Source organism: Aphelocoma coerulescens, chromosome 2 (genome assembly GCF_041296385.1).
Source record: "Aphelocoma coerulescens isolate FSJ_1873_10779 chromosome 2, UR_Acoe_1.0, whole genome shotgun sequence".
Classification (NCBI taxonomy): Eukaryota; Metazoa; Chordata; class Aves; order Passeriformes; family Corvidae; genus Aphelocoma; species Aphelocoma coerulescens.
Window position 1 is genome coordinate 113,953,753 of NC_091015.1, and position 558,071 is coordinate 114,511,823.

Here is a 558,071-nt window from a genome sequence, read left to right on the forward strand (position 1 = left end):
GTTTGTAGCAATCAACAGGAAACTGCCACTTTTCTACTCATCTTCTTGTTCAGGGCATTCAGCAAAATGGAACCCTCAATATAGGAAAATGCATTTGGTAATTGAACAGCAAACTATTTTTGGTCAAGAGCATTTATTGTTGAATCTACAACTTATTGGAAGTCAGCCGTTTTTGGAATACAGAGATACAGTAAGCATCACAGGATATACTCAGATCCTTTACCTTCCTGGATCTTTTGGACTACGGGAGAAGAACTGGAACAGGGTATGTCTGCTGATCGGGAAATGCACTGAGATTTCTCTTACAGACTTAGATTCTAATTTCATTTTTAATTTGGAAAGGCTCCCAGTACTCTCCAAGGCCTGTCTAAATGACTACAAGGTAAGTCCTTAAAATAATAAACCAAATTAGGGATTTAATAGTCTAAGATGTTAACTTTGAAATGACAGCTGTGATTTCTCCTTAGAGGCATTGAATGGGATATTGTCTGCATCATAGTGAGAAGGAAATTGCTAAGGTAGCTCACTGCATTCCTGGAAGCATTAATGAATACTTAGCCAATTTTGCCTTCAAACTGTGGACAAAAGCAGTCTTTGATGCAGCCTCTCAACCAGATAATAATGATATGTGTTTCTGTCTGGAATAGACTGAATATGTGTCATATCTGAGGAAGACCACAGAGATTTTAGTTCTTAGTGGGATTTTTTTCTTTCTGCAGCATTCTGATTCCAGGCAAGTGTGGGGTTTTATTCTCTTGTAGGCAAGTCTCTTCTATCCCAAAGGGCTAATTTGCATGCTAAGCAGCCCCAAGTCTGGTTGTGCATTCCAGCAAATTTGCATAATCATGTATGCTGTAGGTAAATATGTCCTCCTGCTCTGAATCTGTTCCACAGAAAGTGAGGATAAGTGACACCTCAAAGATCAGAACTCCCAAGTTCCCAGCTCTCAGCCATATGCTTGTGCTATGTCATCGAATTGCACAAGAAGACCAGGAACTCAAGGTTTTGTGTCTGACACAGTGCTGAATGTGAGAGAGAGAAAGGATGTTTAAATTATTGCTCTTTTAGGATACATGTGCAGAGGCAAACAGCAGCACTGGCCCTTTACCATGTTAGGGTTTGCCCTGTGGAGTGATTGCAAAGCAACCAGTTGGGGTGCTCTTGAATGAAGCTGGTGTGTTTTAGGAGTGAATATAACATGTTCCAGTGATTAATGGTTGTTAAGTTGTTTAGAGCTAGTCTGATGTAAAATGCCTGAAATACATGTGGAGCAGATGTTGGCTCTGCACCAGCTATTTCACCTCACAGATCAGCTTCTCTTACTGTAGTACTTGTTTATATAGACATACTCCTACTGCTCAAAGGTTTAAAGGAGCTGTTAAGAAACTGGTCTATTGTACAAGTCCCTTTCTGGGTTTTGGAGTAATTGTGAGGAGGTTAGGTCTGACTTTAAGAGAGAGGTTAGGTCTGACTTTAACACAAATGAATCAGCCTGCTTTCTCAACAAAAGAGACTGCTTCTAGGGACTTACTATAGATGTGCACTAAACCTCCTCTTTAGACTGGGCAAGCATACTGTAGCTGCTATTCAAAATGTCAAGGAGTTGAGTTTGAAATATAATGGAAGGTTAGTGAAAATCACATCTCTGTTCAGTAACACTGCATTGTACCTCTTTCCTCTCTTTTCATCCCCTTTTATATTATTTACTTTCTGAAATACATTCAAAACTTCCTTTCCAGTTTAGCTTGGAAGGAATGTGCGATATAAGTTTGGTAGCTGGCTCAGCCATGTGTTTCCTCTGTGGTTTGGTCATTCATCTGTGAAATGAGAATATTACTTTATAAAGGTATCATGCAAATAAATTTAGTTAATTTATTGTGAAGATCTCAGATTTAGAACCCCTGGCTAAATTGTTCCTCTCATCTTCTGCATCTCTAGATTTTCTTTTCTTATCAATTTCCCCTCAGTGAATATTTAACAGATGCTGTTTCTGTTTCTCATATTGTATCTTACCCTAATTCAAATAATGTAAAACATTGTTTGTTTATCTTGTTTATTCATTTCTCAGATGCCCTTGTCTATCTTGTACTATTTCCTTCTAAGTGGATATTATTCTAGTAAGTTTTTGTTGTCTCTGCTGTCTGCTTTAGTTTCTTTTGTGAAATGACATATCCAACACATCTGACACATTGTCCTTGACTGATCAATGAATTTGAGGACTAGAGATCATTATATAATGTGTTAAGAACTGGATTTTCAATCTGAGGTCCTGCCTGCATCCAAGATTTTTTTTTTCTGAATTCTTCATGTCCTTTAAAATACACAGGTAGAGACTTTTTCTAGTCTCTACTAGGCTCATTGATCTGTTTAGAGTCTACTTTGCAGACAGCTGAATCGGCAAAACTGGAAGTGCAGCAAACTGAATAATGTCTGGAGCTGGTTTTGCCACCAGAGAAATGACAAAGAGCTATTGTGTCTCCTGTCAGATTGGCAGCTTTAAATTTGCATTCAGACTATTTTAGGGCTGACACCAGTATGTTTGCTAGCTTGCCTCTCTTCAACAGTATGAAAGAAACTGTAGATTGTCTTTGTGGAAAACAAAAGCAAGAGAACATAATAAGCTCTTTCTCTAGGAAGATTCTGTGCAACCAACAGGAAAGTAACAAGAAGAGAACAAGGTGGAGAGTAATGCATTTCCAAACAGATAACTTAGCACACTTATTGGAGTACCTACCCTGGTGTACCAGGACACTGTGCCAAAAGAGGTCTGTGGAGACTGAGGATGGAATAAAAACAACTTCTTCCCTCTCATATGAGGAGCCGAAATACAAACAGTACTTCCTGTATTTAATGTTTAAGACCCCTCACAATGTTTACTAGGTAACTTAATTTTACTTTTCACACCTATTTTTAAACACCTATTAAGTCCTGCTTAGTCCCTTGGCTTTAACAAGGTATGTTGCAAATAAGCAAGACTAATAGGATGCAAAATTAATCATTATGTTTGTTACTTCTCATATTTTCATGTTAAGTTAAATACTCCTAGGAAAAAAATTATTTTTTAATCTCTATAAATAAAAAAAAATTAAAAGAAAAAAAGGAAAAATTTAAAGAAAAAAGTTTTTCTTTAAAAAAATTCTTAAATGGAAAAGTAAAAGACACTTAGTTGAAAATATTTCATATGTTTAGGGCCATATATATTTACAGAGTTCTAAATCTATACTTATTTCATAGCTTTTTGGAACATTTTATGGTTGTGTATCTGCCCTCTACAGTAGATATTTTTATGACTTCAGTTGTCCTGTAGAATAAGTTACACAAGTATTTATGCAACAGCTTCCCTTGACGTGCAGTGAAAAGTACAACAGTGAATCACTCAACAGTGAGTGTATGCTTCAGCAATCTGAAGACTCAAAGCCATAAATCAGATCCTACAAGCTCTGATGCTGACCCAGATTTTTTAAAAGAAAGATTATGCTGTCCTTGTTGTTTTTTTTTAGTGACTTCTTTCTCTCAAACATTAGGTGTCTGAGAGCAGAGCTGTGCTCCTAGGATTGCCCCGTTGCCTGCTGGGGTTGCCATATTTGTTCCAACATCCTGAAAATTGAAAGCTTCATTTTCCAGATGTGCTTTCTGTCAGCCTGGGACATCCTAAAGGGCATTGGTGACTGCTGGAAGGGGATGCAGTTCTCCAAGGAGCGTCCACATTCTGGGCCGATAAAGTCAAGATCATACAGTAGAGGATGACAAGAGGGCGTCTTGCAATGAGTGTCCCCCTCCTCATTGTTTTGTCTTTTTTCGTATGTCTCTGGTAAAATGTGCCTTGTTTGTGTGTTTGTTTGTGCCTTGTTTATCTCCTAGTTGCCTCAATAAGTACAGTTCTCCTAAATTTAAATTTTCATTGTCAGCCTTCTGGTTAGGCAGCCTGGACCTCTTATGTAAGCTCTCAGACCAAACCTCTGTCCAATTTCTTGTATTTTTGGAAGTTACTCTATCAGGCTTTAGAGGAAAGAAGCAGCCCTGTATGATCCTGCCTCTTACTCTAGGCTGGGGTGAACCTGTCCAGAAGCTCCTATTTTAGAGGCAGGCTGCATATTAAAGGAAGAACTCAAGGCCTATATAAATCCTAAAAGAAAATGAGTGGCAGAGGAGGGAGAAAAGCTCCCAACTGCTTGTGTGCCTCATTTACTGAAGAAATGTGGGCTCAGAAGTGAGGGTGGGGGAGCTCTGATGACTTCTTCCAGCGGCCCTGGCTCCAAATTTGGTCTATCTCAGATGTGAGTGAGCATGACAGGCAGTTTGTGGGGAAAAAAAGGAATGGTTTTTTTTGCAAATCTGCCTCCAGATCTAACCAGACTTGGATCATATTCCAGAAGAGATCTCGAGAGTTCAAACACTCAACACATGTTAAGCCTTTGGCAGAGGTTTTCAGAAAAAGGATTGTGTCTCCTGCTGCTGGGAAGCCAAACTCTGTATTCTGATAAATGTCACAAAAGATGAGTACCTGCAAACAGGGCAGGTTGTATGTGTGTTATCCTTAATCTTCTAAAGGGAAACAAAGACTTATGGAAAAAAAATCATTACTTTATCAATATTTTCTCACTACACAGCCATTATTTTCATTTGTGTGGCTATACAGACACCTCTTGTACTTGTGTACCTCCCTCTTCTACATTTTAACCGGTTAAGAAAATACCTGGTGCCTGCTGGGACTGTGGAAAAATGACAGTATGAAGTAAAATCTTTAAATGGGTTGGAATTGAAACCATGAGATGATAATTCTCCATCTGTGATGTCCAACTACACAAAGTACATAACTTTGCTTGCAGAAATTAAATAGGAAATAACACCAATGGCATCATGCCAAAAAGAATTATGTTGAAAATATATTTATGTTCTGTAACCTGATTTGCAAACATTACAAAATGCTAATTGCAAAGTGCTATTCAAAAACTTAGTTCAGTTTTCTTTTTTCTTTTGTTTTGTTGTTTGTGTTTTATTTTACTTGAGCTAATCATGCTGTAACAACAATAAGCTTTACTTCCAGAAGACTGTAGTAGACAGGAACTCTGAAATAGAATACCTTTTGAATTGAAGTTTGTTGCAGCTCTCATGTAATACTAGTGACTCAGAAAATGGCTGTGGTAAGAGAACTCAGCTGTAATAATTAATTTTGTATATTCTGAAGTGGGTTGTGCTTTTCTAGTATTAAATCAAATTTCAAATAGATTTTTTAACTATATGAAAGCGTAAAATATTACTGGGCTAGCCAGGAAGCAATTACATTCTCAGAGGATGCTTAGCTTTCTATATAGGACAAGGTTCTATATAACCTCTCCTCTAGAGTGTGAAATATAACCAGTTTTCTTAAAGAGATAGAAAGGTAGAAATAAAAATATGGAATAAAGCAAATTATATTGTGCACTGGTTACTTTGTGATTACTTCTGTTTTCAGCCATGCTCAGACTGTAAAAGTCATAAACAGATACTTGAAAAATCCCACTGTTACATATGAAAACAAAACAAAGAGCTCTTTCACTTACAGTGTTTTCAAATAAAGTTTTAAAGCAATAGGGCTTTTCTGTATTGACATTATGAGTTTTGTTTTCAAAGCTGAGTCCCAAAAGAATTGTGAAACTCTCACGGTAGCTTACCTTCCATAAAGCCTTAAATGTTTTTTCTCAGGCATATACTTTCTACTGGCAACTTCTTGTGGTTTAGCAGAGGCATAGTCAAGCATCTGTGAAGCTTTTTGGTTTTTCTTAGCCAAGCTTTTAAAGACATAAAGAATTAACTCTGTTCCACTGCTCACACTTTTGCTTTCTGGAAGAACCATGCCTCTGAAATGTCTATTGTTATCTCCTTCATCCCATTGTTTCCTAAGAGAAAGATGACATCTATCGTGAATAAATTTTAGCCTTAGTAAAGGATACTTCAGATCCACAAAGATTCTATACCAAAACACTTACAGTGAAACAGTAAAATAGGTATAATCGCTATACCAAAGATCAACATCCACATACAAAGGTTAGGAGGGTTTAAAGGGTTTTTTTTGTCAATAATATATTTAGTCAATATTTTCCTCTTAGGACATTGGATATGTTTTTCAAAGCACATGTCCTATTTTTTCTCATCTCATTGCCTTCCTAGTTTCTCCTGTGATAGACTTGTGTTTCAGGAGAAGCAAAGAGACTGCTTATTCCCATGCTGAGAAAATTTAGTGATGCACACATGCAAATAGTTTTATGCAATCTTTGTTAAAGTTCTTATTTCAAGCTTTTTGTTCTCAAGCCCTTTTGTTTTTGGAATAAGACCAAGCCTCATCCATTAAAAAATGTCCTTAAAACCTGCTAAAGTTTTGGACAACCATGATAATGGTTGCTTCTGCTACAATTTCATGTGATCAACTCAGCCCCCTCATTATTCCCTGCACAGTATGTGTAGGCATTATTCTTGATTGCCATCTGAAAATGATGTACTATTGCTGACATACAACTCTGTTTTGTATACACACATTATTTCCTGTTGGATCAAATGACACACACAGAAGTCAATGATTGCATTATGGATATTTTCTGCAAGCAAAATATTTTTTTAGAATTGTAGTTGGGAGGAGTTATCTTCTCTTTACTCACCAGTTACTCAGTTTCACCTGTACATAAATTAGGAAGAAAATGTGTGTTAAACTAGAAATCAAGAAATTTTGTCTGTGCTCAAGGAAACACAACAAAATTATATTTCTTTCTGGAGAGAGCTTATTTTCTACAATATTAAAGTCAAGGCAACACAGCAGGGTAGCCTTTCAGGTGAGACATGCTGCATCAATGAAATACTTAATGCAGAGTAAACAATGCAGAAAGAATGGAGCATGTTTAATCATTCTTGATTGTGGATGACACAACAAACTCCATGTAGATAATTAGAGAAGAGATTATTTGATTATTTGTAGTCATACATGTTACTGTGTAGAGATAACATTTAAAATCTATTTTAATAGCTAATTATTCTATGTCTGCTTTTTCAATAGACTTGAACTCCTATGAATGTATGAATGTATGAATTTTTAATATCATTATTTTTGTGAAGAGGGCTCAAGAAGTAGAATATAAAATTTATAGGAAAATCTGTTTGTCTGGTTCATAGATCAAAGAGCTTTGATAAATACCCAAAGGTTCTTGCTGTGGTTTACTAAGGTTTAAATTCTGCAGCCTAGCATTCATACTCCTATACTCTCAACAACTTCCACAAAGGCAAATCACCCATAGAGCTGCATCAAAACTGTTGCCTTGAAACCACTGTTGCTTTTATACCATAGCTGTCAGGTTAGGTATCTTCCCTCCCTGCTGGTGCCCATTAATTACCCATCTTGCAGTTCTTGTGGGTGTTTTAATTGCAAGGTGAAATTGATTTTTGTTAATACTTTCTGGTTTGGATATCTGAATAAGACTTTATTTCAAGTCTTATTGGGAAAATTAAATAAACAAATATTGTCTTCAGTTTTAAGGTGTTACCTGATGTGAAAATTTGGCTTGGGAATATAGAATATGTTCAAAAGAAATTCTGGCACTTCCTACGTTGAACAACAGAAGCACAACAGTTTATAAAAAATGTTTCAAAAAAGAATGTGTTAACTTGTAAATGTTTCTGCAAATACTTCATCACAAATTTTCTCGGTCGAGTAGTTCCTGCATTCAGTCTACACTTGTAAACAAAGCCACTCCAGCAAATTTGCCTTTTTAAGTGCATTAAGAATCAAGAAACAAAAATCCTTTTCTCCTCATTTACCTTTACACCTTCTTTACACCAAAAATTATTGTGTTTTAACAGGACCTTCCGTCTACTTCCAGGAGTAACTAGTGGTGTGAAAGGCTGTCTGGTCAAAGTGGTCTCTAATTTTAAAGGAAAAAGAGTGGTTTGTAGAAGGAGGATTTTAAGAAAACATTAAACACAAGTCACTAGCTCTGCCACTCTATAGGATCCATGTTTGTCTTTGGTGAGTGTCAGTGTCTTTCCCACTAAACCTTTATTTGACATCTGTCAATGCCTCTGACAAAAACTGACATCTTATCTGAATAAAGTCTATTTTTTTTCTCAGGGTTGGCTAGAAGTTGAAATGATACACCATCCTAGGCTGAAAAATTGTAATGCTTTGTGTGTTCATTATTCTTATGTGGGCCATTTTCTTCTAAATGCATTCAAATGTTTCTTGAGTTATCTTTTCTAAAATCATTGTTTTCCAAAATTACCCTTTGGACCTAGTTGTAAAATAACTGATAGGAGCAGTAAGTGTTCAAGCTGCTGAGCTTGAAGAAGGCAAACCCAGCTTAAACTCCCTCTCCAACTGCATGCTGAGTTACAGCCCTGCAAAGAGCTTGCACACATTGTTATCGCTCCCCATCCCATATTTTTCAATATTGCACAGTGAAGGATTTTATATCACTTTTGCAGAGTTTCAGAGATGAGAGCAGAGACTTGAAGGAATCTTACATAGCAGGCTGCTGGGTTGATGAGACTAGTTTGAGCTTTGTCATTCCACATTTGGTTTGCACAGCTCATGGTCATACGTTATGGTCTATTGATAAAACATATGTTTGTTTGTTCTACATCATCATCATGCACTTAAATTTTGAGAAATTATTGAATGCTTTCAGGTCTGTCCTCAGGGGCCCGTCAAATTGCAAGTCTGATAGCGTAATGATTCAAAACATTAGTATATGCCTCTAATGCAGTTTAAAATGTCCGTGGTAAAATACAGAAAAAGGGATTATATATTTAAACCCTTCTGGGCCCCTTTTGGGCCTATGGCTGGGCTGTGCAGGCCCATTGGCAGTGCCAGCCGCCGTAGCTCTGCTCTGCAGCCGGTGTCCTTCCAGGGGGTCCCTCTCCCTGGCGCAGAGCTGTCACCCACAGCCAACACTCGAGGTTTTTCAGCTCTTTTCCTGCTTTCTCATTTTCTAATTGTGCCATTAGATGTGCACATGCAAGCTGTGGTGTGTAAAGTATCCACTGGCCTTTTCAGAGAGCTGTGGGGAGAGAGCAGTAAATGGAGGATCGAGCTAAATGAAGGGCTGAGCTTCGTCTCTCCTGGCTGCAGAGGAGTCTCTGCTCTGGCGCCAGGAGCAGCTCCTCCCCTCCTCCTCCTCCTCTGCCTTCGGTGTCTGTAGGGCTGTTTGTAACACCTTCCTCCCCCCCATTCACCTCTCCCAGTAAGATTGCCCTGTGTTTAGCTGTGTTTTCCAGTGGTCTCCATCTCGGCCGTGGGGCTCAGCTGTGTCCTGCAGCGTGTCCATTGGAGCCTGCTGTAAGGGCTATAAGCAGCGTGGGGCAGCCCTGGCTCCCCTCACAGAGGCTGCCCTTGCAGCCCCTGCACCTGGGCACCTGTGCCCAACGCAAAAAAAGGACAATAAACTGGTTAACAAAGAGGCCATCACTGTGAACTGTAAGTAAAATGAAAGAAAAACCCAGTTTGCTCTGTTTCAGCTAACAGACCCTTGCGTCTTTCGGTGCTGTTGTTTTGTTCAGCATTGTGATTGAAAGCCCCTGAAACTAAAGGATGTAGTTAGAGCCCTAAAAACTCCACAGTAAATGTGCTTTGCAGTGATAAGGACCCTTTGTAGCACTGCAAGATCTCCCCTTCCCCTCTGTAGAGGAATGATTATTTATCATTATTATCTTTTTATAGCCATGTACACCCAAATCCAGGATCTTACACGGAACTATTCGTTTACTTTTGTCTGGAGTGAGGCCTGAACCACACATGGGATAATACCATGTTCTCTGCTGAAATATAGGGCTGGCTTTTTTTGTTGTTGTTGTTTTTGTTTTTGTCTTTTTTTCAGGTATCAACTTTGATACCTGACTAGCAGATCCTATTCAGCTTGCTCCTCCAGCAGCTCAGGAGCAAGGACAGCAATTGGATATCAAGTCCAGGCTATCTACAATGCTAAGCTTAGAAAGAATTAGGAAAAGACAAAATCCTATTCCTATAACTATGCCCAAAGCACTCACATAGTGTGCTCATTGAACTGATTGCAAGAAATGTGAAATGCACTTAACAGTGGCTGGCACTGTTGTATCATTCCTGTATTTTTAAATCATCATTCCTGATGCTGTAATATTTAGGGATGGGTGAGTTGGTTAAGACCACATAAGCATCTAACCTAAACATTTGAGGTTTGAAATAGTTTGGTTGGCTTCCCAGCTCCACTCCCAGTTTTCATATGCTCCAGCACTTCCCTGTTGGGACAAATCCAGAAGGGGAAATATCAAAATACCATGAGAGAGGCTGTTCTCTGAAATTTGGTGGCTCCATGCCAGTGACCTGTTAACCCAGCAGCCAGATGAGCCATGGTCATAGGTAATGCATCAGTACAATCCACAATGCACACCTTGTTCCATGGCTCTGCCTGATTTTTCTACAGTGTGCAACTGTTGGAACTTAGAGATGCGGCTTTACTTAGAAAATATTCCTGAAATTGCGAATAGCAAAATGTGTACTTTAAAGGAGGCATGATATTGGTTATTATAGAAAAATCCAAAGTTTAATACTGGAGAGAATGAAAGTTTTTATTCAGAATGCAAATATATCTATGTCAGAGAAAAAAGCTTGATACACCAAGACAAATAATGTCATTCTTCAACACAAAACTCTTTTTATTAAAGACATGTGATGGAAAATTGAAGCATTTTCTTAACTGTTTAGGGGAGATGGGCAACTGATAGAACAAACTAAGATGACTCAGAGACTGTTTTTCAGTAATTCCCAATTTAAAAGAAATAATAAATTGGCATTGAAACAAAGAGAATTCTCAGAAGAATTTATTATTTTATAGGTTAAAAAGCAGAACGTGCCTAAAGTATCTTGCTTAATCCTGGATTTGGAATAAGTAAATAAGAATAAAGACTACTCATAATTGAGTACTTTATCACCAATCATATATATCTTTGTATCTCTATCTCTGTATAAATATTACATGAAAATATGGAGGACATCAACTGCTCAATAAAATTTTATATAATTTTAAAGAACAAGTGATAAACTTATCACGGTTTTGGTGCTTTTAGGACATCAGGTATGGGTTTGTTGATGCTTTTGCTTTTCTTCTTTTTTCTTTTCTGTTTGGTAGCAGTAGTTTTCCACTGTGCTGGTAAAGGGTTTTATCGCTGAACTCCTGCATTAGGGCAGATCTGATCTTAAACCCAGTGAATCCCTTTCTTCAGGACTTTGAAAGTTTTTGGGCTTTTGCTCAGCTCAAAGTCTCTAGATCTCCTGGTGAAGTTACATGCCCTTGTATGCCTGATTTTGTGTGTGACATCGTTGTTAAACAACTAGGCTGAGTATAATGAAAATTCTTGTAATGTCTACATCCCAGAGCAACAGCTTGCAGCTTCCTAAGAGAAAGGTGAAGGTGAGAACCTGTACGATCTAATACCACTCTCATTAACTAAAAGCAGAACATGTTCCCACTGCATTTAAGAGAAGTGACTCACACTTGTCACTTGTGGTGTGTCCTTGTCTATGGACTTATTTACTTAGAAATTCCCTTTTAGTTGTTCTAAACTGTATGTCTTGCTTTGTTAGAGAGGATACATGTTTATAAAAACACACCTTGTGTGTGGATGAAAGGCTTGGGCTGGTCATCAGTTCTGTAATTAATATACTTGTAGCTATTGCTACTCTGTAGCAGTGCAGGATGGTGAATTATCACATCTCAATTCTCCAGAGAACAAAGTAAGAACTGGGAGTGTGTCTTCAAGTGGAGCGATGAATGGAGAGGAAAAATGGAGAAGATGAGCAATGCACTGCAAACAAGCACCCTTGCATTCCATATACCTCAGGACAGAAAAGAGTGTTTTTGAAAGTCTGAGGCTTAAAAACTGAAAAGCATTCTGTTGTTTCCATTGAAAATTCAAAGCAGAACTGAGAAATCCTGATGCTATTTTTCATATGGTCCAAGGCTGATATTTTCTAACCACACATGTCTAAAATTAGACATCTAAATGCATGAATAAGTAACAGATTAAAACTGAAGTGAGAAGTACTCATCACTTGCAAGAGTTAGTCCTTTTGGGAAGAACATAGATGGAAGATGTCAATACTCAGCATGTAGAAAAAAGTAATTTGGAACAGGTCTAACTTGGGTCCATGTTTTTTTATCCTGTCTTCAGGAATCTGCTATCCTAGAGGTGGAGATGGTTATGATTACTTTCTACTTTTTTTCCCTGAATCTACATTCATAGCTAACAACTTGTTATGTCTGGACACTTCTGTTTATGCTTTATAGTCCCTCTGAAACTAAATATGCAGCTGGAGGTGAAAGCCAAAATGCACACTGTCTCAATAGTTGTTTGTGTTTTTTTTTTTTGTTTTACCTGTTCTTCTCCCTCCATCTTCTGTACTAAAGTTTACAAATCCTTATATGAATTCATCTGTCAGGTGTTACCCCTTGTTCCTGTTCTACAGGAACACATTTGATCTAAACACATTTGATCTGAAGTCACTGCTCAGTTCATGAAAAAGCTTGTTGTTTGCTGTGAGAAAAAATAAATATTGTGGCTGTGGTTATAGGATTTTCATTACTTTCTGGGGGTGCAAATTGGGAACAGATGTGAGTGGGCAGTCAGCCAGGTCTTGTCATCCGAGACATGGCACATGGGCACTTTTTGGTATAAACTCTTATAAATGTCAGATCATTCTGGCAGCAAACCAGGTTGACTCATGCTACAAAATGACTTTTTAAAAAGACTCTTCCCCATTACAAAACCTGTACTGTTGTTGTGGGTTAATCCTGACAGGCAGCTAAGCACCACACAGCCACTCGCTCACTCCCCCCACCCCTGCAGTAGGGTGAGGGAAGAGGAAAGGAAGAACAGAGGCAAGAAAACTCATGGGTCATGATAAAAATTGTTAAGTAAGTAAAGTGGAAGAAAAGAGAAAGAAAAGAAAAGAAGTGATACAAATGTAATCATGCAGCAACTCCTGTGTTTAGAGTGTTGCCCAGTCAGTTCCCCAATGAAGTATGGCTCACCTACCAAAATCCCACTCCTCTCCATTTTACTGCTGAGCATGATGTCATCAGGTGTGGTCAGCTGTCCTGGCTGTGTCCCCTCCCAGCCTCTTGGGGCCTGGGTCCCCTCCTAGCCTCTTGGGCATCCCCAGCCTACTTGCAGGTGTGGCAATGTGAGAAACAGAGAAAACCTTGACACTGCTCAGAAATAGCTGAAACACTGGTTTTGATCACAAATTCAAAACACAGCACCCTATTAGTAACTATGAAGAAAATTAACTCCATGCCGGCAAGACCCAGGACAGTTGTTCAGCACACCTCTACAAACTATAAATGTTTTCTTTGCTATTTACTTGAGAAATGGCATGTAGGGCCATTTCAGGCTGCTGCACTTTTAATGTTTTTTCTAAACTTTACCAATTCTAAAGACTGATCTTTTCACTTTTCTACGCCATGGTAAAATTCTGTGAGGATTATAAATTTCTTGCTGATTTCCTGATATGTTTTTTTTCAGAAAAATTGTCTACTGCTACTGCAATGAAAAGATTCAACATATTATGCTGCCTAACATACGTTGTGTTGTTAATGAGGGTTCAGAGATGTCTCTCAGGCAGTGGAGTGCAACCAAGGCTTAATATGGGTTCCCATAGTGTATAAATCATTAATCAAGACAAGATGTCTATGTGCTATTGGTTTGGGTGCCACAGGAAAGGTAGATGACAGATTAAAAAAAAAAATTAAAAGTTCACCAGCATTTTCTATTAATTTTTATAAAAATTGATTAACTAATTCATTACAGTTGGTATGAGAGAACTTTGAAAAACATGTCTTGCTCGAAACTGTAATTCTTCATTTCCGAAATGGCCCACCCTCTGACGTTTTGTTGAAGAATCAGTTCAATATTCAACTTCTTTTGTTACAAACCAGTATATGATATCCTAAAATGCAATATTGAAATACATGCCAAGATCGCTTTAGATTGATGGGTTCCTGTTCTTTGTAGTTCTGTGTGAAGGTAGTATTCATTCACGTATGATATTTCTTTCTTAAATTCTAGTAGTAAAATTCACTTCACAAAAAACCCAACACAACACAAACTAAAAAAAAAAAGCAAGCAAAAAAATCCCCCAAACAAATAAGGACACCTCTAAACCCCTGATTTTGTGCTTTAAACATGACCTTGTTCTTGTTTTAGATATTGCAAGCATATTTTGGTTATGATGCATCAAAACATGTTTCAGCATTACTGTTTAATTTTGATATTGTTGTCTTTATAATTTAGTTTGTAGTACTCCACATTTTAACATATGTTCCATTCATTTTTGTGAGCACTTTCATTATCGTTCCAAGTCCCCTTAATTGTTCTCCTTTGTTACCTAAGAAGATAGGACAGGAATTGTGTTGATGATTGTGGGTATGATGTCAGCCTGATGCCTTAGGTTTTAACTTTTATATTTTTCAAATTCTGTACTGCTTAGTGTGCAACTCTGAAGTTTCTTGTGGCCTGTTAATTTCTGCTCTCTCGTGCACACACCTTACAGACCCCAAGCAAGCGGTAAGGTGGAATGCATGAATGGGACCCTTAAGGCACAAATCAGCAAAATTTGTCAAGAGACATCCATGACGTGGGTTCAGGCTTTGCCTATAGCTTTACTGAGGATCCTCATACAACTGAGGCAGAGGGATAACATCAGTCCCTATGAAATATTGTATGGTAGGCCATATCAAATTCCACATGTTCCAGGTGAAATTCACATGAGGGGAAAACTTGATTTACAGAAATATCTAATGGCTTTAGGTTCCACTTTGCACAAGCTCCAGAATTACATTGTGTTATCCAGACCCATAGGACTGGACACCCCTGCACATCCCTTCCAGCCTGAAGACTGGGTCTATGTTAAGGGGTGGGACAGCGATCCTCTACAGGCCAAGTGGAGAGGACCATTCCAGATTTTGCTCACCACCCTCACCGCAGTCAAAGTCGCTGGCAAAGGACCCCAGATTCACTGCTCCAGAGTAAAAAAGGCTTCTGCTCCTGAAAAAACTGAGAAAACAGAGACTGATACAAATGAATATGATGTAGTTTAAATGATTTTTTCCTGTGCTTATTATCTACACAGTTGGTAACCCTGGTTCAGGTTTGGAAGCAAATTTTGCATATAATTCTAGTCCAAAGTATATCCAAAGACATTCATTTGGATATAAAACTAATAATTGACATGTAAACGGAAGTGGAAAGATCAAGAAAATTTGTTTACAATTTGAGAATTAAGTTAGATCTTACACTGGATAACATTCAAAGCTGATTGTATCTTCTGGTTTCACAGTTACCAAACTGACCCTGGATTAAAGATTTTTTATAATGATTGTAATTATAATTCTTGTTTATAGATATATACCGCTGTTATATTATTAGTAGATATTTAGAATATTTAGAATAGAGTCTCGACAAGGTAGAGGACTTGTCAAGCCTCTAAAGGGGGGAAACCAAGAACTGATGCCTTAAGAGGCCTCCTAGAGACAGAGAGTAGACAAGAATAAGAGAATAAAAGTAGGTATTTATTTTGAGGGCCTTAAAAGTTACACCCTGGGGAGCCAGAGGCTTTTGCCAAGATGGACCCCAAAATGGATGACTGGTCATGAGTTCTTCACACTTTTATAGGTATGGTTCATTTGCATATCAGGGTTAATTCTCCAATTAAAGCTTCCGTTTAATGATGTAATTCCCCTTAGCTTGCCCCTCTCTCAAAGGCTTTGGGTTTATACTTTTTGGGCTAGGATGGTCTGGGTGTCCTTGAAGAGCAGGCCTGGAGAGGCTTTGTTATGTCTACCTAACACAAGAGAGCAGAAGTTAACAGGCTACAAGAAACTTCAGAGTTACACACTAGGCAGTACAGGATTTGAAAAATATAAAAGTTAAAACCTAAGGCATCAAGCCCCTCTATGATTTTATTCACAGTGTAAGGAAAGTGAATCCCAAGATTTTGGGAGTACTTTTAAGTAAGACTTTCAAGAATCTGATTTCCTATTAATCGTTAAGCTAATCTTTCTGGCAGCTCATGAACCTCCTCTAGTACAATTTCTGGAGTTTATATCACCTAGTTTTTCTCATCTAAAGGGAAGAGACTGACTCCACTTAATTTGTCCCCATTCAACCACACTTTAAAAAAAAATTATGTATGTTCTTATTGTTCCTTTGGGTCTGCTTAATGATTGCCCTACTCTGTTTCCTTGGTATTTATTACATTGCCTTTTTTTCTTAAATAAGTGATGTAAAGGGAGGTATTTTCAGTATTTTCTTCCTTTTTCTACTCTCACCTGTTGCCCATTGAAGTCGCTGTGCATGGCTCATGATGTAATTGTCTGCCAGGTCTTAACTTTTTATGCTTTCTTAGCCCTAAGCTGTTTTTCCTTCTACTGCCACCCTTCCTCGAGTTACATATTCTTGGACATTTAAAGAGAGATGTGTCTCCCTCTCTTTTTCCTCACATATTTTTGTGGGACTAAGTCCATCTGCCATCAGTTGCAACAGGGGTTGCTTGACTCAAAGTGCTGTAGAAGTGCTGAGGTTAATGGCAGTCAGGCAATGAGAAGATGCCTTTAGCCAAGTGTGACATTATAAACATTCAAGTTCCCCTCGTGTAGCATTGTGAACAAGAACTAGCACATAACAAACTTGTTTAAATCAGTTTAGCAACTGGAAAAACTTCACAGTTGGCAAATCAGCAGTGTTTGTTTCAGTGCTACAGTGCCAGAGTGCTTGCACATCTGGGCCCCTCCTCTCTCACGTCACATGCAGCCTGCCATCTAAATTCAAGAACCCTATCTCTGTTCAGTGTGACCCTGTTGGCACCATGTGCCCACAGGGATTCATGGGAGTGGATGTCTTCAGCTAGAAGTTCATCTAGAACCCTCTGACTTTGCCCTTTGCTGGTTGTATTTTTTTGCCTTTTTCATGGCAGTCTGCAGTCTGGATGCCAGCCAAATGTGTACTTCAAATAAAAAGTTGACTTAAAAGTGCTGCCTGCCATAGAGATTTGCTGGAAACGACAAAAATAAATTCCAGGGCCTACTTGATTACCTAATTCCCAGCACATACCTATTTGCATGCAAGTTTATATGGAAGAGCACATAACTTACCGTATGCATTTTGCCTTAAAATTAGAGAAGAAACAGGCATGATCTTGCTAACTGCTTGAGTAGAGATACTTTCTTTAAGAGTACAATTCATTAATAAATAAAAATTAAGTGCCATTGTAATGTAGGGTTGTACAGGCTTGTGGACCAAACAAAAACTTGATGACCAATTGAAGGAGATTTTACATGTCATACGGTGAAGTGGTAGTTTGCTCTGTGTGTTGGTAACAGTCTGATAATGCTGCCAAAATATATGGTAGTACAAGTGTATTAAAATATCTATTTTTGTCATACAAATTAAATAGGAGGTGAAATGAGTGATAAGCTTTGACAGTAAAACCAGAAAATTTGTAGAAGAGCAAGGCATTCATCTGGAGGACAAGAGGCAATGGACACATGGTGAAACACAAAAGGTTCCCTCTGAACCTCAACAAACGCTTTTTAATGAGAGGGTGCCTGAGTATAGGCACAGGTGGCCAGGGAGGTTGTGGAGTCTTTCAGACTCTAATCTTGGAGATATTCAAAAACCATCTGGACATGGCCTTCGGCCACCAGCTGTGGATTGGCCTGCTTGAGCAACAGGGTTGGACAAGATGACCTCCAGAGGTCCCATCCAACCCCAGCATTCTGTGGTTAAAGGAATAAATAGTGTGTAGCAGCAGCACAGTCTACTGCATGTATATGGTTCATATAGACCTGTTGAGGTATACTGATACATGCCTTCTTTTTGAAAAGCATAATTTTCTTGGATCAATAAAGAATTGTTTAATCACACAGAGCAAATGCTAATTTCCTTCTCTAAAAGAGATGATACCCACAGTGGTTTCACATACCTATTTCTGAAAATATTTTCTTGTTTGGAAGTCTTTTCAACTTTTCATATATCTCAGTGGAACAGTAACTATATGATAGTTGAAAATAAGAAATGCTTGAGAGACTAAAATTTAGCATGGAAGGGCACTGAGATACTCAGTTTGCTTTTGCAGATTAGAAGTAACACTGGGTTTTGTATCCCTCTTGCATTAGCTTTGTCATGGTACCATTGTACCTTGCAACCCAGGACCCTCCGCTTGTCTGGTGCTTGTTGTGGATTATTATGACTTTTCAGGGTGTCACAAGTCAGGGATATTTCATCTATGAATTTGTATTTTTTGCTGGTGTAGTTTTTATCTACATTTAAACAGACATTTCAGGCACTGAGCAGGATACTCTAGAGAAATATTGAAAGAGTAAGCACACCCTTATGAAGTCACTGATGTTTTCTGGCTTCTGTGCTTCCACTAATTGTTTTGTGCACAGATGGCTGAGTGCAAAAGATCAGTTATGCTTTGTGAAAGGGGACAGCATAGATGACAAGCAGCAAACTTTCTTTGTAATTGTTGGAGTATTAGCATTCATAGTTGTATTCATGAAAATGATCCTTTTCATTTCTATCAGAATAGGGCATGAAAATGTACATGGTATGGATTTGGGGGCACAGATGAGACAGTTTGTGAAGCAGCCAGTGAGCTGCTAGAATTCAATAAAAAAACTAGATTCGATGTGGACTAGAAAATGCTGTTTATAAATAGGAAGAAGAGAAAGTTCACACAAGCTTCCTGTTCTCACAAGAGTGAGCCCACTATAAAGTCAGCCCAAAGGCTGTCTCAGGAGAGAAGCATAATCTGTATGCTTTAAGTTGGCCTTTGGAAGAGTTTCTCTTTTCCAGTGGCTTACAGGTAAAATCCAGAGAAAGTAATACCCTGTGCCATTATATTGGAAGCTGTAGTGTTACACCTGACACCAGTCTCCTTTATATTCAGTGTTTATATTTTCTATAAGATGTGTCATTAGTTTATTTTATTCATCCCACTCAGTCAGTAAAGACCTGGATTTTGGACCAAAATCCAATATTGTGTCATGTCTCAGATAGGCTTTAGGAAAACTATTTTAGTATTTATCACACTTGATAAGTCTCTTGTCTTATTCTGTGTGCTAGTTGTTTGAGAGAAAATTAACTCTACCCCAGCCAAAACCAGCACATAGTATAGAGGATATTTAATTAACACAATTTCAGTTTTGAACATTCATCTCCTTTTGATTCATCTTGTAAAAATGCTAAATCAGGATTTGAATATACCTCACCTGGACAGCTAATAGTCCTGCTAGGGTATTTTGAGTCTATGTAAAGGAGAAATGGGCATAGGTAGATAGTATAAATTTAGACTATTTCATATACTTCCATTGCTGACTTTACAGTAATATTTTTGTTTGTTTGCATTGTAATATAGTGCTTTCTAATACAATCTAATTGCCAAATTCCCTCTTATCTTCTTTTACTGACTCCTCCAGGGTGTGCAGGTTGCTTATGCCTGACTTCATTATCACCTAGTCTTTGAACTCTTGTCAGCAATCCAGTCATCTGCTAATAAAGGATCTAGAGTTTCAGTTGCAGCAGGCATAAGGTATTTTCATGTTTTAGGTACTTGCAAATCCCATTACAGCTCAGTGTATACAGTGGATTCTCTTCATTCTGTCTGGATGAAAAAATGCTTGAACTTTTGAGACCACCTAGAATAAAAAATGGCTGTTTCAGCTGGTCATCACCTATGCAATGTAAACACACACAGCGAGGCAGATTCCTTCATAAAATGTAACAGTTATCAGGCTCTGCCCAGACACCAGCCAGACTAGACCAAAGTTTCAAGCAATTCTTCTTTTATCGTTCTTTAGGGTGAAATATTCCAGCAGATTTGTGCCCCAAGCCAAAAAAGATTTTGTAGGGTAGTCCCACCTGCTATTCACTGGGAAAACTTATTTTTAAACTGTTTCCATGAAGTATGCCTGGTATGGGATCAGACTTTACAAGCTGAATGAGGGTTCTGCTGGATACATATGCAGTACAGTGCCTCAGTGTATGCACCGGAAAAGGTTCAATGCTGGACTCTCTCCCTCCACACCTCATTTTTAAACTGTTAACTATAAGCTCTCATGGTAGCAATCCTACATCTGTACCTCAGGGGCCACTTTCAGGTGCCAGTAACCTCCTAAAATGTACCCTTTGTGTACATTCCTTATATAGAAATTCTCAGGCCAGAAAGGAAATGTCGTGGAAGGTTCTTGATACTGTTCTTCTAGACTGCCTGCACTATGAAAGTGTTAAAACATTATGAAGTCGTTTTATGGAAAGCAAAATCCTTCTTTTAGGGATCAGATCCCTTAACAGTGATGTTTTAAGTATTTCCAACTTGACTCTGTGCTATGAGTCGATAAAGATAGATGTTTTTTTATTTGACAAATTGATTTATTTTAAAAATCAATTGCAATACAGCATGTGATCATTTACAGAGAACAGGCTTTCTAAATTATGAACTGAACCAGAAAACAACCGTGAATGCACTTACATTTTTATTCTTTGAAAAATGCTTATTTACAGGGTGTCAGTGTGATTTGCACAAAGGTTTCATCAATGGTTTCAGAAAAATAAGTATCTCTACTATCTAGGTGTTTGAAATCTTCACAATAAGTTGATGATAAAAAGCCAAAATGTCTAAATTAATCTTAAATTTTTGCCTTTGATAACAGTATTTTCACTATTTTTTTCTGCTGCAGTCGTTTACTATTTGGTAAAAAATAACCTTTTCCTAATACAAGCAACTTATTTTTCTTATTAGTAGAGAATCTTCCCTGCATTTCTGTTTATTTTACACTCTTTTCTGGCTTTGATTTTCAGGTTGTGCTCCATGACACTGTTTACTAAGTATATTGCCTTTGTATGTTTCATATTGAGAATATAATCTGCTAAGCAAATAATTACGTGAAATAATTCATAGAACTGTAATCTACATTGTATAGGGTTCTTGTTTGCACTTTATAGAACACAGCAGTTTGTATTGGAATTACTATTTCTGTAGTCTGTGTCTTAAGTAGTACAGTAACGCTGATGGTATCTAAAAAGCAGGCTATGCAGAGAACGGTGTGGTTTATGTTTTCAATCTTATTGCTTTGTGCTCTTAATATTTTTTTCATTTTTATTAATGAGAGCTGCTACTTAATGCTGTGGGGCTCTGAAATCCATCCTAATGTAATTTGTCTTACAGAAGAAGTTTTTTTTCTGTTTAAAAATCAGCAGACATTTTCAGTCCAGTGCCTTCCTGTGTGTATCACTGTCAGTTTTTTGGCATACCTTCAATACTGTGGCTGCAAGCAGACATTGCCTGTTTGCAAAAATATGAATTTCTTCTGGACTTGCTCTTTTTTTAGTATAGTTTGAAGCTATGTAAGGTCTAAGACTTCACTGTTGTATCATACTGCTGAAAGAATGGTATTATTCAAGTGCTGAACCTGTACCTTATGCTCTTACAGTCTGAAAGCCTCCTCTCAATTCCAGGCAAAACATGGATGTGGTATCACAGCCATTCAGACTTGGGTGGCCCTTAGGATTTCAGGTTGTATTGTTTGGGCAAGTGCTGAAAGTACTGGGGCATATTCCAGAGGGCTCTGTGGCATAAAATCCTAAGTGTTAGAAAAATGTAATGGAAAATTGTAATGTAATAAGGTGCTCATATGTATATCTGGAGTTCTGTATGTATACATCTGGAACTCTGCTCTCTGGAATAAACACAGCTGCATTTATTTGAATGTGTGAAACAGATTTATATACACAGGAGAATAAATCTTGTACTGCACACTCAAATACACTAGAGTACAAAATTTTAGTTGGCTGTGTATCATTGTTGTGAACTTTCTCTTTTTCTTTTTTTTTTTTTGAAATTATGTAAGAATTACTTTAAAATTTGTCCTCTGATTTCAAGTTCAGAATTTAATGAATCAAAATCCAGATAATTTAGCTATATACCTATCCAAACAGTTGTTGTAGGCCACAGTGAATAGCATTGTCTTTATAAAATCCCTGAGACTGCTGTCACTTACTCATAGATGTGGATACAATATTGCTGCTAGCAAGAAAATTCTTGCTAGCAGCAATATTGTATCCACACATAGATTTCACCACTGCTGTGCATGTGAGGGAAAATACGAAATGGTAAAGTTCAACTTGAGATCTAAACTTAAATAAACAAAATGTTGACAATTCAGTGTGATACAAATTTTAATCTTTTATGATCAGAACTGAGTTGCAGATGTTACGTCTGCCTCTGTGCCCCTTTTACTCATCTTACAACAATATTTCCAAGTATAAGTTTATCTGTTTACTGTTGCCTTGAGAGAACAGTGCAGTGGGGGGATTAGCTGTGCATTAGGAGGGAGCATTAGGTGATGTAGGTGAGTTTTATCTGCACTTCCTTCTGCTCAGAGCTCTTTGTTCTGAGGTCAGCCAGGAAGGCCAAGGATGAGTGCCCCTCTTTCCTCCCAGACAGAAACATGGAGACAGGATGAGTATTCTCACAGGGACAGAGTGCAGATGGGGGTCTGCTGCCACTGCATAGGAAGCAGCTGGCAACAGTATTTCTCTCAAGAACCACTCAACAAAAAGAAGTAGTTCTTAAAACTCTTCAGCATTTCATTTAATAAGGCACATTAAGTGGGAATACAAAGAAAAGTATTTTCTTTCTCTCTGAAGAACCCAATATATGCATTTATTTTCTAGGAGACAGCCTGAATCACATTTCTTAAATGTGGCTGTGGATCCATGATGAAAGACAAATAAATCAACATTATCCTTTAAATAGATTAACACTTCCTATGCATAACCCAGTGCTGTGCCCTGCCTGAAAACAGACACACGTGTACTGGAAGGCCCATGTGCTGTGTAGGGGATATAAGGGAAGTATGCTTTTTTCCGACACCTCTTCCTTTCCTTTCTTGGGTAACTAATGTACAATGGAACAGCCCATATGCAGGAAGGTGACTTTGTGCTCGGCTGATGCTGTTTTCTCACAGCATTGGGACAGCAAAATGATGGTGAATGGTTTGGACAGAACTGATGTTTCGAAGTAGTGACATAAATGGTTTGCTCTAAGGTAGCCTATTTAATCTGAGGGAAGGAAAAGAACTGGGGGAAAAAATCCGTTGCTATCAAGTTTTCACTCCATTAAAAAATATGTGTATGAGATTGGTAGCTTGGCTCTTTTGCCCAGGTACTGTTACTTTCTCACATTAAAAGAAATACGTGTATCTGTATGACATAAAAATAAGAAGAGATAAAAAGCTCTGAAGAGCTGAAAATTCTGAGGTAAGGAGAGAGACCATTCACAGAAAGGAGTAAGGTGGAGCTTTTGGCTTTAAAGAACATAATGTTTTCTCTTGGACAGGATGTCCTTCCATAAAGCTTGTATTAGCTCTCTGGGACTTATTGGAAGCACTCAGGTGCCATATGTGCCATTAGGTCTGAGTTAATAGGGAGGAGATTCTGCAGCAGAGCATACAGAACCAGTGAGTGATGTGTTTAGTGGGCCATGACTAATTGGGGGGAAAAAAAAAGGAATATGTTCCAAATCCATATTTGTTGCAATTACTGGATGACTAAACTGGTATTCTACTGTCCTTAGAGAAGGAAATTCCTCCATCCGTTAGGGAGTGTCTGTAACTTATCCAGCCTCTTTTTCTCTCTCTCTTTTTTTTTTTTTTTTTTTTTTTTTTTTTTTTTTTTTTTGTCCAAACTTCTTTATGAGACTGAACATTTCCTTGCTGTACTCATCAGAGTGAAGCACTTTACCTTTGCAAGCTGTTCAGATGATGATCCCTACTTGTTTTAGGTTAACCACACTTACAGACCAGCTTACAAATGACTGTAACAAAATTGTGGAAGACTTTTCTAATATTCATTTATTCATTGTTGTCATGCTGAGGTAGAGACTTTCTTGAGAAGATCCTGTGTTATTCTACTGCCTGTGAACTATAATCTGTGCTAGTGGAGTTCTGGAGCTACTCAGTAATTAAAATCACATCTGCCAGTCTATTTTTCCTGTATTTATGGTACATATTATCATGGTATTTGAGGACATCTAAGTATAGATATTGAGCAGAATGTCTAATATAAACTAAGTGAAAATATGCTTATATTAAAATCTCTAGAAACCATTGTTGACTAGATCTGGAATTAATTATTAGAGTATGATAGTCTTTTCTTTAAAAAAAAGTGTTTTCTTCTTTCCCTGCTAGGGCTACCCAAAGTATTAAAAATTGTTCTGTGTGTGTTGACTTAGAAACAAAGTTTTGGCTACTTGCATTTGTCTTGGACTTCCTACTTAAAGAAGAACTGGCAAAAAGGTAGTTGTCTGGAAAACTGCCACCTCAGATTACCTTATTCTGCCCTTTTTCTGTTAATTTCAGCTGTGTACTCAAAATATACTCTGGTGGTTTTAATAGCAATAAAGAAAACTATTTACTATCCTTGTACTGATCACATTTCTGTTCCAGTTATAAGTGATGTTAACAGAGCCAAAATACTTGCATTTAGAGCAACATTTTCCCTTGTATATTGTAGTGGTTTGGTCCAAAATACTCATTACTTACTTATTTACCTTCTGTGAGATAACAATTAGGAGAAAGCAAAGCAGGCACAAAACTTAAAAGAATATAAAGTAGTTTATTAACAGACCTAAAAGAAAGGAAAAAAAAAATCAGACCACACCTTCAGAACACTTCTCCTCCCTCCACCTCTCTCCCTTCTCCCACTGACAATGTATAAAGACAACCCTTGAGATTTTCCATCTGTTTACCACCTCTATAATAACCTTTTCCAGTTCACTTAGGGAGAGGAGTCTCTCTTGCTCATACTATGGAGACATCTCCACAAGAAGTTCTCTCATGGCTTCAGTATCACAATGAGACAGCCACCCGGGTTGGTTCTCTGCTCGCATGTGAGAGTCCCTTCCCCCGACTTGCAGCTTTTCCCTCAACTGCTTTTGAGGGTCCAATCTTGAGCTACTGGGGTACCATTTTAAGGTTGAGCTGTTCAAAAACAAAGGTTCTTTTCACCCATCTCTGGGAGCATCTTCATCTCTAGGAATAGAGGCCCTCCGCCTTCCCTGGAAGAAAAAAGGGTCCTCATCATCTTCATCTCTAGGACTATCTCTGGGAGCATCTCTAGGAAGAGAGGTCTTCTCCTTCCAGTTGGAGCAAGAGTCCTCATTGCTTCCATCTCTCCCTGTTCAAACTTCTCCTCAAATTACAGCTGCTTCAGCATTTCCTTATTCCAGCACAGGTGCTTTTGTTCACAAGTACAGTTTGAACGCTCCACCCCCCATGCTTTCATGAAATTATAACGGGTACTCTGATATCTCGTAGTCTATCACCACCATAGCTTCACAATAGAATTTCAGCTTCAAGCATCTCCTCTTTCTCCTCCCTCAGGGTTTCAGCTCTTCCTTCTTTACTTAATGTCTGCAGGCTCCATCTGTTCTGGAGGAAGCTTACAGCACTAAAAGGGTTAATCTCACCCGGCCCCGCAGCTGGAATGTCGCTTATCGCTGTTGGTCACATGATCTTTGCTGGGCAGCGGGGCAGCTTCAGCTGAATCTTTGGCCGTACTGGAGTGGGGGGGGGGGGGATGTGTAGAGCTGGGCCGCGCCATCTGTACGTAACAGGGCTGTTGGGGGGCTGTGGATAGAACAGGGCTGCACGGCTCCAGGATGGCTGTGTCCTGGCTCAGGCCCGCTGGGCCCCATATGGGTCCCCCCCAGTTACCTGTCCCAAGGCTGGAAACAAGAGAGAGCTTTCCCGGGGTTTGCCCATCCTTAGATGTGGACCACAGAGGTGGTCAAAATTTTTAAGTGGCTTAAAAATTTGTCAATATTTAAACTAGCCAGTTGACAGGTTCTGTTAGGTCATAGAGGAAGCTGTAAGCACCTCTTTGCAAGAAAATAACTTCTGGAGCTATGCTAACTCATGACATACATACAGCAGAAAGAAAAAATAGTCTCTCTCCTCCCATTAGCAATTGGCCAATGTATTTTTTGCTTTGGTTGTGTCCTTCTGTGGCCCATAGTCTGCAAAAGAATAGATTAGCCACAGCTTTTTTTCTGCTCAGTGGGTTTGATCTATGACTGATTTAAATCAGAGACATATACATGTTCATTCCTGAATATCTGGCCCATTGTGTGATGCTCAGATTAAAAATATTCTTGGAGAATGTAGGGCAGTCTTAGCTGGAAATACAGGAAATGTTGCAGAAATATCACTCTTGTCAGCTTGCAAAATAGCATAGAATGGTTTGAGTTGAAAGAAATCTTAAAGATCATTGAGTTCCAAACCTGTCCTGCCTTGGGCTGGGATACCTTCAACTAGACCAGGTTGCTCAGGGCCCCATCCAACCCGGTCTTAAAAAACTTTCAGGGATGGGACCTTGACAACTTCCCTGGGCAGCCTATTCTAGTGCTTCACCACTCTCATAGGGAACAATTTCTTCCTTGCATCTAATCTAAATCTACTCTTTTTCAGTTTAAAGCCATTACCCTTGGTTCTATCATTACCTGCTTGTGCAAAACTTCTTTCTCTGCCTTTCTTGTAGGCTCCCTTTAGGTACTGAAAGGCTGCTATAAGGCCTCCCTGGAGCCTTCTCTTCTGGAACACCCAGCTCTCTCAACCTGTCTGCATAGGAGAGATGCTCCAGCCCTCTGATCAGCTTGGTGTCCTCCTCTGGACCTGCTCTAACAGGTCCATGGCTTTGTTCTGCTGGGGACCCCAGAACTGGATGCAGCACTCCAGGTGGGGTCTCACCCCAGCAGAGTAGAGGGACAGAATCCCCTCCCTCGCCCTGCTGGATATGCTGGTTTGGATGCAGCCCAGGACACAGTTGGCTTTCTGTGCTATGAGCACACACTGCCAGGTCATACTCAGTTTTTCATCCACCAGTACCCCCAAGTCTTTCTCCTCATGGCTGTTCACCTCCCAGCTTGAATCCATGTTTGGAATTGCCCTGATCCAGGTGCAGAATCTAGCACTTAATCCTGTTGACCTTCTTGAGGTTCCCATGGGCCCACTCCTCAGGCTTGTCTTAGGTTCATCTGGATGATGTTCCTTGCCACTGCACCACTTCCCTGCACCACTCCTCTTGGTGCTGTCTTGCAAACTGGCTGAGGATGCTCTCAGTCACACTGTCCATGTTCCTGACAATGGTGTTAAATATTAACACCATTGTTACTGGTCCCAGTATGGACTCTTGAAGGACGCCACTTGTCACTGGTCTCCACTGGAACAGCAAATCACTGACTGCCACTCTTTGAATGCAACCAATGCTTGCTGTAAAGCCACTTCAAATGAAGACATCTTGTATCCTTTCCTTTTATCTTTTGAATTTGCAGGATTCATCAGTGTTTATCACTCTGTGATTCTCAGGGTGGTAGAGAAAATGTGTTTCAGCATGATGGACAGACAGATGTAGTATAATTGTTGAGATGCTGTTCTCCTTTACTGTGCTCAGTAAAAGCAGGAGTATATCTTATGTGCTTGGCTCTTGCAAGCTGGAGAGGTTGAAAGGTCAAATCACTCTTTTTCCCGTCCCTGTCCCTTTTCAGTGTTTTCACCTGAGAATGTGGAGGAATGTGCGGTGCTGTGAATTCCAGGGTGTAAAATGCATTGGCACTGGACAGCAGGCTGAATAGGTTGGCTATGTGTATGGAAGCAAGCACTTAGCAGCTACTCAGGGGATAGTGGAAAGCATTCCAGTCCATCAGACAGCTTCACACAAGTGTGTACACTGTCCCCACAAGCTCTTTTTACAATGGTATAACTCCACATGGCAAATGAACACCACAGATTTTAGAGTACCTGGGAGCTATCAAAGCATTTTAACTAGGGCCTCTTTTTGTAATAGACTAAATGGTTTCCTGATAAATTTCAATTGCTTTGTCTGTAGGTAGCACCATCTACCAATGTATCTCTAAAATGTTACTTCCTAAATTCCAGCAGTATCTTAATACAAGATTATTGTGTATCATAAAGCTGACTCTGGCAGTTGATGACACTTCACATTTAGTAGTAAAACATGATGAAAGACATCGAAAAAATCACCTGTTGAATTTTTATATTTATTTTGACAGATGTTTTTGGTGTGAGAAGCTTCATGGGAATGTCAAGGCCACACCCTTTGCATACAAACAGTGAGTAGCTGGTCCTCATGCACTCTGAGTAGCTTTTTAGTTCTCCACAATATTTAAGGATAGCATGTTCTCTAGAAGTCTTAAAAATAGAAATTTAAAAATTTGCATTCAACTTCTGTTACTGAACTTATATTGACAAACAGGGCACATAATAGGATTTCATTTGACTGATGAATTATATGTTTACAACGTTTTGATTGGAATAATTTGCAACATACCTTGATTTTTTGCTTGTATTAAAAATATAATTTGTTAGAATGGATTTTTTTTAACATCTAAACTGACCCTGTAATTTTTTTTTTTGTGTTAATGATTATGTTAAACACCAAAATCTGCAAGCATTTAAGTATAGCTGTCATACAAAGCACTGCAACTTTGAAGAGAATGGAGAGGTTACAAATTATTTCTCTCCTGATTAGTTAGGTTTATAATCTAGCTTCTATTTGAATAAATTGCTTGCTCTATGGTAGTTTGTTTTCATTATTTTATTTTTAATACTAAACACAGTTTTTATTACAGAATAAGCAATATTCCTTAAATGCATTTCTTAGATACATCCAGGAAATAGAAGTTTTTTAAAAAAGGTTTCATTTGCTTTGCATTGTTCCTATAAACCATTTTATTACTTTGAAGCAACAGAAGCAAGTGCATTTTGTATTTGTGCATGTATGAGGAAACCAGCTGTTCTGATCTGAGTGCTGAATATTTCAGAATATATAACAACTGTCTAAAAGGCATATTCCGAAAATGCTTCAAACTTCATCATTTGAATAAAAATAATATCACAAACTTGATTCTCTCCAAGTACAATTTTATACTTTTAGTATAGCTGAGTACAAAAATTCTTTTTATCTACAAGTTGTTTCCTATAAGTAATGTAACAGTTATTTTATATATATGAAACACTTGCTTTGGGTGACTTCTCAGAAGAAAACAAATTAGCTTTTTACCAGTGTTATTGATGACTTTTTAAGTGGCTGAACTTGATGTGAATGGAAGACTCTGATGGACTTAAGTAATGAGGAGACGAGGGGTGATCAGGAGAATAAACTAACAGAGTCAACCAGGAAGGAGTACATTAGGCAAGAAAAGTTGCTTTACCATGTTGTCAATGCTGTGTTTGTGTTTGCATAGCATGTGAAATGAGTGAGGGTACTTTCACTGTCCCCTTGACTGTCTGACATAAACCAGTGAAGATGTATCTGAGCTAAAGGTGCCAGAATTGCCTGTGGGAATCAAAACTGCCCTGCATACAGAGCTGAGGGGAAGCTGATGGCAGTGGTAGTGAAGTGCCTGTGAATGCAGAAATTTACCTGTTGATAAAATGTGAATGTCCTTTCTGTCCTCTTTCCATCAGATGGAGAGTTAAATTCATTCACAAGGCCTGGCTAGAGGAAGATTATAAATAAAGGACCTTTTTTTTTTTTTTTAATGCTAAGAAAATTAGACTGGACAGTGTGCACTGCAGCAAAAATCCCTATAGCTTTACAGCTCCAGAATTTTAAAGTATTTTAATACATAAAGACTATTTTTAAAAACTACTTTTTTTACTGTGCGTGCAGTGCCAATTAGTGTACATTTTTCCTGGCAAAACAGCTTACCAAGATCTGTTATTCTCACTCTTCATTCTGCTCTTTGGGCCATATAATGGCATGTCACATCTGGAAAGTGAGAAGGAAGATTGATAGTTGTTTCAAACCTGTATTAAGGAAATGAGGTGTAAATCTGATTCTTTCTTTTTCATCAAAATAGGTTATAATTTTTTTCAGATCTCTTTGAGTTCTAGGGATGCCAGGCAGTGGAAGATTCAGAGTGCTCCCAACATGAACGTGGTTCCAGATAAGTGGGAGACAAGGTAGGAGGAAGAAGGAGAGGGGTTGATATTTCAGCTAAAAAGCTCAGCACTTTAACTGACTTATCCAAAGAAATTCTAGAAATCAGCAGCAGATCTAGAAATAGAATGCAATTATATTGCTTCCCAATCTCAATACTGCCCTTTGCCCTTCCTTACTCCTCTCAAAGTAAATCTTTCACTTGGAAATATGTAAATATTTATGTTCATACAGTGGATTAATTTTGCTTTTGCAAAATTATTCCTGTTCCATTTGGTATCTTAATGTAAGCTATTTGGATCACATTTTATTTGTATCATAATTGTTCATAGTGTGGTGTGATTTTGAATAGGACCAGAATAAATGATATTTTATCAGTGTATACATTTTTGTAGCACAGTTTGTGAGACAAGCAGGCAACAATTACTCTGCCATGGCTTAGGCTCTGTTTAAAAAAAGAAAAATATCAGTCATTTTCTATCCCATTTCCTTTCCCTTTTTCTGTCCCACTGAATGTGTTTCGCCTATTTAAGTTTGCAAAATGCAGATATTTTGTGCATATAAAAGGAAACTTGTAGCTAGTATACATTAGCTAGTGCCACAAAAAAACCAGAGAGAAAAATCTTAACAGGAATCTGTGAATCCACCACAGAAAATGAACAATTAATGAAAGCTGATGAACTCAATTAGCCAGTATAGCTGAATTTGGGGTAAAGTAAATAATTCAACACATTCCCCTGCTGCAAGAGTTCGGTTGAGCTAGAAGCATGACCAGAAAAAGCACGTGTAGGTCAGCAACCTAGGTCCAATAGGATTAAAGCCAGGATTTCTTTCTAGTCTTTCTCTTAAGAAAACAAAACAAAACAAAATCAGATACATGAAAGGAGAAGAAAGTCATGTCCACAAAAAGTTTGAGTTGAATATTTTTCTGACCCCATGAAGAAGGCTCCTGTGGAGAAATCCTTGGTCATGGAACATTGAGAGAGAAATATCTTGGAAGAGAGGTTCAGATGTCACACTGTGAAACAATGCTTAGCATGGTAGTGTCTTAGACTGTGTGGTTTGGGCTCTGATGAAAAATTCTTGCTGTAAAATGGAAAGTGCTTAATGAGTTGTGCTCAAGGCAGCAGTATTTGTTCATGGCAACCCTCTGTTGTTCTGCTCTTAATGCAAGAAACTGTTCCACTGGGGCAGCTGTTCTGGATGTCCTTTGTGTGGCATCTCCAACCACTGCAGACTGACAGTGTCTCTAACAACAGTAATAAATCAAGAGTGTAAGCCAGGCTGTAGGTAACAGTATAGAGTCAGGCAGAAATTTGTTTTGGAGGATGGTCTTACAATATTGTGTCCTGTGGAGTTGTTTACTTCTTCCTCTCAAATGGTTGGCCCTGGTCATAGCTGGAGGGCATATTGGAGCAGGCCATGCATCTAATCCAGTTTAGTCGTTCTATAGTCCTACTGAGAATAAGCTGATGCACTATGAGCAACCTACTATAATGTAGTTTTTATATTATTCCCAACTTTGTAACGATATTCACTGTACTTAAACCACTGATTTTTTTAGCACTGTTCAAATGAAGCCCAACTAAAATGCACAGAGGCTCAACAGCATTATGAACAGAGCTTGTTGTACATTAGGGAGTTCACTCAGATTCTTAAATTCTTAAACTGTATTGATTAACTTTATGGCATATACTCACGCTCTGAGCTCCTGAAAACTAACTCTCTCCAGAATGTAGTGATAGAAATTCTTCAATACTTCAGCATAATCAACACTGATTCTACTGTAATACATTTCTTAATTCTCAAAGCAGATTTTCCTTTTCAAGTGATGCAACCTTCTCCTGATGTCTATGCATCCATCACTCTTGTACTAATGACTCTTTTGCCTGTTCCTGGTGCTGCCTTCACATTGCCTCACAAACCTCACAAACCTCTATTCTGTCTTTAGGTTTTTTTCAGGCTTAGCCGCTATGTCAAGATCCAGGAATTGTTGTGGAGGTCTTGCACAAATTGCAAACTGGGGATTAAATACCATATTTCATGTCTGAAGAAGTATTTAGAATATACACAAAGAGTGAATATCCCCCTTTGTAAATGCATGTATTCACCTTTTGATTGGACCTACAGGCCTCCAAGTCTGTTCTGTGTTGGGTTGGGGAGTTTAGGGGCATTGAGAGGAAAGAGAGACAGTGCAGGTTTTTTTCTGGATCTCAATAAGAAGTCTCAACAAAAAAGTCTTAATAACTCCTTTAATGAGACAGAATAAGAACATGAATATAGATAACAAATAAATCTTGCATGCTTTCAGATGCTGGGCACTCCACATCTGTGCAGCATCAGTTGGAGTCCAGATGCCTTTTCTCCTGGTGCATTGCACAGAGCAGACCCAACCCTGTCTGGGGAGAGAGCCTCTCTCTTTCAGTCCTTCAAGGTAACATGTAATTCCTTTACAAGAGAACAGCTGTATTCCTAAGGGATGTTATCATGAGGACTTCTTGCCACACTTTCAGATAAGGCAAGAACTCCCAGGCAGAGTAACTGCTGGAACCCAGTGGGAGCTCCCTGCAGGCTCCTCTGTTTCTGTCAGATGAGTGAGTTTGCCCGGCAGCCAAGGAATCTGAGCAGCACCGCACAGACCCACAGCCCCTCAGGTTAACAGTTCTGTGGGTTGCTGACTCCACAGAAAGCAGACAGCTTCGCAGTCAGGACCAAACTAAAGACCTAGAGTGAGAATCAAAAAAAGAGATGTTGCATCGTTGATTCTGGGGTTGTTTTGATTATCCAGTTGCTCATTAGTAAGCCCATCACTTCTCTGTGACAGCTCCCACATCAGTAACTTTTCAGTGGCATCTTATGAGCTGAAACTGGCAGGGGAGAGCACTGATGCCCAGTCTTTCATAGGCCTACAACCACAACTGATTTTCCTGTCTCTGGGCTGCACTGTCATCTGCATGATTTATGAGTATCCTGTTCTTCTGTCTTCTGATGACTGTGTAGGGGTATTTGTGTGTGCTACTCCCCTTTTGGTTTCCCCTGTATTTCATTTCCTAATGCTTCATGAGACGATGAGCAGATTCTTACTTTTGTCTCAGTGTTAAAATTTCTGTAGGCAACAATCTAAAACAGCAGGGAGAAAGATGGCTCAAACTGGGAGTTTTCACTGTGTACCTGTAAGAGTAACCATGGAGGAGTAACACTACTTGTAAATGAATGCAGAACATGAGGCTATATCCTCTGAGAGTAACCTTTGAGACTGTTTATTTCCTTAATTTATGAAAGCACAGGGTGGCAGAAAGAGCCCCACTTTATTTGTAGATGAAGAAAAGGGGATCTGAGACCATTTTAGATAAGGTGAGATCACTTCTTTTCAGTAACTCAGATAAATTGAGGAGTATCAAAGTATCATTCTGCCTGGCAAAGATGAGACATTCTTTTATTATTGAGGAGACAGTTGTGACTCCATCTTGTGAGCCTTGGCTGAAAATGCCTTTAAAGAGCAAATATGTCTTTGTTTAATGTGGTTTTGCATTGTTAGACTTGACATACAAACAATGAAATGAGAGGAGTGTTAAATATAACTCCGTGCTTGGAATGCCATGCTTATGCAAGAAACCACACCAAACTGTGAGGGAAACAAGGAGAAAAAAAATCGCAAGTATTAGTGGGAAACAAATGTGCTTTGGGGTTGCCAGGCAAAGCATACAGGGGTAATAAAACAAAAGGGATTTTGGAAAAGGAAAAAAGGCAGAGTTGCAACTCAGAGTCTATTCCCTTGTTTCCCTCACCTCTCATTTTAGGTGTAGAACAACGTAACATTCACATCTGAAATGACTCACAGATGTTCTGCTGGTGGAATGGGATGGGCATGTGTCAAGAGTAAAATCCACATCCTGTTTATTCTCTGACTGCTGTTTGTTTTAAAGGCTTTCTGTGGGCTTTAAGACAGCAAGAAAACTCACCTCCAATATAAGTTATTTTTAAAATTTTGTATAAGCACAATGATGCCTAATTAGGAATGGAGGTGCCCTAAATGTGCTTGTTTCACTACAGCACAGAAAACCCATCACAAAAACTTACCTAGCTATTGGGGACTTTAGGGAGATCACCTTCTATCTCTTCCCTCTGCTGTGACTTAGAAGTTGTAACTTTCCCTTTTTATACAAGTGTGGTTTTGTCACCCTAAATTCAGCTCTGCAATTTAGGTCCTTCTAAGCAGGGACAGCCCTTTGCCATGGGAATAGTGCCTGTAGAATAGCTCTCAGCAGGTCTTTTCCCAGATGTTCCCAATGCTGTGGAGCTTCATGAGGCTTACTGTGAGAAGTGATGCATGGGAGAAGGTTACCTAACCCCAACTCTTCTGCGTTTTATCTGAGAAAAGTGCTGATAATTTGTTGTACAGGTCTGTGTTTCAGGCTTCCATTTGAAAAAGATATTGAACTAAGATGGTCTTGCAATACAGAGTTCCCATATATTTGTATATGGGTACAGAAGCCCCCTTCGGTGGGGTTTCTACAGGCTACATGCTAGCTATCATGCAAAAACTCAGGCTAAGTGTGTAGGAGAAAGATGCAAGACCATTTGTCCTGTTTTCCATTACATAAAAAGCTGTTATTCTTGCCTCATTAGTATTATCTTGACCATGAATACCAGTACCATTCTGGCTTTTAAGGTGCTTTCCTCAAATTTCTCTTGTTTTATGTGTGTGCATAGAGGAATACATCTACTGTGAAGTTTCTGAGAAGAAATCCAGCAGCTGGAATGCATTATACTACCAACTGCTTTTAACTATTTATTTAGCAGCATTTAATTGGTAGAAAACAACTTCTCTGATTGCACTTAACACTAATGAAACACTTACTGGATTCCCTCTAATAACATCTTAAATAGGGAAGAAACCACTGCCCACACATATTCTAATCAGGAGCTTCCTTTGAGTTTAATTAAATCCCATAAATGAGAGTCCTATTGTTCTTATCCTACTCAGCCTCCCATTTCTTAAGTACCAGAAAAGCTCAGTTTTAAACAATCTCTTGCAAGTTAATAAATCCAGACTCTGATGACTAGAGTTGAGAGAAGTATTAGAGACTTTCAGACACTGTCCTGGCAGTAAATTATTTTCCTTAGCGGCTGCATAAGATGATGTGTGGTGAATTCATGTGGCTGCAGTCAATGAATGGTATCAAAATGCAATTATTCCGTACAATTTGTTTTACATTATTCCATGACTTCTGAGGGGGAGGGATGCTGTACCCCTTTTGTCCCCTGAAACAGATGGGGTATGGAGAAATTTGTGAAGGAAACAGCCATTGCACGTGGGTAGTGGGACTCTGTTTTATTTAGTTCCGTTCTGTGCTTCTGTAATGTTGGGAGACAAATAATGAGGAATTTGTTTCCTTTGAGTGGTATGTATTAGAGAAAAGGTGAAATGACATGAGATTTTAATGGTTTCTGAAAAGCATCTGCTATGTAGAGAAGAATAAAATGGTTAGAGACACTCCCAGGAGTGCTCTGTTCCAGAGCTTCACTTTTGTGCCCTTGCAGACCTGGAACACATTGTATTCCAGAGAAAGGGACACAGCTAGATCCTTGTTTTGTAGAATCTGGTGTTCTGGTTGAGGCCTATACTTTCTAGTAAAATCTGGACATATTTCCCTCTGTGACCTTTTATCTGAGCTGAGTGGGAGCCATGGCCATGCACTGGTGATATTAGGGAGAGAAGTTTTGTCAATGGCCTTTGTATTTCTCCTTTTCCACAAGTTCTCCTGTTTTCTACTCATGACTTTATCTTTCTGAGCCAAGTAATAATCTGCACAGCTCTCTGTTACTAAACAAATGTGGACAGCAGACCTTATGATGTAAGATGTTTAAAGAACACAGAGTTGACAGCTATGGACACAACTTTAGTGCTTCATTACTATGACCAGAAAGGGTACCTAGAAATAATAAAATAGTAATTTTCTTCCAACTTTTTCCTTATAAAGAAGAATTATTGGGAGTAGAAGAAAAACATGTATTTCAACACTAATGCTTCAATTAAAATAGGTTGCTGGGGGCCTTCTCCACAACCTCTCTAGGTAACCTGCTTCAGTCGTTAACCACCCTTGCAGTAATAAAGGTTCTGCTATATTTAAGCTTAATTTTGTGGATTTCCATTTGTGTCCATTGCCTCTTGTCTTGTTACTGGGCCCCATGGAGCAGAGTCTGTCTCTGTCTCTTTTATTGTCTCCCATCAGATATTTACATGCACTGATGAGATTACCTCAGAGTCTTACCCTTTACCCCTGCTCTCCAGGCTAAAAGATCTCGGGTCTCTTCTTGTATGACAGACCCTCCATGTCCTTTAACCACCTTCACGACACTTTTCTGGACTGACTCCCATCTGTCTCTTGTACCATGAAGCCCAGAACTGGACCCAGCACTTCAGATGTAGGCTCACCAAGGGCTGAGTAGTCTCTAAATCCATGATAACTTGTCTCAATTTCCTTCTTCCTCATAGCATATTTCAAAACTGTTTATAGGATTACTTGCTCCATTACCTTTCTGGGCACTGAAGTGTGGCTGGCCAGTCTATAGCTCCTCCCATCCTGCTTCTTGCCTTTCTTGAAGAGAGCAGTGATAATTGCTTTCTGCCAGCCCTCAGGAACATTTCCCAAATTGCCGTGACCTTACAAAGATAATTGAGAGTGACCTTGATAAATGGGAGGAAGTATGAACACAAACCTAGCTGCTGTGGTTATGAGTTGCCTATCTCCCTGTTTGCCTTGAGCTTAAATCAGCCATTTCAAACCTAATCATTTAGATTTGAAAGAGACATGACTTTTATATGCAGTTTTCAAGGTATTTTATTCACTTGTGTCAAAACTTGAAGTGGTAGAGTTTGATTCTGCCTCTAAGACTGAATTGCTGATGCTGATCAGTATTGTCTTCAGTGGCATTATGAAAACAAGAATATGCTAGATGGGACAGCTATTTATATGATTATAATTATTCTCTGCAGAAGTTTCAGATTCTCTGGCAACAAGCAAAACCAATCATCTATTTCTCTCTGTGCAGTTGTATAAACACAGAATATGTTCATCCTTTGTGAGGAGAGTGATGTGATGAAAATCCCCATCTGTGGTATTAATGCCTAGCAGCTGTCATTTTTTTGTGCATAAATGAAAGCTCATGTGCCCATCCGTGATATCTGATATTTTTGATACCTGGTTCTTTCAACCAGCTGCACCATGGGAATCTATTTAAGAAATACATTTTCAGCCCAGTCAACAACACATTATGTTCATAAATTTAAATGGCAGATTTCCCCCCCTAACAACACTACCTTGCCCTGCCTGGGTAGTTATATAATTAAAAAGAGTGTAAAAGAGTTCTCTTTTTCTTCTCATACAAGCTTTTAAGCCCATGATAAGTAATTACAAACTTATAAATTGCTTTTGGGAGTGTTAAGCATCTACAACTTCAGATAACAGTTCTTGTGATTAAAATACCTTTAAGCTAAGCCTGAAGATCTCTGATTTCATAGGAAGCCAAAATATTTTAAACTAGTGGTATTTCAGAAGCTTTTTGTTTAAACTTTATTGTGTCTCATTTCCTAAGTTGTGGACTTAACCTAGAAATGTTTTGTTCATTAGGAAGTATGGCAAGTTGAGTCTGAGTCAGCAGTGCCCTGGCAGCCAGGAGGGCCAACCCTGTCCCGGGGGCATCAGGCACAGCATCGCCAGCCGGGCAAGGGAGGGGATTGTCCTGCTCTGCTCTGCACTGGGGCAGCCTCACCTCAAGTGCTGGGGGCAGTTTGGGGGACCACAATATAAGGGAGATAGTAAACTATTAGGAAGTGTCCGCAGGGGGCCCACGAGGATGGTAAAGGGCCTTGAGGTGAAGCCGTATCAGGAGTGTCTGAGGTCACTGAGGTCTGTTCAGCCTGGAGGTGACTGAGGGGAGACCCCACTGCAGTTACAACTTCCTTGTGAGGGGAAGAGGAGGGGCAGGCTCTGATCTCTGCTCTGTGCTGACCAGTGACAGGACCTGAGGGAATGGCCTGAAGTTATGTCAGGGGAGGTTTAGGTTATACACGAGGAAGAGGTTCTTCACCCAGAGGGTGGCTGGGCACTGGAAGAGGCTCCTAGGGAAGTGGTCACAGCACCAAGCCTGACAGAATTTAAGAAATGTTTGGACAGCCATGTCCCAGCCACAGACCTCATGCTTTAGATTGTCTGGGTTTTACAAAATTACTTTTCTAGAATCAGAGTCAAAGAATATCCAGAGTTGGAAAAGATCCACAGCTCCCCGCTCTGCACAGGACAACCCCAGAGTCACACCATGTCCCTGAGAGAATTGCCCAGATTCTTCTTGAACTCTCTCTTGACTACCATTAAAATCTGAACATGCTGCTCAGTTTTCACTTACTTTGGCCAAAATGCTTTTATTCCTCATACTTCTGTATGAAGAATAGCTATGAGGTACATTTCTGTGTCTTGGATTTAATATAAACAATATGAGCTTAATTTTCTTAATTTCAGTGCTTCATATTCCTTAGAGTTAACTTTTGGAAACTCCTGTTATTTTATTTAAATTTGCATTTAAAAAAACAAGCTAAAAAAGGATTTATTATAATTTCTGATATTATCCAGCCTGAGACTCTTCAGAAAATTCATCAATTATTTTTGGAGCCCAGTGATATGAAATCTTAAAAGTGGTTGATACTTTGAAAACTCTAAATTACTGTAGGTGAGATTTCTCTTGCACAAGGGTTTTAGTTACTGGGCTCTGAAACTGCTCTAATATCTATTTTAAAGAAGCTATAATTTCAAGTGTTTAAATCACCTTTTAACATAAGCAAATATTCACAAAATTTCTGTCAAGAACAGGTTGTGTGCATAGTGGTCAGGCTGGGCAAGCTCTGCTGATACTCAGCTTATTATCAAATGAAATAAATCTTCCAAGATCTCATGTGCAAGTAGTGTACATTCAAGACATGAACTGCTGAAATAAAGCAGTGAAGCCTGGGGTATACAAAAGTGAAGTTTAAGCCAAAACTATAATGGATGATCTGGTTATGCCAAATCTTCTGGGCTTGCTACAGCAAAGAAGAATGGACAAATTTGAGGATAGCAGTAAGTAGCTATGTTACAGAGATGCAGACTATAAGGGGTAAGCTGGAAGAAAACAGAAGGACCTGTTTGAGTACAATGAACATGAAAAATGCTGAAGTCATGGTCCAGGCAGTGGGAGGTTTGATGATCTAGGATGGAGTGTGTTGGGTCAGAAGACTGCCCCTTGCAGCCTGCAGTGAGGCAGGCCAGGATGAGTGTTGCCACTGCCTATCTCCCTTCTTTGTCAGACTGGTTAGAAAACTGGTGAGTTGTAGCAAGGGGCAGGGTTTTCTTTTTTGTTATTCAGATGCTTCTCGATGAATACTAGTGACTCAGTTGGCCCTACTTGTCAGAGGGGGCTGGACAAGGCAACCCCAGAGGTACCTTCCAATCTAAACCATGTTGTGATTCTGAGTATGGAGTTTGTAAGGTCAGAAAAAAGATGTTGCAATAAGAACTCTGCGCATGAGTCTGCTGAAGAATTGCGGCCTTTCCTGTAAATCTGGAATTTCGTTTTCAGATGCTGTGTGGGAATGACTGTCTGTGGTGTCTCAAGAACCATATTCTGATGTCTCTGGGATGAGACCACACTTAATGACCAACAGCTAAGAGGCAAGATGGTACTTTTTTTTCTCAATCCAAATAGTTGTGAACTAGGCAGGAACTGATCATATATAAAATAGCAACACTATGCAGAAAGTACTGAGTGGTTAATGTGGTGTTGATAAACTATGTAGCATACTGCCCAGGGCATCAGATTACATTATTATTGATACACTGAAAGGAATATCAAAGGGTTTTTGTGGTTTATGAAGTAGAACTGTTTTCACATGGTAGTAAATACAAGATGGTGATGCAAGCAAATAGTAATCATGAAATGACAACAAAGAAGCTTTGAAAATGCCAATACATTTTAAAATGAAATCAGAAGTGAAATTAGGGTAAAATTTACTAATTTCCAGAACCCTATATTTTCTTTTTCATACAAAATAAAGCTTTGATCCAAAATATGTCTGGCTATGAGATAAGGAGACTATTGCCCCAAATGATCAGTCAGTTGTGGCTTTCTGTAGTGGAAGAACCAACCCTTTTAGAATGATGTCACCTGCAGAAATGAAGAGGTAGATTGCAGCTGCTAGTCTCTGCCCACATGGGACAAAGGGCATACTTTTCCCCAGGAAATGAGAGCTAGCACTTATTCCTTATGCCTACTAATAAAAACCCTCTTAAGAAAAGAAAAGGAGGATAAAACACAGACGTGTACAATTTCTGTCCTGCTTCTGTGGTCTAGGTAAGATTTTGATAGCAGTCCAAGTATTTTCTCTGAGAAGGATTTAATGATAGAAATTAATCTGCTTTGATTGTCTATTACTGAGCATTTCTGAGCATTGTCTGAATCTTCTGTTGGAAGATTTAAAGGAAAACTATTTTTACTGGTTTTGTAAAACTCCTTTTCTAGAAATAAAAAGGGATTATCTTTATAGTAGAGAGAGTTATTCTTCTATCCCTAAACTCTGGTGCTGGTGTTTCTGTGTATTGAAGCCAAAGGATTTCTTGGAACGAATTCAGACTTGCTCCTTTGTATGTCTTTGGTGTCATTTACACAGATTTTTCCCTCTAAAGCATCAGGATTATCTTGATTTGTGAAGAAACCACTTTAAAGGTGACTATGTCTTTATCAATCTGGTAAATTTTTTTTAGTCAAAGACATAAAATAATAAGTAAAATAAAGTCCTTGACTTCATTTAGACTTGAAACTTAAAACTCCCCAAACTTGACTGGAAAGACAAAGTATCATCACTTTGCTTACCTTGGAGACCATTCCTGAAAGATAGTTTTATTTGTAAGGGAAAGAACTTTATGATCTCTGGAAACATTCACATTTTGCTACTTGATATCTAAACTTCCCAATCAGTGTTCTAAAATGCCGAAAACTTTGAAATGTATTTTAAGAAGGAATCATGGGAAGTATTTTGAATATGCTAATTATCTAGGAAGTAGATGAATAGTCAAATTTGCAAGGATCATTTCTTACTAAGGTGCTATTCTTTTACATATACTTTAGGTAGACCATATATGCCACATACTTTCTCTACTTATTAACAACAATCTCTTATTTCTTATTTTGTTCCCCATGTTGACTCAAAATACTCATCTTTCTTACTACAGAAATTATAGCCACTTCCTAGGTCTTGTTTTACTTGAAAGTATTCCAGAACAAGCTGTTAGAATGATAGTCCTGTGGATTCACAAAACTCAGCAGCTCACTGGACTAGAGAGCTTCTGACGTTCTCCCTGCCCCTCCATACAGCGCAACTCCTCCGTTGTATCAATCTGCCAATCTTCCTTGTGCACCTACTGTCCTTGGATCACCTTGCCTGTAAACTTGTTCAAAAGCTCTCAGCTACTCATAAAACATTTTGTATCTCTCTTTGTACTTCATGCTAGTACAGGAAGGAACCAGGCTGCGTGTACCGAGAGAAAGTGACTGAACCTGTGCAAGAGGTGTTGCTGCCTGGTTCTGTCACAGAGATTTGAGCTGATGGGGGCAGGACCTTGAATCCACTTAACTTGCCTTTCTGTGTATGCCTTCTGAGAAGGCACAGGACTGCCAGACATCAGACTCTTCTCTGGCACATTACATGTCAGAGGAAAGACACGACATCCAGGTAGAGATTGCTCTGAGGCAGTCCTGCTGGAAAATATAACAGAAACTGCAATAAAATCCAGCAGGTGCATTTAGTAAGCTAGTTTCAAGCAATGGCCAAGCACTTCTGCTTCTGGTATGTTGGTCTATATGCCTCTTTGCATGCTTAGTTTCTTAACAATGCCAGATGCTTAATGTTTGCTTGTTAAAACTAGAACATCAACTCTGTAGCAGCACCAGGTACACTGCTCATTCCTCTTCTTTCTGTTTGGCTGGCTGCTTGCCTCAAAGTAAAGGAAGCCATTAGTATTAAATGCAATGAATGGCATCACTGCTTGGTTCCTATAACTGCTTTCACAGCAGACAAGAAAGCAAGGGAGGAAAAGTACTTTGGCACATGGTTTGATCAGTGTTTTGAGCTCTTAGTTATGCTCTGTGCTTAAACTGCTTCTGGCAGTTTGCTTTGAGGTGGTAAATAAAACTCTCTGCATATTAAAAGGTAATATTAACCAATAATTCTGTTTACTAAAAAAGAATCCTATGAAAAAAAGGTAAGGCAAGATGTTCACTACTTCTTGCCTGCTACCCTTTTTTGCCTTCTCACTTTCCTATTGGGTGTGGTCAGACAGTGAGGGTAAAGCATAGCTGCTTCTTCTGGTGAAGAGCTATGTGACATTTCTTACTGTGTAAGTACTCCAAGCATCATGATACTTGGGCATGCTGGTGGAGCAGCAAAACAGTAGGTTTTTATGTATTTGGAAACTTTTAGCCTAAAAAATCACAATTCTTTCAACTGAACAAAGAATGCTGAGAGATCTCCCCTGTTCCTGAACAGCCCGGAGTTGTATCCAGGGCAGAGTGGCCCTGGGTGGTCTCTCTTACATCAGGTACGCCCTGTAGCAGTGGACTCTTCTCTGATAAGGGGAATATTTCCAGATTTTCATGGTGCTTCATAACAACTCTTATATCTCCTGATAAAGGGTGGGGGAGAGAGTCGAGGGAAAGAGGAAAAGGTCAAGTAACAATTTTTTTGTGAGATTAAACTTGTTCTCTCCTTAATTTATCCACTCTCAATGGCCGCTTAATTTTGTAATTAATCAAAAGAACAAACTTTTAGTAGAGCATTTTGTCAGCGTGCTCAGAAAGCAGAACAAGAGATAGAATAAGGGCTCCTGGAAAAGGCAGGGAGCTATCAGGAGAATATTTGCATTTAGGGTTGGTGATTTTTACTGACATGGAAAGCAGCAACTCATAAACCTTCAGACACTATTTATGTGCCAGCTGTCCTCTTTTCCCCCTCTCTCGGATGGTTGGCTGATGGTACTGTAAAATGACTCCTTTGGAAAAAGAAGAGCCTCCCAAGGTTTTCTCAGTGCATCCTTTGTGAGCACAGTGACTTGGATATGTCACTGTCATGTGCTAAGTACATATGTGTAGTCACCTTGTTTGACCTCTTCAGTTTCCTGTTTTAAATTCATCCTGTTGTGTTGGATCTCAGTCCAAACCAACAATGACTAATAAATGTTTATACAAATACAGTTAATTTACTCCTTGGCAGAATACTTTCTGTCTTATGGCCAGCATTTAAGGTGTGAGAACACCTCATGAATTCTGGAGATTTTTAGATGCATGATTTTCATGTGACTGGTATGTCTGTAAAGCTTCTTTCTTTCTTACATCTGACTACTTGGATTGGAAGTACCATGGCAAGAATTGTTTGTTTCAGGGAAGACAAAATTCTCAACAACTGCTTTGCTAAAGAACTTTTTCACTTCCTTGAAAAGAATTTGTATAAAGTGGGAGCTATGATTCAAGAAGCAGGAAGCAGGTATTTTTTTTTCTAGTAGGACACCCACAATCCCTTTCCAAGCCACAGGGTAATTTTCAGCTGGTTTAGTTAGGTATTGGATAAACTTCTCTCTCTTATCTGTCATCTAGAAAAATGCAGAGCATGCTAAATCTCACACAATGACAAAAGTACCTCCACCATCCTTAGTGAACCCTGTGGATCTGGGAGCAAAATTCTCTCCCATTACCATCAAGCAGTCCTGTCTTTATTCTTTACACTTACTATTCCAGAACTATTCATTATGCTTATTATTCCAGAAATTTCCACAGCTGTCAAATGGGCTTTAAAACAACCAGAAACACCCTGTAGGATGTGTGACTTGGTGCAAGAGAAAGATTAGGGGCTAGATAGATCAGTTGTCTTATTTAAATGTAATTCAAATTTCAGAGACAAGCTGCCTATACAGTTGTCTGAAAAAGAAGAGAAAGAATTCTGAATTCCTATGTTGCCTTCTTCCAGAAGAGCTTGAAGATTGGTATAGTACAAAAAACTGGCTAGCTGTCAACTACTGGAAACTGTGGTAGTGAACTTCCAAATTGTAATGGTCACTTTTCTTTCATTCTGCTAAAAAAACTTGATGTTTGTCTTCAGCTTCTGCTGCTCAGAATGAGTTTGCAGTGGTTTTTAGAAGAATGACTCTGTCATCACTCCATTCCATGCAGGTTATGCCAGGTCTGCATTACAATTGTGTCCAAGCTGAAACCAGACATAGTGTTCCACTGAACAATGCTGCTCTGAAAAAAGTTATGTGCATTTTGCTTAGTCTTGTCTTCTGCTACCTCACTTTTGAAGTCTCTCAACTCATTTGCAGTCAGCTGGACTCATGTCTCCTAAGACCAATTAAACTGATGATGATAACTAATTTTAATATCCAATAGCATCTTCCACATAGTGCTTTACTGCTATCTAAAACCTGGAGTGCATTTTTTAAGCAGATGTTTAATGGGATACTGGAAGATTTGAGTGAGAGTATTGTTTCCTTTTTCCCTTTATAAAGTCCTAGAATCCAATTAGACATTGTGCGGCTGCAAAATAATTAGAGTGAATGCTGTTAACTGAAATACTTTGCATCATGCAATTTCCCACCCCCCACAAATGCAGCTGTTCTAAAAGAGCACTGAGCTATGTGGAAACATGGAGATTTGGAGATTAGTTTATGCCAAAACACAGTTGGACACAGCTTTAGTAGAGAAAGGTGGGCTTAGAAGTAAGATACTTACCTTTTGCTGCTAGATTGTTTTCCTGTGCTTTCATTAATGAGATATTTCAACACCTAAGCAGCTGTTGAGGACTCTGGTCTAAGTTAGTTGCAAATTAATTCATTAACTCCTACACATTTTAGAAAAAAAAAAAAAAGGATCACAAAGAAATAAAAAGCCCAAGCATGAAGTTTAATGCACATATATAGAAGCAGTTCCTGGAAAGCACAATGGAGCCAAAATATAGCCAGTGCTGTAACTGTTGAAATGGTGTCTGTGTCTTGAGGCACATAAACTGCAGACAGAACTTGGTATGTTTGTCCTGGCTTTTGGTCCAGGCAGTTGTTTGCAAACCATGCCTCTGCAGTCAGAGCAGATGTGGCAGTAAAGCTGTAACGCAGCAAATCTTGCTCTGTTCTTCTTCTCCACTCTTTGTAACAGAGAGGCAGAGGATTTGGCCCAGGAAGAAGTATTGCATAGCTTGGACTGTATGCTGAGAGAGGAAACACTGAAGGTGTTGTATGGATGGCGCTGGACTTTTGTTATTCTCACTGCCAATCCTACTGTATTCCTTTTAAACCAATTGGATTGCATGTACTGTGGCAAGAATTGTTTTTTTCAGGAAAGAGAAAATTCTCAAGACTCCACAATGGCAGTGTCAGGCAGAGAAGTCTAGAGAGTACCCCTGGTGGGGGCAGAGAGTGTTAGACAGCCACATCTTGAATGTCAAAAAATTTCTTAATGACAAAAGGAAACTGAGTGGAGATTGTTGCAACTAGGATAATTACTAGTTTTAAGCCTGGAGATAAGATGGGACTAAAAAGCTATAATGAAAGGGGAAAAGTAGTGTTTCAGTATTTCTTGGATTTTAGTGAGTCTCATCCATGCCCTCCCCTCTCCTAATTATTTAGTTGTTTTTTACATTTAAAAGTCTTTTTTTTTTTTTTGGGAAAGTCACTGAGAGAGATCAAGGCAAATGTACCTCCCTGCTCTGGCTGACTTGCAACCTCATCACAGATGTCTGGCAGGAACAGAGACATTATGCTTTCTGAGGATACTGTTTTTCGTGCCAGGAATCAACTTCAAGCAGTTTTGCTTACATGGGGTGTTTTTATTTTATAACCTTTTTCATCTTGTGCTGTTGTGAGTTGTCTGTTTTTGACATGCATAACAGCCAATGGCAGCTGCAATTTTCTTGACCCTGCCCTGTGATGATACCTAAACTCCAATATGAGGACATCTGATGAAGTTCAGGGTTCGGCTGGAATTTCATACAACATGCTGATGGATGTTGCTGAGCTTTTGATGCACCTGTGCCTGCCCCTGAAATAATGATATGCTTTACATAGAGAATCATGTTGTGATTCAGATTCAGTTTCAAGTAAATAAACAAAAAGTGGTTAAAATACAACAGTACAGCAGAAACAGATATATTCCATTTTTCTTGGTCTTGTATTTTGGTCTCTTTGCAGTAGCCTTTGTTAGGTTGTTTCAGGTGGAACATATTTTTAAATAATTATCTCATCTGAGTGGTGATTACAAAGAATTTTAGTAGTCATCCCAGTTGAGCAAGAAGTACATGAAAGAACTGATACATTAATCTGAAAACACTTGAGTTTCACAGTGTGGTTTTTATAATGTGGTTTTTCTGGTATTTTCTGCTGTGGAGTATCCTCCGTGGGAAATATTTCCATGCTCTCTGGAAAACATATTCCAGCTTCCTCTTTAAACCAGAAGACTATGTATTTGAAACCAGATCCTTATTATTTTTATTAATTTTTTATTTTTATTCAATTATGGTAATTATGCTGGAAAAAAATTTTACAATGCCTTCTGGGAGATATGTGCTCTGTGAACTAGATATTTCCTGATGTGGGTGAACATTATACATGTATATGTCAAACATTAAGTAAAGTTATTCTATGGTGTCCCATTTCTCCTGAAAAATAAATAATACTCAGAAAGGATTTCTAGTAGGTGAATCTGAATTGGCAAGTTATTCAAATCCATACAATTTGCTCAAGGCTATTACTTTCTTCCTTTCCTCCCCTCTCCTTGTGAAAAGCAGTCCTCCAGGATCTGTCTGAGAAAAGACTAATTTGTGGTGCTATGCAGAAGGTTGCTTAAACTTACAGCAATCATAAGATTAATGTTATGATCTGAAGGAGTTCACTTGGTATACTCCTCACTTGTCTCGTTTGTGCTCCCTTGATGATTATTGAATAATTATATTAATTATATCCAGTGGAGGGGAATAATCACCTGAGAAACAGGTCACTCAATTTCCCTTTGTGTGTGTCCTTAGGAAGCATCTTTTTAAAGGGCTTGCACAGAAACTGACTTTCTATAGAAAAATGCCATCAGATTTTTTTTCCTCAAAGTGATTGTAAGCATCAAGAATGGAGCATGGCAAATTGGAAGAATGTGTTTCCTTTCTTTTCCATGTAGACATTTTATAAACAAAGTTCTTATCTGTTGGTGTGCCATCTGTGGATAATATTCTTGCTGCATTTTACTGAGCTCCAGAGCACTTGTAAATCTGTCATTTTAATTAATAGCTGATCTAATCCATCAGTTTATTTTTAAGGAGAATAAGCTATCAAGTGGACTGGAAATTTGATAACATCACTTTATTCTCTTCTTTGTTGACTTATATGTATAATAAATGTATAATGTTCAAAATTATAAATATATATACTTCAGAAGAAGACAACTTTGAGCATTCTGGCTTCATCTCAAGATGTTTGCAGCTGAATATATACTCAATTTGTCATTTTTCCCAATTATTTATTTATTTGGAGTGAGTTGCCTTATTTTCTGAACTTGTCTTAAAGAGGAGGACAAGAGTGTTGGTGCTGAATGGGAATGGCCCCTTTGCCTTCATTCATAAAATTCAATATCCCTACTGCAGTTTTAGGAAAAACATTTCTTCCATTTTCTTTCCACTGTTCCTTGTGTGACTGGGAAATCAGTGTTTCATAGGATAAGGATTTCTTCGATCTCTCCTTCTTCAGAGGAAATAATGAGTGCTGTGTCCAGCTGTAGCATTATTAGCGTGGTAGCGTGGTTACAGCTTGTTGCTTCCTACAGGGAAATCTCCCCTTTGGTTTTTGAAGGATTCTGTTTGGGATCTGTAAAATTTCCCTGCCAGGCATGGTGTGAGACCTCCACAGGTTTTGTGTAAGGTGAACAGAGGTCCATCAGGGTCTGAACTTGTTCTGAATGCTGCTTACGAATGTGAAATAATAATGCCTTTTTCTTTTTTGATTTGCAAGACTGTTTAGATGAGTTTCCTAATCCCACTTCTGCATTGGAGAATCCTATTTTTCAGCATTGGCAAAACAAAATATTGTACCTTTATGGCCCTCAATCCTTATTTTATGTCCTAATGTGTTTACAGAAAGAAAGACCAAACCATGAACAAGAATATTGCATTTTCTCTTACAGACAAAAGCCATTTGAAGAGAACTCAGGAAAAATCTCCTGTATTTTGCTAAGTACTATGCTGTCATTCTCCATCCCTTCTTTCTTCCCATGCCTTCCCAAAAACTTCTTTTTTGTGTGTCGTACTCTGAAGATTCTGGTGAGGCGCATAATGATATTGTCTCTATTGTCTCTGGCAAATTATTTTATCCAACCTCAATGAAATGTTACAGCACCATGCTTTAAATCTCTCTGTGCCTAAAGTGACTGCATTTTCAGATTTCTCCATGGATATTGAAAAGGAAAATCTTTATGGGAATGATTGGTAAGGTCATGCTCCTGTGGGATAACCAGTAAGATTTTGATGTCCATCTACATGTTATATCTTTTGTTTTAGGACTAGCCACCAAATCAGAAAATTAAACTTCTAGAGAGGTTTTCAGGAACATTTTTCAGCTATGAGAGAGACATTGGAAAGCAAGTAGGCAGTTTGCAGGTCAAACTTCAAGTTTCTTTCCTTTGAAAATGCTGCAATTATAGCTGTGGGGATTGTTTGTATGTGCACATTCGTAACCTTCTTTCAAAAGGAGTTGTAATGATAAAAAGTTGATCAGAAGCAGAATTACATAGGTCCAAAACTCATTACCAGAAGTTTTACTAAAACCAGCTGTGTGTAATATTGATATGAGACAGAACAGAATGGCTTGTTACAGCAGGCAAAGTTTCACTGCTTAATAACGACTACTTTGGATTCAGTCCAGTGAATAGTTTAACTCTATAAATAATGCAGTCTTGCTACAATTTCCTTTCTCAAGATTTGGTCTCCTTAATGATTTCAAACCTGCCCTGTCCCATGGTATTATTACACTGCTTTAAATGGCTGTGAATTGCTGACTTCTGGTAGCTATATGGACTTTTTTTCTGCTCTTTCTTTCAAATTGACCCTTCGGTTAAAAGTAAATTATCAAAAAAGAAAAGAAAAAAGGTTCATACTGTCCGTGTGTGGCTCATTCTACTGGAGACAACCACAAAATGAGACTTCTTTTCAGCTGTACTATCACTTTATTTATTTCTCTTGGAGGTTACTTATTTAGCTTTGGTAACTTATTAAATTTCAGTATCTTTCAATGCCAGGGGAATATGCATATCTATTTCATGCAGTCAAGGAGTGAAGAAGGTCTGGAGATGACTGGCTGCACACCTCCACTAGTTGTAGGAAGACAGGTTCTGGATGTGCACCTTCATGTCAGGTATTGCCCATAAGAATGTCTCCCTACCTGTGAAGTTTTTGGACATTCTGTTGCAAAAGTTGGAAGTCTTTTTCTGTGGTCATACTTGGTCTTCTCTGTACAAAACACTCACCATATCCTCAGAGCATATGGTTGCAAATCAGGAATTATAACCCTCCAGTTCCTTAGGGTTTTAGAAAGTGATGACCCTACATTTTGGGTTTGAATCTGTGAGGTTTGTATAGTGTTATTTCAAATTTTTCTATGTGTGAAGGATGAAAGGTGAGTTAATGCGGAGGGGAGCTGACGTTTCACTGGGGGATGAGTCATCTCAGAGTTCACGTTTGTGTGTGTGCATGCTTCTGTGCATGTTTGACTTTTGGGTTTGTTACTTTCATTTACTTACAGATGGCTAAGCAGGAATCAGATGTCAGCTTCCTCTGACTCCTACACAATAAAACCGTATCTTGACTCATGTTTCCTATGTGTTTTGAATTCATTCTGCATAATTTCTATTCCCTTGTATAAATGAGGCTGCTAACAACTATTATAATTTCTCAAAGTATTGAAAGGATTGAATAGAAACTTAATGGCTGTGGCAGACTGTGCCATCTGTCATTCACTGAACCCAGAAACAAGGTTTTGAAGACTTGAGGCAATGGAACTGAATTTTAAAAGTGCTGGAAAGTTACTTGCTGCAGCAACCTCCATCTGAAATTAGCAGTAAGGTTAGAGACTCTTCAGGAGGACAGGCAACTGGTGATGGATTTAATCTGTATCACTGCCAGCTGTGTGGAAATATAGTGGAAATAGTGGCTGCATCAGGTCTGCCAGCTTTCCTGATTTTAATGCAGGCTCACTGCTGTTTCCCTTACTCCATCCCAACAACTGTAGTCAAATGATTGCCCAAGAATTTTGGCTTTTATTTAGTAAGAAATAATTTCTAAACCCCAGGTCAGGGAGGGAAAGCATGAGAAAGTGAGACTACAAATCATGGGCATGAGATACTTAGTTAAGAATGAATTTTAAATTAAATATTTTTGTAACTGGTTGTTTTTCTGTTTGTTTTGTTGGTTTTTTGTTTCTTTTTTTTTTGCTGCTACTCACTAATTTTGGAGGCTTCCTCAAGACTTTTGCCATGCTTGAGTTTGGCAGGAATGGTGTATTTCCTTTTCAAGGTATATCTTTCACGTTGCAAAAAGCTGGAAAAGGCTCCTATAGCATGCAAGTTCTCTCCAAAGTGAGACAATTTGGAAGGACACAGCATGGTATCTGTCTCTTCTCTTTAGTTCTTCTGAAGTAAGAAAGCAAGCCCACAGTCCAGCAAATGTCTCACAAACAAGATGTTTGCTGTCTGACTACTACTGTGGTAACTATCCCTAGGGCTAGCAGGAATTCCATGCACTAGTTTAATGGCATCAGACACAATGGCATTTTGTCTCGACTAACTTTCTTGCAAGAATGTCTTCTGAGCTATTTCTCAGAGGAGAACAAAAGTTTTTTCCAGAGCAAGTAAATAAATTTATAATGATTTCCAGGAGTGTTACCTGTATGTGAAGTTCCTGTAGCATCCAGGCTTATCTTACAGCCATGTCTCCACTTAAGTGGACAGGAAATGCTGGTGTGGCAAAATGTCATACAGTCATTATGCAAGCAAGGAACTTTGAGTTTATGCTTAGTGAAAACATTGTGTATTTATACCTAATACTATGTGTTATGAAAAGAAAGAGTAGAAATGAAAGAACACAGTAAAGAAGGTAACAGACATGATGCAAAATCCATGTATATAGTGAACAGAAAAAATCTGTAAAAAGGTTTCTTTCCTCATTTTACTTCCCTTACTTGTTTGCAAAACTCACTCTGAGTGCTCTAAGTTTTGCACTCTTAGTGCAAAGCCAATTTAAAAATTACATTTTTCCTGTAGTTTCAGCCTATATTCATAACTAACTTTAATACAGATTCTATCATCTACCTTACAAAATAATTTAAGAGTCCCTAATCTGCTTCACTCTCTAGATAGCACATCAGGAAATTAAAGTTTTGAGATTTTTTCCCCCCAACTATCCTAATTAAAATTACTTACCACATACACTGTCTACCTTCTGTCATGCTCTGTCTTGTTGCTGAGATAGAATCAATTTTAATTACAAATGAACTCTTTGTATTTTATCCTATCTGAAGAATACACAATACAAATGAGAGGAAATAAGAATTTAACTGAAATAACAAAGTTAAACGAAATAGTTTTACTGTTTGTTTGAGTCTTAACAGTAGAAAGTGTGAGGAAAAAACCCAACTAATCACCATGGAAGAGCTCTTGATCCTTTTTATAACTTCATTGTTCTCTGTGATTTACATTCTTGAGATGCTGAATTCAGAAATATAAATTATGTACAGATTTTTATCTTGACTACCAACACAAGCAGTTTCAGTGGCTTTTTAGAGTAAATCTTTCCTTTTAAAGACGCGTAGATAGCCTCTTCATATCAAAGAAACAATCTCACATCTAATTGGAAAGATTTTATGCTTGTGATCTATGGACTGAGAAATGCAACATTATTGTACAGGCAGTGCCTCATTTTTTGTGCCATCTTTCCTATCCTAATCCATCCCAGACGATCTCATCCCATCCTATCCATAAATGAAACATGATGTATTTTCAAAAAAAGAGAAAAGATTCTAAAGCTGAAATCCAGCACAGTTCTAATAAGCACTGTATAAAATTTGTTGAAAACAGTCCTTAAATAATCTTTTCTGAATTCATTCCACGAACAATTTTTTTGCAGCTTTTAATCTTTGTTTTTCCCATGTTAACTTTTATCTCATGTATTATTCCTCAAATGTGCACACACGATTCTTGTAATGATTTATTCATTTGCAGAAAACTACAGAAGTATAAAATCATGTCTATTTGGGCCAGACATTCCTAAAACAATTGTCGTAGGCATATCCTGAACACCCAGTATACAAAAACACACTCAATCTGCAAGTGATTACTAGAGATGATTGCAAGCAGTACAAAGGTTGTTTTAACATATCTTCATATCTCATTTCTGTCTCTCTGAGACACTCAGAATTACACCAGTAATTCTCTGAAGAGGAAGAGTGCAACTGCCTGGTAGCACTTTTGGGAAGACCACTCCTGTAGTTCATTGTCAGGTAAATGACCACCAGCTCTTGGTATTGCAGAGCACAGGAAAATACAGTCTATGGAACAAGCTACTACTAGTACTACTAGTACTTCTAAACATACTTTCACATTTTCTAATACACTTCTTCTGTACCTCATAATAGATACTGGAAGAAGGTGACAGGTTGACCACTGTCCATAGAAATTTCTCAGTTCAGGATAGATGTGTGTTAAAGAAACTCTAGGTTATTCATGATTTTAAGTTGATTCTTAGCTAGATATTGGTGTAGCTTATGACTTAAAATAGGACCACCAGCAGAAGGGAGGTTCCTTGCTTCTGTTGTTAATTCACATTATAGGAACAATATCCACAGAATCCCCTTTTGTCTGAACCTCACAAGGAGACATTTTTTGTACGGATACATTCAAAACCAGAGTTGGAGGTCTCACAAATCAAGTTCAAATCCACTCTTGTAACTTCCAACGTATTTGTTCTTGTAGTGGGGTCAGAAACTCCAAAGAGGTCCCTCCTGAAACATGTGTATGTCAGCAAAATGCATGGGCACTCACTTCTTTTCCCTTATTAAACATTTGAAAACTTGCTTGAAAGACCACACAGTATTATTTACTGATGTACTCCAGATACAGTTCTACTCTAAAATATAAATAAATTGTCTGGCTTTCAAGCAGACAGATGTTACAAATAATGAACACAGGGGGTTAAAGAAATCACACCTTCAAGTTCTTTTGTATAAGCACGAAGACAAGAAATGTATTCCTGTTATCATAATAAAGTTAAGTATCCTTTATACTCACAAGAGTCTAGGCATTTGCTATTTAGGAAAGAAATGCCTGGCATCAGTATGTAGCTTACCTTAACTGGCTTGCTACAGACTTTTTTAAATGGCACTTCCTCCAAATAAAAGATCACAGTCTTTACAAAGGCAACCCAAGGCTATATTGAGGTCTCATTGAGAGTGATACCAATCTAGGAGAAATTCTTCCATCAAATTTAACCTTACCTCTATTTTCTGTTGTATTAATAAAAAGGAATGGTTGGATTTTCCATGCAAACACCCAAGTAGTATTTGATTTTAGGAGTTTAGGAGGTTGTGGGTCTTGGATGCATTGTGCTGCTATGTCTTTTACAACAGTCAGTCTAGGAGAAATAAAGAGGAAGAATCATCTAACAGGTTATACCCCTTCCAATATCAGTGTAACTGAATGTAAAAATCTCAATTTTGTCAATTCAGTTATGAGGTGCTTTTGCACTATGAATATGTATTGATGAAATCTGAAAGCAGTTACAACAGTATTTGTCAAAATAATTCCTACAAGTTTAGAGGTCTATTTTTAATTTACCAGACATTGACTCTTTTAGAGGTGATTTGTAAATGGGTTAAAAGAGTTCAACTTTGTTCAACTTTGACTCAAGAATTAATAATGAATGTAAATCTCTTGAGACTCAAAAATATTTGGCTAATGGAATGCAAAGTGCATACAAATATTTGATGAGATTAATGTGAAATTTAACTTTTCAGTATTAAGGGTTCGGATTTTACAAATAAGACAGCAACAGTGGTGAAAGAAATTATCTACTCTGCTTCAGAAAACTGGCAGCTCTTAACCTTGTTATTTTAATGAAACTTCAGGAAGATAAAAACAATTTCACTTAATTTTAAAAAGTTGTTTCACTTCTGTCCTTAGTATAAGCTTTGTTGATTTCTATATCATTCAGACATGAAATACAAAAGTTAAGTTATTTCTTAAAGGGCATGGAAGACTTTGTAATGTATTCTGACATAGGCATTATTTTAAAACTTATCCAGTGTTTTCTTTGTCCTTGCCCCTTGTTGTAGTAATTGTCTGGGTATGTTTGTAAGGCACAAGTAGTAAGGGCTGTTATGTGAATTTTAGCCCTTGCACAGTGTGATAAAAGAGGGTAACGAGGCTTGGAAATTTGGACTCCTTGCCTTGGTGCAGGACTGCAGCTTATTGCCAGCACATCACTGAAGGTTCTCTCCAGTTCCTCTGCTGAGTGTGAGATTCAGGTGGGAAATTACAGCCCTTCATGGAAACTGTGCTGTGTGATGCGATGCAGAGCTGTGCCTGCTCTGTAATGCGTGCGTGACTGAGGACAAACCTGTCCGTACCCAGGTGCAAACCCTGGGTTGTATCATGCTTAGACAAAGCAAAACCACTTCTGAGCAGGGTCTGATGGAATTGGAAGTTTGCTGCAGTTTACCCACCTGGATCAGTGAATTGGAAACCAGGGATGATTTTAGGTCTGGCTGGAAGCCATCCATTTTATAAGGAGAAAATATCTGAATATTTGAATATATGAATACTGAGGGCTTTCTGCAAGCTCCTACACCTCAGCAGCAGATCCAATCTTTCACAGATGAAGTAATTGCCTGGGAAATTATCTTAAGAAACACTGAAACAAATAATTCTGGCTGTGCATCCAGATACCCACAGACAAGTTCAGCAATAACCCAGGAAAACAATGCCTTTGGAAGTGCTCTGCCAGACTGTGCTAATCACTTATAGGGATCCCAGTACCATTTGTCCTGGTTAACAGTTTGTTCACAGGAATAACCAGAGGAGGGTTTAGGGACATTCCAACAGGCATATATTTACTGCCTATACCATTAAAAGAGGTGTGGTATCACAGCAGGAGTTGCTGCAGAAAAAGCTGATTTTTTTTCCCTCATCTCCTTGCAAATTATATTAAAATATGTACAGAAAAATGGTTATTAAAGTATTGAACTCCTGCCCTACAAGCCATTTCAAAGAAACATTGTTTTGTAACTTGCTCACATTTTATTTTTTTCAGAAATTCATGGGAGACATGACAACCTGTGTTAGAACTAAATTGCAACACAAAGAATAAAATGGCTATTCAAGCTAATAGGAGAATCCAGCAGTAATTCAGCAGATGTATAAAAGTTTTTTAGATTACCAATGAATGGAGAAAGTGTTTCAAGGGTTTCTATCTGTATTTGGGTGATGAAGGCCAGTGATAGTCACTTACCAGTGCTGTGGATGTGGCTTTGGGATTTAAAATGTGACTTTTCAGTGTTAACACATCAGTAGGGAAGACTGGGGTCTGTATTGGTGCACAGCTGACAGAAAAGATATTTATCCTGCTGTTATCCAACGTTGATCTAGTCACAAAAGTTGTTCTTATGTGAAGACTGGGAATCATGCATTGGGTGCTATGAGACTTTAATGCATCATACACTTTATCTCTTACTGCAGTGCTTTCAGCACCACTTAAGATTGCACTTAGAAACCAGACTGAGCAGACTCCATAAAAATTAACTATTCCCATCAATGAATGTCCTCTTCCCAATACTTTTGAAGTAAGAGTTTTCTTCCTTTCAGTAGCCTTTTCCCAAGCAATAACTGTCATCCTAATTGGTTGTAATTATTATTAGGAAATACAGGGAATGAATGCTAAGAGACAACCACAAGATCTGCTGAATCTGAGTCCCACATGTAATGGTGATAAATGCTTGCACAGATCTGCAGAACTGTGCTTACACACTAGGCCTCCCTGATGTAGAGATAAAGGATTTGGCTTTAAAAGAGCTAAGTCTGTAAGCAGTAGGTGCACCACTGAAGAATTCAAAATGCCTACTGCTTGTCACCACAATAATACTTGTGATGACAAAAATGCCATTCGGATGAATTTTTTCTACCTCCAACAAAAAGAAAACTGTATAAGAGTTGCCAAAATGCAACTCCCTTTCATGAAGAATTTGTTTCAAGGAGCTTTCCAGAAATATTAAAGAGTTTGAAGATAAGACTGTCACTGGAGAAGACATAACTACATAATTATTAAGAAGAAGCAATTGCCAGTCACTGCTGCTCCAAGAGAAGTTAAATTTTTCTGAAAGAAGATAATAAGAAAGGGTGTGGAAGATCTTTCTAAAATATCAGAAAATGAGAAAATATATGTAAAGATGGTGTGAGGACAAAGCGATCAATGAGGCAGATGTGGGAGAAGATTTGGTCAAAAGAATAGCATTTTTAGTATTTCATGTGAAAAATCCACAGTTACTGTATGTAACCTGCAGGTTGACAGTGGCTGTTTGCATGTGTATGCATATAGAAAAGTGATAGAATTTAGTAAAATGTGACACTTCACATACCAAAAAGTATTGTAGCCAAGAACATTCTTGATTTCAAGGAAGAGCTTAGTTAGCCATGAACTGCAGTAGCCTGACTGCCTTCCAAGGAGATCCATGGTTGTGTACCCTTGATAATCTGTTGCATGCATCATGGGGTCAAAAGGGACCATCTGCATTTTTTTCTTCTGGCTCATATCTTGCTTGCACTGTGTAGAGCACTGATTTTTTGCTTTCTGTTTAGGCACTTTGTGATCGGCTTTCCTTTCCCATACCTAGCTGTCATTTAAGCTATTAGAAAAATACTTTTACCATGATTATAAGCCATTAACTTCCTATGATGTAGATATACATATGAGAATGCATTATTTTATTAGATAAAAGAATTATCAGGTACTGCACAAATTTCCCTTCAACCAGTAGATTACACCTAGAGTGCTCTGAACTTCTGGCTCTGTCATGTTCAATCAGCGGGCAGCTCTTGGTTTGTTCAGAATCATCATGCTGCTGTTTCTGGAGGAGTTTGGCACCAGGAAGAGAGCCTGTAGAATTATTTGGAATTTACAGTAAAGATCCTTAACAATGATTCTTTTAAAAAACAATGGTGCAGTTATAAGCTAGCTATGTAGCTGTTGATCTTGTCTGCCTTTCAGGCTGTTGTTGGCCACTGTGATTTTACAAGATTTTACAAGATTTTACAAGATTTTACAAGATTTTACAAGATTTTACAAGATGTGGGTGTAAGCTTTTGCCTCTGGGCCAAAAGTAAGAGTTTGCATAACAAACTTGTATCCTTGAGCCTTACTGTAACTATGGAGACTGGGAAAGGAAAGAGCTATCTTCAAGGACTTCTGAGCAGAAGAAGGGTCATAGCTGGAGAAAAAGGCCAAACAACTCTGCACTCAATAAACTGAAGCAGGAAACCGCTGCATGACTCATTTCTTACGCGTAATGTATCATCACAGCTCTCCCATTATAGTTCACTGGTGGAAATGAAGTTCATCTTTCTCTGACTTTCAGGAAACTGCTGAGAGAAAACTCCTTTAGGGAAGCCACAGCTCCAGTACCCTGGGTGTTTTGCAAGCAGAAGGGCAATGCTGATACCTGACTGCTGTTAGATCCAAACTGATACTTTGCATTATTTTACCCCTGACTGAAGTTTCAGGTTCTCTTCAAACCACTTTTTCTTGGTGAGAGCTTCAGTATCCTGGTATCCATAACCTCAGTGTTGAAGCAGCTCTTTCTTGTTCTCCATCATAATGATGTGAACAGCAAGAGAAACAACTCTGATAATGCAAATAAACTGAAAAAGTGAAATTTTTAGTTGGGTTTTTTTTGGACAACTATTGGCAGTTAAACCAGGTATTGGAAGGGAACCAACTTAGATTCTGTTCCTATTCTGATTTAATAACTGTTATTGCAGGACTGTGATATTAGGCTCTTACTGAACTTCACAACAAAAACAAGTGATCCTGTTTCCAAGTTTCCTGCAGGATTTTAGACTGGGGATAAAACGCACCAAGGATGTATTGGGAACACCCAGTGATTTGGGGAGATGAAACAGGGAGTAGAGACACACACACAGACATAGGCAATGCTGACCTAGAGCCATCTTGATTTTTGTTCTAAAACAAAATGTCCACAACAGAAGACTCCTGTCCTGAAATATTAAACCATAGAGCTACAGGCTGTATTTTAAAACTGTTTTTGTTTTCATAAAAAGCTACACTAATAATGTCTTGGCATGGTACTGAGCACCATCAATTGTGTAAAACTCTGTTGCCTGCTGTTCTCTTCTATCATTAATAATACATCCTAAGATGGGAGTGAGAACAGAGTCTTGCAATGCTAGCTGATAAGATAGCTGAAAATGCTTCCTTCATTCCAACTAAGATGATAAAAATAAGGAGGAATCTTTCAGACTGTAGATGATAGATTCAAAGCTGAACTTGGAGCATCTAGCCCTGCTCAAAGTCATGGAACTTCACTGCCTTGGAGGAAACAAAAAAGGAACTGAGATTTATAAAAAAGAAAAAAACCTCCACCCTGGAGGCAGTTATATCCCCCAATCCCTGAGTTTAGCCTTGAAAATCTCAGCATGATTTTCTCTATGCTCTAATGATCTGTCAGTGTACTGTAAATTAAGCCTGTGCAATTGAAAAAAACAATATTTTTAGTCTACGTTTTTCTATGCAGTTTTTGAAGGCTTTATCCTTCCTACCGCCTGAAAATGTTGCCTTTATCTTGATCTGAAAATTAAAAAAAGTATTCCTAGAAATGTTATTGTTCTTCTAGGCATGTTGTTTTCAAAAATAGTGCCTATAAAAACAATGGTGATGTGCTCTTAGGAGGTTGTTCAAGAACTCCAAATTTGAGACCATGAACAAGATCCTAGAATTTATGCTTTCCAAATCAATCGTCTTGGAAATCTGTTTTTCATTCAAATTTTTCTTGTTCAGATGTAGCATTAGACTTTTGTTCTGTCTTTCTGCAATGAAAACAAGTGTGGTTTTTGCTAATGAAGAAATCTGTTGGTTGCTTACTCTTATTCTGCTTTTTTCATGCAAAGGGCAGTTCAGGTAGACCTGAGAGGACTGGAATGCTATTTTTCATGTTGTTGTAACAGAGAGGAGGCACCTGACTTCATTTTGAATGAAGTTCTGTATCTGTCCCTTGCATGTCCCTTTATAGCTAGGGAGGCCAGCAAACTACTTTGAAAGTAAATAAAGAAATGTTGTTTCAGCTCTGCAACCTGAAGAATATCTTGGCACAAGAAAAACATCTGGACTGGTCATGAACAAAAGAATGCAAAAAATTTGGAAAGAACTTCTAGTCACAGAAACACGGGTGTTCTGAATCAGCTTTCCTATGCAACCAATTAGATTTCCTGGGGGCTTCTTTCGTGTTATCTTGTTTTCAGATTGCAATTTGATAATTCTGAATGGGATTGTACAGTGTGGTTGCCAGCTTCTGCAGACAAACAGAATTATTTACTTTGATACCTATTCCTAACATATTTGGTAATCAGATTTCAAAAGAGAGGAAAACAGATTCCTTCTCTGATTCTGTTTTGTTTCTTTAGTCCAGAAAATTTCTTGTTGAAGCACTAATAGACAGAAATTATATTTTCCTTGTAACCAAATATTTTTATGAACATTTTGACACTAACAACTAATACTATGGAACCAAATATAATTTATGAAATGCAGATTTGAAAGGGAATTTTGCAAAGTAGTTTGCTGCTATGCTTAGAAAATATTTTGGTTATGTGTTACTGTCAAATACATCTGCTTATATGGTAGAGGTTAAGAAGTCACTGAAATTTCTTGTCAAAGTATACAGTAAAATAAAGAACTCCTTCTTCTGGGAAAGAAAAACAGTTAGTAGGAGTGAGAGTGTGGGGTCGCAAGCACTGTGAGCCAATCTAAATGCAGGTTACCACCCAAAGGGGCCTTCCTGTTCTCCCTGGGACTATTTTTCTACCCACCTTCCCCCTCATATTTGAACTCTAATATTAGTATTTTTTTGAGTTGAATTGGGAATTTGTAAAACATGATATTGTAAGACAAGGAAAATCTTTGGAAAGATAGCAAGACCCTGAGACAAAGAGTACTTTCTTGTTTTCTGATAGATTATTAAGTGCCAATATTAGCTGTAAATGGAACATGGTGGTAGCTGTGACTGTGGGTGCCACATGCAGCTCCAGCAGCGCAGAGGGAGAGAGTGTGGTGGGAAGTATTCCTCCATGTCACACAAAAAGGGGAGCACTTGCTGCAGTGACACTTGTATTTCCCTTTGTTTTCCCAGCTGTACTTTGTCCTTCTGGGCAGAATAAGCACTACTGACTGACAACATGGCATGGCATATCCTTTACACTGTATTTAGTGTTGTTGTGTTCAGGTACAAACTGGACAGAATTCCCTCTTTCCATCTTCCTCTGCTATGCCATAATCCTGCAGATTTGATTTTTCCAGGTAGGGAGGAAGAAGATGACACTAGGAAGGAGACCAGAACAATGTCTTGTATCATTTCCAAGGTGAGAGCTAGACCAGCATATGATGAAGTGAAATAGTGCTCTGCAACTCTAATCAAAGCTTCCATCCTGATGTCTTCAAGCTACCTTGTTTTCAGGACTTGTCTGGTTTCTGGTGGCTCCTCTGTGTTGCTGTGGGTGCCAATTGCAGCATTTGTCTGCTTCCTGAGACGGTCGTTGCCCTCAGTTCTCTCATTTCATCAGCTCTCTACTTTAAATGACCTTTTCAACTTTTGTGAAAAGCTAAACTGTAAACCACATATATCTAGTCTTCAAATGGCAGATGATTTCCTAGATAAATAAAAAAGTTCCCAGGGATCTAATAAATATGGTTTTCAATGCCCGTGACCATTCTTTGGGTATTTATCGTTGTCGCTAAAGATTCTTACAGATCTGAAAGATGAACACTTAAATTCAACTTCTTGCTGGTCTCTATTTTGTCTGATTCTACAGTAACACTGTATTACTGGCATTCTTAAAATCTTTGTCTCTTTCCCACTGTTATCTGCATTCCACTGCTTTTTAAAAAATGCTTTTTGTATCCTTCAGACTCTTCATGCTATACTAGAAGGTATTTTACAGAGGGATCATTTTCTGTGATAAGTTCAAAAAGCTCCACTGTTACATGCAATGTCTTGAGTGGTGGATAAATTTTCTGAGTCATGACATATTTATTCCACTGTTCTTCTAGGAGATTTGATACTTGACAAATCCATGTCTTTGGGCAATTTATTATACATTAGATGATCGATTACACAGTCAGAACTCGTCAGTGGAGCAAGGTCAGCAGGGGACCATCAAGGCAGTTATGGGCTGGAGCACACGGCATTTAAGGAGAGATGGAGAGAATTGGTTTGCTGTGTATGGAAAAGACTAAGAGAGGATCTTATGACTCTCCTCAACATCAATTAAGTGGATGCCAAGAGACGCAGCTATGTGCTTCTAGTAGGTACACAATGACAGAACAAGGGGTAACAGGTAAAAGTTGCAACTCAGGAATTTCGTAGTAGGCATTAGGAAAGAATTTTTTCAGTCTGAGGGTAGTCAGACACTGGAAAATGTTGCCTGAAGAGGCTGTGAAATCTCCATGCTTCAAGATAATAACAATTCAACTGATCAGGGGTCTGAGCAACCTGTCATATCTTCAAAGGTGGATCTGATTCTGAAATAGTCTGTTTTGGGTGGAGGATTGGACTGGATGACCTCCAGAGGTCCCTTCCTGTATAATTCTCTGTTTCTATGATTACACATACTGTTATAAATAGCAGACTACACACCAACAGATCGCCTCTTCTATATCAGTGTTTTAACATGATACTTCTTATTTTAAAGTTTTGGGAGGCTCTGGTTCAACAAGATGCATCATGCAAGTGATTTACATCTCCGGTTGAATACGGCCATAAACCATTAAATCTATTTAGCCTTTTACTTTCTTCTTTCTTGTGCTTCCTTGCTAGGGAAGCCTGAAAGAATTATTTTCATAGAAGGTGCAAAAGGGAAAAGAAAATTATGTGAATCCTGAAAAATGCAACCAGTAATTTCTGGTTGCATTAGAACATTTTATAGAAGTCTTACTTTCAAGTGGTATGTATTCTCTCAGTCTATAGCTATTGTAGTAGCTCTTCCACCCACTAACATAATTCTGGAAGTATGAATGGGCAACAACTGGGTATTTTTATGCCATTATTTGCTAGCAAACTCCATGGCGATGACCTAGTAGGTTCCCTACTTGGTGTTTCCCCAGATTTTGTACAATTTAAAAAATTTTAAGTTTTTATCTGCAACAATTTCACACCTTTCAGCTTGTTATGCTCAAAATCTTGTTTATGGGCAAAGATGAATCACACCTTGTACAGAGTAAAGCCAGAAAATAATTCTTAGTCTTGAATTTATCGTTAGTCTTGTTGAAATCTGAATGGTCAAATCCTTATCAGTGCATGTCTAATTGTTACAAGAAAAGAAGGAATGCAGTTAAAATTGGTATATGTACTGCATGGTTTCTATCCCTTTCCCAGTTTCATGTTCACCCTTTGACTGCTCCTTTGGGTCCTAAAGTGAACAGTTTCACTGCTGGAGTGTTACAGACAGTTGTCAGTATCTGAAGTTCTTTGTCAGAAGAAATGTGCTCTACATGTTGGGGGAGTCTTCTTTCCCTCCAGCGTAATGTACTATGGTCACTTTTATACAGTCAATAAAATGCATTCACAACTTTCTACCTTAGCCTGCAGCTTCATGTTACACCTGAGTTCATGACATATGTTGCCCTTTACATTATAGATATTTTGTCTTTGTTCTTGTCATTATCTGTAAACCAGAGTTTGTCCAGGTCCAGGTATACATTTTTTAACTGACCATTATTGGGTGATTTAAAGCCATGAGCTCTCCAATGTCAAACCTGTGCACAATCTCTCATCTTGCCTGTACTCCTCTAATTGCACCCTTTTCTCGCCTTTTCGAAGCCCTGCTTACTGTACCAGATCTATATTTCTCTACACTGTATCTTTGATTTGGCCATGAAATATCTCATAGAATAACTGTTTGCTACTGCTATCTGTGTAAAACTGTAGTTCCACCACACACAGTTAAAAAGAAAGTAAACCAAGTGGATCAGGTAAGCCTGGTTGATTAAGGACATGGCTAAAGCAAGTAAAAAAGCAACAGGTAAGCCAAGGAAATATCAGACAGTACAAGCATGAAGAGCCCCAGTCCAGAGGCGTTGCAAACTCAGCCAAAGCTTACAGCCTGTCACTAGCAGTGATGACACGTTAGGGAAATAAATGGGAGGTTCCATGTGAAACACATCTGCTTGGCAATTCCCATCCACCAGTCTCAGGACAACAAGTCTAATGGTGTTACCTTCCATCACCTGAACTTGCAAATTCATCTCAAAATTATGCCAGATTGGATCATCAAGAGTTGCTTTACATAAATTATGTTAACATCCATTAGCTATATTACTCTTCTGGGGTTTGCTGTCAAGTTCCATATCAGCCATTTTTGCTGCTTTTGTCCATAATCAGAGCCTTGCTTACAAGTTTATTGTTACTTGAATTATATCTGAATTACTCTTTTAAAACACTCCAGCTTCCTTCCAGTTCTTTGACACTCCCCTAGTTTAAAAAACCCCCAGCCTTTTAAAGATCAATGCTCTCCGTTGATAGAACTCTTTAGGTGAATGATTTTTAAATCCTGGATTCTAAACATCCAGATTTGGTTTTGACACATAGGATTTCAATAGAGGAGAGATGGGAAGAGGTAGATGACTCTCTAAATGTGGTTTGTTACTGGACTTCATAGTTAGAAGGGAACTTTGTAGTTAGTAGGCTTCATAGTTAGAGATTTCTCATTAAGCTAGCCTGAGAAAGTGATAAAAGTGATAAAGAAAGACCCTCTGAGGAGAGAAAGTGGATTGTAGAAACAGCCACTGGTAAACCCTACAGGAATCTATGCAGGTTCCCTCTGCCCTTGCAGACTTTTTTGCAAGGGTGTAGTGTGAATCTGTATTCTAATTGTACAGAGGCTCTAAAGTATCCAGTCCAAATAAGCAAATATTTAGGAGACTGTGAGGCTGAAATTGAAATTTATCCTGGTCAAGTCTACAGAAATGAATGACTGAGAAGCCAATGCAACTACATAAAAGAAGCTTTCTCATAGGGAAGGAGCATTCAGAAAGGATAAATATTATTAAAATCAAAACATGAAAACCTAGACTCATGGACATAAATGCAGAACTGAATATTTTGATCAAACCAGACAAACATTGCTTCACTTCACAGTAAGCTTCTTTATTCAGCAATTAGAGCCTCTTCTTCCACTTCCTAAATGTGAGAGCATTTCTTAATAGCATCTTCTTATCTTGTATGAGTATGCATAATTAACTGTTAAGCAATGCAATTTAAGAATGCTATTTTCTTCCATGGCTTACATTACACTACAAAGGATTGTTAGTGACTTAGAAGTGTTAGTTTCAAGCTTTCAATTAATGGCTTTATGTTTTCTAAGATGGAGTCAATCCATTTGCTTGATTTTGTCTCATCAATTGTTTCTTTATTTTTTGCCTCTGGACTTTTACAAACCCATGTTATTTGATTCTTTCATATAATCATGCTTGTTGAATACCTCCTTGACATATTTTCCAGAGATTGTGTTATGTTTTAGTTCTCAATGAATTAGCAAGGGAATGAAGTTCATTAAAGTCTATCCAGAGCCTTTCATCTAGGACCAGCTAGTTGTTGATTTGAAATCATGTGTCCAGCATTTGCCCTTGTTTATATTTGTTCAACCTTGCTGAAGTTGATATGGTTGTGCCAGTATAATTAAGGAGAACATTTGCCCAGAGAACATTTGCCCAAAGAACGTTCCTAAAAACAGTGACCTGACTTGTAAAAGCAGCTTATTGATGTTGTCATGAAAAAGTGGTCTGTGGAGCTAAGTTCTGTGCCAAAAATGGCTGAAGATAAACTGGTAACCCAGAAGACTCCTGTATGGAAGCAGGTGTCCAGTGTCTGTAGAGGATGGGAGGATGGCCATTTTCAGTCTTGCATATAAATGGACAAATGTGGGCTCCCAACACACTTGGTCATCAACAATGGATTGCTGCAGGAGTCTGCAATCTGGTGTGGAATCATGAACCTTCTGACTTGATCATGTGGCATGGAAGTAATGTATACCTAAAACTCATTATTGTTCCCACTGCAGAGTTGGACTCTGTACAGCAGGGGCCAGGAAAATGATGCACTTCATTAGGATAGTGACATAACTCCCAATTGCATTGTGTGTCATGTTCTGGTTGGTTGCCTATTTTATTAAGAGTCCTCCCAGTTTTTATCATCTGATCTTAAAATTACACTTCTCCTGGAAAAGAGCAAAGGCTTTTTTACACTTCAAAGCAGGCATTCGTGCCAATGAATGGTATTCGTCTTGCCTGACATGCATAAAGAAAATTGGTTTATAATTTGGCTCTGACTTCAGCTTTTAGCATTCAACAAAGTTCCCTTTTACAGAGGCTGAGGTTACCTTCTTGCACTCAGCCCTGCCATACTGCAGAGTTGGAGTAGGCAATCTTTCTGCTGTTAATGTGGGTTTATAATGCTGCATTCAGATCTATGACAAACGCAACTTTAATTGAATATGCTGTTACTGTTAATGGATTTAGTGCTGCTTAGTGCAGATGTGAATTTGGCTTCTCTGTAAGGAAGGACATTTCAAGACTGTTGGTACAGTTAATTCTACCTTTATTCTAGCCAGTGTCAGTGACGTTTTTCCCTGTTTCACTGCAACACCTGAAACTGATATTTAACTTCTGGAAAAGCAGCCTTACAGTTGTTGCTGCTTCAAATGATGCTTTTTCCTCTGAATAAAATAAAATATAAATAAATAAACAAAAGTAAAGAGATAAGAATTATCTTTATTTATCTGTTTATTCACATTGTTTCATTCAAGCTACTTACCTTTGTAACTACTAAAATCTTTGATTGGAACTCAATTGCCAAGGAAACCCTGGAGGCACATTAAACTCTGTCCAAACACCATACTGAGTGCTGTTCAAGTATCAGGAATGGTTTAAAATGTTCTTGTGAAAGTTACTTCTTGTGATTTGTGTTCAGTAAGTTTTAACTTGTTGTAATTGTTCCATCCTTACCCAATATCAATCCCCCAGAATAGCAATGTTTTATTGCAACATGCTCTGTAAAAACACCAAAACTGTTAAAAATTTTCAGGGAAAAGTAACCCGTTCCCATAAAATTTCATAAAGAAGGGGAATTTGGTAAGGGAAATAAACTGGAAGCTTTGAAAAGTGATGTGTTAAATGAGAGATTGCTACAGCAATCTAGAAACAAAGCTAGAAGGGAAAATAATTGTTCACTGGTATATCACATGATGTTGGAAAAGGCTATAGCATATATTGCTATCCCCTCCTTGATACTACCTTTACAGGGGTTATCTAGAGGAGTACCTGGGAGTGCAGTCAATCAGTGGTGCCTCTGTCATTGCCATGTAGTTTTCTTTAATCAGTTCATGTTTGCTGATCAGAAGGTGGGTTTCCTCTTGTTGAAGCAGGAAGTGCCATTTCCAGGTACACCTGTGCTTACTCCTGAAGTTCTTGGTTCCGATTAACTACCAAAGGAATTCCAGATGCAAGAATTTGCTAGACAAAGCCTGAAATCTTGCCAAAAACATGCTGGAGCAAATTTTCAAAGGTTTGTGTAATATTTCATGTCTGGTAGTTTCTGTAGTTCAGCTTAGAAAGAGGATGGATGTGTAGGATTTCCCATAGTCCTCTCAGTATTGTGCTTTTTTATTAATTAATAAGAAAAATAAAAGAGCTCTGGGATATCAAAAGGCTACTAAATAAATCGCCTGAGCTGTAGTCACTGTATCTGGGAGTTTTGCTTCTACTGAACAATCCTATTGTTTGTGATTCCAAAAGCTTAGTGCAATTAAGAGTTTTGCAAAATGTCTCATCTTTTTACATGTTCTTTATTTTTTTTATGATTTTCTCCCTTTTCATTTAAACTGAAATGGCTTTCTTTATGAGTTGAGAGAAAGCTTTAATGGCAGCATAATGACAGCCCCCGGCGTGTTAGCAAGAGTGGGCACTCCCTCCCTTCCCATAAATAGGAACCATTTTATAAATGGAAACCCTTTTGCCTACTGCTTGAGCAGTGCCTTTGAAAGCATTTACTTCCAAGGCATTTGTATAGATCAAGTGTTCCTGAAATAGTTGAAAATTTATTCCTTGAAATGTTCTGAAGATTTTTTTTGAAGTGGTATTTTCTCTCGTACAGCTGGGAATAACATGGTATTTTAGTTCAAGAGAATAACATGTTTTTTTCCGTGCCATCAACCAGGTTTGAAAGAAATTCAATAAATTCTTTCAGTTTCTCATGTCAGGCCTGTTGATGAATGAATTTCTAAGAATTTACATACTGAATATGTGACAGGGAAAGCAAAAACTGTACTGGAGTGTGAGATGTGACAATATAAGCTGTCCTAACACCAGAAGTTAAGGAAAATATCTATTCATAAAAATCTTTCATTTTGGAATGAATTCTTTGACATGAAGACTTCATGGTGAAGTGAATGGACTACAGTTAAAATTCTTAGTTGATTTCAGAGTTCTCAGAGGCTTGAACAGTGAACATATGTTTTGTGTTAAATATTCACAGAAATATGTGCTCCAATAAAATTAAACTTTAAGCCACTTAGTGAAAAAATGAAAATCTGAATGAGGAAATTAGGAAAATAAGGTGAAATGGTTTGGATGCATGATATCAAGTAATCTCAGCCACAAGAATTTTAATTACTGTAAGAACATAAAAGAGTTCTTAGCTGGAAAGCGTGTGACAGAAGAGTTGCTTAGCTATGTTTACCTGAGGTAGTCCTGTGATTGAAATTGCCATGTACAACAACAGGAATGAAGGAATTTTAAATTAATGTTGTTTATTCCAATGGTTTTGCCATCGGTTTGAAGTAGAAATAGGAGTTGATGTTTGGATTTCAGATACCTGCTTTTCTTTTTATTGTTGAGGAATCAGTAATGGCTTACTTACATATGGTTCTTGCATCTCCAACATTAAATTGCACCAATACTTGAAATGTGAAAAAAATACAGTATTTGACTGCCCTGTTCCTAACTTGTTACTGATTTTCATATATACTTTTGTTGGGAGGATACAGAATTTTTATGCCAATGAGAAGTGTTGTTGAAACTAGCTGTAAACTACATTATATTCTCAACTTTTAATCAGGAACTTAATTCTAGACAAGTATAACAACTATCCTTTCTCTGTGAAAAAAAAAAAAATTAGCTTTTCTAATAAATCCTTTAATCTGGAGAATTTAATAATCCATGTTTACTGTTTGGTCTCAGCTTTATTTGTATAGTATGCATTCTTCTTGGCCCGTCTCTCCAGAGGGCTGTATGGGAGAAAAAGCTTTTTGTCAGAAGGTTTCAAATTGTGGCTAATGTGCCACATGTGGCTCTGTCCACTGTTCATGTGTCTCTTTGTCCTGACCACAAGAAACCAAATTTCAGGGTTCATGACTTTCATAATTCGGATGACATTATGAATTATGTCCCTATTTCTTGGATATTGAGGAAATTTAAGGTGAGTTTATAGCTTGCAAAATACTGTTGTCTTTTACTGGTATACATGGGAATTTAGGTAGATGAGAACAATATTTTGCATGTAAAGCTTATTAGAAGCAAAAAACTTTAATGTATTTTTCAGCATGGAAAGGGCAGCAACAGTTCTTTGGTTCCTACAGCCTTGGTTAGTTACAAGTAACGAAAGTTCCTTCAGTTCAAAATATTATGTAAAATATCTTCCTATAAGCATGATAGGACAAACATTTTAACGATGGGATTCTGGATTTACCTAGGTTTACGTAGATTTGGGTTTTTTTTGATCTACAAGGAAATAAATTATTAGTGAGTCTCTGAACTTCATAGGATCCTTGCAGCATATTTGGAAAGTGAAAAATCTTGTCCCTCACTGGGGAAAAAATATTCGTTTGAATGGCTCTATGACGGATTTGATTTAGTAATGGAAAATCATAACCTCCTCTGAACTCTGAACTGTTATGGAACAGAGGGATATAATTTAAAAAAAAAAAAGTAATGACTTTGCCTAATTAAAACCTTATTCTTTAACTGGATTAGATTACTTTAATTTTTTCTTCAAGTCCTTTACTTGAAATTGAGTTCTACAGAATACGGAAAATCAGTTTTCCTTTCTCATTGATCCTTTATTTTGTGTGATTTGAATGCTATCACTGATGGAAGAAATTGGAGGCCAACTAGTAGTTTAACATCTGAGCATTCCTAGTAAACCCGTTATTTTATCATGCCAATTCCCTTTCCCTTGGCCATTCCAAATGAAATTCCATTCTTTCATTCTTCTGAACAGGGGTTTTTAGCTGTTTAAAAAATGTGCATTTGCTAAGTAATCTTGCATAAAATCTCTGTGGTATTTTCAGCATTTCCGATTCCTCTGCCACAAACCCTTTTCAAGCTGAATCGTATGTGCGCACAAAATAAGCAAGGGTCTCAGCTTATGAAAGATGCAGTAATAGAAAAAGACTCTTGATAAAAGAATAAATATTTCTTTAACAAAATATCTTCAAACTACAGAATTCAATGCTTCTAGCTATCATTGATGGAAAAGTGATTGATGCATCTTACATAGCTCAATAAACAGCCACCACCAGATTTGTTTCTATCTATATCTGTGACTTCTGCATAAAAATTACTACATTTGAGGATGACAGAATGCACATTTTTAATATAATTCTTGTGTTTTCAAAGTGTGGTCAGAGTAGCCATTGTCTAATAACTTTTGTGCGGTGCTACATTTTGGAAATATGACTGAAATATGACTTGTATCACGAGTGTATTTTTTGTTCTTTCACCATTATGGCATCTTGTCCCTCTATCAGAACAATGAATACATGAACATTTTAGAATGCTGCTACCAAAAGGCTGGTAGATGATAAAACAGAGGCAAAAAGGCCAGATAAAGAAAATGTACTCTTATATGGTTCTCTTCTCTTTTTGTGAGAGTTCTAACTTTTTTGGTTTTTATGGTTATTTCCAAATGGTTCATTTTAAGTTTATTCAAACTTGTGTACTTATATGTATTTGGCACCCCACATGCACTCTTCTTCCAAAACCTGGGGAGAGCTGCAGTTGTTTTTAATTAGGAATTACTGAATACAGGGATTAAAATTGCTCTAAAAAATGGTGTTACATCTAAATGTAACAATAAGACGGTAAGAATTTGCTGACTCTGATTCCAAGTTCTCCCTCTAACCACATTCAGCATGGGATAATATTGCTGCTGACATTAAAGGTCTAACTGGTTCTGCATTGTTTGTTAGTGTAGTACTTCTGACTATTCATTAATGTCACAGTTGGTGACATCACTCTTGGTGTTTCTTCCCTCTCTATTATTTTCAGCAGGTGTGGAAACACAAATGAATTTATTTCTGAGAATAGAAAACACATTCTCTTTACAAAAAATGAGAAATATCTTGTGCAGAAAATAACCATAAGACATCCTCATGCCAGTGGAAGCACTGGATATTCATATTAATTATTTCTGGTCTTTTTCTACTTCTTTTATGCACTTCTTACATGCTTGGTAGAAGAATACATACAGACCTGAATGTTGTTTATCTAGTCAAGTCTGAAAGAGCAGAAGAATTTAACGAATAACACAAATGCAGAACATTTCAATAAGGAGTTTTCTTCATATTCTGAGATGAGATTTCAGAAGTTTTAACTAAAGTTATTTCAGTATTTGTAATCTTAGCATGGGATAATATATTCTAATTCTATTTTGAATGACTTCACAAAATTATTAAAGAATGTTGATCAGTTAGGAGGAGTAGTCAGTTGATGACAAACTATGGTGAATGTTGAAGACATTAAAGCATATATACTTTCCCAATCTTCTTTCCCTAATGTTGTTTAATGAGTACTCAGTTTAAAATGTTCCATAGTAAATCTCAATTCCCTCTTTAATAATTAGGAAAAATCTCTTCCTCCAGAATTGTGAAAGGTGTGACACAGCAGTCTGTATTGGCAGAGGAAATCTAACAAAACCTCAACTTTATTTGAGAAAAGTGCTACTTAAATATTGATTTTATAGGTCTTTTAAGTCCTTATTAAAAGGAGACGTTAAGAATACAGGTGGCAGAATAGATACTTTAGAATCTGTCATCATACAGGGACTTAAAAGAGTAGGTGTCCACTTAATTGCTTGGAGTACCAGAAGGTATTAATCATGAAGTGCACTATACAAAGCTTTATAATCTAGAAAACTGTTTAAATTTAAACCTAGTTTAAATATTGTCAGAACAGTATATCAAGTTAAGGAATTATTCTCTACCACATTAGAATCTGTAGTATATTCAGCTAAAACAGCATCATCCATTGCAGTGTAGTATCCATCATCCATGGGAAAAGTTTCTGCAAGAATGAACAAGTATAAGCAAATAGTCTCTGGATTTCCCAATGAATACTACAGTTCTAGATTTGTCTGTTTTGATTCCTGCCTTCTCAATATAAGGACAACATTTATTTTCATATATTTTGTACTAGCCAAGAATGCCATCACCAGCAAACAAACAATCCCATCAGATAAAAAGTTATATCTTTTCCAGAGCATTTGGCTCAACAGATGTGGAGTGAATAGATCCAGTTTATAAGTCACAAAATAAAAAGTGTTTTCTGAAAACTGTTGCTTTTGTGGCAAATGCTGACTCCTAATAATATTGACAGGAATAGGCAGATCCATCAGGTCAATGCATGGCTCTGAGGTTGGTGTCACTTGGTCTGTTCAGCTTGGAGAAGAGGAGACTGCAGGGAGACCTCATTGCAGATACAACTTCCTATTGAGCGGAAGAGGAGGGGCAGACACTGATCTCTGCTCTGTGGTGACCCGAGGGAATGGCCTGAACTTGTGTGAGGGGAGGTTTAGGTTGGATATTAGAAAATAATAGAGGGTGGTTGGGCACTGGAACAGGCTCCCCAGGGAAGTGGTCACAGCACCAGCCTGACAGAGTTCAAGAAGTGTTTGGACAGTGCTCTCAGGCACACGGTGTGACTCTTGGGGATGGTTCTGTGCAGGACAGGGAGCTGGACTCGATGATCTTTGTGGGTACCTTCCAACTCAGCATATTCTCTGATTTTGTGTCTCAGAACCTCTGTATAATGGCAGAACTTCCTTGTTATGGGTTTAAATTCATAATCTCATTGGTATCAGTAGATAGATGACCTGAATGCATCTTATTCTCATTCCATAGGAAGAGTGGGGATAAGAACTGCCTGTTTGCTCTGTTTTGGAGCAGTATATGAGAGTAGCACCTTGCCTCGTGCCTGATGCTAGTGGGCAATCCTGTTAGACACATAGAGAAATTGGCTGGTTGTATGGAGTGCACTAAAAGACTTTGTGATAAGACACAGTGAGCCCTGTGAGTACCCTTTAAAATCTGTCTCTTTGTGACCTATTGTAGTTAAACTTCCTATGGAAGGTTCGGAATTTCTCATTCTATATATAGGGAATAGCAGGAATACCTTGTTAAGGGTAAATAGAACTTTTCAGTAAAAGTCCATTTCATGAGGACCTTTACATGTGAGTTTTCCACCAAATCTAGAGGAGTACTAATCTGAATGTAGTGTCACACATACCTTAGTTGTGGGAAAGCTGTAATTCATCCTTAGAATGCTGAGTGGATTGCTGAAATATAGACAAACCACAAACTGATCTTTTGGTCCTATCAAAACAGTTTTCATGGAAGAACAAGATGATGTTCCAGAACATGTAGAACAGGAAAAAGGACCAAAAAATACTTTGACTATATTAAAGAATGAATAAAAGGTGACTAATGAACTTATGTAACTCAGCACAATATAATCAAGAAGCTTGTTACAAGAATTACAAGAGTAACACCTATAAACTATTGACATAGTAATAAAGACAAGACTGTTTTCCCAGTGAAAGCTATTATTTCTTAAATCTTTTTTTGGATATTTTTCAACTTGGCAAACATTTTTAAAGAAGTTGAAGTTTCCATTTTCTTGCTCTTACCCTGATTTTGAAGTTTAAATTAGCATGGTAATTCCAAGCCATTTTGGAGGAGTGCATGTGAGTGGAGATTCTGCAGTAATTGGTGAACTTTACTTACTACATTACTACGTTTCCTTTTAAATCTAAAAAGATTTACAGCAGTGCTTCCCTTTGACCCTGGACTTGATGCACTTTATGAAGTGTGACATCATTGTTACTTACAGTTAAAACACAAGAAGGGGAAGGACAAGTAATTAACAGCACATTGAAACTGGATTCTTGGGAGGTATCAGGGTTGCCATGGCTATTCTTGGACGCTGTCAACCTTTCTGAGTCTGCACAAACCCTGTTTGTTGCTGAATGGAGAAGAGCCTTGTGTCCATATGCACACACTTCAGGATAGTCATATCTGCTTCATTCAGTTTTGATACATGATCTCTGGATTGCACACATGTTCTTTAGACTATTTATTAATTAGAAAGTCATTTGCAGCGTGCTGTGAACCCTGCTTTAGCCAGCTGAGCTGTTGGCCTTTTTTACAAAGCAGATTGTTACCTAGTCCATGTTAGCTGGTGTTCTCTGTTGCACTTGCCTAAATCGTGCTGAATGGGAGATCTCAGATCATTAAATTAAGTGCTGGAGTTCCTTCAGATCTCTGTGTGCTTTCTTAGTTGCTAGGACAATGTTGAGCTAACATCTGTATCAGTTGACAATAGATGGGTCAGCCAACTGTGAAACCAGTAAAACTGGGTCAAGAATAGTTCTGCCCAGCCCAGCAACAGTGAGGCCTGAGCCAAAGGAAATAACCTTTTCCCTTGGCTATTCATTTTCTTATAAATGTAGAGCTTATTGTACCAGATTCATGAAAGGTAAAATCAAAGCATGTATGAGCAAATATAATGATTATTAAAACAGGAAAATACTATTGATATTGGAACAGCCTTTGGTGCTTTTAGTGTAAGAGTTGAACTGATCTTGAAGTTATCTGGCAGTGTGTGAAAACTGACCCACTTACTTGTATTCAAGCTCTAGGTTCAATAATAAGAACATTTTTTGAGAAATACAATGGAAAATATTACAGCTATTTTGAAACTACATCAACTCACATATGTTCTGAAATATTAACTTGGCATATTCCCTCCTGATTGCTTTGTAAAACATTTTTCTCTTCTTGTGACTGCCTCTACATTGATGCATAAGGGCATTTGTGCTATGGACATGCATGGCTAATTTCTTATTTTGTATGCAAGCTCATCAGGGCGGTACTTGATGTTGGCCTATGTTTGTGCAGCATGAACTTCAATGAGTCTCTGTTCTTGGTTTGTTCACAGAGACAGTGAAATAAAAATTACTAATAAAAATAGGAATGAGGATGTAAACATGACTGAAGATGGATTCTTACAGGAAGATGGATTTCTTTTTTGTTCGAAAGAAATGGCCAGCAAGTGAAGAAGAGTGGTTTGGATTGAACTAAGATTAGTACTGTTCACTAATAAATGGTGTAGATTTCCATAACATCAAAAGTACTTTGTGTCCTTTTAAAAAAGGTTTTTTTTCAATGCTCTTCTAATCCTGAATAAAAAGAGTACTTTTGCTTTCTGTTCTCTTGTCTGGGGTGGTTCTATTTTCAACCCTGCCATTCAAGGTACTTTTTTAAAACTTTATTCTTAGATATCAAAGTTCTTAAGAATTGTGTGTAAATACTTGTTTCTGGTTGACTTCACACAGTCTTCCCATTTCATTAATGGGAAAGATGCCAGAGCAGAAGTGCTTATAATCTTTTCCTTGCAAATTTAAAAATTTTACCTAGCAAACATTATTAACTTCCAATATTACTTGTGAGAATATTGCCATAAAAACCATAGGCAACTACTCTAATTATTAAAAGTTTACAGGACTAGTTTCTTCACTTCTCTCCTCAGTTTCAGTCATGCTACACTTACAAATTCTATTGAAACACTTTTGGAGATGTACAATTAATGCTGACTGAAAAATACTGCTCTTTAGCAGGCTGTTCTTCAGTAATTGTTGTACAGACATTGAGATGTCCTGACTGCCTCCACAGAAATACCTTTATTAGTTAGAGATAACACTGTTTGTATTTTCTTGCTTTAATTTCACACTGATTAAACGACCTGCTTTGAAAACGTGCAGTTTATTGGCTGTTAAATGCATAAGGGGTTTCTATGGCATGTCTGTTGCAGTTTGTTGACTTTGGTGATCCTTCTGTTGTTTCGCTGAAGAATTGTAACTGAACATGTGAGCTGAAAGATTGTTTCATATTAAAGAAATATTCTGGTTTCGTAATCTGCTGTGAACTTGCTGATGGGTGGGGTTCCAATTGTTTTATGTGTTTGGGAAGATAAAAGAGAAGATCTGAGAATCTCCATTGGAAGATTTACATCTGAGAATTTCCTGCCTTCCCTCTCTCTTCAAAATGTAAGGCAATAAACATCTACATCCAGTTTTTATATAAATACTGGATTGTTAGAAAATGCTCTACATTCTGGAAGGCAAAAGGTGGCACTGAAAAAAAGCCAGATGTTCTTTGGTGTCCTTGCTGCTGCATGTGAATGTACACATCAGGAGCTAGTCCCAGCACTGCTGAATGAATAGGGCTCAAGCACAGTGGAAAATACATCCCCCCTGTCTAATGCTATCTCATATCCTTTTAATTGAATGTGAATCCAGTGCACTTATAATTGCCAATAGGGTGCCCGTTACATCAGAGGGTAACTTCTTTTCTTTCTGAACCTGTGTATTTTCCGGATTGTTTGACTTCGGTGAAAAATTCACCTGCAGTCTGCCATCATCTATCACCGGTACCTGACAATTCCTTGCTTCATTTCACTTAGTCCACAAATCTTTCTTTTAATTTCATTTTCACTATAAATCAGAGACTAACCCATTCTACAGCAAATTCTGAAGGTTTCTTTACAAAATCTGGTAGAAAGAATACCTTACAGCATCTATAGCCATGTCTGACTAGCACGAGCAGTCACAGGCGGGTGCCTCAGGCAGTGATGTAAAAGAGGGCTCCACTTGCACGATTGAGAATGGAGCATTGTGCAGTCCTTCAGAACTTGCAGCCAAATACCACAAGTAGTTATGTGGATCTGGCTGTGTCCCCAAACCAACTGGCTACATTTCTCCAAGGGCAGGATACACTGCTGGCCCTTTTAACCGGCCCCTGTGCTGAAGAGCTCCTGTCACAGAGAAGGGCACGATGCAGTTGTTTACTTCCAGTTGTTCTTGGTATATAATTTGCTTAATTTTGCAGCCAGAATGTCTTTTTAAGTTTTGGCCCTAATAAATGTGAAATAGGGTTTTTATTGTTGAAAAAACAATATTTGTTTTGTTGTGAACAGTAAAGGGCAAAATTTTTTTTTTTTTTCTCATTTCAGCATGTCCCTTACAGCTCCTCTTATTTCCTACTGTGAGTTATTTATCTGATGTTGCTTGGTGAATGCTGGTCCCCAAGTCAATAAATGTGGTTTTGGAGGCATTTCCTCTCTGAAATGAGTATATGCTTGTCTTGAAAAGAATGAATTATTCACACCATTGAGTAAGCAACAGTAAATCTTCATATGAACACCTTCAAAAATTGATATGTTTAAATAAACTGCCGTTATGAATAACCTTTTACCCAGAGGCGGAATTATTTTACACCTGAATGGCTGTAGGAACCTAAATATCATAAATAATATGAATAACCTTTCCTCTTTGGTACTCATGTGAATTTCTTCTCTTTCTCCAAATAATAGAAGGTTTATAAAATACTGGTAGCAATGGACTAATTAGGGTAGGATCTGGCTATGTTATGTAATCCACTTAATTTGTCATGTCTGGGCCAAACCTGCTCTGAGAACTTTTATGTATCAGCAGACAGTGGTGCAGCCTTTTCTCCTTTTGGAAAAAAAATTGCATTATTTCTAGGTGAGTTTGTTGAATGTGCTGTCATGCACTTAGTTAGTTATTCAGGGAAGCTTCATTTTTCCATGGTGCTCTCAACACACATATTGTGGAAACATGATGGAGAACACATATATATTTAATACAGCTTTCTAACTGTCTAGTTCACACATCTTGGGGGATGGAATATACCTAGGAAGCTTCATTACAGGTTTTGCTTAAAGCCATGCCACCCTGACCAAAGCAAGAATAAGGCTACCACATCAAAAGATACATATTTATGTCTTTATAACATACATTTCACTTCAAAATAACTATAGTCCAATTAGATCCAGAAAGCAGTGTTGGCTGAGGTGCAGTTGTGAAATAAAGGAGGAAATAATAGCCAGGATGGTGAAAACACTGTAAAAGAGTTTTGATTGATGCAGATTGCAGAGTTGTAGTAAATCTTTTGATATCTATAGAGTTCGTGAAGAATAAGGAATGCACTACTGAGAAAATAACCTGGCATGGAAGTTCTTACTTTAATTGGAGAAAATGAATGAAGGACTGGTCCCTTTAGAGAAAAAGAAGTCAGACTGGCATTTAATTGATGGTTGAAGGTACTTTCAGCCAGAAGTACAAGACAGAGGTGTGTGTTTTTCATTAGTCCCTAGTTCCTTCAGTTGCTCTGGTATGCCAAGAAAGCCAACTTACAGCGGAAATTAACACACTGTGTTATCCTATTTCTGTGAGTGCTTGTGTTTCGTGCATGTAAACACATTTCTTGCCAGGCTGACATGTCAGGACAGTGGAGAGATATGAACCTGATGGATGGTCAGCAGCTCAGTGTCTGGATGGAGATCAATGATGAGTGGTGTTCCCCAGGGGTCCGTATTGTGACCAATACTGTTTAATGTCTTTATCAATGACATTGAATGAATGTGGGTTTGAGTGCAGCCACAGCAAGTCTGCAGATGACACCAAGCTGAGAGGTGCAGTTGATTCACTTAAAGGAAGGGATGTCATCCAAAGGGACCTTGACAGGCTTGAGGAGTGGGCCTGGTCAGAGCTCCTGAAGTTCAACAAGTCCAAGAATAAGGTGCTACACCTGGGTGATGGCAACCCCAGACATGAGCACAGACTGGGAGAGGAACTCATTGAGAGAAGACTTGTGGAGACAGATTTGGGGTTTTCATGGCTGGAAAGTTGAACAGGGCCCAGCAATGTGCACTTGCAGTCCAGAAAGCCAATTGTATCCCGGGCTGCAGAGTGGCCAGCAGAGCAAGGGAGGGGATTCTGCCTGTCTACTCCACTCTGGTGAGACTCTACCTGGAGTGCTGCATCCAGCTTTGAGGTGTCCTGCACAGGAAGGACCTGGACCTGTTAGAGCAAGTCCAGAGAAGGGCCACAAAAATGTTCAGAGGGCTGGAGCACTTCTCCTGTGAATAAAGGCTGAAACTGCTGGGGAAGAAGAGAAGAGAAGAGAAGAGAAGAGAAGAGAAGAGAAGAGAAGAGAAGAGAAGAGAAGAGAAGAGAAGAGAAGAGAAGAGAAGAGAAGAGAAGAGAAGAGAAGAGAAGAGAAGAGAAGAGAAGAGAAGAGAAGAGAAGAGAAGAGGAGAAGAGAGAAGAGAGAAGAGAGAAGAGAAGCGAAGAGAAGCGAAGAGAAGCGAAGAGAAGCGAAGAGAAGCGAAGAGAAGAGAAGAGAAGAGAAGAGAGAAGAGAAGACTCCAGGGAGATCTTCTTCCCTTCCCCCTGACAGTAGATGCAGTGAGGTGAGATGATATACTTTCATGGAAACTGACTCATTTATGGCTTATCTGTTTATAAAAACCAAATGGAAAAAAAAAATAGAATAAAATAAAATCACAGAAGATTTGGCCTCACAGATTAACTGAGTCATTATTTTATTTACCATGCAGACATCTGCATTAGAGGCTTAGAATTTATGCATTGAGGGATAACTTATTTTTGAATGTTTTCACATGGTAGTATAGAACAGTATGTAGAAGTCAGGAAGTGAAGGAAACAGTGAGACTGGAAATGGTACCACAAAAGAAGGACTGTTCTTTGGCTCCAAGAATGTGCTTCATTCCTCTCCCTGTAAAGAAAGGTCTGCATAAAAGAGGATGAAGAAGTTGGCTTTCTGAATATAACACTACCCCAATATTAGACAGTGATGAAGAATATCACTTGCATCATGTCTTGCATCATCAGACTTCACAAGCTCAGGATTACTAAGTGCTACAAGAACTTTAAATTACAGCATCTCCAATAACTTGCTGCAATATATGGAGTTGATTTGGAAAGTGCCATCTTTCCCTAAGTCCACACATCAATTACTAGATGATTCAGAAGAGCATCACATAGCTAAAAGTTTTGACTGAATCCTTGAAAGAAAAACAAGCAGTGGATATGGCAATGTTACACTTCTGTTACAAGTGCTGTTTACTCTGACATTCATGACTATTTTATTTAAATCTTGTTTCACAGGTTCAGCTAGTTATAATGCACTTTTGCTAGCAGAATTGCAAAGAATGCACTTAGACACTGTATTCCTACCTTGCTACTCTTTGTGCAGTATCCCATTTATCAGCTTCTTCCTTTCTGCAGCAAGCCAGCCTATTTTGCTGAATCAGAATCAAGGGTTTATAGAAGCCTGTTCTTAACAGTGTGCCAATACTTGAAAAAATGCAATGTTGAGAGTCTAGTATCTGGAGAGCTCCTTTTTTGCATAGCTTGCTTTTAGACCTTTAAAAAGCTTTGGTGGGTATAGCAAATAAGATTTAAGATGTAAAGAAACCTCTGTAGACAGCCAGTAACTCCATATACTTGGAGTTTTATCAACATTTAAAAAGCCATCTTTTAAAGCATAAGGAGAGGAATTGACCTCTGGAGCTTGCATGATTCAATACTGCTAAGATTTCAACTTTCTTCTGCTGTTCAGCTCCCCTGGTTTTAAATCTCTTTAAAATAAGATTTCCAGATTTGGCACTGCCTGGTTTTGATTGTATCTGAGAAGGCTTACACACATATTGTCATATAGGCAATAATATGAAATAGTTTGAATGAACTGCAGTTTGAATGTACTTCTTAGCTGGCACGTGACTCTTGAATGCATTTGGAATACAGATTCTTGTCTGTGTTTTGTTGGTCTCGTCACAGGGTTTGAATCAAGCACACTAAAAGTCACTAAAGAGAAAGTCAGGTAAATCCGAGCTTTCCATTGTTCAACAGTCCTGAACTTGACTGCTGTTTTCTTACAGACTTTCAAAACTTCTTACAAACTGAAGAACTGAAGAAGAAAAAGTGTTGGCTACCTTGGCAAGTGGGCACAAACAGAGATCCGTGTTCTTTTGTCTTAAAATAGATGTGATAAAGCCCTAAGTCTTCCCCCCTCCCTTCCGCCCCCAGTTAATTGTAGAGAAAAGAAGAAAAAGACCTCAGAAAATTAATTTGCAATCCTGTTTCAGGGCATGTACTGTCTAATTGCTCTGGAATGCCACCAGGTCCAAGGAATTCAGACAGTAGCTTCTCAGACATGGGACATAAAGGAAATCAGAGAAGATGCTTGGATTAACTTCCTCCCCTCCCCACTCTGTTTCTACAGCACAGTGGTGGGTCATTCCTCTGAAAACACCACACTCATGCCCACACCATCCCTTAAATTTCAAACTCCAGTGCAGTAAGTGGAGTGAAGGTAAAGAATAACATTTAATCCATGAAAAATGAGAAGTGCACACATAATTCAGTATTCGTGTCTGCACATGGCAGCTGGGTTTCTTCTAGTAAAAGTTGCCTGTTGGCTTCCTTTACCTATTGAAAACAGTGGCATTTAGACTTGTCAGGAGTCCACAAGTATGGCAGCTGGTGTGGGGTCAGTAGCTCTGACCGAGGAAGCTGTGACCGGTCCAGAGAGACGGTCCTGAGGGAGATTGTCTTCCCGAGGCCCGGTGTCTTCCCTCAGCTGCTAGCTGGAGGGCCCGTACAGAGGCTCTCAGCTCTTTAGTGATTGTCAGCTCGTGATTTCAGCTCAGCTCTGCAGGGCAGCCTCCAGGTCAGACCAGGGAGAGAGACACGAGAGGCCCGTGTAGCTGTTCTGCACAAGGTAGCTTTATTAGTCCACACTTGACAAAGGGAGATCAGGGACGAGCATCTCTCTGCCCTTGCAGGGGCAGCGGGCTAGCTCTTATAGGGAAACAGGGGGTGGGTATCAGAGGGTAAGGGCCAATGGGTTACAAAGGATCTGCATAGGGTCTCCCAGAGGATTCTGGGTTTGTCTTCTTCTCGCCGTAACTGAGGAGTAGCTCCCTTTCCAGGGGAGTTCTGCTGGGAGGTCAGGCACTCTCCTTATCTCAGCAGACATCCCTCCAGGGCGGGCGCTGGGCATACCCCCCACACAAGTATCCTCTAGTCTCAAGTAGAATTCGTTTTCCTAGTGTCTGGCTTCTCTAGGACACCTAGAGAAGGTGCTCGATATGAGATCTAAAGTTCAAGTCCGTGTTTTAGTTCAGATAAGGAATGAAGAGACAGAGAGTCATTACAAAGAGAAAGGGCATTAAAAAAAGTTTGAAGAGAGAAGAAATTGTTGGAAAGGATTTTAGAGATAAATTCAGATGTTAGCTAAGCTCTGTTTGAATCAGAATATCTATTTTTGCTACTAAGTAGATGTTTCTTAAAAGTGGAAGGCATTCCTTTAATGCAGTACTGAACATTTAGCCATCCCATTTTCTGCCTGTCTCCATTCATGTGCTGAACTAGCTACTGTACAACATAGCCCAGTTTGACTCCTGAGTCTCGATGTGTAGTTTGGTGTTTCCAGTGTTTTTTTCCTGCTGGTCTGTATGCAAGCTTTTGACTTGGTCTTCATCTTCTTTAAATTGAGAAGAGTAACAAATTAATGTGATACATTTCGAGGTTGTTTAGTTGAATCTTATAGAAGTAATGTGGATTTTTATCAAAAATTAGATAGATTTGAGGGAATGGCAAAAGTGACAGAAGAGTTCAGTCCCTTTGCCTACTGAAGTTGTGATCTGCAGTCCAGAAAAATAGTATGAATACTCCACTTGAATTTTTGGAAATTTCATCGGGATTTTAAGCCAGTCACCCATAGTAGTAACATAGATAGTTACAGAAAGGAAAGACAAACAGATTTCCCTGCCTTTTATATACAGGTTATGAAAAAATCATCTTGAATTTTTATGCAAGGACATTTAGGCTAGACATGTCTGTCAGTCATTACAGTCTAAAAGATTAATTTAACACTGATGGCTTACAATCTGTTTTCCTCCCTCCACTTTTGAGAGACTTGATACTCCATTGACTGGCTTTTAGTAACCACTATAAGCCAATTAATCTCTTTATCTCCATTACTGTAAACGGGTCTTTTCTTCTAGGGAAGCTTTTCTATCACATTAATACGTTCTCATTTTCTTTTGAAAGATACTCCTGAACAGTCAGTTCTTAAATTGCTTAGATACAGTGGATATTTGCAATAGAGAAGTTTGGTCTTTGAGAAATACTTAACATACAGAAATAATGTTTGTTTAATAATGAAGCTGTGCATGAATTACTGCTGTTCGTTGTTTTACAGTATAATGCGATATTTATGCTGAAACAGAATTCATGAAGACTGAAATGTTAAACTCCTAGAAAGAGAGACACAGAAGAATGAGGACTGAACTACTGGCTTGTGTTTAAGAAAGAAGAATTAGAACAACTTTCATGTCTAGGTGCTTGAAAAGAACAGTGAATTTGGGAATGTGCTGTAATTGAATGTGCTAGTTTGAAAACAAACCAGTGGGAGGCACCAAGTCAGAATAACAATTTAATGGGGAAAATTAAAGAAAAGGAAAAACTAAAAGAAAACACTGGTTCAAACTGACAGAGTCAAGATACAACCTGACTCCCTGTTAATCAGGGTGGTGGTAGCAGTCTGGTAGAATGGTGGCTGCAGTCCTCTGAAGCAGTGATCCTGTACAAAAGGGTTTGCTCTTCCTCAGAAGGTCCAGTGGTGGCTGTGTAGCTCCTGTCCTCTGGAAATCCAGTGGAAAGGGTTGTCTCTGGTGTTCAGAGTCCCAGATTATATCCACGATGGGATGCTTGGTTCCTCCCTCTGGGTGGAGCATCTCACAATGGGGTAATGAGTCATGAGGCCAAGTGTTGATTAGGCTCATTAACAGAAGATAGTCTGGAGGGAGTTATCTCTGAGTCATGCAGCAGGACAATGATGGGCCATTAACAGCAAGATAGTCTGGGGGGAGGAGGCAAGGAAACACTGCCCCACCTGATTTCCACAGCTCATGAGGATGGTAATAGAATACACCTCAACCCAGGACACTGAATACTGGATCAAAATTAGAACCAAAATTCTTATGAATTTCTGCATGAGATAATGATATCCACAGTGCTGCTCACGACCTGTATGCTTCTTTTCCTGTAATTTTATTTTATCTTTTGTCTTACATATTTCACGATTATTGCTAGTATACTTGGGCTTTACAGTCTTCACTTGTTTTTTTTGTTTTGTTTTTTGAGTAGTCTAATGAATTACAGTGAAAAAAATGCACACATCTCATCAAGATTTAAGTATTTATATAATTATGCATATGTACATATTTCAAGAAACTTCAGTCAAAACCTGTAATGCTAGTGCCTATTATTATGAGATTTCAATATTTGCATTGGAAATTTGTTTTTTGTCACTCATACTTACTTCACAAAAGGTTCTGGATACTCAAATCATAATGTAAACCATTCATCTTGATAGTATTTTGCTGCTGAGAATGTGCTACGATGCCTTTAGGAAGGAATTTGCTTTCTGGAGCTCTAGCTTTTATGTTGATGGGAAGTTAACACCGTCCAGAAAACACTTGGATCGCTTTCCTTAAGTAAAGTTGTGGGAAGGCAGATTTAGCCAATTGTGTTAAAAATATGGATTGGGAAATAAACACGAGTGTGTGTGTTGAGAAAGAATAAGCTCAAGATGCAAAGTTCTTCTCGTAAATAACATTGAATTTAGCAGAAATTTGCTCTTTCAAGCTCATCTCCCTTTTCAAATGACACATGCTCTGCCTGTGTTCAGGACACATACTCAAAGCAAAGTCACTCTTTTATCTAGAGGCCACAGGGGTTGAGAAAGGTCATTGAAAATTATGCTGGCTGGCTTTCAAAATACACATTCATGTTTCATAGCTGGCATCACCTCCACAATCTTTAGTTTCTCTAGTGATCACTCAGTGGATTTTCTCTATTTAAAAAAGTTCGGAAATGCAGTGCTTATCCCATTCATGTCAGTAGTAAAATTCTGCAAATGTGATTCTTTCTACTGAGGGAGAAGACAGAGAAAACTCATCAGTATTTGTGGTTTATTTCCAGCTCCTACACTAAGATAAGTTGGAGCCACAGGTCCTGTTCCTTTCCTCATAACAAACTCTCTTCCACTGAGTTACTCAGCTGGTAGCTCTGGCAATTTCCCAGCCAGGCTGAATTTGCACAGTGGACAAAGAAAGTGGGTGATGGGGGAATTTGCACACAGAGACTTTTGTTTTGCACAGCAAGCTGTCTCAGGCACAGAGGCTGGATCTAGGTGTAGTCTTTTCACTGACCAAAGCAAGCCCTTCCTCTGCCAGCTCCTCATGGCTAATGGCTTCCTTGCTGGGTCTTTCAGAAAACAAGCAATGCAAAAAAGGAGCAAATCTCATTCCTTCCACTGTCCCACTGAGGGGCAGAGAGAGAGAAAAAAGTTCTCCTCCAATTTCTGTGTTCAGGTCTCTTGATAGATACAGGTTTTCACGGATGCAGAAATGCTCACTAGTAACCAAGAATAGCCTGTGGCTATTTGACTGGGAACCAGTGTAGAAATCTGGACATTAAAGTCATGGGAAGTTATTGAATAAGAAATTTTAACTTGAAGAATGCTCACATTTCCCAAAGAAGGTTTCACATCTCCATCATGTGATGTTCACAGAGGAAATTCTTTCCTCATTCCATATGTTATCTGTAAAAATCCTGTATAGGAATGTATGAATATTCATGTGAGCTTTTTGCTCTGGTACAGCGTGGTCTTTCCAAAGTGGTGAATTCGCATGCTTTGTAGGAGTAAGTAGAGATAATGTAAATACATCTTTGCATTCAATATACCCATGAATTTTTTGTTAACTGGAAAAAAGCTCTTTTCGTATTCAACTTCAACATTGCTGAATACGGACTAGAGCCCAAAGAAGTCAATGAAGTATTTCCATGGACTTAAATAGGCCTTGTGTTTTTATAATTAGATTTCTTCATAGAAAGCTCTTTAATTGGTACAGTGTGTTCCTTTCATACAGTGATGAAAAGTGAAATTTTATTTAGTAGCAGATATTTAAAGATCACAAGACGTGATGTGTAATTGGAAAAGGAAGTGGGCCTATGGTATGATGGACAAGACAAATATAAAAAATATGAATGACAAACTGAATAGGTAACTTTACTTTGGTGTAAAGAGAAATAAATTTTCTTCATCCAGGGATGAGAAGTAGTATAACTATCTTGATGTTTACACATTCTAGGAGCTAAATGTAAGACCGTTTTGTATTTTTATATGCTTAGAGTAGCCAAGGAGTTAATGATACAGTGAAAGTAATTCTCCCTAGGTTGAAAAAAATTGCCATCTACCAAGTAGTAGCAATCCAAACATTCAGAAACTGTAGCTGTAGTTAAAAAAGGCATGTCAGAAAAACACAATTTTACCTGTACCTCATCTAATACATGAAACCATGTTGAAGCTGGTGTAAATTAATGAGATTCTAATTAATAATTAGCTTGCATTTCTCTAAAAAACCTTCTTGTAGATCAAATATTTACAGTATATACTTATACGCTTTTTTCTGTAGACCTGCATGCTAGAGTCTTCTTAAGGAAATAAATAGGTTAAGATTTATATGCCCATGTAACTATTACCATAGAATCTGGGACTGAAAAAAAGAAAAAAAAAAGGTGTGACTTGCAATAAAGTCATTTACATGAAAAAGAGATTTTCCAATGTTCCCTAAAGATAACCAAAATCTGGAGTTATTCTGTATTCTATGAAAACTTGTTATATAGCTACCAATATATCAGAGGTTTTAAATCTCTTTAACTTTGTTTGGATGATGGAACAAGGCCATGGTTAACTGGAGCTGAGTTTATAGCTGAGTCATGTAAGCAATACTCTAATGATCAAAATCATCTGTGAAATACTTCGGAAATCAAAGCCTAGAATTTAGGGTGGATTTGGGCAATGTGTCTGAAACATTTAGAGGTTTCTTGCCTTACCTGGGTACTTAGAACAGATGTCTCAACCTATCAGTGATGAGCACTGTTTCATTGAAACACAAGGCAAGCAGCTTTCAGCTCTTCAATAATATGAATTAGCTGACAGTTTTGTTGATGGATAGAAGAAACCTCCCTGGCAGCATGTTGTTACACACTTACTGTTGCAGAGTTCTCTGAAGTTTCTAACACAAAACATATCCTACTAAAGGGGATGCTGCTTTCCATGGATTATTAGACTAATTTAGGATGGTTCATACATTTCTTAGAGAAAAGCATGATGTGAGCTGAGAAAAACTAAAAAATCCATATGTTCCTGACTGGAGCTTCTCCTTTTAGTTAACTGTATGCCCAAGAAATTTCACAAGATTGTGCTACCAACTTCTTTATGAATCTGCATTCTATAAGAGATGTAATAGTGGGTAATAAGTAAATCAAGCTGAATCTGATCGCATGTAGAGATAGGCTCACCCTTGGTTGCTACAGTTAGGTGATGACCCATCTGTTCACTGATTTGAAGAGGTCTGAGGTTTTGTCTTGCTTCCTGTAGGAAAGAGAGAGCCCAACATCTGCAGCTGCCTAGGGCTGTTCGACAAATTCCTAAAAGTTTGTTCTGTGACTAATTACTAGAACCTGATCATCCTGCACTAGATTCTAGTCCCAGTCAGCTCTGCTGGGACTTCTGGTAAAAAAAATACAGCAAGTTCATAAAATATGGCTCCTCTTACAAAGTAGTTCAGAGCACACTGTGTGAAATGTACTAAATAAGAGCTGCACATGCTGAGTTTGTTTATAAAACTAGTGGGAAATAGCTTTCTCTGAATCTTCTTCCTGTGAGGTCTAATTGCTGTGTGAAAACCCTGTGAACAGGAACATGAAGACTGTTGTCTGAAAAAAAGGGGAGAGGGGCAGCGAAGGTGGAGGAGAAAACCTGATACTTGTGGGTAAGAGGGAACACCTCTGGAGAAGCAATGGAGAGAAAAGCTGGTAACAAAGTCAAGCCATTTTTTGTTAGATAAGAGGGAAGCTACCAAAACAGTAAGTTCTCATAAGTACACACTGCAAAGTGGTAGGATTAAAAGAATGATGATAATGATCAGGTTACATGGCACTTCAGTATTCATGAGTTTCTCTCATATCTCTCCTCATTTTGGTTTAAATTCACAGATAATCCTAATACTTTAAATTTTGTTTAAAATGTAGAACAAATTTGCAATACTAAACCCCCTCTCCATCCTGTTTAAAAAGGACCCAAGGGCAGTCACAGTGACAAAACAAGGCCTGAAACAAGGCCTCGACACTGCCTTCACATTGCTTAGCAGGCGTACTAGCTGTTATCTCTAAACATCTGTAGCCTGTCCAACATTGTCTGATATCAGCTCAGGCATGGGCAACACTTTTAAATGAAATGCAAAAAATTGTCTTTGAAAACCGTAAACTAGAAGAAAGAGAAATTACCAGCCAAACTGGCAAAGGAAAAAATAACGTGCACCATATATTCTTGACATTACACAATAAATTAGAAGGTATGTTATAGTTATTGGCACAGACACTCAGCTCTTCCACCCACAGCGTGTGAAAAGCTGCTTTAATCCATACAGCTTCAACACTGGTCTCCCACATGCCAGCTGAGTGCTCTGACCGTGGACCATAAAATAAAGTTACTCTCTGTTGCTTCCTCTATCTCCTCCAGATTAATACCTAAATATATAAAACCCAGAAAAGGTCCAAAGGGGACCTACAGGGGAAGGTGCTGAACTCCGGCTGTTTTTGTTGTCAGGGATGTGGAAGACATCTGATGGTATCCATGCTCAAACTGGAGCAGAGTAGGCTGCATGTTAGCAATCATCAGCATTTGAGTACGGGCTTTGCCAGCTGCTTTGCTGTGGGGCTGGGAATGCTGCTAAGGAAAGAGTTCCTGTGCCTTGAAACCATTTCAACAGAAGTGTAACTGGAGTGCAGCCAACTCCACAAAATATCTTCTCATTTTATGAAAAGCGAATAAAAAGAGTCTCAGGCAATGCTTGTACAGCACCTAAAAGCTCGCTGGAAGATGCGTGAAAAGTCAAAACTGAAATGCTTATATTAGAGAAACTCAGGAACCAAATATTGACAATGCATCCAGGCAGGAGGATTGGAGATCTGTAAAATGAACAGATACAAATTTCTAACATTTCAGTCCACTCAGCAGAGTCCAATGAGATAAGACTCCTATTGAGCAGAGAAAGCAAATTGTGGGAGTATTGGATATGAGAATTGGCATTAGAAATGAGCTGTGACTTGACTGGAAGCTTTCCAACATTTCTCCACACCCTAGGCAAAGCCTCATAAGCAGTGCAACATCTGAGTAAAATTTAACTGAAATGAAAAGATGAGTTGCTTAGCTCTGGTCTTGCACATAATTCAGTTTCAGCAGATCCTGGAAGGTGGGACTTATATGTGCTAAAAAATGGAAGAGTAACCCCCGATGCTTTCTAAGCAAACAAAAGTGTACAAAGAACCTGAACTTGCAAAGCATATAACATTTTTAATCAGCTTAAAAGTTTTGGTGGTATCAGAAACCTAATTTGATATGACATCCAAACCAGTCATTATTTTTTAAAACAGTTCTTTACATTAAGCAACAACAGGGGGAGTTTTGGGGGGAAACAAAGGTTTTTTGAACTTTACAGAGAGCAGAATCTGCTCCCATATTAATTCACAGTATAATTACACTTGTCTATTCAGCTTTCTCACCATTAGTGTCACCATGAATGCACACATAATTAACCTCGCCAGCTTGAATCTAAGAATTTTTTAAGTACAAACCACTCTGCTACTATACCTGATGTAGGATGTAGAAATTCTTAGTTATAGGCAGTTAGTTTTCTTTGAATCATTCTTACCTGGAGACCTCAATACAAAGGAGTTGCAAACCAAGAATTTGATTATTGTAAATTACAAAAACTCCCTTTCTGTGTTTTCTCCATGCATATGTTTGTGTGCCTTTTTATAAGTAGTAACAAAACAGCAACAAGAATTAAAGAGCACTTAAGGAAGCGAAACCATAAAGTAGAATCTCTGACTTGCTTCCCACTTCAGTTTTAAAGTAGGACTGTTCTTACAAAGATAGGTCTTTTGGAGCATGGATGCAAAAATCAATTTTTGATGATATGAAAATAGATAGAAATTGTGTGTTTGGGTTACAAGAGGATGGTGAAAATCACTTAAAAAGGAGTAGAGGAGCAAAACACAGCATAGGAGGCATAAAAATCGAAAGGCAGTCAAAGGTACCTGAGAGAAAGAGTAGAAGAGGCACAAAAAGAACAATTGTGAGAAAACCAGATTAGAATAAAGATTAACTAAGTTTGAGACCTTTCTTCCAGAATGTTGTCGTTTCTAGCACAGATCAAGCCCTTTGGCTGTAGTTTTCATTTTGTCAAGAGAGTGGGGTTGGTATTTCGCTGACATTTATTTAAACTATCTCCAGTGAAGTCTGAGACTGAATTGTATAAGTGTTTGGGGTGAAATTAATTTCTTCTAGCATAGTTTTGCAACTTCATACTTCCCAGATATTTTGAGCACAAGCAGTAAGCTTCCTTGGAAACCGTGAACTATTTGTGTCAGAAGTCTCTGTTCTGAAACTGGAATGGCAGTCAGTGTGTTTGTTGAAGCACTGGACTTGCTCTTGGAAACACAGCCCATTCCATATGATGAAAAATATAAAATACAAAAGAGTTACGTCTACCAGTGTGGAGACACTGGACTAACTGCTAGACACTAAGATTAGATTGTCTGATGAAGTTGTGGCTTCTGAAACAGTTTGGAGTAGAGTCATGAAAGTTATCAAAAGCATTGCATGTTTATGAATCATCTAAAAAACATCTTCCTATCAAGAAAACCTTGTTTTGGAAAAGTCTCCAAAGAACTGTCATAACTAAGTCCTACATCCACTTTTTAAGTGAATTTTGTGTTACACTTTCATTTTTCCAGTCTGAGTAGCTTCTCCAGTACAACTGATCTACAGAGCTCACCAATCCCACAAGTGAGAGAATTCTGTATGATAGAAACCTACAAATTTTGAAAATGCTGAGCTGAAATTTCATCTTTCAAAATGGACAAATACATTTTTTCACCCCCTTCCTGAAAGTACAGCATACTTGGTGGATACGAAAGTTAATTCCTGTTTTGTATGCATTAAATCTTTCATCCCATAACCTGTAGAATCGTAAATAGTTTTTTGGCTCTTGGTTCTTTGTCCTTACAAACTAAGCCAGTGTCACCTCTGCCTCTTGTTCATATCCAAATGTTTGCCTGTAGCCAGAACTACCAAAAAACACACCCTCTGCCCTAGGTAGACGGAAGGATTTTGAGACTTTGTAGTGCTACAATATAATTCTGCATCTAAAATGGATTCCCTGATTTGGTACAGACACTTAATCTTCCTGTTGTAATTTGCATATTAATAAATTTGCCAGCATTGATTCAGGTGATATTTGTACACTTCAATAATTTAATTTGTAAGACCATCCTCCAAAACACCTCAGATGCAGGACTTAACTGTCAGACAGCTCCTCATATTCATGCAATTGTCCCATACAAGACTTATTTACGTGGTCAATTAGAAATTGAACTATCCCCTGGAAAGGGCCTCTATAGGTGGAAAGACGACAGTAGTCAACCGAAGATTCACTTACCCTTATTCTACATGTAAAGAAATTACCACTTTATTTGGAACTATTTCTGTTTTAGGGTATTAGAACAGATGGTGTTTAAGGTGACTTCCACAAAGGAATGCTACTCAGCCTCCTTGAAACACTTGAGCTGCCCCTGATTTGAGCATAAAAATGTGAGCATCTCCAGTTAAACTGTGTGGTCTTTTCTGTACAACTCAAGCACAGACTCACCAGTGTAGCTACTCATTATGCAAGTAAAACTGCCCTCAGTAAGTAGGCTGGCCAGTGAGGAAGCAGGCAGGCTTTAATGACTTTTAAATTCGACAGGTTTCACAAGTGAAATAGTTGTATGTTTGGTCCAGGAAAAGGATTTCTGATACACCACAGAGAAAATTAAGTTCTATCTTTGTTATGTAACTTTTAGTTTTGGACATTCCTGAAATACTCAAAGCTGTAACTACTGAGCTTGAATGAACGATCTGTGGCTGTTTGAAAGACCTGCAGTATAATCTGTAATGTCTAATACAACCTTAAAAGCTGCCTCTGAGCTGCATTTTCACATCTTTCCTTCCAAATAAGCATTTCTTATTCCACTGGTTTATATTGTAGAGAAATGCCCATACTCATCTACCTTAATGTCACGTGCCAGCTGTAATACAGGTCGCTGTCACATGAAGCTGTACCTGTGCAGAGCACTGCATCACCATACAGAAAGTGATAAGAATGGTTCTAGACATTAGATATGCTTGAAGGAATATCTGTTGAATGTGTGAAATTTAAACATTACAAAATTCAAAATTTATTTATGATATAATTAAGAGAGTTTAAGGACTATGTGTTGATGTAACCTTATGTTTTTGATGGTATATGCTTATGATAAAAAACTACTCCATCTTATCTCCTGATCTTAATCCAAAACCCGTGTAGCCATCCAGTGTATCATTTGATACCCTACTTCCCAAAAATGCTTCCACCTTTCACTTGGATTGATTTTAATGGTGCACTTCTGTAGGATTTCAATCAGCAGCTTATTCCATTAACTTAAATGGGTTTTTCTGAATTACTGATAGGATGAACTCCTTCAATTTAACCTGCCATGACTTTGAGTGACCAAGTAGCTTGTGTATATATACAGTTGCATTTAAGATTCTGTCCTTAGATGGTTTTCTTTTTCTAAATGATGTATTCCAGGCCACACTGAGCCAAGCTCCTTACTATTTATTTTTTCTTTGACCTCGAATCAGCTGCTTGCTGATATGTTTCTGCATCAAGAGAACTAAGACCTGTCACACCTAAGCAAACCTACAGCTCTTCTAGCCCAGTGTCCTGCTTCTGACAAGAACCACTACATGAATGCTTAAAGCACAAGAAGAATAAAAATTACCTGGTATACCCTCTCAGCTTCTGTCTGTCAGAAGTTTAGGGACTTCCAGAATTGGAGGTGGCATCTAGTGCATTAATAGCCCCTGATGGACCTATCTCACATGTATCTGTACTTTTGGCATTTACAGTGTCCTATGGCAATGGATTCCACACCATAATTTTACATTATTTTGAGAAGTACTTTGTGGCTTCCATTTGCTTAAAATTTGACACCCAGTGGTTCCACTGAATGTTCTCTTCTTGTGCAAAATACTCATCCCCAATTCACTATCCTCATGTTTTTTATGATGTTGCCATTCTTTATGTTTCAATTACATTGTAAGAACCTTGTGTTTTAAATGCTTTCTCACTGTGTCTGGACTTAGTGTCAGAGTTAAGGATATACTTTCTTTGCGTAACAAAATACCAAAAATTAAATTTTTTAATAATATTTTTATTATAGTATAAATCTCCTCTGTGTTTAATGGACTGAAACTTCACAGCATATATTGGTGGTTTGTTCTCCACAGGTGATATGGATCTCCCTATTTAAATAACCATTATGACTCAGTAAGTTTATATATTCTTTGATAGAAGTCAGTTTTGTCCCCAGAAGTGTTTTTATTATCCATCCTTTTCATGGTACATTTGTCTTGTTCATGTCTCAGAACACCAGCTGTAATACTTCAGCTTCCTTTAAGTTTGTATGGATTCACTGGCCATTATAAAAGAGTATGTAAGACACACCTGTCCCATTAGGTTCAAGCCTTTTAGACTACAATCCAGCTAGCACAAAGGTTTGGACAAAACTCTGATTTTGGAATATAAACAACTTAAAGTTATTCATAAAATAGATGCAGAAATAGTCTTGGCTACTCTCCCCTCATACTTCTCTTTCAAGGAGACTTGTTTCTGGCCACAGAAACTGAGAAAAAAGAAGGGAGAATGTGTTATTAAAATTTGGATTCTGCCGCTTACTAGGTTTGATGGTGTGAGGACAGCTCACCTGGAACTGACAGGGATTCAAGTAATGTGTGGGTGTGGATGTTATGCAGAATTCCCCTGATTATGGCCAGAAGTAGGCCACAGCTGAGTTCAGGTTTCTGTTTTCCATATCTTCTAAGGGGACTATCGTGACTTGGCAAAGTGCTGCTCAGAGAATTAGAGCAACAGGGTACAGGACTTGTCACAGTTGCTTTAAATCTTCCTTCCATACATATGTGCTTTGCTCATTCTTTCTTTTTCCTCTGGTCATCCACCTCCTCTCTGTGCTCTACTGTCAACAGTTTAGCAGTGGGACTGGAAACAATTATCCCATGTTAGTGATAACATAAGTATCTGATAGTCACATGACTTGTCCAGCTTCTTTGGATTAAAGTGTAAAGAATGTTCAGATCTTCTGATTCCTAGTCCAAACTAGCTTCTGTTTCCTGAAGAGGCTGTGACCATCATCTCATGCATTGAAATTCACAATTGCTTTCCCTAAATCCTCGTCTTTTCAGATCTCAATAGATGTCCCTAACAACCCTTACTTTACCTTAGATTGCTGCTATTCCTTTCTACATTATTTCTTAGTTACAGCTACCATGCCCATTACCAAGACTGTCATGGTTTTGTTCCTCTTCAGTGGTTGCACATATTGAATCATAAAGCTCTCACTACCAGATGCAAATGCACACCATCACCTTGTTTTCCTTTGCCTACTACAATATAATCTGTGCACAGCCAAGGGATGTTTCCATTTACCACCACTTTGGCCTCTGCACAAATTTCTCCTTTTCCCCATGCTGTTATTCTGATCAGCCAAAGACCCACTTCATCCACTGAATCTCTGGAAAACCTTTGCCAATAATCAAGTGAGTTCATAAAGGTATTGTCGTTGTCATAGGCTTCTCAGACCCTTTAGTAAAGGGAAACATAATTAGACTATTGGGTTGGAGTTTTTCTTTCTAGAAAATCAGCATTTATTGTTGTTGCTGAAACGTATGTCTCTTTGCTTAAATAAAAAACTTGCACAAGTAAAATAATACTGGGGGGCAGACATCAGTTGGTATATGTCTTGTTTTTAACAATTTGGTAAATAAAATTTTAGCAGATTGCATACTACACTGAATTTCTGTCACCTGCAATTTTTGTTAAAAGTAAAGAGAGTAGGCAGTTTGGTAGCACTGGTTCAACTCAATTGTGATAATGCAGCTCTTGATGACTTTGAGACAAGTTTCAAATGTAAATAATATTTAAGAAAATCATAATCTATAGGGAAGAAACAGTAGGAATAATATCAAAATATCAAAGCCATCATCACCACATAACTTTAAACTACCTAAAACCCCCCTTAGGATTTAATTACCAAGTTCATCTTTTAATTCCCTCATATTGCTCTGACGTTCAAAAACTCAAAAAAATTATGACAATGCTTTTCTACACAACAAAAAACTCACACTTTTTTGTAATTCAAGATACGTATCTAGAGACTCAGAACACTGATTCCCCTTTATAACAAATTTTAAAATTTTTATCAACTTAGTCTCAGAATAGGGTTAAAAAACTTCTGTAGTGATGGAGAATAAGATCTACTAACACCAATACCTTCCTCTAAACTTCTTGAATTTGAGAGCAATAGTAGTTGGATTCATATAAAGTGTCTGGAATTCTTCGGATTTTTTTAAAAAACTGAATGCTTCTTACATTCAGGAACTGTGGGAAGACAGAACTTTTAATGTTCTTATTTCTGTATTTACTCTTTCTTTTTAACTAGCAGTAATGACTTGCTAATATCTCTTGCAAAAGTAGCAATTTACACATATTTTAATGCTGAAAATTGCCAGCCGCATAAAAGATAAGAAGCTGACACAAGGCACATAGAAAATTTGGGCAAAATTACAGGTTTCATGCTGTGGGATTGTGAAATGACTATTTTTTGACCAAGCAAAAGATTTTTAAAATATGGGAAGTAGCTTTAAACTCTATAGATAAGCACAAATTAAAAAAAAAATTGATAAACACGTGATTAAAGAAATATCCAAACCAGATTTTTGAGATTATTGCTCATGAAATGCGTTTTCCCTCCTTTTTCTGTCATGTATGTGTTTAAGATGTAGGTGAGGTCTGTTTGGCAAATCTTTAAGCAGAAACACATACACAGTCTGTTGTCCCAATTTCTCCAGTGTTTTTTTTTCTTTTCTTATCTGTTTTGCGTTCATGACCTCTGACAGCTAACACAGCCTCACTGTTTTGCTCATGCTCTGAATACAGATGTTATGGTACTAGAGGAATCTCCTGTGTACATACCTATTTACTTGGCAGAAAAATGAAAAGAAAGCATTGTTGATGATGGCAGCTTTCCTTTCAGGAATTCAAACAACAGCTAGTCACTTGATCACCTGAAATAAACCCAGGCATACCCGTGTCTGCTACATTGTTTATTTACTGTGGAAGCATTTTCTCTACTGTCTAGCCATGCACTGGCTGTGCAGCACAATCGTTTTCCCGTTATGGCAATTAATATTCAGGACAAATATAAAGTGTTCAGAGATCACATTGTATTAAATCTTTACTGTTACAGTAAGCAAAGCTATGAAAAAAATCACTGCCCTTCAGAAGGCAAATTGGTGATTTCAGGCCAGTTGGAGATGCCAGAAGCTCTAAAGAACTAAATGATGCTTTCTGGTAGTTTTTGCAGAAAGGTAAAAAAATTCTGTGTGAAGAGAGCTTTAACTTTCAAGCTTTATAGATGGTCCCTTCATAGTTGTTTTGAGTCATGTTGGCAAGATGGCTTCAGAAAGCTTTTGCTCCCTTTCTCACTCAATAGCTATTTCATCCTGTGGCACAAGCCCAGACTTTGAAGTGCTAGAAGCTAGTCAAAGAGTAGATTTTCTGCTTACAGGAACGATTTCCAGAGAGACCTGAATAAAAATGCTCTGCCTCTAAATAACTCTGAACAGAGGGAGTGTTCTGGTCCAAATTTTGCTTTCTGGTTTTGCCTAGAGTTCTCCCAAGGTACTACCTTAACTATGCCCCTTATCCCAACAGTACATGTTCCAGAAAAGTACTTTTGTATGTAAAAAAAGTGCTTTTTTTTTTTTTTTTACTAACTGAATTTAATCATGGAAATATACATGTGAGTTAGATTGCTACAGCGAGAAGACACTCTCCTGATGAAGGTATCAAGATACTCATATATTAAATTCCTAAATTAAAAAACTCAGGGTTTTTTTGATACTTGAATATGTATTTGATTTTATAACACTGTTTCAGTTTACAGGCTTTTTTGATTGATATAGATTATTCAGTACAGTTAGTTATCAGATAGAGTTGTCCTTACTGAATCCAATTAAAAAAGAGAGAATCTCAAACACAGAACAAGATGAAGCTGACAAAGATAAACTTCTAAAATGCCTATTGTCAAGTCTAGATATTACAATCACTTCATGTTTGGGGGGATTTTTAGCTTTGCAGAGATAACCAGGCATCATCCTGGCTGGAATCTCTTCACCATGTAATGTGGGTATGAACAAATTTTCTTTTATGAGCAAATGGAAGAGAATTTTGTTTGTTTTGGAATGGAAAAGACAAAAAGGGGTGATGAGCAAGCCATATGTAAATGTAATGTGAAACGTCTGGGGCATGACTTTGCACTGCTCCAAGTATTAAAAAAATCCTAGAAACGGGAGGAAAAAAATTACCCCTGCTGATTGATTCTTCTCACTATTTTCATGATGCTAGTGCGTGGAATACAAATACTCCTGGAGACAATCTCCTTTGTTTCTGCTTTCTGGGAGCCTTAATCAATAAGCCAAAGAGCTGTCTACACAAGAAGTGGCTGCATCTGTGCTCACTCCTCCTGGGTTTCTTCTCTCTCTAATTGTACACTGTGATGTTCTTTCTGCCCTTAAGTGGCAGGCTAATGAAGTTGTTTCACAGCAGAATTACCACAAAGGCATGAGGAAGGAATTAAAACCTAGACAACTAGAAATGCCAGCTCTTGGTGCAGAGCACCACTGCTGACCATTGCATGATCAACAGTGCTTGCCACCGAACACATGAGGAATTCACTGAATTTGGCACAATGAGCCACCTATACCTTTGGGCAATGTGGAAATCACATGTAATTTCCAGTGTCACTTTGTTGGCATTAGACACACACACACACACACACACACACACACACACACACACTCATAAATTGATGTTTTGAAATTTGCTCAGTAGGCTTTGAACAGTTCTGTGTGGGGATATTTCAATAATTTTCTGGTTCTGTTTGTTCAGGATATGTGCTCTATTACTGGCTTTGCTTTCTGCCTCCTTCCCTTTTTCAGGGGTCACTGCTTTAAAGGGACATGATGGATACTTAAAACCGGAGGGGCAGAAGTAGGACAGTTTTATTAATATTCTAAAAATACAGAGCTTTATTTATGAAGTGTGTGAAGTATTTTAAAAGACAGTCTCAACACTTTAATTTTTATTGCCACTTGTCTCCAGTTTCTGCAAAAAAATTTTGACACTATACAAAGGTGCCTTTGTGGCCTGATGCTGGCCAAACCTAAACTTCAGATTCTAGCTGTTAAATCCAGTTATACAAGACCTGTGTAAATTTTCATTATATCCATTACAGCTGATTTCACACAAATGAGCATTTCAGATGAATAAAAAGGAAGGCCCAGAGAAAGCCTAACTATTAAAAAAAAAATTCTACTACATATTGCACAAGAGTAAATGTGTTACTTGGTATGACTGGCTGTACTCCATCTTGTGTAATTAGATTTTGCCTACATGAAATTCCCCCTGTAGTTCTAACAGGATATGTTTATTTTTTACTTCCTGCAGGAAAGCCTGCACTAATTTATATTAGCTGAGCTCTGCTCTAGAAGTGGCAAAAATTCATGTTAGATAACAGTGTTCTATTCATAAAAACCATTTGAGCATGTCAAATGTTTCTTGCAGACTTTTGGGATTCCCTAAATGAAGGAAATTCCATCTGTCCTGCTTTAAATTCCTAGTCATGATACGATCACCATCAGCACTCAGCTATGGACTCCACCTGATTGCTGTGTGAAATGTAAAAAATTCAAAAACTATCTGATCCTATCTAATACCTTTGAATTCAGTGTGAGGTGAAATAGGTGCATGGCCTCCCTGGATCAGATTTGCACCCCGTTTTGGCTGGTGTGCTATTGCTGTCAGTACTTGCTTGTAGGTCAAGATTTTTCCTTGTCTCATCAGCTACCATCTGATGATGTCCCAAAGCCTTGAAGGTTTGTATCATTAATTGATTTCTCTATTTCTTTTGGCTAGGGTGGTTTTGTGGCTATTTTAAACATGCATCTGCTTGGTGGTGTTCATCTCTAATTTACTTTGAATTGAGTTCAACATTAATTATTTTTTAACAGAAAAGGTTTTGCATGGTGCTTTACATTGCCGGACTGGTAAATTCCTTAGATACAAAGGCAAAGGCAGTAGTATGGATTTTTCAAATTAATTTTAAGGAGTAAAAAATTCAGGATTGTGTCTTTCTTTTATGTCTCAGTCACTTGTAATTGTATACCTGCCTAATGGCATGCTCTGTTCTAGCCTTCTGGTCCCATATAGAGGCAGTGGCCTAGTAGATTTTAGTTTTGGTTTTGTTTATTTTTGAAATACATTATGGATATATATCCCCCTTCTTACCTCTGGAGCCAGGTAATATTCTTCAGGATTATGTAGAGTGCAGTGCACAGACGCATGTATTGCCACAGCAGCTGGAGAAATTTTATTCCCTGCTGCTGTCTTTCAATGTGGTTTCCTCATCAGTCCAAAACTATGAGCATGTGGCACTGCGCAGAACAAATCCATGAAGACATTTCACCCAATACTTATTGCAAAAAAACTTACTGCAAAAAAAATCCCCCACCACTTAAAAGCTCCAACATTTACCCACACCTGACCCATTTTGCGAAGTAAAATTTTCCAAAGAATTATTTCACTGTCCTCAGCATCTTGCTTTTTTTTCCCTAAAAATCTTATTTCTTTATTTTGAAAGTGTTGGTTTTGGAATTAGAGCTGACTCTGCAGAGACCTAAAGTACTTTTATCCTGTAGGTTTTGCTCAGGGCACCCTGAGCACTACTCTGCCTAGTGTTCTGCCTCAGCTGGCTGAAATCAGAGGAGTGCTAGCTTCGGTAATGAGTAATTGGGAATTTATTCAGAGCTGAGCACGAGTAGAGGGGGAAAACAATGTCACTGAAAAAGAAAGGTTACATTTATTCAAAAGAGGAGATGTGTTTAAGGAATATGTATATTCCAAAATCAGGCCCCATATTTTAAGGAAAAATTTTGATGAGGGCTGTGTAACATCACTTCCATTGTGATAAACAGCTGTGAGAGAAAGGTAAGATGTAGGACTGGAACTTGGGACAACCAATTATTTCTTTTGGTGTTTTCAAATGCATGAACAAAGGGCATGAATTTCCACATAGATACTTTCAAAACTTACTCAGAACTTTTATCTTTAATCCACCTGATTTTGGTCAACTGCTTGTTAGATATGCACTACCTTTATCCATGCTTGGATTGAAGGAATTCTACATATTAAAATCTGCCCAACCACAACATAAGGCTGTTTGCTTTCTTCCACTTAACGTTCTTCTTGATATCTTTTTCTTCCAGGATGCTAATAATGAGGAATTCTGTCTATCACTGAAGGTTTAATATCAAGATGCTTGCACTATTAGAAATGTTGCCAGTGGATTCTCTTACCTAGTGGCATCTTCCATAATTTGTCTTAATAGAACCACCATAGGCTCAGCAGGAATGTGATGTATTTTGAGTATTTCTCCAAATACAGCTATTTTTGTATGGTGTCCCCTACTCACCTCGGAAAAGTTTCTGCTTTTATAAAGAAGAAAAAGCTAAATGGCAACTTGGACCACTACACTTTATGTTATTAATGTGCACAGCATAATTCATCCCTGAAAATGAAATTCTGACACAGACTTCCATGGGACCTTGGACAATTTACTTAATTTTTACTTGCCTCAGTTTCTAAATTTCAAAGGTAGACATATACAAACAATGTATAACTTATTTAAAATGTGTTTTAAAAAATGGACTGGGGAAAATTTCAGGAAACAAAATTATTGTAATGTCTCTCCAAGCAGTCATTACTTGTACGAAGCAAGCACTGTAATACTAGACATTTCATGCCTGAATTCTAAAGAGATTTAACCAGTCCCAGGTTTTTGCTTTCAGAATTACTTGCACAGAGACTGGCTTTTAAAGTCCCTTGGTTCCAGTACCTTCTAAGAATTTCCTACAAGTAGCTTTTTACATATTTTCATGCAGACTTTTTTAATTTCCACTTTGTGCAGAGGGATAGGGGAAATACGTTGATTTTTAAAAATACTAAATCACAAACTATTACCTCTGTTGGCAGCAGGGAAGTCTGGGGTGGTTCATTTTGCATCCCATGTACAAAGATAAAAATAATCAAGACAAAACTGGACTCAAAAATAAGTAGGGCTGAGAGTACTGGGTGCACCTCCATTAGTATTAGAGTCTGCATCAGAGAAAAATTTCCTGATTTTCTTTGCTTGTATTGCAAAACATTCCCAGAGTACTTGGACCAGACTCTGTTTAGAGTAAAGTAAATCAAATGTACTCTGCTCTGGGAGCAGAAATTGTGCGCTCCACCTGCTTATAAGGGCTCAGTCTGTGGGACTGGAGCCGACAGAGTCTTCAGTAACGCTCCTGGAGTCAGTGGAGGATCAATATAATTTCCTCAGCACCAGCTGCTTGACTCCACTGACCTGTTGCCATTGGGCCTCCCTCATTGGTTGTCCTCCAGGGATCCTCCAACATGGCCATGGCTCAGGACCTCACTTCAGGCCCCCAGGGCCACCAGCGCTTGTCCCAGGAATGCCCCAACCCTGTCTAGTCTCTTGTTGTGTTACTATAATGTTTTAAATTCGTTAAGGATACCTTCTTCTGGTTAAACTGTATCTCAGATGTTGCTGTTACGCTCTTTTAGCTCAGTTCATTGAGATAAAGTACTGTGAGGCTCGTGTTCGCCAAAAATTCCCTAACATTTGCTATCTGAGTTGTGCATGATGACCATTATCACGTATGTGAGGTCTACATCTGAGGCTTGGGATGGGGCTAATGGCCTCATCCTGCCTGACAAGTTAGAGGAAAAGCTTTGTTTTACGGTGCAGTGCATTGATTTATAAGGTGAAAGAGGAAAGAAATGGGGTTCAGTCAAAGTTAAACAATGTACATGTGGCAACTTTCATTTTATCATGTTGTTTTTGTAAGAGGTATGTGCTGACCCTAATGACCTTGTGTAATGCTGGTTATGTATACTCTAGGTACCCTTTAAAAATCATTACCTAGTTATTATTATTATTAAGCACTGGAGCTGCTGTGACACAGCAGCCTGGACAGCCTGCCCTGCTGGCACAGGCATGATATGACATGGAGAGGGCATGAAATGTCTATAGGAACAATACACTCAGGAATGAGCACCTGACATTTCTGTCCTTTGAGTCTTTCCATTCAGTTTTGCTTTCCATATATAGAGAATGTTGAGAAGCTCTCAGGGCAAAATACTCTGATCTGCATTCCTTTGAAGAGGAAAGCATGAACTCATCAGAGCTCAGCACTGGCCATGACTTCTGGAGCTCTTTCTGCCCAGATTTTGGAGCAGGCAGGCTGGAGGGAAATGGAAGTGGTGAGACAGAGTGAGGGCAGTGCAGTGGTCCTTTAGCTGTGCTGCCATTTTCTATGTATGATGTGCTTTCCTCAGACCAGCACAAACCCTCCTCTGTCTCTGGATGATCTCAGACTGCTCCTAACATCTACTAAAACAAAATTAATTAAAATTAATTGTAGAGATGTGTTTGGAAACTGGCATCAGATGACATATTGCTCTCCCTATATGAGTGCTGCTTTTTAACCAGCTTTGTTTGGATGCTGTCACAGCAAGGTGTGAATATCTTGGAACAGTGACATAGGTTGCTTTCTACACATTATGAATGATCGTTTGTATACTGAATAACATGGGCTTGAATTCACAAGACATAAGAAATGGATCATTAGAGGTGGATTGCAGGGTATTGCAGGGTGGTTGGACACGTGTTCTTGAACCTCCACCATGGTACAAGACCCCTCAGTGTGTGACTGCCTGACTGAGCCACAGACAGAGGGCAAACCCCACATGTTTAACTTCTGTATTCAGAGGCCTGTTCTACATTAAAGATTGAATGCTTTCCCCCTTTGTTGTTTCCCTAAAATTAATGATTTTTAAATTTTCTGAATTATAGATAATATTTTAGGCCTCTAAATTTAAGTTTAAAGTAGCATTTTTTACTAAGATCTTAGACTGTAGACACCTGCGGAGTATTTATTTACTCATTTCATTTGGAATTGATTCATTTGATATTTTCAGTCATCCAGGGATTTGTTTTAAGGAGCAGAATATTTCTTAGGAATCATGACTAGATTAAGAGAAAAGCAAACTTTGGTACCTCAGGGATTTGCTTGGTATTGGGTTTGTGTGAAATAGAATAAAGGCCCTTTAAAGTTTTATTCATTTGCCAGAAAAGACTTCAATTGTATGCCTTGTAACCACAATTTCTGCTTGATTCCTTCCTGAGATTCTAATATGCTTCTTTTTTTTTAATTTCACCTTTTAATCTGAATTTCTGACAAGACCTGAATCATTCTGAAATAGAGACTTGTGTTATGGTGATTTACTTTAACAATGAAAATGGATTTTCTGATTGTTGTGCTAATTGGCAATACCTTTTCTGGCAGTTTTTCCTCTAATCCATTATAAAGTTGTTTCAGTTGACCTATTTATAGTTTATTTGAAATAATTGTTGTATTTTTAAGTATACAATTTATGATTATTTCCAAGATATTTCAGGGGAAAAAAAAGATGATGCAGAGAAAACTTGAATTTGAATGGTCAGGTTTAGATGTGAAATTTCACAAAAAATGGAAATTGTCAGTAAAACTGTTGTGCCTCCCTGGGCAGGATTCAGCCTGCACAGCAAGAAAGGAGACCACCTGAAAGGCTACCTTTTCTCATCTCCTGTGTGGACAGTATCTCTACCATGTTCAAATTTAAGAGACCCTAGTCTGTTTAACATAAAAAAATTGAAGTATTTTGAGCAAAAGGATAAAAAGGGAAGACCATGGAGTGCTAGGTATATACAGACATGAAAAACAAAGAAGCAGTAGTTAGTGCTAAGCTTGCTTACTGTTGTGTGTCTGCCTTGCTGCAGCAGTTCAACCTCTCCATTCCAGCAGTTTGGCTGGAAGCCTGCTCTGAGAAAAGCCTTGTAATAAAGCCAACATTAAAAGGGTGGTGCTGTGCAGCACCTCTCCAGCAAAACATGTGTGAGTTTCTCTTCAAACTGTGCAGAGTACTTCCATGTGCATGAATGGATCAAGTAATGCAGTGATTTTAGCTGCTTGCTCTCAGCTGCTATCTGTGTTGGAATTCTTGTGGATTAACTTCTTTGGAGCAACATTGGCTAATAAACTTTGGCAGTAACGTAAAAAGATTGGTGCACATCTGGTTGTCTTTCATGCTGTTAGTACTCTTCATGCAAAAAGTCAGAATAATATCCACCTACAGGAACAAATATTTACTTTTCTCCAAGAGAAGTACTTCTTTTGGTCTGTAATATAAGGGCATATCCCTCCTATTTCTAAGTTATCTTTAGAAATGGCATTTATTCTTTAGGTCACAGCAAGGCAATGTCATGTATCTGGCCTGACATCAAGGCTCTTGAGCCCGACAGTGCTAGGATAGTGTCTTCAAGGGAAAATTACTTTTTCCTACCTGGTGACCTGAAATGTAACAGGACAGTGGTGCTGGGGAATCCTTGAAAGCCCAGAATAAATGACACTCCTGACAGTGAGCACCAGTACTCTTGATGGACAAAAAACTGGTTGGGCAGCTTGGTCCAAAGAGTGGTGGTGAATGGGGTTACATCCAGATGACATCCTGTCACTAGTGGTGTTCCCCAGGGCTCAGTGTTGGGGCCAGGCCTGTTTACTAGCTTTATTGATGACTTTGATGAGGGAATCAAGAGCACTCTCAGTAACTTTGCAGATGACATCAGGCTGGGCAGGAAAGCTGATCTTCTTGATGGTAGGAAGGCTCTGCAGAGGAATGGATCTATGGGCTGAGACCAGTGGTACGATGTTCAATAAGGCAAAGTGGTGAGTCCTGCATTTGGGTCACAGTAACACCATAAAACCTTAGAGGCTGGGGGGCAGAGTGATTGGAGAGTTTTCCAGTGGAAAAGGGCCAGGGGGCGCTGGTCAACAGCAGCTTAACATGAGCCAGAGTGTGCCCAGGTGGTCAAGAAGGCCAAGGGCATCCTGGCTTGGATTAGTAATAGTGTGGTCAGCAGGACTAGGATCAACCCTCTGTACTCAGCACTGGTGAGGTCACACCTTTCATCCTGTATTCAGTTTTGGGCTCCTCACTGCAAGAAGGATGTTGAGGTGCTGGAGCATGCCCAGAGAAGGGCAATGGAGCTGGTGAAGGGTCTGGAGCACAAGTCTCATAAGGAGCAGCTGAGGGAGCTGAGGGCGTTTAGCCTGGAGTGGAGGAAGCTCCAGGGAGACCTTATTGCTCTCCACAGCCACTTGAAAGGAGGGTGTAGCCAGGTGGGAATCAGCCTCTTCTCGCAGTTCAGTGAGTGAGAGGATGAGAGGAAATAGTGTCAAGTTTCTGTGGGAGAGATTCAGATTGGAAATTTTTTTCACGCACAGGGCTGTGCAGCACTGGAAAAGGCTTCCCAGGTTAGTGATGGAGTCACTATACCTGGAGGTATTTAAAAGACATGTATATGTGGTGCTTAGGGACATGGTTTAGTGATTGACTTGGCAATGTTAGATTTATGGTTGGACTCTGATCCTAAATGTCTTTCCCAACTTTAATGATTCTATGAATGGATGAATTTTGATGAATACTTCAAAATGCATTCCAGATACACCTTTTTTTTAATAACCTTGAGGAAAAAAAGGAAATAATATGATAAAAAAGAAAAATTAAGTAGAAGGAAGACTGCAATTTATGTTAGTGAGTACAAGGTCATAGAAACCCAAAAAGTTCAGTTACAGGTGAGATGCACAGTGTCTGTTTATAGAAGCTGTATAGTAGCATAACATTGTCCTTTCCATTTCACCAGGTAGCAGGTAGACCTAGTGAAGAAAAGGCTTCCTGTGGTTAGGAAGCCTGGATAAAAAGCTCTCCCCATCTTTTGTTAATAGCACAAGCACATTTAAAGTAAGATAGATGTATGGAAGTTTATATTGTAGTCAACTTGCTTTGCCTTTCTAGCATGTATGTATGCTTTATAGTGATGAATGACACAAGATTAGAACAAGCTTAAGGACAAAGTGAGGTGTTTATCTATGCATCTGACTGGAACATGTGTAGCAGATTATTTTGAAAAGTCAGTATTTTTCTATAGAAATGCATTCTTTTTTTGAAACATTCAACAGGTAGGATTAGCATGAAATGTTTCTGGCATAGTGCGATGCCTTGCTCCAAAGAGGTTCTCCCCCTGGATTGGACAGGGCACTGTCCTGTATTCCTCACCTGAACAAGATGTTTGGACTCTCATATCACCCCTCATATCACAAGACAATATGTTCCCCACAAGGCTTTTAGGAGGCAGATGTCTCTCTGACTTTTTTTTTCTTTTTTTTAAAAGTTATTTCTATTTCTTAGAATAGAGACTTGACAGAGCAAGAGTCTCAGATTGAGAGACACCTCTGGAAATCATTCATACAATCCCCTGGTTCAAATTAGGGTCAACTATGGCGGGTTCTCCGGCTGTGCCCAGTTGGATTTTGGATATCTCCAAGGATGGAGACTCCACAACCTCCCAGCCTAGAGAGGGAGACATCTATCACCCTTATGTTTATGAGGAATTTCCTGTACGTTTTTCTGTGCCCATTGCCTTTTTTTCTGTCACTGGGCACCACTGAGAAGAGTCAAACTCCATCTTCTTTATTCCCTCCATTAGTGTGTTTTCCATATTTATAAGATCCTCCTGAGTCTTTCTTTCTCCAGGAAGAATCCTAGCTCTTTCAGCCTCTCCTCATATGCCAGGCTCCAAACCCTTAATTGCCTTTGCAGCCTTTTGGCTAGACTTGATCTGCAATATCCATGTTGTTCATGCACTGGGGAGCCCAGAACTGGACCCTGCACTCCAGCTGTGTCTCACCAGAGCTGAGGAGAGGAGAAGGTTCACCTCACAGGACCTTCTGGCAGCTGTTGGCCTCTTTAGCTCTGAGGGAACATTGCTGGCTCACAGTGACTGCTGTTCACTGGGATGCCCAGGTCTTTTCTGCAGAGCTATTTCCAGCCAGTAACCCCCAGCCTGTACTGGTGCTATTCATAGCTCAGATCTTAACTACTCTAAATCATTGCCATTCCATGGCAGTCACTGTATTTACATAGAGTTATTCTTGTGAAGAATTTGTCCTGTGTCTGAGTTGCTAAAATTTAACGTAGGGCCAAAATCTTCTCGGCTGAGTGGAGCTTACAGACATGCATCCTCCTGTGCTGGTAGCTGTCCAGCTATGCCAGGTTCTGCCCGAGTCCTGAGGGAGTGCCTCCTGGGAAGCAGCTGGTATACAAAGACACAGCTTTGGATGCCGTTTCACAGGCTGTAATTTATTAGTTGAATGGCTGTTGCTTAGGAGGACTTGGACAGGTTTTCTTCCTCCTCTCCTTTCCCTTCATACATTCTCTTGGGTGTACACGCCCTAGGAAGACAGTTAATGAATGTTAGAAGGTGCCTGTATAAAAGAGACATGCACATACCTCTGAACATAGTTATGTTATGGTAAGTAACACACTAGGGAACTTAGGATGATTCCTAAGTTTTGTAAAACAATTCATGCTGCGTGAAAAAAAAAAATCCTTTCAAGTGTACAGTTTTTTCTAAATTGCATAGATTATTGTTCATGGCTTGCTCTGGCATCAGCTTTGTGAAAGAGTCATGAAGAAGGAGAAAAGGGAATTTTTTATCCTTTCCTTGTGTGATGACAAGAAAAATTTCCTCTATAAGTTTCACAATGTCCTCATTCATGCAAAATTTCTGTTGGACTTGATTTGCTATTGCTATTGACTTTTATAACAAATTTTTCATGAGCCAAGGACTTCTAGGATTAGAGAGCAGAGAGATTTGGGCTTGTTTTTGAAGACAAGAGAGAATTTGTCAGAGTATAACTGACTGTCTAGATTTATGTTACTAACAGATAATTTAGTTTACAAAATATGTTTATGGAACAAAAACATTACTGATGCAATCCACTGTGAATTAGACTTCTTCAAATTCCTGAGTAATCGAATAAACAGTGTAAGTGCAAAAATCAGCTAATATATTTTGTGCATTGATTTTGACACAGACCTGTTTTAATTATTTATAATCCTTCATGTATTAATAAATGATCTGTGGTGTAGTTTAAAAATAAAATGAAATCTCAGTATTATGTCAGCTCACCACAGACTCCTGTATTAAATCTTTGCTGAAACATAGGGAAAGACATTGAATGTTTATACAGATCATACAGTATAACCACTGTATTCCACAGTATTAATTTGCTCACTCTCAGTCTGAATTGATTTTTTTTTTACCAAGTCTGGAGTATCTGGAGGTGCCACAGCCATTTTCTTGCCTGCATATTAAATGCACAACTTAATTTCCTCTTGAATTGGCAACACAAGAACATTTTTCTTCTCTAGGGTTTGACCCTTCGGAGACGTATTTCATTTAAGAGTGCTTTTGGCATAATTCTAATTGCTGCAGAGCAGTAAGGTCAGATTGTTCCACAGAGGCAGATGAGCTCATAGCAAAGGACAACCCAGATGCAGAAGATCTCACCAAGAAGGTGCAATCCCACAGCATTTGAGCAGGGATATGCTGGTGACAGTGACAGGTCCCAGGGACAGTCAGCAGTCATCAGACAAGATGAGATGATGAACCTAGGATGGAGCTCATGCAGGAAGTGCAGTAAACAGTAGTGTTTTTTATCAGAGCTGACAACCAGGTAAACCTTTCCCATAACACTCCACAGCCATGTAGGCCAAGTGCTTTTTGTTAGTCAGTGCAACAGGTGCACGTGTCCGGCTATGTTTTTGTGCAGACAGTGTCAGGCCCAAGCTCTGCTCCCCACGAATCTGCTGTTGTCATTCTGCAATTCACACTGCTGCATCCCTTGAGCAGTCCCCAGCCTTGACTTCAAACAGGCAAATATTCAATTTGCCTAACTGGTAGATTTTTTCAAAAATCAGATTCTGTACCTGTGATTAGTGTAAGTTCAACTCCTCCAGTTTTTCAATTGAATCCTTTCTTCCTGTTTCCTCCTTAAATACATTTTGTTCAGTTTTGTTTCAACACTGCCTCCATTATTATAAGACAATGATTCTTAGAAATATATTTCACACTCTTCATTGATTACTGAATAGCAGATGTTAATTTTAGAAACATAATGTATGCTCAAAGTTAATGGAATGTCAAAGTACTGTACATGTAGTATTAGATTTGCCCTTTAAATGAATAACTTTATCTTAGTAGTGCACACAGATTGATTTCACAGGTTGCATATGTAGCTAGTGTAGGTATGCAGTATCCATTGGTGGCTAATCTAAAAAATCAATTTCATATTGTACCACCTGTTCCAGTAATTCTGATATAAATGAATGGCTAAGGGATCTTGGGCAGTTCCGTAGATTTTGTGGTTTTTTTATCAGGGGAATTTTGTTTTCTTATTTTTTTAGTTACCATGATCTATTTTTACAGCTCTCTATGAATTCTTAGTGCTTCTGTGTTTTGAAATCTTTTGTTTATAAACAATTTTTTTTCAATGGCTTAGATTACTCATGTTTACCCAGCATGGTATGGATTTTTAGTCTCCATGGTCAATCTCTAAAAGCACTCAGTGCTTTTAGCTAGTTCACTTATTCAGTAGTGGACTAAATTACGAGATATGACCTTGTGTGATTTGTATCATAAGGGGCAGAGAATGCTTGTCCTCTGGTCACTGGAACCTGGTGCCAAGTTCTCAAGGTCTTGAATCAGGATGCAAGCACAGGGGTCTTTTATTTGTATGTTATCTCACGTGCTAACAAATGCTTGAAAGCTCGGTAGGTTTTCCTCAATAAAATGACCGTAGGAGCTTATTAAACCATCTAACTTTATCATTATGTTTCCATTCTTATGGTCATTGGGATGCCACAGAGGAAAACCTATGCTTTCCAGATGGATAAAACTAACAATGCTGCAATAAGAACATGTTTTCTTTTCTTTTCCTGTATTACAGAAAACGAGTGAGAATGAAAACTCACGTCAATCTATTTTACAGACAAAAATTCACATCTCTGGGGAAGACTATATGAAAGTGGCATATGGAGAAAAAGAGCTTTAAGAAATATGAAGTTCTACTTCGTGACAGTATATTTCTTTTTTGCTTTTTTGTTTGTTTTGTGTTGGTTTTGTTGGTTTGTTTTCCGAAGATCTAATAGGAGAAGGAGTTTGTCTTATCCTTTGTGACAATATATTCACTACAATCCAGAGGAGGTTGAAGATATTTGTAGTTAATTACCTTTTTTGATACCTAATTGATCTGAATGTCTGTTAGAACGTTGCCTTAATCCTTTCTAAACAGGGAGCCCTCAAACTCATCCCTTTCCCCTCCTTCTTTCCTCCTGATTGCCTTTCCTACACCTGGAATAGATACGTTGCATAAGATAGAACCTGTCTTAGCAGAAGATGACAAAAAATTGATGATGAGAAGTTGATGGAAAGAGTACTTCATTATGACTGCAAAGAATTTTTATTGTGATCGTATCAATTCTTTATCCTTTCCCAACACAAGAAGTTTTCTTGAGGAGTTTATTCTAGACGCACTCTCCCAAGAGCCTGTAAAGTATGTCCTGATGGAAATGTTCTCATGAAATACATGAGAAAAAATCGTTTTACTGAAAAATTCAGTTTTCACAAGCTATAAATGTTTTGTATGATAATTTGGATATTTCCTCTGATCAGTGTAATTTTGAATGGAATTGGCCTAAGCTGAAACATTTTAGTTCCTTGATATGACTAAATTTTTGGTTTGTTTGTTTTGAATTATTTCAACATCAGCTATCCAGAGACAAAGCAAAATAAGAATCTCTTCTGGAAAAATTGCCTGTTATCTTGGTACTGAAGCAGAGGGAATTTTCCCTTTCTTTCATCATCTTCCAAACTGAATTCCAGGCAAGCTTCTGCAGTCTCATTTTCTCTGTCACAAGCTCATAGAAATTCATGTATAAGAAAATGCCATGTAAGAAGACAGTTTTCTGAAGGGGAGAGATAGGGTGACACTTGTTTCATGTTGACTTGCTCAGTGGGATTCAGACTAAGTATGGGGAAGTACCTAGCTTACAAGGTAACTCAGGCTGCCAAAGGTAGGCAGGGAATCATAAAATTATAGAATGCTTTTTGGCTGGAAGGGACCTTTAAAGGTCATCTAGTCCAGCCTCTCTGCCATGGGCCCAGATACCTTCCACTATCCCAGGTTGCTCAGAGCCCCATCCAACCTGACCTTGAACACTTTCATGGATGTGGCGTCCACAGCTTCTCTGGGCACCCTGTTCCAGTGCTTCACTACCATCATCATAAAAACTTTGTTCCTTATATCCACTCGGAACTGACCTTCCTTTAATTTAAACCAATGCCCCTTGTCCTATTGCAGTGGACCCTGTTAAAGATTTGTCCCTGTCTTTCTTATAAGCCCCCTTCAAGTACTGAAGGGCTGCAATTAAATTCTCCCTGGAGCCGTCCCTTCTCCAGGCTGAACAATCCCAACACTTTCAACCCTCTTCACAGGAGAGATGTTCTCTCCCTCTGACTGTTTGCCTGGCCCTCCTTTGGAGGCATTAAAACAGATCCAAGACTGCTTGTTCTGGGGGTCCCAGAGCTGGACACAGCGCTCCAGGCAGGGTCTCATCAGAGCAGAGTGACACGATTACTTCCCTTGACCTTCAGGCATAACAAGTAGAGAGAGGGTTTTATGTGCCTCTTAAAGATGATGCAGAGCAGCCTCGTGCTGAGCACTGGGGTTGTTGGTCACTTAAGTGTGTCCCTGGAGGTCAGACATCAGACTCAGGACTGCTCATTAGCTACTGCCACTTCCTTGGGATGCCAAATCCTGAAGAGCTGTGGCAACTTCTTGCAAAGAGGCCTCTTGACTGAGGAATTCAGCTACTCTCTTCAGATAGTCAGCACTCAAAGCCACAGCTAAAAATTGCCTTCCTGAGGTCTGATTAAAATCCTGAGATAAATCTATTACCACTGTTATGAAGTCAACAGTGTTTTTTTATTCATTTATTGACTTTAGTAAGTCTAGTTGGTGTCTGCAATGTTTCTTACAAAATAAGAAGATACAATAAACTCTTCTGGGTTCAGGTTGTGATTAAGGCATTCAAATTTAATGACCTCCTGGATGTACCCATGTGTGGGCTATGATGTCTAACCTGCCCTAACTAAAGGAAGGTGTAGTCATACAGTGGGGAAGCCTGGAAACAGAGATTTGGCATGTCCTATACCTGTGGCTGGCTAAGACAGTCACTCTTGAGCTCAGGGAATTTTAAATTTCACCCTTGTGAAGTTCATTGTTTCTAACTTAGAAAAAATAGAAAAATTCACTGCAGCCTTATTCTATTAAACTCCTCAGATATTAACAGCATCTGTAACCCCTTCCTACACAGATCAGGATAAAATGAAATTAACAATACTGTCTATGAGTGATTGTATTTAGCATGATTGTTCTGAAAGCACAGAGCATCAGATATGTGATTTTTCCACTAAAAGAGATCCTTATATTAAATTAAAAATTACTGTACAGTTTGATACAGGAAATGCTATTCTCTAAGAATGATATTTTACTGGCAGAAAGTTGCATGAAAGCCTCTTCTTTCTCCTAGAGAGCAGGTCCTTTGGGTCTACTTGCCAATAAAAACTGAATATTCTGGACTTTAATCCACATATGCGAATTTTTTAAAAAATGTAAATAAATAAACTAAATTCTGAAAATCAAATATTGCTACAACACATCTGCTCTTTTTGTAATGATCATCAACTCTTTTTTTTTTTTGTCCTAGTTTTATGCAAAGAACTTAAATATCTTTAAGGTAGTACACTCAATGTTATAAAATGATGAATAATGTGTTCATTATTTCTTTCGGTCAGCCATTGATATATCTCGTTACCAAGGTGGGTTGATATTAATAAAATACAGCACTACAGCTAAGTGAGATACACAGAGTTCTGTGCATCTGTGCTTATGCACAGTTTAAGCAATAAAACAATGTCACTTTCACTGGATCACCTAAATGTAATCCTATATGATTACAATACATGACTTTATCAGTCAGAACACAGGCACACATTTTCTGCAAAATCCTCCATCTAGCTAAAATATATTTGCACACTTTAAAAATCTGAAGCTCCTGTGGCATAAATGTCGGCCACAACATGAGTTTTATTTCCTAACTATTAGGGGGAAACAAACCCTCTTCCACCTGATATAAATTAGTTACTCAAAGAGATAATTACTTGCTTTTCCCATCCATTCATTTTCACTCTAAGATGTGCATTTATATTAACATGGCCTTTGAGATGGTAAAATGAAACAGAGAATGTATTTTCCTTAATGGGAAAGAAAAAAAAAGACTGGAAAAGGTTTTTGCTGTTTCTTATAAAATTGCTCCAAGGTAAATAATGCTAGGTTTTGATCATTGCAAATAAACACATATTCTTTTCATTGATACTTGGAAGTTTTCCTGATGAAGAATAGTTTTTGAAGAAAGAATAAGCTTTTTGGAAGAAGTTAACTTTTGAATTAGTGTTAGCCTAGGGCAATGATTAAAGAAATTAGCCATACTCCTAAAACTCCATCATTCCCTTTGAGACAAATTAGACATATTTTTTATTTATTTTCAGCTAATGGTCACACAGAGAACAATGAAATCAAACAGAAATTGCTCTCCATGTGAATTCTGCAGTGGTACTTCTGTCTGAAAAGCATTCTAAGCTCTTGCAGTGCGATTCAAAGAACATTCTGGGGTTTGAAAAAGTCAGAAAACATCAGGATGACATAACTTCACTCAACTTAGAGAACTTTGTTATGATTTTACTAAAACTTCTTTTGGAGAGCTTCAAAATTTCAGAAGAATTTTTAGTAATCAAAATATGTCTGGGGTTCCTTTTAGTTTGTTCTTATTTCTGTAGAGACAAACCAATATGGAGCAGGGACTTGCATAAAGAAGTTTTCTGTTTGACAGCATAGTTGTTCAGTAAATGCTGACATGATCTGTTACACTTACATGCACCCATTGGAATGGGGGATTTATTTTTCCTTGAAAACACTCGTGCATACCCGTGGGATGCACTCAGGAACTCTCAGGATTTTGGTTTCCTTTGGCAGGCCTGGAGTCTATGACTTTAACTATAACATGTTGCATTTGCTAGAGACACTGAGGTACCATAATTCGCTTTCATTTTTAGTCACTTTTTGGAGTGGACCCGTACTTTTCAGTTAAGAGCTAATTTCAATCAAATTTGCTTTTCACTTTGCAGAAACATATCCAGTATTACTTAGCTTGACTACACTTTAATTCCATTATGTCACATTTCCAATTTTTATATTAGCTCCTCTGTATGGGTGTAGACAATAAAATATCAAAAAAACTACACTCCAGAGTGCAGTTACATTTAATATCTTTTTATGTGCAGTAAAATATGCAAAATTTGGGAAATTCAAATCACTGGTTAAACTGTACTGAGTTTACAAATTTTCTAAGACTGTCTGGGAGATAACTGTGTATTTTCCTTGGAATAAAATGTTTAGCAAGAAGGCTTCATTTTATGGGTGCACAAAAGCACAAGGTCATTATTTTGAAAAGAATAAGAATGTAGGTAGTATGTTCTTCTGAAAAAGTTGCATATATACTTCAAAAGTTGGGAAATACTGGAATATTCAGTAAAGAACTTTCATCATCCAGTGTATCTTAAGATACTAGATATGAAAAGGTACCATACAGATAATGCTCCTTAGGCCCAAGGACAACTCCTCATCATGCTTTTGATCAGAGCTTTACAGTCACACTGGCAGACCATGTACATGTGACAGTGAGAAAGAGAAGATTTGGCATGTGGAATGTCTGTAGTTGAGTGAAGCACCACATCTAGCTCAAACACTAATGATAAATGCTTAACGTTACCCGACTTTTAAGACAGATTGACCTGAAATGTCTTTGACTTTTTTTTAAAATTCCATGATGAAGGTCTTAACAAACTTTCACTAGAGCTGCTCTGCTGTCACAATTGCATCATCCTACAGGCTGGGCTTGGACTGAGTTACAGTGCTATGTGATATTGCAACAGGATGTTCTCATTTTCACTTTAGTAGCATGAGGTTATACTTTAATCATAAAATTGAATTTAAACTAAATAAAATAACCCATTAGTAAACATCAGCAGGGAAGTTTCATGTTATAAATAATGAATAAATAAATTTTATATATTTTGTCAACTTGTCTTTCTTAGAAGTTAGGCAAAAGCACTTACTGAGATTTGACTCACAGAATCATAGAATGGTTTGGGCTGGAAGGGGCCTTAAAGATCATCTAGTTCCAACCCTCCTGTCATGGGCAGGGATGTCACTCACTAGATCAGGTTGCCCAGTGCCCCATCCAACCTGCCCTTGAACACTTCCAGGTGTGAAGGAAGCAGATCCTTTACCAAAACCACTGTAATTCAGTAACCAAGATATAGATTCCTATGTCTTTTGCCAAAACATTATTTTTGAGCTAGATGAGATATTAGAAACAGTTTATAAGTAAAGCATTTTCTCAATAGTGCTGTTACAGAAAACAGAATTACCAAAATGCCCACAGATACTTCAGTAGCCCAGTTCTTTTTTAAAATGTTTTTATCAGGAAGTGGGTCATGCCTGGGAGACATGCTGAAATAATGTGTATAGTGCAGAGGCGATAATTCATAATATTTCCAATTAGATTTTAAAATGCCTTTTTCTTCTTTTAATCCCAGAATCCCCTTTTACTTGATGTCTTAAGGCTTTGCTCTGAAATGTTGCAAAGTGGGCCAGGACCCAAATGTTGGATCCAAACATATGGAAATTTTGGATTCAGAACTTCTGCATAGTTAGGAATCGGCCCTTCTTTCCCTCATAAACTGACGTGAAACAGCTGTGAAGAAATCCTGAGCTTCGATGAATAAGACAGAGATGTCTGTGATTTAATTGAATTGGACTCTGTATCTATCCTTATTTAAATTCTAATATGGATCCAACATGAATGCACATCCACATGTAACCACTTTTTTTGAACTCTTGAATGAATGCCACTGTAAAATGTTCGTTGGCTTTTTAATTTGAAATTTAATAACTTGGCGTTCAATGATACTTAGCAGTATCACAGATACTTGATAGTGATGTCTAACTAAAGATGTAAAATAAAAGTAACATTGAATCTTCATTTTGGAAATTGAGGTCTTTCAAGTTCTTTCTGCATTGATGTTATATTGACATTATTATAAGAATTTATGATTGTTACCATATAGAAGCAGCTAGTGAAACTGCTAGCACTTCATGTGATTTCATGACTACTTGCTTGGCATAGGACTATTAAGTGTATATATTTTCATCTTATGTGAAGGATTTGTGAAGTGATTGCAAAAAATTCTGCTAGTTTCAGTAAGAATTTTATGCACTGTATATGCAGCATAAAGCTCTCTTGTTCCAGTAATTAAAGCTGTCTTGTTTTACTATTTGAAGTTTTGACATTCTGGGCTTTTACCACAATACTTCGGGTTCTGTAAATTTTTTAAACGATTTTAAGTTGGCAGATAATATTATATTTCTAAAACAATTTTCAATGTAAAGTCAAGCAAGTGGACTATATATTGCTGCTAGACCAGAGATAAACTAAGGAAGCTGGAGTTTTAAATGGAGATGTTTTTTACGGTTTGAGTTTGCAGCAGGGATAGATATGGATTCTTGTGAAATGTGACTATCATATAGTTGCCTATGAGCACAGCCTTATTTTGCTTCTTAGATTATAATAGCAAAAAGAAAAATATCTTTCTCTTTTATGTAAAGTATTTCCTCTAGAAGTCTAGAGTTGTAAATATTTGTTTTTTATTTAGAGATGGAAAGAAAAATCATTTTGTAAAAAAAAATCTGTAAAATATAAGAAAGTCGTCTCTGTAGTTTTTCTTTTTGATATCTACATACTATTTTGCTTACACGAATGGCAGATTCAAGTGAGTGAAGATTACCTTTCTGCCTTGCTGTTCTGTTTCAGATGCCAGCATTCAATCAAGACCTGAAATTTATTTTCCAAGTCAGAGACCTGTGAAATTTGAATCAAATTCTTCAGAAGTGTCATCCTGAGTAAATATTCACAAAATACTCCTGAAGAAACTACCTTCACTCCTTCAGGAGTTTCACCATTAAGAGAAGGTGGATATCTGAAAAGTGTGCTCTGAGTTATACCATTTCTTCATATTCCTTGGAATTAAATTCTACTCTTCTCACATTTTAATATATTTATTATTTTTCAAAATAATGCAGATCATGAGAAAGGGGCTCTCTTTTTGCAGGAAATAGTTCTGTTTGTCAGAGAACCCATCAAAAAATGAAAAGAAAGAAAAATGTCAGATAATTTCTTTTTATGAAGTGTGCAGGAACATATGCATTTCTCAGAGAATACTTGTGAAAATGCAATTTAAATGGTACTCTAATTTTTGCCCTCCTAATCAATTTATAATGAAATCTATTTACAATTTATGAAGTGAATATAAAATTCTCTAAACACAATTTCCAGTCTGACATTTATAAAATCTTGAAGGAGTCGGGCTGGGTTTTTTACCCTTTTTTTACTTGTTTAAATTGTAAAAGTAATGGAGTGATGTCAGAGATGTAAGCAAAGATCTGTGATCATTGCATCCATTAAAATAATAAGTGCCTGGAAGTGGTGGCTGACATTCTAACCACAAGCTCGCAGCTTATACAGAAGCAGTGATAAAGCCACTAAATCTGTGTAGGCTGTACCAGGTAACAACAATTTGAAAAGGCTTTAGAGCATGAACTTAACCATCAGCAGTAATTTACTGACTGAATTTATGAGAAATTTTTTCACAAAAGAGAGAAGAAAACAGATCTTCAGTATTTTGGTGCACTTTGATGAAAATTCAGCTTTTTTATAGGGGTCTGGGATTTCTAATGAAGACAACATGCATTTCCAGCTGGATAGAAATTAACTCAGCAGAGATGGATTCAGTCTTTCACTAATATAAAATATTGCAAAACAGACCTAAAAAGCCTGAATAAACAAAATTTAGTGTAGTCCTTGGGGCAAAATTTGATTCATAGCTAGGAGAGTATGAAAAATGCCTTTGTTTTTGCATGTTATCCCTTGGTTAACTGCACCATTTGGCTCTGCTGGCTAGTCTCAAAGTTCCTAATACACAGGCATTGCTTTCTCTTTAGTCACTGCTATACCATAGTTGGCAAAAGAGAACTGAACTGCAGTCACCTCAACACTGACCCATTGTTCAAAATATAATGCTTAACTATTGCCAGGCCATGTTGGAAAACTATGTGTATATTTTATTAGCAGCATTGCATATGTTGTGTTATCTGAGGAATGCGAATCGTAGAATTTAGATGGGGTGTGTTAACAGGCCATTCCACAATCAGCAAAGAACTGTTTCACATGCAATTTCAAATGAGTCTTTAATTTGACCTTTAATTTGTTGGCAAATGTTACATACCTGGCAATAACAGATAGGCATTTGCAGAATCAAAATGCATCTGTGTTCCTCCCTGCAACACCTGCTCTAGATTCTTACTTGCTGGGGTTTAGTTTTGCTGTATTTCTCAGTATGATATTGTATTTTTGGGGATACATGATGTAATGAGGGGCATCTGCTTGTTAAAATCCATAATTTAATAATAAGATAGTAATTTTACCTAGGCTCTAGGCTACAGAGCTGACTTCTTGCACACTAGCACACTTTACATAACACTATGCCAAAGAACTGTCTGGTCTTCTCTAGCACATATAGGAACGAAGGGAACTGAGATTTTGTTAGCAAAATATCTGCCTGCTGCTGGTGATCATTCATTTGCTGTTAGTACCAGATTCACTCACACACAAACTTACACTTCATCTCATTAGATCACAGAGGTTATGAAGTGTACCGAGATACAGTAGGCATAGATGGCAGTGAAAATTCATTAAGTCACTGGAATGAGTTCAGCAGAGGGCCACCAGCATGGCTGGGGCTGCAGCATTTGATGTAGGAAATGCTGCTAAGAGAACTATTTTTTCTGTCTGAGAAAGGGAAGGCAAAGAGAGGATCTCATTGCTGCCTTCAGTTACCTAATGTCTGGTTATAAGGAAGTTGAGACCATACTCTGGAAGTGCATAGTGAAAGGACAAGAGGCAATGCACAAAACAGAAATTCCAAATAGATATTATGTTTGGGGTTTTTTTAATAATGAGAGTCATCAAACACTGAAGCAAACTGTGCTGAGACTGAGCAATTTCCATCCTTGGAGACTCTAACTTTGAGGCTGGCCTTGATTTGGGCTGAGAACTGGATCAGAGGTTTCTCCCCACTCAAATTATTCTGTGATTCTATGAAAATCAATGTATGGATTTTAAGTAAGAGGGAAAGCTGATTTTGCTTAAAATTATTTTCTTGTGCTTACAATAGAATAGACAAAGTGGAGGTCACTGGTTATACTTGCCATGTAAATTTTCAGTACTGTGGGCTGGTATCCAGACTGAAAGGAAAAAATTATTCAGCAATGAGTCTGAACCTTTGGCAACTGCTCTATAATCCATTTGTTGGCTGTTTATTTTTCTGTAGATGTAGATTATTTTGCCTGAGCCAAAGCTCTTAGAAATTAATGTGTAAATATGTGTTTTAACCTGTTTGCCAATAAAAGAGACAAAGTAAAATGAAATCAATGCATCAGGGAGAGATTCATTGATGTGAGTGGCCTCATCTTCAAAACAACCAGAAAACATCAGAAATAGCCCTAATGTGCTTTAATAGAACAAAAAGGGTTTAAATGGTGGGCTGTTTCTCTCTATTAGACCTGATTTTTCTGTGACCTTTTTTTCAGATATTTTACTCCAGAAGTTTTCTTGCGAACAGCAGATATATGAGATGACCCTGGAAACGGATCCACAAAATGGTACAGTCTACTTTCCTGTATGCTTTTACTAGTTTTCACCTATTTCCCTTTTCAGCTCCTGTGTGTAGAAGCCTAATAGCAGGAAAATGTTGTTTTCCCAGGAAAACTCTTGATGTTGATGAAGAAAGAAGTCATCAGCCTTGCCATCTGAATTCCTATTAATGGTATCTCTGCATCTTGTATGTTTTTTCAAGTACTCTGGAGAATTAAGCCTGTCAGATACAGATGTGCATAGAAGCAGTTTAGCAAGATGATTGTGGACAGATATTAACAGCTGCAGAGTTCAGAAGTGCAAACAGATTTGGAATGGTGTAGTAGACACCTGGTTCTTTCTGAAGTCAGTGGGTCAAGGTCTCTCCTCTTTTGCATTGATATCTGTTGTCCAAATGTTTGGAATGGAGGTGATCTCTTTGCATTAATCCTTACTAGATTTTTGAAAGAACAAGACACCATCACCTCCCTGTGCATGCAATTACTGAATACCACACATGAAGAAACTGAGCAATTAGTCAGTGTGGGATTGGTTTTCCTCAGTGTAAAATATTCTGGAACTTACACTATAAATGTCTTTATGGATATATAGGGATTCACAATACAAAGGAAGACACAAGAGGAAATTCATGTCCCTATTCAGACACATACTAACGTTAACACTGAGCCACAGAGGGAGGGAATTTGAAGTTGAAGCATAGGCACAGCTGTGGAAGTGCATCCCACAACATGGCTGTAATTGTTCTGTTCTCATAGATCAGCTGGGGATGTGACAGTAGCACCCCAGAAGGATCTCGGTCTTCTGAGGTGGGAACACTGGAAGAAACTCATCCTGCCTGCCACTGTCATATGCATTTCAGTAGGATGGAAGGTCCATCTCCTTTTCCTTTGTGTCTTGATGGCTTACACCACAATAGCAAAAGCTCCTGAGGTCCCTGTGGCGTTATCTTTCTCTCATCCTGGGGAGGGGCTGATCAGTGCAGAGATATGGACACTGACAGTCTTCCTTCTGCTTCTGTATGGCAAAATAATGCTTCAAGTGATTTGGATGAAGGTTATGTCAGAGGTGCTCAGGAAAGAGTGGCTTTTGCTTGGACACTGTCAAAACACAGATCTTTGGTTACCTTGATAATTTTTTTTGCAGTATAAGCTGGGTCTATAGCCCTCAGAAAAATCCCTGGAAATACTTCCAGGACTGGATGGAAAAGCTCAAGATTAAAGAATCTCTCACATCTGTTCTCTGTCACCAGCTTAAATTTAACCAATGACAGTAATGAATGAAAGTCAAAGTGCTGTTTGTCCTGTGCAAAGACACTGTAGTCATTTGTGTACATCACAAATGGCGTTAATTGGCAGCTGTGTCAACAGCCTCTTTGAAGGAATTGGGAGTTCATCAGGCACACGGGCAGAGTTGGTCTTTCCCTGGTAAAAACATACCTCTTTCATATGAGGCACTTAAGACCGAGTAGCATGGGGAAACAGCATGGGGAAACTTGCCAAGATGCTGCCTGGTTTCTGGCCATGACAGTAGTTGCATTGCTGAGGGCCGCTCTCGTTCGGCGGCAGTCGTGTGACTGCTCCCCTGCCTCCAAAGCACCCACGGTGACAAGGGCTGTGCTCCCTCAGCAGACAGGTGCAGACACTTGCAAAGCTGAGCTCTGCTTTCACCTATCTCTGGGGAAAAGCAAAACTACCTGCCTGAAACCAAAAGAAAAAACCTTTAAATCTGTTACAGTAAGGCATTTTCTCTTTCCCTGTCCTTGTTTCCGCTGATTTTTAATTGTTGCACACTTACTTTGTGAAAGCAACCAAGGTCCTTGAAAAAGCTCTCATGTCACACACTTGAACTAATTTTATTGAAGAGTTCTGTATTTAAAGTTTACTTCTGTGAGGCATCCACCCATGGGCTCTCCATTAAGTGTTTGCAGGTAAAAATGCACTGGTGAGATGTATTGCTTTATCTCTTTGTTTCCCCCTTCTAGATCCTTTACTTCACAATTGCATTTCCTTCAGTCATTCAACATAAAAATACTTACATTCCTTCCTTGCTATGTAGAGGGCCCTTTACAGAACTGGAGCTTACCAAAGAGTGTTTTTATTGAAAGTTTTGGTGCACTGAAGCTGATTATGTCAGCCCTGATTCCCATTCCCCCTCACTGATGACTATATAGACTTATTCTAGAAAATCAGTCAGTACCCCCAAGTGATACCCCTAAAAGATTTACGTCTGCTGTAGATTTTTTTTCCAAAAAAGATTGTAGATTCCACCTGTATTTGTGAATCACCACATTCCTAAATTGTTTGTGGAATACCATAATCATAGATTTTGCTAAGGGTAAAGAAGGACAATAGCTCTACTGAAGACATGATAAACAACTGATAGTATTACAGCAGGAGCATTCTGCATAAAGTGAGGAATTTTTCCAACTCATTCCACTGAATTTCTACGAGTTCTCAAGAAAATTGCTTTCATTTCTATGTCTACATGCTCACCCATATATTTCTATACAATGAGCATGACACTGTATGGTCTGGAATGTCCCTGTGGTCAGCTGGGGTCAGCTGTCCTGGTTGTGTCTGCTCCTAACCCCTTGTGCCTCCCCTGCCTCCTCGCTGGTGGGGTGGGGTGAGGTAGAAGAGGCCTTGTTCTTTCTAAGTGATGCTCAATGGTAACTAAAACCTTCCTGTTTTACCAACATTGTTTTCCTCACTAATCCAAAACATGGCCCCATACCAGCTACTATGAAGAAAGCCCCAGACAAACCCAGCACAACCTCTTTGCTGTACCCTCTCTGACACTCCACTAAGTGGAAATGGACTCCTGTGAGCCATATGAGACTGCTGCCTGAGGGAGAGCTGTGGTACTGGAAATCCAGGACACAGGCAGCAGAAGCATTACCTGCAGATACAGGGAAGGAGATGGATGTCAGAGACAGAGGACTTAGTTTTTTATTTAGCATGGATACATTATATGGCATAGTAATGAAATGTCTTTTGTTCTATGCTTTGTATCTCCAGAAAATAATGCCTATTGGTGTGTTACCATCCTATGTAAGATTTAGTCTGAAAATATCAAATCATTGCCGTATGTGATTTAAAAAACTCCTACCTTCCTTTCCACAGTGTTGCAGTAGATGTTGGATCTAGTAACATCTGACCTAATGATCCTTATCAGATCCAGTCCTGGTCCTGTGGTTGGACTAGATGATCTCCAGAAGTTCCTTTCAACATGATTCTCTGATCCATGGACAGCAAGAAAACTGCCATTGTGAGAAATAAAAATCCATAAATGATTTGTCCCACCTATGTCCCATCTTGTAGATTAGTTAAAGTGTCTCTGTTGCCTCATAAAAAAATTACTTCATTGCAAACTCATACAAACAGGAGAGAAAGCTATCAAACCATTGTTTTAATGTGGGCTCACTTTAGCAGTCTGATTTGCTGTACATTATTCCTACAATTCTATTTCAATAAAAGGATAGTTTGATTCATCCACCACAAGAATAATTCATTTTATCTTCTCCATTAAACACAAATGGAAAAAAACCACTGTGACACTGTGTAGTTCTCTGTCTCCTGGAATTTTCTTTGGTAGGTGGAAAATTCCACTGCAAAAATCAGACAAATTTAGTGTTACCATTTTCTTTAAGCTTGTATGTTATTTTGATTTATATTTCCTTTAAGCAAACACTGTTCTTGAGACTGACAGTTCTAGGAGCACCAATTGGACCAGATAGCACTGGCCACTGTATCTTGGCAACTGATCCAAAATTTGAGTTCATGGAGGAAAACAAGTAACTCTTTAATAAGAACTTACTGTTTTCTGACAGGAACAAAATATCTTGGTTTCCTGGAATCTTGTACATGGGAAGAAGTTAGGTCTAAAGAAGTCCAAAGGTTACACAGTGGCCACAGAAATTAGTTCATAGCTTTTCTTTCTTTTCCCAACTCAAACTAAAATTTCAGCCAAGAACTTTGAAAGTGATATGTGTGTCTTAATTTCCCAAAGTTCAGTTTCTTGTATCTTGAAGAAACTTGGTTTTAGAAACAGAATGGCCTGTTTTCTAACAATGAAAATCCTTATGCTTAAATAGTGATGACCCAAATTAGGACATTTAGATACTAGTCATTTCAGAAAATCCTGAGAATATTGTTTTCTAATAACATTTTTCCCATGACCTAGTAAGGAAATTGTGCAGTTATTACCTCCTTATCTATTTTATTTTTAGTAAAGTCAATGCTCAGAGGAGATAAGGTATTGGATTAATGATATGTGAACTATACATTGGCATTTTATTATTTTATTTCATACTGGAACTATAATGCCTTCCTGTGATTATTAATGCAAAAATGCTCTTTAAAAAGCAAATGAAAAAACAGGGCTTAAACTTTCTCTCATGTCTCATGCCGAGGCTGGTGGAATCACAAAATATGGGGATACCACTATTTGGATTGCTTTAGAAAGATAGCGGCTTGCATTTCTTTAATTTTCAGCAGAACTTAAACTTCTAAAGTATATGATGTTTGTGGTCTTTTACATTGTGTCAGTAGTCAGAGTCTATGGACACTTGTGGTTAGTTTCATGAAGTTCATTTGTTAGCCAGTATGAAGCACAGTACAATTAGGTTATGTCAACCAAATAAAGGCAAAATTTTATTCAAGTATTTTTTAATAAAAAACTGTCAGACTATTCCCTCTCCAGAGTTCATTCATGCAAAGAAAACAGCTAATATTTTAGACTCATACCTAATATGGAAAAAATAATAATTTCTAAATCTGGAGTAAGACAAATGTGGATACAATCCTTTGGGGCTTTGTTCCTGTTTCCTGCATAAAAGCTGTAATTTCTGTAGTATTCTTCCACCTCTTATTGCTTGTGTCTAGACATAAATTGACCATAAAACAATATTAATATTGTATATTGCCTTGGTTAAGAGTTTTTGTTTGGCATCAGGAAAGAACTTTGAACATTTTAATGGTACTTTCTGTAGCACAGTAGTTGTGAATGAGTTTATTTTAATGTAGGAATAAATTGGTTACTCAAGGTATTTTTATTATGCATCTCCTTGTAATTTCTGCCAAATAAACAAAAAATTCCTTAGATAATTGGCCTATTAGTCTGTCACTTTCTAACTATTTTTTCTATGCTGAATTAAAGGGCCCATAAATCCTAAATTCGTTATTAGCTTGCTGACTTTGCAGAGTGTGATGGTAAGTAAACTGGCATAGCATTAAAGCTCCTTATTGAAGGAAGACAATATGTCTTTTTGTATCGACTTCTGCATGATTCAATTTTCACTAAGTATCACCATGACCTTTAAAACAGCACTGTGAACTTTAAAAGCCAGTTTGCATGTGGTGGTTAACTTGCCCTTGTATAAAGTGGTTCTACAAATGATGACCTAGTCTGTCCAGATTTGATAAATGTGCAGCTGATAGTCCAATAATGAATTTAAAAGGTCTTAAAAAATGCTGGAAACAACAATTAAACATTTTCAGAAGGGGTATATTAATGGGATTAATTAGAAGTAAAAGATTTTTCAATTTGCTTTGAAAATTATTTCCCATTTTTAAAATTACGTTTCTTCTCTCTACATCAAAAAAAAACCCTCTTTGAGCCTTGAAGTACAACTTTAAAGTTTTAAAATCTGGTAACTAAATCAAAAATAAGATGGCTCTTTCTATCACCATAAATATTGCTTTTGACTCAGACATTGAACTCCTTTCTGTGGTGAGTGCTCATCTTCTGCTTTTTCCTCATGCAGATGGTATAGATACATCAGAATGCGGCAATGCTGAGGGACTTGCTTTACTACTGCAGACACCAGGTGTTCAGGGCTGATACTTGAACAAAAAGGTAAATCAGTATTGATTAGACCTGAATTTCTGATCTAGGTGTTCAAAGATATGAGGTACAAATCTCTTTCCTGTAATGTTCATGTGTAGTATAGACAAAAAATGGTATCACCATCAATGCACCAATTAGATATTAGGTCACAATCATGTGCAGATCATTTCCACTTCAATTTCACTCTTAAAACAACATTTTCAGCTATTTGCTTTTTTTTCCTTCTCTATCTCTCTTTTTTTTTTTTTAATGCAGGATGTTTTGGTTTGGTTTTAGGTTTAGGTTTTGTTTTACTTAAGTTCTTACTAAGGCAAATGACTCGACTGTGTTGGAACAGAAAACCTACAAACGGAATCGAAACCATGAAAAAATGCTTCCCTCTCATGTGCATTGTAAATCCAAACATATATGCAAAATACATGGAGATATTATTTCTGGATGTGCTAGGAAGAGAGTGAAAGTTCAATAAGCAAAATAGATTTCCATCTGTACTGCAAATTCCCTTTGCTGTAAGTCTCACATAGTTTGTCAAGGTTTACTTCATGAAGCAGTTGCAGTGCCTGAGGTTTAGTGGTGATGTACAAAGTTTTCTTTACTACTGTGTTCATGACATGTACAGAGCATTTCTTAAATTTTCATTGAATTCATAACAAATCTCTCTTCCTCAGAAGTAAAATTTTGGAATGTGATTTTCTTTTCATTCTGCTTCCCTCTTATTCTCCATGAATATGTAGGATTTAAACCAGCCCTGTTTGTGAAATAATAAGGGTCTCTACAGTAGGACTGTGTGATTTATGCCAGGCAATTAAAATCAATTCCTAACCTACATGAAGCACTAAAAACTGAATTGCTCAACACACAGGGCTGCTGAGCACTGTGTGGTAGATTTTATTATACCATAAGTGCTTTACTATACTGTAAAAAGGAGAAGGTAATTGCTATATACAACTAATATATTCAATTAGGTAAGGATAATGTTTAATAGAGCTTTTTGTTGGTTTCAGTTGCAACTTGTGAGTTCAAAAGAGAAGCTGGAGCTGGGGAATTTCAGGATGCAAAGTGCTCTAAGTCTGACATATGCTTCAACAACATGGCACCAAAGCTATCTTGCAAGGATGTGGTTAGTGTGGGCTTCTGCATTGGCTGAGTGGGATGGCAGTCCTTAGTCCATATTGATTCAGTCTGATAACTGGGATAACTGGAGGCTGTTACAATGTGTTGAAGGAGTGCATATTTTTTCCAGCATTTGGCTCCTTAGACACAATCATATCAAGCTGTCTGCACCCTAAGAGCAGATCCAGGAAAGTTTCTGATTTTTAAGATAAGACATGGGAACAGCCAAATATAATCACAAATTGTTACAGCAGCTGCATCATGCAGACCTTAAGTATTATTTAAGTATTATGGGCAGCTTAGTAAAGGCAGATTTCCCTACTTAGCTACTATTTGCACAGAATCATGTAGTGCTATAGGATACCTGGATGTACCCTGGGTGTCTCCATGCACATTAAGCAGATAAATTCCCAAAGGTAAGCATCTGCTGAATCTTTGCCTAGAAGTACTGCTGAGAACCAGGAACTGGAGTGCCCAGAAGATCTGTTTTTGAGAATTATTTATTCAGTGCTGGCTAAAAATTGTACAGAACAGCCACAAGGAGAGATGAATATCCTTTTCTTGTCTCTTTCTATTTCTGTTTTATCTCCTTTCTAGCCATCAGTTTTGACAGGCCAGTCAGACTCCCCAGCTTCTTCCTTAATCCAGCATCTCTAAGGTGCAAGAACATCTTTCATGTTAAATCTCACTACTGCAAAGGCTAGAATTTTTTTTGGCGAGCTGCCAGTCAGTGGTATTGCCTGGCAGCTTATACCCATTCAGTTTGGTACTTTAGGATTTCTTCCTCCTCTCACCTTTCTCATTTCTGGCTTTCACCTTAATGCCTGAGGATTTAACCCTAGTGGATTTGACAATAATGAATATATGTATACTCACAGCAAAGTAGTGCATGCAATAAACCCATTTGTCTCTTTAGGACTAATTTTTCAATGTGCACTGATAGGATGCTTATAGAGCAACATGCACAATATATAGCATTTCTTCTGGAAAGACCCCGATGGAATATGACATGAGGCCAGCTTCTATTTTTTTTTGTTTTTGTTTTTGTTTTGTTTTTGTTTTTGGTTTTTTTTGTAGTTTTTGTTGTTGTTTTTGTTCTAAAAATTTACCTGCTATTTGGGTTTTATTGTTCACTTCAGGATATAAAAAATGCAAAAAGGAAGAGTAACAGTCTCCAAGTAACTTTGTGTGCATAAGTGTTCTACATATTAGCAAATTATGACAGCTGAGTTCCCAATGTGCCTGATTTATTTTTAAAATCTGCTTTTGGGTGATGGTTCAGCACAAAGGAGTTGATACTTAGTTTTCAATATTCCTCAAATTAAGATCTTTTGCTGACCATGAAATTCATGTGTGTCAGTGCAGCAAGGCGTTAGTCCATTTTATCGCTCAGCCTATTGACAATCCAAAGGTGTCCTGGTGATGCTGACCAGGAGCAGTGCCTCTGTTCTAAAATTGGACTCAAGTAGCAGAAGGTCTCTTGCAGCCTTCTTACCCTGGAAATGCCAGACTATGAGTTGGATGTCCCTCAAACTGCCTGACAGCAAAGGCATTTCATTCCTGACCACGCAGACTGTACAGTCAAAGCATTCAGCAGATGGGGAGAATCAAGCACTGAGCATGGGCTACTCCCTGCCTCCCACAAGGTTCTTCTTATTGAGCCAGTTCATTTCTAAGATATTTTTATTCACTGCCATTCTCCTCCTCCACCAAAAGACTGGGTCCCAGGCCAAAAATTCAGTGAACCCTCTACAGTCTGCTCCAATAGGCACAACAATAACCTAGTTAAAAATGTTCTCAATGACAGCAGTGCTGCCTGCCTATGATGGTCACGGCAGATACCTGATCCCTTGGAGAAGTCAGGGAGGCTTAAAGAAGAAGGGTGGGGTTTTCGTCTTGAAAAGATTTCTTGTGTTCCACTCTGTGAGGGGTTTCAGGCTTGTCTCTGAACTAGGATGACTGGTGTCATCCACGTGATATTTGAGGCAATATCTGGGAATTAACTATATTTTATTGGCAACTGTGGCCCTGCTTCCTGCTGTCACATCTATGCTCTGCCTTTATCAATGCCAGAAAGTGCCCTTGCAGGTGAGTCCATAGCTGCTGTATCACAGCTTCTGGTAAAGGATGCAGGGAGTCCTCAGGCTCCCCATCGATTCTGTCTGGTCCCCTCCAGCCACTCCACTAAGTCTTATGGGAGCACAGACATCATGGTTAAGGATGGTAACACCAGCAGCAGCACAATGAAGGCCTCTACAGCAGGTCAGGGAAGTCAAGTGCACATTTCTCCTGTATATTTTGTTAAATCTGTGTCTAATTAGTTCAAAATTAACATTTTGGCTTGGATGAAGTGTCATGATCTCAGCAATCCTTTTCCTTATCCAATGCAGGCTTTTGAACACCAGACAAAACACACTGTGACTGTCTGTCTCTTAGCTCCTTCCTGCAAAGGTGCGGCAGGGCTGAGGCTCAGGCTGAGAACAGAGACCCACACCCCCACAGATTGCTTGCTCCGGGCTGGAGTGGGACAGAGGCAGTCATGTAGAGACTTGCTCATAACAACAGGCTGAAACAGGATTCAAAATCATGGGGAGACAACTCTTCCAGGCATCTCTGGGCAGGGGAACTAAAGCAGTCTCACAAGCCACAAGTCGTTACTGAAAAGCATTGCAATCCCCAGACCTGCTTCTGTCCTGCCACTCTGACGTATTTGGGGAGCAGGGACAGGCACATATGAGAAGAGGGGAGTGTAGTGGGTGGTAATTTCAGCCCCCATTGCTTCCTGCTTTTAGCCAAAAGCAGCATTTTGTTGGATACAGGAACAAATGTTATCAGGAAGGTAGGAGCAGGGTCTGTCTAAGAGTGGGACTTTGAAAGTGAGCTTCTGGAGCAGGGAAGTATCCTTGGCTCTTTAACTGAACTACCTCTTCTGGAGGGAGGGAGGGAGGAAGGGACCATGAAATAGTCTGAATCTGAATGCAGTCATAATATAGTTGGCCTACTCACTGCTGGCAGCAGTAAGCTCTCATTTCATAAGGTGAATTCAAAAATCTCTGGAGAGGTCATCACCTTCTCAGACTATTACTATATATGTATACATACAGGACAAATATTTATTTCAATAGAATACTTGCATTCTTAGGGTTTTACAAGAAGGTTGCAAATTCCTTTTGAAAGGAGGAAAGCTATTCTTTCACACTGCTGAAAAATATGTTGCATTTTTCATTCTCCAAGACTTTGCAAGCATACAAAAAATTATTCTTCTCTCAGTATCCAGGTTGTCTGTGTGAGTCGATGACAGTAAACCTCTAGCTATCTCCATTTAGTAATTACTTGTCTTTGCTACTTGCTCTGTGTTCATGGGAAAGGGTTCAGGAAAGTGAATTAGCCCAAGATTTTCTTTGTATATGCCTGAAGAGAGAATCCAGAGTCCTGGGTCTCCAGGGATAAGGGTGGAAGAGCTAGGGTTCAGTGTCTGGCAGAATAGGACCAAGTAATTTCAGGGAATGGTAAGCAGAAGGAGTGGTGGTATGAATGAAAATATGCTTGCACATACATTTAGAAAAGAGCTACTCTTTGATCTCCCTTGTATCAGAACCACTGTGCTTACAAATAAGGAATTCTTTTCTTATTTAGCACAGAAATGGTCTTTGTACTCTTTTATGTCAGTTGACTCCATGCCCTGTGTTTAAGATGCCCCAAGGCTAGAATAGTTGTTTTCCTAGAGTCATACAGCAGTACACATTGCAGCACCAATTCAACTTAGCTCAAAAAAGCTAAGTCTGGAAGCTAATACACCCAACTGTATTTTCCCTCCGTAGTAAGAGTTTGGTCTGTGGAGTACCAACTCTTTAAACTTACTTACATTTAAAGCCCACTTGGAAAGTAAGAAATATATTCTTATATATCTGTGAAAGTCATCTGACAAGAAACCCAAGCATTTGGTTCTCTGATGTGAAAACTGCAATATTTTGCACAGCTGGAAGGTAATGGTAAGTATCTTCCCTTTTGGACCATTTCTCAGGTCTATAGAAGCATTAGTTTTTCTACACAAAGGGAAAAATGGATGTTCTCATAAAATGAGTCTTGCAAGAACTGGTTTTGGATTTCTGCAGGGAGAGGGTTGTGCTTTTTTCTATTGGTACATTCAGACGCAAACTGAAATACGCTAAGTGTAAGGGAAGGGGGTTAAAACCGAATTTGAAGTACAAAAAAATTAATAGATTGGGTGAGTGTGGAAAAATTCTGATAGACTGTGTAATTGAAAAGGTTTATTTACCTTCTTCTCTGTGACCAGAAGTATAGAAAGCCCAAAGGGAGGACAAGGGGAATGAAAAACAATATTCTGTTAATAACCCAGCTGGTACAGACAAAGGAAGTGTCTGTGAGAGAGAGCAGAGAGGAAGTGGGAGAACACTGCCTGCTGTCTCCACGTTTCCTAGTAAAAACGTGGCAGAATATTATGCCTATATTCCTTCTAACTCCATAGTCTGGGGAGATGCTGTCAGCACCTTTCATGACCCAATGCACTTTGAGTCTCAGCCCCACTAGGTCACTAGTCACAGTAGTCATTTGGTGGACGTTTTGTCTCCTGGGGAAGGCACAGAACTTGAGTCTTTCATTCCTCTCCTTTCATGTCTTTGAGCCATAACCTGTTCCCTGAAGTTGTTGTTGTCATGGGATTTCCTTTTAGTGACCACAAACTGCATTGCCAAATTGCATGTTTTGCCACTGAGCAATTCTTACAGTTTTCTGCAGCCAGTGGAAAGTGCATGGCTAACAAGGACAGTGAATGAGGCAAATAATTTTGCTTTTGCAGCATAGAAGGTTTGAAAATGCTGAGGCAGCTCCCTATTGTGAGAAGCACATTTGTGATAGACTTCTGTTCAGAATTAACTAGGCATACTGTGATAAATTCCTTCAAGATAAGTCAGATCTAGGTCTAAATTCTGATACTGTGTGATAGCCTTCTGTTTACAACCGGACAGCAGCTTTATCCAGAAGATTTGAGGTAGAGGTGGAACTTAACCACCTAGTAATAAGAATCTATTGTGTCATGCCAAGGTCTTCAGCATCATCTTTATATGATTTTTCATTGTGAATGTGTGTGAATGGTTGAATACTACCCATCTATATGGACCTAATGGTGATCAGGGTGTGGGGTAGCTATTGGGAGATCTAAGGAAAAGCAGGAAACTGAAAGGCAGCTAGTGTGGTTTCCCAGTCTGTGTTGATTTAAACAAACATGGCTGTTGCATGGAGCTGCCCGGTGCTTTCAAAGGGGAAAATGCAGACATGGACATCCTCTTCCTTTGATGTTCATCTTACAATCTCCTTCAAGTGGGCACCTAAGTTTGATGGCATTTTCAGCATTCATTTAAATAGATTGAAATGACTCTGAGCCATGCTACTGTAAAATCTCCACGCTTTGGAAAAGCATGGGGCAGCCCTGCTGAAAGTCAGAAAAAGCCCCAGAGAACAAAGAACAACTACAATAAATAATAATGTTCTGAAAAAAAAATACCAGAAAGACTGAGAGCCTGCCACCATAAACATTATTTTACAGGAAATGACAGTTCCTTGAAAATATTGAGCATAATTCTCTAAGGGAGAGAGAAAAACAACAATCCTTTTCAATTTTAGAATTGCCAATGATGTCAAGGCTAAACCATTTCTGTCTTGTGATCTTGACTAGATGGTCTCTAAATACAAGTGCATCAAGAATATAAATGTAACTCTTCCTGTAACACTGGATCCAGAAGCTCTAGCCTGAGCATGGCCTTTATCAACATCAACAGTGTGACTGTTGTTTATGTGCCATGGTTTAACCCCAGCTGGCAATGAAGTACCATCCTGGTGCCAACGTACTTTCCCTCGGGAGAGGATTGGAAGGGTAAACGTGAGACAACCCGTGGGTAGGGATAAAGACAGTTTAAAGGTAAAGCTGTGCACACAAGCAAAGGAAAACAAGGAATTTCTTCATCACATCCTATGGGCAGGCAGGTGTTCAGCCATCTCTAGGACAGTAGGGATCTGTCACACTTAACAGTGACTTGGGAAGACAAACGTCTGTTCCTTCTTCTTCACCCAGCTCTATATACTGAACAGGATGCCATATGGTGTGGAATGTCCCTGTGGTCAGTTGGGGTCAGTTGTCCTGGCTGTGTCCTCTCTCCTCTTCTCGTGCACCCTCAGCCTTCTGGCTGGTGGGGTGGCGTGAGAGGCAGTAAAGTCTTGGACTTTATGTAAGCACTGCTCAACAATAACAAAAACATCCCTGAATTACCAACAATTTTCCTCACAAATCCAAAACACAGCCCCATACCAGCTACTATGAAGAAAATTCACTTTATCTCAACCAAAGCCAGCACACCAAATTAGCAGCTTTTGTGTCTTATCCCAGCAGCTCGTCATGGAGAGGCACAGCTGCACCAAACTGCTTGCTTAGGATTTGAACTTTGTTTTAAAGAAACCGCCCCTTCGAGCATGCTACCCGCATGTCTTAGTGGTTGGCACCTGCATTTTGGGTTGGAGATCTGTGACTGGGTGCATGAGACAAGCAGGAAGGGGAGAAGAGGGCACACAGGTGTAAACACTGTCCTCTCTGTTTGAACAGGCTGTGTGACTGCAGAGGTGGTGGATGGTGTGTATCCCTCCTAGCTATGGGATGCCTCCAAGCTGATACATATTTCACACAGACACTCAAAAGGACTGTAAGTATTTCTGCCTCTCTTTTTTCACTAGACAGCAATTTGCTTCTAAAAATTGGTCCTGAGCCTTGAGTATGCTGCTTGTGCCTTTCTTACGCTCAGATGAGGTTAAGTGTTGGCACCTAAAAGCTCTACATTAATTTAGAAACTTGTGTTTTACTAAGTACTCCAGCCTGTATGCAGGGAAAGTACAAAACAATTGTGGTTCACGGGGTAATCACTTCCTATTTTTAGACTACTTTACACGTACATTTTTAAGTAACAGTATTGTCGTTTCCCCCACAAAAGTGGTTTAATAACTATACAAACCATTTGATTATTGTCTTCGCACAAGCTTTTCTTGCAAGGAGGAATCTTCAAAACAAAGAAAAGAGAGGCGAGAATAAGAGAAAACATTTCTCTAAAGAGAAACTGAAGTTCATTCCTCTTATCTAGTCTGTTTTCATCGGAAAGAGACATGCATCATATGTATAATAAAATATTTGATCCCAGCCAAACAGTTCTTATCCTCCTCCATTGGTTTTAGTTCTGTGCTTTGTTTGCAAATAAGCAGAAGCCACTTTAATATGGGTTTGGAAAATAGTGAGAGGAGAACAGCCTGGAAGACAACCACTGCAAAGTCATTTGTGGGTATTTTACACATAGAAGACACTGGAAGAAGGGGAAGGATTTTTCCCTTCCCAAGTATACTGGTAAACACAGGGGACAGAAGGAATCAAGGGAAGGGCAAGAAGGAGATTTCCCTGTCTTGTCCCTAGAATGATAAAGCTCAGCTCTGCCTCCATGCCCACGATATTTGAAGCACCTTGTGCTCAGTCCGTGCTCAGAGTTTTTGACCAGGTATTTCACTGTAGTTCTAGAGGCAGTGGTCCCAGGTTGAGGCCAAAGCCTACATCCAGATGTATGTCTTAGTTACCATACCTGGATACCTGTGCTTTGATGTCCAAGGGGGATAGTGGCAGTGTTTAGTCTGGGTTACTCTTTTGTGTCTCTTAACTACAAAAGCCAACATGTTTTTATCACCTCAGATAAGGTGATAAAATGTAACATTTAGCATTATGCTCAACTATGTTCCTTGGTATCAAACTAAAAATACATCCCATAATAACAGTAGCAAAATTTCATTTTTTTAAGACATATTAAAAATATGTCTTTTCTCCCTCAGACTTTTCTCTTTCATCTTTTTAGTCCTTTTTTTACAGTAAACAGAACTTTTTTTTTTTTTTTTAATTGCTTTTGCCACTCTTCTGGAGGAAACTTGTATGAAAAGGACATAATATTGCAACTGGTATTTCAGTGTCACTGTGCTCTTCATAACTGTTCAGGATTTTCCTGAACATGAAGAAGAAGTGAATGCAAGTCACGTGATGAGGTTCATTAGTGGGATGTTGACCATTTGGAATTTTCGGACAGTCCGTGCAGAATTTTGCAAAAAATATAGTCAACTTTGTGGTTGCCCAGGTGAAATACACACTTGAATAATGTTATGCCACTTAATTTTTCAGTATAAGGCAGTTTGCTCAAAATTTGAGAAATCCCTTAATGTCCAAACTAAACTGTGTATGTAGTTCTGGGCTGATCAAAACCTGTTGCCCTCTACTGTTGCATTTTTATCACAGATTCATGGAGCAGCCTGGATTGAAAGGAACCTTAAAGATGGTCTGGTTCCAACCCCCACTACCATGGGCCTACATCAGATTTCTCAGCATTCCATTCAACCTGGCCTTGAACACTTCCACGGATGAGACATCCACAACTTCTCTGGGCAACCTGTTCCAGTGCCTCACCACCCTCTCAGTAAAGAATTTGTTCCTAACATCTAATCTAAACCTGCCCTCCTTTAGTTTAAAACCATTGTCCCTGTCCTGTCACTATTTGCCTGTATACAAAGTACCTCTCCCTCCTTTTAGATAAGTCCTCTTAAGGTACTGGAAGGTCACAATGTGGTCTCCCCAGAGCCTTTTCTTCTCCAGGCTGAACAACCCCAGCTCTTCCAGACTGTCTGCATAGAAGAGGTGCTCCATCCCTCTGATCCTCTTCATGTCCCTCCCCTGGACCCACTCTAACAAATCCACATCTTTCATGTGGCCCCCCTGAGCTGGACACAGCAGTCCAGGTGGGGTCTCACCAGAGGGGAGCACAGGGCAGAATCATCTCCCTTGACCCTCTGCCCACGCTGCTTTTGAAGCAGCCCAGGACTGCACTCTGGGCTGTGAGTGCACATCGCTGGGTCATGTCCAGCTTTCCATCCACAAGAAACCCCAAGTCCTTCTTGTCAGGGCTACTCTCAGTGAGTTTCTCTCTCAGTCTGTGCTCATGTCTGGGATTGCCCCAGCCCAGATGCAGGACCTTGTACTTAGACTTGTTCAACTTCATGAGATTCTCATGGGCCCACTTCTCAAGCTTTTGCAGGTGCCCCTGGATGTCATCCATTCCTTCTGTTGTGTCAGCTGCACTGCTCAGCTTGATGCCATCTGCAAACTTGCTGAGGGTGCACTTGATCCCACTCTCTGTGTCATTGAGGAAGATACTGAAGACCACCTGTCTCAGGACAGAGCCCTGAAAGACACTGCTTGTCACCTACCTCCAGCTGGACATAGAACCATTGACCACAACTCTCTGTCTGTGTCCATCCAGCCAATTCTTTACCCTGCTAATTTCTCTTTCCATCTGATCTGAGTTAACCAAGGTAAGGATGCAAAGGGCTCATTTACTCAGCCTAATGTCAGGTATCTCAGGCTGTGGACTCATGACCTCATGGCAAAGAATGCTACTGTGCACAGGAGCTGGGCAGTCCTGGCATCCTGCTGCCCTTCTGCCCCTACTGCCCATAAGGGCTCGTAATGAGCAGGTAAACCAGGAATGGACTCACTACCAACCCTCTAGCCTTGCTAAGGAGCTAATGGAGGGAGAGATGAGTACCTTCAGAGAAAAATCCAGCACTCTCAAAACAGGAGCTCTGGATTGCCCTCTGGAGGTGCCTGCAGCTCTCTATTGGAAGACTGGGCTCCCAAGTTGAGTGGTGAAAATATCCATGTATGTAAAATGTATCACACACCTAATCTTTACATGTGCCCACTTCAGCTATCAAACAAGTCACCATGAGAGCAGAGTTTTGTGCAGCAGCACAATCACTTGAGAAAGTGTAGTGGTGTAGATCCTTTGACCTTGCTGTTGGTACTATGTGTGTGTTTTAGGGCTGGGAACCACACCTACTTGAGCCTTGTAGGAGTTGGACAGATGCAAAAACTTGTGCTTGCTTTGCCCCTTTTGTGTCACTTGCAGGTGGATGCCTCATGGATCTGTCACACATAAATTACCTGAATCCCAGTACACCTCTCTGTAGAATAAAAAAAGAAAAAAACAACAAGAAATTGGTTTATGACTTCCACAATGTCAGAGGGCTGCACATCAGCATTTGAATCTGATACTGTGGAGCTCCTTGTGCTTCTTAGGAGATTGACATGATCCTGTTGTAAAAAATAAACCTACTCAGAAATTGAATCCACTTGCCATATTAAAACATGCATTTTCTTTTTTTTTCTGGGCAGATTCAACAGTGTGTCCAGTTACTATTGTCTTATTTTCAGATAGATTTTAGTAATTTTAAGTGTGGAAATACAATTAAAAAAGAAAAATACAGGATTAATGGGAAAACACAATAGAACTACCAGGGTAGGTACAACTCCTCTATATGTAGCTGAAAGGATCTATTCCCAGAACTAATTCCAAAACTTTTTGTTATACTCTCTCTATAATGCAAATGGAAAATTTTATATCTCTGGATAATGATCCAAAAGATTCAGAAGCAGTGAAAAGAACCTCATTATCTACCAAAAAATAGGTCTGAATCTATAATTCTGGTTTGGTTTTTTTTGTTTGTTTGTTTTGGTTTTTAAAATTTGTTTTGTTTTTAGTTTTGTTTGTTTGGTTTGGTCTGGTTTATTTATTTAATGAAACAAGTTTGGGAATACTTACATGGGATCCAAAATATTTTCCATGTTCACATGCCTGCCTCGATTTGACATTCAAATCTCAGTTTGTACCCCAGATCATAGGAACAAGCAGAATCACAGAATCATAGAATCATTTAGGGTGGAAAAGATCTTTAAATCATTGAGTCCAATGACTAACCCAGTGCTGCCAAGTCCATCATTAACCACGTCTTTCAGTGCCACATCTACATATTATTGAAATACCTCAAGGGATGGTGACTCAATCACTTCCCTGGGCAGCCTGTTCAGTGCTTGACAACACTTTCAGTGAAGAAATTTGTCCCAATATGCAATCCAAACCTCCCCTGGCATAACTTGAAGTGGTTCCCTCTCATTTTAGAGAAAAAATAATATTTAGATTATTTGGAGGGGTTTTAATTAGCATTTTTTAGTCTATAATGCAATGCTGAATCAAACTAGTATCTGAATGAAGACTTAAAATTGAGCTTTTTTTTTTTTAAATATTAATTAGGATTCCATCCTGTGACTCCAGTCATGTGCTTTGTAAGTTTTGTATGGTTTTTCCAGTGGTGTTCTTCCTCTTAAGAATGAAGGCAGTGTTTTTCTAAGACAAACTTGTCCTCTTGTGCCATGAAACAAATGTGTTACAAGCAGTGGTATTCCAGGTTCTCTCACACTGGTCAATATGTTTGTCATTTGCCAGCTTTGACTCCTTGGCTTAGAGGAGAGTTTACAGTCCATGCCTCTTGTCCAGGTCATCAATGATGCGTGCAGGGTGTCTGGTCCTTGGTGTCACATGATGTTTGAGAGCTCAGCTTGAAGCTCTCTCCTTAGTTCAGCAGTAATAATTTGGAGCTGCTCAGTTTTCACTACTAAAGAAATAAATGTCTGACCGCAGAAACAGTCCCTGTAAATGAATTAACAGGGATTTTTTTCTTTAGCTGTCAGGCAGCACGCATGACTTTCCTGTTTCACCTCAAAGTGGACTAAATTTTTAGCATTATTATCTAATTATAGCACTGGTCATTGGAATGGAAAATTATTGTTGCTTGATTTTCCATTGTTGATTGCTCTGGGGACAGATACCTCTATCCAAAGCAGTTAGCTTTAAAAATTATTCTTAAATGTATACTGCTCTATGGAGCAACTCTGCCAGGTAATTCTCACTTTTGCCTGAAGCCATTCATCAGCTGACTTCCTCTCCTGCTTCTTGACTCCCTCTTTCCTACCCAAGACAGGGATGAGACACACATATGTGTGCGAACATAAGCCATTTCCTTCCTTTCTCTTCCACATTTGGTCCATCTCCTCCTAGCCAAGTTTATCCTTTAGTTGCTAAGGGCTTCTCTCAGAGAATTTATCCTGCAGGGACAGAAAAAAATGAGGGAAGGGGAGAGGTGAAGGACTATGTGTCTGCTCATCCATCGGGTGACTGAGATGAGGCATGCCAGCAGCTTTCCTAGCTGAGCCCTGCTGGACCCACTTCCCTTTTCAACCTGAAACTCTCATCTGCTTCTTTACATTGCAGATCCACCTGAGGCTGCCTAAGGTGTGGTAACAACACACACATATTTTATAAGGGTTTTTTCAACATCCATTTAAAGGGAAGATAAAGGACAGGTTGTGCTTCTCCAGCCCTTTCAGAGAGTGGGTGTTGCAACAGTAGGATCCACAGAAAAGCAAGGAGGGATGAGGTGGAAGACGTGGGGAAACTGGAAAGAGACATCAGGCTGAAGGCATTTCATTGTCTCACTAGGCACGAGTGCTCCCTGCCACGGATCCCATGTGAGTGAAGAAGAGTGTTTTTAGGGTATGCTTGCCCACTGCCCAGCCTTCAGGAATGATGCAGTTTAGTCTCAGTCAGCCTAAACTGGATCTGAGCTAAGGACCTGCAGGAGTTAGTGGTTTCCTTGATTGCGTAGGCTCAGCTGGAGGAAGGAGTTCTGGCTGAAGCACAGGTGTGTGAACCGATGTCTGCTCTTTCACTTGGGTAATAAATCTATTATTTTACTGTTATACTGCTCCACAGAGAATTCTGGTTTTGGTCCAGCCTGCTTTGGGATCTGCTCAGCCTCATTTCTCTTTGCTCTGCACTGATGCCGCCAGCAGAAGTGTAAATTGTGACGGTGCTTCTGTGATGCAAAGGCCCAGCTCTCCGCCAGCCACTAATCATATCCTCACCACCGCAGAGCATCGCTGACAGCCATTTCCAAAGGAGTCCAGATGAATGTTTCATGTTTAATTCCAGCTAGCTCAGATCTGTTGCATAGCTCTGTGTTTACAACAATCTGTGCAGGGCGGTCTTGGAACCACTTAATTTATTTCATCATGCACTTCATGATCACGTTGTAATTATCCATAGTCAAACCAATGATCTTGGTTGCGGAGCATAACAAGAATAATTGTATTTTGTGGCATTGCTCCAGCTTGTTTTTAAATTTTCTTTAAAATATGCTTGAAATGTAAATGTATTGACAAAATACCCAAAATGGTTAATTCTTTTTTAGTGACAAGTAGGAGGTTTATTACTTGTATTTTTTTTCAAACTGAAAAACACTCTTGACAAGCTCTGCTTTTTTACTAGACAGTTTTAATTATGTGACATGCCTGTTTGTTATTTGACAGTCTGCTCATGTTTGGACTCTGACCACGCAGGGGAAAATTTGTGGTTCATTGTTTATTGAACAATCCTTTCAGACTTTGCACAACCTTTTCAGAAATTCTTCCAATGTATAATGTGATTACATACAGGCAGGTAAACCATGCATGCTGAATTAGAATTATTTTTCCTATTTTTTCTTGATCACTACTGAGGTGTGGTGCTTAAAGTTCCCTGGCATAATTTGCCTCAGCAATCAGAGAAATCTCATAATCTAATCAGAAAAAATATTAACAGTACTGATAATCATTAACTGTTGAAGCTATCCTATATTTCTTATTCCAACAAGAAAAGAAACTTGCAAGCAAACAAAACAGTGGCTCGCCTGCTGAAGCTTACTTGATTTGAAAGGAGCAAACACAACTAATGTATAATTTTTAAAATTTACTCCTAATATGAGTAAATTCACAGATATGTAATGTCACAGCTCTGTGCAAAGATCCCACTTGCTTCCACCTTGTCTAGCCTCTCTTGTTAATGGACATGGATGAGCTTTCCTGTATTATTGATGCAGCCACACAATGCAAGCTGGAGGAGCTTGGGGATGTGTTTCCATCAGTTCAGTCAGCAGCTCTGTTTTGTTAGTCCCCTGCACTGACCACTAGACAATGCCATTTCCCTAAACAGTCATAATGAATGTTGTTCCTAATGATTAACTTCTGATCTATGTGGAAATGTTCAGTACTCAAGAACAGATTTCCTTTATAATTGCATTGACAGTCAATGACGCTTTCAGACACCATTTGGATTCTGCCAGGTTTGATGTCCTACAAAATATGATGAAACTAGAACTGCTTGAGTATGTGTCAGGTCTCTCCTGTTGTATTTTACGTTATCCTCAGGTAAAGACAATAACATTTTGCTGCTTCCTAATTGACCAGATTGTAAAACCCATCAGAAGAAGACCAGAAATCAACAAGAGTTTCTATAAATAGATATTTACTGAGCAAGATGAAAGTTCTAGACAGACGCTGTGACATGATTTGTGAATACTAACAAAGGCTAGGAAGCAAAAAAACCCTAGACCTTTGGCAATGCATCTGATTTTAGTAAGTTTTCTGCACACCCTGTGCCCAGTTCTAATTCATCTGAAATGAGTGGTGAAATTATGGATTAATGAATGGAAGATAAATCAAGTGTGGAGGAAATCTGGAGGCTCCTAAGAAACTTTCCTGCTCTGCTGGGGCAGCTGAACATTTCTAAGGATGCCTACTCAGCATACATTTGAGTGGAATGAATTTCCTTATTGTAAGGCAAGACAAACTCATAATTTAAGAAGATAAAATAGTTACTAACTACTGCTGGTACTGGGGAGTTAAACTTACTCTGAACCAAAAATCAGTTTGAACAATTTTTTTTTTAACTTTTCTTGAACCAGAACTGAACTTGAATATTATTTTGGAGTTTAGCTGAACTTCATGTTGGAAGTGAACAATAACAGCTTCAGTCAGAGCTGAATGTGAACTAAGCTTAAAAACTGAATTTCTTGACTCCTGGTGGGCCACTGCAGGCTGTTCCCCCAGCTGCTGACAGGGCTGAGCAGGAGGAGAATAGGTACGAGGAGCAGGATGTTTTCATGTATTCTTAGGGAGCATGGATCAAGAGACATAACACGCTAGTTAATCATCACTGCAAATGTTAAAGCCATTTCCTTCCCCACAGGTCCCCAAAGCAGGACTCTCATATTGTAAGAATAACAAATATAAACCAGCACTGTACAGCAGTAACTGCCCTGAAAAGGCTTCAGTGACTTCTCCTGCCTCTCAGTGGAACTTAATGCCTTGCTGCCTCTTTATGTAGAGGAGTTCTGTTTCTTCAGCTAGTTTAGCACTCATTTATGGAGCTTGCCAACTGTATGGATTGTGTGATCACGTAATATATATATATATATATATACATGTATCCTTAGACAAGCCCTTGTTTATATTATTCAGAGTCTGTGAATGTTAGAACAAAGCCATGAGTTCATGATTCAAACAAACAAGAAAGGTCAGGCAATTAGAAGCTGTTTTTCTCAACAGCACTGTTTTAAAGAGTCAGTCAGCTCAATACAGTCAACTTCAACACCAGTTCTAAATGGTGACATTCTACCTAATGGAATTAGTGACACAATACATTCTGGACTTGTTCCCCCCCCCCCCCCCCCCCCCAGTAACTTTCTTGGCCTCTGACTCTATTCACTGCCAGTGATTTTGTGTACTGGATGAAGTAGGAACAACATTTTTCCAAAATAACCCCAAGTTACCACTACAGAGAAGGTGACAAGGTGAGGTAGAGCAAATTCTTTTCATGGCTGAAGTTTGTTATTTTATAGAAGCAACATCTTCTTCCCACTCTTTATTAAGGCTTCATCAACCTCCCTAGTGCTACAATGTTTTCACCTAAGGTGGGAATGACACACCTGGGGGGCTGAGATCCTGGTAGCTGAAAGTAATGGAAAGAAATTCTGGTAGATGGTGAGATAGCTGCATCCACTGCTAGCACATTTACTGGATGCTGAAGGACTCACACAATCTGGCAATTTCCCGTGGTTTGCAGAGGGAAAGAGGAAAACTGTGTGGCCCACAGTGTGATTTCAGGAAGCTGGATGCCCTTAGGGAAAAAGCAAACTTCCTGCTTTATATTCATTATTCATTTATATTCATTTTATATTATGTCACTTGCAAAACTGGCATCAGCTAAATAAGCCCCTGGCTTACTTCTAGACATTGTTCTCTGTTATGTACACTTAATCCAACAAACCCTTTCCCATTAATTCAGTTTCTCTTTCTGTATTATCTGTATAATTAAGTTTCTCTTTCTATATTTTAGTCAGAGTCCTATGTTTTATTTCTTCCATGCTGGCTGAAGTGCTTCTCCAATTCTGAAATTAATGCATTCATTGTTTCTGTCAACAGTGGAACTAGAGAAGACATACATGATTCTTGTTAAGGCTTCATGTATTTGTTTATACTTTTTACCACTCCAGAGGTGTGTGGCTGGACGATGGATGTTTTGTTGTTCTCTCAAAATTCTGCGTATTGAAACAGTTAACTCCAGCAGCTGAGGGAAAGCGATGTTGTTACTTACAAGAAAGACATTTTAGCCAAAAGGTGGCACTGCGGCTGCATAGATTTTGCAGTAGATGAGCAGTCTGGTAAAACGTAAGGAGCCATGCAATAAGCGTATTTAAACTCCTCTTTTCATACCGTGATAAGTATTTAAAACTGGCAAATTATTTCTCAAACATCAGCATAAAATCAGTGCTTCCTGAAGTAAAGAATTTGGTAACTGTACTATAAAGGTAATAAATACTTTACCCTTGCTTTAGTGAATTTGAAAATCTCGAAAATGAAATAAAAACAACGATAACAAAACAAAAGAACTCCAAGCCCAATCAATATCTGAAGATGTATTGCCGAAGTGCACAGAATGTTTCAGCTATGCGTGTATCCTACACACAGAGACTGCTATTAACTGCTGCTTTGTAACCTCCAAGGCAAGGAGAGCTTCCTTAGGAACTTTAAATTTTCGAGACAGATCCCGTGGTCTTTAAACAATGCTGGGATTGACTTTACCACAGGTTGATCAGATACTTTAGCAGATTAAGCACTCGCTGATCCTAGTGTTCTGCTGCCTACAGACACCATCACTAGGCGTATTCACAAAGATTGATGTGCACAGAAACCTGTGCCAGAAGATTGACAACCACATACCCAGGCTTGGTTCGTGGTCGACATGTGTGGGTGAGCCACGCTGGGCCTGAATGTGGGAAGGGAGGGAACAACTTCCACAGGCTGTGCCCAGACACCGAGTTGAGGCGTCGCATTCATCCTGCTGGAACTGGGCTTCCTTACAATCTCTGTTAAGACAGAGAGAGGTTACATCTTAACTCCACGCACTGCCTGTGAGCAGACTGTACCTCCTCAAAGGAGGCTTAGTCTCTGGTGATAGGTTTCCCTTTATCAGACCCATTAGGCACATGGAATTACTGTCTGTAGCTGATTTTTCTTAGCTTTCCCGAGCATTTTCATATATGTAAGTCTAGAGTTCTTTACTTCCCGAATATACTTGTATCGGATTCTGTTAGTGTGTTACATAATATTCGAATATCTGAATAATCACCATTTTTCATAAAACAAAAATCAGATGTCTGCATGGCTCAACACTTGCCATTTGAACCCCCCAAATGCATAGTTTTATTTTTTTCTTTAAAAGACACTTTGTATTTTCCTGTGAGTCACGTTCATGTTTGCAAACATTTTTCTCTGCAACAAGGATATGAAAATAATTTTAGAAAGCACAGGAAACCAAAATATGCTTAAGTAATTATAAGCGTAAAAAAGACCCAAAACAAACATTTAAACAAGACTTAAAAGAGCAAAACCTAGGACTCTTTACATTTGAAGTAAGACTGGATGAGGTCCTTCACCAGGAAGAAGGGCTGAGAAATTATGCCAAGGACCACAGGGTCACTACTCCTGCTTTGTCTTACCCCAGATCATGCACAGGAGTGAAGTTACCTAAAGCACTACCTTCAGGAAGAGGATGTTCAGTCTAAACTTCCCTCATTTAAGTATGAGGGATTGCAATACATTGCCAAAAATGAAACACATTTTTATTTGTATTGATAACAACATTAATAACTTTCTACATTACAGCATCACTATTTCAACCCTGCCTGTGAGGTTCATTCAATACACATACAGGGACACACCAGCTGGGCCTTGAAGCAGGCCCTATAAACCCACAGCACTTTCTAACCAGGATCTTATTTTAAAGGGTAAAAAGCTTTCCAGAAAAGTCAAATACATTCTAGCCACCGGAGATCTATTTTTTTTTTTCGAGGCAACAATGTTCTTGTGGACCTAAATGGGCTGCTGAAAGGGGAGGGGGGCGGGAAGTGAACAGATTAGAGAAAACCGCTCCCCAATCAAGAAAAAAAACCCGTAAACAAAACAAAACAAAATTAAAAAAAAAAAATTGTTAACTTCCCCCTCAAAACCAACACGAAAAGAGGCGTTAAGGAAAACTGGGGAAGTTTTCAGTGCAGAACGGGACCCAACGCGGTGGCAGGATGGTCCCCGCGGAGGGGGCGCAGGCCGGGGCGGGGGCAGAGGAGGCGCGGACCGGCCCCGGCGGCTCGGGGCGGGGCGCGGGGCAATTCCCTCGCGGGGCGGGCCGTGGGTGCCGCCGGCTGGGCCCGCGCCGTCGGGGCGGCCGCTCCGTGCTGCCGGGCGAGCGGGGGAGGGCCGTGGGGGGAGCCCCGAGGGGGCGGGCGTGTGCGTGCCCCGGGCCGGGGGTGCGGCGCGGCGCTGCTTGCATGGGCTGCCGCCGGGATGTGGCTGGAGGCGTGAGGCGGCGCGGCTGAGGCGAGGCGAGGCGAGGAGGGGACGGGCGATGCTCCGCCACCGCGGCGGCTCCGCTCACGGGCGGCCCTAGGAGCGGCGGTGGCGCGCAGAGAGGGACGGCTCTCCGGCCGCCTGGCCGCGACCCCCGCCCGCCGCGATGGCCAGCGAGGTGGTGTGCGGGCTCACCTTCCGGCTGCTCCTGCCCGTGTGCCTGACTGCCGGTACGTCCCTCCCTCCCTCTCTGGGTCCCCGGGCGGGTGCGCGTCCCGGGGCCGTGGGACCGCCGTCGCTGCCCGCCGGGGCCGGCGGCTTGCGGGATGCTGCGCTCTCCTTCCTCGTGGCAATCTCCCCCGTTCCGCTATTTCTCCAAGAAACTTTAAACTTCGTAACTCGCCCCTAATTTCTTACACGTTAGTTGTTGTTATTAATTTTTGTCGCCCGGGGTGTGGGGCTCGCACGTGTGGCGGGGCTTTGCTCGCTGCCGCGGCACCGGCGTGCGGGGCTCCGCGGCTCTTCGCTCGGAACAGCTGCCGCTGGTTCCCGAGTCCCGCGTCGTCCCGCATCCTCGGGCAAGGCGTGGAAGAGAGGAGGATTCAGGGCTTGCCCTCCAGGCAGGCTGGTTCAGCCTCCGTGTTAGGGTTTCGGGGGTACTTTGTAAAGGAAAGAATGAGCGTCTTTTAGAAGGAGCAGTTCTCAAATTTACGGAGGTTTTCAGGAGGGCGATTTCCCTTACTTTTGAGAGAGAGAAATTTTAGTTTATTAAATCGCGTTACTTAGCAGGCGGCCATCCAAGAAACGAATTATTTTTGGATGGAGAACTGCGGTGTCCAGTCATGGGTGAATATGTTAATATTAATCCGTCCCTCCGCACAAATTGAAAAAACTCTGAATACGTCCCGAATGCCCGTTAGATCGCAGGACGACGGGGTGGCCTCGAAAGCCGCGGTTGCGGAGGGCGGCTCGGCCGGGGCTGGTGCCCGCCGGAGCGGTGGGGAGAGCTGCGGGGCGGGAGCCGGGGAAGGGGGGCCGGGAATGGCACGGCGCGGAGAGAAACCCGTCGATGGTCAGCCCCGCGTCGCGCATTCTCCGCGGGCGGCGGAGCGGTGCCTGCCGTACCTTGCGCGGCAGCCGCGGGGCTCCCGGGCTGGTCCCGGGCCACCGCCAGCCGCTTCCCGGCCGCGCGGAGCGGGCGCCGAACGCCGGGGCTGCCAGGGCCGGCTCCCACTCTCCATGCGGCCTCGCCGTTCTTCCACGACTGGGCTGCCCTCGAAACACGCATCCTTCCCGGGGTTTTGCCCTTGATTAACTCCGTGGTGGCCCGGCCAGCGCCTCTCTATTTCAGCATCTTTCCCTCCACCCTGCCCGAGAGCTGCCCCACACTCTGGTTCCAGGTGTCCTCCGCTGCCTCCGACTTCTCCTCCGGGACGGAGGACGCACATCCCATCCTCGGCCTCGCCGGAGCCATGCGGGACCCAGGGCGCTCCCTGGTGCCCCGCGGTGTGCAGCCCTCCTGCTTTCGCGGCCTGGGAGTGAAAATGCACTTTTCCCCCGTCGCTTTGCCTGAGGCTGTGTGATGGGTGCTCTTAGCACGGTTGTATGAGGGGTGAGATGGAGGCAGCCTTTCAGACCATCACCAGCACCTGCACCCTCTTTCTGCTCCTTCCAGAGCCCGCGGTCTCCCTGGAGGTGCCCAGCCCTGAGCTTGGGTGGCCACCACTGGTGCTGGGAAGGCCACAGTTCCACAGATCCATGGTGGCAGATGAGGGGCTTTAAGGCTGTGCAAGCAGCTGTCTGGTGCTGGTGTGCAGGAACACTGTGTGGAGGAGCTGGGTGGTAATGCGTGGGGCAGGTGGTGGGAGCCCTCAAAACCAAGGCGTGGGGGTGTCAGGCAGGTCTTTCAATGCCAGGAGTAGGCATAGGGCTAACCCCTTGTTTGGAATCAGTTGGGCCCCCTGTCTTCTTTAAATTTATGAAACATACTGAAGTATGAATGAGGATGAATTTGCTGGAAAGATGTGGGGAGAAGAAAAGATTCTAGAAAAGAAATGGTGTTTAGGTGAAATTTTTTAGTATTACTCTAATAATATAATATCTTGCTATGGTATTAAAATAGGAGGGGTATTGTTCTGTCAGATGCTCAATCTGGCTCTTGCCAGACTCTTTCTGTATCAAAACAAGTTCAGATAAAATGGTTTTGCTGTCCATATTCCCGATAGTTAGTAATGCAGAAGTACTTTCGCATTGCAGTAATACCTCCACAGATGAGAACTGATGTTGTCATGAATTGCTTATGCTCATAAATCTTACTCATCTGAGGATTAATCGAAATATAAAACCTGAAAGAGGCACTTCCCATCTTGAGTATGAAAAAGAAATCCCACTGCGGAACTTTTGGGTTTGGACCTCACAATCTTGTTCAGTTGGATTTGAGAGAGGAATTGGTAGATGGACAAACAGCTTTTCTCTTGCCTTAGTTTACTGTGTCTGTAGGTGTTAGTTTTTCCCCTTTACAAGCTCTTAGCAGAGCCCTCACTAGGGTGAAGCATAGTTCAGCCTGCTTCACTCTTGCACTTACCTTGCATCTGCACCTGAGTTATTCCTGAGCCAGTGTTCTCTTCCTTTCCAAAGCATCAAGGAAGTGTTTCATGGGCTTCTGGAAAAGGCTTTTTAGAGTGATGGTTTTTTGTATGGCTTACAGTGAGGTTACATCTGCAGCTGAAAGGCTGCCACAAGGACTCACTGCAAGACTGATGCTTTTGTGTCTCCTGCCCCTGTCTGGGCAGGGAATGTGTCTGGCACTGCCAAAAGGGTGGAAATACAGAGTGGTTCTTTTGGTTCAGAATCCATCATGTGTGATTTAAAAATGCTCAACTACTACAGTTTTTTATCATGGTAGAATTTGCTTTTCTGTTTCTAAGACTAGAAATGAGGTTGGAGAGCTCTGACTGGGTGTGTGGAGGGCAATGGCAGCTGTGGCAAACTCATTAAAAATAACACATCTGCTAAGCTGAAAACTGATTCTTTAAATACTGTTAAAATGGTTAATGCTTTTAGTTCTTAATACCTTAAATACCTTAAGTTTACATACTTCTAAAAGCAATACTAATGTTAGTTTGCATTTTATGAAGAAATGTCAGTTTGCTGGAATGAAATACTTTCCAAACACTGATGAGTAGCATGTAACTGAGAAAATACAATTCCTTGTAAGAATTTTTAGGATTGGATCTCTATCAGTGAAGAGTCTGATCTTGTGCAGGTAAGCCTAGATGGATCCATTTAAAGCTCAAGAATGATGTGTCTCGAGTGTCTGATGAAGACAGGAAATTTAACGTACACAAAATTAAAGGCTTTGGAGATTGAAAAGCTGATTGTAGGCTTATGACTTCAAGGTTGAACCTGTCATGTTATTTTCATGATAAAAATCTTATGTTCAGTCCAATGTGATCCTAGAGTTTAAACAGTAACTTACAGTAATGTGAAACTTATTGCAAATAAAGTACTGTGTTCTGTAATAAAACGGAGAGAGTTGGGTACTTTATTGGATTTTTTTTAGTGTGATTACTGCGATGTGATATTTTTCTGTGCTGTAGTAGTACAATGCTGAAAAAACAAATAACAAAATAGAGGAGAGGGAGCTTTTGGCACTGGTGGTGGAAAGTGGGCTTTTTGTGTTTTGTCTTTTCAAGCTTGAGTCTTGGTGTGAACCTGTCTTTTTTGTTACTCGTATGTACTTGAAACATGCAAGAAGTGATTTGTTTTGTTGAAGTAAGGCATCACAACATTTTTTGGTAATTGCTTTCTTTGGTTTATAGGGACTTGAACCACAAAGTTGGCTTACTTGATAACAGTTTTTAATTACACTGCTTCCAATTGTTTTACTTCACACACAATTCATTAGTTTTCTCTTAAGCAAAATATGGTTATTTTTAAATGGGGTCCTGGGGAAAAGAATGCTTGGGACGTATTTCCTGAGAATGACTTTGTCTGGGTTTTGACTGATGCTGTTGGAAAGTGTGTTATCAGCAAATGGGCTTCAGTGAGGTAGTTGCCTGGCCGAAGTGCTTCCCAGAAGTTACACTTGCTTTCTGAACTCTTGAATTTTTACCCAGATGAACTAAGAGTTGTAGAAGCTTCTAGAAAGTTTGCGGTTTTCTGAGGGGTTGAGTGCCGGTATCAGTGTTTTGTAAACAATGGCAGGTAAAGAAAATACATTAGAATTTTTTTGGTGACAGAGTTCAGATATTATTTGGAATTTTTCACTAGTTTTCTTTGAGCTGAATACTTAAACTCCTGGTAAATAGCAGGAATTAATTTTCTTCATTTTATTTCTTTTATTTCTCCTTTCAGCAACCATTACTCATGAGAATTATATTGAATGAATCAGAATTAGCAACTCTTCAGGATATAAACAATATGTTACAGAGAATATTCCTTAAATCATTACAGTATTTTCAAAAATACATATATTGACTTGCTGGAAGTGCCTCAGTGGGAGTGAGGTCCATGTTCTGCCTTGGAAGGAAAAGGTAGATTCCAGGATGCTTGGGTGATCTTTTATCCCCAAATTAACAAATATTAATGAAAATTTTGAAGGGGAAATACCTGAATTACTACATTACCAGGTACTAAAATGCTTCTTAAATTATGTGTTTGAAGTGTATTTCGGAATCCGATACCTCCCTCTGTGTTTTACTGCTTTGAATTGTTGCTATTCACATTTCCTATAGAGAGAATAAATTGGACAACTGTAATATTAAGGCAAGCCTGTGGAGGCAGCAAACAATGCTGTGCTTGGATTATTATTTGTTTTGTGCTTTTCATTAATTTCACTGGAGGTGACTGTTCAAGAAATGATCATAGAATACAACTCTGTTGCAGTTTTCAGGTGACTGAATGATTTTTATGTGCCAGTCTCTGCAGGCGATGTCACAGCAAGTTGTGATGCAGGACAGTAGAGGGCAGTTTGTGTAGTGGCATTGCATGTGACAATGTATGCATGCGTATCAAAAATCTTCAACATATTTTTAAAGTTGGAATAAACTTCCTGTAGATGGGGAGAGTCATGCTTACTATGCTCTAAAATTGGTCAGTTACTGAAAAGAAGGCAAAGATCAGGCTGGTGGTTTTTTTTTTTTTGTCATTATGGTGACATTGGGGAATATTTATTGTGATGTACCGAGAGAATGATAGGGAACAGCATGATAAAGATTCACATTACATTTTAAAACTCTGGTGTTGTCCCAGAACACTCATAAAAGCATTAGTCACAGCAACAAAAAGTCTAGGAACCCTTAGTGGGTAGTATGCTGAAAAAGCAATTAACTTAGATGTCAGTTTGCACAAGAGATCCCAAACCAGCTAAAATGGAAGCTTTGTTTCCTCTCTTCAAATGATTTAAACTAATTTTTCTGGCTTCCTTGATTACAGGAAGTTTTGCCTTGTTCAGTGGGAGCAGGTGAAAGGTGTCAAGCGGGAGTGATACATACTGCCTTGCAGGAGCAACATTTTCCAGGCTTGTAGGCACAGGGTTAGATGTTCTTGTGCAAAAAAAGCAAATGTCGTTGCAATCTCTGTGGCTTCCACCCAGGGTCAATTAAGACCTAGAGGAGAGAGTTTTTAGGAGAGTGGGGAGGCAGCAGTCTCCCTGCAAGTACAGTGCTCCCTCTCTCTTGTGTGATAGCCATTTCGGGTTGACTACCTCTACTTCTTCTCTATTGCTCTGGCTGGAAAGCTATTTAAACATGAATCCCACAAAAAATAGTAATAAAACTTCTATCCATAAGTTCTTACCTTCTCTACTTATTTATCCTAACCATTCTGTTAAGTCGTTTGAATCTACTTAATTTTTAAGATGAGCTAAAACCAGAACCTAGAAGTTTGCCAGGCTTAGGGCTTGCCTGGTGGGTAACTTCCACAGATAGTATTGAACGTGGGAATGGAAATCAGTGGGAGACAGCTGACTGGAGAGAGTTACTTGGAGGAAGTGGAAAGTTTGCCTGGTGACTGTCAGAATTGGAAAGCATTTGAATCCTTTATTTGTTGTGCTGGAGCTCATGAAAATCATGTCATGCATGAAATTCCTTGTCTTCTAAATTGCAGGTACAACACTGAGCCTTTTTCTTCCTTTTTTTTTTTTTTTTTTCCTTTAATTAGGGCAGTCAAATCAAAATACAAAATGACAGATCTGATGTATGTGGTGATAACTCCATTTTTGGTGGATATTTATGATGGGGATGAGGGAAGAGAATGGTACTGTTAATGCACCTGTTTGCATGTAGCCAGGGTGCTCTTTCATTTCAGGTATTTGCTAAAAATCCAAAAACACAGGAAACAACAACTAATACACAACAGGCAGGGGGACTGAGTTCAACAGTTTTAACCACTTAAGCACTAAAATTACCAACGTGTTTGTTGGAGTAGCAGAGTTGCAAATGCTGGCAAAAGCCGAACTGCTTCAGAGTGGCTGGTGCTGCTAAAAGCACCCTTGGAAGGAAGTATCCTCTAAAGGATTGTTATCTGAAAGGGACACCAAGTTATATGCTCCCTCAGAGCAGTAAAATCTTTTCTACAAATATGTAAAGCTGCTGAGTGTTCACACTCCACATTTTCTTCTCTACATGTCTTTTCTCTTTGAAATTATAGCTACTGTGAAGCTGTAGTGTCTTTTTTCGAGGATAATGTTTCACTTGAAGAACATCAGTAACAACTTCCACGTGTTAGACTGCAGCACTCTGAGAAACAGACTGTTTGCTTTCCATTGTGAAGAATGAAGTTAGCAAGTTCTAATTAGTGAAAAAGTCTGTGCAGTCAGTAGATTGTACTAGCCTTTCTAATATCTTTAGGCAGTTATAAAGATACTGTAAATATAACTTGCTAGTAAGAGGCTGTATAATTTTTTTCCATGTGCTGCAGCAGATTGATCAATATTTGTAATGAAATCAATCCAGTTTTGTTCTCTAGGGTAAAAGTTTTCTGTAGTATTATCACAGGTCTTCATTCTGTCATCTTGACAGGTCTCTGAAACTAAGCAGGTCAGAAGCTGGTAGTGTGTGGATAAGGAGTTTTTAGAGAAAAGTGCAGCTTTTGCTGCCAGGAATGTGAGTGAGAGAGCATTCTCATTCTTCTACTGAGAGAAACTGGTGTACTGGGAGGTTTTTTGTCAGGTAAATCAACTGTTTTCATGTCTTTGTTAGAAGTATATCCTTTGATGCATTATGTTCAGGATGTGGTTGTATTAATGCACTTCTCTTTTCCTGAGGGTCTTACCTGTCCATTTCCTATCTTAAGTAGGCATTTGTAAAACCTGAATGTCACATTGAGGTTGCTATTCTGTGTTTTAATTTCTTTTATGTCATTAATTCCAAGCTGCAGTGTTAGCTTTGATAATATCCTGTGGCAATGGGTTCAGTGGGTAAGCTCCACCATGAATAAAAAGGAGTACTTTTTAATTCATTTTGAGTTTGTTGCCTTAGTAAATAATCCTTTGGATGGGAAAAAGTATGTATAATCACTTAAATCAACAACAGTGTAGTGTTCTATTTACTCTAACACTTTAGAATAACATTTGCAAGCATAAAATCAACCATTAAGATTAACTGTAGAAATTAACAGCTCTGAGTTTCCTATCAGTTGTTCCCGAAGAGAAAGGGATGAGGATTATGTAAATCTGCCTTTCCCATAAATAAAGAGTTTTAGGACATGATACTTTTACAATTTGAATAGACAGCGCAGTGTAGCTCTTCTCTGAACTCATTCAAGTAGTCTTTAGTTTGGAAGGTGTTTTATAGAGGAAGTGAAACTTAAAGAGACTCTGTGTGTGTGTGTCAGTGATACACTAATCACCCCCTTTTGGGCAAAATGTTATAAAGCCTTCAGACATTACATACTCTGTCTACTGTTTCCAAGACACTAATTAGTTAATAAAGCTTGACAGAACCATAACTTAAAAATGAAGTACCAAGTGGTATTGAAGTGGGGATCAGTTCTGTCCCTTGATCAGAAGTTGCATAGGAGACTGGAAATTCTTTCCTGAACCGTTAAGTGGGTGTGTTCTGGACTCCTGTTGTGCTGAAGCACGCCAAACACTATGTGGTTAAAGAGATGCTAAACAAGTGCTGTCTTTTTCCTAGCTTTACTAATGCCACTTAATAAACTGTTACGTTGATTATTTAAATTTTTTTTTTTTTGTTGTTAAAAGATATGCTATTAGGGAAATTAGCTCCTAGGTAATTTGAGGAACACTGAACTTCTTTTGCTAGCAGTCATGTATTCCAGGTTGCAGGTATATGTTCAGCCTTTAACTTTAGTTTAGCTTTTTTAAAATTCAGACTAAAGTTGCAAAGGGTCAGAAAGGAATGATCAGTGAAACACAACACCCCTGCTTTTGTAGATTGATAGTAGGCCTTCCTCCAAATTGATAAATCTCCAGCTGTAAAAGATAACGCTGATTATAGCATTACATATCTCTGATAATGATTTGCTTGTCCAGGAAATCTAGCAAACAAATACAGTTGACAGTTACTCTGAATTTCATTTTATTGCATGCTCATATATTGGGAAATGTCTGGAACATGTGAAATGTTTGCATAGTGGCTACATCTGTTTGTGTTGTGCTTTTCTTCCCTGGTTATATTTGTGGCTTTTTACAATATCTTTCAGAATTGCAGTTTCCTGGTCACTGAGAATAGATTAATTCATAAGCCAAAGGAAAGTGAAGGAAATTTGTCTCCACAAATCCTGATGTATGTAGAAAACCTTTATGACCATAAATAAATATTAGATCATTTTTTCATCTATGACAATATTGTATAAAGCAGTATTCAAAAATGTGTTTCAATCCATTGCTCCTTCACTCCGTGCTTAGAATTTTAAAGACCTGCCCTATTACATTCCTTAATAACTTTGTGGTTTTTTGACACAGTTACATAGTTAAATTCACTTCTACAAAACAACAAGTTAAAAGAAATGACATGTTTTTACCCTTCAAAGCTTTGTCAGAGACCAGACTTTCTGTTTCCACGTATTTTTGCAGGACACTTTCAGCTGCAAGCATAGAATTATAATTCTTTTCTTTGGTTTTGCATGAGTCATTCACCATCAACATCTTTGATGGCAATATACTTCTGTATAGAAAGTTGTAGAGAAAGATTTGTGCCTTTTCTAAATGCTAAGTATTAAGATTGTTTTCTTCAGGTTGTAATGCTGTCAGTCAAAGAAATTCTGTTGTGATGTGTACTATCAGCTAGAGAAGCTGCATAGTCATTTTGATTCTTCTCCTTCCTCTTCCTCCTTCTTTGTTCTCTAGACATTTAATGTGTCAAATAACTGTGTAATTTAGAGAACAAAGATCTGTGAGGTATGACCCAAATCTCGTTTGTTAGCTAAATGTGGGGCATGTATATTTGCAGTATTGTGCTATGTAAATAAAAAACCACCACTTCCATAGCTTATTTTCTGAAAATTGAAAGGAAATCAATGACCAACTTTTAAAAAATTTTCTTTAGATGAAGTGCCTTTGCTATGTTCTTAAAAACAAAGTTTCTGGTAAAGATAATCAAGTTTAGGACTTTCTTCCATCATTTCAGAGTATAACTGGGCAACAACCCCCCACCAACAACCCAGTATGGTACTGTGTCTATTTGTGAAAATATGTGTCAACTGGAATCTCTATAGTTCATGATTTTCACTATGCTTCTTCTTATAAACCTATATATAGATTTTGTTGTCACATTTTCTCTAACCTTGTAGTGTTTAACTTGTTAGCCATTTGTTTTTCTTGAACTGAGTGAATGAACTCCATAATGATGCTGTTGGTGTACATAAACATGGCTTGTTTCTTGAAGCTTTTCATTGCCATTTGCATGTAAAGCATCACAGTTGCTTGAAGATCTTGACAAATATTTTTTTGTTAATTGGCAGAAAGCATAAGTAAACATACTCATTTTATGCATGTTTAAAAAAAGATCCCTGCAGTTTATTGTACCGCAGTGATTTTAGGCATAAATTGCTTAGAGATACAATAATTTTATGTGAAATAAGCCACTGTCAGCATTTGGCAGCCTCAATAAGCCTCTCCAGATGCCCATGTTTTTATCACAGCATGTAGACAGACTGAGGGGTACAATACAATCCCACTGTGCTGTTTTGAGGGTGGAATCAGAGTTGACCTAATAATTTAAGTTCACCCCTCCTTTTAGAGAAGTCCACATTAAAACAGAGAAAATACACAAATCTTGTTTCCTACAACTTGGCTGCTTACTATTGCTTGGCAATAGGAAGGAAATGGCAGAAGATCCCAAGTGGTCATTAGTGTGCCCCAGAGGATGAAGCAGTTGGAGTTGCTAGAATTGCAGAAGAAGGATATCGGGTTATTTCCTGCTTGTATTTACTGTTGCTGTATTTGGGGGAGTTCCGTTGGTTTCTTCCCTCTGTGGAGTTTGCTGTTTCCTGTTGCTCTTGGAATGGAATAGCAGTAAGATTGTTCCAATGCCACACAATATTGCAAACTGGAAGGAATGAGGAGGTCTCATTACCAGAGTATCCTGCCTGCATAATTAACGCACGTTAGTCGTCATTGCAATGCACGGAAATGAGAATATAGCAGTTGTTTAAAAAAAACCCAACAAAAAGAATGAGATAGTCAAGTCACTGGAGTGAGCCTCTGTTTTGAGGAGGAAGAATCATTTTCTCCTGTGAGGCGAGTAATTCCATGGTTATTCAGTTTGGGCTTCTCATGCAGTCTTTTGAAGCAGTTGAGGTTGGCCACACCCCTGCAAGGTTTCTGGGGTGATTACAGGAGGGGCAATAGTCAGTCTTTCTGTTTCCGTTCTCACAGCATCCCAGGCTGGGAGGCACCTCAGGAGATCACTTCTCCAATCTCCTGCACAATACAGCACTGAATTTAGCTGTGATTGCTCAGGGCTTTTTCCTATTGGGTGTTGAAAATCGCTGAGAATGGAGGTCTGTGGCCTCTTCCAGTGCTTAGTTAATCTCGTGATCATTGGGATTTCATTTCATTTATTTCCCTTCTTCTCTTATATCCCCCCAACTTCAGTTTGTAGCCTTTGTATCTCTGTAGGCATCTCTGTAAAGAGCCTGGCACTGTCTTTTCTGTAACCTCCCCTTAGGTCAGGGGGCTGCTGTGAAGTGACCCCAAAGCTGCCTTGTCTTGGAGCTGAATGAGCCCTGGTCTCTCAGCCTCCACTGTCTTTGGGACCCTCCCCTGGATTTTTTTGAAGTTTATCAACATATTTCTTGTTCCCTCTCCTGAGAGGGACCAGAATTGCATGTGGTTTAATGATGGCTGAAAAAAGGGAGTAAACCCTTCCATTGGCTATGCTGCTCTTGATACAGCCCAGGGGCTTAGGCTGAACATCCCAAGGGACATTGGATTGGGAACTTTTTCACCTTGTTTGAGTGTGACAAACAGAAAGTAGACATTTACTATTTTTATTGTTCCTTAAAAAAAACCAAACAAAAAGCCACCCCAAAAAACCCAACCCTGAACTTTCAAACTGTGATCAAAGACTTGCAAGTAAAAATAAATTGATGTTTGGATATTATATCTGAACACTCAGCATTGCTACCCAGGCAGAACTTGTTGGAATTTTTCTTCCTCATTTTTCATTTAAGGACATTTCATTTAAGGCATTAAGTCTTTGCAGGAAATCCTAAACTCTCTCTCCTCACATGAAAGTCGATGCCTCAGTATGTTCTTCAAGATGTTCTAGTTGTGGCTTTTGAGTTTTGGTTCTAAACAGTGTAGCAGCAGGTCTTGGAAGTTCTGCTGTGAGGAGTTGTTTCTTCAGTCTTTGTGTAAACTCACTTGTACCTCAGATCTCATGAGAGTGCAGATTTACATTCTTAGTTTTAAAATAAATGAATTAATCACAGCCTGTGTCTGTAGGGCATGTTTGATTTGCTGTGTTTTAACATATACAAAATGCACCCAAAGGCTCAGAAAGGTTGAACTTGGGTTTCTCATCTGAAAGTGCTGATTATTAATGAATGTTATTCCGTAACATTGGCACCGTCATCAGTCACTGACTTGCAGTGAATGGAATGATGAATTAATACAAGACCTACAACATTTATTCCCAACTTCAAGAACTGTCCAAAGCTGGCAGTTCTAAGGGGCTAACTAGCCAGTAAATTATTGGCATTATTTTCCCAGCAATCATGTTCACATTCTTGAATATTTTTAATTAGTCAGTATTTCTTGTTATTCTGCATATCTTTGACAGCTAATTTGTTTTAAAACCACAGGAAAAAATCAGCTCTGCATGTTTCTGTATTGCATTCTTTTCTCCTACATGACCTCCATCTTGTCTAGAACTGACAAATTACTTTTAGCAGTAGTTATTTTACTGTTGGGTTGCAGTTTTGAAACAAGTATTTGAAAAACTGGCTTGTGTTTTGGCCATATGAAACACTTTGTGCTGATCATTCAAAGAATCTGTTGTGCTGGGTTCTATAAATCCAGCAGAAGGAATTGTTTCCAATTTTTTTTCCCTGAAAACGGCAAGATTTATTATTTATTTCTTTGACTGTAATGTTCAGTTAACTGTGCTGCCTTTAGAAGGTCAGCCCACTGTGTATTGGAAATTCCCTTCCCTAGCCTCTTTTGTTCTACAAGAAGCATGGGAGGAGTTACAGTTTAGCCATGTGAAAAGTTGAACTGTTTGTGGCACGTAGCATTTGGTAAAAGGCAAGTTATTGATACTAAAAGTTGTATGGAACCACTGTTTCCTTGTCTTGTTGGGCACACCTCTTTATGCTGTTGTAGTTGTGGGAAATAAGCTCATGTCTTCCTGTAGCTTTTGCCTACAGTCTTCTTTCACATTTACATTTTTCACTGTCTGTATCTGTTGCTCTTTCCTTTCTTTGAAAGATTAACACCACCCCCCTGCAGCACTGCAAATAAAATATGTACTATGTCTTCTGTTGCTCAAACTGGTGTTTTATTGTGAGCTCATCTTCTTTTTTAAATATAAGACATTTAAAAAGTAATTTATATCTGCAGGGAAATATCAAGATAGTGTGCATTTAAAAAATGTTTTAGAAATACTGGTAATTTTAGCTTTAGAGCTTCATCAAGATTGTATAACCAAAACGTTCACATATTTCTGATATTCTAGCAAGGAGTAGGTGTATCTCTCCTAGTATGTGGGAAAAGAAAAAGAACTGTGGAAGATGGGCCTGACTCTCAGAATTGTGAGGCTCCATGTAATTTACTGAATCATGCTTGCTTGGAGATACCCATCCTTTTTGCAAATTGGACCCAGCAAGTTTCCTGTTTGCATCCCATGTCTGTGCATAAGGAGTGAATCAAATGTTCCAAAGTTGGGGAGGATGCACATGCTACAGAATAGCATTTTATAAATTCATATTACTATTAAAAGTAGCAAGGTAAGTCGAGGCAAACATACACTATTTTCTTTTTTCCTTGAGGTAGTAAATATTAAATGTGCTCAGGTAATAAATGTATTAGTAATATTTTTTACAAGAATTGACACAGTTGTATTTTTTGACATTTTGATGTTGACAGCTAGGATTTGTTGCTTAATTGATTTTAAAATCTCACGTTTCAGGTCAGCTGATTCTTTCATGCATGATGCAAATATATAATTAAAAAAATTTTTTTTAAACACCATAATGATTCCCAAGGCAATTGTCCAAGAACAAGTGCTGCCAGTGCCAGAAGGTTATTTGGAAAGGCCAGTGTCTGAATTCCATGAATTAGATAACATTTAACACACCATCTCCACAAAGCTGAGTAAATCAGAGGAAGATGCAACACCAAATTAGAAAGAAACCGCTGTTGTTGTAACTTCAGAAAACTAATAATCAGCTTGTTATACCCTTTGTTACTGAGGTATGCTTGTATCTAATTAGATTGTTCCTTACACTTAAAATAAAAAATAATCTGAAATTCAACCTCAAAGTCAGCAGAAGCCATCTGGTTAGTGTAAGACCACAAATGATGTCAATAAATTAGTGATGTTGTGGATGTGCACAAACAGTGGAGAAAGAGACATTAAGATAGCTTGGGCACAAGAGAAGGAGAGTGTCTTTCATGAAGTGGTTAATCAAAACTGTAGGTGAAGATACTACCGGTGTTGTTCACAGAGCTGTTGTTAGCACATGAAAGTTACTTGTTTCATGCTGGTTTTTATCAAAATCCTGGCAGGAAACATTGCCTTTCAAAGGCTACTGCCACAAGTAACATAATTGTCTCTCCCTATGAATAGGGTAAAAAAGATTCCTTAGACTGTCAGAGCAGCCTTTGCTGCTAGTGGTTTTGCTTCTTCTTTTTTTTTAATTGCTGCTGTCTGAAAACCAGATTCAGGTCCCTCATGGATGTTGAGTGTCTGGAAAAAACCACAAACAAATTGCCTCCATCATTCAATATCCTCCTTTGCACTTTTCTTGGAAAAGAGAAACTATGCAAAGATTGCATTTTTCATGGCAGTTCACTGCAGATCTTTGTCAGGTTTATATTATAGTATAATTAAGCTCATTATATATTTGGATTTCTTCTAAGAGGTCACCACTAATAAGGTAGAGGCAATATAGAGTAGGATAGAATATAACAAAATAAAATAATTTAGGTTGGAATAGACCTTTATAAATCCAGCTGCTGACCTCGCACTGCCGCCACTAAACCGTGTCCTTGAGCGCCACACCTACACGTCTTTACAATACCCCCAGGGATGGTAACTTTACCACCAGACCACCCTTTCACTGAAGAATTTTTTCCCAATATCCAATCTAAAGCTCCCCTTGTGAGACTTGAGACCATTTCCTGTTGTCCTGTCACTTGTTACCTGGGAAAAGAGACTGACACCCATTTTGCTACCACCTCCTTTCGGGCAGGTGGAGAGAGTGGTAAGGTCTCTTCAGTGTCCTTTTCTCCAGGCCTAACAACCCCAGCTCCCTCAGCTGCAACTTGTAGGTCCAGACCCTTCCCCTGCCCTGTTGCCCTTCTCTGGACACGCTCCAGCACTTCAGTGTCTTGTAGCCCAAAACTGAGCACAGGATTCAAGGTGTGACCTCACCAGTCCCGAGTACAGGGGGACAATCACTGCCCTGGTCCTGCTGGCTGCACTGTTTCTGACACAGACGACCTTGTAGTATTTGAATCTTTGTAGCATGCATTGATTTCTTGTGAGTTTTGAGTGGTCAGCATCCCACAGTAATCATCTGTCTTCTTATTTTGGAAATAATGTTAGTCAAATATAGAATGGGTAGTGCTACCTGAAATATCTTAAAATTTAAAAACAATTATAGCAAAAATGCGATATGACCGGTTTCTCTGAGTCAGAATTACTGAAAGTGGTAATATTAAACAGTTATATTCTAATAATTGGAATGATGATCCTGTAAGAGAAATCAGGCCTTTGCCACTATTTAACAGGCAGGGTAAGAAGTCAGACTTAGCCCCAGATATATTTCTTAGATATATGATGCGGTTCTGGTAACTTGAAAGCAGTTATTCTCAGTGCACTGACAGATCTGAAATTGGGGCTATGACCAAAAGAAAAATTGTTTGAAAAAACTTAACTGTATGAATTAGGTGTGATTATGAAACATGGTATAATGGTTACAATTTGATTTCATTAAGTACCTGTGTAAGACACATGGGTAAGACTGAGCACTATGATATGAATCTAAGTTTTTGCTGGCTTCCTAGGGAGTAGAAATGGAAGCACTTAGGGTGTCTGTGAAAGGATGTGCTAGAAAATCCAAAGTACCTATGGAAGAACTAGGTGGCTACAATGAGATGCAACAGGCTAGTAAAAATCATTCAGAGAATAAAAACGTTCGCTTAGTGAGATAAATTTACCATGGTCAAATCCAGAAAGCTGTGTAAATGGTTCAGAATATGACCAGCACTGTTGAAAACATCTGCTAGGTTGTGGGTAAAAGACAGAGTAGCTGAAAATAACTAAATGGCATCTTTCACCTATGTTCAGTGTCATCAGGCATAGTATCTGCCCAGTCTTCTAATGTGTGCTAAAAACATAGATGTGTGTTTCTTTCTGAAGATCTCTCTTTTAGCAGCTTGTGAATGACTTTGTCTGTTAAAAGATTTCAGAAAGGTTTTTGGTTCCTTTGTTTGTTGGTTGGTTGGTTTAAATAGTGCCTGTGCAGACGTCACTGGTCAAACTGCCTAGTTTACTGGCTGGGATGATGGTTGTACTGTTTCTATTATAAAGTACAAAATTTTGCAGAGGGAAGTCAGTTTTATCTTCTGTGCAGTAGTAATGGATTATCCTGCTGATTATGTTGTGTTCATGGCACTACTGAATTCCATAATGTGTAGTGAAGTAAATCAGCTGTCAAAAATGTGATAGTGTAGATGTATCTAGTTTTACTACATGAAGTGATCTGATTTCCTTCTGTGGTAAATGCTATAAATCCATAGCAGAGGTATAAATTAATGATTCCTCCAGTACTAGAATCGGTAGGTGGAGGAGTTTTACCCTGCATTATCCTTACAGGTGAAAAAGTATGAAAATCCTGTCCCTGGGAGAGAGAAGAATATTAAAAATTCAGGCATAGTGGTGGGAATAGATTTCTTTTATATATAACTAAGAGGGCATGTGAACACACAAAGGAGGCATTTGAAAGTATATATAAAGTGGTGGGTGAATTTAAACTCTTTTAGCAAGAGATAAACAGATTTCCCTAGCCCACAGTAAAATACTGCCCACAATTTCCAGCAAAAAAGACTGTAGTGGGTTGATGCTGGCTGGGTGCCAGGCAGCCACCCAAGCTGCTCTCTCACTCCCCTCCACAGCTGGACAGAGAAGAGAAAATTTAACGAAGGGTTCATGGGTTAAGATAAGGACTGGGTGAGATTGCTCATCAAATACCATCAAGGGCAAAAACGGGCTCAACTTAGGGGTATGAAATGAATTTATTGCTAACAAAATCAGAGCAGGACAAAAAGAAGGAAAATAAATCCTTAAAAATGCCTTCCCCCACCCCTGCCTTCTTTCCCCTTCTACCTCCTTCCACCAATGGTACAGGGAGACCAGGAATAGGGGTTATGGTCACTTCATCACCCGTGGTTTCTTCTGCTCCTTGTGGAGAGGAGTCGTTCCCTTGCTGCACCATGGGGTCCTTCCCATGGGACACAGTTCTTCATAGTTCTCCGTGAACTCCTCTGACCTGGCTCTATCTCACGAGCAACAGCTCTCTGTGAACTGCTGCAGAGAGAGTTGATCCCATGGGCAACAGTCCCCCTCAAACTGCTGCAGCCTGGGTCACTCCCACGGGGTGCAGTCCTCCAAGGACAGGCTGCTCCAGCCTGGGAGCAGGGCCCCTCTCTCCACAGATCTCCCACAGGGTCACAGCCTCTTCCCAGGCCTCCACCTGTGGGTGCGGGCTCCTCTGTGGACATGCAGGTGGATCTCTGCATCCCCATGGATCCCCATGGGCTGCAGGGCCACAGCTGCTTTACCATGGTCATCACCACAAGCTGCAGGGGAATTTCAGCTCTGGCACCGGGAGCACCTCCTCCTCGTCCTTCTCCACTGACCTTGGTGTCTGCAAAGCTGTTTTCACATGTTCTCACTCTTCTCTGGCCACAATTACAATTGCACAACGACTATTTTTTTGCTTTTCTTCCTAAATTTTTTATCATAGAGGTGGTACCACTATTTCTAACTGGCCCAGCCTCGGCCAGTAGCACATCTGTCTTTGGAGCCACCAGGGACTGGCTCTGCTGGACCTGGAGGGAGCTTCTAGCAGCTTCTCACAGAAGCAACCTCTGTAGCCACCCCCAGTACCAAAACTAGGCTATGCGAAGCCAATACACTTTCCTTTTTTAGAAACCACATGTCCTCATGTGGGAGCTGGTGTGCTTCTGAGCTTGTCATTTTTCTGGAAAAGCGAGTCATGGTTTATAGGGATTGTGTTGGTATGACTTCAGAACAGTTACCTTTATTGGAAGTAAACTGCATTACAATTGAAGAAATACAAATGGAGTGTAATTTACTGGCCTGCTGAATGTCACAGGAGAGAAAATTAATGAAGAAGATAATTATATCTTATTATATTATAATATATATAATATATATAATATTATATATTATTATTTTAATTATATATTATTATTATCATAATAATATGATTGTAAGGGGATTTGATGTTTCAGGTTATTTTAAGCCCCATTTATGAAGTATTTGAAGGCAGGTAGATAAGGGCAGTTAAGCAAAGACTAGGAGAGCAGGCAAATGGAGTATGAGGGCTGAGAGTACAGAGAATAAGGAAGATGTTAGTAGAGTGGGAGCTGGGGTAGGAGGTGTCTAGAAAAGGGCAAAGAAATCACTAGTTCATTTGAGAAACAGGGAAATGAGTAGCTGAGTTCAAAGAGATTAATGATGTTTGGAAGAAGGATAGGAAGCTGAAGAAGATAGCCAACTAGGCCAGCTGGCAGAGTGATAATAAAAACAGCAAATAACTGTCAGTAGAAAATATGTTAGCTGCGGTGGCCAGCAAGAATGTGTGAATTCTAGAAATGACAGGGCAGGAAGTGACAGGACTTCCATAAAAGACTGAATTAAGGGATACAGAAATAGAGAATAAAAGATTACATCTAACAGGCAGTGAAAACAGAAATGGAAATACAAAGGAGAGACCAAGATTATTTTGTCTGTCAGTCTTTCAGAGCACCTTTGGGAAGGTGACCAGGCGCACAAGAAGAGACATCAAAAGTGACAAATGTGAAGTAGTGTTGAAAAGTGGGAATGTTGAAGAATATGCATTCCAGAATGGAATTTGATATTTTGGGCTTGTTTTTTGATTTCAAGGGGGCACGGGTGTTACCGTGGAGACAGTGATCTGGTTTTGTGACAAACGAGTGTGGTTTAATGTGCTTTTCCCAGAGATTACTGAAATTGTGGAAGAATCTGTGGTAAATACTACCTGTTGCGACTTGGCCAAGGTACAGACTCAACTACTTTGGGAATCAATGGATTCTGGCTTGCATTAAAAAAAGAAGAAAAATATCCCCACCCAAACAAATTACTGTGCTAGTGCATTTTTTGTTTCCTCCAAGAAGTTATTCCCCATCCTTGCTATTCTCTCCATTGCACGTCCTTGTTTGGGCTCTGTGATCTAGAAAGGTCTCTGAGATGCTCAGTTGTCAACATTCCTGCTTCCATTCTTCCTCCTCACCCTCTTCTTGGTATGGGATTGTCTCCATGGTGAATGGTATAGAGTGAAGTAATGGCTGTGACAGTCTAGGATTGGCTTCTTAAGATTGGACCAAACTAGTGGTGTGAGTTGCTCTGGGAGGGCCGACTTTAAAAAGCAGAGTAGAGCAACTACCTGACTCAGACCACCTTGTGCTTCCCACTTTGAGCTGCACATGGTGCCTGGGACATGGACCTGTCCTTGTATGTATGTGGGGTGGCTGTGGGGCTGTCATCAGCAAGAATGGTGGTCCCTCAGCTGGCATAAGGACTTTGTGCCTGAGGCTGAGCACTTCTGGAGATGATGTGCATGGCTATCAGCTCAGCAGAGATGGGATCTTGCTGTCCTGGAGCAGAGAGCTTCCCCTGGCTCTGCATCCCTGGGGTCCTTGGGGCCACTTCTGTGCAGCACAGAGAAGCTGCCTTCCTGCCAATCCCGGGGTTGTGCTGGATGTCAGAGGCATGACAACCCCTGCCACAATTCTCAGCAAAGGGATCCTGGTGGCTCCACCACCTTCCACTTCCTCTGTCACTGCTTGTGCATGGCTGCTGTTGAGTTATCATGGTTTGCCTCACAGGGCAGTGGTGGTGTCCCATCCTTCCATTTTAACTGTATTTCGCACTGAGCCCAAGGATGCAGTGAGCTCCGAATTAGGCACTCAGCCAGTGTAAAATACATTCTCATTTTATGAGTCAGCGGCTCTCTGGTTCATTAAAATCATGGTCAGTCAGCCCCCGTCAGCCAGTAATGGTGTTTGGGGTTCATTTACCCAGGAAGAATCTGCTCATTTGTGTCTTTGTTTCTGAACTGTGTTTTAGTTTTTACTTTAAGAGAAATATGGTCTTTCTTATGCTTTGTAACAACTTTAAAAGGAGAAACAATGTTATAACCACACAGAGATACTTTTTGTAAATTAACTGCATTCTTGTAGTTTTCAGGAAATTTGATTTTTCTTGGGAATATTTTTTTAGTCATTTCATGTCTCACTGGGTTGTGACCTTATTGTACTAGTGCAGCAATTAGGTCTTTAAGTTTCTTCTTTCAGGACATGTAAAAATAATTAAGTGGTGTTGTCATACACAAATCTAAAGGATTCACAGAAGTGTGTCTGTTCTGTGTTTCATATTATATCACTGGATTAATTTATACTTAATGAAATGCTGTACATGCCTGAAACTATTTCTTAGAGATTTTTTTTAAATTTGGAAACTAATATATTGACATTTACCTTTATTTTTATTCAGAGGAAAAAGACTTTCTTGATTCTGGGATCTTCTGTTTCCCTTACAGTCTGTATGTTGTATAATAAGGATTCTTTAGTAATATTTCAAAGTAGCAACTTTGCCTTCTTACTTCTAGTTTTTTGGTTTAGTTTTTTTTTTTAAAATATGAACATTTTTAAGGCAAAACTTAAAGGTGGACTTGTTTCAGTGATCTCAGGAAAGGAGAAAACCTGAAGAATTTTTAAACACATATTTGCTCTGAGTCTGTTTTTGAAATATGGAACATGTTTATCTGGGCAACTGAGAAATACTGAAATGAGATAAACTGTTGCAGCTATGGCTGTAATACTCTTGGGACTCCTTAGCCTTTCCCCACTGGGAAGTTGAAGTTGACTCTTTGCTAGAAATTGTTGGCTTTTTTTTGTTTGGTTGGGTTGGTTTATTTATTTTTTTTTTTAAATTTTTTTTTTTTGTAGCTGTACTCATCTAAGAGGTTTGAATGCTAGCGTGGGCTGATTAGAGTGGCTTTTTGTAAACATGTTGCTTTGATTTGGTATATGCAGAACCTCAAACTGAATTTATGTCTAAGCCAAACAGCGCAGCAGTGAAAAAAGAATCACCTTAAATTTTAGAAAGTACTGAATCATGTATCTGATGCAATCTGAGTCGATCCAGGATAACTGACAATAGACTTGCTGGCTGTTGCACTATTTTTTTGGTGGAGAAGGCTGCTGCCTGTGAAAAGAAGGAAGAATTTTGCCCTTCTGTGATTATGTGAAAAGAGTATAGTCTGGGGCCAGATGTATGTGGAGGAAAAAGGTACATTTATAATGAAGTTGAGAGAGAGAACATGAAAGTGAGTGCACGAGAGGAGTCGCTAAGTGGAGCAGAGACCATTTATTGATTTGGCAGGAAGAAGGAACAAAGCTTTGATAGGGAAGGATTTATGTAAATGGCATAATGCATCCTCAGGTTTGCTTGCTAAGACTGCCTCGTAATAAACTGTCTGCAGGGTCAGGATGCCTCCTGCACTGCTGTATCAGGTTTTTTGATTCTTGCTTCTGAAAAAACCATTTTTTTATATGCAAAACAATAATCATGTATGCATATCAGCATTTGCTTGTGTATAATACCTGGTTTTGCTCACAGAAGTATGGTGTTAATGTTTTAAAGGATATGCACAGAACTGTTTGTGTACACAAGTAAGGAAATCTGGTTTTGCAAACTTTTGTGGTTATCAGTGGCTCAGTGACTAGGCTGAAAGTTGTATTTCCATCTGTTCTTTGGTGATGCAGTTAAGTTGTCATGTTTCTTTCACCACGAATAAGTTGTAGGACTCTCAGAAGCTGCTGTTGTCGCTACTTGTTTTATATAGTTACAGAAAGCTGGTAACAACTGAGTGCCCTTTTTGTTGGCACTCCAAGGAATACAGTGTATATTAACAAGAAACAGCTATGAAAAATGTATGAAGTGCCAGGAACTACTGCAAACAAAGGTACTATAAACAGAGCCATCATAGCCTGCTACACTTAGAGAGAGACTTTTTCTGTGGTAAAACATCAGCCCATCCTATTGCCAAAAAATGGAAAACCCCCCCAAAAAACCCCAACAAACTCCTGTTCTCCTCTTTAGCTACTCTACATGTGTTCCCTGAAGTCTGTCATCTGTTGTCAATGTGAGCTCACACATCAGTGCTGCACTGAACGCGTAGTTAGTGACAGCCCACCTTTGTCCACTCTCAGGTATGTCTGAATAAATTAGATCAGGCATAAAGCTGGTTTCTTTAGCGACCTTCTGTTTCATAGATGTGTTCTGCTTGCTTACTGAGGCAGTATATGGTCTCTGCACAAATATATCAAACTCCACTTTGATTTCAAACTTTGGTTTGCCCTTCGCTTGAGTTTCTTGAGAATGTTTTTCCAGGCCTTCCATCACTTGACCAAGGGTAAAACCCTGCTAATTCCCAATAAAAATTCCTTCATAGCCAACCTGTTCCTTTTTACTGCGGTGCAAAAAACCTGTTTCTTTAGCATAAGTAGCTTTTATTCCCTATTCACGCTTGGCTTTACTCTCCTGCGTCTTACATGTTTACAGACACCTGGTATTTTCTGTCTTTTGTTTGACTAAACAATTTAAACTCTAGGTCTTCTACTAATTATCTGCCTTACTTTGGATTGAAGGAGGGTAACTGAAACTTGTACACTCCTGTCTAGATGAGATTTTACCAGTGATTGATATAATTCCTGTGCCAGTGAAGTTGCCTTTTATTACACACTCTCTTCCAGTATAGCAATGTCATACCAGTTTTATTTGATCTGCTAATAGAGCAAACACTGTTATTTATAGTCACTCAACCATGTTTTGAGCAGCTTGTTTTGTTGGACTCCTTCTTTCATGGTGTTACTAAGCGTATTCTGGTGTTACTAATTGTAATAGCATTCCTGTTCTTTCAGTCCTTGGGGTCATGCAGTTCTGGGAGACTGATTTTTCTTCATATTCAGTGTAGCTCCCTGATCTGTGTTATTAGCAAGCTTCATTATCACTCATATTTTAATTGCCAGGTCAACTAAAAAAACAGTGAGGCCCATGCCGAGAGCTGTCCTTGAGGAACTCTGCTGGTGACCTTTCTGCAGCTGGAAAGTATTTCCAGCATTACTCAGATCACTTCTGTAGCCACTTCCATTTTATAATTTTAATCCTTGTTTTAATTTGTTTCCCATGTAAAATATCAGTGACTTTAGTAAAGCTGAAATAGAAACAAAGACTTACTACAATTGTCTAGACTGGTTAAGAACCTTATTATGTGGGTCTGGTTTTGGTAAACCTGAGTTTCATACCTTTCCGTGCCTGTTTTTCTTGCCTTAGAAGCTGCCTATAAAATTTTTGAATAGAAACCACAAAAGGATGACAATTATTTTTTACCCTATGTACTTGCTCTTCTCTTCTTATGCTGCCTTTACTGATTGATGAGCTGATTATAAGCTTTTCCTACTAAATGAACTTAATTCATTAATCCCCCCAGTATCAAGGATAGACTTCTGGTTTAAACAGGTTAAACATGTCCTTAAATTTCCCCCAGCTTCCCTGTACATGATTTTATAGTGCCTTTTTTTTTTTTTCTTTTTTTTTGGTCTTTTGTGCCCAATGGAGTTTTGCTTTTTTTCGTAACATTTGTGTAGTTAATGATTGAGCTAATTCAGCCTTGTCTCCCCTTTTTGGCCAGAGGAGCTTTTCACCAGACTTAAATTATCATGCTGCCAATAAAAATACCAGTGAAATATATTGCTGCAGAATGGCTGAAAACCAGCAAGGCATCACCAAGCAGGGCTGTCAGATGTGCATTACATTATTGCAAGCAATTTACTTGCTGTCACTGCTAACCTGCTGAATTGTGTGGCTGGCATGCTCCCATTTCCTCCAGGGGTAACCAAAACAAAGGTGGCACTAACATTGTGCACCTTGATGTGCTGAGAGCTTGCCCTGCCATTTAAAAGTAATAGAAGGTGCTGACAGATGGCATGAATGAATCACATTAGAAAACCACCTGAAAAGAAAGCCTTTCTAGCCACATTAACAATTAAAGAACTGGATGAGAAAAAGTCATCTTCCAGCCTAATTATTTCTCTTTGTGCAGCGCAGGCAGGGTTTCCCTGATGCAATGAAGGGCTGAGGGGGTCCTATATTCTTAGCTATTTCTCCCTGGAGATCGTCTGTCTGCTTCAAAGTCAACCACAAGGTTTTCTGGAGAGAACAAGTGAAAATATCTGCTCTCCGCTTCAGTCTGCTTGGGTGGGCATGGTGGGCCTTTTCATAGCATGTCCAGGCCTCAACAACCAGAGGTAATAGCTGACCACCAAACCTTGATTCTGTTTGGCATTAGCTTCAGTTTATTGATTATCACTCAGGAGCAGAAAACAGAAAATGTCTTGAAGAGTCCAATAGCTTTCTGAGTTCCCCTGCATATAGATGATGCAAAGGTATCTCACTGGAGGGAGGAAGGCTCCATCCATTTTGCTTCGGTGAGGAGAATTAAAGTAGAAGAGATGCTAATATATCATGTTAATTATTCTGAAGTATCTTTTTCTTAAGAATTTACGGTATTGATGATATTTTTCTTTTACTTGTTTTCTTTGGTGGACAATGAATAAATAGAATGGAATTTTTTTTCTTCTTCCATATTTTCAGTGTTATTTCTGTCTAGTCTGTTTGTTTATCTGAGGTTGGGTACCCGTGCAGAAAGTGAGTCTTTATGACATTAATATAATTTTTATATACTTTTTTCACAGAAGAAAGAAAACAGAAGAAAGGAGATTGGAGATACCTTTGAAAGAAAATGTTTCACCCCCAGAATTATTTTTTAACACTTTGAATTCTTAAGCAAGAGTTGGTCTGTTCTATCATATTTACAGAGCAGAACTGTCATTAAATAAGGCTTACTAAATTCCTCTTCCTTTAATTGAAACCTCCTGAATGCAGACATTCTTAACTAGAATTTATGTTAGTTTGGGCCCAATTTTCCATGGATATTTGCATCAAGACTAATGATTCTTCTTAATTATTTAAATCCCCCTTTTTTTTTTTTTACTATGTGTATTTTAAGGCCATATAAACTTGATATTCATGTGGAACCCTTAAAAATATTTTCCAATCTTAGAGAAAATTTCCCGTTATTTTCAGCTCTCTGCTTGGAGATGCAGAATGAACATTCAGTGCATGCATTAGTAGCGCAAAGCTGAATTGCAGTCTCTCTATTTTCAGAGCATAAGTTGCAGGTGCAGATAATCTAGTGACTTTTCCAAGCTACTTCCCACCTGTTTACATAGTTCCCTGTGTGCCTGTGATGTAATCCTTATACTGGATGATGCAGTGAAGGCGATTAAAAAGAAAGGGAAAAAAGAACAGCAATGAAATTTTCACTTTCCTTTAAAGTGTAAAAGTGGAGCATGTTAAGCTCCTCCAATTTAATTGCCTACTGCTGTTTTTTAGCCTTCCTTTATTTGCAAAGTATGTTTTTCATAGTTTCTGATGTATATAATCCTATTAGCAATTACAGTGGACTTATGTTCTGTTTACTGCATTTCAGGAATAGGTTGAGGATACTGAGAATAATGTCCTTTGAGCTATGACTTTTGCTACTGTCCTAGCTTTTCAGAAATCTTTTACTTATTTTACAAAAATCTTTATTGATTCTGACTTAGTACTTTGACAATTCTTGTTGTGGTGGATTCTGTTCCTTAAGAGGATTTGTGTATCACGGGCTGATTGCCTAAATTGTTATGATTGTCTTTTCTCATTTTACCTAGCTTCTAACCACCCTACCAAAAATGTCCCAAAAATCCAAAGTACAAGTTTAGCCCTTAAACATACTGGCAAAGACCCTCTGGCAAACTTGTATTGTAGGAAGATGTTAAGTAAAGAACTCCTGTTATCAGAAATGAATATAAAATTTGTGAAAATCCACACAGAACGTTTCTTGTCTCTTTCCACTCACCCTATTTGCAAAAATGTGCTAATGTGCAACAGAGTACAAACCCAATATATAAATCTTTATCAATTTGAATTTCCTTGCTTTTTATGAGCCCTGGAAGTCAGGAAATGTGGCTTGTGAAGACTAAATGATGCATGCAATATTTCTATTAGAAATGGGACAACAAATGAATCTTAACAAGTAAGGTGATCTTCTAGTTTTGTATCATTTGTTAAACTGGAAAATGAGAATCCCAGGGCAAAAATCAATTTGCAGAGCACAGGGGTCTAAGGTTATAGTTAAGATTAGTCAGCGTTGACTTTCCTAATACCAAAGCACAGGTCAAAGAACATCCTTATGGATAAGAGATTAATGCAAAAAGCTTGCATGTATTAGAAGTTGAGTAAGTGGATTAAGTATCAACAGATGTTAGTTTAATTACAAGCAGGCTCCACTTGTTGTGACTGAAATGATGTGTTTGCTGCATTACAGAACAAGACAATAGCCTGGGCTTCAGCTGTCTTACAGTATCAGTAATACAGTCCTAATAGACTGTGATAATTTGATAGCAAAGGCTCTTCCCCTCCTCATGGACCTTCTCTCTTTCATCTTGAAGTTCATGGGCATTCTTCCCAAATGCCCCGTGAGCATTCTTCATTCTTCCCAAAATGGCTCACCATCCTGTCTTCAGGCAGCAAGAGGGTGTTGAAGTGAGGGGGAGGGCCTTGCCAGGCACCTGCAGTAATTCCTAAGTCCCTGGCATCAGTACAGTGCAGTCAGAAGAGGCTTTATGGTCTGCCCATAAGATTCAAGCTTAGAGGTGAACTTTGCAAAGTAAAATTTTTCATTTCCCTCTTCTCCCTCCCTTTTAGGTCTTCATTGAATCCCCAGATTAATTCTTCTGTACAACTTTCACTTGACATTAAATCTTTTCAGTGCAAGGCAGTTAGAGGAACAGGTTTAATTTCTTCTAAAGGAAGCTCTTCTACTTTTTCATATTGCAGTTAGTTATGAATGATTCATTATTCTGTGTCTTTGGGCAGATTATTGCTTCAAGGGAGGTAGGTAAGGTCATGAAATATTGACTAAAAAATGCAGTTGTCTAACTGAATTAATTCCAGGCTTAAGCTATCAAAAAGAACATGGAAAATAGTTTCGGATAAAACATAACTCTAGGAATTGGGTATCACCTGTTTAACTAGGGAACAGAGAGGCAAAGCATTTCCAATACTTAGCATGCAAATAATCTGTAATATTAAACTATAAACATAGTTTTGCGAGCAGGTGGAAGTAAGGTGCTTTCATCTGTAGTTTTAAGTACCAATTGGAATAAATCCTTATTAGAATCTTTCTTTGTGTTAAGGCATTTAGAAAACTGAGGAAACCTATCTTGGCACTTCTGAACAGAAGCTGTCCATGCCATGTTTACAGAAATATGCAAATCTGAAACAGGACTTTTATTTGTTGAATTACATATTGATGACATTTAGGAAGGTTGAAGATTAATTATTTCTTGTGTTACTTTTTATTTATTACATTGTCTACCAGTAAGTCTCCTGTGTATATCAGTAATTACTGATGTCATAGTAGTCAAACATTCTATCGATGTTATACTTATTTAGAGCTTCTCTTCATTGGAGACACGAACATAATACTGTAGAGCTTTTACAAATCCTTCCACTTCATGCAGATCTGTAGAATTAATCAGAATATATTCATATTCACAGTCATTCACAGTCACCAGAAAGAAACTTTGATATTGAAATAACATTTATTGTAAAAACCAGCTGTCCTAGAAGTGGCTGACAGTGAATATCTGTTACAGTATTTTATGTGAAAAATATTAAATACCTTTTTAAAAATATCCACCAAAGCAAAACACCACAATGGATTTTGTTAATGACTAATGTTAAAAAGGTAGATTTTTGGACACAGAATGACTTACATGTTGGCATTTGCAAGCCTTTTGAAGAGTCAGCATGGAAAATCAAATGAGTTTTGAAATGTAATTCTGATTCTTTTAATATCCTTTTCAAAATCTGTTTTGCATCATATTCATTTTAATATTTGGCTGTATTAGTGCAGCTGAAGATTTTGAGTCGTAATAGTGGCCTTTTATTTTTAACTCAAGATTAAGAAAAATATGATTAATGCTTGTATCTAGATGTTTATCTTTCATCCATCTGACATAACCCAGAGTATAATTTATTGGTAATAATGGCTTGTTTTCATTAGAGTTCTAGGTTTCTGTTATATTACATATTCAGATCTGGTTTCTCAGAGTTTATTTAAATATTCATTAAAAAATGCTAACGCAAAGTAATATTTGAACCCTTTTGATGGTGAGCTTCTAACTCTGAATGTGATATTTGAAATATTGGAAGCCACAAATGAGCTGCACAGATACTGAAGGCCATTTGCAGCATGTGCACCCACTTAAGAGTTGGTACTGGTTAAGGAGCTTAGATTTTGGGGCTGGAGAGCTGTGGTACCTCACCACCGCCTGACTGAAACTAATGCTTCTCATGTATCCTGTTAGGGAAATTCAGATTTTTTTATTTTACCTTTCCTTGTGTCTCAGTAAGGGCTACAGGGATATTCTGCCTCACTAGATAAAATTAGCAGGTTTTCTTGGTGGGCGCAAAAGAAGAGCATAAGCAGCTGTAGCATCCAGGGAAGGCAGGGACAGGATGGTGAGGGAGAGTGATGCAAGCAAAACTCAGTTTCAGGGAAGCTTGCAAGCTTCCTGTTCTGTATATATAAAGGAAGACTCTAGAGATGACTTTTTTTGAGGGCATTTTCTGTTGTCTTTTCTAGCTGTCTGAAATTTTAAAGTAGTCCTAGCTGTGGCTGTTGGCTCTCAGGCCATAGATGCCCGTTTAAGTCCAAAATACTGTAGGAAAAAAAAAAAATCTCTTGTACTGGAGACAGTGTTCTTAACAATACTCCTGAGCAGGAAGAATGTTGGAAGGCTTTTTTACCTTGTATCTTTCAAGCTGCTCATATCCATAGGATGTTACCATTTTCAGGAAATTCCCAAATTTCCTGAGCTCAATAAAACCTACTAGATCTTCTACACCTTGTGTTTAATTGAGGAGACTTGGGTACAGAAAGGTTTATACAAATAATGCAGTCATGATGATCTTTTCTTAAAGGTGCTTTTCTGCCAGTTACCATTCAATCTTCATCCACATGCCTTCTTCTTTACAAGGGAAAGAGGTGTAATGGCAGGGATAGCAGTCCTAGTGAGACCTGAGGTGATGGATCTAGTGTAACTTTCCCACAGATAATGGCCTTAATGCTTGCCAGAGCTGTAGCCATCTGGCCTTCTCATGGCCTCCTAGCTTGTTTCCTTTCCAGAGTGCCTGGAGGTGATGGATACCAGTACAGCTGGACTAGAAAAGGTTGTGTCTCAGTAGGGGAGAGCATGAAGAAGGAGGGAGAAGGACATTATTTGAAGAGCAGGATTGGTTTAGGTTTTACATTGAATGTGCCAAGTGAGAAGGCAGTGATTGGAGTCTTGTATAGTTCAGAAGTGTGTCTTTGTTTTTTGTAAAATACTGCAGTAAGGTCATCCAGGTTAACAGAAGTTATTCTTAACTTGTGTGAGAAGTATTTTATGATGAAGAATTAGAATGAAATACATCCCCTAAATTTTTTTGGCTTGCGTATTAATTGTTAGTGTTTCAGCCTGTTTTCAGACCTTCTGTATGCAAGCACAAATGTCATAAAAGTACAATATAAATATTTGCAGATGGATGTAGCATTGGGACAGATGTTTCCAATAAGCATTTTCTGAATGCCCATGAATTTACATTTGTCAGAAAAGAACACATGGATGCTTGGCTATTTCTCGTCTCACCCACACACATTGTGGTTAAGATTTTATTTCTCTTCTTTTTCTGAGCTCTGGTTGAAGAGCAGGAAAAGTGTCTGTCTGGCACATGATAATTAAGCAGGGTCCCACTCTTGTCCGTGGGTTTGGTGACAAAGAACATTGGTGATCCATGAAGAAGTCCAGTTTAGGTCCAAAAAATTGCAGGTACTTGTACAATGTGATAGCAAAACTAGCTAGAGATTTTCTGGATGGCCTGTTCATACTGGTGAGCAGAGACAATAAATAATTTTGTCCTTTTTTTCTAATATTCTTTGTTTAAAAGTTCACTAGACCTTCTTGCAGCTAAAAACTCGGACTGAGTTCTTGCAGGAGAAATCAGTGAGGTCTGGAATGGAGAAATAGTTGGGAAAGTAGGAAGAAAAACTTGGTTGGATTCATGTGTCCTAATATCTTTCAGTCACCTAGCTTATGTTTGGCAAGATGTAGTAGAAACAGTTGTCTGTTTCACTGCAACTCTCACTCAAAAATAGTTTCTAATACTTTGTCTCAGCTGTACTGATCATTGTGTGAAATAAATTACTATGCATGCCTGTTTTAGAGATAAAGGCAAGTAAATTATCATCAATGTTAAGTGATAATATCAATGTTAAGAAGGTTTTCTTAACTTCTCTCAGTCAAAATATGTCTTATTATCATATTATCATATCACCTGTGTGCTGATGTGTTTTAGGAGACAGGATAGTCCTGGAAAGTTACCTGTTGAGATGGATGTGATACAGAAATAGGTTTCAGATCTTTATATTCTTTCTCAGAGTCTGAACTTGCTTTCACTTCCAAATACGGCTAAATTTTGGTGCTACAGGATTTAATTAGATTAATTTGTACTGTTTTCTGTATTCTTACAAATTCTGTTTCACATTAGCTTGCTTGTGGATGATGGTCGACATTCTTGGTATTTCCTGTCTTGCTTATGGTCATCCTTTTAAGCTGTTTGTGAAGCAAATTAGAAATCTTGTAAATAAACACATGATACATAATGAGTAGTATTTCATTTTTGTAATATGCTAATAATGATTTTCACAATATTATTCTGAACAGTAAGTCTGTACAAGTTTTTCTTTTAGCCATGTTGGACTTTGGACAAAGAGAGAAAAAAGATTTCTTTTTTATTTTTGTAATTCCAGAAGAAGGTTCTGCATTTCAGAACAACTTAAAAATGAATTAATGCAGTAACAAGATATCTATGAAGCTGTTAAGAATGAATCTTTACTTTTTTTAACCATATGTGAAGATGGTGGATGATTTAATGATTCTGCTGTAAAGGAGTATGAAGTCTGGAATGAATTTGAAGTTTGGCTTGGATATAAATGATTGTAATTTACATAAGTGAAGGAAATCTGCGATAATTTATTGATCTGTTGGATATATTTGTTTTGAGTGTTAGAATGATGGAGATTAGAATGATTTTATTTGAGGACTTAAGTTAAATTATTCTCAACTTCCAAGACACGAACAAAACTCCCTTGTGTTTTTCTGTTAAAAATACCTTTAAAAAAATTCTTGCTTTTCTGTAGAAAATGATTAGATGTGTTGTCTCTGTACAAAATTTTATAATTTATTGCTTTCTTGTTATTGGGCAGTTGACATGTGACTTGCTACTGGAATTTTCATTTAGGTGAAAGCCAATAAAGCCCATTTCTTGAATAGTTAATGGAAAAGAGCCAGCATGGACTAGTGTGCTTATGGAAGGTGTCAGTGGCTTCCCAGTGACAGGAAGCAACCAGGGTGGCATTGTGCCCGTGTCCCAGGGTCACTGAGCTTCTGCAGGCTCATAGTTTTTTCCTCTCAGTCTTCTTATGTAGCTACAGCCCTGGAGCTGTCCTTGGATTCCTCAGGAGATGTGTGAGCTAAAGAAGCCACAGGTTGGTTATTACTACCCTTTTGTGTGGAAAAAGAGTAGTGGAGAAGGTCACAAGCAAAAAGCGAGAATGTTTGTGCATGAAGTAGCTGAAATCATTAGAGATATGCACTAGAGAGGGTATGTGGTTTTTCTTGTTTGATTGGTTTTGGTTTTGTTTTTCTGAAATATCGCCAAAACTTGAATTCAGTTATTGTATCTGTGATTTGGATTTACACTGATGTATAGAAAGAAATAAGAGCTGTGATAGCAGAGGATGCTGTGAAACTGATGAATGAGAAGGTTAAGCTAAAAAGCTGCCTGTAAGAGAAATTCACAGAGGGTGCTTCCATTAGATTTTGCAGGTGAAACTGGCTGAAGACCTTGCACTCGCTGGCTTAAAAAGTATTAATGAAGAAAAACTTCATAGAGATAAGAGGAAGTAGAAAATGCAGGAAACAGTGTAAAAGAATAATCATAGTAAAGGAGACTAATCTGGAGGCATGCATCTGACAGTGTATTTAGGACTTTTATTTTCATTAGAAGAGCTCTGGAGCTTTTTCTATGATATTAATCATAGATTTTAATGCTGCTTCTGTCAAAGACAGAATTTGATATTAAATTCTAATAGGCAGATACAGATTCTTATTTATTTTAATGTCCACAGATGGATCCAGATATTGATCTAAAGACAAACTCCTTGTTAGTGTCTCTGTGAACAGCATGTTTCTATCCAGTAAAACAAATCCCAGATGAGTATTGATGCATATATTCACTGCACTAATCATACAAATTAGAGATGAGCCCAAGCAGAAGCTGTGTCTGAGAACTGTGTCTCTGTGCACAGGGATGTTTAGGCATTAGAACTTGTGATTTGCTGTATCTTTTTAATTGCTTAACAGAAATTCAGGATTTCAGAGGTTTCAGTGTCCTTATGCTCACTTTGAAGATTTAATTTGAATTCTAACCTAGAATTCAAATTAAATAAACTTTTTTTTTGTTTTTTTTTTTTTTTTTAAATATGTATTCTCAAGGGTAGTTGAAATTTGCAGCCTGTCAGGAAGCAGGATTGCTCTTTTCATGCAAGGCAGAGTGAGGAGGTGATGTTTTCCTTTAGGAGAGTATCACTAGATTATAAGGCAATAATAGCCATTCCTTGTTTCTAAAATAAATTTAAATATTTTGCATTGAGTTAGATTTTCTTGTTTGCCTTTTTCTTTCCTTCGTATATTTGTTTTATTTTGAGACCTAACTAGAAGAAATAAGAGCTGATTGCTTAATATGGCTTCATGCTATTTGGTATTTTGCCACTGAGTTTTCACACCCTGCAGGGATTAAACTATCTGTCATTGTGTGACAATTTACATTCCCCACTATGAATTAGGGTAACTTGCTATGTCTTTGCTTGTTTAGTTAACTACAGAATCAGAAGTCAGAGTTAAAGAAGACCTGTAAGATCACCATAGTAAATATGAAGTTTTTCTTCTCAGCTTAGCTAGTTCTTCTTTTTGGGGAGGTGTCCACTAGTTAAAGCAGATACTACTTCTACAAAGTGACAGTCATTTCTTTTTACTTCTATTGAAGAACTGGAAAATAAATCTGCTTTTCAGTTAATCAGTCACCACTAATATGAGTTCAGCAATTGTGTTTTGCTGACTACTCTGGGTAAAGGATCTCTGGGTTCCCTACTCAGCTTTAGTTTCTCAGTCCTCATCAGTCAACACTGATTTGGGTGCTATGGCTAAATCTGGTGCCCAAGTTGTGCTCCAAAGATTGATTTAGTGAAGCTTTCTATAGCAATTGATTTTGCTTGACAGGAAACCTTCTTTTTCACATTCCTATAGGATTTTATACAAAATGGGAAGTTACACAGTGCCACAGAATTTCTAGTAATCTGCTCAAATGAAATTCCTAGGTTCCTGAACAGTGCTAAGTCCATCAGTAGCGCACCTTGTATTGGTTTTGGGTGTGGGGTTACTGAATGAAGAGAAAAAAAAAACCCTATTTCTTCAATTCAGATGAGGTCAGTTCTCTCAGTAATCCAGTATCTAATGCACTCCCTCTTCCTGTGTGGTGTGCTCTGCCCTTCAGATGTCTTTTTATAGAATCTTCCGCTTTGACTTAGTGAAACAATTAATCTCTCTTCATCTTGACAGAGACAGTTAACTTCTCCCACCAGTAATATGCTCTGTGAACTACCTCCAGTGTTTTGTTACTATTTTTGCAGTCCAAAACTATGTGGCTATATCCATACTCAATGGCACAAGAGATATATACACAGGGCTATTGGAGTCTCTTTAACTGAATGCCAACTTGCATAAAACATGATTTAAATGTAAATAAAGTGATGGAAAAAGATTACAAAGACCATGTCACAAGTTTATTATGTAGTACTGATGAATAAACAGTATAAATATTTCAGAAGAATTCTTGTGAGGGTGTTTTTTTTTTATTTTGAAATGCTTATAAAAGTGAGATCATGACACTTAGTAATTCTGTGAAGAGCAAACCAGTGCTCAGTATTTTTCTGGAGAACACATCGAGAGGAATAATAACTACAATTGCCTTGGAACTACAGTAGCTTCTTTAAAAATAAGGTAGAACAAGACAATTAGCAATACAGATGACTTATTTGCCACCCAAAATTTGCAATGTTAATGTGTAATTTTGTTGCAAGGATTAGAATTTTTGCAAGGTGTGGGAAGGAAACCAATATGCTTGTTACACAAGGTAGAGTTGGAAGAATAAACTTCACTTGTAACATGCTAAGGGACAATTTTGATTTCCAGATATTGAGATAACTGATATTCCTATACCTTAGGGATTAGATATGCTTGAAATATTGTATAATTCCAGCTACTCTTAGTTCTTGATTCAGCCTAATTGCTATTTACATGAGACATCCAGGCGTATTGTCAGACTATTTGAAATATACTGATGTTTGGGTGTCCTGGTTCCAGCTGGGACAGAGTTAGTTTTGTCCTTAGTATCTGGCCCAGTGCTGTGTTTTGGATTTAGTGTGAGAGCAATGTTGCTAACAAACCAATGTTTTGGTTGTAGTGCTTACTCTAAGCCCAGGTGTTTTCAGTGTCTCATGCTCTGCCAGTGACAAGGTGCACAAGAAGCTGGAGGGAAATGTGGGCAGGACAGGTGTCCTGATGCAGCCAGAGGGATATTCTATGCCATAGAATGTCATGTTCAGTCTATAAACTGGGGACAGTTGGCAGGGAGCCACCAGTCAGTGCTTGGGGATGGGATGGGCATTGGGCAGTGGGTAGTGAGCAATTGTATTGTGCATCACTTGCGCTTCTTGGGTTTCATTCCTTTCTCTCTTTTTCCTAGTATTATTAGCACTGCTACTGTATTTTACTTTCTTTCCAGTATTTTTAATATATATTTTATTATTACTACTATATTTTACTTTATTTCAGTTATTAAACTGTACTAATCCCAATCCCTGGGTTTCACCTTTTCTTCCAATTCTTCTCCCTATCTCACCAGGGTGGGGTGGAGTGGGGGGTGACTGAACATCTGTGTGGTGCTTCGTAACTGCTGGGGTTAAACCATGACAAAAGGGATGGCTGATTAATCTGGGGTGTGTGTAAGCATCACTGTATTATTTTTATTAGGAGGATATTGTTTGGATTTTGCTTCTCTGGTGCTGCTGCTGGTTGTGTTTCAGGAAAAAATGGCGGGGGGTGGGGGGGGGGGGGGGGAAGAAGGTTCCAGGAATAGCTAAAGTGCAGCATTCAGAATTGATTTCTGCTTATTATAACCTTGATCCTCTGCTTCTGTACATGACTCTCCCCCCTACAAAAAAAAAAAAAAAAAAAACAAACAACAAAAACCAACCAAACAAAAAACCCCAACATTTTTGCTTTAGTTTCTTTGCAAAGTAGTCAAATGCATCTTCAAAGTCCCATGGGATATCTCATTAGTACAAACTCTGGTTTGCTTAGTTATTCCTTCAGCCATATGGATGCAGACTGTAAAATTAACCTCCTCTTGCCAGTGCATATTTACATGTAGCTGAGTTTACATGATGGTGTTTCTGGTGAGGTGTTTCATGCCCCCCATACCTGGGAGCAGAGTCTGCCTTGAGCATGGAAGAGAGAAGTGTACACTTCTCTTCTGTATCCAAAAGAGTACAAATGGAACCAGAAAAGTTGCTGCTTTCTGGTGATGAGGATTTTAACGTGGGTGATTTTGAGGGTTTATAGACAAATGGATCATATGAAACATGTCAAGACCAACACTTAGGGCATTTTAAAAAAGTATGTTGTCTCTCTTGGAATTCCAGAGCATTATCTTTTTGTTGTTCTTGAGAGGATTAATATTAGGGACAAAGAGGTTAGTTCAGGATCACTGAAATAATGGCCGGATTGTGGTGCTATTTAAGTGTATTATTTTCCTTGTTTTGGTGCTATAATCTTAGCAGACCTGATGCTTCATATTGAAATAATCCTGGGCTAGAGTTTTGTACTTTCTCCATATTCACTAGAAGAGGGTCTTAACTTGATCTGAATTCAAGAAATGTGGTTAAATCTATTTAAATCTGTATAAACCTAACAAAAAGAGAAGAATTTGACTTTTTGTTGTACTTTGGTGAATGGAAGTTTGCCCAGGTTAAAGGCTTTAGGATTTGGCTCCATGTTTATTTTAAATCCTCATTTCCCAGACATAAACTGTTCTTCTAATAGAGGCATCCAAATATTTGAGAATATGCTGCAATTGTACTTTTGCATGCTCTGGATGTGCTTTGACTAAGAAGAAATAGCAGATGTTTGTACCACAAAGTGTATTTTCCTGAGGCAAACCTTTCCCATGTGGCAGGAGCATGGCATACCTACCTGGTGGAAAGGCTTGTTATTGTTTTGAGGGGAATTTTGATGTTCCCCTCCCGCCTCATCCAAGTTTGAATATAGTGATTAAGCATTAGAGATACAGGCTCCACCTTTTTGCCCTATTTTGAGGTTAAATTTGTTAATTAAATGAAAAATATGTGATTGGAAGGGGTCAAGAATAATTCTCAATACTGAACTAAGACTGACTTAAAACTACAGATACATTTTTAGTTATTGTATCTGAGATGGCCTGCCATTTTTATTACCAGGTGTAGCTTCTACAGTCTTGTTTGTGGGTTTTTTTTCAGTAAAATAAGAAGTGCAGGTGGCTGAGGTGGAATGTTTGGGTACCATTAGCACCCAGGTCTGATGAAGTTTAAGGATTTATTTGAGTCCACAGGTTCTGATCTTGAAAGAGGCATTGATTTAGAGCTCATATATTAATTCCTGGCCTATAACTTTTTTTTTTTTTTAAATAAGCATAAAAATGCAAAAAACTTTTGGATGTTGAATTTGGAGGGAAGTGATGTTTCCTCACTCACAGCATCTGAAGCTAATTTGAAATCTACTGATTCTGCTGCCTGCAAATAAACTGAAAGTCTGATTCAACATCTGGGCAGGTATTATTTTTGGAAATCCTGTGGATGACTGAAAAAAAATGGTGTGGAGGACCCACTTTTCTTTACTCCTTTGCGCAGGATTTCTGGAGGAGAATGGAAGCTTTCTTTGGAAATGTCAAATTTATTATGCAGAGATCTCACAAAAAAGGGTGGGGTTTGGATTCAGATTGCCAGCTTTTCCTAACCACAAAACAGGATGTGCTCCCCTCTTTCCACTCCAGGACTCCATGTAATAATCAAGCCATTCATACTTCTTCCAATCTGCATTTTAATACTTGCCTTTTTTTAAGCTCTTCAAATATTTCTTAGCTAAAAGCTGATAAATGGCTCTTGGCTTACCTGGTTGACATCCATCTTCTGGAAGGTGATTGCATTTTTGGCAGGAGAGATGAGCTAAATTAATAAAATGTATAAATTGAATTAGTAGCCTGTCTCATGCATAATCACAAATATGTTTTGTGTGTTTCCTGAATCTGGAGTTAAAACTGTAACTTTGTATGGACAAGTGCAGTGGTTGTTTTGCTGTCTGTGCTCTGTATCATCATCCACAAAAGCAGCCTTGGATGTACAATGCAGGGTGAAGTCCACACAGCACTTCAGAGTTTACAAGTATTCTTATCGAGGTTGACTCAAATTGTGTCCAGACACAAAAATAACATTTTTTTTTTCTTTAGGATATGTTGGAGTACAGTTCCCATTTTCAGATGAAGACATTCAGTGTCTGGCCACTTCTGGAATTCCTTTTTTTATTCCTTGCGCTTTTGGCTAAAAGAGACAAATTTACCAGTGTCTTGTCTGCTGATTGAGAGTGAGAACATGTCATGCACACTGTTGTCTTGCCATGCTAGTAAATGGATTTGAAGAAAAAATCTCTTTGCTTTTAAGAATTACACCCACAAACAAAACACTATTCCAAGATATTTTGAGATGGTCACATTTTTTGGTCTAATATTGTTGGTTAAGGGTCACTTAGCACAGTGCAAAATATTTTTAAAGGACAGGTTTTTAGCTGGTTGTTCCTGTTTTCAGGAGTTTGGTATGATGGATTTGAGTCACTGTGGTTGATCAGGTTACAGTGGTTTATGAGCAAGAAGTGTATTTTTTCTAAGGCACAAGCAAGTTCAGCAGCTGGATTGTGGATACTGGTAAAGTTTGTGAATTCATCTGCCCTTCCTGGAACAGTCCTGGGAAAGAGGACAGAAATGCTTGCCAGAGTATTACTGTGCTGATTTGAATGAGCTCCCTGGGGTTCCTGTGTTTCTTTGTAGTTCAGGTAAACCAAGCATTAGATTGTTAACCACTGAAGGCAATGATTCGATTTTGAAATTTTATCCTTTAAATTTGAACTGGTTTATTGGTGTTTTTTTTTTTTTTTGGATTGACAAGAATTTGAGGGAAGAGAGTAAGATGAAGGGAGAAACTTCAATGACTCTTTTAGTTTAGAAGAAGAAGAAAACCACCCAATGGTTTGGAGCTAAGTATGACTTTACTGCATCTATTGATCTTCTTTTTAAAGTTGATATATTATTTTTGTGATACCAACAGTTCAAATTTAAAGCAACCTGTTGGCTTAAAACATGAGACCCCCAGGAATGCAAATGTGCCATTTTCTTAAATGGGTATAATCTTGCACTTTTTGTTTTTGAGTGCCAAAAGTTGATGAGTTTAGTCATAATGCAGAAGTAAACATAGGTTTCATACAAGATATGGTTGAAAATTGAGGCATTGATATTAGATTTGTGATTTCCTGTAAATATGTTCTCACAATTTTTTTTCCATTCACATGAAAGGATCTGTGACTACAGGGCCATCCCCCTTTAAAATCCTGTGTAAAGCTGCTAATGAACACATTTGGAGGCAGGTAAGGAGCATTAAGACTGTCATCTTGGAGGGGAGAAACAATTTTGACCTCCTGTGCTGGGGCTGCATCCTTGAACTACTCCTTATCCCTTTACTACTTCCATTTTCTCAAAAAGTGTGGTTGTATTTAGCACATGTTCATTTTTTCATGAAAGGTGTTTAGATGCTGCTGTGCTCAGCACAGTATATTGTGACAAATGGAGTTAGAACTTTTGACTCATTCTATGATGTTTTCAAACAGAAAGTGACACAAATAGTATGGGGAAAACTACCAGAAAAACAATGTGAATATGATTAGGGGAGCAATTCTGCCATTTGGGGTTTTTTGTTTCTTGTGAATAAAAAAAATTATTAATTTCAGAGTAAAGTCTTGCTTGTATGTACATCTAGCACCACTTAGGATGAGAGGCAGTAATAAATTTTTGTGGAGTGGTTGTTTTCTTGGAACTGCAGGTTTAGGTTTGGGAATTTGGGGGTCACTTTGCTGCAGGGCTGTCATGTCAACGTGATAAAGTCAAGTGATTTTCTCTGGTTTGGTTTCTTACCTGTATAAACTAGGTAAGGATACTGAGCTTTTTTCCACTCTGAGTAGTCTTATGCGCTGAAGTTGTCTGCTCTGAAATGTGCTTGGGTAGTCTGGGCACTATGAAGCTGCACTCTATTTTTTATTGAGGAGCAATGTTTTTACGAGCAGACCACGATGCCCTAAATGAAGGACAAATGCTTCTGGTCATGCTCACTGTCTGTTCCTTGTTATGTAATCACACTTAACTCCAGCTTGCTTTAGCATATGTTAGTAACAGGGTCCTAACTTATTTATGCTACTGGTTGAGATGATGGTGGGGATTTAGCTGCTAATATGCAAATTATTCTGATCAAAGAGCTGCAAAGGCAGTCTTGGCAATTGTTTGTTTGTTTATAGAGGGTGTGTTTTCTGGTAGCTATAATGGAATAACTTGGAAGTTTTAGATTGAAAAAAAAATGAAGTTCTCAAAATTTTTTAGTGACCAAAAGCAAGAAAATTATGTAGGAACACTGAATATTCAAAATTAACTATAATGCCACACTGAAGTACTTTATAAATGGATAGCTAATTGTGAGAGAGGAGGGAATCTTATATGAATGGATAAAGCAGGAAAAAGTTCACATTTCCAGCATTATTGTCCCGTGATTTCAAACTGAAAAATAGTTTTCATTTTACTTGTTTTTTTTAAAAAAAACAAACAACAAATTTATTTCCATAAATTCTTTTTATAATTATTATTGTTATTACTCCTACTTTTAGAACTTTCTCTTGCCTCTGTGGTAAATTAACTTTCCAATAACACATTAACAGAACATCATTACTGAGTTAGGTATCTCTCAAGCTTGTAAGTGGCGTCTGTTTTTCTTTCTTCTTCCTACTTCCATCACTTAAGACCATGTGGCAAGGGATGAAGTTAGTTATTTTTCAAGCATGACAAATAAGAGTACTCCTGACAAAATGACTGGCTGTTGTACATTGGTCTAACTGCTGATGAAGAGAATCATGTGTTTGAACAAACCCCAGCATTCTACTTATTCTGGCACATTTATTTTCTGGAGCTATAAACTTCATCCAAGACTAATTCCGGTCAGTTTGCTCACAAAGACCATTTTGAAATCCATGCTTGTGTTCTTAGTTGGTACAAATTTTTTGTCAGTTTACTGACAAAAATACTTTGTTAACCAGATAAAAATTTCTGCTAATGGAAGTGCTCATAAATAAAGTCACAAGGATTATGTAAGTCTTTACTGCTGTTATCTTCAATGTGTGTAGAACTCTTGTCTGTAAGGGATCATTGGCTGCCCTTCAGAGATTGTGAAGAAAAACAATTTTTTTCTTTTTTTTTGCTTGAAAGAAAGCTTGATGTTTGTATCTTTCTTAAATTTTCAGGATATGTTTAAATCAAATTTGATGTGCTCTTCACTTAGTTTTAATCCTCCAGGATGTATACTTTGGCTCTTCCTCAAGAACAGATCTTCTGAGATTCTTGGTGGACTCAGTAGGCTCATTTTTCCAAATCTGAGATCTTGCTCAATTAAACAGATGCTGGGTTTTTTGTTTGCTTTGTTTTTGTTTTTGTTTTATTTTGGTTTTCATTAAGTGAGATAAGTACAGTATTGCATTTTTGAATGAAGGTTCATGTTGAGACCCTTAACTTTATTGTACCCATCTCCTTGTGTTCAGAACATGCCTAATAATGACAAGTTTTTGTTCTCTGTCTTCCCCTGCAACAAAAAATCCTTTATTTTGCCATTGGCTAAGTTGAGAGCTCTAGAAGTTCTGTAGTGGTGAACTCAGGACCCTGATTTCCATCGTGGGATGTGACAGTTTTACTTTTATTCTGGTGGGATGCTGCATAATATTATTTGGTGTCTTCAGGACAGTGGCTTGACTCTAAAGTAATACATAGTCAGACTTTATATTGAGCCTAGATGTAAACAGATTAGAATTACTAACTGCGTGGGAAGTTTTCTTCAAGTTAAACTTCTTAACTTCCCACATTCAAATATTCTTGGACAAGGACACAATGGTTTGTTTTATAAACATGAAAGAGGTATTAAATCATTTTGAATTTCCAGTCTTGCTCTTAAAATTTGGCTGAGAGCTTATCAAAAGTCTGGGGGAGTTTCTTCAAAACATATTCCAGGGGAAGAAAACATTGCTACAGAAGCTGTACAAAAGAAAATCGATACATGGAAGAAGGCCTCCCCACAAGTTCAAGAGCCTGAAGGGAGTGCCACAGATTGCAACTCCTTGAGTGTAGGGGAAGTTTCTTGAGTGACATGTGTAGAAACAGATGCAAATGGGCTCTGTGCCTTTTGGGGAATGTTCCTACTTGAAAGAAATGCAAAATTAAGATTTTTTTTCTTAAATTACTATATGGAGTAATTACAATAAAATTACTATTACCTTGCTGTGTGTAAACTGGACAAGACCATGGTTCTGTTCCAATGGGAGGATTTCTGAATTATGTTTTTCACTCAATACTAGATAAGTGTGGCATTTGAAATTCCCAGTAAGATGTATCTGTCCCAGTAAAACCCTCTTGCAGAGACTATGGTCATATGCATGTGGAATTTCATTGGGAGTCATATGGGTTTAAGTACTACTTCTCCAGAAAAGGCAATCTTAATGATCAAATCACATTTGCAGATTATAAACAGCTTCCTAATATCTCCTTGGGTCCTGTGATTCTTTGAGTCCTTCAGGATCCTTTCCTAGTTCCGAGTTATAAGAAATAGTTTGCAAGACAATTCCTGGCATTCCTAAGTAGATTCCTGTAGTAGATTGACACTTCTTTGCAAGAAAAGAAAGTTACCTAGTGTATTTTCAAGAGAGAGGAATGCACAATTTTTCAAACAAAAATGGATTTAGTATTTTGTACAATCACATCAGTTTGGAGTAGGGACATTGCAAGAATGAGGAGCTTGTACCTGATTTATGCACTTGATGATATCCTGGAGTTACCTATTTTTAAAAATTCTGTTTCCTTTGGTAAACACTGTGGCTTTGTAGCACTGTCTGAAATGCTCCTTCATCATTCCAATTTATAGCTTGCAGTTGCAGTCCTCCGGGTCCTTTTTTTTCAGTGATGGACCAAGAAAGGAAGTTTATCTATCCTTTCCTCTACTGGAATAAATAATGGCAGAGTTTCAAACTCTGCATTCATATTTGTAACTTCACTAATGACACTCATATTTTTCAGTGTTAACACCTCTCTGATGTTTAATCATGTTTATATTCCTCAGAGGTGTTTATCTGGGTTAGTTTTTTAACTTGTCATTCATCTGACTCAGGGTTTTTTGGGACTGATGTCAGGGTAAGCAACAGCTGGCGAAAAAAATTACTTGGTTCTTTCTGCATGTTATGTCAATTGACTTATGGTGATTTATGTGTTTTAAAAGACGATGAGTGTGAATGGTGGTGGGGAAATGGTAACACATGCTGAAATTCGCACTTCTAGTTGCTGGAAACATCTGACTGGGTAGCTGTTCTGGGTGTCTGTAGCTTCTTAGCAGCCGTAAATGAAGGTCTCTGTTCCTTTCTGCTCATGGAGGTCTCTCTGTCACCCAACTGTCTCCACATCTGTCCCTGGCTGATGTTGTGTTTAGCAGTAGCACTGCGTGACATTTGATTGTCATCTGTGTTCTGAGTTTGCTGTTATTTTTAGTCTGAGTCTTGACAGGGTTATGCAACTGTAACAGCAGAACCAGACTACTGTCTCCAGATGTCCGAGGAAACAGGAACATGCTTTTCTCATCCTGTGAAAATGAGTGAGGAGCAGAGTTATTTCGTTAGCTCCCAGTTACTTTCCTAGAGAGAGGAGCTTGGAGATAGAAGAGCTGTTGCTGAAGCAAGGGTGAGAATGCAGACAGTGTCCCTTCCACCGACAGCCAGCTCAGTGGAGGAGCAAGAAGACATCTCTTTCCTCTTCCCAGACCAATAAATGAACTTAGTTTCAGTTGGCACTGAAATTGAAATTAGTTATAAAGTGAAGCTGATCTTTCTAATGGGAAAAATTATGGATAATGGTGTCCATCATGTTTTTTAATTCGGAAATATTTGTATACTTAGTCATGTCAATAAAGTGTATTGACATGGATTTGCTTGTGAAAGCAGATACACCTTTAAAATACATTCTAAGTGAGGTGATGATTGTGGTATGGTTACACTTGAGGTCTTTTGTTAATTTTCTGTCAAATACAGCTGGGAAGCATAGCTCCTGTTCCTAAGAGCTGAAAGAAGGAGGCAAACAAGGTGTTTTGTCTTCTCCTCCTTCTGCACTTGATTCCTAGACAATATTTGCCACAAAGATAAAATCTGTTCCAGATGGTTTCTGATGGAGAGAGAGCTTACTAAAACTGCTGCTCAGAGAAATAGAGGAAAGGCAAGAAAAATGAAAGGAAAAATAAATCCCCAAGCCCTTTGAAAAGTGTTCACTGTCCAGCAGTTATCTCTCCTTATGAATGCTGACTGGTGAAAAAATGTGATTGTAGAAGTGCTGACATGGACTAAAAGCATCCTATTTATCTTTTTATCAAAGCATTCATGTTTTTGGATTTTTTTTCCAGAAGAGAAAAGTTTTCTCTCTGGGTGTAGTGCACAGAGCATCCCTGTGTTGAAATGCTGGCTCAGGAGCAGGGTGGGGAGTGGTGTGTGTTAGCACAGGGTTATCAGCAGAGCTGTTGGATGTGGAGGGAGTATTGGCTGATGCAAGAGGGAACTTGTTCTGAGCAGACACTGTTCTGTGTGGTTCTGCATTGCACACCAGAGGCTATGACCATTATTTTGCTCTAAAGGGATGGCAAGATTACATGCACTTCACTTAACTGTCTTGCATAGCAGTGCATAATTCCAATCTTATCTGTCCCAAGTGTTATTTTAAGTGCAATTACTCAGAAGTGAGACCAAAGCTATGCCAGGACTCAGCCCTTTCTTCTGAATTTCAGTAAGTAAAAATAAAGGTCACATCTGTGAGCTAAAGATCCCTGGGCACTACCCCTATGAGACACTTGATATTAAGAGATATAGTTTGGGAAGAGGAATATTTTCGGTCACTATCACAACTTTATTCCTTAAAGTAGGTTGTTCACAGCATAAATAATTTTTCAATGTGTGGCAGTTTTTCAATTGTTATTGTAAAGAATCTTGTAGGCAAAATTTGTGCAACAAATTTTGTATTTCTGAAACAGAAATTTAGAAACATAAAGTGCTAGAAGTTATAAAAAATAGCAATTTATAGAAGAAGCCTCTCTTTTTCAGAAATGGTAATGCATATTTCTGATCAAATGAACTTAATTTTTAATCTTCTTGGTTTTTTTATTTCTACTGCATTTGGTTAGTAATGGCTATGTCAGGTAAAAGTGAGAAATCCTCAGAAACAAGATTTGCACTTGTGACTCTTGACTTGAAAAGGGGATGTGAGGTTGCCTCCCCCTTTGTACCTCAACAGTTGTTGGCTCATGAAATTATAGTGGAGATGAGAACAACTGGTCCATCATCTTTCTGGGAGATTCAGCTCTGTAGGTATTTAATACTGGGTCACTTTTTCCTGCCAGCAGTGAATGAGCTTAACTTTTTACTACATTAGTTTGTAAAACAGTGCTCATAGATAGCAGAGCAAGTGGTGTACAGCCTTCTGGGTCTTTGTTTGAATGTGAGATTAGGCAGGCTTTCTTCTCAAGGACACCCCTGCCTCTGGAGGCAGAGACATCAGGAATTGTAAGGAAATACTGGAGGGCAGTTAAACTATATTGCTACGATGCACGTTTGTGAGTTTTGGTTAAAGAGTGCTGCATGAATGAATCTTTAGGAAAAGGAGAAGAAATTCTGGTTCCATTTCTTCTCACATTTGGTGGCTGATATCAAGAGAGAGTGTTCCTAGAAATTAAAGAGCTTTAAACATAAAGGGTTTATGCAGAACAGAAGTAAACCAGACTTTTCTCACCAGTCTTGAACTCTCTGCTCTGTATCACATTGTTAGAAATACTTATCTGGCTGGCTAATGGGAGGTTGGTTTTATTTGTTGTTGTTGTTGGTTTATTTTGAATTTTTTTAAACTCTTTCCTTGAAAAAAGTGATTTATTTTCAGTAGTTCTTATTCTGTAGAATTTAAATTGCCTTACCTCTTTTAACATTTACTTACATTACCAAGCTCTTGTATAGTTCATATAGTTCTTCAAGGAACAGTGTAGGGCTCCATTCAGGGTTTTTATGGTTTTCTCTGCAGCTTTTGTACAGTTTTGCTATAATAGGCAAAAGTCCTTTATGAAGATGTTTAAGGCATAAATTATAACATTTCAGCCTCTGACAGAAGGCTGAGTCCATATGGTCTAATGCTGGACCTACTTGCCTTGGTCATGCAGCTCTTGGTGTCCAGTGAGATGAATAGAGGTAAAAAAACCTAACCAAGAAACAAAAAGCCCCCCAAACTTCCCCATTTTTGAATATTCCAAAGAATGTGGGAACTGGCTGATAAATGTCTTACTGGAGGACAGCACGAGGGGAAAGGCCTAAAGAATCGTGACATTGGGACAGTGCCTTATTGATAAGAGGAACCTTGACTGTACATCTTCCTGGAAGAGTGGACTGTTCATGACACAGAGTCATGGATTGTCATGTAGAACACCTTGGTTTGGAGGAGGAGATAGATTTTTTTTCTTTTCTTTTTTTTTTTTTTTTCTTTTCCCCCAGCACTTAACTTCTTAGGCTGAGCTTTTGTAGCAGAAGCTTTTCATCTGGGGTGTGTACCAGTGTCTCATTCCTGTTGTACCTAGTAGCAAAGGCTGTCATCTGAAGCCTGTTTTAGTCAGCTGATTGTGTGGTAATTGTTTTTTTTTTCAGAGTACTGAGGATATAACTGATATTAACAATGGGATAATTAGGAAAAATTACAGCATTACAGGCAGGAATCTGGTGCTGAGTTCTCCTGGCTTTGAGAGTTGGATACTTGGCCCTCCTGCAGACTGAGAAGTTTCAAAGATCATTCAGCTGCTGATTTCTTTTCCCTTCTGTGTTTTGGTCTCTTGCTCTCAGAGGTTTATTTCAGATCAGCTGGGTATAAGAATGAGTGAGCAACATCACCTCTGTCTTTCAGCCAACAACCCTTGCCTGTTCAGGGTTAGACATTTTTTTCAGCAGCACTTTTTCCAATTAAAATTTTCACTGAATGTTTTTGGGTTTGTTTTTTTTTTTTGTTTTGTTTTTGTTTTTTTTGGTTTTTTTTGTTTGTGTTTTTTTTTGCTTTTTTTTTGTTTTGTTTTTTTGTTTGTTTGTTTGTTTGTTTGTTTTCCAGAAACATAAGCATGAAAGTTAGACCAAATTTTAATCTAAAGGTACCAATTTTAAAGAATATCACTGCATAGCTTTCTTAATAATCCTGCAGCTGTAAAGTTGTTAAAACAGGATGCAAACACCATGCAATATCCTGCTGAAAGTAGAAGACACATTACTTCAGCGTAGTTGGCTGAATTAATTCCTTCTCATGCTAAAGCACACAAGAGTCTGGATAGGATAACACTAAGAAGGATATGTAATATTCTCAAACCTACTGTAGAAATATGTGAAATATGTGGAAAAGATGTTTTTACATAGTTCTTGAACAGAAAAGGGTATAACAAGCAATACATTATTCTGTTAACATTAATGATGGTGCCTTTTTACTAAAATAAATTCAGAAATAGTGAGTGGATGGCTAATTCTGTCTTCACCTTCCTTCTTGTTTTCTGTTGTCGTGGCTTTTGACAGAATTCTAGCTTACAAATGAGGAGTCAGTAGCCTTTTGGTACTATGCCTGCACTCTAGAAGGCTGGTTTTTTGAACATGTAGTTTCCACTTCTGAATTAAATACTCTTAAAATTTTTGTAGAATAAAACTAAACACATCTTTTATGAGGCTGGTTTTTTCCATCTTCTTTCCAAATTTAAGCTTATTGCAGATTTCTTTATTGCCCCTCACTTTGCTTTCCAGTATTTTTTATTTAACAAGTAAATCACTGATTCTATACAAATTATTCTCTTTAAATGGAGGAAAGAAAACTGTTGGTATAAATATGAAATAATAATATGTAACAACTGTTAGAAATATTACATGTAGAAACTTGATGTGTCTCTGAAGCAGTATTAGGTTTCTTCAAAGGCCTTCTACTCTGGCTAGGATAAAACAATGAAAAATAAAATCTAGAAGGACAAGGTTACATAATGTCACATGATATCTGATTTTCTGGGGTTTTTTTTAAGATTCCTTTTTAATTTTGTATGGCACATAGTGTACATATCTGTCTTAAGAATGAATTAACTTTTTTATCTGGAAATCGATCAGGCCACTGCTGTGAAAGATAAAAATTATTAAAGGTTTGCACAACTCCTTTTATGCTTGAGACATTCAAACGGAAATATTTAAAATAATCACTTATGAATGGAGAATCAGTCTTACATGTCATGAAGTGCTCTTTTCTTGCTGTCTGAGGGAAGGTGCTTTAAAGTACTTCAAGTGATACAAAATAAAAGCTAATTTGCTTCTAATGCTGTGTATTAATAGCTCTGCTTTCTATGTCTTTTCCCAATTGTGTATTATTGCTATCATTGGACTGTGAACAACAGCAGAACTTCAGAGGTAAAAATCACATTTCTGGAGTTTTCTTAATAGAGACTGTTAGAAAACATGGTGAGACATGAGGTTTAAAAAGAAGCCTGAAGAGCAGAAAATGTGTATAGACTTTGCATGTATGGTGTATTTTCCAGTTGAAGCCCTTTTGTTCAGTGTTTGCTTTAGACAAGGCCATCCTTTTGAAACTGAGAAACTAAAGGGTATTCTGTATGCTTTATATGAATAAATACATAAGGGAAGGTTTGAATGGAGATGTAATTTCTGTTAATAGTTCAGTTTATGTAGCAGTAGAGAAAAAAAAAAAGCTTTTGAGTACACAGCTCTAGGAATAGAAACCAGTAAATTTTGAGGTAAATATAGTTCCAGAATAATTCCTCTGAAATTAATTTTGCTAATCGATTAGAAAATTTTGAGAAGAGGTAACAAGCCTAAAATGCTAAAATTAAATGAATTTTGATACTGCAAACTGACTAATGTATCCAAAATACCCAGAAATTTCTATACCACATGGTTTGCCAAGAAACTCATCTTTATAGGTGCTTTTTCTGTTGATGGAATTCCATTGATCTTAAATGGGACTTTCCATTGTTATGGACATTTGTGTACAGCTTCTTTTGCAGAAAGAGACCTTTATGAATACCAGAGGGAGTGCAGATGATGGGTTCATTTGCTTTTTTGGATCATCTTTTGTTGTTGCATCAGTAACAAACAAGCTGATTTTATGCTGTGCAACTTGTTCTAGATAGTTTTGAGTGTCAGAACTGAGGAATATGTATGTTTGACAAATAATGATGTAGAGTAGTGCATATATGTGAAATCAGTGCAGCTGCTGTTTCCTAAACTTTTATCTTGCTGAAATTATATTCAGTCATTTACTTTTGCATGTTAGCTTCATAAGGCACTCATCTCTCCAGAAACATATACTAGGTGAGTGGAGATAAACACAAAATAAAAATACTGTAGTAGTTGCAGTAGGGAATAATAAAATGTTGCAGCTAGGTTTTGGACGGTTTAATTCATAATTCTGAGAAACCTATTTCTAGTGCTCTTGCAACTGCTTAAATAAATAGAGGTTTTCCAGGCAATGTCTAGTCAAGTTTGCTGGAGGAGGCTTTGATATAAATAGAGGTTCTAAATATTTGACATAGACTTGTTAGCAAGATATTCAGTGACTTCCAGCTAATGAAGGAGGCCATCTAAAGCACACAGTTGCTGTTTTCTGTCTTCATACTGGGAAGCTGAGTGCTGGGTGCTCTACAGGAAGTGCAGCAAGCTCAGTCCTCAAGAAAGAAGAAAATGAGCATAATACTGCACTGTAAGTAAGCTGTTTAACACGATTAAAATCTAGTTGACACAATCCCCAAAATAACTGAATAATAGTATTATCTGCTAATGCTATTATTCTGCTACCAGAATGACTGAGCACATTGGTCCTTCCCATTGAAATGGAAAAGCCTTCAGGCTGTAGAACAGCCTTAAACCACTATCGTACCTCTTCATATGAATGCCAAAGAACTTGTTCCCACCCCAAATTAAACTTGAAAAAAACCCCATAACCCCAAAAAGTTGATTTATGGATTTGTCCTGATATTAGGAGTGTCCTCTTTGCCATTCTTTCCAAGAAGGCCACTAATGGCCGTTGTACATCCTGTGCTCCTCTGTAGAGCACCCTGAGAGTAGGTGCATAATAGCAGGGCTGACTCCTCAAGTACACTGACTTTAGAGCTCTGATAATTGCTTGCAGAATTCCCCATGGGATAGGTCCTATTTACTCTGTCTTGCAGGTTTTTTATAGTTACAAGTGTAGGTGTAAGTCTTCAGTTGGCCTTTAAAGGCTGTGGCTATAAGAAAAGTTTAGTAAATGACAAGAACAATTCTTACAGGAGAATGACAAGCTGCTCTTAAGGATTCTGGATTTCGCTCAGGAAAACCCTCTATCAAGCTTTGGTGGTTTTTGTAGTCTTTGACAGATTTTTGGAAGGCTGATGGAGGAATCATATCAATTCAGAAACAGAGCATAGATGCTTCTTATCCTTCCTTCTTGCTGGGCACCCATAAATTTCACCCTCTTCTTGGCCAAGCTGCAGATACAGAGTGTATATCCAGAGTTTTCTATCAAGGCTATTAAGGAAATCAAATCAGTTTTTCAAAACATTAGCTAATTTGGGAAGCAGAAGTCGTAGCTATTGTATGGATTTGCTAATAGAGAGACCTTGTAGTTTTGTATTTATAGTTAAAGTGGACAAATGTGGTGAGGATGAGGATGGATTACTGCATAACTTATTAGCTCATTCCCACTATTGTCTCCATGAACTTTCAGAAAGTGGTGTCTGGAGAAACTTCTTTTCTTTTGGAATACATGTTTCTGGCAGGACTAAATATGTATCTGTCTTCCAAAACCAAGTTGTTTTGGATTTATCTGAGAAGACTTCATTGGTACAAGTCTCCCTCACTGGGGATATTTAAGAACCATCTTGATGCAATCCTGTGCAATGTGCTGTGGGATGATCCTGCTTGAGCAGGGAGATTGAGCCAGATGACTCAGTGTGGTCCTTCCCAACTTGACCCAGTCTGTGAGTCTAAGATTTACTTTAAGCATAAAGTTGAATATTTGTGTAAAAGTGGTTTAAATAAGTGGTCAAAAGTTGACAAGGTAAATCATAAACTCAAGTGGAAATGCTTTGTACCATTGAATTTGATTTTGTCAGGCTGATTAAGTAATGTGTTGTTTTTCTTTTCTCTCGTTGCAGCCTGTGCTTTCCGTTACAATGGGCTCTCCTTTGTCTACCTCATCTACCTCCTGCTCATTCCTCTGTTTTCAGAACCCACAAAAGCAACGATGCAAGGTGAGAAGTTCATTGCTTCATTCTTCAGAGTCTGTGATGGACAGAGTACTTGCAAAAGCTTTGGTGTAGTAGAAGGTGAAGTCCTGAGCACTTCCCCCTCATTAAGTGATCTAACTTGTAGTACATACTGTACATTCCCTCATGCTGTAGTTTCACAATATGCTGGCTTCAGTGCTGAAGGACTTCCAACCATGCTTGCCCCAAATTGCATCAGGGCTGTCTGATAGCACTACTGGGCATTCGTTTTTATGGCAGCATTTCCTCTGGAATACTGACATGGTCTGGATGAAAAATGAGCTTTCAAAACCCTCCCAAAACTGTTCTATCATAGATTGTTCCCCAGGTCTGGATTTGTCTTTAATTATGAGAATCAAATTTGATGTCAAATTTTTCATTCAATTGTATTTTAGGTACTTATTTAAACAACTGTCATCCTGGCATTGTACCACTGCCTTAGTAAAAAGAACTTGAAGGGCTTGCTGTTAGAGATGGCAAATAACTACATCAGGCATTCAAGCATTTATGTATCACAGACAGAGGTGTGACATTCTGCCTTGTCTACAGCAAGAATGTAATGCTTCTGAAAGGGGTTCTGTACAGGCTTGCACAGTTGTTTACATATTTTAAGTTATAACTCTTTGATTGGTATAGAATCATAGAATGCTTAGGGTTGGAAGGCACCTTAAAGATCATCTGGTTCCATGGGCAGGAATGCCACTCCCTAGATCAGGTTGCTCAGGGCCCTATCTAAGCTGGCCTTGAACATTTCCAGGGATGGGGCATCCACAACTTCTCTGGACACCTTGTTCCAGTGTTCTTCTGAGTAAAGAATTTCCTAACATCTAATCCAAACCTGCCCTCTTTCAGTTTAAAACCATTGCCTGTTGTCCCATTACTATCTGTCTGCATAAAAAGTCCCTGTTCCTCCTTTTTATAATCCCTCCTTTTTATAAGCCCCCTTAAAGTACTGGGAGGCTGCAGTGAGGTCTCCCTGGAGCCCTCTCTTCTCCAGGCTGAGCAATTCCAGCTCTTCCAGCGTGTCTTTGTAGGACAGGTGTTCCTGTCATTTGGTGGAGATCCATACCAGTAGGGTGGGCTTAGTTTATGTTGGCTGTGTAAGTATCCAGGAACGAGGAAAAACAGACCTGAAAAATAAATTAAGCAAGCATAAAAAGTGGGAAATCCCATGCTTGGTGAGGCTGTCAGTCATTTTTACAGGGGAATATTACAAGGACAGTGTAAGCATGGGGCATCAGTAAATGTCCAGCTGTGAGTTAGAGTTTCCCTTAAAAGTGCTGAAGGTGGTAGCTGACAGGGAAGCACTCACTGGGAATTTGGTTGCAGCTTCTCAGATAATACAAAATCACCCAATTGGTTTTGTGTTTTACTTTTGCTGCCCCTTCTGTGTGTGCCAGGAGAAGTGATTGATAGGATAAACAGAGTAATTTTCTAGACACCAGGAGTGACAGTAAAGAGACATACAAATTCTCTTCTTTTAGAGCCAAAGAAAGTCTATTGGATTAGGACTAATTCCTGGTGACTTGATAGAGTCATCTAGTTTGCATCACTGATGGTAGCAATCTCTCCTTGTAGGAAAATGCTTTCTCAGGGCTTTGGATAGTTTCCCCATATTGTGTATCATATTGCATTGCACTTCTCCTGAATGTCATGCTACATGATGTGTTTGTCTGAATTAAATTCTTATATAAATTTAGTATTTCTGAGTGTACCCATTTTGCCCTCTGTCCCTGTGACCTTTCTAAATTGTGTATGTGTATCTTTCTAAAAAGTATTGAGGGTTTTTTTTTTAATGTCCAGAAGATAGAAAAGAAAGGGGAAATCTTTAAATACTTTTGCTAAAACCAGCCAAACCGCCTGTAAATCAGAGTCAAAAAATAAATACATTAAACTTAACAAGTAAAACCCCAAAAACCAAACCCAGTATGTTTTTACGTACTTTACTTGTACTTTTTCCCCTAATACTTCTATCACTCAAATAATATTTTTTCCTGAAATTCTACTTCTTTTGATTAAGTTTTTTTATTCTTTTGAACTTTCGAGTTTTCCACTAATCTGACCAACATTCCTATCTCTTGCTCCTATCTGTTTTCCCAGTTTGTCACATTGCACTTTACAGTTACTGAACTTAGGAAACTTCTCTCCACCAAGCTTAAGGGTTTTACAGGATATAGAATTAGAAATTAATCTGAAATGGATGATGTCAGTCTAGATTAATTTAAATTTTGACAGAAACTTAAAAGGTTAGAAACACTGGAGAAAACCTATTATAATCACTCAAATAGTTCAGATGGTGTTTAAAGATTAATGAGTAATTTTTTTTCCCTTCTTTCCCCTTAAAAATTTAATCTTCTTAAAAAGGTTAATTACTAAGATAAAGTAATATTAATTCTTAAACATGAAGATGTAAGGCACTGTCTGTGTCTCTGCTTTAGTTTCAAATCTAACTGTATTAGTTTCAATTCTAACTGAAGGATTTGTCTCCTGTACTTGAAAAGAGGTTGGTATTTTACCTGTCAGCATCTTAAAACTAATACCTGAAAGTGAGGCAGAGACAACTGTGTAAAAAACATTAATTGCAAACAACATCTCTTGTCTTGAGGAGTAACTTAAAACTTGACCAATTTTTTAAGGGTTGCTAATGGAACAGTTTCTGAGGCATTTACCTCTTTGCCTGTGTAGTGAAGCCCTGTGATTTCAGCAGTAATTTTTCTATATGAATTATCTCTAAAATCAGGAACTGATTTGTTACCTATTTCTCTGGAGATGACAAATACACAGTAAATTGTGCAACAGCCTAGTTTCTAATTTCTTTGATTGTGAGATTGTTTGTATTAATGATATTTTTTCCTTTGTCTGTAATATCTACTGCAGTTGTCTTCATCCTTAATAAAGGCTTGTATATGAGGTTTTTATAGAAATGATAAAACATGACTACACATGTCGGTCCTGTCTTGAGCCAATGGCTCATTTAACAGTACTAAATAACTTTTTTACGTGGCTTTTTTTTCCCTGTAAGAGATGTGAGTTTACATTTAGATAGGTTTGATTTTCCTTTATTTAATTTCATATTTTCTGATTAATAAGACTCTGTAGCCAGTCATGATGTAAATGAAAAAAAAAATGAGGGAGAGAATCAGTTAATTTCACATATGGACTAGGTTTTGCTCAGTCTGCTTATGTTAATGGCAAAAAGAGTGGGTTTGCTTCTGAATTAAGATACTGCTCAGGATGACAAAATTTGTATCTCTGTTGGAAAAATGAACTTGGCACAGCACTCAGATCAGTAAAATATGTTTTAAAAATGTGTAGATTGATAAAATGATGAACTATATTCCAAAAAATTGTTAGTTGAGTATTATTCTGAGTGTGGGTGAAACCATGGTAAAGAAATGGAACCGTGGAATTTGTTTTTCGGATATTAAAGTGTTTGCAATAATCTGCACAGAATTGTAAGATGCAGAAGAGTTGCAGTTACAAATTTGGATCACCAAATATAGCTGAAGTTTTTTCAGGAGAGAATTGATCCGAGTGAATATGGGAAAAAATTTGTTGTACACAACCATTATATTGAATTTGATATGTGATCTATGTGCACTCATCAATTCTCCAATCCATCTGTTTTTTTCCAGCAACCTTTTTACACTCATCTGCACTCATTTTCTTGAGTTTCACACTAACTTTAAGCATCTGACTTGAGACATCTGATTTAGATGTTCAACTTAGGAATTGGGTAAACCTATATATTTACTTAATAGAAGATGAGTCCTAGTGATAGAGCTAGAATTGACCATTTAAGCCTTCAATGAGTCCAAATATCTTAAATTAGAAGCATAATTTTAGACCTCATCTGCACTACAAGGTATTCACACTTCTGAACAAAATAAGGAGCTGAAGCAAATACTGTTATGTGATACTTACAAAAGAGAAAAAAGATGGTTAACCCCTTAATTGTAAACTCTTGCACTGAAAAAATCACAGTTGAATGGGTTTTTAGTAAGAGAAAATAGTACTTTCTATATTACTAAATAACCTGCTCTGACAAAGCTTCAGCTTTAGCTTTTCAAACTTTCCTGAATGTTGCTACAGAATGAACTGCTGCCCAAGATGTGTATGCAGAAAGCACCTGAAAATAACTTGAAAACCCAAACCAAAGAAACCAAATCACCAATTTTGAGAGTTTAACAGAATTTCTCTCTAATCAGACCTGTTAAAACCATGTCCTATTGGTAGCAAATGTTATAATTAAAGCTCTATCAACAAGGAATGAAGCATGTGAAAAATACGACATCCTAATCTGTACACTAACACATGCATTGGAGTAGTCTGTCATGTCTGATACTGTGGAATGTTGATGTTTGCAATCTTATGTGTCCTTCTCTGTTTCAAAGCTGTGGAAAAGATTCGTAAACTTTTTAATCTTTTCTATTTAAGCCAGCTCTAATAATTTTCATAACACAACAATATTATTAATAGGATTTGATGGAAAACACAAATAATGGAGCTAATTTAGGGCTTTAAAACCAAAATTAAACCCAAAAATTAAAACCAAAATCTGTTTTCCCTTATTATCTGCATACAGAATGAGTTGATAGGTTGGAAATACAAATTTTTATTTTGGATAAACTTGTTTGCATGGTTTTTGTTGCCTGCTTTGAATAGAAATTCAGTCGAATGTGCATCTTAACTTACAAGTCTTTACTGCATCTGTCTAAGGAAATGCTTTTAGTTCAAGCAGTTGGAGTTCATGACTCATTTGCTCATAATGCTTATGTCACCTACTATTAGTATATTATATTTGAGGCATCATAGTTAGACTACTTCAAATAGAGGATAACTGCCCACCCAGCTGCACCATCTGAAAGTGCAGCAAAAAAACAGATGCACTGTGTGTGTCTGAGGTGTATGATTGAAACCCTGTTCACCCCTGTGAGGGGCAGAACCTGTACCTGTTCACTTATTTCTAATGGTGTTGATGAGCTGTACAATGCATTTTTGTTCTTCAAAACAGTTTTCTGTCATGTCTGCCAGACATTGGACATTGACAGACCATAGACCCTGTCACATTCTGATCTCATTATAAATTAAAATGATGAATTGGTTGCACTGAGAAGGGATGTGTTTTAAACCATGTTTAAAACATTTCAATGAAAAATCTTCATAAGTTTGAGGGGTACAACTTGAGTTTTGACCTGTTCTTTGGTAGATTTACAATACTCTTTGGCTGATTTATATTTAGGTTTATGTGATTTTGAGAAGGGTTTCACCCATATTTTACCTGTGTAACCACAAAGATGATTTGTTCCTTTCTTGGAAATGATTTATTACCTGTTATCCTTAAGTAATCAATAGAAAGTACTTTGGGCAATAATAGAAATGCTGATTAAAGGGGTGGGAGAACTCTTTGGGATGTCTTTGAAACCACTGAGTTTCTCTGTACTAGCCCAAAGCATCAGTATGAAGATATTTTTATAAGTTAGAAAATGCTTTTCAGCAATAACACATGGGATTTCTATTGGATTGGGCACATGTTTTCTTCTGGAGACATGCCAGGCTGTTACGTAAACATTCTTTGTCTCAAAACACTGCATCTCAACTAGGTTTCTCTACTCCCAACATTATAAGGTATTCTCTTGGGAGTGAACAGTGGAGTCTGCTATTTATAATCGGTGGGCCAAATCCAATAAGAAGTACTTGTTCATGGAAGTTTTAGCAATGTAAGAGTTAAAACGAAGCAATACCTTTACATTAACCACCTTCAGAAGTGCTCTTGCCTCTTAAGAGCCAGTGAACCTTTTTGTTCCTGATACTGTGTGCTTTCTCACTATTTAGGACCAAAACATTTTCTTAGGAAATGAATTAGAACCCCCGTCAACTAAGTGAAAGTGAACTTGCAAGAAGCATTGGACTGACAGTGTTGGGTACAAGAATCTTGGATCAGTCTTAAGTTTCTGTGTGTGATAATAAATACTTGTGCCTTTCTTGCTGCCTTGTAATGCTGTTCCCAAATGGGATATTCCGCTCTGAGAATGGAGACTCCAGTGCCTGAGCTGTTTCACGTTTTGGCTTTCACAGAATAGACTGTAAGCAGGGATTCACAGTAAGTGGTTGATCAGACGATGGGTCACCCATTTTCAGTATCATGTTTTATATGAATGCTGGCAGTGTTTTTGGATCCAGGTATGGCAGAAACTCAGCAGTGTGTTGATTGAAGACTTGCAAGCAAAGCCAAGCCATCAGAGCTGGGACAAGAATGCAGAAGTCAGGAGGAGAAAAATAACTAGAAATTTTTTTAACTTGCAATTAAGTAATTGGTATGGACTTTTTTTTGGTGTGGTTATCAATGACACGAGTCTTCGGAAAGATTCAAATGTAGAGGAAAAGAAGTGGGTCTTCAGAGGGCAAAAATTCTTCAGAAGCTTTTGAAATAAGGTGTTTGGAATGAGACTGGTGTGGGGTTTTTTTGGATAGTGGTGGAGATTGTAAATGATACGAGAAGAAGCCATTTTAAGGAAGACTGACACTATCACAAAGTGTTTTCATTGCAGAAATGAGCACTTTTATAGTTGCATTAGATTTTGTATTATTTAATTTATTTTAAAGCAATATTTCTCCTTATTTGTTGAATGCCAGTTGGTTTAGGGGCAAAAAAAGGAAATTTTCATTGATCTGGAAGTGATTTCTTCAGTTATTTTAATGTTTTAAGTCAATCCCAAGCCTATCCCCTGCCCTGGTGATAGTCAGCTTCAGACTGAACACGCCATAGTTTAATTAGCATTGTTCAATTTAACTCCAGCAGTGACTAAAGACCAAGCTTCCTTTTTACCCCTAAATATAGGTAAATTCAAATGTATTACATAGAGGAGTCATTTAGAAGTGCAGATAAGGAATTTTTGTTCTTGGCAGTAAGTTTGAAAACATTCCTGTGTTTTTTCCTCCCCTATTCATTAAGCTACATGCAACACCTAAATAATATCAATTTTAATTTATACAGCTTCTGAAGGTTACTTTTCCAGCTGTCCTTTCTGTTGTTCTTTTTAAAAATAATTGAAAATTAGTCAATTTTCTTTCTTTCCAGGAAGGATGTGCAAAATAAAAGTGTTATTATTGTTGTATTTGGAAGGTGAAAGAGTGCAGAAATGGGAATGTAATCTAGAAACAGCATAGTAGACTGGGGTAGATTAGTTTGCTGTGAGATAGCAGTACTCCTATCTAGTACCACTGAAGTGTAAGTAGAAATTTCTGCTGTGAGTTTGAGTGAGACATTTCTGCCATGAGTTTGAGGGAGACAAGTGCAGAAGATGTGGTTTAGAACCCAGCTGTGAAGTTGAGCACTGACAAAAGCACTTTCCTGAATGTGCTCACGTTCTCAAATTTGGGATCTAATGTATGCTTACTGTGGTTGTGAAAGGATTTTAAACTCATTTTAAACCTTGTGTCATGTTTTTAAATTGAGTTAAATAATGAAATTATGAAAATGTGTTTTACAAAATCATATAAAAATAGCAGCATCTTAGACTGTAGAATATGTTTGAATGTGCGTCATGTAGTCCTGCAATCCTAATTCTGATTAGTCAGGCCACAGATTGTGATGGAAAGAGGGTGGTGCTGAGTGTGCGGGGACAGCCAGACTTCAGGAATTTGTTTTCTCCTCTTTGTCCTGAAGCATGAATTTCTCTGACTTAAATTGCCTTTTTTCTTTTTAGTGTGTTTTGTATGTAAATGATTAGATAAGTATTAGCTTCTTTTTGTTTGTTTTAATGAGAGCTGCTTTTTATTTTTGGTTCATTGGGATAATTTGGTAATTTTATGTGCATTACACACAGCAAGGAAGCATGACCTTCTATCCAAGCCAGGACCCTTCTCCTGCCCTGTTTTCCCTGCAGTAGGAATGGACCAGCCCTTGGGACAGCAAAGCTTCATTGTGACAATTCTGAGACATCTTGATCGATCTCTGTCAAAAGTTGTGTGATACAGAGATAAAAGGGAATTGAAAATGTTTACAGTGATGTAGCTTTTTAAATTCCTACTTCATCCCTATCCCTACCTCATCAGAGCTTTTTATCTCTGTTAATCAGTGAGCAGATTGGAGAGAAACTGGAGGGGTATTGTTGAATCTGCATCTATAGTAGAGTCATTTAGAAGTCAAAATTACATTTCAGGAAGAAGGTAGGAGGTTGATAAGATCTTGGCCGGATTCAGATAATACTAGACGAGAAAATCAACATGCAATTTTTATGGTCTACTATAAGTTAGAGGATGAATGATCCTAATAACCATACAGCCAAATATTTCCCTAGTGCAAACAACTTCTTAAACAATTACTGACTTGTGAAGAGTCAGTGTTATTTTAAAATTGGGTTTGGAGGGACTACGGACGTCAGAGAGAGTTAGTCATCACTATTCTCATGATCCAAAATTAACAGAAAATAATCTTTAAGGTTTTCTTAACCTGGAGTGCAACATAAGTTTAGGGAAACTGGATAGTGACTGAAGAGCTCAAGCATTTGGATGTGGTGACATTTTCTAGTAAAAAATGCAATAATCTTTCTAGAACTCCCATCTCAAGCATGGGTGGCTTTTAGAGGTGAACTCCAGACCTAACTTGCTGAATAACAACTCCCACAAACAACATTAGGAATAAACAGAGTTTGCAAGGAATGAGTAAAAGGGGAATAATCTTCGAGCTCAGAAGTGCTCAGATGAAATAGAATTTGCCAGAAGTCAAGCTGAGTTAAACTCTGCCAAGGAAATTGAAACAAGGAATAAAAATGTGTTTATCCATATGAATATAAAATAATAAAAAGCATGGCTCACAATAGGGATGAAGTAGGAATTAAATATCATCTGGATATGCCCCAAATTTTAGATAGGGCTGTGCATTTAAGTTTTGAATCAGGGCAATACTACTAAAAACAGAGACAAAGGCTAAAGCACTTCCTTGGAAAAGGGCTGGAAAAACTACTTTATGTGAGGAAGAAGTAAGACCCAAGGAGTTTAAATGTTTTAAAGATTGTATTATCTCCCTCCTAAACCTGAGCGTGATACCCTAAATTGAAGAATGAAAATATTAGCTCAAATACAGAAAAAAGGGGGAAAAGCTCCTGCATGTGAACTTCTGTGATATGAACTCCTGTGAACTTTTTTTTTTCAAATTTTGGTATATTTTTGTAAGAGAAGAATAAATAAATATCTTGAGGCTACTGGAAAAAAAAGAGATTAAATGAAAATGTCTGTTCTAAAATGGGGTTGTGCTAAACAACCTAGATAATACTTTGGTAAGGTCAATTCAGATTGAGTCCCGAGAAGGACTGTGTGGTGACTCAAAGAAAGATGCTAATGTACACAAGTGAGAAAGAACAACACATCTCATATCTTAAAAGAGATTCCTACTTTTTCAGTCTGCAAAGGGAAATCTTTGCTTTGGATTTGGATTTGAGGAGAAGAAGGACTTTTTGGGTTAAATGAGGATGCCCTCTAGAAACTGTGGGTGCATGGTGGACCATAGATAGTTTTCTAGGTTTCAGGCTTCTAATGAACAAAGTGAGCCTAAAGACCCATGTAATTTCAAAGTGGAATATGATCCTTTTGTGAACCAGAATATATCCTGTGATGACGGGAAGTCGAATAACCCAACTGATGCCTCTAAACCCACATTACTCAAATTGCTTGCTCAATGTCTCCAGAAAACCTGTATGTAAATGGTAAGAGTCAGATGGTTTGTAGAGGTTTTCTGTCCATGTGTTGAGTAGTTTGGGGAGGGTTATTGGGTTTATTTGCATTAGGCTGAATTAACAGTTGCTGGCTTGAAACTGTCTGGTGGTTTGGTTAAGGAGATTGACAATGTTAGAAGATTTTGGAGCATTACTATGGTCATCAAAACTGTTTTAAGAGTTCAACAATCAGAAAAACTGTGAGTTGTCTTAGAGGATTATGCTTGGGTTTGGAAAATAAAAGAGTAAGAAGAGTGTAAAACACATTTTGGGCCTCTCCGTTCTCATCTCTAATACTCCTGTATGTTAAACAACCAAATTTTATCATGCTTTTGTACAGGAAGGGTACCAAAAGCCAGTAAACTATTAGGTATGTGTTTTTATTATTATGGTTGACCTGTAGGTGAGAGGAATGCCAATAAAATCATGGCAGTTTTTTAAAAGCAGTGCAGCTGTTCCCATTCACTCCAAATCTCTTGCCTTGTTTGAAGGCAGTCACACTACAGTGAGTCATGTCCTGAATCTACCACACCAGATGATGTCTGAAGAAGCATTAAGAAGTGAGCCTTGGACTGTGTTAGACAGCAAGGCAGGTGATGGTATTAGCTTGACTTCTCATTGCAGTGTCTCAGCACCAACTTCTTGCTATGAATTACTCTCTGGTAGTACCAGAAATTTGTCCACTGAGGTAGACACTATTTGTTTAAAATTCCTATGTAATTTATTTTTCTTCTGTATTTTCCCTTCTCATTCTACCTTATTTTAAATAGGTTCTCATCAGCAAGAGATTTGCCCCTCAAGTTGAGTGCTGAGCATGGATTTTATTTTCTTTTACTCTGAATTTCATCCTCACACATGGAAAAGTATGTACTTTGACAGGAGCTTATTATGACAGAAAATAATACTGCCTTTAGAGCACAGTAATTGGTAGATATTAGGCCTCTTTTATCAGATTTCATAGCTAAGCCTGACTTCCTGTGGATGCTCCCATGTCTACAATGGATTTGAATCCAGCATCTGCATCCCCAGGAATTTGGGAAGCCTCAAGCAGAAAATCTAGATTGGTGTTAATTCTTTGCAGATCAGCACTGTACTTTCATGTCATAGTGAGCCTCAGAGACAATCTTCTTTGTAAGAATACTGCAGTTTTGTATTTTTTTTCCTTCTCTTGAAATCAACTACCTTCCTTTCCCCTTGTTAGTTGTATGATTTAACAGGTCTGTTTCTTGGTCACCTGGTGCAGTGATCTGTGCTCCAACTGCTTTGTTCCTTTCATGAGCACAGAACTACCCTTGCTAAGTGGCTGAACAAGAAACTAGGAGGGTGTGATGCATAAACACTGATTATGAACTGGTTTTATTGACGAAGGATTTAGGAGTTAAAGGAGAACTAGGTAGCAAAGTCTTGACTGTTCACCAGTTGTATTTCTGATTGTTCTGAGAAATCATTTGGTGCTGCAGTGATACAGGGCCTGGCATCTTCAAGCACATCTGGACAAATGTCTGTGTAGTTTGTATAGATGTAGTACTCCATGCAGCCTGAGGCCTTTATGGGCAAAGAGTGAATGCTGGATTTGGAACTCATTTCTGAAGACAGGAATATGGAGCTGCTGTTGTCATGGAATCATTGAGGTTTGAACAGACATTTAAGATCATCAAATCCAACTGTAGGGATAATCCTGGTTCTTAGCGCCTCTGGGGTGCCTTATCATCTATCCATCATCTGACTGGAAGGTGCTTCTCTTAATTTCCCTGGTTTTTGCAGCACCAGTCACCAACAGAGGCACAATTGGCAAGGAAAGTTTTCAAATCATTGGCAATAGGTAGGTGGAAGAAGAATATCCCCTCCTTCTGCTATCTCCATTCTCTGAAATGTATGCAAGCTGGAGTTGCAATCACAGGGACTGAAATTTCAGCAAGAAAACTGCTCATTTGCAAGCTCTCACAAAGCTTGGATTAAATTTTTCATGATAATGGCCTTTGTCACTACTGGTTATATTTGAGTGACAGTTAATGTGAGTTGGACTTATTTGTAAAATAAATAAACAGCATTCAGCAGGCTGCTCAGGGCTGGAAGGGGGGAGAGGATGTACGTGTGCAGCAGGAGGCAGGAACAAGATGCTGATTCATTTGTCTTTACATGCCAAGAGCAGCACCTAGCTGACAATGAGCAAGAGGTTGTCCATCTTATGATGGACATTTATGATGGGGACATTTCAAAGGGCTTTTAAATGCCCACACAAACATCACTGATCGGACAGAGGACAAAAGTTTTGGAGTGTTTTCTTTTTTTCTTTCTAATGATGTATGTGTGAGGGCTTATCCTGCTATTTCAGTTGTAGCTCACTGACATTACGATGAGAGTGAGATGCCACACATACTTTAAATTGAGTGGGCTTTTTTATCAACACAGAAGAATAAATTGTGCCCTCATAGACAGCACCCCTTTTTGAGTTCAAGGATATTTAGCTGGTCATATTTTGCTCACTGCTTTGATTTCTGCAACTTCCGTGGATCTGGTTTATTGCATCTGTCTTAACTAAAGAAATGTTTTCTGGGAAATAAATAGTTCCATTACAAAGATGTATTCTAGTGAGCAGCTGTTTCACTGTAATGGGAGCCTTAATTGAAAGGATTATTGCAGCAAAACGTTTCCTAGTTGTTTGTCTTGGATGATGATTCTTGGAGAAGGACACAATATGGTAGCAAATTCTAAAAAAGAATGATAGCTGGTTTGCTTTCTGCTAGATTTTCAGGGTAGCTAAGCCTGAAGATCAGTTCACTCCCCTGGGACCAAATCTGCTGACCTTACTTAGGGGAAAACTCCCACTAGCAGTGGGAAATTTGCTTCTGTAAGCAGTGCAGGAAGTGCCCTGTAATATATTAAGAAACCAAGTAAGCCCATAAGAAACCAAACAAAAGGCATTTAAAAGCATTCCCATTACTCTCGGAGAGAAGGAAGCAGAAAATTAATATGCACATGCTCCCTAATTAGCATTTAAACTCTGGTCTTAATGAGATTTAGAGGGAGCTGTGAACTCTTGAAAATGAAGCTGTTGGTGCAGATGCAGAGCTAGGTGTGCAGTTTCTCATTACCCAAATGTTTCTGTTCTGCCTCCGGATGAAGCGGGGAACTTTAAAACACATCCTCCTCCCCACCAGCAGATTTGTTAACATCCTGTTCTAATTCAGAGCAGAGACCTGAATCTGGTTCTCCTGTATCCCAAGTGCTCTTGGCTAACAGTGCCTGTTTGTTATCCCTACTCTTCTTCAAATCCCTCTCCCTAAATTTTTGATTATTCTTGCAAAATGGAGCTGCTGCAGTACTTGATGCTCTCTCAGCATCCCCACAGTCATTGCCCTCATCCAAGGGAGTTCGAGAATCTCAAGCTGCTCAAGGTTTTCTTGAGCTGTGTGACAGCTTCATGTACCGGGCTTGTGAATCTTGTGAAATAGTAGCAGAAACCTCATAGAAACATATCTCTTCCCAATCCACTCTCCAATGCTGTAGCTTTCCATCATTCCTCATGAAATGTTCATCATCACCATCATCACCATAGTCAGTACAAAGACAGTGTCTATTAAATAGATTAATTTTGCTTTGAAGAAATTAAAAAACTCATTTAGGTGCAAAACACCAACTTTGAATGTTCTATTTTTTAAGAGAAAATGTAAACCCATAAAGCTTCTTTTAATATCTTGTTTTCATATGTAACGTGCATGTCTCAGTTTGGTGCTGTTTGTCATTGTAAGAAAAACCACCATGATGCATTAAGTGTAAGTGTCTGATTTAAATAATATTTGAAATAATCATAACAGGGCTTAGTAGATCTTTAGAAATCCTCACTTTTTCAGACCATTTCAGTATAATCTTACTTCACATAACTTGGCCAGGAAAATAAGTTAAATCTCCTCTTCTGAAAACTCTCAGTGAAGAAGAGCTTTTTTGCAGAACAAGAACCAGAAAGATAAGGGAATGAAATTGTCATCACAGCTCTGCAGTACTTGTCTGGATTATATTCTATAAATTTGCACAGAAGAACAACATTAACAAGTAAAACAAATCAGATTTGGTAAGTTTGATAAGCAAAACCCTTTAAGAACTGAGAAAACATTTTTCAGCATTCTACTGCTATTTTCATTCAGTTTATGAAAAAAAGATTGATTGAAGGAAGGGGGAATAACGTATGTTTTACTGTGTTAAGTTGGGGGAATAAAAATAATAATAAATATTAAAAAAATAACTAATAAAAATGAGTGAAAAGACAAGGGAAATTATAGAATTTTGTTGCCAAAATTTTATTTTTCTTTTTACTAAATGCTGTTAAGACTATTTTAATAACGGTTTGGGGTTTTTTCGTGGGGGGAGTAGTTGTGAAGAGGAATTCTCTACTATCCATTCTGATAATGTGATATGATTCTTGTTCAAGAATCTAAAGGAATTTATTCCTACTCTGATTTTTTTCCCTTTTTATTGAGAGATATAAAAAAAATATAACAAAAAATAATGGAGTAATTCAAGTCACACACAGAATGGTCTCATGTAAATGAAATTATAAAATAAACAGTACCAACAACATACAGTCCTTCAATTTGTACTTCATTTGAAAAACTCAGTCCTTTGTAAAAACAGTGAATGAGTCTGGAAGGAAATACAAGATTAGTTAAACTTACCTTTTAAATCCTTTCTTTGTTAATTCATAAAATTCTGTGGCAAAGCTGCTGAGGTCATTGCCTTCCCCTGTCTCACACAGGGCTCTAACAAATTCTGAGCCTGTTCTTTAATTGATCTTTCTGGGTGCCCTGTGATTAAATTCTGGGAAATTACTAAACTATGAGTCACGTCATAAAAACTAATTAGTGGTTGGTTGACAGTTTGTCTCCCAGCTGAAGCCTCCAAGTTTCTCTTAATACCACATCAATATATAGGTTGTTGCTGGCAAATGTCTTGGGTTTATTTTGTAGAAGAATGTTGTACAAAGTTACAAAGTTTATGTTGGATAGTGCTAACACTAAACCAGCTTTGTTTGAATGGGGCATACTGTCCCTTTTGGCGTCACTTCACTGGCCCTAATGCATATTGAAGCCTTGGGGTGAGGGGGGAAAACAAGCTTTTGAAAAGAAAACTTTTTAAAAAGAAATTATTTGGTACTGAGGTTTGGTTTTGATGCAGCTTTGTCCTTCAGCAGCTGCCTTTTGCCAAGATCAGAAGCCTGGTAAGGAAGTTCCTTCTGCAAGGTGGCACTGTTGTGTGCTCTTTCAGGGCAGTCCCTTTTTCGTCCTCGTCTCCATGAGGACAAACAACAGGAAATACACTGCAGCAATTTTTTGGGGTCAGGTTCTGGTACACAGTGAGGGGAGCTCCAGGCTGGCAAAGGAAGACCCTTACCTTGGATGGGGCTTTGACTTTTTGGTTGATGAAACTGTGGTCCAGTAGGTTTGAGTATTGCCTGGCTTGATATTGTAGGTGGTATGCTGATAATAGCACTCCAGGGGGGTGACCTTGCTGTGTTAAGTGTATATCTTTCAACAGAGAAACAGGGCTGGAGAGTTTGCAGTAGGAAATACCTTCAAAAGTGAGGAAATAACAAATAAAAGTTACAATGAACATTTCACGTGGGAGGGGGTGAATGGGGTGGGCTGTTGAAGATTTCTTTTTTGTACCCCCTCCAGAAAGTCCCTAAATAATTGATAGCAGCATATTCTTGAGTACAGCACCTTTCTAGTGGAACATTTAAAAAAATTCCTTTTGAAAAAAATTTTAAAAGCAAAGAATTTCTGGTTTTGAGGATTTTGTTTTAAATATAATAGATTTTTAAATCGTACTATGTGTAAACATAATATAATTTATACACAAGTTATTAATGTATAAATAAATATTTTTATGATAAAATTGCAGAATCCTCACTTTACAGATGGTGTTATAAAAGCCAAGGTCCTGGCTGAGTTGGTCCATGATTGTTACTAGAGCACGTCCAGTTCAGAAACACAAGGGGCTGTGATGACAATGAGTTACATAAAGCTGATCATATGTCACCTAACACCTCCCATTACGTAAGTTTATAACACAGAACAAAGCCTTCTTTAAAAGTGCTTTCATTTTGAATAGCTGTGCTGAATGTTTTCACATTAGCCATGAGAAAGTGATGTGACTGTCTCTTCAGCTTTTCTCTGAAATTCATCTTAACTGTCCTTACCATATTCTCTGCACTACAGACACTCCAAGGTGGAGAGGGGTTGCCATTCACCATTCGTATTGCACGGGAACCAAGGACAAACCTCACGCTGCAGGGCTTTAGAGAGCAGAGGATCTCTCCATCAATGTTTTAGCTGTGAATCCCCTGCACACTCACTAAACTAAATTACTTTGTAGTTGTAAAAATGGTCTCTTTGTGATATGATCTCTAGCTCCTCATCTGAAGCAGGCCTTAATAGTGTTTTGTTTTGCTCTGGCTGTTCCACATGCTCTTGTCCAGAAGCTAGATATGTTAGACTGTTCCAGATGGTGGACCCACTTGCAGTGCACCCATCACTACAAGTATACTTGCACTTAGTCCGATATTTTTGTTTAGGTTGGTCATATATATTTTAGATTGGAAAAAAACACTAAGCTATTATAGCACATTACTACTTATAATGGAGTTATTACAAAAATGTGTGGTCTCATAGGCCAATATACTTTCTGCTACAGTCAGTTTATTAATGAGATATGGTTGAGATCATCAAATTCATCACTTAGAAGGGGTGCTTTTTGTTGCTTTGGTACTTCCAAGTGGATGTTTATAGATGGTATGTGTTTGGGCTTTTAGGATGTTTGTATTGAGTGCCCTGGAGTAAAGACACAAGACATCTTTATCAGCACACCTGCATGGTTGTGGGACATCAGTAATGCCGTAATATAGCCAGAAGTGATTATTACATTGATAGATACACAGATGCTTTCCTGCAACTTTAAATTCCATATTCCTTGTATAAATATAGAAAACAATAAGCATATTATTACATGTGGTATCTGTGCAATAAAATTTAAAGAACTTCTCACTAGAAAGAACTGTTTAGTAAACAAGTAAGGAAAACCTGAACGGCTGCACGACAAAAAAGATCCATGTGAGGAAGAACATTGCTGCATGCTTGGAGAATGCTGCTTGTTCTAAAACAAAAGTTGTCCTTGTCCTGACTGTGCCACAGAGCTGCAAATGAGCTAATTTAGCATGGATGGGGAATCAAGGAGGCTGATTTCAGATGGTCCTTCTGAGGTGAAGCCACTAAGGCAGTGATTCATTGTGTGCAGATACTTTGCTGAACAAAGTATCAATCTTTGTGTAAAAGGGAGATTGCATGGGTTTGAAGTTCTACTAGGAGAACTTCACTTACGTGTTTGCGTGGGGTTTTTTCCTAATTAACTAATTCCCAGGAAAAATCCATATTCCTTTTCTTTCCAAATTCTTCAGGATACATGGATTTTTCTGTAGTCATTCCACTATGGAAAGTTCTTCCACTTAAAATCACAAATGTGCAGCCACACGTGAGACAAGGGAATATAGAAAGTGCTTTGAGTTTCTCTTGCAGAGGCTGTTTTGCTCCTTGGGTTGCATGACTTTGCGTATTTTACAGTGGGCCATCTAACTGGGAGGTTTGTGTTGGTCAGTTTTAGTCTCTTATTCTAGGTAAAAAATATAATAGAATCAGGCTGAAGTTCTGTGTAAACACTTTGAGACCAGTAGCAAAAGCTAGGATTGCTTGCAGTCCGCTGATGTTTAGAATATGTGTTTTTGCTGGTCACAAACCAAGCCTCACATGTTTGTCTTGGTTCACAAGATGCTCCTGTTAAAAAAAAAAAAAGAAAAAAGAAAATAAAACCAAGTCTCAGCAGGAGATTCAGATTTGTTTTTAATATTAGCAGCTTCTCTGCTTAGTAGAAAAGAAACAATTTGCCTCTGTTTGCAAGGTAAATGTAAAGGAAGTGCTGAAAAAAACAACAAATTCCCTCAGAGCCTCCTTCACAGCCCCATTCATTACAGAAGTATTTGTTTGGACACGGGTTGGGCAAGTGGCATTGAGCAGAGTGCTCTGGGTTATGAAGAACTTCTCAGTAGGGTAGGACAGGCCATGTCTGTCACTTTGTGTTGCATTCTCCGTGCAGGACATGGTCTGAGGAGGTGCACACTGCGGAGGGACAGTGTCTGTAGGGCTGCGGGGAAGAAGGGCAGTGAGCTGGTAACGAAATGGTTTTAGGACATCTTGAATTCCCCTACTGCTCCCTGCTAGAAACCAACTTCACATGGGCACAGCTTCTGCAGTTTTGCCTTGGCCTTTGATGCCTCTGGTGCTGCAGTAATTACCACTGCAGTAATGATCAGAGCTAATGGTAACTCGTCTCACCCAGCTCAGTGGCCTCTTGTGTGCTTTGGGGCAGATCATCAGGTTACAGAAACCTTCCAGGGACACTTGGTGGTCTGTGGTGAAAGGCAGCAGGGTCACAGAGTTTTCTTCCTTTTCTGGTTTACTAATTACCACAAGGAAAATATCTGGTTTGAAGAGATTTTTATGTGAATACCTTCCTTTTGTATTTTATTTTGGTTTTTTTTTGGTTTTTTTTTTAGTTATATTTTGATTATAAAAATTTCCTCAGGCTATAAAAGCAATGTGAAAATATTTCATTATGTCTATTTAGTACTGTGTCTTCTGTGGTGTATAATTTGTGACGGAGCCTGGTTTCAGTAAATTGTACTTATTTTGACATTTGGGTTGATGCAAATAAAGTAATATAAACACTGGAGTTGACCTCTATGAGTCAGATTTTTGTTGTGGACTACTCATAACAAGCAAATGCAGCCTTGTTGTCCAAAACTGCAGCAGAGTAACAATTTGCCTCACAAATAAACAGTGATATATACCTGCCACCCTTCACTTACATAAACATGACCCTGGGATTTCATCCAAACGCTTGTATTTGTAGGTGACTGGTCAGGAAATATTAGGAAACATCAGATTTATATGCATTCTTTACTATATCCCAGTTGTCTCCCCCATCCTATATTTCAAAACTATCTCTAGTTTCATGTATTCTTTCACAATGATAGATTGTAGTGTGATGGGGGTGAAGATGGGGATGAAGGCTAGCTTGTTGGTATCACCTTGAATTTAGTCACTCTCGTAGCCCAAAAGCATGAAAGTAGGGACTGACTGCATTACAAGACTCACGAGTCCATAGAAGAAATAATCCTGGCATTTTAAAGCTCTGTTCTGGAAATTCAGGTATTTTTAATTTTTTTTTTTTTTTTTTTAAATCTATAAATCATTTACATTAGCCATTCTTCCTGACCTTAAAGAGCTATCAGAAAAAGGTTGAAAATATTCCTAGAAAGCACTCAGAGGCTTGATATGGGGTTTTTGAGTTCAGTGAAAGCATTGCCATAGCATACAGTTAGTACAGAATCAGGCACATGATAAATATGGAGTTGAAATAGAAATGCTGGAAAAAAAAGCACTTTAATATAAGAGAATGGGGGAATTTTTTGTAAGGCATTATAGTCCAAACAGTTTTCTTGATTTATACTTGTAGAGGCTCTGACCCTATACCATGTAGTACCATCTCCTGGGTTGTTTACTTTGTCTGTGGAATGCTTCAATGCTGATGATATTTCTTTGTCATTTCATTTCACAAGAAATTCTGTGTACTCATGGGCTTGGGTCTAGATCAAGAAAACAGAAGCTCCTATAATTTCTCTTCAGACTTGTAGGAAGACTTGCAGTTTCTGAGGAAAGAAGCAGGCTTAGCCAGTTTGCAGCTAACATGACTGCCACATTTATTTTGTCCACAAGGCAGTAGCAGGCGTTGTGGTAAAGTCTTTCTAAAACCGGAAGCAAGGACCTCAAAATTCTGCTTACTCCTGAATAAAATCACTATTATTTATATCTTCTTTAATGACATAGCCCCCAGTTCAGTGAAGCAGGTGATTTTGAAAAAGGCATCCAAGGCTTGGAAACCATGGGATTTGCCTGCCAATTCATGATTTCAAGTATTTTTCAATACCCCCGAGTCAGATCTCTTGGTTAGAGCTGTTTCATGTGCACACATTCTCATAGAGCTATGGGCAGGGGTTTGGTGCTTGGGGCAATTGGTTTCTCTCCTTTCTCCCTTATTCTCCATACTCCTCATATTTTTGTACAGCATCAGATAAAGCAGAGGCAAGGTTACGCTGTTATCTCTGTTCATATATCAGAAATTCACCTTTCACTGTGCACGAGGGGTGCTGTTAGCAGCACTGCAGAGGGAGGTGTTGCTGACGTGTTGTGGAAGGAACTTGGGTAGACTCCCTAATGCAATCTTCAGTCTCTGTCTCTGTCTTTACCATAGTTTCTGTTTGGAACGCTGTGGTTTTCGGTCAGGGTATTCAAAACTCTTTTGCTGTTAACTTTTGCTCAGTGGATTGTTCACATTCTCATTCAGTTTCTTGATTTGAGTATACTGGGCCCTACTTATTGATCTCTCTTAAATACAACCCTTAGGGGTAGCTTTGAGTGTGTCATTAGGAATTTAATAACCTTTAGACTGAGTAGATTTTTACTCCAAAAGCAACTGAGAAATGCTATTAACTGTGGCTATTAATTATTGAGGGCAGGAAGGATGCTACACAATTTTTTGAGAGACCACTGAATCCATTCCATCTTCCTAACTAAGTAATTATGGTTTTTTAGCTTTTTGACTCTTATTGAGATAACTTATTTTTCAAGTCAGTTCTAGTCAGCAAATCTGAGTAGATTTGCTGGTTTTTCTTCTGAAATCATTCCAGTGGTGAATTTCTTTATAGTGAAATCAAATAATAATATTTAAATGGAATTTTTTAGTGAATTTCATAGTATGTATATTACATCTGTTTAGCAGTTGCTTGAGTGTTTGACATAAGCCAAATTTATCCTTGTTAACCAAAATTTATGCTGTTACTCTAAATATCCTGGAACCATGATAATTTTGTTTCTGCTGTGTTGATGGTAAGGAATGAAGTTTTGAGTACAGGGCTAGAAGTTTCCCTTGGTCATGGTCTATATTGTGCTCACAGGAGAGACAATTTGTGCAGTGTGTCCAGCATCTGTACCTGTGAACTTGTAATTCTTATCTACTTGATAAATGTTATTGGGAAATTTAATTTCATACAGCCACGTTCAGACCTGCTAATTTAGGTGCCTAAGTTTGGAGGCTGGTCTCACACCACTAACCACTGTCTGGGTTTCATCTGGGTGTGAACGTGGTCCTGACGTCAGGGAGCCAAAGAAGGATCAGAGCAGGTGAGCACAAAGTCAGCTGGGTGTAAACAGGCAGTCTCTCAAAATTATTTCGTTATTTACTCTGGTTCTCCTCAGAAAAAATAACAAACACTGAGGGAAAAGAATTGTTCACTGAAGAGGTGCAGACTCTGGAACTATAGGAGAGTGATTTTATTATTTTTATTTCCATAGTCTAGGGCTGCATGTGCTTGGAGCCTAAGTCACAGAGAAGATAATTGCCATTTGGCAAATCTGGATGTGAAAAATCATGATTGTCAAGGGCTATTAATTAACACAGATCTCTCTTATATAGGTCTAGATTTTTTTTTTCATATATTCTCTGTGGAAAAATCTGTCTGTTAAATGGGGCAGTTTGATGTTCCAATGTTTTATTCCATGACACATGTTTTTTTTCAGACAATATGCCAGGTGTGGGAGCTCAGGAAAGTGCTTTGGGATTAGGGGCTCTGTAGTAAAAAAGGAGAGCCTGGTGCACAAGCACTACTCTTTTTAATACAGGAGTATAACTTATGCTTGATAAAAAAGTGAAGTAGAGCATCTACATGATTCTCTAGTAACTAAAAATTTGTTAGGCCTGGTGTCCGTCAAATGGTTCCACATGTGCTGAACGTGGCATGTAGGGAGCTGCTCTTAGGAGACCATGTACAGGGCACAAAAAAATTCACAGAAATGACAAAAAGTGGCGAACAAGTCTATTGATTGTTTCAGTGTCTGCTAAGTAATAATGTGTATGCAGACATCTCTTTTATGGAGTGTTCCTAATATTACCCTGATCAGAATAATCTTTGTAGGAAAATCTGTAATTCTGTGATAAAAAGAAATACCTAGAACACTTGTCAGGTTTTTATTACCAGATTTTTTTAGTAAGGCTTTTATGTTTTTGGCCAAAAATTGAGGATTTGACATTCAGGGTGAAAACAGTAGGATTCTGGCTTTCTGGTGAAAAATGTCCTGAAGAAAGCAGACGCTTACCATGAAAAGTTTTCATTTCTGTATGAAAGTTTTATTAGAGAACAGGCATAGGCAGAAATATTTTAGGCAGCACTTCTACTCTAGCAGAGCTCTGCACAGATGGATCAATGTTGGCATTATTTTATGTGTCAACTGTGGTGTACATTTCTTCTATATATTTTTAGTTCCTGTCCATGTGCTTGATGGAAGAAAGCTCACTTTGTCTCACAGGTGAAACCAAAGCTGATGTAATTTATGAGAAAAGCAGCATAAGCATGTGTGCTTGCTAAAGATCAATATCTAGGAGAGCTGAAGTCTGCCCTACATGAAGCTGGACACTGGTGGTGTCTGCACTGTGGGTTTCGCGATGTAGTCCTTCAGCCTCACTCCCGGTCATACAGCCTGGCAAATGTATTACAGCCCATTGCAGCTCCTTCCTCCTCTCTCATCCTCACATGCTCTGGGGTCTTTTTCCAAAGGAAACCCATGGAGTGTGACAAAGATGGCACCTGCCTTGTGCTGTAGGCATAGCTGCTGGAGCACAAGAGGGTGAAGGGCTGTTAGGAGGCTGAATCTGTCTCTACAGAACAGTTTACCATGGACAAAGCTGCCTAAGTCAAAAAATCGTAGAAGAAAATCTACCCTGTCCTCCCCACAGGATCCTCAAGTGATAGGGAATGTAGAAATGGAGTTGAAAATGTGACCCTTGCATAGTAATTTGTAGTTGATCTCCTGGTTCTTGAGTCTGGCTCCTCTGGGCCAGCCAGTGAGTGGTAGGTCAAGGCTAGCCAGTGAGTACAGTGTATATACACACCTCCAGGGAATGCTCAGTCTGGTGAGTGAAATGACCATAATCCAATAATTCAGGTTAATTTACCTTCCATTGTTAAGCATGTGTGTGTTGTTAGCACTGGAAACTGCTATTTATAATCCTTAAATTGAGTTGTCTTTATTCTTCTGCTGTGTAATTAATCCCATAAGTCTTGTTTGAAGAAAAGAGATGATATTTAAAATGATTACTGAGACTGTGATGCCCGGTGCCCTTGGTGGACCACTCCCCATGCTGGTGTTTGGACCATATCTAAATCTTCTTGGTGGTTGTGGAGCAGGTGGGGTGAGGGGTGACCATTTCTTAAAAACTTTTCCCTGTATTAGAATCTTTTATCATATTATTTTCATGTTCCTTTTTTTTAACCATGATACCCTGGGATGATGAATTTTGAGAAATATGTAAAACAATCTCATTTGTCTCACACTCCTTTTTTTCTTGCATCTTGGCAGTGGTGTTCTAGTGAAAGATGTCCCTGCCCATGGCAGTGGGGCTGGAATGAGGTGATCTTTAAGGCCACTTCCAATCCATACCATTCCGTGGCTCTGTGATTCTAGATAGAAAATAGGATCAGCTTCACTGTTTTTTTCCTTAATCAGGCATTTTAATAGACTGCATTGCTTGTGTACATTTGGATTTATCACTTCTGAGCCATGGCATGGAGAGAGATCCTCTTTTTTAACCTTTTCTCCCTTGTTGTTGTTGTTGTTGTTGTGATACCCTACCACTTTAGCAACGGGATGTCTATGGCTGTGATTCCTTTCTTCTCCTGTGTGACAGCTAGTTTGAAATCTCCGAGGTGCAAGGCGCAATGTCTCATGAAAGACAGACTTGAAGAAATCGTATGTGCCTGATTTAACTCTTGCAGGGACTGGCAAGAAGGAGCCCTTCTTTACACACCTACAAACAGGTGCCAACCCCATGGCAATTATGGGAATGCTCAGTACACCCTAATGTTACTGGGATAGAAACAGATACAGTAACCACAACAGAAAGGAATTACTTTTTGGCTTTAATTTTGAGGAGTTTACTCCAACTCTTGACCTGGTGATTTGGACATACACACTTTGTAAAGTCAAGCTGTGTGCAGTACATATTGCTGGCACCTTCAAGCATTTCATGTGCATGTGGTGCAGTGTTACAGGCCTTGGCCTATTTTTCAGAGCCAATTTCTATATACTCAGCTGGCAATGAACAAAAAAATGTGCTTTGGCAGTTTGGATTTTGGCATAGGCATTCTGAAGCTCCAGAATTTCAACTCTTGGAGTTGTAACAAAAGGTGTTTAATTAAACTGGCAGCTTAGACCAATAAATGTTTAAACTAATTTTAAAAGGAAAACTTAACTGCCATATAGAAGAGGTATAGACCTTACATGTCTGTTCCTTACTGAAAGAGTGCAGTTGTTTTCACAGCAGTCTTTACTTGGAAGCAGTGGTCTGGAGCTGGAGATCAAAGGGGCAGAAAAACTGAGCAGTGGATAGGTCAGAGACACTGCTTCAGCTACTGCACATCTCACAATGTTATTTCAGAATCAGTTTTAAATAAGAGGGCTTTTGTGTGGGGGCAGGAAATAGAAGAGCACAGAGAAAGTTAGAGGCCAGTTAGATTTAAAGGCAAAGTTTGGGTTTATCTTGTGTCTTCCACAGTACTTGAATATTACCTTAGTAAGGGAGTGAATTTGGAATAAAAAGTTACACCCGGTTCCTGAACATTATTAAAAATCTGTGGGCAATTATGTTTTAAGTACATCCATTAGCCCCTTTTTTCCCTAATTAAATGTATTGGCTAGATTTCAAGTTTGACAGTCACAAATAGGATCTTGTGAAGAGCTGCAGAAGGAAACCATTAGGACTTAAGAACAAGACCAATCTGTTGATACATAGCATTTGGTTTTGAATGTTACTGACTGGCAACTTCTCAATTAATGGAATATTTACATGTACTTAAAATTATCATTTAGAGGGCACTCTGGATATGTTTATATTTACTTTATTGGCTGTAGAGTTTCCTCAGTGAGGTTCAGTTGATCTGGCATTCTCTAACTCTGGCATAAAGCACTGTGTAGTGTTGCTTTGATTTGCAAGATAACTGTGGTATTCCATTCTGGAGGCATTTGCATTTCAGCTGGGGGAAACTTAGCTCAGGATCTGGAGGCTTTGTAAGATCTTCATAAAAGTTAGAGATACTTGGACAAGCTAGTAAGCGCAGCACTGGGATTTGTATTAATAAGATGATTTCACTTACATTAAGAAATTATTGCCTCATTATTGCCTTTAATAATATAATAGTTTAGTTTGCGAGACTTAGTTTTACAAAAAGCTCACAAGAGATGAGTCCAGCCTCTTAGACTCTCAGCTATGAAGTCACTGGCTTGAATCCCCACTTCAAGCCCCAAACTATAGCTTGGCTCCAAAGCAACTCCAAAACAAAGATCTTGTTTTGTGATTTAAATCTGTAAATCCCCATGTGAGCACTCTGATTTCATATCTGAGAGGCTTGCTTTGGATTGCTCTAAATGGATTGGGAACTTTCCTGCTAAGCTGCACAAGACATTTTCAAATTAGTTAACCGTGCCCATATGGAAGATGTAGGTGCATTAATTTTTGATTTTAGTTTGTTGTTTTTGGAGGAGGGGAGGTTCAGCTTTTGTGGGTAGATAGATGAGTATGTGCTCATCTTTGAGCAAGACAGTGAAGCCTTTGCAGAGCAAGTAAAGCATTAAGAGTGACAGAATATTCCCTTGCTATTTAAATGGACAGGCACTGAAAACATACCTAGGAATCTGTTTAAGAGGTCAGAGGAGACTGCATAAAATGTACAAATGTGTTATTTTTGTGCACAGTCTCTATTCTAACTGATGTTTAAAGGTGAATGAGAGCAGCAAAAGCTTTTTAGTTTTGGCAGTTTCAAGAGTTTTCTTAAGAATTATTGGCCAATATGGATAGCTTTGCATTCCTTTGTGCTTTCCCCTGGCCACCCCCTGCTTCCACCATACTCTACCAAAATCAGGATTTCAGTTCATCTGATTTGTCTGTAAAATGTGCAAATCAGCTTCTAATTTTGAGTGTTATATTGACTCAATGATAAGAAGTAATTATTCTAAAGGGCTAGACCACGGTAAGCCAAATAAAAATGTTATTACTGGAAGTAGTTTTGGGAAGACTGTTGCATCAGCAAAGGAAGTGTAACCTGATAATGGCAGTCTATGTTTTAAACCATTAAGTGTAGAACAGTTACAAGGTCAAGGCAAAGTATTTAAATCCACAATTAAGATATATCCAATATTATAAAAGACTGATCACAGTAAAGGACAAGCCAAAGACTGACTGATTTATTATTGTCTTTGGCTTTTTGTTTGTTTGTTGGTTTGGAGTTTTTGTTTGTTAGGGAATTTTTTTTTTATTTTGCTTACCAAATTGTGACATTAATGCAATAATAATCTTCTCAAAACAAGTATTTCCTGGAGGAAATCTTACATTAATAAAATGAGCCAGACAGTAAATAGCTGGAAGCATCACTGAGACTTTAAAATGCTGTTTTATAATTTCTAAAAGTCTATCCTCTTCCCTTACTATTTTCTGTCTAGTTTTGTTGTTGTTGTTGTTTTTGGATGTTTTGGGGGTTTTTGATGTGGGGGGGAGATGTGCTTTTTTGTCATTGTTTTGGTTTTTTTTGTGGTCGGGGGTGCTGCTGTGTTCTGCTTGACTGCTGAAATAAAGTTTAATTAGATGGTTAGAAAATTTAGAATTACTGTTATTGAACAATGGACAGGTAATTCTCATTCCTGTGTTGCAGTGGTATGAGTCATGGTCACTTGCAACTATCTAAAATAATTCGATTTTTTCAGAAATTTCTTAGTACTGTTAATATCTTTATTAATGTTTCCATCAATTTCTTCACTCCTGTGTTTCCTAAACACGTCTGCAGTTATATGACATCTGACCTCAGCAGCAAGTAAGCACTTTGGGCAGATCATGGATGGGAGGTTAATGATAATCTCTCCTTATACACTCATATAAAAGATAGGGGTCAAGGTTCTTCCATTACCTTTTATTGAGTATATTGGAAGGTCTCATGGAATAAGATCTTTTATTGTACTGCCTGGAAAATACTTGACTTGACTGGTCTTAAGCAAGCTATCTCTGTATTCAGATATCTAACCAAGAGAATGTTTTCCTAAAGAAATGTATTCATGAAGAAAAATCTCCATTTTGTAAAGATGGGATCAGTTTTGGCTAGAAGTTTTCCTGTAGTGGATCAGCCAAATTGTAGTTGGCCTCCAGTGATACTCAAAAACAGCAATGATCTGGACCTGAAACCAAGTGGAATGCAACATGTTTTGGAATTATTTGCCTTCTCTGGGGACTATGAAAGCAGTCATTAACTTTACCAAATGTGCAACTTTTTCTTACAGTTGAATGCTCCTAATGATTAGTCTAAATCTTGAGCCAAAAACATCAGCATCAGTGGGCACCAGGGAAGCCACTTCTTGTTACAAACACCCATAAGCTTGACAATTGCAGGAAAATAAGGACTGGAAAGGATAGTTCCTAAAGTGGGGCCTATTTTGTTACTACAGCTACTGGTGCTCATCAGCATCATAAGCACTTTGCAAGCCATATGGGGTAATTTATGGTGTTATGTGCTTAAATCAACAAGGTTCATTATGCACAAAAAAATGGATTGAGGTTTTGCTGCCTCCTTTGCTTCTCCTGACAGACTGAGTTTCTATACAGGAGAAATACTATGTAGGCAGTGCAAATATGCTTTATCCGCTATTAAGATGATCTATTGTGTCTTAAACTTGAAGATTTCTTCTGCAAGCCTTTAGTTTCATTTCAGCACAAAAATATGACTGTTTAGAGAAAACCATTTTTAACCTCAGCTTCTTCATTCGGTGATTTAACCTTTTCCAAATCTGCAAAACACAAATGACCGATGTGTAGCTGGAGACAATGTTCTGATTATGAAATAAGAACTTGGGTGAGGTTTGGCAGCCAAATCCAGGATATGCACTCTTTAGTGACCTTTGGGGATTTTTTTTTTTCTTGGGCATATGGGAAGAAATAAGTTACTGGAATGTGACTTAAAAATCAGACATTTTAATACAATATTGAAAAAACATTTTACATGCAATTGTGTAAAAACTTCTCTTAATATTACTGTTGTGAGGATATTCAGATAGCTAGATGTGTACTTCCTCATGCTGTTGTATATCTAGACAAAGAAATTAATAACAGAAATAAGTAAGATAGTGCTGGAAACTAGATACCATTATGAAAGATGCAGGAAAATCCAGATAAGCCAGGTTCAGTATTTACCATGGGAAAACACACATTTGTGATTCAATACCTACAATTCACATTTTAACTAAAACCCTCCTGTGTACTCCAGACTGCTTGAAAAGTGCTTCAGTGATTATTTGTAAGGTAAACATTAGACTACTTTAGTAAAATGATTTAAAAGTCTCTCACAGCCTTACAAAATAACAAAGTTTGAAATTTTGCTGACTTCCTCCTCTACCCAGAAAAACACATTGCTTTTTATTAAGACATATCTTCAAGGAAGAGTATTAGATTTGGAAGCTGCAAAATGGATTTAGGCTGTGTCTTTGTCTGCTTGCTTTTAGGCACTTAGCTCTCACTTAAATGATATAACTAGATGTATGAGGAATAATAATAATTGAGATTCAGCAATAAAACATATTATGGTGCTAGATAAAATCTTCTGTGGATGCTCTGCTGGAGGTAATACTTCATATAGGAATTAGGAAAATATATGGGGATTTTCCCTGTGATATTTTTTTGTTAAGGATGCATGTACACACATGGATTTTTCATGCTGAATTCTTGTGACTTACATGATGGTTTGGAATCGGTACCACCACTTTTTGTTTTTTAAAATAGATGGTAAATTTTGGAAAGCATTTTTCCACATGCACACATATCCTACCCATTAAGTGTTGTGAGCAGATACTTTATTTGACCTTCCAAATCTGGGGTAAAGTTGCACTTGGGGAATGATAGCCTGCGAGGCTGATATTCATGTGGCACTGAATATCATGAGGTTCATGAGTTGGTGCCCAATGTATATTTTGAGATTGTGTCTCATATACTCCTTCTCTGAATGCCTCACCTCTCTTGAATCAACTGTGCTGTCTTAGACTCATTCTTAGCCCTTTGTCCTCGTGAAAAAAGCAAATTTCATGCTTCCTCCCATATTTAAAGAGGAAAAATCTATATAGCCTTAATTTAAAACTGCAGTGGCAAAACTGCATCTGAGTAAAAATGCATGGAGTGCTTCATTGTAGGCTTGTATTCTACTTTTAGCTTGAAAATTTGAAAAAAAAAAGAAAGGTCTTGAGAAAATCTAAAATAATGCAAGCCCAATCATTTTCTTTATCTGCCACACTCTTAAGTTCTTTTTCTGGCACAACAATATTGTTTGTGTTCTCTACACGTACAACACATACCAGTGGCATACATTTGCAAAAAAAGAGTTTAGAGGAAAGATTTGAGAAGCAGTGTCATTTAAGAACAAGCATAAATTTTCCGTACAGTGCTATGCAATAAAATTATATTGTACGTGGGACTTCAGAAACAGCTGAATTTTTAGAATAGCTTGGTCTTACTTTAAAATACAGATCAGGTTCCGTAAAATATTATTAAGCTCATTTTGAAACATCAGTCCATTTTGACTATGGCGATTTTCAGATGACTCACATTTAAAACAGATTTGCTTATACATGGGAGGTAGTCTCTCTTTAGTTAAAGTGTTGCCAGGATTCATTACAAACTCTAAGCCAAATAAAATTGAGTCAAAAAATTGGCCTGTCTTGAAAATTGCCGTGTTTGCTCAAGTTTACAGGAAGTGTGTGAACCAGGAATGTTTTTTTGGATGATACCTATTTTCTCAAAGTTAATACACTCAAAAGACTATAAGAAAACTCCACCTACAACCGGTCCCCAAAAGTAAGTACTTAAATAACCCTAATATTCTTATTTTAAAATTTTGCCTTGAAGTTAACACTGTCTTTTATTTCATGTTGGAGAGTGCACAGGTAGGCTCAGTAATACTGGTTATGTTCCTGATGTTCAAGTTACGCAATGTTTGAGATCAGTTATTTACTGTCTGCCACAGAACCATGCCAGTACATTTCTTGACAGGTGCTCAGCGTTATGAATGCCACATTGCTGGGAGAACTCCAGTCAGCAGGCCCCTTGTCAGGTACTGGAGAACATGACCAAGCAGTATGACAGAGTATTAAACCAGATATACTTCTTTCCCCACTCCCTGAGGTATTATTTTGTGATGACACGTGGTTTTAGCATAGTAAGTCATCTATCTCCCCTTGCACTTCCCATAAAATCACAGCAAGTGAATTCCTTTCTGCTGTGATAGCCTAGTGCTGCATTGTAATTCAAGAAGGGCCTAAAAAGGTGGGATGGCAACATGTGTTGCCATCATATATGTGTTGGCAATAAAGGAATTAATTTTTAATTTTTAAAATTTTTTTTCATGGAGGGCAAAGTCCAACAAGTGTACATGCATGCAGATGAAGCCATCATTCCTGTTATGGTGGCATTAAGAAATTATAACTGTATTGTGACCAACCTCTTTGTGTGTATCTTTGTTTATCCATCCTTTGCCAGTTTAGGTTAGAAACTCTTTCAGACCAGGCTTTTCTTGCCAGGGACTTTGCTACTGAGGTCTGTATCTTTTCTTAAAATGTGTATACCTTACCCAAGATACTACTACCAATAAAACAAACAAACACCCCCCTCCTCTGCCGCCAAATATGTTGGACAGGACAGTGAAGAATATGGTTACAAAGCAATAATTCTTTTTCAGAAATGGAGAAAGAATGAGAATACTTAACTCTGTGGAGACGCTGGTTCTCAGGGTATGAGTCACACTTCTACCAGGTTATAGCCAACTCAAACAAATGATGTCCAACAGATGACAAAAATGAAAATGAGTTTCTCATCCAGAGACCAAACCCATGATTATTATTCATAAATTAACCAGGCCTGATCAATTAATCTTCTTCTAAGTGCTTTAAGATAGTTGTGTGTTTTAGTAGTACAGGAAATAACAGTAGTGTCTGAAAAAGAATTTCATTAATTTTAAGCAGAGGAAAATCCTCACAGCAAATCCTGTGCTTTAAGAAATATACAAAAGTGATTATGGAGGGTAGACACTAAACTGACTCCAGGTCTGAACCTTCTAGTCTTGATAAGGCATCCTATAACCTGGACAGTTACTTCAGCCCTTTACAAATAATATGTCCGATAATTCCCTGACAGTTTTCTTGACAGTTTTCTGACCTCCCTCCCACCCCATAACTTTTTTTTCACTCTAAGGAAGAGTGGAAAAGTAGAGCAAAATCAAACCAGCACTGCAAGTGATCAGGCTTTTCTGAAGACAATTCAGTGCCATGTTTCTGTATTCATTATGAGACCAGTAACTCCTAGGTTTGAATGCTGGCTGTGCAGTGACACCCATCCTAGGATACAAACTTAAAACCAAAGCCCACCTGGATTTCACAGTGGTATATTCTGCCACATTATTTGGGGTTTTCTTTCAGGTACTCCTAAGGGTAGAACAGCATTTTGGTGTAACCTAAAACTCACACTGCTGCTCGCTCACTGTCATGCACCACCCCCCCTCAAGTAGAGAGGAGAATTGGGACGAAAGGGTGAACCTTGTGGATGGAGATAAGAACAGTTTAATACCTGAAACAAGGTAAAATTTAATAATAATTATTGTCATGTTAATAATAGCAATAATAATAGGAAAGGAGTAAAACCCAAGAGAAACAAGAGATGCACAAAACGATTGCTTGCCACCTGCTGATTGATTCCGAGCCTGCCTCCAAGCAGCAATCTGTGTCTTCTGGCCAACTCCCTTGACTTTATAAATTGAGCATGACATTCTGTGGTATGGAATATCCTTTGGGCCAGTTTGGGTAAGCTGTCCTGGCTGTGCTTCCCCTCCCAAACTTCTTGTGCACCTGCTCACTGGCACACTAAATCCAAAACACAGCTACTTAGAAGAAAATTAACTCTCCCAGCCAAACCCAGGCAAAACAGCATGGTGTGTTTTGAACTGTACTGTTATTCACAGTGGAGTGCCTTGAAACCTCAGCTGAAACTGATGCTACTTCCTTAGGCAGGAAGCCTACTCACACAAAGGCATATTCAAAGCTCCAAGCTGCTTCCTTACAAATAGGAGGGACAGAGCGTGGGGTAGGAAGCAGGAGGTTAAAAACCGTGTCAGAAGTCAGTGACCTGCTCAGATGTGTGTGATGTACCTAGGTGACTCTCAGCAAGTCTAAGTTAGGGAAATGATTAAAACTGTTTTGGTTCACAAGGGAAGCAAGAACTAAGAAAGAACCTGGTAGTTACTTTAATGGGAGGAACATTACAGGAAATACGAAAGGGAAGCTTGTAAACACACACAGGCAGCCAAAAATATAGGCACATCTAATGAAAAAGGAAGAGGGTTGCTAAATATCTGGGAACAATACTACTTTAAAAACATGCCCCCCAGTTTAGTTTTGTCCTTGCATTCAGCTATTCACAAAGAACAGGTTTTCAGAGGTGCCATGCCTGACCCCTTGGAAACTAGATTAATAGGGAACAACTACCTGCTCTCATCTGCACAAACACTTGAGTTATTCATCCTCCTCTCCTGCTGCCCTGTTGAGGGTCTCAACTGTCCCTCTGTGCTCCCCTGTTCCAGGGTGCCCTCCTGTCTGTTGTGGTCATGATATGGGTCAGAGATTGAGAGTCCTGCTTTCTGTACTGCTCTCCTGTTGCTTGTGTTTGCAGGACTTTGTACATTTTATTTAATAGCATAAGTAGTTATTGCCTGACAGGAAAATAAGATAATTATAAATTTTGTTTTTTAAATTAGTAGAAGATAGGTCATTTGCAGTCGTGGGCACATTAGGTATTTTGTCAAGACTGTACCCTGTGCAATTCAAAACCTGACCCTGGTTCCCAAGCTGTTCATGGTGGGAGCAGGAGATTTGCTATTCTTCTAAGCAGTGGCAGTGTGAACCTCCTTTAGGACTTAGCACGGCTGTTAGGACTCTGAAAGGAAGGAGGCTGTTGAAGTTAAAAATCTGCTATTTGCTTTTAGAGGTATTATACTAGTTAGTTTCTCACTTATCTAAATGTCCTGGAGTTTAAAGACAAGCTGACTGAAATGCTTCCCTGCAAAAACCCAAACAAACTCTTAAAAATAAGGGGTTTATTAAGTGGAAATGTTCCCCTTTTTAAAATCTGAAGTCTAAGAAAAGGAGCATACAGAATGGTAATGAGACAGACATAAAATAGGGCATTCCATCTCCATTACAGAATTCATCCATTTTTCCTGAGTCCATCTGGTAACTAAAGATAAATCAGTTTTGTCAGTGGAAAAGCAACAATATTTTTGAGCCCACGTTGGATGTTTGCAGAAGGCTTCCTTCTGCCAAACGTTGTCTTCATGTTACCAACAGAAAGTTGTACAGAGCTATTTCATTTATGTTCTTGGATTGGAGGTGAGAAATGCAGTCTGACTGGCATGTAAAATTTCAGCAGAAAATTGGGTATGTTTGCTAATACTTGTTAATGTAAAACAGAGCATTGTTTCTCATCCTCTTTGAACAGCGTAGTGCAGTTGATTTCAGTGGAGCGATGTTGATTCACACCAGCTCAAGCGTTCACCCTTCACATTCAGCTTTACACTTCTTTTTTGGAAGAGCTGTGATTGTTAAATCTTAAATTAATATATTGAGGTGCTTCAGTCTAGATTGGCTGGCTGATTTCCTAAGCCAGTGTACTATGTTTTGTTTACAGTATTCAGATTTTACAGAGTGAGTGTGGAGGTTTTCAGTTTCAGAAGGTAATAGATTTCAGTAAGAGAAAGAGCATTTAAGTTCTAGAATGTAAGGTAGTGTTATGTCTCATTCTTTTTGTATGGTTAAGCAAGCAACATTGGATGATGACTCAGAGTTTCCCTTAATTATCTGTCATCTCTTCAAAGTAATTTTGGATGGCACACAACACCTGTTCTGGTTTTTAGGCCCTTTAAGCATATTTCAAATTCCAGAATGTTTCCCTTCTGCATTCAGTAGCCTGTAATTTTCAGGTAAAAAAAGGTCCTTTTAATTTACCATGCCATTTCTTCTGCATGATGCAGATCTGTTTTTACCTTCCTTTTAAAATTTTATTTATTTATTTAAGTACTGTGGTTTTATTCAGAACTTGTTTCTAATACTTAATTCACCTTTTGTAAAATGACTTAGAGTCATTAGCTACTGTTTGGTTATTTCTTCTTTCTCCTCCATTAATTCTGCTGCTGGTATCTGGGGGGAGGAGCAGGTAAGTACACATACATGTGCATGGAAGATTTTCCTCCTTGTCTTGCAATCCTTGAACCTGAAGTACACTTCTGCAGTGAATGGCTACATTCCTTGAATCTTTTCACAGCCTGCTTCTGTACAGACCCTTTTTAAACTGTAAGCATCACTGACTTTTAACAGCACCATGTCACATTACTTAATATACCCTCTAAACATGCCTGTTGGTACATTTGCACCAGACAGAATTTTTCCTAAGTTTCTTCTTTGTTTCCATGGGCTTTGAGACTTGGGATCCCTTCTGAATGCATAAAGCCCTACAGTTATGGTAATGCATCAATTACTATATTGTTTGTAATCAGGCAATACACTAAGGATGTTTATGGTATCCATAATGATCCATTTGAGAGGTACTGAGGTTATTAAAGGAAGAATCATGGAGTTTTTTTAAACTTCCAATAATGCAGAATCTAAATGCTTTAGAGAATAATAATCTGGGACCTTTTCTGATTTCCAGAGTCTTGCGTCTATTTATTCTAGATGCTTGTGAGGCCCTAGACATGTTTTCTTTAACACATTTTTATTTGGAAAAGGAACAGTGACACATCAGAACCTGACTTTGTGGCTTGTCAGTCACAAATCACTAAATTTGAGGGCCTTTTTTTATCATATAATGGCTTGAGTTGAAATAGACCTTAAAGATCATCTAGTTCCAACCTCCTGGGATGAATGATTATGCTGATCACATGGAGCTGCCTGTGTTCCCTGACTGGCCTTAGTAAGACTTCAGGAAATATTTAGGGGACTGGGAGTGATTGAGAGACAGGTTGTAGATAACAATTGCTGAATATTTTTCAAATACGGAATAATTTCTTCCTTATCTGCTTCCCTTTGTCCTGATGTCAGCTCTAGAAATTTTTAAGCTACTAGAGGACTTATGGATTCAAAGAAGAATTTGTGCATTAGAGCTATAACTATAAATAAGTGTAGCTGTGAAAGGAACCATGTGAAGTGTCAAGACCTTTCTGAAGGAATCTGTGGAGAGAAAATAGAATTTCAAGAGCAATTAGATGCTTTATATTGCCTAAGCTCCATTTTAGATATCCAAATAAAAACACTGCTCCTTAAAATCTATGACCAGCTGACCTCAAATATCTAATTCACAATATGTGAGCTATCTCTAGCAATGTTCCCAGTTTGGCTTGGCAAGGCTGAGTTGAGGTATCAGTGTCACAGGTGTTGAAAGACATGGATTCGTATCCCTTAGGCTGTGCTCCCCAAGGACAGAAGCTGGTAGGTTTGAAGACAATGACAGGATGAGGTACTTGGGTTAGTGGTTCCAGCATGGGAAAGTGAGGACAGCTGTGATCCAGGACTGTGGTTCATCTGGCCATTGTAGGATGCCTGTTGGATCTGAGCAGGCCCCTAGGTCTGGGCAGGCTCAGCCAGCAGCCTCTGATGGTGGTGCAGTGGACAATGGGATCTGAATCCCCTTAAGCAAGGGGAAAAGGTGACATTGAGTTGCCGTCGAACATGAGCAAAGAGTTGGATGCCCTGATGTCCCAGAGAAGATGCCTGAACACTGGAAGTGGGTGGGAAGCTTTGCCTGAGTGGCCTTGCACAGTTTGGTTTGTCATCTGTCTTCTTGTGGGGCACCCTCTATGGGCTTATTTGTCCCCACACTGATGTGCTCCCTTTTTGTGTATGATTTGACACCATTGTCTTACTATTAGCAGCAGTGGGAAAAAAATTAAAAATTGCTTGACAGCACCCTGGCATGTAAATTTGATCACTGAAACACTCATAAATAAATGTTATGGAGGATTGAAGTGAATAAATGAGGGTGGTACTGTCAGTGCAATTCTCCCAGACATCTGTGCTTTCTTTAAGAAATCTATAGAGGATTGCTGGTCGAGGTACATCACTGCTGTAACATCTTTCAGTACACCTGTAATTATTGTCAGTATTTTGTGGAAAAGTCTCTGCAGAGATCTTTGGGTGTCCCAAAAAATGTCATCTTCAGAATACTGCAAACGGGAACGTTTTACTGTGTTACAGTCTGTTATCCTTTGTGTTTTAGTAGGCTCGGAAATAAATATTAGCCAAACTGATACTGTTTTGTACTAGATTTCTTTTCATTTTTCCTAAACAAGAGGTAATGGCAGTGTGAAAGTTAAGCCGGAGTTGTAATACTTATGTAAATATCAAAAACATGAGTTCAAGTTTAAAATTTAAAGGAGGCTCCTTTAGCTTAAAGACAGAGAAAAGTTTGGCCAAATGTTATTCATACCTAACGGAGATTGACTCAGCTGTAATTAAAATAACTAATGTATTTTGATCTAAGCCAAAGTTTGCTGTAATGACTTAAATATGTAGGATCATGTCTTGCTGATATGTTCACAATAATTTCATTACAAGATGGCTAGGATATGCTACCATGAGGTGGCTACATAGAAATGTGTTCACATCTGAGCAGACAAGGCTGTAAATAAAAATGTTCATTCCTTCTGGGAGTTACTTTAGAACGCTTTAAAAAAAAAAAAATACTCCTTTTCTGAAGATTCATTACGCTTGTCTGGAAAGAGTACAGTTCTCTGTAACTAAGGAACAGTTGACATACACAAGGAAACATGGTATAATAATAAAGGAGAATACTGCTTCTCCCAGTGTCTGAGGAGAGCAGAAACCCAGAGAGCTGTTCAACTACTGTCATGGCAGGCTGTCTCACTCCCAGTATTTGTGTTGGGCAGCAGCGGAGGGTCAGGGAGTGAAATATCCGTATTACACTGCTGGAAACTCAGCTTATGTTGACATTGGAGCAGAGCCTAGCTTCCAGGGGAGGGCATGCGTGTCCCTCGTGGGATGCCAAGGCAGAGCAGGCTGGTCTGATCCATCCTCACCAGTGCTGGGCAGCATGGGCAGCAGGCAGGGGTGGCGTGTCTCCCTGCTGGAGTGCCTGGTGCAGTGTTTCTGCAATGGGGCCAAGGTGGGGTATTTAGGTTTTAATCCCCCAGCTTTTAGGTGTGGTTCAGCACACACCTGAAGTGATGCTAATGCAACTGTGCACACCTGAGCGTGCTCAGACATGAGTTACAGAGAGAGCTGTCCATTACAGAGGGAGATCAAATGTTGTCATGGTGGTGTTCGAACACAAACATGGTTATTTTAGCACGTGTTTGCAAGGCTGCATCACTTACATGTGGCAAAAAGCCCTGAAAGTGCTCCAGGGGTTAACCCCAGCAAACGGCCCTGAAACCTTTGTAGCAGGATTTTCTGTCATCTATTACACAAACCCCATGCTTGTATGAAATCAGCCAGTTTAGTGCTGCTTTAAAGTGTCACTAGCATGTCAGACGGTGCATGCTGATGCTGTGTGTTTTTGCTGTTCTTTCCTAACATCCTTTCTCTTCCTGCTATTTGGTAACTTTCTATGAAAAATTCCTAGTGAATAGTTTTTAATTCAGAGGAATATGTGCTATAACAAAATCAGACTTTTTTTTTTTTTGTGAGAAAATGTTGATATTTGCCAATGTGGAAATTGTTCACTTTGCCATGTGGAAAAAAATATAAAGAAAATACCTAAACTTTGGTAAGTTCAAACTAAATAGTTTTATTTTTGATTTCTTGAGCTGTACAGTGGCATTTCATCCTTTTTGCCAAGTGTTGTAAAAGTTCCTTTAGCAACTTGAATTTCAGCCTGAATTTTTTAACATTGGCAATCAAAAATAGAATCAGACTTCCACTTTTGAGAACTTTCTGAACATCACTTCATATTAAATATTTTTAGTATGTTGTACATTAAGAAAAGGTCTGAATTTGTCTGACTGGAAAATAGCTTAGGCTACTGACCGTACTGAACACAGATGTGTTTTATTACAGGAGTATATATCTGTAAGATTGTAGGGCTGGGGTTTTTTTGTTTTGTTTACACTGTACTCCAGTGTTTTAGTTAGAATGCTGGAGTATAACATCAAAGACACATTTTCCCCTTCATTAATAGTTAAACACTTTTAGAATTCTAATCATCCTACAAAATTCACAGAAGTATGATTTTCTTTTTGATGCCTCACTCTATAACACTGACACATCATGTTGGAATCTGAATTACTTCTTTGTAAACACAGTTATACTTCAGTCTTACAGACCAGTAGCAAAGTATTATGTATAAGAAAATGTAAAACAGGAAAATATTTAAAAACAAGACTAAATTTTAAAGTGTTTTCATTGTATGTTAAGTATATGAACCACAGCCAAATGACACATTTGATTCTGGTTGTGATATAGAGATAGTGCTCTATGAAGCCAAATCTTTCCTTTTCCAGTGTCCAAAGTATGCCATGCTGGAACTGTAGAAGGAAAAGTGTTTTCTTGTAAGTCTAAATCTAGATGACAAAATGGATTTTGTATAGTTTTCCCTCTCAGCGTACAAGACTATTAACTGTACTATGAGTAGAGAAAAGATTGTCTACTTTACCTGAATTTATGTGACCAATATATGTTTCGTATTTCTGTATGTACACAACTTTGTATGTACATATATACTGTTAAACTGAAGCATGTCCATTCTTGTCTCCATAAAAATTTCAAAAGCAAGCTTTGTTTCTTATTTCATAACAGTATTTTTGAGGTTATTCAAAAGTAAAAGCAATCTATATAAGAATTAACACGTTGTGTGCTGCAATTTCTTTCATATTAAAAAAGTACTCATTTTCTCCTTATCCTAAAAATACTTGTATTGAGAACTTTTAGGAAATGCTTAAATTGAGTCTTTCCAGTTTGTTTATAACAAGAGTAGTGACAAATGAGAGTGTGCTAATTGCAGGTTAGGCACTACACTACTTCAGTGATGTTGGTTACTTAAAGGACATTCAGAGGTCACATAGCCAAACAAATGTTTTCTTCTTGCCTTTCCCACTTGAATCTCCGTGTATGACAGATAAAAAATAATTCTTTGGTTGCTTTTCTTTTTGAATTCCAGAGATAGCTCAGATTGGACCCAAGCTCAGGCTATCAGGGACTTTTGAAGACTGAAATCTCTAGTGTCCTTAAATATTCAACAAAAGGTATAAAGTGCAAGATCACAGGGTCCTTTTTGCTCACACTCTGTGGCAAAGAACTGAAGCTACTTTTATAAATTGTAAAGAAAAAAGGAATATCTTCACCCCTTATATCCTGCATAGTCGCCACATTTTATGCCTCTTAATGATCTCTTTGGTCATTTGGGAGGTTTGTTTGTTTGTTGGTTTGTTTGTTTTCATTGTTCTTTCTGCAAAGGCAACATTGGTGACCGTTTAAAAATCATGAAACCATTTAAAAACCATGAAAACAGGAAGCTATTCTGCTGCACTTCCTTGCTTTGCAGAATGTTAAAACTATACCCTGTGAAACATGGTAGTACATATATTCCAATCAATCATCTTACATACCCTTTCCATATTGTTACTCTGTATGTATGGACTTTCTAGTTCCACACCCAGATTTCCTACCACAGGGAAAAGTATTTAAAAGTGCTCCAGTAGCAGCCCTTTCTAAAAAGCAGCTACAAGAGGTGTAAATGGTGCAGTCTTCTATTCCAGTCCCTAGTGCTTCTTGCAAAAGTTGTCTGAGGTTGTTGTCCCTCCTGTTGTCCGGGGGATGATTCCAAATCCTTCTACCAGAAAGGCAGATGTGTGAGAAGTCCCAGCTGAATTGCAGAGATGTCTCATATACCACTGCAGAGGCCTCTTGGATCCTGAAACACTGCTTGGACAACAATTGAGCTACATGTGTGCAGAGCACAGATGCCAAATTCAGCTTCAGTGTTGAAGCAGTTTTACTACATTTGGCTGCTGGGTTCCCATAATTTTTGCTGTACGTGAAAGAATGAAACTACCGATCCTTTTATGTCTACCCCAGTGGACAAAATGCCAGATATATAAGATCTAGTTGGACATGAGCATTACTTAGCCAAGGTCTTGCAGTGAATGCTTGGTAATTGGTTAGTCTTTGAAAAAACCTTGATAAAAGCCCAGAGGACTATAGAGAAGAACTCAAGTATTTATCTTAAAAGACTGTACGTACTTTCCTTCGGGTGGTTTTTAATGTGGATTAAATAAGTTAGTCTATGACAAACTTGATTCATTGTTAGGCAGTCATTCTTACTGGAGATTCCAGGTACTAGAATAGATAAATTGTGTTTTGAGATAATTTATTTATTCAGAAGCAAGCAGATAAAACTTACAGTCTTTGAAAGTACCTGATGTGACAAGAGAATTTTGAAGAGTATTTTGCATAGTGGAGATAGTTGGAATTTCCAGATAAATATCACATATTTAAAATGCATCTGGTAACCTTTATACATTCAGTTGCATCTCTGAAGAAAAATAAAGATGATCCCTTTAGTCAGTGAATGCACTGGTTTCCTTTTACCCCACTAGTATTCTTGTGGGACAAGTGTATATAGAGGTAAATTTTAAAAGAAAAAGAATCACATATAGAAAAAACACTGGTCACTGAGCTGACACTGGCCCTTAGGAATGCATTCGAGGGCTTGTGATATGTGGGCCTGTGGAAACATTACTTCAGAGCCTCAGCAGATGTTGAGAAAATAGACATGAACATAAAGGAATAAAATGGAGAGTGAAATGCATCTTTGTACTGCTGTATAAAGCCATAAGGTGTCTGTATTTTGTAGTGGTAATGGTGTCCTACCCCAAAGGGACTGTAGCAGAACTGGAAAAGAGTTCAGAGATGGTTGATGGGGATAACAAAAGTATGTCACAGCAGTGTCTGAGGAACAGCTAAGTGTGACAAGGCTCTAGCTGAGAAAAGATGCAAATGGGAGACTGTGTGATTGAGAGATAAAAATTGAGTGATGGGGAAAGGATGGATAATGACCAGTTTCTCTTTTTCTCATAATGTGAGAACTGGGAAGCAAAAGGATGTTCTTCATACAGTGAGCTGTTGACTTGTGGCAATACATGTATCGTGTGTGCTGGAAATTCACGTGGCTGAGAATGGCACTGGGGAGAAAGTTTACTGAACAGATCTGGTTCAAGCAATCTGAAGAACAATTAGTAATTCGGAGGGTGTATTAATCTTCTTGTAAGCTTCCCCTGGACAACTGTTTACAGTGCTGCTGATTACTGGTGATAATGGATTTTTGGTTTGTACAGGTGTAAATACAGATGTTCTTAGCTTCTTTTACATTCACGGTTTTTAGTGTTTTCACATTGGGCTGTAGGATGATGGATATTTCAGATACGAGGTAGTTCCACACCTGGTTCGGTTTTTTCCCATTTTGACATGACACTCTTTTTAGTTTCCTTTTCATGAGTTTTAGTTTTCTCAGAAGCTGAATTTTTTTCTACCTGCTTAAAATAATTCTGAAAATTTTAAGGGAAGTGTTCTCTCTTTTATTCTAGGCTTTGTTAAATCCATATAATTAAAAAAGTCAGTAAATTTCTTTGTCCAAGATTTGTGTATTAACATACAACTCTATCTTTCCTTGCCTCCCTTCATAGTATCAACCATTCATTTTGTTCACAGAAGCAACTTAAAATTTCACAGTGTCATTGCCTGGTAAGGAGTCTGTCTTTTATCCTGTAAGTGTCTGGACAGCTGCCACCAAATGCCTGGCCCATGGTACCAGCCATCCTAAGAGGGAAGAGCATCACTGTTCATACATTACCCAACTATACTTTTATCTGAAAGACAGCTTACAAGCATGGGCTCAACTTACTGTAATGTTGGCCACTTTTTTCCATTATGAGAAACAGAGTAGTAGGGTGAAAATGAACTATTTGATTCCCTCTGCAGTTATTGTCCTAAAATTACAACCATTATTTTCACATGGAAATGTGATGGTTCATTTATGGTCCTGAGCTGTAACCTTATAAGGAAACTTCATAGTTAACATTTTCGAGTTTAAAGTAGTGGATTATTTCTGCAAAATTCCTTTGTCTGATCTACATAGAACCCAATAGACAATATTACAGCTATGTTTTTACATACAGAAAGATTAAGCTAGGAGAACTGTTGCATATGCACACATGGAATCGATATAATAGTGATAATACAGATCTAGTTGTTGTTCTCTGCCTGGTTTGCAGGATGTTCCAGTGAATGGCTTTTGCATACCACTTGAAAGAAAACACTGCTGGTGTTACTAGGAGTTCAGTGTTTCACCGAGTCTCACTCTTCCTTAGTATAAGCCTTTTGTGAAATATTGAGCAGTGCTGTGATTTCTTCTCATGAAGAAATCTTGTATTTCTGTAAGCATAGCTGAGTCCCTTGTTGTCCAGATTTCTTGTATATTTATAGACCCATGGTTTAACCCTGGCAGGCAGCTAAGCCCCACACAGCCACTCACTTTCCCACAGTGGCATGGGGGAGAAAGAAGAGTAAAAGTGAAAAAACTTGTGGGTTGAGATAGTTTCAAAGTAAAGAAAGAGCAATGTGCAAAAGCAAAGCAAAACAAGGAACTCATTCAAATGGGCTGGCAGTTTTTCAGTCACCTTCAGGAAAAGTGTTGCATCACATGTAACTCTGACTTGGGCAGAAACACCTTAACTCCAAACCCTTCATCCCTCTTACCCCAGCTCTCTATGTTGAGCATGATACCATCCAGTGTGGAATGCCCTTTTGGTCATCTGGGGTCAGCTGTCATGGCTGTGTCCCCTTCTAACTCCTTGTGTACGCCCAGACTTCTTGCAACTGCACTGAAAGATAAATCAAAAGTTACCATCAGCCAAAGCTGATATGTCCCAAGATGATGATTCCTCTATTCCCATGACAGAAGATTTCCTGTAAAGCCTTTGACTGAGGTTGTTCTTCTGAAATACTTGCCAGAAGTTTTGAAAACTAGGTTTCCTGCATCATCTAAAATATCCTTCTAAACATTTTCTCTGGTTTCCATTAAAATTTCCAAGATCTGACAGGCCTTACCATTTTTTGTGGTAACTACCTGCACACTCCTCAGTATACAGTCCTTACCTGACTCTAATTATCAGCTGTGTTTTAGTTTTTACCAACTTTCCAAGCATGTGTGTCAGATTTGTTGGTCTGTGGTTCTCCTACTTCCTGCAACCTATTTATCTACAGAATTGTACAGAATATACAACACAGACTCTTAGGAGGTTTATATTTTAATTTTCTTAGAAAGCCACTCACTTTTGGTGAAAGAATACTACTGTTTGTAGAAAGCTATCTGGTCCTCTTCCATTTGTCCACTGGAACAGGTGTTTTGAAAGTAGTATTATTTTTTTCAGAGAGAAAAAATTGTCATGGCCCAAGTGGCAAATGGGCATTACAATATGTTCTCAAACACCCGGAAACCTTTAGAACCAAATTTCTTACACAAGTAAATTACTTTCCTGTCTTGTCTTTCTGCTTCCCTGAAACATCTGTGATAAAGGGAGGGAATGAAGCTATGCCCTTGCATAGGTTACTTCAGTTCCATGTTGATAAGAGGGCTTAATATTTTAGAAATGCGAAGTTGAAGCTGAAATGCCAATGCATTTCAACTCAGGGGCTCTTCAGTGGGTCATGAGCTGCATTACGTTGTGCTAGAGATACTGATGCAAACTCTTCAGAAAGATGGTAAATTCTTTGCAAAACTTCTTTCTGAGCTGAAGCAGTCTGTAGAGCTTCTGGGAAAAGTTTTGCCAAAGGTAGAAATTCATACCACAGCTTCCACTCCCTTGTGAAAACATCATAGCGTAGAGTTGTGTTTGCCATAGTTGTATCAGTCATTTTTACATAGATTTCTAGCCTTCCTCTCTCACTCTGCCCTGCACCACATTTGTTTACTGCTTATGAAATGCGGGTAGGTATTCAAGGGAGAAAATTATTCTCCTCCTAGTAAGTACAGATTTTTTGAAAATGTGGTTCACCTCTGTAACACAACCTGCTGCCATGTCCCATTACTTGGTAGTAGTTTGGACTCTTTGTTGCTGCAGGAACTTACTACTGGATAGTTACCTGCTCTTTATGACAGTGATAGAGGGACGAAGAAACTAAGTTGCAAGCACTGCTTCTAACAGACAATAATGACTGAATTAATTTGAATTCAAAATAAATGTTATCTGTTAGTGGCAAACATGGAGAGGCTGGTTCCTCAAGGGAAAGAACTGGAACTCTGTATTAAAAGCCTCAAATACTCTTGTGAAAGAACAGCTCTGACTTAAAATTTCTCAGTTCATATGCAGTAGTATCTGAGATCATGTTTATTTCCTGTATTTAGCTTGGTACAGACACCTGTCAAATTATGAAGCAGACATCGAGTAGCTGTTATTTGCTTTGAAAGCTTATGAGTGTCATCTGGAAAAAAAAATGAATGGTCAAGTTCTGGGTCTTGTCTGACAAAATATTTTGTTAACAAAATGGGTAAATTGCCTGTGTAAACTTGCAACTCAGAGATTATGAGCAGCTTGAATGATGGTATTGTCTATTGATACAGAGGATACAGCTCAGTTCTAGTAGTATTCTGGGCATGAAAACTTCTAGGAAAAACAGGAAATCCTGCAAGAGGCTAGAGTAAGGAGACATTTATTTTGTTATGCAGCATTTTAATGTTTTCATTTCTAAATAATTTTTTTTAAATTACACATAACATTTTTGACTGTTTACCCAAGTCTGGTTGGCACTCCTGCAAGGTGTCTATCTCTAGAATGACTTTTTTTTTTTTCTTAGAGCTCTGTCCTATTTTTTAAAAAAAGAGAAGCAGAAAGAGAAATGTAATGAAACAGGTAAGTGTATGAAAGAATACAACTGATCCTGCATTTTGTGTGCCGATACATAGCCTGAAAAAATGTATCTTATTTTGCTTATAAAAATAATGTAAAAAATTCAGGTAATTACATATTTTGTGACTAACTGTTGCAAATTATTGTGGCTCTATAATCTATGCAATAATACAATTTGAAAAGCAAATGAATACATGATAGTAGAAAGAGCTGTTTGAAATTAAGGAATCATGGCTTTTTTATAAATTATTTTGAAAATTTTTCTTTTGGTCACAGTTGTAGATTGTGACATTTGGCTACACATGGCAATAAGGGATACATTCAGCAAAAACATGGACAAAACTGTTAAAACATTGCAAAGCTTTTGCTGGAACTTCTGAATCTAGACCTGTAATTCTGTGGTCTGGATTTCGGTGTGGCTGCTTGAATATACACATAACAACATAGCTAAAATAATAGCATGAAGTCTTGAGGTGCTGTTTGTGGATACCCATTTTCAGGTTTGGGCCTGGGTAGGTACAGAATAGACAATGACATTAGTTAATTGCTTGCTATTTTTGTCTTGCTGCTGGAAATCCAGTGAATAAACCAAGTGGGTTTGCATTTTTGCAGTGGTGATGTCTGCCCAGTTTTAAGGCTTTGGTATGCTCATATCCTCTGGGTAGAAGATGCTGTTTAAATATAAGATACTCTTTGGGGGGGAAGGGAAATATTAATGCATACTCTATTAAGGTAAATATAGATGTCCTGATAACTGTGCAGTGGAAGGATGGCAACACTTTCAGTAGCACTTTTTTGATCATGAAAATAATTCCGTGCAGCTTCAGGATGATTTAAGCATTATCTTTTTTGAGTCTACCTAAGATGTTCATGTAAGATGTGGTGAATAGGAGCTGATATGCAGATACTTTACTTGGTGGACTTGACATTGGACAATATAATTGCACAGTGTACAAGGCACGCCATTATCAAATTTCATTCTTAGAATAGTTCTTCCAAACAATTGCCTTCCTCTATCCATTGTTCATATCTTTATCCCATTGTTTTAGCACTCAAGAGGCCAAACCTCTAAGCACAGATGAACTGTGCATGTAGAAATATGATTGACATTTTGCGTGTTTAATAAAGGTGTAGCTGGCACTGGCAAACATTCAGCATTGTTCTTACAGAACCTGAAACTGGAGGGCACTGTCTGCACATCCAAAAGTGCATGAAGAGTTGAAAACAGTGAGATTATGCCTACCTATAAGGAGAAATAGAGAAAATTAGCCATTAGAAGCATCTAAAAGGATTTGGCTTCCACTGACATGCAAGATGTGTGTTTTAAGTCTGGATCGCATCAAGTATCAATATCCTAAGAGTGAAGCAGTCAGCCTTATTTTATGAAACTTTTATGCAACACTGAGAGCTCTTCAGTCCCTATTCACATGCTCAAAGATGTGCATGTGTTTAAGTGCTTTTTAGGACATGGCTAAATTGCTTTGTGCCTTCCAAATGTAACCCTGTATTCATCTGGAAGTCTCAGCTGAGTTTAGAGCTCATAATTGAATCATTTTTTCATCTTCCGTGTTCATCAGGTGGTGTCTGGCTGATGACCTGAGGGGACATGAGATGTTAAGTGTCAATTAGTGTACAATAGTAGCAGTGAATTCAGGAAAGGGAACTGGCCCACATTCTTCGGTGATGCTGACTGCCCATAGTGAAATACTAAGTTTTCTTGTCGAATGGAGGATAGATATATCAGTGCTTATTTCATTCTTACAAACTTTTCTCCATGTGTAAGTGTAAATGTGTCCATCTGTGTTTGACACGTGTGGATAAAGTGGCTGATGTTCATGCTGGACTCAGTGATGACATTTTCCTCATGATTGTCTGGAACCAACTGTATTTTTATTGCCTCTGAACCTTTTGCAGAAACCAACTTCAAATCAGAACTCTTTTCTTGCATTTGTGTCAATAAGTTAGTTATGGTATCTTGAGGCACTTAAACCAGATCTGGCCAAGGGTGGGATTTCTTTTACGTGGGAAATTACGGTGGTTTTTTTTTTTTTTTTTGTCACACATCATGTGACTGTAAAGCTTCCAGATTTTTCCAAAGGACATGTATAGTGAATTAAATGTTTTCTTAACTTCCCACCCCCAGCTGCCCCACTCTACAGATTCCTATTTGGAACCATGGAGCAGGAGATATAAGTCTCTGGACCCTGGTTCCAGCTAGGCTCTGAGGTGATGCTAGGTTTCCTGATGGAAAGTCAAGAAGTTAAGATTTTCAGTTTCTAGCTGAAACAAATTCTTTGGGACTGAGGCTGTGTGTGCTGCAGAAGTTTGCTGCAACCAAGCCTTTTCCCCAGAGCTCTTTAGTTTTATGTTTGTCACTTACTGAATGGCTGCAATAGAGTATCTTTATTAAGTGAAGTGTCACTAGTTCAGGAGGTAAATGCACATTAATATTTATCACTCACTGCATACTATCAGAGATTACATGAAAAATTACTTTTTCTTTGGTATTTCATCTACTGTGATCTGAATAAAAAGTGTTGTGTAAAAAAACTTTCAAGAAGAAATTGAGAGCTGTTCAGGAAGAATTAAGAGTGTTTCAACAGTTTGGAGTACAATATATGGCTAAAGAGATGTTAGAAATATCCAACAAACTTCAGAAAATGCAATACTAAAGTTACATTTTAAAAAAAATCCCTGCACAAATTAATAAAAACTTCAAATAAGAGACCCAAACACTTAAATCTACTGTTTAGGTGAAGCCATGCAGCATATGTATGATTGTGATGATGGAATTATGCTGTTGGAATAGTAAACAGTCTTAAATGAATTTTTAAAATCCCTGGTTTTTCTCCTGTATTCTCCCTTTCCTGATATCATCAGAGCATGCAAATGGCTACTGACCCTTTGAACTTATCACCTTTGCATAGAGATGCATAGCACTACTTATTAAAAAAATCAAGATAAATTGTTAGCAGTATTATTAACTTCCTTAGAGATTCAAACAGTTCTTTGTCATGCCCCATAAATAGATATGAGGAAAAAAAAGCAGTGTGGAATGAAAATGCACCTTTCAAGCAGCTGCAATATGATATGATGTCATATCACATCATATATCAATCGTATCATATAATCTGTGTAAGGCTCATGGTCATGTAAGAGCTAATATATGTGATCTTAAAGCAGGTCTCCATGAAAATTGGCCATTCAGTTATTCCATGTCCCATTAGCACATCCTTGAGGTAGAAGCTCTGAGGAAGTTACAGGTGTACAAAAAAGTTCTGACATCATCTTGCTGGTTTAGGGCAAAGGGTAGCAAAAAAGATCAGAGGACTACCTTCCAGACTTGAATGTACAAGAATTTTTCATTGTTGTTGGAAACAATGTGGGTAGCACTCTCCAACTTTGTGTACAATCATGGTGTCAAGAGTTGCATGTGTGCATTGGAGGCAGCAGTCCAATTAGAACACATTCAAATAGTTGTACTGAGGTTACATGCCTGTGGCTGGGGGGGACATGCCTTTACTAATCCAGCTCTTGGCTGGATTACCTTTGAAAAATAAGAAATGGATTCCTCTTCCACGTGTGAAAAGCTTTTGGCCCTCTTGAGTCCAGTTTAATGTTGCATCTGGGCTGAAGAGAAAGAGGGTAATGAAGCCTTCACATCCTGTCTGGCTTCCTGCAGGCTTGATCAGAGGGGAGAAAGCCCTTTGCCAGGAACTTTCTGGAGGGATAAAGAGGCTGGAGCAATCTCTCCATGTGCTTCTGAGACATGCTGGGGTACATTTGCAGAGCTACATGCCAGGTTTTGGTCCCACTAGGTACCATTAGAAATGACTCCTGAAAGTGACACCTGAAAGCAGGCCCACTTTTCCCTGTCCTTCACGCCAGTTCTGAGACAAATGTTCTCTCTCCTTTTTATGCTCCATAGTTTTCAGAAGTTGTTGGTGAAATCAGAACCCAGTGCTCAAGCTTCAAACCAAGGTGTTTTGCCATGAGATTTTTCTTTTTTTGGTCTTGATGGACATACAGAAGCCTATACATCTAAGACAGAAATGAAAGAATTGATACTGTGAATTCTGGTGTTGGCTGGAGCAATGTTCTCTTGCACGTCTGTTCTGTCCACATAGCTTTGTGAACAATATATGTCTCCTTCTCTGTGGGATCTTCAGCTTCCATTCATATCCCCAAGGACTTTCACATTAGGGCAACTGAGCAGTTAAGGTATGTTCTAGAAAATTGTAACACTGTGAGTGAATTAGAATTTTAAAAAAAGTAAAGAAGGATGAAAAAAAATCTTTCTTCCTCATTGGAAAAAGCTCTGTTTTACTTCAGCTATCTCTTTTCTCACCATCTCAGTTCTGTAAGCATATGGTTAATTTTTGCTTTGTGTCATTTAGAACCAAGTTTCCAGTAGAAAGAGAAAAATGTAAGTAAAAACATAGTTAAGTGGGTTTACCCAAAATCCACTATAAATTGAAACTCATCCCTTATCCAAATCTGTCACTTCTTCTTCCTTAGCATAAATTACATGTTCAGTAATTCACTGATTTTAGCACTCCCATTTCTCTCAAGTTGTTGATGTAGCTCCAGAACTTTTGAAATCCAGGTCATAATATTTCTTACTTTTCTCCAAATACTTCTAGTTTCTAGTTTCTGCTGGCACAGATCAATGTGGTGCAAGCAAAAGGCTACTGCTCAGTAGAATCTGATGGTGGTCCTGTCGCACTTGTGGCCATGAAGGGAGTAGCCCTTTTGGAATGCTGTAACCTGCTCTGAACATACCTAGCTGCCTTCCAGCTGTGTGTTCCCACTGCCATATTTACCAGTACACTGAGAGACTATTTATTATCCTGAGTGTTAATAGTCCTTGAAATTTTTTCCTACCTTTTTCCAGGATATCTTTTTTCAACATTTCAGCATTTGAAGAAATATATTTTCAGCATTTTCTACAATTCTTAAAAGGAGGACAGTTTTAAAAGGGCTTTTTAAAAGAGTAGTTTGTTCAATTTAAATTCAAAGATGTTTGTTTTCAAACTTCAGGAAGTGAAGTCTAAAACTGAGATATATTTTGGACTGATATGGCAGTGGAAATACTGAAAGATAGACTCAGCAGTTTGAGAATTGAATGTTCATTGGCTAATTGTATTGCATTTTTTTCTCCTTTGGACGCTGACTCGGACAATTCTACCAGAAAATCCCCTTCCATATGAAAAAATTTGTTGCTTGATATCTATTGAATTATTAACTCCCAAGAACTGAGAAGAGTTTGTGACTTAGAACTTCATAAATCATCAGACTGTCTTTGAAATCTGTACATTTTGATACACTGTTTAAGTCCACAAAATTTGTATTGTCAAACTGTTTGTCTCCAGCTTTGAGACAGGTTATTTTTTAGTTATATTTAGCTATATTCTGGAGGAGCGGCGGCACTCACAATACCATGAGCACGGGATCAATGAACAAGTGAGCCATCAAATACTGAAGCTTGCAAAAGAATTGTAAAATGCAGCAGTCCTTGGACTACTTTACATAAGACATCACACCTAACAAATTATTTAATAACATGTAGCTTATCATATGTTGCTTCTTCTAAAGCTTTTGAAAATATTACCTATTCCATTGTTTCTGCTTTTATAGTGCTTAGAAGTTGTTGTCCAAAGCCAGGACACCAGGCCAGCTTCTGCAGAAGAAGAACAAAAAGTGGCCCAAATATTTTAATATCCAGTCTTTTGGTGTAACGCTCCTCCACCCAGGTCATCTCCTTTCTGCGTGAACTCCGTTGACAAGGGAATAGATCATACAAAGCATGTATCTAGTGAATGCATCTTCCTTTTAAGATTGCAGAAAACTTATACAGGGGCTCATTCTTAAAATTTTCATTTTTTAAAAATTGTTTACTGTATTTAAAAAAAGAAAAGGGAAGTTTATTACAGACATTTGATATTCAAAATTTGCAGTCAAAATAGTTTTATTGTGACAAAAATTTGGAGTCTGATGGAGGGAGATAGTCTATTACTTTCTAAAATTGTTGAATCATGCTTATCTCATTCTTTGCTTTATAAACTACTATTTATGCCATTGATGACATGTTTGAACTATAATATCTAAAATCAAAATCTGGCTTATTGTCTAGATATAGAATGTGAACCATCATCTTTCTAGTAGTTGTTCATAACAGGTGCTTGCAGGATAAGTATAGACAAAACAAGCTGCACATAGAGTGAACATTTCTCAAGTATACTCTGCTAGTTCTGCCCTCCAAAGCTTTGGCTTTTTTTACAGCCTTGAACAAGAATTTCAGCAGTGCTGTTTTTTAATCTGTAAATTAAAAAATGACCCTCAAATGCATGAAGCAGATGGTATAAAATCTAGTTATAAAATGTTTTGGAAGTAGAACTTTTACTGCAGATAGGTCAGGTAGGGTGATGTTTAATGTTGTATTTTATCAGCAATTCAATTTTGTCTTGAAGATGCATATTTCCTGAAATACTGATGGTTTACTTTATTTATTCATACCTTGCAAGTTTGTCTGCCTATGATTAAGCTGAGTGTTTCCTAGAGGATTTATAAGGCATTTCTAAGTCTTCATCAAACATTTTCTATTGGCTTTTGAATAGACATCCAGTAAATCACAGAGGGACTATGACCAAATGTGTCTGGCACTGGGTTCTTCAGTGTATACTGAAAATTATTTTTAAAACTTCTGAAGGAAGAGAAAGAGTACAGTCGGTACAAAGCAAAGCATTCATTGAAAGTATGTCTATACTCCTGAGCCAAACTGAGGTTTGTGTGTTGTTATGCCTCCTCCCATGTAATATTTTTGTAAAGAGTAATAAGATTAACAGGCTTTTATTTTCTCAAAAGTAGAAGTACCATTCATGTTTTGTCTATATACCAGGTAATGTGTTGGCAAGCATTGTGATATTATTATTATTGATGTAAAATTGCTCTCTGGAGACTTAAAAAACTTTTTTCTTTAATTTAAAAAAAAAGGGAAAAATTTGCAATAGCAGTCATTGTGATTTGTGATTAAAGAGTACTCAAACAAACTATAATTAAAGTGTGATTTTTGCTATAATATCGACCATAGGGGACAATCATGATTAATGTGGAACTGACTGGTAGAAATATCCTTGGTCAGGATATTTTATGGTTTTATACTGAAAATCTTTAAGCAGTGTTTGGAAATTAACCAAGTATATGTATGTATATTTTGTCTTTTAGGGCATACAGGACGATTGTTAAAATCTCTGTGTTTCACCAGTCTATCATTTCTGCTGCTGCACATCATCTTTCAGATAACAATAAACAGTCTTGAAGCTGGAAAAACTATTGAACCTGGTTTTAACTGTGAGTAAAAAATTTAAGTTTTTATTAGCATTTTAAATGTCCAAATGCTTCAGTGGTTTGAAAGGTGAAGGGTTGATAAGAAGGCATTTTGCTCTGTGCTCCTGTGGGTTTGCAGCTTGCTGTTGTTTTCTAGCTTTTTACCTTCAGAATTACTATTAGTAAGGCAGGAAGACTGGAAAGGTTTAAGAAATAAGAGAAATGTATATATAACTATTATATATATTTATTTTAAACTGTTTTGTTCCCAACAGAGATGCATTTTCTTTGCGTTTACCACTGACTATTGTTTGTCTTCATCTTTTAGGCTTCCTCAAAATCACCTTAGAACCTTAGGAAGCTACACATTTGTGTCATTAGATCATAATTCAGTGGATTAAGAGTAAAATGAGATAAAGTAACAAACCTCCTTCTATCCATGTATCATGCATCTCTCTAGAATAAACCTCTTTAGTTTTTCATTTAATTTAACTTTAAATATTGATTCCAAAACTTATATTTCTAAACAGTATTTGTCTCTTTCTTGCCTGTGTTTATGGGAGGAAGGATTTTCAATTTTTCATTTATGTGTAAGCTCTTCTTAAAATATATTAGATGACATTTTGTATCTTCCTCTCTCAGGAAATGTTGTTCAATAATTCAGAAAGCAAACATTCTTTATTGTGCAGAAGTTAATTAAAATATCTATCCAGTGATTTAGATATGTAACCTCCAGGTAGAAACTATTTGTACTTGTCTTACCATGCTTACATTTAACATTTAAACCTGTCAACTTACCTTTGATAAATGCCCATTTAATTTATCACAAGGTATGCTGCTGCCACTTGAGTAAACAGCTGTACTACAATTCAACACAAGAAGCCTTATGTGAAGTAAAGGATTTGACTTAAAGTAACAAAATCCTAAGGAAACTTGAAGTGAGCATTACTATTTCTCCTTTAAATTAAACAATTTCCTAAAGTAAAAAGCATGATTGTGTTAATAAAATACCAGTTTTACCTGGAATATCTTGGGCTTTGTTGGTTCAAATCAGGCCTTCATACTCTAAAAAGATACTTTCTTTTTTTTTTTTCCAAAATGTGTATCATTCACTGAGTGAGCTAGATTAGTTGTTTTCCTATATGTGTTTAACATTCTTATGACTACAAGGACGTAATTTTTACTTAGACTGGAGTAATTGCATCATCTAGACACCATTTATATGAGTAGAGAGTTCCAAGACAGAGATGCACCCACTGACTTTTTCCTCATTTTATGGTAGGAACTGGGGTCTGCAGGGGAATTAAAATAATTATTTCATCCTGAAGAGTCCACCCTTCCAGGTGAAATGTTCCATTTTTGACTGTTTATTCACAGATGTCGAGTGTAACAGCTCCTCTTCCAGCTGCCATTAATAACAACCTCCTTACTTGGGGCCTCATAGGGCAGTGGCTATAGCTGTAGGAGTGCATTAAACGTTATCAGGTTGCTCTGACACCAAGGCCACTTGACATGACATTCCCACACTCACCATTAAACTCTTTTTGCCTCCTGAGTGCAAAGGGCGGTTTGAAGTTGCCTGTTGGGAATGTTATTTGTCCCAGAGGAGCACCCAAACTGTGCCCATGTTGTTCAGGAGAGAAGCTGGTTGACTAAAGTTGTTCCAAGAGTTTTTAAACTGTTTAGCAACAGGAAATATTCAGTTGTTGAATTTCAAAGCCTGAATATGTTTGCAGAGTAAACTGGCACCATTTAGTTTACTGTTATGGCTTCAGTCAGTGAGATCCAGGTGAAGCTAATAAAAAGGGGAATCTGGTGCTGGCATTATGGATGCCGGACCCCCAAGGTGCTGAAGGAGAAGGTAAAGACTGTTGTGAATGTAGGGGCTAGAAAAGGCCAAAGCATTTGCTAGATCAGGGAATAAGATCAACTATTGTCATTTAATGGCACCAGAACTTAGATGGTACTGTGTGGGTGAGGAGAAGACAGAATTCCCGCTCCAGAAAGCACCTTGGTAGTACTTCTGCTTGTAACAGTTTGGTGCCACAACCCCACTGCATCTCCCATTCCCCAGCCATATGAAGAGTGCTGTACAAAACTGGCTGCAGCTGTGGGCTAAGCCATAGCTGGAGAAATGACAGCACTTCATCAGTGGCATCTGCACAGTATTATGATCTGCATTTTAGACTTGTTGCTAATGTTTATCCAACTCTTTTTGCTCAATAAGAAGTTCAGAAGTGTAGACTGGAAGACTGATGCATTCTCTTTCTCTATCCAGACCCAAATCCACTATTAATAAAACATTTTTTTACAGCTGCAGTCTTTTCTGATGCTTATCATTAGGAAATTTTTCTTCCATTAGTCAAAATATCCTGTCTTCATCCTTCAGCCTGATGTGGAAATGAAGAAAAACTTTCCATTAGTCTTTATGGTCACCCATTTTGTATTTGAAGGCTCCAGTCATATTTGTCATATATACTCTTTTCTCTCATTCTCTTCTATTTACACAACCTCAGCCCCTTCAAACTTTTTTCATGCATAACATTTTCTAGCAAGGAGATTATTCTTATTGTTGTTGGTCAACTTCTGTTTTCTCCAAGTGTTTCAGGTATTTCTTGAAGCTCAGTTTCCAAAGCTAGACACTATTTCAGATGAGAATTTAGTAGCATATACTGAAATGTAACAATTACCCCAAGTGTCTGCAAGTCATACTCCCTATTTATGAATTACTGTATCGTACTTTTTGCAATGGTCTCACACTTTTTATCTGTGATTCACTGAAACCCACAAATCCTTTTCTTCAAAACAGACCATTTTTTTTTTCAATCCCATATTTATATGGATGAGTATTCTTACAGTATAGTGCAAGTTTATGTTTGCCCATTTTTTTCCCCAAGATTGTTCTATCTCTGTGTTTGCTAGTGGCTTCTTATAGAGTCCTTCTGCAAGTACACCTTTAAAGGGTTTTGGATAAACAAATTTTTGGGCTTTCCTTTAGATTTAATATTTGTTTTGATTTTGCTGGAATTGTAGTATGTCCCCAAGTTTAAGTAAATTAAATCATAAAGGGAGCTAGTGGACGTTTTGACAGGACCCCTCTTAACTATCTACCAAAGGTCTTGGGAGTCTGGGGAGATCCTTGCTCACTGGAAACCAGGCACTGTTATTCCAATTTAAAAAAAGGCCATGAGGGAAGACCCAAGAATTCACAGACCTGTATTCTAACCTCAGTTCCTGAAAAAAATGTATTAAAAAGATTATTCTAGGTACTACTGAAAGGCATTTAAAATACAATGCAATCATCAGACACGGTCAACACAAGTTCACAGAGGGCAACTCCTGTTTACCAAATTTGATATCCTTCTATGGTAAAGTCATCTGCCCACTGGATGAAGGGAAGGTGGTGGATGTATTTTTCCGAGATTTTAGTAAGGCTTTTGATACTGTTCTCCTGGAGAAATTGTCCAGTTGGGTTCAAGATGGGCTTGGTTGATGAGCTGGCTGAAGGGCAGGGCTCAAAGGGAAGGGTTGTGGTGAATGAGGCCAAAGGACCCTCAGGCCTCAATTCTGGGGCCAGTCCTGTTCAATGTGTTTATCACCCATCTGGATGTAGGAGTTGAATGCACCATTAGCAAGTTTGATACCAACAATAATCAAAGTGAGAGGTGTTGTCTGGGACAAGATGCGTTGCAGAGGCCTTTGTGTAGTTAATCTAACTCCTGGCAATTTCAGAAATAGGTGAGGGGGAGGATACCTTTGTCTTCAAATTCTGTCGGTTAGTTTGTCTCAGTATTTTCAAATGACAATTTTCTGAATCAAAAGATCATTTTCTGGTTTTAGTTTCTGTTTTCACACTTCTGTATTAAAGCCTCTGATAATATTTTCATTTTGGTTACAGATACACTTGAAAAATGTTTAAATTAGAGATGTGATACAGACTATCACCTCTTAAACCTTATACAGTTATAGTCCCATTTTGGAAGTGGAGAACAACCATCCCTTTATCTTTTGTATCTAGAAGCTGTTTCATTTGGGCCATCTGCAAACACAAACCAACCATGTAGAATTTCAGGTTCATTTGAAAATATTTTGCTATTATCCTGGACTTACGTAATTCAAAATCAGCTAATAGTTAGTGTTTAGGATAATTCCTGGCATGTTTAACTTCTTTGGTTTGTTATCTTTTTCATCCCCTTCTTCCTTTAGAGTTCATATACCTTCTCTTTTAGGATGGCTACAAAATGCTACAGCATTCTCTAAATTATATTGGTGCTTTGATAGAAGTGTTTAAAAGTGTTTGGCCAGAGAAAGCTCTTGTTTCTTAAGGGCCTTGTGAGTGTTGCCTAGCATGAATAAAATTTTGCTGTTAGTCGTCTTTATTTTGCTTAATGAAAGATTTCTGGTTAGCCACAACCTCAGTGTGTTGAACTAACATTGAATACCTCTCAGACAGTTTCTTTTTTAAATCAGAGTTTAAATAGAATGGAAAAGAATAGATACAGAGAGGGTGAACTGGGCAAATCTTAAGCCATCAAGAGCTATGTAATCAGTCTTGTTTCACTGATGATATCTCCATAAAATAGCGAATCTGGTTTTGAAATGTAGCAATATTCATGCAGTAATAGAATTTCATTATTGAGTTTGTATTTCTGATGGGATAACATTCTGATTATTAGATTAGGTAACATCTTTTGAGTATAAAATCCATGAGACAGGCAATTGAAGATTAGATCACAAGGTAATAGTTGCATTCTCCACTATGCACAGTATAGTTCTTTCCTAGGACTAGTTTTAAACATCTTTAAAAGTGGCAAAACCACCAGCAGGAATGTTTTCCACAATGTTAATTTTAAACTTTACTTCCAATAAATTAGTGCAATTATTCCTCATTATAATACTCTGTAAGTATACACTCTGTATCTTCTTGTGTTTAGTCAGCCTTTAGAATGTCTGGTTTCTTTCTCCCTTAATTGTAGTGATGATCATCATTTCTTATTTTGTGCTCCTCTATCATCTCTGGGTCTTAACTTCTGTGAATGAATCTACTGAAATGCTTATTCTTCCAGAACAGTACTTTTGTTCATGAGAAATGCAACTTAGAATACTTCAACTACTCACTAATTGAGTTTGTAGTGAATGTTTGTTAGAATATCAAAAAGAGCATTTAAGGTATTTCTGGATATTTTTCTTATACATCACATAAATGAAGCAATGGAATTGAAGTAGATACCTTGAAATCCTTCTACAAACTTTCTACGAATCTTTACATTTGTTTATGGTGCCTACTTTGAGTGATTTATTTACAAAATGGTTATGTGTAGAAAAAGGGAGAAGAGATTTAAAGCACCCAGTTGCCTAGATAGCTTCTCTGTTAGATCATGGGAACTAAAATCAGATAACTCTCTGTCCCTAGTATGCCATGGTGAATGTCAAACAAATGCATGCCACCATTGTGGAATCATAATAACTTTCTACTTTAGATAAATTTTGAAATGATTTCTTGGCTTAAAAGACCATCCTGTGTTTGCATTACTACCAGCATGTCCCTGAAGTATTTGGTTATATTAGGAAGCAGCAATACTCAGTACAAATAAATGATGTTTCACCATTTATTGAAAGCTCAGGCTCAGAACTGAAGCTGACCTTTCATAGGAATGAATAATTACTCTTTCCTATATACCTGGTGAGATTTCATGTTTTTTATACCCTCCTGATTATGCTTTTAAGGTTGTGCTAATTTTGTAAAGTACTGCTTTGGTAAAGGTTGTTGTTTATTGTTGGATTAATTAACTCAGTGGAAATAAAGATGCTGTTTTTATTTATAAAGGGAAAAAAGTTTAAAAGATTCCGTACAGAATTTCGTATTTCTATTTCAAAGGTAGCTGGTAGATGCATGCCAGTCTTTTAAATAACAACTCCTGCCTGGAGTCTGAGTGTATCTCATGGCCCCTTGTTGGCTGTTTTGACACATCATTTCATGGGTGACTGCCTTGAAAACACATATTTTGAAAATATTGGAAATTTGAAATACTATTTTATGAAAAAAAAATTCCAATAATTTCCTGACTGTTAGTTGTTTTGATAATTTTGATTATTTTGGTTTCAAAAATATTGCTTCATATGAAATGAAATTAATCTAAATGGCATTAAGAAAACTTAGTTTATTGTAAGAAGCTTCTGAGCAGACATCATGGCAAAGTACGCATTTCAATACTGTAAAAGTCACTATGTCCTCTCCAATGGTTCTGCTTACCAAAATCAAAGCTAACAGTAACCTTCATTAAGAATGCTCAAGCACTTGCACCCCAGGCAAAACAGCTCATTCTTCCCCAATGAACACATTTGCCAGGTAAATACTCAAGGTGCTTTCCAAACAACTGGTTTAGCTGCACATTTATGAGATCTTCAGTCACCACAGTTGTATGTGCCTCATACTCTTTCCTTTTGCTTACTGAAATCTGTATTTCAACATTTTTCCATTAAAAGTGGGCATTGTCTTGCAGGACAGCTACATTTTAATAATATTTTTGTGTGTCAGCTCAAAGATTACAATCTTGGCCAAAACCTGAGCAAAAAATAATGCCTTTAAACATCTAAGAAACTGTTCAAATAATCAGATTGTACTCGTGTGGTTTCTGTACAAGCGGCAAGAGAAGAAGGTTCAGAAATTAACTTGTATTTCAAGAACAACTGTGGAATATCCAGTACAGCAAAATTTTTATAGGATGAAACAACCAGCTGTAGCACTGCAGAAGAATCAGAAATAGATATCCTTTCATTGAGAGGATATATATTTTAAACTCAACATTGTCTAAGCCTGTGATGTCTGTTACAGAAAATATAGTACAAATTTTGTCTAGACCTTTGGCTAGACAAGTTCCAGAGTGGTGAGTGGTGCCTCAGTGGGAAAAAACAAATTTTACACCAGTATTTTAATAGAAGAGATTATACAGATTCTGCATGCTGTCCAGCAAGGCTGATAATACTAAACTCTATAATAGAAAAGTCTATTTTTAATGGAATTTAGATGCCTACATATTTTTGAAGTCCTGAACTACAGTCATTATTAATTGATAAATCAGTACAGACAGCCAGTTACCTGGAAGGACTATTTGTTCAGGTTTTATGAGATATCAGTGTTGTGATTTAACCCCAGATGGCAACTAAGCACCACACAGCTGCTTCCTCCCCCTGCTTCCCAGTGGGATGGGGAGGAGAATCAGGAAAAAAAAGTAGGAAAAAGCTCAAAGCTTATGGGTTGAGGTGAAAACTGTTTAATAATTTAAAGTAAGTAAACTACTACTACTGCTTCTTTTACTAATTTTACTGAAAAAAACCCCAAAAAGAATGTAACAAAAAGAATTGCTCATCGCCTGCTGACCAGTGCTCAGCCTGTCCCCGAGCAGCAAACAGTGCCTTCCAGCCAACTCCCCAGTGTATATACGGGGCAGGACATTCTAGGGTATGGAATATCCCTGTGGTCAGCTCAGGTCAGCTGTTCTGGCCATGCTCCCTCCCAGCTTCTTGTGGACCTCCTCATTGGCAGAGCACGAGACACTGAAAGATCCTTGATTTAGGGTAAGCACTACTTAGCAACTACCAAAACATCAGTGTGTTATCAACATTATTCTCATAATAAACCCAAAACACAGCACTGTACCAACTATTAGGAAGGAAATTAACTCTATCCCAGCAAAACTAAGACAGTTACTTCTTGTGTTTTGGCTCTGTGGTATGTCCTCACCAAACTGTGTGAAGCTTCGTTGCTTATATTACTAGCAGGGTACTAAAGCTTCAGCACATGAGAAGCTGAAAATGTTTCCAGAATGCCAGTTAATAGAATCTTATAAAAACCAAAGCTAACTGTGAAAAATTCTTTATTAAAAGTCAATATGTGGATATTGTTCTTCTTATCCAAAGCAGTTAAGACTGTCTCTTGGTGATACCTACATCTACCCAGTGCCATGCGGATTGAAAAAAACCCCTTCTTTGACTTAGCTTGTAAATTCCTCTAAGAAGAAGCTTTTCCTCTTATGTTGTTTGTACCCCACAACCTGCAACAGGAGTCAGCTGGGTGGCTGGGGGCTGATGGGGATACCACAGTTTACAGAATAAGGAGAATAGGAGTTCTTCAGAGCTTCCCTATCAGCCACTATGCCTGCAGAATAATGAGCTAAAAAGCAGTGAATGGCCATTTGTCCAGATCTCCACTGGGAGGCAGGGAATTCAGCAGAGGTTACTACAAGTGGTGCATACATGGATTGAAGTAGAGCTGAAGCTCCTGTTATACTAAATCACATGGGAAGTACCTCTGAAAACCTAAGAAGTGGTGAAAGGCAGGAGACATGACTTTAAGGAAATAATAGCTCCTATCACAGTCTGGTTTCATCATGTACGGTTTCTTGCATAGGTGATGTGCAGTGTCTGAGTCAAGAAATATATAAGAAAGAACTTCTCTGTGGAGTCATGAAGAGCTTAGCTATAAAAAACTGCAGTGAGATCCAGATGCGGTGGCACAAATACAGTCATTATATTGGGTCCTAGAAAGGTGTGTGGTTGTACAGTATTACCAATGGCCATTTCTGACTGTCACTTCAATGTTTCCAAGAGTCAAGAATGTTTAACATGTAGAATACAACCTTTGAGAAACTTTTAATTAGTCAAAGGTGTTAGCATGCCTTTTTGGTCTCAACAGAAACTTGCAACAATAGCTTATTCTACACATGAAAGTTAATTTTCTTTAATTCAGTACACATTGGATGTCAACATTTCTCCAACACTTTCTGTGCGGCTTTATGTAGCCAGAAAATTTATGACTGGGGAAACAGAAGCTTCTGTAATTGCTTCTTAGGCAGGTATGATAATTTCCTTAATATGCTTCATTTCCTGCTCGGTGTTAGTGCTTAGCAGTTTGGGAAGTTGGTGTTCATTGTACTTATGGACTCTTTATTTCTGGACTCACAAGCTGCCATGTGAAAACTGAGCAATATTTTAGAGAGTCACTTGGAGGCATGATACAGAACTCCTTTGTATAATGTATGTGATTCTGCTGTAATAATGTTGGCTTACTCACTTGCATTCCACCGTTCAAGAGAACCTGAAGTAGGAGATGATTCTTCTCACTGCCACTCACAGTTTGTGCTTTTGACAGTCAGAATTGCACTGGAGAAAAGACTTGGGAAACTGCTGGGTGGCCCATGGGGCTGTACAGCTTCTTTCTGAAGCTGGTGGACTTTGGACGGTATTCCCAAGGAAGCACCCAGCGTACCTGCTGACACTGTGATACAAACTGGGACAGTTCTCTTTTTAGTGTCCTGGTTTTAGCTAGGATGACTGCAGGGTAGTAGAATAAAAGCGTGACCATTACTGTCAGCTTGTTTTAGGGCTGTTTGTAGGAGAGCTAGAGCAGCTGTTTTTTTGTCTCCCTCTGTCCTCTTGAAGAAGCAGAAGTAGCAAACACAAGGAAGAAATCAAGGCCAGCTGTGAAGAAGGCACTCAATAAAACTTGAATAGATGAGAAGAGAGCAGAACATATGTGTGAAGGAAATAAAAGCAGAAAAGAGTAACTGTTGATTTATACTTGGGGTTAGTGCTGTTAGTATATTAAGAAGGAAATGTGCAGAGGAGCCTTCTACATTTTTGTAAGTAGCCACTGGCTTGCTTGTCCCTTGTATGTTTAACCTTTGTATGAGAAGCTTGTCAGACACTGCACATTGCCAACTGCTTTTAAGTACCAAGTTACTACAAAACCTGTTTTCCATATTGTGAAAAGTTCTTGGAGACCAGGAAAATCAGAAACAGGCTGCTCAGACAGTGAAAAATCTTGTCTATGGGGTCAGACCCTTACTCTGACCCCAGGTTATCATGGCTCATTGGCAGTGTTTGGCTGTAGCAGAATGGGGTATGTAAGGACAGCACTACAGTGCTTTAGCAACCAGCATCTCTGGGCTGGTGTAGGGACCATGTTGAAATGTTCCCTTGCTGATTATTCAAATCACTGTAACATAAATATTTTACTGGGGAGTCTTACTGTAGAATTACTATTCGGGAGTAGGAAACTATATATTTGTGTGTTGGACACTGTTTAGACAAATACTTTCCACTGAGAATAAATATTTCACTTTATTTCTGAGGATCTGTCTCTTCTGTTTGGCTGTTTACATCATTATGGATTGCTCTTCATCATGTAATTGTGTTGAGTGTTTTTAGAAAACCTGATTAATTAGTGTCATGCTGTGAACCTTTGCATGTGTTTGTACCCACATTGCAATTGAGAGGAGTTGGTCCCTGGGTCAGAGCCCTTGGGCTTGATCCTTCTGCACCTCTTGGTGATTCATGGCAGCAGCATGACCTCTGTCTCAGCTGGGAGGCAAACAGCAAATCTGAGTTGAGATGATGACAGCTGCTCACTGCAGCCAGTCTGCCACGGTTGGACCACTGGTTGGGCATCTCAGCTGCAAGGACAGGTGAGGTATTGTGTCTGGGGGTGGCAGCTCTGGTGGGCCATCCCCAGCAGTGCACCACCCCAGTGGGTGGGCTTCCCTGGGCAGTGTGGGCTGGAGGCTGATCTGGACAAAAACAAGGTCTTGAGGTTAACCTTGAACGGAAAGGGCTGAGTTTACCGAGCCGCTCATGGAAGCTGTGATGTAAAATAAATCCCCCTGTAAAACAAAGCAGAAAGTGTCCATTTACATGAATGTGGCCTGGAGCCATCAGGAAAAAAAAGTTTTCTTCATGGAGTTGGACTTGAAATCCTGTGGTGGGCTTTCCTGCATCACTGTTTCAGAACATAGTCATAATCCTGGGTCAAATACAATCAGAACTTGCATGCTTTGAGTTTACTTCCAAATGGAAAGGCTGTCTTAAAATTCTCTCCAAGTTCTGCCAGATATAGGAGTGTAAATCAGTAACCACACAGGATGCCAGAAAGTGCTGTACCTTACACCTTTTCCATACAAAATGTGCAGCACATCTGTCATGCTTACTCTTAACACAGAGCAAAATAATGAAGAACAATTCCAAAACACAAAGGATGAAAAAGTATCCTTTACATATTTGGAAGGAGGAGAACTCTGAATTTTGAAGGGTAGACTTGATTTCCAAAGTTGTAAACATCTGTCTTTTGTTTCATTTCAACTCTTGCATTTTTGCTGGTATCTACGTCTGGAACATATACATATATGGATCCATATATACGGTGTTTGCTACTGAATTTTAACCTACTACATTTCTTTAGGGACTTTCTTAAAGCTATCAAGAAACTGAATTTCAGAGATGTTATAGTCATCACCTAGACTAAAACAGCAAGATTTTCAATAGCATTGGTGAAATGTGTAGTAAATGAAAAATATTTAATGAAAAAACTGTAATGCTATTTTTACATGTCTAGAAATAGGGAGAGTAGAACAGTAGCTTTCAAAGCAATTAAGAGAATTAACTTGATTTTCAGCTGTCATCAGATATCATCAAATGTAGATTTTAAAACTGAAAACAAGTTAAACACAGTTTTCACTCTGAAGTAATGAGAAACACTCAAAAGCATGCACTCCAGCCAATGGCTGTCAAAAGCTTTACCAAGCTTTTTGGGGTGTAGAACAGTAAATGGAAGTAGTTCCTGAAGGAAATCAGAAGTAATGTAGTTCAGAGTACATTAATTTAGTAATTAATACCAGTATAATTGTGTATTTAAGTACATAGTCCTGCATTTTAAAAGAAGATAGCCAGCCCCCAATAAAGAGCACACAGTGATAAGAACTGATAGCATTTTATCCTCTTTTGTTCATATATCACCTTACCTACAGTCACTATGATCAAAAAATAAATAGCAAATTGTTTTTCATTGTGGCACACAAATTCTTTTAGGCACAAAAATTTAGAATGTTGAAATGCAAAAGGATGATTTTTAACTCATCCTTTAGAGCCAGCAGAGTTTGAACTCACCATGGGATTGTGTCCTTGTGGTTTGTTGGTGATGCCACAGTTGGCTACACAACAGGTTCCAGGAAATTCCTGCTTTTTCTAGACCCCACAGGTTTGCCTGCAAATAATGTAATGTTTCGTGAGAGAACTAGTGTTCTTCCTTCACTGTGGACATGTCGAAAGACTCAAATTACACCCAGAATAGGCTCCATTGTGGAGTCTAGCAAATTACCATCATTCTTAAAAATACAGTCCTTAATTTTTAGGATTAAAATCCAGTGCCAAACTGGATTTTAATCCTAAAAGAATCTTACATACACCTGGAGGGTATGGGGGCCTAGTGGTAATTAAACACAGCTGCACTGTGAAACTTGTGGAATTGCAATGACATACTGGTGAAAGTCCTATAAGCACCATCCCTGGAAGAGTTAAAAAAAACCATGCGGATATGGCACTTGAGATGTGGTTTGGTGGTGAACAAGGTGGCAGTGCTGGGTTGATGGTTGGACTTGGTAATCTTAGAGGTCTTTTCTAACCTTATTGATTCTATGGATCTGTGATTCTATGATAATCTACACAAACATGGCAAGAATGAAAAATAATTGGAGCTGATGCTGTTGTGCTGGCAACAATTCCAGCTTTGTAAAACTTATTGGTCTCCCAGTTCTCATTATTTCAGAGATGAATATTTACATAGTTATCCTTATTCTTGGCTATCTGATGTTTTATGTTTGACTAGGACTAAAGTACAAGACTGGCAGAAACACTAACAATCAGTGCTGTGTGAAGGGGACAAGAGATGCCTTTTAAACTGCTATCAGATGGTGCTCAGTTTGTTTATACAAACACACATGCACATTTTCATCTTGAGGGACCTCATTCATTACAGCAGGAACTTTTTTGTGATTATTAAGTTTTAGTACTGCACAGCAACCTGTGCAGTTTCAGGAGTCAGGCTGATTGAATTACCCCATTAGACAACCTTGCTAAGTGGGGGAAGAGGACATTTCAGCACCGTTTTTTCAATAATAAAATTCCGTGAAATTGTCCAAGGTTTAGAAAGCTGGAAGTACCAATGAGGAAGGAAAATGTGCTCTAGTGGTCAATGGCATAGAAGCTCAACTTCTTTGACTCCAAGTAGGGGACTTCCAAGAACTTGCACAAACCAGGCAAGATTACAGGGGATGTAGTACTTTGAGATCTAAAAAAAAAAAAAAGAAAAAAAAGCCAGGGGTCTTATTAACAAAATGGAAGTAATGTTAGTTAGTGCTATCCACAGTGCATAGATTGGTCACACAGTAAATAACTGTTTTCTGCAGAATGGAGACAGTGAGCAAGAGTGATTTGTTGAACTTGCACTTCTTTTGAACTTGCACTTCTTGGTCAGATGCTCAGGAAATACGCAGGAGGAACGGATGCATGACAGCAGAGAGGAAGGTCAGCACACAGACAGGGATGTTCAGAGTCCATAGTGGACTTGCTTTCTGAAATCCCTGAGGCTGCTACTCATGTAGTTGTTGCCTCATCAAGATTTGGAGGAGGGAATCAACATATATAAATTATTTTTTAGCCACAGCACTGAATTAAATAAAACCTTCAATTCCCAGTACTGCTTCTAAGTGTCATTAATAATTTTATGCAACTTTTAAATGAAAACTTCTGGGAATTGGCAGAGATTGGGTTTGTCTTGCTGGCATCTAGATGTGAGCCATGGTTCTGCCCGGTGTAGCAGTTCTTCAGCTGTGCAGGACTGGACCCCTCTTCTGCTACCATACTCTCAACATATCATAATTTTATGAAGGTTTCTAACCAAAATAAATTCCAGGTTATGAAACTGCACTGCCTTGAGAATGAAATACCACCTGCTCATTACAATCCTGTTCTCTCAACAGCTTTTCCACAAGTTAGATTACACAATACCTATGAAACATGAATTTTGAAATTGTTTTTATGACTTTTCATATCCCCACTGAAACATTGTCAGAATTCTCTCATATATGGTAAAAAGGAAAATCCTGAGCAAGGAAGTTCACAGAATACATATCCACATAAAACAAAGCTGGAATGCTGATACAGTTCCATGAACATCTGGAAAAAGTCAAAGATGGGTTTCCATATCTATTCTGTGCCATTCTGTATAACAATAAGAAAATGCTATCGCATTTCCCTTCATCTTTCACAGTTCCTGTCACTTTTTTTTTTTTTTTTTTTTTTTTTTAGCTAGAGTGAAGAGTGAAATTTTCTATAACAGCAGCTGCAGGAATTGGCCATAAATATTGTATTTTATCGGTGGCTGATGTATTTAGTCAAAAGGCAAAAATCAACTTCTCTGTTTTGCTATGTAATTTTCTCAGAGAAAAGCAGAAGATTTTACGTTTCAGGTATGGCAGCTCTTGATTTCAGGGACTTCTCAAAACTTGGTTGAAATATCAGGGTTTTTATTTTGGGAATACTGAGTGCTAACAACATAAAAGTCACTTATTTTATTCATATATTGTAAACACCATTAAATATTTACACTTTACTAGGATATTAATTTATATAAAGAATATTTAATTTTAAATAAAGATTTCATTAGCAGGGATTGACATGTCCTGAAAGTCATAAAAGTGATGCTATATATATCATTGTTGGTGCTACAGCAGCACACGTGATGGTGTAACACTAGTGCTGTGTTAGTGAGAGAGAACTGCTTTCAGGGTAGCTCCGTTTCCTAAATGCATTAAATTTTTCCTCTTTTTTTCCCCTCTCTCTATCTTTTCTGTATGTAACAGCAGTCCTCTTTTACATGAGCAGGTAGAATGTGCACTGTTAGGCTGTTCTGTGGAGTGGGATTCAAGGCTTAACAGGGTGTTTGCCCACGTGGTACAAAGAGCATTAGCAAAAGCAATCAAAACATAAGGCATTCTGTTCTCACTTGGGAAAAGGTGTAAGATCTAGTTCTGAGGATAAATAAAGGTTAAATATGTGGCTTCCATGATGTTATGCTAGGTCTCCTAGGATTTGTCAATAGGATTTTGATATTTAAGATAAAAGAAAAATGTACCAGATTATGGAAAATGGGATAAATATTTCGCACTTGCTCTGCTTCCCTTCCCTCTCTGTCTTGTACGTGTCACACAGTGACTGCATTCATCTCTAAAACTTTCACTGTTGTGCTCTCTTCTCTGAGTTAGGACCACTGCCAAAGTGATCTCATGTTTATAGAGGGTTTTTTTTTGTTTATGTTACTGTTTGTGGTACAAATGCCTACTTTCGCCTTGGAGTTGTACCTTTTTTTGGCTGTATTTGATTCTGAGGTAGTATCCTCTATATTTGGGTCAATGACCACAAAATTTGGCTTTTGTAATTTTGCATTAATATTAATAAAACCCATCCCCCTAGCATATGGGATGCAGGAGACACTGTTCAGCAAGCTGTTATAAATCTCAAAAAGGTTTATGAGCTGAAAATTTTGGGTTTGGAGAGGGGAATGTAGACTCTGCAATTTCCAAATGCTGATGCTAAATCCATTCAGATGTAAATCAAACCCATCAGGAGCACCCTGCTCTTTAGATACTTTATCCTAACATGTGTTTGCTCATTATTCCTTCCTCAGTTGGAGATTGTATATGAAAGCTGTTAAAATGAAATAAATAATGTATTCCTATGAAGAACATTAGTATATTTTGGAACTCAGAAATGGAAAAAAGTTAGCTAATATTTCAGCATAAAAAACAATGTGAGTATATATTTTTTTTGTTTGAAATTCTTAGTCCAGGATGTGGATAGTTAGGTCATAATCTTTCTATATATTTCCCAGTGTTTGGCTAGGCTTTGAATGATCTCTCTAACTGGAAATCTTGTGCCTCTTTGTGTAGAGTAGAGTCAAATAATCATGACTTTGAAATGAACAGAATTCACATATGTTTACATATGTTCACATACATTTCACTTGGACATTTGGTTTAATTGGTGTGACAGTATCCCACCTGATGCTTCTCTTTTAAACTTCATTATATTTGTTGCACACTGAAAGTACCTTATGTTAGAAGCATTTGTGTGGCTCCATCTACCCTTTGCTATTTTGGGAGACCTCTGTGACTGGTCTGTCTCTGCTGTTGCTCAGTCTTGGGAGTTTAATGTGGCTTTCCTGTTAAAACACTGGCATTCAGTCAAGATATACCGATTTGTTTCTGGTTCTTGGGGTTTGTGACAATTCAACTTCCTTGCTATCAGGCCTGTGTTGATATCTATAGTACCTGTATGGAAGTTCTGAAACACTGTACCCCATGTGGACAGATGAAGATGAGGTTGAAATGGCTCCTCAAATAACAACTTGAAATCATTATTTGAAGGTTTATTTTAACAGAGTGATAGCTAAACTCTGTTCAGATGCAAGTCTGATATCGTCTTGCACAAATGACATAAAGAAGGACCAGGATCAGGTCTTATGTAGTTATCCCAGCTCATAAGAACTTAGAGTGGATTTTGTCAGCAAATGTCATCATGGCTGTGCAGACACGTCCAAGTGGTGGAGGAACACATTGAATTCAAGATTGATGTGCTTTGACCATGGAGAGTTAAAGCTCCTTGGTGAGATTGAGCAGTTGCTGGGATACAGACGGTTTTCGAGTTTCCTTGCATAGACAGCTTTTACATATTGTGGTCCACCAACCACCTACCCTTGAGCATCTTGCCTGACAGCCCTTGGTAGGAAACTTTTCTGCATGTGAGTGTTTATTTCTTAGTAAAACAAAGTTAATGAGCCAGTGATCTACTTTCTAATGTGTTTCCTTACCCTGATGCTTCTATTGGTCCCTGCAGGAGCAGATTTCAGAGAGCTATCTCAGGAGCCTTCTTGGAGACCTCCTCTTCAATTTATCATGTCCTGATTCTCTGTCTTTCTCAGCGGTTGTTTTCTGGTAGAAAGTACAGTATTCCACCAGTGCAAAAGTCTAATAGGAAGTAAGACTCCAAAAGACTTATGGTGATACATAAAAAAACCAAGCAGTAGGGTACCAATTATGTAAACATGTAATGACTTGAATAAACATTATAGAGTTTTATCTGAAATATGTATCTACCTGCTGGTGTCCTCAGCTGTGGATTTAATATGCTTCTGATGTAGATTCTTCTTGTTCCTAAACAGGAGCTTCCTCTTTCACCAGGGTCATTTTCCAGTTCCTCAGTAAAGGCAGTGAATTGTCCTTTCTCAGCTTATTTGGCTTTTATTGGGTACAAACCTTGACAGAGGAGTGTTTTCCACATCTGTGTTCATTCACTGTAGGCAGTGCAGTGAGAGATGTAAGAGGATGTACAGAGTACATCAGGATCTGTTTCCTTTTCTATCTGTAAAATCACTTCCTTTTGTGTATTATTATACTGTTATCACTACTTGTCATTTACTGTAATTTGCTAAACTGACCAGTTGTTTTATTTGTGTGCCAAACATAAGGCAGCCTCCACTGGCAGATGGCATTCATTAGCTGCATCTATGTCCAATTAGCCCAACATATCTTCACATGCTGTATTTGGGTTTCTTCTGAAGTGCTTTTCCTCTTGCAGTGACAAATGTATCCCGTGTACACCCTCCCTCATCCTTTGGCTTGTTGCAGTAATAGGGTACCTTATTTTTCTCCCTTTGCTTGCATTTCTACCTAGGATTCCTGGTTCCTGCTTCCTGACATCAGGAAGGTCTCCCAATATGAACACTTTTTGCAGAAATGCAAATGCTGTTTGTCACATAAACATTTGACCTGAGTATTTTTGTGGCCCCTATCTGTTGACACTGAAAGAATCTCTTGAAAATAAAATAAATAAAAAGATGTTTAGTCTCATAGCCTTACAGTCCAGATACCACTACTTGGCAAATCCACTCTTCTCCCAGGGTCTCATTCCAAAGTGTCTAAGGACATTTCCAATATTTTAGGTGTACAGAGAGCTTCTAAATGTCAGGTTTGAAGGCACTTGGAAAGAGCTGTGAAAAAATTTCTCTTCCTCAGTGACTTCCAATACTAATGGGGAAAATAGCATGGGCAGAGGGAGAGATGTGATATGCAGTGAATCACAAGTCATTACTTGTTAATTTTCTCACTTTAGAGAAGGTTGAGCTCCTGGAGGAGCTTCTCCAGGACACAGACCAGACATCATCCACAGCCATTCTGTTAGGCCAACTTCAATGAGGAAAGAATAAGAGAGAGGATTTGAGAAATGTGTGCCTTTGTTGGGCCTGATACAAGAGGAAATGGACAGCGTCTCTGTCACTTATGAGCTACCCAAAGAGAAACTTCTTCCCATCTGAGGAAAGATGAGAACCTGCAGAAGCACTTTACTGAGCATCATGATTCAGTGTTGTGTCCCAGCTCAATATAGCCTACAGACTCCTTTCTCTTAGCCTTTCCTGATATACTGAATTTTAGCATTTCCTCCAGCTTTTGTTTCCTGTCTGGATTGCATTTTTCAAAGCAATCACTGTGTACTTTTGTGTTTTTACACAGCCCTCAGCTCAGCTGGATCCCACCGTTTCCTGGCCCTTAGACAGTGCTGGTGCCAGCAAATCCCCCGGGAAAGATATTTTCCTTGAATTTAAAAAGAAAATTGAGAGAATTAAATTCTTGGCATAGGAATGAACAAAATATGAGATATCTTAAGAGCAATGGTTTAGATCTCTGATGAGCTTGTTAATAAATCAAAGTGCAGAATTTGTTTCTTGGCTTCCTTTTGACATGTGAGATGGCAACACATTAAAACGACTCTTTATTTTCCTTTTAATACTTTTAATTTTTCATTGTCTCCTGTGAAATTCAGTATCTGTATTGGTTTAATGCATACTTTTCAGTGTACAATGTAATAGGAAGTTACATGCAGCTCTCAAAGCTAAGAGATAATTCTGCTCGCAGCTCCCACATCACTCCAAGGAAACTGCTAAGAGCAGCTGTGCAAGAGATAAAGCCCTGAATTATTTAACAGGATTTTTAAAAAAACCTATCTCCAGTGTCAGCCCGTCTCTGTTTCACTGCCAAAAGAGAGCCATAGGAGGTCGGGCTGTCTAGCATCTTTCAGGTTCCATAGTTCATGTGCAAAAACCTATCAACCCCAAGTCGCTTGTTTGTGCCAGGTTTTTCTATATGGAGTAGGGGCTATTATTTTTGACATAGTGTACATATTTGTTTCTTCACTGTGGTGTAGAAAAGAAGCCATTAGTTATTCCTCGTCGAGGTTTGACCCCCCCTCAGAGGAATTGCTTGAGCTGGCTTGTTGCATTTGCTCTCATCTGGCAGCTCCCACCCTTGCCCTGTGACTTTTGGTGCCTGCAGGCCAGCTGCTGCACCCGGACGAGTCCTGCTGGACACTCTGCTTTTAGGACTGATGCTGTGATACAGGGAAGCTGGATTCAGCAGTGTCACATTAGGAGTTAAGATATGATTGGTCCCACCGGCTTTGGCATGACTCACATTAAGTAGATAATTAGAACCTCATGCCAAACTTTTGCTATTCACATGCTGAAATGGAGCAGTAATTTGTTTTATATGTATTAACTGTAATTGCTTACTAGGTTTGACAAATGTATTACTAATTCAACAATTGCTGTGTTATGAGGGACTAATGGGAAAAAATCTACTCAACGTCTATAGTCTCTCTTGTGATCTAATCCTTAATTCTGTACAGAATTTTGACTTAAGCAGTATTTATTTAAGGCTAGAAACTGCTTTAAAATCTCAAGTAATGTGAAACTAATGCCCCAGGAGAAAATAAGTCAGATTAATAACCTGTAAGGTTGCTGCTTCTCCTTTTCTTTTTGGTATATAAGTAGTTTTTAAGAGGCTTGTTTGTTTGTTTTTTTGTTAGGGTTTTTTTCCCCTTACTCTAGAGTGTGGCCAGTTTTTAACATTTGAGAGAGAAGCTCTTGAGCAGTTTGAATACTGCTCCTCTTCCACAACTGCAGTGAATATTGGGTGGTGGGGCTGACCTAGTGCAGGGACTTTGACCTGGTAATCTTTGTCCATGGAAAGAGGTGGAAAACTGGGATGTATAAAATAAATATCTCCTCTCTGTCTATCTGCACATCCAACCTCAGTGGCATGAGGGATTTCCTTTGACATTTGTGGACTATTCTTGGGATTCCCATGTGTTTTTCCCCTGAAATGCTGGCCTTGATTTCCTCAGAAATTTTGTCTTCTTGGAGTTCTTGACATGACTAGTTCTTTAATTCAGGGTCATGAAGAGCCCAAATTTTCCCAGCCACTATAGAAGTGGAATATGAGCGTGGGCTGAGGAGCACAGGAAGAAGAAAAGAGGGAGTGCAGTTCACTCTTCTGTGGATTGAAGATGTGGCCACTAACACTTAAATATTTTTCTATAAAGAGCAAGTTACAGTAGCTGTAAAGGCTCACTAGCAATGTGATTCACTCAAATTCTAGAAGATATAAGGTGAATTTGAGTAAATTTTAAATACTGAATAGGTTTCTCCCTTGTAAAAATTCCAGATGTTTGGATCATAAAATTGTTCGTGTTAGGTTCAGCGGTGACATTTGCTGCCTGTTTGAGGTGCCTTTTCTGGTGTACACAGTTGATAGTAAAAATAACATTTCACAAAACCTGACAGCAGTCAGAGAATGTTTCACAGAGACCTCTAAAATCTGTTAAGTAGAATTTGCTTTTGTTCACAACTTTTCTGGTCTGACCAGTAGCTTAGAAGCTTTGCTATATTGAATATTTGCTAGGCCATCCACTGACCCCTTTATTGTATGTTGCTATTTTGTTAAGAGTTATTGTAAGAATTATTATAAAACTAACACTTAAGAAACCAAAACCTATGCAGATTTTGGAAGATTGGTCCTTGTGAGTTTACAGATTTCTGAATCCTCTGAAGGACTACATGTCCCAGAACTACTTTGTTCCTGTACTTTAAATTTTTGAAGTGTTTGCCCCGGTGATACAATTTTAATCACCAAACCTCCACTGATGTGCCAGTGGGTGCATATCTAGCTATGGATAGATGTACCTAAAGTTGGAGCTTTTCAGGTTTTCTCTAAGATGGAGTGAGGTGTGAGATCATGACTGTATTTTGGTATCATCTGCTTTGCAGCCTGATTTTGGAGGCCAGATGTTATAAGGTAAACATCTGCGAGCACCAACAATTGTGGCATCCTTTTGAAGTGAGTCCCTCTTGCACCTCCATGTGCTTTGTTAAAAGTACATGGAGCCCTCTGCCCTTTTCTCTGGCGCTCTCTTCCCCCATGAGCAGAACCAGTTAGGCATCATTTTGTCCTTCTCTCCTATGCAGATATTGTGATGATGTCAAAAGTGTAAAAACTCGAGGAAATTCACCCTGAAAATATAATTTTAAAGCTGGATGAAATATTACCAAGACTCCTGTTGAAGTCTTACTACTTTACATTCACTGGTTGTACAAAACCAATGTACCAAAGTGTTGATATGGAATTTTATTATTATTATTATTATTACTATTATAATGATTACTATTATTATTCTTATTTCCACCACTGATTTCCTTTCCAGACGAGTAGTTAGAAAGGGTGATATGTAGGTTTTAGACTGTGAATTTTTTTTGTCTCATGCAAAGTGACTTCAAAGAAAGCACTCCAGGCAAAAGGTGAATGACTGAAGTTTAGATTAATTTAGATCTAAATTAAGTTTAGATCTAATGCAAATGTTTACATTCACACCTCTTTCCAATAGAAGTCAATATTTTTATGTATGACTTGTTCTTTGTTAGAAATCTCTCTCTTTTATACTTTTCAGCCCATTTTCCTATCAAATATATTTTTCTCTCTCCTTTGTGTCTTTGCTTTTATTTCAGAATGTAACAGGTTCAGTGTCCCCCACTGCTGTGAATAGCTCCTATTTGCAACCGCATGAAAAATACTCAATGCATTTCAGCTGGGAAAGACAAGAAATTTTAATAGCCTTTATGCTTTGTGGAAAATGTTGCCAAGATGCCCAGATTTGTATATTCAGGGTATTAGTTTTCTAAAATTGATGCAGAGAAAAGTTTGGGGTGAGACAGTTTTAGGAAGTGGGCCAATATCCTTTAGACAAATTCTCTTGAACTGTAGTGTGTTGTATATTATTTTGAGCAGAACAAGAATGTTTCCAATAAGTTTTTTTAATACACCCTGGAGATGCTTTATAAACTGCTTATTCTCTAATACTGTACCTGTGTTCCATCACTTGATACACTAATCCCACTGTGGACCTTCCAGTTCTTCAGACCTGCTTGGATTGGAAGAACTTGCCAACTGGTGGTAGTTTTGAAGTGTTGCTGTTGGCTGTGTATCTTTGAAAAGAAGCAAACAATAAAGTGTTTGTCCTTTTTCTATTAGGCCTGATGTAATATCACTTTTAATGAAGCAGCACGTGAATAAATAAAACACATGAGTTAAGAATGCATTTGAGAGTCACACGTCTAAACAGCCCACGATTTCTGTAAAATGAAAATCCCTGCTGAGCAGAAAATTATTACTGCTCATCATCCTCTTCAGTATTTACTCCAAAGCTATGACTCTCTTAATACCCTAATGAAGCACTCAAATAAAACACATTCCAGGGAGGACAAAATAACCACACTTGAAGTAAGTGTGAGAATACTCTTATCATCTAATAGCATGTGAGAAAGGCAAAAGTTTCAGTGCTTTTATTGATTTTTTTTGGCTTAGACTTAGCCAAGCAAACTAAGTGGGGAGAAATTACTCCTAATACTCCTAATTAAGCCTGTAACTGTAGAAAGAGCAAGCTATTTGTAAACTGTTTAAAGCACACAGATAAAAAGCATGGAGTGCTTTTAAAAATGGAAATTATTAGGCAACCCAGTGATTTCTTTAATTTGTTGATAGTGCTCATGCTATTTGTGGCATACTAATTAAGTGGGGAAATGATCTCCTAGTACACTGAATGTAACCCTGCAGTCTGTTGTAGATGACACTAAAAACAATTACATAGCTCTGGATCCCTATGAAACCTGTCTGGGTACTTCTAGTGTCTTCACTGTTGCTGTTCCACAGGTCATGGGCAAAGCACAGATCAGTAATACTTACCTGGGCTCTTGTTCCCAGGCAGCAGTAGTGAAATCCAGCAGATGTTCCAGGCGTGCAGGGGAGCAGATTGCAGGTGGCAAAGCGCATTACTCTCGTCTCTCCTGGCTTGGCAGGGTGTGCTGAATGATGTGTGCTTGTGAGCTGGAAAGAAGAGGTGTGGGTGGTTGGGAGGGGGTCTCTGTACTGTTGGTGTGTCTCACCAGTTTGAGTTGCACAAACTCCTCCTCACCACCCCTTTGTCTGTATGGGCTCCTCTCCCAGTGAGTGGCAGCAGTGTTTTATAAACACCCATGTCTAGAAGCAAAGAATTGGGCTCACTCTGTGACTGGCACCTCATTGCCTTCTGTTTTCCCCAGTTCCTTTGCCAGTTTTGCTTTCCCTGAGCAGCCTTATAGCTACACAGTCATCTGTCTCTTGAATGAGAGGAATGGGAGCTGGAAAGCAGAAGAGCTTTGTGAAAATTTGAGTGAAATTGCAGAATTGTAAGCTCTGCAAAGAGAAAGAAAATTAAACCAGAAGAAACCCTTTGTTCAGTGCCTACACGTTTATACTTGTCAGCCGAACTAGATAAAGCATCTTTGTATTTTCTAGGGAGGAAAAATAACATCTGTTGCTATCGTTGCCCTATCCTGGCTGGTTTGAGTCTGTGTGCCTGCTTCACACTACAGCCCAGAGGAGCACATCCTTCTGCATCCATATTTATTCTCTGAAGGGATCTCTGGGAGTGAGCCAGCTTTTATGCCCCGAATGTGTTGCTGCCTGATGCAGTCACTGCTGCCTTCTCTTAATGGCATGCAGGCAGAAGGGTTTGAATGTGCTGCTTTCCACTTCTGTGGAAGGTGGTGTGCTAAGCTGGTACACGTCTCAAGCTTCTTTTCTGAAGTTTATTCTGGGTATCATCCTTCACACACCACTTCAGATCTTTGCATCATCTAAATCACTGAAAAAAATTTTGGGGTGGGTTTTGTTTAGTTTTGTTTTTTTTCCTGAAAGCTGTGAATGTGGGCAGGACCTTATGCCTAACAACAACAAATTGCTGTCTCCATCATAATATGAAAAAATTTCCTTAATCTCTGAGGGTAATAATGTGAACTAAAGGGTTCCTTAGTAACTTAAGAAAAAAAAAAGTTAAAAAAAACAGAAAGCAATTTCAGAGAAAAAGCATGGTTTACATGGTTTGGAGTATGTTAGTGGAGTCAAAGATGCCACTGCTGGAATGCTGGGGTTTTTTATTGTAATGTCCCTCCTGTTTCTGTGCAAGATTTCTTAGTTTTCTGTTCTTATTTATCTCATCCATAATTTATTGTATATGGATGTGCTACTGCAGACACACTCGTTGTTTATTTCCCCCTTCCCATGTGTCTATGCTGAAAAATCTGTGAAGAAACATTTGCCCACCTCCCCTCCTTCAGATGAGACAGAAAGAGAAAATGAGACAATGAAAAGCAAATTCCTTGTGCTGGTACTCTGTGCACGTTCAACGCTGCAGGAAACTAGGTCGACATTATTATTCATAACAGTATATTATGTTACAATAAAAGTAAGCAGAGTGTAGCTCTAGAAGTTGGAGGGATGCCCGTTACTTACACTCTGAAGTTAAGACCTTGCCTCTAAGATACTTTTTCAGCAGACAGAGCAGTGTTGCTTGGGATAGGAGATGAGAGAATTTTTCTGCCAATAAAAATGGAGAAAAATCTTATTTCCTTCAGGCTTATGAAAAGTAAAACTTAACACAAGTTTTCTTTTACTTTGAAAATGAAAGCAAAACCAGTCTTCCATATTTGAAAAAGGAGTCATTAAATTATTATTTGTCCTTTTCAAAAGGTCTGGAGTGAACTTTGATCCTCTTAAACTTTGTGACTATCTGACTTAAGATATCTGACATCCCCCATGGCAACAGCAGGAAAAGTAGCCTTCCTTTAAGGCTACTCCCCCGAGCCCTGACACTGTTTTCTGCTGTAGAAAAGAGTAAGAGATTGACCATATCTAAGGACCATCTGATTTGTTACCCTTTATTCCCTTAGTGGGATTCTGTGCTGGTAACATGCAATGCTCTGCTCTGCACATTGTTTCCTTTTCCTCATCCATTTTTGAAGTGGTGTACGGTGATGGGGAAAGGGGGGCAGTTCTATTTCAGAAACAGAAGTAAAAGATGGCAAAATGAATTCAAATCTGAAGTATCCTTGGAAACTTGGGTTAAAACCCACTAACCGACCATTACAGCAAACAAATAGATAAATAAAATATTAAACAAAACCAAAAAAGCCCTTTCCATTAGCTGGCTGTCTCGGCTTTCATCTGGAATACATTCCCCAAGGATATTCTAGTGCTTTGGGTTTTGCTGCTTTGCTGCCTCATTGAGAAAATAAATTTGAAATTAAATGAGGTTAAAATAAGAGTGGTTTTAAGCTTCTGTATATTGCAGGGGAAGATTGCCTGTGTTTCTGATATACTATGTCTAAGCAGATAAAAGAAGTCATGATTCGTACAAAAATTATGGAACCTGTCATCCTTGTGGAAAAGCTGATTTAAAAAAAAGTGTGAAGCAATTCAGCCAATTTAAATTTGTTTTATTACCTGTGTATCATTTTAAACAAATCTGTCATGGAAGAAAAAATGCAGAAAGTATTTTCCCACATTTTCTTTCTCCAAGTCATTATTTTTTCCATTTTTTTCCATCTTTTAACTTGATGTTTAATTAGTAGGTCATCTTCACGTTTAAAAAACGATTTTTTTTTTACTGTTCCTCATTGCTATTCATTTCAGCAAACTATCAAAGCCCATTAACTCAATACAAGTCTTTCCAGTTATTTCTATACACTTTGCATCAGGCTCAGAGACACTGGTTTTACCATCATGCAAAGTGAGCTGGGATCTGCCCCTGCCTCCAGCAAGATGCTGGATCAATTATATCCCAGGTGCACTAAGGGGTGTTTCACATGGTGTTGCCTATCTTAAGTTAAATGGTCAATTTACAAAAAAAAGGCTCCCCCAGCCCCGCAGTTCTAAGTGCTAATCAGGATTTAAAAAAAAAAAAAAAAAGATAGATAGATAGATAGATAGATAGATAGATAGATAGATAGATAGATAGATAAATAGATTAGGCCAGTGAAGCAGCTGCTTTTAGGGTCCCCACTTCTCTGTGAGAGCTCTGCTGACACGTCTGGACCCCTAGAATTCCCAGGAAAGCCACAGGCTGGAAGAGGTGACTGTTCACATACAGCTACTAATCACTTTACCATAGCCATTGTCTTCTTAGCGCTCACCTTAAAGCAATATGCATATGTATGCACACACAGAAACCTGGTGTCAGTGCTACTGCACTTTGTTCTATATTCCTTCTCTGCTCACTTTATTAGTAAAAGTTCCCACTCATTAACATCTCCTTAGAGAAGAACTAGCATTTTTGATGATGATTATTTTTCCAGTTACCATGGAATGAGTCAAGATTTCTTTTTTATTGGAAAGCAAATTTTGTATCTCACGATAGTAATTTATTATTTTCCTCAGAGGAGAAAATACACAGTAAATCTTTCCCATGACATTATTGTGGAGGGATCAGATTTGTTCTCTTTACTCAGTAAAAAATCTGTTGAAAGCTGGTATGAGTGGAAGGCAAGTAAAGACTTGCAACATCTGATCTTTCTTCTTGATAGGACTCTTTCCTGCTATGTAGTCAGCAATCACTTTCTTCATCTAGACAGAATCCTGGACCACTGGGCCTAAGCTTCTATTTTACTGGTGGTTTTAGTCTCTTCAGCATGTACAGCAAACCATAACAGCCCAGATTTTCCCTTATTCCTTCTCCTTGAGGCATTGCTTTAAAAATGAAGTAATCTGCTGTTGTGCCTTACATATTTGTCTCCCTGGGGTTTTATAGGGAGTGTGACAGTGCTGAGCATCCAGTGCTATTCTGTACATCAGAGCAGTAGAAAGGCTCCTGCTTACTGTTGATGGGATACAGCCCAGAAAAAACATCTTAAGGGTGAGCACCCTGACCTGCCCCTTCATCCCTCAGGGTGACTGTAACTGGGAAGCTTTTCTGGGAACACTCCAGGACGGGCACAGGGAGTAGTGGAGTGAGCTGCATGTCTCAGCAAGCAGCATGGTGAGATAGGGGTGAAGCATTTGGTGCAGTGTCCTTGGCTGCCATGTTTTGATATGTTTTGAGTGTGGATTAGCTCTACTCTGGCCACGCAGACAGAATAACCACTGGAGGCTGAAACACAGCAGTTGTGTCCCTGGGCTGCCCTTTAGTTTCATGTGAAAGGAATTCAGTTTGTGCACTCCAAGATCACTCTTGTGCAAACCAAAGCATGGTAAGAGATTTGCCCCAGAAATACTCTCCAGTGTTGAATTAAAACATCAGCATGAACACAGCACATTAGTAATATGCCATACTAGGAGATCTCATGCTAAAAGAAAGTGTTGTCATTATCTCAGATGATAGACTGATGATAAAATTACAAAGTGATGAGTGCAGGATGCAGGCTGAGTAATTTGAATCAAGGGAAGAGGAAGTGTAAGAGAGATTTATTTCTCAAAATAGACAGATGGATGCTAAATGCCAAGGTAGCACTGTCTGATGCCCTTCACATGAGAGAAATGATTGTTTCTGTAAGAGTCATGTTGCATGTAACTAACTATTGGATAGCCAATGTACAGGTAAGTAAATGTTAACAGTACCTCTATGGTACTGTGCAGCAAATAAGAAAAAGTTCTTTCCTATGCCACCTACATTTCTCTAGTCAAAACTACTGTTTGGTTTCATAAAACCTGTGATTTTGTATTTATTAAACAACAAAAAAGGTAGGATTTCTGAAAAAACCCATAAGTGGTTTTTGTTTTTTGTTTGGAAGAAGATAGAAGCTTGCTACTAGGAACAAGCAACTGCAAAGACTGTTATAATATATGAAGCTGATGAAACAAATATATTCCAAATTTGGCAGTTTTTATCAGTTGTGTACATTTTGTCTTGTTTGTAAATACTTATTAGTTACTTGTCAGTAAGGTGAAGGAGAATATGCAGCAGAGCAATGTTTCCCCCTCCATTGAAAATAGACTTCAAACCCCCAAATGGTTTATAGAGTTTGTGTCTCTTCCAAAAAGAACCAAACTGTAGCAGGACAAGCCAGTATGTTCATCCAGTTTGTTGCGAGCTTTCAGGTGTGCATTCAAGAAAATCAGGTCCCCAACTAGTCTGGCTGGGCTGGACTCTGCAAACTTCTGCCCTGTTCTCTGTTGTTTGAGAAGCAGAGTTAAGAGAAGTGGCACCTGCAATGGGAAGGTTTAGCAAAGCATTTCTTTCCATTTCTGGAGTATTCTGTATCTCTGTTTTGTATCTCTTGAATATATGAAAGGATTTTTCCCCCCCTTTTTTTTGTGGTTTGGAGAATACTAGTAAGTGTCACAAGCTTAAGATTAAAGTTTTGAAATTGATAGGAATATTCTGATCATTACAAATTCAGCTGTTCTTCAGAAATTCTTTTCCTTCAAAATGTTAGGATAAAGATCACTGAAGTTACTATTCCAAGAATATCTGCCTGTTTCTGAAGTATCATAACAGGTTTGTGTATGTATATCCCACCTGCATGTTACTCATGAACTAAGTGTAACTGGGGAATGTCTGGTACCTTGCTCATTCCTTCAGAGAGTCTGGATGACTCTCTGGAATACCCGATTGACAGGCTCTAAAAAAAAACTTTTTAAATTTGGTTTGATGGAATTAACAGATATTTTTTTCCTATTCCAATCTTTGGAGATCTTCATATAATTTCAATTGTATACTTGAATTCTGACAGGCTCACTTAATGATTACTGGAAAATGTCAAACAATGTCTTTTGGTTTAGTTAAGCCGTATTTTTCCCCTCTGGTCCTTATGTCAGATCACAGTGAGAAAAGAATGCAAGAATTATTATTCTTACTGTTGGAAAGCCTCAAGAGCAGAGTCAGACACAGGCATGTAGCTCCTAAAGTAGCCACTAACTCTGGAGAAATGAGAAGGCAGAAGGCTGTGGGTAATCACTGCACACAGTCATTGGGACCACAGGATCTGCAGGGACTTGCATGCATATGTGCATGGGAATGGCATAGGAGGCATGAGTTTCATTTACAATGCATGCCAGACTTCTCCCTCAACAGCTACTGATCTCTGCAGTAGTGGCAGGTAGGACATGAAATGGCTCAAGGTGAATAGTTGTGCAACCTCCATGAAAGTATGAAAATCAATTACCCAGTATTCTTCCCCAACAGTGGTTTTAACATCCAGCTAGACAGGGTGCTGGGGCATCTTGTCTAACCAGTGCTTTTGTCCAAAAAAGGTTGGACCAGATGATCCTTGAGGTTCTTTCTGACCTGGTATTCCATGATTCTGTGATCCTATGAATATATTATTCTCTGTTTTCCCTATGCCCACCAGTGCACTTCAGCAGCGAGGCAACTTCACATTCTGTAAAGGTGAACAACCTGTCAGTGGTCTGTGAGCCCTCGCATCCATAGTAAGCAGAGAGTTGTAACCAAACCAAACTAAATATGGCAAGTGCCATGTGAATTAAAGCCTACCTGTCAAAGAAGGCAACATTTCACTTAATGAAGATATTTTTGATTTTATCTTACTAAATCTCATATTCTTATCCTCTCATTCTTATGCTAGGATTTCACTGAGTGCATATGTGAGCATGGTATGCATGTTACCATTGTTCCTATTAGAAGTGAGCAGAAATTCTGGAAGCGCATTATGCTTCAGCTCTTTGAAGAATTTTAAAGCTAGAGCTGTTAATGTGAAACAGAATCTTTGGAATAAATGAGAATGGTCAGGCACTCTGAGGCGAATATTTGGGGGGGAAAAGCTTAATTACATGGGTATCAGATTAAGGCATTCTAATAAACAGTTACGGTATTTTTGTTCTGGTAGTAAAAAAGAAGAAAGCCAAGGGAAGCCACCTTAACTTAGTGAATCTACTGTAGTAGCTGATTGATTCTGAAAGCCAACAGGTGAATATTTTCCACAGTCCCAGCAGAGAGAAAGACTCAGTTGAATAGCCAAATTCCTATTGATTTCCTTTGGAGCAGGATCAAGTCTTTAATTCTGGATTAACTCCTTTTCTGATTTTAATGAGAATTACGTGACTTAAATCCTGTTTTATGTTTTGGAAGCAATGGGTAAGGTTTAAATCAAATAATAGTTTTTCTAGACTTTTAATAGCGCTATTCTTTTTAGTGCTGCTGTTACCTCAGGGTATTTACTTTTGGCTCTTAGTGTGGTGCAGAAGTTGATATTAGTGTGAATGGAATTGGCAAGTCTTAAAACAGAATGTTTAGAGCATAAACATTTTAAAATAAGACTCCATATAAAAAGATATATTTTTTTAATATGAAATGTTAGTTGTGTTCTTGGCAGGCTTTGCTTCAGAGGAGACAGATACATTTCCAAGAATATTCTGGTGGCCAGCTGCAGCCAAAAGATTATTTCAAACCTATGGAGACCCAATTCCCTTTTCTCTATAGCTTTTTTCCTTTCTCTCTCTTTCTCTCCCTGCCTCTCTCTTCAGTAGGACTCTCTCTATATAATATAAATGAAGTGTAGCCAGCCATGGGGTGAAAAATTCATACACAATTATACATAATAGTGGAAGGCATAGAAACTCTGACTAAAGATGCCAATACTGGTCTTTGCTTTAGGAAGTGCTGTTGAGATTTCTTTTCTTCAACACTCTTCAAATCTTCAGAGTTCAAAAAACATTGGCTACTCTTCCAGCCAGCAGGATTGCATAAAATATATGGATAATTGCTTGTGTCTGCCCTGCACTTACCTGTGGAGTGGCACAGTCATCTTTTTAACAATTACTTGATTCATGGATGCTGTGTGAAACCAGTTACGGTCCAGAGATGAGCAGAAGGTGATGGTTTTGGGGGATAACTTATAACAGAATACCTTAATGGAGCAGGTCTTTATTTATCTCACTCATTCATGCTTCATTGTGCAAGACATTATTTTTGTTTTTCACATTTATTTGAAATAAATGTGTGAGAGTATTTGTTCTCCTGCTTTAGAGGTGTCTTTAAAGAACTTCTTTTAATAAAATATTAACTCAGTGTGATGAGAGGCATTGTCTTATGTAGTTGTGCAGGCAGAGGTCTTGCCCCACCTCAGGCAAATACAGATGCCACAGTAGAAGCTCTTGATACTGATCAAACAATTGACACTACTCAGTTATTCCAGAACAAAATTTTACTTCTTTTTTTTCCCATTTAGTGAATGTAGAGCTTTCTCCACCTCACTTTTGAAGTCTCTTACTGCTGTGTGTTTTGCTGGATATGGGCCTGAAATTCGTGCCTGCTTTGCACTGAATGGGGGGCAATTAAAAGTGTTGCTTAATGTCACTTACAGAGAAACTTTTGTTCCTGATTTGTATTTGCCTTTAGGTGGTAGAATGCATCAGCAACTGGAAGTATTGTCACTTCTCTGATTTTGAGAATTCAATGAGGGATTCAGATGAATCATTCAAAAAGAATTGTAGTTGCTTACATGGCATGCAGTCCTGTTGCATTTCCCACAGGAGTGTAAAAAGACAGAGCAAACTATGACGCAGCTTCATGTCCTCCTATGTATTTGCCTAGCAGACCTGCATGACTTGAGATATTTGTGCTCTTAGTAGCCTGTATATAATAACCTCATAATAGTAGAAAAAAAAGGAGACTGGTAAAAAGCAAAAAAACTACCAAGAGCTGAAAACTGATCACCTAAAGCTTGCAGTCTGTGTGGGGGGGTTATTTTGGAGAAAATCTAGGTAAAATTTGTATTAAACAAAACAGAAATACTGAGGACAATTCTTTGGATGAGTCTGCACATTTGAGTAGTTTGTGGGGCTGAGTCCTTGATGATTTTGAGAAAGAGTCCTTTGCAGCTGTTTGTGTGAATATGAAGGGTTAAAAAATAAAGAAGCAATACATGTTCATGCTTTTGCTCAAAAATAAAAGGGCTGGATTTCAGAAGGAGCTGTAAAGCTTTCAGCAAGAATCAGGCGAACACTACAGTAAAGTGAAAAGCTGAAATGTGAAGAGTGCGTGATGTGAGATGCCAGCTCAGCGCTTCCAGATCACATTGCTCTAGCAGGGGAGACCACCCTTGGAATTGCAGTGAACTGTAGCTGCTCTGCAATGTAAAGGAGTTGTATAGGCTGATACCCCTCTCACTGTCATGTCACCTGGTGGTAGCCTCTCTCAACAGCTCTCCACTCTGGGGAAAACTTCTCTAGGGGTGGAAAAATCTCCTTAATATACAGATCCCAGCTGCACAAGGAAAGGAAAAGAGTGTTCATGCAAAAAAGGTTCTTTACTGAGGGTGTTTGTTTTTTCTCCTCTTTGTACAGGTTCGACATGGGAGAAGACATTACGGCAGATTGGTTTTGAAAGGTAAGCCATAAATTTATTTCCTTCCCAGTGCACAAAAGGTAAGGAAGAAAAACTGCACAGGCAAACTTGCACAGTTATTTCTTTTAGTTGGTTGAATGTATCAATGACCTCAAATTTAGAGTGGGAGTCATGCAGTGTCATGCACAAATGTGTTCAGCTTTTCTGTTTTGTGTCCTCTTCTTTTTCCCCAGTCGATCTAAAGCAATTTATTCATCATACGAACTTGGCTCATAATGTTGTTTTCTGGTGACTATACAGCATGCTAGTATTAAAGAAAGGGACACACCTTTTGGCTACAAGTCTTACTTATGAATGAAAATATTGCTCTCACTCATGTTATTTTTTCCATGAAACTTCTAATCTCTGACATATGAGTTGACAAAAGTAAATGAAGTTGAAAGAGGAGCAAAGCTGGCAGAGAGCTATTCAGCATCAGAGGAAAATTCAATATGCAGCATTCCTCAAGTGAAAGAAATTCTTGCAGACAAACTTAGCCACAAGGTCATCATACCAGAAACATGTCTGTCTTGTAAATTAAACTAGGCCAAATCCAGTAAAGAGTGATGTAAAATGATGCTTAGTGTCATCTTTATTCTTCTACAAATGGTAAGTTGAAGAATCTGCTCTCTGCTTGGAGTTTTTGATATTACTGAAAATTACACACTCTCAGTTGCTAAGTTTGATGTCCTCAAAGGTTTTTTTTTAACAGGTTGGGGTTTTTTTCCCAAGTTACATCCAGTTTGGTTCCTGATAACTATTTCATTCAGTGTGATACCACAGGTGTCTGCAGGGCACTACAGTAAACTGTTAATTCTTTCATCACCCAAATTATGAATTAGCACCTGTTGGTGCTACTTGTCTCCATCAGAATGAAAAGAATAAAGAAGTTTTGAGGAGTTCTAGAATGAATTGATACTCTCTGTTTTGAAAGTGAGAATGGAAAAGGATCAATGTCTTTTTAGCTGAGTTCACAGAACTCAGTGTGGCAATTTCCAACTTGTGAGATGTTTCAAAACAAGGACAATCTATGCTAGCTGTGTATATGCAGTGTATGTACCACGTGAAAGATAGAGAATTGTTGATAGACTGATTACAGCTGGGAAGACTTCCTGAGAGGAAGAAAATATGTAAAGGGAATTTCTGTGCAGATCCCATTATTGCCACTCTAGATTGAAAAGCAGAAAGTCTTTCAAATAGCACTTCTGCACCTTGAGAGATTGATCGTCACCCTGGGGTAACTTTATTTGAAGCAGCACATTAGTTAGCACAGCTGAGGTGAAGATTTGAATGTACTCTGCCTGCCATAGTCACAGAATCAAATATGTTCTCACCAGCTTTTTCAGAGAACCAGCAAGGAGAAAAAAAAGAAGATGAAGTCTTTTACACAGATAGAACAATTAAGATTTGAGGTTTTAAAAATAGCAATGTTCATTATCTTAACTGTATTTTTAACACAAGATTTTTTATGACAGGAATATATCGTAGAATCATAGAATGGCTCGGGTTGGAAGGTACCTTAAAGATCACCTAGTCCCTCTGCCATGAGTTGTTCAGAGCCCTATCCAGCCTGGTCTATAACACAAGGTGTGGGGTGTCCACAACTTCTGAAGTTGGTTGACTAAAAGATTAATGAGTAACATATATGTAAAGTTCAGTGTTAACTCTTCTATAGCAATATTTGCTTAATATAATATTGTCCATTCCTGGTTTAAATCAGTATTTTTTTATCTTAAAGCATAGTTTCCAAAGCAAACACATTGCTAGATGTAATACCTGGAGGCTGGAATCCCACTTAACTTTCAGTCACAGAAGCAGAAATCCCAGGTCTGCAGATCTCTCAAAACTGAGAGATTATTCTGGGGATGTATCACTACATCCTTTCCCTAATCTTACTCTCTTCAGTAGGAATCCCCTTTTGGCCACCAATAGAGACAGGTTAGTGGGCTGCATCTATGTTAGCTCTGATCCAATACAGCTGTTCTTGTGTAAACTCTAGGGAAAGAAGCAGCAGCATGTCTGGCTACTTAAAATTCTATTCTCTGCAAGCCTTTGACTTAGGCACACCTGAGTCAGGTGTGAAATATCAATAGCATTTAAATGTGTTGTTTGAGCAAGGACATTCTCATTCAGGAGGGAGGAAGCAAGATTTTTAGATACATCAAAGGAGAGACACGTGGTAATGCCCTAAGGAGGAATTATCTTTGCTTCAAAACTGGAAGATCCATATAAATTGTTCTCAACAAACTGTTTTGGAGTTGGTTTAGGACCGGGAGATACAGTCAGTCAGTCAGTTTACATTGCAGAAAATTAATCCCATATAATTTCCAGGTGATGTCATCACTGCTTTGTGGCTACATGGTGTTTATTCTGCAATAGTGGAGTGTTTACATTACTGTTGTCTTCATATCCTGAAAAACATTGTGGCACCAAGAGATGTGACTGTGAGGCTTTTATGTAAGCATTACTTGTAAGCTGAGAATGCTGCTTTTCAATGCAAGGGAAATTAAAAATGCTGCAGCTCAAGTAAAGTAGCTTTATACCCAGGAAATTACTGGAGTTAAGAGCTTTTCAATTAAAAGGAGTATATGTGGTTTTGATAGATATAAATGAAGGTCCTTATGTTATTGCTTGTCTTTTGAGACATTACAAATAAGCTGATTGTAACATACTATGGTAGTCGCCACCTTTGTCCAGCTTGATCTAGACTGCAGTTCCCTGACTGTATTTTCTGAAGAACACTGAGGAGCAATTTTGAGATTTAGAAAAAGTATTGTATTGTGCTGTCCTATAAGAAACCTGGTTTCAAATGCTGAGCATGTGCACTACTTTAATGTCCAGCAAGCTGTCATGTTTATGGATTTTTAAAAAATCTTAAGCAAAAGCAAATAGATTTATGGTTAAATAGGATGACTTTTTTGCAACTGTTAACATCGGGATTATTGTTCTTTATTGGTGCATGTTACGATGGCACCTACATATGCATAAAAATGCCAAGAAAGCAGTCAGCTCTCTTGGACTTTGTTCCAAACATGACTTGACTAAAAATGTGTTTTAGAAGGCATTGTTCATCTCTGGCTTAAGATTTTTTCAGTCACATTCAGGACCCAGTAGAAATCATAGGATCATGTAATCAATAAGGATGGAAAAGACCTACAAGATCATAGAGTCCATTCTTTAAGCAAACACCACCTTGTCAACTAAGTCATAGCGTTAAGTGCTATGTGTGCCACATCCAGTCGTTTCTTGAACACTTCCAGGGATGGTGACTCCATCCCTTCCCTGGGCAGCCCACCAATGCTTAACCACCCTTTCAGTGAAGAAATTCTTCCTGATGTCCAGCTCGAACCTCCCCTGGCACAGCTTGAGGCCATTTCCTTGTGTCCTGTTGCTGGGAGGCTCACTCAAAATCTCAAATGGAATAGTTATGAGCAATTAACAGTGACTGTGCTTGTTTCCTGGCTATTAAAGAGAGCTTAATGCACAAAGCCTGTTAAAATTCAAAAGAAAAGAGGATCAGTTCAGTTAGAGAGCTGGTCTTCTCCTGTAATGCAGTCAGTAGTGTCTTTCCAGCTCATGGCTGGGGTGAGGCTTGCAGTGCAGAGCCTGCAAAGAGCCACCGCCAATGCTGGGGAAATGCTGCTGGGGAAATGCTGCCACACTGTAGAAAATTGCAACCAAAAGAAGGCCTTTTTTTAATACCTAAATTTCTCTAATTTGTGCTACCAGATAATGAAGTTTATGTCTGTGTCTAGTAGATTCAGTAGTGATTACAGGAATGTCTTCTGTTTTTACATATTTGTTGACCTATAAATGATTTGATAATTTTAAAACTTGAAATGGATGACGTTGGACCTCTTAAAACTCATAGTCCTGCAGGGTTTTCAGACTTCCAGTACTCCTATTACTGTGCTTCTCTGAGTTGTACTTTGTTATGTGACTAGTAAGTTACTCAGCTGCTAACAACACTTCTACTCCCTTTTTGCATTTGTTCCCATGGTGCTTCTCCTATGCGTGTAATGCTTTACTTTATGGTTCCACAAAACAGACTTCAGAAAGGTTTAATAACTGTTATTACATGTGAAGTAAATATCAAATGTTTTAGAAAATATATATTTGAAGAATAACAGATGTGTGGTTATTACACTTTTGGCAACCTTCAATAAGTATGTTTTTCATAGTAAATAGTTGTTTCAGTCATAGAGAAAGGAACTTTTGAGCACCAATTTCATAGTAAAATGTAATTATCTTTATAAAAATTAAAGTTTCCATATCAAAGATACAGCTTTTGTTTGGTTGATAGCTTCAACCTGATTCTAATATTGTTATTTTCATGGAATGCAAAAATTTATTATTAATTAGAAATTACATATATATATATATGCAAAAGTAGGTGACTTCCACCCTCATAATGCTAATGAGACCTCTCTGCACCACACTTAGTACAGCAGCAACATCTATGTAGAAAGTGCACCAGCAGCATCCCAAATTGTCTAAAGTAATGCTGAGGGTGATTGCCAGTGAAAGCTGCTCCTGTTAGTAGAATACTGTGTATTGAGTTGTGGGTTTGCTCTGCTTTTTAAAATCCTTTTACTATATAAGAATGGAAGGGTAGCTGGAGATTGCTAGCTCTCACACCAAAAGGAAAGGGGAAGTAGGTAAGAGCAGAGAAGGGAAAAAGGAAAAGGACCTGAAGAATTCTATATCAAGGCTAGACCTTGGATATGAAGATTGTCTCCTATTAAGATAGATTTCAGACCTTCTGTACCCCTCAGTAGCTCCTTCAACTACTCTCCTAAGCAGAAGGTGATAAGGAGGACACTCTGCAATGTTTTTATTTAAAGCAAAGTAAATGCAACAGCCCTGCTTGCCACAGGTAGGGAGACACAGCTTACCCAGGAGACACCAGGAGCAAGTTAGCTGTCATCGCTGAGAGGTGCGTTTGTGTTCCTACACTGGTCTCTGGCAGCAGACACATGTCTGCTTTTGCAGCTGCTCCACATATGCCCCTGCTCAGTCTAGCCAAAAATACTGTGTATATCTTCCCTACCCCTTGCAGAGACTGAGAACTCAATTTCCGAAACCACTCATGACATGCGGTGAGTGCTGGAATCCAGATGCATCTTCCCAAGCGCCTCCTTCCAGTTTCAGGTTGCTAATTACGAGCCTACTGGCGAGCTGTTTTCTCTCTTTCCCTGTGCTTGCTTGGATATTTGATTGGTAGTTGGCCAGAGTTTCTCTGGGTGACAGGAATAAACAGAAAGAAGAGAATATCACTAGATTCTATAAATATTTAGTATGCACAGTTCTGGCTTGGAAATCAAAGTACCATATGGTTTTCCAAAGTGACATCCCCCTCTTCTCCCCACGCTCTTTGGTGATTTAGTAAAAAGGATAAACATATGCTTGAAATATAAAGTCTTATCCTGATACCATGATCCATAATTTCAAGCCCTTCCTTCACATACAGCTCAGTCCTATAGTCCTTCCTTGGGCAAGGCTCCCATTGACATAATTTTGGGAGCATTGCCTCATCCAGGGGCTGCATGAGGCTGCACGGTCTGATCCTTGAGAAGTTATTTTAAAGGAAACAGTGCAATTTCAGTGCATTTCACAAATATTGAATAATTTGAGAAGACAAGGAAAAATGGGTGCAGTGGTGCAATCAAAGGGATGTGGGAAAGCCCTGCCAGGCACATCTTTCCACCATTTTGGAAAAAAAATAGGTATATTAGTCTGTATAGTTATTTTGGTCTCCTGTGCCACGAGGCACTTAAGCAAGTGCTTAGTTTTCAGTGCCCAGGAATGCCCTCTTACTTTGGCAGGGTTCTCTTCCACAGCATACCATCCTTGAATTGCTTCAAATCAGAGAAATCAAATTCATCAATGGTTTGTTTCTACTTTCTATTCTTAATATATGATGCCCATCACACTTTTGGAGGAATTAATGAATGTGAATTTATTCTGCAGTTTTGCATATTCTACAGTGAATTTACTGTAGAATGTGCTCTTTGTGAATTTACAGTTGGTTGTGCTCTTTGAATAATATGGCAGATAAATATAACATAAGGAGCAGAGAGACAGAACCAGTTCCAGACCTTCCCTTGGGAGGCTGTGAATAAAAGAGCAGCTTATTACTTGTAACAGAAGTGTTGTTTTCTGGGTGGTATCTCTATTTGATCATTTCTCTGCCTGGCCAAACATGTCACAGAGGATCTCATCCTCAACCCCAAACTGCTTTTTGGGGTAGAGTTAGGGTTCAGAGAGCCCTGATTCAGTGTTCCCTGAAGGAACAGTGGTGGTGCAGAAGGTAAGACATGGGGAGCACAGCACTGCACCAACTCTGAGCCCTCCACACCTTTCTCATCTGGGCCAAACATGGTTCTGGCTACCTCAGCCTCCGCCCCAAGCTGCCAAACCTAAGTGATAGGTAGGGATATGGAGGCAGAGGACTACATCAGAAAGGCTTATTCATGTCCTTCCAGCTATAACACTGCACTTCTTCTCTCCTGGTGCGATGAATGGCAGAGAATAGGGCTTCCCACACGAATGCACTTGTCTCCAGGCAAAAGGCAGCACAGGGTGCTGAGTCTTGGGAAGACGGGGTGCTGAGGTTGCTTTAATTTAATTTTCAAAGTGTCTCTTTCTTTGTTACTTCTCTTTTTTTGTGACTTCGTGGTGGCCAGGACTGTGGAATTTGTGCATGTGTGTGCTGAAGTATTTGTGTTGTTTATAGTGTAGGAAATGGGGAAGAAATGTGTTTTCAGTTTTATTTGATATATTCTGCATGCCTGAGGTTCTATCTTAAATTGAGTTTTCTTCGCTGCACTGAAAAAAAGCAAGATTTTGAAATAAAAGTCTAAGTTACAGAGAAAGCCAAAATAAAAATTGGATTATATTTGCAAAGAAAAAAACCATTGTTTAAAAAGATATGAAGAAAACTGAACTTAGATTTTTTTTCACCAGCACTGTGTCAACTGAAATCTTTTAGTCCATATTAAATAGTGAAATAGAAACAATTTAAACCTAGTTTTAAACCAGTTTAACTTCTTGGATTTTATTCCAGTGTTGACTTTTGTTCCAATATTGCTGTGTGTAGTCAGTGCAGTGTGCCCTCTGTGATTGCCTGTTAGCAAACAATACTGTGTATTGGGCATGCTGGAGTAGCCCGAGAATAAAGTGTGGGAATGGTTCAAAGCTGCATCCATCAAAGGAGGCTTAGACTGGACATTAGGAAGCATTTCTTTACCCAGAGGATGGTCAAACTCTGGAACAGGCTTCCTAGAGAGGCGTTAATGCCCCAAGCTTCACAGTGACTGTCAGCTGGCCAGAGTCATTTGGACAATGTCCTTAATAACATGCTTTAAATTTTGGTGGTTGAGCAGTTGGATGTGATGAGCGTTGTAGGTCCCTTCCAATTCAGATGCCTCTCCTCTCCTCTCCTCTCCTCTCCTCTCCTCTCCTCTCCTCTCCTCTCCTCTCCTCTCCTCTCCTCTCCTCTCCTCTCCTCTCCTCTCCTCTCCTCTCCTCTCCTCTCCTCTCCTCTCCTCTCCTCTCCTCTCCTCTCCTCTCCTCTCCTCTCCTCTCCTCTCCTCTCCTCTCCTCTCCTCTCCTCTCCTCTCCTCTCCTCTCCTCTCCTCTCCTCTCCTCTCCTCTCCTCTCCTCTCCTCTCCTCTCCTCTCCTCTCCTCTCCTCTCCTCTCCTCTCCTCTCCTCTCCTCTCCTCTCCTCTCCTCTCCTCTCCTCTCCTCTCCTCTCCTCTCCTCTCCTCTCCTCTCCTCTCCTCTCCTCTCCTCTCCTCTCCTCTCCTCTCCTCTCCTCTCCTCTCCTCTCCTCTCCTCTCCTCTCCCCATCCTTTTCATGTACTTTTTAAACTTAAGCTAGCTATAAGAGAAGCTGAGTTTTGACAGACGTCACTTTTGTACGTTTTGTGATACACTGTCCTAGCTTTTCCAAAATAAACACGTTTCTTCTTAGCAAGCATGTCAGAGATTATTTTTTAATATATTGCCAGTGATGGCTTTGTAGCCTTTGTGTAGCACACCTGTGAGACTGTAAAGAATAATTCACCAGGGGAGACTTTTTTTATAGAAGGTTTTAGGAGATGATGACCACATGGCTGAAAACACTTAGACCAGTAATTGCTTCCTTACTTATGGGATTTTCTCAAAGCTGTCCCTATTAAGAAAAAGTGATAAAACTATCACAAAATATGTAAACATTCACTAAAGTAACTTCATTTGTTTTGTGCAGCTTTAAGAGATTTTTTTGGGTTTTAATCCCCCCATCTTTATGCTTAAGCATAAGCTTGTCTTAATGGTAGCATAAACAATTTCTACCTAAAATGATTGTAGTAATCATAGCTGTTCTCCAGTGTACATCACTGTAATATGCCAAGAAAGGAATTTCCTCTGGGTTGATTGCAGCTACTTTGACATCTTTTTGAACAACGTAGAAAGCAGCGATGTGAATTTTCTAGATGTCTGAACACATGGTCCTTAATTATATAAGCAACTCAGTAGATTTCAAAGGTCTGTCTCATGGGAGTAACCATTATGGAACCAGGGCAAAAATTCATTTTTAGTGGTATAAATAAATAAACTAGGTTTTAGGGAATATAGTAAATTCTTCAAAATTCAGAGAATTCTAAACTCTCTAACTTAGAGAGAATTCAAGTATTAAAAATCCAAGGTGCACATCACACCAGGCAGTCCAGAGGAAAATCATGATGTTATACAAGTGAAGCACAGTTGTGTGATGACTGGGTTTTAATCCTCTGCCTGTGCAAGCTGAAGTTCAAGAAGCCACTTACTTGTGGGAAGCAGGACAGTCCTGCTTCCTGCTCAGCCTCCTGAGCACTGTCCAAGAGAGCTGGTGTGCAAACATCCGGGAGGCAAATGAATCTCTTAATCGCGCGGTGTGCCTGTGATAAATCTATAACTGAGCTGTGTGTAGATGAGAAGCACAGCAGTGTTATTAATTACAAGTTGCTTTATGAATAAGAAGGTACCCCACTTTCTTCCTTTTCTTCTTTTTAAATTTTTTTTTAAGCTAGGGTTGTCGAGCCTGAGGATCAAATTGGTTTTATCATCTGATTTAACAGAGGACCAGGATTCTCTGGTGTATACATTTGCCAATGGCCCTACTTTCTCACTACTTTCTCACTCTCTCTCTGTCTTTCAGAGACTTGCAGTGACTGCTTGTTCCTAGGCGTATTTTGGCCAATTTGTTGAGTTTGGCAAAAGCATATTTTCTTTTAAAAAGGGGGACTCTTGGATTTGGGGAAAATTAAAAAATCACCCAATTTAACTTTTAAGTTTTTAAAAGCATCAAAGTAACATCTTTCAAGGGCCTGAGTCCCTTTGGGAGTTGGGTTTGTAACTCAGGAATCTTTATGATTCTTGAACATTTTATCTGTAATCTGTTTAATCTGTTGCAAGTGCTGGGAACTTAGTTGAATCAACACTGTACTTTTAATTTTCCAAATGAAAGTGCTGCCCAAATCTATTTTTTTTTCTGAAGATATTCAAAAACCAAAAATTCAGTAGTCTGGGGTTTTTTTGCCAAAAAAATTCAGTAGTCTGTCAGTTTTTTGCTGCAAATAGTCTTGCCCTAGCGTTCTACTTTCTAATATGTCTGATCCTAGTATAATAACAGTTTTACTACATTACACTTTCTTCCTTCATGCTTTTATAAAATTTTAAATAGGAAACACTACTGGGGAGAAATCCATGTAAAACTTCTCTTGAGTCGTACTTTAGTTAAGCGTTATAGATACTTTATGGTTATTTTTCTTTTCTTAAACCACACCTTGGGGAACTGACCTTTTACATGGCTTAATGTTGTAATGTTAACTGGTTTTAACCTGTTTTAACTTTTTTCTTTAAGAAAAGTCAACTTTGAAATATACCCCACTTGAAGAAGTCCATCAAACAAACCTAAAACTCATTTATTTATCAGCATGGCTGAAGTTTCCTAACATACACCATAGTGTTTCTCTAACAGTAGAGCAAAGGTGTGTTTAGAAGCAAAGCCAAATACTTTTATAAAGCCACTTTCCAGTGTTTCCAACACTGTGGATAGCTTTTGGGAAAAGGAATAATTTGATAGGCCAGGACAAAAGAGCAGTTAATATGGACTTGTCCCGTTCTTCCAGTGTTAAAATTGCTCTCTACTAGAGCAATTTGGACCCAAACAGAAATTAAAATTTTACACTGCCTGTAAAGAGGTATTTGGTACTAGATACACTCTACTGTAGATACCAAAGATGTGTATATTTCAGTATGTAATGCTGTTTATTGAGAAACAAAAAATATTTTTTTCATTTTTCTTGCTATATTAGTTACTTCTTTTCCAGATATAAAGATGCAGTCCCTGAAGTATTTTTATGGCTTTTCTGCTGTTTTCTAACTTGAAGTAACAAATAAGTAAAAATTGGATGTCAAGAATAATCATGAATAGCTTCAAAGCAGAATGATTTAAAACTGTTCTTATTTTTCTCCTGGCTTCTAACCTTTAAGAGTGAAGTTGTTTCACATTTCACAGCTTTTCCTCATAGCTGTGAGGGCTGTAAAGGAATGTGTGTATTCTTTGTAAGGAAAAGTTGGTGACTCTCACAGTCACATGGCTACAGAAAGTGAACATTTAGGAAAATTTTGCATCCCCAGTAAAGCTTTTGAAACTATCAAAGTGATATTTGAGCTGTGAAGGACTCTTGCAACACTCACAGTGTAACTCCATCTCAGTCTAGAAGGGGAATGGCTTTAAGCTGCCTTGTCTCTGGCATGCCAGCCTGATTTCAGCACTGTGAGTGTGAATCAAGCGTCTGTCAGAGATCTGATTGTGTACAACACAGACAGCCAAGCTGCCAGGGTGGAAACAGCAGTGCAGATTTTATATTTGTTTCACATTGCTGCAAACGGCAGCATATCTATCATCTTCCGTGTCTGGCATATCTTCTTCCCTCCCACTGTCACTGCAGTGTCTTAACATGTCTTTCTTTTGATTCAGTATGTAGAAAACTACTCTGGTTACTTTTTATTTACTTACAGTCTTCCTGTAGCTTTAGTAAATGTGTGTGTTTGCCATCCGACTGCGTCCCGCTGCTCTGTGATGACATTGGCAAGTGGTTGCACAACTGAAAGGTTCATTGATGCAGCAGATGCAGTTGTGAATGAACAATCAAATCAGGTGTAACTTTTAAATTAAAAACTCATCAGTGAAGAGGATAAAGCACACAAATGCAAAAAACAAGGATAAAAAGTCGTACAAAGATATCATGATAAAGTCTGATATAATTAAAAGGCGAAAGAATGTATTTGTGGATTCTGTAATAGTGTTTTTGCACATTCATTTCATAATTTTCTTTTGGCTAACAAAATGGTTTTTAAAGTAAAAACCCGATTTTTTAAAGTAAAATACCTATTAGCTCTGCATCTAAATCACACTTATCATGATGCACTAGTTACAACAACCCCACTCTGCACAAGTCCTAAAATGTATTTAAAGAGTGGTCAAACACTCCTCTTTTTGAGAGCTCTGGGGATGTTCAGAGTGACTAGAAAACTAAGAGAATCAGGTACATGAAGGGCTTTTCTACTTGTGAAGAGTGAACAGAAAATTTTAGTAGACTTTGTATTACACGGGAAGGTTAGTATTAGATGCTCTGGGCAAATGGTGAGCTAATATGAAATAGTAGAGTAAAGTGGTGAATAGTTTAATCAGTAAAAAATAGCGGAAATAAGTGAGGTTTCTTTCTTCCAGAAAATAACATTTGTGTTGAAAAATTAATCCAGTCCTGGGAGAGAGCTCCACAGTATAGGGTTTTTCCCATTTTTTTTGACATGAGTGAATGTTCCATACTGATTCTTCCAAGCAGCCAGTAAATATTCATTTCCATATGCATATGATGATAAAAGTGGAATGGAGGTTAACACCCCCAGTTCACTGGGGACTCTTGTGGTCTCTGCACACTGTCAGAACGCAAAGGAATATATGCTGTTATTTTGGAACCTAGATGAATTAGGGGAACTTACTAAGAAGCCAAGTTTTCCCTTCATGGGTTACCATTCAGAGGAGAAAAAGACATGTGTGAGGAAAGAGTTGCAGGACTTGATGCTCACATCTGCTCCAGTTCAGTTTTGCTAGAAATCGGATCAGTTGGCCCCCATATTTCATTTCCTTCTGTAATCTTGACCAATAATTTATAATTGGTATCAGCTGATCATCTGGCTCTCTCTTTCCATGACAAAATGAGTGAGCAAAGAACTTTATCCTCCTCCTCTTTACTGTCTGAGAGATGATAAAACTTTGAAAGACAAAAATCTCTATTAATTTTTAATGAAGTCTCTGAAACATCCTCTTAGTCAATCTTATTTTGTTATTTCTGTTATTCCTTGGTTTTTTTTGGAAACTGCTGTAGAAATCCACATGAGCCAAGATACAACTTTGTCAATCACAATGTCATTATGATTTTTTATATGTTGTATCAGCTTTGTTCAAGGCTGAATTCCAGGTGAAGGTGCTTGGAGACGACCTCTGGAGAGTAGTTGCTGAATCAGAAATAACACAAAAAGGGATGCTGCTACATCCCTTTGCAAAATCATGCTGACAGACCAGGCCTTCAACTCCAGATGCTCCCTCAGCCCTGTCTCCACTCTAGGACTTCCTCTGGTAATGCTGGTGTATTGCAGAGGTACAATTTCAAGTCAGGGAGGCTTTTTATGCCGTTCCCATTCCTCACTCACTGGGAATGGTACAGGCTCTAACTTAGCAGGTTCAGTTTTGTGCATGTTTTCAAGACATTGATTGCCCTTTGAATTTAATATGGAATATTAATAATATGACAATGTGAGGACAGTTTTCATTAGTGAGCAGAAAGAGGGTGATTCCTTTTGTTAATATGATGAGTCAGAAACCAAATAAATAAATGGATTATTTGAAGGTAGAGCTCATTGTAGCCTAGGGCAGGAGGATGTCAATAATTAAAATCAGTGGTTTCAGAAAAAAAGTAAGAGACTGTGGTGCACCCAGTATTTTCCCCTGTTTTCAGTGTCAGTGCAGCCTCACCTTGAGCACTGTGTGCGCTTGTGGGTCCCACAATTTAAGAAGGGTGCTTAAGTCCTTTTCTGGAAGAGGGCAACAAAGCTGGTGTAAGGGCTGGAAGGAATTTCCTGTGAGGAGTGTCTGAGGACTCCAGACTTGTCAGAAGCATCAGGACAATTCATTTAATAATATGCTTTAACTTTTTGTCAGCCCTAAAATAGTCAGGAAGCTAGACGAGAAGATCATTGTAGGACCCCTCCAACTGAGCTGTTCTGTTCTATTCTATTATCTTCTATTCTATTTGGAGGCTTAGATTTTCAAGAGAGAACTGTGGAAGGTGGTCAGTCAATCTAACAAATGTTAGCAGTGCATAGTATGCCTGTTTTCTTTCTGATGCTTCTGTGCCAGCCTCTGCCTGGGGGTGTTATATGGGTTGTACATTTGTGACAGGAGAACTCCCAAATCCCATAATGGCAGCTTTTAATCTTTTTTATGTGACTCTAGTGGTTAAACAAACAAGAGGACTTAATAAAGTGCCCAGGTGAGCCTTAGATAAAACTAGGGAGACAAATAAGAGATCATGAGGCACAGGTATGTAAATCAAATAGGTAAATTTACTTTCTGCTAACAACTGCAGCATATGTGCAGTCAGCAACCCAATGAGATTAAAGAGGAATGAGGCCTGAAGTATAACAGGGATATTGTTAATAACTTAACAAGAAAATTATTCATTTCTACCACTTTGGAAGCAAAACCTGAAAAATATGTGATTATTACTCTATGCCATTTCTAACAGCATGCTACAGTAGTCAAGGTACTTTGCAAAAAGAAGAGTAACCTCATGTCACTACAGATTAAGAGATGCTGACAAGTAAAGGAGTATCATGGAATAGAAGGAAGGAAAAGATGACAGAGCAGTCTTTGCCTGAGGTTTCATCATTACTGTTAGATTTGGTACCTCAGATCTGTCCTCATTGCTAACTGAAAGTAAGGAGAAAATTTTTCTCTATGCTCAGACAATTTCCATGTAGAATCCTTGTGCCTCTGAAGCCTGTCATTGTGTCATCTTGATCTGATGGTTTGGGTTGCCTCAGCATTGGCATAAGGCCCTCTTAGAAGTCGTCTCCATTCAGGATGCATCTTAGTTATCCAACTGTTTGTGTTAAGTTTTCAGGTTGCTCGTTTCCTACCACCCCTTGTGCTTATTTTCTTTTCAGCTAAATTAATTTCAGCTAACTTTTCTCATGCCATTTAACCTAAGGATTCAAAGAAAAGGAACATCTGATAGAAGATATTTTATGGCCTGTGCTGTTTGAGCACTTGAGTTGTGAGACTGTTGTCAGTGTTTTTCTTGGCACAGCCCAGCCTCCTGCAGTACAGTGGTAGCTGGGAGCAGTACAGTGGTAAACCCACCAGCAGCAGAATGTGAGCCCGTCTTTGTTTTAATCTGGAGAGCAATCAGCATTGCAATTAGTACCCAAAAAACTCTCTAGGATGCATGGTTAACAGTTTAGCTTTGTGTTTTATTTTGTTTTTGTTGGGTTTTGTTCACGAGTAAGTCACATGAGATCTCCAAGTAGCAATTGGCACATGAAACACAAGGAAGCCTGTGGCTGGTGGAGCAGGAGCATACCCTGTGCTGGGTCTGACCAGCCTGCTGCAGTGTGCTCACACTGGGCACCCAGCCAGCCTGGAGGTAAAAGCATGAGCACTTGACTTCAGCTCCTTTATACCCAGTTTGGATCTGAGCAATCGTGGTTTTTCCAATGCTTAGACAAGGTAAGAGCCTCCCACACTGGTGAAACACTACAGTGGCCTCTCACACCTGAGAAAGATCTTTGGTGGCCACACATCCAGCAATTGGGCAGATGGCATCAAGCAGTGCAGGGGACTAGTCCTCTCCCCTCCCACATGGATGTGGGGTGTTTGCCACCCAGAGATTGTGTTACAGGCTCCATTTACAGAAAACTTAGAAGCAACATCTAACGGCATTGGGACATTTAGTTTGCCACTGATTTCTACTCTACTTCTATTTTGATTGACACTGTAGAATTGAACAAAGTACACCAGGATTGAATCAGTTTCCCTTGTCCAGTTTTAATGGAAGTCATCTGGGGGGTGAGGGGAGATACTGTACACATGCCTCTGATGGCTGGCATCTGCTTCCAGCAATGTCCGTGTGCTCTTGCCTCTAAACCACCGGGATTTTCAGGCAGGTGGTGCTGAGGAAGGTTAGAAAATGCTTCCTGTCCTGTCGCACTTGATGCTGTGAAGAGAAAGATGGGCATGTCCAGAGCAGGCAGGGTAGACTGGGAGCTGTTTCATATGGAAGAATTGAGGGTGGATGGTCCCATCCCTGCAAATCTTTCGCTTGGATAGTTTTAAATTAGGAATGGGTCTTGTGGCACGGAATGGTCTTCTGTGCAAACACTGAAGTGCAGTGGGCACTCCAGATTGAACCCCTGGTAGTTATGTGCTTTTCCTCTGTTTTGGAGATAATTTGTAAAATGACAGTAATTTACAATGTTGGTTGCTGTAATTGAGGGAAATATTATTCCTTCCTCATCTGCAGCTGAGTCTTTTTCTTTCTGTGATTATGTTATATGCTGGCAATAGAATGAAATGAAAAGTAGTTTGAAGTGATGATCTGTTCATGCTCCAACTAGAGTATGAAAACTGTGGAGAGAAGGGGAAAATACGTTTTGAAATAATCACTGAATGTCAGCCTGCTTCAGGCTTTTCAGTGCTTTCTTTTAGTCAGGACTATTGTGGAACATACGGATCTCTGTATGCCTTTATGTAAACACTTTGCTGCCAGTTACCAAATATTTATGAGCATTTTGGACAAATTTTACTGGGAATGTTATGCAGAGATCAATGAATACTGAATTAGCATTTAAGCTAAATCCTTATACAATGCATGCGTAAGTGAGAAGCCTGTGTGAGAAGTCTTCAAAGTTGAAACAAAGAGTCTTTTTGAAGAGTTAAGACAAAAATTCACTTATAGCTGAGGTGTCCTCAGGTCTCTTCTCACTATGGCTCACTTTGGCTCTGCCTCCATCTAGGATCACATTCCCATTCTGGCCTGAAATAATTTGTGTAGCGGGTGGACTTGTCATTTCCACCACCGTGCTGTGGGGCTGGCACGCACAGCGCCATGGGTGTGGAGGGTATTTCGCTCACTTCCTCTTGGCTGTGCAACATGAGTCCTGCTCCACATTTGGAGCTGTGGGACATGGGCAAAGTGAGCTGGATCTTGTGCTGTCACGAGTCTGGCAGTAGTGCAGCTGAGTGCTTTGCGTGATGGCTGCTAAATCCCTGCTGAATTTTAAATCTTCTGTGTGCTGCCCTGGGCAAGCTGGAATTTGCCCTTTATTAGAAGATGAATGAACAAAAAGAAACAATGGGTGCTTTAGAAAGAGAAAAATTGCCACAAACCAATGTTTTACGCATTGCACATACCCATAATTTCTTAATGTTGAATGTTTTATGCAAGCAGCAAGTCACCAAAATCTTGGCAATGTACATTTAGTTTCAAATAGCTGCTCTCTCTCTCTGCATAGTGGTGTTTGGAAAGCAAATGTTTGGTTAATACGTGGTTAAGCACTTTTGCAATACAGAGTGTGTTCTTCATTGCAAGGTATCGTTCCTGAAAAAGCAAAGTGTACTTTTGGTTTTTGAATCCATGCAGACATAGTTTGTAAGCAGTGATTTAGATTTTGCAAATACTTCAGGAGCCCTTTGAACTTGTATGTTGGGTAGGTCAGTGCATGCTAAATATTTTTGTAGGTAGTTTTCTATGCATTTTTGCTTCCCTCTTCCTCCCACACATTTACTTTGCACAACCAATATTCTCTGGAAGTGAAACTCAGGTATTTTGGGTAAAACACATGCCATGCTCTGCATGAACTGAAAGGACCATCATATGAAGGCAGTGCAAGAGAGAGAGTGAGCATGCGCAGCACTGTGGATATCAATATTACGCAGTTTGTATTTTTTTTGTGATATAATTTATTTTCAATTTGTGGATGAGCATGAGATAAGGAAAGGACTAAGGGCAGACCTACCAGTACTCAGCAGCTTGTAAACTTACACGTGGCACAGGTTTGCCGTGAATGTGGTGTCAAGGTTGCCATGTGAACCAACATCATAGCAAACTTGTCTTTTGAGCCACCAGGGACAAGTATGGCAGCATAAATATATGAAATTGTGCATGAATATGTGAGCATCCTACGTTCACTGAAGTGCTGGTTGCGGCTCAGACCGGGCCTGCCATCCTCAGACCCAGATAAGTAAAGTGTGAGTTTCCCAGCAGAGTAAGTATGGGATCAGACATTTCATCCTTATTTCAAACTGAGAGAGGACAAGGAGCCTCTATAACTACCTTCTAGCTGCAACCATCCCCAATACCCTCTTCCAACAGCAAAGTTCAGCAGGCACATCTCCAAGGCCATCTGGTTAGTAGCCTTTTGCATCCTCAAAGTTCCCACTATTTTTGGATCACAGAGAGGATACTAGTGATAAACAAATGAATCATTCACAGTACTGCGTAGCACCTGTGAAATACTGCCAGTCCATGTTTCCAGGGGTCCATGCTTATGGTTCTTGGGTCTATTTTACCTCCAAACCGAGTTATTACAGTTGCAGATGAAGCCCATGGGAATTCAGCTGTAAGTATCTACAGCAGTGCATTAATTACTCTGAAATATTAGATCCAGTTAGAAATATCAGATGTTTCACAGTCACCAAACAGATGAATGGAAATTATTAGCATCTATGCATCTCTTCCTTAGTTTATCACTTGCAAACTGTTAATACAGTATTACCTTTTTTGTTTTATTAAACTAATTAGAAAGTAAAGAGGTGCTATAGAAAACCCCTGAGGGGAGAAAAGATGTATGCATATATGGAAAGATATAGTATGCACGAATAAGACTTTTGATAACTTTTTAAAACTGCAATAAAAAATAACCTTTAAAATACTTCGTTTACCCAGTATTCAATATAAAACCAAGCTTTTTACGGTTCTTTAATCTGGAAGCATTTTCTTATTTATTGTCTAACATAAGCTTAACATTACAATACATGGCTGATGCTGAATTAATTTTAGCTCTGTTTAAGTAAGACTGGTTGTTCTTTCCCATTTTTGTTTACTTGTAATGAAATAGTAAATATTTAAATTTGAAGGCTGTTGATATTCCTTCTACATGTGGACTATTTTATACATTTTGCATGGTGTCTCACATGTGTGCTACTATATATTTTTTTTTTAATTGAAACCATTGCAGTTTTAATTCTAATAGTTCTGCTTCATTTCTGGTTTTATTCTGTAAACGTTCAATAAAGAGGAAGTTAGTGTCTGCCATTCTAAAGGAATGAAATCAGGTAGGGCAGTATTAACACTTCACTGTTCACCAAAGCTTTGTACATTCAGTAGGAGATGAAAAATTCTAATTTGTGAGAAATGGTTATTCTAGAAAGGCAAAAAATGAAAATTTTATTTTAAGCAAACTGAAATGCTGATTTCTAGAGCACCAACAAGAATGTAATGTTTCATTATGCTGGCACTTGTTTTTTTGTTTGACTACTAGTGAGTGTACATGAAATAAGAGAATGGTTTTAACATCTATCTACAGCTAAAATTATTCTCAATGCAGATAAAGTAGGAAAATTTGCTTAGTTTCTTGAACACCAGGGAAATTCAGGAATAGACCAGGGTCAGACTGTTCTAGAAAAATTCTGTACATACAAAGAAAATACAGATGATCCCTTTCTAGAGTAGTAAATGTGAAGTATACAGGTGTCTATGAGGAAACCGCTGTATTAGGAGTCTGTTGATATGAAAAAACAGTTTCACATATTAATGCAAAAGTCATTAAATTCCTTTTGCCCTACAGAGGTTATTTTTGTTACAGAGGAACTCTTGCAACCCTAACTGCAGTAGTCTCTTCTGTTAAAAATTGTCTGCAATTTGATTTATTTGGTCAAGGGAAAGTAAAAATCTATTTTAAACCCCTAATTCTTTGTGTGTGTGTGTGTGTGTGTGTGTGTGTGTGTGTGTCCATGTGCCCATCCTGTTTTCTTCTGCATCCTGGAAGAAAGAAGGAAAAACTGAAGCTGCCATTTACTGTAATTACACTGCAGAATATATTTCTGGCTGAGTTATAAGCTTCAGTCACTGGTATCTATTACAACTAAAGCTGCCCTGTAGGTAAATTATTTAGTTTAGGTGAATAAATTATGCTTTACTAGTTGTAGATCAAGGGCTATGACCAATTCATTGAACACCGTGAGATTCTTGCAGGGATTAAAAAAAAAGCTGTTGTTGTAGGGGATCTGAATAGGTTTCCTGTTCTTCTGTTTAACTTCATAGTTTGAAAGGCTCTTTTGGAGGAAAGAGCACAATGTATAGACTGTTATCAAATGCAAAATATGACCATGTGTGAATGCGCAAATAAAGTGAGAAATGTTTGTGGAATGATCGCAGTATTTGCCATTCTTTTTTGTATTGCCAGAGATAACAAGTGGGAATAACTGATTTTTGTTTAGCTTTTGCTGTGAAAAAGTGGGGAGCAAATTACTTGGGGTCGAATGAAACAGTTTATTATTCTGCTTTACAGAAGAATATACATTTCTCTGCTTTCAAGTGATCTTTTGTTTCCTTTTTAATTATCACACCGAGGTCAATTTGTTTTCCTTTTCATGGGGAAAAGGGGACAGCATACATTTGCGACTGGTTTTGGTGAATAAACTATTCATGTGTAGAATTTTTCCCTGCTCTGTGGTTAGGTATCACTGTTCAGGCTCTCTGCTGCTAGCCTGAGCTGTATGTTACATCTCTCACAACAACATGCTAAATGATTTATTTTGAAAGATCAGAAGCACTTGGTTTGGAAAGAAATGTGAGCTGCACCAGAGGCAGGGCTCCCGCAGGGGTCTCCCCTTGGTCTGGGGATTAGGATACGTGAGGGAAGACCCAGTGTGGCTCCATGGGAGTACAATGTGAGGAAGGAGAACCTGGTGCAACTAAGAAGTGCTAGTACTTGAAGGCTGCCAGTTTTTAATTTGTACACACGTTGAATCCGAAGGGCTTCAGAAGTGATGCAAAATTAATTTTAAATTTTCAATTAATTAAGACTCCAGATCTGTGTAAAGAAAAAAATAACTTACTGAAGTGGTGCATAGAAGCAATCTGACTCATTTTTCAACATGATCCTAGCAAATTTCTACTGTTCTTACATTAATTAATTCTGGATTGAGGTTGTATTTCAATTCTTTCAGAAAAATACTCGAGTGAAACTTTGAGAATCAAGAATTCAGACTTTTTTTTCCCAGATATTTAGTAAAACCACTTTAAGAGGCATGTTTCAGCATGATGATCGGGATTATTGGAAAAAAATCATGAATGTTATTATGACACCCATATATACTGGGTATATGGGAATAAGATTCATTAAACATATACTTTTTACCTCTTTCTGCCAAGGTGCAGCCTGGACTAATCTTCAGTGACACTAAGAGCCACGGTACTGCAAAATGAGCAGGGGCTTGTGTCAAGCCTGGGTTTTCTGTAATGTTAACCAGAGTGGCCATGCTCTCATAGGCCAGTTGACTCCACAGCATGCTGTGCTTGTACCAGTGGCACAAGAAACAAGTCCAGCAAGGACTTTGCCATCTAACTCTTTTGCAAGCCTTTCAATTACTTACTTAATTTTTTTCTCTGCTTTAGTACAACTGAAAGCCATTAGTGAAATATTTTCAAGCTACTTAGCTGCCATGCAGTGCATGACTATTCAGGGTTAAGCTGTTGAAACAAACATTAAAGCCAGCTTTCTGATCACTTACCTTATTCCCACTTTGAGCATATGTTATTTTGCAAGATACACATCAGTGGAAAAGCTGGGTCAGCAGCAGTGATGGAAATGTTGGATTTGATCGTGGGCATATGAGCAGACCCACACGGTTCTTGACAGTGGTTGTGTTGTAATCACATTAGAGACTTTTTTGATACTCCAGGCCTGCATTTAATCACAGCAGTTGCAGGTTTCACAACAGTTGTGCTTCACAAACAGTTTCTTTTAGGCTTCAAAGCTGCGATGAAGAAAGGCCAGAGGTGATGTCTTTCTTTGCATCTATAAAACAACCTATTAAGTTTTCTACTAGTTCAGGCTATGAAGACCTGGTCTAGTGCACTCACCTATGCCCAAGGAACTATATCAATGCCTCACCTGTCCTCAGAACTAACTACAGACCTAAAGCCTTATGAAAAAATAAAATTGAAATTGCAGCTGCATATTTAAAATGCATTAACTTCACATTTTCAAATAATTAGGATTATATCCTCTCATCAATAGTTGAGAGTTTAGTATGTCCATTCAGCAGCTTAAGAAACTGTTCATTGTGCCACTAAACCTGAATCCAGGCTCTCCTTTTTAACAGTGATCCAAATTCAGACACCACAATCAAATCCAGAAAGTCATATTTCCTAGTATAAACAATTAAATCTGCACAGTGAAACAGTGCAATCTTTTTCCTATATAAAAGTCATCAAGTCTTACAGATCTTTCAGAGGAGAAGAAAGGTTTCCTTGGCAGGGATTGAACACATTAACTAGCATTTAAATATTTGTACTTAAATACTAGTGATTAAATACCCAAAAGGTATTAAGATGGTCTGGTTGAATAAAATGTATTAACAGTTAACATAATGAAACATGTGAAAATATTAAAGACTTTCTGGTTATTCATCTGTGTGCCAGGAAGTAGGATTAGGGCACACTTAAGGGTGACATGAATGCTATCTTGTGTGGGTAGACATGCTCATCCTTGGTGGACCTGCATGTTGTTGTCCTTGCAAAGAATGCCAGTAAAGGGTTTGTGCTTAATACAGATGGATCTTCCAGGTACTCAGCTGAAGTCTTTCTTGTTGCATTTAAAGGTTATTCCTGCATTGCTCTCAACAAAATTTATTCAGAATTGGGTTAACAAAATGCTAAGTATCACTAAAATATGAGTGTGCAAACTCCCAGCAAATAAGCATGTATTCTGTACTTCTGGAGAGCAAAAATATCTGTCTGTCTAGAGTTCATTGATCATCTTCATATTTCCCACATTGAAAAGATTTCTTATTATTGGGGGTTTGGGGTTTTTTCTTTGCCTTGAGCTTACTTTCTGTTCCAGTTGAAAATGTCATTAGAAGTAACAAATGTTTCTTTGTTTTTTTTGTTTTTTTCATCCCATACAGTGTGAAAGGAGCAGATGCTGGGAACGTGATCAGACTATTTGTACCAGATATTGGGATGTTCATTGCTAGTCTGACAATATGGCTCATCTGCCGCAACATGTTTCAGAAGCCAGTAACCGAGGATGCAGCACAGTGCAACATGCAGTTTGAAAATGAGGAGATGGTATCAAATACACATTTCTATCTGTATGCCTTTTAGTGAGCTTTGGCATTCTTGTGTTCTGCAATGGTTTCATGAGGGCTGGCTATGTTAAGTAAACTTATTTTCAGGAAATTAAATGATTTGTTTTAAAGTGGGAAAATCTAAAGTTACTATGTTGAGAAAACAAAGCAGAATATGAAAACTGTTAGATATGCTACAGGATTTTTCAATCCTGTAGCATACAATCCTGACAATGGAACAAGTTGTTCTTCACCAGAGCTGCTGGTTAAATCTGAAAAGGTTGTTCTGCTACATACAGTGCTCAGTTTCTTAGACAGCATTCCTATTTCCAGATTTGTTATCCAAGTGTAAGAGCAGCATCTGAGTGATTATCAGAAATTATTCTTAAAGGACAGAAGAGAGACTGTGTATTAAGTTCATGGAAGGAGTTACCTAAATTCTGGTCATACTGACTGAGATTGAGAACGATTTGGGGGAATGACTTAGCTGGAAGTGTTGATGTGGTTGCTGTGTATTTTACTAGTGGGGAGAAGAGTAGCAGAGATACCAAATCTGCAGAAAAACCCACAGAAAGAGGAAAACAATTTTATAGTATAAAAAGCCACAGTGGGAATTCATCCCAGGGTGCAGAGAAATTCCTACTACTAATCTTAGCATGTTTTTTATCAGACTGTCTAGCATGGCTTGGGGCTCATTTTCTGTCTTCTTTTACATATGGGTGGAGTGTTTTTTTCTTTACTCTCAAACCACCATTTTTAGGGGAGGCAATTTCAACTTGCTCATTTCAAATAGAAATTGAACTTTGAAGTGAGTGAAATACTTAGGGGAATCAGTTGCCCATTTTGGTGCCACTATATAAAGTAAAAAGAGGCCTCTCTGCATGTTGCCACGTTGTCTGGGTTGTGGCAGTGCCAGAAGCTGGTCAAGTTTCTAGCACATGAGAGATCAATATCAGAACTCTGCTTTATACTCAGTTGCACTTGGAATTCTTATGGGCTCTCCTGGCAGCTGAGGATTGCCTGAAGGTTGCAGCTTTTTAACTGCACATTGGAGGATATGTAGGGTTTGGTCTGATGTGCGTATGCAAAGTTTTGTGTCTCCTGGAACCTGGTTTTATCAGCTTTAAATCTGCTTTATCGTTGAAGCTGTGCAAAATGGATTTAGCAGCAGGCTAGAACCTTGGGCTATACACAGCAAGGGAAAGAAGTGTGGCTTATTAGCATGGTTTTTGTTCAGCTCTCCTCTTAAAAGGATTTTATTTTACCAAAGTGAGCTCCAACAGACTTCTTTGGTGCTCTTGATCTTCTGAAAAGAAAGCATTCATAAGCACAAAACAGGAGTAATCTGATGGCAGAAACTGAGAAGAAAGATGGGCATACTTTGGTTCCTCTGAAATCAGATGATGATTAGATATTCACTTTTTCTTTGGTTCAGAGCTGAGCCTGAGCCTGGAGTCTGGGTCAAAGGGAGCTCAGTGTCCTGGGGAGGATGGGTGCTGGCTTCCAGGCAGGGTTCAATAGTCATTTCCCTACAGTGCAAGGAAAAGCAGATTTAACAAACACTAATTGCATAGCACAGAGTGTAGCTTTATATTGGGCTGGTCCTGGACTGGCTACCTCAATGCCAAGGCAAGACTATTCCACAAGGGAAGAAGGAGGGAAAGAAGAAAACTCGGTCTGCAAAGAAATATGAATACTGGTCAAATAGAAATATGTGTAAATACATTTTACTTCTTCACATCAAAACCCAGTGAATGCTATTTATGTTCTGTAAACTGCATATATTGCAGAATATTTAGTGAACATAGCAGCTGTGTTTAGATTTAGAGACACCCAAAGTTCTATCACAGGCATTTTTTTAAAAAAGGGATAATATTTTCTGTTATGTGAGGTGATCTCAAATACTTTAAGGAATTCTGCCATTCACAGCTGAAATGATGAATCTGCATCAGAGTAATCTGCTAGCTTTTTAAAGATTGAGTGAAATGGAGAGTGGAAAATCAAATACCAATTAAACACGTTTTTCCAAACTTCAGTTTTCTCTTTCTAGGTGTCTGCATATAACATCCTGAAAGCATTTCTGCTAGTTAGGAGGAGGAGGCAGAAGCAGCTGAATCTGCTAGGAATATGTACTTGGCAGGACTGACTGTAAGGAACCTAATGCATATGCAGAGCAGGCTGCTGAGTGTCTGAATTCAGGAGAATATTGACATGATCTAAAATGAATCCAAACAGTGTAGGTTTCATGTAATTTTCATTTCTTTCTTGGTAAACTACACTGGAAAAGGGAAGACTTAAGTAAGTGACCAGTTCTTCAAATTCTGCATGAGCTGACTGATGCCTGTGGCTCTGTGCTGGTGCAGCTCGTTACTGATGCTGTAACTCCATTGAATTAGAAAACACAAACTGAGTTGCAGCAACAACTGTCCTACAAAGAGACTTCAGGAAAAATGCTGAGCTTGGTACTGTACCTCCAAGGGAGATAGTCCTGGGTTTGTTAGACCGATTCTAGAGTTGAAGAACTGCTGCTGAGAGTTCCTGCCACCAGTCCTCAGAGATTTGTGATAGGAGATTTTGTTAAGAATTCATCAGCTGATTTAAAGAGGCTTAGCAGAGCCATCAGAGAGGTGGTTTTTCAGGTTGATAGATGCCTAGCAACAGATGGTTCTATAAATCAAGAAATCAGCACTTCCAAGCCAAAGCAGTGTCTTGCAGCTTTACCTTCTTGCATTAAATTATTTACATTGAATGATTCCCAGACCTCTTTGCTTTGGGGGAGAGTGAAATACTATCATAATAGTCTCAATTAAAAAAGAAAGGTTAATCTATCTGCTCCTTCCAACATTTCTGTATAGGAAAACCTGTTAAATAATTGGTTTGATACTGCTAAAATTGACCTTTTCAAAGGTCTGTGTGAGCCCATCACATTGCAGTTGATACATGGGCATGCCATGAAAATGCCTCCAGTTGAGCAGCAGTTCGTGTGCTGTATTTTGGCGTGGCAGTAGCCTCCAGAAACCAGCCCTCACGTACGATGGATCAGATTGCTTGTGGATTGAGATGCAATTCAAAACAAGGAAAAGTATCAGAATCCAAATTAAGAACAACAAGGATTCATTGAAAAATGGGTGTCTTTCTCCATTACGCTGCATCCAACTTTAAGGGAAACAGATCTCCATCAGAAAAGTTTATTCTACAGAACAGAACTGGGGGAGGGAGCTCCAAGGCAGTGAGACTCTCAATTATTTGTAAGTAATGCTATCCCAGGAATAAGCAAAGAGTGTGGTTTTAATTAACAGTGAGTCATGGACTGGGAAGGTCTGCCAGATACCAGGCTGCAGTCCAACTCATTACCACCCCTAAATGGTTGCACACTTGGAGCAAACGTGTCTGCAGGCCCTTTTTATTAGGGGTCCGAAAATTTAAAGCAGGTGAATTCAGCTGGAGACAGGCCCGGGCTGCAAATGCCGAAAAGCACAATGCCAGTCACAAGGTGTAAAAGGTGGAAGAAAATAAGAAAGAACAGTTAACTCCCAGCTGCAGCTGAAAGTACGACATTTTTGATTTGGAGCAGATGGTGGTTTATGTGCCAAAATTCAGATACAGTATATACAGTCTGATAGGTATTAGAAAGGAAGTCTTTTCTTGAGACTGTGGATGAATTGCCTAATGTTTTAAGTGACAGTGGCAGGAAGGAAAATCCTTCTGCAATTGCACAACTTAAACTGTAGAAGAGGTGTTGATCTTAATTGAAAAAAAATGTTGTAGTCTTCAATGCAACTTCCTCCCAAGGCACTTGCTGCCTTGCCCATTTAAGCTTGTTTCTCATGCATGATCTCCTAGAAAGCAAATCGGACCACTGGGTCTGTACTTTGTCCCGTAATCTGGGGCAAGCTTGATCCCAGAACTTCTACCCATCCTCTTTTCTGCAGAAGTCAGATATTTGTTTGGGATCTCAAAAGGTAAAGGAAAAAAAGGAAAAAGAGGACATTGTTTTAAAATAAACTAAAGTTTGAGAAGAATCTGGGGAGAGCTTGGCCTGGAGTCAAGATACTGGGCTGGAATCAGGAGGACCGGCATGGTTCTCACTTTGGCCATTAACTTGGTTTGTGTCCTCAGGTCTATTACTTCATCTGTCTCTTGGCTCCTGTGTCCCTTGGCACAGAGAAGCAGTAAAAATGCTTGGTTCCCTAGCTTTGTCCTTCTAAACAGTGACAGGGATGTTTGTCCTCCACCGATATTGGGCATGGAGTGCATTAAGAGCACTCATGTGGTCCCGGTCTCCAAGTGTAACTGCAGTACATTCCCTCAGGACAGAACAGACATGCTCTGAGAACTGCCCATGTCCCATGATTTGTCCAAGGACTTTCTAGCATAGGAATTGCCCATTTAGACCAGTATCCTTATCCTGAAAGCAGCTGGTACCTGCTGGATAAGGACAATAGCAAATAAGAGAATACTCTTTTGCCCCTTCTGCAACATTATAATTTATCCTGATCTCTCCTAATGTGAGAATGACTTTAATCCTAAAACATGTGGTTTCAAATCCCTTCCAAAAGAAGTTGTTTATAATTATAACTACTCTGAATAATCTTGTTAAACATATAATTACCCAGACTATTTTAAAACCTCATTAATTTCTTGGCTTCAGTGGCATCATGAAGCAAGGACTTCCACAATTTAATAAGTGCTCTTTAATTTTATTTTGAATTTTACACTCTTTAATTTTATGGAAGGTCCCTTGTATTACATGTTATAAACCAGAGTGAGATGGTATAAGGGAAATCAAATGTATTTATTATCTTCCATATTTGTCCTTTTAAAGGTAGGCAGTCTCTGGGGTTTTTTTAATTTCTTTTGTCATTTTAAGTACTTTTTTTTTCTGAGCAAACTATAGTTCTGCAATATTCTTTCAAGCTACAGAGATTATCAGTCCCTCAGCATTTCAGGCAAGCTCTTATTGTTGATTTAAATGATAATATTATGACATTGATCACTGGGTTCAGAGATTTTAGAGCTGAGCAATTCTAGCAGCATATCACCTACCTGAATGTCCTGCATAAGTGAAGAGAACAGCACTGAGAAAGATTGGATGTCCCAGTCTTTGCAGTTGCATTTTTCTTGCCTTCAGATGTAACCTGCTTTGAGCAGTTTACAGTGGTGCCCATGACCCTGTCTACAGGACCATCCCATTTTTCTTGGGGCCTGTGATGGGTGTATTTCTCCTTAGATGATTTATTGCTTTGTGTTTGTGTCTAAATTTAATTTTATTTTATTTTACCAGTATCAGACATTCACCTGACTTGATTAATGGCCATTGACATGGGATGCTTTGGCCCTGATTTCTGTAAACATCTTCTTCCCATATGCAACTTCTCTTTCAATATTAGCTTCTCTTCTGAGAGAGAAAATTATTGCTATTGTGGGAAATACTGTGGAAAAAGAACTTCTTAGAGACAGTTGGAACTTTTTGGCTTCTTTGAGCTTCCTGATTAAACCTCTTTTATGTCTCATCTTTTTTCCTTCTCATTGTCATCCTTATTTAGCACAGCACTAGCTTTTTCTAATTGGTTATAAATGCTTCCCTGCTTATGACCTCTGGAGAACTGGTCAAACCCACTTGGTCTTTGTGTTCTTTGAACATGGTATAAACAGGATTTAAAACTTCTTTTTTCTGTGGTTTAAAAAGAGTAGATGAGGCTCCCTTATCTCTTTGCCTGTGATGTTTATAGTGGTGAAGTTTGCCAGACCTTACACAGCTGCCTCCCTCAGTAACAATTTTAATGCATCTCATCTTAACAAGGGTCAAAAGTTTACAAGTTACATTAGCTCCTTGGTTTGATGCACATGTCTTTGGATAAGTCTTAACACAAATACACAATTACACTACAGCAGGCTGCAGCTACATGATGTTATATAGTGCAGTGCATTGTGTGTTACCAAGGGCTGTCAGCCTGCCCAGCAGGAAACTTCAGTGGGCACCTGTCCTGTTCTGGGGAGACACATGGCAGGATGCAATTCTTCTTGTGGCAGCTCTTCGCTGAGGTTATTAACTGTTTTCCATTCCAAATTTTGAGAGACAGGGTTATTAACCAGGAGATGAAAATCTTGGAATACTGCTGCCTTTGGACGGCCTAAGTGATGAATAACACAGTACGAGAAGGAATCCCTTGGCTGACAGAATCCAGTCTTTTGTTACTGCAGGCAGCTGTATCACACAATTCCCTTTGGAAGGTAGAAAGTACCATCTTGAAAACAGGGCAATTTTCCTTCATGCCACTGACATCAGAAATGACCCTGTTCTGTAATTTTGCATTTCTGGTGGTAAGAAAACATCTAATTTATATTGCCCCTATACTCATAGCTGCAATAACTCTCTAAGTTCTTCTACTCTTTTGCTTCAATACAATGTTTCTTTCTCTAAAATTGATTCCTCTGATAGTTTGGGAGAAAAAAGCCCACATCCTTCTTTAAAGGTTGTTCTTCAAGACAAAAGACAAGTAGCTTTGGATCCTCTTGTAGATTAGACATCCCATTCTCCTGTTCATCCCAGTTATCTGAGGTTCTTCAGGGCGGTACTGGAGAAGTACCCAAGTCACTTTGGAATGAGCTGAGACAGTACTGCAAATGACCACAGCGCCATGGCTGGGCTATTTATTCTCCTTCTTAGCAAGATGCTTAATGGTACTCTATGTATATTTCTTGGGCCAGTAATTACTCCGTATGTGTGCTGTGCATACCTGCTCTAGGTCAGTTAACTGCGTTGTGCCTTGTAGTCATAACCCAACTCTTCCTATTTCCTTTTCACTAAAATAAAAAAAAAAAAAAGTGTTTAACCATCTCAGGCCAAAACGCTGAACTTTGCCTGTGAGTTCCCCTCTCTTTTGTGTTTGTCTTCTGTGCCTGACACCCTTCAGAACTTGAGATGTGAAACTGTGTTTCAGTACTGGCCAAGTGAGTCGTGTGCTGAAGTCACTCAGTGTTTGCTCAGGTGCGATGGTAACTTTGGGAAGTGAAATAATCTCTGGTTCTCTCAGTACAATATCTGTTGTATACAGGATTTAATGAGTTACCTTGCTGTTATCCTGATTCAGAATGGTGCTTGTCTCTATTAATTTATTTTTAATATCCTTTGACTTGCTAAATGCTTCTGTCCCTAGTGCTTCCAGTAAATAGCCGATCCTTTTTTTTTTTTGCAACAAGTTACTTTTTCCCACAAGAGATTTTACTGTGGAAGTATATGTATGGCATTTATTACTATAAAACCCTGCAAACACACTCAAAGTTATTTCTGATCTACATCTATCTTTCTGTGCAGGTCTTTAACCCAAGATTTAGCGCAGTTAAGATGCACCAGTGATAAAATTTTCCAGTAAGATCTATATGACTTGAAGTTAATTTAGGATTTTCTTTTCAGTAATTCAGTTGAGTAATATAAATTATTAAAATAAACTGCTTTAATTCCAAGATGCATCTATCTCATTAATGTCACACCTACCAAAATGTTCACTGCAGTCTCACACTTGATTAATTCAGCTCATTTAGCAGGGACAATATTTGAATCTGTTCTGTGGCAGGAAAAACAAGAACATCCTCTTCTCACATGCTGATGCTTTCAGAACGACAGTGGAGTTCTATGCTTTTTTGCAAAATTGGAAATTCAATAAATGGTTGCCTTAACATGGTTTAGTATTGACTGCAGGTTAAAACTACAGTCATTTATATCACATTAAGAGCTTGCAGTTCCTTTGGTGGTAAAAGAAGTAGCAGTTAAATTTCTTATTCAGCTTTTGTGCTCACAGCTGGGTCTGTCTAAGTAATATTGTGTTATTATGGTTTGGGGTTTTTTTTGCACATCTGTGCATATAGAAAATCAATGGAAAATTAATTCTTCCTACTGCTGCAATGATGTCATATTTAAAGAAAAAGGTCGAATACCCTTTTTTAGGGGGGAAAGAGGGTTTTTAGAGCAAACATACAAGTAGGAACTCTGTCATGTCATGATAGGTTGAATGCATTAGCTAAGTGACTATGGAGGCAATTGAACTAAGTGTGAGAGAAGAGATAGAGTCTATTTCTTTTGTTCTGCTGGCATAATTGAATCTAATAGCTTATCTCAGATAATTCCTAAACTGAGCTATTCATTACAGGGGCTTTTTGAAATGGGAAGTCCAGAAACTTGGGCCTAGTGACTTTAACAGACTTAGATGTCTAGTAAATTGTATCTGTGTTACTCTATCACAGGTATGGAATAAAAATCTCTTATTAGAGGTAAAGAATTAGTTCTAGGTGGTGACATCTTGAGAGAATCACAATTTTACAGTGGCAGTGTCAGCAGGATGCTGTGACTGTGAGTCCCAGGGCCCACAGACTATGGGGCAGCATGAAGACAATCCAGCTCCCTTGAGAGAATCTGGTGTGGCTATCAGCAGCAGGGGTTAAAACTCTGTGCTGAGGTCTGGGATGCTACAGCTAGACAAGTGTAACATTCCCACTCTTTTCTGTTTGTTTCCTGGTACTGGCTGGGAGGAAGTGTCAAAATACTGAAAAGAGGCTATTTTTACAACATTTATGAGCCAAGTGGAAGGAAGAAGCACCTGAACCCCCATGGGAACTTACTCTTGTGAGCTTAGCAGTGCATGCTTGAGAAGTCCCAATAATTAATGCAATGTATTCACGGGGATGGGAGTTACAAGCCTTGCATCCACTTAGTTGTAATAATTCTGGCTAATTAAATGTTGTTGCTGTCAGTATTTGAATTTTTGAAGGGCTTCATTTGTGTCCCCCCTAGAATCAAAACGTCAATAAATGAGCAAATTTGTGTTTACAGACACAACACTATTAAAAGTAGGTACAAAGCAAGGAGTGCTCTGAAGCAAAAATGGGGTTTAGGTTATAGTTAAGGCTTCCTGTTAGTAAATACATCTCTCGGACTAGAGGATATCTCTGTGCAGTAGTGTTTATACTGTACCAGATTAAACATTTGAAAGTTGGATGTTGAAAAAGCAACCCCCAAAGTAGCTAATGGACATTCTGGCCCTGGCCACAATAGTAGCTGCCATAGCTGCCACAGGAGCTGTTCAGTTTCCTTGTCTGTTCTCTATCTCAATTTGGCAGCTCAAAAAAGTGTTGTACAATAAATACTCCAGGGACTTCCACATGATTGCTAAAAAACCTAAACTGCATTTAGTTTGTTTATAAAAAGTCCTGGGGCCCTGCTCTGCAGAGCAAGGGTCATGGAAACACATGTTTATGGCTTCACAAATGCTCTATACTCCTTGAACGGGGAAGTTTATTTGATTTAATCAGCATCCACAGGGATCCTGTAATTGCATAATAGGTAATTTATTATGGAAGTAAAAGTATTTTTCTAACTGTAGCCTATGTAGCATGGGTTTGTAGCTTTAGACTAATCCACATAGTAAAAAAGAGCTTTGCAAAGCAGTCTGACTGGAGTAATGGTGTTCTGTGATGAGCGTGTACTTGTATGGCTTTTTAATCATCAGAAAGTGTTAAAACAACAAGCACATTATCACCATGTTTAATGTGAAAACTGTTCACTGTTTGCCTGCCTTCTGCAATTTGAAGTGCTCCATGTGAGAAAATGGAAACCCAGCCCAGATAATCGAGTTAGAGGGCGGGGAATATGAGAGTGGGGGAATCCAAAGTTTGTCTTCTTGACATACACTGGGACATGGCCTTTCATCTAGTTCAGCAAAGGAACATGGCCTTCCATCTTGGATACTGAATTAAAAACAGATATGTTTGTTTAAAAAAAAAAGTAAAATCAAACCCAGAGTTGTTTAACTGTCATAGTCTTTGCTGAAATAACCATCAGCTGTGTCAGGAAACCAGGCTATCCTTGCACAGCCATATTATTGATAATTCCAGCTGTGCTGAAAAGCTGCAAACCAACATGCATCTCTTCTGAAAAAGCTTCTTGGGCTTCATATTATGGTTGCTATTGATAATCACATTTGCTGGCTTGTCTTAATCTGAGGAGAGCAGTTGAAGAACTCCAACTCCCAACAGACTTTTGCAGTTTTAGAAGGAAAACTTGGTAAATCAGTTTGGTATTTCCTGAGGTTCAGAAGGCTGAATTTTTCTTTCCAACATCCGATGGCCTCAGTAACACCCGAAGTAGGTTGTTCTGCATTTCCTGTGAATGTTTGTGACATCCTAACTTTCTGGCTGAACTCAGAATTCATATTTTCGTATCTAAATAAAAGCTGAAAACCAAGGAAAGTTAAGTTCTTTGGTAACTCATTGACTTAACAGCTTTTAGCTATCCTTAAAGTGATATTCCTCAGTCCATGGAAACTTTGGATCATCATCTCCTTCTCAGCTTCCGTTATATTCTGGTCCAGTGAAATATCCTCTTCCCTACTGCTTCTCCCTGGTTGTGCTGTGTCATACATGTCAGTACTAGATGATTAATGCTGAACTTTCAAGGCAAAATGTAGCCTCAAGGTTCTTTAGACCAATGAAGCAAGAGTAAATAGCCTGGTAAAGTTAAAAAATTATGATCCTAGTTATGACAGAAGATCCAAAGATCCATTTTGAGGAGATCACTGTGTGAATTTGGCAGGTTAGGAAGGCAGGTAGGGATGAGAGGCAGAAAACGATATCAAGTCCCACCTTTCACTGGGACGTTTTTGTGTGGTTTCCTTACTTCTGTGTCCTCCTTTTTATTTTATCGTTTGAAGGTATTGCGTACTTTCCTCCAATTTATACTTAAAAATATTTTGATTATTTTCGTTTTCCCCACAAGAACATTTTCTGCTTCTGTTTTGAGAATATTTTATAATTTTTCTTCTGTGACTGTCCAGACCTTATTTCCTGTTCCTGCCTATGTATAATTCATTGCTGTATCAGCTATTTTAAGCTGTAATAAATATATGAATCCTGTCTTTATGTTTAACATAGTATTCAAAGAGGGATGAATCCTGACAGCCTTCCATGAAGTAACTTATTTATTTTGAAGTGATTCCTACACACTTTTTAAGTGAGTCTATGTTTTGATATGTATTGTCTTCAGCAACCTGAAGGCACAAGCTGAAGAAGCAAGGTTCTCCTTCACATAGATCCATGTTTAGTGTGTGCCATTTCAAAACATTTAAATGCTCATCAGTCCCACTCATTCTCTTTCTTTGAGATATGGACACTATTGAGGGTTTCACTGTTCACTGGTCATGTTAAGCTCAAGGCACAGAGCAATAGAACCAGTCCAGGAGAAGCAGGATTGGACCCAAATGAACTAGATGAAGATCATGTTAATCTAGTATTTGTGACACAAGAGAAAATGATCACAATTTTTGCCCTTTGTTTAACTTTCTCACTGATACAGCTCTGTCAGAAGTTAGGGCAGAATGCATTGCTCTGCCTAGTGTCAGCATTGTTTCCGAATATTTAATGTCTCCTATCCTTGAAATAGGAGCTCAGGTATCAGCAGCAGTGATGAACAGACAGAAAGCCTCTTTGTGCCACATGGTTTGCAGTGTGATGACAGCATTTTTGGGCTGCCTTCTCTGTATTTTTTTGCATAAGGAGCTCATAATTCATGTGTTGAGAGCTGTATAGGTGAATGGTGACAATAAGAAAGCAATTGAAATTCTACTGCACTCCATGTAAAATGTGTATTGCTAGTGAAATAGCTGGATACGTCCAAGGGAAATGTAAATTTCCCAGATCAGCCCTGCTGTATTTATTATGTATTTCATTGTCTGTAAAATAGAGACTCTTGAGAATAAGAAGGTTTGTTTGGGGGGTTTGTTTGTTTGCTTGCTTGTTTGTTTGTTTTCCTGGGCATTCACAACAATGTTAATGCTCTGAAGTAAGAGGAGAAAACTGGCAACAAACTTAGAAGTGAAATGAAGAAGTGAAGGTGACTACAGGGAATTTTCTTCTTTTGGGAATCCACATAATGCAGTGGTACAAAAGAATTTGGTTAAGTAGGCTGAGAGTTCATCTGTTCCTACTGCAATCTTATCTGTCAGCGTGGAATTTTTCTGCCTCAAGGTCACCAATAAATATAAAACTGCTATTCTGATGAAAAATACCAATAATCTCTTTTTTTTACTTTCACACACAGAGATATGGTTTGGCCAGAACTAGTGCTGGCTAACACAAGTTCAAATTAGTGCCAAAAAAGCTATTCTATATTACACCAAATGAGAACATGGCTCAAAACTCTTACTTTTTTTTTTTTTTTAATATGCCCCTACATTTCTGTGAATGACTAATTTTTCCATAAATTGTGTCTTTGTGTGGGCCTCTTGCTAATCCTGCAGATTCTCACTGTGGGTCAATGATTTAGTCTGCATCACTCGAAAATTGTCTATGTCTTTTGGTCTCCAAGATACGATGGAGACTTGATGTTGAAGACCACTGCCAAATCCTAACAAACTGCTAAAGTATGATGGGCCTTTCCACGTTTCCTTCTTTTCTTTTTTCCATTGTGTAGTTCTAAGTCACGAGTCTCATTACCCCTGCTAAATTGTTGTAGATCACTCAAGCTTTCACTACTTCTCTCTTGCTCACATTTTCACCTTTTCTTTCACCATCAGTTGATCTCAGCATTTCTCATTCTCTCCCCAAGCCTCTGCTTAATGTATTTTTTCTCTCCCAAACTGCCCTTCAGTCACCAATGAGTTCTCTGTCCATTCTAGGTTTTGCATTTAGAGAAAGGGTTCATGAAAAACAGGTTTGGAAAGTGAGATCTATTGAGCAATATCAACCAGGGCTTGTGCTTGTTGGAGTTTATAACAGAAGCCTTTGAGGCAAAGAGAAGTTTAAAAGGTATTAGATAACAAGATGCGTATCTTTCTAAGAATGCTGAACAAATCAAACCAAATTTCTTATGTAAATGAGCAAGCAGCCTGTTGTGCACATGTAGAAGGACTGCAGCCTTTCCCAGAGACCGCCCTTCATATCCTTTTATTTTGATACAATTCTGAAGTGGGAGATATCAATGTTCATCTCTAGGTTTAATACATTTTTCTTAGCTCTCACTACTTGGAATAATCAAAGATTGTAAGAAGACTTCATTGTTAAATAATATATGCATGGATTTTAATTTCAAATTCCTTTGCATCTCCCTCTCTGTTTCTTTTGCATTCTATTTTTCTTTCCTTCCTTCTCCTTTAGGCTGTAAGAGAAAAATTAGAGCCAGATGATGCTTTGATGTATGAAGAAGATCTGGATGACGAAGACTGTGGAGAAGCAGAATTTGAGGAGACCATGAAATTAAAACTGCTGCGTAGAATTGCCTTCCTAGCATCCAAACTGAGGGAGTTTATTGGCAACATGATAATCACCACTGGAAAAGTTGTTGTTACAATTTTACTTGGTTCAGCAGGTTGGTGTATTTGAAAAATTTCCTCAGGAGCCCATTAGATTATGCCTTTAACAAATGAGTTTTCAGCACTTTGGCACCTGCGGGAGTAACAATGGAAATTTTTAAGGGAAAAGAAATGGCTGCTGATTTTATTAAATTAACTCTTTGGCAGGTATTGCAATATGCTGAGTTGCTTAATTTTTTTGTACTGATACTGTGTGGCCCTGTCATTCCGTTTATGATTTTGACAGTTGCTCTTATAACCAAATGGTGAATGGGGGCATATTATAAATGACTATATGTTGTGTATGTATGTCTGTGCAGATATATATGTATATATATATATAAAAGTGAATTCATAGATTTGGTTCCCTTACTTCCAAGTCTAAAAAGGAACTGTATTCACATAGCCTTAAAAAAAAAAAAAAGGTTGTTTAGTTGACCATGTAGTGTGTAAAAAGAGTGATAAGCACACTTCCTGTTGTTTTTTTATTTAGTTGGTAGAGTAGCTGTTTTGATGTTACATAGCCTACCTTTTTGTAAGACATTTGTTTTCATACCACATAATCTGCTACAGCAGCAATGGAAGTTCACAAAAACAGTATAGGTTGTAACTACTGAATTCAAAATTATATCATGGAATTATAAATTAGCATTTATCTGCCAACTCACATGTTTGAATTGAGTGATTACATATAAAGTATAACTGTATACTTAACATGTAAGTTACCAGTATATAAAGTATAAAACAACAGTACAACAGTAAAAAAAGGTTTGATACTGAATGATGAGGATTGGTCAGGTGTGGCTGTTATAGTAAGGCAGGGTCTTTCGTTAAAGCAAGATTGTTATACAGCCTTACATGTAGCCAAATGGAAAGTAATACATCTAAAAAGAGAAAAATTATGTGGGCCACCATAGGGCCTGACATCAGGGAAGAGAGATGTCATTAAAAAAAACCCAAAAAACAAAACCAAAAAGCCTGATGCCACTCTGCATGGGTGAACATCAGCCAGGGAGGGTGAAGCAGAAGGATTGTGCAGCAGTGGCAGGGGGCAATTTCTTCTGAATGAGGATGGGCAGCTTGCCTGTGGAGCTCCAACACAAGCCAAGAAGTGGGAAGTGTTCAGAGTATAGTTACAAAAAGTACTTGAGGTCTGAGAAGCCTGTATTCCAGAGAGAGACCTTGAGTTTTATAAGTTATATATTTCCTTACTTACCATGCCAAAAAGATGAAGGGTGACTTGACTGCAGCCTGAAAGAACTGACAAAGTGTTTCCATTTTTTAAGGTATCTCATCTTGTAGAATTGGTAACAAGACCCAACAGTTAAGTGGTAAACCTAGGCATTTTCAGACCAGAAATAAATTTTGTATTTTTCACAGCCAGAGTAATTGGCCGTAATAAATAACTTACTTTAGGATATCATGGATTCTCATTCTCCAGAAGTGTTTAAATACAGACAAAGTGTCTCTTTGTAAGGAGGAAGGAAATAGTTACAGGCTTGAAGCAGAAATTGCTGGATGAAGTTTTACAGCACCATAGGCTAAGTCTTAAAGTATGATGTGAAAGATGTGGTGGTGAAGCTCAGGCAAATGACTGTGGATACGAGTCCTGGACTCAGTGCCTGGACTCAGCTGAATGAGGGACCGACCCTGGGAGTGCTGCTCCCAAAAGACACGTCAAGCCAGCACCTGGCAAGAGGAGGCACAAGCCAGCAGGCACACTGGAGCTATGGGCCACTGGTAGCCTGCAGGTCTGTCCCTGAGAAAGGTGGCTCCTAGACATGTATTAGTTAAAAAGTTGCGTCATTTTCTCATAGTTGTCCCTCTTAGGCATGAATGTCTTTCCTGCTTCCTGACTTATTTTTGCAGGCTACCAGCAGAGCATCAAGTCCCCTTCACCAGTTGGACATTTTCACAGGTGACATACTCTGCTACATGTGCAAAAGCAAAAATAATGGACGTGTTTGTGACAGCAGAGTCTTTGTCATATATAAATCACATGTTTCTAGGAGTTAACTATTTTAAAAAATCAAACATATATTGATTATTCTGTAGATTTTATGTAAATCTCTTACCTTCAATATATGAATCAGGGTCTGTTTTGTTTTAATAACTCAAGATATTTCAATATCTGTATGAGAAGGCTTTTCACTGTTCATTCATCATGCTATTTTAGCATCTTATACTCAAAAGTCATGCACCAGTGGTCTCAGGCAGTACTGGCTGTCCTTGCAGCCACTTTCTGTTTTTCTCCATGCTTTAGGAAACATCTTTATATAGTGAAGATTCCATCTCAGAGGAAAGTCTGGAGAGTGATTGTGTTCTAAGTGCTAAGATATGGCATAAGTGAGCTGAACAAATAAAAAGAAAAAAAGATCCTTCTGTTCTAGTCTCAAAGTTAATAGCAGTCTTTAGAGCTAATTGTAGTAATTAGCAGAAAACTAATTGGATTAAATTTTTTAATACACATCTTGTCAAACTTAAGGTGTAACAAATGCTGATATTTCCCACACTTCTTCAACACTCCATGCTTTTTATTTTTACAGGTATGATGGTGCCATCTTTGACCTCAGCTGTGTATTTCTTTGTGTTTTTGGGCCTGTGCACATGGTGGTCCTGTTGCCAAGCATTTGATCCGCTGATATTCAGCTGTCTGTGTGTCTTAATGGCTATATTCAGTGCGGGACACTTGATTGGACTTTATCTGTACCAGCTACAGTTCTTTCAGGAGGTTGTTCCACCAAAAGATTTCTATGCCAGGTGAGAGAAACTCCTTTCCTGTTTAATTGTGGGCACATGATGCAATGCGCTTTTATCACAGGTTGGTGCAAATGATCTTCCATGTAATGCTTTGACAAATTTTACACATAGCTTCTTGTTCAGTCACAAAAGAGTCAAATCATTTCAAATGGAATGGTTTTAAATGATAGAGTGGTGAGAGTCCAGACTGAGTAATGGCAGACAGAGAGCTGGAACAGGTTAGGAGAGGAAAGTGATTTTTTGGTTTTGCTCAGAGCATTCTTCAGATGTGGGTGCAAAAGATTTGGCTAATGCAGGAAATTAAGGAAGTAGATGGTAACATTGATATGAGGGCTAATGCACAAATGCACGTTTGGTTTTTTGTAGAGCAAAAGGAATGCTCTGTTCTCTAATGTCATAGTGTCTTAACTGGAGCAAAATGTTTTTGGGGTGTCATTCTTTTGTGCAGAGGCTGAGGGCTGCTGGGGTCCTTCATGTACTGTGAATATGAGGCTGTTGATATAAAAATTCTCTCTGGTCACATAGATTCACATAGCACAGGCTGATCTTACCTTCATACCAACAGCTACTTCACTTAAATAAAAAAGCAGCATTTCTAGTTACTTCTGCAGTATATATTGATTGGCTGTGATTTCACTGAATTTTCTACATGCTGTAATCTAAAATAAGATGAAGTGATGGGTGTATTTTTCTCATTGCTATTTTTTCTGCTGGATTATGATTGCAAATTGGTTTCTATGGTGTGTATTTTTAATGCTGTATTAATCCTTACTTTAAAGTAAGTGCGAACATTAACTTTATTTCTAGTAAAGCTATTGTTCCTTTTAACTATTATAAGCTGAAGGTGAAAGGAAATCAGATGTACTGTGGAGAATCAATTAATTATTTATCTCACAATGCACAATTAAAAGCAGTAAAATTGAGCTGTCTAGCTACACTAGCTGTTACTTTAGTACTTATTTTGACATTTTATTTAATATAAGTTAAGAGATGTGTGTCTTGTGATGCTGGAATTGGTGACTTGTGGAGTCTGATTGGGAGGGCATAACGTTACCTGAAAAATAAAAAAAAAAAAAAACCTTCTTAGTTCAGGTTCTTTTGTGCCACCTAGAGGTCAAGGTAGGAGAATGGATGATTTCTAGTGCCAAGAAGCTGAAATGCTCACAACTTCCCTAAACCTTTTATATTACTTCCTCCATGTATTAAGAAAATAAAAAGAAAATGGCTTCAAAATTCTCAGCCATTTGGCTTTGAGGATATCAACTCCCGGTTTTTAGCAATAAACAGAAATAACATTTTCTCAAGGAGAGAAAATATGTGCTTCCTACCATTTAGCTACAATATGTGAAACTCTTCATATGTGTAATTGCTGAAGTTCCTTTTTTCTTTTTAGTGTTTTTTTCTATTAATTTTAAATTACTATATTTTTTATTTACTTTAAGTTTTAATTCATTTAGTGTCAAGCTAATTGTCTGCAATTAGTAATTCTTTTTTTGGTAAATAAGGTGATTATTCATTTTATGATAAAATTTTGGTTAGTAAAAATATGGCACTTTAACTTGGTCGTTAATTTTTGAAATTAAAAAATCAAGCTGCAAGAAAGTTGCCTCTGCCTTGGTGTAGAAAAGAAACGCACCTTCAGAGTTTGGGTTAAAAAAATCCCAGCATTGGACTTCAGAGTACATACTGGCATTTTTATAACCAAAAAAATGGGGTTACCTTCCTGCAAACTTTCTCTTGAACTGGTACTCTTGAGTACTCTCCCTTTACACATGATAGCATGTGAGGGACTGATGTTCCAAATTACGTAGGAAATTATGTTTGAATATACACAACAACCTATACACAATGTACCCACAATGGCAGCAGAAGGTGCAGTATTCCTTGTTTCTTTATTTGTAGTTCTTTCTATTGTGGATTTCCTTTGATCTGCTTTCAGGGAGATGTCTTTGGAGAGCAGCAAGACAGGTGTTATCAGAGCTTGGAAGTGAAGATCTCAGTGGGAGAAAAGGCCACTGATGATTTTTAATGATGGAATTGAGCTGATATATAAGCAGTGGCTAGAGGAGAAAAAATGAGAGACATGTATTGGAATGGCGTGGAAAAAATATTTTAGCATTTTTCATCCTAGAAGAAAATCAATACCTTGCTATTTTATGCACCATCTTGGTTTGGAGATGTGCTAAATATGCAGAGTTCCCATTAATACTAGTACGTGGCTTTCATGGGCAAATTATATGCCAAGAAAAGAATTTGATTCCCCAAATTCTTGCTACAAGAAGGACATTGAGGTGCTGGAGTGTGCCCAGAGAAGGGCAACAAAGCTGATGAAAGGTCTGGAGCTGGAGTCTTATGAGGAATATCTGAGGGAACTAGAATTGTTCTGGAGAAGAGAAGACTCAGGGAGAAGCCTGGAGAAGAGAAGGCTCAGAGGTGGCCTTACTGCTCTCTGCAAGCAGGTTGTAGCAAAGTGAAGGTTGTTACTCTTCTCCTGAGTAACAAGCATTAGGACAAGAGGAAATGACCTCAAGTGGCACCAGGGCAGAAATTCTGCACCAGAAGTATTGTCTGCAATTGGAAGAGTCTGCTCAGGACTGGGGTTGCGTCACCATTCTTGGAGATATTTAGAAGATCTGTAGACATGGCACTTAGACACATGATTAAGTGATGGATTTGGCAGTGTTGGTTTAGTAGTTGGACTCTGTGATCTTAGAGGTCTTTTCCAACCTAAATCATTCTGTGATTCCATATTTCTCTGTAAAGTTTTGAGGGCTCAATACCAAGGATAAGCTCTCCTCAGTTTCAAGGGCAGATGTGAAAACTACTCCTGTTGGGCTGCTGGTGGGCATTTTTTTTATCTCTGCAGAGTGTTAGTCTGGTGTTTTAAAAAGCTCCTTTCTGGGTTTGAGTTCTCAAGTTGACAAGAAATGTACAAGTGGTTTCTCTGATCAATAAAAAATGTGTTTTCTCTGAATAGTAATGCATTCAGCTTGTCAGAGTATTGATTGATTTCAGACTAAATGAAGTTAAACTATACCCAAACAAACAGGAAAATTCTCAAGTTAACAGTTTTATTCAGCTAAGATTTGCATCATCCTTGAGCTGCTCCTTCCTTTTAAGAACACTTCAACTCAAAATTCACCACTTGTGATTTTAAGAAGTGACTGAAAAATGTCATCAGAGGAAAGCAGTTTTCTTGAGAGGGATAACCTGAAATCTGGTGAATTTACATGTTTTGCCCTGAATCCTTATTGGATTGTGCAAACAAAGTACTTCCCCCCCCCCAAAAATAGGATATTGTGATAACATAGCCCTAGGTACCTGCTGTAGTGAGATTAGTGAACATGGAGGTATCAATGTCCTACAAAGTTTCAGATCTACTGCTGTGGCTGTCTGGATCTGTGATCTGCAGGTAGAGGTGGCATAAACACAAACACGCTGCAATGCCATGGAGTGAGCACTGGGATCTGCAGATTGAAGAATGTACAGTGTACTGAAAAGTCTGAATATAGCTGGTATGCCAGGGGTAGGCAAGCTGCCAGCAGAGCTTGCAGGATTTACCTGGTTACATCTATCAACACTGGTTAAATTCCAGCTGATGTCTGCCAGGTAAGGTGTCCACACTCAGTTTATAAACTGAGTTTATAAACTTAATTTATAGCAGGTATCTTCTGTGTTGGCTTGCTGCTGTATTGCAAATTGATTTACAAAGGTGGGAAAAAAAATATCAAGAAGTATCCATTTAAAGTAAAATTTGGAAAGTATCATGTTTCTGACATAAAATTCTTTTCGCCAAGTTAGTAAAAAAAAAGTCATGAGCTAAAATGACTTTAGAAATTAGGTACACAGTGTCACAGCCTGAAAAAACACACAGTAATATGTTTGCCATTTTTCAGATTGCTGCCTCCTTTCTTCCTGATATTGTTTATTTTGACAAAAGAATGTAATTGTGGAAATGGTAAGGCCTTGCCAACGTGAAGAAATAGGATCAGTGCAGTGGCATGAGGTTTATCCTGAGTCAGTAAAGTTATTCCTGTCCAAAACTGTGCTTATAAGCATATTAATTTAAAGATCCAGCAATCCAATGTAAATTAAAAACTATGTGCTTTCTTATAGTTTAGGTCTGTCTTGCTTGTCGTTTTCAGGCAGGTAATGTTCAAAATAGTTCAAGTAACTGGTTTCATCTATGGAAGGCATCTCCCTTACAAAATGAGGCAAACCTAGGAGCCCAGGTAGTGTCATCCACTTCACAGTGGTACCTTATTTCACATCTTACGTGAATAGGAATTTGGAATTCCACAACTGATTGCTTTGCTGCAGTATAAGTTGGGAATTCTAATCTAAGAAGTTTTTTCGAGAGGAGATTTTCATCTGAAAGATGTCTACAAATCTCTTTAAGCAGGACTTTTTAAATAGGTTTCACAGTAACTAATAATAAGCCTGCTTAAAAACCTCTTATTTTGGGGGAAAGTGTGGATTTTTTACACATTACATATTACATTGATATCTTCTACAGATGGTAGATTTAGGATATTCAGTTTGTTTTCAGATTAATCTGAGAAGACTCCAGTCCAAAATCCTCCATGTGGACTTCCCTGAACACTTTGATACAGATTGGGATTTTGTAGCCCAAATACTTTGTTCTACCAGGGTTATAAATGCTTAAGCACTGTCTCAAAAATGTTCCTGGAGTTGTCAGATCAGGGTTGGACATCCAGCTGTAATATTTTTTTCTAAGTTAGAGGCTAAATGTGTGAATAAAATCCCATTAGGAGAGCAGATATTGCCAAAACAGTGAGATCTAGCTGATTGATTACCTTGTTGGCAGTGTCTTGCCTCTGCAGGGCAAAGCACTGATCTCCTGCTCTCCTGCTGCTTTTGTAGCTCCACTGGAGCCAAGAACATGTTTCACCTGAGCTGCACCACTGCCAATCCTTGCTGCACACTGTCTTTGGCACCTGTCTCAAAGGCAACTCACCTCTGAGAGGCAGAATTTTCTTAACCTTGTAGGAAACTCTGAGGTTTTTGGGGTTGCCTTTTGACTTGGTCAGAAGCCAGTGTTTGAAAAGACGGAGTATTTAAAGCTCGTTTATGTATCCTATACTGAGCTGCCCTTTGGCTGCAGTAGCTTTCGTGCCTTCTGCCTGGTATTTTTAGGCACTTCTCACCATAATACTGCAGCACCACTGCCAGGGCAGAGGTCAGACCCTTGGATACTTGCCATGTAAAGACACTGCACTGCACTTCTGTTTCCATCATCCTCCATCAGCAAAAGCACACTTTTCTTTTGCAGAGCATGCTCCAAAACATGCCAGACCAGCCACCCTGTTGGTTACGATGACCAGATTTGGTTAGAGAGCCACAATTTCTCTCTTTCAGAGGAAGAGAAGTTAGGTGTTTGACCTTATTCTTACAGAAATTTTGAAGCTGAGTTTCATATTAGCTCTATAATGTACCACATTTTAGGATGTTAAATTCTACGTAGAATGTTTTAGCCTATATGCTTTCTCAGAACTTCATATTCAGCTTCTTTAAAATATTTTCCAAAGGAAGTGAATGATTCTGTTAACAGCTTAGGAATGTAAGTTCATTCTCCTGTTGATGAAAGACAATAATCATCCTTGCCATCTTTCTAAACTATGAGGTGGCCTTATTTGGGTTCCCTTTCCCATGAAAGGCTGGACGAGAAAAAAGCAACAGAGGAAATAGTAAGTAGCAGTTTGCCTGGAGAGCAGTCCTTCCCAGTTCCATCCCCATGGCGTAGCTGTCGGCGCTCACCATGACCACCACGCCGCATCAAGTGCCAAATTTAGCCTTGGAATAAGCAGGCACAACTTTATTCATGTTACTGGCATCGCACCACAGGTGATTTACATCCCTTTGTCTTCCTCTGGACTTGAAAGGGCTGTAAACTGAGGTGCTAAGACCTTTTAAAAACAATGATTTTCTCCATGGGGAACAGATTGGTTTCCAAGTTGTTCTGCTACAGTGGTGAGCAGGCTACTGATATGAGCCCTGGTGGCCTGGTGGGGCTGCCCCTGGCCACAATGGATTCCCATTAATGGAAAGAGGGTAGCCTTATCACTCCCAGCAACAACCACGCTGCATCTGAAAATCGAGTGTAAGCTGCGAACATAAAAACCAGTTGTCATTTGACATAATGTTGGTGAACTGCCTCTTCCTTGATGTCTCCTGCATCCAAATAGCTGTGTGTTGCACAGAGGCAACTCTTTCTTGAATGCATTGAGCTGCTAAGGTGAGAGGGACAGAGAGAAGTAACAAAGACTTTAAAGCTCCTGATGTGCTGTGATAAGCTTGCCTGCTGATTCTGATTCAACTGAATTGGGTGTGCAATTGGTCTTATGACGTAGCCATCCCACTTTTGCACACTCTCAGGCCGCTGACTCCTCTGTGATCAGCACACCTCCCTGCTAGCAGAAGCTCTGCTCATGGGTGGGGAGAGACAGATCATCCACTCCCCCATACACACCATGGGCTTGCATGTGTCTGATCCCAACACTGACACTTGGATATACTCGCTGCCCATCACAGCCTGTCCTGTGTGGACATGCAGAGGGTGACTGCGAAGAAGCAATCCCTTAATTTTCTCTTCATATTATCTGGAAAACACAGATCTGCATACTATGATCATTGACCAAGTGCCTGAAAACAAGGACAGAAAAGGGACAAAAGCCCTCTCCTCCTACCAGATTTTTATTGCTATTGTTGTGTGGTATTGATGCCTTTTCCGGGTCTTAAAATCAAGAGTCAAACATGGTTAGAAGGGAAAAAGGGATTTTACCTTGGTATTTATTTTAAGGATCCTTGGGTGCACCACATCCAGGTGGAATGCACCTCAATGCACACTGCAATGCCCACCCTCAAAAGATCTGGTATAACATTATAGGTCTTCCTAATTATCATATCTATCAAAGATTCCCCAACAAGAGGCTCAAGTGAACCCCCTTCCCCAAGGAACCTTCCCCTGGATGGTTCTATCTTAGTTTACAAAATGCGTTCTGGAGAGAACCTTGGGGTCTGGGGCATATTGATCCCTGACTACGAAGGTTCTAAAATGTTTAGTCTCCTAGCTTAACAAACAAGTCCAAGAATGTAGGCTAAAAAACACTAAGAATACAGAAGTTGGAAAAAGGTATAAAAGGGGTCTAAAAGAAAAGGCAAAAAATCATCGTGGCATCAGTATTAGGAAATGTGGATTATAATTCACAAACTTCTCTTGGATTTACAAAGCTGTTTTCCTTAGGTCTGCTCAAGAACAATTTTCTCCATACTCTGGCATGACCAGAAATTGTGATGAAGAATATTTAACACTTAGGTAGCTCTTTGTGTTTTCTATATATCAACATTGACAAATGAATCATCCCGCATTCCTTGGAGGTAAAAAAGGCAGTCCTGAGCAACCTTGGTCGAGCACACTGGGAAGTTAGTCCTTGTCCATGCAGGGGCAGTCTACACAGTTTCTCTAACACAGAGTGGAAGTGCTTATTCTCTTGTTTATGTTCATTTAGCTGAAGTTTGGAACTTGCTGATAAAAGCTGATCCAATTATGTTCAATTTATAACCAATTTAAAATCAGCTGGTATACCACTTTGGTTTTGAAATTAGGCAATTTCCACACATTTCCCAAGCATTATTGTTCATTCTCCCATTATCTCCTTTCCCATATCCTGCTATTTTACTTTCCTTTTATGTTTAAAGCCAAATGGGAATCATAGCTTTTATTTCTGCCTTAGTGCACTCACTCCTAAAAATGAATAGTTTCGTTGCTCATACTTTCTGTGGCAGAATCTCTTGATGAAGGTATCCATCACTCTTGTTTTTTTTCAGTGCTTCACTGCCAGCTGAGTAAGTGGAAAATCTCTTTATCCTCTGCATGCATCACTGAACCTAGCAGACTGTCCCAATGTGACTGAAAAGTATCATCACTCCTTTTTCAGAGGTGGAAAAATTCCCTAACAGAGAAGTTAGATGAATCACATAACCCCCTGAGATAGCCAGAACTTGGAATAAAGCACAAAGCTTTTGGCTGCAGTCTGAGCCCTAGATCACAGACCAAGTTGCCTCGAAGTTAAAATAGTATGAAGCTACACTTTAAAACAATTTCTGTTTTTCTGCACAAGTTAACTCTAAGAGGCAGCAGTGAATCTCTTAGGCTGGTAGGCAGTTGCATGGTTAGTTGTTGTACCAGCTCCCTTGCATGATCTGGTCAGCACCACCCCACTGAATGCTGGTGCTCGCTGGGGTTATCTGAACACTGTCTCCTCTTCCTAAATGACTTCCACTGAAGTTTTACCTAAATGCTTCTGTCCTTCTCAGCACCTGAGCTTAGGACAACAAGGCTGTCCATGGTCTGCACTACTGGTTGAGTTTTGGGAGCAGACTGTCCCCTGCTCTGCCTGTGGGAGACTTTCTGAGGTGGGGCTATTGGCTCCTTTCCTTTCAGCAGCTCAGCCAATTCACTCTGAAAAACCAATAGCCTCAATTACTAATTTGCACAGAAAGCCATTGTTAACCATGTCATTGTCAAGCTATGCCATTTTCAGGCTGTGCCTCCTGCTCTGTGCTTGAGTGTCCAAATTCACCCTCTCACAGGGGGAAGCCTTTGTATCCATGGATGTTTCTGAACATGCCTTTGGTTTTCCCACGCTTTCCACATGACTCCTTAGAAGCCTGAACCTGTTTTCTCATTACTTTCATCTCTGTGTAGAAAGTCCAACTACACATTAAATATTTTTAATTTTTTTCACACAGCTTGGGTTTTGTCCAGACTCAGGTGATGCTGTTCAGTATTAGTTGCTTTTTGTCCTCCTTTATGGTCACAGGGAATATGTGTGTACATGAGGAAGATGAGCAGCTGGCAAATCACTGGTGCCAACAGCCTTCTCTGCTGGGGTGACTGTTCTCTCTCCATCCTCTCATCCCAACAAGGCTGCTTCACTCCTGCAACTTCCTGAGTTGCCTCTGGTTTGTAGCTGAAACTATTTGGAAAGAAAAAAACAACAATTGAAAGCTCTGTTGCATTTGCAGTAGTTTTATATTAGTGATAGAACAACTATTTGCCTAATTTAATTTAAGAGCAAACTATTTGCATAACCTAACACATGAGCCAGGCTGCTGCTGTCAAAGGGTGACAATACTGGCTCTGGTGAGGAATAATTATGTTGATGGAGTCACTCTAGCTAAGTTATCAAGCAGGAGTCCTAAAGCAGTTTCTTCTGCACCTTTATCCCCATTTCACCACCTTTTTGCTTTCCTGTCTGGGAGTCCTCCCTGTGCCAGATGCTCAGATGTCTGACTAGGATGAAAAGATATTGGAATTGCTGCTTTAGCATGCTTCTGCATCAGATGACAGCCTGTGGAAGTCCCAGCTGAGGCCCACGAAGGCTACAGCAACATGCTGCTTTTCTAGCTCACTGATGTGTTGAAAGGAGCAACATCAATATTGATGCTCACTAGAAACTCAGAGCAAGGTTGAGCTGTGTCATGGGTAATGGAAAGATTTGGGGATCCAGAAAAGAAACCATTGATAGGATAAATCTTTTTCATTTAAAGCTTTTGAAGATGGGTTTTGTCTCAGTAAACAAGGGTTTAATAGACCCACACCTATTTTTTCTGATAACGGTGGAGAATTATTGCTGCTAAAGCAATGAAAGCTTTTGTGATAGAAAGTCAGTACAAAGCTCAATTATTGGATGAAATGTGGTACAGAGCTCACAAGTCTTTATGTTCAGACTTAAATTCCCCTTAGGGAACCTGCTTTATTTCAGGTATGTGAAGTATTTTAATGTCTGAAGTTTGGTCATTTTTAATGGATACCCATTCCTTAACAGCTTCCAGTCACATAGTTTCAGAGAAAATTTGGTTGTCTGGTTACTTAAAAACAAAACCCAGTTTATTATTTATCATCTTAAAGTTGTTAATGCACTTGAAAACAAAGTGATTCTATTGTAGCTGCTTACATGGTCCTTTTTTTCTCCTTGAAATAAGGTTTGTGTCGTATTTACAGGTTTTGCAAGCTTTTGTGTAATTCACTATCCTTAAAGATATCTTTTCTTTTCTACAGCTTCCTGATTCATGGCTCATAATTTCTCTCTGTCTTCATTATATGGATGACATTAGCACACAAGTTTTAAACTACTCATTTTTTCATGAGGTTTCTAATGCAGTAGATGTGCATTTGAAATTCGTTTTCCTTTAAAAGAGAAGTCACTGGTGTTCAGAAGAGGCTGGGAGATACACAAGGGCTGTTTTTGTCATTGCCAGAAAAGCTTTGATCCAATAGAAGCTATGGAAACCAAAACTTGGTAAAAAAAAAAGGGCATAAGACATCTGCTAAAGAGCTATAGAAATGTGATGACATTAAAACAAAAGTTAGAACGATCTACTTACCTACCAAGTCTACATTCACTATGTGTATGCCTGTATTATAGCGTTGGGATAGCAACATGCTGAAGAAAAACAATTCCAGTCTTAGTCTACATTTACAGATATTTCAGAAAAATGTTTTTAACTGTTAAGCTGAAATTTATCATAATGCTTCTCAGCCCAGTCACATTTTTGTATGGTCGTTAGTATGGCACAGTTCCACCTAGCCAGTTCTGAATTATCCAAGTCTGAACCAAAGTGGGGTCTAGGGCTTTTTAGTGCTAAAAATACTTGCAATGCTTTTTAAAGCTTGTATCACTCTAATATGGATACATATAATAACTTTAGTCTAGCTGTGGACTGGGGTTTGTGGGTGCATATCTCCCTACACAGTTGTCCTGCTGAGCTGAAGAGGAGGCATGAAGGATCATGGAATCTTATAAATAACATGATTTGAAAAGACAAATGCCAATTTTTCCATTCATTCTTTTTTTTTTCCTTTAAAAAGCCACATGAAACCAAATGCCTCCTGTTCTCTTTAACCCTAATTCTTTGGGATGCCTAATGCATTTCAGCCAACTTTTCCACCTCTTTCCTCCCAACGTTCTGCTATTTCTGTAAAAATGTGCTGTCAATTCAGTGTACCCTGGAGCAGTAGCCCCAGTATGGTCTGAATTCCCAGCCAATAGCCTGGGCAGTAATGACCTTCTGAAGGCAAGGATGAGTCTGAAGGTACCACAGAACTGGCTGAATGGTTTCCAACAGCATGTGTTGCTTTGGGCACATAGCCCAAAGAGGGTGAGTGGGGTAGCTCACAGCATTCCCTTGGAAGAGACATTATGGATATAAGTTTATGGATCTTAACTTCTGTGTAGCTCTGTCATCCAAGTATGGAAAACCCAACAGAATGGCTTGTGTGTGAAAAGGGGACTCCTGACTTTTAGGAAGGCTGTGTAGGAATGATGTTTTCTATATGCTAATTTATTTTCCAATTCTTTCCACTCTTTTCTCTCCCTTTTCAAGCCTAACAGCCTTAAGTCAATGTTTGAAAAAGGGTTTGCTCTTCAAGCAGTGTTTAGAGTTTGGAACACAGCCCTTTCAGTATTTCAAGTACTTTTCATCATGAAACTCAATATTCAGGGCTTGGACTGTGAAACATGAAGTTTTTGACTTTTCTCCGTGTATTTACCAGTCCTTTTTGCCCCAGAAAAATAATATTTCTACCACAACCACCACCACCTTCTCCAAATATACTATTTTTTTGCCCATTTCTAGGGATTTGTTGCTCTTTCCTCCCCTATTCTCCCCTCCCTTATTCTCCTCTTCTTTGCTTACTCTCCTTCCCTTTCCTTTTCTCATTTGATCACTTTTAGCATCTCCATTTTAGGGTTCAGCTATTCAAATGTCAGTCAGTCTTGATATTCCATTCTCCTACCCCAGACTTGCAGGCATCACTCTTGTCTCCTTCCATGTGAGGAGAGTGAAATAAATATGCAGAAGATAGCCAGAGGAAATAAAGATTCAGACAGTTCATAAAATCCAACACAAATTTAGAAGTTCTACAAATATGGATTTCCCAAATCCAACCCAGCACAGAGAAATGTTCTGATGCCATTGCTGTGAATAACCATGCAATAGGTTAATAACTGGCCCAGAAACAGAAATCCTGTAATATTAACTGCTAAATCAGGAAATTCAGCTCCTAAAGTGATTAGACGCAGACATTTTCTTCAAACGATAATCTTTATGTAAGCTCGGATACAGGAGAATGACACCCTGCTCTGTTGTGTAGTGAAAAGTACTATGTAAAGGAGTACACAGAGTTGTAGGAAGATGCAGCAACTTGAAATCTCGTCTAAACAAAACTATTACAGAAGTTAAATCCAATAGAAAAAGAGTAAGAGACAGTAGAAGATTTTCTATCAATTGAAGTCAAGACTGGATACCGTTCTGGACTATAAACTCTTACTCAACCACAAGTTTGTTGTTCAGTAGAAGAATTATTGGGTGTCCTACATTGTGCAGGAAGTCAGAATTATTACTTCCTTTCCTGTCCTTGAAAGTTACGAGGCAAATCCTTGCCTGAAATCAACTCCTAAAACATGAGCACATGCAGAATCTGAACTTACAAATATGTTAAAAAAAATAAAAAGCCAAATAATTTTTCGTGAATGCAAAATACGCAGACCTAACAGATATGTAATGAGTGTTTTTGATAATTCTGTGTATGAAATATATTTTTCGTTTACATAACCATTTTTTGTTCATATTTAGTACCATGACTAATTACTCCAATTCTCATGTTAATGTAATAATTAATTAATGCATGCAATAAAAGTTTCAGCAATGTGGAGTTCTAGCAACTTCAGCAGCTCCTTAGGTGAAATATCTGTGGTGCAACAGGAATTTGTTTTTCTGTTCAATTTAAATTGGAATTCCTCTTCTGAATTTTAATGTTAGACTAATATAGAAAGTGGGAATTTTGTATGGTCACAGCTTACAACTTTGTCAGGAAGTCCTGAAAGATGGAAGTGCATCGGCTAGAAAGATGATTCACAGATTCAATAGGAAGCTTTGCTGGGAAAACAAGCTTATGGAGTAGTAACTGGACAAAAAGATGCCACCTTTATTTTAAGAACTGTTTTTCACTGTGTTATTTCAGAGCAATTCTCAGTCAGACATTAAAGTTCCTCTTGTCCTTTTCTATAATTTTTTTCAAATTATTTCTGCTATGGATTTTTCAGAATACCAGTGAGGACTTTGAAAAACCCGGTTTTAGTTCTTTGCAAGAGTAGAAATATTAATCTATTCACACCTTGCAAACCTCCATTTTCGTTTGTGACCTTGCATGCAGTCTTTTGGAAAGCCAAATACATCCATGAGTAAATAAGTCTCTCTTATTTGTTTTACTTATATTCTGTATCCAGGCACACATGTACTTGTCTTGTTTGGTAGTGGGTCTCTCCCACTTAGGACTCCTTCTGACCTTACTGATGGCATGCAGGTATGATGGGTAAGATGAAATCAAACCAAGATCAGAGCTGGACTCAAATACAGCTGGTTGGGATCAATACTGAATGTAAAGACATCTTTGCAGAACAAAGCATGCAGAACTGAATAATGCCCTAATTTATATTGTGTATCCATTTAATGACAGCCATCCCGGTGTAATTAGAAGCTTTGTGTAAGAGAAGATGACTCTATTTCTCTGAAAAATGTTCTGCACCAGCAGTTCTCATTGAGGATAATGATGAAGCATAAATATTGAGTGAGTAGCAACTTGTAGTATTCCTGGAGGCCAGAACAGATAGAATGAACACTCCCAAGGCAACAGTGAATTTTGAACGTGATAAACAGGGAATGTCATGTTGAGTACATTGTGACTAACAAGTCTCAAAGCCCAAGGAGAAATCAGAAATGAGGAGCAGTTTCTCTACATCCATGATTTATGAGATGAAACATTGCATACATTGAAGTGAAATACATCAAACTACATTGCTGGCCATGTGGCAACTTAGAGGGAAAACGTGCTGTAACTTCTGAATATTTGGTGACCAGAAGGGAGCAGAATTAAATCCAATATTATAATGTATGAATAATTTGAAGCCAGCAAATGAAACCAAGAGAATGAGAATTTAACTGAAACATAATAAAATTTCCAAACTATTAGGATTATGTGGAATGTTTTCTTTTCAGTGGAGATAAAACACAAGTTGTTCTGACTTTATAGCTATATATGACTATAGGAATGGAATATGTGATATGAAGGTCATGTCTATTTGGCAGAAATTTCTGAGAACCTTCAGGAACTTTCCCTCATTTCTGTAGGAAATACTCATCACTGACTGTCAATGGAAAGACTTTGCACTTCAGTAAGAATTGGATTTCACTCTGATTCTGATACTTATGAGACAGAAATAGGGTGAATCATACTGTGCTTACATAGAAGAGATTAAAATGAACCAAAGACGGAGAGCTGTGTTGTGAAACAGAGATAAAAGAGGAAACTAACAGGAACTCAACAACTAATAGGAACTCAACAACCCTGATCACTGATGAGCAGAAATGACAAGTCATTTGGAGAGAGGAAAGCAGGCAAACAAGATGTTCCTCTATGCTGATAGAAATATGAACAGAATACAGTCCAGCATGAATTTCACCCAGATGGAGCCAAACTGTAACATCAGCTCTGAATGTTCTTGGATGCTATGGAAGTTTGAGTCTGAGTCAGCTCCAAACACAGCTCCTTTAAGTTGCAGCAATTTACTTTGTATGCAGGATTTTTTTTTTTTCCAGCCTTGTATTCACCCAAAAGCTCCGAGAGATCCTAAAGTTTATACCTTTGGCCTGTGTTGACAATCAGAATGAGAAGTGAGTGCTGATAGATTGCTTAATAAAATGCTATGGATCTCTCCTTCTGGGAGTTAATGGTATTGTGCCCATGCACCAAATCCACAGTTAAGAACAGATGTAATATTTTCACTTTGCAGCATCCAAAAGGCAGATTTCAGGCAGCACATCTCTGTTGAATGTTGTTCTTATTCTTTGTATTATTCAGCTTTTCATGTTGGATCTTACTAGGTAGAGGAATAACTAAGCTTTTAGACACCCTTTAAAATTAAATGTTTTGGTTTTGGGTGGGTTTTTTTGTTAATGTATTTGATTTTTTCATTCAGAGGAGCAGTAGTCTGGGATTTCTCCTTAATTGTCTCTTAGAATCAGACCTTTTTTTGGTAAAAAAATGAAAACTCTCACAGACATTATGGTAGAAAAAGGTTTTGTCAATAGACAAAAGTGTTCATAATGAATACTTACACATGCTACTGGTAGCTCATGCCCTAACTTTGGAACTCTGCAAGCTGTTTTACAGCGAAGGAGCCAGATTAATTATTGTTTCCTATTAGTTTTGTTTCAGTATTTAACACATCTACTAGGCATCCAACATCATGTATTAAATTTGAAAATGTTGGGGATTTTTTTTTTAATTTTAAGTGAGATTTTTTCCAACATATGTTCCTTACTTGACAGAAATATTGTGTTAACCCAGTTTTTCCAGAAACATCAGATATCTGTCATTGATATTAATACTTCTAATTAATTTTTCTTCTTTTTCTTCCCTCAGTTATTTGACCATCTGAAACAATAACCTTTCTGAATATTTTCATTTTTTGTTTACAAAAGCTATGACTTCAACAGAACCCTGTATATTTATAAGCATTGGTGTAATTAGATAGTAATTTATTAATAGTATTAGCTTTTCAAAAGATTCAAAAGAACTGTTCAGTGTGCCAAGGAGACATACTTTACATCTGTGTCCTGGCAGGGTGACTGAAATGGTGTTACACGTCAGTTTACTAAATCTCTCTGAAATGTCACGTTGCTGTGATTTGCCAAATGGACTTGCAGCCAGAATTTTTCTTCCCATTTTCTGTAGCTCTGGATCTACAGGGAGCAGGTCATTGCAAGTTTTCTCGTCAGACATAGTAGATGTAATATTATTATACTCCCATTTTTTTATGTTGAAAACTGATTGCAAAAAAACACTTCTTTTTACTAAATATGTGGAATGAAAAGACTCACTGCTTTTTAGATGTGATGGCAGATGCTCTTTTTGAACAGAGCAATTGGTATTAAAACTAAGCAAAAATTGCCTCTGAAATATTTTAAAATATTGTTAAGATTTGGTGTTTAGTCTCTAAAAAGGCTGCTTTGGTTTTTTGTATTCACAGGTTGTTCGGTGTCACTTCTCTTACTCAGACAAACTGCTCAAGCACTTGGATGATCATCAAAAATCAAGAGCTACATTGGTATCACCACGCTAATCCAATCTTACTGCTGGTGATGTACTACACCCTCGCAACTCTCATCCGTCTCTGGCTGCAAGAGCCCATTGTAAGGGTAACTTCCTTCTCTCCTCCTATGGCTGGTGACTGTGAGGCTGGCCGGTGCAGATACTTGCTAGCACACATGCAAACATTTAGGAAAATTAAAGGGAATAGACACCAAGTGCAAGGTGGTACTTTGAATTTGGTCCTTTTGCTAAGTGTCTTCAGGAGTCTGATCTAACACGGATGTTATTCTTAAAATCATCAGGACTGTTATGCAAGGAATGCAATGGCAGAGCGTTAATGGTTTGATTTGGAAAGCAGGTATCGATATGCAGAAGTGGCTGGGCTTGATTGACTCAATGATCTTAAAGGTCTTTTCCAACCTAAATGATTCTGTGATTCAAATTTAGGTGCTATCGAGTGAAATGCCAACACCCAAGGCTTGACTACCAGAACAGAGATAGGATACATTCTGGCACAGGGTACTGTAAGACAAAACACAAATTTGCAATTTGATCACAGATAAAGAAAAATTTAAACCTTTCCTCCTGTGTGCCTGAGTGAAAATCCCAGCTTTCATTTAAGAGCAAGAGAACAAGGAGGAAAAAAAAAGTAAATCTTTACTTCTTTACTTCCTCCAGTTTCAGAGGAAAATGGGTATATAAGAACCCAGAGGTACCTTAAAAGCTTAGAAACTGAAAGTTAAAAAAGGATGATCCTAGGCATTACTTATTTTAATTTCCTGATCCTCAGAGTCCTGATGTGAGTTTTTAAGTTGAGGTTTAGTAGTGCTGTAAACCACAATGAAAATACTCATGACCATGCTGTGAATTAGTGGAGTTTGTAGTAGCAAGTAAAAATGTTCAAGGTTTTCTTATTTTAAGGGTGTTTCTTCATATAATGGATAATGCAACAGTTTAACATTTTAAAAGGCAATCAAAATACATCACCTCTGAATTGAGATGTCTGGTATTTGGGGGTTACATATATAGGGCTTCAAAAGGTGAATGATGCCAGAGCCGTCAGTTTGAGCTATTAAAAAATTGTGTCTTAAGTTTCCAGAAACCTTAATACTATCTTTTCTAAAGCCATGAGATTGTCATCAGTACCCTCTGGCAGTGGGTATTTTTAGGGTTTTTTCCTTTTATTTTTTCTGCAGCTGCAGCATCTGGAAAGGAGATTTTTTTTTTCTTTCTTTAAAAGAAAACTGAGATTTCCAGATAATAATATGATTTTAGCACTGGGGCTGTAACTAAAACTTCACATCTCACAAAGTGCTTAGTAAAACCATGAGAACTATTCACAGAGGAGTAAGCACATGTGAAATGCAGTTAGTGGGAGCTGTGTGATCTCAGCAAGTCTGGGAATTGATTTCCAGTACCTGTGTTGTTTTCATCCAACAGTCTCCATCCTAAAGTTTGGTGTTGGATCTAAGGTAGTTGCAGGGCTTTTTCAGTGGAGAGAAGTGGGTCTTTCTGTCTAGAAGAGATTGAATGCTGCAATTTCCTGCAGGGACTTGAGAGGAACTATAGTGGTCTTGCCTGCACTTCTATATTTTAGACTGCTTGTGGTGTCTGAGATAGATATTCCCATAAAACACTAAAACCAGTCTCTGAGAACTGCCAACAAGTGAAATCAGAGATGCTTTCCAAGCAGTTGAGCTAGAGTAAGTATTAAAAGACATTAATATAAGAAACACTGATGTCTCTCAAACCCATGGCTACATGAGAGGCAATAGAAAGTCTTGTCCCTCCCAAGGGAACTTCAGATACCAGGGAAATGATTCTTCCCTGCAAAGATAAATGGATGCTTATAAAAGGGAACACCATAAAGGAAAGAGTGCCCATGCATTAATGCATAGTTTTGATGCACAGGATGTTAGCAATGCAAGTATTTGTCATTAGAAAGAGATGCTGAGATTCGCAAAATTTACTGTATTTTCTGTATTTTCCACACTTCCTCCTTATGTTTTCTTTTGTTGGGTTTGGTTTTTTTGTTGTTGTTGTTTGTTTTTTGTTGTTATTGTTGGTTTGCTGTTTTTTGGGGGTTTGTTTTGTTTTGTTTTGTTTTTTTTTTGTCTGTATGTGTTTTGGGTTTGTTTTGTGGTGCCATAGATCAGGATTTGAAATTTCTCTTACTAGACTTTCCCTAGTAGACTCCATTCTCAGTTATTTAAGTCCAGAAATAACTGTATTCCAGGTTTCATTGAAATGTTTCTAAACTTGTGAATTTGTAATGCATTTGATTCATTATGGAACTAAGTATATAACCTGCCTTTGCAGTCCCCAGTGATTTTGAAGTCATTCTGTATTTAGGATCTCACTATTAACCTACCTATAGTTGAATGAATGGCAAAGACAAAATGCTATGAGGTGTTTAGTGTAAAGCAGTTGTTCTCTATATACTGCTGTCCTGTACGGTAAGAAGTGGCTCATCTTAGGAATTTTGTTCAAAAGAATCTCTTGAACAAAACCTGTTCTGAACAAAACAAGAAAAAAATACTTTTTCAGTCTAAAAGGATTACAAAAGCTAAATGTAATACTAGTGTAGCAGATGCTAGAAGCAGAGTAAAATATGTAGACCTGATGGGGCTTTTTTTCTTGTGTGAATTACATCTTGGGGTCCTCTTGTGGATAAAATTCCTCCTGGATTGCAGCAAGAATTGTTTTTTGAGACAGATGTCCTTGAGACTGTCTCTAAATGCCGCAGTTGATGAACAATTTTGCAGGAACAGACCCCACTTCACATCTTGAGTTTCAAGGTGCAGTTTTTTGTGTGTGCACCACAATGCCGAAGTATGGCGTGTATAAAATTTCAGTGTATGGTCTCCACGTGGGATTCTGAATGGATCTTACTCATGCAAAGTGACCATGGCAGTCAGTGGAAGATTTGCTTTTCTTATGCTTGCTATTTGGGATCCTGACTTGTTCTAACATTGAGTCTTGTGAAATTCTACCTCTGCAAATAAGAAAAAGCAATCTGTCTCTGGAGATTTCAGCTCATAGTTGTAACTGCTAGTACTGAATATATGAATAGAGCCCATTCATTCTGTGCTGTGAGTGGTAACTAATAGTACAGGAGTCAGCAGAGTTACAGCAGTTGAATGTAGAGTCCTCTTATAAAATTTTTATAATTGTTTGAATTAAAAGGTATTTAAGAGTTGCTGAGGATGAATGAAAAATTACACAAGTCAAAGGACTCTCACAAGTTGTGCTTGTGTGACTAGTACTGTGTTTTCTGAGTTTTCTTCCTCTTCTGAGCAAAACGATTTCCCACCCTTCCCTGTCTTCTCTTAGGCTAAAAATATCTTACTAAAATAATTGTGTATATCTTATGTCTTTTGTGTTGTTTTTGTCACCCTGGTGCCAAACTAAATGTCTTTGATAAGCAGTTCTTTATGGTTCATATTTATATTAAAGTTTCAGACAGCAGTGGCAAGTATTTTAAGCACAGGATCAGTTTATTTCATCTTACGGTTTTGCTAAGAATGCCCTTTTACAATCAAATCAAAATATACAGTCACATGTGAAATGTGCTACCATTTCCTCTGAGAAGTGAAATTAACTAATAATCATTGTTTATCTAAGTCAAGATTTTAAAAATACGACCCTGCTGTTACGATTGGAATGAGGAGAGTTTCAAAATGAGCTAGGACGTTTGGATGTCCTGTTCCCATGGGTAGCTTTGCAGGGTACTCTGCCCAGCACCCTGATTTATTCTTGTTCTATTACATCAGAGGATTTTGCCTAAGCAATGAGAACAGTTGCCACCAGCAAGCTGCCACTCAGGAGGCACAGGAAGAGCTCTGGTGGGGCTCGAAGAGCAGCTGTAACCTACTGTGGTTTACACTCCTCCTCATCTTAGTGATAACAGTTGCTGTCTCAGATGGAGAAATAAACCACATGGATCAGAGACAATCACAGAGTCACAGGACAGTCCAGATTGGAAGGAACTTGGGAAGATCATATGAAGAAACTTCTTCTGAGAGCAAGGCTTCAGATTAGATTTTCATGGGCCAATTTTCAAATTTTGGATGTTTCCAGCAGAGGCTACAAATGCCAGTGGTTCATTGTTCTTATGGTGGGAAAAAAAATTTAAGAATAAATAAGAAATATATATATATACACCATTTTTTTTTAATATTCAGAAGATGTTTCCCTGGAGCGAGTTATGTCCTTAGCCTCTTGTCCTATAACTATGCATCCCTGTGAGAAGAGTACCCTTGTCTTCTCTAAAACTACAATTTCATTGCTGTAAGTTTAAAAAAACCCTAATTCCTGCATCCTTCAGCTTCCCCAACCCTCTAATCATCTTGACAATTTTCTGTGGGATCCTCTCCGGATTTTCTATGTCTCTCTTGAGCTGGGGATGCCAGAATTGCTTTGCAGGTATGGCCTGACACTTGCCAAGTAGAGTGGAATAATCACATCCCTTGATCTGCTGGCAGTACTCTGGCTGATGCAGTCCAGGACGTGTCTGCCTTCGTTGCTGCTGGAGTGCAGTGCACTGCTGGCTCTTGTTCAGCTTGCTGTGCACCAGCACCACCAGAGCCTCTTCCACAGAGCCTGTCCAGAGTCTTTGCTGTTACCTGGGTTTATTCCAGCTGCAGGACTTTATCTTTGTTAAACCTTGTGCATTTTTTGTTGTCCCATCTCTGTATGGTGAGTCTTTCTTCTGGCCCATTTACCTCCTCCCAGTTCAGTGTCATTAACAAATATTCTGTGGGTGCAATTGCATCCAGGTAGTTTTGAATAGGACCAGACCTAGTGCCAGTCTCTGAAGAACTTCACTCATGGCAATCTACCTTTTTGTCTTTGAGAATTTACCCTACTTGGAGAAAGGCAGTTCAGCTAGTTCTCCACCCATCTTTTGTTCCATCTTGTCAAGTGTGTATCTTACCAGCTTGTCAGCAAAGACATCATGGAACAGTGGTCAAAGATGCTGAAATCAAGGTACATGGAGGTCTGTGTAATTCTGGTGTCATGTAACTAGCAGTTACAGAAAAGCTCTGTCATTGTTTCTGAAAATGTCATCTCAGAGTCATCTATCATAAACCAGGTGTAGTAGCAACTAAAAGATGCTACAGACATGCTTTGGAGAGGGAGCATTAGCTGGGGGGAAATTTCAGTTCCTCTGCTAAAACTGTATTTACAGAGCTATAGCTACTGCTGTCATTTGTTGTCATTTAGCAGACGCCTGATGAAGAGAAATCTGTCAGCAGGGAAGATGACAAAGAAGTCCCCTGCAGCCCAATTCCAATGACAGCAGAGAGGAGACGCAGTCTGTGGTATGCAAGCCACTATACAACTGATGAGAGAAAAGTAAGACTGGAGGGGGAAGGGTCTCTGCATTACACAATTACTTTGAATTAGGGGCAGCAGTGTTATGTAGGTTGCAAGTAAGGTCTTCACGTGTGATTGTATAAATCAGATACAATATCAAGGCTGCATGGCAGAGTAGGATAGCATATATTTTGTAAAAATGAATAAAACTAAACCAGGAGCCAGTTTAAGGAAGTAAATGAAAAGCATGCTCTATGTTTTTGGCTTCCACATTTGAGAAGTGTAGGGCTGGGCTTTTGTCATGGGGCCATTATCTTTGAGCAAACCATCTAGAAAGTCTGTCAGGGAGCTAAATCTGGTGTAAAGATCTGATCTGACTCGTAACTACTGATTATCACTGTCGTTGGTGAGTGGAGACTGCCAGTTTATCTTTTCCTAAGCATGCTGGTGTCCTTGGAGATATAAAGAAGGCAGTTTAGGCAGTTGTATAAAATCTCCTGGAAGGGTCCAGCTCTATACCATCTGTCCGCACCAGCTGCACTGCAAAATTTCATTTGTTGAGTTACTGTCAAATGTGGGACATATGAACATTCATATATACTCAAGCCACATATACCCAAGCCCCAAGAAATCTGCTATAATAATAGTAATGGGAAATGAGCTGGCAAATGGATAAAGTGTCATATTTTATATTTGTATCACCATTTTATTGGAACTATTTTTATAATGGTATTAATTCTAATGATTGTTTAAAAACTTAGTTTTTAAGCATTGGATCATTAGAAAGACATTAGAAAGCAGTTAATCAGTATAACGCCATACTGATTAATTCTTTGACCTAGCATACAAAATTTCAATACAGCATTCTCAGTTCTGGTTTAAAATTCACAGGAATATACAGTAAAATTATGTCAATGTTGTGGCACACTAAATATAATTTTATGGTATCGTACAATTCTGCTGACTTTTTAAGAATTCCTTCTGAATTTCTTGGTGCAAATCTGCAAAAGTCAGCATATATGCATGCATGTATTCAAGAAGTTAGACTTACTAATGCTTGAGCTGTGCTTCTGTAATAATTTGTCCTTGCATTGCTTTTTGCAGCTTCTGTCAATGACCCAAGATGAATACAAGCCATCGGATGTTAGTATACTACTAGTCTTTGTAATTTTGCAATTCTTCTCAATGTGTGTTAATGCAGATAACACTGATGCATACCAATAAAACTTTAGATGAAATTTGTAAAACTTCTAGATTTTTGGTTAGCCTGACATTTACCTTATAATCTTGATTATCCTAAATGTAATTGTCTTCTGCTTCCTTAATAATTTCCCTGAGAAACCATTGATTGATCACCTGAAATTAAGATGCTTGTAGTAGTACTGACTGGCAAACGATCTTTGCTATTTCATTGGGTTTGAATAAGATATGAAAATATGCTTTCTAATGCAAGCCACCTTTAAATTTGATTTAGTTCCTTTGCTATATTTTTTTATTTCATTCATGTTGGAATGCTGAGGACCTTAAAGCACGACCAACAACACATATGATTTCAATTTACAGATTACAGAAAAGCCAGGTCTTTATTTGAACAGAGAGCAAATGATCCATTTATCTTGACTGCCATAAACCTTAGCAGACTCTGAAATCAGAAACGTCCCCTCTGCTCTGCACACACAGAAGAATGGAGATTCAGATGAATTTTGGGAGCATCTATGACTTAACATAAACATGCCCCACAGTCTGTACTTGGTGCAGCTGCTGGATATGACTGAACATAACCCAGATACTATGCTGAGACAGTTCACAGGCTGTTGCACATGCCTGTGCATAGTTTTGACAAGCAAGATATGCTCCTATCTCACAGCCTGAGCAGAAGTCAGTCTTGAGCGTGTACTGCCGTCACTAACCCATTGCACGTGAATTTCTGCCAGTAGGAAAGACACAAATGATTGTGGTTGCTGGAGCCCTTATCCAAAAAAGCACAAGAGCTGAAATTGAAGTCACCAAAAAAAACCATGAAAGTGTCGAATTAGCACTACCGAGTGACAACAGTGTGGCATCAATAACAATAATTACCACAAGTCGTTTTATTAACAGCAGCAAAAATAGATCTCACCACTAATAATTCAAATTTGAAAGTCATTTATAGCCACTATTTTCATAGCTACTGGAAATAATTAGATGTGAACTGAAAATCCCGATGTAATAGTTTGCCTAAGAAGGAGGATGAATTTTTGGTTAGTTCTATTGGTATAGCATAAAAATCTAACAACAGTTGATTTTGGAAGCTGTTCTGTGCTACTTTTGCATGCAACATGACTATAACATATCACTTTCTTGGAAGTAACTGCAGTTACTTGTTAACCTCTTTTAACATTGGCACTCCAAGAGTAGCAAAAGACAGAAGTAGGAGTCGCAATCTTCTAAGTGCCATGGTAAATGCAGTGCCTCTCTCCCATGTCCTGGCAGGTGCTGCTGGTAACAGTGAACGGGAACCCTGCTGACTATCACACCATCCACCCCGCACTGCCATTAGAAAATGGTCCAGCCAAAGCAGACGTGTACTCCACACCACAGTACAAGTGGGAGCCTTCGGATGGCACGTCAGGTAGGGAATTGCCTAGGAATTGTCCTTAGTTCCATGTGGTTTTCTTGTTCTGTAGCTCCAGTCACTGCCTCTAGCATTTCTTGGCATTTCAGTAAGCTCTTTGGCCTGTTAAAGGTAAATACCTGCTGTCACCTTACACTGATGGATGCCCATATGGCAATTTTGTAAACAGGGATGTAGGTGTATACCATCCAAAATACTTTGTCTACCAAAACAGTGATTTGAAGTAGCTGTCAGAGCGATTGCAAGCAAAATAATTTCAGGAGAGGATGCATGTACTATCTTTAGACCAGCATGGATTGCAAATAAGAATTTCTTCTTCTACTTAGAAAAGGAAGAGGAGGAGGAGGAAGAAGAGGAAGTTACTCAGGAGGAAAAAGAAAATGTTAAATTGCATGCCCTGGTCTCTGTGTTTCAATTTATCATGAAGCAAAGCTACATTTGTGCTCTGATAGCTATGATGGTAAGTACTGGCAAGGAAAAGAATGATGTTGGTTTTACGGAAGTCTTCTCAATGCCTTTCTGAAAGTAATCTCATCGGCTGGTTTTCAGCAAGTCTTTGCATCAGGCTTAGAAAATATCAATATGGTGTCTGCATCATTTTGAGCCCATTTTAGTTTATTAATGCATAATTCCCAGGCCTGTTACAGACCTTTAAATAGGGTGACACGTGGCGCTCTGGTTAAAACACCACATTTCCAGGACTGGGAGCCCCAGGCTTTGTTGTCTGTTGAATATCAGAAAACCACTGGGTTTCAGTTTTCTATTGATTGCCAAGCTTCTGCACAAGCAGGTTTGTCACGTGTTTGCACCACTCAGAAATTTGCCTATAGAATAAAAGTATGTCATGCTGATATAGAAAACTGTAAAAATACAGTTCCTAATTCAGGTGATGCATGCATCCAATTACTCAGGGAAGAAAGGATCTGTAAGCCTGGTTTCCTGTATTGACACAGAAAGATCTCAAGGAAAATACAACTTTGTGCCAAGCCAGATTTTCCTGTTGTTTTACTTTTCACCCTTCTTTCCCTTTTTCATGCCATTGCTTGTTTTTAAGCCTCCTTGTTGAAAATACTTTGAGCTGCATTATACCAAGTTTTCCACATAATGAGTAGATGTCTTTATATATTCCCAATGCAAACTTTGCTTTTACTGTTTTGGAAAAGTTTCAACTATGATGAAATTAACCATAAAGCTTCTTGGCCCAAATTTGCATTAAAAATAGTAAAACAAATTACCTTGGCTGCCTCTTGTTTGCATAAAGTTTCAAACTTTATTTGCTGTCTTTAACAGAAAAAGTTTCCCCCTTAAATAAGGCAGGCTCCTTCTGCAAAATATGGACTTGGGTTGATGCATTCTGAGACATTAGCAAGTAGTTGGTTATTTTCATATTGACAGTAGCTTTTTCTCAGTTTCTTTTAAACTCATGTACTTCTTAGATCATAGAATGGTTTGGGTTGGAAGGGATCTTAAAAGTCATCTAGTTCTAACCCCACTGCCTTGGGCAAAGACACCTTTTACTAGATCAGGTCTGCATTTCCCTTTTAATTAATTTCTAGGGTCATATCTCTCAATATAAAAGGACATCATATATTTGAAGAACTTTATTGTAGTTTAATGCCACCTTCTCTCTTCATGACATATTCCAATTTATGTGACCCAAATTAATTTATTAATTTATTTGTGGTATGCTTTGATGCAAATTCCATTTATACTCTAGCCACAGACAGCTCAATGTAAGCTATTTTCTCGTATGAGAACAGAGTAGCATATTACTGTTTTTCACATACCCTTAAAAGACATAATTTCCAGCGGGGCTAAGCTAACCTGATAGAAATATTCTTAATGTTTAATAATTTTCTATTTAAATTAAAAAGGAATATAAAAGGCTGTATTGAAGGTTATTCCACATTTATAGTAGCATATATACAGCTAAATTTAGTCCTAAATCAATAACACAATGTAGATAAAAAACACTTAAACCCCAAATCCTTTTCTTGAGTGTTTAATAGAGAAGCTTTTGCTAAGTGAATTCTGAAAGCTGTAGAAAACATTCTGTAGCTGTGAGCGTTCGGGTAATCTACCACAGTTACTGTAGACTAAATGTTCTTCAGGTTAGGTGGGTGCTCACCATAGCTTTCCATTTGGAACTGATTCCACAAAAGCTAGAACAGTATGGAGTTAGTGCTGTTTTTGAACGCTGTCAAAGGCCTTGAGTGCAGTACCCATTGATTTGGTTTTGCTATTCCTACTCTGAATTCTTTGCAAGAAGAACTTCTGTGCCCAAACGTTAATCTTTATTTTCCATCTCTTTTAGTTTGGTGTAACGAGAAGCAATGAGTCTGCTTACGAAGTGCAGCTAATGCATAAAGCAGGGTTTGCCCTCAGAGTCCACTTTCTGCATGTTCTCCGAGGGGTTTATTTTAGCTGGCCCAGTAGGTGATTAATATGGGTGAGAGTCTGATGAAAATGAAAATATGCACTATGTAGAGAAGTGTAAATGAAGTGTAACAGGAAATATGCATCTATGTTGTTCCTGAATGGATCTGCGAACATTTTTTCCTCTCCTTCCTCCTTCCACAAGGCGTGGAGCATCACATATCACAGCTGGTTGACTTTTGTGTTACTGATCTGGTCTTGCACATTGTGGATGATTCGGGACCGAAGGAAATACGCCATGATCAGTTCACCATTCATGGTTTTTTATGGAAATTTACTGCTAATATTACAGTATATATGGAGTATTGAGCTCAAGAATGATGAACTTCCTCAAGTATCTGGTTTTTTAAAAAGAAAGGAACCTGGGGAGCTGGCATCAAAGGTAAGTGTAACAAGCAGCTGAGATTTATGACACCCCAAAGTACATTGTGATAAAAATATGGATCTCTTGACATTTCTTTAAGAGTGCATCCACAGTATCCAGTGTAATCACTTTCAGTAGCAATTCTAAAGTAAAGGGCAAGTCATTGGAAAGAGTCTTCAGAAAACTGCTTCTTGCATATTAAGCTAATACTAGAGCAAATGTTTCAGACACCTTTTAGATTTTCATGATAATTCTGTAGAAAATACTTGGCAGATTGAAATTGCTCACTTGTTTGGTTTTATAAACTGGATTCAAAACCAGATGTTATTTGATTTGCTAGATTAACACCCATGGGATGTCAGACTGTCTCTGACTATGATGGCAACTGGAACTGTGCTGTCATTGCAATTACCAGTACTACTCACTCCCTAATGGTTTTGCACAAGCAGCAGCACATAGCTGTGACTGAGTTTTAATTCTTTATCCTTACACCTGAATCAGAATGAGTTGAAATCCATTTTAGGTTAGAACTAAAAGAGTTTGCTGACCCCAGTGCATGACAAAGTTTTTCTTTGATGTCTTAAAAATGCATTTTGTTCTGCAAGTTTGCTCCTGGGAAAGGGACTGAGCACAAATAGGATGTTTTTTCCTAGAGCACCCAAGAGGGGCATCTCAGAGAGTACATCTAGTTGGCACTGCTCCCCTTGTGCTAAGTGGATCACTTCCCCTGTGACTCCTAATCACAATTTAAGTTGATTCTTTATCTCATCTTCCTTGCTGGCAATACCCTTTGGACAACCATTTCTGGGTCTTTAATGCACTTGAAAGTTAGTGAGTGCTGTATTATTTCTCTTGTAAAGCTAGGGCTAGTTTGGTAAGAGGCATAAAACTCAAGGGGGTCTGCAAGAGAAGTTCTACAGCTTTTTTCAATTACTTCATAAATCTCTGAGGAGTTTTAACTGTCTTAATACTTCATTCACTTTGACATTATTTCTTATTAGCTATATCATCAAATATCTTGTCTAAAAACGGTGTCAAGAAAGGAAGCTGTTGTTTATATTTGATGATTTGGCCATATCCATAAAGCCATTAGGCATTTACTGGGTTTTTTTAGGCTGAATAAAATTCACTCCATAACTTTCACAGAACTAGGGAATAGTTGAAGCCAAAAGAGACTTCTGGAGGTCATTTGGTCCAACTCTCAAGCAAGGCCATCTAGACTTGATTGCCCAGGACCATACCTAGATGGCTTTTGAATAACCCCAAGAATGAAAATTCTGTTACATCCCGGGGCAACCTGTGCCACTGCTCAATTACCCTCACAGGAAAAAGATGTGTTTCCTGATGTTCAGAGGGATTCTCCTATGTTTCAGTTTGTGCCCGTTTCCTCTGGCCCTATCACTGGGAACCACTGAAAAGAGTCTGGCTCCAACCTCTTCCCTTCAGATATTTATAGAAATTGAATGAGATTCCCCCTGAGCTTTGTCTTCTTCATAGGAAAGATGCTTCAGTCCCTTCATGGCCATTCAACTGGACTCTCTCCTGTACCTCCATCTCTCTTGTACTGGAGTGCCAAAACAGGGCACAGAACTCAAATCATGGCCTCGTGAGTGCTGAGTAGGGAAGAAGGATCACCTTCCTCAACCTGCTATCAACACCTCCTAATGCAGCCATTAACATTCTTTGCCATAAGGGCACACTGCTGGCTTACTTGCAACTTGTTATCCACCAGGATCCACAGGCTGTCTGCCAAACTATGCTCCGGCTGGTTGGGCCACAACATGTAATGGTGCGTAAGCTGGTTCTTCCTCCCCAGGTGCAGGACTTTGTGGTTCACCTTATTGGATGCCCTGATGTTCCTGTCAGCCCCTTTCTCCAGCCTGTTGAGGTCCCGTTGAATAGCAGCACAGCCCTCTGGTGTATGAGCCATTCCTCCCAGCTGTGCGTTATCAGCAAACTCATTGAGGGTACGCTCTGCCCCATCATCTGGATCGTAAAGAAGATACTGAACAAGACTGGACTCAGTACTGCCCCCTGATCACTGACCTCCAACTAGGCTTTATGCCACTGATCACCACCCTCTGAGCTCAGCTGCTCAGTCAGTTTTCAGTGCACCTCACTGCTCATCCAGCCCACGCTTCATCAGCTTCCCTATGAAGATCTTATGAGAGACAGTTTCTGTCTGGAGTCTAACAAAGAGACAGTATCCACTGCTCTCCTGTCACCTACCAAGTCAGTCATTTTATCATAAATGTTTACCAAGTTGGTCAAGCATGACTTCCCCTGGGTGGATACACTCTGACTATTCCTGATGGTTTTCTCATCCTTCATTTGGCTGGAAAGGTTTTTCAGGATTAGCTCCTCCATCACATTAGAATCACAGAATGATTTGGGGTCAGCGGGGACCTTTCACGATCATCTAGTCCAACCCCACTGCCATGGGCAGGGACATCTTTCACTAGATCTGATTGCTCAAAGCCCCATCCTGCCTGACCTCAGACACTTCCAATGATGGAGCATCCACAACACCTCTAGGAAGCCTTTTCCAACATCTCACCACTATCACCTTCCCTGGGATTGAGGTGAGGTTGTTCAGACTTGATCCTTCATCTTGAAGATGAGTGACATTTGCTTTCCTTCAGCACTTCTCCTGTCACCACATTTGATCAAAGATTATTCAGAGTAGCCTGTACTAGTGACACCAGCCAGCTCCTGGGTACATCCCATCAGGATCCATGCACTTATGTATACCCACTTTCTTTAAATATTCCCTGATCCGTACCTCTGCCATCAAAGGAAGACTCTTCCTCTTCAGAATTTTCTGTGGTCTCCAGGAACTGTGTTTCCTTAAGGCCAGTCTTGCTAGCAAAGACTGAGGCAAAGAAGGCATTTGGTACCTCAGCCTCTTCCGTGCCCTGTGTCACCAGGGTCCTCACCCCAGTCAGCAGCAGGCCTAGATTTTCCATAGCCTTCTTTTTTCTGCTGAGGTATGTACAGAAGCAAATCTTGTTGCTCTCAACATGCCTTGCCAGACTCAGTTTCAGACTTTGACTTTTCTAACCATGTCTCTGCATGCTTGGCCAGTCTCTGCATTCCTCCCAGATTACCTAGTCCATCCTCCATCCCCAGGCAGAGTCTATGCATTCCAACTGTGCTGTTATGTAAATCCCAACTTCACCTCTCCATCTTTCCAGCCTGTGCTTCCTAAAGAGCCTGTAGCTCTGTATTGCAAGTATTCAAGGCATCGGACCCCGTCTCTCTCATCCCAACAAGACCACAGCCCTGCAGAGAGATCTCTAATTGCTTGTGTTTGGTCCCCATGCTGCAGGGCTCTGGTGTGCAGGCACTTCAGAGGGGCACCTGACATGCTGTTCTCCCAGAAAGAGCCTGACAGGTTTCCCTTTAAGGCTGTGTTGAAGTAATTACCTTGCTTATACACAAATGCCTGAGGTGACCCTGCATTAGCCCTGTCTTGCTGATTATGTATTTCCTTTTGTTCATATCATCCCAGGCACCGTTTGCCTTGTCCATCAGTCCCTCTTAAGGGCACTAGTAACTCTGTACCCCCCCTCTATTCCTAATTTAAGGTGCTTTGAATAATGGCTGAACTTAATGAAGACTGAATACTGTATTCTGCAGAAGGAAGACGTGTACTGTTATTCTTTCTGCATGAGTTTCTGCATGCTATGTGTGTTTCCTGGTCTGAACATGAGATAAAATCTATACTGTAAAAGGTGACTGGAAGCTTTTCTTTGGTCTGCGACCCTTCATGGCTTTTCTTAGAGCCAGCTCTAGCTCTGGAAATGCCAAATAGAACAAGGGAGTAAATGTGGCAGGAAGACAGAGCTAATCACTGCAGAAAAAAGTCTGTGTTTTACAATATCAGAGGTTTGTGTTGCAAAAGCCAGAGCTTTAAGAGGTATCTGGGGAAGCTGTGACAAGTCACACAGGCTGACAATCTGCTGCTGTGGCTCAATGTTAGCAGCAGCGTCAATAAAAAAAGCCATCTCCTGGGAGCAATCCTTTTACCCATTAAGGACTTGCACATTAGAAGAAGAATACATTGCACTACTGGTCTTGTCTATTGTGTGGAAAGTACTTGGCTCTTACATGCTTCCTCCTTGAAATTTTGTTCTTCTATCTAAGTAGTGAAATAAGTCTCCTTCTGCACAGAGGAATTAGCAGGAACTTTGTAGAAAGTAAGCATAAAATCAAGTGTGTGACAATAGGCATCATGCTATTTTCTGAATTTTGTCCATCTCTTGGTATTGCAAGCTGTTGAATTTAGCTTTTTGCAAAACACAGAAATGCACTCTTCATTAAAGAGATCTGTTTATTTCAAAGGTATCCTGCTGTTACTGAATTATCATCTCTTGAAGCTCTTAAAAGAATTAAGAGCTATCTCAACTCTTGTAACTGTTGCAAATGCAAGGCATATTCCACTGACTGGGTCTTCAGTAACTGCAAGACATACAAAAATATTGATTTTTAAATTAACTGCTTTTAAGCACCTGAAGTAACAAACCTCCTAAATCAAAATATTTATGATATACAAAACCATGATAATGACAATGTACTCTTGCATGTGCATCTTTCCTGAAAAAAAAAGGTAAAAATGAACAGTAAACCAACAAATGGGAATTATACAAATCCAGGCATAATAAGAAGATCCCTAAGCTTTTAAGAGAGTAGTTAAAAAACGGAATAAAACAGGGTAGAATAGAAGCATATAAATGAATACCTTTACGATATTATAAGAAATGGAAAAGTGCAAATGAAGCAAAGTTGTCTGTAATGCAGGATGTTTCCTAAATAACATAACTTGCCCTAAAATGCACTTTTGACACTGACAATGCCATCTGCCATTTTCTGAGAGATAGAGAAAAAAAAAGCATGCAAAATTTATGAAAACCTATGCTTGTATCAGTAGGACATAGGATATACAATTAGTCTGTTGGTTTTGTTTTGATTTTTGTTTGCAGATTCTTTTCACAATTACTTTCTGGCTACTGCTTAGGCAACACCTCACTGAACAGAAAGCACTTCGGCTAAAAGAAGCTACTTTATCTGAGGTCAAAGTTGGAAGTGAAGAAAATGAAGAAAAAGGTAAAGCCAGATCCAATTTATTCCTTCAGTCATGATAGAAGTTCCAGTTACTGCGTTTCTCTGATGCTGAAAGCAATTAGCAAGGTATCTGTTATTACAAAGATATTACAAAAATCTATGTGCAGCTATCTCATAGATATAAAACACTTTTGAACTTTAGAAATACAAATAAAATGAGAATTCTCTTTACTGGAAGGTAATAAAATGACTCATTTTAGAAAGATCACGGAACTTTCAAATGATCAGTTTGCTGCTGTGTTCCAAACTCAAATCAGGGGAGTAATTGCCCTAAAGTTTAACCACAGGAGATGAATTTACCTAGGAAAAGTTGCTAAATTCCTTGGAAGTTTCATTGGTACATAAACTCTCATATAGACACAGAAGTTAAACTACAAATTTCAGTGGAAAAAATAAACTTTTTTTTTTTCAGTGCAGGGGCTCAAGCACACCTGAGAGAAAAGTTTAGATTCAGCTTATCTAACAACATAGTGACCTGTTCTTTCTTGTGCTACTGGGCACGTGTTTCTCCAAACATTCCTTACCCTCTCTCTCCAGATGTTGAACTGAAAAAGTTCAGTGCACTGAAATGGTAGAAAATGAGCCCTGGAAGCAGTGGTGTAGTTTCCTCTCAATTATAATCCTTGTCTCAGTAAAATATCTGATCAGTGTCAAAGCTAGACTACAAGGATTTTCAAGGCAAGAGCCTGAGAAGGGGGATGATGAGTGGGACAAAAGGAGTGGGCAAGACTTTTGATGGTGAAGTTTCAATACTGTTGTCAGTGGAAAGAAAAGCAGTACAACTGTGAACTATGGTTTTGGCAAGCCCTGTTATCTACATACTTGCACGCGTACTTGCTGCTGGGGGGACACTTACCCTGCCCTCCACAAACCTCACAAGGTTAATAACTGGGGAATCTTGACCTCTTCATAAAGGTAAAGCAGTTAGTCTTTTCTGGCCCAGGTACAGCACAAAAATCTGGATAAGTGGTAGTTTTTTTGAAAAACAACCGTGTTAGTGCAGCAGTTATATTTTTTAAGCTTGCTTGGGTTTATGTTAATGTTTTCCCTTGCTTGTGGTTTTTGGAGGTAAACACAATATTATCTGAAGGACAAAACTCAAGACGGGAGGTTCAAACTTGAGATGAGAGTTTAAACTCAAGATGAGAGGTTTCTGGTGGGGCTGGTGGTTTCTTTGTTTTCCAGTTTAAAAGGTTGCTTACTTGAGAGTATAAGCATTGCCATGGAAAGTGTTTTGGCTATTATCCATTATGCAACCCTTAGGCTCTAGTTTTCCTCTACAACTGCTGGTGTTTCAAAGTGAAGACGGGTGTCTGGTAAGCATGTATATCTATGTGCCCCATGGCTCCAGCAGCAGGTCTAAGATCATATGAAGTTAAAACCCGTTTCCTTGCTCTGGAGCCATGCATGATTAGGAATTATGGTCTCTTGTGAATATTGTGTTTAAGTTTCTATGTTGTGTGCAGAGATTTTACTTTCCACCCATTTAAATTCTTGCTAAAAGTCCCAAGAATAGACAGGCCAAATGTGACTCTGTATTTGCAGAAGAGGAGTCGCAAGAGGGAGAAGTGTCAGAAGAACAGGAAGAGGAGAAGGAAGAGGAGGAGGAGGGAGAAGAGGAGGATGAACAGGACATTATGAAAGTCTTGGGGAATCTGGTGATGGCTATGTTAATCAAGTACTGGATTTACGTCTGTGGGGGCATGTTCTTCTTTGTCAGCTTTGAGGGTACAATTGTCATGTACAAAATCATCTATATGGTACTGTTCCTCTTCTGTGTGGCCCTCTATCAGGTAAGTGAGAACTGTGTTAACTGAATTTTATCCTTGAATAGAATTATTCATACTTTTAGCTTGGTAGTAAAGTAGCTCCAAATAGAATTCATAAACGGTGTATTTGTTCTTTAGTTAGACACAACAGAATAAGACCATTTGAAGGGGTTAAGACTAATTTTCCTCTGGTTTGTGGTTATAGTGACAGGCAAAGTGCACATAAATTAGATACAATGCACACCTCTGCTCTGTCATGCCACTTCACCATAAGCTTTGGAACATTTGTGGAAAATTCTGAGTCTAAGGACGTTCTACATAGCCGCTAGTTTTTGTGGCACTTGATCCACACAGCTTCCATTTCCCAATGACCATGGAGTCCTGCTCCTCCTGGACTTTTATCACCTCATGGTGATGAAACTAAGCGACTGAAGCTATCCCTGACTTTGTTTCTGTGGCCTGTGGCCCATGTCCCATCAGGCATTTTTGCACAAAGGTCTTTACTCGAATGCATTTGCAGGAGTAAAAACTGTATCTCAAAATCTGTGGCTGCTGCTGGGTAATCATTGCTTACTTCAGACCAGCTAGGAAAAATAGTGTTCTTCGTCCTTGTTCGACAGTACAGTGTTGTCAATATTTCTGTCAGTTTCTTTGCCTTCAGCTTGTGTCAGCATCTTCAGTGTGTGATTTTCAGGTACACTACGAATGGTGGAGGAAGATTTTAAAGTACTTCTGGATGTCAGTTGTTGTTTACACGATGTTGGTACTTATCTTCATCTACACATACCAGTTTGAGTCATTCCCTGGGTTGTGGAAGAACATGACAGGCCTGGATGAAAGGAAGTAAGTGGTTTTGATTAATTTTTTTCATTTTTGGATCTCTGAGTTCAGTGTGATGGAAGGATTGGAGAGCAGTCTTCCTTCTTATGGGAGAAAAACATCATGTGGTCGTTCTCAGGCATAGCTGATTTTAGGCTCTGAGTTATTAAGCTGTAGATTTATTGGTGTAATCATAGAAATGAGCAAGACCAAGAGAGGAGCTCAGAGTCATATTTTCTCCAATTGGCTGCTTAGGTCTTTGGATTGCTTCTGTTTTCAATACAGTGCCAATACTTCTCTTCACCACTTTGACCACAGAACAAGATCCAGGAAAAGATTAAGGGTAGATCTGTAGGATGTTTGGAACTGATGAAGGTGGACCTGCTCTCCTGCTAATGAGGAGGACTGGGTTTCTTCATCCTTATAATGAGTTGGTCATTTCTCAAGGGAGCTTACCTTAGAAAGTATATGCAATATGAGTGGATTTCCAGTGCAGGACTTTCAGTCAGAGACAAGTCAGCTGACTCAAGAGATCTGTGGCAGGGTTTGTTTATTTGACTGTACATTTACAGTACCTTTCTATATTACTGAGTCCAAACACAACATGCTTGCATCGTAAAACTTGCTAGTTTAGGAGAATTTTAGAAAACAAAACTACATAACAAGTACCATCCCCTTATTTCCTATTGCAAATGATATATAATAATGTCTCATGGAAAGAATGCTGTGTGTGAAAAGATGCCTTAGTGGAATACCTTTTTTTTCCAGACTAGAAGACCTTGGCTTAAAACAGTTTTCTGTGGCTGATCTATTCACACGCATCTTTATCCCCACCTCCTTCCTACTGGTGTGTATCTTGCACCTTCACTATTTCCATGATCGATTTCTCCAGATCACTGATTTGAAAGCTGTAACCAGCAAACAGGACAACACTATTTACAGGTAAAGAAGCAAAATAGATGGAACTATCGATTATCTGTATGGAAATGCTGTTTCTGACTGTCTTGTAAAGCTCACGTTTCAGTAGATGTTATTTGTCTTTGCTATGACTACCTGGCTTAAAAAGAAGGTGCACGGTATCCAGCACCCCACTACAACCAAAGTTTCTGTCTCTCCCCATTTTCCCCTACACACTGAACTTTTTCATTTTGGGGTACATTTTCAAAGGTACTAATGGCATTTATGTATTTATTTCATTTGCTTTGACCTTTAATGGGGGTTAGGTGCTCAATTACTATGTGTGCCCTTTTGTATGTGTACCTGCCAGTAGTAAGAAACACAGCTCTTCATTTGGGTCACTTCTTTTCTTAAAATGTCCATTTTGAGGGCCACATGAAAACTGGGAGATCTTTGGAAAATACCACATTTGCATTGAACAGTTTGGCCTTTTCGTAAAGTTGAACTTCAGAAATGGAAGAATTCTGAATTTGTGGTTACTTTTCATAGTACTGACCCTTGGCTATGCTAGACATTTGGTGATTTCATCCAAAAGTTCATTAGCACTTATTAATGAATCTGGGACATCACTTTTCCAGTGTTCAATTCCTGCATATTTTCCTGCATATAAACCAATCTGGCCTAGGATCCTGAGCCAGGAGTATGAGAGAGAGAAGTGGTTTTGTAGTACACAGTGTTATATTATGCAATGACAATTGCAGTCATTCTTTGAAGAAAGCAATTAATTTAGACCCTACTTTCAGGATGTTTACCTGTCTACTGATAAGTGTATCAGCTGCACTTCTATGAATGGGGACTAGCTGCATGACACCACATAGACCACAGGATGTTACGGAATAATGACAGTTACTTAACAGGGAATTATGTTCTAGGTTATGCAAGATTTACAAAGCATTTCAGGTATTTTTCATGCATTCAATTCGATATGAAGCTACTTCACAGTGTATGGTACAAGTTTGTGCCATGAGAATAAGCTCCAGTTTTATGGAATGCTTCCAGTTTCTGTATTTAAATAATTGCTAAGATCAGAACAGATCAAGCTTGATAAAATTTCCCAATAAAGATGTGGTGGTTTTTAAACTTACCTTTAAAATATCTCTCTCCCTTTACTGTTCTTGAATTGCTAAATGTGACAGTAGGTTCAAGGGCCCTTTTGTAATGGCCTGTGAGCAGACTTCCCTTGCCCAAAGCAGACTTTTGTGCAGCAGTGGGTACATATTAACATCTCTGAATTGGCCAAGCCCTGAAAACAGAGCCCAGACAGGTGTCTGAGCTGAAATGGGATTGTTTCTGGGCTGAGGCATTTAGGGGAATGCTTTACAGTTTCCAGTAACTCCGCAAGCTCGCTTGTAGCCCGAAGTTTGCACTTGTGTTGAGTAACATAGGAAGTTTCCACCTTCCTTCTAGTGTGATCCAGTAGACACAGAATAAAAAGAAAAAAAACCTGAAGCATTTGTAGGATCTTGATGGGTCCATTTTGCCTGTGAAACTGCTATTTGAAAATCTTTCCATTACACACAACTTTATTATTATACATCTTTCCAAATGTTGGCATGAAGAGGATCACTGTGACTAAAGTCACATTATTCCCAAAGGATGGACCTGCTGATAGTGAAGACAAAATGTTTTCTTGCATTGCAAGAAAACATTTTTGCCACAAATAATTAGCCTTGAGATACCATGTTAAAAGTAGACATTGTCATACGAAGCCTTTTATTAAAGTCACAGATGAAGAGGATCATGTGATATCATCAGCTTTTTTGTCTTGGAATTAGAATGCTGGTTTTTTAAATCTAAATGTGTATTAGATTGTATTAAGCAGTCATATAAGTAGCTAGATATTTTTAACTGTTAAATGTGGCATATGTGCTACACTTGCCATTTTGAAGTATTTTCAATATCACAAATATCACATATATCCTTTGTTCCTCCTGCAAAGCTTTAACTATTATGACCAGTACTCAGAACAGTTTTCTTGATCTGTACTCCTGTTAAAACTGCCTGGTATATGAAAATACATCTCTTTTCTTCCCTTGATGCAATAAATCACTATTGAGAATCAGCTGACTTTATAGTTCAAAGTTTTGCAATGAGAGCTCAGCTGACTTTTGTATTGGTGATGCATAAAGCTAGATGAGAACTAACAGAACAACCAACTTCAGCTTAACAGGGATGCTAGTAATAAATTTCAGGGGCAATTAAAACAGATTAAAGATTCATATATATGTGTAATTTTCTCTCAAAGCTACTAAAACTTAATTTTCCTTTTTGCTTTGAAGAAACTATCATTCACTTAACAACTGCTTTACCTTTCTAAACTGCTTTTATGCTGAACCTTTTGCAACAAAAAAAATTTAAATAAAGAACTAGAACTTTAATTTTGACTAACAAGACAGAACGCAGTCCTTTTAATAGTGAGCTTCTTAAAATGATCACAGCAGCTGAGGGGTGGTCATGAAAGTAATAAAGAGAGCACGTCCAGTTCCTGCATCTGCCTTTGAACTGCCAGGTGTGATTACTACAGTTGTGTCTAACTGAAGAGTCCTGTTAAAATTGCTGAGAATGTTCATGTATTAAAATGCTGTTTCTCATCTGCAAAATTTGCAGAGTGAGTTGAAGGGTAAAGCTCTGCCAGCTGCAAAGAGAGGGCACAGAAACTGGCACACTGGAAGTGGCAGAGTGTGAGGCACTTCTCACTATTTATAAAGATGTCAGAACTGAATGTGTCCGTTTTGCATCTGCAAGGGAAAGAAAAATTCTCTGATTAGGATTTTCCAAGCCCATTTCCTTGCTGTACCATGAATTATGGAATGGCAGAGATAAAGGCTATGAGGGAGATAATTTCTCTGATAAGATGCTTTGCCATAATTACCTTTACATATTTTTTTTGGAAGAAAAAAATAATTTAAAAAAATTGTGGTATTTGAAGGCTTACTTGAAGTAAGGCAGTAAAGGCTGGTCTCACATCTTGGGGACTATGAAAATTATCTGTAGTTCTGACTGAATTTGTATAGGATCTAAAGGTCTAAGAGCTGCATTTATAAGTTTCCTAGATGTTCACTGAATGGTGTATGTTAAGATTTCAGAGTGTGCTTTGTTATGACAGTGTGTCGTAACACATTGGTAGACAGGAAAGTGCGTTCGTTCCTATTTAATGGTTTTCTTTTCTCTCTCTAATTCATTTCCCATTTTCATCTTGTGCTTTCATCTCCCACCTCATAGCCATGCCAAAGTCAATGGCCGTGTATATCTAATAATTAATAGGTGGGTACTTCAATTCTTCCTTTCCTTTAAAACCAATATACCTTATTTTTTTGTTACTTCTTAGTTGCCTTAAAGCAAAGTATGTTCTTGCTGCGCAGTACTGTGAAGTAAGCAGGGAGATAATGTTGTTCAGGTATTGCAGTTTCCTAAAGCTAATGAAGCAGTTAACACATCTCTTCTGCATATTTATACATTGTGAGTTTCTTCTCCCAGCTGAGAATTCTCCTAAACTTTCCCCACGCCTCAATGCAGGAATAATTGGTGCTATTTGTAATTGGCTGCAGGCAATAGATTTGGTTGAGGAGGCTCGTTTATCTACCCTTCGTTTGTGCATGGAAAGATGCATGCCTGCATGTGCCTATGTACACACAGACAGAGAGACACACATCCCTGTTTTCTCCAAGCATGTAAGATAGGGAATTTGAGGGCCCACTCAACTGAATGTGTGGTATGCGCTATGAGTTTGTACAGACTGAAATTTTAGCGTTGGAAAGGGAACACTGAAACCACTGCATGCTTAAGGCTGTTAATTGACGGGCTGAGTTGGGTGCTGCAGGATCCAAACTAGAAAAACTGCTATCATCATCATCCCTTTATAAATGGCATCTTGAAAACTGCTCCATAAATTAGATTCCTTTCAAAATACTTGACTGGAATAAATGTGCACTATTTTTTAATCGTCTCTGAGAATAAAAGGACTTCTGAGTTGTTGTCTCTACTGAATATAAACAGAAAAACCAAGAAGATACCTTGTTTAGATATTTGTGAGTGCCTGCTCTGTGTGTCATGTTCACGATCCTTCTTGAAATGTCATCATGTACTTTGGGTCACAGTTCTTAAAAGTTCACCAGAGCTGGAATTCTGGTCTGCAGAAAGTCTGTGTTTAAGGGAGTGGTGAGGGCAAGCACCTTGGCTAAGGCAGGCAAGCTGTTTGCCAAGGGGCAGGGCCAGGAGGCAAGGCTGGACTCTCACCCATGGGCAGTCAGGAACGTGGACCAACAGCTGAGGGTGAAGATCAGGTCTGCAATCAGTAACAAGGGTCAGCCACAACCTGCTGAGGTCCCAGCGAGTCCATGGAGATAAGCCAGGTTTGCAGTGAAGGCAGGGTGTCAGGCTGTGTGTCAGGCTTAGGGTCAGGGAGGCACGGGAGCAGGCACAGACACAGCTGCAATGCAGCCACAACGTAGGAGTGGAAGCCTCCATGTGAAAGCAGCACCCAGTGAAAGGAGAGGGTCCTCCTGCACTGAGGCTTCCTGGCCTGGCCACATACCCCAACAGGGCTTGGATTCAGGCAGCAAATCCCCTTAAAGGCCCATAAAGGCACTCAGGGCCCTGCGAGTGGAGATATGGCACTGTGTGCTCAGTTTGAGTGTTGCAGACCAAATATTCAAGACATGGGTCACTAGTGTTCTGCAGAGCAGAAAGCTTTCTGTTCTTAAGGTTTTGCATGAAAAATACTTGGGAACTTATTTTAGCCAGAAAGTTCCAAGCAATTCATAAACAGCAAAAAACTATCAAAGGCAAAAGATGCTTAATAATGCATTCAATTAATTAATCTTCTGCTCTAGTCAATTGCAAATAGATGAAAGTACTAGGAATCCAGCAAGTACCTGTGGCACATGCCTGATTTTAGTGCCACTGAAATTGCTGTGTTGCCAAGAACTAGATCTACTGATATACTTCTCATTATTGATACACTATTTAATGAACCTGAGAGTAAGAAATGTGCTCAGCTAAAAGCACTAGTGGCTGTACCTTCAAGGCTTCTTGCCTGAATTATTATTTAGTTATTTCTCTTCCTAAGTATCAGACATAATACTTCTATGTTATTTGGGATAATTTCCCATTATTATATGGCTTCCAACAATGAAGTTATATCTCACTACCTGTGAAGATGGGTATGGGTAGCTTGTCTTAAAAATTCTAAACTAGTGAAGTTTTTATATCTTAGCACCTCACTGTTGTCTGTTACAATATAATGTGATCTTGTAGTGAAAAAAAAAAATTGCAAAAACAACCCTAGCAATACATAAGGAAGTTTTGGAAGAAAGATTCCAAGTAGACTAACTTTCCAAACATTGGGCAGGGCTTTTTGTCTATCCTTGGATCTCCTAAGCACATGATCCAATGCTCAAGCCTACTGATGCCAGTAAAACTAAGCCTACTGAAAACTAAACTCATACTGAGGCTTTATCAGGTATATGTATTGCATGTACCCATCTTTATAACCCCATTGCCTCCCAGATCTCCAGAATACAAATGGGAATTATATGAATAAGAGAAAGATGAGTCTACTCATACAAAATCCTGTAGAGTTACTGTGTTTCTGTCCAATTTACACTGAGGTAAGTCATTAAATCCTTGATTTACACCAGTGTGAATGTAGATTTTTCCATTATAAAAGTCAGTTGGGAAGATACCTCATAAAAATCAATGCAACTGCATATATACAAAACCTGTCTGATTATATAGTTACTTTCATTTCATGGTGCATTGCCTTTTAAATGAGCTCTGATGTTTTATAGTAACCAGGGATCTCCATAACAGTTGAACTGGACTGAAAATTCATTCTCTCTTCTTTATACATGACCCTCCTCATGGTACTTTATTAGAGTTTTAGGTAAATATAAGTTAGTTATGTCCTTTTAGGGAACATTGATGTTTAGTCACTTTATAGAGATTTGAATATCCTTTTAGTGTATATGCTAGCTGATCCATGCCTTAGATATGAAAATAACCAAGAGCCCCAAAAGAGATGATTGGTAACAGCCAACATGGCTTTACTATGGGCAAATCATGCCTGAAAAATTTCGTGAACTTCTATGATAGGGCTACAGCATTGATAAACAGGGGCAGAGCAATCAACATTGTCTTCCTGGACTTATGCAAAGTGTTTGATACTGTTCCATACGATAGCCTTGTCTCCAAATGGAAGAGACGTGGATCTGGTGGATGGGCCACTCAGTAGATAAAGAACTGGCTGGATGGCTGCAGGCAGAGTTGGTCAATGGCTCATTGGTCATGAGGCCAGTGACAAGTGGTGTCTCTCAACATCAGTGCTGGGGCTGAGACCACTCAACATCTTTGTTGGTGACATGGACAGTGGGATTGAGGGCACCCTCAGCAAGTTCGCTGATGACACCAGGCTGTGTGGTGCTGTCAACACACTGGAGGGAAGGGATGGCATCCAGAGGGACCTTGACACACTTAGGAGGTGGACCCATGCAAACCTGGTGAGGTCCAACAAAGCAAAGTGCAGGGTCCTACACCTGGGTCATGGCAATCCCAGACACCAATGGGTTGGGCAGAGAAGTGACTGAGAGTAGCACTGAGGAGAACAACTTGGGTGTGATGGTTGATGAAAAATTCACCATGAGCTGGTAGCATGCACTCACTGCCCAGAAAGCCAATGGATTCCTGGGGTGCATCCAAAGGAGTGTGGAGAGCAAGTCAAAGGAGGTGATTCTGCCCCTCTGCTCTGGTGAGACCTCACCTGGAGTGCTGCATCCAGCTCTGGGGTCCCCAACATAAGAAGGCCTGGAACTGTCGGAGCAAGCTCAGAGTAGAGGCACAACGTTGGTAAGAGGACTGGAGCACCACCCCTACAAAGACAGACTGAGAAAGTTGGGACTGTTCAACCTAGAGAAGAGGAGATTGCTTGGAGACCTCACAGCAAATTTCCATTATCCAGGGGGCCTACAGGGAAGGTGGAGAGTGTTTTTTCATCAGGAACTGTAGTGACAGGACAAGGAGTAATGGGTACAGATTGAAAAGGGAAATTTAAGTTAGAAATTAGGAAGAAATTCTTTACTGTTGACTGGTGAGACACTGGAACAGACTGTCCAGGGAGGTTGTGGAAGCCCCAGTCCTGGCAGTGTTCAAGGCCAAGTTGGATGGGGCTCTGAGCAACCTGATCTAGTGGAAGATGTCCTTGCCCATGGCAGTGGGGGGGGATATTTTAAGGTCCCTTCCAACCTAAACCATTTTATGATTCTATTTTCAGTAGCCAAAGCTACTAAATAAATTCTTGATTATAAGAGTTTTTCAGGTTATTAGACACTCAGGTTCATTTCCCAACCCACGATGAGGAATTTTTGTCACAAATGTGGCTAAAATGTGATTAAATATTATTATGTGATATTTTTTGGTGTTTGAGTGTCTTGTTAAACTTCTAATTTTAAACCACCTTTTCTGCTTTTTGACAACTGGAATGGCATTTCTACTTCAGGATTGTTTAATCAGATTTCTGTAGTTTTTCCTTCATTTGAGACACCAAATTTTCCATCTTGAAGAAACTGTGACTCCCAAATGATTGAAAAATAATTCTGCTTGTTTGAACTTCTCATTAACTGCCTAGCCTATTCTCTTAATTTTTAATGATCAGGGGAAAAAAAAAATCTAGATTTTTAGGTTGTTAAACTGTGAAAATCCTAGACTTGGCAGAATTTCCTGTCTAAATGGTTAAAGGCCAGAATTTCACATCAAGAAAAATAAACCCCTGAGATGGTACTGTAGCATATTAGAACAGTCTTACACGTGCTTGAAAGTATGCTGAGTGTAGTAATTTCAATAGCATAACCAAACATTTAGTGACCTAATCATATAGATATACACTTGCTAAAGGGAGACTTTATTGCAAGAAGTCATAGTCAAAGGGAAACTGGGTTTTCTGCAACTATGGGAGGTGAGTCCCTACAGCACAGCTGTAGGAGAAAAAATGAAACCATAAGAAAATATTTATTTTCTCAGTAAAGAAAATATATATACTGAACAATCTAATTTAAAAAAAAAAGGCACCATGGCACTGGAGAAATATAATTTCTGTGTTAGATCAGTTAAATCACATTCCAGTTTTGGTAGTGTGGAACTTACTGATAGATTTAGTTAGAGACAGTTGGAAATCAAAGAAAAATTCTCTGTGAGATGTGGCAAAGAGAGAGAGAATGAATGGCACTATCAGAGACAGATACGATAAAATCTTCTGAAGGTGCAGCCATGGAATTCTTGCTTTTGTTTTTTCCCAAACCTATAGATGGAAGAAAATTTGCAATTTCCTTGGGTTTCCAGCTGCATCTTTTAATTGGAAGAAGGTAGAAATGAATTTACAGTGATAGGTCAGACACCTGTGATGGTTCAGTTGCATTACTCAGAGCATGGTACAGCAGTGACCACGCTTAGCACTGGTGTAAATAGGTTGCCCCTTTCCATCTGTGCTGCAATTCCATGTTTCTTTAAAAAGGCACCCCGTGAATGTCATGATGGCATGCTCTTGGCATCAGAAGGCTTCCGCAGATGGAGTAGGAGAATGCTTTATGACTTGTTATGTAGCATGACGTATTTGTCAATGACCTTCTTCTGTAACCCCTCTGTTCTCATCTCCCTTTTTCTTTCTGTTCCAATTACTTTGAGCAGCCTCAAGAAAAAAATACCAAACCACCAAAATGAGTAAGTCCCCTATGAAGTCATGAAATGTTTCCTCTTAAATAATGTCATTTCATGCTTCTACATCTTAAACTCTGACCATTTTCTCCAGTGGGGAAAATGTCAAGTTTAAGTGTCAATACCACTCATTACTAACTAACCATTAGTATCTGAGTGAGAAATAGTTACTAATACATTCCAACAACTCGATTTTCAGTGTGTGTTTGGAGAGAGTACCAGAATCATTAACTTTTCTACTTCTAAGGCATTTTCCATGAACAGTTTATTTTTTTCTAATTATACAGTTTGGAAAAGAAAAAGACTACGATGTCATAACTCCTCAGTTGTCTGACATGCTACTGTTTACCAACAGACTGGTGCACCAAGATGGAAGCCTGCCTGACATAACTATGATGAATTTAACAGCCAGCAGAGAAAAGGAAGAGGAAAAAATGCTGGAAGAGGCTGGTGAGAAAAGAACAGAAGAGCCAGAGGGGGAGGGAGGGAAAGGGAGGGTCAAAAAAGGAAAAGAAGAAGAGAAGGAGGATGAGGATAAAGAAGATGATGATGATGATGACGATGAAGACAATGAATCAGAGGAAGAAGAAACTACAGGTAAGCTCTGCAGAATGCAAATTTTTCCTTCCTCAGCCTTAATTAACAATATCAACAGGTGGTTTGTTCTTGGTCATCCCTGTTAACTTCAGTCACCAGGTTTTCCTTTTAGTTTTGCATGCAGTCTGTGTCAGAGCCTGACAAAAACTGAGCAGATGGCTACTTGTCAATTATTCAACAGGCTACAGGCTCTTCTAAGGAAAAAAAATCATACTGTAGGATGCTGAGAGGTAGAAACCAACAGAAACCCTGCCTCTTTCTTCTAGGTGGTCTGGGTTAAATTATTTGAAGGTTACCCAAATCCTAAGAACTTCTTTAGAGTGAAATCTCCTTACAACAAAGAAAATAATACAACATACATATTTAATATCTGATACTGCATGCTTTCAAGGCACCCCTCCCCAGAAGTCCCAATGGCTTTACTTCATTATTTATGTGCACATTAGTGTCATAGTTTTCACTTCTGAATATGGAATGTGTAACTGATGCCAGATGAACATAAAAAAGCTTAAGGGCAGACATGGGTACAGCTTATATTTTCATCCTTGATATTGCTGATACGAACTTCTAAAATGAATTATTACCATAACTCAGTTTGTAATATGAGCCAAAAGTGAAACCAGGGAAGAGCATTTAACACCCAAGGAAGCTGTATTCTTTGGAAGGGGCCTTACTGCAAATTTGGTTACTCATGCCAATATTCACAGGACTGAGACACATAAACAGGAAGATGGTCTTTGACGAGGCAAAATGGCAGCACATCAGGCTTAGCTTCCCCGGGGAATCATAGAATCATTTAGGTTGGAAAAGAGCTCTTAAGATCCTTGAGTCCAGTCATTAACCCAGCACTGCCACGTCCACCACTAAACCATGTCCCTAAATGCCACATCTATATGGCTTTTAAATACCTCCAGGGCTGGTGACTCTACCCTTCCCTGGACAGCCTGTTCCAGTGCTTGAACCTCAGCTGAAACAACTTACCTTTCCCGGTTGAACATCTGCCCTCACAGAGGGGTTCATGGGCCGTGGAAACCTTTATTGGCCAGCTTTCATGCTGTCTGTGAGGGGTGAGGGGTCGGGTGCACTCCAGCCATCCCAGCTTGTTGGAAGGGCAGAGGGACAGAGGACAGACAGTCCCTTGTTGGGACAGAGGCCAGCTGGTGGAGGTTGCTCTGTGCAGCGACACATGCAAGCAGGGAAGTGGGGGACTGCAGCTGGTGTTGCTTCGAAATAGCACAAGGGGATCCATCTTTAAGCTGCACATGAGTTTATTTCTATGGGGGTTACACCATTTTTACACAGCCATGTGGCCAGAGCTTTGACATTAAACATGTTCACGTGTGCAGACTTCAATGCAGAGTGTTGTGCAATCTTTCAGTGGATGCAGTCAGGCCTGTATTTTATTCCCTGTGTGTGTAGTGCCTGGCCATGCTAGACAGAGCTTGCTATAGCACCTTATCTGCCTGCTCCACTTAACTGGCACTGTCTGGATACATCTTGGCGTGATGCAACTCTGCAAATTAAATAAATGCAATGAAAGATTGAGTGAGAACATCTAACGCTGTAAAGACTTCCCTTAAATACTCTCATTGTGCTTATAAAAACACGTAGGATTAGAGTTCTGTAGCTTAATTAATTTCTCAAGTTTAATTATGTGCTCATGGAATTTATATCACTCATCATTTTTATTCAGGTTTTCTAAGTTGGGTTTGGAGAATAAAGGCAAAGGAAAAAAAATGAAATTTGGTTGTGAGGTGTTCCAGAAGTCTGCTTTTTCACACAAATGTGCATGTGTTCTTCACACAAATATGCATGAGTAACCACTTGGTGTGCTTTATATCTTAAATAAAGTGATAATTTGAAATAATTACATAAAGAAGGTGGTAACTCCTTTGCTTTTTTACCAGCTTAGACAGTGATGTGCTTTGGTATCACTTGCAAATGTTTCCACCTCTGATATAAACTGTAAGAATGTTCTCACGGCATGCAAAATCCTTCCTAATCTCCAAAATGCTTCTGAAACCCTGAATACAGTGTGAAGACTCCATACTAATATGTACCAGCCAGGCGAAACAGTTTTGCAGCCAGCCCACAAGCAAAGTTGTCCCTTAGAGAGCACTATTCAGCATTTATTTATTTATTTATTTACTTATTGTTACATACACTCACATGTAGTAGGTGATGCCACAAGCTTGCTCACTGGGATAGTATTTGGGAGGGTGACTTTTTTAGCCAAACACCCCTATGAAGGGATACTTTCACCCAACTTCAGGATCTCCACTTGCTAAAGCTTTTTCAATGGAGAGAAAGATTTGACTGGACTACAATTTGCCTTGCTTGTTTTAGATGTCTGTCCTGTGAAGGCACCGGTCACACTCTAAGAGGCTGTGCTGTCTCCAAGGCAGTTTAGATAACTCTGACATCTGAAGATGTCTATAGTACAGTTGTTTAAACCCATGTGACAGGAATCCAAGTCCTAGTGTGCATGGATTTCTTCCAATCTGGCTGAAAAGCTTTCTGAGTAGTAGTAGTCTGGCTTTCTGAAATCGGCTGGGTCCATAGCTTCCAAGCATCAAAAAAAAATTATTTTTCTAGCTGGAAAAGGACCAGGGCTGGAATGAGTTCCTGAATGAGATCTCTAAGCTTAGGTCCAAAAATACTGGAGGACGAGAGTCCAACAAGAGCTCTGATGAGAGGAATAAAAGCAAAATTGGCAAGGGAGGCCACCACAGCTGCTTTTGAAGTGCGGAATCCTTCCAGGGAATGTGGGTCAGAAGGGAAAGTACCCCACCTAAGTGGGCATCAACCCCATTTTTATTTAGTTAACCACTGAGCTGTACCTTTATCCTCCATCTTGTCTTACTCTAAGGCTTAGAAGAGAAGCAGAAAGCTCGTTGTTGTCTAGTGGAGTATTCCACTTCACAGAGACCTTCTGTTTTTGTCCTCACAATGATTCTGCTTGAACATCCCTTCAGACTTAAGGAACAAGTGGCATCTGGTGATCGACCGCCTTACAGTGCTGTTTTTGAAATTCCTGGAGTATTTTCACAAGATGCAAGTCTTTGTGTGGTGGCTGCTGGAGCTGCACATCATCAAAATTGTTTCATCTTACATCATCTGGGTCACAGTGAAAGAGGCAAGTAAACACCCACTGTCAAACTCTTACATATCATGGAGGCTTGTCAGCATCTGCCATGTGGTTACACACCCAGATGTAGGGAGAGGGCTTCCTCCTGTCAGACCTCACTGAAATTATGGGCTCCATCTGGGTTTTTTTTCCTGCTGGGAACCTGCCTTGACATCTTCCACATTCTCTCTGTCTCAAGAGTCTCAGCCCTCCCCTTTTCTCCAGGTATTAAAGTTTTATTAGTCTCATTCTTTGGATTTAAGTGACATAACCTCTCTCCTGCTCAAACTGTCTGTGGGAACCATCCAGGGATGGAAGATGTAGGAAAAGACTGGGAAGGTACATATAGAAAAATTACTTAAACTTGGTATAGTGCTTAAGAAACAAGAATGTGGAACTATGCCTAAAGAAAAAGGGAGCAATGCTTTAAGCTGTACTTTTGGTGTGGGCAATGTGAGTTCTCTATGTGGCATAACCATTTCTTGAACAGGGTAGTAGGACAGCATTCACTAAAAACAAAAAAAAAATCCCTTTTCTCACTTTTTTGGTTGGGAAAAGTCAAGAGGATGAAGGTCAGTTGCACAGACACACGGATCTCTGCCATCTCTTCTTTGTTTCATGTGTACTAAAGCAGCAGAAGCTGCATGTTGTCCTTTGTATTTCACATCTGTTGATAAGGAAGATACGGAGTTTGGTGGGTCTAATAGTAATAATATTATGTAGGTGGTAAATTTCTTCCTAAACCAGCTGTAAAGTTTTTCCTTCTTCACTTACTACTTTGTGTCTGTGTTATTGTGAGTATTGCTGTAATCTTTTTTTCAATATTTTCCTCAAAGTTTCTGCATGTCCCTTTCTTTTGAACAATTCTTTTTTTTACCTGTGGAAAAGGTCAGACTTTCTCAGTTTTTATGTTACTCCATGTAATTTCTGTACTGTTTTTGTGTTTTCAGGTGTCTCTGTTTAACTTTGTGTTTTTAATTGCCTGGGCTCTTGCTTTGCCATATGCTCAGTTTCGCCCACTGGCATCAAGTATCTGCACTGTTTGGACATGTGTGATTATTGTCTGCAAAATGTTGTACCAGCTCACATCTATTGATCCCAAGACTTTTTCCAGTAACTGTACACTGGTGAGTACAAATGTATATTTAAAAGGTTTGACTGCTGTCTTCTTCAGTGAAGGAGAGCAAAAGGAAGCATCTCAAGTACAAAAGTAACAGTTCAGCTGATGTATTAGTGTTGATTATCATACCCTCCCCAAGCAGTTTTAAAGTCATGTTTTATAACTGTTGCATTTTGTTTTTAGCCAGGAGAGAATGAAACTAAGGTTGATTTAGAAGAACTCAAAACCTCAGTGCTCTACAGTGGGCCAGTTGATCCTGCGGAGTGGGTTGGATTGAGAAAATCTAATCCCCTTCTTGTGTACTTAAGGGTAACTTCTTTAATTATCTGTATTCAGATATTTTCTTATTTGTGATGAAAGTAGCATTGTCTTGAAATAAATAATCTGTCACACATAAAAAAAATGTAATGCCAACCATTGAAAATAAGGAAGTACAGAAGAAAAGAGGCAACAGAAAACCACATCTGTTACACAGAACATTTCCAGAAGGGATTCAGTACCAATTAAGTTATTCTTTCATGCAGAAGTATCACTTTTGGACTCTACCATCTGTTAAAAGCTCTTTAAGAAATGAGATATTTAAGAACTCTAAGTAATTAAGAGTTACATGGCTTTCAGGTGCCAAAAGACTAATGGGTCTAATTGGAGTAATTGCCCTGAATGACAGTGTATGCTAGAAGCAGTTAATTTTTTTAAGTGCTTATTCCTTAGATACAGTTTATTATAATATAATGAAAATATATGAAAATATATGAAAATATAATGACTTAAAAGCATCATTCATTCAAACACTAGTAAGCAGATGTCTTTTGTTTTTCTTCTTGTTTTTGGTTGATGCCTGTGAGCAATATTTTATTATTCCTGTCTTGATTTAAAAACCTTATTTGCGGTGAAAATGTGCCAAGTCCTGAGGAAAACCATATCTCTTACCAATTTAAAGAATCTCTCACATTCTATATACACAGTTTAAGGTTGTGAGAAAACATAAAAATCCCAGTGGCATCTGTTTCAGGAGATTCTTGTCCCAAATATTTCTCAGATAACAGAGATCTAGAGTTTGCCAGTTCTGCTTCAGTTATGGCTTCCTTGAGGGACTTTCTCTGAGCTGTTTTTTTTAAGCAGCTTTTGGAGGTAGTTAGTACCTCTCTTCTATTGAGCACAGGGCAGATCTCCCTCCTGAGATAAATAAAAATCAATTCATAGCCACCCCTGACTGCATCCTACTCAATCTGGCTTTGGGACAGAAGGACCTGTGCCTGAGAGAAGACTGACAGACTGTTCATGTAAAAGAGTGTTCAGGTTAAATTTGCTCTACTCAACATCCTTGTTTTGGGAAGTCAGTGCTTGACAGATGTACCTCTGCAGGTGACTTTTGTGTATTGTTTGTATCTTCTATCTCCTGCAAAACAAAGCATGATACCTTAAGAGAAGCTATGAAATGTGAGAGGGCACGTGGATGGGTCAATGCCTTTTTCCTTCCCTTCATTTCCACAACTAGTTCTTATTATATTATTATTTAATTAATGTCTTTATATGTATCTTCTGGATGTCTGTATGATTCATCAGAATCCAAGAATTGGTGTGAACCTTAGGTTTTTTTTAATCATAGTAGCTGGGAATAGGTGCCAGTGCATTCTGGAGTGCAGAAGTCCTCAGTGATACCATCAATTTGAGTATTAATGGATTTATGCTTATCAGGAAATTTTATAGCTTCTTGTGGTTTTGACTTTTGTTTAATATTCTTCTGATTGTGTCTCCCACAGAACAACCTACTGATGCTGGCTATTCTGGCTTTTGAAGTTACAATCTACCGTCATCAAGAATACTACAGGTGTCGAAATAACCTCACTGCACCTGTGACTAAAACCATTTTCCATGATATTACAAGAGCACATCTGGATGATGGACTGGTAAACTGTGTCAAGTATTTCATAAACTACTTCTTCTACAAGTTTGGTTTGGAGGTAAATAACTATGTATTACTTTTCTTTATGGTATAGTTCCAAACCTTTTGATTGTGTTATTTTGGAATACTAGCTTGGACTGTGTTTGACATCTAGATGCTTCTTAGTCATCATTCATGTTAGTCATCTCTGTTCCCTTACCTTGTCGGTTTATGTGCAAATGAAATGTACTTTGAAAAAATCTTTGCATAAATAGTGATTTGTCAAAATTTTCTATGCCTGTCTCCCTGCCTGGGAGGCAACTCCCAGAATAATGAATCCTAAACCTACTCATAATTAACAGATAGGTCTTGACCTATCTGTTAAACACTACCACAGCTTTGATCTGTGGATTAAACTGTTCACAGCCATCTGAGGATTAAGGATGAGTGACAATTAAAAGAAGCCAGCAAGTTATTTCCTTTGGGAAATTATTTTAAGCTTATTCTAATCTGGGGAGAAGAGAAAACCAAAATAGCATAGTGCACTGAATAAATTAAGTGTTCACTAAGGTTCAAAAACATGTTTCATGGTACTGAGTGAAGGGACTGCTTTCACTGAAGCCAGAGAACAGAAATGCTGGAATGCAGAGCCTTTAGAATAATGGAGAACTAAAGCTGTCTTGCAGGAATTGATTGGATTTGTCTGTCACCAATAGAAGCTGTATGGTCTGAATACCTTGCCCATATCCTACATGAAGATAGTTTTAGTTGTTACCAATCTTCTTTTCCACACCTGTACATCCTATCAAAATATGTGGCTGTGTAATATGTTCTTTGCTTGGCAACAATCAAACATTTCACCTCTCAGCTGTTGTGACAAGGCTCTTTCCTTTCTGTATCTTTAGACATCACATAATGTAAACCTGCTCTAGACAGAGGAGTACCAAAAATTTGTGTGTTTAGGTGGAATGGTGGAAGTTGCTGTCAGTGCATGTTGGTTTGCACAGGGTTCCTGCAGTCAGAAGCAGCAAGCATTCTGTCAGGATCCACAATAATTTATTATTGCTGTGTTGACTGGCCATGAGGTTGTAAAAGTTGCCTAAGTTTCTTTACTTTGTTTCCAGACCTGCTTTCTTCTATCAGTGAATGTAATTGGTCAGAGGATGGATTTTTATGCAATGATTCATGCCTTCTGGCTGATTGCTGTGCTGTATCGACGTAGGAGAAAAGCTATTGCAGAGATTTGGCCAAAATATTGCTGTTTTCTAGCATGCATCATTACATTCCAGTACTTCCTTTGCATTGGCATCCCACCTGCTCCTTGTAAAGGTAAGGACACCCTTTAAGGAAAACTAATGCTAGTTGCTTTTATAGAAAAGTGCTGGAAAATTGGTAAGTATTCTGAAGAAAAGGATTAAGTAATTGTTATAAAGTACTGATTGAATTTTTGCATGCTCCTGTCACACAGACTATCCATGGAGAAGTGGCAATGCCAACTTCAACTCCAACATCATAAAGTGGTTATACTTTCCAGACTTCATTGTGAGACCGAACCCTGTCTTCCTTGTGTGTAAGTATTTTAGCACATATTTATGAAGAGTTTATATGCCCTTCACTTAAATCATCTGTACAGTGGAATTTGAAGCCAGCCTTTTATTTACTCTTCAGTAGCAAGATGACACTTCTTCTGGGAGAATGAACACTAAACGTGGCTTTGAATATAGTAGAAAAATCCACAGAATTAGTAATTTTTGCATTTTCTTTTCCTGTATCCCTTTTTTAATAATTCAACCATCAAAATGTATGATTTTTTCCCCTTTTCTCATTTGTTTCTCCATAAAAGCCATAAACAGTGACAGGTAAAAAAACCCAAATACATTAATAAATTTCAATTCAGAGTTAAATGCATTGAAAACTGCTCAGTCTTGGGGGTTCAAAGTGTGGGAAAACAGTCTGATAACTGCATTATAATATATCACAACTCTCCTTACACCTCTGCTGATGACTGAAGTTTTCCTTCCAATCACTGTTTTCTCCTAGATGACTTCATGCTGCTTCTGTGTGCATCCTTGCAAAGGCAGACATTTGAGGATGAAAATAAAGCTGCAGTACGAATCATGGCTGGAGACAATGTGGAAATCTGCATGAATCTTGATGCAGCTTCTTTTAGCCAGCATAACCCTGTTCCTGACTTCATTCACTGCCGGTAAAAACTGAATCTTAAACACTTGGAAAATACAGTGCTTCCTTTTCATAAAGTTCACTAGGGTAAAAGTCATTCTCACAGCTTCCAATTTTACTTGGAATTTGTATTCATGTATGTTCCCATCTAACATACTGCTGCATGAGACAGCAGATAGTTCATTTCTGAGTAATCAGCATCTGGTTTAGAACAGGGTGGATGCAAACATGTCTTTCTAAAACTGGTGATTGTTTTAAGTGCTGTGCAGAGGAGTTCAGTGATAAATTTGACCGAAAGCCTGCATTCACAGAATCATAGACTTGTTTAGGTTGGAAAAGACCTTTAAGACCATCATGTCCCACCACTGTCTTAGGCAACCAACACACTGAAAAATGTTCATCTTTAGGTCACCAGTTCTTGCATGCTATCTGAGCACATGTGGATTTAGAAAGTTTGGAGAAAAAAGGTAGTTCAGCTGTTACATTAATCTAACCCTCTATATTTCCAACTTCAGAAAGAATCTTGCTACTCAAATTTTAATTTCCCTCCACGAATGCCTGGTGGGGCAGCACTTATATTGGACATAAGTGCTCTGTTGGTTTCCCCCTGAACACAGACATGTTAGCAAGAATCCATTGGAGTCTGCAGTTTCCCATGTACATGTTTAATCCCAAAAAGTCATCAATTGTGTCCCGCTGAGTTGTTGTCTAAGCACAATCAAAATAATACTCAGCGACTTTCCTTTGTGCTATTTCATCTAGGCATAAGAACCTTAAAAGTGTCTTGGAAGGACGACTGACAGGTCTTCCTGTTCCTGAGCATTTCCTACAGGGTTGTTTTAGGTGAATAATATATAAAGGGGCAGAGCCTGAGGCAGTCTCTTCTGAATGGCCTTCAAACAATTGAACTGTTCCTGTGTGATCATTTCAGCAAACACAGATTAGCTCAGCTCTTCTAAATTGTGCTGGGCATTCTCTTAATTGAACTTGTCTCTGGAAGTTTTGCAGTATCACAAGAGTAAATGGGAAGAGTAAGATTTCTTAGTTGTGGTGTTCTGTCAGACTTGATCTGCGAATGCATGTTACCAACAAATGTCTGAGTATGAAAGGAATAGAAAACTGTCTAGAACTAATGTCCATAAAAATCTTCCTTTTGACGACAGATAAATTTCTTTCACCAGACAAGTGGTATCACTACAAGTCCTTCTCTAGATCTTTAGGATGATCCTGCTATTTCTGTTGCAATTGGTTGCCAAATCTATCTTGAAATAGCTTTGAAAAGGAGACTTTTGAAACATTCAATTGACTCATTCGTCCAGAGATTTATAGTCACTCCTGGGCAAAGGTTGAACAGTTCTCCCCCTTGAGAATTTCCAGTCTACACAATGGACCCAGTGCTCTAGATTCAGTAACATAAGCAGGAAGAGAGAAGTATTAATCTTTCTTCAGAATGTACCATCAAGTGAGGAGGATTTCTAAAAAATATCTGACAAATAGGGCTTGGTTGAGAGGAAATGTAGTGGAGATTGCCTGAGGTTTTCTGTTGCCACTGGTGTCCATCTTAGCAAAGGCTGATGCTGCAGTTGCATCAGGAACGCTGATGTGTTTGGTCACTGGTGAAGACCATCACTGGTTTTTAGCAGAAAGATCGAATTTTCCTTCCTTAGTCCAGAAAAAAATCATTGTGAAAAAACTCATTAATGATGAGAATGTGTTTTAAAGCTGTCTTTGGAAGAGAAAAAGGCAAGAAAATCACGGCTTTTTAAACAGCCTCTTTTGGCATTTTTTTCAATGTTCTCTGGAATCTGATAGATAATTCTGACCATCTGTGTAAGATATTCCCAAACGGACAAAAATGAAAACTTTGAAACACAGAGGATATTCTTTGAATATTTTAGGTGGAAACCAGAGTCAGGTTTATAGTGGAAGGCGAGTTCAAGCAGAACTGGCCTGCTGCCCCTCCACAAGCCTTTGGATTAATTTCTGTGTTTTGGTTCATGTGCATGGTATGCATCAACTTGAAGCCATTGGTGCAAGACATCCACTCAGACACACTGCTGGGCGTGTGCTGACCAAGGAGACCTGTGGAGTGGTGATTAACACTATGCAACCATTTAATTGGGAGTTTGCTGCATGTATTAGGCAGTAGGTAACATTGCTGATGGAGAGTACAAAAAGCCCCAGAAAATCAAAGAACCCATTAGTGGTGGTGAGCTGAACAAATAAACTCTGATCACTTTAAATTTGTCCCACCTAAATCCCAAAATCTGTGCAGCCATTTCATGTGACAGTCTTATGTTGTGTGAATAAGGAGAAGAATGAAAAGAACAGGGCAGAGAAAGAAAAAGAAGAGGGACATTTTTGTTTGAAAAATTAATAGAAAACCTATTAATTAATGCATTCAGGAACAAAGGAAATTCCTGTTTATGATATCTTTTCTTGTAGATATTTGGACAGGTAATCATGGAATCATAGACTGATTTGCATTGAAACGGAAGGGACCTTAAAGATCATCTAACTCCAGCCTCCCGAGCAAGGGTAGGGACACCTTCCACTAGACCAGGTTTCTCACAGCCCCATCCAACCTGGCCTTGAAAACTTGCAGGGATGGGGCATCCACAACTCCAGGTGACCTGTTTCTGTGCCTCATTACACTCTGAATAAAGAATTTCTCTAACATCTAATCTAAATCTCTCCTTTTCTGGTTTAAAACCCTTCCCCTTGTCTTATCCCTGCATGCCTGTGTAAACACTTCTCTCCTTTTTTTATGGGACACCTTTAATTGCTACAAGACCACAATGAGGTCTCACCAGAGCCTTTTCTTCTCCAGGCTGAACAACCCCAACTCTCTCAGCCTTTCTATATAGGACCATGTTCTTGGACCTCCTCTGGACTCGCTCTAACAGGTCCCTGTCTTTCTCGGACTGAGAAAGGGACCTGAATGCAGTACTCCAGGTGGGATCTTATGAGGGCAAAATAGAGGGGAAGAATCATCTCCCTCGACCTCTTTTGAAGCAGCCCAGGATGCAGTTGGCTTTCTGGGCTGTGAGTGCACATTGTCAGCTCATGTCCAGCTTTTCATCCCCAAGTACTTGGGTATCCCCAAGTCCTTCTCCTCAGGGCTGCTGTCAATGAATTCCTCTCCCAGTCTGTGCTCATGTCTGGGATTTCCCTGACTCAGATGCAGGACCTTGCACTTGGACTTGTTCAACTTTATGAGGTTCATATGGCCCCACTTCTAAAGCTTGTCCAGGTGCCTCTGGATGGCATCCCATTCTTCTGTTGTGCCAACTGCACATCTCAGCTTGGTGCCATCTTCAAACTTGCTGAGGGTGCACTTGATCCCACTCTCTGTGTCACTGATGAAGATATTGAAGAGCACCTGTCCAGGACAGAGCCCTGAGAGACACCACTCATTACCTAACTCCACCTGGACATAGAGCCATTGACCACAACTCTCTGGCTGCACCCATCCAGCCAATTCTGTATTCATTAATAGCCCATTCATCAAATCCATGTCACTCCAATCTAGAGAAATAAGGATGTTGTGTAGGACCATTTTGAAGGTTTTATAGAAGTCCAGGTAGATGTCATTTCTCTATTTGTTGATTTTACAGAGTGTTTCAGTCACTCCATCATAAAAAACCACCAGAGTGGGCAGGCACAGTTTTCCTTTAGTGAAGCCATGCTAGGATCACCTTCTTGTCTTCCATATGGCTAAACACTGCTTCTGTGAAGACCTGCTCCATGATCTTCCCAAGCACAGAGGGAAGGCTCACTTGTCTGTAGTGCCCCAGGTCTTCCTTCCGCCCCTTTTTAAACTGTAACTTCTCTTTGTTTGTTTGTTTGTTTGTTTGTTTGTAGTGTTAGCTGCATGAATCTGTAATGGGAACATGTAGGATGATGTCTCTAAGTATAAACAGACCTTCCTTTAGTATGGCCTGCATAAAAGTTCTTGTGATCTTGAAGGTATCTTACCTTCGTTTGAGCTCTTAATTGTCTCTTTCAATGCTTTCACTATAATGTAGATTATCCCAAGCTTTAGATTATGTTATTTTTGAGAGGTTGCACTGCACATTTGCGATCCTAAATGCCTAATTTGCTTCAAAGAAGCATCAGAGAATAGGTGACAGTACCTTAAGGTGACTAAATCTTTTATTAATAGTTATAAATCTTTAAAAGAAGGACTCTCAAGCTCTGGGTAATCCACTGAATATCTACCTCAGAAGAAAATGTATGTATCTGGGCTCCGTCCAAAACAGTTTGGAACTGAAAGGGCTTTGTCTAAAAACATATAATGTGCTTTTCAATAGAAGTTTCAGAAGGGTCTAAATATTTAGTAACATGGACAAGAACTTCAGGTTCAAACCTTATCCAAGCAAGTGAAATTAATAATGGCATTTCTCCAAAAGTCAGTCAGAAAGAGCCAAACAATGAGAGAAAACAACCTGGTTATGAATAAATTATGAAGCAGAAAAAAAAATTAAAAAGAGTTTTGCTTGGTATTCCTGGGTTTTCTGAGAAGCTTGATGTGTATTTACTGCTATGTAAAAGAATGGCAGCTGCAGACCAAAGCACCGTTTCTGAAGTATCACTTCCCTTGAGAAGATACTAGTTGGTCACTGTTCTAGTAGGCATGGATAAAAAGCTTTTAACTGCAATATAAACAGTGGCAGAACAAGAACATATTTCCAAAATGCTTCATTTTCTTCTCTCTGGAGAAATACTTGATTTCAACAATGATAAATACAGTATAAGTAAGAGATTTCCTGAAATTTTCTTGTCTTTCCACCCCCAGATTTCTCAGGGGATAACGTGCTTGACCCCAAGAGAGTGCACATCCAAAGGACTTTGAAACAGAAATAAGAACAAAGAATAGAAATAGGAGCTTTTAGAATGATACAGGATTTAAAGCAACCTCACTGAGGATAATCCTTTCCCACAGTCTCTAATGCTGGAAAATTCTCATTTCAGTTCCCAAGAAGTTTTCAGATGTTCTCCTACACATTGTCAGAGAAAAAAAGCTTGGGATTGTAACCCGCTTTTTTCCACTTAAAAGCAGAAAAAGTCATTGAACTGTCCCCTTTAATACCTGTCCTCTGAGAATCATCAAGAGGGGAGTCAGCAAAAATGTCTGAAAGGCAGCTCTAATGCCAGTCTTGGAATTGTGTTCCAACTTAGGTTAGTGAGATAGGACCTGCAAATGAACATTACAGGCTTCCTGTCATATTTGTTATTTAAAGCAGATAAACATTCTGTTGCTAATAAAATGAGCCTCAACAAATAACACAGTTGTGAATTTGGGTATTTTTAAAGTGGATGTAAGCATGAAAGAAGGACTTTACTGGTAAGAAAGTAATAGTAAAAGAATATCAATCCTTGGAGAGGGTTTAACAAAAATAGTAGGAACACACAATAGTGGCATCCACAGCACTAGATTTGAAGAAGTCCATTGCAATAAAGGAGCTAGGTTTCAGAAGATTGGATTTTGCTGTTGGTGAGGGGAAAATCAGTGAAACTGCCTTCTGAAAGCTGAAATAGAGCTCCAGGGAAAGGCTTTGAGGATGGAAGCTTGGTGAGAAATTAGCAATGTTGGGATTAGAAGGGGAAATGAGCTCTGATACAGACTGCTAAGAGAGTAAGGAATGGAAGAAGGAAGACATTTGGGAGTAGGTGTAGCTTACAGAACACGTGTATAGGGACAATATGTCTGGAGGAGAGAGAGGAGGTAGTTATCAGAAGAGGGCTACAGGGGAGCCTTGGAGGTGAGTATCACACTCAAAACAAAGCAGGGGGCTGCTGAGGGAAAACAGTGAAGCTACATTACAGCAGCTCCTCCAGCATGAGAAGCTTTGAGCTCCATCCATCACCACAATAGGCTCTCACCAGTGTGTAAGAAGTGTGTTCTTCCCCTAAATTTCAAAGCACTGGCTGAGGACAAATACCTTTCCTGAAAGGGGTTATTGGCTGCAGCATCAGCACCTCTTGGTGCCTGCAGGCAGAGGGCCAGAGACTAGACTGGTCATAGCCTAACACATCATGTTACATGCCAGGAAAACAACTACACCTAGAGCAATCTCTCTGCAACAGGCTGGATTGTATTACAGTTAAAAATTAATTCCTGTGGAAATAAAATAGTGAAATAATCATGGTAAGACAAATAAAACTTAAGAAAAGCAGATAATTTGATATAGAGAGCCATCTGAGGTTACGATAGCTTTGATGGATGTGTGGAATGAACTTCAGACTTTGTCTTCCTTGATTTTGAGCAAATTGATACTGTAATTTTTTCCAAAATGTTTTCCAGAGTATTAGTGGGTTCTACTAATGACATGGCTGGAAAACCAGTGGGTTTTATTTCTCATTAATCTCTCCGGTTTCTTCTTTGTAATTTCTCATTCAGAGGCTGTCATGCTACCAAAAGCCATAGTTTTTTGATGCTTTTGGTGCACTGGTGTAGTGGTTAATCTTCCTCAGATGTGTGACTATTCCTAGCCTCCCGCTCTACTCTCCCACCTTTCTGCATTCATCACACCAGCACTGAGTTGGTTTGGAGGCTGAATGGGCGGAAAAGTATCCCTTCCTTCTGTCCTCCCTCAAAATAAATAGGCTTTTGCAATTTTTTTTCTTGAAACTGTTTCAAAGAGCCAAAGCCAAAAAAGGGGCTGAAATGCAGAGCTGAAGGAGTGAAGGGGAGTGGGATTGTCCCCTTGGGAACCAGCTGTAAGGATTTCTAAGGTGTGTTGTCAAATATCACATCCTGAGGGTGGCCTTTTGCTCTTGGTGAATGAATGGAGATTTAAAGAACATTTAGAAAATGTGGGTTTGGAAGATTTAAATGACATTAAACTAATGGTCTGTGTGGTCTGCAGTGAAAGCATAAAATTGCAGTGTATTCTATCCAAGGTTAAGCATTTTCTCCTGTCTGTGTAGAAGCTTTTTAAAAGAGGGTAAGCACCTTTACTGTCCTGATGGGTTTGTGTAGGGTCTTTTAACTGCTGGGGTGCCTTTGTCCTTCAGCCTCCCACTGTTGCATTATGATCCCAGAGCAAGGAACTGAAAGTCCTCACTTCCTAACTTTCTGGGCTTTGAGGCAGAATTTAAAGATTTACATATGAGAACGTGTCAAATGATTTGAGAAGCAATATGTTGAGAACTCCCCACCAAGACATGTCTTTGTACCTGCTCTTACAGCACTTGACCTACCCATATCAATATGAACAATTAATGAAAATTAGGGGCATGCATGACTCTACACTGTAACAGACAAGATTTTGCATATTGTAACTGAAAGAAGCATGATTTCAGGGACATTTTTATCTACCTGAAAGAACTTGAGTGGTTCTCTCCATAGTGTTCAATGTGGCATTCTTCTTGGGATAGCACAGAAGTACCTTGGATGGTTGGTGATCTTCATTGGTTAGGTGTGTCCTGGCAGACTTGTTCAAACACCATTTTGTAAGATTTCCACTCCAAAATGAATTATTGGGAGCCACTTTTATTGTTGGACTTGCTTGCAACTGCACAGTTATTAAAGTCAGAATGCTTTCCATCTTTAAGGACTACATTATTTGTCACTTAACACAGCAGTATTGCCTCCTGCCCTTTGAGAAGTTTTTCTTTACATCCAGTTTTGTAGTTTGGTTGGTTTAGAGATGCCCAAAGCTATTATATTTAGTGTATATTTTGGCTGTAAAAAGAACAGATGTATTTAGTATTTTAGATGACTACTAAAATACAGCAAATGGCTACCATTATTCTGAAAAAAAAAGCTAGATTGCTGTCCTCTTTTTCATATTCTCTCTAATTTCCAGAAGTTTTAATCTAAGAGTGGTGTCTTCTGTGCTGCTGACTGTGACTCAAGCAAATTCCATGTGTATAGGTTGGGAAGTTTGGAATGAGACAGTCCCAGTTGTCTCTAAGAGTCAGAGTTCATTTCTTTTGAAGAGTGTTAAGATATTGCTGTTTTTTTGATCAATTTGGTTCTATTTTGGGCTTTTCTCAAAAGTTGCTGATGCATTTTGTTGGTAGCAAAGGACATGGAGCAGTGTCAAGAAAGTGATCTCTTCCTATCCATCCCACACACCAATAGTTATTATTAAAGGAATATCAAACTGAATATTATTTTCTGGAGAAAAAATGAGTGCACCATTTCCAGTGCATATTAAGTTAATGAAGACCTCTTTGACTGATATCTTCCTTACTTTCCAAGTGCATATTGATTCTTTGTTAATGTTTTATCACCCAGAACCCAGTAACATCTCCAAAGTCATGATATTTTTAGATTTCACAGGCAGTAGATTACAAATTTCTTAAATATTCACAGGAAATAAACATAAATGAGCTTTCTTGTTACCTTTCATTAAATACCTCTCTGATGAAATATGTAATACAGGCCTATAACTGTAGGACTATAAATACATACTCCTAGAAAGTTCTGAGCCTGAGAACATCAAGCAGCAGGGGCCTTTTTATGTGGCTTCATACAGTGCATTTAGTTCATTTACTCCTTACATGGTTTGGCTTAGGTATACGTGCACTCCTGTAGCTCTGTCTCCCTGCCTGGTTTCCTGACAAATGTAGTTTTGCAGCCTGGGTGAGCAGACTCTGAAAACACAGTTAGATTTGGAATCAAAACACTGTAAATGGGAGGAAACTAAGAATTAGTTGGTTTTGCAGTGTTTAGCTATATGTAGTACTTGGTATTGCCTTTGGCAGATATTCTTGTTTGAAAGCTCACTGAGTCAATATTAAGTCAAGATTTTAAGGAATCTGAAAACACCAAATTGTTTCTCTCTCTTTCCCACTGTGGGCCAGGCTGATTTCAGATATCTCCATCTCACAGCTTCCTGGAAAATGTTTCAGTAAATTCTATCACATTTCTGTTCTCTAGAAACCTTTTACCCCTCAAAACTTTTGCAGTTGATCTCCATTAGAGAAAGATATTTTTAGCAGCTGTCTTTGAAAACTAGCCTTTTGACCAGAATTCCCTAGAAGTCATCAATAAATATGGAATTGCTTGCAGGGGTGTACTGTAGTTGGCTTTTTAAAATAGATTTGCTATACTACTTCTCAGACTTCTTAAAAGATGACCTCAGACAGCCTTTAGATCGCATATATGGCATTGCCAGATAATATCCCTCTACCATGAAGTTTTGTGAGAACAGCTTTTGTCCCCTTCCATGATACAAGGCTTGATCCTGCAGCAAGCACAGTGCCCTGACCAGGTGTAGCAAGTGCTTACACACAGGAAAGAGCTGGAGTGGAGTGTATGAGCTGGGCAGACCTGTGCATGAACCAAACCCCCTGACCATGGTGTTAGTGCTGAGCACCTGCACAAATGTTGAAGTGTGAGAATGCCCAGAAGACCTTAGGCTCAAGTGTCAGCCAGTAGTGCAGAAAGGGGAAAGATAACATTGTCCTCAGGAAAAAATGGTAACTTTTTCTCCTTATTTTACTTCCAGGTCCTACTTAGACATGTATAAGGTGATAATATTTAGTTACCTCTTCTGGTTTGTGCTTACCATAATTTTCATCACGGGAACCACAAGGATCAGCATATTCTGCATGGGCTACTTGGTGGCCTGCTTCTATTTCCTTCTCTTTGGTGGAGACCTGTTGCTGAAGCCCATTAGGAGCATTCTGCGTTACTGGGACTGGCTGATTGCCTACAATGTCTTTGTGATCACCATGAAGAACATCCTGTCGGTAGGTAGCTCTTGTCTTTCCTCTGCCCTCAGCACTTCAGCTTCGTTGGAAATGTGCACAGTGCATTGAGTGGTCATTAAAAATCCTTTTTCAGGACCACAGCCCTCTGCAAGCACAAAGCAGTCTCCATTTCAATTCAGCATTGCTACGGAAGGGCAGTGCTTATCCATCATTGGAAAACGTGTGCCCATGTACTCAATTGGGCTCTGTGAAAGCTCTCAAGCTGTTTTCAAAGGGCCAGATTCTGGTTTCTTTGCCTAATAAAGTCTCTCCTTAGAAGTCTTGTGAAAATCTCAGTGGAGTGAAAATTGAGTAAGAAGTGCAAGATTAGTCATGTTGATAAATAGTGCACATTTAATTAGACAATTTATTTAAATAATTTTCAAACCTAGTACGAGAGGCAGTCCTGTGATGTAATGTAATTAGTAAGGTTGACTACAAACTTACAAACTCCAGTACTGTTTCCTTTAGAACTTGTGTGAAATTCAGGGGGAAACAGATGTATTTAATAATTAAATGTTAAATTCTTCTGCAAAATATTAAATATTTTCTTGCATAGTTAACTCTTTTCTATATATTCTTGCAGTGGCGCTGGTAAGTGATTAAGACAAGCCAGTAATTTCAATCTTTTTGAAAGATAAATTTAGATTTATTCCTGGCAATTGCTTTTTAGCTTTGAACATTTTTAGTGCTGGACTGCAAAGAACAGACATTTTTCTTTTTACATTTATTTAAGTCACTATATTGAAATAAAATTGATTTATGGGTGGTTTGAATTTGCAAATGTTCTAAATGCTTACATATGTCCTTCATTTTATGCTTGGGAATTCAGTGGAGCTTGTCCATGTATGTATGTTTGCAGGGTTAAGTCAGTGATTTATAAAAGTTGCTTAGTTGTCACACTGCATCATATGCCAGATGTGTCCCTTTCTGTGCAAAAGCACAAACAAACCCCACATACCTCCTATCTCACTGATATTCAAAACCCCAAATTCTAAGAGTAGTTTGTGTGTCACTGGTAAAGCCACTCTTTCTTCCAAACTCTTTTAGTAATGAGAATAATTTGACCACCCTTGGCTGTATTATTTCTCATGTAATTTAAAAAGATGCATTTTTTCTTATTTTTACTTCTGCTTTACTTTCTTTTTATCTTGTTATATGAAACTGTCCTTTTACTTTGCAGATAGGAGCATGTGGCTACATTGAATCATTAATTGAGAATAGTTGCTGGGTGATTCAGGCATTTAGCCTGGCTTGTACAGTTAAAGGCTACCATATTCGTAAGTATAGCTTATTTTTCTCCATAATTTTCCATAAATAAAGAATCACCTTTAAAAGCTTCTGCTGTATTTAAGTTCTGCCTTCCCTTGACATATTACCTTTTGAAAAATCTTGAGCTAAAATGTCAGCTCACCATCACTGCAAGGAGAGAGCACCTTTTCCCAGCTGCAGTCCCTGTGTGGCGTGTGGACTCCGGCTCCTCCCTATGTAGCAGGGTTCAGTGGTTCAAAGGGTGAACCAGTTCAGCTCACTGAAATGGCATGAAAGTGGTAGTTTTTCTGCATGCATAGTGAGTTTAGGCAGTTTTTTCCTTTTGATTATTGTCATGTGGTGATAAAAGGAATGGAGTGGATAATATCTGTGGATGGAGGTGAGAGAAAGGATGAATGAAGTATGGAGAGCAAAACCCTTCACCTCTCAGTGAGCTATTAATTTGTCTCCATTTTGTCCTGACACCCTGGATTAGCAGTTTGAAAACACCTGGGGTTTTCTTAGTGTTGTTTGGGTTTGATTTGGCTTGATTTGGGTTTTTTTCTGAATTTAAAGAACTGTTTCATCCTAGTGAGTCTGCAGCAAAATTCTGAATTCCTGTCATCATGATTGATCCTAATAGGTAAGTGTGGAATAAGGGAAAAGAAAGTAAATATGAAGATGCAAATTCACAGGATGAAAGGTGTGCAGGAGTTCTTGTGTTATCCAAAACCTTTTGGGCAGCAACAGAAGCTTAGACACAGATTTTTGACCCCCCCAGGGGTTGGCCACAACAGGCTTTGAAGCTCTTGGAGTTTGACCTTCCAGAGCTATTAGATTGGCTTGCTTGCTCAAAAAACCAGCTTCGAGCCAGAGCCTGTCCCTTGAGTCCTTCTACTGCCTTCTATAGGGCAGCATAGGCCATGTAGTTTATAGTCCAGCTCCACAAAACCCAGTTTTAATTTTTTAATATCCCCAAGAGAACTGTCTTACAGAGAATAAAGAAAGAAAGAAATAGCCCAAGCCAAAATCTAGAGGTAGGAGGAATGGGATTTCCTCTCTCCCTGTCTCGTCCTACCCCAAAGGAAGCAGTTTTGTGGTTTCAAATATTTCTTCTCTTATGCAATGGAAAGGAACATTGAACTGAGTTGTGGAGAGGAAAAATAAAAATATTAGATGGTGGCAGTCAAAAAGTAATTTTGACAAAAATAAACCACTCTTTCTCCTCTTGATAGTGTTCTTAACTTAAAAATGAGGGGAAAAGTCACTTTGAAGAGAAGAAAAAATTGAAATATGCCATTTCAGGAAACACTGAAATCAAATAATTCAGTGTAACAAAAAATATGCCTTTTCCTTTCTTTGTTTTCAAGTACTTACTAAAGTAGGGTGGATTTATATGCAAATGGTTCACTTCTGATGAATTCTCAATTGTCATGGGACATCACATTGCTGGAAGCTTTTCAGTTTGCTGGAAAAGAAATTATGGTGCACCTCAAATGGAAATGCATGACAATTTTCTTTAGAAAAATCCAATTAAATTAATTCAAATAATTTTAAAGGCTAGGGTTATTTAATTGATTAAACATTATAATAGAGTGCTTAACACTGATGGTGTCTTTTTCCAGCAACGAGCAATCTAGATTGTAAACTGCCCAGTGGAGAAGCAGGAATCATTTGGGACAGTATATGTTTTGCTTTCCTGCTGCTGCAAAGAAGAGTCTTCATGAGTTACTACTTCCTCCATGTGGTTGCAGATATAAAAGCTTCACAGATCCTAGCATCAAGGTAAAACAGAAAATCTAAAAGAAATTAAATTAAACAGCTCAAATCTCTCATAGGGACAGTAATTACTTACTGATTATGATAGGTAGTACCAAAACAGTCCTTTAAACATTGATTTAAACAATCCATGACCTCAACAATCCATGATTTAAACAATCCATGACGTTTAAACAATTCATGACCTCAAACCCACCTTTGACAAAGCACACACAAGAAAGAAAATTAATTGAGAATATAATAGAAATTAAACCATACTTTCTACTATCATCATACTAGCATCAGAATATCATCTGCTGCTCCTGTTAAAAGCTCTGAAAGTTCATGTGTGTTGCAGCATTTTCTCAACATCGATATGCATGAGGGAGAATGCCAGAGTTTCTAAGTCCTGGAAAGAAAATATTCTGCTGTCAGAGCCTGTTTGAGACAATTGTCCTTAGAAATCCCATCTCAAGAAACATCGCAGGAGGAGGAAGACAGGAAAGTTCTAACATCTGGCTTAGGAAGAAATGGGAACACTTTTGGGAAGTGTCGCATCCCTGAACACTGACTAGGTTTGGCAAGGAAGTGTTAACCTCGTTGGGCCTGTTACACTGCAGGCATCTACTCATAGCCATCACTAGCACAAACATTCTTCTGGTTCATAATAAGAAGGCAGATGAGGAATGAAATTCTGGTTTTAATTTCCATAAGGTTTCTAAGAAATCACTTTTGTTAATATTGGATTAAATGTATTGTGGCTTTTTTCCCCCCTCAAAAAACATACGGACATTGATTTCTGACTGTGTTTCAGGGCAAAATTTGGCTTGCGTGTTCTGAAAGGATGTAGTTTTTATCTTCCTCTACCAGGGATCATTTTAAGAAGGGGACATGTTTAGCTGCCTATAGTAAACAAAATTCAGCACTGTAAAGAGGGCTAACAAAAATCCTATACCTCAACCCCACATTGCATCTCTTAGGCTTTTGTTCTGGGGTGAATTTTAGTGCTGATGCCCAGTTTTGCTGGATATGGCCTTTATGTAGATCTTTCAGTGTGCTGCGTTCACAGGGAAAACAGCATAAAGCAAAATCATGAGTATCAAAACACCTCCTATATCAGGAAATGTGCATCCAGAATGAAAGAGTAGACTTCTAAAATTACAGCTTTTCTTACTGAATACCTGACAAAAGAAAGGCTTCTTCTAGGCTATTTCTAGACTACTTCTTTGAGAGAGAATTTGAGACTCTTTAAAAGCCTTCAAGAGCTCATGTGCGAGTTAGGAAGAATAGCCAAGACATCCAAATCAGTGAGCTGGTTACATTTCTAATGTAATGGGGTGAGAAGCCATATTCTTTTGTCACACTTGCTCAAGGGTTTGTATTGTCAGATCAAAAGCACCACAGTTTTCAGCAGATAAAATGAAGCTGAATCTATGCTTGCCATAGCCCTGGATAAAGCTGGACCTTGCTCACAAATTCCAGGAGGACTGAGGCAGGGGATTGAGGTGATTATAATGCTGAAATGACTATACAGAAATACTGGAGGTATGCAAGAAAATCTTCCTCAGCCTTGAGCCTACTTGTGTTTTGTAGGAAACTGAATTCCTTGAGCAGCTGCTAGAGGAACTTATGGGCTGAGTAGGGTTCACAACATTTGGCCCCAGATGTTAAAATGATTGGCTGTAAAGGTGTTACTATTTTAGAGCAATTGATTGTTTTCTTCAGGCCCTGGATTAGTTTTGTTTGAGACAGATAAGGTCGTGTATAGAGGGAACATAGAGTTCTGTGTGACTATTTCCCATAAGGAAAACTTAGAAACATTTAACATGTCGTCTCCTTTTTTCTTCTGCCCCATTTCTGATGTAGGGGTGCTGAGCTTTTTCAGGCTACAATTGTCAAGGCTGTAAAGGCAAGAATCGAAGAGGAAAAGAAATCAATGGATCAACTGAAAAGACAGTATGTATTTAATGCATTTATATATCTCTACATAATTCTATGCATACATATGTACATATTTAACTGATTGCTGGTATGTATCTAGCACTTTCTTTTATACTGGCTTCTGATATTTATCTAGCACTTTCTTTTATAGAAATGCTTTACCATTACTAGAATTCTTTTCTGTATATCTGGTAGCTGTATTCCTGGAAAAATTTGTTTCATGACTGCTCCTTCTGTTTCATTTGTGGTTCCTCCTCTAGTGTTTGAGTGCAAAATATATGTTTACCTTCACTGGAAATATTTGTATTCAGTTTAAGTGGCCTGGAGAATCTTTCTCTTTATACAGCCCAAAAGTCACTTTGATTTCTCTCGCATGCTGCCAACATGCTGCTTTTGTAACTGCAGAAAGCTTTCAGAACTCCTCCACCATGATGCATGGAAAGCTCTGACTGCTTCCTAGCCGTGTCAAAGCCCGCTCATGACAGCTTCTTCCACCCTGTGTAATGGAAGAACCATCAGAAGATTGCAGGGACTGTGTTTCCTACCTATATAGAATCATAGAACCATGGAATTGTTTGAGTTGGAAGGGACCATCAACCCCCCTGCAATGAGTAGGGACATCTTCAATGAGATCAATTTGCTCAGAGCCCCATCCACCTGACCTTGAATGTGTCCGGGGATGGAGCATCCACCACCTCTCTGGAAACCTGCTACAGTGTTTCACCACCCTCATTGTAAAAGGCTTTTTCTTACAGTCAATCTAAAGCAATCCTCCTTCAGTTTAAAACCATTGCCCCTCATCCTCCCAACAGACCCTGCAAAAAAGTTCGGCCCCATCTTTCCTATAAGCTCTCTCCAAGTACTAAAAGGTCTCTCCAGACCCTTTTCTTTAGGCTGAACAGCCCTAATTGTCTCAGCCTTTCCTTATAGGAGAGGTGCTCCATCCTCTAATCACCTTTCTGGCCCTCCTCTGGACTCTCTCCAACAGGTCCCAGAGCTGGATGCAGCATTGCAGGTGGGGTCTCAAGAGAGCAGAGAGGTGAAATCCCCTCCCTCACCCTCCTGCCTGTGCTGGTTTGGATGCAGCCCAGGACACAGCTGGGTGTCCAGGCTGGAAGTGCCCACTGGCTGGGAGGCTCATGTCCAGCCTCTCATGCATCAGCAGCCTCAAGTCATCCTCATCAGGGCTGCTCTGGACCTGTTCATCCCCCCAGCCTGTGCTGGTACTGGGAGTTGCCCTGATCCAGATGCAGCTCCTTGCACTTGGTCTTATTCAACTTCACAAGGTTCCTGTACACCAACATCTTGAGCTTGTCTGAGTCCCTCTGCATGGCATCCCATCCTTCGGCTGTGCCAACAGCACCACACAGCTGGGTGTCATCTGCAAACCGTCTGAGGGTGCACTTGATCCCACTGTCTGTGTCATTGATGAAGGCACTAAAAATAGCACTGGACTCGCAGGGGACACCACTTGTCACTGGTGTCCATTGAGACAAATGATCTTATAGGGTGGAGATGCAGAAAAAATAGTGCAGGAACAGCCACATCCCTGGTTCAGAGTAGGAAGTTTCAGGAAAAGCACTGCATTAGGCAGAAGTCTTTTTTTTCTCAGTGCTTCATTTGTTGTAACTCCTGACAATGATTCTTTCAATTTTAGATGATAATAACATAGTTGAGTGGGAGCAGGTAAAGCAATCGTGATAGCAGGAAACCCAGCTCTCACTGACCGTGGAGTGAGTATCTATGCTTGGTCCTTCCAGCCAGCCCCTTCAGAGCAATGTAACTCCTTCTGTTTAAGGGCAGGATTAGTGACAGTGTGGAATATTTCCCTGCAGAGTATATGTGTGTGTGTGTGTGTGTGTATGCGTGTTTAACACTTGTTTTTCAAGGTGGCTCAAGAAGAATGAAGACATAAATCTAATAAGATTCTTCCTTTCGCTAGAATGGATCGCATCAAAGCCCGGCAGCAAAAATACAAGAAGGGTAAAGAGAGGATGCTAAGCATGAACCAGGAGTCCTCAGAGGGGCCAGAGATTCGGAAGGTTTCTGAAGAAGATGATGAAGGTACCATTAGCTATTCCTGTACCATAGTTGCAGTTGAGTGCTAAGGATCTGATAGATCTGCTAGTTGGACAAGTGATAAATTGTTACTGAAAACTGCCAGCATGTAACAACATTGTTAGCTGAGTACCAGTTCCAGGCTCTATTCAGCCAAAAAAAAAAAAAAAATCTGTGTTATGTACTGTAACAAGATTTAGAGAAAATGGTTTGCTTTGAGGATACTTTTCGTTAATTTCAGGCTGTTGGCAAAGAGCTGAAAAGAGTCAGAGGCTTGTTTTGATAAAAGTCATTATCTATAACCAAGAGTTTTACAAATAGGTAGCACCAACATTTTTCCAGCAATGTTTTCTGGACACTGTTCTGGATTTTTTTCAGTCACTGAAATGTTAGTATACTTTTAAATGTTATTTAAAAACATGGGAACAGATAAAATCATACCTATCTAGTGCCACATTTCCAGCATTGACCTGGGATCAGCACTTACTGGATTTAAAGTTTTTTGGAGCCTGAAATATAAGTGCATTTGAGAGGAGGGAAATTTTTTTCCTCTGTAAGCTACAGTCAACTGTGGCAGTATGTTTTAAAACACAAAATTCAACATTTTAGCTGTTTTAGAGTGGAATGCTGTTTTAACTTCTGCATAAACCAGAGTCTTTCTGCTTAGTGGTTATGGTTTTGAATTATTTTAATATTAAATGTACTCAGTAGACCTGACATCTGATGTGCTCATGAAATTTTAGCTCTTTTGAGAGAAATTTAAAATTATTAATCAGTGTAAGAAATATGTTTCTCATTTTGTAAAATTAATATTTGAACATATTTTATTTTAGGAGATGCAGACAAAGAGAAAGCCAAGGGCAAAAAAAAGCTGTGGTGGCGGCCTTGGGTTGATCATGCTTCCAGTAGGTTTTCTCAATCCTCTTACAAATATGTGGATTTAACCCTTATATCCTTGACCAGAATGAAGGCATTCCCATAGCCTGTTTGTTTTATGCCTGATTTTGTGATTGTGACTTGATAGAAGGCTTGGGGTTTTTTTTCACAGAATGATTTCTACTTTCCAATCTTCAGAGAATTTAACTATATTTTGAACTGTGTGTTGGAAGCATAGCTAGCTCATGGTGCTTTGAGCATTCTTAGAAAATATCAAATCAGATAAGCATGTGCCAAAAAGAATCTATCTTGACCTCAAAGGTTTCAACTCCCCAATACTGCAGAGCTCAATGTATTTAAAAATGTGAATGTGAAAGCTTGCCAATGCATTCTAAGATTAGTCATAATTCCTTTTTCATATACACACATCATACATTTTTTTTTTTATGGTTCATCAGTTGTTCTAGTACCAACTGTAGAAATCTGAGTACCACAGTAAGGCAGCAATACTACTCCCAGAACTAGGCTGTGTAGAGCTCAGCTGCATCTCTCTGGTGACACCTTAATGTGTTGTTGATGCCAGTTGTTTTGCTGTCTCCATTTTTTTTGTGTGTGTTTACCTGAGACCAAAAATACGTCCAGCCTTGTGCACAAGAAATAATTAGCATGTGTCACTCATAGAATTGGTGCATTATGATATTTTAATTTGTTTTTAGCCCAGCCCAGTCATATGATAGAGTTCTTTGCTATGTTATGGATTAGGTAGAACAGGAAATCTGAGTAGGCTGCAATCTCAAATCAGATGTCCTTCTATTGGATGTTTGTTGAATGAAATCAGACATGAGCTGTTTAGAAATGTCTGAAGATGTGAAAAAAATACTTAAAATGTAGTGCACTGATCAGAGTTAAATCACAGAACCAGAGAATCACAAAATGTGCTGAATTGGAAGGGACCATCAGGATCATCCAGTCCAGCTCCTGGCCCTGCACAGGACACTCCAAGAGTCACACCCTGTGACCCTGTGATTGAGAACATTGTCCAAATGCTTCTTGAACTCTCAGGCTTGGTACTGTGACCGCTTCCTTAGGGAGCCTGTTCCAGTGCCCAGCCACCCTTTGGGTGAAAAACTTCTTCCTGATATCCATCCTAAACCTCTCCCAACTCAGCTTCATGCCATTAAAAATATGAATGTCTATAATGTGTTTGGTCATTTAGTTTAAGAGCTACTACAAGTCATAATTTTACACATCTACATACTGCTTCATTTACCTATGTGTATTTATTTGTAATTCCAGCAGATACATATTTGCCAGCAGTGTTTAACAGAACATGGTATGTTTATTTCTATCAAGTCACAAGTAAACTGTGCCTCTATTTTTGTTTTTCTAAAGGGCACACTGCCACTTTAGAGAGACCTATCCTTTCCAAAAGCCTGATGAAAATAAAATTCTTGTCCTGTAATTTCATTAAGAACAATGACAAAACAGATAAAAACTATAATTTGTGAATTTTTACTATAGAATTTCAAGCTATGGTGATTTTGAAGGAATGGGATATGGTCTCTTGTTTATTCACCACTGGTTTTGTAGTAAGAAGAACTGCACAGAGAGATACTGACTTTGGCTTTTACTTATTTCATCCTCATTATTTAATGTTCTTAGGTGGCAAGTTGCATTTTGGTATTTAAATATTGAGCATTCCTGGAATTATTTACAGCAATAATGCAAAACCTTGTTGGAAACATCACAGACCCTGATCCTACAACCAGTGGTTTCCTGCCACGTGGATTGCATCCACACCCAGTGAAACATGGCACTGACAGTAGGTGTTCACAGGCATGCAGACTGGGAATAGACTGATATTCCCCACGCATTCTTTTTGGAACACCGCTGCAACTGCAGCATTCTGCAGCATGTGGCTGTTCATCTCAGTAAATGGGTTTGTGGGTGTATATATCTGTATACATTGAAGTCACTCAAGCTTGAAGTTTTTGATTTACATTTTTATTGTTATTTTTATATCACTTGATATAATTTTATTGTGCAGGATACCTCATTTTGTATATCGCAGCAATTGAAACAGTCATGAATTTGAGTAGAACAGATAAAACACATCAGTGAGGATTTCCTCACTGACAGTCACTCACAATCTCCCTCGTAGGGAGGTGTGGTTCCTCCTGTGCTTGTGGATTATTTGTGGAGTCCCACAAAGATCAGCAGGAGTTAGGACCACATGCTAAGATTCTCCTGGGTCACACAGTTGTGTCTGATGGAGTGCAAAAGATGGTGACTGCATCTGTCCTGGGCAGCTCTTTCCCTCTGGACACAAGCAGATGATGAGATTATGCTTTCTCCTACATGGTTCCTCTTCTGCCTCCTCCATCCATCCCATCCCACAAGAAAAGCCTGTACATCCCTTTTCTCAGCAGGAGGAAGCCACATTTTGCAGTACAAGAGGGTTCTCCCAAGTCCAGTCTGGCCATGAGTGGTGTTACTAGTAAAACTTGGTCTCTTCAGGAATCCTTGTAGGTGACTGACACTCCAGTTACTCCATTTTGATGTGTGCAAGAATGCATTATTGCTATTCAATCATACCTCTCTCTTGAGCTGTGAAAGGGGTGTAACTGCTAAGTTGAAGTGTCCCCTCAGATACAGTTTAACCTAAAAATTTTGTAGGGAGATCAAAGTAGGTTGATTCGCTGCCAGCTCAGGCATTCCAAGCCTGGCTGAGTGCTGCTCTGAGCCTTTACAGAGCTGCACTGCAGTAGAGGTTTTCCCTAATGTCAAACCTTACCCAGCTGATCTGCTGTGCTGGCAATTTCTGTTGCTGACTACAAGATACCTTTTCATGAAGGAGAACTGCAGACTACTGGCTCTTAAAATGCTTTCATCTCTTCAACACATTTTAAATGGGCATTCTTGGAAGACTCAGCACCAAAAAATTAATTTGTTTCCAGGAAATTTCCAAACTTTCTTTTCACCTCAGTGCAACAATTAGAACTGCTGATGTGGACTTTCTGTCCCTCTGCAGGGCATTCATTGATGCTAAAAGTCATAACTAGGCACATGAGGCACAGAATTCCCTCTGTGAGGGAGTTTTAGATGCCAAAGTTATGCTCCAAAGATCAATTCTGGCAAATTTCACAGAGTGCTTAGAGGTTTGTAAGTAGTTATGTGTGGTCATTTGTTCACACAGGATCTGTCTAGAATTCAAGGTATGATTGAATTACAATTGTCACTTTTCCAGAGACCTTTAATGATGGATAAATATAATTTTATATAAATATGTATTGCTCCATACATCCAGATTTTGTAAATTTTCATCTAAATAACTGTTCCTTCAAATATTTCAGTTTAAAGGTGGAAATTATTTACCAGTTTTCACTGCTGATTGTAATGCTGTGATTTTTATTTTTCTCTTGCTCATTACCTTATTTTTATTTCTTTTGTTTCCCTTGTTTGTTCATGTAGGCCTGTTGCCATCTGAAAAATAAAAATACTGCTTCTGTTCAAGGATATAAGGCCTAGCTTAATCACTGTGTACCTACACCGTATCGAGGTTTCAGAATCTTTCTGAATCCATGGGCAAAAAATTGAAACTCATTTGCAATCATGTTAATAGAATCCAAGTGATTTGTTTTAAACAAGCCAAGGTTTTCCATTACCTCATCAAACTAATACCATTCCATTGCCTAGTTTAAAGGATTGCCTCCGTGTTTTAAAGAGAAGTTCTGTATTTTTTGTCCAGTGGTATTGTTCATGTAAGTTCATATACTGACCTGCTGGGCCTTTTTTACTCCCTCAAATAATCATAAGTCCTCAGTAAATTTAGACTTATTTGTCTTTTTTTTTCTAAAAATGCAACCTTGTAACTTGGTAAACTTCAATCCTTTTCTTTACATTTTCTTCTTATAGGGATGCTTTCCTTAGTTCTTGTATAGTTCTTATTCATGCCCAAAGTATTGCAGACTAACATCAAATAAATGGCCTGAGACCTTTTAATCTCTTGCTTCTTGTTGGGGTTTTAGGAGCTTCACCTCTCCTGGTTATAAATTTTTAAATGACTGCCTACCTGTTCATAGGTCTTGGGGGAGTTGAGAATAGAACTTTTCAGAAAAGTAAGAAAATATTTTGTTTCACTTAGTGGTCAGAAGTGGAAATTATTATTTGTTTGAGACGGATAGTGAAGAGGAAGAGGAAGAGGAAAAAAAAGAAGAGGAAGAGCCTCGAAAAAAATCTGCATTTCAGGTACTTTATGGTAATTTGCTTTCTCGTTGACATCTGGAAAAAAAAAGGCACATATGTTAAAGCTGCCAGTTCCTCTAAAGTAGTCCTGAAAGGTATTGGAAATTAAATTTCTTGCCAATTTAAAATATAAGTGTGCCTTATGTTTTAACCATTGCCGAAACTATGGTAGAGTCATCTTCATTCACTTATGCCTGAAGATAACAAAAATGAAAATAAAGTTTAGGAATCCAAGCTTTTCCTTTTTCTCCATTGCAACAAGGACAGTTGAGGAAGCTGACTTGCTTCTGATGCTACTGTGCAATGCCTCCAGTGGTTTTCTAGTTTTGAGGAGAATTTATCATTCCATGAAGAAATAATCCCCAAAATAAGCAGGTTTTCATGGAAAAGAATACATACTTAATTAAAAAAAAATATATTGAACATAGTGGGCCATAGAAATATATCCTTGGGTTCGAAGGAGTTTAACATTTAAAATTACAAAGGAGACCACATCCATTTCTTTGCTTTCAGTGTTAATTATTATACTGGCATTTTTAGTGCCAGACTGTGTTGATGGAGGAGGATATCATAATGTTAAAAAGATATCTGAGGTTTCCTATCTGGGTTCCTCCATATGGACTGGCTGGTGTTAGACAATACCAGATACTGAGTGCAGTGGCTTAAATGAAGAACCTGGGTGAAGAAGTTATGAAATACTCCTGCATCTAGGATTGCTTTTGTTTTCATAAGATTAAAGTTTCACTTGTGAAAGAATATTTGGAAATGCTGCAGAAGTTTTTTGAGTCTTCAAAAGCTTAGGCAAATGAGCAGCTTTTTCCAGCTGAGTATTCCCATCTAGATGCAACCTCACCTCACTGCAGAACTGGTGCATTGCTGAACATTCAACCCAAGCAAGAGCAAGAAACGGCCTCCATGCTTTTCTATTCCCTAAGCCAAAATCTTTTAAACAAAGCTTCCCAGACAACATTACTGAATTACAAGAAGGAATGTTTTGTTTAATTCATTAATACAATGTGCTTTTGGTTTATATACTTTCACTACATTGCATTGCCAGTTGATTACATTCATAAAACTGCCTCCATGGTAATGACATGAAAAAAATTCTGACCTTAATAAGGGAAAAACAAATCTGGATCAAAATAATGTGATAAGTAAGTTTTATTTTCTAGTATTTGCACTATTTTTTAAAATGTATTTTACATTTAACTTACCTTGGACCATAGAAATGGCTCATTTCTAGGTCATTTTTCTTTCTGGTTTTCATGCAGGTATAGAGGAGAGTTTGCATTCTTATTTCTGCTGATTTTTAAAAAAATTGGTGATAACATTCTGTTCAGATGTGCTGGTGCCAAGAACTAAGTTAAAGAGTTCTAAACTTGACATCAGAAGTTAACAGGAGTTTTTCATTTATGCTGGGATTTTGGTTTTTTGTTCATCTCAGTCCTGAAATTATTTGTTTGAGGATGGAGGATCTGTTCATGATTTCAAAATTTGGTCAGATGTTCTGGATAGGTGGCCTGTTCTGCAATATGGGCAACATGAAGATGCTGGATGGCTTTATATGAGCAGAGACTTCTATAGAGCAGAAAACTGGTTTTGTTCATTAAATGTTTGTTCGTCATTTGGTTATCATATCTTATTCACCTTCCACCATCATGCACAAGGTCTTAGTAAAAATACTAGCAAAATGAACTTTGTTGTAGATTCTGTTAAAGAATTATTTTAATTTCTGATCTTTATTTCAGTGTAAATTGTGTTCAATAGTCCCTTCAAGGGTTAACTTGGAGATTTTAAATATTAGAGAACGCATGCAGTTAAGAGTCACATTTTTGAAATTTTAACATGAACAACATAAATGATCTTTTCCTCATATTGAATTTTATGAATGTCAGTTTGTTCTTAGTATTCTAGATACAGTAAGTAAAGAGATCCTTTTTATTAATATTTTCTGCTTTTCTACTAACTACTCTTGCTTTGTCCTTCTTTATAGAGAGCTATTGGAAAATTCGCTTCAGCCATTTTAGCCTTGCCAAAGTCTATCATTAAACTACCCAAAACTATTCTTCAGTATTTAATCAAAGCAGCAAAGGTACTTGACATTTTGCAAATGCTCACTGTGTGACCCACCCCATAGTTCCTGACGTAGTATAAGTATACCTCTGTCCTCATCTGCATTTTTCCTCTTATATGAATGACTTTAAAAAAATGATGACAGCTAAAGTCTCATTCCTAGGAAATGCAATGCATTTCATGATTTGGAGGTGTCAAGTCACAAGCAAAGTGGTCTATCTTTTTTATATGTAGCCACAGAGAGAAAATGCAGACGCAAATTCTTATTTTCTTTGGTACTGATTGACACATCAAGTTGCATGTATCTTATGGACACCGTGGTAATTGATCTCAGAAAGCTGGTGAAAGGTTTGTTAAACACACATTCTTTTCCAAACCCCTTTTTAGCCCTCTTTTTTCTGGCCTGTATCATCACAAAAATGATTTGTTCATCTTCTCTCTTGCCCTTCTTTAATACATTTAGCATTTCCTAGCTTTGGGCACTGTGTATCATTTTCCACTCCATATGTAACATGACTTCTGTAAGAAGTGAATGTTACAGATTGAAACTACCAGCTCCAAAGCCTAAAAGATACTGAACTGAATGTTTGTGCAGTGGTAGAAATCTAAACTAATATATAAGAACACAGTCTGCTCTTAAAATACCCACTGCTTAGCATAAGTTGTTACATTAAATTTAGTCAAATGCCCTTTCCTAATTCTAATTTTCTACCCCCTTCCAAGTCTGCCTTTTACCTCTAATTTCTTTATTCACACTGTGATTGTGCCTGGTGTACACTTTCACAGTTAAGTGACAATAGAAGATGTTGGCAGTTTCTGACTTCCAGTAAGTTAATATGCTATTAATTAATTTAAGTATCACCATTCCCCCAGATCACCTTCATTAGAAAACACCTATTACCAAGCAGAGGGAAACCAGGGCCTCTGATGCCACACATTTTCTCATGTGGTGCTTGTTGTGAACAACTCAGATATATAAAAATAAAGGTAAAGACTTTGAGAGATTTGGAAGAGGATCTTCTTTTCAACAGTACCAGAATAATTTTCTCTCCAAGGCTGTATATATTCACAAAACAAAACAAAGTATTTTTCCCTTCTAAATTAATTTAATGTCAGTTTAACAGTTTTAAAAGAATACTTCAAATGTTCCAAAGCAATTTGCATAGGAAAATTCTGAGAGCATAAATAAACTAAATAGAAATTTTACCATTCTGTCCTATGAGGGGCAATTCCAGCTTCACTGAGATACACGTGTGTTGTTGTCACTGTCTGCATGTTTGTGATGTGAATTGATTAGATAGAACTGTTTTGTTACTGTGCTTTTTCAGCCTCTTGCCTGCATCTGTGTGCTTCCCTTCCTCTGTTAGAGGTCTGTGTTGCTTAGAAATAGAAGACAATTGAAGATAATCACCATTTTTCAATGAAGACCTTTAAATGAGCAAAAAACCACCTTTTTGCCCTAAAGAGCTGCGGAGAAGATAAAGTTACTTTAGTTTCTGTTATTGACATACATTTTATGTCACATAGGGATAAAAGATACAAGTTTTGTTCCTTTTTCTCTGTAACCTTCCTTCAAAGATTAAGTAGAAATATTAAAACAGTTACTTTCCGGTACTTTTTTTTTGCCTTTTTTTTACCCCCACTGCTCTATAATTTATAAATAATTTGGGCCAATTCCGTGCTGCATGCAGTCATACAGGTCAACAGACTGTTGATCTGTCAGTGCTGTGAGTAGGATTTGGTCCAATAAAATACCCTGGAAAACTAGGTAAGTATTAATGTCTTCCTTTTACAACTGGAAAAACAGTAGCAGAAGGATTCATAAGTGACTTATCTGAAGCAACAAAGAAGGGCATTGTTAAAATCAGGAAACAATCTGAGGAATTCCTGACTGCCAATTTTGGGACTGTGTATAAATAACAAATCTGTAAACTCTCCACTGGGACTTACAGAGGGGCAAAAAGTATCTAAGCTGCGAAAAGTACGCATTGCCTGTACAGGGATACCTCTACATCTTTTGATGCTTTAATTAGTGGATTGCAGCACTTCCTCTAAAAGTTTTCTTTGCTCTGCATCTTGCCTGTAAAATGATAAAGTAGAAATACAGACTGGAGAGATTCGGACAAGGTAGCCCATATGCACAAAAATGTACTAATTCCCAAAGTTCTGAGCATGAATTTTTGTGGGTTCTAATGAAACTTGGGTCACCCACAAGTACTTTCACATTTGGTTTTACACTTACAAAAATAGCACATGAAAACTCAGCAGATCCACAGGAGAGGTGTTTGATTTGGGATTAAAAATATTTCCTTGTCCCTGCAGGTTTGAATACCTTTACTAAAATTATATAGTCCTGCTTGTAGCTTATTCTGTGGCTTACTCTCAGGACATGAGGAACTTTGATACTAATGAATTTTTTCCTTCCAGTTTGTTTATCAAGCCTGGATAACTGACCCTAAAACAGCTCTACGACTGAGGCGCAAAGAGAAGAAAAGTTTTGGGAAAGAGAAGCGAAGGCGAAAAGGATCTGGGGATGGTATGTAGCCTTTTCCATTTGAAAAAACCAATATTAACTATTGCCTGTTGTATCTGGTAGTGAAAGGCAGATGAGGTTTAGAGGACAAGTGCCCTCAGTGCTGGCTAGGAGCTAGAAAAATGAGTGAACTTTGGCTGTCTGTCTTTTCCTGCACCAACTCATATCAAGGTCAGCCATGGCCTTGTCCTTCTGTTCTGTGTAACACACTTTGAGGGAGGTGAAGGGGAAGATGGGATATATGTATTTTCCATGGGGTTGCAAGAGATGCCCAGAACTTTTGGTAAGTAGGAAGATTCAACACATTGCAGAAAACATCAGCTATGTGAAAATGTTTTGGGGAGTACTTGCAATAGTAAATTGTAAAGACATAACTTTATAAAGTGAATAACCTGGTAGTTAACAGCATTTCTCCAGAATATAGAAGTGTAAATTCCAGGTGTCTGGCCAGAATCAGGAAGAGCAAGGACATTAACCTTTCACTCCCTCATCTCCTAAAAAAGTTTATCTTTCTGTGCAGGGGTTTCTAGAGTTCGTCAAAGTCACTCTTTTCAATGGTAAAGTCATGTGTATTCCCAGGGAAAGGTGTTGAAGAACTATTTCATGAGGGAGTTCCTGAACAGCTGTAGTTCAAGTGGAGCTGTAAAAAAAAATTCAATTAAATAGCCACATATTATTTCTTTTGTCTACATTTGGCCTATATTGTTCCTTAAAGAAGCTTGAGTTGATACATGAGGAAGAATATAAAGAAATGTTTTAGAGATGTTTTTGACTTTCCACGTTGTACTCACTGAGAAACCCAAATATCCACAAACACCTAAATTCAGTAGATAGCAAAAGGAAAACTGTTACTGATTTTGTTTGGGTTTTACTGGGAGTGTAAAATAATTTATGGCTCTGAAAAAAAAAGAAGCAATGTTTGTAAGTGGTTTATATATCTTCTTTTTTTTCTCCTTTTCTAAGCTAGAAAATGGAAATTCAAAAGCTTTTCTGGTCAGTATAGATGGGGAAGAGAAGGGCTCATACAGGCTTAATCAGCTGGATATTTCCTCCATTTGGCCCCTTCACCTGTCAAAAAAGGAGCTTTAGAATTGGGCTTCTGCCACTAAAACCATAGCTGCAGTTACTGGGCATTAGATAGAAGGAGGGTCACTTATTTGTCCTTCACTTCTGCCTGTGATGCTACAACACTCTTCTGCTACAGGCCTAAATAAATGCATGTGGTGGTGTCAAAACAACTCTGCTGCTTCAGGTCAGCCTGAAGGTCCCACTCAATTCCCTCAGGTTTGGTGGGCCACAGGCAGGATGAGATCAGAGCACTGCCCAGGTTGCCCTTTGCAGGAGATGAAGAAATGAGCTAAAGTGTGAGCCAGAAGAAGGTGAGACTGCTGAGTGTGGCTGAGGAGTGACTGAGAAAGTATCTGGGTTTACACCAACAGATGATCTCGCTCAGCAGCCTACCTAGTAAGAAAATGACACTGCAAATTGCAATAGAGGGATGGTCATCCATGAACACTTTCACTGACAGGGTTGTCCCTTCACTTGGGTGCTTTAGAAATGGAAATATGCTTTCTGTTATGGTGGTAGGTGGGGAACCAGTCACTATTGCTTAGTAACTCTAGCATTTTCTAACTTGGATGGCATTTACACCAGCACTTCTGTAGTTGTAACACTCACTGGTTTGCTCATTGTTTGCAGGAGGTGGCAATGATGCGGACTGTGAGGACAGCGAAGAGGAACCTGTCAAGAAGAAATCTGATGGACCAGGTATGAAGGCAAAACGAGGGTTTCCCTGCTGTTACAATGCACTTGTGACCAGTGGCCTGTCACAGAGACAGCATTGCAATGATCCACTCTGACTGATGCAGTAAGAGCTTCCTAACTGCTATCAGGTTTTCTGCTGCAAGATTTACAAGCCTTGGGTGTAGGAACTTCTAGTTCTGGAGTATTAGCTACTGCACTCACTCTCTAAATACTTCAGTAAATACACCTGCCAGCTCAGACTTGATCACTGCTGTGTATTTTACTTACAGAACAACTTAAGCTAAGATCCCAGACCTGATTGCACACAGTCCTATGTTAAAATCTCCATTGATTTTGAGTGTGTTTCAGCAAGGTTAGTATAATGCTTTTCTTGGTACTTATCCATTCAGCAAGGTAGAGTAATCACCTCTGAAAATTTATATGTTCCTGATCTTACACATTCTCATTCATAATCAGACTTAGTGCAGTTCTGTAAAACAGAAGAAATGCCAGCAGTTTTCAGAATCTTGCCCTGATTCAGTTTTCCTACAAAGAAATATAATAGATCATAAATCCAAGCTTGGCTTCTTGTTTCTAACTGGAGTAAAAGAATAAAACAGACTCTCCTCTTAAGTAAGTCTTCATCATGGCTCACCTTGAGTGAGACTTTGTTGTCAAAAGCTGTATTTCTTCTCTGTATAAAATTGTTTCTCACAGCTCCAGTTAGAATTGTGTCCCTGATGACTCCCAGGGCAGACGATGTTGCAAGGATGTGGGAGATGTCATTTCTATCTCACAAGAGCAGTGGTCTCAAATAAATGATCTGCATTGCTATGAGGATGGGGGGGGTGTTGCTGGGACTTGTATTTGTTACTTACTGGCAATGCAGTTATCTGTGTTAAAACACTGAAGTGAATCACTAAAATGCATCTCTAGGGATGTACTGTTGTTGCTACACAGGAGTTAGGGGAAAAAGATGGAGGTTTATAATTAATTTATATTGGAAATAAAAAAATTAAAGTGCTTTATATATTTGTTGAAATACTTTGGCCATTCCTAGGTAAAATTTGTTAAAGAAGATGGCTAGAAAAATTGGCCAGTAATTGGTAATGAATCATTAACATCATTACTAGCCTTAGATCGAATCCTATCTCAGACTCTCAGGAAGAGAGAAGCCTTCTCTGTACAAAGTAAATATTTGTTTCCCTTTTTGAAGATGCTTAGATGCAATTAATCCCCAAAAGATTATTTTTAAACAGTTTTGAAAGACAACAAAGATGCCAGAACAGCTACAGTGTCATTAAAAATATATGCTAAGACACCTCCATCCCAGGGAGAAAAATGACCTTTCAGATTAGGCTGGAAGTGCCTGGCACCATGGTGACACTATGTCAGGCTAGTGATGGTCAATAGTAAAAATAATTTTAACCTGAGAGCAGTGAGTTCTCCTAAAGTCAGTAGCAGACATTGGAGAGGAAGAGTGTGGGTTAAATTGGAGAGGAAGAGTGTGGGTTAAAAAAGAATATATGCTGTAAGTTTTTGTGTTTGTGTGCTATTCTCTTATCACCTACTCATAATATTTTACAGAATTCAAAGGTGATGAATGGTCCTTGAAGTAGAAACAGCTTTCCATTTAATTTCTAATGGCAGGAACTCCTTACTGTCAAGACCTGCATGTTGAATGAATAAAATTTAAGTGGATAGCTCCTCCAATTCTAAATGACATAGAAAAGACCTGAACAAAAGGGCAAAATATTATTGAAATAATTATATGACCAAGTGAGGGGTGCTAAATGCTCCTATGCTCAGTGCCAGCAGACCAGTTCCATGGCACTGCTCCGGTAAATGGGGCATACTGCCATTTCAGCACCCACTTTTCAGGAAGGTTCCACTAATGATTTTTTCCCATAGATTCTCTCTACATAAATGTGCATACAATCCTGCCTGAACAGGGAAATCTTTTGCTTTATTATAGCTTCCCTTTTGCAGTCTTTCTAGGGAGCTGTGCACTCACTCTGCAGAGTTTTGCGTGCCATCTTGTGGTACAGCTAAGAAGTGAGATTGTTGAGAGCATCATGCATGGCAGATTATTGACAGTTTTCTACTATTTCTTAGTATTTCTTATTTCTGCTTAATCTAAAATGCATCTTTACCTGCTGCTCTGGGCTTTGAAACCTATCAGGGACAACTAGCTCTGGAACTGACTATTGGAAAGAAATTTTTTAGTATTTTATAGATTCATACAACCATAGAATGGCTTGGGTTGGAAGGGATCTTAAAAATCATCTGATTCCAACCCCCTGGCCATAGGCAGGGACACCTTCCACTAGACCAGGTTGTTCAGAGCCCCATCCAGCCTGGCCTTGAACACTTGCAGTACTATATGAGAATTCTAGCGTGGTGTGTATGTTTGTGAGTGGATGAAAAGTAAGTTGAAAGTGCTGGTTTTCAGATGAGAAATATCATTATGAATGCCAAATGAACTACTGAAATGAGAAGTTAACTTGAGACAGATGTGTTGAACAAAATAAAGCTACTATTGTTGGTGTACACCCATAAGCCTTATCCGTGGGAAACTGTACTCTTTTGCCAAAATGGTGCAAGAATAAAGTTTTATAATTATTATTTGCCCTAGTTGTGCTTGTTGATCTGAGATCACTGATGGCACAGTGCAGCCTACTTAAATAGAGACTTTGAAAACAGTAAATACAGGAAAGTGTGATTCAAAGTGATGTGAGGTCACATTCAAAGACTGTTTAGGCAGGTTAGACTTTAAAGCTCGGCTTCACAAGGTTCAAGCACAAAAGGCGAAGTTTGTGCAGAGAGAAACACTCACAAGTAATTAGACACTGAAGAGGTTCAGCTCAACACTGAGCACTTGTTCAGATCAACCTGGGGATGTTGAGTGGTCTCAGGAGATGCCCAAATCCTTGGATTTCCTTTTACCGACCCGTGCATACAGTGTCTCTCTAAAATCAGGACCTGTTTACATGACTAACGATTTCAGGACCAAGGACTCACAAGGTGGAAAAGGGATTCCAGATGATAAGCCTGGGCATACAGTCAGGAAAGTTGTCCAGACAGCCAAAAGGCCTCCAGCCATCTTCAAAGATTCCTTAGTATGACAGTGTCTCGCAGCCTGGTATATTATTATTAGACAATAAAAGAAAACTAAATCTAACTCCAGGCAAAAGCACAATAAAAGATATTTGTGTTCACTAACTCTCTGTTGCTTTTGCTCTCCCTTAGATAACATCATCAAGAGGATATTTAATATCTTGAAGTTTACTTGGGTCCTTTTCCTGGCAACGCTGGACAGTTTTACAGCTTGGCTTAACTCCATCTCCAGAGAACACATCGATATCTCCACTGTGCTCAGGATCGAGCGCTGTATGCTGACCAGGGAGATTAAGAAGGTAACCCCTCAGCCTTTTCTGTCTGCTAATGCCATTTCCAGCTTGGTGAAAAACAAAAATCTGTCTTTTCACATCACGGCAGTGAGGAGGAAAATTATGAAAATCTCACATTCACATGCATTTTAAAAATAAGTCTGGACATTTTTACTACTTGCTGGTTTATAAATCCATAAATAATAAATTATTTGATTTATTACCTGGACACAAAACAAATTATGGGAAAAATAATTCTTTGAGAGGTTGATGTAAGGTTTTGGCTGAAACACTTCTGTAGTATAGTGTAGTTCTGAGGGGACACAATAGATTCAAAAAAGGAGGAAAAGGCATAGTATTTTAAACAGCTCAAAAACTACCTCAGTTTGCATGTTTCACTCTTCTTGTAGCTCAACTTGCACTGGAAATGACTGACAATATACAGGCATACATTTGTTCAGTGAGAATGAAGCTACGTGGGCCTTCACAAGCTAGCTGCATATTAGCAAAACCCATTATTAGCAGAGGTTAATGTTGTTAGTGTAATTAGAAGTGTATTTAGATCTTCCAAATGCAAGTAGATGATACAATTCTTACCCTTTATGCCAGGCCTGCATTGAAGCTGGAAGGTAACTTGTGCCATCATTTCAGAGTCAGGATGTCATAATGGCACCAACATTTATCACTGCAGAGGCAAAACAGCATGTACACAAACATACCTAATTAAAAACCTGAGTGTCAAATTTTGTTCTTAAGATTTTTAATTTTTTTTTTTTTCCACAAAACATCAGATTTCGAGTATTGTAGTTTTGGGACACTGTAGAGGACCAGAACTGAAATACTGGAAACTATTAAAATTAGTAAAGGAAATACAGGCAATATTTTAGACTATTTTTATTATCTTAGCTGGGAAAAGTCCTTCCATAAATTAGAAAAATTACTGTTCAAGAATAGCAATCTCCCCTCTCAGTGTATGATCTGAAGTCAATGCAACCACTAGTGGAATGACTTGGATGTGTTTCTGCCTAAGAACAGAAAATTCTCAGTTTTATCCATATGATACACCTTTAGAATTCTGATTACAGTATCACAGCCAGAAAGACTTGATCCTGTGCCCAGATCTGGTCTGACAGTTAATAAAACTATTCTTTCAAACTAGCTTGATTGTGAAGCCACAGAGGAGTAAAGGTCTTCAGTAGTTTTTTCATGGTTTTCCATCTGTGTCCATAATTCATTTATAAGTTTTGATTTTGGAACACTAATTAATATCTAGATCAGTTTGTATATGAACAGTTTCTTGAGGTTTTTTCTGTTTAAAAATTCTGCTACTGGCCAGTAATGATTGTTCTGAGAGTCAGTAAAGCTATCTAAAAGAGATCCATCAAAAGTTGCTGGACTACACATTGAGTCCACTCCTCATTCCCATGCTGAAGGATCTGCAGTCCATCCAGAGGAGTTGTGGTGACTAAATATAGCCTGAAACTACATGGGTTCCTCCAGTTTTGCTTGAAAACCAAACACTTTGGGCCATGGTAGTTTTAGTCAGAATCTGACTTGCACTCGGAGAAGGAACTAGAGGTGAGAGTTTGCTATTTGCCAGGAAGATGTTTGCTCAGTCCTTAATCCTTTACTTGCCAAATTACAGAAGAAACTGCTTCCTCAAAGAATACACCTCCCCCAGGTCATGTATGTCAACCTCTACTCTCTTCTACAGGGAAATGTTCCAACACGGGAGAGCATCCATTTATATTACCAGAACCATATGATGAAACTTTCTGAGGAGTCAGGACTGGACTCAATTGATAAAAATCCCAGTCAAGCTTCTGGTTTGCAAGCATCTGAAAGAATGGATAGTTTAGATTCAGCAGCATCTCGTGACAGCATCTCCAGGTATTGATTTAATTTTATTCTGTGAAAGACACAGGGATCGTGCAGTAGGTGTACTATTAGATACTGTCTAAGCACTGATGAACTTTCTAATCAATGCTGAATTCTATTTTGATTTTTCCATGCCATCTTAATAGTAAAAACTACCATATGTTACTATTCCTTTATAGTGATGGACTCAGTTTTTGGCTTAACTTCTTTTCCAATGCATAGCTATCTCACTGCTTTTAATTTCCCCTAGAATTAGGAGTCATTGGCATTGGCATTCTGTTCTTGTGAAAAGCAGTGGAACATAACAGGTGCTGAGGATGCTTCTGTGAGATAATGGTTTAGAAATTCAAGCATCTAATTTGTCAAGGGACCATTCATTGTGAATATTTTGTCTTTGTAAAATAAATTGTTATCTGTTGTCCATAAATCAGAAAGGGCATTGCATTGAAAGAGATTCTGCATTTGAAAGAACAAAATCCCCTCTCATACACTCAGGGCAAAAGCCACCTGAAGAGCCTGGTTTCCCAACTGCCATGATTACAGTCCAGCAGAGCTACATGGTTGTTAAATCAAATACCAAAACTAGTTCAGGAAAACCACCTTCCTCATTCTTTTCTGCAAACGGATGCCATCAAGTCCCCTGCCAAAATTACTGCCTGCTCCTGCTGCTTCATGCACACAGAGGCACACACATTCACTTCCTTCTCTTACAGAGGCAGTCTGTTCCCACCATGTCCCTGGTGTTCTTGACTTTTACGATTCTGCAGAATTTGTATAACATGAGGGGGAGAAGGGAGGGCTTTGGAAATCCAGCTGTTTCATAATCTGTGGCCTTCTGCTGTCTCCTTCTGTGAAGTGTGGCAGTATCATATTGTGTTTGATACTCCCAGCAAACTCAGAAACTTCTGTGAACAGTAAATTATACATAGCTTTTACTAATGACATATGGGTAGATGTCAGCAGACTGAAAATAACGAGGGGTTGTCTTCCTTTCTGATAGTATTGAAAAGCAAGGGTAAGAGAGTGCCTGTGAGTACTATGCTTGAACAAAATATCCACAAATTGCTCTTCAATGAGCTCTGGCCTTTGAGAGGTTCACTCCAGTAAAAACACCAAATCTGAGCAAATCTTTCTCAGTGGCTTGTTGCCCAACTGAGCAACACCTTTGTGTTTTGTCTCAAAGTTTTACAGGAGCCAAATGATGTGAGAAAAAAGTCAAATTCTGTTACCAGCTCACTTGGACCCACTTTGATATCTGCAGGGCAGATTTTAACTCCACAAAGTTCAGTCTCACCTAAAGAATTAATAGTAGTATCAGTCCTGCTTTCATTAAATAGTTTTTAGTTGCCCTGTTTACTGTAGATAGAAGTTATCATTACTATACAATCATTAAGCAGGAACTTTAACCATAAACAAAAGGAAGCCAATTCCAAAATTAATTATAAAAAAGAAAAAGAAATCCTGTCATTTTCATGTATAGATTCTGCCTCTTCATTGAGATGGTATCCAATCTTGAGCTCCACTTGTGTCTTTTTCTTTTTTTTCCAGAATAACCACCCATTTTTCACCCTGCTTTAAGCACACTTGCACGTTTAAAATCTCTTTTCAAACTCAGAGAATTCAGTGATTCTGTGGTGCTGCTTTGCCACAGAAAGAGTTAAATCTTTCACATGGGTTTCTGTCATCTCCATTTCCTTTGAAGAAGTCACAGGATTTATAAACAAAGGAATAGAAAAGGCAGAGTTATGACTGATTTCTCTAATCTCAAATTCTGGTAATGAACAATCAAATATTCTTGCACTGAGTATTATGAGTTGTGGACATCTGCTATAATAATAGATGAAGCAATAATGAGTCTGTTAATTGAATGATAAGGCCATCTGTCTATTGGGGCACTCTTGCATATCTTTTCAAGGGATTACAGAAGTGCCTATGACATTTTTTAGAAAAGTGAAGTGTTTTAAACTTGTTATGAGTTTATTGACTTTTTTTAATTGCTCAAACAAGAGCAGGTGGCAGTTTGTATTTTAAAGTAATGATTTCCAGTAAATGTATGAGTGACTAATTAAATCTCAAGCATCCCTGTGATCATGGATCTCAGGTTGCAATGGAAAACTTTTGGGAAGGGCAGAGGGTTTCTGTTCTGCTTATCCTTTGGTTGCACTACTGAAAATTCTGTAGTGGACATTAGGTCCCTGAGTAAGGTGAACACATCTGGAAGCACACAGGAATGCTGAAGAACAGAAGCTATTCCATTATAATAAGACATAATCCTCAGTGCTCAGGATAGGAATTACTGTAGGTAAACCCTGGATAGCCAAAGAGAAAAGCCCTCCTGATCAGCTCCAGCAACTGTAAATTTCTGGTGAAGTTCAGGGCTGACCCTCATAAGTCTAATCCAGGGATGTTGTTCTTAGCCTGGATAAAGCCGTAAATGGACTTTTGTACAGTTGTCCTTTGTGGTTTTTTTTTCTTTTGGTAGGGCTGTCATTCATTCTCAGTCATTTTCTACACAGTAGAAAGTATGACGTATTCATAAGGTATTTGTCTGGTTTCTCTTTCTGTATAAATACTCTCATGTATCCTAAAGGCATAGTTCATATGGGCCAGGAGGAGAAGAGACTGATGCTGTTCATTGCCAAGCTCTTTGAGGAACACCAGCGGAAGGGATTGGAATCTAGCATGGCAGAGCATTTTCTGCAGTTTGTTTCCATTCGACTGATGACCTGTTTATTAGGTTAAACAGCCTGTGAATTCCAGTAAGATGATTGGGAACTTACTAAAACTGGTTGTCCGCCTCCATGGGCCTTTGCCTACAATTATGTAATAGCAGCTAGACACAGGTGCTAAGACAGATTTCAGGTTATCTATGGTTTTGTATCCACTTCAGTTTGTATTCATTTTTGTGCATTATGAATAATGTTTTCAGTTCCTGACTCTACCTTTGTGTAGACTTTTATAAGAGCTGAAGGAGGAGGAGCTTAAACACCTCTCAGGGTGTTTAAGAACATCACCTTTTATCTGTGCTTCCCTCACTAGAAGGGAGAATAGGGCTTGAGGCAGGGAGTACTGGAGAGGTAACTCACCTAGGGAGGCAGAAGGAAGGATGAAAGGAGAACCCCTGTTTGGGCTGGATCAAAGTCCAATTTAGGCCTGTGATTGTTAGGGATTGATTGGGATTTTTTCTTGGAGGCATGTGGAATGTAGTAGTAGTCCAAACAGATAATGCCAGTTAATAAGTAGCCCAGGGACATAAAAAAAAAAAAAAAAAAAAGACCCCAGAAAAAATTATAGTTCACCCACTAGGCTATTAAACTCTCTGAGAAGGGTAAATTTGTTTAGCAAAAAGGAAGTCATATACTTAAAAATTTTCCACTCACTGGGGATAAAAACATCTCTGCTATATACGTATATATGTATCCCTATTTAAAATGGATACCTGATCAACTTCATATAAAACATTTGAACTTGGGGCTTTTAATGAGCATTCAATTTAAAAAACCTAGTCATTGTATGATTTCAAGAAGCTGATGTTTCCAAGGTCTCCAAAACCACAAATTCGAAAAGTCACTCAGGAAGATATGGTTGGATCAAATTTATGTGATAGGCAATACTTGAGTCAACATCAACTTTGCTCAGTGTGAATCTCTCCACTTCATTGGTGTTCTCATTTCCTCCACATTGGGAAGCATGTTCCTAAAGCACATAAAGAATACACAGACTGTGCTTCAGGTGCTGAGTCATGTGCATCTCCTGATAGTAGAGGATACAGTGCAGCTGCTCAGTCAGTAATTACTCTGATGATTCATTCTTCATTTAAAACAGCTTTAAACCAAATGTTTTTATCCATTGGGATTAATAGGTGGTTTTCCTTTGATTTTTCTGGGAGCAAGGTCCGAGCTGGCATGTTTAGGAAGGCAGCTGGCATATGTTTCTTCCATTGAAAATATATGAGTGGGCATGTGAACATGAACAGCTGCTCTGCTTAAGACCCTTGGACAGTTCCCTTTGAACTATGTCTGCATTTAAAATCCTTCAACACCTTAGTATTAGGTGTTGCCCTTCAAAAGAATAAACTCAGCCCTTGAGACCTAAAATAACACATGCATAAAACATCGTAGCACATAGACAAAAAGGTCGTCTGCAAAACCGTATTGTCTCCTTGCTGCCATCTTCCCATATTTTAGCACCAAAACCTCACTGATAGAGCAACAGCTGGGCCATATTCCATGTGTGTATGTGCAGAGGGAAACCTCCTCCCTCAAGAGCTCCCTGAGTTAGTAACACTGAGCTTCAACTGACTTCCATGCTGCTGAATCACACCTCCAGGGCAGACATCCTGGCTCCATACACCATGCAGACAGCCCTCCACGTTTTGTCTGGAGGGCCTTGTGTGCCTTTGTGCACACACAGAAATAATGAAGTGGCTTGTAAAGAGTTTTGGCCAAGTGAACTGGCAGGACAGAGGTGCCCCTGCCATTGAGGCGGTTCTTAAGGAAAATATTTCACAATACCATTGGTATCTTGGTGATTCTTTTCTTCTGTTCAAAGGCAAAGGTATGCTTTTAGCCTCAGTCAAAAAGGCCATTCTATCAGAAAAGATCATCAGTGGGGGTAGGCCTAAGAATAACTGCTTCTTCTCTCTATGTATTTTGTTCTTTCCCCTTCATTTCCTTAAACACAATAATTGCAGACTATAACCTCATGCCAGTGGATTTTTTTCCTCACTTCAAGCTGGCAAGACCAAAGGAATGTGGAAAATGCCATTGCCCTTCCTTTCTGACCTCTTTCCCAATTCTCTGTACTCCTGGACAAACATAATGCTTGCCAAGGAAGCAAATCCCCTGCTGCCACTTTCCAGGTGTAATACAGATGGAGTCAAAGAAGAAAAGTAGAGTGTAAATCCTGAATTTTGGGGTCTTTTCTTCTTTCATTCTATCTGAGAGACTCAGGCAGGTCACTGCATGTGTTAAAACACCAGGCCACTCAACTCATTTCATTGACATCTGTGTTTGTCAAAGATTTTTACAAGAGAAATAATCTTTTTACCTACCATATCTCATTAATGTATTTGCTTCTTTCCTGTTGCTCTGTTAAATGCTTGTATTTAATTATGTACTCTCTTTCTCATAACTCATCCAGTTCTTCTTTTCTCCAGTTACACATGAATGCTCAATGTATTGTGTATGTCTCTGGTGTCCTGTTGTATTTGATAAGTGAAAGGAGATAAGGGTTTATTATATCTGTTCTTTATTTCAAGATGCGCACGTTGCCAATTTTGAAATACTGTGATTGAAATCAATGAAATCTTCTGGAAAGAATCATCAGAGCTTCCTAGTAAATATCAAAATAAAAGCCATCCCATGAAGAGCAGGTTATATTTGGCATGCATTTACTGGCTAAGTAACATATCCGATTTGGCTCTTTGGTTTGGAAAGAGGATTAGCCAATGTCTGACAGCTATTTTTCTATTTGTGGAATATGAGCTTACTCAGTTTTAAGGGCTCTTCTAGGAAGTTGGCTCATACCTGTGTAAAAAGGTTCAGCACAGTATATCATTAATAAAATAGAATTTGTACAGAGGACATCCTTTTCTAAAACATCCTTGTGGAATCTGGAAATTTCAGGGGTAAAAAACCAAAATAAAACCTGCTCACATATGTAAGTCTGTTCCCCTGGAAAGTGTGTAGAGCACTGTGTTGGTTCCATAACTGCTTGAACAGTGAAGAGATGGCCTCCTATAGCCCCTATGTGAAACTGACAGTGACTAACCCGTGCATAGAAATGTGTTTCCGTGGTGACTCCAAACAAATCCTTATCTTCTCTCTGAACCTTTTTTTTCTCTGTGTCAGTGTTTAGCTGCATGGCGAGCATATTTATTTACTGAACCATGTGTATCATAACACCATTTGGATTTAACACTGTCTCTATAACTGTTTGCGCTGCTGTAGCTGCTACACTGAAGCAACCATGCTGTTCTCAAGGCAGTCAACCCTTGATGATTTAGATGGACCAGACTCTGTTCCTAAAACAAGTGAGCGCGCTCGACCTAGGCTTCGTAAAATGCAGAGCATGGATATGTCCTCCTCATCAGCTGACAGTGGCAGTATAGTGTCAAGGTGCTTAACTCATGCATGCTTTGTTCACTCGTTTACCCATACCATTGTTCTGACTGCAGTGTACATGGACCTGTGTTTGCAGACACGTGGTGTGAAGAGTGGTTTGCATGGTCAAAGGAAGCTTTACGCCCTCCTGTGTTGTGGCACGGTTCTGAGATTCAAAGTCAGGATCACAATCTAGGATTCATTTGCTGTTTCACTTCTTGTTCTGTTGGTTTTTTTTTTGTTTGTTTGTTTGTTTTGTTTTTTTTTGTTTGTTTTTTTTGTTTTGTTTTGTTTTGTTTTTGTTTTCATCCTTAATTGATGTATTTTTTAAAGTTGTTCCATAGCATTACACTGTGTGTATAAAAACAGGCTAAAGTCTGTATTCATTCAGCTAAAGTCTGTATTCATTCAGTCTTATTTTCAGAGTTACTGAGCTGATGGTTGTTCTTAAATTGGAAGCTGGAAGCTAGGTTTCTCAGCTAATCACTTACCCTAAATATGGGCTGAGACGTGTAATTTTAGAAGCTAAGATAGGCGCCATTGTGCCAGTTTTTCAATTTTTATTTTTGTTCATATAGGAAAGATTTCTAAATATGTTTTGATTACTTTAGAATTGATTTACAGTAAGATGCTGCAGTTAGGAAAGGGAAAACAGTTATGAAAAAAATAGCAAATAATATTAATATCCAGTGCAAGAGAAAACTTTTCAGAGCTGTTTACTCAGTTTTTAGCAGGTAAAACCCAGGGATTTACATGACATTGGGAAGCAGTGTTTCAAATCATAAATATTATAAATCAGAAATTTTTATGTCATTTTGCATCATTGTTTTTCAGTGTTGAAAGTGTTTGATAAATTTTTGGAGTCAATGAGTTTTGAAATTTTGGGATTCTATGATTTTGTACATTTTAACCAGGATGAGTGCTACTGTGAATCATCCAAACATACATCATCATAAGTGTTACATGTTCTAATTAAAACTCTGCTACAAAAAAAGTGATCTAACATAGCCACAGTAAGTTTGGAAGCAGCTTAAAATGAAAAAAAAAAAAAAGAAAGTTAATTTTTAGTTTTGGCAGAAGATGATAGTGCCAATGGCTTTGCCAATGCCAGTTTTCTCTAAAAGGTTATAGTTTATGTGAAAATATGACCTCATTAATTTCATAGGAGCTACGGGAAATCTTGTTTTGTCTCTGTGAGATACAGGGATATGCAGCCAACAAAGACACTGAGTTGGTGCCTGTTGTCTAGGCTGTGGAGTGGAATGAGACTAAAAAGAGAAAGAGTGATGTTCAAGGAGAGAGGTAAAAAAATACTTGAGAGGGAGCGCCACAAATGTGATCGGAGGGCTGGAGCACCCCTCCTATGGAGACAGGCTGAGAGAGCTGTTCATGCTGGAGAAGAAAAGGTTCCAGGGAAACTGCAGAGCAAACTTCCAGTATTTAAAGGACAGCTACATGAGAGCTATAGAGGGAATTTTTACAGGGTATGGAGTGATAGGACAAGGAGAAATGGCTTTACATTAAAAAAGGGCAAGTTTAGATTAAGTATTAGGAAGAAATTCTTCATTCAGAGGGTGGCGAGACATTGGAACAGGTTGCCCAGAGAAGTTGTGGATGTTGCATCCCTGGACGTGTTCAAGGTCAGGTTGGATGGGACTCAGAGCAACTTGGTCTAGTGGGAGGTGTCCCAGCCCATGGCCAGGGGGCTGGAACTAGATGATCTTTAAGGTACTTTTCTACCCAAACCATTCTATGAGTCTATGCAAAGCCAAGAATAAGGAAGGTCAATCAAGCAAAGAACTGATCAGAGTGCATCAGACAGCTGAATAAGGAAATAGATACATACAGAAGTAAAGCAGGCGGGTAAAGTAAAAAGGAAGACTGTATTGAAGAACACAGGGCAATCTAAAGGTAAGCAAGATACCCTGTTACTGGAACAGTTTTGTAATTTGGTTTGTATTTCTTCAAGCTAGCAATTTACACGTTCTTTTACACGTTTACACGTTCTCTTTACACGTTTTGAATCAGAGTTGATATGTGCATGTTCAGTTCATGTTCCAGTTGTACACAACAGTCTTACAGTGGTTGTTAAAAGCACTATGTTTAGAAGCAATCCCATGGCTGCCTATCCTTCACCATGGAGCATGTCTTAAATAGATGTAATAGCAAATCTTGACTCTGTTCAGAAATGTTTGAGCTACTTTCAGAAAGGTAGTGTAGTTTCTCTTGCTGATAATATTCATTTGCCCTTTGCTGGTGTTAAAAGATGGTGAATCACTGTGAGTTCAGTGGGATTTCGTTCAGGGAAGAGATGGACCCAGATGTTCCATCTGTATAAGAGGAGATCAGGATGATATCTTTTCTACCAGACCACATGAACTTTGGAGGCCTGGGAATGCAATGAGGTTGCTTAGCTGTCTGCATAAAGGTACAATTAACAAACTTTGCTTGATCATGGCTCTTGGAAACCTCAGCTCACTCTCTTCATCCATCTCCAACAGTGAACCTACGCAGGTCACCATGCTCTATTCCCGTCAGGGGACCACAGAAACCATTGAGGAGGTAGAAGGGGAGCATGAGGAAGAAGGAGCTCATTCTGCATCAAGGCTGGAGGAAGAAGAGGTGGAAGATTATAGCCTGGATTCAGAAGGAGCTGCATATACTCCAGATACCGATGTGCCATTGTACTCCACAGTGGATAGCAATGCAGAAGCTCCTCCTTCCTATAGCAAAGCTGTCAGCTTTGAACATCTTCCCTTTGGCTCCCCAGATGACTCAGCTGGTAAGAGCCTGATGATGGTGAGCCCAGACGACAGTCGGACAGACAAACTTGACACGATTCTCCCCCCACTGACGCACGAGCTAACAGCTAGTGAGCTGCTCATGAACAAGTAAGAATCCTCGGCCATGAAAAATTGTTGGTCACTATGTGTAAAGTTTTGTCATTACTCTGGGTTTTTGTCTCAGAACTAGCCAGCAGTTTCTGATACAGACCTTTTGCTAAGTTTGGTTTAAGGGAAGAAGCTCATTTCCTGTGCAGTTGTTCTAATTACAGATTTCTAAAGTGACTCAAATTCATCTTGGAAGGAATCTCTGCTTTCTCCCTAGATACCATATTTAATTGTTCCAATTAGCATTGAATTTCTGTGCTGCAATTGTCTTGGGGTCAAGGGCTTTTCTAAATATTCTGTGTAGATAGGGCTTCTCTTCTCCAGGCAACTATGATTTCAAATGAGTTTCCTCCAGGGCTATCTGGGAAAATGTTTCTGCTTTAATTATTTTGGATTACTGTAAGGGAAACTCTGACCTTTGGCAGTTTTTGTTTAAGCCAGTGGGAGCTGAGGGTTATGTAGAGACACCGCCTTGCTAGGTGCTTCATAAGGGAGAGGATGTTCCCTTCTTTGCCCCTTAGACACTGTGCTCAGTAGCACAACCAGCATTGAGGTGGGGATGGTGCCACTGCACTTCTTCAGCTGCTTTCTGGCCTGACTCAGCTGGGGAGGGCTTCCCCAAATACAGGAGCAAAATCTTAAACCACAGAACTGCCTTTCAGCTTGACTGCACCCAGAGAGAGAGAGAGAGGGTGTATAGATCTGACTTTGTCAGATGCAGTGTCTTGTCTTCTGGTTCTACATAGCAATTTTTGCTTTTCAGTAAGATCTCTTCTCAGGCCAGGAAACTTTATGAAAAGCAGAGAGAATTATGAAGAGTGTATGAAAGTCACTGCCTTTATATTTATTTGAGTCATATAATGAGAAGATTGGGCACATCTAATGCTCAAGGGAATTTATTATGTTCTAATCTTATGCCCCTGGACAATTCATAATATAGGTCTTGTGATGTACCTCTGTTTTTTCTCCAGATTCCTATCTGTGTTGATAAATCAGATGTGAATCCACACCAGTATTGCATGATTTGCATGAGATATGTTGGTTGGGCAGCTGTAGGAAAGCCATGTTTGTAGAAGTTCTTAGGCCAGGCTGATTCCCTTTCTGGGTAAATTAAAAAATGGGAAATAAGTGCTTCTAGTTACTTTGCTTGAAATTCTTGTTTTCTGAGCTTAGAATCAGGCTCTTTGATTATAATACCAAATCCCCCCCTCCCTTTTTTTCCCTCCATTGGGCTTAGCAGGAGAATTTAATACTTTTCAAAAGGAAAAAGGTAGCAATTTGAAAAGCAGCTCTTGTGAAGTTCATGTCAGTTCATTTGTGGTACTCTGCTCCTCACAGGATGTTTCGTGATGACGAGCTGGAGGAGTCAGAGAAGTTCTACGTTGGTCAGCCTCGAGTCTTGCTCCTTATTTATGCCCTGTACAATACGCTGGTGGCCCGGTCAGAAATGGTGTGCTATTTTGTAATCATCCTTAACCACATGATCTCTGCCTCCATGATAACCCTGGTACTTCCCATCCTTATATTCCTGTGGGCCATGCTGTCTGTTCCTCGGCCAAGCAAACGCTTCTGGATGACAGCTATTGTCTACACTGAGGTATGCTGCTGGCTTTGCAAGCCCATGTCTAACACAGAAAACTGAAGTTGTAAGCTTTGCATGGTCCCTTTTCTGGTTTTGATCTCTAGGATCAGGGGTGGGCCTTCAGCCCTTCACAGTAAAACAAATCTTTGCTAAAGCCCTCAGCAACTTTTGTGGTACAGAATGATCTTGTTTGTTATTTCCTTCATTGCAATGAGCAATATCCTTCTTGGCACGTAAAGCAGTTCTCACAAGAACAGACCATTTGCAAACTGTTGCTATGTAATTGTTAACCACGAGACAGAATTCACTGCTTGTGGTATCTCAAGTACCACTGAGTATCATCTGTTGGTGAATGTTGATTGACTTTATTACTGAAGAAATGTGAAATGTTATTCCTCTGTAGTAATGAATATGCTTGTTTATGTTCTCATAAAACTGACAAAGTGGTCATGTTTTATCCCTCTTATTGTCATGAGGCTATTATATCTGACATGCTTATAAAACACCCCAAGTCTGTTGTGTTTCCAAACAGGTGGCCATTGTCATCAAATACTTCTTCCAGTTTGGCTTCTTTCCTTGGAATAAACATGTGGATTACACAAAAGATAAACCTTACCATCCACCCAATATTATTGGCATTGAGAAGAAAGAGGGTTATGTGCACTATGATCTTGTTCAGCTTCTTGCTTTATTCTTCCATAGATCCATTTTAAAGGTAATCTGGGTTCAGGTAGTTTCTTGTGTTATATTAATTTTTAGTTTCCATTATTTAAGTCACTCATGTGATATAAGGAAGTCATTCATTTGGATATCAGGAAAAATTTCTTCCATGAAAGGGTTGCTAAGGATTTGAAGTGGCTGCCCAGGGAAGTGGTTGAGTCACTATCCCTGGAAGTGTTTAAAAGACATTTAGATGTGGCACTGAGCGACATGATTTAGTGGTGGATTTGGCAGTGCTGGGTTAAGAGTTGAACTGATGATCTTAAAGAACTTCTGCAACCAAAGTGATTCTATGATATCCCAACACAATGAATTTGTCTCCTCACATGTGAACACGTGACTGAGCTGAGCAATGCCTGTGATAAATTCTGTGACAGAAATACAGGCTTGATATGTTCTCTTCTTGTTTTTCCACTAGTGCCATGGACTGTGGGATGAAGATGAGAAAGGAGACAGCTCCAGTAATAAAGAAGATACGGATGATGAGCTCTCTCTGACAGGAGGCAGGAGAGACTCTTCTGCCTCTTTGAAATCTGTCAATCTTGCCGCATCAGTGGAGTCCATCCATGTCCACTTCCCTGAGCAGCAGACTGCTATCAGGAGGAAGAGTTCTAGCAGCATATCCCAGCTTTCTCACAGGTCCAGCTTCTCCTCACACAGATCCAAGAGAGGTAAATGTCATGGAATTTCTAGGATTTGGAGGAAAATTGTTCATTTCCCATAGGATCATTCTGCTGAAACCTTGGGCCGGTTGCTGTGGAGCTCCCAGGAGCTCCTGATTGCTGCTGCTTCTCAGTGGTGAAATAGGATATGAATCAATGTATCTTCATGTTTGAACACACTCCAAGCCTTCCTAAAGTTCAAATGGAGAGCCATACTTCGTGATTCATTATGTTTTTAAAATGACATTATCCAAAAGCTGGGAAAGGAATGCTCAGTGTGGCCCAGATCCAGAAGTTCTGGTCCAGCATAATCTCCAGCTAGAGGGAATGCAAAGCATATGTATTTTTCATATCTACATTTGTAGACACTTGAACTGAGAAAATGTTTTTTTAGGTATATTGAAAGAGATTACATGTCCCATCTTGTAAAAAGGGCGGGGGTACTCAAGCCTAAATGTATATAATACCAATTCAGGTGTCTGAGTCAGATCAGTCAAATACTTGCTTTTATCTCTAGTCTTCTCTTTTTGTAGCTATTAATCAAGTTTTGATCTGCCAGTGGTTAAACCTTTACTGGCTGCTCTCAAGATTTTATCATATTGGGGGGAAAAAAGCAGAAGAATTCATTTCAAAGCTTCTTTCAAATGTGGGAGTCATATGAGATGGAAGTCTCAAGATTTATTACTTTCTAGCTTTAGTATTTAAACTCTTCTTTTGAATTGACTTCTCTTTCCCTTCCTTTTTTCCAGGAAGTACCAGTACACGGAACAGCAGTCAGAAGGGAAGCAGTGTGTTAAGCATCAAGCAAAAATCTAGAAAAGAGCTTCTCATGGAAAAGTTCCGAGAACAAATGATCAAAGCCAAAGCTTTTACAATTAAAAAGTGAGCAATATGAGGAGTTGTGTGGGTCTGGGGGGAGGTTCCAAACAGTCAAGCAGTACACCAGCATTTCAAAGGGAGCAGGCTACTACTGCTGTTAATTCAAGTGTTCATTGTATGCAGATGTCCTACCAGCTGAACATCAGACAAATCGGCAGTTGTTCAAATAGCATCTGCCTGATAAAAAAGCTAAGTATCCCATGTGAACTTGGTTGGCTATGTGTATTTCTACTGAACAAATCCTAATACAGGGGTTTGGAAGTAATCAGAACAAAGGACTGGTGTCTCTGCAGTCCTGTGAAGGCTGTCAGAGTAGATCTTAGGTATCTTTAAAAATATTAATCATACCACACTCAGCCTTTACTTTCTTCAGTGTGAGTTATGTGCTGTTAAATGACATTGTGGTCTATTTTGTTTTAGGACTCTCCAGGTGTACGTGCCCATCAGACAGTTTTTCTACAATCTTATTCATCCAGACTACAGTGCAGTGACTGATGTGTACGTGCTGATGTTCCTCGCAGATACAGTGGACTTCATCATCATTGTGTTTGGATTTTGGGCTTTTGGGGTATGTCACAGAGGCATCTCTCCTCAGCAGGATTTACATGTTGGAGATGCTAAATACCATGCAAGTGTCCTTTTTCTTTGACCACCCTTATATTTTGCTTTTCAGAAACACTCTGCTGCAGCAGATATCACCTCTTCATTATCAGAGGACCAGGTCCCAGAGGCATTTTTGGTGATGGTGCTCATTCAGTTTGGTACCATGGTGGTAGATCGAGCACTGTACCTCAAAAAGACTGTCATGGGAAAAGTCATCTTCCAGGTCATCCTTGTTTTTGGAATACATTTCTGGATGTTCTTTATCTTGCCTGGAGTGACAGAAAGGTATAACCCTTCTAAACAAACAATATGGGTTGAATGCTGATGCTCTACCAAGTTGTTTGTATTTAAACTGGAGGTGCTTATAGCTAGGCTTTGGGATCATGAACAAGTTTCTTCTTCATCTCATTTCTCAGCAGAAAGTTGGAATGCATTTCCACAGCAATAACTGTGGCAAATATAAGTTTGAGGAAGAATTAGTTATATATGTACAGAAATATTCTTGATTTAGGCCAAAATGCAAGCAGGTGAAAGAGAAATTGCCTGTAATTGAGTGATTAGAGCCTTCAGCTGAGACAATGTTGGCCTCTGATCCAGTTCCCTGCTCCCAAGACTGCTGCATGCTGCTTTAGAAGAGCGAGTAGAAAATGTCTCCCTCAGAGTAACTTATAACTTAGCACTTTACTGAAATGTGTGAACTGTGGATTTAAATGTCCTTAAACTGAGGAATGTCTGAAATATGTGTCTGTTCTGAAGAGCAAATTTCTCCTCCTGCGCTCCTGCCACTTGGCTCTGGAGGTGATGTGGAGATGGTCACCTGCTGCATGAAATTTAGTGTCACACGCCTGATCAGACTCACTCCCAAATCTTACATGTCTCATTTCATGGCTCAGGGCACTGACCACTGCAGTCTGCAGTGCAGAGGTGTTAAAGCTCCCTCCCTAATGTTTGGCTAACTCCCCACTTCCTACTTTACGGTACCTTGAGGTATTTCCCTCACTCCATTGACTGTCCATGGAAATTGAGTGAGTCACCTGGGCACATTACACTTCATTAACAGTCAAGTTATTTTACTGGGAAAAACAATATAGGTTTATAGTGAAAAGACAAGTTGAAAAGTCTCACTTTTTCTCAAAAAGAAATGTTTTATTTTTCCTCAGTGCAGTAGCAATTGTGCCCAAATTTGAAAAAAAAAGAAATTCATTTTTCAAATGGATCTCCTTAGCTACTGCACATTGAGAATTGTTATGAAATAAAATAATTTTGACTCTGTCTGTGCTTTTGGGAAAGCTGTATCAAGTTGTTAATCTCAAATCTGCATCTGAAACATCCTGTATTCCTTCTAAGTCAAATTGAGTCTTGGAAATATCTGCAAATTTCTTAATTAAAATACTTGTGTGGGATTTAAATGAAAATATTGGGTTATGACTGGCTGACAAATCCTGTCCATCATGAGGCATCTGCTGCAGATCCACTGTGCTATTGAATAGCAACCAGAAATGGCACATTTCTGTTGAAGGTTGAGGGTTAGTTCAGTCTCAAGAAGAGAAAGTGAAGAGCTGGCTCCAGCTGCCTATTAATAGGGCATTGAGAAGAAGCTAAGCTGTTTTCAGACAGGACAAGAGGGCACAAGTTGGGAAAAAAGGGAAATTCCAGTTAGATATGATGAAAACTCTTGACTGTTGTTGAACACTGGAGCAGGTTCCTCAGACAGGTTCTGGGATCTCCATCTTCAGAGATACACAAAACCCAGGTTTCTGAACTATTTGTTGGAATAAGACTTGGATCAAGCAGGGAAGGGTGAAAAATATTTTCACAGGTCACTCCACCTTAAATTCCTGTATGAGGTGCTGCCATGAACACAAATAGCCACCAAAGCTGCCTTGATTGAGCCCCTACCCAGGGCTCACAGAGGGTTGTGCCATCATGGGGACCAAGGTCTGTGTTGGGCAGCAGGGGACCGCCAGCATCCGGAGGGAGAGGGCACTGCCCCAAGCCCTCACTCTTTGGGGAGCCTAGTCCCAGTCTCTCCCCTGTGACCCTGAGGTGGCAATGGATGCTGGTTTTAGACTTTCTCATTCAGTGTCTTTCCAATTCTGTTTTAACGCTGCCGTGGGGTCAGCAACCAAGGGCTTTTCACAGGACCTCAGGAAGAGGAAACAGCCAGGAGCAAAAAACATTTCAAGCTAATTTGGTCATACACAAAGCTCATAATTTTCCTTTATCTATCTTTTCCTTTACAGGAAATTTAGCCAGAACACAGTTGCCCAGCTCTGGTATTTTGTGAAATGTGTTTATTTTGGCTTATCAGCTTATCAGATACGCTGCGGATATCCAACTCGTGTTCTTGGCAACTTCCTCACAAAAAGTTACAACTATGTCAACCTGTTCTTATTTCAAGGGTAAGCATAGACTTACTGCCCTTTTTCTTTCTTTTGTGTAATAAAGATCTGCTGTAGTGAAATGCTGGGGTTATTAATGTGTTTTCTTCTCAGGCTGCTGTAAATAAGACAGTAAATTTTGCGCAGCACACTCTGTATATGCCATAGGTCACCCGTAGTCCACAAGAAAAAATAAAAATCTACCTCTGGAAGGTAAACTTCACAAAATTCCATCGCCCAGTCTGAAACCAGAAGCCTGATACACCAGTCAGCCATTCAGTCCCCTAGGAAAGAGACATTTTTAACACTTCTAAGAAATCACCTTTGTGAACAGACATAGGGGCTACACGTTGTGCTTGAAAACAGGTAATGTTATTGGTTTTGCAGTCCAAAAAAGTAGTAAGGTGTCCAATCCCAAGGAGACCTTTGGAGCAGGTCTACAGGCTCTACCCCTCAGCAGGTGAAAGGAATAGAATGAAAGAGAACACACCTGAGAAATAAGAACTGAAAAATAAGCACAAAAAGAAATGTTTGCTTTGAGAAGTGTTGCACATCTGAAACTCTCAGGAGTTTGGAGTGTTAGTGCAAGGAGCAGGCATAGCATCACCTCAGAGTGAAAGGTGGTTTTACAGAGGGAAACCACACCCTCCACTTACACTGTTACAGTAGTCTTGTGATTAAGCCAGTTTGGAGCATATACGGATTTCACAGAAAAACCAGAATAATTTTGGCCTTTTAGCAGTATTTGCAGTAGGCTTCTTGCGTTCCAAGGACAAGTTAAAGAAGAAAGCTTTCCTCACATGAAATACTCTTTGAGATGTGGCTCATAAGGAAAGTGTGGGACTGGGAAAGGGAATGATGCACTTTGAGCAGCTGCTCTATATGTGTTGATTTCTTGTTGACTTCCACCTTCTTCTGCTGCTTAATCCTGAGTCACAAAGCCCAGTTCCATATGCAGCTGAGGGCTGCCTACCTACTGCAAAGATGCCATGCAAGACTTGGTGTAAGGAGGTATAAAACTAATTCCCACCGTCCTTTGGAAAACATGTCCTCCACTCCCAGGTCAGAGGAATTTAGGGATACAGGAAAGTCTTGTACTACTCCATCAGTGTCTCAATCACAATTACTGGGCATAATGATGCAAAAGCATGTTTATGGCCGGCAAGTAGATCTAGAGTAACATCAGCTATGGCAATTTCAGGATGTGAATGTATTTGTGTTTAAGAAATCCCCCATTAAGCTCTTTTTATGTTGTCTTAATTCTCCCTTTTATCTTATGTACGCTTGCTGTGATTGCTGGATGTGATGCCTCTATTTCTGACAAGTTACCTGCTGTGGTCTCTCTTCAGCTTCCGCCTAGTTCCATTTTTGACTGAGCTGAGAGCAGTAATGGACTGGGTTTGGACTGATACCACTCTCAGTCTTTCCAGCTGGATCTGTGTTGAAGATATCTATGCTCATATATTCATCTTGAAGTGTTGGCGAGAATCAGAAAAAGTAAGGAAACTCCCATGAGTGATTCTCTCCCCCATGCAGAAGGGAAATAATCATGAGTCCCTAAATAATTGAGAAATCCACCATAAAAAGTTTGTTGGAAGATATGCCTGGGACTTGTGTTCAGAAATATTCAGACTGCTGGGTACTTCACATTAGTTGTCAGCCAATACAAGTGAAACTTCAAATGGCTTCTCTTTTGTGCCCAGCTGATTTTTCCACCATTAATGTGAACTCCACAAGCACGTGCCTGCTGGCTTAATTGCATGCCTGGGTTGGAAGTCCTGGTATTCACACAGTCTCACACACAATTAAAAGAGTAACCTGGAGCAGCAGGGAAGCTGCAGCTGAGGACAAAGGTCAGTAGAAGGAAGTGCATGCCCCACAGCGTAGGTCCCAGGCACACCAGGTTCATGTAACTGCAGAGGGAACTCAGCTGGCTCCTTTGTCTCAGGAGAGTCCCTGCACATCCAGAACTGAACTGCAGGCCAGTTGTCTCAAAACCACCATTTGTCTCAATGAAATTTCAGTGTCTTTAAATCATTTAAGCTTCAGTTCAAATTAAACTTGCACATTCTGGATTCTTTATAACTGCTATAAAGATTGCAACCATATGCTTGCTTGTTTTGCCAATTTGAAAAAGAAATTAAACATTATTTTAAGAGTGACTAAACCAGTCAGAAATTCTACATCTGCATTGAAATGGATTTATTTTTAAGTGTTACTGACGTATTTCCACTTTTATTATAATCCTGTCTCTTAATGGCAATTACTTTCCAAGTATGTCACTTAGATTAACTCAGAGGTAAAGTGCACACAAATCTTGCATATAGGCTTTTTCTCTGACTCCCACTTCTGCCATGAGTGGAAGGAGTTCTGAAGAACTTCAGGAGTCAGAGCAGTAATAACCCAGTTCTACCCTGACTCTCCATCTCACTGCATTTTTTTTATGCTACAACTCACATTATGTATAGCAGAGATCTGATGTGGGAAGATTTCCATGCCTCAGCTGGCATGTGTGTGCTAATGCCATACAGCAAAATAACTCTCTCATGACATTGTGAGTGTTGTTCAAGGTACTTTGGTTCTCTGTCTCTCACTGAGTGGTATGCCTAAGTACTTGGACAGCTAGAGTCTCTCTGAAGTGTTCTATAACATCATTAAAGGTGCCTGAACTAATCTCCTGCAGACAAATAATGTACCCCTGCTGATTTTGATACTATATTTTAATGAAAACAGTATTCTGTAGCATGAGACTAATTACTTGATACACTGCTTTTGCAAAGTAAATAATTGGTTTTAAATATAGCATTGTATTATAAATTTAATATTCTCATAGGGCTTTATGGATTCATGTTGCAAAGCAATAACAATTTCCTGAGAGCCAGATTCCTGGTGTGTTTGAGGTGCAGTGCAGTCCAGTGCATCTTTATTTTGCACATGTGGTATGCAGTGCATGGAGGACAGGCTACTAAACACTGCAGAGTTAAATCCTGTAAGAGAATTACACCAAAATAAATTACAGCGAAAGCTAGACATTTTACAGGATGGTGAAAGTACAGAGGACAAGAATTATGGGCAAGGCAAAACAGACATGCCATGTGATCTGCTTTGAAGGGAGAAGAAAAGCAGTCACTTTTGTCCTCAGAATCTAAAAAAAAGAAGGATGTTACATCAGCAGTATCAAGATTTTAGGAAAAGCAACAAAATTTTAAACATTAGTTAATTGCAGTTGGTGTGGAATTCACTAGAAACAGATTGGATCAAGCCTGTGAACTCTTAGAAATACTGTAAGTGAGGTGTGAAATGAATGTGGAGGTAGTGCAATATCAGACATTTTACTGATTGTGTATTGTCAGTTGCTGGCAATTTTCCTGCTCCCCCCCTCCCCCACAATATTCCGTTTGCAGCATTTCAAGATCTATGGGAAGAAGTCTGCCTTAAGAAGTTTTGATAGAAAACTTTTCAGAAATGCAAATATAAGAAAGTGGTTCCTTCACAATAGCAGTTTTTGGAACAAATTTTTGTATCACCGTTTCTGCAATTATTGTATATTTTGTCCTTGTGAGTTCATGCTTGCACTTAGACAAAAAAAAATCAAATTATCCTACCCAATTTCTCCCTTCTTTATGGTTCCAAAGAATCAAAGTCACAGAGGTTTACAATATTTTTCACACTGGACACGCACTTGATTTGGGTTCATTTGTCACTTTTCTCTGTTGTCATCAGAAATCAGGTGTCTGTGCAGGTTTGGCTAAAAAAATCTCAAAAATAGCTGGCCTGACATGGGGTAGAAAATTACCACAAGAGATGGGAACCCTTAAGGTTGTTATATATTCACCCATCAAATCACATGAAGTGTACCTCTGATAGAAGAGACATTACCATATTGCTGTTTGCTTTTGCAGAGATATCCCCAACCAAGAGGCCAGAAGAAAAAGAAAGTTGTGAAGTATGGAATGGGTGGCATGATTATCGTCTTGCTGATTTGTATTGTCTGGTTCCCACTGCTCTTCATGTCTTTAATCAAATCTGTTGCAGGCATCACCAACAAGCCTCTAGATGTATCAATCACAATAACTCTAGGAGGTTATCAGGTAAAAAAGAAGAAACACTAAAAGCAAACTCTGTTTTTTGCACTGTATATACTTGTGCTATTTCTTCTTCCTTTCATTGAATTGAACTCTCCTGCTTTATGCAAGGTACCTGGCAAGCTTCCACAAATTACCCCTTTTGGGTTTAAAAACGTTAGTTTATCGCTGATGTAAAATGTTATCTTCATTTTGAAGTTAAAACCAGAATCTACTTGCAGTGGAAACTGAATAAATTATCCTACAGGTCCACATAGTAGATGCAAGATAATTGTAGGTAGCTTGCATCTCAGTGGAATGAGACTATAACCTTGTCTTGTTGAATTGAGTGCCATAATTGTCTTGGACTGTGAAGCACAGGATGCTGTACTGTGTATGTAGCAGCCAAGGTGAACTAAATGTGATAAGCATGTGTTCTTTTGTTTCCCAGCCTATTTTTACCATGAGTGCTCAGCAGAATCAGCTCAAAAGTTTGGATGTGAATGAGTTCAATGAATTTCTGAGAAGCTATAGGGGTAACACTGTAAGTGAAATGTAGAATACCTCATTACTTAAAAACGTGTGCATGTTTCCATGGAGGCCTTTTGTGAGTTTTGTTTGTGTAGTTATAAGTGATCATGAGTGCTGTCATCAATTGGAAGACATTTCTATAAAGAGGATTTGCATGAATAAAAGTTCAGACATGTCATTTGTCAGGACAGGGCTGGGTTATGAGACAAGCTACCATTAATGTAGACATCTTTGCACAAAATCCTGGAAGGCAGAAACCCTAGTTGTCCTGTTGTCTGAATGAAACCCTCCCCTGTAAATGACACAAACCTTCAGGAGGTGTGATGCTGTTTGTGTACTGCCAATAAAAACATGCTGTGGGGACACAACAGTGTCTTGTGCACTTTTAAGCCCCATGCCCTTCCTAGAGTACACACATCTTTCACCTCCCAGTGAGGAGTGGTGGTGCTGTCAAAAGAAAGCGCGCATAGCCCAGAAATGTTTTGACATTAAAATGTCAAAACATAAGCATTTAAGCATAGTCTCATCTCAGTGTTTCATGGAGCAACAGGCCCAGTTTTCACAAGTTTCTACAGGAAAAAACTAGTAATTAGTAGGAGCTGTTGCATTGCTAATGTAACTGGCATTTGATCAGATATAACTTTAAAAGAAGTGCTTGCTACTAGCCCATTCAAGAATTCGATATTAGAATTTTATATTAGATCCTACCAAATAGCCCATGTATAATAGCACTACTATTGTAACCTAGATCCATTTAGAAGTTACAAGGTCCAAGTTGCTTTATGCTTTGCAGACACTCTTCCGTGCAGAAAGATACTTAACAAAAGACAGAGTAAAATTTTAATTCGAGTTTAAATAGACTCTACAGTTTACTTCATGAAATTTCAGACTCACTTTGGCCAACATGGCCATCAAACAATGAGGCCAGTTTTGTTTTGCCATTTTAGCTTGGCTATACTTTGTTGATTCCCCTTCCTATCTCAAGCCCCAGCTGGTACCTGAGGAAAACAATCAATGCACACCACTGCACTTACAATTAATCGAACATTTACAAATCTGTCTGACTGGGAAACGCGGCTCTGTGTCTTGTGAATATCACCACACTGAAATTTTCTTTTCCTCTTCTGCACCTACAGGCTGCTTTGCAGTTTCTAGAGGGCTATGCAAGAGAAGATATAACTCGAGCCGATCTAGAAGGGAATTCAAACTCTTTATGGACCATCAGCCCTCCCAGTAGAAAGAAAATGATACAGGGACTTCTAGACTTTGATGCTGCTTTCACTGTAGTTCTGTCATGGACAATTCAAAGGTAATTAAAGCTGTTATGAGGTGGATGGATCATTTCCCAAGCATTGGCTCAGTTTTTGCTGCATTTTTGGTTTAGTTTTTCAGCAAATTCTATTGTATGGCAGAGCAAAAAACTGAGAGTAGGAGGGAGAGAGACAGAGAGAAGTCACTTTTGTTACCCACAAAAACATTTGTTGCCTGCACATCTCAAAACATAAAGAAGTGGAGCCACTACCAAGTAGATTATTTAAAATTTCAAGGTGGAATTTTCAATGGGACTTGATGGGAAGGGGAAAAAGTAAGAAAATTTTAGCCTGTTTTAGATGGAGATGTTCAAATGAACTGCTCTTAACAACAACCTTGTTAGCATTTCTGGAAAGTGAATACTTAGACCTCATTAAGGCAGAACACCTAGGAGGAAATACAAACAGAAGATCTTAGTCCTCTTATTAAGGGAGTCTGGAACTGATACAACTATTTTTATGTGCAAATACCATAACAATGGCACAGATGTATTTTGTTGAGACCTTTGTCTGTTCACTTGAGACTTCTTTGGCCCCAGTGAACTAACTTTACAATGGAGTTTTTGAAAGAGACAGCCTAGACTATAAAGGTGTTGTACGCAGGCTAGAGCACACCCAGTCATCAAGGTCATTTTCTGGCTACTGTCTGCCAGCTGGGATTCCCGTACATTGCTGGATTACACTTGTGAGAAATGGGACAACTCTTAGTTAAAAAAAATTAATTTATTGAAAACGGAAAAATGGAAAAATTACAGAAATTAGAAAAATATAAAAATTTGGGATCCTATGGCTCAGTAGATGATATGCCCCAGGAGCGCAGGGATTTGAGATCTTCTGGCTGAGACAGCACTGGACCTCAGGTAGAGAAAAAGGACTTGCAGTGCTGGGCTGACTTATAGCTGGTCCAAAAGTAAAAAAATTACTAAAGGCTCCTTAATAGGAGTAAGGCTTTCCCAGCACTGATGTCCACCACAGCTAGCCTGCAGATAGAGAGGGCATGTCTCTGGCTGTCTCATTGTTTTATAGTGCCTTTGCTCCGCCCCAGTCTGCCCACAGCCCGCCCCTTCAGTTTAAAGTGATTGGTGCTTTCCCTTTGACAGATCATCTCCGTCCACCAATGGCTCATCGTTGTCAGAGGGATGGTATTAGTTGAGATAAGGGTGCTACAATGCCTTCATTAAAATTCAGGTTGCCATGGAGCTTGCCTACAGGGTAATGGCTATGGGGCTAAAAATAGCTGCTGGCTGTTAGAACTGGGGTTTTTGGAATTAGCCTTGGAACCAAAGTACACATAAAAACACCTAAAAAAAGTATTACAATACATCCAACACATCTTAAAACACTTGTAAAAGTATACAGTAAACACAGGAAAGATAACTCTTATGGTGTACAGGTGGTTTGAAGTTTGAAAAGGGAGCATTAAGTTGGGAATTTTTAACTGGGGAATTTTTAACTGGGAAGGGTGCAACTCTCTTAATAAACTACTTTGAACAATTGAAAACACTGATAATGGAACTTGATTTTTGTACCTAGGCTGATGGGTTAATTTTAACATTCAATTTAAAAATATTTAACTCAAAATTAATTAATTAAAGCACTTAATATGCAAAGACCAAGCACAAATAGGGATTTCATGTATGACAACACTGGAGTTAAGTCATCACTCCATGGAAATTAAATTCCTTTGCAGCCTCAGTATTGACATGTTTTGTTTGAAGTAGAAGCAGGATTGTTGTAAGAAAAGACTATGCACAAGAGGCAGGTCAGCTGAATCACTGTGGGAGCTCTGAACATGCTGGGTCTTTTCTTCCACAGTCAGAAATAGGCTTGTAATGAATCTGCAGCCTTAATTCAACTTTATTTGACACCCCCTCCCCCTTATTTTCCCAGAAGCACAGACTGTTAGCTAGTGAATTACATCACTCCATCATTTCTGAGCCTTATATTAATTTTTAGTACTGCTACTCAGTGTGCTCATATGATTTCATAGCTACAAGCATTCATGCACTAGTGGAAAGAGACCTTTTTCACCCTCAAATTTTATCTTGTGGAGTACATGGTGATCATGAATGACTGACAGTGTTACAGAGTTGCCACAGTGACCTCCTCCTTAACTGCTGCCTTTCATCTAGGCCAGGAGGCCACAAGCAGCAGTGAGGTGTGCCTGTTGTGTCACTGAGGCAGCATACACATTTTCTGCCTTTGCCCATCATCTGCCAGGGGCGTTTCTCTGCAGCCCCCAGCAGCCCAGGAGCTGCCCCACCCAGCTGCTGCATGGGCATGGCCTAAGGCATTGTGCAAAAGCTGATCTTGCCCCAGTTGTGTTCTGCAGCTGGAGTGAAGCCTGGGGGTGAGGCAAGGAGGTCCTGTCAGTCTGTCAGACACATCTTTCCCCAGGGAAGCTGTAGCTGACTGCAACATCCTTCGCTGTCCTGGCACCGAATGGTCCCATTGCCTAAAGTAAGCAAAATGACATTAATCTGTCATCCTTGTCCTGTAATACATGCAAAGGCATAGGCAGTTAGAAAAACACACCCTTAAGGCTGGTACATGTCTTCTGTGAAAAAACCACCCCATCTCAGGTACAGGTAGCATGATGCTTTATCACACACTAGGATATCCAGGGTGAGTGCAGCTAGACTAGGTAGGCAACCAGATCTTGCATTCATAACACAAGTGCTTTGGTTATGCTCTCATTGTAGGTTGTCAATGTGTTTTCCCTTTTACTTCCCACAGAAATCTCTCCCTTGGTGCCAAAGCTGAAATAGCATCAGATAAACTTACCTTTGCACTAAAAAACCATACCAGAACGGCTATTGCTACAATGATGGATAAACGTCAACCGGAAAAGGTGTAAGTTATTTTCTTTTTCTATTTAGGCACAAAATTTCCCCTTTGAAGCCTGATTTCCTAAGGTGGTCAAGCTTGTGCAAATGTTTCATTTGTCTGCCCATCTATCCCCCTCTAATAACAGATGACAACAGCATTGAAGCCAAGTAATAGTAATATTAGAGGTAAAAACTTGTTTCCTATTATAAATGTAGGCTGAGAGGATCATGAACACTGGATCATCAACAAGCATGGTGAAGCTATTAGTAACTTCTCTTTGATTTGCTGGATAACCACAAGTTCAGTATATTCACAGTTCAACTCCCCTTGAAGTTACATTTGTTCAACTTGATCTGAGGATGTTGTATTGTGGATGTTTTTTGTTCTAAATAACCATCCAGACTGTATTTCATATTGTTACTCTTAAATAGTACGAGATTGGCAAGGAAGTGTTAAATCACTGAGGTCAAAGGGTAACATCTGCAGTCGTTTCTGACATCAGATCTTTTCCTGTGATGGAAATTCACAAGGGATGCTCTTCATATGAATATCAAACATTATTCTATAGCTATAGCCTTATAGCATTAACAGCAGTGATACCTCCTTTCAGATTTGAAGAGCCTGGCTCTTCCACCTTCTCACTGGGGATTACTTTACAGCAGTAGTTTCTAAGTACTGCTAAGCCAACACATCATCCCTAGAGGCCATTTGATCTGATTTGTAGCCACAGGAGTTGAAAAGTTTAATCTGAAACCAACAGGGATTGTGAAAACTTTGAGGTTCTTATCTGTTAGTAGGTAGAAATTAGATTTGCCTTTTCTGTGCGCAGCTGTTTTTCTGGACCCACACACACTTGTACTTCCAAACACACTGCTATTGCACATGTGATCATCGCACTTAAAAAACACTTGATGCCTCTTTTCTGCTGTGTGAAGGTACAGCAGTATTTCCTAAGGTGATGTAGGGCCACAGAGGGTAGATTTTTCTCATTTGTGGTTAGAAGTAATCCATTCATCATTCTCTCTTTGCAGGAGGCAGGCAGTAACATAGATGATACAGCTGCACTTGCCTGTCCTGCAGTAATTTTGTAGATTTAAGGTTTTTTACTTGGTGATAAAGGAAAACTGGTTGTGGCAGCTATTAGCCATTCAGATACTTCAGCAGGGAGCTTTCTGCCACCACCTCTGCTGGGACAATTTAGTTGCTAAGCTCTAACCTTTTCTTGGACCTGCTGGAGTGATCAGAAGGGATTTTCAATTGGCCTCCCTTGTTCTTCCTCAACCTGGTGTGTGCAACGTAGCCAAGTGTCACAGGACTTCTCTGAGAGCTCCTCTTCCCTGGAATTTTTCTGTCATTTGAGGAAAACGTTGGGACCGTGTCTCTGCTTTTAATTAAATGTGTCTCCCTCTAGATACTGGTAATTTATTCCCCCTTAAGATGATTTGATTTTTGAGTACAGTGGAAGAACTTTTACAAACATCTTTCTTTCTAAGTTTGAAATCTCCCTAAAAACTGAGAAAATATTTCCCAATGAAAAATTCTGGCAAAAATTCTCACTCTTTTCAGGTGTTATTATTGAAACTCCTTGCAATTCTGAAGTAATAGCTGTGCTCACCACATATTTTTCTAGCTTGTTTACTACTGGTGATGTGCTGCCTTTATTTATGACTCTATAGCTGACTATAAAAGCAGCTTTTTTAAAAAGGGGAACAAAATATAAAGTCTACATTCCATGAAAACACACATGCCCCAGGTATGTGGAATTCATGGTGTGTGAGTGGTGACATTATGGATGGAACTCTCTGCTGGAGTTCTGACAAAACATAGCTGAAAAATCCATCTAATTTTCAGATGTGACATCTGAACACTATAAAGTTATAACTTAAGCCAGGAATTGCTGTGAATTGTGCATAGCACTGTTAGGTATTTCTAAATTATTTTAGAGGTGAAAAAATATGAAATATTTGATATCTCATTTTTTTCCAGAACATTAGAGGAAGTGTACCCGTACTACATCAAGGCTCCTAGTGATTCTCTGGCAAAACCCATAAAGCAGCTATTGAGAGGTATGTCTCCAGACCATGGGGAACAGAGTATGGTTTAAAGAGTGCAAGGCAGCACTCACATTTGTACACTCACAGCTGTTATGGGGCACCTCAGTCTGAAATGCACTTAAAATGGTTTCTACTTGGTGTCTGCAAGCTTGAGGAGAGATAAGGTAATAAGGCAGAAAATGCATTTGCATGTATTTTAGCTTTGGATTTAACAGTAAGAACTCTAAGGATGAAGCCTGCCTTCTTTCCTTCAAGTCTGCTTTAGGAACTGTTTTCTTTTGTTTTATGTGTAAGTGATCTCAAGTTTTACTTCTCTACATCTCCCTGCTACCTTACTGTGAACAGTCAGAAGTGTTGCATGTCTGCAAATAAGCTCCTCAGCTTAAATAATGACACTGCATTATTTTTTTTTAAGCTATTCCTTCCTTATTGGCTGCAAAGAATCCACTTTAGATAAATCATTGAATTTCAGAGTGCTATCAGCCAGTCAGAATCCATACAAGTACTCACAGACCTACAGAATAGGTGCACCCATGCACATACACACATGCGAAAAACCTGTTGGGTTGGAAGAGTAGGAACAAATCTTTATCTAAGAGCAATTTTCTCAACAGAGGCTAAATTTGGAGCTTGAGTGTAATAGTAATAGTGCTACATAGTATGTTCCTGTCAAGGTTCAGTGATTAGATTCTTTGGGAAAAACAATTCTTGAGGCTGAACCCAGCTCTGTGAGTAGCAATAAGTTATGAGTGCTTCAATGTCATTGGTCAGGTTCCTAATTTGAGATTTTTCAGAAGGGCTTTAATGTGTACACTGCTTATGTACACTCAGGAGGACCAGAGTTCATCTCCTGTCTGTTTGATCAGTATGCATAAAATAGCATAGCATCCTTTTCTTGAGAGAGAATAATATCTTTTATCTCAGACATAAATGGTTTATGGCGATAGTTTCACTTTGTGATACAGAGGCTGACTGTTGTCCTTCCAGGTTAAATGTGTTTCCCTAGGCCTGAAATGCAGGTGTGATGAATGCTATTGATATTTTGGCATAAAAATACCAAAATTACTTGAGTCGTACAGAAGAGAATGTAGGTGAAATTAAATATTTTATTTATTTAGTGCAGATTCAGATGAGATTTACAGATGAAAAAACACAGAAGTCAGGATTTTATACTTCTGTATACAGAAATAATGCAAAATGGAGTTTAGAAAAATTTTGCTTCTGCATTGCTCATTTTATAATGCTGAAGTTTGAAATATCTGTCTCATAATGGTTTGATTTTTGCAATTCTTGGTGTATATATATTAACGCTTCTTTTTTCAATAGACTGCAAGTGGGAAAATATTACTGTTTCCCTTGTCAAAAATGGATCTGAAGAGGGAGCTCGTGAGTGGTGGGTTTTGAATCAGCTTGGAAAAAGACAAAAAACCTCTCAGGACAGTCTTGAACTCTTCATATTCAGTGATAAAGTCAGTCCACCGAGCCTTGGATTCTTGGCTGGTTATGGGTAAGGAGAAGTCTTTACATAAAATTAAATAAAGTACATAAGATAGAAGTAGAGATGACTTTATTTGCTTTATTTATTTGGGGGGGGGGGGCTATTTCTTTTTTGTTGTTGTAGTGTTTGAAAGTTACAACATTTTGAAAAGGGGTTTTGTGAGATTTTCAAATTCATGTCAATATTATCTATAGAAGGGTTAATAGTTGCAAGGTTAGTATTACGCTTGATAACTGCTCTCTGATGGGAATAAAAACAGAAGCACCCTGCACACTAATTTCCTATTGAAGTGAAATAATTCAAGATATGTTAGTTTAGCTGCAGGTCAAGTTCTGCCCAAACTTTGCCTGGTTTTAGTGACCTTCCCAATCTCGTAGCCAGGACCCTGGTTGTGAAATAATTATGAAATACATCTGCGCAGACAGAGGATGGCAGGACACTAAGCATTCCCAGGAGATACGCCCTTCTGGTAGGATTTTGGAGTAGTCCCCACAAAAGGATTATCAGTGGGTAAATGTTAGTTTGTCACCAGTTACATATACTTCAAAAAAAAATATTATATATGAAACCTGACAGATTATTTGCCTTTAGCAGCCAGCTGCTGTCAGATTTCCAATTGTGACGTGCCAGCTGTAGCAGGCAGGACGTGAACCATCAGCAACTGGGGTTAAACAATTTAATCAGCAGCCTCAGCTGTTTATGATTCCAGATTTGTGTGGTGTTCGAAGAGATCTTATTTTCTTTCATCCTGCAGCACAGCAGAAACAAGATCCTAATTAGAAGTTAATGTTCACCCAGCTGACACACTACAGTTAGCCATGTAGATGAGCTTCCTCACACTTGGCTGCCCTTTTACAAGGCACGATTTGAACTCTTCCTTTCTTTCTTTTCAGCATTATGGGACTGTATGCCTCAGTTGTCCTGGTGATAGGGAAGTTCGTCCGTGAATTTTTCAGTGGGATCTCTCACTCCATCATGTTTGAGGAGCTACCCAATGTAGACCGAATCCTGAAGCTGTGTACTGACATTTTCCTAGTGCGAGAGACTGGAGAACTGGAACTAGAAGAAGACCTGTATGCCAAGCTAATATTCCTGTATCGCTCACCAGAGACCATGATCAAGTGGACTAGGGAAAAAACTAATTGATTTCTTTGGTGTCACACTGCAAATCAAGTTGGTTCAATCTGAATTTTAAAGGAAAAAGAAAAAAAGCACAATATTCTCTTAAGAGCTAAGCCTTTTATAGTTGGGTAGCAATGATTTTTCACTGAAGGAATCCTGGAAGCTACGGCCTTAGGAATCCATGCTGCCTTTCAAATTAAGCATCAACAGTGAAGAAGGTTGAATGATTTGTTGTTTTTAATGTGCCACTCCTCTACAATCTGGGGACTGCTTTGTAATTTAATCAGCAAAAAGTTTGCATCTTTGGCTAATTTAATTTTCCAGATGACCATTACAACTTAGAGAGAAATGAAAGGAGTGAACCCACAGATGACTCCAGTGTACCTTCTTAATCCTTTCTGGAGCCACACAGTTTGGATTGTGCAATATGCTGTTGTACATCACTGACTTTCAAGCTACAGTAATGGGACGCTGACGAGCCTTCAGGACACCCAACACCCAGCACCACAGTGGGAACTGAAGACATTCTAGCCATACCCATTTGTAGAAAAGCAGAGGTTTTGATGTACAAAAGACACTGTGGACAAGCCTCTGTCAACAAAAAGAAAACAAGTAACAATCTCTTGAAATGCCTTATTTTATTTGTACAGTCACAGGAGACATTTCCACCAAACATCAATGACTTTTCTCAGGAAAAAGAAAAAGCAACTGAAACTTGACACTTCGTCAAGATTAACTAATGGCTAGAATAATTATGGTGAATCACGGGGTGTTCTGCTGGGCCATTCTCTTCAGAATTACTGCTTTCCATTGGATGAGAAAAGAAAGTGAATTCAATGACCTAATGAGCTACTTCATTTCTTATAACCCTTTGAAGACTGAGTAGTGTGTGCTTCTCTCTGCTCCCCATGACATGCTTTTTCCCATTTCAATGATTTAAGGCAACTGTTGTTTTGCTGTTAGCTGATATTTTTCTTCCAGTGTTTCAGGTATACGAAAATGTTTACATATTCCAAGTCACATTTTTACATCTGAGACGGGTTTTTTTTTAAGTTCCCAAATATAGACATACATGTGAGCTTGAAAAATGCCCTTTTATTTTTAATTGCTATTATTAGTGAAACAAACGGCTCATTAGAGAAAATTGCAGCATGAAAATTTACAATTGCAATGTAGATTTCTTTCCATGTTAAAAAAAAAAAAAAAAAAAAAAAAACCTGAGAAAAAAAAATCATTGAGTGGGTAGGGTATATTAAAAGGATATACTTGTAGTTTTGATTCAGTAATGACTTAAAATAAAGCACATGTTGCAAAGTCATTTTAGAAGTATTTTTTCCTCTGCCTTTTTACATGAAATGGGAAAAGTTTGACATTCTTCTAATTCTGTGACAAATAAATCTCTTTCTTGTAGTTAGCTGCTATTTATTATATGAATGATTAGTTAATCACCAGAAAGAAACTAACATAATTTGCTGGCACATTTTACTGCAGAACTTCATAAAACAGCACAACTAAATGAAGTTGAAACATACTCTGCTGAGTGCTTCCATGACAAATGCTGTCACATCCATTCTATACTGTGAAAACTAACATTTTGAGCACCTTGACGTGCGCAAAATAAAAATGGCTTCGTGATATTGTAACAATAAAATAATTTGGTGACTGGAACTCACTGGAAGACAACCTGATTTCCTCTGAAGTGTAATAAAAAGGTGGCTGCTCATACAGCCAGGCAGCATTCCCCCTGAAAAGTTTTTCTCCATTTCTTCCATAGGTCTTGTGAATGAAAATTGAAATATACCAGGCAGCCCTGACACAGCACTCGGGGATGTTTAAATGTCCTTTATAGTTAGATGGATCCTCACCTGGGTGTTCAGTGATTTTAAGGAGACTAACACTGGAAGGAGAAGTGTGAAGGATGTAGTGTGTTTCTAAAGGTACCAGCCAGCAGAACCATGCTGGACACAGTTGGTCCCAGCTCCCTTCCTGGTTCCTTATCTTTAACAGGCACTTCCTTTCTGGTGAGAAAAATCTGTCTTCAGAATGAGCTGTACAGTTATTTGGGCTTTGCAAAAATGTGCTGCTCTTTCTTTCATGGATTGATCAAACTTTGAAAATAAAAGGATTCTTCTGTTGTTTTTTTTTTTATTTATTTATTTTTAAAACAGCCTATAGTCAAATCACTGATCTGGACTTGGTAGCTACCTGCAACAGGTGAGAAGTGTACCAGACTGTCCTTTGAGCCCAGCTGTCCAGATAAAGTTGAACTGGCAGCCAGCTTCCAGGGGCATTCTAAATGGCCAGTACTGGGGCCAGTACCATCTAACATCTTCACTGACATCCTGGAGGAAATGACAGAGTGCACTTTCAGCAAGTGGGTGGGCTTCACCCAACCTGGGTCTGGGGGGGGTTTTGATAATGCAAGTGTGTCAGCTGCTTTCCTGGGGCATGGCGTGGGCAGTTGCTACAGTGGCGGCAGGACTTCCTTGAAAGTCAGATCTCAGGATGCTGGAGAAATTATCTGCTGGGTACTTCATGAACTAAGGCAAATGCAGCAAAGTCCTGCCTCTGAGGCAGACTAGCCCTTACAGCAATTCAAACTAGGTAGATGGGTTGGGAACAGCTTTAGAATAAAAAGAGCGAAGACCAGGGGTGGGAATTGCAGTGTGCCCTTGAGGCAAAGGAAACCAACAGCACATTGAGCTGTACTTACAGGATGTAAGTTACGTGTACTTACAGTACATGGCAATTTATTAGTCCCCTCTGTTCAGCACTTGTGAGACCGCATCTGGAGAACTGCATGCAGCTTTGGGGGCTCCAGTGCAAGAAAGATACTGACATGCTGGACTGAGAGGGCAGCTGAGAACACAACATGTGAGGAGAGGCTGCAGGAGCTGGGCTTGTTCAGCCTTAAAACAGAGAAGTCCCATGGAAGAGCTTACCGGTGTCTACAGCTGCCTGATGGTGAGGTACAGAAAAGGTGGAGCCAATCTCTGCAGAGATGCATGATATATCTGATTAAATGGAAGGACAATTATTTTTGCCATAAGGGAGTCAAACACTGGAGCAAGTGCCCAGAGAAGCTGTGAGATCCTCAGCCTTCAAGGTTTCCAAAACTTGGCTGGGCAAGCCCTGAGCAACCTGTTGAAAGTGGCCGTACTTTGGATTGTAGGTTTGATCTGAAGCCTCCTGATGTTCCTTGCAACCTGAATTACGTCACGATTTTAAGATTCTGACAGAGACGAAAAGTAACCTGCTGGTGTGCTTTCCCAGTCTGTGGATGCATTCACTCTCTTGTTCTGCCCATCAGTAGTTCAGACATAACTCCATAAAGCAGGAGGAGAAGCAGATTTCAGCTGCAGTTTGTTTTCCTTGGCTCTATTTAGAAACCTGCTTGTGCTTACGCAGGCAGTGGTTTGTAAGTCAGAGCAAGGACAAGTGCTTTGACAACACACCCAGCTGTACCACCAGGCATCCCAGAAGTCTCACTTGCCTGTGTGACAAGACAAAATGTTCAGCTTGCACTGTTTGTGTAATCAAAGCTTTCACAGTTTTCCCTGATTTGGTAAACTGGCTAATCCCTGGGTAATTAATATAAACAGATAAATAACCAGATAAAACTGCTGCTGCTCTGCCTGGCACCATATGATATTTAAACAGGGTTTCTACTCTGGGTGCATATGGACTATTTTAGATCGGCTTTTGTTGCTTCCTTCTTGAGAGGAAGGAAACCAGAGGAAATCTAATGCTTTATTAAAAGCTTGGGGAAAGCAAGAGAAAAGCAAACTGTGAGCATGCATCAGGAAAGGCAAATTCCCTGTTTAGTGGCCAAGGGAGCAGCACCTACAAGTGCAGTACCACCCTGACCCACTGTACTGAAGGGGCTACAGGTTTTTTTAGGTTACATTAAGAGTTAAGGTGGACTCTTAGGACAGCAGAAAAAGAGCTGAAGAAGAAATAAGTATTCAGAATCATTCAGTGAGACTCCTGTGATTGAAGGAACTCCTTCAATCCTGTTTCAAATTGATGAAGTTCATGGTATGAGAAATCATTCACACCATAGCTTCAAGATTTGTCTGAGGAATGTGCTGCACAAGTAGAACACCATGCAAGGGACCATCAAACATCTCTCCCTGCCTCTCCTGGCCTGACAGGCACCTCCCAAGGCCAGTTCCACTGACTGCTATTTAGAACTGTTATTAAAGCAGACATCTAATGAAAACAATCTTCTGCTATGGAAAAAAACTAGTTGGAGAATGACTGATGATGAGGGAAACTGCAGACTTTCCTCTCTCAAGTAACAGGGGGAGTATTCATGTATGAAGGAAACTATCTTTGTCTCTCCTCCATATGCAGAGATTACTGATATACTTAACAGAATGCATGAAATGGAAATACTGACCCTGTCCCAGCCCAGGCTCTGGACTCAGCAGATCATAAGGCCAAACCAGGATTCATTACCTAGAGGGACACACATCACACACAGAGCTCAGATGTATTGTGACCTCTTCCTGCCTCTCCTCGCTAGCAAGATCACACAAAATCCTTTCATTTCCTTGGTGTGGGGTCCACAAATGAATGTATGAGGATCCCCTCCTCGTGTGAAGTTCTCAGTGCTGTGGTTCCAACCCAAACCCCCTTCAAAGGCTTTCATGAGGTGGTATCATTTTTCAGAGGGAATCTGGTCTTACTGTGAGGAATCTGACACCTCCATAGGGCCTGAGGCAGCCCAGCTGTGCTGGATGTGCTGCATCGCTGGACACTAGCTAACGCCTGCTATGCAACTTTAGCATCTTGCCTTGCACATTCAAGTACATCAAACACACACATGCATGGACAGTGTGCATCTGTGCATGTCTGAGGTGTGTGTCACTCTCTCTGTTTTTCAAGAGCACAGTTTTGCTGTATTAGCTCTCATTAATATTTCAAGCTGCTGCCTCCTGCAGCTTGTGCTGGGGCGGAAGAGGGAGCTGCCAGCAGACACAGACGTGACCGTCAGACTCCTGTAGCAAACATTCAGGGAAAGCACATTTTTAATGTTGTGGCAGAAAGAGTGAGGTAATGCAGTTAAAATATTTATGAACCCTTTCAGCTGACATCTCTAAATACCTTGTATAGTCTAAACTTTGGAGGTCAAGGCAGTGTATTAACTAGATATTCATCCAGCTATAACATTTTCCCTGTTTTAAACAATGCTGGGGACAGGAGGGAGGGAGGGATGGGTGGATCCGAGAGAGAAAAGAGAAGGCCAGTTGTAAAGTTAATTGCATATCAAAAGGAAACACATGGAAAGTTTGGACAAAAATTGGATGGTACCTTTCTTCTTTTCACAGAAAGCCTTCTAAAGTTCTCTTTTAAAGGTTCAAAATAGTCTTCCTCAAAAAGTGTCACAAAGTAAGGATGAACTCCAAAAACTCCAAGCTTGATACAACACCATGTAACCTGGGCTGCAAAAAGGCAAGTAGGATCTGCAAAAGATCCCACTTGGTTTTATTCCTATTCCATAGCTCACCATCAGCTGAGCAGAAACATAGTGCTTACAGCTGGTGGCTTTAGAGATGAGCAGCTGCTTGTGGTCTTGTTATTCAAAGGGGAAGGAAAATCAAAACAGAAAAAGGAGCAAATAGTTAGATGAGAAAAAAACCTTTAGAAATGCTTCTATTTACCAATTGCTCAGATAGACAAATAGGTGAAGTGTAGCACTTAAATTCGTTACAATGGGGCCCCTAGAGGTCAAAAATCGTCATTTTTGCATGGTTTGACTCTGCTTGCTCTCTTCCTCATGCCTGCATGACCAACATGACTTTTACTGCTGAGCTCCATCCCTTGTCATCAAATCTCACATGTGCCACATCACAGATCCCCTTCCCTATCCCCTAAAAATCTGCACAAGTTCACAGCTGCCAGGGCTCTGATGTAGAGATCCCAATGCCAGCCAGCCCTGCCTCCTCCCCAGTACTTCCAGCTCAAGTCCAGCATCAAGCTCTCTCTTGCCCAGGCAGGCTCCACCTCCTGCACCAGCACAAGGCAGCAGGAGACACCAAAGGTTGGCCTTTGAAATGGTGCAGTTGTACTCCCACCCAAATAAAAGGCACAATGAAAGAACTGAGGAAATCTGACAGAGCTGAAAGTCCATCATTGTGAAACAAAACGACTGAAGGTTATTTGTGTGAGCAAGGAGACAAAATGCCTTTTCAGATGGCTTTTTGAATCATCCTTTTTTACCTACAGATGTTTATCTATCTGAGCTGTTTCTTTTACAGTACTCAGCCCATCTGGTAATTAGCTCATGATGTATGGATTCAAAACATATCCTTAGTACTTTGTTGATGAAGTAATATTTCTCCTGCTTGTTTTGCTTAGACAAGGCTCCACAGCCATTCCACCAGGTCTGTGGGATTTCTGTAGCTACTTCATCTACTTTCAGCTAAAAATAAAATTTTTTAAAAATTGTTGGTGGTCTTGCTCGTGGTCCAAAGGAGAGGAAAGGCACTGGTCTCCACTAGGGTTTCTGACAGACTGAGTCTGCTGTGCTGGAGCAGGTGAATGTATGTCTCATCTCCCTTGCTCCAACATCCCTTTCTTTTTCAGCTGACCAAGTAGAGATTCAGATGGCCATGGGTCTCCTTCAAAATACCTCCAGGGAGGTGCTCTCTATGCTGAACACTTCTCAAGGTCTCCTGGGCAGATGCTGGAGTCACCAACCAAAGTGGCCAGCCCCAAAGAGAGAGTGCCACCTTCCACTCTGTAGGAAATACCTCTGAACCATATGTCCTGGCTGCAGCCTGGGGAGACAATTTCAACACCTTCAGTCTAAGGTGAGAGTCCCTTTTTCCTGTGGCCAGGCTTGCTGATACCCACACACTGAGCTCAAAATCCTTGACATGAAGTAAAGAGCAAGGCATACAGAGCAGTGAAAAGGGCATCTTCCCAGCCAGCAGCCTCTGAGGGATACATTGGAGCATTTCCCTGCAGCTCAGCACACCTCACTGAGGTTTCCTCCACTTGCAGCTACAAGAATGTGAACTACAGGAATAAGGATGTAGGCTTTGGGGAAGCAGACTGTCTACACAACCAACTGAAAAGGGGCAAACCTATCCTAGGGCTCAGTGACTCAGGTAAGAGCTTTTCTGCCTGGCAGGTCAGGAGCAGAATAAGTGCAATGAATCAGACAGAGGAATTAACTTCTCTAAAAGGGATCTGTAGAGGATGTACCCAATTTTGAAGTTTTTCCTTATTAGTCATGCACTGGCTCCCACCAGAACTATTCAAAATGTAAACAGTTGTGAGCCTTCATTTACTACAACTCTTCATCTTGCAGTATTAGTGAGGGTCACATAGGCAAGAGAAGACAATAATTCTTGCTTTTGGGGCTGCAGTTCAACATGGTATCTGGAAGATAAAAGAAAAACACACACATATATATATTCTGATGGTCACTCATTGAAGAGAAGCTTTAGTCATCTGGCAGCAGCACAGAACAATGATTTAATACTTAGTTTCGTGCTTCCTACATGGTTGAGGGCAAACAAGAACATGCATGAAGAAGATCATGCATACCCTGAACTGGGGCATCTCTCTCCACTGACCATGCAAGGGGCCGAAGTATTAAACAAGGGACCTAAAGGATAGACCTAAAGCTGTTCATGTGAATATATCCACCCAAATACAGTCCTCAGCCCTGCTAGTTTTAGACATCTGGTGCAGTTTTCCATTACATTCTCATTGTCCAACTTAAAGGTAAACACACAGCAATGTGCGATTTCACTCATCTCAAATCACATTGGCACTATTTCTGGAGTACTATGGCAACAGGTAATATGGAAAAATGATGCAAGGGCCATCAGACATGAGGGATTGTTAAAGAAAAACCACCAGTTTTAACTCTGAGGAAAAAAATCAAATGCAACTAGTGGTGTTTACAGAAATGTGTTTTCTGTTTCACCTGGCAACACCTACTTCCAAAACCATTCTTCCTTCACTATTACAAATTCATCTGGAAGGTCCACAAAGCAGAGAGGTTAGCCAGCTCTCAGTGCACTGCATCTTGCTGCTGACTAGGAACTGAACTTTTTTTTTCCCCTCATCAGCTTTCCCAACCTGTATTTAAGAAACCTATCAGGATGGATCAAAATAGATCAAGGACTGTTGTTCTTAATCAACAGCACGATTTGGCTGCACTTCACCAAGATTCAGACACTGTGACTCAGCCTGAGCCAACACTCTAGTTTATGACTTTAAAAACCTGCTCCCCATGGTTGAGTTTAATCTACAGATGAAACCCACCCTTTTTGGGCTGTAAAATCCCCAACTCACATAAGCCTCACAAAAATGAGGCAGCAGTAAAGAGGAAATTAGAGGAGCAAGAGCTTTAGAGAGGGTGAATTGGGATGACTCTTAGAGGTGACAAAAGCAGCTGCACCTACAGATAGCTGACAAGGACTCTACACTGCACCTGTCCCTTTTTAACTCTACAGATGCCATGGAGGGAAGGGTGGTGTACAGCTTTGCTGTGGTGGCAGCATCACTGCCACAAAGGTTCCAGCACTGATGGAAGGCACACCTCTGTCCAGGTGCACCTGACTTTCACAAAGGCAAACATTACCAGATTCAGTCCTTTATGCCATTTAAAAAGCCATCCATACATGCTTATGTTGTTGACATAACAATTAAAACATTTGCTTACAGGTGTTTATAGCCTTGTCCAATTCATACATATAACAGAATAGTCAGATTGAGAAATTAGACTCGCAGAAGTCAAAAAGTACTAAGTCCGAAGTATGGATTCCCAAAACAACTGTAACTTCTATCCTATTTTCATATAAAACCAGAAGAGAATTGGTTTGGATGTCAAGAGCAGTACAATTCAAGTTTTCATCTTCTTTTTTTTTAAGTAGACTCTTTCAGCCAGTGGAATAGGAACTGAACTCTGAACCATGGTGCAAGCATCTGATTATTTCTGTTTCTGGAAAGTACCCCTTTACCTTCATCCTCTCTCACAGTTACCAGTCAGCAAACAAGAGGAGCAGAGTTCCCAATATCTGCTGCACAAGCCCAGGCCCTCTCCACAGGACCACCTCCTGCAGCTGCAGAGAAAGTTAAAAAAAAAGGATCAAAAACCACACTGAGCTGTTTTAGCCCATGAGTAAACCATTTCTGCGGGTACACTATTATACACCTGGCCCTCTGTACTAGTTTGAAAACAAACCAGTGGGAGGCACCAAGTCAGAATAACAATTTAATGGGGAAAATTAAAGGAAAGGGAAAAAAGAAAGACTAAAAGAAAACACTGGTTCAAACTGACAGAGTCAAGATGCAACCTGAGTCCCTGTTAGGCAGGGTGGGGGTAGCAGTCTGGTAGAATGGTGGTTGCAGTCATCTGAAGCAGTGATCCTGTAGAGAAAAAAAGTCTTCAATTCCTCAGAAGGTCTGGTGGTGGCTCTGTAGCTCCTGTCCTCTGGAAATCCAGTGGAAAGGGTTATCTCTGGTGTTCAGAGTCCCAGATTATATCCACAATGGGATGCTTGGTTCCTCCCTCTGGGTGGAGCATCTCACAATGGGGTAATGAGTCATGAGGCCAAGTGTTGATTAGGCTCGTTAACAGAAGATAGTCTGGAGGGAGTTATCTCTGAGTCATGCAGCAGGACAATGATGGGCCATTAACAGAAAGATAGTCTGGGGGGAGGAGGCAAGGAAACACTGCCCCACCTGATTTCAACGGCTCATGAGGATGGTAATAGAATACACTTCAACCCAGGACACCCTCCATCATGCACACCTCCTGAAAAACATCCACTCCAGGGAAAAAAAACTTCTCTAGAGAAAGGATGACTATGAGACACAACTATACTGCATTTACTAAGAACATTTTATAAAGCATAAAATCTGACTTCTTGCAGCAGTGATCACTAACACGAGTTTCCAGACTTTTACTGTCAAGATTAAGCACCATTCAATTCCAAGCCATAGGAAATGTTTATGCTGATCAACCCAAAGGTCTAAAACAGGAGGCATCACACTTTCCCCATTACACCCTTCCTCCCACAAGCTCTCTTTCCACTTCTGGCATTCCCCAGCCTCCTCACTGGGGTACAGCTTGTGGGGCAAACCTGTACTTGATACAACCTGTGGGGGAAACCTACATTTAATGCTGTTTCCTAATCCCAGATCTAGTCTCTGGAAGCAATGTAAAACATTAAACAGTGTTAGGAAACAAGTAAGGATAGGCAGAGAGACTTGGGGTGGTTAAAGGGAGTTCCTATCTTCAGCTGCTTAGTTAAGTGGCTTTAGAGAGGATGGAACCAGACCCTTCTCCAAGGTGCACTGTGATGGAACAAGAGGCAGCAGACACAAGTCCCAGTACAGATTCCCATTAGATAAGAGAAATAATTTTTTTAACTACAAGGGATAAAGACACTTGGAGGATCTCTGTCCTTAGAGACATTCAAGTTCAGCACCTTGCTGCAAAACTCTTTTACTGAACTTCCCTCTCCTTGACCGCATCAGACTGTTTTTAAGACTTCTGCAACACACTATCACCATCTCCTGGGGAAGTGTTATTTCTTCAGACTTCACTTTCCCATGGAGAGTACTGGTTGCATTTAGGATGTAGCTATTACTTCTTCAATCCATCCATGTGCTTATGACAGCTGATAAAATTTCTGAGGGTGGTTTTGAAAAGGAGTTACAGTTCTGTCAAAAACAACGTTGGGGTGAAACTTAATTACTGGCAAAATGCTCCAGGACTCAGCAACCAAAGCAGAGGCTGCAGCCCACCCCAAAAGTTTTACAGGCACTTCTTTCTCTGACAGTCTTCTCATGCCTCTCCCTTCCTTTCCCCGCCTGTCATGAATATTGGCTTGGAAGGCAGGAGGTGAAAAGAGGGAGGGGGAAAAGTTATTTTTGGCTTTCAAATTTTATGGCACGCCTGTCCCATAAAACTCTTTGGAGCTGTGCGTCTCACCCTGGGTCAGAACAAAACCAGGTCTGAAATGGCAGAGAAATTTCTTCATGAGACACAAGTTGTTCAGCTGCCAGCCGGTAGCAATAATGTCCCAAAGCACTGACCCGCTCAGGGCCTTGAGCCAGCAGAATGCAGGCTCGGAGAACCTAGGGATATAAAGTGCTTATAAAGTCACTGGATGCTTAAGCCCACATTCGTCTCTGAGGTGAAATTCCCTCAACGGGAGCTTTCCTTGACTTGAAAGGGCTGAGCTCAGTCCTTGCCCCGTGCAGGGCGGCAGTCTAGACATGACGGTGTGGGCGGGCGAGCGGGGAGGGGGCTGGCAGGAGGGGAGCTGCCTCCTGCTCTTTTCCAGGAGGCTCCTCTGTCGCCTCGTCGCTCCTCAGCACTGCCACGACTGTCCAAAGCTGTGATGGCCCTTTCTGAGCATTTAGACACAGCATTACTACAAGAAACACGTGAGCCTCCTCAGAACTGACACAAGGAAGGCGAGTGAAGTATAATTAACTAGGTCACACGGTTGCATTGCACATCAAGAATTGCCTCTCTCTTCACATCTTCATTATCAGCAGTGCTGTCAAAAGCAAGATCAAGACTCCTAAACAACCACTTTGGAGGCTGTTGTGGCACTGATTCTCAACACATTGTTTAAAAGTTTGAAGGCTGCTTACTTAAAGTATCTAACACAGGTGAAAGACCCTGAACAGAAATGGATTTTATGGAACAGGTCCATGATGTAATTTCTGTCTCTTTTTTTTAGTTAGTTGTTTTTTTCTCTTTTTTCAAACAGAGCCACTCAAGTTAACTGAATTATCACATATGCCTCTCCAGACACCATTCAGCACCTAATCAAGTGGTAGGATTATAAATACCATGTGCTGCAGCAGTGTCTGAGCCTCAGCTGTTGAAGGTTAGATTGTCTTTACAGCTTTGCACCCATGGGACAAAAAAATTGCATCAGGTAAGCAGTGATTTCATTGCATCAGGAAAATGCCACACAGAACATAAAGTTTACAGAAAATGTGGAACATGTGAGTCACACAAAACAACCTTTCTGCTCTGCTACTTCGGTAAGTTAAGGCAGAAGTTACCTCTGATCTGCTGGATTACAAGTGAAATGAAGAGGTAACATTTCGAGGTAAGCAGATCCCTGCCTAGGTAAAGCTCTCTGTCTCTTGCTAGGAGGCAGATACCCCCTCTCCAAACTCTCAGAGATTACCTTTCTAATTAAACAAGCAGGAGACCTTAGAGGGAGGCAGAGGGAAAAGGAGACATGGATTTTACCTGCGATCTCTGCATGCTCTTGAAACAACCTTGACAGAATAATTAAATGCAATTTAGAGAGGGAAATGTATTATTTGTTGGATGCATTGCAATAACTAGGGGAAAAGTAGATCATCAGCGTTCTGAAGATAGGCAACTCCCCAAAAGAGGAATGAGCAAGCAACAGAGAAAGTAGACATTGCTGGATGATGTGTCTGTTTATTTTAAAGTGGATCCTAGAGATCACTCAGCTGAGTTAGAAACAACTCCCTGGACTTCTAGGACCTTAACAAAAAGGCTGTGACTGAGAAGAGATGCCCAGGTCTGCTTTTTGGGCAAGCATTCTTCGAGGGCTAGTAGAGGAAATTAGTTGCCCATTCTTCTGGCTTATTTAACTTTAGGGCTTACTTTCAGACAACAAGTTTGTACAGCCAAGTCTCTGTGCTTACTACTAGAAAATTGTTTATTTGCAGCTGTCGTGCTCTGAGTAAGATAAACAAGATCAGTAACGCTCATGTGAAGGTGAAATAGTAGAGCTGGTCCTAGCTAGAGCCAAGTGAACAGGTTAGCCCAATGCCTGTATGAAGCAGCTGGCATAGTCTTGTAGGGAAAACAGAAGGAAAGGATCCAAGCACCAGCCAGACTTTACTCTAAAACACACAAATCCATGGAAGCACAAGACATGCACACGCAGAAAGAAAGGCAAAGAGGACTGGATTCAGCTAAGATCAGAAGGCAATGGCACAAACCAGAACTTCTGAAAGGCAACAAGTGAATGCAGATTTGAGAAGGTTATAAAGAGATTCAGTTTTTGAAGTCCTGTCATAGAATCATAGAATTGGTTAGTTTGGAAAAGACCTTTACTATCATCAAGTCCAACCATTAACCCTGCATTGCCAAGTCCACCACTAAACCATGTCCCCAAGGGCCATATTTACACATTGTTTTGAACACTACCAGGGATGATGACTCTGCCACTTCCTTGGGCATCCTATTCCAATGCCTGACAACCCTTTCAGTAAAGAAAGTTTTCCTAATATCCAATCTAAGTTTCACCTGGCACAACTCAAGACTGTTTTCTCTTGCCCTATCACTTGCTACCTGGGAGAAGAGACTGATCCCCACCTCACCACAAACTTCTTTCAGGTAGTTGAATACCCAAGCTCATCTGAAGAAGTTACATTGTACAGTCCAGTCACTGATATTTCTGTGAGTTTTATCCCATGAACTTCTGTATTTTGGATCTCTCTCCACTGCCAGGTACAGCTTTGTCTGCACATTTGCACATTCCAGCAGCTGTTATATTTTCTTTAGCATTCAGCCTTCTTCAGCTTTCATCACAAGGATCTCTAGTCCATTTTAGAGCTGATCTGGCAAAGAAATCCACAATGAAAAACTTCATGCAAGAGCTCCCTAAGGTCTGCAGGTCTTACGAGCTTGGAAGACTTCCAGCCCTCTCCCAGGGATTCCCAGTTCACACTCAAAGAAGTTTCAGACAATTGGACTGACATTAAATAAAATTTAACTCCCTATTTCCCCAGGGCCTGGAATAAAAAGAGAAAAATACATATAAGTTTAGGCAGATGAATAATTATACAAGATGGAGAGAAGAGCACTGGAGGGCTAGTGGAATTTGCTGCTGTCACAGCAGGGATGGTCAATCCCAGCTCAGCTGTGGCCAGAAGCAACTTGCTGGGCCTCAAGGTGCTTACAGGAGAAAACCACAACATTTGCTGTAGGAAATTTGTGCTCTCAGATACACTGGAGGGGTAGTGGGGGAAATGTCACTTCAGATTTAAATCTCACTTCTGAGGGAAGGAGTGTTAACAGCAGTCTTAATTAAGAAAAAAGGCAACAATACAGGAGCCTTCAGCAGTGAAATCCACCTCCAAATAGTCACCTTTGTAGCAGAGTCTGTGCAACCTCTCCCATTAGATACTGTATGTAGCCATCAGGAAACACAAAGATTCACAGCCATGTAGCACAGCTGGAAAAAAACACATTTAAAGCTTCCTCATATGTGTCATCCCATGGCATACAGGAGTGATGCTGCATTAAGTAATTGTTGTATCAGCTAATGCAATGCATATATTTGTATATTTACATACAACCATATGAATTGCATAGATATTGTGTATAGATTTGTTACATTAGCAGGTTTACAGTACAGGGTTTTTTCAGCAAAAGCAGACCTTTAAGTAATTAGTGATTAAAAGAAACCAAACTCAGATGTTCCCTCAAGGCAGATTGCTTAGGACATATTTGAAAATATTGTGGATGGGCTGAGTCTACTTGGTAGCTGGCTTCTTTCATTGGGAGAATCCCAAACAGGAGCATTTTAGAGCAATCCCCCTGCTCCAGTGACTCACGTCAGTGGCAGGTAGCAAACAGCTGGTTCTACCCAGACCAGCAAAGCAAGATCCAGGTACTGCACTGAAAGACTGCAAGCTTACAGAGTCCCACATCTGCCACCTTTTCCACAGCTGCAGGTTGTAACTGTAAACCTGTACTGTAAACCTGCTAATGTAACAAATCTATACACAATATCTATGCAATTCATATGGTCATATGTAAAATATCCAAATATATGCCCCACAGAGGCACAGAGATCACTCATTCTTCACACAAAAGACTCAGTCTCCGAGGTCAACTCCACAAGCCTGTGTATAGCCATCTCTGTCTGGAGTCCCCAGCCCTACAACTTCTGGTGGCCACAAAGCAGTCACAAGGACTCTGCACAAAGGCAAGGCCCCAAAATCTCCCATCAGACCTGTTGCCCTTCTTCCCTGTCAGTGCACAGAAACAGCTAGGGATCTGTGCCATGCACATGGCCTCTCCCCCAGGATGGTTCAGCCCCACTACGATCCAGCTGGAGAGAGCCATGACACCTCCACAACCAAACACAGACTGCTCAGTGCAGTCTTGGACCAAGCACAACAGCCAACTTTACAGCTGGCCTCAGGTTTAACAGGAGGCACTGCAGCTGCTAGGAAGGGCTTGCTTGCTGAATAAAAGAATATGATGCTTGGATTAAAAGAAGTCAGCTGAAGCAGGGTGATGAAGGCAGCCTGTGCAATAGTGAGAGGCTGCAGTACAGCTCAGAACTGATGGATTGCAGGTCTGTTTTCATCAGCCTGGTGGCTCTGCACAATATAGGATAAAAGAATACTTGGTTGCAAACATCACTGCAATGGGAATTTCACTAGAGAGTGCTGGTGTGTTCTTGGTCATTTCACAACCAAAACTGCTGTTAACACTTTTTCCCTCAGAGGAAAACAGGGGAAAAAAAAAAAAAGGCAAATCCTAAACAAATCACTCCAGTGTTATTACTTTAAATTAATGCAGAACTACAGACCACATCCAGACAGTAACAACACACAAATTGAAATGATACTGAAATGCAGGAACTTGTCAACCAACAGTAATTCATACAGAAGCTTTAGCTTTTAGTTTTTACAGTAATAGGCATTAGTGACTAGCATCTCCAGGTTGAAAAGCCTAAAACAAGTGATAAAGACATCATCTCAAATAAAATAAGCCTGTTATTCTGGAGAATAAAGTACATCAGTCTAGCTTCCTGCATAAAATTACAACCTACATGCACTGTAACCCTCTAATAGAAAAGACTGCATAGTCATGTCCCTACAATGAGGGAAAAGGACTTCTTACATTACAAGATACATTAATGATATCAGCATATACTGTCTTAATTAAGTCGCTAGTGCAGGGATATTGTGCTAAAAAATTTATAATAAAAGTTCCCAGTGGTTGAAAACTTAATTTCCACCTTTACCATATACTTGACTACTCCAAAGGCTCATTTAACTTTGATAAGGACTTCATCAGCTTGGAAATTAGAACTTTAACCTTTAAAAATAATAATAAAAAAGCCTTAACTAGACACAAAAAAAGATGCTGAAGATCCTGTACAAGAAAGCAGGCACTGAAAGAGTATAAGGCTGCTGACAGAAGTCTGCACAAAGGCAGCTTCATGTGCCTCATGTAATCAGCAAGATTTAAAGATCAGTAATGTAACAAAGATTTAAGATGATCAGTGAACATCCAAAGCAATGCTGAACTACAGACTGTACTGTTGGTCACATGACTAAATTCTTTCATGCAACTAAACCTTTAAAGTGCTTTAAAGGATTCCTTCCTACCTCAAAGCAATTCTCCAGATATTATATGGCTATGAAATACTTTTAGAAGAAAATCTTGTTCAGTGTTGCTTAGTGTGAAGGCATCACAGGGCTCTCTGGGGACTCCTTTTTGCAGTAAAATGTCAATGTCTATGTTCTTGTTAATGGTGTGTCCACAGCAGAAGCATTGTAGTTTGGATCTGCAGTGCAGGACTAAGGGCAGATTCCCAAGCAGATCCCTCTTACCAAACTCTGATTTGTGTTAAGAAGTGGTTTTGTAGCACGTTGTCCAAATCTGTTCCTTTTGAATCTAATGCAGAGAGTGCTCTACAGGTGCATATTAAATGTGCTATAACCTCTAACAGGCAATTCAGTCCATGGGACCAGACTTCTTTTGCCTTCAACCCTTTTCCTTCTGGGGAGGAGATGTGACAGGGGTGGTCATGGAGGAGTACAAAAGATGATGCACAGGACCAGGCTAGAGCTAGATCACTCTAAAATACCCAAATCACACATGATGTCAGTGCTAGAACCTTGGTACTGACTGTTTGTCCCACTGATATGTCCTTACTGTCCCATCCTGTTCACAGGTGTGAATTCAAAGATTATTTAAAAACCTTGTCTCCTCAAAGCAAGAGGTTGTAAGTGATGGTCCTGCTCCAGCCTTTGGCCTCCACATATTTTCATTTCTCTGGTTCTTATTCCCTTTATCCCCACTGCCTCTATTTCCTCTCCCAGACTCCAGCACAGGGTCTTAGAGATCACCAACACACTGATGGGACAGTGTGACTGAAGATGGGGAGGTCTGCTTGAAGGAGAATCCCACAGTGCCCCTTCCTCATGCTGTAACACATCTGAGGGAAGGAACACCCCAGCTCCCCCTGAAGCCAAGGCTTGCTTTATTTTGGTGGTGTAAGGAAGTTCAAGCGCAGGACTTTAATTTTTCAAGCTGTCCTATTAAGCCCTAGGGAGCAGTGATACATGGGCATTAAAACACGTGCTTACATCAGAAGCTTTTGTTAACCCCTCCAACTACAACGCTGCTGGCCTCAGGACCAAATCCATTTGCTCTCCCAACAACCAGCAACATCCTCTAAGGGTCAAAATACATCAATAAATCACACAGGCCTTAGACCTGTCAGACTCCCTAAGAAATATCTAGAAAGGAAAAAACTATTTCAAGCACTCGTGGCTGGAATACTTCATGGCAATGTTATAGCTACAGCAAATTCCTCTCTAGGAGAAAAGATTTCAGGCAAAAATTAAAGAGAGGATTTGATTTATAATGGAAAAAAAAAATTACAACTAATGGGCCAAGTTTTGCTTACACTGAATAATACTTAGCACCTACATAGGAAAATTCCCACTGACTGTAGTCAGAGCAGATCTGAAGCTTTAAACATGCAGCTTCCCCTTCATCTCCAGAACAGCAATGCTAAAAATTAGGTGTCAGACTGGGACATGTCCTTCTGATGAGAAAGAGGGAAGAAATGGTATGCAGGGAGCCCCAGCTTCCTCCTGGGGAAAAACAGTACAAGGGCTTTGGCCCTCGAAGGGAAAACTTACTGGGCAGGTCCATTGAACACCTCTGGGAGAAGGGTGAGCACTGGTGTCAGTGCTCAAGTGGATGTTGGAGCTTGTGGCTCCAGGGAACAAGCTTGGGGAAAGCCATCAGGGACCAGTTGAGCCAGAGTGGTCCATGGCTGTTGGGCTTAAGCCATAACAGCTAGGAAAGGGCTAAAATCTGCATTTTGCTGCAGGCAGAGAGGGCAGGTGACTGCCAGCCTTCTGCTGTCAGCCATGTCACAGGGGCAGCTGCCATCCCCCTCCCCCCCAGGCAAGGAAAGGGAGATAGGCCAGGCCCACGATCCGAGGTCATAGTCCCGCCCTGGGTGAACAAGGCCCAAAGGGAGCGAAGCCGTTTGAGCAGGATCCAGCTCAGCTGCACTGCTTGTAGCCGTAGCTGCTCTCCAGCGTGCGGAGCGATGTCGGCGTCACGTGCGCTCCTGAGCAAAGCTGCCATTTACGGCCTCGGCGGCCAAGAAAGCAGACAAACCTGAGCATCTGCGTTTGCAATCTCCACTGCTCCATAAAAGACAAGGTCAGACAGAAAACATGTGTTTCATATTTGAAAATCTGAGTGATTTATATTAGGGGAGCAGGACTGGACTGCATGCAACCTCTAGGTTGTTAAAATTTAATTTACTAACCAATTACTATCAGATGCTTGACTTCTTCGGCTGCCCCATATGAGGAGTTTAGTTTCTCATAATACTCTGCCTTGATTTCATTGTTCTATCTCCTTCCAGGGGCTGAAGAGAGGTGAAATGAAGTGGGTGAGCAAAAGAAAAGACCAATCAGTCCCATGAGTTCATATTTTATATCCAGAGAACCCACCAGAGCATTATCTCCCAGTTTCTGTGGGTCATCCTTTTTCCATTATTTGCAGCTTTACCTGAAGTAGATGGATTAAAATGAATGGTACATCTCTCACCTCAAGAGAGAAAGTCTGGAGGAGACTGTGTCCCTAGCTCCCTGTCCTCATTCTGGCTGGATTGCTCCTCAACCATCACTCCCAGTTTAAAGCATCTAAAACATTACAAATGCATGTCTCAGAAGATGAAACAAAATGAACCAGAATTAAGGCAGAAGGCAGATTATTGCTGATAAACATCCTTCCTGTTTTGTGGGTTATGAGGTACAAGTTGGTTCTCCTGTGCTGCACAGATTTGGGTTGCAGGTTCACAGAAAGTTCTGACCTTGGGGTAGCAATGTGTGTGTGTTTTTCCAACTCTTCTCAACACTGAAAAAAACATCAACACTAGCATTGGCTGAACAGTTTTTCAAATGTTCTCTGTTAAAATTAACTCAATTCTTGGTTAGTAAGTCATGTGTGAAATGAACCTGGCTTTCTTTTAATGTGGTGACCAGAGACCAATAACATTTTGAAATTCTGGGTGGATTGCCAGCTCTTCCCTCCAATTATGTTATATCTCCAATGCTATCTGCATTTTGAGTGACAGGTTCCCTGGGATTAAGTTAATGTTACTACTCTTGGAATGAAAGAGGAAAATATTTTAAACTGGGGAATAATCAATCTAGTCCTAACTTTAGGATGGAGAATCACTCATATTAAGACATGAAACTCTTAGAATTTTTTTTCCCAAAAAATACCCAGCAGATCACAGGCAGCTGGACAACTAATTCCACCATGGTAATTTATGAGATTGTCTTATAAAGCAGAGAACTACTGTGGGTTTTTTTTTTTCCTTTTTTCTTTTCTTTTTGAGGATGGGGGCAAGAGAAGGAGGCAGGGAGGGGAGGAAGCAAAAAAATGTCAGACTCCAGGTCTTATGAGTATCTTATTGTCAGCAATTAACTAAGGACTGACTGTAATAGACAATATATCAGATAGGGCTAAAGATTTCAATGCATAATATTCAGAGGTTGTTTCATATTCCTGAATGCCAATACTTCAGTTTATACCTTTCTAGAACTCTTCATTCAGCCCTGGTTTCACTAAAGGTAGAATACAAATGCTCTTGACCTGAGGTTACCCACCCACTATAACTGGAGAGTTACAGCAATGTTACTGTCTGGCAGATTTATTCCTACCTGGCATTACTGCTTAGGAACTGTCTAATTAACAATCTGTTAAACCAACAGAATGAAACATGGCAATTTATATGTAACAAACACAAGGAGAGAAAGCCAGTATAGGATCACTGGGTATGACAGGGTTATGACCACAATATGTGACAATAAATTCTCATGACAGAAGAGAAAAGCTAAACTAAGGCATGTAGCAGAACTAGAAGTGATGATGGAAGGCTAATCAGTCCAGCAATTAGTCTAAACAACATCAAGTTCCTATTTTAAATCTATACTGTAGTAGTATTTAGAAAGAACTATTTTTCATATTATTGCACTGTGGGGTTTCTGCATACTATTATGTTGTGGATCCTTCAGCTCTGGAAACCGCTGATTTTCAGTAATAACTCAAACAGCCCCAAGAAGCTCAAAAACAATTTGCTTGGAAATTAATGACCTTGACAAATGGTAGATGTTGTTTCAACCTCCAACTCATCCTTGGCCTCAATCTCCCTGCCCACTTGTCTCTTCCACTCAGTGCCTTGGTAAGCACAGTCCAGCATTTAGGAACCCTGACAGAAGAAGAAAGTGAGTGTCTTTCCCCCAAGAGAGGGACTCTGTGACTGGTAAACACATACAGGAGTCTCAGTCCAGCCCTTGCCTGCCATGGAAGCCTGTCTGGGAGAAAGGGTAGAAAGCCAAAAGTTTGCAATCCTTCGCTGCAGGAATTTTGGCCAGTTGGTATAGTTGGCTGCCTCAAGGCTGTGCACCTTGCACGGCTGAGGATCTGCTGTATTCTGTCTGGAGGCAAATACGTTAACAGGAGAGAGAGAGAGAGAGAGAGGGAGAGAGAGTTTACTGCTTAATATGCACTTGGAGAACACTGGACTACAACTTATCTCCCACCCTGAGCTCCAGGGACATTCAATTGATGATCCAGATCTGGAACTAGACTTCAGAATTTACTTCTAGCTCTGTGATTGCAACATTGTCTATAAAAGCATCCATAATTATTTTTTTAAAAATCTCCATTACTGAAGGAATAAAAAATAAATATCATTTCCTTATTTTAGTTATTTCTCGTCCTTTCCTGAAATTGATTTTTTTAAGGCGTATGCACTCATGGGGACAGACAAATCTGTGCACAGACTATCACAGTGTTTCATTCTCTCCTGTTGGTTACAAAAGTTCCACCCTTTGATTCTTTTAACTTCAGTGCAGATGTGCAGCTTCCAGGCTCTTCATGGAACCTCTCCCTCCTACACTGGGATATTTATATTAAAGAGCTCAACCAGCAGAAACAAGGTTACAATCAAGAATTGCCCTAGACTTCTGCTCCAAACAATTTGATTACAGCCTGGCTATCAGAGTTTGCCAAAGGTCCACAGGCTGCCAGTCATCCATCCAAAAAAAGCCCAGAACACTTTGAAAGCCATGAAGTAAGACAGTCTGACTCACATGGTTGATATGTAACATGGCATCGCTTAAACAAAGTGAACCATAGGGACAAATGTAATATAGAGATTGACGAGGTGAACAAAAATATACCACAGCTGTCTAGGAGCAACTTAAATCTTCATCTGAAGAGAAAATCACTGCCAGATACTTCCAACCATTCATCTAGAAATCAGGAATATCAACATTTTTAAAACCTACTTACAAATGAAGTTTAGGAAAATCAGGAGGAGAGCCAAAGACACAAATAACTACAGAGAAATAACTTAGAAGACTGACAAAAACCATAGCATTCCTATTTTAAGCAATTAATTCACATTTAACCCAGCTGTCTCAAAATGCTATAATTCTGTATCATATGGCATGTACTATATTAATGGGCCACACCAACTTAAAGAAGTATGAATTCTACACTTAAAAGAAAAAGAGTTTGGTTACAAATGAGAGCCCCTAAAAGTCTGCTTCAGGGTGCATAAATAGTTTGTACATTTTAAATTCAAGCCTTCATTTGATCTACTACAACTCTCAACATGGGCATGGCCTAAATCCAATGATTTTGTGTCATTCACTCATTATTTTTATTTGGTCAAAGATAAAAATGAAAACAGCGACAAAATGCCAGCCTTGCTGCCACCAGCACAGTGCATCCTGGGTGCCTGACAAAGACCATGAGTTTTTCCATCTGCTCCAGATTCATGATAGTACATTAACTCTACTACTGTTTCTCTTCAATGGACACAAACCAAGATGGGCACTTTGTCAATTAAAAAGCAATGATTTTAATAAGGTGCTGAGAACTCATCAAGAAATGGTCAAAAGGGTAAAAACTTACTGGAATACCCACTCAAAGCAAAGGTGTGGTTTCTCTTCAGCATAAAAGGAAAAAAAAAAAAAAAAAACCACCAAAAAAACCCAAACATCCCCATAAACAAAACAACCCCCCCAGAAAGTGATACACAGCAAAGCCTTCAAGGAACACTCCTGCTCCTGAAGCAAAGACAAAACGCACACAACTAAAAAGGAAAGGAAACAATGCAGCAAACAGGATCCCCTTTATTACACTCTCTGTTCAGTTGCTATGCATCTGGAAACTCCACTGAACAAATGCCTTAGAACAGAATAGTATAAATTTGACATTAATTGAAGGGACATCTTAAAAAATGCTTTCCCCTGCTGCCTTGTATCAGAATTATCCTCAAGCTACCTTTAAGTGTCTGAGAAAAATGGTGACTTCTGTGATTTACACAAGCCATCAGATGTGTGACTCATCTTGCTGTTCTGTTATTTGTCAAACAATATATTATGTCTCCAGCTGTTCCTTCACCCTTCTCCATGGCTATGATCAGGAAATCATAAGAGGGCATAAGTAGTCAGCACTGGGCTGGAATCTGCCTTGGTTTCTTCTCTCTAAGTTCATTCCCTTCCATCACATTGCCTCCTAGTCTCTCTATACTTCAGTCACAGTGAATCTATATTCTGATTCATAAATATCAAAGTCCTAGTAGCTGCAGTATCTATATTTAAAAGTGGCCAATTTTTTTATTATAGCAATACAATACAACATATAGTTATCAGCGGAATATCCACAATACAAACTCAGAGAAAATCCAACAGGCACTATTCTTGAAATAGCCTGAAAAAAATTACTCTGAATTCCCCCCTCCTACACTTTTAACAAAATATTTCCAAGTCAAGTAGAGTGATCACAGATGTGGAGTGTTTTCCCATATCTGTTTCCTGCATAACAGATACATAGAAATTTATCCTGGAAACAGAAACCTCCCTGAAAGTGTTGAAGCAATTAATGCATAGCTCAAATTACAGTAAATTTCAAGTCATTCTATTACTGCACTTCAGTCTTGTGAAGAAACACTACTTCTGAACTACAGTTCCTGATTTAGACATCCATGACCTTCTAAAATAAAAATTATCATGATATAAATGCCAGTAGGGATAAGCATAAAGCATGTGTGTGCATTCAGGCTGCTACTGGCATGTACTGCCTTGGTTGCATGTCACTAATACCAGATTTTGTTTGGCCATGAGGCATTCATACCTGTTCCAACATCATCATGGCATCTCCAGGGGAAAAAGAGGTAGCAGAATCACATAGATGTGAAGCCATTTGACAGCCTATCCATGAAGAGATCACAAGTAGTTCTGTGTTAGCATACCCAGAACCAAAAAGTGACTAGTGTGCACAAGAAATCTTTTGCTCCCTAATGGCTGCAGGATGACAGATACAGAAAAACAGTTATTTGAATTTCAGATTGCATACTAACCTGCATGAGCTACAAAGGGAAAAATAAATCCTTATATTAGAGAATACTAAGATCTAAAAAGGAAAAAAACCATCCTGAATCAACAGAAAACAAGGGTGTTTCCTTTCACTTTCCAGGGTTTTCTCAGCAGCAGGGCCTGTCACCAAACTCATGTCTTGTATCAAGATTAAAGTGTTTCAAAGTGGTGAGAAATAACTCTCCAATGGTGTTTCAAAGAAAATGACTTCTCAGGAATTCTCACGAGGTGCAGTATCTCTACATTTGGGAAGATAAATGTTAAGGCAGTAGCAGAAGTTACCAGATCATGTCTTACTTAAAGGAGAATTTTAAAATATACTACTTTTCCTGCAGCTCTGTTACTAAAGCTTTAAAATATTTTGCTCAGTTGGTGTTGCTACACAGCTGCCTTATCCCCCAAGTCCACCCAGCTTTAATCAGTTACTCCTTATACACCCAACTTGTGCTCTGGGCTCCAGTGCAGCTGAGAGGATCCTCGTTCTTTCTCCAGTCATTCAGCCTGGAAAATCATGCATTGACACAAGAGAGAAGCCAGAAAATTACTGGATGGTGGTCAATAAAATAAAATAGTTGGCACCCACAAAACACATGGGCTACCATAGGTCTTTACACTTCATGAATTCTCTGCTCTATTATTACCAACACAATTACTCTGGGACATTTGTTGAGCAGTGCAGCACAGCAAGCATTGGCTAGAAAGTTGTCAGCTCCACACACAAAGTCCCTGTCTGCTGCTACAAAGTTTTCCTTCCATTCCTGAATCCCAGTCAGTTAGTGACAGGCAAGGGATGTAATGTGTCCGTGTTCATACTGCCTCACATGGCACACAGCAGCAGAACCTCTCCCCAGCATGGAGAGAGCAGTCGTGCCATCCTCATCCTTCCCTCCCTGTCTCTCAGGAAGTGGCATATTTTTTTAAAGCAAAATCCTTTCAGCAAATTACAGCAGGAGCTCTCTGTTCCATCCATCAGCATACCATTGCCGGATGACCAGCTTCCTCACTTCTTCCATTTTGTGCTCATTTCCCTGCCCCCTATACTTGCTGATTTCTGTCCATGAGGTATTTCACAAAATTTTGTGGCTGCAGTAAGAGCGCCAGCCGTAGCAGAAACAGCCAGCCCTGGAGCTGAAAATTTCTTTTAACAGGTTATAGGGCACACTGGCTACTGTTTTATTCAGCCACCCACCCATCCACTATCCATAACCCAGCTCTTAATCACTCAATTTCCCAGGCCCATATTCAGAGAAGTGAAAACACAACCTAAGCTGTCTTCGTAAGTTGACTTCTATGACTTCAGGCAGGTGTTTCAAGCCACGAGAAGCAGCAGCAAGAGCAGGTCCCCGTGTGGATATTTCTAACCAAACCAATACTCCAGCTGAGCATATTTAAAGGCAGAAGCTGCTCTGGATATGGAGCGGCGGCTGCCGGCAGCGGAGGAAAGGCCCGTGCCAGCTCTGCGGCACCATCTAGCGCTAAGAGGGAACAAGGCTCCTGGGAGAACAGATCCACGCCGGGTTACGCAGAGCTCAGAAACAACGCAAAATAAAGGCACGCAAATACAAATCGGAAACAAGCGAGGCAATTAATAGCAATCCATTTTCACTGTGCACATACTGGGGGCCCTCCTCTGTCACTCTAGGACTGGAACGTTTCTGTTGCGCAGTCCAAACTGGTCACACACCAGTGAAGATGCTGGCAGCGCGCACTGCCGAGTCCGGCCACGCTCCTCACCACTATTCCCACTGGACTCAGCAGATGAATCACAACAGCCACATGTTCTCAAAACGTACGTGCAGCCTTGCAGCTGCCTCTCTGCTCCCGTTCCGGGCTGACGGCTACACTGGAAATCACGGCAGAAGGGCAACAGCAGCGGCTCTGAAACCAAGACCCGCCAGCCCTGTGGAAGGAAGGTGGTCAGAGACAGCACTCTGCACATCCTCTCCACCAGGTACCGAGGCAGAGGAGGAGACGAGCCCAGCTCCTGGGCATGCTGGCCTCTACAGATCATTTGACTCGGAGATTAATGTGCCTGCTCGGGCTCAAACCACAGATCCCAAGTGGTTCCCTTCTGCTCTCTAAAGTTACATCTACTTCCTCCAATTTTATTACCACTACTAGTCATAGAGGTTGGGGTCACTTCTTTTTTCCATTTCCTGCATCCAAAAAAGTTCACTACTTATTATAAATTTAGATGACAAGGCTGTTTGTTTTTTTTTCCTGAGAGCAGCTTAGTTCTTATCATTTTACACAGCTCCGTATTTGCAGCATCTGAAGAACAATTCCTGTTACACTGGAGAATTTCAGTGCCAGATTCTTCAGCCTTCAAATATTCCAGCAAGTTTCAGTTTAAAATAGTAGAAAAGGAGATTTTTCTACAATTATGAAGTCTCCAAAGAGTTACAGAATTTGCATCTTTAAATTGTGTGAAATCTAGTTGTTTTTCAATCCATCCCACTTGCTCCAACTGAATAATGAGAAGCTTGCATTCTCATGCCAAAAACCACTTTGAAAATCTATCCCAGTGACAAATTAAATATAATTAATATTCATTTTCAAATGGTAGGCCTCAGCAGGAGGCTGATCAACAACAGAGAAAGCTACCACACAGGCATTAATTTCAAGTTTTATTTTTCATGTTGGTGAAACACAGCCTCTTCTCAAGAGGCAGCATCTGTAGAGCTGTCACAAACACCATTTTGTACTCTATTACACCACAGATTTGGAAAAAGAACAAGTAAAGCACAGGTTTCACACTGCACTTGATCATCTAAGTATTAAGTTACAGATAATTTAGAAATCTTCTGATTTTACATATACATTGCATCGGCCACTGCTCAGCCTTCATGCACAATTCATTTTTTTTTCTTATAGTCAACACTGGTTTTGGAAACTCTCTTGCTGTAAATGTTATCTTTTCCATTTTAGATCACTTAAATGGTATTTACATAAGTGTGCAAATTGCTTTGAAAGATAGAAACAAACACTAACACATAATATACAGACAGTTTCTATAGTTAAACATTTACTAAAAGGCAGTTAACATTCCTAACACACTTTTACTGTCTAAAATAGGAGAATAAGTTATATAAAATAGACCATCTTATTTTCAGATGCTTCCATTTCTGCAGATTTGGTCATTGCAGCAACATTGCAATTAAAGAGTAAGATTCTACTACTAAGAATCAGAAATGTCAATTCCATGGCAGCTTAACATGTTTAGTACCAGCCACTTTTGTCCCAGATTTTCCACACTTGGCACAGAACAGAAAAACAAACAACTTGAGGGAGGGGGAAAGACAGTGTTGCACATCTATTTTTTTTTTCAGCCATATGGAAATAATGTTTTAAAAATGTAACACATAAATTTTAATTTTTCTTTTAAGAGCCTGTTAGTGTTACAAGCACAGTTTAAATAAAACTGCAGATTCTTCCACAGAAGCACACAAAGTTCCCAGTTTTCTTGCACCTCATCATTTCAGACACATGCAATTGTTCACACACACAAAAAGCAGACTCCTTGGGATCACACAATAAAACTGATTCCAGAACTAGAAGGAGCAGGAAATGCTTGAAGAAAATTACTTAGTGTTCCCTGAGTTCCTACATGTGCATTTTTTTTCTACCTGTGATAAAGACTCCCCATAAAAAATGTATGTTCAACTTGATTAACAAATCCAGAAGGCAGAAGTTAACCTTCAGTTAAAACGAAGTGAGTTGCTCCAACAGCAAAAGGTCTAGAAGAGCTCTAGAATTCTAGGAAAGTCTTCAAAACCATCTTTCATGTATACCTGCAAGCATTCTCAGAAAAAAAGCAACTCATTTCCTAAAATTTCAGAGCCGAAACTTTTATATACATCATAATACCAAAGGGAAATTACCCATCAGATAGTGAAGAACTACAGGTGCATCTCAAATAGCTTTAAAACTCATGGTTATTATCATACAAGACAAAGACACAATACTGGTTTTTCAACACCCATTAAATTGAATAATGTGACTTTCTACAGCAGCCCTGCGTGCAAATTATGCTGCAGTTTGTGCTCCCATCTCAATGCTACTGAGTGTTATCCACCCCAAGGAAACCAAGCCTTAGCCCTCTAAAAGTTGAGCCTTCATCACAATTACACCAAACACAATTTTGTCAAAGATATGCTTGATATTTTTTATGACATCCAATTCCTTAATATGGCAGAAACTGTCCCAACACTTAACACTGTTCTTTTGGTCTCTTGTTTTACAGAGCTTTGGGCATCACACACAAATCCCTGCTGGATTCCAAGTGATCTCACCTTAGAGCAGGCCTTGATTAGGTCCTGCTGAAGAAACAAGCCACAGTCTAGAGTTGACAACTTTTAAGCATAAAATGGTGAAATAGATTTAAGACACTAAAGAAGCTTGCAAAACACATGATGACTTGAAACCAAATAGAGAGGATGCATTAAAATTTGGTTACCTTGGATTCTAAGCTAGTTTGAAAAATGCTGCTTATAGAAAATCCGTGTTCTGTGCTTTGACAATATGAAAGAATCAAACGTATTCACAGACTAGCATACTGATTAGCAAATAAACACCTAGGACACTCACAAACTCAAACATATCACTGAAACATTCCACCTAAGTTTTCATTAAATGTCTGTCTTCAGAAGTTTATATTCAGTGCATGTTACCTGCTAACTTCAGTTTCTTTTTTTGGTTATGGCACACTTCAAAAACACTGCTAAGGATGGTTGTTCACTCCTTCCTTCACTCCTAAGGTGCATGTCACAAACACTATGGACACATTTATTTCTAAAGACTTCAGGTCAATAAATTTCTTAAGAGGAAAGACAGGTGCATATTTTTAAGCTTTCAAGATAAATTCAATCTACCTGACTTAGTGTTTTCCCCACTCATATGGATACTGCTTATAAAGAATAAGGTATTAAAACAATACCCCCCAGTGGAGTAAAAACATGGTGAAAAAAACCTGAATGCTCCCCCTAGTGCTTACCACAAGTGAAAATCCTGCCTGGCACAGTCTGCCTTAAATTGCTTAAACAGGAGATAAATAGCCAGATGAATGAGCATACATTTAACTCCAAAAGCAACCACGAACATCTTACTGGGACCAAAAGTGTCAGCTGTTGAAATCCAGCATTTAAAATTTTGTACCACACTCCCTCCAGTGCTTCTGAGGTTTTGGTTTCTTTTAAACTGTGCTTTTAGAAAAACTTTTCTCAATTTTTTTCCCGTCAGCTGAAGGCAGGGCCCTAAGGATGAAGAGATGAAGTCCAAAGATGTTTCAAGATGATGGGTACAATCATGCTTTTTCTCCTGCATTGCACCCAGAAGCTGCCAAGTTAATATTAGGATTCCTCATATCACAATTGCAATGAAGCTCTGGTAAATCGGGTACCTTTGGATATGCTCAGCATCACAAGTCAGTCAGATATTTAAGACAACCTAGTCTGTAGCTAGCACAGTCCACCAGAATATTCATCCTCTTCCTCATCAGCATGAGAGCCCACTGCAGCTGGTCCTCTGGCTTTGTCTTGGGCAGCATTTGGAGATTTCTTCTTGATTCCACCTCCTGGGACCACCAAGGTAAGACCAAGCTTGGCATACTGACAATAACAAGGCAAGTTTAATTTCCGTACTATCATAAAATTGACTGATGCTCACAATAACTAAGTAGGAAAAATTCAGTACATAAACAGAGTGATGATGCTCTCAGGGAATATTTTTCCAGCTTGGAATAAACATAATATTGGCTCATTTTTCTCTCTCTCAAATAGTCTGAGAATGGCATACAAGATCTGTATTGATGCTGTTTATTATCGAATAAATTGGCCACGCAACTTCTCTGGTTCAAGCTTTATGTAGAAAAGAAATAATTCCAGTATGCAGCTCTTCATACATTATCTAGTATTAGATCATGTAAAAAGTCTTACAAGTGTTGTTCAGCAAGACTAGTAACCCAATTTTTACTATTCAACAAAGTAAAATTAGTCAATAGTGTTACAAGGTTAGGTAGGGATGGGTGATTCCATTGCTTCACACCTTTCCTATCTTATACTTCCTACAATTTACAAATTCAATTAAATAAAAAATGGTGGGGAAAGAGACACAACTACTTGCTCCAAATTCAAAATCTTTCCTTAATGAGTACCTTGCTAAGAATAAGCAAAGGAAAAAAACATTCAGTGATACCATCCTGCAGGCATCACACACTCTGCTCATGTTTATGCACATTTATCTGCTGCAGGGTATTTCTGAGAAAAAGTAGAAGCAGCAAACTGTTCTGGCCCTTAAGGAAGCAAGCAGAAGAGAACTGAATTTTGGTCAACTCATTAAACAAATTCAGCAAATCTTTAACAAGCTGTTCTTTCACCTAATCCTTCACACCATCTGAAAGGCAGGCAGCACCATCACTGGCAGGCAAAGTAAAAGAACACAGGAAGCTCACAGCCACAGGGCAGCATGACAGCAAGTCACAATAAATACATAGACTGTGCCCTTCTTATTTTCCTCTACAAGGAAAAAAAAAAAAAAAACTCTTATCCTGAAAAAAAACCCAATCACATGATCTGCCTACTTACATCATTATCCATGTATTTGAAGAGTGGAGAATTACAGACTTCAGAAACTTGATCCTGATCTTGCTGATCATACCCTTCTAAAAGTTGCTCTAGTGCTGCACAGTCTTCACTTCCATTAAATCCTGGTATACTGAAGGAAATTAAGGGCTGATTTGTTCAGGTACATGAATCACATCCATAAAAACTGAACTTTAAGCAATATTAGTGTGCACACTGAGAATAAGATCACAATCATAGTCAAGACAAAACAAGAATATTAGATTTTTAATTTCTTTTTCCTCACTACTCAACAAACTCTTTCTCCACTTTACATACAGAAAAATTCTGTCATGAGTTTCTATATATAAAACTGGAGATTTGGAAAATATAAGCAAAATATTTAAAGACTGATCTTGAAAGATTATTTCTAAAAGTAAAGTAGTAAAATTTAACTTATACGTATGTTCATTTCACTAAAACCATACTTAAAGTAAAAATGTTTTGAGATTTTGCTGCTGAAGTTCCAATGAGAGTTGAAAAGAAGAGTTGCCAGGATTAAAACACTAATCCATATTTTGACACCAAAATTTTCTCCTGTAACCTGGGAAGAACTTCTAATTTCCATTTCATTTCCCCTGACACACATAACTAGCTCTTGATGACTTTTTATTTCAGGTTTGTTAAGAAGAATCACTGTAGCCATTACAGCTAAATCTGTTATGTGTGAAAAAGATTCCTGATAGCCATACACCAGGGAACATTATTATTGTACTGTAAGTCAACAGAAGTGCAGGTTATAAATTTATGAAAGAACAATGTCAAGCAAGATAGAGCTACACTAGTGAAACATTCAGTTTAAAATTATAGGACACACAACAAAGTAGACTTACCTGTAGCTTTCCCTCACACATCTTTCTGCAGCAACATAATCATTTCTATGAAGATGCACTAAGACTTGAGCAATAGTTTTCTAAACAAAAACAACAGCAAAAAATGTAAGCCTAATGTTTCTTTAGAAATTAACAATAAAATATGAGAAAAATAGTAGACTGTTAATACCTAGTAGGAGAAAGGTCATTACAACCCACAATCATCCTAAGATACTGACACAAGTGAGTCAGAACAATCCAGAGAAAAAGTAGAGCCATCTCCTCAGCTGGTATGAAATAGGTTATCTCCTATAACGTTTTAATGAACTGTTGTCCCAAGTAACAGTTTTTGTAGTTTTTTATTTTTGATAACATCTTTATTTTTTATGTGTTGTTTGGTTTTGACGGCTCCTGTATATAACAACATCTTATCTTTAAGATTATAAAAGTACAGCTAAAGTTTGGGGAAACACCACTACCACAAACTCTCATCATTTAGCAAGAAACCTTAATCAAGAGGTACCCATCATCTGTCAGATATCAGCTGTCATTAACTACAAAAATAAAAAAATTGAGACATATTATCAGAAGTTGTCTCTTAGAATTTACCTTATAGCAAGTGGGGTAGTTTTCAATTTCCTTATAGATACTTTTTTCCTTCTGAAGAGACAATGCAGCCTCATCTAATCTAAAAACCAAAAAAACCAGGAGTATCAGTGCCAGGAATACAGCACAATGAACCCAAGGCTAATTGCAAAGTGTTTAACTAATACAGTGGCAAGTCTACTGGAATAAAAGGGAACACAACTAAAAATCAGCAGTAGATCTTACTAACAGAGTAGGTAAATATACAATCAGCCATTCCTTTCGTGTATGTGCCAAGAACATCTCTGGTATTTATTCAGAGAAACCTTGGTTGTTGTAACATTGTACAAGATGAATGCTTTGTTACATACCCTAACACATTTCTGTATGTCCTGAGGTTACTATAAGCTATCTGTAAGTCTGAGATCCATGAACTAGCAATATAGTTCTTAGAGAACCTAAATGTTCCAATGAAGCAAGTCTAAGATGAACTGAAGGTCAAGTTTGGTGCAAGCAATTTACAACTAAACTTGTCTCATTGAGACTCCAAGATTCACTCTTCTTTAAGAAGTCCAGAATCAGACTGCTGCAAACTGATTTCTTTCTTCAGGTTAGTCCTAATTCCTCTGTTTTATATCCCACACCTATAGAAGACTTTCAAGTACTTTCTACTTATTAGTGTTGAGGAAAAAAAAAAATCCTGAAGTAGTTTAAGAATTAATGAAAACTGGTTTGCTTTCAACAAACACAGAGCAAAAGTCTTTCAGCTCACATTCTCCCATCCCAGAACACAAAACAGGTGGTTCCTGGATGAACACAGCATATCCCACCAAGAAACTGGATCTTAGTTTGAAGCATGTCTCAAATAAGAATTAATAGTACATAAACCCAACAACACCAAGACAAAAAAAACACAATCAAAATCACATTTTAAGGTTGAAACACATTAAAAGAACAAAAGGGGATAAAGCTATACCTGCGTCCTCTGACCAGAAGTCTTGATGCCTTCCCTAGCATTTCTAATGCCTGCCGTAAACGTTCTTCATTCTAGAGAAGAAAAAAAAAAGAATTCATACATTCTTATTTCATTTGCACAGAGTTAAGACCACTAGACCTTAATCTAAGTGTGTCACCTGTAACTCAGACCAACTGTTAGTTATTTTATCAGTAGGTCACACACTCAATGGAAACACAAAGTGTATTGGTGCTCCCAAGTTCCATAGCCAGCTCCTGTATGGATCAGCAGAGGAACAGAGGAATGTCAATGCAAATTTGCTAATCTGGAAACACGTGACAACTGACAATAGAGAAGTACATCAAAGCCACTTGCAAAAAGGCAAATCATTGGCTCATGGAACGGGTAGAGCACCAAGCAAAATCTTCTCTTCCGTGCATTCAGGGATTTCAAATTATTTTGGGTTACAGGACTCCACAGCAGACATGTTCTCTACCCTCTGTGCTGCCCAACAAGAGGCAGAAAACTCAATCTACAAAATTCAGATTCCATCAAGTCCTAAACTGAGAAAAAGTCAAAGCAAACTGACTTTTAACTTGTGTCATCTCCTTCTCTACAGCACGAGAAGCCTTAACCTTCATTACTCAGCCACTGATGTAAAATGAAGGAAACAATTTAGTACCTAATCTTAGGCTTTTCCTTTACTTTACAGCTGAAAGAAAAAGCCCAACAAACCAAAAACACCCACAAAAATCCCCCACTTACTTCAAACACTGATGCTGCTTGCTGATAGAGCTGCACAGCCTTCTCTGGACTCACATTTTCTATTAACCTGTAATAAACATCAATACTTTCTCTTCAGATGAAAGGAAAATATTTTTTTACCTGAAAGCATCAGAAAGACATAAAAGAAAACCACAGACATAGCCATGCCCTGCACAGATTCTAAGCACCAATAACTCAGACTCACTTTCCAGCCCGTTCCAGTGCAATGGCTGCTGTGTCTGGTGTTCCATTCTCCAGGTACATCATACTGGCTTTCTCAATCAGCTGAACTGCTTCAGGGAGCCTCTGCATCTCCTACAAGGCAACAGCCACAGGACACTGCTGTCAGGAAAGGAGCTTATGTGCAAGGACACAAATCAAAGCAAATTGCAACACCTTATTTATTAGGATTATAATTTTTATTTTCAAACTTGTAGAGCTGGTGAAAGTTGACCACCAACTCCATAAAATTCACTTTTAAGTATTTGACTTTTGTGTCAGTCATGAATTCGTGGTAGTTTGGAGCAAAAGCAGCACCACTTTTCTGTTACCCTCTGACATGAAGCACTCTTCTTTCCTTCTACAAAAGGAAGACTATTTTTCCCCCCAAATACAAATGTTGCTTTCCTAATCTACTGAAGGTATAGGTGGGGATTATGATTCAACAAAAAAATTCCACTTGAATATGCAATTTGCTTACATATATTTGTGAAATGGTTCAGTGCACAATACTCGTCACTATAAAATAGAACTTAAAAATAAAAACTAGTACATGACAATACCTTTAGCATCATGCCAGCTTGTTCATAAGCTCTGCAGAGAAAAAAAATGTACAATTTGGTTAGAGATGGTCTATTACAACAAGCTGTAGTTATGCAGCAAAAGTTAATATGCATTGACTATCTAACATCTTCACTGTTAATGCTTTGAGGATGTTTCAAGTGTTTTATTTAATCACATGGCACACATGTAACTTTATCTTCCACAAAATTCAACCACACTCCACAGTAAAAATCTATTCTAATCTGATCCCCAGGCAATATTTGGATTATTGTCATCTCTGAAGTACTTTTTAATTAAAACTTTCTTTATAAGCTCAACAGTGTAGAATTTCAAAATTATGAGAAGTTCATCTAAGAAAAAATACTTGCTATCAAAAGGTGCTGAAGAATGCCAATATCATAATTTCTTCAGGTGGCCATTGCAGGTTTTCAGACTTTCCTAGCTTCCACTTCCACTGAACTAATTTTGAAGCAGCAAAATTACTTGAATCAGAACATTTACTACACTGAGATCAAAATGACAGTTTATGCTTGTATGTTAAAAAATGAGTTTCAGATTACTTAGCACTTCCGTACTTACTTGGCAGCATGAAAGAGACTGGACATAAAATTGTCAAAGTCAAGGACAAAAGCCACAAAAATATAATGCAGGAAAAATATTAATGTACAAAATCTTACACAACTACTAACTTCAAACCAAGGAACCCCGTAAAGGCAAATCAAACCTACTGCAACTGCAGGCAAGTTGTCAAAAATAAATAATTCTAAGAACAGAATAAATGCAACATACCAGTGTACAGCTGAATATAAAGTTGTAAAAAGCACATTTATATAAAGTACCTTCCTGCTTATTAAATAGTACTACAAGTACTGTAATATTGGCAGAGCTTCATTTAGTTTATACTATGCATTAGTAGGTAATTAAAAAACAATTAAATTCTGAAGCAGTACCTAGATATCTCAGGTACCTGTCAGCTGTTATTGGGGACAACACTGATTTTCTAACCAAGAGTTCTTTAATTTTTCCATTCAGAGCACACAGAAACAGTCCTTTAAAAAGCAATTCTGTTACACTGACAAAATGTGCAAATACATTAAACAACTTGCTACCAACCCCCATTACTCCAATCTAAGCAGCAACTAGTCAGCTTCTTGGAAAGAAAGAATCTCAGTCAATGAAAAGATACGCTTTATTGTTTTCATGTGCCTCAGCTTCCCGTAAACAGGCTTCTCTTGCCTGGTCAAACTGCTTGGCATTCTTAAAAGCAACAGCTGCAAGAAAACAAATAAGAGTTTTTATTTACAGCTTGACATTGTCTTCTTTTTACCAGTGCTGCTCAAAAGTTTAGCTACCTAAAGATGCAAACAGGCTCTTTAAACGAATGGTTACAGTTTACCAAGGTCTTCCCAAAAATCCCAGACGGTTCTCCTTGTTTCATTAGTTACACAGTTACCATTAAAGACATTTACTGTCAACACCACTTCCATACCACCACAATGTCATACATAGCTCTCAGTGTGTTTAGCTGGACTTTGAAACTCACTCATTCTGTATTTTAATTATAGAAATGGAGGAATGCATATTTATATCATTTTAATCATTAGAGGTTAATACAAAATCAGTACAGTAGGAACAGAAGTGTGCCACCAACAAAGCATACCCATAACTTCATCAGCACAACCATTTCAGGGTACAAATATGTATTTCTATCTCATTTAACTGATAAAATATTTCAGTAAGATTTAAAATAAATTTCAATTTATAAATGCTCCAGTTGTTCTTCCAAGTTTGTATTTTTTATTCAGTCTTAAATGAGTAAGTAGGAATGCCTACAGTAAGAAGCCAAGAGACCACAAGAAATTACTACTATGAGAAAGAAGAAAGTGCTTAAGAACCAAAAGAAATCGACTAGTAAGGATTTTATATTCAGTGTACCACTTGACAGTGGAAAAAGGGAGGAAAGAGACCTTACTATGCCTGAAAAAACACAAACCAACCTGGCAGCATTTCACCTTACTGAGACAGTCTTTGACAGGACTTCTTTCATAAGATGATGATAAAGCAAAATTTTAAAACCAGCTTGAACATCTGTTGTTTTGTAGATAAAGTCATAGGATTTGGGGGTGGACAAGGTGAAAGAAGGAAAGAAAATTTTATTTGCGTCACATATAGCAATATAAAAAATAGAAGTTGTAAGCTTGAAGAAAATATTGGTTTTGAAAACTGTTCCAGATCTCCAAGTACAACATGAAATTCACTTTACAGTGCTTCCAAGAGGATTGTTTTGTTGTTTCATCTTATGCTTAATCTTCACAACAGTTTTACTTACACAGCAATGTAATAAAAATATGTAAAACATTATCAGGGACTAAGGTTAATAAATACTTTGAAACTATGAAATACATATGGCCATATTTACAGCCACACATACCTGCCTTCCCATATTCAGTAGCTGCACTGTCATAATCTGGTTTCCACTTTAAGAATCCAGTTTTCAGGCTAAAACACATGAAACAATTAGTAAAGATTTTATGTTTTACCTTCAGGGCACTTCAGATACATTTCAAACTTCAGAATACCCCTGAAAGGAGCAATTACCTATATGTCAATACTAAAGTGGCATCGCTACTGTAAAAACAAATGCCAGCATTGTTAAGAATTGCATAAAGCACTGCAATTATCTCCCACAGTTACAACCCTCACCCTAACATGCTTCCACTGTTCGCAGAGAGTCTTCCCAAGTCCATCTTCTCAGTGGTAAGAAGTCAGCAGAAGAAAAATACTTCCTCCTACACCAATGTATCATCTCCAGATTTCTAATATGACAACACCTGACAAATTTTTTTTTTTCACACATCTGGAAGTTCCCAGCATTCCTCTACAGGATTTTTTTTTGCTGCTGAGAATTACCAAAGACTCTCCAATGCATACACAAATAAAAGAATTTACTTACCAATACAAAACCCACAAAACCTCTTAAGTCGTTTATATGTCTAAAATAGACCATGACACTAAAAGATGCCACACGTAGGCATAAATACACAGGGAAAAATGTACACTGGAAAATCAGGTGAGTCATTAGGCAACTTGGAATTTAATATGCTGACTTCCTCACTTCTAAAACAAATTTTGAAATTACCATAACTTTAGAGTCCACTCACATATTTGTTGTAGGCCAACACATCAGATGCAACACATTCTCTCTCTACTTGGCAAAACAGTTGTATATGGACACTAAGGTGGTCTTGTGGTCTTACTTGGATGAAAACCACAGTATGTAACTCTAACACAAGCCTTTATATTGTGTTATTTTTATCACAGAGAGTCTCAAATGCATCAAGCTGAAAAACACAATGCACTCGATGTACACACAATTTGAGGTTTCCGTGTCTTTTATTCCAAGTGCTCTCCAGATAAGCTTAAAATTAATTCTGCTGGAGGGCACTTTCAGTCAAGTAACTTGAGTAAGATACGCTGGTTTTTTTTCAATTTCGAAGTCTTCCCTCTATGACAATTTATACTTTTGATCCATGATTTCCAGAGGGCCTGTCACTATTCTTACTAAAACTATGGCATCCTTGGATTAGTCAGCTCTATTACACCTATTCTGTAGTCCATGCAATTGAGACTTATAAGCAAAAGGGCTATATTCAGTGTTAAAATACACAGACTATCACAGATATTAAGCTTTCCAAGATAAACATCAGTACAGGCCTTTGAAGCCACAATCACACATTTCTCACGGGGAGGAAACAAACACACACCACCTCAGCAAAGTCAAGCCCTTTTATCCAACACGGTCTCCATAACTCTTTTCTGCCACTTGTCTATAGCCTTAAGATGTGCCAGGGGAGGTTCAGGATGGACATTCGGAAGAAATTCTTCACAGAAAGGGTTATCAGATATTGGAATGGGCTGCTCAGGGAGGTGATAGTCACCGTCCTCAGAGGTGTGTGTTTAAGGAAAGACTGGATGTGGCACTCAGTGCCCTGGTCTAATTGACAGAGTGGTGTGGGGTCACAGGTTGGACTTGATCATGTCAAAAAATCTTTTCCAACCTAACTGATTTTGTGACTTGTCTTCCTCCCATTGACTTTAGCAGAAGTGACTGCCCTCGCTTTGCAGTCAGGGTCGGAGGAATAGAGGCCACAAGGCCGTGAAGGAAACTGCTCAGGCTCCAGGCCTCTCAGCCGTACCACCTCACCGACCCCACAGTCTAGCCTTAGGCCGCTTTACTCTGCCGGTTCGGGGCAGCAGGCCCTCTACAGCACCCAGCCCCCGCAGGGAGGCTCCCCTCAGACACAGGAGGGGCCGAGCAGCCATGTCCCCCACTCCCTCCCCGCCAGCCCCCCTGGCCCCGCCACCTCCCTCCCCTTCTCCCGAGTGCCGCCGCCTGGCACACGGGGAGTCTCCTCAGCCCCGCTGCCAGGCCAGGAGGGGACACACCGCCTCTTTGGGGTACGAGCGCCGGGCGGCCCGGACAGCGCGGACGCCGAGCTGGCAGCCGCTCGCCAGCTCCCCTCAGCCCGCACCCCCTGCCCCGCTGCCCTCCGCTCACTATTTCTCCGCCTTCGCGATGTGCTCCAGCGCCTCGTTAATCTTCTGCGCCGCCATCTCGCCAGCGCGGCGGGGCGGACTCGGCCGCGCTCCTCCGCCTCCCTGCGCTACCGCTACGGAACGGCGCAGGGATCACGGGCACCGGGAGCGGCGGGCGGAGCGGCCCGAGCCCCGCCTGCTCCCCGCGCCTGCGCCGGGGCCGCGGCCGGAGTGCCCCGAGTGCCCGGAGTGCCCGGAGTGCCCGGAGTGCCCGGAGTGCCCCGAGTGCCCGGAGTGCCCGGAGTGCCCCGAGTGCCCCGAGTGCCCGGAGTGCCCGGAGTGCCCGGAGTGCCCCGAGTGCCCCGAGTGCCCCGAGTGCCCGGAGTGCCCCGAGTGCCCGGAGTGCTGCGGGGCCGGCGGCGCGGCGTGTGCGGGCAGGGGTGCCCAGCGCTGCGCTGTGCCGCGCTGCGGGGGCCGGCGGGCACCTCCCGTGCACAGCCCCGTCGTGTGCTAAGCCGACAGAAGGTTTTTAAATAAGAGAATCACAGAGAATCCCAGAATGGTTAGGGTTGGAAGGGAGATCAGCTGCTCCACCCCTCCTGCCAAGCAGGGTCACCTAGAGCAGGTGACACAGGAACGCGTCCAGATGGGTTTTGAATGTCTCCACGGAGGGAGACTCCACCACCTGGCTGGGCAGCCTTTTCCAGTGCTCTGCCACCTTCAATGTGAAGAAGTTCTTCCTCGTGTTGAGGTGAAACTTCCTGCGTTTCGTTTTGAGGCCCTTGCTCCTTGCACTTTCACTAAGCACCACTGAAAAAAGTCTGGCACCATGCTCTTAACAGCCTCCTTTGAGATTCTTATATATGTATTGATGAGATCCCCTCTCAATGTTCTCCAGACTAAACAGGCCCAGCTCCCACAGTCTGTCCTCATAAGCTGCTCCAGACCCCCAAATCATCATGGCCTTCTGCTGGACCCTCTCCAGTAGCTCCTTGTTTTTCTTTGACTGAGGAGCCCAGAACCGGACACAGCTCAGAACAGAAATGAGCAAGACCTGTGTTTCCCAGGGTTTTCAAAAGGAGGCCAGATTTTTAGCAGTGCACAACTCACAGGCCAAAGTCTAAGCAGCACTGCGTGCCCTGCCTTTAGGAAGCCTCCAGAGGTAGTTCTGCTGAGGCATGATCCTCTGACCCAGTGTTGGTGAAAACAAGAGGGTGTCTCCAGCTGGGCTGGCACAGAGATCTGATGTAGAAGGTGCGAGTGGTGGCTGAGCACACCAGAGCTGCTGACACAGGCCACACAATCATGCAAGATACCCAAATTATATACTCAGTAATTGAGTCAAAAATGCTAAAGTCTCTATTGTTGCTCATATGTCCAGCTTCCTTGACATCTTAGTTTTGTTAATGTGAAACATCCCTGAGTAACAGAAGATCAGTCATTGAGCCCAGGAAGGTATTTATTCTCCAAACTTGGACATCATTATTTTATTCCAGTAATATGAATAAGTGTTTATCAACACAGGAGAGAGAAAGCAATGCAAGAAGCTGGTTAAATTTGCAGAACTTCCCAGAGCCTAGAAGTCATTGAAATGATCCTTATGGGTCCCTTCCAACTCAATATTCTGTGATGCTGTTATTCTCTGAAAGTCCATACCGTTTACAGGAATCAGAGCTTTACAAGTTTCTACATCAAACTGGGAAAAGAAGCAATATTTACATGATTTGTTTTACTCTAGGTAGTCATAAAACTCACAAGTCTGAATTGCTTTCCCTTCCTTTTCCTTTTCCCACATTCCCTTGATGATATGGACACTTAATTTTCTGACTTTGGTTCTTGCATTGCACTTGAGAGGTTATCATCTATTGCAGATGGTGGAAAATCCCCACTAAATCTTAAATACTATTATTCTGTGTCCTAGATCAAAGCAGGGAAAAAGGTTGTAGAGAGGTTTTCTGCTTTCAAAAGCAGATGAGTGATCATGGGAATACTGGGAGAAAATAGCTAGTCTTGCATAATACATACACAAAAAAGGATTTTGGCAAGCACTCAGTGGTAGCAGGTATAAAGCAGAGGAAGCTATGATCGGAAAGATTCCTGTGTCATCACGTCTGTCTTTTCTTTCCCTCATAATATCAGCCAGGAAAGATCTGGCCATATGACTGTGAGCTTGCTGCAGTGCCTTTCAAATAAACTTGCGTTAGCTGGGAAAATTAAATACTAGACAGGAGCACTAAATGGCAGAATAACCTCAGACTGTTGTTCTGAAGCACCAAATTAATGACTTATAGTTTGTGTGCTTGTTTTTGCTAGGGCTCCTGGCCTGCTCTGTTCCCTGGGTTGTAAATATCTGTTCACTTTCCAGTGAAACTGCACATGTGCACTGTCTGGTCACACTTTATACTGGAATGACCAGACGAAAGATTTCCAAGACTAGTATTAAATGAAATAGGATATTCTTGGGTAGCTTTTATTTTGTAGGCATGGAACCTCCAGAGATTTTACATCTGGGAAGGATCATAGCACAGCATATGGTGCTTGGCTGTGAATTAGAATTTGGTGTTGAAAAATGACCAGGTACAATGTGAAAAAAAATTTACAGGTATAGCAGTTGGAGTGACAAAGATATGAATCCTTTAAATAGCTGTACCAGTAGAAGTCATTGATCATTAGCCAGCCCTCATCTGCCCATCACTACACCTTGCAGCAAATTTCTGTCTCCTATCTAAGCGTTTCTTCATGTGCACCATTGCAACCAAAGGCATCAAGCTATGAGAAACAAGGTTGCATAAGATGTTACAACTCATTTGTCTGAAATGGGTTAAAAAGAACCTGTGTGAGACTTCGTGGGGCTAACCTCTGTCTAAAGGCTGGAGGCAAGCAGCTGGAAACAGCACCTTCCACCATTATGGCCGGGTCCCCCCACAGCCCTGGCATCAGGGCAGCCTGGGTGTCCTTCAGAGAGCTGTTGTTAGTTATACGGAACTGTCAGTACAACCATAGCTAAAATTTGTTTCTTAATTAGCTCTAACTTTTCTATTAATATGTTGTGTTCTTTCAGAAAGTCAGGACTGACTGCAGCAAAATGTACTTTAACTCAGCTGCTGAATCCTATCTGCTACTCCACTGGGTCTGGAAGGTGAATTTAAGTTTTCCTAGATCTGGATTTCTCACCTCTGTCTGGTACCCTTTTGTGGCAGCAGAATGTGGAAAGTTCTGCCTTGTAATTTATTAGTGTCTGAAATTGGAGTCATAGCTACAATACAGCTCCACCATCATGCTGAGGAAATTATCTGGGAGGAAGGGAGAGGGATCTGCATATTTCTTCTCCCAGGCAGAGTAGGCTATCACTAATGGTCTAATGTACAATTGGGTCATGTAGATACAAAAATGCTGCTAGCAAGGATTTTCTTGCTATTTCCTAAGTCCGTGAGAGACTTTTCTCTCTCACAGAAGAGGTAGCAGGGAATGTAAACAACCAACCCACCTGCAACCTTGAAAAGTCTTGTTTATGGTATAGTAGAAAAATATTTTGTCAATGGATGTTTTAGGAATTTAGCCAATCACCCCCAAGGGGTGGCTGATCCTTGTCCAATTAGACTATGAAAAAAAAGTCTATAAAAGAGTTTGTAAAATAATTAAATAAATCAATCTTGCTGCACAATTCCTGCCTGCTAGATCTTCTCCTCCTCCTCCTCCCTATGGCTGCGGGACACGGTGATAGGAACCGGGTAGGTGGTAGGAACCAGGCCTGCGGTAATAGGGTCAGACAAATTTTGGGCCCATAATATACACAAAAATGTGCTGTGTGATCACTCCAACCCAGTGCCAGCACCTCAGTGCTCCAGTACCTTTCCTTTTTTCCTTAATGGCCTTAATGGATATGGCAGAAAGCAAACAAATAACTCCGAGGGCAGGAAAATTAATAAAGACTGGTTTTCTGTAGATTTGTGTCTCCCTACTGATTGTCTTTAATTAAATAGCAGAAGACTGCAGTGTGAGCATGCCTTTTATTAGATGTCAGAGAATAAAGAGAGAGACATTAGAAATATCCCAACTGGGGGAAGGTGGTAATGTCTAATTGGCTTTCCAGATTCATTGGACATGAAAGAGGAGGCAAGTATTCTGGTAGGTTGATCCAGTGTGAATCATTCATAATGCCTTCCACACTATTTGTTGAACATACATAATTTACATGCTGCCATTGAAGGTTAAGTAAGGTGGCCTGTCCACATAGGTAAGGCAGGTTGATTTTGCCAGTAAGTAGTAAGATGATGCAGCATGATTATCAAGACCCTTTGAGTCCTACCTACTATCCTTCTGGTCTCCCTTGCTTCCATTTCCCTCAGTCACGACAACCGTCATATTGTAATTTATTTTAAATCAAATTAATTTTGTACAATAGTTCATGTATGACTCACAAATAAGTGTACGGTATTTACAGATGTGAAAAAAGCACTTCTGGAGGAGAGTTGAGTCACCTCTTCCTGCTGGGTTTTTGAGAGCTCAAGGTTGGATAAAGGCCTGTTATTGTCACCACACCACTTCCCACACACTCCGATGAGAATCTGACCAACTCGGTATTTTTGCCATTTGTCACCTCCTAGACTTGCTTCTTGATATTTCCTCATCTTCTCAGCCACTGCATCAGCAAGTAATGATAACTTGCTTTCATACCTGATGGTTATCTGTACCACCAGTACCTGACCCATCCTTAACAAATGCTTGTAGAGCATGTTTTGGTGGTCTCATAGAAGTTGTTACTAATTTTGTATTTTCCACTGGTGGCAATTCCACAGCCCTGGCAACCTGTTCTAATTAAAAATATCTTCCTTCTGCTGGTGATTAGGTCTTGGAAATATGATCTTTGGAGCAAAAATTTCTCATTCTGAGACTGGGACCTCACTGCAAACCAGTTCTGGAATCACCTTGACTCCTTCTGGGTCACAGTTTTTTATTGTTTTTGGCTAAGCTCTTCCTAGCTGGCTCTGTTCCCTCTGGCAATTTACCAAGCAGTCACACCTGCACAAAGAGGGGGGCAGGGATATATGGTGCAGGCATGAATTGCTTAAGTCAATTTAAGTACCACATCATAAATGTATAATCATAGCTTTGCTTTAGCTTCTCTTTCTCTTGATGAGGTAACTTGCTCAAGGTAGAGCACATACATAATTTAAAAATGTGACACCTTTTCTTCTCCAGCTTTGCAATTCCAGAACCTCTGGAAATCTCTCCCATTTCTCTTCATTCTCCCTTCTTTCTGAATTATCCTCTACAGAAAACTCTCATATCACACTCTCCTGATAGAAAGCCAGCTATTCCTTCCACAGAATCCACCCAGTGTTAATGGCTTTTGATGGATCTTTCATTGCTTTCCAGCAGTTTATCCACAAGATGCTCAGTTCCTCATGGAATGACGTGTAGCATTGCTCCCCAAATCAAGAAGCATTCATAACTTGATATGAACATGTATTCTTCAATTTTTCACTGAAATACTGTTTGAAATAGATCCTAGAACAGAGGCAGGGAAATGTAAGTTTTCATCAGCTTTGAAAGCACAATTAGATTTTTACACTTATCTATAGGATGGCCAAATTTTGTAATGACTGGTTCTTCCAGGTGCCAGCTTCTACTCTATACCCATGCACAGGGAAGTGAGATCACTAGTACCCAATAAAGTCAATAAGACTGTCCTTATTCAAGGATATCAATAAGCTTTTGGTCGCTTTTATTGACAGCATAGTTTTGCACACCTGAAGCAAGATTTACAGAGAAGGGATAACTTTTTTGTTGCTCTTTTTAATTGGCTTAACCTTTTTCAGCATGGTTTTCCTTAGTTTCCTTCAGAAGAGCATGCGTAGATCTTCTATACTCCTGGCTAGAACCAGGAATGCAAGTCTGGACAGAAGCTGCTATGCAGTGCTCTCTTCTTTTGAACTATGGATGAGACACAATACAGAGCAGTCCCAGTTGCTAGGTTTTGTTCCACATAGCAGCATGGAGAAAACATCTGCTGCATTCCCCCAACATTTTATTCCTCAGCATAAAATGTTTTCTGAGAATAATTGCTTTGTCCATGTATCTGAACATCCTACCTCATGACACCATTGACTAGATGACAATAACAATGCCTATTTTCCCCCTGTAGTGGAGTCAGTTCTCCTACTCTGAATTGTTATTTACATCCTCTGCAGTACATGTCTGCAACAGCCCAAACTATGCACTTTTGTAAGTCTTTTCTAATGACCTGATTATCAAAACTGATGTGGCAGCCATGTGGGGGTGCAGCTGAAGGCCTCCCAAGGTACTGAACTCAGTTCCACAGGCAGTTCAGTGACTGAGAAGTGAAGCTCTATTGTTCTCTGTGTAAACATCAGAAATAAAGAAAATAAACCTTCCAGTTCACTTAGCACTGTTAAAGCTGGTGATTCTTACTCTCAAACATAGTAGTAAGATAGTTTTTAAAATGTTAAAGGAGAATTTGATAACAGGATTCCATTTGATTGAGTGGCCTAAAGACTCTTTACCCCTACAGGGACTACATCTGTACATTAGGTCTTGGTCTCTAGATAAAGGTCAAAGCAAAAATCTCCTTTAGAGTTTCATATGTGGACTGGAGAAAATCTCCTTCAAGTCACTATAGTGAATGAAATTTCTATTCTCTAATAAAAAATCAAACACCTCCAGCACCTCTGTGTGAATGTGAGCTGTTCAAAGCTGTAAGAAGAGTTTGGTGGGCTGCTTCATGCAGATACACTCTGATGTGCAGTTTGGGTTCACTGGTCATTACAAACCTTTGAAAATTTGTTTAGATGGGTTGAACAAGACGTTCACAAAGTGCTTTCCTACTAGTCTAAACTGTAGCCTGTTATCTGCATTTAAAGCTTTTTATTCATTTTTTTCCAGAAAAAAAAAATAAAGTCTTTAAATCTAGGCAAGCATTAGATGTTTCATGTCATTCTCCCACCAGAGCTTAGATTTCTCTTCCAGTAGACCAGTAGTAGTTAAAAATGACTTTATTGTAAGCAGCCCTTTTGAGTTAATGATGAACATTTAGAAGAGAGTGAATGTCTTGGTTCATTCAGAATAGCTAGCTGTGGCCCATTCATGAATCTCCCTTGAAATATAGAAATAAATATTGAAATAAACTTTAGCAAACACATTATTTGCTTTTCTATAGTCCTTTCTAAGTCATATGCATTTTTCCATACTTAACTAAAGCTTTGTATTTCGCCTTAGTCTTGTAAACCAGAATACTTTACATTCATTCAGTTCAAATAGTCCATCATTTCTTTTGTGTGACTTATTTTGATAAAAACTCTGACTTTGTTTTCAGCTCCAGAATAGACCTTATATTACTGTAGTGCATGTAGGACAGAATTAGAACTGTTTTTCTCATGAAAACAAAATGTTTAAAATTTTGTGAAAGTAATTTCTAATATCCTATCCTTGGGCTATCCACAGATACGTAATTAAACAGTTTCTCATATGCTAAAATCATGTGAGCATAGTGAATTCCCTTAAATGTAATTACCATTGGTGTCATATCCTCTGAAAACACTAGTGGGAAAATTTCAATCTGAGTGAATCAAAACCTCCTTTTAAAATTAATATTCTTTTTTGTTTACCCTTAATGTGGGAAATGAATTTATGAAAATGGGGGTAGATATCTACTTTTATTTTGAAGAATTATAGGGTAAATCAACTACAAAGTCTTTCCTTTAAGCTGCAAAATGTAATTTTTGTCTCTAAACCTGCTTAACAAAGAGCAATTACTGAACTTACAGATCTGCTTCCCCTGCATAGATAATCAAAGACTACAGGTGGACCTACAGAGGAGGAAAGGTAACTCAAAGTAGCCCTTCCCTACAGTTCTTCATGCCAAGTCGTCCTTGTGATGCATGTTCTGTCTTTCAGTATTGCAGAGCAGTGTCATGCCCAGCTTCTGTGTGTTTGCTTTCTACCTCCTACATTTTTTACACTGTTCTCTCTTTCTTTTCCCCATTGTCTCATCTGGTTTCTGGATTTGATTTTGCTCTTTTGCCTGGTAGTGTCTTTCTTCTCCTTTTAAGTCCTGCTTCTATCAAATGTGTCCTGTGATAGTACCATTAGACTAAAATACATATATTCTTGTAGATGGAAAGGCTGCAGAAGAGAAACAGAAGCACACATGGGTGTATGGACCATGTAATCTTTTCCACATAGTTGGCTAAGAGGCTACAGCAAAAGCAGGAGAGAAAACTACTTTAAGTGCAGCTCTTCATTTCACCTGTGTCTTCTAGACTAAGGTTACAAGAGGGATACCACCTATTCCCATGTCATTTGGAGAATTGTCTGCATGATTCAAAATTATACAGAAAAAGTAGTGAAGAGTTAATAGAATTACAGAACCACTGAATTTAGAAGCAATCTCTGGAGGTCTTTCAGTCTATTTACCTTGCTCAAAGCATGATCAACTACAACAGGCTGCTCAAGGCCATGTCCAGTTGGGTTTTGAATATCTCAGTACAGAAGGGGTGCAGGAATGAATCATAAAAACATTCTGCCCTGCCAAGAAGGACTTGAGGGTGCTGGTCAATGAGAGGCTGTTGTGAATGAGCTGGCAATGTGCACTTGCAGCCCAGGAACCCAACTGTGTCCTGGACTGCAGCAAAAGCAGCATGGCCAGGAGGCTGAGGGAGGTGATTCTGCTCCTCTGCTCAGCTCTGGTGAGACCCCACATGCAGTGCTGCATCCAGCTCTGGGAACCCCAGCACAGGAAGGACAAGGACCTGTTGGAGCAGAGGCCACCAAGATGACTAGAGGTATGGAGCACCTCACCCATGAGGAAAGGTTGAGAGAATTGAGTTTTTTCAGCCTGGGAAGAGAACTCTTTAATATGACTTAATTGTGGTTTTCCAGTACCTGAAGGGAGCCTACAGGAAAGATGGAGAGGGACTTTTTACAAGGGTGTGTAGTGACAGGACAAGGGGAAATAGATTCAAACTGAAAGAGATTAGGTTTAGATTAGAGATTAGGAAGAAATTTTTCACTCTGAGGGTAGTGAGGCGCTGGAACAGGTTGCCCAGAGAAGCTGTGGCTGCTCCATCCCTGGAAGTGTTCAAGGCCAGGTTGGGTGGGGGTCTAAGCAGCCTGGTCTGGTGGAAAGTGTCTCTGCCCATGGCCAGGGGGCTGGAACTAGATTGTCTTTATGGTCTTCTACAGCACCAAGCATTCTATGATTCTATGATAAAAATCATAAGCAATACTTTTAACAACAATTAAATTACTGATGTTTATGATGCCTGCCACTGAAAAATGGTGTAAGTAAGACAGAGCTAGTGACAGATTCTCACTTGTCACCTTTTGGAACTCGATACAGTATTTGGCAAATGGAATTCAACAGTCCATGTTGTGTAAATGTGAGAGGACAGGAGCTTGGCATTCTGGAGCTCAGTCTTGTCGATGTAGGTCAATAAATTGTCTCTCAGATGTGATGGCTGTTGTAATGAAACCTAGCAAACACAGGAGGGCTCTATGTGAACACGTATTAAGAAATGTTTAGGTTGGTGCCAGACAGGAGTGGTATGTTCTGGTGTTACATAACCTTAAGTTAATTTGCAATGCAGTTTAAAGAACTGGAAGACTTTGCTATGAAATTACTATCTTGCTTTGGGTATGTATGGATTTATATGTAAGCATTGTCTCTGTGCTGGAGCATAAAAATATAAAAATAAATCCTATAAACCCCAGCTGAAGGGGACTCTTAGGAAACAAATGAAGTAAAAATCCTGATTTTAACATTTCTGCTAAATGTATCTGTTCTTGATGAAACAGATTTAGGTTTATCTGTCATAGATGTATTTCAGTATATCACAAACTGGCTTCTGACAGGGAAGAATGGTCTCTTTCCTTGATTTTACATTACAAATCCTAATTTTTCCATATTGCTACCATGGAAACAAATAGGGAGTAAAGGCAGTAAACAGAACAAAAAGCCACTATTGCATAATGGGGTTTGGTCATTCCTCTGCAGAGACAAACAGGCTTTCACAACAGGGCTCTGCTGCAGCACAGCCATGTCACTGCAAGTCCCTTGAGGCAGGGACTGGGCTTCCTGTGCCAGTGTGCAGCTCATGGCAAACTGCTTGTGGCGAGGCCTCTGGCTCTTTTTGAGGAGTGGGACTGTGCAGCCATTCAGCATCAGCTGTATCGCATGTGAATGTGTCTCATGTCGGGCAGTGCCCCTAGAGAGGCGGGTATCTCCTCTCTGTCTGGCATCCCTTGGTGTCCCCTTTCACAGGACAATTCTGGGAAAACAAATAGAGGGTAAGTAAAGTCTGACAATAATGTGGCAGCCCCTGCAAGAAGAAGGACAGCTCCAATTCTCATGAGAGCAGTGTGGGTGATGATTACCAATGACAGTAATAACAGGGAAAGGAAGCCACAGATTCCTTGTCTGTCTGTGGACGCCCACCTGTGAAGGAATGTTGCTTTCCTGGGGCCAGGGTGCTGCTCTGGACTTTCCACAGGAGGTATCATGGGCTTGTTCCCTCCCCTCATCCATGACTGTCTACATAAGGTAAGGAGCTTTGTTCCAACATTTATTACCATCTAAAGAAAAACACTGTATGTGAAGAAGAAAGGCACTAAGTTGGATTTTTCCTGCTCAAATTTGAGCATCGCTGGAGATCCCATGGTAGGAGTGTTTTTCTGTTAGGCAGTTCCTGAACCCAGCTGTAGGTCAGCTACTTTACAGATGCACTATCTGATTTGTTGTTGAACAGAGACCTGCAGAGAGTAATGTAGATGTTAAAATTCAGATTATGTAAATCGAAGCTGCTAGGAATAATGAAAATGGCCTATTGTCAGAAACCTCAAGATCAAACTGTCTGGAAGAATCCACGAAAAGGACAAGTTCATTACCAAATCAGAAATCAAAGGTAAAGTTAGTCCAGTAGGATGAAGAATTGTACAAGACTCTTGGATTAATCCTTTAGGACTTAATTATCTCAGTTCACCTGTACACTAAAATTGCACGTGAGTGCCTCTGGTAAGCTATACCAGTTGTCAAGCCCATCACATTGCCATTATAATGCTAGTTGAATTTAATGTTTAAATCTGTCATGTTAAGACCACCTCCAGAAGGCTGGTGGTTAAAGTTAGATTTTATTATAACTGGGAGTTTTGCTTTTTGTTTTCCAGGACTTTCCTTTTGCCAACAAGTATAAACTACACTGACATAGCAAATGATGTATTCATTTATACACCCTTTGGGAAGGAAAGTACATTACAAAGGATTTCTGGAATGCAATCTTTAACCCAGATAATAATTTCATAATCTATTTCTCCTTCTGAAAAAAATATTTTTAATTAGTAGATATCGTTAATCGCCACTAGTAATCTTAAGTACTTTCTTTTTCTTTTCCCTTCAGTGATAAAAGAGTACAGAATGTATTTCTAAAGGGACATGTAACAGTTCTTCTAGGATCAGTGCTACAAAGTACAGTTAATCAGCATGAAGAGATTAATTTCTTATGTTACAGACATGCTGTTCTTGACAAGTGGGTTATCATTTCTTTCCAGTGTTGTAAAAATAATTCGAGGCTCACTTACACATGTACAAACAAAGTAGCCAGGCAGTGATGGATCTTCAGTCACTGACCCAAACTTTGAAATTGGAATTTCTGAAAAGATTGTTGCTCACTCAATGTGTGGATTTGTCTCATTACAAAAAGAGGTCACAACCTAAAAACTTCTGACCTAAATTTGGATGAAAATATCCTCCTACTTCAGCAAAGTTTGGATCAAGGTTCTAGGTTAAGTCTTCATTCAGATCATCATATGTTCTTTCATTAGGATTACCTAGGAGCAACATTAGGAAAAATGTTGGCTCGATACCAGGTTTTCCTTCAGATGTTTGTTGCAAGGTCTGCTGAAGTATTCCAGATTGGCTGCTGTACCTGCATAATGGAAAAGACCATATATTTTCTTCATGTGACTGCCCAGGAAGACAGGAAGAAAATGAGTGTTACTGCAGTACAGCTGTGGGTTTGCTAAGGAAATCTGGCCCACAGACACATTTATGTAGCAGATCCCCCAACTGCTGCTTCCATTTAGATGAACCACAAATATCTTGGCATTCTAATTTCTCCACAGCATATTAATCTCAGTTTGGGAAAAAAAAAAAGAGAGAAACAGTGAAAACAGTGTAGGAATGATTGTCTTCTTCCATTCCATATTTTGATGCTTGCACTCTTCCTCCAGAGAGGAAGATGAAAGGAAGTAGTAAAACTTTTGTGATGTAACATAGACAGAAAATCTCTTTAACTAAATGTTTTTAAAGGATAGTCACCCTATATCATGAATTTTCTGCCACTACTAGATTCTGCTCACTTCAGCTATCCTGTGGGGATAGGAACCAGAGAAGAATCTTTTATCAGGTAGTGGGAAAAGTAATGCAGGTTTATCAGAGGAAAGTCTAGGCAGGCAGCAGAAGCCATTACAAATGACAGAACTATTTTTGAGAAGGAACATTCTTAAGGGGAAAAATAAAAGAAAGACTATACTAGTAAAGGCTTGATCAGATGATATACAGGCGCCACAGGTACTGTCCAAGATATTAAAGACTTTTCTGCCTCTAGCAGATCAAGCAGCCACATTTATACTGGTTCTACAACCTTCCATTAGGTTACTGTGCTTCTCTGCCTTCGCAGACAGAAATCACACATCCATCTGAAAATTTTTTATCTGCCATTACTATACATGCCAATTTCTTTCAAGTAACAGCAATAAAACAGTTATTCAGTTACTCTCCCATTTTCCTTGTTTGGTGGGAGCAATTGACACTACAGTTTGTTAAATCAGTTGCACTTGAGACCCAGTCAGTGAGCTTTTTTTTTATTTTTAGCTGAAACCCCTCCTTTTATATGCTTTATAATAAAGCAAGCAGGAAAAAATCTCACAGCTTTTGCATTCTACTTTCTCTTTGAGGCCTTTATCTTTTCAATGATTCTTTAATGTTACACTGTAACTCAGAGACAGATTAGTTTTTTCTTACAAAATAAAATGAAGGATTGCTTGCTTTGAAGTCTGTCATGCTTGATAAATCTGAGGCTGAGGATTATCAGAAGCTAAGAAGGGTCACACCTGGTTAGACAATAGAACCATCTCTTACAGTCTTCTGTTCTTCAAGAGTAGCCAAAATACCTAGAAAATTATGTAGCAAGGCAATCATATATGATGCTTCCGCTTGTATTCTCCTATCTTCCCAACACTTCTGTTTTGGGGACTTTCTAAGCAGAATTTACTTTTTATATTTCATAAGCCTTGGTTGGTTTTTCTTACATGTCCAATCTCCCTTCACACCCATTTAAAATTTCAGCTTCTACAGTATCTTCTGAAGAGGCATTCCACAGCTCATGTAGCTGGTGTGATAACAATTACCTTCTTTGATTTATTTTGAACCTGTAATTTTAGTAGCTCTATTTGATTCCCCTGGAAGAGACATTGAACAGCATCTCCCTTTCTTCTCTGTCTGTGGCAGCTGGGATTTTATGGACCTATTAGTTTCCAGTTAGAAAGTCCTGAGAGTAGGATAGATGTGACATGCTTATACTTGGCAATGCTTGAATGTTTTATCATGACAGTACCTGGTGGAATCAGCGTACGTGCTCGAAGCCAAATTCTAGCTGAACTAATTGATAGATACGTTTCTCAGGAAAGATACTGATACAGAGATACTTAGCATAGATAATGAAAAGAGTTCACTCTTAGCAGCCTTTCAATCTTCAAAGACAACCTTCATATACAGTTTATCCCCTGTAGCTGTGAACAGATTGAATCACATATTCTGCTCTCTCCAGATGTGAAATGACTTTTATGCCAAAATGGGGTTTATGCACTCCTTAAATCTTCGTATACAAGCCTTAAGTACACATAATATTTTAAGGACTTGGTTTAAGTGGTGTGCTCACATTTTGCTCACCTATTGCACAACTTTGAAATTCGACCACTGTAGGTAGGTTTAAGTCATATTAGGGTTTCATAGTGGGATTGCATGTCATTCAGGTTTCTTACACGAATATCCCTCCTGTACACATTAGAAGCAGACATCAAGATCTTGTGTTCCTTGGATGTGCCTGGCTGTATGTATGCATACAACTGTTGTGCCTTTCTGTGAGGGACTAGGTGTAAGTGTGTACAATGCACAATTAACTGTTTTCCTTACAGGCATCTGCCCAGTGCTAATCTGGTAATGTCAGAGACTTTTGGAAAGTATAGATATTTGGCTCTCATTTTTGAGGACATTAGCAGCTTTGCCATCTTTCAGAAGAACAGTACAATAAGAAAAGTGAAATTGAAAAGGAAACAGTCTTTTAAACCTGTGTTCTATCTGAGGAAAGTCACTTAAGGGCAAGTGTGTTTCTTTGCTGCCTCACAACAGTTTTCTCTTCTTGGCCCTTGTCACTTCCAGTCTATCAACACAGTAAGCCCAAATCTCTGCCTGGATGTTGGTGCTGTGTCCTGTGCAGCTGCAGCTTGGCTGGACTCTTCATTCAGCAGTACTTTGAATGGCAGCTGACTGCCCTTACAATGCTGTGTTTGACAGGCAAATGCTGACCAGTGAAGAAGAAAATTCAAGCAACAAGAACGACACTTTTCCCAGAGCTGTGCCACTAAGGTCTGAAATTCTTCCAGAGGCCACAGGCAAAGAAAATTGCTTTCTATCTGTTAAAAAATGCTTGCAGCAGCCTTCTCTGAAAAGGAAGTCTGCCTAGTAAGCAAAAAGGGAAATGAGATACAGGATCAGAGTATGACAGACTGCCATATATATTTTTCTCTGGCCTTTAACATGCATCTGGAAGGATAATGTCAGAATTATTTGTTGTAAATAACAACTGGGAATTCACTTGGTGGAAGTGAGATCAGCCTTCATTTTTAAACTAAATAAACTTGGTAGGAGGTTAAATTTGAATGTTAAAAAATAAAACTTGAAGGCTTGTTAAGCTGATTAAAAAGCACTGTAAGAGAGTGCTGTTCTCACTATGCTAGAAATAGCCCATTCCCCTTGATTTACCAGGGTCTGTTCTTTGGGGCTTATGTGAACAAGTAGAACAGGGTTCTAGCCCTCTTGTTTGTCTTATATATCTCGTAGTTTCTAGATACAGACTGTACTTGTGCCTAGTCAAACAAAACCCTTCAGCTGCATCCTCAGCCCAGTTCATGCATTGGACTGTATTTAGGAGGGCAGGTTTCTAATGTCTTATTTCTGTGTAGATTCTGGGTCATCCCTCCAAGATCTTTGCTGGAACATCTCTCTGTTTTCCATTAATCTTAGAGTCTGCTTATAAACTTATGTCACATAAATAAGACTGATCAAAGACTTCAACCAAGGGAACAGTCCCTAGGTGACTTTGGACCGAAGCGGTAGAGATCAAGCTGTTTCAGCTTGCAGGATTATTTGTGACCTGTGTGAAGTTCATAGCTTGTCTTAAGGTTATGCATCCTAAGGAACATTTTCCATCAAAAGAAAAAAAGAAAAGGACATGGCCTCCCTGGACACTTCTACTAAACAGGGGCCAAGAATTTAATGGGCCTGGGGACAAATTATCCTCTCATTTCTGAATATTCTCTTGTAATCCATACTAATGAGGCACATTGGTGGGACAGTAGTAAGATACTTTCTCTTATTATAGTCTACTTACTTTTTTCCAGCCTCCAGATTTTTAGCTTTCTGTGAATTTATGTGGTTTCAATCCCATGATACCTAGGAGCAGTTGTTAGTTGATTTATTCTCACTATAGCCTTCTCACTTTCTAAATTTTACTGAGAGTGAAGAGGGATGTTTACAAGGTTTGCCAAATTTCTCCTGGAAAGTCCACAGCAGGGAAAGAACTTGGCTCTGGTGTCTTAACCGAAGAAGTTTCTTCTGGAGTTCCTTTCAAACATTTTGTTCAATTAAAACTGGAGGGAGGAAGGAGAAAATATGTGTACAAGTTACTAATTTGAAAATTAATTGCCTTCCTCCAGAAGCAAGTTCTCAACTCTGCAGAGGTTCTGCTGATAACTCCACAGAAGTGCAGCAATTCTCTGGTGCTGTTAAGCTGGAATTGTGCATCCTAATTAGGTTGCAAATAGCCAGAATATCATATGAGCTGGGCTGGGATGGATGCCTGCTGTACTCAAGATACAAAAGGTTAAAATGGGAAAGGTGGAGCTGGTTGTAGAGGTGAATCTTCTGATGTCTTTGTGGGTACAACTGTGTGGCAATGTTGTTGAAAACATGCAGGTATAGATCCAAAATACCTGCAAACTACAGGTAAAAGGTTATAAAAGAATGATGTTAAGGTGGCATGTACTAAGTTGCAGATACAAAATACAAGATGCATTGGAGCTTGGTCTAGAATTGGAATTAACAGTCTTGAAGGCTGGAAAAGGGAAAGAATGAAATAAATGCTGCTTTTGTTGCAGAATAAGATCACAAATACAGGATGACCCCTGTTTATTTTAGAGTTTTGAAAAAATTTGACCATGGATGTAGGACGACTCTTACCCTGTACCTTTGTTCTCTATCTGTATTCTGGCATCCTCCCCTTTCCAAAAAAACACACACACATTGTCAAAACAGGGCTGTGAAGAGCCTTTCTGCACAGGCTCATTACTCCAAGCCTCTGCTACCTGCAGCTTCTGTCATCAATGTCTTGTTCTCAGCAGCACATCCTTGAGGCAGGACCAGAGGCCCTTGATGATGGATGAATTTCAGCACAGCAGAACCAGTGAAGGATGGCAAACATTGTGCAGATGTGGCACAAGCTACCACAAATCCACTTTTGGGTTTTGGTTTGTGTAACTGCTCTTGTGTAGAATCTCTCCCTGTGGCTCCTGTATGCAGGGAGGAGGCCCTTGTTGGTAAACTGACCCATGTTTTCTTGATTCTATGGAAAACAGGATCCTCTGTTGGTGGAAAAATAAAAGTTCCCTTTTCTAGAGCTTTTGTCCAGCAAGTGAGCTCTGACAGCCTTCCTGTATTTTATTAACACTGTAGATGGTATTCACTGAACAGGATATGTACTTGCTGAAATATTTTCTCCTGAAAGGTTTATTGTTCTCTGATATTTTCTTTCTGTTGGGTCACCAGAAGTTTATTCCTATGTACTCATTCATTGGGGTACTAGTGCTTTTTAAAATTTTGTTTAGGTTGTTAGGGTTAAGGGGTTTTTAAAGTCTCATGATTTAACTGGAAAGACACTGTCAGAGAAATACATTAAAAAAACACAAACCAAAGACAGGATTTTCACAGGTATGTACTGTCTTTTCCACTGCAGATCTCAGCCATTATTTTATGTTAGTTGTGCATTATATTTTTTTAGTTCACAGAAGATATTTTGTCACTTCCACTGCATTCCCAGTTGAAAACATCAATGTCATGGTTTAACCCCAGCCAGTGAGGAAAAGAATCAGAAAGAAAAGATAAATCTCCTTGCTTGAGATAAGAACAGTTTAACAATTCAAACAAAATAAATAATAATAATTGTAAGGGGAGAGAGGGGGAATAAAATCCAAGCAAAACAAGTGATGCATAATACAGCTGCTCACCACCTGCTCACTGATACCCAGTCTGTCCCCAAGCAGTGATCAGCAGCCCCCAGCCAACTTCCCCCAGTTTATACACTAAGCAGCACATTCTATGGTAGAGAATATTCCTTTGGTCAGTTTAGTTCCCCCCCCAGCCTCTTGTGCACCTGCTTCACTGGCAGAGCATGAGACACTGAAAAGACCTTGATTTAGGGTAAGCACTTCTTAACAGCAACCAGAACATCAGTGTGTTATCAACATTAGTCTCATACTAAATGCAAAACACAGCACTGTACCAACTATTAGGAAGAAAAATAACACTATCCCAGCTGAAACAAGTGCAGTCAGTAATTTAAAGTGTCATGCTATCATACAATCATGTGGTTCAAAGGAACTTTAAGAAGTTTTATCCCTTGGATGCGTTGGTTTGATTTATTTCCCAACGTGTTCAGTAGCTTGGACTCTGTATGTAGTAAGGTCTGAACATATCCCTGCAATGTGTAGTGTTGAATGCAAAACTAGACCTGTGATCAGTGGATTGCCATGTTCAAACAGTTGTTTTTCCAGCACAGTGGTCAGTAGGTGAAAAAGAACATCAATCGGAAACCCACAGTTGAGTCATACAGACATCCTGGTCAAACAGAAGTTCCCCATCTGACTGATAGAAAGACCAAAGCACAGGAAGCTTCTATCACCAGGCTCCATGTGTTTCCAGGGCAAAGACTGTAGTTTTATGGGTCTGCTGTAGAGATGCCTGCTACACTGAGTTTTCTAGGTGTTACCATAACACAGATAATAACATTTAACACCAATAGTAAAGGCAGAGGCAGGAGCTGGACTTGAATCACCTGATCTGCAGTCCCAGAAATTCTTTGCTAGTTTATTATGCCGTATATCTTCAGATCAGATGAAAGTGCTGGTATTTTTCTTAGAGGATAGAGACTGACAAGAAATAGCTAACAAGGAGAGCCAGGAGGTAACATTCTGATATCTTATTTGTTGGCCAAACTCCCTTTAGACTGTTTTATTTTATTAATGCTCTTTCTTCCTTTTATTGTCTTTTTCAGTAGAGCGTTATAAATTCTGGCCATTTTTCTTTGAACTGATTCCTAATCCACGTTTCTCGTTTAGGAAAATCAAGTGTATTTGAAGGTAAAGTTAGTGTTTTCCTAATATTTCCGTTGCTTTGTTGTTGTTACTGCTCTGATGTGGGAAGATCTATTGGCCACAGACATAACTCCCTCTTTACACACAGCTGGCAAATGAAAACAGTATCAGAACATCTCCATGACACACAAGGCTTTTATACAGTGATGTTTCAGACTTTACTGCAGTTTCCTTTGGAAATGCTTAAAACAACTACATCTGTTTCCTTTCATTGGGATTTTGTGTTCTTTAAGCCAAAAGGAGGGGATAAAACTCATTAATTCTGAACAATAATTGCAATGTCCTATGTAAATATTTTTTAGACTGCGGGGTTGTTGGTTTTTTCCTTTCCACTAAAAATATAAAATAGCTTGTCTGTTCAATGTAATGAGAGTTCCTGGATACTTCTGCATTGCTATGTTATGCACAAATACTTGAACTAGATTTAAACAATCTGGCTCAGTTGTTGTTATCAAGCTAGCAGTGACTGCACAGAAAGCAGTACAGAGCCATTCTCCTAACAGCAGGAGAGGGCACGGCGTGGGTTTAATTTCTCATGTTTCTGAAGTGCATTTGGCATCCTACAGTGCCTGCCAGCCTGTCATAGCTAGACTGTTACCAGTCTGAGGACATCCTTCCTGAAAATGCAGTAGAGACCCACCTCCTACAGCAGATGCTGTAGCTATGTCTCAAGCTAGGCTCAGAGAGGGCCTGGCAACCTTCTGTGGCACGACACAGAAAAGATTCTGAATGTGGGCATAAGCTAAATACAGCTTTTTGAAGGAAACCTACATTTTGATAATAGTACAGAGGGGTAAAAATTATTCTGCAAGCTACAACATATAATCCAAACAAAAAAATCGGTGTCATCTCTCCCCTTATCTGAGGACCAGGTCTTTCTCTGAATCCATTTGTGCTTCTCAGACCAGTGCTCTTCTAACAGATACATACAGCTGTTGTCTAGTGCTCCCTGTTTAAAAAATTATTTGTTATTCTTTTCCCTCTAAATCCCTATTAATCCAGGGCAAGATAAAATGAAAATCAAAGTGCTTATAACATTTTGAGTAGATGATAAATTAAAAAGTATTTATAAATAAAAGCTTAAAAGAAAAAAACCCAAACCCATGCAGATGAGGCAGCCTCTCAGGCATCAAGTCTGCTCACTAAGAGCTTGTCACCTGCTCGAATGCCTGCTTCTTTCCTCTTGGTTCCAGGAAGGCAACCTTTTGTCTCCTGACCAGAATGACACTAGCTATCTGGTCTGTGACATTTCTGCTGTGCTGTGTTGCTCTCTGCTATCCTCTGTTACTGGAAATACTGCAGATATTTTTGGTTATTTCTTCCTTGGGTTCAAACTTCTGAAGTCCAATTCCTTCTTTGAGCTACCTGGAAAATTCCCATAAGGAAGTGTGATCCTGTGCCTTCATGTGTCCCTTCTGCAGCTTTCCATAAGAGCTGTTTTCTAATTTACAGCATACATGCTTTGGGATGGCTCACACTAGATGCACTCTAGTGTGTTCTGTAGTGTGCTGGAAGAAAAGGCATGTGATGATGGTTACAAGAGGAGTACAACAGAGTCCTTGAAACTTCAGCTCTCTCAGCATTTCCCTACCTTAATTCCTGCTAGAGCTTAAGATGGCAGGGAAGTCTCTGCTTCCACAGGATACACATCTGAGTACACACAGAAGAGGAAACAGTATTGGGCCAGAGTATAATAGCTTTGTACTCAGCCCTCAATAGTCACGATGCCTGGAGACTTAGCTCCTGTTCAGACTAACATTCCCTAATCATCCACTGTGTTATTTAATAGCTGTTTCCTCCAATCTTGAGGGGAACTGGATCTCTTGGCAAAGGTACAAGGAAGAAATATTTGCACTCAAGTTCTGCAACTCAGTCACCTCGAGGCACTTGGAGCCATTAACTTCAACCCAAGCTAACACAGCTACTGAAGGCTACAGAATTTGGTGCCTTTATGTCCTCTTTAACCTATCTCTCAGCTTCACCTACAGCAAGAAGAGCTGTTGATTGAAAAATACTGTCTCAAACCACCCGTTTGGTTTTGGAGTATAAATTGAGACACTTTTAATATGGACATAAGAGACAAAATGCACAGGGTGATTAAAACACAGGCAAAGAGTGGACTTTCTTCGCAGGAAAAAATATAGGGTTTTTTCTGAGCCATCAGGATTGGGAATAGCCTAACACTGTGATATGTGAAGAGGGAGTACATCTGTGCTTGAAATACTGCTGCAGATAACAGAGAAGATATGACATTATAAAGATTTCCCAAAGAAATGAAACCCAGGGTGAGTTTCAGAGTAATTCCAATCTGTGATATTAGGCCTGGGACTAAGTTATTTTACTGGATATGAAAGAAGTAAAAAAAAGAAAAATCCATTTATTGGTTAACTAGTCTGGTTTTTCTTCTTAGCATCCTCATCCTTTATCATTTTATGTCCCTCCCTCTCACAATTTAGCACTGTGCACACCCCCTTTTTCACTGCAGAGTCTGTGTAGATGCGTCCCAGGGACCACAGAAAACAGATGTGTAATCATTGCTGTGTACCTGAAATGAAAACTGAACTTAGTGGGAATGAATGACATCAATAGAAATAGGCCATTTTGGCATTTACTTCTTTCTGGTATTAAGCAAGATTAAAAAGTGAAGAGCTAGATATGGCTTACTAGACGCAGAGAGGGGGAGAAAGAAGAATATAACATTACAGCTGGTACCATATGGTAAAAATAATTCCTTAAGATGGTCCATTTGTTTTCAATTTAACAGTTAATAAAATGCTTTTGTTTGATTTTCCCCATATAGATTTGTAGTAGTTTAGATCCACATATGTGAGGAAACTTCCTTTCTATTATCTTTCAGAAATAGTGTCTTTAAATATTTCTCTTCCCACTTTCCTAAGTTTGTATTTTTAGATATTTTAAATTTTCTCCCTTCATCTCTAACTGTGACACTGAGACAGGGAGCCATACTGTGCCAAGAAGTACATGAGTCAATGCTGTTCACTATTCACATGAAGTTATTCAAGATGTGATATATCTATGATTGATAATCTTGTCAAAGGATGGGCCCTCTCTTTATAAATCTAACATGAAGTCTTACCATAGCTTCAAGGTTCAGGTGAAAAAAGAAACAGTAATTTAAGACTTGTAGGTTGCTATTTTTAAGCTTAAAGGTCCATTGCCAAGAGTCTTCAATCCAAAGATGGCCTTCTTTAAGATTGCTATAATCTGCTTTGGAATGTTTCTTGGATATATTCATAAGACCTATTCTAGCATGAAGATATTGAAAAATTCACCAGTTCCAGTACTGATGTAGAAATCTACAATAATTTGGCTCTGATCATGTTGCAGGATATGGAGATCTTTAAGAAGAATTCTTTCATCTGAAGTACTGCACAGGGCCTCTCCTTTGTCTGGGAGCACATTGTTAATGGCAGAATCCATCGAATAAGGTTGCTACTGTATTTGGAGACACAGCTGAAGAGCTTCTTTTCCTCGAGCTTTGCTGAATATAATAAGCATGAAAATACACTAGACAGGAGTAGACAGCTTATGCTCTGTAGCACCTGGAGAGCTTAGGTTGTAGAAAAAAACCACATTCAGGATCATAGAAACTCCAGCTGACTCTTGGAGGTATGAGAAGCTGTCAAGGAGAATATGCTATAGTAACTGGGAATTTCAGTCACCCTACTGCAGACGAAGGAAACTTATCAAAAGAAGAGGCTAATCTAAATTATAAATAATGAAAATAGTAGTAATTTGAAAAAAATAATGAAAGATCCAAAGAAGTGAAGCTGTTCTTGGATTAGGCCTGATGAGTAAGCAGGAGCTGGTTCACAATGTGTTAATTCAGAAACATTCTGAAATGCAGAGCCTTGCACTGAATCTCAGAAAAGCCAGTGAAAGATAAGGCAAAGCTAATCAGGTGGGGTAATTAACAAGGTAAGTTAACACTTGGGAGAATGAGAGCAAGAAGAAGGTTTAGGGGCACTATGTTAGAAGACTAAATATTTTATACCAGTTAAATATTTTCAGTCAGTAAACAAAGAAACCAATGCAGCTAAAAAACCACCACCACCACCACCAAAAGCTGTCAGGTGTGATATTGCATTCTTCAGAACTGGGGGTTATTTTTAAGAGGAAAATAGAAGAAATCATAAACATAGGTAAGATAAACATAAAGGAAGGCCAATAGGAAGCACACAATTTACCAAGGGTAATGATAATAGAAACTTTTCAAACATCAAAAGCAGGGCACATGCCAGAGAATCAGTGAGCCTGAAAAATTATCTATGTGTAAAACCTAATGTTGATGCCAAGGCTTCACTGTTTGCTGCAGAGAAGTTTATGAAGCTTCCCATATCAGAACTGTCCTTTACAGAGAAAGAGTGTGAAGATTTATCTCAAACTGATCTGTTGATACAGGGACTTTTGTGCCTAGACAAAAATGCAAACCACACAATAATTGTTAATCAGGACCATGTGGTATTTACCTAAGTGGTCCAGAGGAGCTCACTGTGAAGGCTATGAATGAGCTGTGGTGCATGATACATTGCTTAAATCAGCCGAAGCAGGAGAGAAATACAAGGTGACAAATACAATGAAAAATCTAAAAAGAACAGAATTAGTGCACATATGGATAAATACAATGTGTCTAGGAAAGACTTGAAGAGGAGAGTAAAGCGTTCTAGAGGAAAAGTAATATTCTATAAATCTGATTTATAAATTTGATCCAGTCACTGAACTTGTAAGTGACATCGATTCAATTGATACAGTAGTTTTATCAGCAAGCATTTGACATCTCTTAAGAGAGATGCTTAAAGGAACTAAGCTGTCAAAGGAGTGGTCACATAGATTACTAATTTTGTAGAAAATAAAGGGTAAGAATAAATAGTTGGCTTGTTCAGCTGAAAGAGGTTACCAGTAAGGCACATATGAGGAGCCATACTGACTCATGCAGTTCATTAAATGAACTGAGAAGGGATCGAAGAGTGAGGTGATGAAGTTAGTAAAGGACACAGAATTATTCAGGATAGCTAAAACTAAAGCAGGCAGTAGAGAGTTGTAGCAGGGTCTCATGATACTAAGTGACATTTCAGAGAAAATAAATAGGGAACAATTAACTGTAAGAATTTATTGGCAACTAATTAAGTTATGAGACAAGTAGTTCAAAGCAAACAAAAGGAAATACGTTTTCTGCAAATAATTAAAATGGGGAGCTCATTGTCACGGGATGCTCTGAAGCCCAAAATTACTTTTATAAAACAATTAAGACAGATTCATGGAGAAACAGCTGATACAGCATGGCTAAACACAACAATGTAGATTCAGCCTGTGGCTTAAGGAGCCCCTAAACAAATTAGTACTGGAAGCTGGGAGGTAAAGCAATGGGAAGGTCATTCTGTAATTGTACTACTCTTACATTCTTCCCCTAAGCATCCACTTCCACCTGAGCTTCCAGGTGTTATTATAATATAAATGCTGAGCTACCTTTCACAGGAATGACTTGGCATATTACAAAAACAAACAAACAAAAATCCCCGTAGAAGAAAATTGAATTGCAATGTCAAGCACTTGAGAGTTCAGAAAGATGTAATTTAAAGTTCTCCAAGAAAGATTTAACCTTTGCAGCCCAAACCTGGCAAAGCTATATGCAAGTGGAAATAACTACAAAGAGGAGAAGCAATCCAGTGTAGGTGCCATGTTTAATTTGATCTCTTTATGTATTCATTTATGGTTTTATACACACATTCCACTCATATTCACACAAAAAGTCATAAAATCTAGTGCTGTAACTGGGCCCTTCATTTTACAGTTTCAGCATGAGTAATGGAAGAATGCTAAATGAAAGAAAACTGGAATGAGGAATCTATGAATCATAACTGCAAAATAAAAGGGAAGAAGGTGTGGCTTGAGGGAATATCACTTGTAGAAATGATATGTTTTCTACTGGTTAGCAAAGAAATTGTGTCATTAGTGAGACAAAATTAGGTAATTGTTTTCAATGATGGGAGTACATTTGGGACAGCTGGCTTGGATACAAGTGTTCAAGCACTGAACAGGATCCTGTATTGAGTAAGTTATTGTAGGATTTCCTTCATGATCAAATACAGAAATAATGTGAAAAAATGTGTTTATTTCTAAAAAAAAAAAAAAAAAAAAAAAAAAAAGAGCAACCATTTACATATGTGTATGCATATATTTTGGATGTGAAGAATGAAGGCTGGGAAATTTAGGTCCTGAACAAATGAAGAGGAGTTTCCTTATTGGTGATTTGAAAGAAGAATCCAGGGCAGCATTATGTCAGAGAAGCATTATGTCAGAGAAGCAAAACACAAAAATTGAGTGGTATGGAAAGAACAGATAGCCCAGGTACTCTGTTTCTCTCTGGTGTCTATCTTTCTTCTTTGAAAACTTATTTTAAAACTTTGATCTCTTTGCACCAGGGCTGTCTAGTTACTGAATGCCACTTTTTGGGTGCTGTTCACCTTACTTCTACTACAGTTGTCCTCATCCCACCTCTATACTGATGGCATGAGCTGCTAAAGGTACATAAATTAGCACCATCTGAAGTGGAGACCAGTGCCTGGTCTTTATTCTTGAAGCTTGTTTTTTCTGTGGAGTCAAAATACTGAACAAATTTTGGCGTAAGAGCTGGGCTGTGCATACAGCCTGGGTGTCCACACAGCCTGGGTGTCCACCCTTGGTGGCCAGAAAAGTCCTGTGGGATGTGGTCAGCTTCATTTGACACACTGACTGTTTCCATTTGTGTCCTATTCAGCGGGGAGGTGCAGGACACTGTGCTGGGCAAGTTGGGATGTTTCTTACATTCCCATTGGGAGGCATCATTTTATCATTGACTAACAACAGAGAAGGTACCAAGGACCATGAGCAATCTTCTCCCAGCCTCAGCATCACTCTTATGAGAATAAGAAGGGCATCGGCAGTTATGCCAGTGAGGCTCGAAGAAGATGAGGCTCACCAATTGTTGTGCTTCTGGGCATAAGCTGAGGTCAGAAAGGCTTGGCTTTTTGCTATGTTGCAGCATTGGCCTGTACTCTGAATTAAAAGCATCTAAGACAGACTGATTCCAGTCTGCTTACCAAATGATACCACGAAAGCTAACAGTAAGTTACATCTTCAGGGTAGCATTCCTTTACTTTGTCATCATGCTGCTTCTAGATACTCGTACTTGCTGCATCAAATGAAAGATATTCAATCTCTCTATTCATGAACTGACAGGAAAGGGGGTATTGCATTATTTAAGTCCCTTACTATGTGTACAGGTCTGCTGTTGACCTGTAAAAGCGCAAATGAGCTGAGGTTTCCTGCTTGCTCCTAAGTAGCCTGTCAGCAAATCCCCAGGTGGCTCATGAAAGCAGACAAGCACATTTTTGCTGCCCTAACAACTTTTGGCCCTCAGACTACACAAAGAAGGCTCCAGGCAGGCAAGGCCAGATGAATTTGTTCAGGGACTGTCACCTGCTTCCAGACTCCATACACCCCTGGGTCCCACTCATGTAACTAGTTAGACCTTCATCACATAGGGACATAGGCCAGAGGGATGGGACAGATGAATGAGCCAAGATCTGTAAGTGAAGGTACATCCGTTGAAGTGCTGAGCTCTCACAGCTTCCATTAACTCCCACTGCCCCAAACCAGTGAATTACTACTTCTTTTGATCTGGATCATTGTTTGCTTCGCCATTGTAGTCTTTCCAGACATCTTGCTATCCTTACTTAAAATCTTAGGAAGGAAACATATGGTGAAGACAAATTCCTGTCACACCCACAGGCATTCTGAATAACGGCATAGGCTGTTCAGGATCATTTCTCAGTCAAAAATGTGCCTTAGCTGCTCACTGAAATGCACAGAAGTCAGATAGCACCAAGCAGCCTATTTATTCCACAGGCACCTCATGAGAATGAAACCTTGAAAAATTATACTATGATCTCCTGGTTAGCAAGGAGAGAGATACACATGACTGAAACAGGTTTTACTTCAAGGAATTTTCTCTCTTATCCTTCAAGACCTGATTGGGGCTGTAGCAATCTTTGTAGAGTGACCAAAATCTCTATCAGGATCAAGTTGCCACAGATCCAAATAGGAATTAAGTGCTTACATTTCTTACATGCTTAATAAATGATGTGGAGCTCTCATCACTGAACCTCAAGAGGATGCAGTATTGTACAATCCCCGAGGAAATCCCCAAATATTGCAGTTACATTGTTTACATTATACTCTCTTAGTTGGGATGTGCACATTCAGTTGAACACAAAATTCCAGCAGGCCCATGTATGATTGTCAAGTATTATCTTCAAGTAGTACATCCTGATAGGTATACACCTCTGTACCATGGGAATGAAAATGTGTCCTGGAGTTATAAACCCCATGCTTGCTTTGAAAACAAAGTCATCATATTAGCTTTTAAACACATGACCAGAAATCTGAGCAAAGCATAACCTCATAAAGGTCAGAAAAATGTGTGCAAGTCTGTAGACTAACCAAAGATATCTACAAATCACAAGCAGCTTACGTAAAGCTGTTGTCTTGATATTTCTTGGTGCCATTCATCATTATTTTTAGAAATAGCAAACACAGATATTATTCTGCATTTTAATTTGCAATTGTTTTGTACTCTAATTAGTACAAGGTCAAAAGGAAGGCTTTTGAAAGGAGATATGAAGTCGTTGTTGTCACCAGATGACAGCATGTTGAAAAGTTACCAAAATGCTATGGCAGAATAAAAGGGGGATTTGGGGTTTTGTTTTGCTCCTTAACATGAATTGCTGAGCATTCAGGATTTCTTTGGATCAGGCCTCAGTCATCACTTTCAGAGTGAAGACATTACTCTTTGACAGGAAAGGGCAAACTAGATTCTTGTTTTCCTACAATTGTATCAGCACTTACGGTGGTCTGAACTATCCCCATTGTTGTTTAAACCCACAGGAAGAGGCTCTGGGGAAAAAACTCTTTGTGTGAAAATACCCTAACATAGGTTCTAAGGGGTTTTATTTGTTCTTTTCACCAAGGGGCAGGCTTCTTCTCCAGGGGCTATGCCACAGGGCTTGTCCCCAGATCCTAAACCAGTAAGAAGTCCTTTAGGAGACTGTCCATCAGCTTTCCACCCAACACGGTTGCAGTATAATTCCCCTGAAGACTAGCTGTGGGAGACTGGGATGCCTCCTTATCCTTGAAGGTCTGAGGGGAACACAGCAGAGCTTCAAAGGGGAACAGCAGGTTGTCCCTCTCTGGCTTTCTTGTCAGCCCCCTTTAGATACTGGAAGGCTGCTATTAGGTTTCCCTGGAGCCTTCTCCAGGCTGAACAACTCCAGATCTCTCAGCCTGTCTTCACAGGAGAGGTGTTTCACCCTCTGATCATTGTTGTGGCCCTCCTCTGAACCCACTCCAAGAACTCTTATGTTCTCCTTTCCTTAGGGGTCCCAGACCAAGACACAGCACTGCAGGTGGGGTCTCACCAGAGCAGAGCAGAGGAGCAGAATCCCCTCCCTCGCCCTGCTGGATGGGCTTGTGTTTGGCTTTTTGGGCTGCAAGTGCACATTGCTGGGTCATGTCAAGCTTCTCAACAGTCAACACCCCCAAGTCCTGGATGAAGGGATCAAATACACCCTCAGCAAGTTTGCAGATGATTCAAAACTGGGGGGAGTGGCTGATACACCTGAAGGCTGTGCTGCCACTCAGAGGGACCTTGATAGGCTGGAGAGTTGGGCAGAGAGAAATCTAATGAGGTTCAACAAAGGCAAGTGCAGAGTCCTGCACCTGGGAAGGAATAACCAAAGTACCAGCACAGGTTGGGGGCTGACCTATGGGAGAGCAGCTCTGTGGAGGACTGGGACTCTTGATCACGAGCCAGCAGTGCCCTTGCAGCCAGGAGGGCCAATGGTATCTGGGGTACATCAGGAAAAGTGGCCGGCAGATTGAGGAAGGTGATTTTCCCGCTGTACTCAGCCCTGGTGAGGCCACCTCTGGAGTGCTGTGTCCAGCTCTGGGCTCCTCAGTACAAGAAAGACAAGGAGCTGCTGCAGAGGGTCCAGTGGAGGGCCATGAAGGTTATTAGGAGTCTGAAACATCGCTCTTATGAGGAGAGACTGCGGGAGCTGGGCCTGTTCAGTCTAGAGAAGAGAAGACTGAGAGGGGATCTCATTAGTGTGTGTAAATATCTCAAAGGTGGGTGTCAAGAGGATGGTGCCAGGCTCTTTTCACTGGTGCCCAGTGATAGGACAAGGAGCAATGGCCATAAATTGAAACATAAGTTTGGTTCCACTTAGGAGCCATTTGTGCACTTATTTTAGGAAATTTTAGATGAATCCTTGCAGGCCTAACTTAAAGAAGCTTCTCGTAAGCCTCTCTCTCTGTTTGCCTGAGGATTCCAGGATGTGGCAAAAAATTTTACTAAAGTGAAACCTTTTTCAGGGTTTTCTGCATCCCAGTGTTTTTTGTATTTTGTTATACATCAAAAAATATGCTTGTGATTAATAGATATATACCTTTTTTTCTTCTGATTTATTTTTGTAATGTAAAAAGATTTTAAATCATGTCAAAGCCGTGAAATATCCTGTTTTATTTAAAAATGACACTGTCAATAGTTTTGAAATCTTGAGGACCAGTCCTGTCCTAGAGGACTTTCTCACTTCTTATTTGCACAAAACTCCTCTTTTAACTACTTTACTCACTAAAAACACAGAAAAAATATTCAAGACTTGGATATTAAAATATAAAAACCCCCAGATTTTCATCAAAAGACGTGAGACGGAGTTTTTTATGGACCCCAGAATTCCTGGATGAAGTTCAACATGTGTCAGTAAAGACACCACAATTTCCTGCAAGCTGAGTTTGGTGATTGGCATCTGATTACCTGTATCTTCAACTGCCTGCATCTCAATTAAAACTGATATTGTTATTAAACTACTTTGTGCCAGAGTCAAGGGATAATGGCAGCACGCCTGACTTGTACCTCATGGGAACCAGTAGGAAACACATCCTGCATCGCAAAAGTGACTCTGTAACAGGTATCAAGTCATTGGATGCTGGGCTTCTCCCAAAGGTAGATCAGAGTGTGGTGGTGAATGAAATGAGCCCTCTCTGCTCAGCTGCTCTTTGCCTGAGTCCAACAGGCACAGCACAGCTATAGGGTAAGCTAAACTGCCTTATTGTCTAAACAGTGTGTTTGCACCCAAAATGCCTTTTGGTCCTTGTCCTGTGCTAATTCCCAGCTGTAGCTGGGCAGTGTATGGAAGCCTTTGACAGGCTCTTTTTGAGTTCAGGCCAAAACACTGCCAGAGCTGTGAAGAGAGAACCGGACAATTACAGCCTTGTTCCTGGTTCTGGCTGTGCTCCTTTACCTGTAGCAAATTCATTTCCTTCTTTAGCTCTACTAACCAGCATGCAGGACAAGATCACTGACCAGACTTGTCCCTGCCCTCTTGCAACTCCCATATGCAAGACAAAGAGTTAGATCCCCAGAAGGAGCAGCACTTGCCCTCTTATATGGTGTGCATAACACATGCTGGAAAACACTGGGGAGTATTTCAGCAGCACACGGTTTCCTCTGTAGGCTCTACTATTTCTGCCCATTGTGGCAGAGACACTGTAGACTGACTTCTTATTCTTTGCTTCAAGACATGTTAGTGGGACACTGTGGAGAAGGCTGAATATTGGCAGCCCAGTGTGTGCATCAAGGCCAAGGGTGACTGTAGGCCCTTCATTCTCTAGCGCCTGTGGGCACTAAAGCCAACAAGAAACTTCAGGCTATAAAACAATTTTTTTTTTTTTAATAGAACAAGTAACTGTAAGAAAAAAAAATTTTTAATAGAACAAGTAACTGTAAGAAAATTTGGTTCCAACTTCTCAAGAGCACATATCCTCTTGTTGGCAGTCCCATGTACATCTACTGGGGAAAGAGTAACTTCGTAATGTCTGCTACTTTAAAGAACAGCAATTACAAAAAGAACTAGCCACTAACAACAGTGTCTTTACTTTTATCTTCAAACAACAGATGGTGTTAATCTGGAGCTTTGCATTCCTAAAAGTGCTGGAATCATGAAACTACTTGCTTCCAGCAGGACCCTGATACACAATGTATTGCTGGGGAAAACAGTAAAAATGTGCCTGCTGTCAAACAGACTTCACGTGAAATTCTTATCTTTTCACAAGACAAGATGTCACCCAGATGACATTTGTGGGTCTCATTCTGTTCTCAGTCACAATGGCTAAATCAGTTTGTATGAGTCTCCCAAATCTGGAGTAGCTTCTAGTGACAGATACTCTCTATGACAGGATAAGACTTATAAGATCACAATTGTGCTCACACGCCAATTTTGCACAGGAATAAATATGCAGTCCTCTGCAAGTAGGTCACATTTCAGCAGTTACCTCACAGATTTACTTCACTGTTACCAAGATCAGAATCAGTGACTGCTTGGGATGAAAAGTTAAGGTGACACTGAGGCAATTTCATTTGTAATTCATGTGGGAAAAGCTAAAATAAATAACATGAAAGGCCCCCACATTATTAGCTAGTGTGTTTGAAAGAATCCTGCCGTCATGTTTTATCTTTTCTTAACTGCAAGCCAGAACATTTAAGATTTAATTATTTGGGAGGGGGGGGGAGAGGGGCGGGGGGGGAGGAGGGGAGGGGGGAAGTGTGCCTTTTGAAGAAAGTTCCACAGGTTTCCAAACACTTCAACATTTCATCATGGCAATCAGCCAGATGCCAAACAAAATGTGGCTTTCCACCAGAGATCTGACAGGTGGCCTTTCCAAAGTTTACACGCTGAAGTGAGAGCTGATGTTCTGCTGCTTATTTTTCTGCCTTTTAAGTTATTCCTTTATTGAAGCCAGACTGTAGACATCTTTCCATGTAACAAAAGATAAGATCTTTCCCCGAATATTTGGGGATTTTAATATGTCTTTATATTACCCATATCTACTCAGGGGATTATTATTCACACGTTCAAATGAAGAAATGTTGGGCTGGCAAGGAGGAAAAACACATATGTATGCAGGCAAAAGATAAGCTATTTGAAGCTTCACTGATAAGACAGAGACAGATACTACTGAGGTACAACACAGGGAAAAATCCCAGCTTTCCCTCGAGGTGTTTCCCCTGTCTCTGGCTGTGGAGAAGGCTGGCACCCAGCCTCACTCATCCCCTGGCTTATTTTCTAGAGCATCTCCACCCAGCTCCTTCTGCCTGGGGCTCTCCACCTGCCACTGCCTTCAGGGAGAAATAAATGCAGTCTGTGGCTGTGCTGCACTTCCCTTTATCACGTCTTTCTCTCTGTTGTCTCAGGGTTTTCAAATGTCTCCTCAGAATTTTGAATGCTCCTGAAAATCCTCTGAAAATCCTGACGAAATATCAGGGGAGACAAAATGCATGGTAAAAATGGAAGTATGATAGCTCTAGATTGTTCATCTCCCTTTCCTTGCTTCCTTCAGGTATGGTGTCCCTCAAAGTAAGGTCCAGGTGAAGAGGTAAGAGAAAGTAAAAATTCTTCTGTAGAAACTAATTTCTTGAAGAAACAACAACCACAACTGATCCCATGGAATTGCTCATGACTAATAGCAAGGTTAATGAGGCTCATGTCAGACTCAGTTTAACTCAGTTCTGGGACCAGATTCTCATGGTTTAAAGGAGAAAACTTGGGGTGTGCCCTTGCCCTCATTCATATCCCATTTGACCGTCATGAAGCCAGAGGAGAGGTGTGTATAAGAAAATTAAGTATGTAACCAAAATTATTAGGATTTAAGAGGGAGATTCTGGCAAAGAAAGCCCTAAGTCCTAAGCAAAAGTTTAGCTTACTGTCAGCAAGCAGCAGCAGGGAATATTTTCTCCTGTTGTATTCATGCCTCGATATTGCACTTCACCATGGCTTTTGACCAGTTTCTGAAATCTTCCCATGTGACTAAGATTTGGCCCATGCCATCTGTTTGTTCACCGTTCCTCAGGGAAGACAGGCACAAGCAGTGAAGTTTGTTGGATTGTATTTTTTTTGAGGGGTTACTTTAAATTTTGGTTATGTATGTTGATATTTATCTGTACTACAGAAGACAAGGCTGAAGAAGTCACTTTGCACTTGCAGCAGGCAGGCACTCAGTGCTAAGTCTGTGCAGGACCTCAGTTCCTGAGGGAGTTTATTCCTCTGGCTGAAAGCAGCACATGTAACCCTTAGTTTATGGAAAAGAGTCCTCTTCTGCCAAATGGGCAAGGTTGTAGCCCATAGCACTTCTCTTATATGCAAGAATGTGTGTGTGTGTATATATGATAGAAGTCTAGACATCAGACAGGAGTCCTTGAAAATTATGTCTGTGTTGGAGTTGTTTTACTATGCCAGAAAGCTGTAAAGGGACCTTTCAATTAAACAAATAAAAATCAAAATATATGAGTAAGTATTCCAATGGAGAAATTTACTGTATGCTATGAGTATTTCGTGCAGAGACAAATCATAGAACAAAGTTCTCTGTCATTTGTACAGGGGAAAGGAAAATATGATACAATCGTGCTGAATTGTCCATCCCCGGTCATAATCTTCGTGTCTTGACCAGTCCTTCTCATCCAGCCCATTGTTTTCCAAAAATCAGAGGAGAGTACCAATGAATCTATCTGCAGATTTAAGAAAGCAGAAGTACACTTCAGTATCACAGTTTTGTTTAAGATCTCAGTTTCCATCCACTCATGACAATAGCAAAACAACCATGGGTTTAAGTCATGCAGTTCAAGCACATTGCAAAATAAGCATAAAATTATTTACAATTGTTAGCAACATTCCCCAATACTTAGAGCAGGCAGAGAAATGCTTGAACTCCTCTGTGAGTAGTAAATAAGCCAATATGGTCTTGTCATCTCTCCTCCCACTCCACACCCTTAGGAACACATTTAAAAAAAAAAAAAGGGGAGAGAGAGAGAGAGAGAAGAAATATAATAAAAGTAACTCAACAAAGCGGGCAATTCCTTAGGAATTTTGTTGTATTCAAAATGCCTTTGAAATTATCCAGCAACTAAACCACAGGCTCCCTCATCCTTTTGGTCTCACAGAACAACAACATAGAGTCTTCTGTGCTCAGATGTAGTAATTACAGACAACATGCACAAAGAAAAGCAAATAGAACAATTTCAATTGCCAGAGCCAAATATGCAATTGTGCATCTATAAAGGTAACTACAAACCAAAAGATCAGTCATGGTTCTGGTTTCTTCAAATTACTGTTTTGCCCTGAAGGAAAACAATTATCACATAAGTAATCCTAATAATTTTAGCATTTGCTTTGCATATCAGCATCAAATCTGAATGAATACCTTTTTTTTTTTTTAAAGTGTGTATTCTGAGCCAAACATTGTGTCTCTGACTAACTTCTAATTCAGGAAAGCCTTGGTCCAAAAAGTCACTGGTGGCAATGGAAACACTCCATAGAGCTTTCCACTGCTGATTCAGATATTTTTTTACTCTTCTTATCTACTTTTAAGTCACTAGTCTCTCTTGCCAAAAGCCTTTGTAAATGTAAGGAGCACAAAGCTGAGAGACTCCAGAGACAAGTAAATATCAAAAGTTAACATACTGTATTGTTGCTTTTCAGCTTTACTGTTGATATATAGGAAATTTCTTTACTTGTTGGTATTTGTGGTTAAGGACCTGCTCAATAGTTTTGTATACAGGAATCAAATACCCTGAGTACCTCCAGAATCCTTGACCCAAATCATTGGAGAATGGCATCTAGCTACCACCTTTCACTGCAGGTTGACCCTGCAGAAGATCCCTGTTTTTGTAGAGAAAAACACATGCCCTAATGCATAAGTATTTGAGCAAAATACCTCAAAGAAAACCAACCTACTGCCATCTACAAACCTTGATGAAGAATCTCATTGAAGAAATTAAAAACACTAATGAAATGCCTTTGCATCAATATGATAATTGGAGTATGTTCAGCCCTTGGAAGCATTCACCATACATTCCACACCTCTCTAAATCTATCATGTTTTGTGCAGGGGAGAAAGAACAGCAAATGAAAGCAGACCTGGCTTCTTTCAGGAGCATTGCCTCTCAGGTATCAGATCACAGCTGAAAAACCAGAAACAGAAATTAGTGTTATAACATCAGTGGGAGTGATCTTGATGAAACCTTGAAAGGTAGCCTCATTTCAGGGGCAATGAGGGGAGATCAGGTCAGACTTTTCTGCTTTTTTCCCTATGGACAAGCAAATCTCCATAGTAAACCCAGCTTACGCACTATGTCAAGGATGAGCTGTTGAGCCAATGAAGGAGCAGGCCAGGCTCATGCTTGATGCCTCATTTGGGCCCAGCTCAGCATCCACATGTAGATCTAAGCCAAGGGAACCAAAGCCAGCAGGGATATTTTGGCACCATTTCCTGGCAGCCACAGTGATCTTGCATATATATTATGTATTTTCTTTTTTTCATACTTGACATATTTAGTCAGCTTTGTTGGCTGATGTCTCATTTTTGGCTTGTTTCACTATGGCTTGGCTGTACCTTTGATCACTTGGCTTGCCCAAGTCTAGTATCACTTGGTTTGTAAAGCTGCTACAGTTTCTTAATTGGACAGTTATAGACTGGAATCCATTTATGAACGTTTTCGGTTAGCATTTCATGCCACATATTAACTATTTTTTTCATTCATTTGTTCATTCATCCATTCATTCATTCAGCTTGCTGAATACAGAGCAGGAGCATATACATAAATTTGGGAAGAAGGCTGAGGAGGAAGCCTGTAATCAGTAAAGGTCATGAACCCTCCTCAGAACAACAGTGCCATTAGCAGCTCAGCACAGGATTTTTAAGGTGTTCTGTGACACACATTATTATCTCATTTTATGATATATATTTTCCTTTCCTCTATCATTATTAAGCTCTCTTTCCAAAAGACACACTCATACTGTCTTTCCATACCTTAGCTGTAGGCAACAGCTTCACCTGAGAGAAAGCTCTCAACAGGTCAAGCAATGCAAAGGACTTGCATAGCATCTGCATATCACCCTGTCTCTAGCAAAGAGAAGCTACCAAGTACTGCTGCACCCCTCAGCCCCCTAGTTCCCACCACCATGCTCAGAAGTCTAATTGACACAGCAGTGCTCAGAGTACCTGAGAAGGACAGCATGCAGTCACAGAGGCAGGCATAGTTCCTGGCCTGGGGAACATGCAGACTAGAAAGGATAACTTCTTATTTCTACCTCCTTCCTTTCTCCTTTCTCAAAACCCTTCTGTTTGACCCTCCTATTTCTGCCTTCACATTCCCCTTTCCCATGCCAGTCTTCCAGCTCTGCTTTCTTCAGCTGTGCTTCCTCTCTTCTCCTTGGTCATTTCCACCTCCCTCCCTCCCTGGCCTTATTCCCCTCGTGCAGATGGAGGAAGGGAAAGGAGGAGTGTGAAGACACCTGTGAAGATTTTCAAGCCACAACATCGGGCTGCTTGCCAGCTCACAAGAGGCGCTCCTTGTGCTCATCAGCAAAGTCACATGCAATGCAATGGGGCACAACAGGTCAAGTAAAAAGAAGAGTCCTCTTCTCACTAAGAATCACATGAATGTATTGCAAAAATGCTTGAAAGGACCAGTGCTTTCTCCTGCTATTTTGTGTGGTGAAATCTTTCTTGACCAAAAAAGTGCAGGAGCAGCACAAGTGTGAATGCCTCTTCCCTCACTGCCCCCAAAGTGTTTCAAAGCCTCTTCAGGACTGTTGTCATGCTAGCAAATATAAGCACATGCCATGGGCACATTCCACAGGCCAGGCTGCCTCTCCCAATTTCCTCCATGTGGATTTGGGGACTGAGCAGAGGTTATTTTAACTTGACACTGTTGTTTCACAATTCCTGAGGCAGATGCAGGGAGTAGCTGGCATGTGAGGAGTCACCAGCAAAGCCCTGGCTGCTGCTAAGTCACTGAGTCAGGGAGGGCTTTCTGCAGCAGCAAACAGGCTGTGGGGCATTGCAGGAGTAGTCTCTGTCCCAGGAAAAGGACTGCATGGCTTTTTCTTTCAACAGCAAGTGACATGTGGTCACAGGCAGAATAAAGCCAAGAGAAAAAGCTTGACAAATAGCGTAGTGGCTCGTGGGAGAGCTGATTATACAGAAGCTGCTGTTCTGTCTCATGTAATTGGGCAGACCCACCATAAGAGAAGCCCCACTACCTTTCTTCCACTGGGACTAGGGCTTGATCCTGCTTACCCTGGAGAAACAGCAGGCAACTTGTAGCAGAAACTCCTCAGCTCTGCTCCCACAGCAGTATGTCTTTGCTCTAGCCTCAATTCAAGACCCAGCAGGAAAAGCCACTCTGTAGCTCCCGGTGGGCAAATGTTTTCATTATCGGGGCCAGATGCTGGTTTAGGATATGGGCAGAATTACATGATGACATCCTTTTCTTCTCGAGGAGTTTGATGGTGGTTTAACACACATGGGCACACCAGAAGATGTTTAATATGTGCAGGGTTTAGCAGGAACAAGTTGTCTTCCACTCCCTGCTTGGGGTCACACTGCATCATCCCACAGTCTGCACTCGCCCAGATCTTCACTGTTTTACAGGCACTTCCCATATTCAGTGTATGATTGCAAAGGAGCTTTCCCCTCCATTCTTACACAGCTCCTCTTGAGGTAAACCAGTAGCAAAATTAGAAGAGGGAGCTTAAGGGCACGTTTTCATTTGTGCCACAGCCAAGGAATGAGCCCTGTTCTAACAAGCAAGCACACAAGAGGAGGCACTGTGTTGCTGTGCCTTTTCTTCTTTGCACTCTGCAACTCAGTAGAGATTTAAAGGTGGGAATAGGACTGCAAGGTGTAAGATTATTTACAAATGGAATATGATCGTATTCCTGGTTCCTCTGTTAATATGTAATGTTATTTCTTCAAGATGTGTGGTCATAACTGGGAGTTATTGAGGGGAGCTCAGGGCTTAGAAGATTAAATTTGGATTCGCAGCCTTTTATTTTTGGAACATTTTTTTAAAAAAATGACTCTTCCATTCTGCCAGCAGCCTTTTTGCCTACTGTGCTGATCAAAGCCCTTGGCTATGCCATAATCAGAATGACAATAACAGATCTGTTTGAAACCATCCAAGTGTCGTCTTGTACAGAACAGCAGTGTTGAAAGATGTTTGCGTAAGGATGAAATAACTGACTAAGAATGGTTACATTACTCTTCAACCACAGGTTGCATTTGTTGCTTTGCATGCAAAAACTCAGCCCAGAAAAAGAGGTATTGGGCCAACTGTGCCTCCACTCAAAAGCTGTCAACTGGAAAAACATAGCAGTTCATGTTTAAGACCACCAGCATTTCTCTGATGGTTGCTGAGCTCAGATGATTGGTGTAATGGAAGGAGAAGGACTATCCAGATCAGTTATTATATTAAATTATATAATGCTTTTGTGTATCTCTCTCTGGCAATATCAGGATAGGGAAAGTGGCCTCAGAAAAATAATGATTTTTAGTATGGAACATTAAAACCACCTTCTCAAGTATATTTGGGAGAATAAATCCTGTAAAAGAAACTGATAGAATTCTGCAAGAAGGCTTGGCATGTAAAAGAGGGCAGCAAAAAAAGCAGCACTATATTTGAAATTAACTTTGATGGATTTTTACTATCATATGAACAAATATGGGAAAATTCTGGCCTCAGGAGGGAATAACATGGAGGAAACTGCCTACCTTATTTTAAGGTAACAACAGCTATTAATTTTAAGTAGCACAGATGTCCTTCACAGTTGTGAACTTAACACATGAGAGTACAGTGAATGAATGTTCTCTCAGACTGGACTTAACCCCACTTCTTATAGCAATTCAAGATACTAAAAAAATAAACCCATTTACTGTCCCTTCCAGAGCATAAAAGAATTGAGCGTTGTTTAATAATACTGAGCAGACCAACAGCAAAATTTCACAACACAGAGAACCAACACCGTCAGGATAAAATACTGTGGCTTTTTAAAATATCATTACATTCCCATAAACTACACAAGACACTTTCCAGGGTGCTGGTCACTGGCAAGGCTATAATGAAAAAGATGAATAGAGCCTATAGTTTGGACATCCTTTGAGCTCAAGAATTATACGAAATGGGAATGCAGAAGAAAAAAACTGGCACAGAGCTTCCACAAAACATGAGTTCATTCTAGGGAAGATCATACTCTGCCTGAACATCCTCTCTAATTGCTTACAGCTATACAGCCCACTAGCAAAATGGGTAGTGTTGGCAGTGGTAATAATTAACCAGCTGATTCATGGACACTTAAGTGATCAAAAATGGGCCTAAATCAGCCAGCTGGCTCAACTTGGTAGTGGAAATTGCATCAGTGGAAAGATCGATATGCTGCCCTGTTGTGGCTTAACCCCAGCTATCAACTAAGTGCTATGCAGCTGCTGGCTCACACACACCCACCTCCCAGTGGGGAGTAGGATTGGAAAAAAAAGTAAAATTTGTGGGTTGAGGTAAGAACGGTTTAATAATTCAAACAAAATAAAATATACTAATAATACTAGTGATAATAGTAAGAACAATAATAGCTGTAATGAAAAAGAGAGAGTGAGAGAGGATAAAACCCAAGAAAGACAAATGATGCTCACTACCCACTTATCAATACCAGTCCATCCCCAAGCACTGATTGGTGGCTCCCTGCCAAATCCCCCCAGTTTATAGACTGAGCATGACATTCTCTGGTATGGAATATCTCTTTGGCTAGTTGAGGTCAGCTGTTTTGGTGATACTACCCCCTAAATTCCCATGGTCCTGCTCACTGGCAGAGCACAAAACACTGGAAAGTCCTTGATTTAGAGTAAGTACTACTTAGCAACCTCTAAAACATCAGTGTGTTATCAACATTATTCTCATGCTAAATCAAAAACACAGCCCTGTACCAAGTGCTAAGAAGAAAATTAACTCTAGCACAGCCAAACCCAGGACATTTATGACAAATTATCAAGAAGTGGAGGTATTTTGACCATGTTAGTCTAACTGTGGTATGTATCACAGGATATTAGAATGCCACTTTACTAACAACCTTTAATTAAGTTTGGTTTGCATAGTATGCATGTAGTTATCATGTAGCCTGCTCACAGAAGGCTGACATACACCCAATTATACCTGGGGGATGTGGTCAAAGATCCATGGATTCCAGTGGTTCTGAGATCAGGAGTTGAATGTTCAAGTTGCAGAAAACACAAAATTAAACAGTTTCCAGGAAAACTCCCCCATAAGACACAAGAAGATCCCAAGAAAATGGTACCAGTGTCATTGAAATGTAAATGCTGGCGTGTTACTGAGTTCCACTCCTATGAAGCTACAGGCCTTGAAACCAACAACCTCCTCTTAAAAGTCCTCTTTTTCAAAACAGGCTTAATGTAGAAGATTATTCAAGATAACTGGATATAGCTAATCAGAGCTGCACAGCTTGCCTATTGTAAAAATTTTTCATTTTATGCCAAATGACAAGAGCAAGCACATACGTTGTTGGCAATGTTCCTGCAAATGTAGTCTTTTTCATTATAGCTCTGCCATTGCCAAAGTAAGAGCTAAATATATTAACAGCTTAGTTCACAGCTAGTCTGAAATAACCAAAGCAAGATAAATTGCTAAAGCATTTAATTTTTTTTGTTTGTTTGTGACATAAAGTATTCAGAGTTTATATACACAGGAGGACATAAGCGGAATAAGCTGGATCAGACAACATATAGGTATTACTTGTAACATATGAAATTTAAATGAGATAAAGTTACTCACCTTTTCTTGGAACAAGGAATGTTTGAAATGTAAGAACATCCTACAACAAAGACCAACGCTCCTAGTGAGAAATGAGCTTTTTGGGAAAACACATCACCCAGCTCAAAACCAGCATTTGATATTCAGTTCAGCCTACCCTGATTTCAGCATGAGACTGGACTATCTGCTAGCTCTTTCCATGGCTCCCTCCAACTCACGATTGAGGAACAGAGGTTCATTTAGTCTTGTTAGCTCTAGCCCTGCCATTATGTCAGCTCCTCCTGTTTTCTGGATTAATGGCAGCCTCCAGTTATTACCCAGTGGCCTCAGTCCAAGGCTGGACTTTCCAGAGGCTGAAGCATAAAAGAGCAGAAGTCTGATGCTGGTGATGAGCCAGAACACTTGGTTTCCAAATCAAGATAAAAACTGCAATCATACTCTTTTTTTTCCTCCTGTGTGAAGGGTCCTGGTTTTTTGATCTGTCCAGTGTAGATCTCATCAGTAAAGGCCTTTTACACACACATGTTTTCATACAGCACTGCCATTGTCCTTTGTTCCAGAGCTAAGTGTTGGCAGAATAAGCACAGTCATCATAAAATGTATTATTATGTGCAGACACACTATTGAATAAAATCAGTCTTGATCAGAACAGAACTGTCTGAACACAGCTCAGTGCTCTTTCATTCTGGGATTAATTAAGACTGAGGAAAACACTGCTGAATCCTCTTCTGGAAGACCAAATCCAAGCACTTTTTGAAGCACATCATGAACATTTGCTCCTACATGTTATTTCTGTGTTTCTTAGCAGAAACTCATTAGCAATTCAGTAGTGAACGGATTATTCATTAGCTGGTAGCAATATGGAGCTGAAAACTGCTAAGAGTGCCAAAGGAGGCTTTTATCTGTATTGTGCATGCCAGATAAAGGACAAAAGCAAAAATGATAGCAAAGGCTTGAAAGTCTTGACCTAAGCGTTGTTTTTTCAGTCAAAATAATTTTTGTGAAAAATCTCAAAAATTCTTGGGGCCAGCTCTTACAGAGAATGAATGAATGTCTAAGGTTTGCATGCAGCAAGGACAGGTCCACAAGTAAGCAGCAGAAAGTGTTCCCCAGGCTTGGCACCACAGCAAGAACATGTGCAGATCAGATACTCCTATTGCCAGAAGTCCTTCACGTGTGCTCCACTGCAATAATTACATGAGATATTGTATGTGCATTTACATCTTTATAAAAAGAAAAATCCAACAGACAAACTGCTGACAGCTGCCCACAAGGGATCCATCAGTAGTGGAGGAGGTCACATTCATTCCATTTTCAGACACTATTAGAAGAAAAATTTCTAAGTGTTTAGTCAGTGTCCTGATACAATATATTTGTAAAACGTTATAAAAACTCACGTGACCATATTTCACTGAAAAGATACTCTTCACTGAACTTTTTAGTATTTGGTTCAAAAGAGAGTACCTGACCTAGTTAAATAGCCCTAAATCTGTCTAGATGCTTATATGAGCCATTTTTTTCAACTTAAAGCCCGTTAGTTCAAAATCTTATCACAGATAAAAGTTTAAAATTGAGTGACCATATCTACATTGTTTTCACTATCAGTGCACACAGTATCTTGAAATCCCGTGGGATGGATTTGTGTGCATCTTTTAAATAAAAAAATTCAGCAAATGCAATATTCTTTCTAAGATCTTAAGATGGGCAAAAGATGAATAAATGCTGATCCAGCTAAACTTCAGCTAAACAGTTTCGTCTGGCCTTCTGGGATTGCTTATTTTTGTCATCTAGGAAGTCAGAATGTACCTTGAGAGTGTTGGGGGGAGCGAGTTATGCAGAGAAGCACGAGGCGAGAGGTTAGGATTCAATTCCCATCTCAAGAAAAAACTCTCTGGTTTTGTGTAATCTTACTTGACACAAAATTGGAGGAGACCTCTTGAGCCATGGAGTCCAGACCACAGAATCCATAGCAAAAAGCACGATATATACGTGCCTGGTATAGCTGCTGTACAGTGAGGGTCATATGATGGGATGAGACTTGAACCACTGCATCAGAGAGGACCTGCTGCTGCACATGCATGATCACTTTGGCTTCAGGAGATGAGTCTCAGCCATGGTGTCATTTGTCAGTGCTTTGTGCAAATATGCTGAGCCACAGCTCTTCTGCTGCCCTGCATCAGACAAAGTTCCTCAGCTGGTGAGTAGGAAAACATCACAGAAAGAAACCCTGAGCAATAGTTTCATTTAAGGTAGCAGTTGCTTCCCTTTTTTTTTACCTCTGAGCTCCACCTACCCACAGTGTAATTTCAAGGATTTCTGGGTTAAAAGCTCAGGCAGTTATGACTGCTTGGTAGAGAGGCCTTCACTCTTCATCAGAAGGTGAATGACCAAGAGCTCCTTTTTCAGGAGAGATTTTTTTCCCGTTCACAGCAAGCAGGCAGATGTTGACTGATCTTTACTCTGGCAGCTGGTACGTGAAGCAGACTCCTCCCAGAAGCAGGAGTAGGTGGGGGCAGCCAGATCCCAGCTGTGCAGCTGGGCTATGGTTTGCAGTCACTGGACAGACCTGCAGTGAAACTTCTTTGGTGCAACATAGCAAAAAGACCATACATAAACCTGTCTGGCTCCAAGGAACAGCACAGCTGACTTTGCACCAGTCCACAGTCCTTTTAATCTAGATGAGAGTGCCGCCCTAGCATGACCTACAAGCTGAAGAATTAGTTAATTTTCCCCTCTGATTAATAGCTCATGTAAAATTAGTAGGAAGGAAAAAAAGATGTGCTGGTTAACCACCACATCTTTCTTGGCGGGAGGATGTAAATGTTGAAGGCAGAGATAATATTACCTCCCCTGGGCAGTAGACGCTTGGTGGCTTGGAGCACATGCCTTTAATAATCAACATCAGTATCTCTTTCATGTCACTGAACAGAAAATAGGGCCTCTTCAAAGAGACTAACTCAGAAAAGAAACTGTTAAACAGGCCTGACTGGGTTGAGCAATGCTGGAAATTAAGTACCCTGGAGGGGCAGGATTAGAAGTGAGGTCAGCACTCTCAGACAGGGCAAGGGAGTGCATTAATAGCCCTCTGTACTGCCTCTGAAGTTCAGATGGTTGTCACTGAATATCCACGCAGCCCTCTCATTCTCCCCCTCCATATGCTGCACTGTTAATTAGCATTCTGCCTTCTTGTCGTAAAATACATGAAGTAGCTGGTGGCCAGGAGCTTACTGGCCTAAGCTTTTGAACTGCTGTGGAGTTTCAATTACACAGCCTCACTGAGAATTATTTATTTTTTTTAATCCTGACTTTTTCATAATGTTAATCCACTAGTAGATACTTGTCCTTTATCTAAGACACCAAGGCGTTCAGCAAATGCACAGGAAAGAATGAGGCTTTGTTCCTTTGCCATCCGGACTCCTGTTTCATGTGCTTCAAATAAAGGAATTATTTCTTTCTAATGACTCAGAGTTTTCTTTGCCTTAACCCTTCTAGAGACAAATTACTAGCTGTACACTGATGACATAATTTCTCTCCTGGACGGTAACTAATACAAAATTAACCTTTCAGCAGAAGCACCTTTAGAAAAGCACATCTGTTTTTAGCCTGAGAATTTAAAAGGTTCTTAATAAACCTGGGCTTTCAGTAGCAATGTGTTTGGCTATTGAAGGTGCCTTGCAATGTTCTATTCTTCCAGACTGTCAGAGCAGCTCAAGAAGTGCTGCAAAGCAAGAGTAAGAAGTCGGGGCTGTGCTTACAAGGTATCTCTGCAGTATAACTGAGAGGCATGGCCAGGTCTCCCAGTGAGGTTTGTCTGTCCCTCCATCGCTGGGCCATTTGGAAACACAGAGCCCTTGGAGCCACATGCAGAGAATAATGCACCCTGACAGCATAGCCTGTGTCAGGGCAGGCTGGCTGGCCTGGGCAGGGAGCAATGCTGATACATTTACGCTGCTTGCTGACCCACAGCTCCGAGTCAGGAAACCAGGGGATCTTGGCAAGATATTTCATTGTAAAAATTCAAAGATACTGTTGATGAAAACAAAAGGAAACAAGAGGTTTTGTTTAGGTGACTTAAGGTACAGTCTTTCTTTGAGTCCAGACTCTTTTGTCATAACCACTTTCATGTATGGTTCTTTCTAACAAGGGGTTAGTTTCTGTCCAGTGTAAACATGTATAAACCAATTAATTACTGCCTGCTCTGGCCAGGAAACATTGTCAAGCACTTTGCTAGAAGGCTGGGTATTTAAGCACAGATAAAGCTGGTAGAGTTTGGATTCTAGAGTCAGTAGCATCTGAAAGAGTTTGTCATTGTCTGCAGAGGTCTGGGCATATACTTTTTGAACTGAACACCAGCAATTTGCTCACTTCTCAAGTTGATAAAGAAAAATGGAAACACTTGAGAGCAAATCTTCCACCATCCACTGTTCAGTGCTTAAATTGCTCTGGCTTAAATTTCTTTGCACATCCTCTCCCCAATTTACTCAAATGTATAATTTCTTTCCATTTTCACTTCTTTCCAGGAGCAGATTTTTACATTTTACCTCTTGGATTGCTTCAACAGCCAACCCTACAAGCTTAGCTACAGAGGACCTTGAGACCTGATGCAGATATTTTTCCAAATAACAGGGAGTTAAGCTCTTGAGTGGCTCACAAACTCAGTGTTGTTTCTATTGAACTAGAGAACAGAGCCTGGTAAGCAGAGTCCTCCCAAGGCTACACAAAAATGCTAGATGCATAACCAACTTGAAGGCTTTTCCTCTATGCACAGCCAGCAGGAATGCCAAGGGGAACAGGAGAGATTAAAACTTTATCTCATACAGCAGACTGCAGCACTGCCTCCCCACCACTTCTGCTGCAGCTTTGGGATTTAAGTTACATTGGGGAGGGGTCTGGCTGGTGAGCCAGCATACCCCAAACACATTCAGGCCTGCCCCTTAATCAGCTCCACCCAAGATGTGCAGGTGTTACTGGCACCCTGGTACAGCAGCAATGTCTGCAAAGACCAGTGAACCAGGAAATAAGAGACAACATTTGTGTCAAGATTCCTCTCTCCCAGCTCAAAGATCACTGCACTGGCCAGGTTCACCATTTAAACTAATCCCTGCTTCATTGTGCAGATGTAGATCTTCAAAGGGATCTTCTCTCCAAAACCATCCCCAAGAATTTAAAGCAATTCAATTTCATGGTATCTTTTTGAGGAAAGTACTGCTGAATGTGGAGGTTTGGGGGGTTTTAAGTAAAAGACACTGAGGTATGATGAAATTAGGAGTCTCAGAAAGCCAGAGTAGAATTAGAAACAGATCAATCCCAAATTTCCAGTGTGTGCCATCACACATTTCTTCGTGATGCAGCTCAGGCGATCCAACAGGCAAGCAAGCCTTGGATGCTATTCTAAATTGCCGAATGTAGATGAAGTTTGTTACCCTAATTCTCTAGTCCTATTTCTGAGTCTTTGAACTCTCAGTCTCAATCAACTGGTATCCAGTTCACTGGTATCTGTATAGGTCCACGAGGGTGACAAAAATGTATACCTATAGGATTTTCTCATTTTTAAAAAAGGGCAAAAAGGTATATGTGATCAATTCAGTCAAAGATCAGCAAAACTCTTTGGATATTTCTCTCTTACTTCTACAGAATGGGTACAGTATATTCCAATGCAGTTTTGAAATAAAATTTAGTGCTTTGCCTATGCTTTTGCTTATTCTTTGTTTAAGAAATCATATGTATTTTGTCTAAATAACTGCAAATCAGTGAATTCTATTCAAAATGAACTTTCACTATTGTTTGTTTAGTTGAGAAACATTTTGCTGAAAAGCCACAAGAATAAGTGTGATGGTCTGCTCAACAATGTCTTTTACCTCTTGCTCTGCTGAGAAAAAGCATTGGGACACCACTGTCTGTTTCTTTTTTTTGATCCTGCTTCAGTCAGGGATATCAAAAGATGCAGGTGACAGACTGGATACATACACTTGGGGCAGTAACATGTGTTCAACAGTACCAATGAGAACAGTGCAATTAAGAGGAAGTTTGATTTCTAAAAAGTAGGCTGATTAAATCCAAAATATGCAGACATATAAGCAGGTATTTAGTTACTACAATTATTCCATGTAAAGATGGGGTAACGGCTTTTTTTTTTTTTTTTAATTTCTTTCAAAGAGGCAAATACATAGAATTCAAAGCTACATTCTCCTTCATGGTGCACTTGTTACTACAAACAATACTTGTAAAGGGGTCTCTGTTGACAATGACAGGCCTGAATAAACACTCAGCTGGCACACAGGTTTCCATTAGCACAAGTTTACATGCCTTGTCATGCTTTTCCAGCCATCATTTGTCACCATGCTTTGCACAAGATCAGCAAACACTATTCTCTCACAAACTTTCCCCCATTACTTTCTTAGGAGAAGAGGAAGGGAGAAAAAAAGAAAAAGGGTAAGAGGTTAGAAGGGCAGCTTAATCACTTCTTCAGCAGAGCACTCAAGCTTTGCACTGAAGGGCAGCTTCAAGCCTCCTCTCTACAGACTAAGAGCAGTGCCCTGCTGCTCAGCAGTCTCTGGGGCAGCTCTCCTGGCATAAGGCTGTGCTCCTTGACAGCATAGTGGAGCCAGAGCCACAGAGGGAAGCACAGCCAGGCTCGGGGATTATTTCAGTAGTACTTAACTGGCCACAGCGTCTTGGTGCTACCAGCAGATCTGCAAGCCAAGCATCTGTTTTCAGCTTTCATTGACCTTAAAGATATATAGAAGCTTCTTTGCTCATGCTGGGCTACTGAGAGCTTATACATATTCATCACAGAGACAGGGTGATTCAAAGGCTGGGGACTTCAGGTACACACAAACTGTGAGTACACACAAACACAAAAAAACCCACAAAATATATAAGGATTTTGACGTAAAACCCACGTTTAAAGAAAAGCAGTCCACTCAGGGGCATGTTCGTATATATACTGCAGAGACTGACCCTCACAAAAAGTAAACCTTGAGCTCAGGCTGTGGGCTTGTGATCAACATCTGATGAGGAGTCAGAGGACACTTTGTCATTGTTCCCCCCAGCAGAAACACAACCCGCAGGTCAGTCTGGTTCCAGTTTAGAAGCAGTGACATTTGGTGAGTCAAAGTGACCTCAGCTTCATTGAAACTCCCTGACTGCTATTAAACAGCCAGCAGGGATTTAAGGGAGTAGCAGGAACCAGATGGAAAAGCACCAGGTCTGGGGACAGTGAAGCTACAGACCCAAAGGTCATCAGTGCTCCATAGGGGGTGCCTGAGCCTCATGCATGTTAGTCCAGCCCTCAGGCTAAATAGTGGCTGCAGAGCTCTGTGGTAGCCTGGGGAGAAAACCCCCTTTCCTTCCCTTCCCTTCCCTTCCCTTCCCATCCTGCCGTAGGCCCCAGCCCTCCCTGGCTGCATCTGCTGCGATGGGTGTTTAACCAGCCAAAGCACCTGGAAGTCAGGCTGCGCGTGTTTGTTTTTATGAGGCGGGGCAAGGGGTCAGGCAGCAAAACAGAGACGGAAAAGCAGATGACAAGCTGGTTTTGTGCCTCCCTGGCAGTGAGAGCTGCCACCTCCCTGCAAAGCCCAGGAGGCTGCACACCCCCGGGTCCCTACCCCTCTGAGCTACCCACAAGGCAGCCATCAGGGCCAGGGAAAGCACAGAGCAGCAGTGGTCCCCCCAGCAGTATGGCTTTTTAGAAAGCAAAGGAAAAGAAGACAGCTCAGTTTCTTTTGCTGCTTTCTTCACAGTTAGGCAAGTGGGGAGGATTCAGGCATGCTCCAGAGGAATATCGTTCAAGTGATCCACACATGCTCCCCCTGCTAAACTTCTATTAAACAGGCAAGACTGAATGCCAGTCACTGAAGGGATGGGTTTCACACTCGGCTGCCCCAAGCCCTGGGGGAACAAGCCCAGGGCCTCCCAACACCCGCTGTCACCCTGCCACCACGTGCCTCTGCCAGCTCCCAGTGTCCACTCAGGCCAGCACAGGGGTACCACAGATGGATTTTTCCATACAGTCTACACTCTTTCCCCATGATGTCACCTGACTACGTGAGTGGCTGTTTAAACAGCATTGAAACCCCCGCTTCCATACTTTAGGGACAGATTCTTCCCTGCTGCCTTTTCTTCTCTACCACTAATAATCCTCTCTGCCAAAGCATACATCCAAACGTGTGGAAATGGTGAAACAGCTGGAGCACTGCAGAGAGCTAGAGGTTGGCAGCCTAGCCCTCAAGGGCAAACTGACCCTGGCAAGGGGATGCTAGAAAATCCCAAGAAAAGTCTGTGAAAGTAACCTTCAAGTAGGATTTGGTGCCCAGGCTCTGTTCATCCTTAGATGTTACTGCCCCTTTGAGCAGGATGAGTATCGACACAGGGGGTGGTGGACCTTTGTCATGCAGCAGGAATGTTAACATCCTCCAGATTTAAGCGGCGCCATCTGAAGAGCAGTTCATATTCTGAACTTAAGTTTTCATGTGTACATCATGAGGTCCTAATAAAAATGTTGAAAACTGTCTTTGTTGTCGTCTGGTCCCTACAGGACTCACTTCTCCTTTGGCATTTCTCATTGTTGTCATCTGTAGACAACAAGAGTGTTGTTAAAGTTATGGTACCAGCCTTACAAAATGAAAAGGATTTTTTTAAAATAGAGAGGGGGGGGAAAAAAAAGAAACGAAACAAAAAAAACCAGAAAGAAGATGGGAAGGCAGGAGGGGGAAGTGGGGGAAGAGAAATGTGCCAGGAAGCAATATAAAAAACCAGGGACTTTTGATGTTTTCTTTTCCCGCCTCCTTCATTCTTGGCTGAATTATAGGGCGTAGTATAGTATTTTCAGAGCATCTTTTACAAACTTTATTTAGTTCAGTGATTCACATTTCCCGAGCAAGGTTAACCAAAGGGAGGGGTGTTTCTCCCCTTGTCCCTAGCTGTTCCCCAAATTTCAGATAAATTGTATCACGTTGTTAAAAAGAATTGTCAGAAAGGAACCTTTCCTGGTCTCCTCCAATGGCATTGTTTTCCCTAACAAAGTGCAGGATGGTTCATTACTTACTCATTTTAAAGAGTAATTTAAAAATGCTTTGGACAACCTTGAGCCTCAGACTTTGATAAGACATAGGCACGCGGTTAAGATTGAGAACTTCATGGTCACTGCCCACCTGAGCATTTTTTTCCAAACACATATACTTAGTCTGAAAAAGCAAAAGGTTACATATGTAAGTCAGCTGACTTTCTTTCCTGGACAGAGTTGAGCACTCCCTGGGAAAAGCTGGAGCTGAAATCAGATGCACAGAGAAGACATCAGAGCTTATCTAGGCCTACACTGACAGCACCTGAACCTCCAGGCTCCAGCAATTCCCCTGAGCAGCATAGGCTGCAAGCTGATGCTGTGCTTGCCTCTCCATGATCACCAAGACCATAAAAGTGCCAGAGTGATGATCCCTCATCAGCTGGCGGAATTTATTTCCTCTATTTCCTATGCAATACCCTCTTGCTGTATAGCACTTGCAGCTTGACTTCCAGCCCGTGACCCCTGCAGCTGGGAGAGTATCTCCAAGAATTCATGCAAAGGCTGCATGAGGGGCTTGCAGGAACTTACTTCATCAGTTCAGTCCAATCTGTCTGTGGCTTCTCATCCTCTCTGGATATGCATTAGAGGGAACAGCAGCAGCCACGTCAGGGCTCCAGGAGAGTGAACACAGGTACAGTGGCTGGGGGTGCCAGATACTCTGTTAAAGCAACAAGAAGTTAAGTGCACAAGGCATGACAGGCAAAGCTGCCCTGTCAATAAGAGAAAAGGTTTGAAAAACCCTGTGTTCATCAAGTAATATCTGAATTTTTTTAAAAAGTCAGCATAGGAAAATTTTACCCTTTCCTGCTTCCTTTTCTCTGACTCAAAGAGAAGCTTCTACTGTCTTCACAAGAAACAACTGTAAGGTCAGATTTCTTTGAAAGGAACAGAGGAGAGCCTCTGGTTTCTTTCCAAAAAGCAATTTATTTTAGCTTCACAAAAGGTCAGGAAGCATAAATTGCAATGGATACTCTTCCTGTGTAGCCAAACATATTTCCAAGCAGAATCATGACATTATAGGGAAACAAACAAGTAAATATAAGGAGACCAAAGAAAACCCCAACCTGCAAACATTTCTGACTGTAGAATGGTATCACGCTCAAATTTAAATGTGGGGGCTGGAGGGGGGGTCAGAAGTGGTAGCTGTGACTTAGATAACATAGAGCCTCAATTTTGAAGGGTGGTTACACATCACAAGAAAATCCCAGCACTGAATGAAACTCCACCAGCTTGGGTTAGTCTTGATTTTCTATAGCAATTCCTTATGCAACAACAGAAGTTGTGTATCAGCCAGAAAACTCATAACTCTGCTGGCAAATGTTGAATGCACACAGTAATATATGCAGTCTGTTATCTACAGTAAGTGAGGTTTGTTTAGGCCCTTCAGCCCAACCTCCATGCTCCTAACAGCAGCACATTTAGTTGTTTGGATGCTTTTATTCCCACATGGCTCCCTTCTAGTTACATGTAGCTCCATTTCACCAAGTGATGGAGAAAAAAGTGAGGGATTACCTGGGGAACACTGACTATCATACTTGGGGAACCAAGACTATCATACTTACTTTTTTGGGCTTAATCCACTAGGTATTTAGTGGATATATTCTCCAGGCAACAAAAATTAATGAGATACAGATCCTACAAGGCGAAAAAGCTACTGGGCAGATTTATATTATTGCCTATTGATATCCCTAGGTCTAAGGAAAACTAACAAGAAGTGGAAACAGTATGGCTGTGTCTCCAGAGGGCCCTGTCTATTCACTTGTGCTTAATACTGAGCTGGATTTTCACTTGAGTCAGCACAGGCTCTTAGGAGCCCTGCCTGGCCATTTCTGGAGGATGTCTACTGCCTGCCTGGAAATGGTCTGTGGCCAAGGAGGCCAGAGCCCTCTGCTCCAAGCACCAGGAAATGGAAACAGACTTTCTGGTTTGTGCTCACAGAGCACCCAACACAGGGCATCACAGACTATCAGTTTCCCATCCTACTGCTGTACCAAAACAATAATAATTGTCTTGCTGAGTTTCCAGGTAATAAAGACAAACTTTTCTCTAACTGCCATGGCCGCAGACAGTTTATGTTAATCAAAGTGACACCAGAATAGAGTGCTGGGCTGCCAGACTAGAAAGCATTTTACCCCCAGCTGTTTCTGATATGTTTGTGTGCACAGTTCAGTTTACCATTAGGAAGGGCAAATAATGACCCATCTCTAATTTAAGGCAGGGTCCCTTAAGTAATAAATTGAAACTCAGTGTTTAAACAGAGAGACACAGCTATGAATTCAGCATGACACTCTCCAGAAAAAAGGTCATTAGGCAGCAGAGGCCAGACAAACTTCATCTGCCCCCTATGAGTTTTCTGTTGTACTTGAATGACCACCAAAGACACCATTCATCTTTACTCACCCCCATTCCTAACTATACAAGGGTCTGAAGAAGTCAAGCCAATTACTGGATGTGGGTGGGTGATGGGTTCTACATGCCTTGTTTCCTTTGCAAACCATCACACAGACGTGCAGGCTGGGGCTGCAGCAGGCCACCAAGCAACCTGCCATGCAACAAAGGATGCATTTTGCACAGCAAGGCCCAGTGAAGGGAAAATACTGTGTCTCTGTGGCAGTTTGAAGGATGGGAAGGGACCTGAAGTATAGCAGTGGAGCCCTTCCAGTGCTGATGCACAAAATGAGCATGGCCCTTGGCGTCACAGACCACCACCAGCTCTTCCACCATCTGGGAATGAGTGATGTGAAACACTGCTGAAGGATTCATAAAACATCTCCCTGCCTCTCCCTTCCATAACATTGGGACATAGTGGTAAAGAATTGAATAGGATTTCATCAGGTAAGATGATGCAGCCATGTGGCTGTTCTTATGACTTGAAGATAAACTATCAGTATCAAAGAGCTGCTAGGTGCTTGGATACATATATAAACTTTCAGTTTAAAAGACTATTTACTGTTTTCTCCACCCCTTTAGGCTTTCTGTCAACACTGATAACTCCCATCTAGGGTATGAAAGCATTAAAAGTGCTTCCACTTAACAGTAATAAAATTATTTTTTAAAAACTTGTATAACCCAAACATCTCTTTCATTATGCTCTTCCAGCAAAAGCCAGTAATGCTTCATGATATACAAGAAAAGACAGCTGTACCCTATGCAAAAAGGCATTTGAATGATAGACTTACTTCCCATAAAGAGCATTCAAAAGCAGACAATGGTTGCATTAAAAAAAAAAAGAGTAAAAAAACCTTAATAATATATATTCTCCTAGGATTGTGGTTCTGCTTAAAAAATGCAGAACAGGGTGGGAATTCACTGAGTGTCAGCATAATACAGTCACAGTGATGGCCTAAGTGCCTGGTACATAACCAAAAGCCTTATTTTAGGATGTGTTCAGATGTTTTTTGCTGTCCTGACATGTAGTTCTTAGAGCTTTCCCCTTTTCTTCTCTGTACTTAGAGTAGGAACCTACAGAGTCAGCTGCCTGGCTGAATGAAAAATAAGTCTTCATTCCAGAGCACACAGTTGTATGCAAATATTCCTATTAAAATCCCAGTCTCAAATTTAACCTCTCAGCAGTCCTGAGGGCCAGTATGTTCAGTCTGCCCTAAACTGTAAAACCTAATGAGAAAATGCTCTTTCAAGCTGTGTCTGACCCTGAAGTAGAAGAGCTCGGTTAACCGCACGAACCTTGAACATGTGAGTGAAGAATCCTCCCTGCCATATGCCATTGCTTCTGACAAACCTCATCCTCAAGCAGTGTCAAGCATATGCAGCCCTGTGGGTGAGTGCTGCAGGGGCAGGTGGCCTGGTTGGTATTTCACTTTAATTTTAATTTCCTTTAATTTTTATCAGTTTGGTTTTTTAACTCTTTAGGCACTTTTAGAGCAATAGATGTAGAGGTGGAGTGATTGTACAGGTTATGTGATAGGACAATTGCACCTACAGCTGTTTCTTTTTTTTTTTTTTTTTTTTTTTGACCTGCCTCACTTCAGTGCAACTACAAAGAAGTTCATGCACAGAAACAGCTCAGCAAGGGACAAACTTTGTCACTTGAAGCCCTGATTCAGTGAGGAATTGAAGGACATACTTAGTTGCCAGCCTGTTTTGGCTATACACCTGCAGGAAGAAAGGCACAAGCTGAAGTGCCTTCCATAACTCGGTCACACAGCAGTGTAAAAAATATTATGGGATCTCAAATTCAGAAAGTAAAAATTAAGGTTTTGATTTTAAAAGCCTAACCAGTGATGTGTTTGATGAGAAAATGAGAGCTGCCATGCCTAAATGAGCACATCTGGTCAACTTTATTTTTAACAGGACAAAGACTCTTTTCTCTGAGGCCAAGATACTAGGTCTTTAATCTTTTTCCATATTTCTCATGCTTATCACATACGGGCTTATCGTAAAGATGTCTTTATCACTTCTTCCTTTTGATTAAAGGCTATGAGTAATGCTAGCCAATGTCAATAACAATGCCCTAAAAATAAAATAATCATCAAACCAGAGCCCTGCAGGGAACTGTGTTAGTCTCACTAGTCCCTCATGAATAGATCATACAGTACACTCAGAGGAAAAAAAAGAAAACCACCACATGTGAAGAGCAAGTCTCCAACTATATTATGTTTGGAGAATATCATTCACCTTACAGATAGTGAAATCCTGGGTGATCCTTATTTTACATTAATCACATGGTTAAATGGCTCAGGTATTAGGCAGGTAGGTTGGGGGAGGAGAGAGGGGGAAGAATAAAAAGTTGGCTCAAAACTTCATTCTAAACAGAAACCAAACATTAGTCACTTTGAAGTACCATAAATTTTTTAAATATTTGAGTCAAAAGAAACAGTGAAAGTAATTAGTTTTACCACACATTCAGTGATCATCAAACTAAAAATCAGTCCCACACATATGCATATAAACATATAAACCAAAATACACATTGGTCAAAAATATAGCCAAGATGTATCATCCACATGAAAGGTGAGACTACAACTAAACATAAAAAAAACCTTCCATAAAAGGCATTGATTGCCAACCAAGTTATTACAGACGATTGGTATGTATATGGGACACAATGATAATAAGGACATTTAGTCATCCTAAAGAAAACAACAATTGTGGGAAATAATTTTAACAGCACTTAGAAGGATTACAAAATCCCAGTTCCTTGTCGTTCTACAAAAGACTAGTGTTTTCCCAGAAATTATAGCAGATTTCAAAGAAAAACAGTTAATGGTAAAAGAACCAAAGACATATGAAAGTTTTCTGATTTAAAGTTACATTGCTCATTATAAAGTATGTGGTTTTAATTACCTTCTTCCTAAGACCATTAAAGGTACATGTTGAAGGCACTTTTCCACACATACCAGAAAGACCTTCTGCACTCAAAAATCTTGTAAAATTGTGATCAACAGCAGCAAAATTATTTGCAAATTGGCTTAACTTCCATTAAGAGAATGAAATTTAGGAAACAGTCAGAGGATTCTGTCCTTCACTGCCATGAGCACCTGCTGAAGAAAAGCCAGACTATAATGATACTTCTAATACAAACATCCCCAGTTTGTGTGGACCTTCACACCAAAACCCGTCTCAGCTACAGCAAGGTGAGACTCTGCATTATTCATTTTGCATGAGAATTTTCCTTCTAACTTAAACTAACATCTCAGTTTCATACTGTAATAATGCTCTTCAAGCAGGTAACAACCCATAAAAGGATTTTTTTCAGTATACTGGTTTGTTAGTGTTTTGTGCACATCGTAACTAACAATTAATTTGTGTATGTACATGTTTATGTCCTGGAATTCACAGATTGTGATGTTCTTCTACAGAGATTTTAAAAAACAAAAGACAGAAAGCATACATGAAGTTAACCAAATGCTAGGAATTATTCTGGCTTTGAACATGTTTGAGCAAGATAGAATGAGGCATTTGACCTGCTTTTGATCATTCACTTTCACAAAATATTTCAACCAGGCATCTGAGCTGCATGTTAATTTTTTTGAGCAATGACAAATCAAAACGTGCAGAGCTGAAGCACAATCAGTTATTTGGAGGTTAATAAAATGTCCTGAACTGGAATTCCTTCAACAGATCTGGATTTAAGCCTTCTGTACATGTGTTTGCTTTGGGTGTATTTGGAGTTCATTAATGAATAAAATTGCTGGAAGATCTGCAAGTCTGCTCGGCACCTGCTATTTTTATTTTTTTTGGAATCCAATAATGACATCGGGATCTGTACATCTAGTCATGTTAATTGAACAGAATCACTGGAAAAACAAAGATAATAGTAAAAAAATAAATAAATAAACCCCTGATTGTTCCTGAATATGAGCCATGCAGATACATGATTTGCCTTTTCTTTGGTGGAGTTGTGGTGTTTCAGTTCTGAATCAATAGCATGGTATCTTCCAGCAAAGCAAATGCTATTTTCTGTTTTGAGATCTCTTATAACTGGGGGTGTGGTCTAAATCCAGATTTTTAAAGGCAAATGCTTATTTTCAGTGCCCCATTACCTGACTGAGCAACTTATTTATCCTCCAAAAGTCCTGGTGTCCCAGACCAGTTCCCACACTCTGGCAGGTTTCCAGAGCTTTACACTGTACTCTCTAAACCATGCCTCCTCCCCAAAAATCTCAGCTATAAACTGGGGCAAGAAGGCAGCACTTAAGGAAAATTAGCAGCATGGGATGGAAAATCTGATACTCTTACAATTAAGGGCCTATATGCTGCATCCCAGAAAGGAAAAAGGTGCTTTTAAAAAATGCTATTGGAACCTCTGTTAAAAAAATTAATAATCCTTGTGAGTGACTGACAATGAGCTACAAAGCAGAGTCCTTTTTTTCACCCCTTGATTTAGTCCTTAAAACACTTTCTGCCCAACACACATGAAATTGAACAAATAAAGTTTATATTCTTCTTGCAAATATCCATAAGACTAGGCATTGGCACCTGCCTAAAGGTTTATTATAAATGTATAGATTTCTATTTCCCAGCTAGTGCTTTCACAGTTAGATTTCACATGGGCAGCAGAAATGAGAGTAACCAGGAAAATTTCTCCATCCAGAGCACACAATGTGGCTTCTGCTTTACATCCAGCACAGACCATCCACAGAGACCCAAGGTTAGCTCAGGGAGTACCCTTGTGCTTTTACAACCTTTCTGCCATGAAAGATGGGGAATTTCTCCCTTAATGAAGAAGAGTTGTTTGAGTTATAGCCTGTGAAAATATATTCATGTTAAAGAAGATGTATTTGCAGCTCCAGACAGAAAGGAACTGTTTGGAACAAGAGGTCAGCTTGTTTCAAGAGAGACACATGAAGATCTCACACATCAGAGCCACCCCTACGTTTTGAAAATGTGTCTCTTTAGTGGCTGACAGACTCCCTAGAGTGGTCCCAAATTCAACTGGCCAGGAGATTTCACCCTTTCTTCTCATCTAGGGATTTAGCATCAGGAGGTGGACCTTCATTACATATAACTGAAGGATTGCTGTTCTCTAGGTAGCTCAGGATGCTTACTAGAAACAAGAAGATGCATTATGCTTTCAGCAGCTGCATCTTTGCCTCCCCTGTAAATGTGGCTGTTTGGGAGTCTGTCACTAGGGTGCTCCATGTCCCAGCTGGGCTCCTTGCTGGGAATGGGCAGAGCCTGCTGCAGAGCCCAATTTTCTGGCATGAGGAAGAGAGGGGCTTGGGCATCTGAAAGGAAGCTAGTGAGTGACCCTTGTGAATGAATGAAATTAAGAGGGAGGCAGGCAGCTACCAGCACCCAGAGGCAGATCCTTAGGACTTGGATATTCCTCACTGATAGGGGAAAGGCTCTTGGCAGTGAGAACCTCCCTACCATAAGAAACCAAAAAGTAACCCAAACCCATCACATAAATACCACCTCTGTGTGCATGAATCTTGGCTAACCCTCCGTGATCAGCTGCAGTAACCCTGCAAGGGTTGTTTACCCTTTCTGTGCCCCAGTTCACCCTTCTGCTAAACCAGGGCAAAATTCCTGGCTTACCAATTGCCACAGGAAAGCAGGATCCTAGGAAAATATCAAGATAGACTTAACTAGGCTTATAAATTATTTTGATATTCCCAGATGAAAGTTCCCTGCAAGTATAAAGTTTTATTATTATTTCAGCTGCTCCCTTCCATAGTGTAATTGCCAAAAAAAAGACTTTAGAAAAGCCTCAGATTAAGCATAATACTTTTCTTGTTAAGGACTAGCAAAACATTATGCTTGTAACATATGGGGCACAAGTGCTTGATTTCTGTTTAGGGCACCAGCTTTTAAGAACCAAAGAAAGTTTCACTCTGTGTCTTACTCAAACCTGACGTAACTTTCTCTTGGAAAATATGTGTTGGGGACAGTCCGGCTGTGCTTCTTTGCAACTTACACAATTTCAAATATAATTTATATAGGGACTAACCTAAGGTCAATTATTATTACCATCTTGAAGAAGTGATTGTAAACTGGGAACAGCTTTTGCTTTAATCATTTCTTCTTCTCTACAAAGCAAAATAGAAATAGTTTGTAGTGAAAAATGTGTCTTCCAGTATAAGCATTCAATGTCAAAAGAAATTGTAAGTTTAAAAATGATAGCTTTCAGCTGTTGCTCAGTAAGTAGTCAGTGTTTCTTCTCTTCTGGAAAGCTGATACTCCCTCTTCAGGGGAATTTAAATGGACAAAATAAAAGTGGGAGAGTACAAGGGACTTAATGAGACTGCAGTCTGTGTCATGATTCTCTCTGTAGGAGATGTTTAACATTCTGTTCACTACCCGCAACTGCCACATGTGGGTTATGCCTGAAGTGGCCATAGTTAATTTCTGCTGGAACACACTATGGGGAAGTTTGGTGAAAAGCCTTGATTATATGTGTACAGAATGGACTTCTTCCAACACCATAGCTCAAATGCAATGTAAACCAAGAAGGGTCAACCAATCTTTAACAGAAGCAGGAGGAGAAAGTTCAGGCCAAGTTTTGCCATTCTGCCTGGAGAATATCCATGAGCCACAGTTAGAAACAAAAGATTTCTGCAAGAATTTACTAGTACTTTTCAAAACCACATCAAATAGAAAATCCAGAACTACAGAAAAACCAGGGTCAATCCTCAAATTCAATATGCCCATAACTGCATGGATTAAAGAAACTAAGTCTATAGATAGTGTAGCAAATTTTCCTACGCATATCCTTAACACATAATGTGCAAGCACCTGAAAGGAACCAAGAAAGGGAAAGTTGCCATGCCATTTTCTGTTTTGGTCAGGAGAATGGAATTGCCAACACAAAGGCCTTCCTCTGCTTTGAAATGGAGGACATATTTAGTGTGATGACCCTTCAGTACCTCCTCTGCTTGGCAACACTATTGCTTTCCCACAGTTTGATAAAGCCATTTAAGGGCCTAATTCTTATCCGAGTCACACTCAATTCACACTCTTCCCTCCCTCAGCCCACAAGGCTGGAAAGAAGATATGCAGTGTACCCAGCTGGGACTGAGAACACCTCGTCATTTGGATACCAGGACCCATGCAGGGATTAGTCAGAATCTGGACTCTAGACTGAAAACCATGCAAAGTTCGTCCAGTCCCTGCTGCTGCCACCACAGCTTGGGTCACAATGACACCTATTTGAAAGCCTTGCTGCAAGAACCTGCTCCAGTTAGGCAGCTTTGTTTGTGATACAACAGCTCATCAGCAAGCAGACTGCTCAAAAATACCATGCACACATTTTTCATACTGGAAACACCCACTGTCTGAAGCTTCTAAATGGGTCAAAAGCTCAGAAACTGACTTCTGAAAACTAGCTGTCTTCTACACAGGAAGTTTCTCAGCTGTGACTGCAGATGTCATAATTTAGGAATCACACTCCTCAGTTCATCCCCATGGAGACTCTCCCAAATCAGACATTGTTCCCTTGTTCCCCTTTCCCTTCCCCCTTCCTGCTGCAGCAGGATGGAGTTGGGAATTGGAGGCACAAAAGGTAAAGATCACATTTTAAATTACAGCCATCATATTTTATTCCAAATACAAGCAGCTATGTTAAGAAGAGAACAGTCTGGACAACTTTCCATCCCAAATGTTTTGGGGTTTTTTCACAGTCTGGATCAGCCCAAAGGCATTATCTGAGCTCAATGGTTTTGAGTCATATTATTGAAGGCATTAAGCAAGGTGACTAATTTCCAGTCAAGAAGTTAAGATATGTCTCACTAATATCCCAATTTGTATCTAAAGTTCACTGCACTGAGTGTCCAGATTAAAAAAAACCAAAGCGGGACTCGGACCCCACTGTTTCAGCATGCTTTAAGTTAACCACAGACAAACACAGCAGGCTGCAGACTTCTTTGGGAAAGGTCAGAAGTATGGCATTTTTGTAAAAGGCAGTGCTGAAGGAAAGAGCAGCAGTAGGATGAGAGAAATGGATGGTATCCTGTCACTAATGCATGAACAAAGTAGATTGATACACTGGCATGCTGAGGAGATCTGATGCTTAGAGCATGCCTGCCTAGAAGAAGCCATGAAATGTAGGGAGAGGAAATTTTAGATGAAGCAGAAAAATGGGAGGATTCAAAGCAAAGTGGTAAGAAAGATAATTTTGACTGTGCTCCAAGTAGTAACTGGGTGTCCCACTAATGTTAGTCATATGTTATCCAGAAGAGGAATTAAGAACTATTTACTCAAGAATATATGGATCATGGCAGTCATCCCGAGGACCATGATCCTACTGCCTGAAGGCCAGGGCACAATGCTGAGCAGGTGTACAGCTGCAGTCCATAAGTTTGTTTCAGTGAGCTTCACCACGGTAATCAGAGAATCAGAGGATGTCTGTACACCTCTGTGTATTGTGACTGTTGATATTTTACTCCTCCTGTGCCTTTCCCAATAAGGGGCAGAACTGGTCATCTGCTCTTCCTCACAAGTAGCACAAGCCTGAAAGACAAATCTGAAAAGCAGAGAAATTGGTGCTTCATCAGCACTTCTAGCAGCTTCCTAATCCCCAACTTGCTTCTTGTCCCTGTTCCAAGTGCTGACATTTTCCAGCATTGCCTCTGTACTGAGTTGTCATCTGTTGAGCTCCTAAATTGCTGCAACCAGGCAGCCGCTTGACCAAACTACAGAAAATATGAACTAAGGCAATGGTCCTGTGAACTGCTGTGGAGCTGAGCTGATGCAAGGTTGGCTCTTGTGGCAGTTATAGCCAGTTTTGCTTTGGCTGCAAATCTATGGCAACAACATTAACAAGAGAAAGTCTGACGGTAAAGTTCTCAAGGACCCAAAGTATTTTACAACTAACTTTTCTTAGAGCTTAGGTCTCCGCATTGATTTTGGTGGCACAAGCTTGTGAATATCTGCATTACTTTGAAATAGGCCATTTCTTGTTTTCGAAATTGGGGTGTGCTGAGGAACATTGCTGCCATGTCAGCATCCATTCAACAAATTAGACTTTGTGCCAGAAAATTATACACTTACCCAAGAAAAACATGAGAGGAAAAAGGAGCGGTATAAAATTGGTCAACCTTATGTGAGTTTTAAAATCTTCATTTCTGCACATGGTATTTTGGACTGAGCTGCCTCTCCCAGTTTTCTGGAATCATATTCTCAGAGACAAACTGATCTGTTTACACTCATGTGACTCAGCTGGAAGCAGATAATAAACTAAACTAAAACCAGAAAGGTATGAAATATTCAAATGGCACGAAGTGGGCTCTGGCTTGAAGGATCTTAGCACAGCTGTGGCAAAAGTGTACTTTACATCCCAAGATCCTTTAACATGCCCTTATATTGGACATACAGGTTTGGAAATCCTTTACTTAGATGATGTCACAGCCAAGTACATTACCAGCAGCAGCAGCCACCCAGCCCTTCCCAGTCCCTTATCTCTGTCCTGCTGTGGAATCCACTCTAACATCCTATTCCTGGACACACCACTCAGCTCTTTTTCAACATCCCAAGCCAAAAGAGCACTGGAGAGCAATGGTTGCTCATCTACATGTGAGTCAGGGCCAGTTTTTGCACAAGGTGAGGCCCCCACACATCCACCCCAATTCTTAACCCGGGGCAGCAAAGATTTTGGGGGCTGCCCCATGGCAGGATATGGTTCCCCATGCACCAATTTTTGTGCACATAGACCTCAGCATGAAGCCAATATAGAATTCTTAAAATAAGGCCTAAACTTGAAGAAAAAAAAATAAATTAAGTTCTGGCATGTAATTCTTCATAACTTTCTAGTGAAGCCAGTAAAAATCCAAATCTTCCAGTGTTTAAATCCTAGTTTAGAAACTAGTATACTATTGATAGTCAGCATTAAGTTACAGCGCATTTAAAAGCCTCAGAGGCATGACTAGGCTTATACTGAAACAGAGCTTATCTAGCAAGTTCCAGCCTTGATAAGCTAATAATATGCTGAAAAAGCTAGTCATGTACTGCCAAGAGCATGCTTTTAATTGGCTCCTCTAAAACACAGAACCACCGTAGAAAAATACTTTAAAAGGAAACAAGCTATCACCACCATATGAAGATGTACCATCCCAAGAGATAACCACCTTGAGTGTGAGCCTTCTTAAAAGGCCAGATGGAGCAGAATAGAACACGTAAACTGGATCTCTCTCCTAGAGTTTATACCCATAAATCTGCAGATGAAATACTGGGAAAAGGAAATGAGCTAGACCTCACTATTTAAACTCATGATTAGGAGTTTAAATGGTCAAGTTATATACCTATTTTTATAGATGTCTATCTTTATATGCATGAACTGTTCTTTCTTCAGCTAAACTTTCCCACATGTGAAGTGTTTTGGATCAACAGTTACTGCAATAACCATGTTTTCTTTGAAATACCCTGAGCAAACTTCATATGGGGGCTTTTCTCTGTAGATATTGTATTTCTAAAGGTATCAAGTTTTTTATAGATTTTGTCATTTAAAAAAAATGGTGACAACCTCTCAAAACAAGTTACCAACAAAAATTTTATATTAAGCCGGCTGAAACTCATGTAGTTGAATTGCTGATGAAAACAGCAAAAATATAACTATCAATGTATCTTTTACTTTGAGGAACCTTAAATGGGGATGAGGAGGGGCAGAAGAAATCCCACCTTGTATGGACTACCAGATCACTGCCTGCTACTGTGATGCTGCTTATTTTCATGGGATACTCATAACTCCCATTGACAGGCTTGGCATGTGTGCACAGCGCCCACAAAGCTTCCAGTCCTGGGATTATGTGCGTATTTATATATGTCCCTACTACTTAGCAAAGTTCTAAGGAAAAGATGTCCCAATAAGAAGTTCTGTCAGGAGAACCCTTAAGCACAGGAAAGCGGGATAATTTAAGGTGCCTTTAATAGAAGATGGGCCTGATCTTACAAAGCCAGTCAGGATCTGTATGGACAACTCTGTGGCCAGCACATGGGATAAACCAGGCTTATCTGCACCTTGTGCTGGCACCATAAGATAGATCCAGGCTGAGGAAGAATGTGCAAGCTCCACACAGAGACTTTGGACTGGAAGTAATAGTACCTTGCAAACATAGGTAGGGGCCACTAGCTCAGGAACAGGGATGATTTATGCTTTTTTTGGCAAGGACTTTTAAAGGCTTCTGATCAATTCACTCGTCCAGTTCCACAGTGGCCTCCTAAACATCAGTGTAGCCCAACCAAGGCGGAGAGGAAGGAGACGAGGGGGGTGTGTGGTAAATAGTGCTCTGTGGATGGGAAGAGAGCAGGAAGTTCTTAAAATGTTATTTTCATCAAAAGATAGATGTACAAGGAGACATTACCTGGCATGGATTTACACAATCTAGAACAAGTACTCACCTCCTCTGATATTGGTAATTTATTCCTATTCCTCCTACCTACCATTCTTCCCACCTCTACAGCACGTACTGTACTGCTGTAAGTATACTGACTTAGAGTGGGAGTCCACAGTATCATTTTTGAGGTCTGGAAACCACTTTCTGTCCTTTCATCCTCAAAGCAATTGTTCTCACCCTATTCTTAACATGATGTTCCCGCTTCTAATTTTCAGATGAAGATTATCTCGGATTGTAGCAGTGCAGGTGGCTGCAGCTCCTTTTTCTCCTGAGGAGAACTCAGACAACCAGCTGTGGTGGTCAGCAACCCAAGTTTAGCATGTAACTTTGCAGTCATGGTGAGAACCCATGACTCCCTTGTTTTGCCTTTTGCACATTTTCCCCTGATTGGTTAATACTTTGTCTTCCTGTGTTATGTATGAAGTTATGTATATTCATTTTCCTTCTTTAATATGTATTAGTTCTAGAAAGTTCTTTGTTCCTTGACGCCCCATTGGATCCTTCCCTGAGTCCCTCCTATGTGTTGTTCCCATTGGTTCCCTTCCTGTCAATCCCACCTGCTTGTCTCTATCCCATTGGCTGACATCCCTTTCCCCACCTATTCTGTACCCAGTATAAATCCCTGAACCCTCCCACCAATTGGCCTCTTTGTTCCTGTCTTTTCATGGGAATAAACCTGCGTGGAGCACATACGGAGAGTCCCCTCTCTTTACTTCTTTGCCTTCGCCTGTGTGCCTGCCTGACAGCGACAGAAGGATACAGCCCCTTTGGGTGAGGAGCTCTGCCCCGTTTTCATTGTGTGTTGGGCACTGAGTGCTGCCTTCCAGAGGGGTTTCAGTGTTGACCTCCAGGCTTCTTTGTGTCAGCACGCGAGGGGTAAAACCCCCTTCTGCCAGCTCCCAGTGGCTGAAAACCCCTCCACTGGATCACGCAAAAACCTTGTCATTTTATTGGCTTCTCCCCTTTCAGTTCTTTCCATTGCTGTATTGGGAAAACAAAAAAAAAAGCCTCTCTTCAAACTGTATCTCACTTAAAGGTTTTTGAAGGGGTTTAAGATGTTTTTGTACACAACTAGAAAATAGTAATAAAAATTGGTATTAGTGACCCTTTACTGAATGGTACAAGAGACTGTCTGGAAAGTTGGCTGTTACAAGTCCTCAGTGCCACTTCCCCCTCACCCTACCAACAGTGTTTGCTAGGCACAGATATTAGTTACCGTGTGGATACTGCAACACGCGTATCAAACAATGAGGCCCGTGTAAAAGAAATATATATGGACTTATCCTTGATAGATGTTTCAAAGATGTTTATTTCTCCAGCCGCATGGCCAGGGCTCTGCCGAGGAACTGCTCAGTCATGGGACCCGAAGGTCCTTGCCCGCCCAGGGGAACACAAAACAACCAATGGGGAACGAGGCTGACCAGGGGCAGGGAAACCCCGTGCCTCCCCCCCAGGGCCCCTCTCCCAGGACCACATGGCAGGGGGAAGGCCCCAACAGATATTCAGAAGTATTTTTTGATCTACATTAATATATTACTAACTGCTCACAATGTTACTCCGCGGCCCAAGAATTTGAAATACAGCTGTCTGCAGCACTAAAATAACTTTGGGCATAAAACACTACTATCACCACATATCCATGTGTGAATAGTGCTAAAGTTTTGCAGTGATGGACCTTCCAAATCACTGTCTGGAGAACAAGCATTGTTTCCTCTGGTGAGCTGTTGACGCACTGACTGTAAATAAAAGTATTTGCTGTCAAGTACCAGCGCTTCAATAGCTAAATAAACAGTTTTCTGTGGCTTAGACTGTTTCATGATGGTCCATTGCAGATGGTACAAACTCCTCCACGCTACAGTCACTGCAGATGGGAACCTCTGCAGAAAGAGGTAGGCGGTTACCTGATCCCAGCCTTGTATTGTAGGCGCAGTACAGAAGTCTAGATTAATCTCCCACTGCAGACAAAGCTGTGAAAGCCCACCATATCTGCTGTGGTTCCTCCCATCCTTATTCTGTGCACAGCATCCTTGCAGACTGGCTACCTGGGCTTGACATGCTTTTTGTGTTTGCCCTTCTGTTTCCTGGAGCATACACTTAACTCTTATCTCCCTTGGATGCTTCAGGGACAGCTCCTGGAACACTTCCCAAAGTTGGTGCGTCATTGCTAATATCGTGCATTTTCTTTTCATAGGTGTGGAGACAGCCACAGAGGATCCATAAGTCTGTGTCTGACTCCAGTATTGTCTCTTTTGCACATATAGCTTGTGCTGCCAAAAAACGATGGCAAGAGAACAATCTCACTCCAATACCAGCAAAAACACAGATAATTTCACAGTGACTGCCAGCCCTGATTGACCAGAAATCCTAGTTCTGTCAGAAACAGTTTTAGAGAAGAGAAATCCTCAATGCCTACATGGGAAGATGCTACATTAAGTAATTAAATTGACCCATTTGCACTTATCCATTTCAGGAAAGCCCAGCTAATTGTTTCCCTCAGGGGGCAGTTTTCAAGAACTAAGTTTTGATAGGCACTAAATATGAGCTTTGGCCAGCTAAGGCAGAGGGGTGGCTTCCACCAGCTGTGCACACCTTGAAAAGCATTTGCTGTCTCAACAACTCCAAAATTTAGTGCCAGAAACTGCAAGATTTATCTCCAGGTATTTTACCAGCATTCACAGGTAACAAACAAGTGCAATGCTTTTACCTTGGGCAGGAAAGGACGATCAACCCCAGTGCACTCTGCAGTCTTACTAAAATGAAGGGTTTCTTCAACAAGGAAGAGAGCCTTCCTTAGGTGGAAGGTGGCACTACTGTACTGCCTGGCCTTACATATCAAACTGCATCTCAAGCCACACTGGAGTCAGCATCAACCAAATACCCACCCCTTGCTTGCCCAAGGAAGAGAGGTTTTTTCCACATAGCAGGCAGCGTTGCTATTCATTTTAAGATTATAATAGCACAGATTTACAGAGATACACACAGGCTGAGCAATCTATTTGCACACTCCTAAGCACAAAAGTTCACATGTGCAAAGAGCTAAAGAAGAAAACTTTCCAGTTGTGGTGGGAATGTCCAGCCATCCCTTCCAAAAAGCAGCATGAACTACATGCAACATCCACTCATATAGTCAGGTTGAGACTCACTCATTTTAATCCTGTTCTACAGGACCTCTCACCAGCTTCCACTACCAGTCCTTGCTCTTCACATTTCTTTCTTCTCTACTTTACATACAAGTCTTCCAGCTAATGAGTAGGTTATCTAGCAATTTATCACTTGCTAGCAATTTATCACCAGGCCACCACCCTCAGCTCATCAGCATATACATAATGAAGCACAAAAAGGGGTAACATACAATATGAATCCCTTTGAAAGGTCAGTCCTCAGCATGAAAGGCTTTCTGAATCAAATAACATTCAGGAGGGACAGCTGGAGTCACAGCTGTAGCTGTTGAATGAAAAATAACTTTCAACTCACAGCACTTTGGAAAAATCACAATCCCAGGAAAAGTTTTATATATACACAAGGTTTTTTTCTTTTAGAAGCTTACACTTTTTTGTTGTTTTTTGCTGAACCTGAGCTCAGTTGTCATTTTTACACGGCTCCAAAATCAACAGATATTTATGATGACATTTATTTGGGATTTGCAGCACTATTTGCTACCTGTCCTTGTACACAGCCCTTGTGGCACCTTTGTTTTTGGTAAGATCGGAAATCTGTAGCTGTATTCAGTATGGAAAATATACTGGAACTACACCTGAAATAGATTTGTAAGGAATCTTTTATCTGTCTGGAAAAAAAAAAAAATCATTCACTAAGACTTAATCATATCAGTGCTGATTCATAGGTGGTACATAGTGTTTATGAGCCCAGGTGCACGTCACTGCCACAGAAGGCTCACAACAAACCCTCAGAGAGTTTGCAAAGTGAGATGGCAGTTTCTGAATAGGGCTAACAGGGACATGGCCCTCCCAGCCGGCATGACTCTTGTTGCCAAGTTGCCCAGCTCCTGGCCTTGCAGGCCAGCCTTTAACCATTCAGTGTGCTTGCTTGTGTCTCTCTGCCACAAGCATGGCTGTAGGATGATGACCCTGCAAGGGCAGCAGGACAGCCTGCCCCTTACACAAACTTCCAGCACATTGTCCAAAGCAGCCTCTGAAAACAGCAAGGAACTTTCCCAATCCTTCCACTGGGTATTTGGTGGCTCTATCTAAATTGCCCAGCCCTACAGATTATTTCAGCTAAAACCCATGTCTTACGTTTCCCTGCCCTAGACTTCTCTCCCTTCCTTTAGGCTTGAAAATTAAATGCAACCATAAAAACCATGTAGCTTAGTGTCAATTGTAACAGCAAGAAAACCAGGTAATCATGGCAGCTCTCCTTTTCTGAAAGGGAGTAATCAACATGCAATGCCAGGCTAAGAAATGGTTGTCTGGGGAAGATTTCTGTGTCTGTCTTGGTGCCCACATTGCCTTACTTCTGTCCAAGCTAGGGAATAGTAAAAAGCTTTTGAAGTATGCTCAGCATGTCATCTGCATATGTTTGCAGCTGGTTTACTGTTAGTGTGGCTAGAGCAGATAAATGATTATGTGTATCTGACCTATATTTGTTGATATTAGCCTTCTTTCTTGGAAACTCTCTTTGTACACTGTCCAACCCTTGTCTGGCTGCTCGCAGTCTCACTTTGTGCAAATTCCTAAAAAGTGCCTCACCACCTCTGCAAGCTGCAGAGGACTTCTAGAAATGCTTCTAAGAAAACACTTTCTTCAGAGAGCTGACGGGACAGCTAGCACAAGATACTTGGTCAGCTGTAATTCTCATCCATCCTAGAGAATCAGCATCAGCCTCAGGTGAGCAAGGGCTTCTGCACAAAGAGGAGAACAGCCGTGGTGCATCCAGAGACAATTCCTTCGGTACATCTGCCACCGGCATTGCCACAAAACACCCGCTGCAGCCACTCAGCTGCCACGCTGCTCCTGCAGGTCACTTTGATTCCCTGCCATATCTCACTGCTCACCAGGCCCAAACCCACAAAGGCATTTCTGTGCCTAATTTTAACTGAAGTGAAGGGGAGGAAGGTGTCTAAATACTGCTGGCTCTTAGTCATTCAACAAGCCTTACCTCCCCCAGGCAGCCTTGATCAAGGACAGCACGAAATAGCGTTCAGGGTAGTAGGTAAGCTACAATGCTGTCAGCTCATAATTTTCAAAAGATCCATAAAAATATTCAGAGTATTCAGCCACCCACACTGGCTTAAATTATGAGTTTCTCCCACACTGTGTAGCCTTTGAATGTGTTTAGGGCTCCCTTTACCTAAGGATAGTGTTGCTTCATATTCGCTAGACAAAAAGCTCTGATGTCTGAGCTTTGCACACACAGCAATGACCATAGTAGGTAAAGGTCTGGCCAGGTTAAACATAGCAGGTAAAAAAGACCTCAGATCTGACTCTACCCTTCCACCAGTTCTGTATCAGCAGAATTTAGATGTATTCAGTGGCATTTTCCTGGGTTTATGACACTCTAAGACCCTGAAACATTAGTATTCAGAGATTTTATTATTATTTCCATATCTCAATACCAAATAACATCTAGTATTTTTTAAATTCAACTACAATTAAAGTACAGTTTTAAAATGTTTAGCCTTTTCCTCAGGCAAGCTGGTGAAAGTGGATTCCTCATTTCTGCATTTTGCTGTAGTAACCCATATCCTGCCAGTTTCATAGCTGGGATCAAATACAGTAGCTTTGTGTTGGCAAGATACTGGTTATACATTTAAAGAATTCCATCCAGTTGAATTTAGAAAAGGAACATAGAACGGGGCTATTTTTGCTAATCTTGGATTTTGTGAAGTCTGTCCCTATGAAATCTAAGTTCTGGTACAAATTTGTTTTAGATCTTCAATGTCAAAATCTCTTTTAAAGGGAAGAACTGAAAAAAAAGTATATATTTCACTTTAATTAAAGTGTATAAAATATTCAGCAATATCTGATTGGTTTGGAAGGCTGTGCTGTAATGATTAACACATCCACAGAAGCATCCACAGAAGGCAGGAAGGGTACGCTGTTCCAATAGTGCCAAGGTCTGTCACACTACATATTGGAAATCTGGATGAGAAAAAATTTTCCAAGTAATTTAAGTGCTATGAAAATGAAGTTAGCAGTTTAGATACATTTACAAAAACAAAGGCTGGTGATTACAAAGCTGGAATGAATGTGGACTGTGTTTACATCTGCTTCCTGGAAGGTAAAATGTAATCAGAGGAAGCAAAAAAAATTAGCTTTCAAGATATTCTTTTTTGGTTTTGGGGTCTTGTCAGTAGGAGTTGTTTTCTTATGGCAGGATAATACAGAAGATTTCTGTGCTGTTACTCCATGGTGTGAGTTGATGAGACAGCTGGTGTACCCCATGCCGGAACAACAGCTGGGAATGGTCATGTAATGTTTCTGGACAGTACAACACAAGCCAGTAATCTCTGTCTCTCAGCTATCAGTCACCTTCCTTTTAATTAGTTTCAGATGCAGTGTCTAAATAGGCAGTGAAATGTCAGAAGTCCCACACTCTGAAATAGAGCTTCTCAGACCCCAGGTACAGCTTGATTGGTTTTGTTGCTGCAGACCACTGACCTTTGAAGAGAGGAATTCCCAGTCATGCTCAAGGAGCTTTTTTCAAAGGACACATCTAATAAATGCTAGTCTTAACACAGTGCAATTTAAAACCTTGCAGAAAAAGGCCTTAAACCTACTGCCAAAACCCTCTTTAATCAGGATCAGTCTCACTCAAATAAGATTTACTAAAGTTAGAAAGAAGCTACTCATCCAGCACTAGACAGCTGTCCAGACTCTGGGAAATCAGAAATCAAAAGTAGCTGGAGATGGTGATTCATCTGTCCTTTTGGACTCCTATCTTAGGGCAGGTGGTACGCCCTCCGTGCTACTGATTTCTGGGAGATGGGTGACTAGAGCCTCTACTTTCTGAGGGTTAAAGTTAAGTGAGCTAAACCCTACTCGTAGTTTGTACAGCTTTGCAGACTTTTCACTGCTGTGAAGAACAGAAGAAAATCTGTAAAATGTCACACTGATGATCCTTCTACCCTACTTCCCACCACACCAACAGTGGATGCCTAGTGAACAGGCATATATGAAAAACTCCCTGTAACACTCTCCCAGTTTCCAGACATTTTCAGAACAGGAGCCTCCTGATGAGGCTGTGGTTTCTATATGTAGTTAATACTCCCAGGGGATTACTCTTATATTAAATCTCTTGTCTGTCCTTGAAATCCTAAAACCTTTAGCACCCACATCATCCTTTGTCAAGGAGATCCATGGGTCAGATGACTGAGATGTTTGGTTTGGAGCCCTACTGTTTTATTAGCTTAATCTGATGTCTCCCACCTCATGTCCTGGAAAAGTAAAAAATCAATCTATTCATTCTCTCCATGCCACTCAAGATTGTTTTTGTAAATCTATCACCTCCTCCTCCTTTATCTCCTTTCCAAATACAAAAGTCCTAGCCTTGCTGTACCTTTGATCATCTTTGTTGCCCATCTCTAAACTTTTTCCAGCTGCCTTATAAATTTCGTGTGATGAGGGGATCAGGACCTTCTAAGCTCACTGGAACAGACAAGCTCACACCCAACATCCCAAATTTCTTGCAACACTACTTACTCAGGATCAAAATGCCTGTCAGTGCTGTGATAAGCAAGCACAGTGATAAGCAGGCTGCAGGCAGCTGTTGAAGAGCCTCAGCAGTGTTACTGAAGCTGAAGTAATTGGAGCAGACTCAGCCAGGTCTTCCCATCTCTTCTTCCACTGCAAGTGGCACATATGAGAGGTGGCAAGTCCCAGCTCAGTGTGGCAGAGCCATTGCAGGTGCAGGAAGTGCAGTGCAGGACCAACAGGGAGACAAACACCTGGAGTGTGGAGATTCATGAAATACAGAGCAGGCATGGGTGGCTCTTGCTGCCTTCATTATGTTTCTCCCAGATCCCTTTGGTGCCTTAGCCATAACATCAGGACACTGGAGAAGGGGCTGGTCTTCCCAGCTCTTCAGTCAAAAGGCACCTCTCACTTGCCAAGCAGGAGAAGTGAAAACACGAAGAACCATTCCCCCAGGTCCCTGCCTTTACATGTTCATGCAGAGAAGAAAGTCGTCCCCATCAGGTTTCATCTTCTAACACTGGAAGGGAATGTGTCTTGCAAATCATCAACATGAAGAGCTTGTGGGAAGGCCATTCATGAGAAATTTCCCTTTGATTTAATGACAGTCCTGAATATGGTAAGTCTGATGGACATTTGCAGGTCCAGGGCCTTCCCAGTAAGCTGCAGTCCCTGCACATGTGATACAAGGTTAGTTTTTATCTTCCTGTCTGCAGGCCAGTAGCTGAAGAGTGGGAGAGCGGACTGTCCTCAAGTAAAACAGAGGGCAGCTTTAACCCAGACATTCTCAGAAGCTCTGTTCAAAGCCATGTGGGTTGAAGCAACCCAAAAGCTTTAAATAACAGCTTGGAGAGAAGCACTCTGGGAGGTTTGCTTTCAGTGCATTTCACTGATATGCTTACTTTGTGAATAATTTTTTAAGCAGTGAACCCTTGCTTATGGGTCCCTTAAACCCAAGGCTTAAGGGGCCTTGCAAGGGCTCCTTACTGCTCACCACAAATGTTTTATTACTGCCTCAACCAAAATCTTCTTTTGAAAGAAAGCAAGCTAGGGTTTGTTTTGCTTCCAGGTAGACAATTTTGAAAAACACAAAAACACAATAATTCTGGGAAAAAAAAAGAGGAGGAAGAGGGAAGAAAGCAGAAAAAAGAAACTCGAAAAAAAGAAAAAAAGAAAAAAAGGGAAAAGGGAGGGAAAGGAAAGGGAGGGAAAGGGAGGGAAAGGGGAGGGGAGGGAAGGGAAGGAAAGGGAAAGGGAAAGGGAAAGGGAAAGGGAAAGGGAAAGGGAAAGGGAAAGGGAAAGGGAAAGGGAAAGGCAGTGACCCAACAGGTTCAAGTACACTGAATATGTACCTTCAGATGTCTGCTTGAAACACATGCTAGAGTTACAAAGGTATGAAACCTTCCTTTGCTGCTTTACAAAGTAAAACATCTCAGATTGAGTAATTTGGATCCTTGATAGCCAAGTGATTATTTATCAAAACGTGCTAACACTCTATTTGCCCCTCGAGTAATGGTCATATAGGTGGTCTGAAGAAAACAAGACTGATCATCCATTTAAATAAAGCTGAGGAATTCTGGACTGCATTGGCTGAGAATCCATTTTAATTTGTGTTTTTGTCTTTTCTTAAGGATAATACAGACCTTTTCAAACAATTAAAAGTAGGTGATACACAGTGTTCAACTCCAAGGTTAGAAAAACATATTTTAAAAGCACAGCATTATTATTATAATTTTCTATTATAAAATATCAGCCAAGAAAAATATTTCTTGTCTTCAGAAAACTGTTAAATTCCCAGTAGGGTGGGATGCAGATGACATTCCTAGTGGTTTGCTGTCTTGTTTGGAGAACCATGTGATTAACAGCTAAAGGGCAGAAATGCTTGCTACTGCAGAATTGCAGTCACCTCAAGAAAATGCATACCCTAGAGCATTTCATAATTCAGCCACAGCAGAAATGCAAAGGCAAAGAATGGTAGGGAGAAGAGGTAAGTTACTTTGGATTATTGCTATTGGTGTGATCTCACTGTTACTTATTAATCTCAATTTGTACCAAAACCTTTGCACAATATTGATAACAGTGCAGTATTAAATATGGCAAGGCAGCTGCACCATGAAGAACCAAAATAATGGGGTTTACATTAACTCCTACTGTGTCACATTTCTGCAATAAAAGCAACTTTTTACTGCTCCAAATCCAGGAAGACTTTATTTTTGATCTTTCAGGAAAACTACAGTGATAAGCAAGTGCCTGTACGAGGAGGCGAAAATAGAGCTGATTCCATAAAGCTTTCACCCTTTTCATCACACACATGTGCTACTTCTTCCCTCAGAGCTTGGTGGGCTGCCAAGAGCCTTGAAATCTCAGAGCCTGGGTCCAGATGGATCAATAGATGCTGAGGAAACTACTGGGAGAGGAAGCTACAGTGATTATTGCTTGAGTTAAGAAGGACACAACGATGGGCTTTCTAACAGGTCTTTTTCCTCTTTGACATCTTGGAGGCAATCATGAAGCAAACAGAATGCCAGAGAATCATGAAGTGCATGAAGTCCAGTAACTTGATCTTCTCCAGTAATGTGATTTGGCTCTCTTTTAATGAGGAGGTTTGATACCTTCACCCCACCCTGCAAAGGTATGAATGACAGCCTGTTTCAAGGCCTTAATTTCTAGCAATGCTTATCAAATGTGATGCAGCTATAGACTTGATGCCAAGCCCACACATTAGTCTGTGCAAAAAAACCCTGTATATCTGATATCTCCAAAATGCTACACAAAGAAACCATCCCATGCTGGAAATGTTTTGGCTCCTATTACACTGGTGGAACTATGATAGTCATAATGAACTGCTAAAATTTCCTTGTATGCTTTTCCTGTATTGAGAAAAATGCATAGTAATCCATAAGACTTTGGTTTAATCAGTATAAATCACAAACAAGTGAGGCATTTTTTTCTGCTCAAGTAACATGAGACTCTAGGGGTTTTTTTCCCCTTTTTTGTATGCGTTAAGTCAGTATTTAGTAAACCAACTCATAGTATGAGGAATCCAAAGCATCTCCTCTAAGCAACTCAGCATCTTCATCTTTAAAAAGTTTTGGCAAGAAATTGAGGCCTCTTCTGGTTTTGTTGAAGTTTATGGTAAATCTGCTTTTAACTTCAAACTGAAGCAGAAGTTTATCCTTAGCGTAAAATTCACAGAAATTTGGAGAAGACTAAATAATGGAGAAACTGTAAACACTAAGAAAACAAAGAGAATTACTGGTTGGTTTTTTTTCTTTCTTTGTTTAATTACAAGTCCATTAAGCAAGCAAAGTAAAATCTTGCATACCGGGGCCAGAGCAAAGATAGCCAAAAAAAGGACATGATATTTTTATCTTTTGATAGATCAGATGATAAATGCTGACTATCACCATAGTTACAGGTCATTTCTGTATTTGAACACAGAGAGGCAGAGTGCACAACCGATCCTGACTCATGCCCTACAAGGCTAGATGTTCAAGATGGATGGAGAAACATAATGAACTCAGTGCCACAATAACTGAAACAACCTTTTTCTTTCTCACTGTTGGGCCTGTGCAAAACAACTAACTGATGTCTTTTGTTGCCTCATATAGAGCTTGGCAACTGTACAGCTCCATGCAGTTTGTAAAGTAAGCACCACCATCAGTAATTTCACAGGAGGGAAATGGAGGCAAAGACAGCAAGTGTCTGGTCCTAAATCACTCAGCATGTCAGTGTCTAGTGTGCAATCAGGGACATGGTAACGACCCCCAAAGGCCTGAGCCAGCCTAACACTGCTCTTCCAGGAATCCCCTTTCCACACAAGCCAGCTGGCTGAGAGACCAAAGCAGCAGAGCTGCAAATAATAAACAAATCAGGAGGGATGGGACCAAGTTCCCAATGGCAAATACCTCCAAGATTTCAACTGCTGTCAGCAAAACATATATCCCAACACAGGCATTACTGTCAGCAATAACGTAATACCATTGTCTCTGGCTCTCTTCAGTGCAAAGAGTGTATAGAAGAAATCAAATGTTGGGTGGTAATGGTTAACTTTGTCATGCCTGATTCCCCTCACCCACATTGCTTGGTGTTACCTCTCCAACCTTCTCGTGCTGCTCCGTGGATAGTCATAACTCATGTGGCAGAAAGGGTGAGGAGAGAGGAATAGCTCAGGCCCTGTCATGTTTTTACCCACCATTTGTAAACCACAGGACTGAAATCACTGTTACTCGTTGTGTGCTACCAAGATGGAATTTAACAGAGTATGGTTGGGAGAGCTGAAAATAAAAGCATAACTTTATCTAACCTCTCTAGCTCACCACTGCATTTTTTTTTTCCATCCTGAAAGTATTCAATAAGAAATTTTAACTCTGAGATGAAAAATAATAGCTCGACCCTGCAGTTATCAAGGTCCTTCCTTGGTTTACATGGGATATTGTTCCTTCTGGAGTTTTGCTAGTTGGTTGTTGTTTTTTTCTGAGTAGTAGTCATGGTACCTGAGCCCTGCTAGAACACTTTCTCTGACTTCTTACCAGGCAGCAATGTTGTCAGTTGTCATGTACCATCCTTATACAAAATGCATAAATTGTGAGTCCAACAGTTGGATTTAAATCCATTATTGTTAAAATTGTGAGTTCAGAGAAGCAGGGATCAGACCTTCTATTTATTAATTTTTTTACTTTATTTGATGCACAAGAACTGACGCACGGAGCTTCTGTAGATACAAAGTAGGTAAGAAAAATAACTCAGTTCTCCCTCCTTCCAGAAAGTGATCTAGTTTGCCTTTCTTTTCTCCTTTAATGGGAAAGCAACCAATACAAATTGGAAAGCAGATCAAAAAATGCTGCCTCTACATAGAAAGACTAACCTGTATTCTCTACCCAAGGGCCAGGGAAAGCTTCACATCCTGGAGGCAGAGATAAATGGAAAATACCATAGGTTTGGCTCCATTTGCAGCCAAGCAGCCCCACCTCTCCTGAGCCAGGACATGTCTGGTTTGGGATCATTCCTCACCACACAGAATAAAGGAGAGAGGTCAGGCTCTCAGAAAAGTTTCATAATCCATGTTCACTTTTGGGGTACAATCGGTGCCTAACATTGTCTCAGGTGGCTTGAGAGAGTGCTTTTTGAAGTCAGTGGACAGACAATGCTTTTCGAAGTGCTGACCTTAGTGCTCCTTGGGCTGCTACTCCACATAAATCATGCACCAATTTGGCTATGGCTATTGCCTGGGAAGTAGGATGCAGTATTTTGCATCATCTTCTGGTTTAGACTACACCCCATACAGAGCATATTGAAATAGCTAATGTTTGTTGGGCTGGATCACATCAGCTGGTGTTGCTTTGGAAAGAACAAGCAAAAATGTAAACCAATTCTTCTATTACACAAGTGTGCCATAGCAATGTGGAGCCCAGTAAGACATGAAAGAAAGAAATATCATAAAGGGCAGGCATAACTTTGCATCAGTCATCTGCACCTCCCTCTCTTCTTCTCCTTGCTAACTGACAGACTGGGCCAAGTCACCAGAAGGATGGGTTTCCCAGCATCCACCTACATGTCATTATACCACAACCACACTCAAACTTACCAGTAATCTGCATGAAAAAAAATGTGACCAGGCACCCAAACAACCATATAATCTTGACCCACCAAGTATCAGACAAACTTGACAGAGCCTTATGCAGGTGGCACCTTTCTCATTGTGTGCATCATATTGTCCATTCCATTCAATCCCCAGTGGTATTTAGGGCTCTTAAAAGCCTGTTTCTCCCTCCATCACTACAGACCAATAACTTCCTTGAGCATACAGGTCTGTGGCAACAATAGATTGTGCAGGATTGCACACCTACATAAATATTTGCACATTCAAACCCTTCCAACCCCACTGATATGTTCAGAAATTATGTCATCTGAATTAATGTCTTCCTATTAAAGCAGTGGTGACATCAGAACAAATTCAAGTCTCTGCTCTTTTAGAGTATCTATGATACTTTACATCCATATGCAGTGTAACTGAAATGAGGAGTTAGAATCTGTAGGAGCAATTAAGTAATTTTCATGGAACTATTTCCTTCTTTAGGTCCCTGAAAATCATTGTATGTCATTACTGCAGTTGTTCAACTAAGGCTAATGTTGGTGGAAAGTGTATTCAGAAACACAAGACATAGATTTCAGCTAGCTGTCTCCTGAAGAAACAAAAAACCCATCTGTTGCAACATAAGAAAAATGAGGAACAGGCCTGAGGTTTTACAGGAAGAAAAGCAGTCTGGAAGAGAAAGAGGGAGAACAAGTCTTGCCTGCTAGCGATAACAGTTTTAAAGGAGGCATAGTGTTAGATCTTCTGAGGAACCCCTGGCCCCTTTATTTTATTACTAGTTGTGTCTTGAAACAGCCATTTATAGAAGAGATCCACTCTGCTCCTTGTCAATTACTAACATATGTCCCACACTTGGCAAACAAGACAACTCGGGAATGACATTTTGTGAATAATCAACAACATCACCCAAAAGTGGCTGCGTCTTTGCTTTGGGCTTAATGAAACATTTTTTCCCCAAACAAGATAGCTTTCTCACAATGGTGCCAAATGGAACATATTAAGCTTTAATAATGGCTGAAAACACTGTGCACCAAAGAGGCAGGGATGGGGCTGTGAGAGCTCGCCTTGGACCTTAGGACAAACAGCTGCGTGTGCACCAGCCACAGATGGTGCTCTGCACAAAGGAGCCTCCGGGCATTGCTACACTACAAATAATGCACTAAAATGGCAAGCTTTGGCAAACTGAATGTGGGACTTCGCAGAGGTCTGGGATTCAATCGTAAAACACTACAGAGGATGTAATCCTCAAAGCAAGCAACAAAAACTGTGGACAGCAAGGATAAGACAGGACATGGAAACTGCCAGCTTGTTGCAGAAATGTGTATGGCCTACTAAGGAGCCCCAAACGTACAGACAGCTGCCACATACATGCATGCAAACAGTGAATACAGGCATAACGATGAACACTTGCCTCAAGTGCTAAGGATTATGCTTGGCCTTTACCTCGTTTAGCTTCCAAATGTTTGCTTTGTAGTCCACATTCATTGTTCAGTCTATCTTTATCAAAACTCCTAGAGAGCAGCTCAGCTTCCACAGTTCAGACTGCCTGCCTCTTTCCAGGGACTCTAGCAAAACTCAGAGAAATGCCTTTGGGTGCTGTTTCACAGCTTATGTGTCTAGAAAAAGACAAGTGTCCTCTATCCTTCCCTTCTTTCATACTCTTCCATCCTTTCAGGGAATCTCCCAAGGCTGCCCCACCCTCCTTTTGAGGCAGCTCCATTCTCATCAGACACTTCCCTGAGCCGTTTTTAGACTTTTGCTGTGTTAGTTCTCTGCCAATTTTTGAATTAAATAATCTGAAGTAGGGTTCCATGAGCTCACACATGGGAAGCAGCAGGAGCTTACAGTCAGGAGATAGCAAGGGCAACATGAAGATGATGAGATGGGGCAGTGGAAGGGACTCTTCTCCAGTGGTGATGTGATGCTGTCTCCAAGACAGTGAATAGTGGAAGACAGGAATCCCAGCATCTGCTAGGGACAGTGTTATGATCCGGTTTAAACCCAGAAAAGCAAAGAAAGCTAAGTCTCTGTGTATGAACCGACAAGAACTTAGAAGGTTCAAAATATTCCCAGAAATGAGATTCAAACCAAATGAGGTTAGATGTTGATGCCAAAAAATGGATGTATTTTATTTAATAGTAGAAAGAAAAGAAAGAAAAGAAAGAAAAGAAAGAAAAGAAAGAAAGACAGAAAGACAGAAAGACAGAAAGAAAGAAAGAAAGAAAGAAAGAAAGAAAGGGAAAAAAGAAGTGTGCATGGCAGATCAGGGAACAGGGAGAGGTGACAGGGGTTAGGTGGAAGCAAATCACCCATCCGAGGGTCCCAATGACGTCTCGTTGCTCCCCTCCATCCGGTCTGCTGGTGCTGAGGGTCCCCTGTTGCCACTGTGGCCACGCTACCACATGACACACCAAAGAGTACAGAATCCCGAGGATTAATGTACGCTGTGGGCCAGCTGGGAACACCCACGTGTCTCCCCTTGCAGGGGCCAGCTTGACACACTGTCCCTTGCAACACTGAGGGTCTGCTGCATCATCTCTGGTGCTCTAGTGCAGGGTCTGGGGACCCCTTTGAGGGGGGGCCCCTGTGATGGGCCATGTCACCCCCTCCTGCTGTGGAGAAGCTTCTGACCAGAGGCTTTTCCAAGATACTCAAAGCCTCTCCTCCCTCCACCCTTTGGTGTGAGGGTCTGTGTGAGCCTGGCAGCTGATAGCCCTGGGGCTGTGGTCTCCACCTTGGAGGTGTTAAGCCAGTGCTCTGTGAATGTCCCCAGCCCTGAGTTGTTACTTTATCTTATCTTCATCAGGAGCGGTGTAAGGCCTCAGTCAGGGCACCATTCAGGGTGCGGTAGTCTTCTCTGCAGCTTTTGTAATAGAGTTTTAAAAGTCCTTTAAGAAAATGTTTAAGTCATAAGCTATAATATTTCAGTCTCTTGACAGACAGACCCATACTCAAAATGAAGTTGAGACACTTTTGTCCTCTGTCCAGTTATACAGTTATTATAAAATGAACTCTTGCCATGAGGATATAAGCCAGTGAATATATTGATATACCAGAGTGCCAGGTCCCTCAGCAGCCATTCTTATGGGGAGGAGCAAACACTCAGCAGCAACCCTAAGTGTCGTGAGGGAAGCCTTGCCCCTGTCATAATGTGTACACTGCCCTTTTCTGCCTTTTCAGAAGGCAACCTGTTCTCTCTCATATCTTTCTTAATGCTTCTGAGACACTTGGTGTAGCCTGAGTTTTATTCTCAGGTGTACATTAGCAATCCTTTCCCTGAGATGAGAGCTGACTGGTGAGTCCTTGTTCAGGGTGAGTGATGTCATGAAGAATGGCTGAGCAAGTCCCAGCACTGAACCAGCAGCATATTCTGGTTGTAAAAAAAAAGTCTTCACTCTTAAAAACTAATTAATTCTTACCATATTGCATCCTGTGGTTAGGGAAACACTTCAGACACATAACATCTCTCCTGATGGGGAATCCTGGTGTCTTTCCCACACAGTCCTTGAGCCAGTGGGCCTTGCTTGTACAGAGCAAGGTGAAAAACCCCAAGTACAAGCACAGGTTGGAGGCTGACCTACTGGAGAAGAACCTGGGAGTCTTGGTGAATGACCAGTTGACCATCAGCTGGCAATGCCCTTACAGCCAGGAGGGCCTGTAATATCCTGGGGCACATCAGGAAGAGTGTGGCCAGCAGGTGGAGTGAGGTGATTCTGCCCCTCTACTCAGCCCTGGTGAGGCCACCTCTGGAGTGCTGTGTCCAGCTCTGGGCTCCTCAGTACAAGAAAGACAAGGAGCTGCTGCAGAGGGTCCAGTGGAGGGCCATGAAGGTTATTAGGAGTCTGAAACATCGCTCTTATGAGGAGAGACTGCGGGAGCTGGGCCTGTTCAGTCTAGAGAAGAGAAGACTGAGAGGGGATCTCATTAGTGTGTGTAAATATCTCAAAGGTGGGTGTCAAGAGGATGGTGCCAGGCTCTTTTCACTGGTGCCCAGTGATAGGACAAGGAGCAATGGCCATAAATTGAAACATAAGAAGTTCCACCTCAACATGAGGAAGAACTTTTTTACCTTGAGGGCTGGAGAGCACTGGAACAGGCTGTCCAGGGAGGTCATGGAGTCTCCCTCTCTGGAGACATTCAAAACCCACTCAAAGAGTTCCTGTGTAACCTGCTCCAGGTGACCCTGCCTTGGCAGGTGATCTCCAGGAGTCCCTTCCAACCCCAAAAATTTCATGATTCAGACCTGCCACGGACTGGATATGGCAGTTGCTGAATAGCCAGGCTGTTTTAAAACTTACCTCAGGAAGATACACTATAATCTCAATCCACCACAAAGTGCAGAAAGACAGAGGTGATGTCCAGGTCACTTCTAGGGCATAATTAGTCTTATGTAGTAGTGATTTGTTGTTGCTTTGGGTTTTTTGTTTTGGGTTTTTTTCTTGAAATGTATTGATTCTTCAGTCTTAAAAATAATCACTCTCATTAGAAATGCCTACTAGCTCTTCAGTGCATGTGTATCATCCACATTTTTCTTTCCTTTATTTTAAATCAATTCCTAAGGCCTGAGAAAATCTAGCAGCCTTTAGAGCTTAGATTTGACAAAAGATGTAAAGTCATTTAGCACCATGCCACACACACACACATATGTACATATCACTATCACCTTAATGCATTGCAAGCCCACAGTGGTTTTGCTGGGTTTTAATTCTCCCAAAATTATTTTCAAAGAGAAAAAGTACATTCCCCTGAAAAGTTCTTGATTACCTCAATTCCCAGACATTTAAATTAAAATAACATTCCCTCTTTAAAGCATCTCAGATCAGGGCTCCAATTAGTATGAAATGAGGGTCTCCCACTGTTGCTCATGTGAACACTGCCAGCAGCTTAAAAGGTTTTGCTCTGGTGGGAAGAAGATGGGCAATGATTGAAGGACTGTGATTGAAGCACTGCTGTCATCTACTTAGCTAAAGTATGTTGAGATAATTTTTCCCAACCGCCCCCTTTAAATCACTCACTTTCCTATTTCATCAAGATTCTTAACAGCTCCGAATCAGAGAGATCCCTGTAGACATCCAATTTATTCTGCAGCGTTTTCAGCTGTTTTCTCTCCATTTCCTGCTCTGTGCCTCCTTTGAGCTTTTACTTCTCCTCTCTGGAAGTTTGCTGTTTCTATCACTGCTGTAGGTATAGCTCTTCACCTTCAGACTTATCCTCTTCATTATACAACATAAAAATTTCACATAAACTGCAAAAAAACCCCAACAGAGGACTGAAAAACATGGTGCTGTTAATGGCATCAAAGTGCTTTGAGAACAAAGCTTAAAGGACAATCCCTAATAATTCACCTGTGACCATTTTTCTAAATTCTTATACACTCTAGTGTGAAATGACTGTATTTTATTGTGTTACACTTAACACTTAGAGTCTGGCCTTTGGTATTAATGGGAATGTCCTTCAACTAGTGCTGCTTTTTGTTCCTTTTCTTTGATTCATTAGTTGTTTACTGCAGGCTATTAACAATCCTAGGACTAGCTTTAATCCACAGCCAGAGCCTTTAAATATAATACATCATCAACAGGTAATTATTCACTTTGAAGTCTTCCCTTCTTTTTTTCTTAGCTGCTTGAGGTGATATCTGAGGCTTTAAAGTATGGTAACAGAGTACTTGGATTAAAGCACTAAAATTAGTAATGCAAATGTCAAGAAGTTAATTTGCGTACTTCAAATATAAAGATGGCCTTTCCTTCCTTCCTTTCTTTTCTTTCTTCCTTTCTTTCTTCCTTCCTTCCTTTCTTCCTTCCTTTTTTCTTTCTTTCCTTTGATTTTTCTTTCTCCTTTCCTTTTTTTTTTTTTTTTTTTGACTCCAGCTAGAAGTTTGGAAAGCTTTTGATGCTTTTGCAACAGTGGTACCTTGAAAGTTTAGAATTGGGTAACTGCACTATATATGCCCAACACTATAAATTCACTAGGATCATCATCATTTTTTGTCATGCCTAGTAGGGTTTTATTTCAGTAGTCGCTCTAGTAGCCAGCTCAGAAATCCAGATCTATAATTCTTGGTGAGACCCTCTGAACATACACTGGCATAAGCACAAGTTCGTAGTGCTGTGTTGATTTCAGAGGTCTTTGACTAAGGTTCTTTAGCTTAATTTCAGGAAGGCTCTTACCACCCTGATTAAGTGTTTCTATACTTAAGGCTTTCCTAAGTGCTGTCTGATACTGTTATGTGTTTCCTGAACTAGGACCTTCGTGTGCACACTTGCAGAAACTCCTGGGTCAGTCTCAGATACACTGAGAAAGACATGAGTAGCACATATAGGGTAACTTGCCTCCACAGACTAACAGAAGGTTAGTCTGGGATTTCTGTAGCAAAGTGTTCATTCATTTGAAGGACTTCTAGGCCTTGAAAAGTCAAATGCATAGTATCATGGTGAACACCTGAGATAATTTTACTTGCCATGTTCTGTTTTTATCTGTCATGCAGCATTTTATAACTTTGGTCTGTACACACCCTTGGAAATAACTTCTGAGAAAGAGCTGGCCCATAAATGCAAGACACTCGTATTTATTGAGATAGAGGGTGCAACATGCTCTGATTATCCATATATGTCTCATTATGTGGTTTTGGGGTGCTCTGACACGTGGCTTCTAGCAGAGATGTCACCAGGCATGTGGAGGATTAGTAGTAGTAGTAGTAGTATCATTGTTATTTTCTTGCCCTTTTGCATATATTTCTGTTCTCAGGCAGCAGTAATCACACACACCACATGTAACAGACATACTGCTGCTCTCCCAGCTCCCAGTGAGCAGCAGGGTGAGTGGGGTAACTAAGGCAGTCAGCATGTGGACCCAGCTGCTTCAATCACACCCCCAGAAAGCCCTGAAAGTGAAGAGCATCTACTTCCCCTGTAGATGAAGGAGATAAGAGCCAAGTTTCAGCCTCGTTTCACTGAGGCTTTCATTGTTAAGATGGTAAGTAAATTATGGAAGGAATGTCAGGCCACTGACACCACCACCGGCTGGCTTACCACAAGAGGAATAGTCAGTCCAGCACATGAATTTGGAGTGCTGGGATGCTCTGTGCAGCCCCAACTGCAGGAAGGCAAGTGTGAGCATGCTTTGTCTTCCCCTGATAAGTAATCTGCAGTGTCATGAGAGAAAATGCATGCACACTGAAGAGTTAAAATGATGAAAATTAAGCTTACAGTGAACAATATCCTCACTTTTGGGGAAGACCTAAAGGCTTCTCAGAGGGAAAGTAACAGTTAAAAAGGCTTTATCTTTGCAAGCATTATAAAAAAGGTCGTAAGCTGTATACACTACAAAGGCACTGCCTTCGCCCCTCCATCTTTGTGATTTCTTTAGATTGAAGAAACCTGTTGGCTTGAGTTCTAAAACCCCAGATAAAAGCTTTGATTTGTTAATTAAAT

At 39.3% G+C, this 558,071-nt stretch overlaps 2 protein-coding genes and 3 long non-coding RNA genes across 6 annotated transcripts; 1 reads left to right on the plus strand and 4 right to left on the minus strand.

Annotated features, from left to right (window-relative positions):
• The first annotated feature begins 145,444 nt into the window (after positions 1–145,444).
• PIEZO2 (piezo type mechanosensitive ion channel component 2) lies at positions 145,445–437,486 on the plus strand. Of its 2 annotated transcripts, XM_069004418.1 has the most exons (53): positions 145,445–145,639; positions 196,254–196,349; positions 248,448–248,573; positions 280,880–280,922; positions 303,206–303,368; positions 316,514–316,724; positions 319,254–319,467; positions 335,583–335,745; positions 340,871–341,002; positions 342,068–342,106; positions 343,436–343,574; positions 343,904–344,037; positions 346,159–346,395; positions 351,360–351,483; positions 353,047–353,294; positions 353,965–354,113; positions 354,858–355,031; positions 364,105–364,346; positions 367,322–367,482; positions 368,424–368,600; positions 368,777–368,902; positions 370,357–370,557; positions 371,603–371,807; positions 371,947–372,048; positions 372,519–372,684; positions 382,124–382,367; positions 383,551–383,647; positions 385,244–385,403; positions 387,243–387,332; positions 389,260–389,381; positions 390,209–390,280; positions 394,396–394,499; positions 396,490–396,588; positions 398,997–399,105; positions 400,801–400,869; positions 404,095–404,261; positions 405,949–406,124; positions 414,718–415,107; positions 416,446–416,704; positions 417,222–417,404; positions 417,828–418,080; positions 418,821–418,953; positions 419,371–419,518; positions 419,624–419,838; positions 421,797–421,955; positions 423,284–423,431; positions 425,837–426,025; positions 426,450–426,542; positions 427,666–427,838; positions 430,576–430,692; positions 432,655–432,734; positions 434,049–434,229; positions 435,114–437,486. In XM_069004418.1, exons 1-53 carry the CDS (start codon positions 145,576–145,578, stop codon positions 435,364–435,366), a joined length of 8,319 nt encoding a protein of 2,772 aa, XP_068860519.1. In that variant the 5' UTR covers positions 145,445–145,575; the 3' UTR covers positions 435,367–437,486. The 2 variants fall into 2 exon arrangements, with proteins under 2 accessions (XP_068860519.1, XP_068860518.1); XM_069004417.1 differs by lacking the exon at positions 396,490–396,588.
• A 90-nt stretch (positions 437,487–437,576) lies between these two features.
• LOC138104981 (uncharacterized) lies at positions 437,577–444,805 on the minus strand. The gene is made up of 3 exons (XR_011148342.1): positions 444,663–444,805; positions 444,327–444,428; positions 437,577–442,734 (listed from the first exon to the last, which is right to left on the minus strand). It is a non-coding gene; the product is annotated as an uncharacterized lncRNA (long non-coding RNA).
• A 16,860-nt stretch (positions 444,806–461,665) lies between these two features.
• On the minus strand, positions 461,666–474,284 carry NAPG (NSF attachment protein gamma). The gene is made up of 12 exons (XM_069004419.1): positions 474,127–474,284; positions 472,000–472,067; positions 470,755–470,839; positions 470,148–470,165; positions 469,568–469,598; positions 468,991–469,100; positions 468,786–468,852; positions 468,042–468,112; positions 467,090–467,168; positions 466,502–466,581; positions 465,633–465,762; positions 461,666–464,657 (listed from the first exon to the last, which is right to left on the minus strand). Exons 1-12 carry the CDS (start codon positions 474,180–474,182, stop codon positions 464,508–464,510), a joined length of 945 nt encoding a protein of 314 aa, XP_068860520.1. The 5' UTR covers positions 474,183–474,284; the 3' UTR covers positions 461,666–464,507.
• Positions 474,285–507,156: 32,872 nt separating this feature from the next.
• On the minus strand, positions 507,157–510,158 carry LOC138105874 (uncharacterized). Its single transcript, XR_011148757.1, has 3 exons — positions 509,940–510,158; positions 508,856–508,899; positions 507,157–507,447 (listed from the first exon to the last, which is right to left on the minus strand). It is a non-coding gene; the product is annotated as an uncharacterized lncRNA (long non-coding RNA).
• Positions 510,159–521,946: 11,788 nt separating this feature from the next.
• LOC138105875 (uncharacterized) lies at positions 521,947–540,774 on the minus strand. The gene is made up of 3 exons (XR_011148758.1): positions 540,537–540,774; positions 524,132–524,261; positions 521,947–523,112 (listed from the first exon to the last, which is right to left on the minus strand). It is a non-coding gene; the product is annotated as an uncharacterized lncRNA (long non-coding RNA).
• Positions 540,775–558,071: the final 17,297 nt, after the last annotated feature.

What these genes read in the sequence shown, in the direction of transcription:
- PIEZO2 (XM_069004418.1), top strand. Translation starts at nt 145,576, where the DNA reads ATGGCCAGCGAGGTGGTGTGCGGGCTCACCTTCCGGCTGCTCCTGCCC. An exon ending in CCTGACTTCATTCACTGCCG is followed by an intron (nt 372,685 to 382,123) that starts GTAAAAACTGAA and finishes TTTTACTTCCAG; the next exon opens with GTCCTACTTAGACATGTATA. An exon ending in CTCACACAGATCCAAGAGAG is followed by an intron (nt 418,081 to 418,820) that starts GTAAATGTCATG and finishes CCTTTTTTCCAG; the next exon opens with GAAGTACCAGTACACGGAAC.
- NAPG (XM_069004419.1), bottom strand. Translation starts at nt 474,182, where the DNA reads ATGGCGGCGCAGAAGATTAACGAGGCGCTGGAGCACATCGCGAAGGCG. An exon ending in TACTGAATATGGGAAGGCAG is followed by an intron (nt 470,840 to 471,999) that starts GTATGTGTGGCT and finishes GTTTTCTTGCAG; the next exon opens with CTGTTGCTTTTAAGAATGCC. An exon ending in TCAAATACATGGATAATGAT is followed by an intron (nt 464,658 to 465,632) that starts GTAAGTAGGCAG and finishes TGTTATTGTCAG; the next exon opens with TATGCCAAGCTTGGTCTTAC.